The sequence below is a fragment of the Schistocerca serialis genome, chromosome 10 (genome assembly GCF_023864345.2).
Source record: "Schistocerca serialis cubense isolate TAMUIC-IGC-003099 chromosome 10, iqSchSeri2.2, whole genome shotgun sequence".
NCBI classification, from domain to species: Eukaryota; Metazoa; Arthropoda; class Insecta; order Orthoptera; family Acrididae; genus Schistocerca; species Schistocerca serialis.
This window is the reverse complement of record NC_064647.1, coordinates 227,266,730-227,843,445: the sequence shown is the minus strand read 5'-3', so window position 1 is coordinate 227,843,445 and position 576,716 is coordinate 227,266,730. Positions and strand designations below refer to the sequence as shown.

General features: G+C 44.6%; 1 protein-coding gene and 3 pseudogenes across 1 annotated transcript; 1 reads left to right on the top strand and 3 right to left on the bottom strand.

Annotated features, from left to right (window-relative positions):
- Positions 1-134,802: 134,802 nt before the first annotated feature.
- LOC126424710 (ras-related protein Rab-32-like) lies at positions 134,803-569,888 on the top strand. Its single transcript, XM_050087433.1, has 7 exons — positions 134,803-135,256; positions 479,709-479,741; positions 524,239-524,335; positions 543,485-543,541; positions 553,506-553,566; positions 561,178-561,364; positions 568,233-569,888. The coding sequence occupies exons 1-7, from the start codon at positions 134,803-134,805 to the stop codon at positions 568,358-568,360; spliced, it is 1,017 nt and encodes a 338-aa protein (XP_049943390.1). The 3' UTR covers positions 568,361-569,888.
- LOC126425381 (5S ribosomal RNA) lies at positions 165,468-165,585 on the bottom strand (annotated as a pseudogene).
- LOC126425369 (5S ribosomal RNA) lies at positions 399,310-399,427 on the bottom strand (annotated as a pseudogene).
- On the bottom strand, positions 446,836-446,953 carry LOC126425582 (5S ribosomal RNA; annotated as a pseudogene).
- Positions 569,889-576,716: the final 6,828 nt, after the last annotated feature.

Here is a 576,716-nt window from a genome sequence, read left to right as displayed (position 1 = left end):
CAAGATTTCACAACCCACAGTTGCTACATCAGGAAAGAGGGAAGGAGAGGGAAAGACGAAAGGATGTGGGTTTTAAGGGAGAGGGTAAGGAGTCATTCCAACCCCGGGAGTGGACAGACTTACCTTGGGGGGAAAAATGGACAGGTATACACTCGCACACACGCACACACACTTATATCCATCTGCACATAACAGACACAAGCAGACATATTTCATGGTTTGTGGTTATGGTCACCATTCTTAAGGTATCCCCATAGAAAAAAGTCACATACTGACAAGTTGGCAGACCTGGGAGGCCAAGGAATATTGCCAAAATTGAGATAATCTGGCCAAGAAACATGCATCTAAGAACTGTCATTGAAGTGTTTGCGGTGTGCGATGAAAAAAAAAAAAAAAAAAAAAAAAGTCCAATAATGCCAACAGAGCCAAGAGCACACCAGACTGTTACTTTTTCTGAGTGTAGAGGACGCTGGTGGATAAGGTGTGGATGCTCTGGAGCCCAGTAATGTAGGTTTTTTGCTTATTCATGGTCCCGTTTAAATGAAAATGAGCTTCATTGCTCATCAATAAAATTTCATTTTCATTTGCTCCCAAAACCACTTGCATTCTGTAAGCAAAGTCTTCTCATACAGCAAAATCAGTTTCCTTAAGTTGTTGGACAATGAACATTTTGTACGGATGGAATTTTAATTCTTTATGCAAAATTCGCCTAACTGATTCATGATTGATTCGTAACTCACTAGCATGACGTCTAGCTGACCATCCTGGGCTTCTGACTGCCGCTTGCCTTATCCTTTCATCATTTGCTGGTGTCGTTACTCTGCGTCTTGGGCCAGGATGCTTCTTATCCACTATGTTTCCAGTTGATCTGAAGTTTTCCACCCATCTGAGGATTATGTTATGGCTCGGAACAGCTCCATGTCGACCGACATTAAACCGCACACGAAGCAATCACTGCTTAGCAATAATAGACTCACCACTCTTCATGAAACTCTCACAGACAAGCACTCAATGCTGCAAGTCCCACTGCTCCATAGTGACTGAGTAAATGAAATGGCATCTTGTGTGGATCAGAACTATCCCCACCGTGACCACCTCCCACAACCGCGCCCACAGTACTACGCAGTTCAAAACCGTCCGTCTCCCATGTGTCACACTGTGTGTGTGTGAGTGTGTGTGTGTGTGTGTGTGTGTGTGTGTATGTGTGTGTTATCAAATTAATTTTCCTTTTGATACAATGTATCATGATACAGAAAAAAACTAAAAAAACTATCAAGGCTATATGCAAATTCAAGAAATGTGAACACATAGACTGCACCTCATCCAGCTGAGGGTACTGAACCTATATGTTGTTGTTGTTGTTGTCTTCAGTCCTGAGACTGGTTTGATGCAGCTCTCCATGCTACTCTATCCTGTGCAAGCTTCTTTATCTCCCAGTACTTGCTGCAACCTACATCCTTCTGAATCTGCTTAGTGTATACATCTCTTGGTCTCCCTCTACGATTTTTACCCTCCACGCTGCCCTCCAATACTAAATTGGTGATCCCTTGATGCCTCAGAACATCTCCTACCAACCGATCCCTACTTCTAGTCAAGTTGTGCCACAAACTTCTCTTCTCTCCAATCCTATTCAATAGTTCCTCATTAGTTATGTGATCTACCCATCTAATCTTCAGCATTCTTCTGTAGCACCACATTTCGAAACTTCTATTCTCTTCTTGTCCAAACTATTTATCATCCATGTTTCAGTTCCATACATGGCTACACTCCATACCAATACTTTCAGAAACGACTTCCTGACACTTAAACCTATACTCGATGTTAACAAATTTCTCTTCTTCAGAAACACTTTTCTTGCCATTGCCAGTCTACATTTTATATCCTCTCTACTTCGACCATCATCAGTTACTTTGCTCCCCAAATAGCAGAACTCCTTTACTACTTTAAGTGTCTCATTTCCTAATCTAATTCCCTCAGCATCACCCGACTTAATTCGACTACATTCCATTATCCTCATTTTGCTTTTGTTGATGTTCATCTTATATCCTCCTTTCAAGACACTATCCATTCCGTTCAACTGTTCTTCCAAGTCCTTTGCTGTATCTGACAGAATGACAATGTCATCAGCGAACCTTAAAGTTTTTATTTCTTCTCCATGGATTTTAATACCTACTCCAAACTTTTTTTTTGTTTCCTTTACTGCTTGCTTAATATACAGATTGACCAACATCGGGGAGAGGCTACAGCCCTGTCTCACTCCCTTCCCAACCACTGCTACCCTTTCATGCCCCTCGACTCTTATAACTGCCATCTAGTTTCTGTACAAATTGTAAATAGCTTTTCGTTCCCTGTATTTTACCCCTGCCACCTTTAGAATTTGAAAGAGAGTATTCCAGTCAACATTGTCAAAAGCTTTCTCTAAGCCTACAAATGCTAGGAACGTAGGTTTGCCTTTCCTTAATCTAGCTTCTAAGATAAGTCATAGGGTCAGTATTGCCTCACGTGTTCCAATATTTCTACAGAATCCAAACTGATCTTCCCCGAGGTCGGCTACTACCAGTTTTTCTATTTGTGTGTAAAGAATTCATGTTAGTATTTTGCAGCCATGACTTATTAAACTGATTTTCACATCTGTCAACACCTGCTTTCTTTGGGATTGGAATTATTATATTCTTCTTGAAGTCTGAGGGTATTTCACCTGTCTCATACATCTTGCTCACCAGATGGTAGAGTTTTGTCAGGACTGGCTCTCCCAAGGCTGTCAGTAGTTCTAATGGAATGTTGTCTATTCCCGAAGCTTTGTTGCGACTCAGGTCTTTCAGTGCTCTGTCAAACTCTTCACGCAGTATCATATCTCCCATTTCATCTTCATCTACATCCTCTTACATTTCCATAATATTGTCCTCAAGAACATTGCCCTTGTATGGACCCTCTATATACTCCTTCCACCTTTCTGCTTTCCCTTCTTTGCTTAGAATCGGGTTTCCGTCAGAGCTCTTGATATTCATACAAGTCGTTCTCTTTTCTCCAAAGGTCTCTTTAATTTTCCTGTAGGCAATATCTATCTTACCCCTAGTGATATAAGCCTCTACATCCTTACATTTGTCCTCTAGCCATCCCTGCTTAGCAATTTTGCACTTCCTGTCGATCTCATTTTTGAGATGTTTGTATTCCTTTTTGCCTGCTTCATTTACTGTATTTTTATATTTTCTCCTTTCATCAATAAAATTCAATATTTCTTCTGGTAGCCAAGGATTTCTACTAGCCCTCGTCTTTTTACCTACTTGATCCTCTGCTGCCTTCACCACTTCATCCCTCAAAGCTACCCATTTTTCTTCTACTGTATTTCTTTCCCCCATTCTTGTCAATTGTTCCCTTATGCTCTCCCTGAAACTCTGTACAACCTCTGGCATAGTCAGTTTATCTAGGTCCCATCTCCTTAAATTCCCACCTTTTTGCAGTTTCTTCAGTTTTAATCTACAGTTCATAACCAATAGATTGTGGTCAGAGCCTACATCTGCCCCTGGAAATGTCTTACAATTTAAAACCTGGTTCCTAAATCTCTGTCTTACCATTATATAATCTATCTGAAACCTGTCAGTATCTCCAGGGTTCTTCCATGTATACATTCTTCTTTTATGATTCTTGAACCAAGCGTTAGCTATGATTAGGTTGTGCTCTGTGCAAAATTCTACCAGGCGGCTTCCTCTTTCATTTCTTACCCCCAATCCATATTCACCTACTATGTTTCCTTCTCTCCCTTTTGCTACTGATGAATACCAGTCACCCATGAATATTAAATTTTCGTCTCCCTTCACAATCTGAATAATTTATTTTATTTCATCATACATTTCTTCAATTTCTTCCTCATCTTCAGAGCTAGTTGGCGTACAAACGTGTACTACTGTGGTAGGCATGGGCTTCGTATCTATCTTGGCCACAATAATGCGTTCACTATGCTGTTTGTAGTAGCTTACCCACATTCCTATTTTCCTATTCATTATTAAACCCACTCCTGCATTACCCCAATTTGATTTTGTGTTTATAACCCTGTAGTCACCTGACCAGAAGTCTTGTTCCTCCTACCACCGAACTTCACTAATTCCCACTATATCTAACTTTAACCTATCCATTTCCCTTTTTAAATTTTCTAACCTATCTGCCCGATTAAGAGATCTGATATTCCACGCTCCAATCCGTAGAACGCCAGTTTTCTTTCTCCTGATAACAACATCCTCTCGAGTAGTCCCCACCCGGAGATCCAAATGGGGGACTATTTTACCTCCAGAATATTTTACCCAAGAGGACGCCATCATCATTTAACCATTCAGTAAAGCTACATGCCCTTGGGAAAAATTACGGCTGTAGTTTCCCATTGCTTTCAACCGTCCGCAGTACCAGCACAGCAAGGCTGTTTTGGTTAGTGTTACAAGGCTAGATCAGTCAATCATCCAGACTGTTGCCCCTGCAACTACTGAAAAGCTGCTGCCCCTCTTCAGGAACCACACATTTATCTGGCCTCTCAACAGATACCCCTCCATTGTGGTTGCACCTACGGTACGGCTATCTGTATCGCTGAGGCACGCAAGCCTCCCCACCAACGACAAGGTCCATGGTTCACGGGGGGAGGAAGCTAAATTAGTAATTATGAATAAATAGTGTCATTTAAATTGCATTACTTGTTATTTATTGTTATGATTTGTAAACTGAAATTTGCCTTTGTTGTCTCTTTCTCCCTTTCTTAAATTTGACTTGAGCTATATCCAATATACAGGATGTTTGAAATTGATCTTTACAAATATGTTCACATATATTCCAAAATTGGAAATGGGTAAAATGGTGTGGTTTGTGGCATAATGATAACGTACACTGGAATTTTTTAAGGTTGATTCTTGACAAAAATGGCCACCCCAGCAGGTTGCACAGTGTGTGTAATGTTTACAGAGGCCAAACATAGCACTGAAGTCCAGAGGAACTTTTGGACACATTACAGAAGTACACCATTACACATCTAACCATCAGATAGTGGTACATGAGGATCGAGTAACATGGAAGTACTGTGGAGAGGATGAATTATGAGCATGCAAGCATCAGAAATCCAGATGTGGAATGGGTGCAAGAGGCATTTATCCAGAGCCCATCTAAATCAATCCGTCAGGTGTCTTGGCAGTTCTGGCTAGCACTAACTATGGTGAACAGGATACTACAGAAGAGCCTGAAGCTCCACTCCTGCTAGATGCAGCTACTGCATGTGCTTCAACCTGATGACAGGACAAAGCACAAAGCATTTGCAATTGAGATTCTGGGTCACATTGATGATGACCCAAACTATCTGAATAAGGTGATACTCATGAGCAAAGCTTTCTTTCAGTGTCCTGGAAGGTAAACGGACACAATGTGAGGATCTGCGGCTCTGAGAATCTCCACTTTAGCATGAAATTTGTGTGTGGCAGTCTGAAGGTGAACATGAGGTGTGCTCTGTTTCATGACTTTGTGGTGTGACTGTTTCCATTTTTTAAAAGGTGTCAATAACCTCAACTGTTTATCTGAACATGTTGAAACAGTTTGCATTTCCACAGATAACTGCAACCTGACATCGTGCAATAGCAGGATGGTGGCACTCCTCATTGAGGAGCCTTGATCATTAGAAAGGCTCTGGACAACATGCTCCCAAGTTGCTGGACTGAAAGGGGGACCCATTTCCAGCTCCTCAAGGTCTCCAGTTGTAACCACATTAGACTATTTTCTTTGGGGCTTTGTGAAGGATTCTGTCTATCAGAGTCTACTGAATGGTCTGCAGGAACTGTGAACCAACCTGAGAAAAGCAACTGCACATGTTAATACGAGCATACTAGACTGGACGTGGTTGGAACTGCAATATGGCTTAAATATACTGCATGCTACAGATGATGCACACATTTAACTCTGTTAAATTGTGTGTGTGCGCAGTGTGTGTTTGTGTGTGTGTGTGTGTGTGTGTGTGTGAGAGAGAGAGAGAGAGAGAGAAAGAGAGAGAGAGAGAGAGGGACTGTTTTTCTTTACCGAACTCATAAAGATCATTTTGGAACACTCTGTATTATTGAATAATCCAACGGACCAGAATGGAGCAGTAAATGATGTATTGATAATGATGATGATGATGGTGATGATGATGATCCATGAAGGCTCTCCTTTATGATGTTATTTATAGAAAAGTAACTTAGTTCCTGCTGCTTTGCTTACATAGACTGTATGGTCTGCAAAGATTTAATGTTTTTCTTTAAACAAATTTTTATGTTGTTCACAAATTGCAACATCTTCTAAACTTAATGCTAATTAAAGCCATAGAAGTAGGGTCTTTTACCAATGTACCTGCAACCAAAAAGTGAGTCTGGTTAGTGAGGTCAGTGATCTTTGTTAATCCTGCCGTTGAGTTCTTGTGGTGATATTCCAAAGAAACTTTCATCTCTTATCACATATAACATTAGGAAAAAAAAAGCATTTTTCATATAATTAGATTTTAAAAAGTTTTAATATAACAAAATATTTTCAAAAGGTTTCCATTCCCTACTTTACTCCATAAGGGTCCAATTCCCAAAAGCACTGAAACATGTGGCTTTTTTTTTTAATTTCTGAGAAGTCAAATACCAGTTTCATATACGTAGTTTTTAAACTGCTTTAGTAGTATTTTAATAACAATTTATCTTCAAAAAAGAAGTTTCACCCACTATTTTACCCCCATAGGGGTTTAATTTCCAAAAATGCTGAAGCATGTTTTTTTTTTTTTATTTCTGCCCGAGAAACCAAATACCAATTTTTGTAGAACTAGCGAGAAAAATTTTGTAATATTTTCAAAAAAGCTTCCACTCCCATTTTATCCCCTTAGGGGTTGAATTTCAAAAACCCCCTTCTTAAATGATGCCTACAGGATAAGATCGACACCCACTCCAAATTTCATGTTTCTGTACTTAATTTGTTTGGGCTCGGTGATGATGAGTCAGCCAGCCAACCAGAACATTTTCTTTTATATATAGAGATGGTGTATGAAAAAGTGAATGAATGAATCAAATCACCTTAACAAAATAAAAGCAACTGGCAGAAATATTGGCACGCATTAAACACACTCAGCTTTGCCTGGTTGCTGTGATGGTGCATAATGGCATGAAGACATCAAAGGCATTGGATAGCCATCCTGATCCATGGCCACACTGTCTTGCTGATGGTAATTTGCCTATGAGGTGCTCCAGCCGATGAAAGCACTAATAAAACACCAGGCATATGAAACCCTCAAAGATGTTTACAATTGGCTAGTATGAAATAAATTAAAAATAAACATAAATAAAACAAATACATACACTTCAACATAAAGACAGAAAACAAATCTATTACATAAAACTTAGATGATAAGCCTCTAGATTGTGTAATGAATGCCAAGTTTTTAAGGGTTAATAATGATTTTCAATTAACGTGGAATGAACACGCAAACATACTGCCAAAACTAATGTCATCAGCATGTTATGTTCTTAGGCCTCTTATCATCAATTTTTAGCAGCCAGTGTCTTGTAGTAACATATTATACCTCTGTACACTCAGTTCTTAGCTATGACAATTTTTCCTGCAGATCAAGGGCATAAAATATGAACACAATTTTTCATCCACATCAAAGGACCATAAAAGTAACTTCAAATAGTAGTTGGGCTCATTGTAAAAAAGTATTTGAAAGTGGATGTCCTTGCTGCTCCAAGTTATTACATCTACCAATCTGTTGTACGTGCCAGAAAAACATTAGCAATTGTAATAAGTTGCTGTGATAATTTGCTCTTGAAGATGACAAAGACAACTAAAACATGTGAATTTAAAAAAAAAGCAGCTAAAACATACTTTATAAGTAATGCATACTAGATATGTTGTTGGAAATTACTTTGAGAACTCAGAATAAGGGTTAAAGACAGCTGTACGTGGAAGTGACCAAAATTATGAAAAAAATTTTATTGGATCTTCATTTATTGCATGGTATTGAAATTTCAGTCCCTGAATGTTACATTCCAATTCCATTCCAGGTGTGATAAAAATAATAACTAGCAAAAGCTCACACAGGGCCATGCCCCTTTGTTGTTCTGTATTTCCTCATTTCCTCAGATTTATTATTCCTGTGGTATTCTCTTCCAGTTTGATACAGTCACAATGTGGGGAATAGTTTGGTGTTTGGCAGATCCAGAACTTTTACAAAAGTATGTGCATGGAAAAATTCAGAATCCTAATGAAAGATACAATTCTCTGATAGAAAAACAATGCCCCAAGATAACATTTCTTTTCACAACTGCTGATTAAGTAGCAATGTATCATGCTAGTTTTGCTCTGAAGTGTGCTAATCTTGGCAGATTACAAACTACAGAAGCTAGGATTTGATCCAGGAGCTTTCACAATGTCAATATTGAAGGAAACTAACAACAGCAAAATTGATGCAGCTGACACTGTCTGTACTCCGTTTGAAAATCAGGTTAACCTACAAGGACAAGCAAACAAAAGATTGCTTGAGGATGAAGAGGGGAATGCACTTGTTCAGCCAGATAAGGTAATTAAAACACTTTCAAATCTTTGATCCAAGTTTCCCGTAACTCACATTTTGGTAACTTTATGGACCTTTTCCTCGCAAGCCACTGCCATTACAGTACTTAAATTTCACATGCAATTAGTCAATACTATAGTTAATTATTCTATGTAAGGAATTTTCATAGGAAGGCATTTCTGTAAGAGAAGATTCCTAAAGTTTGGTATGTTTGGAGATCTGAAAAATTCTAGCAAAAGAAGGTATCACTATTCTGTTCCACAAATATTTGTAATAATGGTGTATCAAGCTTTGTAGAAAATACATTAGTTTTGTTCAAATAGATTTTTTCAAAACTGAACATTTGCACTCACCTTAATGAAAAAATTTCAGTTGTTTACAATTAAAAACATATAACTTCAATAAGCATGAAATGTATGTGTATATCCACATAACATTCCATAATTGCGAGCTCTTCTCAGAAATTATCAGTATCAGATATATAGTTTGCAGTATGCGCTGAGATCTTAAGGGCACCTATGGTTTGTGAATGGTGATGGCAGCTTCTGGCATATAAATATCGGTTCATAAGCATTTGTTTATCACATAAAGCATGTCCTAATGTGCCACTAACCTTTCAATAAATGAAAAAGTCCAAGAAATAGCAAATTCAGTACTACCGTGGAGAAACACCATGTTAATGTGATCTTCCAGTCTCCTACAAAGATTGCAGCCTTACTTGGCTCTGTGAAGGATGATTTATTGCTTTTTAAGGTTGATGTGTATCAGATTCTTTGCAGAAATTGTGATAAGTCATATACAGCCTAGACAACATACACCATTGATGAGAGGTGCGTGGAACCCCAAAGAACACATGCTTCTTACAGTCAGACAAGTCAGCTGTGGCAGAATATTGTATAGATATACGTCATTTGAAAATCACATTGACATGAAGATTTTAATGTCCACCCCTTCCTTTGGAAGTCTATTTTCAAGCAAGCCTGGTGAATCAATAAACAAATAAATGACACACATGATCCAACAGCAGATTCTTCTATTAAAAGAACTGTGCCTGATTAACAGGAGTCTCACTTCGCACTGTATAATCATCTATAACACAATTAACCAATGGTTTTAATTTGGTTAAGGCATTGAATCTGGCTCTTGGTGTAATTAAATTGCAGGGAAGTCATCAAAGTGTTACTGCTGCTGAATATACATCGATAAGCGAATTGGACGTGTGAACGCTTTCACCACAGGTGGCATGTGTGTAAGGGTACCTCTTTGCCATCTATTAGCATCTGTGACTCGCATCCACAGTATCTCCACAATGGAGCATATACGGCCTTGTTGGTAGCTTGTCATCAGTCTTGCAACTCAATTTGGGGATGGCCAGATGATACATGGCCGAAACTTAACAGATTATTCATTATGCCATGTGGAGTTAAAAATGCAGCACAGAAATATTTTTTATATAATAAGTTACCTTTGCAAAATGAATATAATCAAAATAACATTGTACAGTAGGAACCAACTGAATGAGTTGTTAAGATAGTGATTCATATATGAGAGGACAGAGTTTGCTCAGTATAGCCATCCTGGTTTACATTTCTGTGGTTTTCCTAAATAATTTCAAACAAATGCTGGGATGGCTCTTTAAGCAAGGTCACAACTGACTACCTGTCCTATCCTTGTAAAAGCAACTGTATTCTGTGTGTTTACACATTTAAGCTTTTTCTTTTCATTGTATTATAATTGCAACTCATCATTTTCAGATGATGCCTGGTGAATCAATAAACAAATAAATGACACACATGATCCAACAGCAGATTCTTCTATTAAAAGAACTGTGCCTGATTAACAGGAGTCTCACTTCGCACTGTATAATCATCTATAACACAATAATACCTTCTGCAATGATTTATGCACAAAGAAAAAGAACTTTGTTTGCAAATATGAATTGAAAATGGACATTATGGCATTTAAGATTGGTGTAGTGAACAATGGAAAATCCAGGATTGATAATTACAATATTATGAAAAGCATAAATTGCTACTCACCATATACAGCTATGCATTTGTGCTTTCAGCCAAAAGTCTTTCTTTCAAAACGGTAAACATACATCATTCAGTCAAGTGCGACTCACACACATGACTACCGTGTCTGGCAGAACTAAGGCATTCTGTGACCACTGTGATTTTCAATAAGTAATTGAAAATTCTAACAAGACAACATTCCCATGTGTTAATAAACAATCTTGATGTAAATTGGGGTGTGTAGAGGGGGCAAAACAATTTTTGTTTGAATTTCACTTTTAAGAGGTAAAATTCACACCAAAAGGTAACTTGATATTTTAGATTTACAGGGAATATCTTTGAAATTATGACATAATTTTTTTTCTTGAAAAATTTTATATTGGCTATAATTAATATGCTTGAAAACAGTATAATCGACTTTTGTAATAATTTGAAATTTCACAAAATATCCCACCATCATTAATTATTGCCAAAAACAGAAAACTTCTGTCATGGCATAAATTAAAGAATCTTTCAAGCCACATACACTGCTGTGTGATAAAACTGGTTTCTGAAATACCATTTTTGGAAAATAAGCTGTACACAACATGCTGTTGGAGTATTTTCAACATACCTAATTAAAATATCTAAACATTTATTATTATTCTGAGTATTTATCTTGCTTATATTTCTCTTATTTTTAAAATTGTTATTTTATGTTTTTATTCATGGTTTTATTGTTTTTAGTTTACCATTCCACATACATGTATTTTGCTAACTGAAAATTATAACTCAATATTACGACAGAAAATAATTACAACAATAACAATCTGTGAAGATATGCTTAAAACTATTTTTTACACCATGCACTTAAAGTGAATGACATATCTTCAAGTAACAATACAGAACAAATTCCGCAGGCTTTCAAACTGCCATGGGTGATCCTCTAAATATCCTGATTTGACCAGTCATATTTCAGTACTTTGGCACGGCTGGGCAAAGATAATGGGTTATGTACTCTTGGCTCCAGCTTGAGTATATTGTTTCCAAAGTGGAGACTGAAATCTTGCTCATTCAACAGAACTAGATCTGAGAGTCTTCTCACAAAGTTCTTCCAGTGTTGAAAGCTGCATATGTTCCACAGCTGTACCTGTGCCATCAACCCCTTTGGGTTCACAAGATGAACAGATTCCGTGTCCTCAGGCACTATGCTCTAAACAGTTCTTTCAAACTGACCACCACAAGAATCTATCAATAATAAAGATATTTCTCCCTCAAGGGACTAAAAAGATCTGTCAAATACCTTTTGACCTGGTTAGACATTTGTTTCTCAGATTTTGTTGCTGTCACAAAAAGAGATTCTCGAATCCTTTGTCCACAGAAATATGAAAAGGTGGGTGGTCAGTGTGAAAAAACATTTTGAGCATTGTGCACCAAGACAAGAAACATTTTGTGATTCCAAAGCTCTCATGGCACAGGTACAGTTGTGAAATGTATATGGCTTTAAATGTTTAAAGAACTTTGTGAGAATATTTTCAGATCTAATTCTGTTGAATGATTATCATGTCAATCTCCACTTCAGAAAGAAAACAGTGAAGCTGCAGCCAGTAACATATAATAAATTCTCTTCGCCAAGGCTTACCAGCGTACTGAAATATGCCTGATACAATTAATGATATTTAGAGGGTCTCCCATAACAATTTTAAATCCTGCTGGATTTTGTTTCAATTTACTTCTCCACAGTATATATTATTTTAAAGAAATTTTACTCATTTTATGTGCATGATGCAAAAGATACATTATGCTGTAAACATTTCCTTACAAATTATAATTATTGTAATTATTTTCTATCATAAAAATAAGTTACTTATTATTTTCAGTTACCAAAATATATGTATGAGGACAAAAACATATAAAACATAAAATAACAATTTCAAATATAAAACAAATTTAAGTAAAATAAATAATTAGAGTAGTAATGAACGTTTAGATATTTTAATTAGGTATACTAAAAATACTCCAACAGTACATTGTGTAGGCTATAGCTTATTTTCCAAAAATTGTATTTCAGAAACCAGTTTCATTACACAGGAATGTATGTGGCTTGAAAGCTTATTTTATTTATTCTGTAACAAAAGTTTTCAGTTTTCAAAATTAAATACTTGTGGTAGGGTATTTTGCAAAATTTCAGATTATTACAGAAGTTGAGTATCCATTTTCAAGAACATTAATTATTCGTCAATTTGTATACAAAAAATTGATATATCATCATTTTGAAGATATTCCCTCTAAACCTAAAATGCCAAACTACCTGCAGTCTGTGTTTTACCCACAGAAGTGAAACTCGACAGAAATAAAAAGAAGTACTTAATGTACTCTTTTGTCCCATCTACACCACCTGCCAAGGTTCATCAAGATCATTTATTGGCACTTGGGAATGCTCACTTGTAAGTAATAGCCATCTTCACAAAGTTCCTTTCGCTACCCTCTACTCTTGATTGCATGTTGAATATGAAATGTAACTGCTTATCTTATTTAATTAACTCTAGCTTAGCAGAATTGCAATGCAATGAAAAAGCAAAAGACTTACTAGCAGTGAGAGGTGGCACACAGATACAGTGAGAGATTTGCAGTTTATACATAACTTGTAACCTGTAATGTCATATCACTAAAATTTAACAAACTAAGCTCACCAGACCCCTAGAGAAATCATTACAAGTATCATTTAGTGTCATGTAATTCCACTCCTGGACTTGACAACCACCTGCATTCAATTAGGAAGTGAGCCCAGGAGGTTGTGCTGGTACACTGCATCCAGCTTAAGCCACTCACTGAGAATTTGATTGCTCATTTCCACCAAATTGAGGGAATTCTGATATAGGATTTCACTCGCTCTTCTGAGATGTCCTACAGATTTTCTATGTGTTTCAAGTCAGATGATGATGTAGGTCAATAAAGTAGTAATAGGATGGAGGTGTGTTCAGAGAAGCAGTCACATGATCCAGCCTGATGAACTTTGCACTTGTCGTCTTTGTGTGCCTGTGTGAGCAATGGCCTCTTGAGATGTGACTGACAGTAAATGTTCATTGCACTCATTTCCTGTCACAATGTTCTCTTGCTGAGAGGTTGAGAAGCACCTCGATTCATTGCCTGCACCAATTCCTGTCGAGTTTGGAAGCAATTTCGGTTCCGGACCTGTGAAACCTGTCTACAGTCCCTCTCAGTCAGAATACTTTTCTGATCACAAATATGACAATGCATTTCGTGGTCAAATATGTTATACCATTGCTTGTAGGCACACTGAACAGTCTATTGTGAAACACCATCTAATCCAACAACTTCATACATCTTATGGTCATGGCCAAACACAATTGCCACTGTATCATGTCCTTACTTTTACCCATGTTTATGTACAATGTCCACTTGAAACATAAATTTCTCACTGTTTGCCTTTGCCTTATGCTCATGCAGAGGCAGTGGACATGCTGCTGAGCACGTGACTCAATCACTGTGCCATTTGCAAAAGCATAACAATTCATTTGTGTGGGCATACTGAGGTGACTAATTTTTTGTATGGTGAGCTTATTATTTCTGAGCTATGTACAAATTTTATATTTCATTTTCATGAATCTGTTCAGTGCAAAATACTTAATCTGTCTGGAACAGTCTTGTTTGATATCACCACAAGGAACTTCATGAACATGGTAAGTCATGAAGTATGCTTTAACAAATGAATTCACTTAAGCAACATGTCCTGCCATAAATAATGACACATTACCATGTATGTAGCATGAGAAAGCCTTCTGAAGAGTTTTTCCTTTGCTGGATATTCTGTTATGATCATAAAATTCATTTTAATGTAACAATGGAAATTTGACATCTCTCTGATATGATTTATACATTTTAGACAGTTTTTTAATCTCTCCTGTAATATGTGTACAAATTAGCATTTTCAAGCATTTCTGAACAACTTGATAAATAGAAGATACAGTGAAATATAATCATATATGTGCATAGTGGTAGGAACTGCTTTGAAATTGTTTTCAGCCCCAGTTCTCAGATGGAGTAATATTGTTACCATTTCAAGCATTTGACTGCACACAAAGTCTATTAATTATTGTTGTAACACACATTGAACATGAAGTGCTGCTGTGTCCGCTATCCTTTCGGCCTGAGGAAATTTGCTTCAAAATAAAAACACTGAAAATACTCACATAATTTCATATATTTGATAAAAATAGGCATCACATTACATAGGCTTAGTAAAGATATGCTGTTATGTTGGTTCTTATAGTCTGATGGACTCTGCATAGAGTAGAGTGATCAAGTGCCATTACATGAGATGTTTCTGCAAGATCTGCAACAGAAAGCACCAGGGAACTGAACTAAGTCCTAGAGTGCTGCATAATCTGGAAGCCGTATCATCCATGACTGCAAAATTATTTGCAACTTTTGTTAAGAACACATTACCTTACTATTAAAAAGATAGTTATATTTAATTAATCATTGTAGACAAACAGTGTAAAAGTATGCAAATTACTGAAAACATCACAAATATGTCAAGGTCCCAGTGATGCAAAATGGCACTGACTGAACAGTGTAACAACACATCACTCTCTTATAAAAATGACAAAAATAACAGTTCACTATATAAACAGTGTGGAAAATATGATAGGAAAGCTGTCTTATGTGTAAAGTTCAACTGTTGGTTTCATGAAAAGCATGCAAAAATTAATATAAAATTCATAAGTGATGATTCCCCATGGTCTTGCTCTGACTTGTTAATTGTGTGAAACACTGAATTAGTAACCACAATAAAGATGAAAGAAAAGTAATGAAATTGCTTCAGAGTCACATTGGATCATTCAAAAAGGAGATAAAAGCTCTGAAAGAAGCAAATGCTAATCAGTATCATGTGTTATGTGAACATCCTTTGGCAAATCTAATACAAAACTGTGACAATTCTCATGAGCAAATTATGGGAAAAAGGATGAAAAGAACTTATCATATGGAAAGTCTGTAAATAAATATGTAGTTCTAAAAGTGTGACACACAATAAAAAGAACAAACTTGAAAGTGACTCGATAAAGCAGGTTGACAAAAATGAATTTCTCATTATTGGTGACACCATATTGAAAAATGTAGTACTGGTAGTTGTGAACTGTGATATCCTGGTATCTGACCTCAGCAAACATTTTCAAAATATCATGAACTTGATACAATCCATGCTCAAATATAGAGGTGACCCTAAGACAAATTTTGAAGATGTTATAGTTCATGTGGAGACAAATTCTATCCAAAGCAGCAGCCAGGAAGAAATGTAATATTCCCAGCCAAAAGTGTGTATACAGACTCTAGACTGGTAATCAGTGGAATTTTACAAAGAAGACTGGTGAGTAGTACTTATATAAACAAAATAAACAATGTCACTGGAGAACAGTGTGACAAGCTCGGTGCAATATTCATCGACCATAACAAATTTATGTGACAAGTGTCTGGGAAGGGATGACATGCACTTAAACAGACTAGGCACAATGACTTTTAGTAAAATGCTTGTGGACATATATAAAATAATGAAAAGCAAGTGAAACTGATGCCATCTGCAGAGTGAATGGATGATAATTCAAACATGTCACACCCCACTTGAATATAACTGAAATGATTATGCATAAAACTCATTCATAACAGCAAAAAAACAGAGAGATGAGAAAATGCTAAATGAATCAATAAAAAACTAACAGTTCTCTCTCTTCTTTCTGCAAGTTTTGTACACCATGTGGTGTCTCCTGCATTGAAGTTTCCATCTCCTCCTATCTTGCCAGTTGTCTTACTGCATGGCAGCTCTATCCTGCATCATCCACACACTCTAACATTCCAATGTAGGAGCATCTTCTTCCTTTTGTATGTCATGAAGGTCTCCAGTGCCATGTTTTAGAAAGCTGTCTTCCTTCTGATGTTCTTTTAAGATGTTCATACCATGTTAGCTATTTATTTTCAGTGGTGTCTGTAATATCCTTCATAACTCCCATCTGTTCTCATATCACTTTATTTCTTATTTTGTATCTTATTTTTACTCCACAACTCCATCTCCAAAACTCTATTTCCACTGCCTTTAATTTCTTCTCACTTACCCTGGAGACTTCCAACAGTTCAACACCATACAGAACAATGCTTTCAACTATAATTTCCAATATCCTCCTTTTCAATTTTTTTGACATAATTTTATTCCAAATAATGGAGTGTAACTGCTTAATTGCCACCTTTCTCTTTCCTATTCTGTGCTTTATTTCCTCATTGCTTCTACCTTTATCCAAAATGACTGTCCCTAAATACTAATTTTACTGATTCCACTTTACTAAATGTCCACTGTGTGTAACACAATCCCTTTCTGTACAACCAACAACCAATATTTCAGTCTTTGCAAGGTTAATTTTCATGGCTTGTTGCCCATATTCTTCTTTAACTATTGTTAAAGTAAAAGATGAATCCTCTTCTTCTTCAGTGAAGATGACCTGATTGCTGACAAAATTCCCATATTTTTCCGAGTTTTCAGTGCTTCACTCAAAAATATTTTAAAGGGGGTAGGCACTAAGCAGAACCCTTGCCTAAGTGCTTTACCATCCTTAAGTTTGTGCTATAGTAACATCCTAACTTTTAACATGACAAATATTATCTAAATACAGCTTTCTAATGGCTTGTATGTAACATTTATAAATGTTTGGTTATTTATTGCTTCTTGCATCCTAGAGAGTGGTATACTGTCTTAGTTCTTCTGCAAGTCCACACGAACCAAGTTATGTGCCATTCTCTTGTCAGTCACCTGTCAAATGCTGCAGATATTGTTGATACAAGACCTTCCTGCCTGGTAGTTACTCTGTTGTTCAACTTCTTAAACTTCCCTCTCAGTTCTAGTTTTAAGGATGTTGCCACATAATTTTGATATAGAAATGAGAACTGTGATGCCTCAAAAATTTGTTCAATTATACTTGCTTCCCTTTTCAAATATGTTTATGATGAACCCTTCATTAAACTCAACAGAGATTTCCTCTCCACTAGGACAGATATTAAAGAGTTTTGTGAGATGTTCAAATAACATGTTTGACTTGGCCTTCAACAACTCCATATATACAGCTCCAGGACCTGGTGATTGGCCACTTTTAAATTGCTGAACTGTGTCGAGTCCTTCCACTGTTGTTACCTCTTGGTTTTCATTGTCACATTTCTTTTCTGCAAAGGAGCACATATTCTCAAAATTCACATTGATCTTCTTTAAACAGTTCTTCATAGTGTGTCTTCCATCTATCTATGCTTATTAGCTGTAAGTTTATACTATTTCTGTCATTTGTTCTTAGCTGTTTTATCACCATCCATGCCTCTTTGGACTTTGAACTCCCTATTCAGTTATTAATTTCTTCACATTTAAAGTCCTGACAGTATTGTTTGCTCTAATTACTGCTTCCTTTCCTTCTCCCCCCAGTTTTACATACCTACTTCTATTATCAGTCTTATTGCTCATAAGCTATCTCTTATAGGCCTCCTTTCTCTCCTTCACTTCTGTGGTAATATCATCATACCACCTATCACTTAAATTTGCCAGATGTTTTCTCAACTGTTTTGCGACTTTAAAAGGCAGTTTCATGAATAGATCTCACAACTGTCTTATAGAATATGCTACTTTCACTATCATAGCATCAGTTACCCCACTCACTCTACACTTGTATGAGAAGGTAATTGAAGCACCCTGCAGTAAACTTAACTTATACTATGGTTGGTCCAGTTTCCATCCATTCTCAGTACAATTGTTTTGTTCACCAAATATTCAATGTCTAATAAATAAAGTATAATGGCCAGAGCTTTGGGTGGAGTTTATTGACAGCTCAGTTTGTATCACAGAGCATTTGGTGCACATAATCAGAAATTACTAATGTAGTCTTAAAGATTTACAATATACCATGTGCATACAGTAGAACATCTGTGGAGTCGGAGGTTAATGCACTTACATGAAGCAAAATTATCCATTTAATATATGAGAAGTGATCTACATGCAATAAGTGAAGAGCAATATTCTGAGTTCATAGCACTAAAATTCATGGACCAATACAAGTGTTATGTTTATACAGATCTCCCAGTTGAGGTATGCATATCTTTTTGTCTGAGCTAAATCAAATTCTTGATATGATATCCACTCGAAAGGACAACATCCCCATACATGTATACCTAAAAATAAATACACTGAATCCTGATACTATCTGACACTTATTCTTCAGCCCCTCTCGAAGCTTCAATTTAGGGTCAATTGTGAACTTTGCCAAGAAAATAAATAACCAATCAATGACAGCTACTGATCATAAGTTAACAGATTTAGGCAGGAAAAAAACTGTTGGATGCAGATGGAAGATCTAGGATTTCAGGCCACTTCAGTCAAATTGTAATTATAGAAATGACTACAGAAAGGCAAAGAAAATGCATGGCTACTAATGAATATTTTCTAAACCAAAAAGGACTGAGTTTGTCAAACAAATAGCAGATCAAAAAACAGTATACACAGAGGCAGGTGAAAATGAAAAATTTAAAAATTTCACAAGACTATTCAAATTAAAATTTGAAGAAACTTTTCCTGAATTAATGTATCAATTAACAAAAGTGGAACAAAACAAATAGGTGAACATAGGTGACAAAAGGTAACATAAAATCATTCTAAACACTGAAGCACTTCAGCTCCATTAAAAGCAGCCAATCTAATTCAACTTTCTCACACTTTTATAAATGATATAGGAAAACATACATGAAAATGTTGCTTTCAGCAAAGAGGTCTCATAATTCCAAACTGATACCTTCTGCTGGAAATGAAAACAAAGCAGTATGGAAAGTTATAAAGCAGGAAATAGAGAATAGAAAGATGCAACAATCAAAGATAAAAATCAAAGACAACTCCAATAAAAAAATCTGAAAGATTTGGTGAACTGCTTTAGCTATAAAGGAACAGAATTACAAGAAACCTTTCAAACAGTTCCTTGCGTCAAAAAGCTTAATAAATGTGTACTGCATTCAATGTTATTACTGACCATAACAGAGGAAAAAGTCCATACAGCACTTTGCAAACTGAAAAATAAAATTTCACATGTTTGGATGATTGTGTGATTGAGAGCAGTAGAGAGAGCCTACTATCACCACCAGTTAATATTAAAAATCAATCACCCAAACAGGGGTGCTTCCTGACTACTTAAAATATGTTAAATTACTGTCTTTCTTCAAAATGAAGGACACTGAAAATATAGAAAGTTATAGGCCACTCTCACTATTCTTATGCTTCGAAAAATAATGAAAACTATAATAAAACATTCCCCCCCCCATATATATTGTATATATATCAGTTGGTTTTACTGAGAAATTCATCGATGGAGTAGAAGGAGTTGGCCACCAATAAATCCTTTAGGCTTCGCTTACACTGAATTTCATTGGTTGTTAATCTTTTTATGGCTGCTGTCAAGTTATTGAAAATGTGTGTTCCTGAATAATACACACCTTTTTGTACAAGACTAAGTGACTTTAAATTCTTGTGAAGATTATTCTTATTTCTAGTATTGATTCCATGACTTGAGCTGTTGGTTTGGAAAAGTGATATATTTTTAATGACAAATGTCATTAAGGAATAAATATATTGGGAAGCAGTAGTTAGTATCGCTAGTTTCCTAAACAGGCTTCTGCAGGATGTTCTTGAGTTCACACCACATGTAACTCTTACTGCATGTTTTTGTGCCCGGAAAACTTATGCTTGGCTTGATGAATTACCCCAAAAAATCCCATATGACAATATGGAATGAAAGTAAGCATAGTATACCAGCTTTTTCATTTTTATAAACCCTATGTCTGACAAAATTCGCATTGCAGACAGAGATTTGTTAAGACGCTTCAGCAGTTCTGTGGTGTGCTCCTTCCAGTTGAATTTATTATCAAGCTGTAATCCCAAGAATTTAACTGTTGTGCACATAGTTCCACGTAGTCAGTGTGTACACAACTTTCCCACTAGAGCACGCCCTGCTAAGGACAACAACGCAGGTGTAGCGCTCGTCTGTCTCTGCACTACGAGATGGTGCTGCCATAGAGATGGACCAAATCCTGCTTCCACCGATCCGCCTATTAATATGTAACGCAGCCAATGAGATTGCTGCTAACATAGAACCTTTTCTCCTCGTGGATCACACTCGCTCAGTGACACATGGACGTCCGAGGTATTATAACGAGTGTACAGACCTCCAATTGACCAGTCTGCATTTGTCTGCATCAGTCTGTATGAGTTCTACATTGGTCTGTACCAGACTATAGTCAAGTTTCAGTCTGTGCCTAATAAGATTACCATATTCCTGTACATAGCCATGAACATAAATGTATAGACACTTTTTGTCAAGTATCAGAGATATATGTGAGAATAAGATTAACGTACCAATACCAAAGGAAATTCAGATTGTCAATTGTAAATAGCATCCAGAACCAAGTTAAGTAATTTTTATGCTTGTTATTATTTTAATAAATGTGTGTGAAAATTAATCAAGTTCTGTTTAAAGTTGGTCACCGTCAATCTGCTACTCTAAGCGTGCAAGTGGCATTTCTATCGTTTGACCTAACGGTAGAAGATAAACATGCCACGATAAGACCACGAAACATATTGCTGGCACTCGCTTACTTCATTAGAGCGACAAGTCAAATAATCTGATGGTGTGTGTACTGAAGGTCTTACAGTATGTGCACCACATTAACACTGTCCACTTCTTCTATCTGCTTGTCATCAGTTGTTGGGCATATACTTGTGGGACACCCCTTACAAGTTCTGAACTGCATGTAGTGAGTTTTTTCAAAGTTTAGTGACAACAAATTGGCTAGGAACCAGTGATTAATGTCCAAAAATATTTTATTAGCTGATCTTTCTAAGACTACACTTGATTTGCTATTTATTGCAATGTTTGTATCATCGGCAAACGAAACGAACTTGGCATCTGGTAATGTAACTGATGAAAGGTCATTGATATACACAAGAAAAAGTAAGGGCCCCAAAATGGAACCTTGTGGGACCCCACATGTAATTAGTTCCCAGTTGGATGATGCCTGATAGCTTGATACATGTCTCTTTCCTAATAACACCCTTTGTTTCCTGCCAGAGATATAAGATTTCAACCATTTGGCAGCATTTCCTGTTACACTATAATATTCTAATTTACTTAAAAGGATATTGTGATTTACACAGTCAAATGCCTTTGACAGATCACAAAATATACCAGTTGACTGCAGTTTTTTGTCTAACGAATTAAGCACATTTTCACTGTAAGTGTAGATAGCTTTCTCAATATCAGAACCTTTTAGAAATCCAAACTGTGACTTTGACAGTATGTTATTTGAGATAAGATGGTTATAAAACCGATTGTACACTACTTTTTCTAAAATTTTTGAGAATGCTGGCAACAGTGAAATTCGAAGGAAATTTGATGCTACTTCTTTATCTCCCTTCTTAAACAGTGGCTTATCCTCAGCATATTTCAACCATTCGAGAAATATTCCACTGATAAACGACTGGTTACACAGATAGCTTAGTATGTTACTTAGCTCAGAATCACATTCTTTAATTAACTTTGTTGATATTTCATCATACCCACTAGATGTTTTTGATTTTAAAGATTTTATGACAGACATTATTTCTGTTGGGGTAGTGAGGGTCAAATTCATATTATGGAAGTTACTTGAAATGTTTGGTCTGAGGTATTCCATAGCAGCATCTACCGAACCTCCTTTAAAGGCACCACAGCTCAAATCTTTTGCTCTACTAGCCTCTGGTTTATCTCATAACTCAAGTTCACCAGGCTTTCTTACCAGAGTCAGTTTGAAGTGGTCAGCTTGTTGTTGCTGCTCATCATTCTCTGTTCCTCTGCCACCAGCCTCTGCTCCAGATGCCACCTCCAGGTGTCAGCACTCGGTGGAGACCTACTGTCATCTCCTATCTTGGTCTGCCAAGACCAAGTCTCTTCTTCCTCATCGTGCTCCTCACCCTCACTGAACGGCCACTCCACTGGGCAGCCACTGCTCAGGCTGATGTCGCTCATGTGGCTAGTTGCGACACTTGGCGCTCGCCACCAACAAGGACATATCACCAGATTTCCCATGAGAGCACCTGAAACATCATTTCAGGCCGCTAAAAACATGGAAAACATTTCTCAAATAATGCTATCAGTGACTTTGACCCTTTCTGATACGGTAGTCCCACCACAATGCCCACCATCAATAGTAACCATCATTCGCAGACCACACTACAGTTGTACAAGTTGGGACGGATTCAGACTGCTGCTGGCTGATGTCTACGGATATCTGCAGCCACGCTGATTAATGTACTGCTCACAGATGTTCAAGGGGCTACGCAGGGGGGTTCCCTCATAAACACAATTATCAAAGTGGTCGCTCAATGTTGATTTAATTTATTCAAAAGCTTATACCCAAAAACAATTGTCACTACATGGACCCCTCTAGTGTGTTATGAAGAATTCATCATATTTTGTCAGTACATCAATAATCTCTGACGGACAACGTAACTGGACCTTATCCAGCCCTTTTATCCAAAAGCAGCCCTGATTTAGAAACTACCTGAAAGATTAGAACTGTGTGCTGCACGAGAACTCAAACCCCGAACTTTTCCTTTTTTGATCGAGTAGGGAACAATGGGAAATGGACATTTGAAATCGGTTACATTATAGAGGACCGTTGCTCACAACAGCACACAAGTTACAAGTCTTCAGTGGGGAAAATACACTCTAAACAAAAAAAAAAGAAAAGAAAAAGAAAAAGAAAAGATCCATGAAGAAATTATCTGAATCAGACGAAAGTCGGTGGAAATGACGTGTATGTGCAGACAAACAAATGATTACAATTCTACGACAATTGGATGATTCATTCAAGAGAAACAGCTTCACAAAGTCAGCAAGTCAATTACGCATTGAACCACTTCTGGCCCTTACACAAGCAGTTATTCGCCTTGGCATTGATTGATAGAGTTGTTGGAGGTCCTGCTGAGGGATATCATGCAAAGTTTTGTCCAACTGACGCGTTAGATCGTCAATACACCGACTTGACTGAAGGGCCCTGCCCATAATGCGCCAAATGTTCTCGATTTGGGAGGAATCCGACGACCTTTCTGGCCAAGGTAATGTTCGGAAAGTACAAAGACAAGCAGGAGAAACTCTCGTCGAGTGCGGAAGGGCATTATCTTCATGAAATGTAAGCACACGATGGCTTTTCATGAAGGGTAACAACGCAGGGCATGGAATATCGTCAACGTATTGCTGTGCTGAAAGGGTGGTACAGATGACAACGAAAGAAGTCCTGCTACTAAATGAAACGGCACCAAAGACCATCACTCTTGGTTGTCAGACTCTATGGTGGGCGACAATCAAGCTGGAATCCCTCCACTGACCAGGGCACCTCCAGACATGTCTTTGCTGGTCGTTGGGGCTCAGTTCGAAGCGGGGCTCATTACTTTGCCAATTCTATTCTACTCAATGAGATTCCAGGTCGAAGACGCGTATGGAGTCAACCCGGACAGCGGCAAGTTACCAAACTGACTCACTCCCCGCATAGCCAGACTACCAAGAGTGATGGTCTGGGGTGCCATTTCATTTCATTTCATTTCATAGGAGGACCTCTTAGGTTGTCATCTACAGTACTGTTACAGCGAACTGGTGTGTCAAACATGTTCTACACCTTGCTTTGTTGCCCTTTATGGCAAGCCGTTCTGGGTTTTCATTTCTGCAAAATAATGCCCATCCGTACACACTGAGACTTCCTACTGCTTGTCTTCTGCTTGCCTAATCTTGCCTTGGCCAGCGAAGTCTCCAGATCTCTCCCCATCTGAGAATGTTTGACGCATTATGGGCAGTGTCCTTCAACCAACTCGGGATTTTGACCATCTAATGCGCCAACTGGACAGAATTTGGCACAATATTCGTCAGGAGGACATCCAACAAGTCTGTCAATCAATGCCAAGCCAAAAAACTGCTTGCAAAGGCCTAGCGGTGGACCAACACATTACTGACATGCTCAGTTTGTGAAGATCTCTCTCTTGAATAAATCATCCAATTTTTTGAAATTGTAATTATTTGTCTGTATGCATGTGTACATCACTTCTCCAGACTTCTGTTCCATTGGGATAATCCCTTCATGGTACTTCTTTTTTTGTGTGTGTGTGTGTGTGTGTGTGTGTTGCAGTGCAGTACAGCAACTGGAGAATAGCTGACAGGAAGCATGTAGTGTGATCCGCCGATTCGCGATTTTATCTCTTTCCAAATGGTCAAAGGTGTCAAGTGTGCCGACAGTCCAACGAGGTGTTTGGCCTGCAGTTTGTGGAAAATGCAGTTCAGGCCAGAGGTTGTTCTGTGATATTTTGGGAGTGTTTTCTACCATCTGTTTGACCCACTCATTCAGGTTACTTTGAACTTCAACCACGGTGTTTAGTTGAACATTCTTTATGAACAAGTGTTTTCCTCTAGTCTATATCTTGAACATGAGAATGCAGTGGTCACTCCTGTCTTCCTATATGGCAACAGACGTGATCACAGGCTTGCATGCATGTATCCCTGGTTGGCTGAACCCTTAGGCACCCACAGTTAGCCCTTTAAATAAAGCGATCTTGATTGATTGATTGCTTTTTATTGCCCAAAAACAAAACATTTACAGGGATGTAAAGCTTGTATAAGTAATATCAGTAAATGTACAAACAACAATGACAATAAATACACAAATAATTAATCTATGTTAGAAAGTATGCTCACAGAAATCTTCCATTGTATAAAAATAATTTTGAATTAATAAAGTTCTTACAAATATCTTAAATTTTTTCAGCTCCAGACTCTTAACTGACTCTGGTAGTTTATTAAATAGCTTTACAGATGTGTGTTTGAAGCTGTTTAGAGTTTTGGTGTATGAGCAGTAGTCTTTTCTTACATCATTACAGTGTTGTGTGTTATAACTATGTACATCAGAATTCAGATCAAAACTAGACAAGTTCTTTTTAATGTACAAGAGACATTGAAATATGTATATGCATGGCAAGGTCATAATACTAAGTTTAATAAATAATTCTCTACAGTGAGTTCTAGGTGGTACTTTACATATCAGTCTGACAGCTTTTTTCTGGGCTGTAAATAAACATTTTGAGTAGCAATTATTTTCCCACAAGATTGTCCCATATGTCAAATGAGAGTGAATATAATTATAATAGACAGAAAGCAAAATTTTCTCATCTACTGTTGCTTGTAATTTTCTGAGCATAAATATTCCTTTAGAAATTTCTGGTGTTAAATAATTCACATGTGCCTGCCAGCCTAAATTATTTTGCAAAACAATGCCAAGAAACTTTACAGGAACTGTCTCTAAGGTGATTCTATTGTTACAAGAAATGTTTCATTCCTGTGTTTTATTTATGTTCATAGACAGGCTATTGGCATTGCACCAGTCAGAAAGTATATTTACCTTGATTGAGGTAGAGTTACTTATGTTATTGTTTGTAGGCACTGTAACGCTTAAACTGATATCATCTGCATACAAGTAACAGTTTGTAGTATCATCTATTACATTGCTAGGTAGGTCATTCATATATAATATGAATAAGAGAGGGTCCAAGATTGACCCTTGAGGAACACCATCGTTAAAGGGTAAGAAACTAGAATATTGGTTATTGAAGTAAACAGTTTGAGATCTATTAGATAAGTATGACTGAATAACTTTAACAGCAGAGACTGAGAAACCTAATTTTTAATATAAGCAGCAGAGTGTTGTGGCACACAGTGCCAAGTGCTTTTGATAAATCAAAAAACTTTGTACTTACAATAAATTTTTCTTCTTTTGCTTCAAGACAGTTACATATGTAGCTCATAACAGCGTCACATGTTGATAGATTTTTCCTAAACCCAAACTGGCTATTTGAAAGTAATTGATGAGAATCTAGAAAATTGATTATTTGAATACTCATTAGTTTCTCAATGACCTTGGATGAAAGTGGTACAAGAGAAACTGGTCTATAATTGCTAGGCAAAGTATTGTCACCTTGTTTGTGGACTGGGATTACTTTAGCTCTTAATCCCACAGCAAAGTCTGGGACTGTTTGGAAGAGCTGGTGGAACGCAATAGTCAACGTCGCCAAATTTGGCAGCTCTGTTTGCTGTGATTATCAACTGGTATGACATAAATGTAGAATATACATATGGAAATTCAAGCGACAAACGAAATTTACGAAAATTTGTACCAAGGCCAGAACTCGAATCTGGATCTCCCACTTGCTGGGCAGATGCACTAAGACTGCACCACCCTGGCACAATGGCTTTGCACAACTGCACACACCACCCTAGCATGCCTCCCCCTTAATAGAAATTCCCATTCATGCCTCAGCCCACTTTCTATACCCCTAAACTCGAACAACACTATAGACGCTCTCCAGCAGTATTGGAACATCACCTCATCATCGAACAAAATGGGGTATCCTGCCTGAAACCCAGGAATATGTGCTTTAATAAAATGGAACCATATTGTTCCAGACACCTTACCAAGTCTCAGACGTTTGTGATGTACATCTATTTGAGTTCACAAGGAATACTAAGTGGTCTGAGGCTTGAAGATGGAGGAACGCTTGGGTAGTCCGAGCAGTTGTGAAGAGCCACTGTGTCAAGGTGGTGTAGTGGTTAGCGCACCTGTCTGGTGAGCAGAAGACCTGTCTTCGAATTCCAGCCTTGGTACAGATTTTTATTCATCGCTTCAGTCTGCATATATGGATCATAGATGTTTGAGACTTGAAAAGGTCTCTGGAATCATGTAGTTTCTTTTGATTAAAGCACCTACACCTGGGTTTCAGGCAGCCTCCCCCATTTCATTCGATGCTGAGGTACTATTCCAGTACAGTTGGAGAGACTATGCAATGTTGTTCGAATTTAGGGTACATACCAAAGTGAGGGTTAGTGCATCTGCCTTCTGAGCAGAAGAACCAGGTTCAAATCCTTGCTTTGGTATAAATTTTTATTCGTTGCCTCAGCTGCTTATACAGGGTGTTACAAAAAGGTATGGCCAAACTTTCAGGAAACATTCCTCACACACAAATAAAGAAAAGATGTTATGTGAACATGTGTCCGGAAATTCTTAATGTCCATGTTAGAGCTCATTTTAGTTTCGTCAGTCACCTACGCTCAATGGAGCACGTTATCATGATTTCATAAACGGATACTCTACCTGTGCTGCTAGAACATGTGCCTTTACAAGTATGACACAACATGTGGTTCATGCACGATGGAGCTCCTGCACATTTCAGTCGAAGTGTTCGTATGCTTCTCAATAACAGATTCGGTGACCGCTGGATTGGTAGAGGCGGACCAATTCCATGGCCTCCACGCTCTCCTGACCTCAACCCTCTTGACTTTCATTTATGGGGGCATTTGAAAGCTCTTGTCTACACAACCCCGGTACCAAATGTAAAGACTCTTTGTGCTCGTATTGAGGACGGCTGCGATAGATACGCCATTCTCCAGGGCTGCATCAGCGCATCAGGGATTCCGTGTGACGGAGGGGGGATGCATGTATCCTCGCTAACGGAGGACATTTTGAACATTTCATGTAACAAAGTGTTTGAAGTCACGCTGGTACGTTCTGTTGCTGTGTGTTTCCATTCCATGATTAATGTGATTTGAAGAGAAGTAATAAAATGAGCTCTAACATGGAAAGTAAGCATTTCCGGACACATGTCCACATAACATATTTTCTTTCTTTGTGTGTGAGGAATGTTTCCTGAAAGTTTGGCCGTACCTTTTTGTAACACCCTGTATATATCATAGAAGTTGCGGACTTGGAAAGAACTGTGGAATCATATAGTTCCATTTGATAATTGAAGAAACTTGTGGACTCTCTTTGTCACTGATTTGAGACATTTATAAAGGTAGCATTACACGGTATTAGCATGTTGCCTTCTGAGGGTGCTTATCTGCACGTGTTTTTCTTAGTCTACTAATGTTGGACTGTGTTTTCCCACGTTAGGGACGGCACTCGTTATTACTGTTTAGCTCCTCCAATCCGTTTGACTCTTTGCCTCAACAAATGCAGCTTGGCAACAACGAACTGCTTCTGCAAGGCTAACGACGACTGACGAACAGAGGGTGTACACTCACTGACAAAAAAAAGGAAAACACCGATAAGGGCAGAAGGATACGCAAAGAAACTTCATGGGTTGACAGAGTATACGATGTTCTCTCAGTGATTACAAAATAGAGTCAAATTCACAAAGAACTTGCCAGTATGAGTCCATTTATCATTATGAGTCTCATCCTCTCTGCCTACATAGTGATATGGTTGAGTAGGCTGCTGCAAGTCCGCAGCTCGTTGTCTTGCGGTAGTGTTCTCGCATCCCGCGCACCAGGTTCTGGGTTCGATTCCAGGTGGGATCAGGAAGTTTTCCAGCCTTGAGATGACTGGTTGTTTTTGTGTCGTCTTCATCATTATCATTCATCCCCATTATGGTCGGAGGAAGGCAATGGCAAACCATCTCCGCTAGGACCTTGCCTAGTACGGTGGTGCGGGTCTCCCGCACTGTCCCCTATGCTCTTCGGAGTATGGGACCTCATCATCATGAGGCTGTCATAAAGCTGCTGTATCTCCTCTTGAGGAAAACTGGTCGACAATTAACTGGTCGTCGATATCCTGGATAATGGCAGAGGGGCAGAAGTTACATCCGAGCTGGTCTTACACACACATTCTATCGGGGACAAATCTGAGCATCTTGCTGGCCACTGGAGTACCCCAGTATCAAGCAGACAGTTAATAAATACCCGTGCCGTATGTACAAGGTCATTGTCCTGTTGGAAACCGGCACTGTGATGTAACACACGAGGATGCAGGATCATGATTGATATGCTGGTACTGCTGAGCTGTCAGTCACTACCAACTGTAACCCAAAATCAAACTCAATGGCTCCTCACGCTTTGATGACGGTAGTAACACGCCTGTACCTTTCTTAAACTTTCGAAGAATGGAATCCCTCCACAGGCCGCACCAAATGCACTGTTGATGGTTGTCCAGGGTAATGTAGAACCATGATTCATCACTGATCACAGCGAAATACCTTCCATCAGCAGTGCACGCTGCTCAGTCGTGGCACTGCTCCAAACGCAGCCGTTCGTCTTGTGGCGCCAATGACAGCCTATGGATGGGACAGCTGCTGGACGACACAGAATGTTGCAGGGAGCTCATTTCTTGTTCTCGGATGGCAGATGTGGATATGAAGGGGGCTATGATCTGCTTGGTGCACAGTTTTGGCGATCCTCCCTTGCGGCGGTCACATTTGGTCTATCAGAACCTTTATGATGAAGATACCTGCCCTCACGTTCCTACACAGTCCACAGTTGGACCACTATCACTTATGGAAGCCTCAAAAATCTGAATATTGCACCATACGACCAGCTGACCAAACAGGGACCCACAATGAGGCCACTTTCAAACTCTGTCATATTCTGATAACGCTGTCCCACATGAGTATGTGGCATCTCTGTGTTCTTCACAATTATCACTAAACATTGGACACTATTCGCACCCCCTATGTACCGTACCAGGCCTGGTAACAACAATAAACACGAACGACAGTAATGTACTCTGACTGATGGGTTACCGTTCTCAGAGGTCTGCAACTCTTAATCAGTTAGAAATCCAGCAATGTACAATGACCGGCCGCTCTGGCCGAGCGGTCCTAGGCGCTTCAGTCTGGTACCGCACTTCTGCTACGTTCGCTGGTTCGAGTCTTGTCTTGGGTATGGATGTGTGTGATGTCCTTAGGTTAGTTAGGTTTAACTAGTTCTAAGTCTAGGGCACTGATGACCTCAGATGTTGTCCCATAGTGCTTAGAGCCATTTGAACCATTTGAATGTATAATGTTACACTGTTATCCGACCGTATCTTCTAGGTGCTTCGCCTTTTTTTTTTTTCAGGCAGTGTAAAATGCAGCCTGAAATTAGGAAGAAAAGTGTTTGTGGAGAACATAAATTAACGAATATAAATTTAGGGACCATAAAGAACTGAAACACAATTGATAAACAGTTCCGGTCAGAAGAGATTAAAAGCTTATGAAATTTGGTACTACAGAGAAATGATGAAATTAGATGGGTAGATAGAACAGTTAATAAAGAGGTACTGCATCCAACTGGAGATAAAAGAAATTTGCGGCACTACTTGACTAAACGAAGGGATCGTTTGATAGAACATACCCTGAGCCATCAAGGAATCATCAATATGGTAATGCAGGAGAGTGTGCAGGGTAAAAGTCGTAGAGAAAGACCAAGGCTTCACTACAGGAATCAATGTGTAAGGAAGTGGGATACTATAGTATTGACCTGAAGCACTGATGTGGGTCTGAAGCTATCTGAGGCTGTAGATATTGCGATAATGAATACCACAGAAGGTAGTTCAGTGAATGGACTTCCCTAAAAATTAGTCGTACAAATTGGACTCCTTTAGTAACAGAAGAAAGGTTTCAATTAATTGACGACAGAAGTACTAAATGTTCAGGAACTGACAGAAATATAGCAATTTAATCAAAATATTTTCAGAAGACGGTGCACCACAGCTCTTACATATTTGAAAAATGTCGTATTACGGCCTTGACATGCTGGTAAAATACTTTGTTTATACAATCGATTTCAGTCGTCTCACCATCATCAAGTTCATAAACGTGTTCACAGCATCTTCTTAGGCGAAATAGAAAATCGTTACCCTCAGGTGATTAAATCATGAGTAATACACTGTTATCATACTGTGATACAAATTACGTCGTCAGTCTATAAAAACTGTGCTAGGGAATGTACTCATTCATGTCACAGCCGTAGGTGGAAGCAAAATTGGCCAAAGACACTACTAGCCAGGGCATAACCACCTATGGTATGCTAACATACACCCACATGAGAAACACATCGGCAACGTTGACTGGATATGCCAGCTGCTATTAAAGCCGACCAATAGGCCACAGCACGGAAACCGACAAGCTCGCACACTGACGTGCAAACAAACTGCCAACATTACTCTACTCTGTGAATCTGATACATAACCTATCGGACACAAAACGATGATGAACCCAATTGTTACAGGTATGCTGACGGTGACCGAGAAACCAACACTGGCGCCCTGTAACACCACGTCACAACGTCAAAGGTTCAAATGGCTCTGAGCACTATGGGACTTAACTTCTGAGGTCATCAGTCCCCTAGAAGTTAGAGCTACTTAAACCTAAAGGACATCACACACACCCATGCTCGAGGCAGGATTCGAACGTCAAGGGTATCGACCTGCATGATATCCACTACTAACAAAGCTTACCCTTCCACGACCAGTCGCAGGCAGCAAGAAAACCGCTATTGCTCTTACAACCCGATCCAACTACCTCACAAGGGAACCTCCCCATCGCACCCCCCTCAGATTTAGTTGTAAGTTGGCACAGTGGATAGGCCTTGAAAAACTGAACACAGATCAATTGAGAAAACAGGAAGAAGTTGTGTGGAACTATGAAAAAATAAGCAAAATATACAAACTGAGTAGTTCATGGCAAGATAGGCAACTTTAAGGACACTGGGACCGCAGCAGCGCCGTGGTCTCGTGGTAACGTGAGCAGCTGCTTGGTTCAAATCTTCCATCGACTGAAAACTTTAATTTTTTATTTTCAGTTTATGTGACAAACTCTTATGTTTTCATCACTTTTTTGGGAGTGATTATCACATCCACAAGAAAACCTAAATCGGGCAAGGTAGAAGAATCTATTTACCCATTCATCAAGTGTACAAGTTAGGTGGGTCGACAACATATTCCTGTCATATGACGCACATGCCGTCACCAGTGTCGTATAGAATATATCAGATGTGTTTTCCTGTGGAGGAATCGGTTGACCTATGACCCTGCGATCAAATGTTTTCGGTTCCGATTGGAGAGGCACGTCCTTTCGTCTACTAATCGCACGGTTTTGCGATGCGGTCGCAAAACACAGACACTAAACTTATTACAGTGAACAGAGACGTCAATGAACGAACGGACAGATAATAATCATGCAAAAATAAAGAAAGTAAAATTTTCACTCGTGGGAAGACTTGAACCAAGGACCTCTCCTTCTGCAGCTGCTCACTCTACCACGGGACCACGGTGCTACTGAGCTCATGTTCTCCTTTATGTTGCCTATGTGACCAAGACTGATGACCAGTTTGTATATTTTGCTTATTTTTTCACAGTTCCACACAACTTCTTCCTGTTTTCTCAATTGATCTGTGTTCAGTTTATCAAGGCCTATCCACTGTGCCAACTTATAACTAAATATGAGGAGGGTGCGATGGGGAGGTTCCCTTGTCAGAAGGTTTTTTTCGGTTGGCTCTTGCCTTACACTTTTTTCCCCCTCTGCCCTTCGAACCGCTACCCATTATTCAACCTTCGACCCAATGTATGTCTAGATGAGAACTTATTAATGGTTAACATTAAACAGACGTACGCAAACATCGCAGTACCCACGTCCTGTGAGACCTCGCTTTAGTGAATACTAACCCTTATGCAGAGATGGCAACAGACCTTCTGTGTTGGCCATCATGCCGGTGTAGTCGTGGAGGGTCTCCACCTCTTACAAAAAAAGGTACTCATTCATGTTAAAACTGAAATCACCGTTAACGCTGTGAACAATTCAAACCACACAAAGGAGAACGAGTACGTTCCCTAGCAAAGTTTTTATAGACTGAGGACGTAATTTGTATTACCATATAATAACACAGTGTTATTCAATGTTATATCGCCTGAGGGTAACGATTTTATACTTCGGCTGACATGATGCTGTGAATGCTTTTACGAGTCTGATGATGGTCATACAACTGAAACTGATTGTATAAATATTGTACCGGCAGCTCGAGGCGGTAATACTATTTTTTTCAATGTAAATCACTTTGTAATGAAATAAACAGGAAGTGCAGGAAAGCCAGGACGAAATTACTGCAAGTAAAAGAAATTGTCGTTCATATTCAGTACGTAGCAAAGCCAAAGTAAGCTTCTGTTACATTAAAACCGAAGATGTCTACATTTAGAATGCAAAACAAATTCCCCAGTTTAAAGCACAAGAGAGAAAGTATATAGGTAGAGGGGGAGGAACAGTCTGATGATGTGTCAGAGGAAGAAATGGTGGTCGATTTCGAAGACATTGGGGACCCAGTGGTAGAGTCAGAATTTGACAGACTTTTGGGAGATTTGCGATCAAACAGGCAAAAGTGATGGATAACGTTCGTTCGAAATTTCTAAATTAATTTGGGAAAGAGGCAACCAAACAAGTAGTCAAGGAGGTTTTTAAGATTTCTGATACCGGAGACATGGCATCGGATTTTCGGAAGAAAATCATACACATACTCCCGAAAATAGCAAGGCTAGATAAGTGTGAGGAGCATCATGCAGTCAGTTTGATACCTCATACAGCCAAGTTGCTGACAAGAATAATACGAAGAAGGATGAAAAAGAAAAGTGAGGATTTGGCATATGACTTATCAGCTTGGCTTTAGAAAGGGTAAAGGCATCAGAGAGGCAAGGAAAATCAAGACACGTTGACAGGAATTGTCGACCTCGAAAAAGTGTTTATATTTTAAAATAAAATTCAGTCTTGATCACAACACTTATGTCTCAATAACATAGGTGACCGGTTTTGGTTATATTTATATAACCATCTTCAGATCTGTGAATTAATTTTAGAAAATACTAGAAACCAATCTTAAAATAAAATGAAAAGTGTCTAATGACGACAAAACTTTAACAAGATAAAATAAAACTTATTATGCCCATGGCTTCGTTGGAGGATGGTAGGCGGAGCTCTCCTCAGCTGCTACGAAGTCAACTGATGGTTATGAGTGCTGAGCATGAGCTTAAATATGCAGAGGCTCCGCCTACTTCCTCTCACACTACTTCACAACTGCCAGTCAGCGTTCATAATATGACGCTATCGTCAACGTATAAAAATACGAAATACACTAATAACATAAACTTATTTCATTTAAAATGTCTGATTAACAGATAGTTCGTATGTGTAAAACTTATTTATATTTTAGATAAAAACGGTAAACTACGATGTGTAATAGCTATGCCCTCTATGGGCAACCTTAACACTATTACAGTGTCAGTTAAATCAAAGGTGTAAAAGTCCTTGGAGTTTATACCGAGTCGCCTACGTCACAATTGCATCTTTGATGGATGTTGCAGAATCGTCTTACTTTAACTGTAGTTTTCATAGTAACGTTCTTTACAGCAGTAGGGTAGCAGCCAAGTGTATGTTCCGCATTATGTATGTCTGAATAACTGATGAGACTGCAGATTAAATATCATTCTCCAAGGAAGCCATGGGCATAATAAGTTCTATTTTATCTTGTTAAAATTTTGTCGTCATTAGACACACATTCCATTTTATTTTAAAATTGGTTTCTAGTATTTTCTAAAATTAATTCACAGGTCTGAAAATGGTTATATAAATATAACCGGAACCGGTTATTGAGACAAAAGTGTTGTGATCAAGACTGAACTTTAACTAAAATATAATAATCTATTGATCACTGTATTCCAAAAATGTTTACCAAAATTGAAAAAGTATTTGGCTACGCAAACAGGTACAAGGAATTTAAAATTCTCAATAAGATAAGTATAAGCTATAGGAAAATAGCCTAATATACTGTCTGTACAAGAACCAAGAGGGAACAATAAGAATGGAAGATCAAGAGTTACCTAAGTGTTACGATAAAAAAGGGCATAAGGCATGGGGTTAGTCTTTCTCTTCTGTTGAACCTGTGTATGGAGAAAGCAATGAAAGATCACAGTAGAATTAATATACAGTGCGAAAAGGTATCAGTGATAGATTTCACTGATTATATTGCTTTCCTCTATGAAAAAAGGAACAAGTACAGGGCATGCTGAATGGAGTTAATAGCGTACTGGGAACAAAATGTGGAATAATGGTAAACGTAAAAAGATGACAATACTGAGGAACAGCATAAATGAGATTAGCGACAAACTTAAAATCAGAATAGGTGACGAGAAACAATGAAGGAATTCTAGTACCTCAAAAGCAAAACAAAACACGATGGACGAATGAAGGGTTGCGTAAAAAGCAGCTTAGCACAGGCAAAGAGAGCATTCATGGCCAAAATAAGTCTGCTAGTATCAAATATGGGTGAGACGTGTGACTTACAGAAAGCAGGAAAGGTGTGGACTGGGCCTAATCAGTTACCGTTGGTTGCACAGAAAACTCATACACTTAATTTTTTAAAAAATCATAACTCTCAACAATCATTTTTTAAAAATTTTACTACTCTAGTGACTGAAAGCCTTATCACAAGAATCGGTAGTTATTGTCGGCTGAAAGCCACAAGCAATGTTACACACAATCGACGGCTGAAGGCCTGATTAAGAAGGTTCAAAATTATTAGTTGGCTGGAGGCCAGAAGCAATTTCAAAAATACACAATGGCTGAAGAACTGAATTACCAATAAGGTGGACATTTACATGTTAAAAATACCAAAAACCCTTTTAACAGTCTTAATAACTGTAACAAGTTATAGTAACGGCTGAAGGCCTTATTAAGAAAAAATTGCAAATTATTGGTCGGCTGAAGGACACAATTTTCAGAATACTCAACGGCTGAAGGCCTGAATCACATGTTAAAATGCTAAAATCTTTTTAAAACAATCTTAACGAACTGTAACAGGCTATAGTGACTGCTGCAGGCATTACTAAGAGAACATTGAAAATAATTTGTCGGCTGAAGGCCACAAGCAGTTTTGCAAACAGTTAACGGCTGAAGGCTGGAATTACAAGTGGGGAAGGCAATAACATGTTAAAACATTAGAGTAAATTTTAAACAATTATGACAACTTGTCCAAGTAAGACGGAGTGATCCACAGACAGTGCTGCGTGGATCGACCTGAGGAAGGTGACTACAGCTGTGTAAGCGGTGAGACAGGCGGCCAAGAGTTGTACTCACGTAACAGGATGGCAACTCACACTAGGGGTAGCTTAAGCGCCGACCGACCGACTAACCAATCCGCCTAACGTCCGATCACCGGTATAAAGATGGAATATTTTTAGGCAAGGGCGAAGAGACGGACTGCACCACGTCTTCAGAAACAGACTCAAGGCCGAAGGAAACACTAGAACCAAGGTAGACCTCCCAAAAACATATGCACAGCACAATGCAAGAGGCTGTCGAACTACACGCCATGTTGGACAGCATCAACACGTCGACGAAAGGTACACTGCTGGAAAGGTACACTAGCCTGCAGGGCAGGAAATTGAGGCGTTGGCGGCCACAAGGCAGAAAAATACCGCTGGTTACACATCACTAAAAAGAATAATACTAAACCCAAACTAACATCAAGGAGTAGAAAGCAGCTAATAGCCCCCGCTAACCAGACAGACAGACAACTTGTTGCGGTTGGTCTCACCGACCACGGGAGCAGCAACACGCAAACAACAGCGAGATCTCAGACAGTGGAGGTTTCGGTACTGGACACGGTTCACCCAACTTCAAACGTCCCGGGTTCGGTTGCCGGCTACAGCCCCTCGGTCCGACAGTGCTTGCATGCCGCCAGCGGTCCCCACCTGCCATCGCTCTACAGGCCTCCTCGCTGCTCCATCCGAAGCCGAACTGCCCGACACACGCGACGACCGGGAATACTAGCCGTGGCACCAAAGATAGTACCACAGTACTGGCTATCGATATCAGCTGCTGCTGCCACTCAGGGACAAACAATACTAGCAACTCAGTGGCACCATCAACACAAGAAGGAATCGACACACCACTACCACTACTACACGACGGCTAGAACGCGAGCTGCACACGGTTCAGTGGACGTTAATATGAGGGAGAAATTTGTGAGAATGCGCATGCGGAGCACAGAAATCTATGAAAGTGAATTTTAGACTGTGGGAAAAGCGGAAAAGAAGCGAATCGAATATTTTGAGATGTGGTCTTACAGAAGGGTACTGATAAGATAAGAAACGAGTAGGAGAGGGAACTATGGAAAGTGCTAACCAGAAGAAGCGACACGACGACAGGACTTCTGCTAAGGTATCTGTGGTGTCACCGCCGGACGCCACACTTGCTAGGTGGTAGCTTAAATCGGCCGCGGTCCATTTAGTACATGTCGGACCCGCGTGTCGCCACTGTGTGATCGCAGACCTAGCGCCACCACAAGGCAGGTCTCGAGAGACGATATAGCACTCGCCCCAGTTGTACGAGGAGATTGCTAGCGACCATACGGACGAAGCCTTCCTCTCATTTGCCGAGAGCCAGTTAGAATAGCCTTCTGCTAAGTCCATGGCTACGACCTAGCAAGGCGCCATTAGCCTTACCTACTTTGAGAGTTATAGTATAAATGTCTCAAGAAGAATGCTGTAGTCATCAAATAATAAAGTTAAGTATAAAGCAGCTACGTACTTTTCTTGCTACCATTCAATAGTTATCCTGTTCCAGAATTGACGCCCGTCGGCGTGAGTGTGTACGCGTGCCTTTCTATCGGCTACCCGTCACTGTGGACTGGCTGCCTTGTCAGTCCACTTCATTGGCGACGAGTCTACAAAGGATCTTGTGTTTTGCTTTGCCCTAATTTATTTGTGTCATGGCTTCGCCAGATGTACTGTCCGAATTTTATCGCTTGCAGAATCAGCAGACGCAGGCGTTATTGGATGCCCTTGGACAGCTCGTCCAGGGTCAACGTGCGCTGCACACCGATGCGGCCACCGCCGCTTCACCGGTATCGCAGCCACAACCTGCCGTTGCACCGCCTTTTAGGCACTACGACCCGAACCAAGAGACCTGGCAAGAGTGGTCCCGCCAGTTTGCCTTCCACCTCGCTGCCTACAGAATTCAAGGTAATGAGCGGCAGCCGTTTTTGCTTTCTTGTGTCGGTGTGTCCACCTACCGTGTGATAGTGAAATTGTTTCCCCGACGAGACGTAGCAACTCTGTCCTACGAGGAAATTTTGTCTGCATTAGATGTCTATTTCAAAGAAACAGTTAATGTGGTTGCAAAACGGTATACGTTTTTTCGTACAAACCGTACGGCCGGTCAAACTAATAGGGAGTGGGTAGCAACATTGCAAGGACTTACTAGGGACTGTGCCTTTGAATGTGACTGTGGTCTTTCTTATTCAGATACAATGGTGCGTGATGCAATTGCACAGAACGTTTCTGATATTCGCATACGGGAGCAAATTTTGAAACTAGTTAATCCCTCCCTTCAACAAGTGATAGACATATTGGATAGACAGGACACACTTGACTGTGCTCAGGAATCTTTTGAAACTTCACCAGCTGTGTGTAACATTAACCGGCCCGCCGGGCGCTCTCGAGCTGCGCGGCCCGGTCAACTGCCCTCGCATACGTCCGCACAGCTGCCGCCGCGTGCTAAGCCAGGTGTGCCGCGCCAGCCCACAAATGCAGTGAAATCATGCCCGCGGTGTGCTACTAGACATTCGCGTGAGCATTGCCCGTCACGCCAAGCTATTTGCTTTTTCTGCAATAAGAAAGGGCATGTTCAAAGTGTTTGCCAGAAAAAGCTCCGTTCAGACAATCACAACCATTCCAGGCCCTTTGCTTCGCGCCGGAATCGAACCAAGGACACTCAGGCTCGTGGACCTTCGCCCATGGACATTCATGTCGTTAATTCCACTTCGTCCAGTGACACTTTCTCTAACAGTGCCTGTGTTCGTCCCACAAAAACTGTGCGTCGACGTCGCCGGAAATCACGTCGATTAGCAAGTGATTCTGTACCAGTGTCTGTTCAAATTGCACAAAACAGTCGCTCTTGTCGTCAGCAGAACAATAAACTTTTTGTGGACTTAGACTTTGAAGGCAAAGTGATACCATTCCAGCTCGATACCGGAGCTGCAGTTTCATTGCTCAATCACGACACGTACAAACAACTGGGCAAACCTCCGTTGCGTTCCGCAAATGTTAAGCTAACCACATATTCAGGACAGACAATACCTGTGTTAGGACAGTGCAGCCTTCTTGCCACATACAAGGGACAAACAAAACTGGTGTCATTTTACGTTCTTCGTTCTTCTACGGCAGTGAACTTGTTTGGCTTAGATTTATTTCAGTTGTTTAACATGTCTATTGTAAATCAGGTCCTCTCAGTGAATCAGACTGTGCCTTCAGACAGTGTTTCTCGCTTATGTGACGAATTTGCAGACATTTTTGCACCAGGCTTAGGTTGCGCTAAAAACTATGAAGCACATTTGGAACTGAAAGTAAACGCGCAACCGAAATTTTTCAGAGCGCGCAATGTTCCCCACGCCTTGCGTGATGAGGTCGCAAGAACATTAAACGATCTAGAATCACAGGGTGTAATTGAACGTGTGCCAGCTTCTCTCTGGGCCTCACCCTTAGTAATTTTGCCAAAACCTTCCGGCACATTGAGACTTTGCGTGGACTTCAAGGCCACAGTCAATCCACAACTAGTGACTGCTACTTTTCCTTTGCCCCGCCCGGAAGATCTTTTTGCTAAACTGTGCCCGGGAAAATATTTTTCAAAGTTGGACCTAGCCGATGCGTACTTGCAAATACCGGTGGACGACGAATCCCAGCGCGTATTGGTGGTTAACACGCATCTTGGATTGTACAGGTTCAAAAGACTGCCGTTCGGGTGTGCATCAGGCCCTGCCTTGTTTCAGCAATATTTACAAACTATTTGTGCGTCGGTCCCTACTGCCGCAAACTATCTGGACGATATAGTGATCTCTGGACAGACAGAAGAAGATCATCTTGCGAACCTCCGAACGTTATTTCAGGTCTTGCGACAAAATGGTCTTCGCTTGAGGAAGGACAAATGTGTGTTTTTTGCTCGTGACTTACCATACCTGGGCCACGTCATCAATGCCCAAGGCATACATCCGAGTCCAGAGCACCTCCGTGCCATACAAGATTTACCTTCCCCTCGCAATGTGAAACAGCTACAGAGTGTGTTGGGTAAAATTACCTATTATCACAAATATATGCGCAATGCCTCTTCCATTTCAGCTCCGCTTCATCGCTTACGCCGTAAAGGTGTTCCGTTCGTCTGGACGACGGAATGCGAACGCGCCTTTCGCCAGTTGAAATCGGCGTTGCTTTCTAATACGTGCCTTACGCCATTCGATCCCCAGAAACCCCTTTTGTTGATGGTAGATGCATCGGATTTCGGGATCGGTGCTGTGCTTGCGCACAAAGTTGGCTCCCATGATCGCCCTATTGCCTTTGCGTCCAAATTGCTCTCGTCTGCGCAAAGAAATTATTCACAGATAGAGAAAGAAGCTTTGGCTCTCGTGTTTGGTGTTACTAAGTTCCATGATTTCTTGTATGGTCGTCACTTCACCATCATCACAGACCACAAACCTTTGACATCGCTTTTTCATCCGACCAAGCCTGTACCTCCACGTACAGCGCAGAAATTCATTCGCTGGTCTATTTTCCTCTCGCAGTACCGCTACGATATCTTGTATCGGTCCACTGCTAAGCACGGAAACGCCGATGCGTTGTCCCGTTTGCCTGTTGCTGAGGATAAAGCATTCGATTCTTCCGAACTTGCTTGCATGTTCATTGATTCGGAAACCGATGAAGTGGTCGAATCGTTTCCGATTGATTTTCGTCGTGTAGCTACAGCCACAGCTGCTGACCCTGTCCTTGCTACTGTTTTACGTTTTGTTGCTACGCAATGGCCTTTGTCAAAGTCTCGGATCGAGGATCCGTTGGTTCGCCGATTTTTTGCTCACAAGGAGAGACTTTTTGTTGGACGTGGTGTTTTGTTGTTGCGTTCTGATAATGATCAGTCAAGAGTCGTGGTCCCACGTTCGTTACAGTCCTCTGTTTTACGGCTTCTTCACCACGGACATTGGGGTATAGTGCGAACGAAACAACTTGCTCGTCAGCACTGTACTTGGTTCGGAATCGATGCTGCGATTACGAATATGTGTTCTTCTTGCATGGCGTGTGCCGAACAACAATCCGCACCGCCGCGGAAAGTCTTTGCATGGCCAAAAGCCACTTCCCCTTGGCAACGCTTGCACATTGATTTTGCTGGTCCATTCTGGAATGCTCGATGGTTGGTTCTGGTCGATGCCTTCAGTAATTTTCCTTTTGTTGTCCGGATGTCTTCCACGACGTCCTCCGCCACCATCCAAGCGTTGTCTGCTATCTTTTGCATTGAAGGTCTTCCGCAGACTATTGTTTCCGACAATGGCCCACAATTCATGTCCGCAGAATTTCAGTCATTCTGCCAGGCCAATGGTATTCAACATCTGACATCCGCGCCGTTTTCGCCTCAGTCAAACGGTGCCGCTGAACGATTGGTCCGGACTTTCAAGTCACAGATGTTGAAATTGAAAGAGTCGCATTCTCGGGAGGACGCATTGTTGCTCTTTTTGTCTTCGTATCGCTCTCAGCCCCGAGATGGTCGCTCGCCGGCTGAGTTGCTCCACGGTCGTCCTCATCGCACCTTGATGTCTTTGCTGCATCCGCCGCATCAGGTTCCTGTGCAGCGGCAGACTCCTGCTTTTGCTCCAGGCGACGTTGTATTTTATCGCAACTATCGCGGTTCACGGCGTTGGCTCGCAGGGCGCATTCTTCGCTGCCTCGGCGGCGCGATGTATTTGGTTTTGGGGGCCTCTGGTGAGGTGCGTCGGCATCTCAATCAGCTGCGCCTCTGTCGCCGCACGGGTTCTGCCGGTCCCCGTCTGCTTTCAGCGACGGTGCCGTCCGGTCAGCGCCCTGGGGACCCATCTACTGGCTCGCCTCATCCCCAGGTGTTACCGACGATGCCTTCCCATTTGCCCCATGGCGACGCGCCGCCGCAGCCGCAGCCGCAGCCGCCGCCGCCGCCGCCGCCGCCGCCTGTTCTCCCGCCGGCGCCGCCCGCATTAGACGCTTCGCTGCAGCCGCCAAGCGCCTCCCTGGGTCACGCGCCGCCGATCGCTTCCCGTGACCAGCTGTCCTCCGCCATGGAACTCCCGACCGCTCCGGACCACATGACGTCATCGCGCGTCGGCTACCCCGACGCAATGGAGTTAGACACTTCGGCCCCTCATGTTTCTTTACGGGCGCATACACCGCATGTTGACGTGCACCCTGGACTAGCTTTTCAGGCGTTTCCTAGCTCCCCTCGGACCGAATGGCCGGGTGCGGGTGGCACAGCCTCGCCTGTTGTTAGGCTCCCTACCTCGTCGCATACGTCAACATGGGGTCCTCCCCACGGCGGGCGGAAGCCTTATCTCACGACCGTTCGCCGATTTGCGGGGGAGGAATGTGGTGTCACCGCCGGACGCCACACTTGCTAGGTGGTAGCTTAAATCGGCCGCGGTCCATTTAGTACATGTCGGACCCGCGTGTCGCCACTGTGTGATCGCAGACCTAGCGCCACCACAAGGCAGGTCTCGAGAGACGATATAGCACTCGCCCAGTTGTACGAGGAGATTGCTAGCGACCATACGGACGAAGCCTTCCTCTCATTTGCCGAGAGCCAGTTAGAATAGCCTTCTGCTAAGTCCATGGCTACGACCTAGCAAGGCGCCATTAGCCTTACCTACTTTGAGAGTTATAGTATAAATGTCTCAAGAAGAATGCTGTAGTCATCAAATAATAAAGTTAAGTATAAAGCAGCTACGTACTTTTCTTGCTACCATTCAATAGTTATCCTGTTCCAGAATTGACGCCCGTCGGCGTGAGTGTGTACGCGTGCCTTTCTATCGGCTACCCGTCACTGTGGACTGGCTGCCTTGTCAGTCCACTTCAGTATCTCGGAATAATCTCTACAGTTAAACAGAGAAGGCGCAGCACAGTCTAACATAACAGTCGCGACACTCCGTCTCGTTTTTGTTACCCCCAGCGATAGCAGCGCCCCAAGCGGTCAGAAAGTGAGTTTTCTCAATACGACATCGGATGGGTACGGAGAGTAACGTTTATACAGGGTGTATAAAAAGTCCAGGGACACTTTCAATTATTTATTGCGCAAGAACTAAACATTGTACAGATGTCATACATACTGCATTTTTTTAAAGAGAAACTCTGGAAGTTTTTTTACAAACATTCGAAATGCGAACCATGATTGAGCCGGCAGGCGCCAATAAGGTAATCGTATCCTTGCCATACCTGTCTCTCCCACGTGCTCCACATTCACTTCACTCACACTGGGAAATCCGCCTCTCTTTGACGGGCACAAGCATCCCGTCGTAGCGAATTTGTTGTGCCAGTGGTAAATGGCCTTCCTTGTTAGTGGCTTCTTACCGTTCTTGGTTCTAAACATCCGTTGAACAGCTGTCGCACGCTTGTTTTTGTCGAACTCCAACACGCAGAAAGCTCACTCGGCACCTGAACTCGCCATGTTTACGGCTAGCGCTCACTACTGGCAAGTTACTAAACTACGATGTGTCGGTATACATTTAAAAAAAAAACTTTCAGGGTTTCTCTTCAAAATGACGTATGTATGATGTAGTAGCAGTAGTAGTAGCAGTAGCTTTATTCATCTGTAGATCTCTTTTTACAAGGATATAGGACATGTCAAAGTATTTACAAATTTAGATCAATTAAGATCAATTAGATCAAATAAGCTAATTCGTATGCACATATATTTACAGACTTCGAGCTAGAGATAGAGGTCATTAGATAAACACCTGGTATACAACACTTTTTTTGCAAATAACTGATTAAATAACGTAATGCCACACTGTTCACTCATATTTCACTATCAGTCACTCCACACATTATACACACATTGTTTCATATCACTACACACACACACATACACACACACACACTGGTGATCTCTGGGCCATTTTCTGTACCACAACTTCCCATTTGCTATCCCGAAAAACTGAGCCAGCATCCCTCCATAATGAGTGAGATGTTGAGCTCAGAAAGAGGAAGAGGAGTTAGTATTGTGCCATGCATAGCTTGGATGTAAGTATTTTTAGAAAGGAAAAAAGAAGGAAAAAAACAAAAATTGAAGGTGTTATGTGGAATGTGGGATATTTTTCTGTTTTAGCTACGTAATCCTTTAATGTATAAAATTTATTGCATAACAGGTACTTTTTAGCTGCCTGATAGCTGTACTTGTGCAATAAATAATTGAAAGTGTTCCCGGACTTTATGTACACCCTGTAATTGATCTGTAATATAGTTTTTACATTAGGTCGTGTATGTAGTGCCATAACAATTGACAATAACTAAAAAATTACATTACTTTTGTGATTATTTACTTTCCTAAGGGGCATTGGAAGATACGAAACGATGCATTACAGGGAAGTTTACTTACGATTCTCTTATAACGTACAGACGTTTACCGAATAAAGTCGTTTTCCTTTAATAACAGAAAATCGCTAATAAACACCGGAAGACCTGACCTATTACGGAAAAGTGTCGTATATCTATCCAACAAAGCAAAGTTTTGTTCGCTACATTTGCAGCCAAATCAGTGAATGTGGAACGTAGGAAACATATATGGAATGTGATACGTATATTATTCAACGTATCAAATAAGCCACCACGACTGTAGCTTAAGAGAAAACCATACAGATGTGACAATACATCGTCAAACGCAATAAAACTGTTTCCCAACACAGGCAACACCAATTCCGCAAATGTTGCTAAATATGAGCCACAGACGGCAAGAACTTCAACACACTCACTTTTGAAGCAAAAGTAATTTACAAAAATAATCGTGTATCAGAAAGTCGAGTGAAGTGTAAGAATGGGCGAATCATTGGACTCCATACAAATTTTTAAGTATCAAGGAAAACGCCTGTGATAACAACAACAGAAATATTTGCTTCTCATGCATGAAATGTATTTATATGCTCTTGCTATCGTCGGAATGGGCAGGGGCACTATGAATATAGTGCGGGACAATAAGTTGAGAATGTGGGTCTCACGGGATGCGTGCCATAGATAAGTCCCTGCAGTCGCACTATCCTCTGTGTCCTCGGTGGCTCAGATGGATAGCCGGCACGGTAGCTCAGCGTGTTCGGTCAGACGGCTAGCTGTCCTCTGTAATAAAAAAACTGAGTTAATCGATCAACGACGAACTTAAACGGGTGTCTTAAGACGTCCGCCACGAGCAGATGCAACAAACGAAAGCAAGCAGGAACGGTAGCTCAGCGTGTTCGGTCAGAGCTGCTTGGTATCTACAATAAAAAACTGAGTAGAAGGATCAACATACGAACTTGACCGGATGTCATGTGACGTCCGCAACGACCAAACACAACGATCAAAAAGGAAGAAAATGCAAAAAAAAGATGGATAGAGCGTCTGCCATGTAAGCAGGAGATCCCGAGTTCGAGTCCTCGTCGGGGCACACATTTTCAACTGCCCCTGTTGACTTATATCAACGCCTGTATGCAGTTAAGGGTATTCACTTCATTGTACACTACTGGTAATTGCTACACCACGAAGATGACGTGCTACAGACGCGAACTTTAACCGACACGAAGAAGATACTGTGATATGCAAATGATTAGCTTTTCAGAGCATTCACACAAGGTCGGCGCCGGTGGTGACACCGACAACGTGCTGACATGAGGAAGATTTCCAACCGATTTCTTATACACAAACAGCAGTTGACCGCCCTTGCCTGGTGAAACGTTGTTGTCATGCCTCGTGGAGAAATGCGTACCATCACGTTTCCGACTTTGATAAAGGACGGATTGTAGCGTATCGCGATTGCGGTTTATCGTATCGCGACATTGCTGCTCGCGTTGGTCGACATACAATGACTGGTAGCGGAATATGGAATCGGTGGGTTCAGGAGGGTAATACGGAACGCCGTGCTGGATCCCAACGGCCTCGTATCAGTAGCAGTCGAGATGACAGGCATCTCATCCGCGTGGCTGTAACGGATCGTGCAGCCACGTCTCGACCCCTGAGTCAACAGATGGGGACGTTTGCAAGACGACAACCATCTGCACGAACAGTTCGACGACGTTTGCAGCAGCATCGACTATCAGGTCGGAGACCGTGGCTCCGGTTACCCTTGACGCTGCCTCACAGACAGGAGCGCCTGCGATGGTGTTCTCAACGACGAACCTGGGTGGACGAATGGCAAAACGTCATTTTTTCGGATGAATCCAGGTTCTGTTAAAAGCATCGTGATGGTCGCATCCGTGTTTGGCGACATCGCGGTGAACGCACATTGGAAGCGTGTATTCGTCATCGCCATACTGGCGTGTCACCCGGCGTGATGGTATGGGGTGCCATTGGTTACACGTCTCGGTCACCTCTTGTTCGCATTGACGGCACTTTGAACAGTGGACGTTATATTTCAGATGTGTTACGACCCGTGGCTCTACCCTTCATTCGATCCCTGCGAAACCCTACATTTCAGCAGGATAATGCACGACTGCATGTTGCAGGTCCTGTACGATTGGTTAAATCAGTGGCTGTCAAACTTTTTTCCTCAACAGCCAAAACCGAGATTGCAGGATTGCACAGCTGGATTGCATAAGTATCAGTCATTAATTGGGAAACTACATAAATTACTATATTATGATTCCCCAACAGACCAGATATAAAGGTAAGTTGTCGCCAACCCCTGAATACTGATCGTTATATCGGCCCTCATGTTGTTAAACTGTAGTTGTCTAGTTGATTGTTGCTGTTGTTGTAGTTGTCTGTGAGAGTGGATGATTTATTGATTAATAACAGAAATTGTACTTATATTTAAATGCATCACACATGAGACATGATCACAAATCTTTCAATGTCATTTTTCTTCTACTTCATGCATTGTATTACAACAGCCTTAATTTAATTTCATATTTCTCGGTACAAATAAGTACCACATTGAAAGATAGCTTTCTTCGTAATGCACATTCATGAATCCATATTACTTCTGTTTCAAAAATTGAGAAATTACAGGGCACTCTCACTTCTAATATGGTGTTATGCTGCGTAATGTTCTTAGGGAAGTTGATCTTTATTACTTGGTTGCTATACCTCGATACTATCTGACTTCCTACATCATGATGAAATGGTGGGCAGTAGTTAACGCTCTTGGTTGTGGGCTTTAGTGAAGGAATAGCGGTAAGCTTTACCTGTGTTCAAAGGAATAGGGTGCCCATTTAAACGACCATAGTAAGGGTGTGCAGTGGCTGAGGGCCGAGGGGAGCGTTTTTTCTGCGGAACCTGGGCGAAAACATTTCCGGACTGCCGAGTTCCGCTGTCTGATTGCGTAGACACGTTGGATGGCGCCGGTCGGTCGGCAGCCGCGTCCAGGTAGGCTGACTAGCGCCGACAAGTCGCCACTGCAATGGGCAGAGCATTGAAGACCGGTAATAAAGCAGAGGATGGGCCCTTGTTAGGCAGCCGATGACATGAGTGTGAACTCTCTGCGACAGGTCACTGGCGCCCAGACCTCCAAACTCTGTTACGAAACGTATTTGTGAAGGCACGAGGCTTTTAGCGTGTTTATGGCTGTTCAATACTGACCTTACGCCATATCCTAGAAGAAAGATTAAGGAAAGGCAAACCTACGTTTCTAGCAATTGTAGACTTAGAGAAAACTTTTGACAATGTTGACTGGAATACTCTCTTTCAAATTCTAAAGGTGGCAGGGGTAAAATACAGGGAGCGAAAGGCTATTTACAATTTGTACAGAAACCAGATGGCAGTTATAAGAGTCGAGGGGCATGAAAGGGATACAGTGGTTGGGAAGGGAGTGAGACAGGGCTGTAGCCTCTCCCCGATGTTATTCAATCTGTATATTGAGCAAGCAGTAAAGGAAACAAAAGAAAAATTCGGAGTAGGTATCAAAATCCATGGAGAAGAAATAAAAACTTTGAGAATCGCCGATGACATTGTAATTCTGCCAGAGGCAGCAAAGGACCTGGAAGAGCAGCTGAACGGAATGGACAGTGGCTTGAAAGGAGGATATGAACATCAACAACAGCAAAACAAGGATAATGGAATGTCGTCGAATTAAGTCGGGTGATGCTGAGGGAATTAGATTAGGAAATGAGACACTTAAGGTAGTAAATGAGTTTTGCTATTTGGGGAGTAAAATAACTGATGATGGTCGAAGTAGAGAGGATATAAAATGTAGGCTGGCAATGGCAAGGAAAGCGTTTCTGAAGAAGAGGAATTTGTTAAGATCGAGTATAGATTTAAATGTCAGGAAGTGGTTTCTGAAAGTATTTGTATGGAGTGTAGCCATTTATGGAAGTGAAACGTCTACGATAAATAGTTTGGACAAGAAGAGAATAGAAGCTTTCGGAATGTGTTGCTACAAAAGAATGCTGAAGATTAGATGGGTAGATCACATAACTAATGAGGAGGTATTGAATAGAATAGGGGAGAAGAGGAGTTGTGGCACAACTTGACAAGAAGAAGGGATCGGTTGGTAGGACATGTTCTGAGGCATCAAGGGATCACAAATTTAGCATTGGAGGGCAGCGTGGAGGGTAAAAATCGTATAGGGAGACCAAGAGATGAATACATTAAGCAGATTCAGAAGGATGTAGGTTGCAGTAGGTACTGGGAGATGGAGAAGCTTGCACAGGACAGAGTAGCCTGGAGAGCTGCATCAAACCAGTCTCAGGACTGAAGACCACAACAACAACAACAACAACAACAACAACATGGCTGTTCTTTGGGAAGTTCGAAATGGACGCAACAGGGGATATAACGATATTTTTATGGAGGGTTGTAATTAGATCCAGGTCATGTTGTTAGCAAAAGACTTGGCGTAAATACGTGGGAAAGAGGCTGCAAAGCTGAATCTTATTTTCGTTTTCTCCCAATTATCTTTAAAGTCTCTGATTGGCGAAATCTATGTATGCAGAGCAGGGGCAGTCTCCCATCTTCGAATGCGGCGCTCCAACTCGTGATTGGCTTGTGCTAAAGTGGGAGCAGTCTGAGATGTAAATGTGCTTTGCTACCGAGCTCGCGAGGAAAGCAGAGAGAAAGAGAAAAGGTCACTCTCTTGTACTGGCGCTTCGCTAGTAAAGAACTGCAGGTCTATCTAAACGGTGAGACTCGTGTCCTTTGTTAATGTGCTACTTAGTGCCTGCGCCAGTGAGCTAACTATCAGAGGTACTGCTTCTAGCATCACGCACATAATGAGTGATGCGTGGGTGTACTTATTTGTTTTTTAGTCGGCCGTCCAAACATTTGACATACTTTGTCACGCATAGTTGTGGGACGGAGTCAAATTGGTTTGGCAGACCAGCAAACGGGTGCATCTGCACAGTGGAATCCACCAGGGTTTCAGAGGCATAGGGAAGTAACTGCGTTCCAAGTTAGCCGAACGCGAGACCGTGTACTTGCATTTATCGGGCGCGAGCCATTAATAGTAGATTGCTGCCGTCCATGACTTCACTCGTCGAATGCATCGTGGTGTGCCACCCTGACCAGCAGGAGGGTAAAGTACCGGGTGAGCAAAAAGTCAGTATAAATTTGAAAACTTAATAAACCACGGAATAACGTAGATAGAGAGGTAAAAATTGACACACATGCTTGGAATGACATGGCGTTTTATTAGAACAAAAGAAAAAGTATTGCTAGACGCGTGAAAGATCTCTTGCGCGCGTCGTTTGGTGATGATCGTGTGCTCAGCCGCCACTTTCGTCATGCTTGGCCTCCCAGGTCCCCAGACCTCAGTCCGTGCGATTATTGGCTTTGGGGTTACCTGAAGTCGAAAGTGTATCGTGATCGACCGACATCTCTAGGGATGCTGAAAGACAACATCTGACGCCTATGCCTCACTGTAACTCCGGACATGCTTTACAGTGCTGTTCACATTATTCCTCGACCACAGCTATTGTTGAGGAATGATAGAGGACATATTGAGCATTTCCTGTAAAGAACATCATCTTTGCTTTGTCTTACTTTGTTATGCTAATTATTGCTATTCTGATCAGATGAAGAGCCATCTGTCAGATATTTTTTCAACTTTTGTATTTTTTTTTCTTCTAATAAAACCCCATGTCATTCCAAGCATGTGTGCCAATTTTTACCTCTCTATCTACATTATTCCGTGATTCATTCAGTTTTCAAGTTTATACTGACTTTTTGATCACCCGGTATTTGCTGCTACGCCGTAGGGCTCCAATGCATGTTTCCAAGCACCCTGTTCTTTGGAACCATATTTTTCTTCATGGAATAGCAGAGTATAGATGCTTGATTGTGGTGTAGTTTTTGTGCCATACCCCGGATTCACGTGTATGAAGTCAGATGAAGCTATTAGTGTTCTGGTTAGTATCGTGTGTCGATCAGCAGCTGATCGCCTTGTCCACCATAGACTCCATATTAGTGAAAGCGTTTGTCAAATAAAAATGTTTGTGTGACGTTTCTTTAGCCATTTTTTTGTCTTGTGATGTTAAGAATGAATACATCTATTGTTATTTAGATCACAACTCATCCGTGTGTTCTGATTAACATTACCTTTGTCATTTTTATTAAAGTCCTGATTACAAAAGAAAGTAGGAGGCTTGCAAATTTATACCACAGCCGCTGATCAGTAGGTGTCATGCAAGCCGTCGAGTTGCCAGAACTGGAAAACAAATGTCAACTGCATTTCTCAACAGACTGTACCTGCTCCTTTCGCCATCTCCACCTACTATATAGGAAATGAGACACTTAAAGTAGTAAAGGAGTTTTGCTATTTGGGGAGCAAAATAACTGATGATGGTCGAATTAGAGAGAATATAAAATGTAGACTGGCAATGGCAAAAAAAGCCTTTCTGAAGAAGAGAAATTTGTTAACATCGAGTATAGATTTAAGTGTCAGGAAGTCGTTTCTGAAAGTATTTGTATGGAGTGTAGCCATGTATGGAAGTGAAACATGGACGATAAACAGTTTAGACAAGAAGAGAATAGAAGCTTTCGAAATGTGGTGCTACAGAAGAATGCTGAAGATTAGATGGGTAGATGACATAACTAATGAGGAGGTATTGAATAGAATAGGGGAGAAGAGGAGTTTGTGGCACAACTTGACTAGAAGAAGGGACCGGTTGGTAGGACATGTTCTGAGGCATCAAGGGATCACCAATTTAGCATTGGTTGGCAGCGTGGAGGGTAAAAATCGTAGAGGGAGACCAAGAGATGAATACATTAAGCAGATTCAGAAGGATGTGGGCTGCAGTAAGTACTGGGAGATGAAGCAGCTTGCACAGGATAGAGTAGCATGGAGAGCTGCATCAAACCAGTCTCAGGACTGAAGACCACAACAACAACAACCTACTATAATTGGAGAGTGATCTGAAGACGGCCTGCAAATAAACTGAAACTGGTCGACCGTTTTTATGGGCTCAAGTCTGTTTTAATTTTTTACCTTAATATTTTGCACTGAGGTCGCTGTTTTTCCCATAATGTTTACAGAAAGAATTGTCAGTAAAAATTCCCTCCCTCATATTCGCTAATCCCCCAGTTGCAGAGCTGTTTACCACTCTGCTCCCATGGTAAGCGGACAGCTTTACTTAACTCATTGCTGACTTCACTAATGTCAGCTAAAGTTTTCTTTTGTTACTGAGCAGGTAAACTGCACTGCTAGGAAGTTCTTCTCGTTAGCTGACTTCTTTGATTCAGAAATTAATTGCTAGTCGCATACTATTATAAGATGCAGTTGAGAACTACGGGCCGCATGAATACTCGATTTGAGCTGCATGTGGCCTGTGGGCTACAGTTTGATCGCCACCGCATTAAATGTTGCACCTGACTGCTGGATTGGCTGCAAGATGCTGGGTGACAGAACTTCTTTTGCGTGGTCTCGACTTCACCCATTCTGGCAGCATGGAACTTTACCTTTGGTAGTTGATAAAGGACCATGCGTATGTGCTTCCACTACCAGCTAATCTACGCATCTTAAAAAAGAGGATTGAAAAAGTTGTTGCAATAATTACTCCAGACACACTTGTCAAGGTCTAGGATGAATTCGCCTATCGACTCAATGTGTGTCGTGTGATGAATGATGCTCAAATTGAACATTTGTAAGAAAAACTTTAACTTGAATGTAATAAACGCTACAAAGCACTCATTTTGAGACACCTGGTGTTTTTCCAGCCATCAGTCACACAGATGGCAAGTACATGAGAAATACGAGGGGCATTTTAAAAGTCCGTGCAAAAATAAAAACTACTTACATGTTTGGGGTAAAACTTTTTTATTTTTTAGACTTATACACTTCGTCCAACGCTTTTCTAATTTGTTGATCCCTTCAGAATAATAGGAATTGTCCAAGTCTGCAAAATAGCTATTAGTTGCTGCAGTCGCCTCCTCGTTTGAATAAAATCTTTGTCCCGCCAGCCATTTCTTCAAATTGGGGAGCAAATAGTAGTCCAAGGAAGCCAAGTCTGGAGAATAGGGGGGATGCGAAACGAGTTGAAATCCTATTTCCATTAATTTTGCGACCACAACTGCTGAGGTGTGTGCTGGTGCGTTGTCGTGCGTGATGGAAAGGACTTTCTTGCTGTTCAATCGCGGGCGTTTTTCTTGTAGCTCGGTTTTCAAACGGTCCAATGACGATGAATAATATGGGCCTGTAATAGTTTTACCATTTTCCAGATAGTCGATGAGGATTAGCCCTTGCGATTCGCAAAAGACAGTCGCCATAACCTTTCCAGCCGAAGGACTGGTCTTTGCCTTTTTTGGTGCAGATTCTCCCTTGGTAACCCACTGTTTAGATTGTTGTTTGGTCTCAGGAGTATAGTAATGTATGTATGTTTCATCTACAGTGACGAAACGACGCTTAAAGTCCTGCGGATTCTTCCTGAACAGCTGCAAACCATCCTTGCAACACTTCACACGATTCCGTTTTTGGTCAAGTGTGAGCAATCGCGGAACCCATCTTGCAGATAGCTTTCTCATGTCCAAATGTTTATGCAAAATATTATGTACTCGTTCATTCGAGATGCCCACAGCATTAGAAATCGCACGCACCTTAACTCTTCTGTCATCCATCACCTTATCATGGATTTTATCAATGATTTCTGGAGTCGTAACCCCCACAGGGCGTCCAGAATCTTTAGCATCACTTGTGCCCATATGGTCACTCCAAAAATTTCGAAGCCATTTATAAGCTGTTCTAATCGAAGGTGCAGAGTCACTGCAATGTTTATCAAGCTTCTCTTTAGTCTCCTGAGGGTTTTGCCCTTCATAAAGTAATGTTTAATCACCACACGAAATTCTCTTTCGTCCATTTTTTGCCAATCACTCGACTTCCTTGATTCACAGAATGCCAAACACAAAGAAATAGACCAATATGGCTGATACTTGGTGTGCGTTCTTTCCAAAGATGCTTCTAACTAAACATGACCTCTATATGCGTCTGTGCTGCCATCTTACGGACATTGCACGGACTTTTCAAACGCCCCTCGTATAATTTAGTGACCCACAGAAAACAAAAGCTAATACCGTGTCACCGCCTCTAGGCTTGGTAATGAAAGATAGTCCACAAGTTTCTTGAGGTATGCCCTGTCGAGCTGAAGCCTCTCTGGATGCCGTAGAGATAACAGATTTGTGGGATTTGTTTGCTTTGTTTCGACAGCTGTTCCATGTAATCCCTGCCATTTTCTACTGGCTGAAGGTTGAATGTTTCTGTAGGACAGTCAAGATACGATAGCAAGCCTGATTGTTTGTCAGGGAGGATCTGCATGCAACTTTGTTAAACGGCTGTTATCTTGGAAGATGGGACTGTATGGAAGTGTAGAAGTGTAGCAGAAAGGACAAAACATGGTCACCGGAGAATGTTGAAATAAACATCCTGGTTCATGTTCCAGATAATATGAAATAGGCGACATAAGCCTTGGTAGGGAAGATGCTTTGGTTAAGTGACTGTAGGAGGGTGCAAGGCAACTTAGACAGAACCTCTAGTTGGAGTGATGAATGACAGCTTGCTCGAAATGTAGAAAAATGTAAGGTAATGTAGATGAACAGGAAAAACGATCCTGTAACGTTCGAATTCAGCGTTAGTAATATGCTCCTTGACACAGTCACATCTAGACGTAATGTTGCAAAACGATTTGAAACGGTATGAGCACATCAGGTTGGTAGTAGAGAAGGCGAACCGTCGACTTCGTTTTATTGGCAGAATTTTGGAAAAGCGTAGCTCATTTACAACGAAGATGGTGTACACAACACTGGTGCAAACCATTCTTGACTACTGCTTGAGCGTTTGGTATCCCCGCCAGGTAGGACTAAAGGAAGACAAAGAAGCAATTCAAAGATGTGCTGCTAGATTTGTTACTGGTATGTTCGATCAGCATGCAAGTCTTACAGAGATGATTCGTCAGCACGAATGGGAATCTCTTGTGGTAGATAACATTCTTTCCGCAAAGCACTATTGAGGAAATTTAAGACAACGAAGATGTGAGAAATTAGAGCTCAAACGGAGGTTTATAGACAGTTGTTTTTCCCGCACTCTAAGTGGAAGAGGAAACAAAATGACTAGTACTACGTGGTACCATCTGCCATGCACCGTATGGTGCCTTGCGGAGCATCTACAGGGTGTGATTCAAAAGTTTCAGGACTTAACTCAGAACTAGATATTTATTGGACATTTAAGTACAGCGGACTAAAATTCTTCAAAATATGATCCTTCGGCATCAACACAGCACTGCCAGTGCGTCTTCCACTGTTCGTAGTCCTTCAGGAAGGCCTCAGGCGTCGTGCTGTTAAGGGCTCTCGTCGAAGCCTGCTGGAAGGCGTCGATGGAGTCGAATCGCTTCCCTTTTAGGCCTGTCTTGATTCGGGGGAAGAGGAAAAAATCACTTGGGGCTGTAGGGTGGCTGTGGCAGTGTTGCCACGTTGAACTTGACCAAAACTTCGGCGGCGGCGCACGACGTGTGAGCGGGCGCGTTGTCATGGTGGAAAATCCAATCGCCCTTGATCGCTGGGTGGACGCGGCAAACTCAGTCCCTCAAGCGGTGGAGCACTCACACTAAGACGACGGTCATTGTTTAAAAGTTCCCGCGCTCTCGCCACATTTTGATCTGTTTGGCTTGATGATGGCCTCCCAGAGTGGTCGTCGTCTTCAACATTCCCAAGGCTATCTTTGAAACGTTTGTTTCACATGAAAACCATTGTACAGGACATGGCTTCTTCCTTAAAGGCCTCTTGAATCACACAGAGAGTCTCCGTGGCGGTTTTGTTCAGTCACACGCAAAATGTAACAGCATAATGCTGCTCCAAGTACTGAATGACGCGCACTCACGCTGTAAGCAATGTGCACTCTCCAGGGTTCCAGAGGCAACTGCCGCCGCAGTTCGTTCCCTGAGACCCCCCACTACTTCCCCCACCCTGCGGAACCGATTGGCGCGCGCTCCCCTACTCAGAAATGAAGCAGTCTTGAATCTTCTGAATCACACCTTGTATGCACATTGGCAGAAAAAAGTCGCAATATCAAGATGGACATGTGCTATATAAACTGAAGTTGGTAGGTGTGTTTCTACATGTGAAAGGTGATGTCTATTCAAATTCCGCGCCACTCGCATGAGGGTGATGCAGTTAATGCCGCTATGAGAATTCAAAACGCGCTGTAATGCTCGTGAGCGTTAGTTGCCTCTGAGACTGAACGTGGTGAACTGATATTAGTCAACAATGTCTTTAACCCTTCGGTGAGCGCGCCTTTCATACTTCCATGAGTGGGCGCGTTGCGGCTTTTACACCGCAATTAGTAATACACTTTTAACCTAAGGAAAAATAATCTTTATATAATCGTCAGTTACACTTTATTGGAGAAGACATAACATGACATGGCTCTATAAAAATAAACTTTTAATTATTTGTTTGTTTCACAATCATCTATTATTGTCATTGCAATTTATAACAAGCCGATATTCTTCATTGCCTTCATGGTTCTTTTAATTATATCACTTAATTGTACTGATTCACATGAAAAGATAGTAACAAGGGAATACATTATGAAATGGAGCATTCATAAACTCCCACTCCTGTTTACGTTTGTGAATAAATTAGTCAACTTCCATCTGCACCTCATAGCCTTCAGGACGTACAATTAGACGGTGCCTGTCAAATCTTTCTCCATTTCCACGCTTTTATGAGACCTAATGAAACACACGTTTCTATAAAAGTAATATGTTGTAGCAAATCAATATCGAAGATTGTAAAAAGTAATGAAAATTGCATATGGTAACTTCCATTCCATTCGAATATTCATTATACACTAATATGAAAGAAAGATTGCCTTGAGGCTAAAGAAAAACATAAGTACAAAAAATACTTACATCACAAAGCGCGTAGCGGCAAACACACCGCAAACGCAACACTCACGTTTCAAAAAACAATAGCGACCAAACTGCAGAAAGCATGAATCGCGCTAATGTAGTAAGTGGTGACATCTGTTGAGAGTAACAAATATGTTTCTGGATGTGGACGCAACTGTAATGCAATCTGTGATACTAACAGAAAACTAAATCTTGCGGCTAACTGCCGCAGGCTCGCCGACCTAAGGGTTAAGGAGACAAAGACGCCATTATCAACATGTCACTGAAATTGAATGAAGTTGTGTAATAGGTCTACGAGAAGTTGGATGTTCCTTCTGTGATATAGTAGAAAGACTTGGCAGGAATGTAGTCACTAGATAGCTGCAGCGGTGGCCACAGGAAGGTATGGTCACAAAATGGCCAAGCTCTGAACAGCCACTTGACACTATCGGGTGGGAGGACCATTGCGTTTGGTATCAGAGTGGCGCAACGAACTGTTACACATCGATTACATCAAGGACAGCTCCGAGCAAGGCGCTCTGTAGCGTGCACCCCACTGACCCCAAACCACCGCCATTTGCGAATTCTGTGGTGTCAAATGAGAGCTCATTGGAGAGCAGGATGGCGGTCCGTTGCGTTTTCTGATGAAAGCCGGTTCTGCCTCAGTGCCAGTGATGGGTGTGTGTTGGTTAAGTGGACGCCAGTTGAGGACCTGGTGTGCGATTTCATATGGCAGCAGGAGCACTTGTCGTTATCCCAAGTATCCTGACTGCAAGCATATACGTCAGTCTGACGATCTGAACTGTTGTGCTGCCACTCATGAACAGTAATCCAGGGGCTGTTTTCCAACAGGATAACGCTCGCCTAAACACCGCTGTTGTAATTCAACACGCTCTACGGAGTAAATGATAATTAATTGAAACCCTCAGCTGCCGACAGGTGTTGTTGATGATATACCTCAATGGGGACAGCTGAAAATGTGTGCCCCGACCGGGACTCGAACCAGGGATCTCCTGCTTACATGGCAGATGCTCTATCCATCTGAGCCACCGAGGACACAGATGAATTGAGCGACTGCAGGGAATTATCCCTTGCACGCTTCCCGTGAGACCCACATTCCCAACTGTCCACAATCTACACTACTGGCCATAAAATTGCTACACCACGAAAATGATGTGCTACAGACGCGAAATTTAACCGACAGGAAGAAGATGCTGTGATATGCAAATGATTAGTTTTTCAGAGAATTCACACAAGGTTGGCGCCGGTGGCGACACCTACAACGTGCTAACATGAGGAAAGTTTCCAACCGACTTCTCATAACAAACAGCAGTTGACCGGCGTTGCCTGGTGAAACGTTGTTGTCATGCCTCGAGTAAGGAGGAGAAATGCGTACCATCACGTTTCCGACTTTGATAAAGGTCGGATTGTAGCCTATTGCGATTGCGATTTATCGTATCGCAACATTGCTGCTCGCGTTGGTCGACATACAATGACTGTCAGCAGAATATGGAATCGGTGGGTTCAGGAGGGTAATACGGAACGCCGTGCTGGATCCCAACGGCCTCGTATCACTAGCAGTCGAGATGACAGGCATCATATCCGCATGGCTGTAACGGATCGTGCAGCCACGTCTCGATCCCTGAGTCAACAGATGGGGACGTTTGCAAGACAACAACCGTCTGCACGAACAGTTCGACGACGTTTGCAGCAGCACGGACTATCAGCTCGGAGATCATGGCTGCGGCTACCCTTGATACTGCATCATAGACAGGAGCGTCTGCGATGGTGTACTCGACGGCGACCCTGGGTCCACGAATGGCAAAAGGTCATTTTTTTCGGATGAATCCATGTTCTGTTCACAGCATCATGATGGTCGCATCCGTGTTTGGCGACATCGCGGTGAACGCACATTGGAAGAGTGTATTCGTCATCGCCATATTGGTGTATCACCCGGCGTGATGGTATGGGGTGCCACTGGTTACACGTCTCGGTCACCTCTTGTTCACATTGACGGCACTTTGAACAGTGGACGTTACATTTCAGATGTGTTACGACCCGTGGCTGTACCCTTCATTCGTTCCCTGCGAAACCCTACATTTCAGCAGGATAATGCACGACCGCATATTGTAGGTCCTGTACGGGCCTTTATGGATACAGAAAACGTTCAACTGCTGCCCTGGCCAGCACATTCTCCTGATTTGTCACCTATTGAAAACGTCTGGTCAATGGTGGCCGAGCAACTGGCTCGTCACAATACGCCAGTCACTACTCTTGAAGAACTGTGGTATTGTGTTAAAGCTGCATGGGCAGCTGTACCTGTACACGCCATCCATGCTCAATGCCCAGGCGTATCGAGGCCATTATTACGGCCAGAGGTGGTTGTTCTAAGTACTGATTTCTCAGGATCTATGCACCCAAATTACGTGAAAATGTAATCACATGTCAGTTCTAGTATAATATATGTGTCCAATGAATTCCCGTTTATCATCTGCATTTCTTCTTGGTGTAGCAATTTTAATGACCAGTATTGTACATCCGTAATGTACCTAATATATATTTGCCCATCCATTTTCGAGAACAGTTACTATCTTCATACATATAGTTAAAAGCTACCCAGCCATTGACCTTCGTCTGTGCGAATGCGCACAGGTTGCCCAAACTCTTACGGGAATCGTCACCTTAGGGTGCGCGAGTAATGAGTGGATGGGCAAATACCTATTAGGTACATTACGTATGTAGATTGTGGACAGTTGGGAGTGTGGGTCTCACGGGAAGTGTGCAAGGGGTAAGTCCCTGCAGTCGCATTGTCCATCTGTGGCCTTGGTGGCTCAGGTGGATAGAGCGTCTGCCATGTAAGCTGGAGATCCCGGCTTCGAGTCCCGGTCGGGGCACACATTTTCAGCTGTCCCCATCGAGGTGTATCAACAACACTTCTCGGCAGCTGAGGGTTTCAATTAATTATCATTTATTCCAGAGAAGCTGCACGGTCATCAGTGGTATCAGTTCTTTCGAGAACAGTTACTATCTTCATATATATAGCTGTACGGAGTGTCGGCATGTTGCTTTGGCCAGCTCGATCACGTGATCTGTCTCAATCTAGTCCATACGGTTCATCATTGGACGACTGCTGCAGCATCATCCGCAAACACCACTAACCGTGCCTGTATTGTCCGACCAAGGGCAACAGGCATGGAACTCCAACTCACAAACTGACATCCGGCACCTGTACAACACAATGCATGCACGTTTTGCATGCTTGCATTCAACATTCTGGCAGTTACACCGGTTATTAATGTACCAGCATTTCACATTTGCAATGGCGTATCCCACGGTTACATTAACCTGCGATCTTGCAACGTTAAGGACTTAAATTTGTCACCTAGACATACACTCCTGGAAATTGAAATAAGAACAGGGGTCGGATACATCACATGATCACACTGACAGAACCACAGGCACATAGACACAGGCAACAGAGCATGCACAATGTCGGCACTAGTACAGTGTATATCCACCTTTCGCAGCAATGCAGGCTGCTATTCTCCCATGGAGACGATCGTAGAGATGCTGGATGTAGTCCTGTGGAACGGCTTGCCATGCCATTTCCACCTGGCGCCTCAGTTGGACCAGCGTTCGTGCTGGACGTGCAGACCGCGTGAGACGACGCTTCATCCAGTCCCAAACATACTCAATGGGGGACAGATCCGGAGATCTTGCTGGCCAGGGTAGTTGACTTACACCTTCTAGAGCACGTTGGGTGGCACGGGATACATGCGGACGTGCATTGTCCTGTTGGAGCAGCAAGTTCCCTTGCCGGTCTAGGAATGGTAGAACGATGGGTTCGATGACGGTTTGCATGTACCGTGCACTATTCAGTGTCCCCTCGACGATCACCAGTGGTGTACGGCCAGTGTAGGAGATCGCTCCCCACACCATGATGCAGGGTGTTGGCCCTGCGTGCCTCGGTCGTATGCAGTCCTGATTGTGGCGCTCACCTGCACGGCGCCAAACACGCATACGACCAACATTGGCACCAAGGCAGAAGCGACTCTCATCGCTGAAGACGACACGTCTCCATTCGTCCCTCCATTCACGCCTGTCGCGACACCACTGGAGGCGGGCTGCACGATGTTGGGGCGTGAGCGGAAGACGGCCTAACGGTGTGCGGGACCGTAGCCCAGCTTCATGGAGACGGTTGCGAATGGTCCTCGCCGATACCCCAGGAGCAACAGTGTCCCTAATTTGCTGGGAAGTGGCGGTGCGGTCCCCTACGGCACTGCGTAGGATCCTACGGTCTTGGCGTGCATCCGTGCGTCGCTGCGGTCCGGTCCCAGGTCGACGGGCACGTACACCTTCCGCCGACCACTGGCGACAACATCGATGTACTGTGGAGACCTCACGCCCCACGTGTTGAGCAATTCGGCGGTACGTCCACCCGGCCTCCCGCATGCCCACTATACGCCCTCGCTCAAAGTCCGTCAACTGCACATACGGTTCACGTCCACGCTGTCGCGGCATGCTACCAGTGTTAAAGACTGCGATGGAGCTCCGTATGCCACGGCAAACTGGCTGACACTGACGGCGGCGGTGCACAAATGCTGCGCAGCTAGCGCCATTCGACGGCCAACACCGCGGTTACTGGTGTGTCCGCTGTGCCGTGCGTGTGATCATTGCTTGTACAGCCCTCTCGCAGTGTCCGAAGCACGTATGGTGGGTGTGACACACCGGTGTCAATGTGTTCTTTTTTCCATTTCCAGGAGTGTATGTATTCCCGAAATTTAAGTACTCTACGTTAGCTATTTTTTAGTGTTGAGGTGTTTTGACGTCAGTATAGATATAGATGTAGGTGTATCAAGTACTCCGCTAAAAGATAATAGATCCACCCCTGGGCTGAATGAAACCCTTTGCACAAGGCAAGCTAAGCGAGTCGGGTAGCCGAAGCGCTTTATACGCCTCGCATCGTTTGAAAAGAAGCCAAATCAGGACTCGCTGTATCATGCTACGTGCTTCCTCTCACCTACAGTCCAATTATGGTTTCTTGTCTGCCGTTGCAGACGCGTAGTGTCATGTTCCGGTGTGAGTATTGTACTGCAGATGTCCACTGCGTGTGATTCCCTTCACAAGGTTTGCAGGAAACTAGTTGAGATGGACCAGGCTTCACCCTCGTCTCTGGTCCTTACCAAGTCATGATGTTTCTACGACCACTTTTCTGATGCCATGTTACGTGGCTGCGGCTGGTACACCACTCCTTGTACACAGGTTGTACAGGCCGCACTGATCCACTAACAAATCTGACAAGTTCATTCACTGTGTGATCACAGGCACTTCCAAACATGATAGCTGTTTTCTGCCTTTCGCTAACGTATCCACGCGGACCCAACTTACTTTGCTGATTCCATATAACCCCCTGCCCCATACACACGCACACACACACACACACACACACACACACACACACACACACACACATACACATCAGTTGATTGCTATGACTCACATCAGTGGTAGAGTCTCACATGACGGCCTGGCGTCATTTCTACTCCAAAATCAATTGCAGAATAATTTTGACGTGTTGACGTGTTACATACAGTACAGTCCTTATGAAGTGTAACGTTGTGTTGGTTGTTTTGATGTTAATCTGTCCTGCGTAGTATTAGGAGAAGAGTAATGAGAACGAATCACAGACTAAAAATACGAGGGCGGTTCAGAAAGTAACCTCCGATTGGTCACAGTGCGGGTTGTGGGGGGAGTAGCGACGCCATCTGTGCGTTCACGCACTCAACAGGTCAGTCGGCATCAAATCGTGGTCGAGTGAACGTCGTACCTGCGCTAGTTTAGTTTTTGTGGCAGTTTGAAATGTGTGCTGCAGTAGAAAACCCCGCCAAATGTGAAGTGTGTGCTGTCATAAGGTTTTTTACAGCCAAAGGATATTCTGCAGCAGCTATTCATCGTGAGCTTTGTGCCGTGTACGGACCAAGAGTTGTGAGTGAAGGAGTTGTCCGTGAATGGGTACGTTTATTTAAAAGTGGACGAGAAAACGTTCATGATGAAGAGAGGAGTGGTAGACCATCATTGGTGACTGACGAACTCGTTCAGACAGTTGATGCAAAAGTTCGTGAAAATCGACGTTTCTCAATGTCGGAGTTGTCTACTGGTTTTCCACAGATTTCTAAGACTCTCTTGTACGAGATAGTGCAGCAAGATTGGGTTACCGTAAGTTCTGTGCACGATGGGTGCCCAAAATTCTTACCGACCACCACAAAACTCAAAGAATGGCCTCTGCATTAGACTTTCTGTCACGTTATGGGGACGAAGGAGAACCATTGTTAAACAGAATCGTGACCGGTGACGAAACCTGGATTAAGTACGTGAACCCTGAGACAAAAGAACAATCAAAGATGTGGGCACATTAAAATTCGCCTACCAAACCAAGAAAAGCCTCGCAAGATTTTTCTGCCAGAAAACTGATGGCAACGGTGTTTTGGGATGCCAAAGGGGTGTTGTTGGTTGAATTCATGGAACGTGGTACGACCATTAATCAAGACGTGTACTGTGAAACAATAAAAAAGTTACGACGGGCTATACAGAACAAACGCCGTGGTATGCTGACTTCCGGTATCGGTTTTTTGCACGATAACGCCCGTCCTCACTCTACTCGCAGAACAACGGCCCTTCTTGAGTCCTTCAAGTGGGACGTTATCAACCATCCACCTTACTGCCCAGACCTGGCGCCAAGTGATTATCACCTCTTCATGCATTTGAAGAAATGGCTCGGGTCACAGCGGTTTGATGACGACGAAGAGCTCAAAGATGCGGTCACAGGCTGGCTCCAGTCACAAGCGGGTGATTTTTATGCAGAAGGAATTTCAAAGCTTGTGAAGAGATACGATAAGTGCCTCAATCGCTATGGAGACTATGTAGAAAAATAGTGCAAAGATATAGTTGTAAGATGTATATATTAAAATATTTTTATTTAACTTGGTATATTTTTTTAAATCAACCGGAGGTTACTTTCTGAACGGCCCTCGTACATTGCAAATTATTGTAAAGAAGAGATCAGTTACATGCAAATTCACACTGAGACAAAAAAAAAGCGACGCACCACGAAGGAATTATCCGGATCAGACGAAATAGACAAATGTGACGTACATGTAAAGACAGCCAAATTTTTGCAATTTCAAAAAAAATGGTGATTTATTAAAGAGAAATAGCTTACAATCTGAGCATGTCAGGGACGCGTTGATCCACATCTGACCCTTACGTAAGCAGTTGTTGAGCTTGGCATTCATTGATAGAGTTGTTATATATCCTCCTGAGGGATATAGTGGCAAATTCTGTGTAATGTGCGCGTTGGATCGCCGAAATCGCGAGCTGGTTCGAAGGCCCTATCTATAATGCTCCAAACGTTCTCAATTGGCGAGAGATCCAGTGGCCTTGCTGGTAGAGGTAGGGTTTGGCAAGCACGAAGACAGACAGTAGTCTTCGGCGTATATTCTCATTTACTGGAGTAGAACTGTCTTCAGTGGTGAGTCCCACTTGGAATTGGGCCCCAGTGACCCGTGAAGACGTGTCTCCAGACACCCTGCACACTAGTGAGTGGATCGACAACCGAGAGTGGATATTCTACACCTCATTTTGTCGCTCTTCGTGGCAAGCTATCCTGGGCTTACATTGGGCAAAATAATGCTCGCCCACACACGGTCTGAGTTTTTACTGCTTGTCTTTGTGCTTGCCGAACCCTACCTTGGCCAAAAAGGTCTCCAGATCTCTGCCTAACTGAGAAAATTTGGAGTGTTATGGGCAGGGCCCTCCAACCAGTTCGGGATTTTGACGATATAACTCTCAAATTGGACAGAATTTGGCACGATATCCCTCAGGAGGACATCTAACAACGCTATCAATCAATTCCAAGCCGCATAACTGCTTGCACAAAGAGCAAAGGTGGGCCAACGTGTTAGTACTTGCTCAGTTTGTGAATCTCTTATTCTTGAATAGATCATCCAGTTTTTCTGAAATTGTAATCACCTGTTTGTCTGTAGATGTACATCACATCTACACATTTCCATCGCATTCGGATAATTCCTTTGTGGTGTGCCGTTTCTTTTGTGTCTTAGAGTGTACAAACCAAAGAAAGTAGACTTCAGTCATGTTCATTATAACGGCCCATAGAAGGATGCAACAGTATTTGACAGCTATGGTCGAAGACAGACCCTGTGTTTCACTCATGCTTTTATGGGGCCCAGTCGGGCACCTCCAAAAATACCCAACCTTATCTCTGAAGTGGAGCTCGTCAAAATTGGGAAACATGATGATCTTTGAATCAGATAATGGAGACCTTTCGAAGTTTTAGGTAAATAAGTGATTAGTTACGTAATGGTTAAAAAGTTGGTCAGATATCTGAGTGTAGTGACCATGTCTGATTGCATTACATGTGAAAAAGTCATTCATAGATCAGTCTTGCCATAGAAATATGTTCAACTTTGAACGAATTACATCCATGGTGCGAAAAGTGGCAATTGACCCTAAATAATGAAAAGTGAGGTCATCCAGATAAATACTAAAAGAAATCTGTTAAATTTCGGTTAGACGATAAATGTCACTAATCTAGAGGCTAAATATCTACGAATAACAATTACCAACAAGCTAAATTGGAACGCTCACGTTTATAATGCGGTGGGGAATGTGGTGTCACCGCCAGACACCACACTTGCTAGGTGGTAGCCTTTAAATCGGCCGCGGTCCGTTAGTATACGCCGGACCCGCGTGTCGCCACTGTCAGTGATTGCAGACCGAGCGCCACCACACGGCAGGTCTAGAGAGACTTCCTAGCACTCGCCCCAGTTGTACAGCCGACTTTGCTAGCGACGCCACACTGACAAATACACTCTCATTTGCCGAGACGATAGTTAGCATAGCCTTCAGCTACATTTGCCACGACCTAGCAAGGCGCCGTATTCAATTGATATTGAGATTCTAAATGCATCATCAAGAGCGATGTTCTACAAATGTGGATTAAAGTTAAGTATTCCAGAAGCTACGTACTTTTCTTTATAGCATTCATTACGTATCCTGTTTCAGACCTCACGCCAGCCTGCGTGTGTTTAAGCGCGTGCCTTTCGGCTTCCTCTCATTGTGTCTAGGCTGTCTTGTCTAGACACAACAGGGAAGATGCACTAAAGACCACGATTTTTTGACAAGACAGTTAGAAAATACAACAGGTCTACTAAAGAGACTGAGTACACTAACCTTATCCGTTCTCTTCTGGAGAACTGCTGAGCGGTGTCGGATCCGCATCAAACAGGCCTGACCGAGGGCAACGAAAATGTTCAAAGAAGGGGAGCTCGTTTTCATCGCGAAATGTGGGAGACAGTGTCACGGATATGATACGAGAGTTGGTGCAGCAATCATTAAAACAAAGATATTTTTCGTTGCAGAGATCTTTTCACAAAATTTCAATCTCAACGTTATTCTCCAAATGGGGAAATGTAGGGACCCGCCTACGTAGCAAGAAACGACCATTGGTACAAAATAAGAGAAAGCAGAGCTCGCACGGAAAGATTTATTGCCGGCCAGAGTGGCCGAGCGGTTCTAGGCGCTACAGTTTGGAACCGCGCGACAGATTCGAATCCTGCCTCGGGCATGGATGTGTGTGATGTCCTTAGGTTAGTTAGGTTTAAGTAGTTGTAAGTTCTAGGGGACTGATGACCTCAGATGTTAGGTCCCATAGTGCTCAGAGCCATTTGAACCATTTGAAAGATTTGTCTTTCTTCACGAACGCTGTTAGCGAGGGGAACGGTAGGGAACGGAGTGAAAGTGATTCGACGAACCCTTTGCCAGGCACTTAAGTGTGAATTTCAGAGTATATCATTAACGACAGTGTCGCGATTTATGTAGAACTGCATTTATTACAATACAATGTCCTTCGGAAACACATTTGTCACAAGTAGTTGGCGCTAACACGTATTCACAGTATGTGAATCCATTTCGTAATTGCAGACTACTCACGTGGATGTACATGTTGATGTGGATGTGAATGTAGATGTAAGCTTACAGCGCTGCAAAGCGACCTCAGTCTTTTGAGAAGGGTGTAAGCAATATTTTGTCTCGTGGAGTATCATAGCCGGTTTCGACATCCTAGCAATTTATCGTCAGATGATTTGTTTCAAAAGAAAGAAAAGTGGTGAATAGTAGAATATTATAATTGTTGAATAAAGAAAGCAAATCAGTAAGAAAGCCGTTTACGATGCTCAGGGTATCCACGTAAAAGCTCCGTGTTCTTCAAATGCAGTTAAAAAAAAACTATGAGACGCAAATAGTTGCGGTTGGCGACATCATGTAAAGCAGTTCACAAAGTTCGTATAGATTTTTTCCAAATGATTCCTTTTATTTTGTTTCAGATGCTTAATAATTACTAGAAAATACTACACCTCAAGAGAGAGTATAATGCGTAGTGTGGTACATGGACACGAAATCACCCGTTGCTGTCCAAAGAAAGCTCCTTCGTGAATTTCAGAGGGAATCACCTGGCATTAATACGATTAATGCTTGGTGTGACAAGTTTCTAGACACATGGAACTGGTAGAGGAGATCAGAGAGACTTTCCAAAGAAGCCCATCAAAGTCATTTCGCCGAGCATCACGAAAGCTAAACATCCCTCGCTCAACAGTTCGCAAGGAGCTGCATAAACGACTTCAGTTGCACGCTTACGAGGTTCAAAGTGTGCAAGAATTGAAGCGGAACTAGTTACAGCTTCGTCACGAATTTTATATTGAGATAATGGGGCGAATCTGACAATAGCTCAACTATCAAGGGAAGGTCGTCTTGTCTGACTAAACAAGCACCCACACAGATGGGAGACTTAATTGGAGCAACATCCACACCTCTGATTCGGAAAACCCCACAGCTTTTCAGACACGGTCAGAGACATCAGAAAGGTAGATGTCTGATGAACAATGATGAAATACATAATAGCTGGACCATTCTTCTTCACCGATCAAACAGTAACAGGAACCGTTTATCTGGAAATGCATGAGCAATTTGATCCCACTCAGTTTCTTGCCCTGTAGCCAAGCGTGACCTTCCACCAGAATGGCCCACCACCGCATCAGTGTTTACGTGTTCGTGACTTCCTGAACTACACATTCCCATAGTGACTGATAGGACATGATGTACCAACCAGGTGACCATGCTGGTCTCCAGACCCCTCTGGCGTGTGCATGATCTTGGCGATCTCCTAAGAATAATTGTGGCTGCCACAGCCTGCACCATTCCAGACATGTCTGTGCACACATAGTTGAGAGAGTATGGTCTAGACATTTTATGGGTTATGAAACAATCCCATGTAGAAGTTACGAATTTCTGGTTCAAAACTTTATGACCTATTTTACCTGACCCTTTAGACAGCAAGTATCTGTGTCTCATAGAATTTTTTTTCTTTTTTTGTAATTGAGTTTGGAACAGGAGGTGCTATGTGGATATTCTATACTATCTAATCTACTATGATATCCATTTTCCTTGTATTTTGCGTTTTATCCATTGTTCCCTTGTTAGGTCAGGTTTAGATCAAGCGAATTTGGCAACCAAACCACCAACATCATTTCACTTCCATGCTCCTCAGACTACTGTAGCAGTTTTCTGGCCTTGTGGCACAGGTCGGTATTCTGTTGTAAGAAGCCATCACTTTTGGGGAAATGGATGGATGGTGCTGAAGGAGACCAAAGAGCAAAGGTCATGAGTCTCGTATTCAACCCCCAGGATGGGAGCAGTTTACTCATCCGGTTGGATATAAAGTTAATTCCGTGTGCAAGCACAAGAAAGTGTTTTAAATGTTTGCACAGCGAATATCTGAGGGGATCGTGGGAACCAACCTGGTACTCGCCTTTTAGGATGTGGAAAACCGCCTAAAAACCACATCCAGGCTGGCCAGAACACCAGCTCCTCATCGTTAATCTGCCAGGCACATTCAGTCTGAGGCTGACGTACTTCCATGTCCTGGAAGCAGTCACGTTAATATGCATGGCAAACCAGGTGGGTGTCAGGGATGACACCAAACAGAAAGGGATGTAGATGGTCTACAATAACGTTCACGTGGTTTATGGCTAATATGCTGCCTTCGATTGTTACCACAGGTACCCTGGAAGCTCAAGTGGATGTTCCCCATAGCATAATACAGATCCCATCATAGTGAGTCCATGGCATAGCTAATATTTTGGGCAATCGTTCACCTGGATGGTGTATCTGGACACAACATGATTCATCAGACATAATCCATGGTCCAGTCTCGATGATCCCAAGTCGTACAGGTCCCAGAAGAAATATAGGTCGTGCAACGAACTTGTACAGCAACGGCCTTGCAGCAGTGGCCACACCGGTTCCCGTGAGATTACCGAAGTTAAGCGCTGTCGGGCGTGGCCGGCACTTGGATGGGTGCCCATCCAAGCCGCCATGCGCTGTTGACATTTTTCGGGGTGCACTCAGCCTCGTGATGCCAATTGAGGAGTTTTTTTTTTGGTCATCAGTCTACTGACTGGTTTGATGCGGCCCGCCACGAATTCCTTTCCTGTGCTAACCTCTTCATCTCAGAGTAGCACTTGCAACCTACGTCCTCAATTATTTGCTTGACGTATTCCAATCTCTGTCTTCCTCTACAGTTTTTGCCCTCTACAGCTCCTTCTAGTACCATGGAAGTCATTCCCTCATGTCTTAGCAGACGTCCTATCATCCTGTCCCTTCTCCTTATCAGTGTTTTCCACATATTCCTTTCCTCTCCGATTCTGCGTAGAACCTCCTCATTCCTTACCTTATCAGTCCACCTAATTTTCAACATTCGTCTATAGCACCACATCTCAAATGCTTCGATTCTCTTCTGTTCCGGTTTTCCCACAGTCCATGTTTCACTACCATACAACGCTGTACTCCAGACGTACATCCTCAGAAATTTCTTCCTCAAATTAAGGCCGGTATTTGATATTAGTAGACTTCTCTTGGCCAGAAATGCCTTTTTTGCCATAGCGAGTCTGCTTTTGATGTCCTCCTTGCTCCGTCCGTCATTGGTTATTTTACTACCTAGGTAGCAGAATTCCTTAACTTCATTGACTTCGTTACCATCAATCCTGATGTTTTCTCGCTGTTCTCATTTCTACTACTTCTCATTACCTTCGTCTTTCTCCGATTTACTCTCAAACCATACAGTGTACTCATTAGACTGTTCATTCCGTTCAGCAGATCATTTAATTCTTCTTCACTTTCACTCAGGGTATCAATGTCATCAGCGAATCGTATCATTGATATCCTTTCACCTTGTATTTTAATTCCACTCCTGAACCTTTCTTTTACTTCCATCATTGCTTCCTCGACGTACAGATTGAAGAGTAGGGGGGAAAGGCTACAGCCTTGTCTTACACCCTTCTTAATACGAGCACTTCGTTCTTGATCGTCCACTCTTATTATTCCCTCTTGGTTGTTGTACATATTGTATATGACCCGTCTCTCCCTATAGCTTACCCCTACTTTTTGCAGAATCTCGAACAGCTTGCACCATTTTATATTGTCGAACGCTTTTTCCAGGTCGACAAATCCTATGAAAGTGTCTTGATTTTTCTTTAGCCTTGCTTCCATTATTAGCCGTAACATCAGAATTGCCTCTCTCGTCCCTTTACTTTTCCTAAAGCCAAACTGATCGTCACCTAGCGCATTCTCAATTTTATTTTCCATTCTTCTGTATATTATTCTTGTAAGCAGCTTCGATGCATGAGCTGTTAAGCTGATTGTGCGATAATTCTCGCACTTGTCAGCTCTTGCCGTCTTCGGAATTGTGTGGATGACGCTTTTCCGAAAGTCAGAAGGTATATCGCCAGACTCATATATTCTACACACCAACGTGAATAGTCGTTTTGTTGCCACTTCCCCAATGATTTTAGAAATTCTGATGGAATGTTATCTATCCCTTGTGCCTTATTTGACCGTAAGTCCTCCAAAGCTCTTTTAAATTCCGATTCTAATACTGGATCCCCTATCTCTTCTAAATCGACTCCTGTTTCTTCTTCTATCACATCAGACAAATCTTCACCCTCATAGAGGCTTTCAATGTATTCTTTCCACCTATCTGCTCTCTCCTCTGCATTTAACAGTGGAATTCCCGTTGCACTCTTAATGTTACCACCGTTGCTTTTAATGTCACCAAAGGTTGTTTTGACTTTCCTGTATGCTGAGTCTGTCCTTCCGACAATCATATCTTTTTCGATGTCTTCACATTTTTCCTGCAGCCATTTCGTCTTAGCTTCCCTGCACTTCCTATTTATTTCATTCCTCAGCGACTTGTATTTCTGTATCCCTGATTTTCCCGGAACATGTTTGTACTTCCTCCTTTCATCAATCAACTGAAGTATTTCTTATGTGTACTTCCTCCTTTCATCAATCAACTGAAGTATTTCTTATGTTACCCATGGTTTCTTCGCAGCTACCTTCTTTGTACCTATGTTTTCCTTCCCAACTTTTGTGATGGCCCTTTTTAGAGTTGTCCATTCCTCTTCAACTGTACTGCCTACTGCGCTATTCCTTATAGCTGTATCTATAGCGTTAGAGAACTTCAAACGTATCTCGTCATTCCTTAGTACTTCCGTATCCCACTTCTTTGCGTATTGATTCTTCCTGACTAATGTCTTGAACCTCAGCCTACTCTGCATCACTACGATATTGTGATCTGAGTCTATATCTGCTCCTGGGTACGCCTTACAATCCAGTATCTGATTTCGGAATCTCTGTCTGACCATGATGTAATCTAATTGAAATCTTCCCGTATCTCCCGGCCTTTTCCAAGTATACCTCCTCCTCTTGTGATTCTTGAACAGCGTATTCTATATTACTAGCTGAAACTTGTTACAGAACTCAATTAGTCTTTCTCCTCTTTCATTCCTTGTCCCAAGCCCATATTCTCCTGTAACCTTTTCTTCTACTCCTTCCCCTACAACTGCATTCCAGTCGCCCATGACTATTAGATTTTCGTCCCCCTTCACATACTGCATTACCCTTTCAATATCCTCATACACTTTCTCTATCTGTTCATCTTCAGCTTGCGACGTCGGCATGTATACCTGAACTATCGTTGTCAGTGTTGGTCTGCTGTCGATTCTGATTAGAACAACCTGGTCACTGAACTGTTCACAGTAACACACCCTCTGCCCTACCTTCCTATTCATAACGAATCCTACACCTGTTATCCCATTTTCTGCTGCTGTTGATATTACCCGATACTCATCTGACCAGAAATCCTTGTCTTCCTTCCACTTCACTTCACTGACCCCTAGTATATCTAGATTGAGCCTTTGCATTTCCCTTTTCAGATTTTCTAGTTTCCCTACCACGTTCAAGCTTCTGACATTCCACGCCCCGACTCGTAGAACGTTATCCTTTCGTTGATTATTCAACCTTTTTCTCATGGTAACCTCACCCTTGGCAGTCCCCTGCCGGAGATCCGAATGGGGGACTACTCCGGAATCTTTTGCCAATGGAGAGATCATCATGACACTTCTTCAATTACAGGCCATATGTCCTGTGGATACACGTTACGTGTCTTTAATGCAGTGGTTTCCATTGCCTTCTGCATCCTCATGTCGTTGATCATTGCTGATTCTTCCGCCTTTAGGGGCAATTTCCCACCCCTAGGACAAGAGAGTGCCCTGAACCTCTATCCGCTCCTCCGCCCGCTTTAACAAGGCCTTTGGCAGAATGAGGCTGACTTCTTATGCCGGAAGTCTTCGGCCGCCAATGCTGATTATTTATCAAAATTTAGGCAGTGGCGGGGATCGAACCCGGGACCGAAGACGTTTTGATTATGAATCAAAGACGCTACCCCTAGACCACTAGGAGTTACTCGACCGAATATTAGCGGCTTCGGGCAAGAATACCATCATAACGACCGGGAGAGCGGTGTGCTGACCCCACGTCCCTCCTATCCGCATCCTCCACTGACGTTGACCACGTAAAACCTGGACCATCCTCAACAGGATTAGGACGGGCCACGGTCGATGTGCGGACTCTCTCCACAAATGGGGAAGAGCACCATCCCCAAAGTGCGACTGCGGCGCTGAGAAGCAGACGATCCGGCACATCCCTGCAGAGTGCCCTCTGAGAGCCTACTCAGGTCAAACAACGGACTTCCTGGATGCGACTCGAAGTGCAGTTCAATATATTAAAAACCTAAATGTTAATTTGTAATTGTATATATGTTGTTCATGACATAACTGTATTTAATTCCTTATGTCTTGTTTTTAGTGCCAAAGTTATAAAGTTATTGTAGCAGCTTATTTCTCTATAAACGTAATTTGTACTTGCCATAAGTTAAAAAAAAAAACTGAGGTTGACACGGCGGTCGGATGGTCCCGGTAGGCCACCCGTGGCCTGAAGACGGAGTGAGAGAGTGCAACTAACTTGTGTCACACTAGTTGCCTTGCCCGACATACGTCATGAACATTTGACTGCATCCGCAGCCGGGCGGGAAATCAATATGTGAATGAAAAGATACTCACTAAAGTCCTTAACCTTAGCACATGTTATCGAGAGCCTGACTGTAATTAAACACACAGATACAAAGTATTAAATTGGTGTGAAATAGTAGCTTGCTCCCAACGGCAGACCGTCGCACCAACTGTAATTTCACATGCTGTGATGCACGTCAAAAGGCCAGTGTAATCCGTTGACCCCGACTCGTAATAGACGATATCGTTGTGTCAACATGGCAACGCATAAGAGTCGTCAGCTGCAGAGCTGAAGCCTCAACAATGTGCAATGAACGGTGTATTCCTGAATGGTTGTGCTGCGTCAGCTTTGTATGCTTGCCACAGATCGCAGCCTATGCTGTTTTATAGAGTGGGCAAGCCTATCACATTCGTGTTCTGTGATGACACGTAGACGTCCAACACCTTCACGCCTACTCGTCGCCTGACCATCCTGCAAGCACTTCCCATAGCCGTTCACGACAGTACCACGCGAACCTTAATTTCCGAGATGCTCGTTCCCAGGTAACAGACCATAACAGTCTGTCCTTCTTCAAAGTCGCTCAGTGGATTTCGTCATTTGTGGTCCATAAATTTGCTACAGTGAATCCTCATTGGTCTCATAACTAGTTGTTGTATGTATGTTGTATGTTAACCGGGGGAGGGGGGGGGGGGCTAGAAACGACAGAGAGGCTCCGTCCCCGACGCAGCCGCAGTGGTCCACAATCCCATGACGACTACCCCAATCCACTTCACCCCTCCGCCGCCTCACACCGAAAAAAAATGGTTCAAATGGCTCTGAGTACTATGGCACTTAACATTTGTGGTCATCAGTCCCCTAGACCTTAGAACTACTTAAACCTAACTAACCTAAGGACATCACACACATCCATGCCCGAGGCAGGATTAGAACCTGCGATCGTAGCAGTCCCGCGGTTCCAGACTGCGCGCCTAGAACCGCTAGACCACTGCCTCACACCGAACCCAAGGTTATTGTGCGGTTCGGCCCCCAGTGAACCCCCCCCCCCCCCTCCAGGGAACGTCTCACACCAGACGAGTGTATCCCCTACGTTTGTGTGGTAGAGTAATGGTGGTGTACGCGTAAGTGAAGAACTTGTTCGTGCAGCAATCGCCGACATAGTGTAGCTGAGCCTGGTCCATTGACTGGCAATGATCATATTCGCCTACTTGCAGACAATTTTCAGACATTCATATCCACAAACAATGATGTCATATCACAAGGTCACAACATGTTGGACAAAGCGAGCAAATGATTTGGCCATCCAGGTCATCCGTCACGAATCCCATGGAACATTTATGGGGCATAATGGAGAGGTCAATTCGTGTACAACATACTCTACTGACAACACTTTCGCAATTATGGGCGGCTATAGAGACAGTTTTATTTATTTATTTATTTATTGTTCCGTGGGACCAAATTAAGGATAAGTCTCCATGGTCATGGAACGAGTCAATGTATGAAATTATAACACGATAGTAGAAACGTCTCAAAAATGAGATCGACAGGAAGTGCAAAATGGCTAAGCAGGGATGGCTAGAGGACAAATGTAAAGATGTAGAGGCTTATCTCACTAGGGGTAAGATAGATACTGCCTACAGGAAAATTAAAGATACCTTTGGAGAGAAGAGAACCACTTGTATGAATATCAAGAGCTCAGATGGCAAACCAGTTCTAACCGAAGAAGGGAAGGCAGAAAGGTGGAAGGAGTATATAGAGGGTTTATACAAGGGCGATGTACTTGAGGACAATATTATGGAAATGGAAGAGGATGTAGATGAAGAAGAAATGGGAGATAAGATACTGCGTGAAGAGTTTGACAGAGCACTGAAAGACCTGAGTCGAAACAAGGCCCCGGGAGTAGACAACATTCCATTAGAACTACTGATGGCCTTGGGAGAGCCAGTCCTGACAAAACTCTACCATCTGGTGAGCAAGATGTATGAGACAGGTGAAATACCCACAGACTTCAAGAAGAATATAATAATTCCAATCCCAAAAAAGCAGGTGTTGACAGATGTGAAAATTACCGAACTATCAGTTTAATAAGTCACAGCTGCAAAGTACTAACGCGAATTCTTTACAGACGAATGGAAAGACTGGTAGAAGCGGACCTCGGGGAAGATCAGTTTGGATTCCGTAGAAATGTTGGAACACGTGAGGCAATACTAACCTTACGACTTATCTTAAAAGAAAGATTAAGAAAAGGAAAACCTACGTTTCTAGCATTTGTAGACTTAGAGAAAGCTTTTGACAACGTTAACTGGAATACTCTCTTTCAAATTCTGAAGGTGGCAGGGGTAAAATACAGGGAGCGAAAGGCTATTTACAATTTGTACAGAAACCAGATGGCAGTTATAAGAGTCGAGGGGCATGGAAGGGAAGCAGTGGTTGGGAAGGGAGTGAGACAGGGTTGTAGCCTCTCCCTGATGTTATTCAATCTGTATATTGAGCAAGCAGTAAAGGAAACAAAAGAAAAATTCGGAGTAGGTATTAAAATTCATGGAGAAGAAGTAAAAACTTTGAGGTTCGCCGATGATATTGTAATTCTGTCAGAGACAGCAAAGGACTTGGAAGAGCAGTTGAATGGAATGGACAGTGTCTTGAAAGGAGGATATAAGATGAACATCAACAAAAGCAAAACGAGGACAATGGAATGTAGTCAAATTAAATCGGGTGATGCTGAGGGGATTAGATTAGGAAATGAGACACTTAAAGTAGTAAAGGAGTTTTGCTATTTAGGGAGTAAAATAACTGATGATGGTCGAAGTAGAGAGGATATAAAATGTAGACTGGCAATGGCAAGGAAATCGTTTCTGAAGAAGAGAAATTTGTTAACATCTAGTATAGATTTAAGTGTCAGGAAGTCGTTTCTGAAAGTATTTGTATGGAGTGTAGCCATGTATGGAAGTGAAACATGGACGATAACCAGTTTGGACAAGAAGAGAATAGAAGCTTTCGAAATGTGGTGCTACAGAAGAATGCTGAAGATAAGGTTGGTAGATCACGTAACTAATGAGGAGGTATTGAATAGGATTGGGGAGAAGAGAAGTTTGTGGCACAACTTGACTAGAAGAAGGGATCGGTTGGTAGGACATGTTTTGAGGCATCAAGGGATCACAAATTTAGCATTGGAGGGCAGCGTGGAGGGTAAAAATCGTAGAGGGAGACCAAGAGATGAATACACTAAGCAGATTCAGAAGGATGTAGGTTGCAGTAGATACTGGGACATGAAGAAGCTTGCACAGGATAGAGTAGCATGGAGAGCTGCATCAAACCAGTCTCAGGACTGAAGACCACAACAACAACAACAGTAGAAACAGATAAAATGAAATATAAGAAACATATTCAAGCGACAATTCGTAAGTTTAAATAAAGAAAATCAACAATGTAACACTGGAATTTGCTTCATTTTTCAGCTCTTCCACGAGCTCCTCGACAGAATAGAAGGAGTGAGCCACGAGGAAACTCTTCAGTTTAGACTTAAAAGTGTTTGGGCTACTGCTAAGATTTTTGAGTTCTTGTGGTAGCTTATTGAAAATGGATACAGCAGAATACTGCATTCCTTTCTGCACAAGAGTCAAGGAAGTGCATTCCACATGCAGATTCGATTTCTGCCTAGTATTAACTGAGTGAAACCTGCTAACTCTTGGGAATAGGCTAATATTGCTAACAACAAACGACATTAAAGAAAATATATACTGTGAGGGCAATCTCAGAATTCCCAGAATTCCCAGAATAGGGGTCGACAGGAGGTTCTCGAACTTACACCACACATAGCTCGAAGAGCCCGTTTTTGAGCCAAAAATACCCTTTTTGAATCAGAAGAATTACCCCAAAAAATAATACCATACGACGTAAGCGTATGAAAATATGCGAAGTAGACTACTTTTCGTGTTGAACTGTCACTTATTTCAGATACTGTTCTAATGGTAAATAAAGCAGCATTTAGTTTCTAAACAAGATCCTGAACATGGGCTTTCCACAACAGCTTACTATCTATCCGAACGCCTAGGAACTTGAACTGTTCCGTCTCGCTTATAATATGCTCATACTGTCTGATCAAAATATCGGTTCTTGTTGAATTGTGAGTTAGAAATTGTAAAAACTGAGTCTTACTGTGATTTAGCATCAAATTGTTTTCCACAAGCCACAAACTTATTTCATGAACTACATTATTTGATACTGTTTCAATATTACACACAAGATCCTTAACTACCAAGCTGGTGTCATCAGCAAACAGAAATATTTTGGAATCACCTGTAATACTAGAAGGCATATCATTTATGTAAATAAGAAACAGCAGTGGCCCCAGCACCGACCCTTGGGGAATGCCCCACTTAACAGTGCCCCACAGGGGACTGAACATCACTACCACTCTCAATATTGCGGAGAATTACCTTCTGCTTTCTGTTCTTAAAGTAAGAGGCGAACCAATTGTAAGCTACTCCCCTTACTCCATAATGGTCCAACTTCTGCAGTAAAATTTTGTGGTCAACACAGTCAAAAGCCTTCGTTAAATAAAAGAAAACACCTAGAGTTCGCAACGTTTTATTTAATCCGTCAAAAACATCACAGAGAAAATAGAATATAGCATTTTCAGTTGTTAAACCATTTCTAAAACCAAATTGTACATTTGACAGCAAATTATGTGAATTTAAATGCTCCAGTAACCTTGTATATACAACCCTCTCGATAACTTCAGCAAACACCGATGGCATAGAAATAGGTCTATAATTGTCAATATTATCCCTGTCTCCATTTTTATAAAGTGGCTTGACTACCAAGTACTTTAATCGGTCAGGAAACTGACCACTCCTAAAGGAAAAGTTATAGATATGGCTATGTACTGAGCTAACATACCCAGTGTGGCTCAATATTTATGTAGGGGGCTTCCAACGACTTGTTGAACCGATACCACGTCGAGTTGCTGCACTAGGCAGGGCAAAAGGAGGTCCGACACGATATTAGGAGGTGTCCCATGGCTTTGATCATCTCATTTTAGGGTATCGGCTGGAGAGCTCATAAGGCACAATCACATCACAGGAACAATAGCACAAGGTGCAACTGGGGAAAGGAATGGCTGACGACGACGCAAGATGTCACATATGCATCAGATTGTGACTGTTGTAGGGAGAGGTTGAAAAGTGTCAAACCATTTCAGGTTGTCACTTTTCATTCTTTTTTACATTTAGATTCAGTTTAAAGTAATTAAACTCATGCATATCGCCCAAACACGTGTTGCGTGTTGGATAAAGCTATAACAGAGATTGTAAAGGGCGATTTCATTTTCTTTCTTTACTGTGCTACAGTTAACCTAGTACATGCTGTTATTCTTTTGAGAACTATTCGGAAAGTAAGGTCTGATCGATCACAAAATGGAAACCACTGTGAAAACAAAAAATGTTATATTTGCAACAGTTAGGTGCACCTTCCAGCTACTTCTCTACGTAGTCGCTGCTCTGATTTAGACATTTGTTGTAGCGTTGTGCCAACTTTCCAATACCCTCATCATCGATGGCAGCTGCCTGTGTTTCCTGCCAATTCTCTATGCTGCTCTACAGCTCGTTGTTCAAATGGCTCCGAGCACTATGGGACTTAACTTCTGAGGTCATCAGTCCCCTAGACTTAGAACTACTTAAACCTAACTAACCTAAAGACATCACACACATCCACACTGTAGCGCCTAGAACCGCTCGGCCACCCCGGCCGTCAGCTCGTCGTCTGTGCCATAACACTGTCTTCATAGCCAGCAGTTCATGTGAGCAGAGATGAAACTGAGCGAGAGTCAATTACGGGCTGTATTGTGGGTGATCAAACACCAGCAGTTCATGTGAGCAGAGATGAAACTGAGCGAGAGTCAATTACGGGCTGTATTGTGGGTGATCAAACACCAGCAGTTCATGTGAGCAGAGATGAAACTGAGCGAGAGTCAATTACGGGCTGTATTGTGGGTGATCAAACACCAGCAGTTCATGTGAGCAGAGATGAAACTGAGCAAGAGTCAATTACGGGCTGTATTGTGGGTTATCAAACACCAGCAGTTCATGTGAGCAGAGATGAAACTGAGCGAGAATCAATTACGGGCTGTATTGTGGGTGATCAAACACTTCCCATCGAAATCACTGCAAGAGTATCTTCACGGCCGAGAATTGTCATGCAGAAAGAAACGCATGACAGGTATGTTATGTGGGCTGCATGACAGCAGGCGAAATCTCACACCAGGGCTTCATACTTGGTGGGAGACACAACTGTTCTGCCTGCCCCAAAAGCTGAGTGGTCAGCATGACAGATTGCTGTCCTACAGGCCTGGGTTCGATTCCCGGCTGGTTCGGGAATTTTCTCCCTTCAGGGACTGGGTGTTGTCTTCATCATCATTTCATCCCCATTCCGCTCGCAGGTCGCCCAATGTAGCGTCGAATGTAATAAGACCTGCACCGAGGCGGCCGGACCTGCCCCATAAGGGGCCTCCCGGCCAATGACGCCAAACGCTCATTTACACTGCCATTGTTCTAAGCATATTTACGTGCTCACTGTGTGCTCAGAACTGAAAAGAGCGACGTGATGTGTTCGACAGGCATACTAGAGGCACTACCCAACGCATCTGTACAAAGCTTCATCGGATTTCCACTGTGGTTCCCATCTCGCATGCCATCGGACCTTACTTTCTGAACAGACCTCGTATTTCTTTGGGTGAACTTCCAGGCTGTGTCATGCTGCAGTTCGTGAGACAGGACATTCAGAGTGAGACACAAGCTAAACGGAACCCCTGAAGATAAGGAACGAGATGTTGTGAGAACTGGCAAGTTGCTGACACAGGTACAAGCCAATAGGGTCGTATGCATCGTCCACTTGAAAGCAGAGGACCAGACGCATTCTCAGCGGAACCCATGTCGGTGTGTCAGTGCCTATGGAACAATAATAGCCAAGGCGGCAGTCACGTTAAAAAGACTAGTTCCAGATGGGGAACGGTGCTTTGTACGGTTTGTGCCCTGCCAGAGAGAGAGAGAGAGAGAGAGAGAGAGAGAGAGGTGCCCTGAAAGCATTAAACAGAAATTCGGCCCAGCAGAGGAAGACAGTCAGGCCTATGTCAAAGAAAGATAGGCATCTCTTAGCTGTCCTAAAATACACGGAAACAGATCCTAAAAAACAGTAGCGTTGCAGGTGTCCGGCAGGCTGTCACCAGAGAAGAAAGATACCTTTTCTCTTAATTACACACATAAAAAAAAGTTTTGCGTCGCTCCGGTACCCAGAACTCCTGAAGATAGACGTTGACTGTGGATATTGCATCACATACACCGTTCCTTTGACTGTTCAGAGATGTCACTAAACCTGCCTGAAGATGTAAACAACCATGCATGAGCAACGCTTATGAAACGGAGGAGTCCGACAGCCAATCAGTTGCAGTCATTCCACCAGGAAGGAGGTACACGGCTCATGCCGTCTGTAGTTCAACCATGCCTTGACTGTCAATACCACGGTTCGATCGCGTCCGCATTGTTACTTTGTGCCAGGAAGGGCTCTCAAGAAGGGAAGTATCCAGGCGACTCGGAGTGAACGAAAGTGATGTTATTCGGACATGGAAATACAGAGAGACAGGAACTGTCGATGACGTGCCTCGCTCAGACCGCCCAAGGGCTACCAACGGATTATGGCTCGAAGGGACCGTGGCAGCAACGCCATCTTGTTGATAATGCTTTTCATGCAGCCACAGGACGTCGTGTTACGACTCAAGCTGTGCACAATAGGCTGAATGATGCGCAACTTCACTCCCGACGTCCATGGCGAGGTCCATCTTTGTAACCACGACATCATGCAGCGCGGTGCGGATGCGCCCAACAACATGCCGAATGGACCGCTCAGGATTGGGATCACGTTCTCTTCACCGATGAGTGTCGCATATGCCTTCAATCAGACAATCGTCGGAGATGTGTTTGGAGGCAACCCAGTCAGGTTGAACGCCTTACTGTGCAGCAAGGTGGAGGTTCCCTGAGGTTTTGGGATGGCATTATGTGGGGCCAACGTACGCCGCTGGTGGTCATGGAAGGTGCCGTGAATGACATCCTCCGAGCGACAGTGCAACCATATCGGCAGCATATTGGCGAGGCATTCGTCTTCATGGACGACAATTCACGCCCCCATCGTGCACATTTTGTTCAGGATAACGACATGGCTCGAGTAGAGTGGCCAGCATGTTCTCCAGACGTGAACCCTATCGAAGATGCCTGGGATGGATTGAAAAGGGCTGCTTATGGTCGACACGACCCATCAACCACTCTGAGGGATCTACGCCGAATCGCCGTTGAGGAGTGGGACAATCTGGACCAATAGTGCTTGATTATCTTGTGGATAGTATGGCATGACGAATACAGGCATGCATCAACGCAAGAGGACGTGCTACTGGGTATTAGAGATACCGGTGTGTACAGCAATCTGGACCACCACCTCTGAAGGTCTCGCTGTATGGTGGTACAACATACAATGTGTGGTTTTCATGAGCAATAAAAAGGGCGCAAATGATGTTTATGTTGATCTCTGTTCCAATGTTCTGTACAGGTTCGAGACCTCTCGGAACCGAGGTGATGCAAAACTTTTTTTCATGCGTGTATTTTGTAAAGGCTGGAGGAAACTCTTAGCAATAAACAGACCATTGGCTGAGGCTATATAAAAATTCCGAAGATGAAGGAACCACTTCGTGGCATTCGCTTCAGACCTGTTCCAGAGATTTTCAGGCAGTAGACCGCTCCATTCGCACCATCAACAGAACAGGCTCTGCTAACGGTATACTACGCCTTCCACATCGCTGGCAACGGGTTCTACACAACGCTGGTGACTACTTTGAAGGACAGTAACAGGTGCAAACATGTAACCCTTTTGTATCGGTTGTGAATACATAGTTGCCACTATTTAAGTTCCAACCCTCGTATATGACGGTAAAAGAACCTTGACAGATATGTCCAAACAGAGGATACCATTGTAATCATAAAGCAATTATCTTTCCAATAATTTTTTTTCTTTATTGAGTTTCGATTCCCCCCCGAAGGGGGCGGGCTGGCAGCAGCTTAGTTTGCCGCTCTTCAGCCGACAGACTTTGTTTTAAAAAAGGAGAAGATAATAAATAATAAAAACAGGCGATAAAATCGGAGACTTAAATGGTAACATGGCGGAAAATCGTGGAACTTAAAACATAGTACAAAGGGTTGATGATGCTAATAAAATACATATGAAGCAGACAGGTAAAATAATAGACAGGCAATTAAAAAACACGGCGACAGTCTGGTTTCTGTTCGCAAGAGATATAAAATTCACACCCAGCGACAGCATGAGTTCTGTTCGCAACACTCTGGAAAGACGAACAAAACTGAACATTCACTTGAACACTGTGCTAAAAAGTTGGCACAAATATGACATACCACAGCCGAGGGCAGACGGACAGATAATGGGAAAGAAAAGGGGGGAGGGAGGAGAGGAAAAACGAAGGGGGAGGGGGGAAAGGAGCCAATGGAGGACGAGGACCATAAGAGGGGGGGGGGGGGGTGCTGGGCAGACGCGACAGGAAAGGCAGAGGAGGGGAATACAAAAGGACTCAGGGGAGGGAGCAGGGAGGCAGGGAGAGGTTAGGTGGGGAGAAAAATCAGGATGGAAGGGGGGGAAGAGGGAGCCCAGGGAAAGGACAGAGGAAAGGAGGGGGGTGAGGATCAGTTGATAGGAGGGATAAATGGAGGGAGAGAGCGCATCATCTGTGAGGGGGAGTTGATGGAAGGCACCTTTGGAAAGGAGATGAAGGGTGTGGAGATCGAGGGTTGGGGGGACACAACAATGAAGGCGTGGCAGAGGGCGGGGATGGGAGAAGAGAGGAGCAACCAGGGGTGAGGGGGATCAAGGCGGCGGGAGGTGTAGAGTATGGAGATACGTTCGAGGAATAGGAGCAGATGGGGGAAAGGAGTGATGTCGTAGAGGATCCGCGTGGGAGACGGGAGATGTATACGGAAGGTGAGGCAGAGTGGATGGCGCTCGAGGATCTGGAGGGGCTTACAGAATTTGGGGGGAGGCCGGATATGCAGGTGGGACTGGTATAACAGAGGATGGGGCGGATTAAGGATTTGTAGGTGTGGAGGATGGTAGAGCGGTTCAACCCCCATGTCTGGCCAGAGAGGAGTTTGAGGAGTCAGAGGCGGTTGTGGGCTTTGGATTGGATGGAGTGGAGATGAGGGATCCAGGTGAGGTGACGGTCAATGGCGAGGCCAAGGTAGGTGAGGGTGGGGGAGAGGCGGATAGTAAGGGAGAAATCCAGGAGCCGGAAGGAGCAAGTGGTACGACCTACGATGATTGCCTGGGTCTTGGAAGGATTGATTTTCAGGAGCCACTGGTTACACCATGCAGCAAAAAGGTCAAGGTATTCTGAAGATGGCGTTGGGACCGTTGGAGGGAAGGAGCGAGGGCAAGGAATGCGGTGTCACCAGCATACTGCAAGAGGTGTACTGGAGGGGGTTCCAATAAAAAAAACTCTAACAAAATATCTAGAACTTTTAGAAGGATACAGCATTTTAAAAATTTTTCCAAAATTCGCATCTTCAAAATGGCGTTATCAGTGTCATCTTTGGAGGCCTGCATCTCGGGGTAGGATTTTTTTGAAGAAAACTTACTCCTGAATTTTGGCATAAGCTAAATTCATTAACATCCGAGACTATGAAGGTAACCCTCTGTCTGAAGTGATACAGATTATGCCTACCGCGTCACTTGCCAGCAACGCTATCAGGCGGCATCCAACGTCACGGAAGGCAGTGGTCATAATGTTTTGGCTCATCAGATCAAGCGCTGTTGCTGGTTTACTTGTTTACTTGCTCGCCGAAGGACCGGAGATTGTAGGGAAAGCCGTGGCGTGTCAGGTTAAATAAATTATTTTAACTACTATTGAAAAAGTTAGAAAAATAGGGGTTGTATTCGAAACAATATGGGACAGGGGATAAGATAAAAAAAATTAGCCAAAATAAGGGATTTCCCGGGATATACGGGATAACTGGCAACCCTAATCCAGGAGAGGAATTTAAGAAAGATTGTGTTGTGGAAACGAAGAAGTTCAGCGAAAGTGTAAAGCTGTGGTGAGTAATGTGTTCTAAAGGAGAGGGAAGAATTAAGATTTACATAGGTTCAGTTACAGGATTAAATACCGTGATATCGTTAAATGCTGAAAGGGATCATTTCACTGCTGAAAACCTTGTTGTTGTTGTTGTGGTCTTCAGTCCTGAGACTGGTTTTATGCAGCTCTCCATGCTACTCTATCCTGTGCAAGCTTTTTCATCTCCCATTACCTACTGCAACCTACATCCTTCTGAATCTGCTTAGTGTATTCATCTCTTGCTCTCCCTCTACGATTTTTACCCTCCACGCTGCCCTCCAATACTAAATTGGTGATCCCTTGATGCCTCAGAACATGTCCAATAACCGATCCCTCCTTCTAGACAAGTTGTGCCACAAACTTCTCTTCTCGACACTCCAATTCAATACCTCCTCATTAGTTATATGATCTACCCATCTAATCTTCAGCATACTTCTGTAGCACCACATTCCGAAAGCTTCTATCCGCTTCTTGTCCAAACTAGTTATCGTCCATGTTTCACTTCCATACATGGCTACGCACCATAGAAATACTTTCAGAAACGACTTCCTCACACTTCAATCCGTACTCGATGTTAAGAAATATCTCTTCTTCAGAAACGATTTCCTTGCCATTGCCAGTCTACATTTTATATCCTCTCTACTTCGACCATCATCAGTTATTTTGCTCCCCGAACAGCAAAACTCCTTTACTACTTTAAGTGTCTCATTTCCTAATCTAATTCCCTCAGCATCACCCGACTTAATTAGATTACATTCCATTATCCTTGTTTTGCTTTTGTTGATGTTCATCTTATATCCTCCTTTCAAGACACTGTCCATTCCATTCAACTGCTCTTCCAAGTCCTTTGCTGTCTCTGACAGAATTACAATGTCATCGGCGAACTTCAAAGTTTTTATTTCTTCTCCATGAATTTTAATACCTACTCCAAATTTTTCTTTTGTTTCCTTTACTGCTTGCTCAATATACAGATTGAACAACATCGGGGAGAGGCTACAACCCTGTCTTACTCACTTCCCAACCACTGCTTCCCTTTCATGTCCCTCGACTCTTATAACTGCCATCTGGTTTCTGTACAAATTGTAAATAGCCTTTCGCTCCCTGTATTTTACCCCTGCCACCTTTAGAATTTGAAAGAGAGTATTCCAGTCAACATTGTCAAAAGCTTTCTCTAAGTCTACAAATGCTAGGAACGTAGGTTTGCCTTTCCTTAATCTTTCTTCCAAGATTAGTCGTAAGGTGAGTATTGCCTCACGTGTTCCAGTGTTTCTACAGAATCCAAACTGATCTTCCCCGAGGTCAGCTTCTACTAGTTTTTCCATTCGTCTGTAAAGAATTCGTGTTAGTATTTTGCAGCTGTGACTTATTAAACTGATAGTTCGGTAATTTTCACATCTGTAAACATCTGCTTTCTTTGGGATTGGAATTGTTATATTCTTCTTCAAGTCTGAGGGTATTTCGCCTGTCTCACCAGATGGTAGAGTTTTGTCAGGACTGGCTCTCCCAAGATCGTCAGTAGTTCCAGTGGAATGTTGTCTACTCCGGGGGCCTTGTTTCGACTCAGGTCTTTCAGTGCTCTGTCAAACTCTTCACGCAGTATCATATCTCCCATTTCATCTTCATCTATATCCTCTTCCATTTCCATAATATTGTCCTCAAGTACATCGCCCTTGTATAAACCCTCTATATACTCCTTCCACCTTTCTGCCTTCCCTTCTTTGCTTAGAACTGGGTTTCCATCTGAGCTCTTGATATTCATACAAGTCGTTCTCTTATCTCCAAAGGTCTCTCTAATTTTCCTCTAGGCAGTATCTATCTTACCCCTAGTGAGATAGGCCTCTACATCCTTACATTTGTGCTCTAGCCATCCCTGCTTAGCCATTTTGCACTTCCTGTCGATCTCATTTTTGAGACGTTTGTATTCCTTTTTGCCTGCTTCATTTACTGCATTTTTATATTTTCTCCTTTCATCAATTAAATTCAATATTTCTTCTGTTACCCAAGGATTTCTACTAGCCCTCGTCTTTTTACCTACTTGATCCTCTGCTGCCTTCGCTACTTCATCCCTCAAAGCTACCCATTCTTCTTCTACTGTATTTCTTTCCCCCATTCCTGTCAGGTGTTCCCTTATGCTCTTCCTGAAACTCTGTACAACCTCTGGTTCTTTCAGTTTATCCAGGTCCCATCTCCTTAAATTCCCACCTTTGTGCAGTTTCTTCAGTTTTAATCTACAGGTCATAACCAATAGATTGTGGTCAGAGTCCACATCTGCCTCTGGAAATGTCTTACAATTTAAAACCTGGTTCCTAAATCTCTGTCTTACCATTATATAATCTATCTGATACCTTTTAGTATCTCCAGGGTTCTTCCATGTATACAACCTTCTTTCATGATTCTTAAACCAAGTGTGAGCTATGATTATGTTGTGCTCTGTGCAAAATTCTACCAGGCGGATTCCTCTTTCATTTCTTAGCCCCAATCCATATTCACCTACTATGTTTCCTTCTCTCCCTTTTCCTACACTCGAATTCCAGTCACCCATGACTATTAAATTTTCGTCTCCCTTCACAATCTGAATAATTTCTTTCATTTCATCATACATATCTTGAATTTCTTCGTCATCTGCAGAGCTAGTTGGCATATAAACTTGTACTACTGTAGTAGGTGTGGGCTTCGTATCTATCTTGGCCACAATAATGCGTTCACTATGTTGTTTGTAGTAGCTTACCCGCATTCCTGTTTTCGTATTCATTATTAAACCTACTCCTGCATTACCCCTATTTGATTTTGTGTTTATAACCCTGTAGTCACCTGACCAGAAGTCTTGTTCCTGCTGCCACCGAACTTCACTAATTCCCACTATATCTAACTTCAACCTATCCATTTCCCTTTTTAAATTTTCTAACCTACCTACCCGATTAAGGGATCTGACATTCCACGCTCCGATCCGTAGAACGCCAGTTTTCTTTCTCCTGATAACGACATCCTCTTGAGTAGTCCCCGCCCGGAGATCCGAATGGGGGACTATTTTACTTCCGGAATATTTTACCCAAGAGGACGACATCATCATTGAATCATACAGTAAAGCTGGATGCCCTCGGGAAAAATTACGGCTGTAGTTTCCCCTTGCTTTCAGCCGTTCGCAGTACCAGCACAGCAAAGCCGTTTTGGTTATTGTTACAAGGCCAGATCAGTCAATCATCCAGACTGTTGCCCTTGCAACTACTGAAAAGGCTGCTGCCCCTCTTCAGGAACCACACGTTTGTCTGGCCTCTCAACAGATACCCCTCCGTTGTGGTTGCACCTACGGTACGGCTATCTGTATCGCTGAGGCACGCAGGCCTCCCCACCAACGGCAAGGTCCATGGTTGATGCTGAAAACCTTGGGCCATTCAATTTCCAATAACACAATGCTAGCTGTCCGCTTGCCAAGGTTGCCCAGGAGTGTTGCGCAGATCTGGGTACTGAGCAGTTAGGGTGGCCCCCAAATTTTCAGAAGATGTTATCGTATTGAGAATTTGTGGGCGATTATGTCTAAAAAAACTAATACAATTGTTCACGTCTGGTACCTTGAAATTGAACCTGGTACATGTGAGAAACTTGTCCAGTCAATGACGGATACAGTTCAAATCCTTAAAAAGGCACGAGACGGACACACAAAATAGTAATTTAGATGCAATATGTTCTGTACAACTTAATTTCACTTACAACAAAAAAACAAATTCAATAAACCAAAGAATTATAACTACTTTGTTGCTGTTTTAACATTCATTAAGTAACCTTTGTTGGTGTGGATGTTATTACTCACGCAAACAATAACTAATGTAAAATACTTGACTATGACTATTGTAAAATACGTGACCATCCGGAGCGAGCTAAGGTGAAATAACCACATAAGTCACTTTCAGGAAGAGCAGGTCCCAGACTGAGATTCATTGGGAGAACCTTAAGAAAATGTAATTCATCCGCAAAAGTAGTGGCTTGCACAACTCTTGTTCGACCACTTCTTGAGTACTGTTCGTCAGTCAGGGACCCTTACTAACAAGGGAACCTCCCCATCGCACCCCCCTCAGATTTAGTTATAAATTGTCACAGTGGATAGGCCTTGAAAAATTGAATACAGATCAATCGAGAAAACAGGAAGAAGTTGTGTGGAACTATGAAAAAATAAGCAAAATATACAAACTGAGTAGTCCATGTGTAAGATAGGCAACAACAAGGATAACGATAGCTGATGAGCGCTGTGGTCTCGTGGTTAGAGTGAGCAGCTGCGGAACGGAAGGTCCTTGGTTCGAGTCCTCCCTCGAGTGAAAATTTTACTTTCATTATTTTCGCAAAGTTACGATCTGTCCGTCCATTCATTGACGTTTCTGTTCACTGTAATAAGTTTAGTGTCTGTGTTTGGCGACCGCACCGCAAAACCGTGCGATTAGTAGACGAAAGGACGTGCCTCTCCAATAGGAACCGAAAACATTTGATCGCAGGGTCATAGGTCAACCGATTCCTCCACAGGAAAACACGTCTGATATATTCTGTACGACAATGGTGACGGCATGTGCGTAACATGACAGGAATATGTTGTCGACCCACCTAACTTGTACACTTGGCGAATGGGTAAAAAGATTCTTCTACCTTGCCCGACTTAGGTTTTCTTGTGCATGTGATAATGACTCCAAAAAAGTGATGAAAACATAAGAGTTTGTCACATAAACTGCATCAAATGAATGCAACAGTTTCAGAATCGCACAGTTTTCCCTGTGCTCTGTCAAAATATATGTTTTTTACGTTTTCAAATGTTTCCGTGCGTAGACCGTCAAATTCTGTATATGTCCAAGCAAATCTGAACATGTCCTGGAATTTTGGAGAGCGAAGTTGATTATGTGTGAGTGGCTGAACTTTGATAATTATCTGAAAATAAAAAATTAAAGTTTTCACCTGAGAGAAGATTTGATCGAAGGACCTGTTGCTCCACAGCCGCTCACGCTAACCACGGGACCACGGCGCTCGTAAGCTAACACTCTCCTCGATGTTGCCTACCTTGCGCATAGACTACTCAGTTTGTATATTTTGCTTATTTTTTTCATAGTTCCACACAACTTCTTCCTGTTTTCTCGATTGATCTGTGTTCAGGTTTTCAAGGCCTATCCCTGTGCCAACTTATAACTAAATCTGAGGGGGGTGCGATGGGGAGGTTCCCTTGTAAGTAGGATTAAGAGAAGAGATGGAGAAGATGCAACGAGAAACGGCACGTTTCGTCATTGGATTAAACATAGTCGGCGCGACAGCGTTACAACGGATGCTCAACAAATTCTAGTGGCAGGCGCTGCAAGAGAAGCGTTGTGTATTACACACAGGGTTACTGTTTAAATTTCGGGAGTATGTTCGAACAACAGTCGGGCAGCATATTACTTCCGCCATTCACATTTCCGGGAACGACCACGCTGAGAAAACAAGACGATTGAGAGCTCGTACGGGAGTTGATAGACAATAGCTGTTCCCACTGACTATTCACGACTAGAACACGGAAGTGGCAAAACTTAGTTGTGCCACAGGTACCCTCCGCCATACAACGTAAGGTGGTTTGCAGAGTATATAGGATGCTCCAGGGGACATGGTCAGTCTTTAGGGATAAGAGAGAAACACTTACTTCAAGCGTAAATCTCCATATGGCCATATACCCAAATTCATTGGTTTCCGGGATAGAACGCATCTAATTTTTTTAGGCTTAAGGGCTGCAAGGTTATATCTTACTATACAACCTGTTTGACGTTTTATTCTTGTCAAATTCTGATAGAAGTCTCTATCACAATGTTTAAGATTTAAGAAATTAGCCTTACTATTATGAATGAAACACACACACCACTGGTGTAATATTCTACAATATTATTATTATTATTATTAATTAAAATTATAGAAGAAATATATAAAGATAACAAACACTGAAGAGCCAAAGAAACTGCTACTCCTGCCTAATATCGTATAGGGTCCCCGCGAGCATGCAGAAGTCCCGCAACGTGACGTGACATGGACTCGACTAATGTCTGAAGTAGTGCTGGAGGGAACTGACACCACGAGTCCTGCAGGGCTGTCCATAAATCCGTAAGATCTCTTCTGAATAGCACGTTGCAAGGCATCCCAGATATATTCAATAATGTTCATGTCTGGGGAGTTTGGTGGCCCACAGAAGTGTTTGAACTCAGAAAAGTGTTCGTGAAGCCACTCTGTTGCAATTCTGAACGTGTGGAGTTCGTATTGTCCTGTTGGAATTGCCCAAGCCATCGGAATACACAATGGACATGAATGGATGCAGGTGATCAAAATGGTTCAAATGGCTGTGAGCAGTATGGGACTTAACTGCTGTGGTCATCAGTCCCCTACAACTTAGAACTACTTAAACCTAACTAACCTAAGGACATCACACACATCCATGCCCGAAGCAGGATTCGAACCTGCGACCGTAGCGGTCGCGCGGTTCCAGACTGTAGCGCCTAGAACCGCTCGGCCACTCCGGCCCGCACGCACGTGATCAGACAGGATGCTTACTTACATGTTAGTAGTCCGTGACTCCACTACATACGTGACTATGCTCTCTAGAATCGATTTATATGATTCCTTTTACATTTCTGCTCCATAAGACTGAGCTGTGCATCCCAACGATCTTCCTTCCATTGCTAATTGTTTTACTAATTTCTACCTCTGATTTTCCCTCCGTCTCTAAAACGGTTCCAAAATATTAGAAAGTATTGACCTCATAATTCTCTTTCCCTCTATGTATAAGTCAGCTGGATCATTTGTGTCGTATTCTGTTTTCAGATAATTAATCTTCGCTCCCCAGTTTCTGTATTCCATTGCTAATTGGTTACATATATAACGTGCATACTCCCTGTCTTGTGCTATAACTACTTCATCATCAGAAAATGTTAAGTGATGTAAATAAACTCCGTCCCCTTGCGTTTACGGACCACGCCTTATGACTAATGTGTCTACAGATTTTAAATAATGTTGGTGATATGGGGCAGTCTTGTAATAGACCATGGCCTGTTCTAAATTTCTGTTAAAGTGTATTATCAATTTTCACTTGACATATATTGAAGCGCCAGAGAAACTGGTATAGAGATGCGTATTCAGATACAGAGAGATATAAGCAGGCAGAATACGACGCTGCGGTCGGCAGCGCCCATATAAGACAAGTGTCTGTCGCAGTTGTTAGATCGATTACTGCTGCTAAAATGGCAGGTTATCAATATTTAAGCGAGTTTGAACGTGGTGTTATAGTCCGTGCACGGGCGATGGAACAGAGCATCTCCGACGTAGCGATGATGTGGGGATTTTCTCGTACGACCACTTCACAAGTCTACCGTGAATATCAGGAATCCGGTAAAACATCAAATCTTCCACATCACTGCCGCCGGAAAAAGATCCTACAAGAACGGGACCAACGACGACTGAAGAGAATCGTTCAACGTGACAGAATTGCAACCCTTCCGCAAACTGCTGCAGATTTCAGTGCTAGGTCACGAACAAGTCCCAGCTTGCGAACCATTCAACAGCGTCGATATGGTCTTTCGGAGCCGTTGACGAGTGCACGACGCAAAGCTTTACACCTCGCCTGGGCCCGTTAATACCGACAAAGGACTGTTGATGCCTGGAAACATGTTGCCTGGTCGGACGAGTCTTGTTTCAAACTGTATCGAGCGGATGGACGTGTACGGGTATGGAGGAAACCTCACGAATTCACGGACGCTGCATGTCAGCAGGGGACTGTTCTAGCTGGTGGAGGCTCTGTAATGGTGTGGGGTGGGTGCAGTTGCAGTGGTATGGGACTCCCTGACACGTCTATATACGACAATGACAGATGACACGCACGTAAACATCCTGCATCCATTCATGTCCATTGTGCATTGCGATGGACTTGGGCAATTCCAGCAGGACAATGCGACACCCCACACGTCCAGAATTGCTACAAAGTGGCTTCAGGAACACTTTACTGAGTTTAAACACTTCCGCTGTCCGCCAAACTCCCCAGACATGAACATTATTGAGCATATCTGGGATGCCTTGCAACGTGCTGTTCGGAAGAGATCTCCACCCCCTCGCACTCTTACGGATTTATGGACAGCCCTGCAGTATTCATGGTGTCAGTTCCCTCCACCACTACTTCAGATAGGCCATGCCACATCGTGTCGTGCACTTCTGCGTGACTGCTGGGCCATACACGATATTAGGCAGGTGTACCAGTATCTTTGGCGCTTCAGTGTATTATTCTACAGTGAACGGAATGAACAACACACGTAGTAACTGATGGTCCTAGGAAAATCCACACGTTATAGTGGAAACCAATTTCAAGTTTCGTTTTTTGATCAATCGTGAGACGTGCTAATTCAGCTTCCGGTTTATTTTATCTTGTGTTTTTTCTTGTTGTTCCGTCCTGCATGTTCGGTAACATGTTGGTAGGTGCGGTCACTTTAAAAGAGCGAACGAAATTATTTGAATTTTTTTAGAACAATTCGTTGGTTGAGCACTTTGAGGACGTTCCTTTGGCTTGCTATGTACTTCCAGCATGACGGAGTTCTTTCACATTTTGTCAGACGTGTGAGGGACTATCTAAACAGCATTCATCCTAATCGCTAAATTGGTCGTGGTAATATACTTAATTAGCCACTGAGATCAACAGACCTTACGTCATTAGATTTTTGTTTATGGGTTTAGATGAAGTCTGAGGTGTACAAACGAAAGGTGAATAAACTAGATGAACTGCTTGGCCGCATCACGCACGATGCTGTCTTTATTAGGGAGGGCGCCGGCCGATGTGGTCGAGCGGTTCTAGGCGCTTCAGTCTGGAACCGCGTGACCGCTACGATCGCAGGTTCGAATCCTGCCTCGCGCATGGATGTCTGTGATGTCCTTAGGTTAATTAGGTTTAAGTAGTTCTAAGTTCTAGGGGACTGATGACCTAAGATGTTAAGTCCCATAGTGCTCAGAGCCATTTGAACCATTTTATTAGGGAGGGTGGAGAGGCACTCAGACATCCAACACAACATGGTCTCTCCCAAGAGGGCACAAATGCGTCAAAGTTAATGATGGGATATTCGGACATTTATTGCGAATTTTACAACACCATTAATGTGACGTAAACGAGAACGTTTAGAGGTCAAGGTGTTATTTTTCAGTTGATACTTTGTAAAACATATGTTTAAGGTTTGTTAACTGTTGTACACATATATATGTGTAAACCTGACAATGTACTGAATAATCCAGAAAATAAATAACAATGTACATTATGTGATCAAAAGTATCGGGACATCTCCAAAAAGATACATTTTTCGTATTAGGTGCATTGTGCTGCCACCTACTGCCAGGTTCTCCATATCAGCGACCTTAGTAATCATTAGACATCGTGAGAGAGCATTATGGAACCCTCCGCGGAACTCACGGACTTCTAACGTGGTCAGGTAGGTGACTGGGTGTCATACGTCTGTACACGAGATTTCCCCACTCCTAAACATCCCTAGGCCCCCTTTTTCCGATGTGATAGTGAACTGGAAACATGAAGGGACACATACAGCACAGAAGTGCACAGGCCGACCTCGTCTGTTGACTGACAGAGACCGCCGACAGTTGAAGAGCGCCGTAATAGGTAGACGTCTATCCAGACCATCACACAGGAATTCCAAACTGCATCAGGATCCCCTGCAAGCACTATGACAGGTGGGAGATGAGAAAACTGGATTTAATGGTCGAACGACTCATAAGCCACACATCACGCCGATAAATACCGAACGACGCCTCCCTTGGTGTAAGGTGCGTAAACATTGGACGATCGAACAGTGCAAAAACGTTGTCTGGAGTGACGTATCACTATACACAATGTGGCGATCCGATGGCAGGGTGTGTGTATGGCGAATGCCCGGTGAATACCAGCGTGCGTAGTGCCAACAGTAAAATTCGAAGGCGGTGGTGTTACGGTGTGGTCGTGTTTTTCATGGAGGAGGCTTGCACCACTTGTTGTTTTGCGTGCCACTATCACAGTTAAGGCCTACATTGATGTTTTAAGCACCTTCTTGCTTCCCACTGTTGAAGAGCAGTTCGAGGATGGCAATTGTATCTTTCAACACGATCGAGCACCTGTTCATAATGCACGGCCTGTGGCGGAGTGGTTACACGACAATAACATCCCTGTAACGGACTGGCCTGCACAGAGTCCTGACCTGAATCCTACAGAATACCTTTGGGATGTTTTGAAACGCCGACTTCGTGCCAGGCCTCACCGACCGACATTGATACCTCTCCTCAGTTCAGCACTCCCTGAAGAATGGGCTGCCATTCCGCAAGAAACCTTCCAGCACTTGGTTGAACGTATGTCTGCGAGAGTGGAAGCTGTCATCAAGGCTAAGCGTGGGCCGACACCATACTGAATTCCAGCATTACCGATGGAGGGCGCCACGAACTTGACAGTCATTTTCAGCCAGATGTCCGGATACTTTTGATCACATAGTGTATATTACATGTGTTCTGTTTCGAAAACTATTCGGAATAGGGAGATTTTTTTCCTCATCGTTCCCGACATAACCCTGAATACTGACCAGTCCTCCTGGGACACTCTATAGATGTAGATATAAGCTTACCTGTTGTGCATGAGAAGGTGCGTCGGTCTTGATATTCCACGTTACTGTTTGCCACAAGCCTGAGTGCCAAACAGTCTTCGAAAAACACGAGGATGCTATCTGAGACCTGCAGTCAAGATATTCCCTCAGAAAACAGGTTTGATAGTGTGAAGGTTCGATTCCCGCAACTGTAGCTATGTTGCCCTGAGGCTGACGCACGGGAGATGGTTGCTTCCAGCTCCGGTGCCGAGTAGCTACTGCGCCACATAATCTGTTGGCCAGACGGTCGCCTGCGAACACACAGATACCGACTGGCCTATCTGTTGTTCTAGACAGGGCAGGTCACGCTCGCACCTAGCACTGAATGGTCCGCTTCCGTGATGGCGTTACTCAAGAAACTGACTCTTCAATCATATGTGAGAGATGCATTTCCCTCTGCGAATCGACCACATAAAATTGTTGCTCTTCTATATTTACACCTACACTCTATGTACCATTGTCAAGTGCATGGCAGATGATATTTCCAGTTGTGCCACGTATCAGTGTTTCTCACTGTTCCATACTACTACTACTACTACTACTACTATTATTACTATTTTAGAACAATGAAACTTCTTTATTTAAATTAGTGTGTCTGTACTTAAATTGCTGAATGACTGAGAAGATGAAACGCATACGTTATTGGAATCTGAAACAGCTGAGTAAAACTGAACGTACTGATCCTACTTTCTCTTTCCTTTTCCTTATCATGTCAACACTGACCCACAATATTCTAGCGCAACGGAATCTGACTGCCTCCCCAAAAAAAAAAAATTACAACCTGACTTCAAATAATTAATCCTGAATAAGAAGCAGTCCTGGCAATAACCTATACATTTCATTAAGTACCTACCTCAGAAAAATCTTCATTTCGCGAACTACTGCAATACAGCGAGCGTCAATACTGCCAGCTAAATAAAAAGATTCTAACTACTAAAGCCACTAACTACTAATAGGCATGTGGATAGCAAAGGAAAGATTTTGTTGCAAACCAAATAATATATTTTTTACCTTAATAATGTGACATCCAGTTCAAACACGAATATAAATCGTCAGTGACATCCAGTACAAAGATATATAATCATGAATAATTTTCAGTCTCCAAGTCGGATACTTCCAGATCGTCAGCCTACGCTAACACTTCAGACCTCTACCTTCCATCAATGCTAACTTCTCACATTTAACATCTATCACTGCTGGCTGTTCACCTCTAACTGCCCGACAGTACTGCTGGCGACGAACTTCCAACTTCCCAACAGTACTGGCGATTAACTTCCAACAATGTGTCCAACCACCCACAGAGTCTCTTACAAAGAAAGCGCAGTCAGAGATCCAATGCAAAGCGCTACACAGCGCTACCAACACAACATGCCTATGAGGAGTCTATCACCTGTCACGGCGAACCTGCACTAATGTGTTCAAAAAGTTACGGGAATTTTTCTTCCTCTTAAGGAATCTTTATTTATTCTTCAGGGTAGCAATTTCACTCTCTTGAATTTTGTGCTCCAATGACAGTGTATGACATAGCTTGTCTGGAACCAGTTACACGTCGTGCTCCAGTATATCTGAGGCTGCATGTGCTCTCTTGATTTCAGATTACTTGTTATTCTTACTATTACGAGCTCCAGGACTGTGTATGTTGTTCCAGTCGATATGGTATCTCTACAAGCTTCTGGTAGATTTGCAACGTTTCGCTCTTGTTTTGCGCTCGTTCGTATTGTCGAGACACTCTGTATGTATGTCACGTTCCACCGTTTAGAAACCCTATGGAGACGGTATTTGACGCGTACATTCTCCGATCTACGCGAGAAACTGGTTATTTTTGCAACACATATTCTCTGATTTCAACGCTAGATTTTATTGTCGGCACAATACTCGTTTCAAAAGCACTTGGAGAGGGGACTTTACACAAATTTTGTTGTTGTCATGCGTAATTTGCCTGACGGTTAGTCGCATTTGATCCTTTGACGTATATGTCCAACAGTGTAGGGGGGAGGGGGGCGGGGGTAGAATTGGCATGGAAATTCTCCGATTTACTCGGAAAATTTATTGTTTTGTCGCCTTCAAAGTAATCCCCCTCAGATATACAGGGTGTCCGAAAAGTCTTTCCCTGATTACATAAATTGATAACTCAGGCTAGAAGTAAGATACAAATACGAAACTGGTGTCTAACTGTTTACAAACTGTCGAAGTTTTTTTCACACGTCAGTAAACTTCCACATGATCACCCTTGGTAGCACGTAGCACATCTAGGCGATATTCAATTTCCGTCCACACAATAGCCAACATCACTGGAGGGATCGATTCAACGACTGTGGTTATCCGTTGCCGCAGGGTTTCAAGATCTGGTTCACGTGTTCGGTAGACCTCGTCCTTGACATAACCCCATAAAAAGAAGTCTAATGGGGTTATGTCAGGAGAGCGTGGAGGCCGAACCGTTGGCGCATCACGACCAATCCATCGCCCAGGAAAGGTCATATCGTCATAGGCACGGACGTCCAAACCCCAATGAAGCGGTGCACCGTCCTGCTGAAACAAGACATCGGGGTAATACTGAAGCAACTGAGGAATAGCATACAGATGCAACGTGTCCAGATACACTGCAGATGTGATTTTAGCCTCAGCGAAGAAGAATGGCCCGATAATTCGATCGTGCAATAGCGCGCACCAAACATTCACCTTTGGCCTGCCTCTGGTGCACTCCGTGACCTCGCCAGGGGCTTGTCAACCCCAAATGCGCACATTATGGCGATTCACTACTCCACTGACGAAAAAGGTCGCTTCGTCGGAAAAGGCAATTCCTCTGAGATAACCATCATCGTCCTCAATACGTGATAGCATTTCGACCGCAAAGTCATATCGACGTGTACTGTCATTGGACAACAAGGCCTGAACGATTTGCACTTTGTATGCACGAAACAATAAATGTTTGTGTAAAATGTCATGCAGTGAGCTTTTTGGCATCTGTAATTCACGTGAGGCCCTGCGCACCGATTTCTTCGGACTTCGCAGAAAAGACTTCCTTACAGCTCCCACCCTGTCTGCTGAGGTTCTTGGTCGACCATACCTCGGAAGGTCAGCAACCGATCCTGTGTTCTTGAACTTCTCATAGCAGGCTTTAATGCTCTTGACATCAGGTGGATTCCTTCCAAATGTTGTCTGGAAGTGTTTCTGCACTGTGGTTGGTGATCGTGTCTCATGGTACCACAGGACACACTGTGCCTTCTCCTGACTGGTTAACATGCCTTCTTGGGCACTGCACCTCATCCACTACTTACGTACTGCGAATCTAAAACGGAAAAAACTTTGATAGTTGCAAACAATTCGACACAAGTTTCATATTTGTATCTTACTTCTAGCCTGAGTTATCAATTTATGTAATCAGGGAAAGTCTTTTCAGACACCCTGTAATACACTTGTTCCAGCGCTGTTTCCAATCTTTGGTACTCACTTTTTGTTATAGTGTTCAGCTCCTTCAGCGATTCTGTTTTTATCTCGTCAGTGCCAAAACGACGTCCTTTTACGTTTCTCTTCAGCCTCGGGAATAGAAAGAAGTCGCAAGGGGACATGTTCCAGCGAATACGTTTGCCGAGGGAACATAACGGTTTTGTTTTTTACTAAAAAAATCATGAAGAAGCATTGAGGTGCGAGCGAGAGCACCATCGTGATGCAATTTCCACTAATGGGTTTTCCACAATTCTGGTCGTTTTCTTCGGACTGCTTAAGCAAACGGCACGTAACTCCCTGGTAGTACGCCTTACTGACTGTAGGACAATAAGGCAGAACTCGTGATGCACTATTCCATTATAATCGAATAAACCAGTGAGAACCGTTGCCTGTGATCGAACTTGTCAATTTATTTTTATGTTTTGGCCCTTCAGACAGTTTCCATGGGAAGATGGGGCCTTGGTTTCGACGTCATTCACGTGAACCCGTGTTTCGTCTCTTGTCATAACTTTCTTTAGAAGCTCTGGATCGTTGTACGAGACGCCGCTTTTGGTAGAATTCAAGGATTTCGGACAAACTTTTCTGCTACGCGTTTCGCGTCCAAAACATCCGAAAAAATAGCTTAGCAAGCGCCAAAGGATAAACCGACATTTTCAACTACTGTCTGATGGTGAATGGGCGATTTTCCAGAACTACGTCTTTTTTTTGTTCCATATTGTCGTGAGTAATAGATAAACTAATGCGTGCAGGGCGGCCGTCTTCTTCAACGTTTCCTCGGCCCTCTTTGAAACGTTTATACCACTCATAGACTCTTGTCTTACTCGCAGTAGATTTGCCAACACTTGTAATCTTTTCTGTATTTACATGGATACTCTGCAAAACACACTTCAAGAGTCTGGCAGAGGTTCATCGAACCACTGTAACCTCCCAACAGAAAAAATTAAGTATATATATCATTCACATTCAGCATAACCTACCAACAGATAAATTCCTTAACCTACCAATAATACAATGTAACTAGTCTCTCAATAAAATTGTTGCTCACTTATAACCTTTCAATAATTGACTCTGAATTTAAACTGGTAAATTTTGGACGTCAGGAGTGCTGCGTCATGGCCCTGAAAATTCATTCCGAATAAATTGAAAAATCTTACTTCAATGAAGTCGCCGGATAACGCGTATACAGGGTGAGTCACCTAACATTACCGCAGGATATATTTCGTAAACCACATCAAATACTGACGAACCGATTCCACAGATCGAACGTGAGGAGAGGGGCTAGTGTAATTGGTTAATACAAACCATAAAAAATGCACGGAAGTATGTTATTAACACAAACCTACGTTTTTTTAAGTGGAACCCCGTTAGTTTTGTTAGCACATCTGAACATATAAACAAATACGTAATCAGTGCCATTTGTTGCATTGTAAAATGTTAATTACATCCGGAGATATTGTAACCTAAAGTTGTGTTCACAAGAAATGTGTTTTCTCAATCTGTGTTGTCTATGTGTCAATAGATCATACTCTTTGAGGTAATTCATAATGTTCGAACACAATATATGTTCCAGAATCCGGCTGGATATCGACGTTAATAAAATGGGCCTGTAATTTGTGGATTACTCCTATTGCCTTTCCTGAATATTGATATGACTTGTGCAACTTTCCAGCTTTTGGCGACGGATCTTTCGCCGAGTGAGCAGCTGTATATGATCGTTAAGTATGGGGTATTGCATCAGCATACTCTGAAAGAAATCTGATTGGTATATGGTCTGGACCGGAAGACTTGCTTTTATTGATTTAAGTTGCTTCTCTGCAGTGGCGGCTCGTGAGACTACATTTTGTGTGTTCACAAATTTTTAGTCTCAGATCAACCTAAATGTGTGAAATAGCATCTGCTGTGTAAATATTATGATTATGAACAAATTTATGCAACTGCCAGCCACCATGGAAGCTGGAATGCCAATTTGCAGGCGGTAGGGACCCACATTGACTACCGCTAGTCCACTGGTTCGGAATGGCAAGCCGGGATGATAAATTATGTAGGTTTCTCAAGATAAGGCATTAGAGCTTCCAAATAGATCCCAAGTAGAAAGTTACTGGAGAATACATAAGCTTACAACAATAAATAAATTGTATATTTTCCGTTGGTGCCATTATACAGGGTGTTACAAAAAGGTATGGCCAAACTTTCGGGAAACATTCCTCACATACAAATAAAGAAAAGATGTTATGTGGACATCTGTCCGGAAACGCTTAATTTCCATGTTAGAGCTCATTTTAGTTTCGTCAGTATGTACTGTACTTCCTCGGTTCACCGCCAGTTGGCCCAATTGAAGGAAGGTAATGTTGACTTCGGTGCTTGTGTTGACATGCGACTCATTTCTCTACAGTACTAGCATCAAGCACATCAGTACGTAGCATCAACAGGTTAGTGTTCATCACGAACCAGGTTTTGCAGTCAGTGCAATGTTTACAAATGCGGAGTTGGCAGATGCCCATTTGATGTATGGATTAGCACGGGGCAATAGCCGTGGCGCGGTACGTTTGTATCGAGACAGATTTACAGAACGAAGGTGTCCCGACACGAAGACGTTCGAAGCAATTGATCGGCGTCTTAGGGAGCGCGGAACATTCCAGCCTATGACTCGCGACTGGGGAAGACCTAGAACGACGAGGACACCTGCAATGGACGAGGCAATTCTTTGTGCAGTTGACGATAACCCTAACGTCAGCGTCAGAGAAGTTGCTGCTGTACAAGGTAACGTTGACCACGTCACTGTATGGAGAGTGCTACGGGAGAACCAGTTGTTTCCGTACCATGTACAGCGTGTGCAGGCACTATCAGCAGCTGATTGGCCTCCACGGGTATACTTCTGCGAATGGTTCATCCAACAATGTGTCAATTCTCATTTTAGTGCAAATGTTCTCTTTACGGATGAGGCTTCATTCCAATGTGATCAAATTGTAAATTTTCACAATCAACATGTGTGTGCTGACGAGAATCCGCACGCAATTGTGCAATCACGTCATCAACACAGATTTTCTGTGAACGTTTGGGCAGGCATTGTTGATGATGTCTCGATTGGGTCCCATGTTCTTCCACCTACGCTCAATGGAGCACGTCATCATAATTTCATACGGGATACCCTACCTGTGCTGCCAGAACATGTGCCTTTACAAGTACGACACAACATGTGGTTCATGCACGATGGAGCTCCTGCACATTTCAGTCGAAGTGTTCGTACGCTTCTCAACGACAGATTCTGTGACCGATGGATTGGTAGAGGCGGACCAATTCCGTGGCCTCCACGCTCTCCTGACCTCAACCCTCTCGACTTTCATTTATGGGGGCATTTGAAAGCACTTGTCTACGCAACCCCGGTACCAAATGTAGAGACTCTTCGTGCTCGTATTGTGGACGGCTGTGATACAATACGCCATTCTCCAGGGCTGCATCAGCGCATCAGGGATTCCATGCGACGGAGGCTGGATGCATGTATCCTCGCTAACAAAGGACATTTTGAACATTTCCTATAACAAAGTGAAGTCACGCTGGTACGTTCTGTTGCTGTGTGTTTCCATTCCATGATTAATGTGATTTGAAGAGAAGTAATAAAATGAGCTCTAACATGGAAATTAAGCGTTTCCGGACACATATCCACATAACATATTTTCTTTCTTTGTGTGTGAGTAATGTTTCCTGTATACCTGAAATCCCGACACTATGTTTTTTTATTACACGCCCTATAGCTATTGGCGTAAGATTTCCACATCTTGTTGTTGTGTTCGGCCTGAAGACTGCTTTGATATAACTCTCTTCCCTAGACTGTCATTCATGCGCAAGCCTCTTGACTTTCGAGTAGCTACAGCAACCTACATCCTTCTGACTTTGCTTACCAGATTCACTCCGCCCCCCCCCCCCCCCCCCCCATTTTCCTCGTACAGTCAGTCTACATTTTATATTCTCTCTACTTCGGCCCTCATCTGTTATCTTGCTTGCCAAACAGAAAAAACTCACTTATTACTTAAAATGTCTCGTTCACCAAATTAATTCCCTCAGCATTACCTGACTGAATTAGACTACGTTCCATTGTCCTTGTTTGCTGTTGCCGATGTTCGTCTTATATCCTCCTTTCAAGACACTGTGGGCCAATGGATTTGCCGCAGTGGTAGCACGGGTTGTCGTCAGATCACCGAAGTTAAGCGCTGTCGAGCGGGGCTAGCAGATGGATGGGTGACCATCCGGTCTGCCGAGCGCTGTTGGCAAGCGGGATGCATTCGACCCTTCTGAAACAAACTGAAGAGCTGCTCTATTGAGAAGTAGCGGCTCCGGTCTCTTGACGCTTGTGGTCTGAGGATGACACGGCGGCCGATCGGTACCCAGCCGGCCGTTGTGGCAGAGAGGTTCTAGGCGCTTCAGTGCAGAATCACGCTGCTGCTACGGTCGCAGGTTCGAATCCTGCCTCGGACATGGATGTGTGTGATGTCCTTTGGTTAGTTAAGTTTAAGTAATTCTAGTTCTAGGGGACTGATGACCTCAGATGTTAAGTCCCATAGTGCTCAGACCTATTTGAACCATTTGAACCGGTCGGTACAGTTGATCCTTTGTTGCCTGTTTGGGCGGAATTTAGTTTTTTCAAGACACCGTCCATTCCATTCAACTGTTCTTCCGAGTCCTTTGCTGTCTCTGACAGAATTGCAGTGTCATCGGCAAATCTCAAAGTTTTATTTATTTCTTCCCACTGGACTTTAATTCTTACTCTAAATTTTTCTTTGGTTTCCTTTATTGCTTTCCCTGTGTACAGACTGAATAACATCGGAGATAGACAGCAACCCTGTCTCACTCCCTTCTCAACCACTGCCTACCTTTCATGCCCGGTGTCTGTAAAAGTTGCAAATAGCCTTCCGCTCCCTGTATTTTATCCCTACTGCCTTCAGAATTAGCGCATTCCTGTCAATAGTGTTAAAAGCTTTCTTTAAGTCTACAAAAGTCACGAGGGTGAGTCAAAGGACAAACTTAAATATTTTTTTAAATATTATTTATTGTGCAGAAGTGGTACAAAGCTTTATCACTTTTCAACATAATCTCCCCCACCCACAATGCAAGTCCAACGCTTACAAAGTGCATAAATTCCTTTAGAATAAAATTCTTTTGGTAGTCCGCGCAACCACTTATGCACCGTGAGGCGTACCTCTTCATCAGAACGGAACTTCTTTCCTCCCATTGCGTCTGTGAGTGGTCCAATCATATGGAAATCACTTGGGGCAAGGTCTGGTGAGTATGGTGGATGAGGAAGACACTCAAAATGCAGGTCTGTGATTGTTGCAACTGTTGTACTGGCAGTGTGGGGCCTTGCATTGTCATGTTGCAAAAGGACACCTGCTGACAGCAATCCACGTCGCTTTGATTTGACTGCAGGCCACAGATGGTTTTTTAGACCTGTGTATGATGCACTGGTGACAGTGGTCCCTTTAGGCATGTAATGCTCCAAAATAACTTTATTCGTTCCGAAAGAGAGCCAGCATAACCTTCCCTGCTGATGGTTCTGTTCGAAACGTCTTTGGTTTTGGTGATGACGAATGGCGCCATTCCTTGCTCGCTCTGTTTGTTTCCGGTTGGTGGAAGTGAACCCAGGTTTCGTCCCTAGTAACGATTCTTGCAAGGAAGCCATCACCTTCTGATTTAAAGCGCCGAAGAAGTTCTTCACAAGGATGAACACGTCGTTCTCTGATTTCAGAAGTCAGCTGCCGTGGCACCCATCTTGCAGACACTTTGTTAAATTGGAGCACATCATGTGCACAGTGTGCTGCAATGTTCTGTGGAGTCACAACTTGTTGTGCCTGACCTGGACGACGAGCACCTTCCAATGAACTCACACCATTTGCAAACTTCCTACTCCATTCGTAGACTTGCATTCGTCGATGAATTTCAAAAGGGTTCACACCTTCACTACGTAAAAACAGAATAACAGAACGCTGTTCTTCCCTGGTGCAAGTCGCAAGTGGGGCGGCCATCTTTATACTGATACTGCGATGGTATACGTGTATCTGCACTTTGCTGCCACCTTCGAGCCATTCTGCAAGCTGTATGTAGTACGCTTACCAAATTACAGGATAACGGTGCGAAATTTCGATGTGTTATTACGAATTTAAGGTTTTCATTTGACTCACCCTCGTAGAAACGTAGGTTTGCATTTATTTTACCCATTTTGTAAGATAAGCTGTAGAGTCAGTGTGGCCTCATTGTTCCTAGATTTCTCCGGATCCTAAACTGATCTTCCAAGAGTTTGGCTTCTGCCAGTATTTCCATTCTTCTGCATAGAATTAGTATTTTGTAACCTTGACTTTTTAAACTGATAGTTCGGTAATATTCATACCTGTCAGGATCTGCTTCATTTAGGATTCAATTATTACATTTGTCTTGAAGTCAGAGTATCTGGCCTGTCCCAGATGGAAGAGTTATGCCATGGCTGGTTCTCTTGAGGCTCTCGCAAGAGAAAGTTCGCACCGCACCCTCCTCAGATTTAGTGGGCAGGCAGTCAAAAACCGAACACAGATCAAGCATGAAAACAGGAACAAGGTGTACTGAAATGGGGGGAAAAGCAAAATAGAAACAGTGGACAGCCCAAGCACATGAAGTGCCACAAAGAGCAGTCTGAAACAGCAGTGGTGTCGTGGGTTAAGTAGTCTTGGACTGCCAAGCGGACGAAGCGTATTGAACAGTCAACCGTACTTTTTTTTTTCACAACAACATGAACTCTCCGACTGGTCAATGAAATCTTTGTTCTCTTTCTATAGTCTTGGCAGTTGTCATTCTATATATTGCTTATAGAATATGAGTCATGTGGTAAGAATACGTTACTGTCGCAAGTAAATGTGACGATTAGTGAGAGTGTGGTGTCACCGCCAGACACCACACTTGCTAGGTGGTAGCCTTTAAATCGGCTGCGGTCCGTTACTATATGTCGGATCCGCGTGTCGCCACTATCAGTGATTGCAGACCGAGCGCCGCCACACGGCAGGTCTAGAGAGACTTCCTAGCACTCGCCCCAGTTGTACAGCCGACTTTACTAGCGATGGTTCACTGACAAACACGCTCTCATTTGCCGAGACGATAGTTAGCATAGCCTTCAGCTACGTCATTTGCTACGACCTAGCAAGGCGCCATTACCAGTTACTATTGATATTGTGAATAATGTACCGTCCAGACCGACGTTCACCATTAATGGATTAAAGTTAAGTATTCCACCAGCTACGTCCGTTTTTTCTAAATTCTAATTTCCTCGTCCTGTTCCAGACCTCACGCCAGCCTGCGTGAGCTAAAACGCGTGCCTTTCGGCTTCCTCTAGTAACACGGTGTTGGCTCTCCTGCCAACCACAGCAGAGAGCATGCGAGATACTACATAGGCGTCTCACAGAAACGGGTGTGAACAATGTTACAACAAAGGAATTCAAGAGTGGGGGCTTCCAAAACGGAAAACGCAACTTCAAAAACGTTAAAAACTTATGTTTCGTCAGAGCACAGAGGAACTGTGTGATTATGAAACTGTTACGTTCATTGTTGTAGCTTACTTTACAAACTATTATGTTTTAATAATTTTCTAGGGAGTGATCACATTCACATTCATACGAACACCTATGTCGGGCAAGGAAGCATATCTCACTCATTTACCAGTCGTACAAATTAAGTGCGTCGATAAGAGGTTCCTATCATATGACACACGTACAGCCACTAATGCCGTGTACGACGCACCAGAGGCCGCACGGGGTAGCCGACGGTTTAGGCGCCTTGTCACGCTCCGCGCGGATCCCCCCGTCGGAGGTTGGAGTCCTCCCTCGAGCATGGGTGTGTGTGTCATCCTCAGCGTAAGTTAGTTTAAGTTAGATTAAGTAGTGTGTACGCTCAGGGACCGATGACCTCAGCAGTTTCCTCCCATAAGACGTTACCACAAATTTCCGCACCAGACGTCTTTTCCAGCGGAGGTTTCGGTTGACTTCGGCCGGTGTGGCCGAGCGGTTCTAGGCGCTTCAGTCTGGAACCGCGCGACCGCTACGGTCGCAGATTGGAATCCTGCGTCGGGCATGGATGTGTGTGATGTCCTTTGGTTAGTTAGGTTTAAGTAGTTCTAAGTTCTAGGGGACTGATGACCTCAGATGTTAAGTCCCTTAGTGCTCAGAGCCGTTTGAACCGTTTTTGTTTCGGTTGACTTGTCGTCTTGTCATCAAACGTCGAAAGCCACTTCCTTTCGGCTGCTAATAGAGTAGTCGTGCAGAATCAGCTGTCATTATAGATGCCTACCTCACACCCCGCGGTTGCAGACGAACGTTATACCATGACGCAGATACAAATTTGAATAAAGTGAACAGCGAGAAAAAAGGAATTGGCAGAAAGGAGGTTTGAACATGGCTCGCAGTCCAACACCGTAACCACTTTTTTTAATGTCATTTTGTTCGTTATTGGTCGTTGTATTTGTTCTACATCTACATCTACATGGTTACTCTTCAGTTCACACTTAAGTGCCTGGCTCATCGAACCATTTTCATACTACTTCTCGACCATTCCACTCTCGAATGGCGCGTGGGAAAAAGGAACACCTAAATCTTTTCGTTCGAGCTCTGATTTCTCTTATTTTACTCTGATGATCATTTCTACCTACGTAGGTGGGTGTCAACAAAATATTTTCGCATTCGGAAGAGAAAGTTGGTGACTGAAATTTCGTAAATAGATCTCGCCGCAAAGAAGACCACCTTTGTTTCAGTGACTGCCACCCCAATTCGCGTATCGTATCAGTGACACTCTCACTCCTATTGCGCGATAACCCGAAACGAGCTGCCCTTCTTTGCACTTTTTCGATGTCCTCCGTCAATCCTACCTGGTAAGGATCCCACACCGCGCAGCAATATTCCAGCAGAGGATGGACAAATGTAATGTAGGCTGTCCCTTTTGTGGGTTTGTCGCATCTTCTATGTGTTCTGACAACAAAGCGCAGTCTCTGTTTCACCTTTCCTACAATATTATCTATGTGGTCTTCCCAGTTTAAGTTGCTCGTAATTGTAATTCCTAGGTATTTAGTCGAATTGACAGCCCAAGGATTTGTGCGATTTTTCGTATACACAAAATTTATCGGATTTCTTGTAGTACCCATGTGGGTGACCTCGCACATTTCTTTGTTCAGTGCTGATTGCCACTTTTCGCACCATACAGAAATTCTCTGTAGATCATTTTGTAGTTGGAATTGATCGTCTGATGATTTTACTAGACGGTAAATTACAGCGTCATCTGCAAACAGTATAAGGGGGTTACTCAGATTATCACCTAGATCATTTATGTAAATCAGGAACAGCAGAGGGCCTATGAAACTACCTTGCGGAACGCCAACTATCAATTCTGTTCTACTAGATGATTTACCATCTATGACTACGAACTGTGACCTCTCTGAGAGGAAATCACGAATCCAGTCACACAACTGAGACGATACTCCATATGCACGCAATTTGATTAATAGTCGCTTGTGAGGAACGGTACCAAAAGTCGTCTGGAAATCTAGGAATATGGAATAGATCTGACATCACTTGTCGACAGCACTCATTATTTCATGGGAATAAAGAGCTAGCTGTGTTGCACAAGAACGATATTTTCTGAATCGGTGTTGTTTATGAATCAATAAGACATTTTTTTCAAGGTGCATACGTCCCATGACGCTTGTTCAAGTTCACCGTTCATCCATTCACTCAGATTTCTTGTCACAGAGGGCAGCTACCCCTATGACGGAACACGCTGAGCTACCGTGCCGGCGTCTTCACCACGACGCCATAACTCTTCACGGCTGCTCTACATTGCATTTCTTTTTCTTGGACCGTTCACTGTTTCTATTTTGCTTTTTTTCTCACAGTCCAGTGCACCTTCATCTTGTTTTCATGCTTGATCTGGTTGTTCACTGGGCTCTCTTATCACTAAATCTGAGGGTGTTGCCATGGGGAGCTTCTTCTACATCTACATCTGCAAATCACATTTAAATGCCTGGCAGAGGGTTCATCGAACCACCTTCACAATTCTCTATTATTCCAATCTCGTATAGCGCGCGGAAAGAATGAACACCTATATCTTTCCCTACGAGCTCTGATTTCCCTTAATTTATCGCGGTGATCGTTCCTCCCTATGTAGGTCGGTGTCAACAAAATATTTTCGCATTCGGAGGAGAAAGTTGGTGATTGGAAATTCGTGAGAAGATTCCGTCGTAACGAAAAACGCCTTTCTTTTAATGATTTCCAGCCCAAATCCTGTATCATTTCTGTGACACTCTCTCCCATATTTCGCAATGATACAAAACGTGCTGCCTTTCTTTGACCTTTTTCGATGTACTCCGTCAGTCCTATCTGGTAAGGACCCCACACCGAGCAGCAGTATTCTAAAAGAGGACGGACAAGCGTAGTGTAGGCAGTCTTCTTAATAGACCTGTTACATTTTCTAAGTGTCCTGCCAATAAAACGCAGTCTTTCGTTCGCCTTCCCCACAACATTTTCTATCTGTTCCTTCCAATTTAAGTTGTTCCTAATTGTAATACCTAGGTATTTAATTTAATTTACGGCTTTTAGATTAGACTGATTTATCGTGTAACCGAAGTTTAACGAGTTCCTTTTAGCACTCATGTGGATGACCTCACACCTATCGTATATTCAGCGTCAACTGCCACTTTTCGCACCATCGAGATATTTTTTCTCAATCTTTTTGCAGTTTGTTTTGATCTTCTGATTACTTTATTAGTCGATAAACGACAGCGTCATCTGCAAACAACCGAAGACGGCTGCTCAGATTGTCTCCCAAATCGCTGATATAGATAAGGAACAGCAAAGGGCGTATAACGATACCTTGGGGAACGCCAGAAACCACTTCTGTTTTACTCGATGACATTCCATCAATTACTACGAACTGTGACCTCTCTGACAGGAAATCACAAATCCATTCACATAACTGAGACGATATTCCATAAGCACGCAATTTGAATACGAGCCGCTTGTGTGGTACAGTGTCAAAAGCCTTCAGGAAATCCAGAAATATGGAATCGATCTGAAATCCCTTGTCAATAGCACTCAACACTTCATGTGAATAAAGAGCTAGTTGTGTTTCACAGGAACGATGTTTTCTAAACCCTTGTTGACTGTGTGTCAACAGACAATTGTCTTCGAGGTAATTCATAATGTTCGAACACAATATATGTTCTAAAATCCTGCTACAATCGACGTTAACGGTACCTTTCGTGAATATTGGTGTGACCTGTGCAACTTTCCAGTCTTTGGGTAAGGATCTTTCGTCGAGCGAACGGTTGTATATGATTGTTAAGTATGGTGCTAATGCATCAGCATACTCCGAAAGGAACCTAATTGATATACAGTCTGGACCAGAAGACTTGCATTCATTAAGTGATTTAAGTAGTTTCACTATTCCGAGGATATTTACTCCTACGTTACTCATGTTGGCACCTGTTCTTGATTCGAATTCTGGAATATATACTTCGTCTTCTTTTGTGAAGGCATTTCCGGAGGCTGTGTTTAGTAACTCTGCTTTGGCAGCACTGTCTTCGATAGTATCTCCACTGTTATCGCGCAGAGCAACGACTGTTTCTTGCCGCTAACATACTCCACATACGACCAGAATTTCTTTGGGTTTTCTGCCAGGTTTCTAGACAACGTTTCGTTGTGGAAAATGTTATTGGCATCTCGCATTGAAGTCCGCGCAAAATTTCGAGCTACTGTGAAAGATCGACAATCCTGGGGATTTTGCTTCTCTTTAAATTTGGCATGTTTGTTTCGTTGCTTCTGCAACAGTGTTTTAACCCGTTTTGTGTACCAAGGAGGATCAGCTCCGTCGTTTGTTAATTTATTTGGTATAAATCTCTCAATTGCTGCCGATACTATTTCTTTGAATTCAAGCCACATCTGGTCTACGCTTACATTATTAATTTGGAATGAGTGGAGATTGTCTCTCAGGAAGGCGTCAAGTGAATTTTTATCTGCTTTTTTGAATAGGTATGTTTTTCGCTTATTTTTCGGGGATTTGTGGATTGCAATATTCAATCTCGCCACGACAACCCTGTGTTCACTAATCCCTCTACCGGTTTTGATGCTTGTTATTAACTCAGGATTATTTGTTGCTAAGAAAAAAAATGGTTCAAGTGGCTCTGAGCACTATGGGACTTAACTTCTGAGGTCATCAGTCCCCTAGAACTTAGAACTATTTGAACCTAACTAACCTAAGGACATCACACACATCCATGCCCGAGGCAGGATTCGAACCTGCGACCGTAGCCACTTCGGCCGGCTGTTGCTAAGAGATCAAGTGTGTTTTTTTTTAACCGTTTATTATTCGCGTGGGTTCATGAACTAACTGCTCGAAATAATTTTCAGAGAATGCGTTTAGCACAATTTCTTGTTAGGAGTTCCGAGGGGAATGACGTGTGCTCTGTTTCCAAGCAAATCATTGCCCTGGGAGGTGGAGGGAGGGGCGTCGCAGCCCGCAGCGACCGTTGACCGCCTGCTGTGTACAGACCAGAGGCCGTGTTGGCTCGGAGAGCAGCCGCTAGAATAGCGGCAGGTCAGTCCGTCTCAGGGACAGCGCACAAGATGGACCAGCAGCACACACGGCGACCACGAGCTCTGGCTCCGCCTGATCCACCTCCCCTCAGGTAGGTGCAGCACTCAGAAAGGCGTCACGTGTCCCGACTTGGGATAGGCAACTTTGGCAAAACATCGTTGCTGATTTCGATTTCACCATAAAATATCGCTGGTCTGTAATAATTACCCCAAAACAACGAAGTAAAAAGAAACAAAAATATCAACATTTACACGTGAACAGCAAAAGTTGAAGTACCGATTTCTAATATTAATGGTTGGTTGTGTCAGTCAGCAGCAACCTTCGACCGTAGATACTAGTAGACTGGCCTTGCTGTGCAGAAGCTATAGGGCTGGTGTGGCTCTAACATAAACCACGTGACTGTTGGCAAGACGTGGCGGGATTTCAAATCAGCGGTCTGCCATACTACGTTTGTATCGTGTTTTACCCACATTTCTCAATTGACTGCCAAACGCTTCCAACAAAAATTACTTTTTTATTTTCGAAAAATTATGTCAGAACTACATTTGACCTGGATCTGTTCACAGTACCATTTATAAAATCTAACAAATACATCGAACGCCTCTCTGGTGGGCAGTGGGACGAAATTACTATAAACTATCAATTAAAGTAAAATTCCGTTAAAATTCTTTTAAACAGTAAGAGTGGGCTCGTGTCAAAACTTTAAATATTGGATTCGCCGCGTTTTGAGCTCTAGTCACTTATAAAAGAAAATGGGATATGGGAATTATGTCAACTATAGGTGCTAAAATTGTCGACTTTAGGAGCAGGTCCATTTAGAGTATCAATTTTAGGTGCACTTCAAAGGTTCAGTTCCTACTATTTCTACAAAAGTTTAAACTATCAGTTTAAAAAAATGATATTTTAGATAACAGGTGAGACTTTGAAGTTTCAGAAAATAATTTTGGAGCCTACATTTATTTAATAGTATTAGAAGGTAAAAAAAAATTCTCTTCATTGTCGACTATAGGTGCTCTTACCTTATTATAATCTCACTTGTATATACAAAAAGGCGCGTATGTGCAGATGGCTTAAAGTTTTTCCGTTTCAGGACCTGTATCCAAAGCTGCCTTCGGTTTTCATCCTTAGGGAACCTATGAGTAGGAACGAGAAACCGAATTATCACAGATACTTTCCAAAATGTAATATGAGTCTGACTTTACAAGCATCACTTTCAACACTTTAATTTACGTGATACTCTATTTCAAGTGTAAAAAACATATAAAAGTCACTTCAGCAGATTTCAATAAACGCATCTGCACTATCATAGAAACACTTACACGTGAAATGTAATGCCATTTCCCCCGACAAAATGCTGAGTACAGCCATAAGCGCATCACGAAACAACCATGTTTTGCCAACATTCACGTGACTTCAGTCCAGAGATGTTGGAGCCACGAAAATTACGTCAGGGCCAGTCTATTATATTAATCGTCGAAGGCAGCAACAGATGCATAGGTTAAGGCCAGTATTAATCAAATTTCTTTGACAAAGAAATATTCGTCAAATTTCTTTGACAAAGATCTTTCATGTGGCGCTAAGAAACAGTATTATACTATCGTCATATTTTTCGTCAAATTTCAAGATGGCGGAAAACAGCTTGTTATTATGCGCTGCAGTTGTTAGTACCACAATTGCTCCGTGTGTGTTCAAATGGTTCAAATGGTTCTGAGCACTATGGGACTCAACTGCTGTGGTCATCAGTCCCCTAGAACTTAGAACTAATTAAACCTAACTAACCTAAGGACATCACATACATCCATGTCCGAGGCAGGATTCGAACCTGCGACCGTAGCAGCAGCGCGGCTCCAGAGCGCCTAGAACCGCACGACCACCGCGGCCGGCGCTCCGTGTGTGTATCTGGGAGAAAAGCGCCGAAAAAAGGAAACATACTTGGATGAAGCCATAGGAATTACGTTGAGATAGTAAAAGTATTCAGCAAAATTTGTTACGAGAGCTCCAAGTGGAGGAAGTAAAGTTTTAATATGTAAATTATTTACAAAGGTATGAAAATGTGTTTCAGTATAGTGGCTTCTGACATTACAAAACAGAATATTCTATTGAGAAATGCTATTTTTGCAGAAGACAGACAAACTGTCACACAGCGATTTCTTGATACAGGAGAGAGCTACTCTACTTTACAGCACAGCACTCGCATATCACATTGCATATTAACCAAAATACACTCCTGGAAATGGAAAAAAGAACACATTGACACCGGTGTGTCAGACCCACCATACTTGCTCCGGACACTGCGAGAGGGCTGTACAAGCAATGATCACACGCACGGCACAGCGGACACACCAGGAACCGTGGTGTTGGCCGTCGAATGGCGCTAGCTGCGCAGCATTTGTGCACCGCCGCCGTCAGTGTCAGCCAGTTTGCCGTGGCATACGGAGCTCCATCGCAGTCTTTAACACTGGTAGCATGCCGCGACAGCGTGGACGTGAACCGTATGTGCAGTTGACGGACTTTGAGCGAGGGCGTATAGTGGGCATGCGGGAGGCCGGGTGGACGTACCGCCGAATTGCTCAACACGTGGGGCGTGAGGTCTCCACAGTACATCGATGTTGTCGCCAGTGGTCGGCGGAAGGTGCACGTGCCCGTCGACCTGGGACCGGACCGCAGCGACGCATGGATGCACGCCAAGACCGTAGGATCCTACGCAGTGCCGTAGGGGACCGCACCGCCACTTCCCAGCAAATTAGGGACACTGTTGCTCCTGGGGTATCGGCGAGGACCATTCGCAACAGTCTCCATGAAGCTGGGCTACGGTCCCGCACACCGTTAGGCCGTCTTCCGCTCACGCCCCAACATCGTGCAGCCCGCCTCCAGTGGTGTCGCGACAGGCGTAAATGGAGGGACGAATGGAGACGTGTCGTGTTCAGCGATGAGAGTCGCTTCTGCCTTGGTGCCAATGATGGTCGTATGCGTGTTTGGCGCCGTGCAGGTGAGCGCCACAATCAGGACTGCATACGACCGAGGCACACAGGGCCAACACCCGGCATCATGGTGTGGGGAGCGATCTCCTACACTGGCCGTACACCACTGGTGATCGTCGAGGGGACACTGAATAGTGCACGGTACATCCAAACCGTCATCGAACCCATCGTTCTACCATTCCTAGACCGGCAAGGGAACTTGCTGTTCCAACAGGACAATCCACGTCCGCATGTATCCCGTGCCACCCAACGTGCTGTAGAAGGTGTAAGTCAACTACCCTGGCCAGCAAGATCTCCGGATCTGTCCCCCATTGAGCATGTTTGGGACTGGATGAAGCGTCGTCTCACGCGGTCTGCACGTCCAGCACGAACGCTGGTCCAACTGAGGCGCCAGGTGGAAATGGCATGGCAAGCCGTTCCACAGGGCTACATCCAGCATCTCTACGATCGTCTCCATGGGAGAATAGCAGCCTGCATTGCTGCGAAAGGTGGATATACACTGTACTAGTGCCGACATTGTGCATGCTCTGTTGCCTGTGTCTATGTGCCTGTGGTTCTGTCAGTGTGATCATGTGATGTATCTGACCCCAGGAATGTGTCAATAAAGTTTCCCCTTCCTGGGACAATGAATTCACGGTGTTCTTATTTCAATTTCCAGGAGTGTAATTCCAAAAACGTGTGAAGCGATTTATAAAGCACAAAAGGGGGAAAATGTGAAGGTAAATAAATGTTTAAGTACACTATAACGTCAATATGAACTATTTTTATTTTTTAATGATTTAATTAATGGAATTAGTGTTCCAACAACTACAAAAATAATAAATACTACGAAACTGATGAAACGCATTTTAACATGTGACATCCAGAGTTCAAAAATGGACAAAGTAGAATGGAAAGCTAAAAAAGAATTTTTTATTTTAGAGTGTGACCACATCCTCTACTACCGCTTGCTGAAAAGCTGCCTGGACGTTTCCAGATGTGGAGGTGGATGCCTATAGCTGTGATGGTGGACACGAAGTCGCCTGCAGCATAACCCACCTGCCCATCAACACAAAATTAATAGCATGCACTGTTCCCCTTACTCAACCTCCGCTCTAGTCGAAGCAAATTTAGTAAAAACAAAAGAGTCGAAGGAACACAACAGCTTTACAAACACAATACACAGACGTCAAATAGCTGTAGCGACGCCAGCGCTCCAAGCGGTTACATTTCACACTGCAGTGAACAGAAGACGAACGACTTTTATGATTCAAATCTACGGCGAGGCCATAGATTTGATCATATATTAGCTTTTCAGAGCATTCACACAAGGTTGGCGCCGGTGACGAGACCTACAACGTGCTCACATGAGGAAGGTTTCCAACCGATTTCTCATACACAAACAGCAATTGACCGGCGTTGCCTGCTGAAACGTTGTTGTGATGCCTCGTGTAAGGAGGAGAAATTCGTACCATCACGTTTCCGACTTTGATGAAGGTCGGATTTAGCCTATCACGATTGCAGTTTATCGTATCACGACATTGCTGCTCGCGTTAGTCGAGATCCAATGGCTGTTAGCAGAATATGGAATCGGTGGGTTCAGGATGGTAATACGGAACGCCGTGCTGGATCCCAGCGGCCTCGTATCACTAGCAGTCGAGATGACAGGCATCTTATCCGCATGGCTGTAACGGATCGTGCAGCCACGTCTCGATCCCTGAGTCAACAGATGGGGACGTTTGCTAGACAACAACCATCTGCACGAACAGTTCGACGACGTTTGCAGCAGCACGGACTATCAGCTCGAAGATCGTGGCTGCGGTTACCCTTGACGCCGCATCACAGACAGGAGCGCCTGCGATGGTGTAGTCGACGACGAACCTGGGTGCACGAATGGCAAAACGTCATTTTTTCGGATGAATCCAGGTTCTGCTTACAGCATCATGATGGTCGCATCCGTGTTTGGCGACATCGCGGTGAACGCACATTGGAAGCGTGTATTCGTCATCTCCATACTGGCGTATCACCCGGCGTGATGGTATGGGGTGCCATTGGTTACACGTCTCGGTCACCTCTTGTTCGCATTGACGGCACTTTGAACAGTGGACGTTACATTTCAGATGTGTTACGACCCGTGGCTCTACCCTTCATTCGATCCCTGCGAAACCCTACATTTCAGCAGAATAATGCACGACCGTATGTTGCAGGTCCTGTACAGGCCAGCACATTCTCCAGATCTCTCACCAACTGAAAACGTCTGGTCAATGGTGGCCGAGCAACTGGCTCGTCACAATATGCCAGTCACTACTCTTGATGAAGGGCGCCACGGACTTGTGAGTCATTTACAGCCGTGTGTCCGGGTTCTTTTGATCACATAGTCTATGTCTCTACGGGAGATGTTCTGGCACTGCCCGAGTTAAGCAGTGGAAGGAGAAGAACCCCATGAAGGTAGCGATACAAACCTGACAACAGGTTATTTTAAGCCCTTCAAATAAGATTTAAATTCCAACGTCCTAGACCAAAGATGTAAACATGATCGGCTGCCCTTTGGACCATTTTACGGGTTAGCAAATCGTTCCAACATTCTTCCAATGGTGCACGATTTACAGAATGTAGGTACAGGTGGAAGATCCAACTGGGTTAATTTTGTGAACTATTTGATAAGTATTTCCAAGCTCATGCAGTAATCGTGTTGGAAATAGCATAGAAGATATATTATTAATCGGTACTGTATAATACAAATCAGTACAATTTCTCCCAAACTCCAGAATTCAGTAACAATTCACATAATTAGCACTTTTACAAATAGGACCAACATAAATTAGTAATCTTCAAGGGTGTGGTATCATTCGAAACATATGGGTACGTGTAATGGAACTTTGCATCTCTTCCACACCCACGTCGTTTCAGTAATTTCTTTTTGTTTTCATTTTTCCTGGAAACTTTACAATGGTTTGATGGCCTTAATTCTGATCAATACGCTTAGGCAAATAGGTCCAGTGTTTCACGCGGAGTCTTTCTGGTAAATCTCTGTACGACATTCGCCCCTGTCCTATACAATCTGGTTGTGTTATTCTTGAAGAATCAAGTTAGCTAAAATCGCTAGCAACTCATTTTATTACTATGACAGGTTTCGACATATCTATGCTTTCATCATCTGATCTTATACCATTATTAGTTATAAATGCTTGTTACGATACTGAAAGTCACGTACTGATGTTGCGTCAAATGAAACGTGGCAGGCAATCTCATTAACACACAATTGAGACATACACATGCCTGATACCGAAGTTTTACTGCATGAATACCTAAATGTAGTAAGCGATTAACATAACACGGCGGCATGTAAGAAATGAAAAGTTTCGAAATGGTTTGAAATTATGTGTACATTCTGTCGGAAGTTGCCAACGGCTCTCGATCTCGAATAATGTATGAATATACTCTGGATAATTTGCGCGCCTATAGACATATACACAGTTTTTAACTTTCAATGTATGACATCTTCAACCTTTGTAGTCCTGTCTTCCTCAGTTGCGTGTAATATTACGGTATATCGATAATTTTTACTTATGGACCATCTGACAGCAACTGAATAAAACACAATTTTAGTGCCATACGCGTTTCGCCTTTATTTTCTGCAGGGCATCATCAGTGGCAGGTTGCGTGGACAATTTCCTACATATTACGCTCCTGTTGCATTTTTGGTGTTGTTCTTCTTCTTATGAACGCCAATTTGCGGTTTTTTCCACATTCCACGCCTGTTTTAATGCAATGTTTTGGTTTCTGTTGAAACCAAAACATTGCATTAAAACGCGTTCAGTGCATAGCGCATAGTGCATAGTGCAGTGGAATAAACCGCAAATTGGCGTTCATAAGAAGAAGAACAACACCAAAAATGCAACAGGAGCGTAATATGTAGGAAATTGTCCACGCAACCTGCCACTGATGATGCCCTGCAGAAAATAAAGGCGAAACGCGTATGGCACTAAAATTGTGTTTTATTCAGTTGCTGTCAGAAGGTCCATAAGTAAAAATTATCGATATACCGTAATTTCAATGTATGACTCTCTGTGTTGAGCCTTCAACGTAACATTATACATACCCCTTAATGGTAAATTATTAAAGCATGTTAAATCTTTAAATAATTAGACTACGCAAAATACTGAAAGTCAAATTTTTGTTGCCCCTCAAAACCGTTACACAGGCAGCCTGGAACTGTATTTGGCGACCATTCTACCCGTTAAGTAATATCGATGAAGTTATATGTACTAGTATTCCATGTGGTCGAAACTCGACGAATTGTGTTTATGAAGTAACGAAAGCCAATTTTTTACACCATTAATTGGAATTAATTCGCATGCAGATTCTGAGTTCTTATCTGAACACTAGGCAGATGTTTAGTTGTTAGCTGAACGGTATGAGGAAAGACTACAAAAGGATGACGAGGAAGCATACGTAGAAGTCAATGGACCTGATCTATCATAAAATGTCGAGCATCTTATAGTGATACACTCCACGTAAAAGTGTGTCTGAAATTTTAGCCTCACAACTGACCATAGCAAATGCTGCATTGTAGCTACGAGTGTTATCATGGACACCATTCTTTCTCTTCAATTGTTCGTTCATTTGAAATGATCCCCTGATATAGCACGCTTCATTTTTTCTAAGAGTAAACGGAACTACACTATTGGTCATTAAAATTGCTACACCAAGAAGAAATGCAGATGATAAACGGGTATTCATTGGACAAATACATTACACTAGAACTGACATGTGATTACATTTTCACGCAATTTGGGTGCATAGATCCTGAGAGATCAGTACCCAGAACAACCACCTCTGGCCGTAATAACGGCCTTGATACGACTGGGCATTGAGTCAAACGTAGCTTGGATGGCGTGTACAGGTACATAGGCTCATGCAGCTTCAACACGATCAAAAGAACCCGGACACCTGGCTGAAAATGGCTTACAAGTTCGTGGCGCCCTCCATCGGTAATGCTGGAATTCAGTATGGTGGTGAACCAGTCTTGATGACAGCTTCCACTCTAGTAGACATAAGTTCAATCAGGTGCTAGAAGGTTTCTTGGGGAGTGGCAGCCCATTCTTCACGGGGTGCTGGACTGAGGAGAGGTATCGATGTCGGTCGGTGGAGCCTGGCACGAAATCGGCATTCCAAAAATCCCAAAGGTGTTCTACAGGATTCAGGTCAGGCCAGTCCATTACACGGATGTTACTGTAGTGTAACCACTCCGCCACAGGCCGTGCATTATGTTCAAGTGTGTCTGAAATCTTATGGGACTTAACTGCTAAGGTCATCAGTCCCTAAGCTTAGACACTACTTAACCTAAATTAACCGGAGTGGGAAGGAGCGCCTGGTCCCCGGCACGAATCCGCCCGGCGGACTTGCGTCGAGGTCCGGTGAACCGGCCAGTCAGTTGACGGTTTTTTTTTTCCATCTGCCTCGGCGAATGCGGGCTGGTTCCCCTTATTCCGCCTCAGCTACACTATGTCGGCGATTGCTGCGCAAACAAGTTCTCCACGTACGCGTACACTACCATTACTCTACCACGCAAACATAGGGGTTAACTCGTCTGGTGTGAGACGTTCCCTGGGGGGGTACACCGCTTGCCGAACCACACAATAACCCTGGGTTCGGTGTGGGGCGGCGGAGGGGTGGACTGCGGTAGTCGTCGTGGGTTTGTGGAGCACTGAGGCTGCGGCGGGGACGGAGCCTCTCCGTCGTTTCTACGTCCCCCGGTTAACATTTTAGTTAGATTTTAGTTAGATTTTAACCTCTTAGGGTAGGTTGGATACCACGATGGTTCTGTATTTAGGTACGAGTGCTGCATAGCGGCTTCTGCAGTCAAAGAGAAGCCGAGTGCAAGTGATTTAGCTTTCCTGTCTCGTAAAGAACGTGCCAAGTACTATATATACACTCTGTTCTCAATTATCGGAATAACAAGACAAGTTTTATGAATATATGAAATGACGGGAGAAACGTTCTGTTACTTATTCGAGATAATTCGTGGTGACTTTAAAAAACAAAATATAAACACACTGTTTGGCAGTAATTATTTGAAGCTGTGCTGACGTAGGCGGCCGGCGTGGCCGAGCGGTTCTAGGCGCTACAGTCTGGAACCGCGCGACCGCTACGGTCGCAGGTTCGAATCCTGCCTTGCGCATGGATGTATGTGATGTCCTTATGTTAGTTAGGTTTAAGTAGTTCTAAGTTCTAGGGGACTGATGACCTCAGCAGTTAAGTCCCATAGTTCTCAGAGCCATTTGAACCATTTTGTGCTGACGTAGGTCAATTAACCTTCAGTGACTGTGATTTAGCACAGGAGTGAAAGCGAGCATAAAGTGTTGCTTAAGATACCCTGAAAACCTAAACCACTTTCAAGTGGAAATACGTATCGTATACCACATTTGCAAAGCATTTCATATTAACAGTATCGCTACCCTACCGGCATAAAACGCCAGTAAGCAGTAATAATAATTTGTAGACAAGTAATGACAATCTACCACAGAAAAGATCCAGTACGGTAGGTACAAGCCACCCTTTTCACTTGAACCAATTAATTTTCGAGGTTATAATCTATGCCTAAAGTTTCAGATGAAGATTTTGCGATTTGAGGTGTCGAATAAACCTGCGATTTGAGTCCATAGATTCCGAACTATATCCCGATTATGATATTTTCATCCTCAGGATGCCACAAACTCTTCCTTGGACTAAACTTATTAATTTCTCACGCTCCATATTTCATGTGCGAGATCGTCGGTCGATTTTCCCGCAGAAAACAAACTGATTTGAATTTCAGTCATGGTCGTCCGAAGTCTGTACGTTCGGGAGATAGCATCCGCTGTAGTCTGACCGCGCCCGTAGTAAATGTAAATGTCGTGTGACTAGGGCCTCCCGTCGGGTAGACCGTTCGCCTGGTGCAAGTCTTTCGATTTGACGCCACTTCGGCGACTTGCGCGTAGATGGGGATGAAATGATGATGATTAGGACAACCCGGGCCCTTAGGATTGGCATTCAGTCGCACTGACCATTCAGCTACCGGGGGCGGACGCGCCCGTACTGGCGTACTGATTTGAAAAGATCGGCCAATGTCGGTCTTCGGCGAAATCCACCAATATCGGTTCGACTGTGAACGCAGCCTTAAAAGGAATGGTGGATGTAGAAGTTATTTAAGGGAATGAATTAATGTTATAGAAAAAGTGTTTACGTGTCAAATTGTATCTATACCCCTTTCATCATAAGAATAAACCTGATGTAATCATTACAGCATGTATTCTTCCGCATTTGCTTGAATCTAATTGGATTTCATTTCACGTGGAGCGGAAGCCAAACTGTATTTAGTACAGTCAGGTACGATCATAAGGATACGTTTTATGCTTTGTTACACGCTGTGGTGTCACCGCCAGACACCACACTTGCTAGGTGGTAGCTTAAATCGGCCGCGGTCCATTTAGTACATGTCGGACCCGCGTGTCGCCACTGTGTGATCGCAGACCGAGCGCCACCACAAGGCAGGTCTCGAGATACGGACTAGCACTCGCCCCACTTGTACGGACGACATTGCTAGCGACAATACGGACGAAGCCTTCATCTCATTTGCCAAGAGACAGTTAGAATAGCCTTCGGCTAAGTCCATGGCTACGATCTAGCAAGGCGCCATTAAGCCTTACCTACTTTGAGAGTTATCGTATAAATGTCTCAAGAAGAACGTGTAAACCAACAAAGATTAAAAGTTAAGTATAAAGCAGCTACATACTTTTTTTGCTACCATTCAATAGTTATCCTGTTCCAGACTTGACGCCAGTCGGCGTGTGTGTACGCGTGCCTTTCTTTCGGCTCCCTTCCCAGTGTGGCGTAGCAAGCTTGTTACGCCACAACACACGCACATAAGCTAAGCGATAATGCAGGACAACTTTACCGGCATATTTAATTTGGACAACATTGGCCAGCCAGTTGGTCCAACTAACAGGCAATGATGTGACCACATACAGAGAAACAGTATAGCTTCCAACGTCATTTAATTTTTAAAGAGAATGAAATAATATTCGGCAAAACCCTTTTTAGCTGAGCTGGCGGAAAGCGAAAAATGCTCTCGTTTTCAACTAACGTAGTATTCTAATTACAAACAAGAGCGATGAAAATTCCTAACTTAGAAACAACGTAATTTTTCTGAGCGAGGTGAGTGCGATTCAAAAGCATACTGTAGAGATTTCACCGTATTGTTGAATACCGAAGCCACTGAAGGTATTAATTACAGTCAGTCGTCTGGTAATCTCTTAGCTCCTTCCTTATCGGAATCCGAGAAATACGTTTCAGTTCTGGAACTGTCATCTGCTACGTTGATAACGAGTCGATGAACAACAGAATCTCCGAAGCCACCCAGGTGCCGCGTTTTCTCCTCTTCTTTTATGACGGACCGCTCTATATCCCCCTAGCGTTAGACAATGACATATGAAAAGCTGCGTGCGTCGGTTACAGTACTTCCGGCTGCATAACTCTTGTTATTTCTCGCGACAAATCCCTTAACTGGGCTCCAGATCAATTCTGTTAGGTTCATATTGTAATGGTACAATGGCAAATGTAAAAATCCAGCATTTGTATGGTGTGCTCGATGCTGTGAAAAGGATTGTTTTCATGTTTATACGACACTTACAAAAAAAAAATGGTTCAAATGGCTCTGAGCACTATGGGACTTAACTTCTGAGGTCATCAGTCCCCTAGAACTTAGAACTACTTAAACCTAACTAACCTAAGGACATCACACACATCCATGCCCGAGGCAGGATTCGAACCTGCGACCGTAGCGTTTCCAGACTGTAGCGCCTAGAGCCGCTCGACCACTCCGGCCGGCTGACACTTACCCCTCTTGTTCGTGTGGGACTACATCTGTGGCGTCAAACAATGGATATAGTCCGAACAAGTAGTATTTGGTCTCGTCCTAAAAATTAAATTCTTATGTTTTCCTAATTTAAGCAATCTTTATTAACACTCTTTCATAAAATATAGATAATTAAGAATTTACATTTGATATGAAAACAGGAATTTTGCGTACACTATGTAAATAGAAACAAGAAGACGTGCACTATTCATAAATATGATAATGAATGTTACAATTACGAGATGTAGGTATTAAAATTGAGCGAAGAAAAGGGATATCGAAGGCGAGATACGAACCATCGCTCATGGAATACAGCCGCTAATCAATCTAATACGCTACCGAATAGGCTACATGTCAAACGCACTTGCGTATTCTGCTGTATGAAATACGGTACCTCGGAAAACTTCGAAGCCGATTTCTTTTCTGTAAATTTATGAAAACATTAAGAACAACCTATTTCTCGGCACTTTTTTAACCGTGTTCCACTCGCGTGTTTCCACTACGGAGCAGGAAGCAGCCTCAGCCATTTTCGTAGTGCGTATAAACAGCGCGACAGTCTGACCACAACAGCGCAGAGACTGACTGTACACGATTTTTGAAATAAGAACTACGTATTTCAAGCGTGACGAGGAAAAACGTTGATGGCTGTCAATAAATTGAAACATCTTAAAGTGTCATTTAACATAACTTAGTAATAAGATATCTAATACATAAGTAGGACCTACTTCCAAGACTGCAACAACACCAGCGTACGTGTGCTACGGCTTCTGACCAATCATTGCCTTTCTGTTTGTTTACATCAGGTTTATTCTTACGATGGACAGAGTATAGTAGTATAACTGAATCTATACAACAATTTCTGTCTGAACGAAAATTTAGAAGTGTGTGCCCTTTAAAAAAGAACTACCTTCATATGTTTATAAAGCCTTTAATTTGGGCTGTTTTATGCTACGAGCCAGATTGGAACTAATATGATGTTGTTGTTGTGGTCTTCAGTCCAGAGACTCGTTTGATGCAGCTCTCCATGCTACTCTATCCTGTGCAAGCTTCTTCATCTCCCACTACCTACTGCAACCTACATCCTTCTGAATCTGTTTAGTGCATTCATCTCTTGGTCTCCCTCTACGATTTTTACCCTCCACGCTGCCCTCCAATACTAAATTGGTGATCCCTTGATGCCTCAGAACATATCCTACCAACCGATCCCTTCTTCTAGTCAAGTTGTGCCACAAATTTCTCTTCTCCCCAATCCTATTCAGTACCTCCTCATTAGTTATATGATCTACCCATCTAATCTTCAGCATTCTTCTGTAGCACCACAATTCGAAAGCTTCTATTCTCTTCTTGTCCAAACTAGTTATCGTCCATGTTTCACTACCATACACGGCTACGCACCATACAAATACTTTCAGAAAAGACTTCCGGACACTTAAATCTATACTCGATGTTAGCAAATTTCTCTTCTTCAGAAACGCTTCCCTTGCCATTGCCAGTCTATATTTTATATCCTCTACCATGTTATTTTCCTCCCCAAATAGCAAAACTCATCTACTGCTTAAAGTGTCTCATTTCCTAATCTAATTCCTTCAGCATCACATGATTTAATTTGACTACATTCCATTATTCTCGTTTTGCCTTTGTTGATGTTCATTTTACATCCTCCTTTCAAGACAATGTCCATTTCGTTCAACTGCTCTTCCAGGTCATTTGCTGTCTCTATCAGAATTACAATGTCGTCAACAAACCTCAGAGATTTTATTTCTTCTCCATGGATTTTAATTCCTACTCCGAATTTTGCTGTTTTTCCTTTTCTGCTTGCTCAGTATACAAATTGAATAACATAGGGGATAGGCCACAACCCTGTCTCACTCCCTTCTCAACGATTGCTTCTTTTATGTGCTCCTTGACTCTTACAACTGCCATCTGGATTCCGTAAAAATTGTAAGCAGCCTTTCGCTCCCTGTATTTTACCCCTGCCACCTTCAGAATTTGAAAGAGAATATTCCAGTCGACGATGTCGAAATCTTTCTCTAAGTCTACAAATGCTAGAAACGTAGGTTTGCCTTTCCTTAACCTATCTTCTAAGATAAGCCGTAGGGTCAGTATTGCCTCGCTTGTTCCAACAATTCTACGGAATCCAAACTGATCTTCCCCGAGGTCGGCTTCTACGAGTTTTTCCATTCGTCTGTAAAGAATTCGTGTAAGTATTTTGCAGCCATGAGTTATTAAGTTGATAGCTCTGTAATTTTCACACCTATCAACACCTACTTTCTTTGGGATAGGGAATTATTATATTCTTCTTGAAGTCTGATGATATTTCGCCTGTCTCATACATCCTGCTCACCAGATGGTAGACTTTTGTCAGGGCTGGCTCTCCCAAGGCTATCAGTAGTGCTAATAGAATGTTGTCTACTCCTGGAACCTTGTTTCGATTCAGGTCTTTCAGTGCTCTGTCAAACTCATCACGCAGTATCATATCTCCCATTTCATCTTGACCTACATCCTCTACCAATCCCATAATACATCGCCCTTGTATGGACCCTCTATATACTCCTTCCATCTTTCTGCTTTCCTTTTTTTGCTCGTAGTGAAATTGCGTGCGTATGAAATATCGAATCAGTTACGTGACTGGAGTTGTGATTTCCTATCAGGGAGGTCACAGTTCGTAGTAATTGACGGAGAGTCATCAAGTAAAACGGAAGTGATTTCTGGCGTTCCCCAAGGTAGTGTTATAGGCCCTTTCCTGTTCCTTATCTGTATAAACGATTTGAGAGACAATCGTAACAGCCATATTCGGTTGTTTGCAGATGACGCTGTCGTTTATTGACTAATAAAGTCATCAGAAGAGCAAAACAAACTGCAAAACGATTTAGAAGAAATATCTGAATGGTGCGAAAAGTGTCAGTTGACCCTAAATAACGAAAAGTGTGAGGTCATCCACATGAGTGTTAAAGGGAACTCTTTAAACTTCGGTTACACGATAAATGAGTCTACTCTGAAAGCCGCAAATTCCACTAAATACCTAGGTATTACAATTACATACAACTTAAGGGGAGCCGGAACAATCCATCTCCTCCATGTTAATTTTAGCAAATAGAAGGAACATTTTTTCTAAAACCATTAAACACATTGCTCTGAAATTTCGACTCAGTGAATATTCCTCTACAAACTTATAATGCCATGTTAAGAAATATGTATTGGTTTTTGTATTACAATTTTTTTGAACAGATGCTTAATTTTTTCTCTAAAATTTTGCACTTTTTCTTCTATAACTCTTGAATTATACAATATTTTTTTACAATTTGTTATAAAAGTGATAGAAAAGAAGTAAACAATGTTGTGTATAAATTTTATTGATATACTGTTATCAGTTTTTGAGAAAATGTTCCTCGAAGATGAAAATTTTAAAGTTATGGGAAATGGCTTCCAAAGTTTTTTAATACATTCCTGGCCCATATGACGGATTATCAGCATCCTCTTCTTTTTCAAGTGTTAGTTTCCTTTTCACTGGACTTTTCTTCCCTTTTGCTGCATGTTGTAGGCTTTTGTCTCTTCTTCCTGCACCTCTTAGTCTTTCTTCATCAATTAGACGTAATGTGGAAATGGTGTTGTGTCCTGGTTGGACACTTAAACGTTTCAGCACATCACATTTGATAACGTTTCCTTCATTGTATGTTGCCACTGCATCATACACTCCAAATTGCAATGTATTTATCTGTACAAACACTCTTTTGGGAATCCTAATCTAAATTAAACTATTTACACTTTCACTTGGATTTTGTGTTTTCCCATGTAAACACTTTTCCAATAAACTTAGGTGTGATAAATCTCTGAATATTGGCTTAATGACATCAGTTACAGCACTTGGCATGCTGTTTTTATGGGCATACTCCTTTCCTGATTGGTACTTACACCATGAGTCATCACCTGTGGGGCACATTCCATGTTGTGGGTGCTCATTTGTTGATGCAGTATAAAAAAATAATGCCCCATACTGCTCTTCTCATATGCTCAATGCTTCTTGTATTTGCGTAATTGCACACCCATAATACCTCTACAATCTGTCAATTGCTTCATCCGTCAATCTTCCTCTTCCTCCAAGGGTCTTACCATCACTAAGCTTCTGGGATCCTAATGTCTGCTTTAGTTTGCACAAGCGAGCCCCCGTGCACTTCTGCACATGTCCAATGCACTCCTGTTTTTTAATGTGGATTTCATTGCCATAAGGTATGAGTTCCTCAACAGATTTATATCCCTTAGAATCACTATCTCCTAGATAGTTAGTGTATGGTACATTATACCACTCCTGTGATCTGGAAAAAATTGCTTTCACCCCCTCTACTTCCATCGCTCCACTCGTGCTGTGAAAATTTGCTTCACAACTTTCACTATGTTCGTCCTTGGTATTGCTCTTACATCTACAATGTTTTGAGAGAATAGCAACGTCAATTACTTTGCAACTGTCTCCACTGGTAGCTGTCACAACTTCATTTAGAGATTTATGACCTCTACATTGCCATGATCTATCTAAGGCAAGCCGGCCGAAGTGGCCGTGCGGTTAAAGGCGCTGCAGTCTGGAACCGCAAGACCGCTACAGTCGCAGGTTCGAATCCTGCCTCGGGCATGGATGTTTGTGATGTCCTTAGGTTAGTTAGGTTTAACTAGTTCTAAGTTCTAGGGGACTAATGACCTCAGCAGTTGAGTCCCATAGTGCTCAGAGCCATTTGAACCATTTTATCTAAGGCAACAGTTAAATCTCGACAATTGCCATTGTTTGTCACAGCTTCTTCAACTGCTTTCTTCATTGTTGCTTGAGCAATATCTTCAGCAGAAGATCCACCAATTCATTATAAAACCCAAACTTGGTTGGTGGTTTTGGCAAGTTCATAATTCCACATAACATTGTCTCTGCAGCACTGCCCATGCCTATGCAACGTAAGCCATACACTAGCCTAACATTTATCATACACCTTCTTTCCACTATTATCACTACGAGGAATACTGTTAGAATAAGAAAACGAAACTTCTGCAGCACATTTGTTACACTTCAATAACATTTTACATGCCAAACCAATGAGTGAAGTTATTTTCAATTCCAGTCCTTTTTCTTTGCAAACTTGGCATAATACGTTATGTTTCAAAATATTAGAGAGCAAAGAAATGTTAATTATTTCATTCACATCATTACTGTCACTTTCATAGTTTTCAAATTTTTCTTTGTTGTCACAAAGTTTCTTGCTGGAAGAAGTTCTATCACATTCATTTGGAGTAGTCGGTGAAGCAGTCTGAGCAGCATCTCCCTTCGAAACAACCAAAGATTTCTTCTTCCACCCATTGTGCCTTTTCTGAGACACTCGATTGCTGAAACGGGACATATTGATATCCGCAAAGAAAATACATAAAACAGGTACAAGCAAAATTCGTCAAATATGCAAAACTGAACAGCTAAACAAGACAAAGCAAACTCCACAAGTCAACACACACGGTATAGCGTTTATATTCACCGATATGAACAGTCACTTGTCACAGAGAGAAAGCCATACAACGTTGGAATACAAAACACTGTCTAATTCCGCAAAGATACCCTGCTTGCAGCCAGCGAGCGGCGCCGTCAGAGGTGACACACCAAGTTACTACAACCGTTTACGTGGGGCGTCAACTTTGCAGCGATAAAAAACAAACTTAGAATTCACTTACTCGGAAAACACCAAATAATTTTATAATTAAAAAAAACCAAAGAAGGTTAATTTTGTCATTTTCATCGTACTGGCTCTCCCTAAATTGGAAGGAACACATGGAAAATGTTGTGGGGAAGGCTAACCAAAGACTGCGGTTTATTGGCAGGACACTTAGAAAATGTAACAGACCTACTAAGAAGACTGCCTACACTACGCTTGTCCGTCCTCTTTAGAAAACTGCTGCGCGGTGTGGGATCCTTACCAAATAGGACTGACGAAGTACATCGAAAAAGTTCAAAGAAAGGCAACACGTTTTGTATTTTCGCGGAATATGGGAGAGAGTGTCATAGAAATGATACAGGATTTGGGCTGGAAATCATTAAAAGAAAGGTGTTTTTCGTTGCGACGGAATCTTCTCACGAAATTCCAATCACCAACTTTCTCCTCCGAATGCGAAAATATTTTTCTGACACCGACCTACATAGGGAGGAACGATCACCACGATAAAATAAGGGAAATCGGAGCTCCTTCGGAAAGACATAGGTGTTCATTCTTTCCGCTCGCTATACGTATTGTAATAATAGAGAATTGTGAAGATGGTTTGAGGAACCCTCTGCCAGGCACTTAAATGTGATTTGCAGAGTATCCATCTAGATGTAGATGCAGATGAACAGGTTTTCCATCTGAGCTCTTGATATTCATACAACTGGTTCTCTTTTCTCCAAAGGTCTCTTTAATTTTCCTGTGGGCAGTATCTATCTTACCCCTAGATATATATGCCTCTACATCCTTACATCCCTGCTTAGCCATTTTGCACTTCCTGTCATTCCCATTTTTGAGACGTTTGTATTCCTTTTTGCATGTTTCATTTATTGCGTTTTTATATTTTCTCCTTTCATCAATTACATTCAGTATGTCTTCTGTTACCCAAGGATTTCTACTAGCCCTCGTCTTTTCACCTGCTTGATCCTCTGCTGCCTTCACTATTTCATCTCTCAAAGCTAACCATTCTTCTTCTAGTGTACTTCTTTCCCCCGTTCTCGTCAAACGTTTCCTAATGGTTTCTCTTAAACTCTTCTTTCAGTTTATCCAGGTCCCACTCCTTAAATTCCCTCCTTTTTGCAGTTTCTTCAGTTTCAATCTACAGTTCATAACCAATAAATTGTGGTCACGACCACCCGAACGGGACAACGGCAGCCATATTGGATCGATACCGGCCTCAGTCACAATGCGCTCCAGTTTCAGTAGTGGGCATCCCCTACAAGATGTCATACGTCAGGGAAATTTATCTCTCACGCAGATGCGTCTTGGAGGCGGCTACAGATCGGAATACGTCGGCTGGACGGATCTATGAAGCTCTCCTCGGCTATCCACCAGCGCACAAATTGGAAATACGGATGCCAACGGTCGTCTGGAAGCAGGTATGGGCTAATACTAACAACCCATTCCTGCCGTCGGACGTCAGTTCGTTGTGGTACCGAGTCGTCAATTACACCTTTTCAACTGAGCAGCGTCTAGCAGACATTCACCTCAGCCAGACGAACGAGTGCAGCCAGTGTGGAGCTGCCGACACCAGAGACCACCCTATAGCGTGCCGCTACGTGAGGGGAGTATGGGAGTTGTGCCAATTGATGGTGGGACTTATCAAGCAGACTGCACCTTCCAGTGTGACACCAATGTGAGTTATCCTTCCTGACCATATTCTGCACCCAAAAAAGAAGTGCAGTGCCGTGGTCTGGCTACTGGGACACACTGCCTACGCCATTTTTGAGTTACAACTCAGTGACGCCGTGCAGTACATGGCCTACCTGTGGGAATGTCATCAACGACTGCAACGTCCACCACAGTACCGCAAACAGTTTGCCAACACTTTATCAGTTGCGTTATTGTACGGATATCAGAGGGCACTTCACTTACAGTGAATAATTTTGCTAGAAGTATCCCCTTTGTTTCTCTTTTCTAATTTGAGTTTTCCATTTTCTGTTAGTTTCTTACCTGATACACTTATTTCAATCTTTGTTTACATTTCACAACTCATACTGATTTTTTTTAGAATTGTTACTAAAGCCTCTCTGTGAACAACGTGTCACACATTTCAGTTGTATTTATTTCGATTATGTGTAATATTGACCAGTGTGACGTCGGTACCATTTGTTACGTTATATATATAAAAATTACATATATGTATATATATATATATATATATATATATATATATATATATATATATATATTATATATTTTTATTTTTAATGTATCAGCATGAATTTTTCCTTTGTTAGAACATGATTCTTTCTCTCTGGGATATTATCTTTTCGTATCACTTTTACTTACGTGCATAAGTAAATATGAGATGTGTTCTTGAAGGGCCGCTGTTATTCATGTACCAACTTTATATTTTGAACGTGATGACTAAAATATAGTTGCCGTTAACTGAATTGAATGTAATTTTGTTAACTTCTAATTACTGATTACAAAGCAAGGCTCTAGAGAATTTCGATTGTTGCCGTGGAGCGGCCAAGATAAAACTTACTGAACTCATGGAATCTGTATAATTTAAAAAATGAACTTTAACGTAAATTAATTATCTGTTGCAATTTGAAAAGGTTCTTACAACGAAATCTCTTAGCCCGGTCACAATTAATGGACCACCCTGTATATTACAGGGTTCCCGCCTCTCGGCATGGGTGGGTGGGGGGGGGGTGTTGGGGGGGGGGGGGGTAGATCCGGAATCACTGTGTAGACTTAATGTGCTGTCACCTGAGAAGAGGACGTGATCCCCATCTATCGTTCTTGCAGCACCTCTGCCCTTTGCATCATTGCTTTAGATTTTGAACGTGATGACTAAAATATAGTTGCCGTTAACTGAATTGAATGTAATTTTGTTAATTTCTAATTACTGATTACAAAGCAAGGCTCTAGAGAATTTCGATTGTTGCCGTGGAGCGGCCAAGATAAAACTTACTGAACTCATGGAATCTGTATAATTTAAAAAATGAACTTTAACGTAAATTAATTATCTGTTGCAATTTGAAAAGGTTCTTACAACGAAATCTCTCGCATTTACAGTTACTGGTAACACTGAAAAATAAATTAATACTTCGGCGCGTAATGGCCGACCAGAGGCTGCAGTGCAAATTACTGAAAAAATGCTTATTAAAAATAATTAGGCACTGCAAGCATTTGAGGTGACAACTATTACAAGGAAATTCAATTTGTGATAACAATAACAAGTTTATTGTATCAAAAATACTAATAACTTACATAAAATATGTGTAGCCACTCAATGGCTGCCTTCCGTATAACGAAACAGAACAGTGAGTGTACCATAAAGTAAATCCTTCCTCCTCGGCCGTACAATCGCACCTCTTTCGATCCTTTTTATTTTCATAGAAATGAAATAAAGATACTACTCTTAAATTATCGCTGCATATCAGTTGTTTCAAGAACATTAACTATATCTTTTACACTAATTATATTCATAAAATACTTTAACTGCGGTTTACAACCGATAAAAATATCAATATTTATGTGACATACCGTCACACCAGGTAAGTGGGAAAGAAGTGATTCTGTAATCTTCCTGTACAGAAAAAAGCAACTTATTACTTGAATGTGCTGGTTAATTTTCTTGTCCTGTAACTCGTCATCCACTACAATGTACCAATCTGGAGGTATGTTTTTCTAACCCCCCCCTCCCCCCCACACACACACACTTTCAAAACTAGGATGTAGGAATCCGAAATAAATATTGCAGTATTGGATTGCGCACAATTTCGCAGTCTGCCAATTTGCCATACTAGTTGGATGGGGTTATGAAGAACAATATGATATGTTATATATGTTGGCTGTATTAAAAATTCCTTTTTTCTAAACATACATTATCTGTAAGACAGTGTATTGTGTTAAAAATGACATACCCAAAGAGTACCTTGTTCATCAGACTGATCAATATGCATTGTCCAAAGTAGAAAAAAAAATGGTTCAAATGGCTCTGAGCATTATGGGACTTAACATCTGAGGTCATCAGTCCCCTAGAACTTAGAACTGCTTAAACCTAACTAACCTAAGGACATCACACACATCCATGCCTGAGGCAGGATTCGAACCTGCGACCATACCTGTCGCACTGTTCCGAACGGTCACAATGGCCGTCTGTCCAAAGTAGACTTTTTTTCCTTTATTGAATTTCGATAGCCCCCGAAGGGGGCGGGCTGGCAGCTGCTTAGTACGCCGCTCTTCAGCCTACAGCCTTTGTTTTAAAAAAGGAGAAGATAATATATAATAAGAAACAGGCGACAAAATCGGAGACAAAGGGTAACATGGCGAAAAAATCGTGGAACTTAAAACAGATAACAAAGGGATGATGATGCTAATAAAATACATTTGAAGCAGACAGGTAAAATAATAGACAGACAATTAAAAAAAAACATGGCGACAGTCTGGTTTCTGTTCGCAAAAAGACATAAAATTCACACCCAGTGACAGGATGGTTTCTGTTCGCAACATGGGAAAAGACAAGATTAGATTAGATTAGATTAATACTAGTTCCATGGATCATGAATATGATATTTTGTAATGATGTGGAACGAGTCAAATTTTCCAATACATGACATAATTAAGTTAATTTAACAACATAATTAAGTTAATATAACAATTTTTTTATTTTTTTATAATTTTTTTTTGTTTTTTCTTGATTTATATCTAAAAATTCCTCTATGGAGTAGAAGGAGTTGTCATTCAGAAATTCTTTTAATTTCTTCTTAAATACTTCTTGGTTATCTGTCAGACTTTTGATACTATTTGGTAAGTGACCAAAAACTTTAGTGGCAGTATAATTCACCCCTTTCTGTGCCAAAGTTAGATTTAATCTTGAATAGTGAAGATCATCCTTTCTCCTAGTATTGTAGTTATGCACACTGCTATTACTTTTGAATTGGGTTTGGTTGTTCATAACAAAGTTCATAAGCGAGTATATATACTGAGAAGATACTGTGAATATCCCTAGATCCTTAAATAAATGTCTGCAGGATGATCTTGGGTGGACTCCTGCTATTATTCTGATTACACGCTTTTGTGCAATAAATACTTTTTTCCTCAGTGATGAATTACCCAAAAATATGATGCCATATGCAAGCAATAGGCGTAGTAAGCTAATTTACTAAGATGTCTATCACCAAAATTTGCAATGACCCTTATTGCGTAAGTAGTTGAACTCAAACGTTTCAGCGGATCATCAATGTGTTTCTTTCAATTTAATCTCTCATCAATGGACACACCTAAAAATTTTGAATATTCTACCTTAGCTCTATGCTTCTGATTAAGGTCTATATTTATTAATGGCGTCATACCATTTACTGTACAGAACTGTATGTACTGTGTCTTATCAAAATTCAGTGAGAGTCCGTTTACAAGGAACCACTTAGTAATTTTCTGAAAGACATTATTGACAATTTCATCAGTTAATTCTTGTTTGTCAGGTGTGATTACTATACTTGTATCATCAGCAAAGAGAACTAACTTTGCCTCTTCATGAATATAGAATGGCAAGTCTTTAATATATATCAAGAACAACAAAGGACCCAAGACCGACCCTTGTGGAACCCCATTCTTGATAGTTCCCCAGTTTGAGGACTGTGCTGATTTTTGCATATTGTGAGAACTGCTTATTTCAACTTTCTGCACTTTTCCAGTTAGATACGAATTAAACCATTTGTGCTCTGTCGCACTCATGCCACAATACTTTTGCTTGTCTAGCAGAATTTCATGATTTACACACTCGAAACAACACTGAACAGTCACTGGAAACACTGCACTAAAATATGACATACCACAGCCGAGAGCAGGCGGGGGGAGTAGACATTTTCCCCTCCATATTATTAGTTATACGCGTGTAGTTGTTACATTTGAGGTTGATGTTTTCGTAGAAATGATAATAAAAAAGGGTAACCCATCCTGAGGGAAGAGAGAGAAGAAAAAAAAAAGGAGTCCGCATCTGCCTCTTGAAATGTCTTAATATGATATACGAACTGAAAAGAAAGGAATAGGCATTCGATTGTAATTCCTGTGTACGCCACAGGGGGGCGTCGCCGGTCGGTGAACACGCGGTCGGCGACTCGCAGACACCGGCAGAAGCAGCGACGGTCGAGTCTGCTAACCCGCCGCCAGGTGTCATGGGCAACCTCTGTTCGGCCGCAGTGCATCACGCTTCTGGTACTTCGTCCGACTCGTCGCCAGGTGGCAGCACCGGCGCGACCGCCGCCGCTGCAGCGGCCAAGAGCGTCCAGTTCGCTGACGAGTGCGGTCGCGAACGGTCGGCTGGCGGCGATTGTGGGAGGGGCGAAGCGGAGGAGGAGGAGGCCGGGGAGCTGCTGCTCAGCTACGAGACGCGGCGAGAGCGAAGACGCGCCCGGCGCAGCGAGCTACTGTGGAAGCGCCGCTACGAGGCAAGGCGGGCCGTCGAATTGCAGCGAGGTGGGCGAACCGAGCGCGACCGTCCCGTCACCAGGGAAGTCCTCTTGCCCCGCGGCGGAATGAAGTCCTCCTCCAGCAGTTCGTCCGACGGCTCCGCGCCCGTCACCCGAGAGCTGCTCTTCAAACTGCTCGTCATCGGAGACTACGGAGTCGGTGAGTCTGCCCGACAATGTGTGTGTCTTGCGCGTGATGCTCGCAAAGTGTAGCCTGTACACATATTTTTGCCAGAACAAATTTGCGACAGCTACACACGCACCAACTTCAGTTAACCGACCGATCTCTTCACCTACATCTACATGGATACTCTGCAAATCACATTTGAAGTGCCTGGCGGAGGGTTCATTGAACCACCTTCACTATTCTCTATTATTCCAATCTCGTATAGCGCGCAGAAAGAATGAACACCTATATCTTTTCGTATGAACTCTGATTTACCTTATTTTATCCTGCTTATCGTTCCTCCCTATGTAGGTCGGTGTCAACAAAATATTTTCTCATTCGGAGGAGAAGGTTGGTGACTGGAATTCCGTGAGAAGATTCCGTCGCAACGAAAAACGCCTTTCTTTTAACGATTTTCAACCCAAATCCGACATCATTTCTGTGACACTCTCTCTCATATTTCACGATAATACAAAACGTGCTGCCTTTCTTTGAACTTTTTCGATGTACTCCGTCAGTCCTATCTGGTAAGGATCCCACACCGCGCAGCAGTATTCTAAAAGAGGACTGACAAGCGTAGTATAGGCAGTCTCCTCAGTAGGTCTGTTACATTTTCTAAGTGTCCTGCCAATAAAACGCAGCGTTTCGTTAGCCTTCCCCACAACATTTTCCGTGTGTTCTTTCCAATTTAAGTTGTTCGTAATTCTCGTACCTAGGTATTTAGTTGAATACGGGGCTTTTAGATTAGACTGTGACCGAAGTTTTACGAGTTCCTTTTAGCACTCATGTGGATGACCTCACACTTTACGTTATTTAGGGTCAACTGCCACTTTTCGCACCATTCAGATATTTTTTCTAAACCGTTTTGAAGATGTTTTGCTCTTCTGATGACTTTATTAATCGATAAACAATAGCGTCATCTGCAAACAATCTAAGACGGCTGCTCAGATTGTCTCCCAAATCGTTTACATAGATAAGGTACAGCAAAGAGCCTATAACACTGCCTTGGGGAACGCCTGAAATCACATCTGTTTTACTCGATGACTTTACGTCAGTTACTACTAACTGTGACCTCTCTGACAGGAAATGGCAAATCCAGTCACATAACTGAGACGATATTCCGTAAGCACGCAATTTCACTACGAGCCGCTTGTGTGGTACAGTGTCAAAAGCCTTCCGGAAATCCAGGAATACGCAATAGTTCTGAAACCCATTGTCAATAGCACTCAACACTTCATAGGAATAAAGAGCTAGTTGTGTTTCACACGAACGATGTTTTCTAAACTCATGTTGACTGTGTGTCAATAGACCGTTTTCTTCGAGGTAATTCATAATATTTGATCACAATAGATGTTCTAAAATCCTGCTGCATATGGACGTTAACGATATGGGCCTGTAATTTAGTGGATTACTCCTACTACCTTTCTTGAATATTGGTGTGACCTGTGCAACTTTCCAGTCTTTGGGTACGGATCTTTCGTCGAGCGAACGGTTTTATATGATTGTTAAGTATGGAGCTAATGCATCAGCGTACTCGGAAAGGAACCTAATTGGTATACAGCCTGGACGAAACGACTTGTTTTTATTAACTGATTTGAGTTGCTTCACTACTCCGAATATATTTACTTCTACGTTACTCATGTTGGCACCTGTTCTCGATTCGATTTCTGAAATATTTCCTTCGTCTTATATAGCGACAGAAAAATAAAGATAGAAAAATTTAAAATCGGATTTACTTCTACGAATATTAAGCAATGAATGTTACGTGAATGTTAACCCATATCTTCCCAGGTCACTCTTTTCTCACCTGTCCCAGGTGCGGTCTAATAGGCAGCTATGTTTAAATAACTTTCAAACTGCATTCACCTGTTTCAGTGTAACAGTTCAGTTTTTTATGTAAAAGGTTACATTAATACCATACACGAAATACATTCAAATAAATTTTAAAGTTTGTTTTTACGAAAAAACTCATTTAAACAAAAAAACTCAACAAAAAGAACACATCACATGATAATGCTATGAAAACTCTCATACCTTGGACCCCATAATTTACATTTTGCTGTATTTTCATTGTACACGTCATAATAAAACACAAAACTCGCATTAAACATTGAAAAAATGAAAGTTACACTAGTAATTTTAAACTGTTTAGTTTTCTTCTCAGAGGTTTTCTTTGCGCTCGCTCGAAATTTTTGAAGAGTAATCAAGCTACATTGACTTCTTTAAACAATGACAAATATGACGTCTCTCTCTTCTGTTTTGGTTGGCTTGGGTTATTTGGGGGAGGAGACCAGACAGCGAGGTCATCGGGTTAGGGAAGGAAATCGGCCGTGCCCTTTCCAAGGAACCATCCCGGCATTTGCCTGGAGCGATGTAGGGAAATCACGGTAAACCTAATAAGGATGGCCGGACACGGGATTGAACCGTCGTCCTCCCGAATGCGAGTCCAGCGTGCTAACCACTGCGCCACCTTGCTTGGTTTCTGTTTTGGGGTCACAGGTCCAATCGTTCTACGACGACTTCTAGTCTTGCTTCTGCTACATTCAAAACACAGCGAATAGATACACGAAGTTTACGGACTATGTGATAGTAGTTGACTCGCGTTTATCTGTGGTATCACCGAGTTTCAAGCTTCTTCAAAAAATTAAAGCGACTCACCTGAGTATCGTTTTTGTAGAAATTGGGAAGGACAAACGCATTTACCTCAAGAGGCAGTCCTAGGTTTTAGCTGTCTTTCCTTCCGTCAATTGGACTTAACGTGCAGTCGCTTTTAACTCTTTTTTCCGTCTTAGTTCTACGGTTCTGCCACGGGCGCGTATGACCTTAATTGTTTTGGCGTCCTAAAACAAAACATTCACCCCACTTATGCCCAACATGCGGAAAAATGCCACTGTCCATCGTTAGAAGAGGCTTAGTTGGCGAGCGGTATTTGTTTCAACTAAATATGTTTCTAGCAGAATCTGTAGCTAAAGATTGCCTCCACAATTCTGTCTTCAGCACTTTGATCAGTTATTTCATTCGAGGCTTTCAAAGGTGGCAAAACAAATTCGTCTTCACTTTCGCACTGTTGCTGTTCTGAATTATCTTTACTTTCAATTTCGTCGTCCCTATCTAATCCCACATGCTTCGTAAACTGTTCTCAAACCATTTTAAAACAGTACACGTTCACATCACATTCAAGTGGCTACTCACAAAGGATACCACAGCAGCTTCGGAAAAGAACTAGTCAACGCTGTAATCGCCTACCCCATCCCTATGCATTAGCAACAGTGTCTCCGAGACCGTACCTAGGACGTTAAGGGTTAAGATAAATGTTAATGAGTCTGGAACCTCGGGACCGCTACGGTCGCAGGTTCGAATGCTGCCTCGGGCATGGATGTGTGTGATGTCCTTAGGTTAGTTAGGTTTAAGTGGTTCTAAGTTCTAGGGGACTGATGACCACAGATGTTAAGTCCCATAGTGCTCAGAGCCATTTGAACCATAAATGTTAATGTGCATAACAAAGAAGCTTTTTCCCCTTAATTAGGAGTACCGTTAAATGGTTCTAAGGTTTCAGGGCTGTCCAGGTATGTCTGTGTTCAATAAGCTTACTTGTGTGATGTTAAGTTCCTACAGTCGCCGTAATGGTAGCGATGCGTTCCAGTAGCCTCCGTACTCCGCACCGCTGCTATTGCACGCCGCTTTCCTCAAAGCTTATTTAACATTATTTTTCGCGTTAGTCATGCGTGGCCAACTACATTCGTAGCATACCTTGGGACTTCTGAATGCAGTCGTCTTTTTTTGGGGAGAAAGTATTAGTAGATAACAGTTCCACTGCAAAGATGGTCTATTGCGACGGAACCTGAGGACGTGCAGGCTCGAACTAACATTCGTGAAGCCACAGAGACGAATGCGTACATGTAAACTTCAAAAACAAATTTCTAAAATTGTTGAAATGATGAGCTTGCTCACTTTCGAAGAAGTATTTATATGATAGTATCTTTAACAAAACAACCACTTTCGTAAGTTTAAATAAACTTATTTCTCTAATTCCGTAATGGCTGCCGTGCAACTATACAATTACATTCGCTCCGACAGCACTTTTTTCTATTCTAGAGCGATACTATCCAGTGTCAAGGATGCTACATCAGCAAAGAGAATCGTAGCCTACGCAGAGTTTATTGTCGCAGTCACGTTTCCTTCGCTGCCGCAAATACGTTAATTTTAAATTTGTTGAACTTCATGCCGTAAAACAGACAACACAGCTGATATACACAACCCATATCAAAAGTAGCACATTTCTGTTGAGTATATTTGTATCATTAAGACCGACCAGTTTCGTGCCAGCCTACACCGTCGCAATCGACTGCACGTAACGTTTACAGCACCGCCCTGATCTGATTTGTTTATCTCAAGTTCATTGTGTTTACGTTCTATGAGATCGCGCTTGGTTTTACACAGAAGCAGAAACGGGCGTTTTCCTTGGCTACTTTACAGATAAGACAAAAAAAAAAGCTGACAGGAAACTTGAGGAAAGAAGTGATTTACCCACGTTCTGTTACTTAAGCAGCTGGGAGCCGATAATTTTTCGTAATTATATAAGAATGGTTGAAACGTGCTTATCGGTGCTCCTGAATATGAAATCACTCTTAACTGAAAATGATAACAAACTTATTCTCAACATTTGATCCATCAACTAATATCTTCAACTTTTCATTAAATTGAACTAGAACATTCTTAGGATTATTATTAATCCCATCAATGTTCTGACTTACACCATCACTCATTCTTAACGTTTAAGAAAGAAGCCGTAAGCTGCAAGAAGAGCTACATAACGATTTATAGTTAGTGACAGAAATTAAGAGGACCTCAGTTTCGGTGCTGTTGTATGCCCACAATTTTATACTAAAATGATTCCTGAAATCTGCAACATGATTAATAGTTGACTGACGAAATACATCATGCTGAATCAAAATAAACAAAACAAAACAAAAGATGTTCGCGTAAACGTTATTAGTTTATCTACGCAGCATAAAAGATGACCTGTAAGTCCCACACTTTGCTCTTCGTAGCAGAAGGGTCAGATATAGACTGGACTTAGTTTTAACACTTGAACTAATGTAGTAAGTCAGGTTACGTTCCATTCAGAAAGTGGTTGCTCTGAGACTTTACGCAACTCATAAACTATAGAGTGCAGCAATCAGTCGTCCTCTTCAGATTTTATCGTGCAAAGCCAGATTTCGGCTAGTATCTAGCCATTCTCAGTGCTCTATTCAAAGAACTGTGACTGACGCCCGAACAACAGGGACTTACATGCATTGAGAATAAAGAATGGCGCATTGAAAATGGCTAGCTACTAGCCGAAATCTGGATTTGCATAATACAATCTAAAAAGGACGACTGATTGCTGCACTCTGTAACTTACAATGTAGTAAGTGCCTTTATTGATTTACGTCTATTAAATGTGTTTGTATTTCACTTCCGATAAGAATCTGAAATAAAACAGAAATACAGGAGGTCGACGGACTTCGCACGAAACCATTACGTATTTATTGAAAAGTGAAAAAAGTGCTTCATTTTTTTGCATCTGAATTGCTATGCTCCTCGCACAACGTTTCCCACAAGCATATGCAGGCTTTAATTTTGTCCAGAAACTCTGCCCCTGAAGTTTCGCCCGCTCGCGCCCCTGGAACAGCATTTTGATCCCACGCGTGTTGACAAAAGACAATCTTGTGTCAGGCGCCTGGGAACGACGTGGCTACGCAGGGCAGAATTTGTTGGGGGGCGGGGGGATCTACACACGTCCAGATCGGTCGGTTGGCGCGTGTGGTGTGTAGGGCGCTCATCCCATCGTCCACACCTGGGTGCCAACATTGGCGAGTAGTACGGACAGCGCCCACACACTGAAGCCAACGTTCACTTGAATTCGTATTGAACCAACACAATCATGTCTGACGGAAAGACCGCGATTGATGCACTTGCAGTTTTGACCGTGAATGATTGTATTTTGGCACTGCAAAACAAAAAAAAAAAAAAACACGTATAGACGGTGGGCAATCACTGCAACACGTGTACACCGCCTATAACTTAAGTACTTCTAAGACTTGGAGGCCGGAGTGAGTACATAGTGTTTTGAACATGATCCCCAGGTAAGCATTTTAGAGCCCATGTTTACTACACATTTTTTCATTGTTTTGGACTATGCTGCCACCTCTGGAAGCTGCCTACGCTGTAATATTAGCAATCACTACCGGTACCATCGGATATCGGAATGGTTTTCGCTTATAACGTTCAACTCGTTCGTTTCCAGTGCAGAAACCCTTCCCTGAATTTGATACATTTATCCTTCTTCATCGTCCTAGAAAGTCTAACATCATTACGGAATCTCATACATTTAAGGTCCTGGTGCCTGTAACTTTGACGTTCTGCAGCGTCGTTGGGTGACGTTTCCAGACATGGGTTCCTGTTCAAAATACACTACTGGCCATTAAAATTGCTACACCAAGAAGAAATGCAGATGATAAACGGGATTCATTGGACAAATATATTATACTAGAACTGACATGTGATTACATTTTCACGCAATTTGGGTGCATAGATCCTAAGAAATCAGTACCCAGAACAACCACCTCTGGCCGTAATAACGGCCTTGATACGCCTGGGTATTGAGTCAAACAGAGCTTGGATGGCGTGTACAGGTACAGCTGCTCATGCAGCTTCAACACGATACCACAGTTCATCAAGAGTACTGACTGGTGTATTGTGACGAGCCAGTTGCTCGGCCACCATTGACCAGACGTTTTCAGTTGGTGAGAGATCTGGAGAATGTGCCGGCCAGGGCAGCAGTCTAACATTTTCTGTATCCAGAAAGACCCATACAGTACCTGCAACATGCGGTCGTGCATTATCCTGCTGAAATGTAGGGTTTCGCAGGAATCGAATGAAGGGTAGAGCCACGGGTCGTAGCACACCTGAAATGTAACGTCTGCTGTTCAAAGCGCCGTCAATGCGAACAAGAGGTGACAGAGACGTGTAACCAATGGCACCCCATACCATCACGCCGAGTGATACGTCAGTATGGCGATGATGAATACACGCTTCCAATGTGCGTTCACCGCGATGTCGGCAAACACGGATGCGACCATCATGATGCTGTAAACAGAACCTACATTCATCCGAAAAAATGAATTTTTGGCATTCGTGCACCCAGGTTCGTCGTTGAGTACAGCATCGCAGGCGCTCCTCTCAGTGATGCAGCGTCAAGTGTATCCGAGGCCAAGGTCTCCGAGCTGATAGTCCATGCTGCTGCAAACGTCGTCGAACTGTTCGTGCAGATGGTTGTTGTCTTGCAAACGTCCCCATCTGTTGACTCAGGGATCGAGACGTGGCTGCACCATCCGTTACAGCCATGCGGATAAGATGCCTGTCATCTCGACTGCTAGTGATACGAGGCCGTTTGGATCCAGCACGGTGTTCCGTATTACCCTCCGGAACCCGCCGATTCCTTATTCTGCTAAAAGTCATTGGATCTCGACCAACTCGAGCAGCAATGTCGCGATACGATGAACCGCAATCGCGATAGGCTACAATCCGACCTTTATCAAAGTCGGAAACGTGATGGTACGCCTTTCTTCTCCTTACACTAGTCATCACAACAACGTTTCACCATGCAACGCCGGTCAACTGCTGTTTGTGTATGAGAAATCGGTTGGAAACTTTCCTCATGTTAGCAGGTTTTAGGTGTCGCCACCGGCGCCAACCTCGTATGAATGCCCTGAAAAGCTATTCATTTGCAAATCACAGCATCTTCTTTCTGTCGGTTAAATTTCGCGTCTGTAGCACGTCATCTTCGTCGTGTAGCAATTTTAATTGCCAGTAGTGCATTATATACTCATTCCCCTCAAGAAGTCCTAAAAGTTATAAGTGACATTTTCGAACATCCTGTATACAAATATTCCTGTCTCAGACGATATATTGGGTGACATTCAGAATAAAAAGACATAAACTAAGAAAATGAACTCCTACCGCACAGGCCATGAAGGCCCAAATGTACCGACTGGCCGTCGTGTCATCCTCAGACCACTGGCATCACTGTATGCGGATATGGAGAGTCACGTGGTCAGCACACCGCTCTCCCCGCCGCATGTCAGTTACCGAGACCGGAGCCTCTACTTCACAGACAAGTAGCTCCTCAGTTTGCCTCACAAGGACTGACTGCACCCCGCTTCCCAACAGCGCTCGGCAGACCGGATGGTCACCCATCCAAGTGCTAACCCAGCCCGACAGCACGGTGATCTGACAGGCCGTTGGCAGAATAGAAAGACATGGTCTTAAAAATTCAGTGTAGGATCAGTCTTAGTGTCCTTTGATACGCCCTTTACTCTACCTAAGATATATTCAGTGCAGAAAAATTCCAAAGTTAGTTGGAGATGTGTGTAACCCACATTTTCGAAACAAATAATTCAGAGAGGGACGGTTTAAAATTTCTTTATGTAAATATTATGTATCATATGATTAAATCTGTACTGGAGTTAGTGTGTCCTCGTGGATGAAACACGGAATCGTTGCCTCATGGAGCAGGTACATCATGATCAAACCCATCCAGCAAGTCTAATGTACAACGTAGTTGTCGGGTGATTGTGATTTTATGAAATTAATAATTAAGACATTTGTTGTTGTTGTTGTGGTCTTCAGTCCTGAGACTGGTTTGATGCAGCTCTCCATGCTACTCTATCCTGTGCAAGCTTCTTCATCTCCCAGTACCTACTGCAACCTACATCCTTCTGAATCTGTTTAGTGTATTCACCTCTCGGTCTCCCTCTACGATTTTTACCCTCCACGCTGCCCTCCAATACTAAATTGGTGATCCCTTGATGCCTCAGAACATGTCCTACCAACCGATCCCTTCTTCTAGTCAAGTTGTGCCACAAACTCCTCTTCTCCCCAATCCTATTCAATACCTCCTCATTAGTTAAGTGATCTACCCACCTTATCTTCAGCTTTCTTCTGTAGCACCACATTTAGAAAGCTTCTATTCTCTTCTTGTCCAAACTAGTTATCGTCCATGTTTCACTTCCATACATGGCTACACTCCATACAAATACTTTCAGAAACGACTTCCTGACACTTAAATCTATACTCGATCTTAACAAATTTCTCTTCTTCAGAAACGATTTCCTTGCCATTGCCAGTCTACATTTTATATCCTCTCTACTTCGACCTTCATCAGTTATTTTACTCCCTAAATAGCAAAACTCCTTTACTACTTTAAGTGTCTCATTTCCTAATCTAATTCCCGCAGCATCACCTGATTTATTTCGACTACATTCCATTATCCTCGTTTTGCTTTTGTTGATGTTCATCTTATATCCTCCTTTCAAGCCACTGTCCATTCCGTTCAACTGCTCTTCCAAGTCCTTTGCTGTCTCTGACAGAATTACAATGTCGTCGGCGAACCTCAAAGTTTTTACTTCTTCTCCATGAATTTTAATACCTACTCCGAATTTCTCTTTTGTTTCCTTTACTGCTTGCTCAATATAAAGATTGAATAACATCGGGGAGAGGCGACAACCCTGTCTCACTCCTTTCCCAACCACTGCTTCCCTTTCATGCCCCTCGACTCTTATAACTGCCAACTGATTTCTGTACAAATTGTAAATAGCCTTTCGCTCCCTGTATTTTATACCTGCCACCTTCAGAATTTGAAAGAGAGTATTCCACTCAACATTGTCAAAAGCTTTCTCTAAGTCTACAAATGCTAGAAACGTAGGTTTGCCTTTTCATAATCTTTCTTCTAAGATAAGTCGTAAGGTTAGTATTGCCTCACGTGTTCCAACATTTCTACGGAATCCAAACTGATCTTCCCCGAGGTCCGCTTCTACCAGTTTTTCCATTCGTCTGTAAAGAATTCGCGTTAGTATTTTGCAGCTGTGACTTATTAAACTGATAGTTCGGTAATTTTTACATCTGTCAACAGCTGCTTTCTTTGGGATTGGAATTATTATATTCTTCTTGAAGTCTGAGGGTATTTCGCCTGTCTCATACATCTTGTTCACCAGATGGTAGAGTTCTGTCATGACTGGCTCTCCCAAGGCCATCAGTAGTTCTAATGGAATGTTGTCTACTCCCAGGGCCTTGTTTCGACTCAGGTCTTTCAGTGCTCTGTCAAACTCTTCACGCACTATCATATCTCCCATTTCGTCTTCATCTACATCCTCTTCCATTTCCATAATATTGTCCTCAAGTACATCGCCCTTGTATAAACCCTCTATATACGCCTTCCACCTTTCTGCCTTCCCTTCATTGCTTAGAACTGGGTTTCCATCTGAGCTCTTGATATTCATACAAGTGGTTCTCTTCTCTCCAAAGGTCTCTTTAATTTTCCTGTAGGCAGTATCTATCTTACCCCTAGTGAGACAAGCCTCTACATCCTTACATTTGTCCTCTAGCCATCCTTGCTTAGCCATTTTGCACTTCCTGTCAATCTCATTTTTGAGACGTTTGTATTCCTTTTTGCCTGTTTCACTTACTGCATTTTTATATTTTCTCCTTTCATCAATTAAATTCAATATTTCTTCTGTTACCCAAGGATTTCTATTAGCCCTCGCCTTTTTACCTACTTGATCGTCTGCTGCCTTCACTACTTCATCTCTCACAGCTACCCATTCTTCTTCTACTGTATTTCTTTCCCCCATTCCTGTCAGTTGTTCCCTTATGCTATCCCTGAAACTCTCTACAATCTCTGGTTCTTTCATTTTATCCAGGTCCCATCTCCTTAGATTCCCACCTTTTTGCAGTTTCTTCAGTTTCAATCTGCAGTTCATAACCAATAGATTGTGGTCAGAATCCACATCTGCCCCTGGAAATGTCTTACAATTTAAAACCTGGTTCCTAAATCTCTGTCTTACCATTATATGATCTACATGATACCTTCTAGTATCTCCAGGCTTCTTCCATGCATACAACCTCCTTTCATGATTCTTGAACCAAGTGTTACCTACAATTAAGTTATGCTCTCTGCAAAATTCTGCCAGGCAGTTTCCTCTTTAATTTCTTACCCCATTCTATATTCACCTTCTAAGTTTCCTTCTCTTCCTTTTCCTACTATCGAATTCCAGTCACCCATGACTATTAAATTTTCGTCTCCCTTCACTACCTGAATAATTTCTTTTATCTCGTCATACATTTCATCTATTTCTTCATCATCTGCAGAGCTAGTTGGCATATAAACTTGTACTACTGTAGTAGTACATCTAATTTCAACCTATCCCTTTTTAAATTTTCTAACCTACCTGCCCGATTAAGGGATCTGACATTCCACGCTCCGATCCGTAGAACGCCACTTTTGTTTCTCCTGATAACGACGTCCTCTTGAGTAGTCCCCGCCCGGAGATCCGAATGGGGGACTATTTTACCTCCGGAATAGTTTACCCAAGAGGACGCCATCATCATTTAATCATACAGTAAAGCTGCGTGTCCTCGGGAAAAATTACGGCTGTAGGTTCCCCTTGCTTTCAGCCGTTCGCAGTACCAGCACAGCAAGGCCGTTTTGGTTAGTGTTACAAGGCCAGATCAGTCAATCATCCAGACTGTTGCCCCTGCAACTACTGAAAAGGCTGCTGCCCCTCTTCAGGAGCCACATGTTTGTCTGGCCTCTCAACAGATACCCCTCCGTTGTGGTTGCACCTACGGTACGGCCATCTGTATCGCTGAGGCACGCAAGCCTCCCCACCAACGGCAAGGTCCATGATTCATGGAGGGGATTAAGACATTATCTTCCTAAATTAAATTTTTCCTGACTTTATATATCATCTGTCCATCATACTGATCCAAATTCTGTATAATGATTACCAACGTACAAAGGGATACCTATCCAGATAATGTTTCGCGGAATAATTTGCACTTTTTCACTTCGCATACGAACTGTCAGCTCATAGGAAGTTACAAGCCTTTTTTCGTAATCCATATTTTCTAATGTGGAAATGTACTTCATTCCAATTTCCCGAAACCAACGAAAATAATTACTGGAGTAATACCTATAGCAACTTTTGAAACACCTAGTCAGTTTGATTACTTTATAATGTTCAAGGGAAAAAACGACGTAACTCACCATACAATCATCCAGCAACTATTTTTCTCTGTCACAACTTGAACTATCCTCCCGCTCCTGACGTTTCGGAAATGTTAAAGTATAATTCAAGCCTTTGTCAGCAAGATTCTTGGAATATCAAACGGCGTAAGGTATACGGCCAGAATTTGTGTGGAATCAAACAAATACATCAATGTAAGAAACACAGCATAGTTACAGAACTTGAACAGAAACATATACGCCAATAATCAATCTTTTTTCGGATACGAGCGTGTGTTTATATCTTAACAGGTACGACTGCGAAAAGAGATTACGTAATTGTGCAGCTCTCTCGTTGCAATAAAAGGATTACTGAACGATGGATCGGTCGCACCAGACCAAATAAATCAGCCTTACATTACTGGCCTCGCCCAACATCACCAGACCTAACTTGACATGTGTGATCATTTCTTGTGGGATTCATAAAAGGCTGTTTATGTGCCTTCATTACCAACAATGAATGAAATGAGACATCGCATAACAGCTGCTGTGGAAGCTGTAACTAAGGACATGTTCGCTGTAGTGTGGTAACAATTTGAATACCACGTTGGCATATGCCATGCATCTCAAGGGGGGAATACTGAACTCCTATGAAAGGTATGAAAAAAACTTTCTGAGTTTCCCGTTCGTAAAAAACAAATTTCATTGTACATGTTTATTAGTTCCAGAAATATAGACGTGCAAAACCGGATTATTCTATTTGATACGCCCCGTATTGTGAAAGTATGTGAAACAAGCAGATGGTGTTACACGGAAAGAACTTAAATGTTTCAAATGATATGACTGAATTTTACAGAGACATAATTATATTCCTGTGTGTGGAACTGGAGCGTGTTCTCAGAGAATGGAAGTGGAGAGGAGCATCTTACGGTAGAGTGAGCTGGACTCGGCACATCTAAAGTGTGAAAGTAAAGACAAGAGTGTTGATGTTCAGGAATTGAAGATGGTATCCCTCTGCTCAGGAATAGAAGTCAGCACATCTATTGGGTCTTTACGGGTTGTTGTTGTGGTCTTCAGTCCAGAGACTCTCCACGCTACTCTATCCCATGCAAGCTTTCTCTCCCAGTACCTTCTGCAACCTGCATGCTTCTGAATCTGTTTAGTGCATTCTTCTCTTGGTCTCCCTCTACGCTGCCCTCCAATACTAAATTGGTGATCCCTCGATGCCTCAGAATATGCCCTACCAACTGATCCCTTCTTCTAGGCAAGTTGGGCCACAAATTTCTCTTCTCTCCAATTCTATTCAATACCTCCTCATTAGTTATGTGATCTACCCATCTAATCTTCAGCATTCTTCTTTAGCACCACATTTCGAAAGCCTCTATTCTCTTCTTGTCCAAACTATTTATCGTCCACGTTTCACTTCTATACGTGGATACACTCCATAAAGATACTTTCAGAAACGACTTCCTGACACTTAAATCTATACTCGATGTTAACAAATTTCTCTTCTTCAGAAACGCTTTCCTTGCCATTGCCAGTCTACGTTTTATTTCCTCTCTACTTCTACCATCATCAGTTATTTTGCTCCCCAAATAGCAAAATTCATTTACTACTTTACGCGTCTCACTTCCTAATCCAATTCCCCCAGCATTACCCGATTTAATTCCACTACATTCCATTATCCTCGTTTTGCTTTTGTTGTTCATCTTATATCCTCCTTTCAAGACCCTGTCCATTCCGTTCAGCTGCTCTTCCAGGTCCTTTGCTGTCTCAGACAGAATTACAATGTCATCGGCAACCTCAAAGTTTTTATTTCTTCTCCATGGATTTTAATTCCTACTCCGAATTTTTCTTTTTGTTTCCATTACTGCTTGCTCAATATACAGATTGAATAACATCGGGGAGAGGCTACAACCCTGTCTCACTCCCTTCCCAACCACTGCTTCCCTTTCATGCCCCTCGACTCTGATAACTGCCATCTGGTTTCTGTACAAATTGTAAATAGCCTTTCGCTCCCTGTATTTTAGCCCTGCCACCTTCAGAATTTGAAAGAGAGTATTCCAGTCAACGTTGTCAAAGGCTTTCTCTAAGTCTACAAATGCCAGAAACGTAAGTTTGCCTTTCCGTAGAAGAATTTCTATTACTGCAGTGTGCAGTTACGGGTAGGTGGCAAAATAGAACGTCAAATCCCGAGAGGTGCCCTCGGTTCGCCTGTGTCACGATTCGGCGTAACCAGGAGCAGCTCCGCCGATGCCAGCGGGGCTGTGGGCGAAACGCCAGGAACGTTTGAAGTTTCGCAAACCACTACCAAACAACCTGAAAGATTCACACCCGACAGTGAAAGCATTCATTCTTATAGGGATGTTTCGCAGAGATGGAGAGGGGAAGGAATTAAGGGATTGTGGAAGGGGAGCACTATGTTCTCCCCCTTTGAAGAGTTTAAGTACGCATTGCTTTGATGGAAAATGTAGGCTTGTGGAGGGAATGATCTTTCCTGGAGAAATTGTTTCAGGGATGGCGTTTTCTGGAATATATCGTTGGAAGGTGGCGTGTATTGGAGCACATGGTTGAGAATGTTTTTTTTTTTAAATAAATTAAGAGATTGGCGTTTTCTAGTGATTTTTGGTTGACGGACTGGTGTTTTCCGGAGTACGTGAGCGCATAGCTGATGTCTGCTGGCTAATTTTTGTGAGTAGATATTTCCAGCAGGGAAAAATGTGAAGGTTGTGTGGTTTTTAAAAGAACTTTACTACAGAAGAAGCTGCATTTCATAACTAGAGAAACTGGGGAAGAATGTTTTTGATTAATAATATATTTGAAAACATCAATGTTCCTGCCCCGGAAAAGAGATAAGACAGTATCTCTAAACATTCTTGGCTTGATATCCTGCTATCTCTGTGCAGCTGCGAATATTAATAACACGATTATAAACATGAAACCAGTCTGACATCGTTCAGCTTGTATTTCGCTGGCAGAGTCTGCTGTTCGATTTTTGCCGTAATAAATTATATAACAAGGGACTGTTTTGCCATAGCAATGTCTTGAATGTATTGCACTTTGTACTGTAATGTTGGCATATAGATTTAAGCGATTACGAATAAGGCGTGTTTTGTATGCGTTTCGGAGGCATATGTAGCAATGTTGACTTTTGAAAACGATAGTGCAGCGGTAGCATAATAATTAAGTCCATCTAGTGCTTAATCGCGGGACCTTTTAGAGAATTTTTATCGCTTTCTTATCTCTTGCTTCTACGTTACCACATCAGTGTTTCATCTTCGATGGCCAAAGATAAACACGATCATATTTATCTCACGAACGTCACAAAATCTAAGTCAATTTACTACCTTCCCGTCTATGAGCCGAACGTTTCAGGTTTGGTTGACAACACCTCAAAAACTGGCGCCATGAATTTTACGGCTTTAGTTTGCGCCTAGCTTATTTTGCCCAGACTCCTCAGGTAATTACTTTCATGTCACATGGCTCATTTTGCACGATAGATTGTAATGCTATGGAACGAGTCATTTTGCATTCACATCGCATATTTGTAGACATGATTACATTCTAAACACTTTTTCTTTTTTTTTTCGAAACAGAAGTAAAGATAAACAGATGTCGTGAGTGAAGTCTTCCCCAAGACCTTCTACACACTGCAGTAATAGAAATACTTCTACGGAATAGGGGAGTTGTCAAGGAGAAACTTTTATTTTGTTTTCAAATTTTACTTTGCTGTCTGACATTTTATATCAACGATAAAAAAATTTAGTTGCAGCTTGTGCGCTCCTTTTTGTGCTGAAGACAACGTTAATGTGGAGTAATGTTATTTTTCATGCTGGAATTGTAATTATGTACATAATTGTTCCTTTTGAACTGTTGTGGATATTGACAACAAACTTCATGATGAAATAAATGTACTGTGAAAAAGTAGTCTAAATGCCCAAGTCCCTTAAAGATGTCTGCAGCATGATGGTCGGTAAACGCCACATACTATTCCTACAGCACGTTAGCCCCAGAATATTATTCCATATGACATTGTTCAACGAAAATATGCAAAATATATCAACTTACAGATTTCTTTCTCCCCAAGACTTACAATGATTCTAAATGTAAATGTGACTGAACTAAGTTGTTTTAAGAGATTCAAAATGTGCTTTGTCCAATTTAAAATCTCATCAGTATGTACACCTAAGAATTTTGAGGTTTCCGACCTATTTATTGATTCCTCGCTAGTATTACACTTAACATTAGCGTAGTACCCTTAGAATTTGCAGAACTGTATATGTTGTCTTTTTGAAATGGAGAGTGACACCATTCGCAGAAAACCAGTCAATGATACTTTTAAGAACTTTGTTTAGCAATTCTTCTGTTTTTGTATGTATGTTTGGACTGATTAAGATACTGGTCAACAAGCAGGAGTATTTCTGTGTAAAGACGACTTGCATAATTCCGTAGGCTTCTGTGGCCAGAGTCAACAGACAAACGTTTCCTGGTAGTGGTGCCGCGTCGCATTGTAAAAATACTATTACCGCTGATATCAGAGTTTCGGCCACTGTAACCGTGGCCGAAACGTTGGATTTCACGAGTAATACTTCCCCATAAAGTGACGTGGCACTAATCCAGAAAGCATGTGTGTCAAAGGTCTTTGTAAATTGTTTTCCTATTATTATTTTAATAACAATGTTTTCGGAACGAAGAGCGTCCGTCCACATAAGGTGGACGCGGGAATGGGACTTTGTAATTATATGGAAACGGAAACGTTGTTTCTACACTGAGGTGTCAAAGAAACTGGTACAGGCATGAGCATTCAAAAACAGAGATACGTAAACAGGCAGAAAACGGCGCTGCGTTCGGCAACGCCTGTATAAGACAACAGGTGTCTGGCGCAGTTGTTAGATAGGTTACTGCTGCTACAATGGCAGGTTATAAAGATTTAAGTGGGTTTGAAGTGGTGGTGTTATTGGCTCACGAACGATGGGACACAGCATCTCCGAGGCACCAGTAGCTATGAATTGGGGATTTTCCCTTACGACTATTTCACGAGTGTACCGTGAATATCAGGAATCTGGTAAAACATCAGATCTCCGACATCGATGCGGCCGGAAAAAAATCGTGCAAGAACGGGACCAACGACGACTGAAAGGAATCGTTCAACTTGATAGAAGTCCAATCATTCACCAAATTGCTGCAGATTTCAGTGCTGGGCCATCAGCAAGTGTCAGGGTGCAAACCATTCAACGAAACATCATCGATATGCGCTTTGGAAGCCGAAGGCCCTCGTGTACCCTTGATGACTGCACGACACAAAGCTTTACGCCTCGCCTGGGACCGTCAACATCGACATTGGACTGTTGATGACTGGAAACATGTTGCCTGGTCGGACCCCCTGTATGTTCATCGCTGGCAGTTCTGCTTCCGCAGAGCGCTCAGAACACTACTGAACGGACATTGTCTGTCGGAGAATGCGTGACGTAGTTGCGCGGAACCAGCCAAAAGTCGGCCGCCATCGTTCGTGACTCCAGCTGCTATAGTTACGCGACTGTTGCTGAAGGCCGACGTGTGTGTGTGTGTGTGTGTGTGTGTGTGTGTGTGTGTGTGTGTGTGTGTCAAGTGCAAAGTGCACCGGCAGCTCTAGAGTTGTGCGTGCAACGACACCAAACAGGAAGTGGTAGCAGCTGAGGATATTCCAAACACTGTTGCGGCGAAGTCTGCGCGGCACGAACAGGCGTCCACCAAGGACGGCGGCGGAGGCAGCAGCTCCACGTGCCGTCTCCGACCTCGTCATCAGGGACCGACCACGCCAACCGTCATTCACGAACTGCGGACTTCGGGGCTGATGTAGGGCAAAATTGCGAAAAAATTCGAATTTTTTAATTGCGTAGTTATTTATTAGATTGATTTTTCACGAATAACATCGCAAAGTTTCATAATCGAATTCTGGCTAGAAATATGTTTCAAAAAAGTTTGTTTGAGCATCTGCGCCTGCCACCCACCACCACCACCACGACCGCCCCCTCTTTCTATGCCGTCACCCACACCTTCTCTACGCTATAAAATTTTGTGCGTCAAGCGTCAATTTTTCGTTTACACAAGCGAAACGAACTGCGGATGAGTCTAGAAGGCTGTGAGAAAGATTATCTTTGGTTTTTCCTTTGTTTACAATGTGGTTTTTCAAAAATGGTTCAAATGGCTCTAAGCACTATGGGACTTGACTTCTAAGGTCACCAGTCCCCTAGAAGTTAGAACTACTTAAACCTAACCTAAGGACATCACACACATCCATGCCCGAGGCAGGATTCGAACCTGCGACCGTAGCAGTCGCGCGGTTCCAGACTGTAGCTCCTAGAACCGCTGGGCCACCCCGCCCGGCAACGTGATGTTTCCTTTTTTTAAATAGTATGTGCCACAAACCTATTTCAGTTTTTAGTTTTGCATATATCAATCTGTTTAGCTCGAAATGTGTCATAATAGTGGAAGTATTCAAAAAAATGAGGAAATGTCGAATACCACGTGCAAAACGTACTGGGGATTTAAATAATTTCGGAAAACAGTATTTCGTTCCTCAATTCTTGCGAAGATAGCTGCATGTGATGCCTGTCTAGTATTCAGCAATAGGAAATGTAGGTAGGATTAAGTGGCTGCAGAGAGTAGGCATTCACACTGAAGATACTCAGAAGCGGCGATGAAGTGCGACTGGACAATGGTCAGGCAGCACCAGAAAAAATGCAAAACGTGGCTAGGCAAAGGAGGCAGGAAGACGAGCAAGGAATAAAGATTATTGATATGGATAGCATTTGTCACTAGAGGTATAACAATGTCAAAAATTTAAATAAAAACTTTAAATGTGAACTACTGTAAACTTGCTTCTTTGAGCTATAGTGTACCTTTTCTCAGGAACTATAAAAGGTAACATCCTGAAATTTGGCACAGTTCTTAAGAATTACTTACTCAATAACCCTGTGCAGCACTTTTCTGTTAGCTTTTCTCTGAGAAAAGTTCTCCTTTGAAATTTGTGAAAAACAGAGCAGTCCTGGATAGCACAAATCTTAAAAATAAATTTCAAAGCAACATGGCATTAAACAAAAACCTATTCTACACGTTTTATTACCTTCCTATGCGGATGTAAATTGTGAAATTCCAGTTTCATTGCTTGACTAGCTTACGAGAAAAGGTACATTATAGAAACTATGGTAATAAAAAACCTAAATTCTTATAAAATGTCGATGCGCTCTTTCAAACAAACATTATGCATTATGTGGTACGTAAGTAACAAGTTTCACTATTTTAGCTGTAATGGTTTTGGAGATACGTATGTTTAAGCACAAGAATGCGTTTTGCTCTTCGTCTCTTCTGAAGAACACACTGACGCTCTCAAAAAGCACATTTCCCATTGGAGCCGTACAAGAGAAGAGCAGGGTTGGCTTCTCTGTCATAGATCCTCGGTTGCTGCGCACCTGTTTTCTGGCGCTCTGAGAGAGTGAATGTCGAGCCGAAGCCACAGCCCCCACAGTCCGATCGATTAAATCAGATCGACCCAGTCAGCGTAAGTTTAACAGTTGGGAAACGTTACTAGGTTCCCAAGCACACCGAAACCAGCTTGGAAATAACTGTGCGCCTACTGTCGAAAACGGCAGTCTCCCCTGCTACTCGTTTTCAGTTAACAATACGTAGAAATTATGACGATTTTAGTCCAGATCACTAAGGATCTGAGTCTATAGAAATGCTGATTAATCGAATAAAATTGAAGACGATGCAGCCGCCAGATGCTGCCAGGTGTGAAAATTAACGAACTATCAGTTCTCCAAGTCATGGTCTCAGACTACTAATTCTTTACAGAAAATGGAAAAACTGGTAGAAGCCGACCTCGGGAAAGATCAGTTTGGGTTCCGTAGAAATGTTGGAACACGTGAGGCAATACTGTGACCCTACGACTTATCTTAAGACAGATTAAGGAAAGGTAAATCTACGTCTATATCATTTGTAAACTTAGAGGAAGCCATAGACAATGTTGACTGGAATTCTGTTTGAAATTCTGAAGGTAGCAAGGCTACACAAAACTTGTACAGAAACCAGATAACAGTTAGGAGTCGAGGAGCATGAAAGGGAAGCAGTGGTTGAGAAAGGAGGGAGACAGGGTTTGTAGCCTATCCCTGATGTTATTCAATCTGTACATTGAACGAGCAGTATAGGAAACCAAAGGAAAATCTGGAGTAGGAATTAAAGTTCAGGGAGAAGAAATAAAAACTCAGGTTTGCCGATGACATTTTAATTCTGTCACCGACAGCAAAGAACTTGGAAGGGCATCTGAACACAATTGACAGTGTCTTGAAAGGAGGATGTAAGATGAACATCAACAAAAGCAAAACGAGGACAATGGAGCGCAGTCGAACAAAATTATATGATGCCAAGGGAATGAGATTAGAAAACGAGGCATTTAAAGTAGTAGATGAGTTTTGCTAATTGGACAGCAAAAAAAAAAAGATGGCCGAAGTGCAGAGGACATAAAATGCAGACTTGCAAAGGCAAGTAAAGCATTTCTGAAGAAGTGAATCTTCTTAACATCAAATATTGACTTCAGTGTTGCGGAATCTTTTCTAAAGGTATTTGTTTGGAATGTAGCCATGTATGAAAGTGAAAAATGGATGGTAAACAGCTTAGATAAAAAAAAGAGAATAGAGGCTTTTGATATATGGTGCTACAGAAGAATACTGAAGATTAGATGGTTAGATCACATAACTAATGAGGTGGTACTGAATGGAATTGGGCAAGAGAGGAATATGTTGCACAACCTGAGTAGAAGAAGAGATCGGTTGGTACAAGACATTCTGAGACGTCAAGGGATCACCAATTTAGTGTTGGTGGTAAGCGCGGGGGGAGAGGGGGGTGTGGGTTAAATCTTAGAGGGAGACAGAGAGATGAATACAGTAAGCAGATTCAGAAGGGGTTGCAGTAGTTACTCGGAGGAGAAGAGGCTTGCACAGAATAGAGTAGCATGGAGAGCTGCATCAAACCAGTCTCAGGACTGAAGACAACACAATCTTCGCCAGTTCACTATAGACAATTCCACTTCGTACATACTTAGTTGTCCTAACACTGCATCTCGTAATTGAGTAACGCACTTTTGGTAATACGTAAGTGCGCTGCGAACACAAAGCGAAAATTTCCCTGTTAGATTCAAAATTCAGTTACTCTGATTTACAGAGGCGCTCTTTATAACGAATTTTGGAGATAAGCTAATATTACAATTTGTACTGCAAATGCTGTGACTCAGATAAATAAACGACAATGCAAAAAGCGTCGCGACATGACAAAATTTACGGGTACGGGTTTCGAGACTCATATGACGAAAACTGTTAAAATAACTTTTCTGAATAACATTTCAAACAATTTTGCACTAAATTCAGTAGGGGAATACAGCAAGCATACCAAGCCACGAAGATGTCAGTTAAGTAAAAATCAGGTATAGTAAATCAGTTATAAAATATTAAAAAATAGCGTCAGAAATACAGTTACTTCAATGGCACCGCTTACTTTCGAAATTTAAGACTGACTGTCGTAACTTCAGTTATCGAGCAAGAAAGTTACTTCCAAACTAGAATTCAGCTACTAACCCTCGCACCTCTGATTCCTTACAGAATCCAATACCTACCTATAAAACAGTTTTGTTGTTGTTGTGGTCTTCAGTCCAGAGCCTGGTTTGATGCAGCTCTCCATGCTACTCTATCCTGTGCAAGCTTCATCATCTCCCAGTACTTACTGCAACCTACATCTTTCTGAATCTGCTTAGTGTATTCATCCCTTGGCCTCCCCCTACAATTTTTACCCTCCACGCTGCCCTCCAATGCTAAATTGGTCATCCCTTGATGCCTCAGAATATGCCCTACCAACCGATCCCTTCTTCTTGTCAAGTTGTGCCATTAACTCCTCTTCTCCCCAATTCTATTCAATGCCTCCTCATTAGTTATGTGATCTACCCATCTAATCTTAAGCATTCTTCTATAGCACCACATTTAGAAAGTTTCTATTCTCTTCTTGTCTAAACTATTTATGGTCCATATTTCACTTCCATACATGGCTACACCCCATACAAATACTTTCAGAAACGACTTCCTGACACTTAAATATATATTCGATGTTAACAAATTTCTCTTCTTCAGAAACGCTTTCCTTGCCATTGCCAGTCTATATTTTATATCCTCTCTACTTCGACCATCATCAGTTATTTTGCTCCCCAAATAGCAAAACTCCTTTACTACTTTAAGTGTCTCATTTCATAATCTATTTCCCTCAGCATCACCCGACTTAATTCGATTACATTCCATTATCCTCGTTTTGCTTTTGTTGATGTTCATCTTATATCCTCCTTTCAAGACACTGTCCATTCCGTACAACTGCTCTTCCAAGTCCTTTGCTGTCTCTGACAGAATTACAATGTCATCGTTAAACTTCAAAGCTTTTATTTCTTCTCCATGGATTTTAATACTTACTTCGAATTTTTCTTTTTTTTTCCTTTACTGCTTGCTCAATATACAGATTGAATAACATTGGGGAGAAGCTACAACCCTGTCTCACTCCCTTCCCAACCACTGCTTCCCTTTCATGTCCCTCGACTCTTATAACTGCCATCTGCTTTCTGTACAAATTGTAAATAGTCTTTCGCTCCCTGTATTTTACCCCTGCCACCTTCACAATTTGAAAGAGGGTATTCCAATCAACATTGTCAAAAGCTTTCTCTAAGTCTACAAATGCTAGAAGCGTAGGTTTGCCTTTCCTTAATATTTCTTCTAAGATACGTCGTAGCGATAGTATTACCTCACGTGTTCCAATATTTCTACGGAATCCAAACTGATATTCCCCAAGGTGGGCTTCTACCAGTTTTTCAATTCGTCTGTAAAGAATTCGCGTTAGTATTTTGCAGCTGTGACTTAGTAAACTGATAGTTCTGTAATTTTCGCACCTGTCAACACCTGCTTTCTTTGGTATTGGAATTACTATATTCTTCTTGAAGTCTGAGGGTATTTCGCCTGTCTCGTACATCTTGCTCACCAGATGGTGGAGTTTGTCAGGGCTGGCTCTCCTAAGGTCATCAGTAGTTACAATGGAATGTTGTCCACTCCCGAGGCCTTGTTTCGACTCAGGTCTTTCAGTGCTTTAAAAGTCTGATTACTACGTAAATGAGTGAATTTGTCAATATTGGACGTTAAGCATGTAAAACCTTTATGGGTGAAGACGAAAAACTGTAATTATATTAGTATTGTTAGTTTCAGGTTATTCATCCACAGATTGTCAAAATTCTGAAAAGGTTTGAAATTAAGTTTGAACCGAATAAAATTTTTGACCGCATCTATGATCCCCCAACAGAGAGGACACAATAAGTTATCTTAGATCCAGAATCATCGACAGAAGTAGTTCAGGCGAACGCTATGGAAGTGCTTTGATCGCCTTTCCGTTCGTTCAGTATACACACTACTACAAAAAGATACGTACCGAAGGAATTATCCGAATGGGAGAGCAATCTGTAGATGCGATGTACATGTACAGACAAATGATTACAGTTTCAGAGAAATTGGATGATTTATTCGAGAGAAAGGCATTCAAATTGTGCAAGTCAATAATGCGTTGGTTCACCTCTCGTTATTATTTAATCATTTATTCGGCTTGGAATTGATTTTGAGTTGTTGCATGTCCTCCTGAGAGATATGCCAAATTCTGTCCAACTGGCGCGTTAGTCAAAATCTTGAGCTGGTTTGAGGAGGGCCCTCAAACCAGCTCACGATTTTGACTAACGCGCCAGCTGGACAGAATTTGGCATATCTCTCAGGAGGACATGCAACAACTCAAAATCATAATGGTCCAAACGTTATCAGTTGGGCTGAGGGCCAGAGACGTTGCTGGCGAAGGTGTGGTTCAGAAAGGACGGAGACAAGCGTGTGCGGCCAGGCATTATCTTGCTGAAATGTAAGACTGAAATGGCTTGCCATGAAGGGCAACAAAATGGGGTGTAGAATATCGTTGACCTACCGTTGTGCTGTAAGAGTGCCGAAATTGGCAACCAAATGGATGCTGCTGTGAAATGAAAGGTGAAGTGTTGGCAGAAGAGCCAACACTGTGTTGCTAGAGGAGGCCGAAATACACGCTTTTAAAGCTCACGCTGACTGGCGCGAGGTCTGGAACAGTTAAGGGAATTAATAGTAGCAAATAAAGTACGTAGTTGATATAATACTTAACTTTAATCCACAATTGGTGAAGATTGGTCTGACGGTACAGGCATCACAATATATATAGCAAAGGATTATGGCGCCTTGCTAGGTCGTAGCAAATGACGTAGCTGAAGGCTATGCTAACTATCGTCTCGGCAAATGAGAGCGTAATTGTCAGTAATCCATCTCTGGCAAAGTCGGCTGTACAACTGGGGCGAGTGCTAGGAAGTCTCTCTAGCCCTGCCGTGTGGTGGCGCTCGGTCTGCAATCACTGACAGTGGCGACACGCGGGTCCGGCGTATACTAATGGACCGCGGCCGATTTAAAGGCTACCACCTAGCAAGTGTGGTGTCTGGCGGTGACACCACAAAATGTCACCCCAGACCATCTCTTTTGGCTGTCAGACTATATGGTGGGCCACAGTCAGGACCAGTGTCCTGGGGAGGGGGGGTCGGTCGCCAGACGCGTCTTCGCCCTGGAATCTCATTAGCTGGAGTAGAACAGTCTTCAGTGATGAGTCTCGCTTCTAACTGAGCCTCAGTGACCAGCAAAGATCTGTCTGGCGATGCCCTGGACAACGGGAGTACACCAGTCTGGCTCTTGCCCGACATACGGCCCGTCAGCCAAGAGTGATGGTCTGCGGTACCATTTATTTTCATAGCAGGACCTCTTTGGTTATCATCCGCGCCGTCGTTACATCACAGCTGTAAGTGGACGTTATTTTAAGCCCCGTTTTGTTGCCCTTCATAGCAAGCCATTCTGCACTTACATTTCAGCAAGATTATGTCCGCCCACACACGGCGAGGATTTCTGTTTCTTGTCTCCATGCTTGCCAGACCCTACCTTGGACAGCGAGGTCGCCGAATCTCTTCCCAATTGTGAACTTAAATACTGGGCGATCAAAAAGTCAGTATAAATTTGAAAACTTTATAAACCACGGAATAATGTCGATAGAAAGTTAAAAATTGACACACATGCTTGGAATGGCATGGGGTTTTATTAGAACCAAAAAAAAAGTTCAGAAAATGTCCGACAGATGCGCGTCGTTTGGTGATGATCGTGTGCTCAGCCGCCACTTTCGTCATGCTTGGCCTCCAAGGTCCCCAGACCTTAGTCCTTGCGATTATTGGCTTTGGGGTTACCTGAAGTCGCAAATGTATCGTGGTCGACCGACATCTCTAGGGATGCTGAAAGACAACATCCGACGCCAATGCCTCACCATAATTCGGGACATGCTTTACAGTGCTGTTCACAACATTATTCCTTGACTACAGCTATTGTTGAGGAATGATGGTGGACATATTGAACATTTCCTGTAAAGAACATAATCTTTGCTCTGTCTTACTATGTTACGCTAATTATTGCTATTCTGATCAGATGGAGCACCATCTGTGCGACATTTTTTGAACTTTTGTATTTTTTTGGTTCTTATAAAACCCCATGTCATTCCAAGCATGTGTGTTAATTTGTACCCCTCTATCTACATTATTCCGTGATTTATTCAGTTTTCAAATTTATACTGACTTTTTTAATCACCCGGTATTTTCAACATTTCGCGGCCCTGTCAGCAATTGTATAAATACTAATTTTAATTTTAAAAACCAACAGCCTCAGTTGCATAGTTTACGTAGGTTTACCTACATTTCAGTCGCGATAACCCAACTTTCTTCAGAATAAATGTAACTAACGTTTGTCTACAGTTGACGTCGTCAAGCTAAAACTACAAACCCATAAATTATCGTCAGACTGTAAAAACTCATCTGAGACTGCCTCGGTTCCACTTCGCGACCGCGATGCGGCAGCCACGAGTGCTGTACTGATCGCGAAGTGGGACCGAGGCAGTTTCAGATAAGTTTTTACAGTCTGACGATAATTTATGGGTTTGTAGTTTCAGCTTGACGATGTCCACTGTGCACAAACGGTAGTTACATTTATTCTGAAGAAAGTTGGGTTATCGCAACTGGAACGTAGGTAAATCTAGGTAAACTATGCAAATGAGGCTGTTGGTTTTTAAAATTAAAACTAATTGTGAACGTTTGAAGCATTATAGACAGGGGCCTTAAGCTAGATCGGGATTTTGAAAAATCTAACGCACCAATTTAGACATAACTGTCACGATACTCAGGAGGACATCCGACAAGTCTATCAGTCAATGCCGAGCACAGTAACTACCTGCATAAGGGCAAGGGGTGAAGCAACGTGTTATGGACTTGGTCAATTTGAAGTTCTATCTCTCGAATAAATCCTCCAATCTTTCTGAAACTGTAATCATTTGTACAAGTACATCACATCCACTGATTTCCGTCCCATTCGGATAAATTCTTCACGGAGTGCCTTTTTTACAGTGTTTTAATGACGTTGCAACAATATTAATAGGAGCCTCAAACTTTTCACTTGATGGTGCAGTTCCCCATATCCTAAGTACGTGCGGCGGAAAAATTCAGAAGTTGCTTTAAATGTTCAGAAATGCAGAATTGGGCTCCTCACATAAGTCGTAGTAATCTAATAACTGCAAGTATCAGAGTGAGAACTGGAATGGGTGAAATCGTACAAATAACTGAGTATAATAATTTGGAGGGATATGAAATGGATAGATCACATGTGTTGTTGTTGTGGTTGTTGTGGTCTTCAGTCCTGAGACTGGTTTGATGCAGCTCTCCATGCTACTCTATCCTGTGCAAGCTTCTTCATTCCCAGTACCTACTGCAGCCTACATCCTTCTGAATCTGCTTAGTGTATTCATCTCTTGGTCTCCCTCTAAGATTTTTACCCTCCACGCTGCCCTCCAGTACTAAATTAGTGATCCCTCGATGTCTCAGAACATGTCCTACCAACCGATCCCTTCTTCTAGTCAAGTTGTGCCACAAGTTCCTCTTCTCCCCAATTCAATACTTCCTCATTAGTTATGTGATCTACCCATCTAATCTTCAGCATTCTTCTGTAGTACCACATTTCGAAAGCTTCTATTCTCTTCTTGTCTAAAGTATCTATCGTCCACGTTTCACTTCCATACATGGCTACACTCCATACAAATACTTTCAGAAACGACTTCCTGACACTTAAATCAATACTCGATGTTAACAAATTTCTCTTCTACAGAAACGGTTTCCTTGCCATTGCCAGTCTACATTTTATATCCTCTCTACTTCGACCATCATCAGTTATTTTGCTCCCCAAAGAGCAAAACTCCTTTACTATTTTGTCTCATTTCCTAATCTAATTCCGTCAGCATCACCCCACTTAATTCGACTACATTCTATTATCCTCGTTTCGCTTTTCTTGATGTACATCCTATATCCTCCTTTCAAAACACTGTCCATTCCGTTCAGCTCCTCTTCCAGGTCCTTTACTGTCTCTGACAGAATTACGATGTCATCGGTAAAACTCGAAGCTTTTATTTCTTCTCCATGGATTTTAATACTTACTTCAAATTTTTCTTTTTTTTTTCCTTTACTGCTTGCTCAATATACAGATTGAATAACATTGGGGAGAAGCTACAACCCTGTCTCACTCCCTTCCCAACCACTGCTTCCCTTTCATGTCCCTCGACTCTTATAACTGCCATCTGCTTTCTGTACAAATTGTAAATAGTCTTTCGCTCCCTGTATTTTACCCCTGCCACCTTCACAATTTGGAAGAGGGTATTCCAATCAACATTGTCAAAAGCTTTCTCTAAGTCTACAAATGCTAGAAACGTAGGTTTGCCTTTCCTTAATCTTTCTTGTAAGATACGTCGTAGCGATAGTATTACCTCACGTGTTCCAACATTTCTACGGAATCGAAACTGATATTCACCAAGGTGGGCTTCTACCAGTTTTTCCATTCGTCTGTAAAGAATTCGCGTTAGTATTTTGCAGTCGTGACTTATTCGGTAATTTTCACATCTGTCAATAGCTGCTTTCTTTGGGATTGGAATTATTATATTCTTCTTGAAGTCTGAGGGTATTTCACCTGTCTTCTATATCCTGCTCACCACATGGTAGAGTTTTGTCAGGACTGGCTCTCCCAAGGCTGTCAGTAGTTCTAATAGAATGTTGTCTACTCCCGGGGCCTTGTTTCGAATCAGGTCTTTCACTGCTCTGTCAAACTCTTCACGCAGTATCATATCTCCCCTTTCATCTTCATCTACATCCTCTTCCATTTCCATAATATTGTCCTCAAGTATATCGCCCTCGTATACACCCTCTATATACTCCTTCCACCTTTCCACGTATAAAATGCATTTTTCTGTGTAGCAGTTACAGAAGACTTGCGTAATGCTTCTGACAATGTGGTATAGTTTGTGGAACCCGTACTGCAACATCTATGTGGTCCTCCTACAGAAATAATGTTCACTCACCTTGCGGTGAAACATTTTTTCGCAGTCTTGTCATCACGCCTTCCACGTTAAAAACGAATCATGTGTCTGTACTGGGAAAACTAGTAGAACCATTAGTGTTATGCGAATCCAGTGGCTGCAACAAATGTTCTTCAGTATGAGGTTTACTGAGCGATTGATTGAAAGTTAGTTTGTGGCTGAAAACTTGGGCGTATTGTCACTTGTTTAACATAAAATACCGGCAAGTCCGTCCTGATCTGACGTTATAATTTGGGCATACTTACACGCAGTCACTCATCATAGACAGCTTATGATAATTAACCAAACCTGTTAGCAAGAGGATTAATGAATTGAGACATATTGCTCGCTCAAATATTACACAATCTGACCACAACGAATGTTCAGTTTGCGGTCACGCGTTGTATAACATGTTATGCGGGTTCCAGTTATTCAAAAGTTGCAGTTTACAAATTAAAATCGAAATTTCACGTCTTCGTTTTTCTCGCGCATTCGCTTCCACTTTGCAGCACTACACGGTCAAATTGTAACCATTGTTTTGCAAAATTGTCGCATCTATTCAGAGCTCCTTATATCTGCATACCAACATGATGGCTGAGCTCCGAACAGCACTCTCAGATTTCACAAAGCGCTTCTTTAGCGCACAAAATACGTGCGAACGTACTGCCCTCTAATTGGCTGATAAACCTCACAGCCAATCCAGTATTAGTATTAAACCGCGTCTTTTACAATGACAACTCGACAGCTTTTATAAAGAGATTACTAAATGAACGAATTAAGAAACTCCACAAATATCAAAATAACTCCCACTTCAAATAACAGAATTATCGTAAAATGTTTGTTTTCCCAGTCTCATGAACTGGCTAGGTGTACATTGCAAAATTCCCCTGAGCATGTAATTCACTTTCTCTGTACAATCACATTTCTCAAGCTAGCGTATACTCAGTTTATAGACACAAAAAAATTCACTTAATATCTTACCTCCCATTCACACCATCATTGATATTAATAAACTAATGAAAGTTGTAATAATCACATAAATGTCTTATCTACTTTATTGCCAGCCGCAGTGGCCGAGCGGTTCTAGACGCTTCAGTCCGGAACCAAGCCGCTGCTGCTACGGTCGCAGGTTCGGATCCTGCCTCGGGCATGGATGTGTGTGATGCCCTTAGGTTAGTTAGGTTTAAGTAGTTTTAAGTTCTAGGGGACTGATGACCTCAGATGTTAAGTCCCATAGTGCTTAGAGCCATTTCAACCTTTTTAGAACTTTGTTATTACAAACTGTGTTTTGGCCAAAATGAACCCCTGACTATCAATCCACTCTGTGAAAACCGCAAGTCAGTAGCACTTTGCATTCCCACAATATTTACCATGAAAGTTTTAGGCGATTCGCCAAATTTATATCTGTGATAAAAAAAAAAGCACTTCATCTTCAGGCCACGAGTGACCTACCGGGACCATTCGACCGCCGGGTCATCCTCAGTGGAGGATGCGGATAGGAGGAGCGTGCTGGGGTCAGCACACCGCTCTCCCGGTCGTTATGATGGTATTCTTGACCGCAGCCGCTACTAATAGGTCGAGTAGCTCCTCAGTTGGCATCACGAGGCTGAGTGCACCCCGAAAAAATGGCAACAGCGCATGGCGGCCTGGATGGTCACCCATCCAAGTGCCGACCACGCCCGACAGCGCTTAACTTCGGTGATCTCACGGGAACCGGTGTATCCATTGCGGCAAGGCCGTTGCCATATATCTCTGATACTTAAAGATATTTACAACTTCCATGAAGAATGAAGTATGGATATGTGCACTTTGTGTTGTGCAACAGTGAATGAATATCTCTCAGTTTAGAGTACAAATCTGATAGCCTTCTAGCCCACATCCATGTATTTTAGCACTCGGGTGGAGTTAGTTCACAGGAAGTATTGTCACACAATTGAGAATCAAACCCAGTGGTTCTCAAACTGGGAGTAATTAGCCCCTGAGGGGTAAAATGAATTTTGAGGGGTAAAAACAAAACAATTTGATTCTGTTTGTCACAAAACTAAATATTTTCAAAAGATCATTACTATTATCACAATTTTGTACGAGTCTAATACTGACTGTATAAGTTATCAACTACTACTTTTTCTCAATTAATAGCATTAATGTGATGGAGGTTATAGGTTCCTCACATAGTCCACCCACTACACCCATGTTGTACTTTGCCCCCTACATCACTGATGATAAAAGTGAGACACATACGTAACAAATGCTAAATATTTCAAGAAAATGTCTTCTCCAAGAAGTAAATAGTACCTGAAAAGTTTAGAAATTGCTTCATTACTCACTTAGAGACAGGTAAATGAATTGACGACACAGCAGTAACTACACGAGGGCTACTATAGAACTGTACACAGTTTTATTATTATTTTTAGAGTGGTCAGACACATAGCATTAACAGGTTGAAATCCTCCAATTTTTGCAAGTCCAGAAGTAAGGAGTGCAGCAATGAAGTGATTCCCCCGTTTTTTTCTTTAGTGCTCAGCCTGACTGGTGGATGGTTTAAATATGCTCTGTGTGTTTATGAAACAAGGGACCGATGACCTTTGCAGTTTGGTCCCTTTCATCTTTTACCCAACCAACCAACCAATGACGTGATTTACGAACAGTGAGTATAGCGCACACTTTTGAACTTGTCCGATTTTAAGTGGGGTTGGAGTGTGCAGGTCAAGCATGTGCTTCAATGGAGGGGAGTAATGCAAGGGAGGCATGTTTTGTAACAAGTGTGGTCCCTCAGTGTGGATGGTTAGTTTCCTTTTATGAGTTGTGGGCAGCACTTGCAATGCACCCGAATTCCTTAGTCACACACACACACACACACACACACACACACACACACACACACACACACACACACTAAATATCATTCATCTTTCATCATTTTAGAAATAAGTGTTCCAAAAAAAGTATTGGATTCCACAGTTAAATGAGGTGCTCATGTTGGTGGTGATGCGGGTGGAAGACGGGGCGGGGGGGGGGGGGGGGGGAGAGGAGGGTCTAGGGAGGGCGGTGGCACTTGTTAATGTGTGATTCCACTCAGGGGTAATGGTCTAAGAAAGGTACGGAACCACTGGTCTACGATTTATTGATGGGCCATCATTCTCTTTGAGTTACGAGTGAGTCAAATGAAAACCATACATTTGGAATAACAAATCGAAATTTCGCGCCGTTATCCTGTAAGTTGGTAAGCGTGCTACAAACAGCGTGCAGAATGGCCTGTAGGTAGCAGCATAGTGCAGATGCACGCATACCTGCGCAGATTCAGTATAAAGATGGCTGCCCCACTTGCGACTTGCGCCAGGGAAGAACAGCGTTCTGTTATTCGGTTTTTGCGTAGTGAAGGTATAAAACGTGCTGAAATTCATCGACGAATGAAGGTTCAGTACCGTGATGCACGTTTGTCACAGCAGCAAGTCTACGAATGGAGTAGGAAGTTCGCAAATGGTGTGACTTCAGTGGAAGACGCCCGTCGTCCAGGTCAGGCACAGCGAGTTGTGACTCCACAGAACACTGCAGCAGTAGAAGCCATAGTCAAAGAAAACCGCCGAGTGACACTGAATGACATTGCAGCATGTTTACAGATTAGTCATGAGTCAGCACACCACATTGTGCATGATGAGCTCCAGTTTCACCAAGTGTCTGCAAGATGGGTGCCACGGCAGCTGACTCCAGAAATGAGAGAACGATGTGTTGATGCTTGTGAAGAACTTCTTCGGCGCTTTAAATCAGAAGGTGATGGCTTCCTTGCAAGAATCGTTACTGGAGACGAAACCTGGGTTCACTTCCACCAACCGGAAACGAAGAGAGCGAGCAAGGAATGGCGCCATTCCTCATCACCAAAACCAAAGGAATTTCGAACCATCAGCAGGGAAGGTTATGCTGACTCTCTTTTAGGACGAAAAAGGCTTCATTTTGGAGCATTACCTGCCTAGAGGGACCACAGCCACCAGTGCATCATACACAGACCTCCTAAAAAATCATCTGCGGCCTGCAACCAAATCAAAGCGACGTCGATTGCTGTCAGCAGGTGTCCTTTTGCAACATGAGAATGCAAGGCCCCACACTGCCAGTACAACAGTTGCAACAATCACAGACCTGCATTTTGAGTGTCTTCCTCATCCACCATACTCACCAGACCTTGCCCAAAGTGATTTCCATATGTTTGGACCACTCAGAGACCCAATGGGAGGAAAGAAGTTCCGTTCTGACGAAGAGGTTCGCCACGCGGTGCATGAGTGGTTGCGCGGACTACCAAAACAATTTTTTTCTAAAGCAATTTATGCACTTTGTAAGCGCTGGAGGACTTGCATTGAGCGTGGGGGAGATCATGTTGGAAAAGTGATGCAGCTTTGTACCACTTCTGCACAATAAATATCTAAAAAAATATTAAAGGTTTTCATTTGACTCGCCCTCGTATTTGCTTCCAGTTTGTGTCCCTTGCTGTTGTTAAATTCCCCCAGTCTAAAAGTGGCTGATAAATAGTTTGGTATTCTCCATTACCATCAGAGGGTATGAAAGTGTTTTTTGTTCTTTTGGTGTCACCGCTAGACCCCACACTTGCTAGGCGGTAGCCTTTAAATATTCGCGGTCCGTTAGTATACGTCGGACCCGCGTGTCGCCACCATCAGTGATTGCAGACCGAGCGCCGCCACACGGCAGGTCTAGTCTAGAGAGACTCCCTAGCACTCGCCCCAGTTGTACAGCCGACTTTGCTAGCGATGGTTCACTGCCTACATACGCTCTCATTTGCAGAGACGACAGTTTCAGCTACGTCAGTTTCAGCTACGTCATTTGCTATGACCTAGGAAGGCGCCATATTCAGTTACTATGTATTCTGAACAGATAATATTGTGAATTATGTACCGTCAGAGCGACGTTCCTCATTATTGGATTAAAGTTAAGTATCAAACTAATTACGTTCGCTTTCTGAATTCTAATTCCTTGTCATGTTCCAGACCTCACGTCAGTATAGTTCTTCCCTCGCCAGCCTGCGTGATCTAAAACGCGTGCATTTCGGTCTCCTCTAGTAACACGGTGTTGGCTCTTCAGGCAACGCAACAGTTCTCGTACGTCTTCCTTCCATCAGGAAGCGCCGCTTCACAACTGCTTCTCTTCTTATGTATTTCACAAACTCATCTTGTACTGCATTGTTTTCATTGTGTCTGAAGCGTTTTCGGTCCGCGTCCTCCCCCCCCCTCTCTCTCTCTCTCCCTCTCTCTCACCCCCTCTTCCCCCCCCTCTCCCCCCTCCCTCTCCCTGTGTGTGTGTGTGTGTGTGTGTGTGTGTGTGTCGTAACGTATCAGTTTCTGCGGTCGCCCGACCTCAAAACACAGCACCATCCTACCCGAGGCCTGCGTGACGTCACACGATGCTGCTGTTCATTCCAAGGTTCCAGCAGGTTACTAGTAGACGTAAATAGAAGACCGTGGGAGGTCTTTGGAAAAGGTCGACATAAATTTCAGCTATGTGCACGTTCCATGAGTAATACTTGGCTCCAAGTCGGACATTTAAAATGATTTGCATTTTACTTTAACCTTAAGCTATAATAAAATTTAATAAATGTTACCAAAACAATCTGGATGATTGACTGATCTGTCCTTGTACCATCAACGAAAACGGCCTTGCTGTGCTGATACTGCGAACGGCTGAAAGCAAGGGGAAACTACAGCCGTAATTTTTCTCGAGGGTATGCAGCTTTAGTGTATAGTTAAATGACGGCATCCTCTTGGTTAAAGTATTCCGGAGGTAAAACAGTCCCCCATTCGGATCTCTGGGCGGGGAGTACTCAGGAGGACGTCGTTATCAGGAAAAACAAAACTGACGTTCTACGGATCGGAGCGTGGAATGTCGGATCCCTTAATCGGACAGGTAGGTTAGAAAATTTAAAAAGTAAAATGGATAGATAAAAATTAGGTATAGTGGGAATTAGTGAATCTCGGTGGCAGGAGAAACAGGACTTCTGGTGAGGTAAATACATGGATATAAATTCAAAATTAAATAAGGGTAATGCAGGAGTAGGTTTAATAATGAATGAAAAAATAGGAACGCGGATAAGCTACTACGAGCACACGCCTACCACAATAGTAAAAGTTTATATGCCAACTAGCTCCGCAGATGACGAAGAGATGGAAGAAATAATTCAACTAGTTAAGGGAGACGAATATTTGTCTGGGCGGCCTGGAATTCGATAGTAGGAAAAGGGAAGGAAAAGTAGTAGGTAAATATGGAATGAGGGTAAGGAATGAAATAGGAATCGGCCTGGTAGAATTTCGCACAGAGCATAGGTTAATCATAGCTAACACTTGGTTTAAGAATCGTGAAACAAGGCTGTATACGTGGAAGAGGCTTGGAGACACTGGAAGGTTTCAGATAGATTATATGAAAGGCTTATGTCAATAGTGGTACAAGTCCATTTTTGTTCATTCTGAGATACAGACTCCTAAAGTTAAAAGAGCGCTGAGAAATCTGCAATTGAGATACCAGAAGTATTTAAGTAGGCTATATATACGTGAATATTTCTGGTATCTCAATTGCAGATTTTTCAGCGCTCTTTTAACTTTAGGAGTCTGTATCTCAGAATGAACAAAAGTGGACTTTTACCACTATTGAAATAAGCACTTCGTATGATGGTAAGACACAGATTTCGGAACCAGGTTTTAAATTGCAAGACATTTCGAAGGGCTGATAAACAGTAGATTAAAACTGAAGAAACTGCAAAAAGGTAGGGATTTAAGGAGATGGGACGTACATAAACTGAAACAACCAGAGGTTGTAGAGTTTCTCAGGGTGATCAATAGGGAACGATTAACAAGAAAAGGGGAAAGAAATATAGTAGAAGGAGAATGGGTAGCTTTGAGAGATGAAATACTGAAGGCAGCAGAAGATCAACTAGGTAAAAAGACGAGGGCTAGTACAAATCCTTGGATAACAAATATTGAATTTAATTGATGAAAGAATAAAATATAAAAATGCAGTAAATGAAGCAGGCGAAAAGGAATACAAACGTCTCAAAAATGAGATCGACAATAAGTGCAAAATGGCTAAGCAGGAATGGCTAGAGGACAAATGTAATAACGTAGAAACATATAACACTAGGGGTAAGATAGATACCTCCTACAGGAAAATTACACACACCATGTGTATGAATATCAAGAGCTCAGGTGGAAAACCAGTCCAAAGCAAAGTAGGGAAAGCGGAAAGGTGGAAGGAGTATATACAGGGTGTATACGACGGCGATGTACTTCACGGAAATGTTACGGAAATGAAAGAGAACGTAAATGAAGATGAAATGGGAGATACGATACTGCATGAGGAATTTGACAGAGCACTGAAAGACAAGTCGAAACAAGGCTCCGGGAGTAGACAACATTCCATTAGAACTACTGATAGCCTTGGGAGAGCCAGCCACAACAAAACTCTACCATCTGGTGAGCAAGATGTATTCTTTACAGGCGAATGGACAAACTAGTAGAAGCCGACCTCGGGGAAGATCAGTTTGAATTCCGTAGAAATGCTGGAACACGTGAGGAAATACTGACCCTACGACTTATGTTGGAAGATAGATTAAGGAAACGCAAACCTACGTATCTAGCATTTGTAGACTTAGAGCAAGCTTTTGACAATGTTGACTGGAATACTCTTCCAAATTCGGAAGGCGGCAGGGGTAAAATACAGGGACCGAAACGCTATTTGCAATTTGTATAGAAAACGGATGGCAGTTATGAGTCGAGGGGCACAAAAGGAAAGCAGTGGTTGGGAAGGGATTGATACAGGGCTGTAGCCTAACCCAGATGTTATTCAATCTGTATATTGAGCAAGCAGTAAAGGAAACAAAAGAAAAATTTGGAGTAGGTATTAAAATCCATGGCGAAGAAATAAAAACTTTGAGATTTGTCGACGACATTGTAATTCTGTCAGACAGCAAAGAGCTTGTAAGAGCAGTTGAACGGAATGGACAGTGTATTGAAAGGAGGGTATAAGATGAACATCAACAAAAGCAAAACGAGGATAATGGAATGTAGTAGAATTAAATCAGGTGATGCTGAGGGAATTAGATTAAGATATGAGACACTTAAAGTAGTAAATGATTTTTGCTATTTGGAGAGCAAAATAACTGATGCCGGTCGAAATAGAGAAGATATAAAATGTAGACTGGCTATGGTAATGAAAGCGCTTCTTAAGAAGACAAATTTCTTAACATCAAATATAGAATTGTCAGGAAGTCGTTTCTGAAAGTATTTTTATGGAGTGTAGCTATGTATGGCAGTGAAACATGGGCGATAAACAGTTTAGACGAGAAGGTAATAGCTTTCGAAATGTGGTGCTACAGAAGAGTGCTGAATAGATTGGCAGATCACGTAACTAATGAGGAGGTACTGAGTAGAATTGGTGAAATGAGGAACTTGTGGCACAACTTGACTCGAAGAAGGGATCGGTTGGTAGGATACGTTCTGAGGCATCAAGGGATCACCAATTTAGTATTGGAGGGAAGCGTGGAGGATAAAAATCGTTGTTAGAGCAAGAGATGAATATACTAAGCAGATTCAGAAGGATGTAGGTTGCAGTAGGTACTGGGAGATGAAGAAACTTGCACAGGATAGAGTAGCATGGAGAGTTGCATCTAACCAGTCTCTGGACTGAAGACTACAACAACAACCAAACCACAAGAAAGTATTATCGATTTAGAAATTCATCGGTGGATGACTAGGTTCTGTCCAGTAACAGAGTCCGTATCGATTTTAAAATGCTGTCCATTTTCTGTCAGTACGTTTAACAAATGATGCAGTATTTTTATGGCTTATTTCCTTGCTCCTATCTGTCCAAGGCTGAGTTGTAGATAATGGTCGCCAAGTTTGTTCTTAGTGTTGTATTTATGAATGCTGTTACGATTTCCAAACTGTCCTGTTCACCACAACTAACTTCATTATATGCTGTTTGTATCGTAACGTTGGTAGACGTAATGTTTAACAGCTGCCTACCTGAGGGCACAGTATGGACTCAAAGTATCTTTACGGGACGTTTCTGTGCAATTAATACTGGGTGTGTGTAGAATTGTCTCAGCATCTTCCTGCATGTGACATCAATGAATGGACTTATGCAAAGTAAACTGCTACGTTTTCACTGCCAAAATCAGGAATTAAACTTAACACCAACTTTCTTGAACTCAAGGATTTCATATCTGTGATATCCGATTTCGCAATTGGAGCGTCACTCACCGTCCACAGATCCTGCCCCCCCCCGCACCCCCCCCCCCCCCCTCCCACCCGCTCCGGAAATTATGTTATCCGAGGTGGTGGCTTGGGATTCGTTTACGTTTTGCAAATGATCCTCATTTTCAATATTAACAAAATTTTGTTCGTCTGGTACGGATGCTTTAGCTTGTCCTATCCTACCCATAATAAATTCACTTTAAGCCACTGACAAATCTTTAACATCGATACATACACGAGTAATTATCCCCTCCAAAAATGAACACACAAATACAATTTAAATTGCACTTTACTTACTATTTTTTTCACCGAAAGTATCTCATGTGCGCATGGGTTCGATATTCCGCACAGAGCTACACAGGATGCTTGCACAAGAGACCTTACCTTTGTTATTTTCTTTTTTTTTTTTGGAAATCATTTTTCTTTTCTACACTTTTTCTTCTCCAGATCTCCTCAGGGTGTGGTTTTGTTGTTGTACATGTAAAAGAATTCATATAGGCATTAATATTTTACTACAATTAGACACATACATAATTCAATTCATTACAATAGAATCATATTGATCGGGCCCCACGTTGGGCGCGAATCTCGCGTCCGTCGGCCGTCGTAATTTAATACATTATTATTATTTTGAGTGTTGCCGACTTACGTGGTGGGCCTTAATAAAAATGATATTTCATTCAATTTTGATTTACGATTAAATGCTTTTGTGAAGTTCTGCTTTTTAACAATATTAATCTTAAATTATTTGTTACGTTAATGAATGTTCGACGCGCTGAACCTTAAGACATGAGCATATAAGTTGAACATTGGAATAAACTTTTCATACTAATTTCCTCGGCTAGTCAGTTCACTTTAAAGCAAAAAATCTTTAGTTATTAATTACAATTGCGGCCCACACACGCGCGAGAGTATTTTTCTTACCTCCGTTAACCACTGCATTGTAGTCGGAGTCCTGGCTCTCGGCTGTTGTACTGAAAATAGGAATCTTAAAGCTACGTATTTTCTGCAACGTCGAGCGGCTGTGGAGAAAAATGCATATTATGTTAATAGCGCGCGAGTTTTTCGCTTCCGCTAAATTTTATAAGTTAATATCGCCACGTAATGGCGTCGTTGGCTGCATCGGCCGCTGCGATTGTTGAAATGTAAATTACTCGAATGCAGGTTAATTGGAGGAAGGCGGACATGAAATCGGGATCACCTCTTACAAATTAAAAGTGAACAATGATATTAAATCAATATATTATCTGCTTAATTAATACAAATATGCTTACATTTGCCAGCACTCACAAGATGTCCGTCTACACGCAACCAAGACAAAGAAGCAGAGAAGATGACTAAAAAATTAACAAAAGAGCGTATCTTGTCGTCTCTTTAGATCATATTGTTATATTTCTTTGCACTGGAAACGTCTACATGATAAAAATATATATTATTCAATTTTTAAATGTCTCTTCTTTATAAATACTGTTTTTAAGTCTTTTCGTATTATTTCACTGGGGACGCTATACATTGCAAGTCCTGATCGATATGCACATACAGAAATTACGAACAACCAGTTTTACATCTTCCGTTTCCTCGTGCGCTGACATCTCAATCCTTTCTTATCGAGAACAACTCACTCCTTTCATGTTTAACTTATTATTCCTTGTATTGTATTGTGCGTCCCCTACAACGGTGTAGAATTAAGAGTAAGGTCATTTAGTGTGTCTCACCACCCCCTCCCGCTCTGTCTTCCCCCCTCTCCAAATACTGAAACCGTTGAACACTTATCGTAATTTCACCCCATTAAGTCACGGATTGGGACTCGATCCAGGTACGACTCACACCCCACCCTGACAGCTCTACTCCCGGTAGCAGGCCTACCCCTCTGCTACTATCCAAACTCTTCCCCCTCTCCCTCTCCCTCTCCCTCTACCTGCCCCTCTCCCTCTCCCTGCCCCTCCCCCTGATGGCCGCGATCTTACTTAAGACTGTAATGCTGTTGCATAGTGAAAAGTCGCAACACTACAGAATAGCAGCGAAATCAGGAAAACCTGCACATTAAAGACACTTGACAGAGGAATTGGCATTTGAGACACAACATAAACAAACTTTATCTATTGCTTATAAATAACAGGAAAAACTCGTTACTTTTGATTGCGACGATTAGCCGAACCATTACCGGAAACACTAACGTCCGATAAACATATAGCAGTGATACAAAGTCTTAACAAGGCGAGGGTCCGACATTTGGGTAACAGATTTTGAACAAGTTTCGGGAGGACGTGTCATATTGTTATGGCTTTTGCTAGACGCTCGCCAGTTTTTGAAAAAAAAAGTCAAAGTTGAAAAAAAATGCTATACATAGCTACATCGTTTAAAACATTTTTTATTAATAAGGTATGGGGTCCAAAGGTAATGACGTTATTGACGCTTGCGTTTTGAGAGTGTAGCTTGGGTCCCCGTTATTGAAAGGTGTGTAGCTCAGCCATATATATAGATGAACACTTACCAGTACAATGATATCATTTATTTTTCAGATTCATCACTGTCTGTGGTTTTTACAGTATTAATTTTCGAAATTGTTCACACAAAACAGTCTTTATGCGTTTCATAGTCACACGATCTTTTTATAGTTTTTGTAAGTCTCACTTCACTTGCAAAAATTTTATTTCGTATTGGTATTGGGATGCTAAATTATGATTGGAGGGTGAACTTTTGACGACGACAGCTACTGGTGCTGACGGAACGTCAGGAAAATCGTTAAACGTCGGTAGAAGAACTCGAGACAGAAGCCCAAAGGCAGAACATCTACAAGTGGCCACGAAAACCTCAACAATTTTGTCCTGGTTATTAACACTTTCGAGGTCCGCCCTCGGTAGCTGAGTGGTCAGCGTGACTGAATGTCAATGCTAAGGGCCCGGGTTCGATTCCCAGCTGGGTCAGAGATTTTCTCCGCTCAGGGACTGGGTGTTGTGCTGTCCTAGTCATTATTTCATCCCCTTCGACGCCCAAGTTGTCGAAGTGGCGTAAATCGAAAGGCTTGCACCTGGCGAACGGTCTGCCCGACGGGAGGCCCTAGTCACACGACATTTAAACACTTTCGAGACCGCCAGTACTCTAAATACCTCCACAGCGAAGAGCAGCTACGGTAAGCCATCCGGTACCATCACTAAATTTATCATCCTTTAGAAGGGAAAAACTCAAAATACTGCCTGCAAAAACACGAGGGCCATCAAGGACAACACGCGAAGGAATGCCTTTCACCTTTGCTTTATTTTTCTCTTGGGCCACAGTACTGATTTCGGTACTATCAACGGACTTGCGAGCAGTAGCGCATGAACGCCGGACAGAGATGAGTCGTTCTAGGCGGGTTCAGGGCTTCTGTCAACAAGGCCACTGATAACACTGAAATCAGTACTGGGGCCAAGGACGATAATAAAGTGAAGGTGAAACGCATTGCTTCCCATGTTGTCCTTGACGGCCCTCGTGTTTTTGCAAATAGTATTCTGAATTTCCCGTATAAAGGATGTCCTGACCCTCCCACCCCATTGCAGTCTTCACACCCTCCTATCCTGGCACCCAACAATGCAATCCTTAGTCTCAAGCACACTCACTCCCCACCTCCGCTACCAAACTGACGATTCCCAAATGCCTCAGGATGCGCTCTATCAACTTACCGTTCTTTCAGCGGAGTTTATTTAAACCATAATTTTGTTCTTTCCCCGGCCCATTCAGTACCTCCTCATTCGTTACCTAATCTACTCATCTGAAATGCATTAGTCTCCCGTACTACCTTATGTGGTCAGCTTCTCTTTGTAACATTATGGCTGGGAATGTGAGGAAATATACTGACCAGCTAGAAAATTAAGACCACGTACCCAACATCAGGTATGTCCAACGCTGGCACGGATAACAGTGGAGACGAGTATTGGCATGGAAGCAGTGAGGCCGTGGTAGGTCGCTGGAGAGATTTGGCACCCAAGCCACCCAACTCCCGTAAATTCCTGGGAGGGAGGCGATGACCTCTGACGCCACGTTCAATCACATCCCAGATGTTTTCGATCGAGCTCAGATCTGGCGAGTTGGGGGGCCAGCACATCAACTGGAACTCGCTACTGTGTTCCTCGAACAACTCCACCACACTCCTGAACTTGTGACATGGCGCATTATCTTGCTGAAAATGCTACTGCCGTCCAAAGCACAATCCTCTGAAGGGGTGTACGTGGTGTGCAACCAGTGTTCGCTACCCGTTGGGCGTCATGGAGCCTTGCACCAGCTCCACTGGATTCCCACGTGACTCTTCCCCAGAGCATAACGGAGCCGCCGCCAGCTTCTCTTCGTCCTCCAACACAGGTGGCAAGGAGCTGTTCCCCTGGAAGGCGATGGATTCGCGCCCTTCCATAGGAGTAGTGAAGACGGTATCTGGATTCATCAGACCATGCACTGCTCTGCCACTGCACTAGAGGTGGGCAGACTCGTTCATCCTTGGGAACTAGTTCACTGGTGATCGTTCTTTTTGGGAACCGTTCATTTTTACTGGTTCACCGTTCATTTGTGCTTGGTATATGTTTCTTATGAAAAACTGAAAACTAGTAGTGTAGGTGACTGAAGGATGGAGGGCACCAAGAGGGGGCACTTGCCTCCCCCCTGGAGTATAGAGTTTTTATTCATTACAGAATTCTCACACACTTTTAGAAGTAATTTCTGCGATTCTGCAGAACCTCTCGTTTAGCCAACTGTAGCCTTGTGTGGTTGATCACAGGGAAATAATATATGGTGGCGCACGGAAAACTGGCCCCGAGTACAGACTGCTCGCCAATTACGCACGATTTGTTGCCCGTTACGAGCAGATACAACAAACAGATAAACGTGTAATAATTAGGCAGTGACGAAATAACAAATAAGCAACAACTGTGAAACAATCGACGACGATTGTTGGGGAACAATGGGCAGACTAGTGGTAGGGGCCGATTTTTTGTGTGCCACACTGTACCACTGAAATAATATTGCAGAAGTTATCATATTTTCTTTGCAAAATTTCACAGCAGACACTCGATTATGGAGCGCAGGCTTCATTCGGTTGTAATTCGGTCTACCTTCCATAGCAATGAACATGCCGTTTTACCATCTATCAAAGAAAGATGGAAAATAGCCGCTCGTCTACAAGCAGACAAAGATGTTACTCGGCGGCCACGTGGTCAGGTAAAGACTGACAGATAGGCCGGCAGTCTCAGCGCGAACGGAAGTAAGGATTTACGGAACTAAAACGTGTTTACGACCCAGCACGGCCACCCCAGAACACAGTCGTCTTTCCTTTTCGAGGGAAGATCGTAGCAAGTGCAACGTCTTTGTTTTCTGTTCGTTTACGTAAAATAATTCACATTCGCAAGGGAATTACTCGCATTACATAACGGGCCAGCAATGAGTCGTCTACCAAACCAACATTAATCGTTTTCATTTGAAATTTGCTGGTGTATATATCATATTTTCTGCGCATCAAACTGCCATACTGTGCGGGAACTGAAGTGAGTTGATATGCCCTTTTGTCACCTGAAAAGAGGTACCTATTACATACAACGTAATTTTTATGTAATTTACGTTGCTATAAAATACTTTTTGATTACCGGTCGTGCACGCTGAATAGCCAGAACCAAGTGCAAGAACAGTTTGGAACACATGTAAAATGTGCGAGCGCAGTGAACGAAACGAACAACTGGATACTGATCTAACTAGGAGCAGTCGGCAGTGGAACTGAGACAGGTGGTCATGCGAAGAACGACGAGTGCGGCCGAGGGAGACCGAGACGAGCACGCGACCGAGGCTGGAACGAGAACTGCCCAAGTGACCACCGCGACCGAAGTGAACTAGTGAACTATGAACCGATCGTTCCTCGTTCCCGGGAACTATAAGTAGACCGCCGCGACCGAAGTGAACTATGAACCGATCGTTCTTCGTTCCCAGGAACTATAAGTAGACCGTCGCGTCCGAAGTGAACTATGAAAGACAGTTCCTTGGAATTCGTTCCTCGGTCCTTTCGTTCATCTTGGTGAACCGTTCCTTTGGACCCGTTCGTTCGCGAACTACCCATCTTTGCACTGCACCAACGTCCAGTTCCGATGGTCATGTGGCCATTGCAGTTGTAGTTGCCGATGTCGCGGTGTTAACATTGGCACACGCATTGGTCGAACGCTGTGGGAGCGATCTGCGCACTGTGTGTTCACACACACACACACACACACACACACACACACACACACACTTGTACTCTGCCCAGCACCGAGTGATGTGGCGCAGTGGCTAGCACACTGGACTCGCATTCGGGAGGACGGCGGTTCAATTCCGCGTCCGGCCATCCTGATTTAGGTTTCCCGTGATTTCCCTAAATCGCTCCAGGCAAATGCTGGAATGGTTCCTTTGAAAGGGCTTGGCCTACTTCCTTCCCTAATCCGATGAGACCGATGACCTCGCAGTTTGGTCTCTTCCTCCAAACAAAATGGCTCTGAGCACTATGGGACTTAACATCTGTGGTCATCAGTCCCCTAGAACTTAGAACTACTTAAACCTAACTAACCTAAGGACATCACACACATCCATGCCCGAGGCAGGATTCGAACTTGCGACCGTAGCGGACGCTTCCTCCAAACAACCCAACCCCAACTCTGCCCAGCACTAAAGTTTGATGTTAGTTCCGCCACAACTCGCTACCTGTTCTGTTTCACCAGTCTCCATAGCCTGCGACGTCAGACATCCGTAACGAGGGGTGAACATCCAAACCCAAGACGTCTGGACGTAGTTCCACCACGTGTTGACACCACGGCATTCCCCGAACACACGACAAGTCGTACACCTTCCGAAATGCTCGTCTCGAGCTTCTGGGCCATCACAATCTGTCAGTCAAACTCAGATCGCGTGCCCTCCCCATTCTACGACTGACACCACGATCACTGCCACCGCATGCACCGTGCGTGTGTCTGACCAGGAGTCATTCCTCGCCAGGTGACTCTTCTACCACCTGGACAGGCTTATATCGATAGTTGGTCGGTGGTCATAATTTTCTGGGAGATAAGTGTAAAATTCCAGAAAGAGATTTTCACTCTGCAGTGGAGAGTGCAGAACTAGCACTCCTGCAAGGTTCGCAGGAGAGCTTCTGTAAAGTTTGGAAGGTAGGAGACGAGGTACTGGCAGAAGTAAAGCTGTGAGTGCCGGGCGTGAGTCGTGCTTCGGTAGCTCAGTTGGTAGAGCACTTGCCCGCGAAAGGCAAAGGTCCCGAGTTCGAGTCTCGGTCGGGCACACAGTATTAATCTGCCAGGAAGTTTCATATCAGCGCACACTCCGCTGCAGAGTGAAAATCTCATTCTGGAAACATCCCCCAGGCTGTGGCTAAGCCATGTCTCGGCAATATCCTTTCTTTCAGGAGTGCTAGTTCTGCAAGGTTCGCAGGAGAGCTTCTGTAAAGTTTGGAAGGTAGGAGACGAGGTACTGGCAGAAGTAAAGCTGTGAGTGCCGGGCGTGAGTCGTGCTTCGGTAGCTCAGTTGGTAGAGCACTTGCCCGCGAAAGGCAAAGGTCCCGAGTTCGAGTCTCGGTCGGGCACACAGTATTAATCTGCCAGGAAGTTTCATATCAGCGCACACTCCGCTGCAGAGTGAAAATCTCATTCTGGAAACATCCCCCAGGCTGTGGCTAAGCCATGTCTCGGCAATATCCTTTCTTTCAGGAGTGCTAGTTCTGCAAGGTTCGCAGGAGAGCTTCTGTAAAGTTTGGAAGGTAGGAGACGAGGTACTGGCAGAAGTAAAGCTGTGAGTGCCGGGCGTGAGTCGTGCTTCGGTAGCTCAGTTGGTAGAGCACTTGCCCGCGAAAGGCAAAGGTCCCGAGTTCGAGTCTCGGTCGGGCACACAGTATTAATCTGCCAGGAAGTTTCATATCAGCGCACACTCCGCTGCAGAGTGAAAATCTCATTCTGGAAACATCCCCCAGGCTGTGGCTAAGCCATGTCTCGGCAATATCCTTTCTTTCAGGAGTGCTAGTTCTGCAAGGTTCGCAGGAGAGCTTCTGTAAAGTTTGGAAGGTAGGAGACGAGGTACTGGCAGAAGTAAAGCTGTGAGTGCCGGGCGTGAGTCGTGCTTCGGTAGCTCAGTTGGTAGAGCACTTGCCCGCGAAAGGCAAAGGTCCCGAGTTCGAGTCTCGGTCGGGCACACAGTTTTAATCTGCCAGGAAGTTTCAAGTGTAAAATTGTTTAAAACTGCTGAATAGTAACATTCACTTTCATATCTCCCTGCGCAGTCTCATCAGAAATGAATAATAAGTGTCTCCTCCACCAGGTGCAGAACACGATGTGCTTGTACCGAAAATTTGGACTGTACCTAAGAAAATGAAAATGTCGATAAAATTCTTGAGGGATGTAATCTCGGTGGTAGAAATCAATACTTAACTTTTATATCTTCGTATCTGCTTTGCTGCTGAGGTTCTGTTATCCGTAATATGTTGCTGTAGGAAACTGTAGCGATCTTGCCACATCGTGGAAAGGTCAGGAGTTGCAATGAATTCTTTTATTACTGCGTAGGTGATGTGGAGCATCGAACAACTGGTGTTACAAACTGACTACATATCGACACTGAAAACTGGCTACAGTCCGCGTAATGACAGTGCTGTTGCATGTCAATTTATGCTTTCCGTTCAAGATGCAAATTTACAAAATTACAATAGGAAATTGATACAGAAATACCCTGTCCACAGTTCAGTTACATTATTTCCTGATGACTATGTATAGGTAGTTTGTGAAATAAACAACTTTGAAGTGTGAAAGCAGATAATATACGTAAATTAACGATGCGAATTACATTCGATTAATTTATCAGCAAAATGTGTTTCGTAGTTTTTTAACATATATTGGAGATAAAATTAAATATGCATTCCTTTAATAGTAGCCACAGAGTTCAAAATTGATTGCTAGGGCCGAAAATCAGTATATGTTTACATTTACAATAAAGGACTGCATAATTTCTCTTTAATTACAAATCATGTTGCAAATATTTTACATTGCTGACCTATTATACCGCAAACTTTGGTGAAATAATGCATAAAAAGCGTACAGCATATGATGCAAATATAAATTATAGGGATATTGATAGTCATTAAAGGATTTGGCTAATTTGTGGCTTCAGTGTTAAAATAAATTATTCGTACCAGATAGTTTGGATATTAAGTACGCTTGAAATTGATATAATCATGAGCTTTCTCTTTGATTCCTAACCAGAACTTCCTCATTATCTGCTGTGTAATTCACATAGTAGTTATTATCGAACTGCAGTACTAGATTGACAATATTTCATATGCGTATCTGAGGCTTAAACAGCTCCTCGAAGGGTGCTCTGTCACATCTTCTCTATTCGTGCGAACTGTTATCGTTCCACTTCCTAGCATGGCTACACCTCACATACTGTCAGAAACGACTTCGCAGCATTTAATTTTATAACAGTATATCGAGCCTGGCAACGGTTCACAATAGCTAAGTAGTTTTATATCTGGGAATTCGATGTATGTCTTAATCTCGGTCTTCTGCCTTCTCTCCCCCTTCATCCTCCCTCCTCCCTCCCTCCCCCCTCCCTCCCTCCCCCCACCTTCCCTCACTCCTCCCTCCCTGCCTCCCTCCCCTCCCTCCCTGCCTCCCTCCCCTCCCTCCCTGCCTCCCTCCCTCCCTCCCTCCTTCACCCTCCCCCGCTCTTCTTCCCCTCCCCCCGTCCTTCCCCTCCCCCCCGTCATGAGATGAGGCGAGATGAGGCACTTGCACAGCTCTTACGTGGCCAACTGCGCTAGAATTTTCTGGTGAGACCCCATGGCGCGAACAGCCCGATCGAGGTGGTCCAAAGATTGTGTTCAACTCTGGAGAGTTTCGTGGCAAGAGTAGTATGGTAAACCCATCCTGGTGGTAATCGGACCACTCACGTACACTGCGACCTCTGTGGATGACTTCACGCTCTTCATTATTTAGTCAGTTTCCACTTTCTGCACACCGTACAGATATGCATCGTCATGAGAATTACACCGATATTGCAATATCGTATGTATCTACCGGGAATGGATGTGTGCGGTGTTCTTAGCATAAATTATTTTAATTAAAGAGAGCAAAAAAAGGTCATGTCGGGAGTTCCTGGACTCCGTCAACCGTTCCACTTGTTCCACGAAAGTATGGGAAGCCATCCGGAGGATTTCCGGCAAACGCAGCCGCTTACCAATAGCTGCAGTTCTGAACCAGGGATGCCTCCAAACGACACCCGGAGACATTGCTCTGACGCTGGCAGAGCATTTTGCACAAGGTACTGCCACTGCAAACTAGGATCCATCATTTCGTCGCGACCGTGCGACTGTCGACTTTCGGTCGAACAGTTCTGAGGCCTACAACTCCCCTTTCTCCATGTGGGAACTTGAATCGGCTCTTACTGAGACTTCTGATACTGCACCAGGCTACGACCGCATCCGGTACTCCATGCTTCGACATCTGCCTGCGGCGTCAAAGGAAATCCTCCTCGAATGTTTTAATCTCGTATAGCAGACAGGAGTGTTCCCCACCTCGTGGAGGGAGGCAATTCTCATCGCTCTCCTCAAACGAGGAAAGGACCGCACATGTCCCAGTAGTTATCGAAGTATCGCCTTGACGAGCTGTGTCGGAAAGACCCTGGAACGGATGGTTAACTGGTCTGGTTGTTAGAGACCAGACAGCTCCTTAGCCGCTCTCAGTGTGGATTCCGAAAATTTTCGGTCCACGGTCGACAATGTGACCCTCCTAGAGGCGGCTATTCAACAGGCTTTCCTGCTTCAGCTTCACTGTATCGGTATCTTCTTTGATATCAGTAAGGCATATGATACTAGTTGGAGACACTGTATTCTTGCTCCACTGCACCAATGGGGCTTTCGTGGCCGCCTCCCCATTTTCATTCGGTCTTTCCTGTCTCGGCGTTTTTTCCGGACCCGAGTTGGTAACACACTGTCTGATCGCTTTGAGCAAGAGAACGGTGTCCCCCAGGGCAGTGTTTTAAGCGTTACCCTCTTTGCCATAGCCATCAACAGTATAACGTCTACAGTGAGGAGTTCAGTACAGTGCTCCTTATTTGTGGACGACTTTGCTGTTTTCTGTTCCTCCTCCAGTGTTGCAACCGTGAGCCGTCAGTTGCAGCTAACAGTGCGGCGGTTAGAGGAGTGGGCTGCGAAGACGGGTTTTCGGTTTTCTGCCGATAAGTGTGTTTGTGTTCATTTTAATCGTTCTCGTAATCTTTTTACTTTGCCTGCCTTGCATATGGGGGATACTGTCCTACATTTTAGAGACACAGTGCGGTTTCTGGGCCTAATTTTTGATTCCAGGTTGTCATGGCTGCCACACCTACGTGACTTGAAAGCCAGAACGCTGAAGGCACTGAACATCCTCAAGTGGCTCAGCCACAGGTCTTGAGGAGCAGACAAGCCGGGTCTCCTCCACTTTTATCGGGCTTTTGTGCGTTCACAGTGTATGGGTCAGCGAGACCGTCTTATTTGCAGATCCTTGACGCTGTCCACCATGCAGGGATTCGACTGGCCGCGGGTGCTTATCGGACCAGTCCCATACCCAGCCTCTGTGCTGAGGCTCCTGCTGGTGCGCCAGGCTTGTAAGTTTCTTGCAGGTCCAACCTCGCCTGCTCACCATCTTGTTGCCCATCCACCTCTGGACCGCCCTTTTTCCCGCCGTCCCCGGGCTACGTTGCCGTTTGGGATACGTGGGCAACGTGTGCTCGAGTCCCTGGGTTTTAACTGCCTGCCACCCTGATTACTGGAGAGGCCCAGAGTGATTTTAGATTTGGTGCAGTACAAGAGAGATTGCACTCCTGCCACCGTTTTTAATGCAGCATTTTCTGCCATTTTATCTGAGCACCACGACTATGTAGCTGTTTTTAAGGATGGGTCGAAACAAAGGGATTCCGTTGGTTGCTCTCTTGTTTTTATGGATCGTGTCCTCAAGGTTTCGACTACCTCAGACTTTTACTGCCTTTGATGCAGAATTGTGTGCGATCTTGCGGGCACTGGAGTAGATGAGACATTCTTTCTGTCCAAAATTTCTTGTCTGTTCCGATTCACTAAGTGTTCTTCACTCATTGCAACTTTTGTATCCAGCAGATAAAATATTCCAGACCATCCAGGATGCCCTCCTCCAACTACAGCGACTGGTGATGGTTGTAGCTTTCTGCTGGGTCCGGGGCATGTTGGCATTGCTGGGAATGAAAGGGCAGATCTCGCAGCCAAGGAGGCGTGTCTCGCCCCACAAGTATCTCAGTGTGCTATCCCCTTGCACGCACTCACCTCGCTGTTGACTCACGAGTCATGCGTCGGTGGGAGGATGAGTGGCTGGAAGTGACTGACAATAAGCTCCGTCTAGTCAAGCCCACAACGCGTGTGTGGTGTACTTCCTTTCAGCCCCGTCGACGGGACGAGGTTCTCCTCACTCGGCTTCGAATAGGCCACAGCCCTATGAGGCATGGCTTCCTGCTCCGGCGGGAGGACCCTCCAATGTGTGGTGCTTGCGGCGTCCAGGTCACTGTGCGCCACGTTTTATAGGATTTCGTTTTATTTCCTGACCAGCGGGCCGCGGCTGACTTTCCAGCGGACCAGCCATCTCTTTTTGGAAACACTCGGACGAATGTGGTTAAAGTTTTAAAGTTCCGTGCCATGTCAAATGTTTTTACAAACATTTTAGGGAGAGGGTCTTAATTTGCTCACTGTGTGACTAGCTCGCCCACATTTTATGTAAGTGGCCAGCCAATGACAATTTCCTGTGGCATTCTTGCTGCTACATTTCCCTTTCCTTACGTTCTATTTTCTTATGTAGCATTTTCCTTCTTTCTTTGCGTGTGTTCTTCAGTTTCATTAGGTCTGTCCACACACACACACACACACACACACACACACACACACACACACACACACACACACACACACACACACACACACACACAGAGAGAGAGAGAGAGAGAGAGAGAGAGAGAGAGAGAGAGAGAGAGAGAGATCAGCAGTTTGGTCCCTTAATTCACACACATTTGATCATTTCAATTTTACATACGACCAGAGTCTCATTGGTTTTTATGCCAGATTTCGAGACAGTTTCGATGTGGAAAGTGTTACAAGCATCTCGAAATTAAGTCCGCGCCACATTTCGAGCTTCAGTAAAATTTCGCCAACCTCGAGGGTTTTGCAGTGTTTCAAATTCGGCATGCTTTTTTCGTTGCTTTTGCAACAATGTTCTGACCTGTTCTGTGTACCAAGGGGGATCAGCACCATATCTTGCTAATTTATTTGGTAAAATAAATAGTTTTAGTTTGTAACATTTAAATGTAAATGCTTTACGCCGATGCAGAAAAACACATCATGATAAAATGATGAAACTGGAACCGCTGTAACGCCCAGGAAAATTCAGTGTTGTTTTTGATGTTGTAACTCTGAAACCTTTTTGACAAAAATGAGAGAATAAAATATTGTGACTCAATTCATTCCATTGTCCAGAGCCTTATCTTCGTGCATCCATGACGTAACTATGTACGGAAGACAACACATAGTTACTGGATGAACGCCAGTGTGTTGCAGAAATGTACGAAGACGAAGGAAGTCGGCAATTGTCTTGCGGAAATTGCTCAACTTTCCATAACTGGTTTTCAGAGTGTAATGAGAAAATATCTTGCATCGCTCTCGCTTAAGTACTGCAGCGATAAGATTAAATAACTCTTACAAAGTCATGTTTAATCATGCACTGTTTCCGCGCCGCTTCTGTGAATTGACTGTAAAGGTTACTTAGTATATGGTGCCCCGTAAAAGTGCCACGTGACTTGCGTGTATAGATTAGCTGAGGAGGAGACGGAGAAGAAAACGCTTAGTCTGACAAGGTAATCGTGTGGAAGCGAAATTTTACTGTCCCAAGGTCGTCAGTCGTTGAAGTCGACCATTTTGAATTCTTAGGATAGAAGAAGATCGGCAAATTAATCCCATGGGTATTCTGTCTTCGATTAACGAAGAATTATTGGCAACATTTACATAATAGACCTTTGCATGTGTGACATTGGGGTCACGGGGAAAGATGCTAATAATAACACAAGTGAGTTAATTGTAAGCACGAAGTGCCAAGTGATTGTCGTGATTATTGTTCTTATTATTATTCACGTATAGGCCCAACAGTACGATCAATCAATGTAGCTTTTGATGGTTGGCCTTCCTTTGTGTCCAAACTTGTTTCATCCTTTCAGAATCAAGTATATTTCTTTCTTCAGACCACGCTGTTCCAGTCCGTTTCCTAAATTCGCTCTGACCAACTTTCCAATCAAATATCTTTTGTGTGAATGTTTTCCTATCTGTACAGTCCGCCTGAGTTACACCGGCTGCTTTAAGATCCTCCTTAATCGCAACCATACATTTAATTGGCTCAGTTCTGGCCTTACTTCTGTTTTCGTAGAATTCTACTGCTTTTGTCAACTTAGTGGGTGCCATTCATTTAATGTCATTTCGTCATACAACAATCAGCTTGCATCTTCACGCCGTCAGCCGTTATAAATCGTAAAAATCCAGTGAAAACTACGCTCATGACAAATGAAATGAGGAAGCTAATTAAGTCGGAAATAATTACACACGACTAATTATAACAAACAGGGCAGTTACTGCCAGCAAACAGGAATTCATTACTCTTACATCCGATCTCTGAGCTGACACAGGAGAAAAGTACAAGATCATTTGCAAGACAAATGAACTAGCATACTCACTTATTATTTGTAATTCTACAAAATTCCAGAAGCTTGGCGTCTGTGACAAATATTTACTTCCATTACGAAGAGAAAAATTAACTCTTTGGTTATATCATTCAGTTTTGTGTGTGTGTGTGTGTGTGTGTGTGTGTGTGTGTGTGTGTGTCTCACAGAAATTTTACGCAAAGTGCAGTGGAAGACGTTACAAGAAAAGTCTTACGCACTGAAGGAAAATCGGTCTAAAAAAAGAATAAAAAATGCTAGTTGAGGTAGCATAGTCCTATTCGCCACAGCGACAAAATGAGAAAATTTGTTCAATGTAGAGAGGTACTGACAACCGTACGTCCCGCATAAGATCCTCGAATGCAACTCTTGGCCACAGTGGTTTGACAGGTTCAGATGCAGATGAAGTACATCTAGATCTCTTTCTACGGAAAGCTGCTGTGTTTTTCCTGGTCCCAATAACTCCATAACGCCCAGGCAGCGTTATTAAGTGGAACGCCACATAGGAGATAGCGGCTATCAGATTAGATGCGTGGAGCTCAGACTTATCACAGCCACGCCGATAGCTGCGGCATTCGCACGTAGGGAGATTATCGTACCGGCAGCGTATCAAGGCCACAGAATCGAATGGCAATTTGCGTCTTCCGTACTTCCCTGCCCACTGTGCAAGAAAAATATCCATCTGACACCTGTCGCTGAGTAAAGGTCGCCTTTAACCTCTTCCACTGCAAGGCGACATGGGTTTAAATGAGTTGCAATCTTAGCAGGCGTCGCAAAAATTAAGGTGTCCGAAAATATTGCATGAGGAAACTTAGGGCTACTAAATAAGAAGTAAATCACAATTACTTTCATTTATTTCAATGAAATTGTTAGCAACATTAATACATTACACCTTGGCATTTGTGGTACTGCGGTCAGGGAGAAAGACGCTAATAATGACACAAGTGAGTCCACTGTAATCACGCAGTGCCCGGCGATTGTCGTGATCACTGAAAACAGATATACTACAGAAGGAATACGTCACGCATGCGGCTGGAGCTGAGAGCACACATCACAGATTCGAAATTACACTTATGTCCAGAAAAACAGAACACCTTGAACGACCTGACACAGAACGTTCATATTCACAAGACATGTACATTAGTATGTTCTGCAGAAGCAATCAGCATTCGAACCATGTCGGTCCGCGGGTTCAAAGCCAACATCGATACAGCGGCGCAATATCACCTACCGGTGAAATGTGTCTGCGGCTATCGTTGACACTACAAACCGAACGTAACGGATCAGTGGGACTGGAGCAGACCTGCAGGTTGCCTCGCAGACCTATGCGCGAATTTCACCGTCAAATCAGTGATTTTGAAATAGGGTGCATTATTGGCTTGAGAGAATGTGATGCATCCATCCGGAAAACTGCTGCTCGTGTGGGACGAAGTGATCCGGCCGTGCAATGGAACAAGTTATCAGAGCCAGTGGTGGACCATGTGCCTACTAGGAAACAGAAAACATGCTGAACCGAGGTGACTGAAATGGTAATCATTTCTGCACAAAATATTACTGTACACGTCCTGTGAATACAAACGTTCTGTCTCGAGTCGTTTAGGCGTTCTGTTTTTTTCTGAACATGTGTGTGGTATTCAAAGTGAAGCTTGAAGTGATCAAAGTACACACCTGGAAATTGAAATAAGAACACCGTGTATTCATTGTCCCAGGAAGGGGAAACTTTATTGACACATTCCTGGGGTCAGATACATCACATGATCACACTGACAGAACCACAGGCACATAGACACAGGCAACAGAGCATGCACAATGTCGGCACTAGTACAGTGTATATCCACCTTTCGCAGCAATGCAGGCTGCTATTCCCCCATGGAGACGATCGTAGAGATGCTGGATGTAGTCCTGTGGAACGGCTTGCCATGCCATTTCCACCTGGCGCCTCAGTTGGACCAGCGTTCGTGTTGGACGTGCAGACCGCGTGAGACGACGCTTCATCCAGTCCCAAACATGCTCAATGGGGGACAGATCCGGAGATCTTGCTGGCCAGGGTAGTTGACTTACACCTTCTAGAGCACGTTGGGTGGCACGGGATACATGCGGACGTGCATTGTCCTGTTGGAACAGCAAGTTCCCTTGCCGGTCTAGGAATGGTAGAACGATGGGTTCGATGACGGTTTGGATGTACCGTGCACTATTCAGTGTCCCCTCGACGATCACCAGTGGTGTACGGCCAGTGTAGGAGATCGCTCCCCACACCATGATGCCGGGTGTTGGCCCTGTGTGCCTCGGTCGTATGCAGTCCTGATTGTGGCGCTCATCTGCACGGCGCCAAACACGCATACGACCATCATTGGCACCAAGGCAGAAGCGACTCTCATCGCTGAAGACGACACGTCTCCATTCGTCCCTCCATTCACGCCTGTCGCTTCACCACTGGAGGCGGGCTGCACCATGTTGGGGCGTGAGCGGAAGACGGCCTAACGGTGTGTGGGACCGTAGCCCAGCTTCATGGAGACGGTTGCGAATGGTCCTCGCCGATACCCCAGGAGCAACAGTGTCCCTAATTTGCTGGGAAGTCGCGGTGTGGTCCCCTACGGCACTGCGTAGGATCCTACGGTCTTGGCGTGCATCCGTGCGTCGCTGCGGTCCGGTCCCAGGTCGACGGGCACGTGCACCTTCCGCCGACCACTGGCGACAACATCGATGTACTGTGGAGACCTCACGCCCCACGTGTTGAGCAATTCGGCGGTACGTCCACCCGGCCTCCCGCATGCCCACTATACGCCCTTGCTCAAAGTCCGTCAACTGCACATACGGTTCACGTCCACGCTGTCGCGGCATGCTACCAGTGTTAAAGACTGCGATGGAGCTCCGTATGCCACGGCAAACTGGCTGACACTGACGGCGGCGGTGCACAAATGCTGCGCAGCTAGCGCCATTCGACGGCCAACACCGCGGTTCCTGGTGTGTCCGCTGTACCGTGCGTGTGATCATTGCTTGTACAGCCCTCTCGCAGTGTCCGGAGCAAGTATGGTGGGTCTGACACACCGGTGTCAATGTGTTCTTTTTTCCATTTCCAGGAGTGTATTATAAAAGTACTTCAGTTTTTCTACAACTCACAGTTGCAGCTCCATGTCACCATAGTGCTGTAAGTGCAGGTTGAGGTGTCTGCAGAATCGGTCATTGGCGGAAGCAACGGCGTTGCAAATCAGCCTGAAAATTTTCCAAGTCCCTCAATACGCCGCCTCTGTCGGTGGTACTTGGTGGTGAGTGAGTTAAAGATGGAGGCTGACATGGCGTTGTCAATGAAGTAGAACGTAAAGTTAAAGATGAAGCCCAAGATGAAGTAGAGTTTCGAGATAGAGTTGATTATGAAGTGATTTCTGATAGATTTGCGGCCTTTAGATTCTCTTACACACTTCAGACTGGCTAGGCTCTGTACCTTCTGAGTGCCGACAATAAATGTTCCTCAAAACACACTACTCACTTTCCTGTGTACTCTCCTCAAACCAGTAACATTCGTCACTCGATTTTACACACACGAGACGCCTCCCTCTGACGCCCCACCCTACCCTCTGACCCCCCACCCTACCCTCTGACCCCCCACCCTACCCTCTGACGCCCCACCCTACCCTCTGACGCCCCACCCTACCCTCTGACCCCCCACCCTACCCTCTGACCCCCCACCCTACCCTCTGACCCCCCACCCTACCCCCTGACCCCCCACCCTACCCCCTGACCCCCCACCCTACCCCCTGACCCCCCACCCTACCCTCACACACGGTCCAATGTGACCTGTAATAATTGTAAAGCAGTGAAACTCGGTAGATATTATAATGCATTAATGCTGCAGAACCGCTTTACGCTGGAAAAAAATTAGTTCTGTTTTGGCCTCCAGGTGCAAATTTGGCGCTGTGAATGCAATAAAGAGGCATAGAAATAGTTGTATTCCTAATGGGATAGGAACAGGATGTCGACAAAATAGGTAAAACAAATGAGAAAGGAATAATGTTGATCTTATAATTAACAGCGGCTCACACAATTTATCAAATATGAGCACCTGAGACATCGACGAAATGCTGTACTGCGCCATATTTGCTCCAGGTGGCCAACATTGGATCTAATTTCTTGTGTCATAAATCTGTTCCACATTAACGCATCAGAATATCTATCAAGTTTCGCTGCCGTACGATTATTACAGGCCACAATGGGCCTCTGTGAGTAGCTGCAGTTTAGTAATAACCACACAGGTACACCTTATAAGCACACGGCACACATGTTAATAGCACTTTCCACGAGACAGAAACTGTTCCTGAGTGACATCACAGCGTCAGCCAATAAGAGCTCAGAACGCTTGGTACCCAACCTGATTTTTCAACGGCCTTTGTCTTCGGATATGACACACACAGCTGAGAGCACAGATACGATTATATCGCATACAGCTTCCAAACTGCGGGGATGTTCATCGTCATGCATTACTCACTGTTCCGAATAGTCCCAGATATTTTCCCTGGGATCACACTGAGATGGCATAAGTCATGGGCTAGCGATATGCACATATGCGGATGGCGGTAGTATCGTGTACACAAGGTATAAAAGGGCAGTCCATTGGCGGAGCACTGATTTGAACTCAGGTGATTCATGTGTTAAGGTATCGCACGTGATTAAGACCGCACAACGAGAATCAACAGACATTGAACGTGGAAAGATAGTTGGAGCTAGATGCGTGGGAAGTAACACATTGGGAATCGTTAGGAAATTCAGTTTCGCGAGACCCACAGTATCAAGTGTGTGCTGAGTGTACCGAATTTCAGGCATTACTTTTCATCATGGACAACGCAGCAGTCGAAGGGGCTCCACTTAATGACAGAGAGCAGTGGCGTTCGCTTAGAATTGTCACCCCCCCCCCCCTCTCTCTCTCTCTCTCTCTCTCTCTCTCTCTCTCTCTCTCTCTAACACACACACGCACACATGTGTCAAGTGATAGATGCTGAGTTTTTGGGCTGCATTGCTACCTACTTTGGGGGCCGCCGGTTGGACAGTTCTGCATTAGACAGTCTGCTTTAAGACACTAACATACATACATACAAGAGTGCGGTCATGGACATACAGAAACACGATTGTTCTCTCCTGCTATTCTGTCTTGTCAATTAACTGAAAAGGGCCTGAGACAGGGTTGCAGGCTGTACCCCATCCCAACTCGTTTATTCATAGTGTGAGATTTCCCAATAACTTTTTCAGTATGTTAACGGTGGGAAACGACTTGGAAGATGAGTTGAACGAAATGCTCATTGCCTTGAGAGGAGGTGATAAGCTATACTTCGACAAAAGTTTATGTATGTACAGGGCTATTACAAATGATTGAAGCGATTTCATAAAGTCACTGTAGCTCCATTCATTGACATATGGTCACGACACACTACAGATACGTAGAAAAACTCATAAAGTTTTGTTCGGCTGAAGCCGCACTTCAGGTTTCTGCCGCCAGAGCGCTCGAGAGCGCAGTGAGACAAATGGCGACAGGAGCCATGTCGTATGTCGTGCTTGAAATGCACTCAAATCAGTCAATCATAACAGTGCAACGACACTTCAGGACGAAGTTCAACAAAGATCCACCAACTGCTAACTCCATTCGGCGACGGTATGCGCAGTTTAAAGCTTCTGGATACCTCTGTAAGGGGAAATCAACGGGTCGGCCTGCAGTGAGCGAAGAAACGGTTGAACGCGTGCGGGCAAGTTTCACGCGTAGCCCGCGGAAGTCGACGAATAAAGCAAGCAGGGAGCTAAACGTACCACAGCCGACGGTTTGGAAAATCTTACGGAAAAGGCTAAAGCAGAAGCCTTACCGTTTACAATTGCTACAATCCCTGACACCCGATGACAAAGTCAAACGCTTTGAATTTTCGGCGCGGTTGCAACAGCTCATGGAAGAGGATGCGTTCAGTGCGAAACTTGTTTTCAGTGATGAAGCAACATTTTTTCTTAATGGTGAAGTGAACAGACACAATGTGCGAATCTGGGCGGTAGAGAATCCTCACGCATTCGTGCAGCAAATTCGCAATTCACCAAAAGTTAACGTGTTTTGTGCAATCTCACGATTTAAAGTTTACGGCCCCTTTTTCTTCTGCGAAAAAAACGTTACAGGACACGTGTATCTGGACATGCTGGAAAATTGGCTCGTGCCACAACTGGAGACCGACAGCGCCGACTTCATCTTTCAACAGGATGGTGCTCCACCGCATTTCCATCGTGATGTTCGACATTTCTTAAACAGGAGATTGGAAAACCGATGGATCGGTCGTGGTGGAGATCATGATCAGCAATTCATGTCATGGCCTCCACGCTCTCCCGACTTAACCCCATGCGATTTCTTTCTGTGGGGTTATGTGAAAGATTCAGTGTTTAAACCTCCTCTACCAAGAAACGTGCCGGAACTGCGAGCTCGCATCAACGATGCTTTCGAACTCATTGATGGGGACATGCTGCGCCGAGTGTGGGAGGAAGTTGATTATCGGCTCGATGTCTGCCGAATCACTAAAGGGGCACATATCGAACATTTGTGAATGCCTAAAAAAACTTTTTGACTTTTTGTATGTGTGTGCAAAGCATTTTGAAAATATCTCAAATAATAAAGTTATTGTAGAGCTGTGAAATCGCTTCAATCATTTGTAATAACCCTGTATGTATGTATGTATGTATGTATGTATCAAACCGGGGTCCTAGAAACGATGGAGAGGCTTCGTCCTGCTGTAGCCCTCAGTGGGCCACAACCCCACAACAGCCCACAGCAATCCACCCATCCCACCGCAGTCCCACACCGAACCCACGGTTATTGTGCAGTTTGGCCCCAATGGACCCCCTACCCGGGAACGTCTCATACCATATAAGTGTAACCCCAAAAGTCTCGAATGTTTGCGTGATAGAGTAATTATGGTGTATGCTTATGTAGAAACGGTGTTTGCGCAGTAATCGCCTACAGTGTGAGGCACAATAAGGGTAACCAGTCCGCATTCGCTCAGGTAGATGGAGAACCTTCTTAAAAACCATCCACAGGCTGGCAAGCACATCGGACCTCGACACTAATCGGCTGTGTGGATTCGTGCTGGGGACCGGCACGCCTTCCCGCGAAGCAGGGCGTGAGACCGCACAGCTAGCCGGGCGGGCAAAGTAGAAGCGTACTGCGATGTAGTAGAATACTACTGAGCGAAATTTGATAAGAAAATGAGGCACTAAAAGTCGTAGACGAGGTTAATTGTTGGGCACAAAATAACTGACGGCTCAAGTAAAGAGAATATAAAGCGCATACTGGCAATAGCAAAAGAAAAGCGTTTCTGAACAGGCAAATTTGTTAACATGGAATATAAACTTAAAGAGCTGAAGCCTTCTTCTGAAGGTGTTCGTGTGGAGTGCAGCCTTTCGCGGAAGGGAAACGTTGACGATAAGGAGTTCAGACAAGAGCAGGAGAGGTTGTTTCCAAAATTGGTGCTGTAGAAGAGTGCTGAAGATTAGGTGGACAGATTGAATGACTAATGTAGTACTGAATCAATCTGACACGAAAAATTTATGGCTCAACTTCACTCAAAGAAAGGATCAGTTGTCACAACACATTCTGGGGTGAGAACGAATCGTACAATAGCAATGGAGGAAGTTTGTGGGATAAAAATTGTTCAGGGAGACCGGTGCGGTAGTCAGGCAGAGATGAAGACGACTTGATAAGGGTGGAATGGTGTGGAGAGCTGCGTCAAAGCACTCACTAGAAAGGAGACCTCAGTCCCACCAGAATGCAAAATGATCATATCGTACAACAAAAAACCGAATATTTGCTGGGCAAAAGTTAAGGACGTGAAAGAAGGAATTACCTTTTCGACTTACCTTGCAGCTTCAAAGACGTTTAAATCAAAACATCTTGTCATTTGCGCTTATATAATTGTCAGTTTTTGAACCCGTGTCACATAATACAATCCATTGTAGCAAGTAAATTAACATGATATATATCATTTCGTGTAACATGATACATGACATTATGACATGTTATCCAATATGATGATCCTCATGTCGTGCAATATGGCAAAACATATCATTTAAAGTATAGGATGCATGCTTCCCACTCTGCGATACTTGCTATTATAAATTCAACCCCACTCTCGAATACTTCCTATTGCAAACGCATCCTGCTCTCTAGCAGCACATAACCACTCCGTCTTCAGGCCACAAGTGGCCCATCGGGACCATCCGACCGCCGTGTCATCCTCAGGATGCGGATAGGAGGGTCGTGGGGTCAGCACACCGCTCTCCCGGTCATAATGATGGTATTCTTGACCGAAGCCACTACTACTCAGTCGAGTAGCTCCTCAATTGGCATCACGAGGCTGAGTGCACCCCGAAAAATGGCAACAGCGCAAGGCGACCCGGATGGTCACCCATCCAAGTGCCGGCCAAGCCCGACAGCGCTTAACGTCGGTGATCAGACGGGAAGCGGTGTATCCACTGCGGCAAGGCCGTTTTCAGCAACACATAAATTTGTATGTGCATGTAACAGGAGGTACGCCTAAGAGCTCACTACGCTGGAGAAAAGAGGTCAACTCGCAAAAAAGCGCAAATATTCCGAGATGTTTTGATTTAAAAGCTGTTTCCCTTCTTTTACCTCCATAACTCAGCCCAGGAAATATTCGCCGTTCTTTCTGCTACGATAGGAGCATTTTTATTCTGGTTCCCAACATTTATTCTCCCATAATTTTGACATTAAGTTGCCATAGCTAGGTATCTGATGTAGATTTTTTATTCAGACAACTGATCTGGTATAGCTCTTTTTATTGTTTTTTCTACACCTTTAAAAGTTTATTTTTTTTCCTGAGGAATCAAATCTATAATAGTACAAACAACTGACAACCTACAACATGGTGCCAAATAATTATTTTAATAATACCTGTGTACTAGTAATACTATAGCATATTATCTTCTGTGAAACAAGAAAATGGATTATATTTAGATGTAGAACATCTGTATGAACGAGTATCTTTGGCATGTTTACGTTCTACTGCTACAATGTGCGAAAAAGTGTGTGACTATGTATATATCCCAGTATGTACTACAAAATTAAAGATGTGTATTGTATACACCAACTGCACTACAGAAGCAGACATCATAGAATGTTAAACTGTAAGTTAGTTTCATAGTATTAACGCTGTTAAACTTATCTGTACAATGTGCCATGTTGTAACACAAAAATGTAATTATCAACAGGCAAACAACTAAAAAACCTGATGTAAATCACTAAAAAGCACCTGAAGATGAGCCTCCAGGGCTCGAAATGCATAGTGCAGTAAATAACCGCAACTTGTGACTGAAGGCGGTTTGTTCTTCAATTTTACGGAAGTAAAACAGTCGCGGACGAAACACTGAAAACAATGGATAAAATTAAAAAAAAAACGTATATACACCTTAAGAAACGAAAAGTATTACTTATGTGTTTGTTTTACATTTAACAATTGATCACACATGTTGTACGACCTTCAGTTTAGAACATGGTTACTTTAAATGTTCAACAATGTTCACCATTGGCGGCTACACACAACAGAACGATGAGCGGTCGCCGTAACTACGTCAGTCAATGTTACAGTGGAGATCGCTGCACATGTCGCTATAATGTCCTGGCGAAGTCCCTCCACCGTGAGCGGCTTATGTCGATACGGTACACGTTATCTTTCACAGTTCCCCACGAGTAAAAGTCCATACGTGTTAGATCTGGCGACCGTGGAGGGTGAGAGGCACCCACATGCCTTGCTCATACTGTGGCATCAAGCAGTCAGGCCTGCAAGATGAGTGGTCTGCCAAGCGAGTGGATTCATTCTTATTTATCGAGTAACATGAACTCTCGTACTCACAATTAAGTTACAAATTATCCTCCTGTATTAATAATACGCAACGGAAACGCACATCTATCAGTAATTTACAGAACTCTGACTGTTCACTACGCACTGGCAATACCACATTTTCTTTTTGTCTTTTATTTAACGGCTTTGATCAACACATGGCCATCGCACTGAATATGAATGGCGTACACATTATAAATTCTGGATATCAAGACAACATACAATTCGAAGGAAAAGGCCACCAATCTTTTTCTTTTCACTATCTTATTTATTCCGATAAATTCTATAACCTAAACACACAAATTCTATAACCTACAACAATAACACATGAGAAATTCCGCCCAGTGGGCATGGCTTTACATTGGTGATTCTCTGTCTTATGGTCTCGTAATTATTTAATGCTACAGTGCACTTCTGGATAGGATGGTGGATCTTTTGCTATATCTCACACTTCGACTCTCACAACCATCATCACGAAACTTTCCTCCTGACCGAGTGGTACAAAAGGAACATGCATACCCCACTACCTCTGAAACTACCTTGCTACTCTCCCATGCAAACCACACATACTTAAATTACATGACATACACACATGGAATACAACACAAGGAATCGTCACAACGTTATAATCACATCACTTTCAGCTTTCCCACTTCAATTAAAATTCATCCCAGTTTCACACGACACTGCCCCATTTCGTAACTTATCTTTCCTACTACGAACTCTGGAGGATATATGCACGTCTTCCTAAGCAATGTAAGCCAAGTGGCGTTGCTGGATAGACGGCCGACTCACCTCGCTTCTCTCTCAGAGTTTGAATCTAGCGTCACACGGAATCATATCACGCAAAGTAATATTAAGAACATATTCATCACACACGCGAGTCCTCAACTGATACCATGGACGAGTACTTCTCTTTATCCTTTGTCTCATACACAGATTGAGACTCACACAGTACTCACCACGTGGAAGTACTCGTCTCTAATTTCAAGTCCTGCACACACGCCATTTCTTAAATATTTCCAACTTATAGTACACACGCTAGTAATTCAGCTTAACTTAAGCACTCGGAAGTATTTCAACTTATTGCTACACATGGTTTCATTGTGACCGTTGGTCACTTCCGAAGATTACTACAATCCCTTTAATATTTCCTGTCTGACATTTAATTCTCCCAACAAAAGTTCCTGAAATAGAGAAATTATTATTCTGAACTACTCTTAAGTATTTCACATGCATACCATGTCTCCACTCTTTCGTCCTTACGGAGCACACCTAAGACAGGTCTTACCAACACTAGATCCAATGGCAGAGTGCTGAAAACATGGCCGTTCTTCAGGTCCTCTAGCACCTCTGCCGAAGTGGGGGAGCACCTTCCTACCGTATTGGTCAGCCACATTTCAGGCGCTCAAAGCTCAGGTAAATTTCATCTCTTTGGTCCCACCAAAGGTGACCCAAGTACCGTCTCAAAGATGATCATATATTCACATTCACTATCTGCAGTTAGCAGATGACCATACATTCATTCATTTCTTAGATCTCACCAAACTGGATGTAGGGATTTATTTTGTGGGAGTGCACATGTGATCAATTAAATAAATAAATAGTCATTCTTTCCCACACTGGTATCCGGCTTCACTGTATTAATTGAAATTGAGTTATTATTAGAAAAAATATGTTGTTCTGACAAGAATAACGAAGAATGTTGTACCTATTTTCAATGTCGGGCGATACTGTACCCTTTCAAGGAAACTCTCCGTCCAATCAAATGCCCTGGAAAATTGTCACCGATGTAAGCTCATATGGCTAGGTGGTGGTGTGGTGACGCCCTGTCTTGTTGGTAGAAGACCTCATCAGCTCCATAAAGCGCACGTATACCTGGCGTAATTGATGGGTGTAACATTTTTAGGTACACTTCTCCAGTGACAGTAGAATCAAAGAAAAGGGGTCCTACTAAGCCCTTAGATGAAACTTCCTGGCAGATTAAAACTGTGTGCCCGACCGAGACTCGAACTCGGGACCTGCAGAAGTAAAGCTGTGGGTACCGGGCGTGAGTCGTGCTTCGGTAGCTCAGTTGGTAGAGCACTTGCCCGCGAAAGGCAAAGGTCCAGAGTTCGAGTCTCGGTCGGGCACACAGTTTTAATCTGCCAGGAAGTTTCATATCAGCGCACACTCCGCTGCAGAGTGAAAATCTCATTCTGGAAGCCCTTAGATGATAGTCCACACCACACATGAACCCCTGGTAGATTGACCACATGTGGATTTTCCGGTGCCCAGCACACACTGTTATGCCGATTCACGGTTCCATTAACTTTAAATTGTGCCTCGTCACTCCACACTACCTTCGTCACAAATTGTTCATCAGTTTCCATTTGCTGATACCATTCGCAAAATTGCTTTCGGCGATCAGGATCGTTGTCAATAATAGCGTGCATAATCTTGGAATGTAACCTTTCTACTTCAGAATTCCTCGTACATATGTACCAGTAACCCCTCCCCCCTTCCCTTTTCACGTGCACGTTGTGTAGCAGAATTCTGTGGAGAATTAACAGACGCTTCCAACACGATAGCTGACGAAGCAGGACTTGTAGCTGTACGCTGTCTTCCTGATCTTTCTTTGTGAAGATCACAAATCGTTCCATGCAATTCAAACTTGTCAATGATGGGTTTAATTGTTAGGCGGGTTGGCGGTTCTGTTCAATCTCCCGCGCCGGCCGGAGTGGCCGAGCGGTTCTAGGCGCTACAGTCTGGAACCGCGCAACCGCTACGGTCGCAGGTTCGAATCCAGCCTCGGGCATGGATGTGTGTGATGTCCTTAGGTTAGTTAGGTTTAAGTAGTTCTAAGTTCTAGGGGACTGATGACCTCAGCAGTTAAGTCCCATAGTGCTCAGAGCCATTTGAACCATTTTTTTCAATCTCCCGCCTCCACTGACTTACTTCAACGGCATTATCAGACTTGAAAAACCACTTCACAATACGTTTTCGTTGCTCGAATGTCAAGCGTGCTCCAGCCACCTTGTTTTCTCAATACCGAGATGAAAGTACTAACATCTGTTCAACCGAAGACCATACAACAACACACTCTTAACTCAAATGGAACGATAATATCGATATCTCGACAGAGCCTGACAAAGAGTGGATACATTTTTCTGGCGAACTCTGTAGTTCGTTAGAAATGCGCTAGTAAACACCATCTTGACTCTATAAAGAATCAAACTCCCATGTATAAGAGGGCTTCAGATATCTAATTACTTAACTGAGTTAACATATCATACATTTGACGTTAAGCATGTAATGAAACTTCCTGCAAATTAAAACTGTGTGCCGGACCGAGGCGCGAACTAGGGACCTTTGCCTGATTGGGTAGCTCAGTTGGTAGAGCACTTGCCCGCGAAAGGCAAAGGTCCCGAGTTTGAGCCTCGATCCAGCACACAGTTTTAATCTGCTGGGAAGTTTCATATCAGCGCACACTCGGCTGCAGAGTGAAAACCTCACTCTGTTAATCAAGTAAGCTAGAAAAAGTTTGGCGAAGATCTTAAATTTTGTGCATAGTTTGTTGGAAGTCGCTAAGTTCTGTAATTCCGGATCAATATACTCTGCGTAGTATGCGCTCCGTTTTAAGCAAAAGCTAGTTATTCACGCATCTCAGTGTTATGACGTCAAATCTCCAGAACTGTGTGTCGTTCAAAGATATAATTTTGCAGTCGCCTTGAATGCTATACCAGGTCTGTTCAAAAAATTGCGGTACTTTGTCCATAATTTTTTTTACGCTTACGTTTTACTTATTGTGCGTGGTCTGCTTCGAAATACTCTAATCTACAATTGATACGACTCTCCCAACGAAGTTTCCACTTCTGGAAGCAGTCTTGGTACGCCTCTTGCTGGATCGCGCAAAGCGTCGTGTGTGAATTTTCTCTTATCTCGTCTATGGTTGCAAATCTTCGTCCTTTCAATGGGGTTTTAAACTTCGGAAATACACTACTGGCCATTACATTTGCTACACCAAGAACAAATGCAGAAGATAAACGGATATTCATTGGACAAATATATTATACTACGACTGACAAGTGATTACATTTTCACGCAGTTTGGGTCATAGATCCTCAGAAATCAGTACCCAGAACAACCACATCTGGCCGTAATAACGGCCTTGATACGCCTGGGCATTGGATGGCGTGTACAGGTACAGCTGCCCATGCAGCTTCAACACGATACCACAGTTCATCACGAATAGTGAATGGCGTATTGTGACGAGCCAGTTGCTCATCCACCATTGACCAGACGTTTTCAGTTGGTCAGAGATCTGGAGAATGTGCTGGCCAGGACAGCAGTCGAACATTTTCTGTATCCAGAAAGGCCCGTACAGGACCTGCAACATACGGTCGTGCATTATCCTGCTGAAATGTAGGGTTTCGTAGGGATCGAATGAAGGATAGAGGCACGGGTCGTAAGACATCTGAAATGTAACGTACACTGTTCAAAGTGCCGTCAATGCGACAAGAGGTGACCCACACGCGTAACCAATAGCACCCCATACCATCACGCCCGGTGATACGCCAATATGGCGATAACGAATACACGCTTCCAATGTGCGTTCACCGCGATGTCACCAAACACGGATGCGACCATCACGATGCTGTAAAAAGAACCTGGATTCATCCGAAAAAATGACGTTTTGCCATTCGTGCACGCAGGTTCGTCGTTGAGGTACATCATCGCAGGCGCTCCTGTCTGTGACGCAGCGTCAATGGTAACCGCAGCCACGCTCTCCGAGCTGATTGCTTCTGTAAACGTCGTCGAACTGTTCGTGCAGATGGTTGTTGTCTTGCAAACGTCCCCATCTGTTGACTCAGGGATCGAGACGTGACTCCACGATCCGTTACAGCCATGCGGATAAGATGCCTGTCATCTCGACTGCTAGTGATACGAGGCCGTTGGAATCCGTATTACCCTCCTGAACCCACCGATTCCATATTCTGCTAACAGTCATTGGATCTCGACCAACGCGAGCAGCAATGTCTCGATACGATAAATCGCAATCGCGATAGGCTACCATCTGACCTTTATATCGAAGTCGGAAACGTGATGGTACGCATTTCTCCTCCTTACACGAGGCATCACAAGCACGTTTCACCAGGCAACGCCGGTCAACTGCTGTTTGTGTATGAGAAATCAGTTGGAAACTTTTCTCATCTCGGCACGTAGTGGGTGTCGCCACCGGCGCCAACCTTGCGTGAATGCTCTGAAAAGCTAATCATTTGCATATCACAGCTTCTTCCTCCTGTCGGTTAAGTTTCGCGTCTGTAGCACGTTATCTTCGTGGTGTAGCAATTTTAATGGCCAGTAGTGTAAGATCTAGCGATTTCCGCCCTTTTCGGATAATTTCTCCGAGGTGCGTCCTTTTATTATCTGAGGGCAGATGCAATATTAAAAATCAAATTATGTTACCCCTGGAAGACAAATAGGCAACGGGTACTGCGCATCGGGTTAGCTGATTTCTGTACTCAGGGAAATACTCCCTACTCGCCCTGTAGTTTTAGGTCTGTAACGTAGAAAGGTTTCAGTGCGGTTGGCTCCACATACGATTACCTCGGCTCCAGACCTAACTGTTGTACCAAAAGCAGAGGTCGGCTTCTGCAGAGTCAAGTCGTCAGCTCCGCGGCCGTAATTACAGGTGTGTGACAGGCGCATTAGGCTTATCTCTTGCGGGCACAGTTCCTCGTGTGCGGCGCCACGGTGGTGACTCCAGGACGACCTCTGCAGCTGGCGATCTTCCCAAGGACAGCGCGTCAGCATGTGCCGGCTGCGGGTTATCCTTTTTGCCACCTCGCCACACTTACTGAGGCACCTCGTGGCAACCAGCCGACCGCTGATGTACCAATTAACGCATCCAATTCAAGGTTTCGAAGTGCCTTGCTGCGGTTTATTACTTGGATGGGTTACCGTCCGGGGAAGACCAGGCGCCGTTGGTATTCAGAACACCCAAGTCGCCGAAGTGCGTCCAAAAGACCTGCAACAGGCCGTTGTGCTGGACGACATTTTATCACATTTCAGAATGCAATTTGCAAGTCTACAGGAGAATCGTTAGAGCACTTTCGTGTACAGAATCGAGATTTTGGGGCGGAGGGAGGGGGTAGGGGTTGGTGCCCGGTTCCTATTTGAGCTAGGAACATGGGGTGAAAAATTTTTAGTTTAGCCCGAACCAGCGGCCATTTGTATAGCTATTCGAACATGTGTCATGGTAACTGCGAACCAGAGCTGGTGCAAATCGATTATTTCCTTCTGCAAAAGGATTTTAATTTATGTCTAAGAATTGTGAATGAACAACGAGAACATAACTTGTACATTTACCGAAAACCAACCTACACTGACATCACAATACATGAATCTTCATACCACCCGAACACACATAAGTATGCTGCACTTACATCAATGTTGAACAGGGCACATACATTACCTTTGAAACCCAAAGCACTAACACAAGAAATAGATACCATCAAAACAATTGCAGTAAATAATGGTTACTCTGTAAAATCAATTAATAAACTATCTAGAAAAATTCAGACCAACATCACTCACAAAATCACTGAAAAGAAAACTACTGACACAAAATAAATCTTCACAAGCATTCCATACTTACGCACAGTATCACAAAAAATAGCTAACTTATTCAAAAAACCAATATTTAAATATCTTTGACCACAAACAGCAAACTTTGATACCACTTACCTCACACAGTGAACACAAACAAGCCAATAACAAAACACAGTGGAATATATAAATTGCAATGTAACAGTTGCCCTGCATTTTACATAGGAAAACTGGAAGAATCACACACGGTATAAAGAACACACCGACGCCTTTCGACTAAACCATTTTGAAAAATCTACAATAGCTAACCACATGTATATTAATAAACACAGACTTGACGACATCCACAACAGCCTAACTGTACTTCATACAGAACCCAACAGTAAAAAAATTAATCTACTAGAACAGTTAGAAATAATTCTACACAAAAATATTACGAAGACTTGTTGAATGAACAAACAGAGTTTAACAGCCACAATTTTTTCTACCCCTTTAAAAATTTATTTTTTTTCCTGAGGAATCAAATCTATAATAGTACAAACAACTGACAACCTACAACATGGTGCCAAATAATTATTTTAATAATACCTGTGTACTAGTAATACTATATCATATTATCTTCTGTCAAACAAGAAAATCGATTATATTTAGAAGTAGAACACCTGTATGAAGGAGAATATTTGGCATGTTTACGATCTACAACAACATTGTGCGAAAAAGTGTGCGACTATGTATGTATCCCAGTATGTACTACAAAATTAAAGATGTGTATTGTATATACCAACTGCACAACAAAAGCAGACATCATAGAATGTTAAACTGTAAGTTAGTTTCATAGTATTAACGCTGTTAAACTTATATGTACAATATGCCCTGTTGCAACACAAAAATGTAATTATCAACAGGCAAACAAGTAAAAAAAAAAAACCTGATGTAAATCACTAAAAAGCACCTGAAGATGAGCCTCCAGGGCTCGAAATGCATAGTGCTGTAAATAAACGCAACTTATGACCGAAGTCGGTTTGTTCTTCATATATACGTTTTCCCCCCATGAACCATGGACCTCGCCGTTGGTGGGGAGGCTTGCGTGCCTCAGCGATACAGATGGCCGTACCGTAGGTGCAACCACAACGGAGGGGTATCTGTTGAGAGGCCAGACAAACGTGTGGTTCCTGAAGAGGGGCAGCAGCCTTTTCAGTAGTTGCAGGGGCAACAGTCTGGATGATTGACTGATCTGGCCTTGTAACATTAATCAAAACGGCCTTGCTGTGCTGGTACTGCGAACGGCTGAAAGCAAGGGGAAACTACAGCCGTAATTTTTCCCGAGGGCATGCAGCTTTACTGTATGGTTAAATGATGATGTGCGTCCTCTTGGGCAAAATATTCCGGAGGTAAAATAGTCCCCCATTCGGATCTCCGGGTAGGGACTACTCAAGAGGACGTCGTTATCAGGAGAAAGAAAACTGGCATTCTACGGATCGGAGCGTGGAATGTCAGATCCCTTAATCGGGCAGGTAGGTTAGAAAATTTAAAAAGGGAAATGGATAGGTTACAGTTAGATATAGTGGCAATTAGTGAAGTTCGGTGGCAGGAGGAACAAGACTTTTGGTCAGGTGATTACAGGGTTATAAATACAAAATCAAATAAGGGTAATGCAGGAGTCGGTTTAATAATGAATAAAAAAATAGGAGTGCGGGTTAGCTACTACAAACAGCATAGTGAACGCATTATTGTGGCCAAGATAGACACAAAGCTCATGCCTACTACAGTAGTACAAGTTTATATGCCAACTAGCTCTGCAGATGATGAAGAAATAGATGAAATGTATGAAGAGATAAAAGAAATTATTCAGGTAGTGAAGGGAGACGAAAATTTAATAGTCATGGGTGACTGGAATTCGTCAGTAGGAAAAGGGAGAGAAGGAAACATAGTAGGTGAATATGGATTGGGGGGAAGAAATGAAAGAGGAAGCCGCCTTGTAGAATTTTGCACAGAGCATAACTTAATCATAGCTAACACTTGGTTCAAGAATCATGAAAGAAGGTTGTATACCTGGAAGAATCCTGGAGATACTAAAAGGTATCAGATAGATTACACAATGGTAAGACAGAGATTTAAGAACCAGGTTTTAAATTGTAAGACATTTCCAGGGGCAGATGTGGATTCTGACCACAATCTATTGGTTATGAACTGCAGATTGAAACTGAAGAAACTGCAAAAAGGCGGGAATTTAAGGGGATGGAACTTGGATAAACTGAAAGAACCAGAGGTTGTAGAGAGTTTCAGGGAGAGCATAAGGGAACAATTGACAGGAATGGGGGAGAGAAATACAGTAGAAGAAGAATGGGTAGCTCTGAGGGATGAAGTAGTGAAGGCAGCAGAGGATCAAGTAGGTAAAAAGACGAGGGTTAATAGAAACCCTTGGGTAACAGAAGAAATATTGAATTTAATTGATGAAAGGAGAAAATATAAAAATGCAGTAACTGAATCAGGCAAAAAGGAATACAAACGTCTCAAAAATGAGATTGACAGGAAGTGCAAAATGGCTAAGCAGGGATGGCTAGAGGACAAATGTAAGGATGTAGAGGCTTGTCTCACTAGGGGTAAGATAGATACTGCCTACAGGAAAATTAAAGAGGCCTTTGGAGAGAAGAGAACCACTTGTATGAATATCAAGAGCTCAGATGGCAACCCAGTTCTAATAAAAGAAAGGAAGGCAGAAAGGTGGAAGGAGTATATAGAGGGTTTATACAAGGGCGATGTACTTGAGGACAATATTATGGAAATGGAAGAGGATGTAGATGAAGATGAAATGGGAGATAAGATACTGCGTGAAGAGTTTGACAGAGCACTGAAAGATCTGAATCGAAACAAGGCCCCGGGAGTAGACAACATTCCATTAGAACTACTGATGGCCTTGGGAGAGCCAGTCATGACAAAACTCTACCATCTGGTGAGCAAGATGTATGAGACAGGCGAAATACCCACAGACTTCAAGAAGAATATAATAATTCCAATCCCAAAGAAAGCAGGTGTTGACAGATGTGAAAATTACAGAACTATCAGTTTAATAAGTCACAGCTGCAAAATACTAACGCGAATTCTTTACAGACGAATGGAAATACTGGTAGAAGCGGACCTCGGGGAGGATCAGTTTGGATTCCGTAGAAATGTCGGAACACGTGAGGCAATACTAACCTTACGACTTATCTTAAAAGAAAGATTAAGAAAAGGCAAACCTACGTTTCTAGCATTTGTAGACTTAGAGAAAGCTTTTGACAACGTTAACTGGAATACTTTCTTTCAAATTCTGAATGTGGCAGGGGTAAAATACAGGGAGCGAAAGGCTATTTACAATTTGTACAGAAACCAGATAGCAGTTATAAGAGTCGAGGGGCATGAAAGGGAAGCAGTGGTTGGGAAAGGAGTGAGACAGGGTTGCAGCCTATCCCCGATGTTATTCAATCTGTATACTGAGCAAGCAGTAAAGGAAACAAAAGAAAAATTCGGAGTAGGTATTAAAATTCATGGAGAAGAAGTAAAAACTTTGAGGTTTGCCGATGACATTGTAATTCTGTCAGAGACAGAAAAGGACTTGGAAGAGCAGTTGAACGGAATGGACAGTGTCTTGAAAAGAGGATATAAGATGAACATCAACAAAAGCAAATCGAGGATAATGGAATGTAGTCAAATTAAATCGGGTGATGTTGAGGGGATTAGATTACGAAATGAGACACTTAAAGTAGTAAAGGATTTTGCTATTTAGGGAGTAAAATAACTGATGATGGTCGAAGTAGAGAGGATATAAAATGTAGACTGGCAATGGCAAGGAAATCGTTTCTGAAGAGAAATTTGTTAACATCGAGTATAGATTTAAGTGTCAGGAAGTCGTTTTTGAAAGTATTTGTATGGAGTGTAGCTATGTATGGAAGTGAAACATGGACGATAACCGGTTTGGACAAGAAGAGAATAGAAGCTTTCGAAATGTGGTGCTACAGAAGAATGTTGAAGATAAGGTGGGTAGATCACGTAACTAATGAGGTATTGAATAGGATTGGGGAGAAGAGAAGTTTGTGGCAGAACTTGACTAGAAGAAGGGATCGGTTGGTAGGACATGTTCTGAGGCATCAAGGGATCACAAATTTAGCACTGGAGGGCAGCGTGGAGGGTAAAAATCGTAGAGGGAGACCAAGAGATGGATACACTAAGCAGATTCAGAAGGATGTAGGTTGCAGTAGGTACTGGGAGATGAAGCAGCTTGCACAGGATAGAGTAGCATGGAGAGCTGCATCAAACCAGTCTCAGGACTGAAGACCACAACAACATATACGTTTTTCTGACAGACTCTGTGTGCTACATCTACATCTACGTGATTACTCTGCAATTCACATTTAAGTGCTTGGCAGAGGGTTCATCGAACCACAATCATACTATCTCCCTACCATTCCACTCCCGAACAGCGCGCGGGAAAAACAAACACCTAAACCTTTCTGTGCGAGCTCTGATTTCTCTTATTTTATTTTGATGATCATTCCTATCTATGTAGGTTAGGCTCAACAAAATATTTTCGCATTCGGAAGAGAAAGTTGGTGTCTGAAATTTCGTAAATAGATCTCTCCGCGACGAAAAGCACCTTTGCTTTAATGACTTCCATCCCAACTCGCATATCATGTCTGCCACACTTTCTCCCCTATTACGTGATAATACAAAACGAGCTGCCCTTTTTTGCACCCTTTCGATGTCCTCCGTCAATCCCACCTGGTAAGGATCCCACACCGCGCAGCAATATTCTAACAGAGGACGAACGAGTGTAGTGTAAGCTGTCTCTTTAGTGGACTTGTTGCATCTTCTAAGTGTCCTGCCAATGAAACGCAATCTTTGGCTCGCCTTCCCCACAATATTATCTATGTGGTCTTTCCAACTGAAGTTGTTCGTAATTTTTACACCCAGGTACTTAGTTGAATTGACAGCCTTGAGAATTGTACTATTTATCGAGTAATCGAATCCCAACGGATTTCTTTTGAAACATGCAGCTATACGATTTGTTGCAAATTGTAGCTTAACTAATGGGGCTTGTTATGGATGCATTTCCACCTGTCTGACACTGAGTTTAGCACACTGGTCTCACATTTGGCAGGACGATGGTGCAAGCCCGCGTCCGGCCATCCTGATTTAGGTTTTCCGTGATTTCCCTAAATCGCTTCAGGCAAATGTCGTGATGGTTCTCTGAAAGGCCATCGCTGTCCTTCCAAAATCCGATGGGACCGATGACCTCGCTGTTTGGTTCCCTCCCCTACACCCCCCCCCCCCCCCCCCCCCAATCAACCAACCAACCATCCAACTACCTGTCTGAGACCCATTGCCGGTATAACGGTTAAGCGACACACCGTTCTCTCCATGCCTTCGCCAACACCTCTTGCGTCTCCGCTTCTGCAGTATCTCGTATTCGTGCGACGCAGGAACATCCTTATTAAAAAAAAAAAATCAGAAATCAAGAAGTATTATAGAGACAAATTTAATTCTTTTTTCTTTACAAAGAGTAACATCTCAAGTTTTGTTCCACTATGTTCTGAAAATGTTGTCTTGAAGGTGGCCTCCGTTCTGCTCAGTGCATTTGGAGAGTCGAAATCGGAAGTTTCGGTCCACTTTTTCAAACATGTCTCTGTCAATGTTGGCGATAGCTACACGAATTGTTCCGTAGCTCAGGCAGGGTTTGCGGACGATTGGTATACACCAACTATTTGAGAGAGTCCCATAACAAAGTCGCATGGCGCTAAATCTGGTGAGCATGCTGGCCGCTGGAGATCGCCCCTCAAAGTGACGAGACTATTGGGGAAGTGTTCGCGCAAAACTGTCATCGATGTTCGTGCCGTGTGAGCTGTGGCGCCATTTTGTTGGAACCAGACATCACCCACATCCATTTCTTCAAGTTCTGGAGGAAAAAACTATCCAATCATCTGAACATAACGCTCAAAAGTGACCGTCACTGCCTTATCGTTCTCTTCGAAAAACAATAGGCCAATAGTGCCAACTTCAGTTAGTGCACATCAAGCAGTCACACGTTCTTTATGCAGGGGCTGCTCATGAAATTCTCGGGACTTTGTGCCACTCCAGTATCGCATATTTTACAAAATTGCTAATACTTTCGTGGCCTCTTGTTGACAAACTGCCTATTGGCTTCTGTCTCGGGTTCTTCGGCCGACGTTCATCTAATGATTTTTCTGACGTTTCGCCAGCACGAGTGGCTGGCATTGTCAAAGCTTCACCCTCCATTGCCGGTGGTGAACTAGAGCCGAGCTCGCGGCCGCAGACTATATGTACCTGGCGCTCCAACGTCCGAGGGCTTCTCCGCGGTCATTTCCGGTGCGGTTCTCCTCTTGCTACCTGCGACGGTCGTTCGCTGCAGTACGGGAAGCCAGGATCCGTTGACCTTAAGGCTTTCCTCTTTCTTGTTCAAACTGTTCGCGTGTTTTTGTATTTCTACAGCTTCTCTGAATAAGCGCGTGTGATAGTTCAAATGGTTCAAATGGCTCTGAGCACTATGGGACTCAACTGCTGAGGTCATAAGTCCCCTAGAACTTAGAACTACTTAAACCTAACTAACCTAAGGACATCACACACATCCATGCCCGAGGCAGGATTCGAACCTGCGACCGTAGCGGTCGCTCGGTTCCAGACTGTAGCGCCTAGAACCGCTCGACCACTCTGGCCGGCGCGCGTGTGATAGTGCTTCTCTACAGCCAGAACTTCCGTGTCGGCGAATTTTATTACGTGGTCCGTCTCATTGAGTGCGTGCTCTGCCACGGCCGATTTCTCAACCTGCCCCAACCTACAATGTCGCTTACGCTCGTTGATCTTGGTGTTGATGGATCGTCCAGTCATTCCGACATAAACTTTTCCTCATGTGCATGGTATACGGTATATTCCCGACATTGCAAGTGGGTTTCTTTTCTCCTTCGCCGATCTAAGACACTCTTTGATCTTCCTTGTCGGTTTGAAAATCGTCTTTACGCCATGTTTGCGCAATGTACGGCCGATTCTGTCCGTCACTCTGGGAATGTATGGCAGAAAGGCCGTACCCGACATTTCTTTTTCTGGTTCCTTACTTCGCCGAGTGTTTGGCTCTGTTACACTTCTAATATAATTTTTGGAGTACCCATTGCTCCTCAGGACAGTTTCCAGGTGTTGCATTTCTCGTTTGAGGTGTTGCGGCTCACATATTCGTCCTGCTCTCGTTACGAGCGTACTAATCATGCCTCTTTTCTGGCTCGGGTGGTGGTTTGACAGTTTGTGCAGGTATCGGTCCGTGTGTGTCGGTTTTCGACACACGCTGTGTCCCAGGTTTTCGCCGTCCCTTGTGACCAGCACATCTAGAAATGGCAGTTTCTTGTCCTTTTCTACTTCCATGGTAAATGTTATGTTGGCATGGAGGCTGTTCAAGTGTCTTAGGAAGTCACCGAGCTGTTCTTCACCATGGCTCCACACCACGAAAGTATCATCGACGTACCTGTACCACACCTTAGGTTTGCAAGGCACTGGACTCGGCGGAAGTAGAAAAGGACAAGAAACTGCCATTTCTAGATGTGCTGGTCACAAGGGACGGCGAAAACCTGGGACACAGCGTGTATCGAAAACCGACACACACGGACCGATACCTGCACAAACTGTCAAACCACCACCCGAGCCAGAAAAGAGGCATGATTAGTACACTCGTAACGAGAGCAGGACGAATATGTGAGCCGCAACACCTCAAACGAGAAATGCAACACCTGGAAACTGTCCTGAGGAGTAATGGGTACTCCAAAAATTATATTAGAAGTGTAACAGAGCCAAACACTCGGCGAAGTAAGGAACCAGAAAAAGAAATGTCGGGTACGGCCTTTCTGCCATACATTCCCAGAGTGACGGACAGAATCGGCCGTACATTGCGCAAACATGGCGTAAAGACGATTTTCAAACCGACAAGGAAGATCAAAGAGTGTCCTAGATCGGCGAAGGAGAAAAGAAACCCACTTGCAATGCCGGGAATATACCGTATACCATGCACATGCGGAAAAGTTTATGTCGGAATGACTGGACGATCCATCAACACCAGGCTCAACGAGCATAAGCGACATTGTAGGTTGGGGCAGGTTGAGAAATCGGCCGTGGCAGAGCACGCACTGAATGAGACCGACCACGTAATAAAATTCGCCGACACGGAAGTTCTGGCTGTAGAGAAGCACTATCACACGCTCTTATTCAGAGAAGCTGTAGAAATACAAAAACACGCGAACAGTTTGAACAAGAAAGAGGAAAGCCTTAAGGTCAACGGATCCTGGCTTCCCGTACTGCAGCGAACGACCGTCGCAGGTAGCAAGAGGAGAACCGCACCGGAAATGACCGCGGAGAAGCCCTCGGACGTTGGCGCGCCAGGTACATATAGTCTGCGGCCGCGAGCTCGGCTCCAGTTCACCACCGGCAATGGAGGGTGAAGCTTTGACAATGCCAGCCACTCGTGCAGGCGAAACGTCAGAAAAATCATTTGATGAACGTCGGCCGAAGAACCCGAGACAGAAGCCAATAGGCAGTTTGATCGCATATTTTGTTTATTCACGTAGCCAGAAAAATGAAAATATGCCTCGTCTCTGAAGAACACTAAGGCGTCATGAGGCAGCTCATCGATCAAGGCTTCATACGCACTTTTTCGTGAAACAAAATTACCTGGATGAAGTGTGTGCACCACTGACAGTTTATACAGATGAAATTTCAACTCTTCGTGAAGAATTCGTCTCACTGTTGCATCTTTGGGTGCAGATCGCTTGGGGAAATTCAAAATCGACATCCTTACCCTCTCGATGTTTTCAGGCGTTCTGGTAGTTCTTGAAGATCCTGGTTTCTTTTTCTGCAAACTTCCAGCATCCATAAAGGTGTCTGCCCACATAACGATTTCCCTTCAGGAACACGACCTGCGGGCGCGATGTTGAACTGTTTCCTGAATGCACGCTGAGTTCTGATGACCAAACGTCCATTCGAAAAGTAGGTCCCAACGGCGAACGCGCCCTCCTCTCTTACCCACTGCTTGATCGCTACTAAACTAACCTTAAAAAAGTTTAGGCTCGCATTGTTGATTGCACTGAAACCTACGCAACAATGAGTAACATCCGCTGTGTGCCGCGAGTTTCAAGTAATGAAGTTCCCGCACCGCACCCTGTACCCCAGGAGCTGGTGGACTGAACCCTTTATACTCAACGTATCTCCACCAAAAACGTGCAGAGGGATTAAGTCTGGAGAACGTGGTGGCCATGGTCTCCCCACCCATCCGTCTGTCCGTCAAGGCTTCATCCAAGAACTGGGGAATAGATAACCCCCAGTGGCGGTATATCACGTGTTGAAACACTTCCATGGTTGAAGTCCCTCTAACATAGGTGCAAAGTAAAGTTCCTACGGATCCACGTAAACTGTTGTAGTAATGGTAGGTATAGTGAAAAAGAACAGTCCAATACTTGCGACATTGGCATGGGAAGGTTCGTAACTGCCGAAAAAATTCTAATTTTGAGGTTTTCTATCGAGAAGGTAGTATGTGACCATGCCGCTGGCGCAGAGAAGGTTGCATGACTAGATATGATCAAACTCAGCTGAAAGCGTAGTCGCTAGATAGCGCAAGTTGTATGCGCAAAACTGTTGGCGCGGACATAGCAGTATCTCCTTGAAGCAGTCTCGCCAACCGAGCTTGTCTTGGACGTGTTAACAACTAGTACTGCTTGTTGTGATACGGATCAGTGTTTATGAATCAGTACGCCGCCGAAACCTCTTCCATTTAGAAAGGTAAGTTGAAATTTGCAGTTTCAGGACATAAGCACGTGCCTTGTGATAGGGAGTTCGGCAGCACTGAGGAAAACGGGATGTGAGAATGATTCCAAAAAAGACAGCAGAAATGTTTTGAACTGATAAATATGTAAAGCCTGATATTGGTGGACGAGAACTACTTCCACTTTTCTGCTGAAAGTTCTAAGTTTTTGAACACAATTATTTTAAAAATCAGCTCCTTCAGCTGGTTTAGACTGTCAAGGCCTGTAATAAGAACAGTGATTAAATGACACTGAAATGTGGACGGAGCACAGATTTTTTAAGAAAGGACAGTCATTCCTGTCAGCCACTAGTTCGTAGTGCTTGCAATGCTTTCAAAAACGACCAGCAATTCCTGATGCAAAAAAAAAAGAAAAACTTATCTGTCGAACTTCTTTGCTGAGAAGTATCAAGAGGTTCATCGCAAAATCTGTGCACAAAATACGAACAACAGTAATTCTGATTTTGGATAAGGACTAAATATTGTGTTTTATATACAGAAAGTGGGATTTCAAAGACAAAAACACGCCAATTTTTTCAAACGCCGTATGTAACACAAAGCTTGAGGGTATGCCTTTCATTCTAAGCAGTTGCAGTAGTAATGTTAGTGAAAATGAATTCATGAATTTTTTTCGTTTCCCCTGAAATTTTTCTTTTTGGCAGTTACTACCTTTCCAACGCCAATACCTTAATTGTATTGTGCACTGAGCTACACCCTACATTCACTTTGGAACTTTCCTTATCCGTTGTACCACGACATGTGGATTCTTCGACCCTTAGATTCGGGCATTATGCCTGATTACTTTCCTGGAGATGTAAAAAACAATAGTTGATCGTATTTTATGATACAACGAAATATATTATACTTTCTCTTGCATAGACGCCAGTGCGACGGGAGGAAAGGAGGGGTGTGTGTGTGTGTGTGTGTGTGTGTGTGTGTGTGTGTGTGTGTGTGTGTGTTCGTTCGGATAGTGTCAGAGCACATGTCGAAGCGTGTCCAAAAAAAACTTAGAGTTCAGCTACCATTTTCAAACAATCGATTAGCTGTTACCTAGCATAGTTCCTCAGAAATAAATATTTTTTATCGGGGAGACGCTTCATGCTCACATTGTATTTCTTCTTCTCCTTCCAATCTGTCTCTGCTCCTATAATTTGTGCCATCGACAGCTCCATCTAGTACCATGGGTACTAGTTCTGTTAACACACTTGTTATAACAGAAAATTGGAGCGCTTTTCGATTGAAATTGCGATACAACAGTCCCCCCCCCGCATACACTGTAGAAAACCTGGCAGTACTCTCCCTGATAAACTCATCATATGAGACATTCAAAACGTCACACACGATCGAATAGTCATACACAATAGAGAAAATAGGAAGCTACAATTACACACGTGTTAGTGAAAACAGAATTTTAAAAAATCATTTCTTGTAACTTCTTCGATAAAGGTAACAAATACATGGACACTTGATCACGCGAATTATCTATGAAGACTGATGACCTACAAAAAGATAAATTAAATAAAATCTTACTTTCTCAAGGACTATCAGTACTTAGCATTGAAACAGAATGAAAAGGCTTTTTCAAAATCCACGAATGCCAGACAAAATGCCAACTCACATTCATTGCTATGTCTGTATTTCCGTTCGTGACTTGCAAATGGTTCATTAGGATGTAGTCACCTCTAAAGTCGACCAATAAAAAGAAATAAACAAACTCATATTGAGAAAGCAGTTCTTGTTTCTTGTCAGGTTCTTATCTTCTAACATGGTTGCACGTAAACGCACTTGCATTTTTCAGTTTACCTGAAATGAAATGCCGCTCTATCTCATTCGCTCCGCACACCTGTCTGCAAAAAGAAATACTGGGACTCGTAAAATCCTGCCGCCCAGTGAGAATCGCAGGCTTTATGTATACCCCAAGTCGGAAACAGGTTCCTCGTGTACCTGAGTTACGGCGAGCAAAGTATCGCAACCGAACTGAATGGCGCGGATAAAACTTCGGTCGGAAGTCCTTGTACAAGGTAGCAGAGTCGGATACCGCAACATCTGCCCGTGGCCTTCATAGCTTATCGCCAAACACAACGTGTGACAAGAGTTTTTCCCTCCTTTGTTCTTCCCAGATTGTGTTACATTATGTGTAGACAGTTGTGTAGTCCCGGACGTCGAGACAATCAAACGGGCTAAAGTGAAAAGTTGCAGCCGCGTCAGTGTCAGAAAAACATACTCTGTTCATCATGAGAAAGGACCTAATGTAAACAAACACAAACTCGATGATAGGTCAGTAGCCATAGGACACGTACACTGCTGTTGTTACGCTCTTGGAAGTAGGTCCTACTTATGTAGTAGGTATTGTATTACCAAATTACGTTAACTGAAACTTTAAAGATACTCTAAGGTATTAACGGCCATCAACGTTTTTCTTAATAACGCTTTAGCTATGTAGTTTTTAATTTTTTTAAAAAAATCATGTGCAATCACAGTATCTATGCTGTTGTGCTCTGATTGTCGCGCTGTTAATACGCAGTATGAAAATGGCTTAGGCTGCTTCCTGTTCCATAGTAAAAAACACGGGTGGAACACGGTTAAAAAGTGCCGAGAAGTAGGTTGTTCTTAATGTTTCTCATACATTTACAGAGAACAATTGGCCTTGAAATTTTCCGAAGGACTGTATTTAATATAGTTGATATAAATGCATCCTGCAGTTACAGGAGAATCAGTAGCGTAGTAGAATGTACAACAGTGCATGGGTCGTTGGTTCAACCCTCGCTTTAGTCGTTACTTTTTCGTTCAATTTGAAGTACCTACATCCTGTAACTGTAAAATTCATCTTCGTTTTTGTATGAAATATGCACGTCTCCTTGTTTCTATTCACATATTGCACGGGAAATTCCTGTTTTCTTCCAAAAATAAAGTCTTCAGTATCGATATACACTCCTGGAAATTGAAATAAGAACACTGTGAATTCGTTGTCCCAGGAAGGGGAAACTTTATTGACACATTCCTGGGGTCAGATACATCACATGATCACACTGACAGAACCACAGGCACATAGACACAGGCAACAGAGCATGCACAATGTCGGCACTAGTACAGTGTATATCCACCTTTCGCAGCAATGCAGGCTGCTATTCTCCCATGGAGACGATCGTAGAGATGCTGGATGTAGTCCTGTGGAACGGCTTGCCATGCCATTTCCACCTGGCGCCTCAGTTGGACCAGCGTTCGTGCTGGACGTGCAGACCGCGTGAGACGACGCTTCATCCAGTCCCAAACATGCTCAATGGGGGACAGATCCGGAGATATTGCTGGCCAGGGTAGTTCACGTACACCTTCTAGAGCACGTTGGGTGGCACGGGATACATGCAGACGTGCATTGTCCTGTTGGAACAGCAAGTTCCCTTGCCGGTCTAGGAATGGTAGAACGATGGGTTCGATGACGGTTTGGATGTACCGTGCACTATTCAGTGTCCCCTCGACGATCACCAGTGGTGTACGGCCAGTGTAGGAGATCGCTCCCCACACCATGATGCCGGGTGTTGGCCATGTGTGCCTCGGTCGTATGCAGTCCTGATTGTGGCGCTCACCTGCACGGCGCCAAACACGCATACGACCATCATTGGCACCAAGGTAGAAGCGACCCTCATCGCTGAAGACGACACGTCTCCATTCGTCCCTCCATTCACGCCTGTCGCGACACCACTGAAGGCGGGCTGCACGATGTTGGGGTGTGAGCGGAAGACGGCCTAACTGTGTGCGGGACCGTAGCGCAGCTTCATGGAGACGGTTGCGAATGGTCCTCGCCGATACCCCAGGAGCAACAGTGTCCCTAATTTGCTGGGAAGTGGCGGTGCGGTCCCCTACGGCACTGCGTAGGATCCTACGGTCTTGGCGTGCATCCGTGCGTCGCTGCGGTCCGGTCCCAGGTCGACGGGCACGTGCACCTTCCGCCGACCACTGGCGACAACATCGATGTACTGTGGAGACCTCACGCCCCACGTGTTGAGCAATTCGGCGGTACGTCCACCCGGCCTCCCGCATGCCCACTGTACGCCCTCGCTTAAAGTCCGTCAACTGCACATACGGTTCACGTCCACGCTGTCGCGGCATGCTACCAGTGTTAAAGACTGCGATGGAGCTCCGTATGCCACGGCAAACTGGCTGACACTGACGGCGGCGGTGCACAAATGCTGCGCAGCTAGCGCCATTCGACGGCCAACACCGCGGTTCCTGGTGTGTCCGTTGTGCCGTGCGTGTGATCATTGCTTGTACAGCCCTCTCGCAGTGTCCTGAGCAAGTATGGTGGGTCTGACACACCGGTGTCAATGTGTTCTTTTTTCCATTTCCAGGAGTGTATTATGAAAGATTGGTAATAAAGTTTGCTTAAATAAAGAAAACATAATTTAATTTTTAGGGCAAAAATGAAAAACCAAGTACTTTTTGTCTAGATTACGTCCATTGTTTTATGCCACAGCTGTCGTCGCACACTAACCGGAGTGATAAGTTTCGTGGAAACAAGGAAAACAATCGTTTTCACAGCAACGAGCACACCATATAAATGCGGCATTTTACATTTGCCACTGTACCATTACAATATGAAACCAACAGAACTGCCCTGGAGCCAGGTTAAGGAATTCGGTCCGATAAATAGCAAGACTGTTAAGCTGCTAGAGGTACTGCAACTAACGCACGCAGCTTTTCCACATGTCGCTGCCGAACGCTGGCGGGATCTACAAAGGCACATCATAAATGCAACGGCTGGGTGGCTTCGTATATTTTGTTGCTGTTCAACTCGTTATCAACGTAGCAGATGACAGTTCCATAACTGAGATATATTTCTCGGATTCGGATAAGGAGTGAGCTAAGAGATTACAAGACAACTGACTGCAGTTAATACCTTCAATTGCTTTAGTATTCAACAATACTGTGAAAACCCTGCAGTATGCTTCTGCACCACACACAGCTCGCTCAGAAAACTTATCCTGTGTTTTAGTTAAGTTAGGAATTTTCATTACTCTTGTTTGTACACTACTGGCCATTAAAATTACTACACCAAGAAGAAATGCAGATGATAACCGGGAATTCATTGGACAGATATATTATACTAGAACTGACATGTGATAACATTTTCACGCAGATTGGGTGCATAGATCCTCAGAAATCAGTACCCAGAACAACCACATCTGGCCGTAATAACGGCCTTGATACGCCTGGGCATTGAGTCAAACAGAGCTTGGATGGCGCGTACAAGTACAGCTGCCCATGCAGCTTCAACACGATCATCAAGAGTAGTGACTGGCGTACTGTGACGAGCCAGTTTCTCGGCCACCATTGACCAGACGTTTTCCATTGGTGAGAGACCTGGAGAATGTGCTGGCCAGGGCAGCTGTCGAACATTTCCTGTGTCCACAAAGGCCCGTACAGGACCTGCAACATACGGTCGTGCATTATCCTGCTGAAATGTAGGGTTTTGCAGGGATCAAGTGAAGGGTAGAGCCACGGGTCGTAACACATCTGAAATATAACGTTCACTGTTCAAAGTGCCGTCAGTGCGAACAAGAGGTGACCGAGACGTGTAACCAATGGCACCCCATACCATCACGCCGGGTGATACGCCAGTATGGCGATGACGAGTACAGGCTTCCAATGTGCGTTCAACGTGATGTCGCCAAACACGGATGCAACCATCATGATGCTGTAAACAGAATTTGGATTCATCCGAAAAAATGACGTTTTGCCATTCGTGCACCCAGGTTCGTCGTCGAGTACAGCATCACAGGCGCTCCTGTCTGTGATGCAGCGTCAAGGGTAAGCGCACCCATGGTCTCCGAGCTGATAGTCCATGCTGCTGCAAACGTCGTCGAACTGTTCGCGCAGGTGGTTGTTGTCTTGCAAATGTCCACTTCTGTTGAGTCATGGATCGAGACGTTGCTGCACGATCCGTTAAAGCCATGCGGATATAAGATGCCAGTCATCTCGACTGCCAGTGATTCGAGGCCGTTGGGATCCAGCACGGCGTTCCGTATTACCCTCCTGAACCCACCGATTCCGTATTCTGCTAACAGTCATTGGATCTCGACCAACGCGAGCACCAATGTCGCGATACGTTAAACAGCAATCGCGATAGGCTACAATATGGCCTTTATCAAAGTCGGAAACGTAATGGTACGCATTTCTCCTCGTTATACGAGGCATCACAACAACGTTTCACCAGACAACGCCGGTCAATTGCCGTTTGTATATGAGAAATCGGTTGGAAACTTTCATGTCAGCACGCTGTAGGTGTCGCCACCGGCGCCAACCTAGTGTGAATGCTCTGAAAAGCTAATCATTTGCATATCACAGCGTCTTCTTCCTGTCGGTTAAGTTTCGCGTCTGTAGCACGTCGTCTTGGTGGTGTAGCAATTTTAATGGCGAGTAGTGTAATTAGAACAGTTTGTTAGGTGAGAACGGGAGCATTTTATGCTTTCCGTTCGGTCACTTGAAATGTGTGCTGTAGTGTTGGAGTTTCGACGAAATTTATGTCATTGTTTTTAAAAATTAAATGATATTCGAAGCTATACAGTATTGTTTCTTTGCTCGTCTCTTTATGTTCCAACTGCAACTGCTTACATGATTGTGGGATAAATGGACCAGCTGGCTGGCCAGTGCTATCAAAGTTAAATGCGCCGGTAAAGCTGTTGTCCCGCATTATCGCTCAGTCTATGTGCGTGTAACAGAACATGAAACGTATCTTTATGATCGTACTTGGCTATACTGAACACAGCATGCCTTCCGCTCGACGTGAAACGGAACCCAATGAGATTCAAGCAAGCGCGCAAGAATAAAGGGCGTAATGTTCAAGTCAGGTTTATTCTTACGGTGAACAGAGTATAGCAGTTACCTCGCAGTTTCGCGTGGAAGGCGATAACAGAACGTTTTCGCGGATAAGTGCTACAGTCTGCCGTTAACTAGCGGCCAACGAAGGAGCCGACACAGTATGTATGTCTCCGAGACAGAAACTTTTCAAGGCGACCGATAAAAGTAACTTGTGCATGCAAGAAATGAAAGGGCCCCAATGTTCTGTGGGAGACACCTACATCTCAAACTACATGATTACTCTGCAGTTCACCCGCAAGTGTTTGGTAGTGGGTGTACACAGAACCACTTTCAGAATATTCCCTGACCATTTCGCTTCGGAAGAGCACTTCGGGAAAAACGAACACGTATTTTCTTCCGTGCGAGCTCTGATCTACGAGGTTAATCCCATAAGTAAGGTCTCCAATTTTTTTATAAGTAGATAGACCTGTGATCTTAAAAATTCTTAGGCTACATTATCATAGCGCCCGTAATAGCTATTCCCATCATCCTAACATCTGGCTACATTCTGAGAGAGTCACACACATTGGTCATACACACATGCACATTGCCATTGGACTGCGCGCGCGCGCGCGCGCGCGCACACACACACACACACACACACACACACACACACACACACACACACACACCAACGCCTGTAAATGTCCCTGTAGTAAGAAATCTAACGGATACAGGGCCAGTGAAAGGGGAGGCTACCAGACTTCGACCAATCGCCGCCCCATGAAACGTCGCAGCGAAGTGCAGTCGCACGATACGTAGAAATAGGGTAGTGCCCTCGACGCCCCATGAAACGTCGCGGCGAAGTGCAGCCGCACGATACGTAGAAATAGGGTAGTGCCCTCGACGCCCAATGAAACGTCGCGGAGAAGTGCAGCCGCACGATACGTAGAAATAGGGTAGTGCCCTCGACGCCCCATGAAACGTCGCGGCGAAGTGCAGCCGCACGATACGTAGAAATAGGGTAGTGCCCTCAACGCCCCATGAAACGTCGCGGAGAAGTGCAGCCGCACGATACGTAGAAATAGGGTAGTGCCCTCGACGCCCCATGAAACGTCGCGGCGAAGTGCAGCCGCACGATACGTAGAAATAGGGTAGTGCCCTCGACGCCCAATGAAACGTCGCGGAGAAGTGCAGCCGCACGATACGTAGAAATAGGGTAGTGCCCTCGACGCCCCATGAAACGTCGCGGCGAAGTGCAGCCGCACGATACGTAGAAATAGGGTAGTGCCCTCAACGCCCCATGAAACGTCGCGGCGAAGTGCAGCCGCAAGATACGTAGAAATAGGGTAGTGCCCTCGACGCCCCATGAAACGTCGCGGCGAAGTGCAGCCGCAAGATACGTAGAAATAGGGTAGTGCCCTCGACGCCCCATGAAACGTCGTGGCGAAGTGCAGCCGCACGATACGTAGAAATAGGGTAGTGCCCTCGACGCCCCATGAAACGTCACGGCGAAGTGTTGTCGCAAGACACGTAGAAATAGGGTAGTGCCCTCGACGCCCTATGAAACGTCGCGGCGAAGTGCAGCCGCAAGATACGTAGAAATAGGAAGTGCCCTCGACGCCCCATGAAACGTCGCGGCGAAGTGCAGTCGCACGATACGTAGAAATAGGGTAGTGCCCTCGACGCCCCATGAAACGTCGCGGCGAAGTGCAGTCGCAAGATACGTAGAAATAGGGTAATGCCCTCGACGCCCCATGAAACGTCGCAGCGAAGTGCAGCCGCAAGATACGTAGAAATAGGGTAGTGCCCTCGACGCCCCATGAAACGTCGCGGCGAAGTGCAGCCGCACGATACGTAGAAATAGGGTAGTGCCCTCGACGCCCCATGAAACGACACGGAGAAGTGCAGCCGCACGATACGTAGAAATAGGGTAGTGCCCTCGACGCCCCATGAAACGTCGCGGCGAAGTGCAGCCGCACGATACGTAGAAATAGGGTAGTGCCCTCGACGCCCCATGAAACGTCGCGGCGAAGTGCAGCCGCACGATACGTAGAAATAGGGTAGTGCCCTCGACGCCCCATGAACCGTCGCGACGAAGTGCAGCCGCACGATACGTAGAAATAGGGTAGTGCCCTCGACGCCCCATGAAACGTCGCGGCGAAGTGCAGCCGCAAGATACGTAGAAATAGGGTAGTGCCCTCGACGCCCCATGAAACGTCGCGGCGAAGTGCAGCCGCAAGATACGTAGAAATAGGGTAGTGCCCTCGACGCCCCATGAAACGTCGTGGCGAGGTGCAGCCGCACGATACGTAGAAATAGGGTAGTGCCCTCGACGCCCCATGAAACGTCACGGCGAAGTGTTGTCGCAAGACATGTAGAAATAGGGTAGTGCCCTCGATGCCCTATGAAATGTCGCGGCGAAGTGCAGCCGCAAGATACGTAGAAATAGGGTAGTGCCCTCGACGCCCCATGAAACGTCGCGGCGAAGTGCAGTCGCAAGATACGTACAAATAGGGTAATGCCCTCGACGCCCCATGAAACGTCGCGGCGAAGTGCAAACGCAAGATACGTAGAAATAGGGTAGTGCCCTCGACGCCCCATGAAACGTCGCGGCGAAGTGCAGCTGCACGATACGTAGAAATAGGGTAGTGCCCTCGACGCCCCATGAAACGTCGCGGCGAAGTGCAGCCGCACGATACGTAGAAATAGGGTAGTGCCCTCGATGCCCCATGAAACGTCGCAGCGAAGTGCAGCCGCAAGATACGTAGAAATAGGGTAGTGCCCTCGACGCCCCATGAAACGTCGCGGCGAAGTGCAGCCGCACGATACGTAGAAATAGGGTAGTGCCCTCGATACCCCATGAAACGTCACGGCGAAGTGTTGTCGCAAGATACGTAGAAATAGGATAGTGCCCTCGACGCCCCATGAAACGTCGCGGCGAAGTGCAGCCGCAAGATACGTAGAAATAGGGTAGTGCCCTCGACGCCCCATGAAACGTCGCGGCGAAGTGCAGCCGCAAGATACGTAGATATAGGATAGTGCCCTCGACGCCCCATGAAACGTCACGGCGAAGTGCAGCCGCACGATACGTAGAAATAGGGTAGTGCCCTCGACGCCCCATGAAACGACACGGAGAAATGCAGCCGCACGATACGTAGAAATAGGGTAGTGCCCTCGACGCCCCATGAAACGTCACGGCGAAGTGCAGCCGCACGATACGTAGAAATAGGGTAGTGCCCTCGACGCCCCATGAAACGTCGCGGCGAAGTGCAGCCGCACGATACGTAGAAATAGGGTAGTGCCCTCGACGCCCCATGAAACGTCGCGGCGAAGTGCAGCCGCAAGATACGTAGAAATAGGGTAGTGCCCTCGACGCCCCATGAAACGTCGCGGCGAAGTGCAGCCGCACGATACGTAGAAATAGGGTAGTGCCCTCGACGCCCCATGAAATGTCGCGGCAAAGTGCAGCCGCAAGATACGTAGAAATAGGGTAGTGCCCTCAACACCCCATGAAACGTCGCGGCGAAGTGCAGCCGCAAGATACGTAGAAATAGGGTAGTGCCCTGGACGCCCCATGAAACGTCCTGGCGAAGTGCAGCCGCACGATGTGTAGAAATAGGGTAGTGCCCTCGACGCCCCATGAAACGTCACGGCGAAGTGTTGTCGCAAGACACGTAGAAATAGGGTAGTGCCCTCGACGCCCTATGAAACGTCGCGGCGAAGTACAGCCGCAAGATACGTAGAAATAGGGTAGTGCCCTCGACGCCCCATGAAACGTAGCGGTGAAGTGCAGCTGCACGATCCGTAGAAATAGGGTAGTGCCCTCGACGCCCCATGAAACGTCGCGGCGAAGTGCAGCTGCACGATACATAGAAATAGGGTAGTGCCCTCGATGGCCCATGAAACGTCGCGGCGAAGTGCAGCCGCAAGATACGTAGGAATAGGGTAGTGCCCTCGACGCCCCATGAAACGTCGCGGCGAAGTGCAGCCGCACGATACGTAGAAATAGGGTAGTGCCCTCGACACCCCATGAAACGTCACGGCGAAGTTTTGTCGCAAGATACGTAGAAATAGGGTAGTGCCCTCGACGCCCCATGAAACGTCGCGGCGAAGTGCAGCCGCACGATACGTAGAAATAGGGTAGTGCCCTCGACGCCCCATGAAACGTCGCGGCGAAATGCAGTCGCAAGATACGTAGAAATAGGGTAGTGCCCTCGACGCCCCATGAAACGTCGCGGCGAAGTGCAGCCGCAAGATACGTAGAAATAGGGTAGTGCCCTCGACGCCCCATGAAACGTCGCGGCGAAGTGCATCCGCACGATATGTAGAAATAGGGTAGTGCCCTCGACGCCCCATGAAACGTCGCAGCGAAGTGCAGTCGCACGATATGTAGAAATAGGGTAGTGCCCTCGACGCCCCATGAAACGTCGCGGCGAAGTGTTATCGCAAGATACGTAGAAATAGGGTAGTGCCCTCGACGCCCCATGAAACATAGCGGCGAAGTGCAGCCGCACGATACGTAGAAATAGGGTAGTGCCCTCGACGCCCCATGAAACGTCGCGGCGAAGTGCAGCCGCAAGATACGTAGATATAGGATAGTGCCCTCGACGCCCCATGAAACGTCACGGCGAAGTGCAGCCGCACGATACGTAGAAATAGGGTAGTGCCCTCGACGCCCCATGAAACGACACGGAGAAGTGCAGCCGCACGATACGTAGAAATAGGGTAGTGCCCTCGACGCCCCATGAAACGTCGCGGCGAAGTGCAGCCGCACGATACGTAGAAATAGGGTAGTGCCCTCGACGCCCCATGAAACGTCGCGGCGAAGTGCAGCCGCACGATACGTAGAAATAGGGTAGTGCCCTCAACGCCCCATGAAACGTCGCGGCGAAGTGCAGCCGCAAGATACGTAGAAATAGGGTAGTGCCCTCGACGCCCCATGAAACGTCGCGGCGAAGTGCAGCCGCAAGATACGTAGAAATAGGGTAGTGCCCTCGACGCCCCATGAAACGTCGTGGCGAAGTGCAGCTGCACGATACGTAGAAATAGGGTAGTGCCCTCGACGCCCCATGAAACGTCACGGCGAAGTGTTGTCGCAAGACACGTAGAAATAGGGTAGTGCCCTCGACGCCCTATGAAACGTCGCGGCGAAGTGCAGCCGCAAGATACGTAGAAATAGGAAGTGCCCTCGACGCCCCATGAAACGTCGCGGCGAAGTGCAGTCGCACGATACGTAGAAATAGGGTAGTGCCCTCGACGCCCCATGAAACGTCGCGGCGAAGTGCAGTCGCAAGATACGTAGAAATAGGGTAGTGCCCTCGACGCCCCATGAAACGTCGCGGCGAAGTGCAGCCGCAAGATACGTAGAAATAGGGTAGTGCCCTCGACGCCCCATGAAACGTCGCGGCGAAGTGCAGCCGCAAGATACGTAGAAATAGGGTAGTGCCCTCGACGCCCCATGAAACGTCGTGGCGAGGTGCAGCCGCACGATACGTAGAAATAGGGTAGTGCCCTCGACGCCCCATGAAACGTCACGGCGAAGTGTTGTCGCAAGACATGTAGAAATAGGGTAGTGCCCTCGATGCCCTATGAAATGTCGCGGCGAAGTGCAGCCGCAAGATACGTAGAAATAGGGTAGTGCCCTCGACGCCCCATGAAACGTCGCGGCGAAGTGCAGTCGCAAGATACGTACAAATAGGGTAATGCCCTCGACGCCCCATGAAACGTCGCGGCGAAGTGCAAACGCAAGATACGTAGAAATAGGGTAGTGCCCTCGACGCCCCATGAAACGTCGCGGCGAAGTGCAGCTGCACGATACGTAGAAATAGGGTAGTGCCCTCGACGCCCCATGAAACGTCGCGGCGAAGTGCAGCCGCACGATACGTAGAAATAGGGTAGTGCCCTCGATGCCCCATGAAACGTCGCAGCGAAGTGCAGCCGCAAGATACGTAGAAATAGGGTAGTGCCCTCGACGCCCCATGAAACGTCGCGGCGAAGTGCAGCCGCACGATACGTAGAAATAGGGTAGTGCCCTCGATACCCCATGAAACGTCACGGCGAAGTGTTGTCGCAAGATACGTAGAAATAGGATAGTGCCCTCGACGCCCCATGAAACGTCGCGGCGAAGTGCAGCCGCAAGATACGTAGAAATAGGGTAGTGCCCTCGACGCCCCATGAAACGTCGCGGCGAAGTGCAGCCGCAAGATACGTAGATATAGGATAGTGCCCTCGACGCCCCATGAAACGTCACGGCGAAGTGCAGCCGCACGATACGTAGAAATAGGGTAGTGCCCTCGACGCCCCATGAAACGACACGGAGAAATGCAGCCGCACGATACGTAGAAATAGGGTAGTGCCCTCGACGCCCCATGAAACGTCACGGCGAAGTGCAGCCGCACGATACGTAGAAATAGGGTAGTGCCCTCGACGCCCCATGAAACGTCGCGGCGAAGTGCAGCCGCACGATACGTAGAAATAGGGTAGTGCCCTCGACGCCCCATGAAACGTCGCGGCGAAGTGCAGCCGCAAGATACGTAGAAATAGGGTAGTGCCCTCGACGCCCCATGAAACGTCGCGGCGAAGTGCAGCCGCACGATACGTAGAAATAGGGTAGTGCCCTCGACGCCCCATGAAATGTCGCGGCAAAGTGCAGCCGCAAGATACGTAGAAATAGGGTAGTGCCCTCAACACCCCATGAAACGTCGCGGCGAAGTGCAGCCGCAAGATACGTAGAAATAGGGTAGTGCCCTGGACGCCCCATGAAACGTCCTGGCGAAGTGCAGCCGCACGATGTGTAGAAATAGGGTAGTGCCCTCGACGCCCCATGAAACGTCACGGCGAAGTGTTGTCGCAAGACACGTAGAAATAGGGTAGTGCCCTCGACGCCCTATGAAACGTCGCGGCGAAGTACAGCCGCAAGATACGTAGAAATAGGGTAGTGCCCTCGACGCCCCATGAAACGTAGCGGTGAAGTGCAGCTGCACGATCCGTAGAAATAGGGTAGTGCCCTCGACGCCCCATGAAACGTCGCGGCGAAGTGCAGCTGCACGATACATAGAAATAGGGTAGTGCCCTCGATGGCCCATGAAACGTCGCGGCGAAGTGCAGCCGCAAGATACGTAGGAATAGGGTAGTGCCCTCGACGCCCCATGAAACGTCGCGGCGAAGTGCAGCCGCACGATACGTAGAAATAGGGTAGTGCCCTCGACACCCCATGAAACGTCACGGCGAAGTTTTGTCGCAAGATACGTAGAAATAGGGTAGTGCCCTCGACGCCCCATGAAACGTCGCGGCGAAGTGCAGCCGCACGATACGTAGAAATAGGGTAGTGCCCTCGACGCCCCATGAAACGTCGCGGCGAAATGCAGTCGCAAGATACGTAGAAATAGGGTAGTGCCCTCGACGCCCCATGAAACGTCGCGGCGAAGTGCAGCCGCAAGATACGTAGAAATAGGGTAGTGCCCTCGACGCCCCATGAAACGTCGCGGCGAAGTGCATCCGCACGATATGTAGAAATAGGGTAGTGCCCTCGACGCCCCATGAAACGTCGCAGCGAAGTGCAGTCGCACGATATGTAGAAATAGGGTAGTGCCCTCGACGCCCCATGAAACGTCGCGGCGAAGTGTTATCGCAAGATACGTAGAAATAGGGTAGTGCCCTCGACGCCCCATGAAACATAGCGGCGAAGTGCAGCCGCACGATACGTAGAAATAGGGTAGTGCCCTCGACGCCCCATGAAACGTCGCGGCGAAGTGCAGCCGCAAGATACGTAGATATAGGATAGTGCCCTCGACGCCCCATGAAACGTCACGGCGAAGTGCAGCCGCACGATACGTAGAAATAGGGTAGTGCCCTCGACGCCCCATGAAACGACACGGAGAAGTGCAGCCGCACGATACGTAGAAATAGGGTAGTGCCCTCGACGCCCCATGAAACGTCGCGGCGAAGTGCAGCCGCACGATACGTAGAAATAGGGTAGTGCCCTCGACGCCCCATGAAACGTCGCGGCGAAGTGCAGCCGCACGATACGTAGAAATAGGGTAGTGCCCTCGACGCCCCATGAAACGTCGCGGCGAAGTGCAGCCGCAAGATACGTAGAAATAGGGTAGTGCCCTCGACGCCCCATGAAACGTCGCGGCGAAGTGCAGCCGCACGATACGTAGAAATAGGGTAGTGCCCTCGACGCCCCATGAAATGTCGCGGCAAAGTGCAGCCGCAAGATACGTAGAAATAGGGTAGTGCCCTCAACACCCCATGAAACGTCGCGGCGAAGTGCAGCCGCAAGATACGTAGAAATAGGGTAGTGCCCTGGACGCCCCATGAAACGTCCTGGCGAAGTGCAGCCGCACGATGTGTAGAAATAGGGTAGTGCCCTCGACGCCCCATGAAACGTCACGGCGAAGTGTTGTCGCAAGACACGTAGAAATAGGGTAGTGCCCTCGACGCCCTATGAAACGTCGCGGCGAAGTACAGCCGCAAGATACGTAGAAATAGGGTAGTGCCCTCGACGCCCCATGAAATGTCGCGGCAAAGTGCAGCCGCAAGATACGTAGAAATAGGGTAGTGCCCTCAACACCCCATGAAACGTCGCGGCGAAGTGCAGCCGCAAGATACGTAGAAATAGGGTAGTGCCCTGGACGCCCCATGAAACGTCCTGGCGAAGTGCAGCCGCACGATGTGTAGAAATAGGGTAGTGCCCTCGACGCCCCATGAAACGTCACGGCGAAGTGTTGTCGCAAGACACGTAGAAATAGGGTAGTGCCCTCGACGCCCTATGAAACGTCGCGGCGAAGTACAGCCGCAAGATACGTAGAAATAGGGTAGTGCCCTCGACGCCCCATGAAACGTAGCGGTGAAGTGCAGCTGCACGATCCGTAGAAATAGGGTAGTGCCCTCGACGCCCCATGAAACGTCGCGGCGAAGTGCAGCTGCACGATACATAGAAATAGGGTAGTGCCCTCGATGGCCCATGAAACGTCGCGGCGAAGTGCAGCCGCAAGATACGTAGGAATAGGGTAGTGCCCTCGACGCCCCATGAAACGTCGCGGCGAAGTGCAGCCGCACGATACGTAGAAATAGGGTAGTGCCCTCGACACCCCATGAAACGTCACGGCGAAGTTTTGTCGCAAGATACGTAGAAATAGGGTAGTGCCCTCGACGCCCCATGAAACGTCGCGGCGAAGTGCAGCCGCACGATACGTAGAAATAGGGTAGTGCCCTCGACGCCCCATGAAACGTCGCGGCGAAATGCAGTCGCAAGATACGTAGAAATAGGGTAGTGCCCTCGACGCCCCATGAAACGTCGCGGCGAAGTGCAGCCGCAAGATACGTAGAAATAGGGTAGTGCCCTCGACGCCCCATGAAACGTCGCGGCGAAGTGCATCCGCACGATATGTAGAAATAGGGTAGTGCCCTCGACGCCCCATGAAACGTCGCAGCGAAGTGCAGTCGCACGATATGTAGAAATAGGGTAGTGCCCTCGACGCCCCATGAAACGTCGCGGCGAAGTGTTATCGCAAGATACGTAGAAATAGGGTAGTGCCCTCGACGCCCCATGAAACATAGCGGCGAAGTGCAGCCGCACGATACGTAGAAATAGGGTAGTGCCCTCGACGCCCCATGAAACGTCGCGGCGAAGTGCAGCCGCAAGATACGTAGATATAGGATAGTGCCCTCGACGCCCCATGAAACGTCACGGCGAAGTGCAGCCGCACGATACGTAGAAATAGGGTAGTGCCCTCGACGCCCCATGAAACGACACGGAGAAGTGCAGCCGCACGATACGTAGAAATAGGGTAGTGCCCTCGACGCCCCATGAAACGTCGCGGCGAAGTGCAGCCGCACGATACGTAGAAATAGGGTAGTGCCCTCGACGCCCCATGAAACGTCGCGGCGAAGTGCAGCCGCACGATACGTAGAAATAGGGTAGTGCCCTCGACGCCCCATGAAACGTCGCGGCGAAGTGCAGCCGCAAGATACGTAGAAATAGGGTAGTGCCCTCGACGCCCCATGAAACGTCGCGGCGAAGTGCAGCCGCACGATACGTAGAAATAGGGTAGTGCCCTCGACGCCCCATGAAATGTCGCGGCAAAGTGCAGCCGCAAGATACGTAGAAATAGGGTAGTGCCCTCAACACCCCATGAAACGTCGCGGCGAAGTGCAGCCGCAAGATACGTAGAAATAGGGTAGTGCCCTGGACGCCCCATGAAACGTCCTGGCGAAGTGCAGCCGCACGATGTGTAGAAATAGGGTAGTGCCCTCGACGCCCCATGAAACGTCACGGCGAAGTGTTGTCGCAAGACACGTAGAAATAGGGTAGTGCCCTCGACGCCCTATGAAACGTCGCGGCGAAGTACAGCCGCAAGATACGTAGAAATAGGGTAGTGCCCTCGACGCCCCATGAAACGTAGCGGTGAAGTGCAGCTGCACGATACGTAGAAATAGGGTAGTGCCCTCGACGCCCCATGAAACGTCGCGGCGAAGTGCAGCCGCACGATACATAGAAATAGGGTAGTGCCCTCGATGCCCCATGAAACGTCGCGGCGAAGTGCAGCCGCAAGATACGTAGGAATAGGGTAGTGCCCTCGACGCCCCATGAAACGTCGCGGCGAAGTGCAGCCGCACGATACGTAGAAATAGGGTAGTGCCCTCGACACCCCATGAAACGTCACGGCGAAGTGTTGTCGCAAGATACGTAGAAATAGGGTAGTGCCCTCGACGCCCCATGAAACGTCGTGGCGAAGTGCAGCCGCAAGATACGTAGAAATAGGGTAGTGCCCTCGACGCCACATGAAACGTCGCGGCGAAGTGCAGCCGCACGATACGTAGAAATAGGGTAGTGCCCTCAACGCCCCATGAAACGTCGCGGCGAAATGCAGTCGCAAGATACGTAGAAATAGGGTAGTGCCCTCGACGCCCCATGAAACGTCGCGGCGTAGTGCAGCCGCAAGATACGTAGAAATAGGGTAGTGCCCTCGACGCCCCATGAAACGTCGCGGCGAAGTGCATCCGCACGATATGTAGAAATAGGGTAGTGCCCTCGACGCCCCATGAAACGTCGCGGCGAAGTGCAGTCGCACGATATGTAGAAATAGGGTAGTGCCCTCGACGCCCCATGAAACGTCGCGGCGAAGTGTTATCGCAAGATACGTAGAAATAGGGTAGTGCCCTCGACGCCCCGTGAAACATAGCGGCGAAGTGCAGCCGCACGATACGTAGAAATAGGGTAGTGCCCTCGACGCCCCATGAAACGTCGCGGCGAAGTGTTGTCGCAAGATACGTAGAAATAGGGTAGTGCCCTCGACGCCCCATGAAACGTCGCGGCGAAGTGCAGCCGCACGATACGTAGAAATAGGGTAGTGCCCTCGACGCCCCATGAAACGTCGCGGCGAAGTGCAGCTGCACGATACGTAGAAATAGGGTAGTGCCCTCGAAGCCCCATGAAACGTCGCGGCGAAGTGCAGTCGCACGATACATAGAAATAGGGTAGTGCCCTCGACACCCCATGAAACGTCGCGGCGAAGTGCAGCCGCAAGATACGTAGAAATAGGGTAGTGCCCTCGACGCCCCATGAAACGTCGCGGCGAAGTGCAGCCGCAAGATACGTAGAAATAGGGTAGTGCCCTCGACGCCCCATGAAACGTCGTGGCAAGTTGCAGCCGCACGATACGTAGAAATAGGGTAGTGCCCTCGACGCCCCATGAAACGTCACGGCGAAGTGTTGTCGCAAGACACGTAGAAATAGGGTAGTGCCCTCGACGCCCTATGAAACGTCGCGGCGAAGTGCAGCCGCAAGATACGTAGAAATAGGGTAGTGCCCTCGACGCCCCATGAAACGTCGCGGCGAAGTGCAGTCGCACGATACGTAGAAATAGGGTAGTGCCCTCGACGCCCCATGAAACGTCGCGGCGAAGTGCAGTCGCAAGATACGTAGAAATAGGGTAATGCCCTCGACGCCCCATGAAACGTCGCGGCGAAGTGCAAACGCAAGATACGTAGAAATAGGGTAGTGCCCTCGACGCCCCATGAAACGTCGCGGCGAAGTGCAGCTGCACGATACGTAGAAATAGGGTAGTGCCCTCGACGCCCCATGAAACGTCGCGGCGAAGTGCAGCCGCACGATACGTAGAAATAGGGTAGTGCCCTCGATGCCCCATGAAACGTCGCGGCGAAGTGCAGCCGCAAGATACGTAGAAATAGGGTAGTGCCCTCGACGCCCCATGAAACGTCGCGGCGAAGTGCAGCCGCACGATACGTAGAAATAGGGTAGTGCCCTCGATACCCCATGAAACGTCACTGCGAAGTGTTGTCGCAAGATACGTAGAAATAGGATAGTGCCCTCGACGCCCCATGAAACGTCGCGGCGAAGTGCAGCCGCAAGATACGTAGAAATAGGGTAGTGCCCTCGACGCCCCATGAAACGTCGCGGCGAAGTGCAGCCGCAAGATACGTAGATATAGGGTAGTGCCCTCGACGCCCCATGAAACGTCACGGTGAAGTGCAGCCGCACGATACGTAGAAATACGGTAGTGCGCTCGACGCCCCATGAAACGTCGCGGCGAAGTGCAGTCGCAAGATACGTAGAAATAGGGTAGTGCCCTCGACGCCCCATGAAACGACACGGAGAAGTGCAGCCGCACGATACGTAGAAATAGGGTAGGGCCCTCGACGCCCCATGAAACGTCGCGGCGAAGTGCAGCCGCACGATACGTAGAAATAGGGTAGTGCCCTCGACGCCCCGTGAAACGTCACGGCGAAGTGCAGCCGCACGATACGTAGAAATAGGGTAGTGCCCTCGACGCCCCATGAAACGTCGCGGCGAAGTGCAGCCGCAAGATACGTAGAAATCGGGTAGTGCCCTCGACGCCCCATGAAACGTCGCGGCGAAGTGCAGCCGCACGATACGTAGAAATAGGGTAGTGCCCTCGACGCCCCATGAAATGTCGCGGCAAAGTGCAGCCGCAAGATACGTAGAAATAGGGTAGTGCCCTCGACACCCCATGAAACGTCGCAGCGAAGTGCAGCCGCAAGGTACGTAGAAATAGGGTAGTGCCCTGGACGCCCCATGAAATGTCGTGGCGAAGTGCAGCCGCACGATGTGTAGAAATAGGGTAGTGCCCTCGACGCCCCATGAAACGTCACGGCGAAGTGTTGTCGCAAGACACGTAGAAATAGGGTAGTGCCCTCGACGCCCTATGAAACGTCGCGGCGAAGTGCAGCTGCAAGATACGTAGAAATAGGGTAGTGCCCTCGACGCCCCATGAAACGTAGCGGTGAAGTGCAGTCGCACGATACGTAGAAATAGGGTAGTGCCTTCGACGCCCCATGAAACGTCGCGGCGAAGTGCAAACGCAAGATACGTAGAAATAGGGTAGTGCCCTCGACGCCCCATGAAACCTCGCGGCGAAGTGCAGCTGCACGATACGTAGAAATAGGGTAGTGCCCTCGACGCCCCATGAAACGTCGCGGCGAAGTGCAGCCGCACGATACATAGAAATAGGGTAGTGCCCTCGATGCCCCATGAAACGTCGCGGCGAAGTGCAGCCGCAAGATACGTAGAAATAGGGTAGTGCCCTCGACGCCCCATGAAACATCGCGGCGAAGTGCAGCCGCACGATACGTAGAAATAGGGTAGTGCCCTCGACACCCCATGAAACGTCACGGCGAAGGGTTGTCGCAAGATACGTAGAAATAGGGTAGTGCCCTCGACGCCCCATGAAACGTCGCGGCGAAGTGCAGCCGCAAGATACGTAGAAATAGGGTAGTGCCCTCGACGCCACATGAAACGTCGCGGCGAAGTGCAGCCGCACGATACGTAGAAATAGGGTAGTGCCCTCGACGCCCCATGAAACGTCGCGGCGAAATGCAGTCGCAAGATACGTAGAAATAGGGTAGTGCCCTCGACGCCCCATGAAACGTCGCGGCGAAGTGCAGCCGCAAGATACGTACAAATAGGGTAGTGCCCTCGACGCCCCATGAAACGTCGCGGCGAAGTGCAGCCGCACGATATGTAGAAATAGGGTAGTGCCCTCGACGCCCCATGAAACGTCGCGGCGAAGTGCAGTCGCACGATATGTAGAAATAGGGTAGTGCCCTCGACGCCCCATGAAACGTCGCGGCGAAGTGCAGCCGCACGATACGTAGAAATAGGGTAGTGCCCTCGACGCCCCATGAAACGTCGCGTCGAAGTGCAGCCGCACGATACGTAGAAATAGGGTAGTGCCCTCGAAGCCCCATGAAACGTCGCGGCGAAGTGCAGTCGCACGATACATAGAAATAGGGTAGTGCCCTCGACACCCCATGAAACGTCGCGGCGAAGTGTTGTCGCAAGATACGTAGAAATAGGGTAGTGCCCTCGACGCCCCATGAAACGTCGCGGCGAAGTGCAGTCGCACGATACGTAGAAATAGGGTAGTGCCCTCGACGCCCCATGAAACGTCGCGGCGAAGTGTTGTCGCACGATACGTAGAAATAGGGTAGTGCTCTCGACGCCCCATGAAACGTCGCGACGAAGTGCAGCCGCACGATACGTAGAAATAGGGTAGTGCCCTCGACGCCCCATGAAACGTCGCGGCGAAGTGCAGCCGCACGATACGTATAAATAGGGTAGTGCCCTCGACGCCCCATGAAACGTCGCTGCGAAGTGCAGCCGCACGATACGTAGAAATAGGGTAGTGCCCTCGACGCCCCATGAAACGTCGCCGCGAAGTGCAGCCGCACGATACGTAGAAATAGGGTAGTTCCCTCGACACCCCATGAAACATCGCGGCGAAGTGCAGTCACAAGATACGTAGAAATAGGGTAGTGCCCTCGACGCCCCATGAAACGTCGCGGCGTAGTGCAGCCGCACGATACATAGAAATAGGGTAGTGCCCTCAATGCCCCATGAAACGTCGCGGCGAAGTGCAGCCCCACGATACGTAGAAATAGGGTAGTGCCCTCGACGCCCCATGAAACGACGCGGCGAAGTGCAGCCGCACGATACGTAGAAATAGGGTAGTGCCCTCGACGCCCCATCAAACGACGCGGCGAAGTGCAGTCGCACGATACGTAGAAATACGGTAGTGCCCTCGACGCCCCATAAAACGTCGCGGCGAAGTGCAGTCGCACGATACGTAGAAATAGGGTAGTGCCCTCGACGCCCCATGAAACGTCGCGGCGAAGTGCAGTCGCACGATACGTAGAAATACGGTAGTGCCCTCGACGCCCCATAAAACGTCGCGGCGAAGTGCAGTCGCACGATACGTAGAAATAGGGTAGTGCCCTCGACGCCCCATGAAACGTCGCGGCGAAGTGCAGTCGCACGATACGTAGAATTAGGGTAGTGCCCTCGACTCCCCATGAAACGTCGCGGCGAAGTGCAGTCGCACGATACGTAGAAATAGGGTATTGCCCTCGAAGCCCCATGAAACGTCGCGGGGAAGTGCAGTCGCACGATACGTAGAAATAGGGTAGTGCCCTCTACGCCCCATGAAACGTCGCGGCGAAGTGTTGTCGCACGATACGTAGAAATAGGGTAGTGCACTCGACGCCACATGAAACGTCCCGGCGAAGTGCAGTCGCACGATACGTAAAAATAGGGTAGTGCCCTCGACACCCCATGAAACGTCGCGGCCAAGTGCAGTCGCATGATACGTAGAAATAGGGTAGTGCCCTCGACGCCCCATGAAACGACACGGAGAAGTGCAGCCGCACGATACGTAGAAATGGGGTAGTGCCCTCGACGCCCCATGAAACGTCGCGGAGAAGTGCAGCCGCACGATACGTAGAAATAGGGTAGTGCCCTCGACGCAGCATGAAACGTCGCGGCGAAGTGCAGCCGCAAGATACGTAGAAATATGGTAGTGCCCTCGACGCCCCATGAAACGTCGCGGCGAAGTGCAGCCGCAAGATACGTAGAAATAGGGTAGTGCCCTCGACGCCCCATGAAACGTCGTGGCGAAGTGCAGCCGCACGAAACGTAGACATAGGGTAGTGCCCTCGACATCCCATGAAACGTCACGGCGAAGTGTTGTCGCAAGACACGTAGAAATAGGGTATTGCCCTCGACGCCCTATGAAACGTCGCGGCGAAGTGCAGCCGCAAGATACGTAGAAATAGGGTAGTGCCCTCGACGCCCCATGAAACGTCGCAGCGAAGTGCAGTCGCACGATACGTAGAAATAAGGTAGTGCCCTCGACGCCCCATGAAACGTCGCGGTGAAGTGCAGTCGCAAGATACGTAGAAATAGGGTAGTGCCCTCGACGCCCCATGAAACGTCGCGGCGAAGTGCAATCGCAAGATACGTAGAAATAGGGTAGTGCCCTCGACGCCCCATGAAACGCCGCGGCGAAGTGCAGCTGCACGATACGTAGAAATAGGGTAGTGCCCTCGACGCCCCATGAAACGTCGCGGCGAAGTGCAGCCGCAAGATACGTAGAAATAGGGTAGTGCCCTCGACGCCCCATGAAACGTCGCGGCGAAGTGCAGCCGCACGATACGTAGAAATAGGGTAGTGCCCTCGATACCCCATGAAACGTCACGGCGAAGTGTTGTCGCAAGATATGTAGAAATAGGATAGTGCCCTCGACGCCCCATGAAACGTCGCGGCGAAGTGCAGCCGCAAGATACGTAGAAATAGGGTAGTGCCCTCGACGCCCCATGAAACGTCGCAGCGAAGTGCAGCTGCAAGATACGTAGAAATAGGGTAGTGGCCTCGACGCCCCATGAAACGTCACGGCGAAGTGCAGCCGCACGATACATAGAAATAGGGTAGTGCCCTCGACGCCCCATGAAACGTCGCGGCGAAGTGCAGTCGCAAGATACGTAGAAATAGGGTAGTGCCCTCGACGTCCCATGAAACGACACGGAGAAGTGCAGCCGCACGATACGTAGAAATAGGGTAGTGCCCTCAACGCCCCATGAAACGTCGCGGCGAAGTGCAGCCGCACGATACGTAGAAATAGGGTAGTGCCCTCGATGCCCCATGAAACGTCGCGGCGAAGTGCAGCTGCACGATACGTAGAAATAGGGTAGTGCCCTCGACGCCCCATGAAACGTCGCGGCGAAGTGCAGCCGCACGATACGTAGAGATAGGGTAGTGCCCTCGACGCCCCATGAAATGTCGCGGCGAAGTGCAGCCGCAAGATACGTAGAAATAGGGTAGTGCCCTCGACACCCCATGAAACGTCGCGGCGAAGTGCAGCCGCAAGATACGTAGAAATAGGGTAGTGCCCTGGACGCCCCATGAAACGTCGTGGCGAAGTGCAGCCGCACGATGCGTAGAAATAGGGTAGTGCCCTCGACGCCCCATGAAACGTCACGTCGAAGTGTTGTCGCAAGATACGTGGAAATAGGGTAGTGCCCTCGACGCCCCATGAAACGTCGCGGCGAAGTGCAGCCACAAGATACGTAGAAATAGGATATTGCCCTCGAAGCCCAATGAAACGTCGCGGGGAAGTGCAGCCGCAAGATACGTAGATATAGGGTAGTGCCCTCGACGCCCCATGAAACGTCACGGCGAAGTGCAGCCGCACGATACGTAGAAATAGGGTAGTGCCCTCGACGCCCCATGAAACGTCGCGGCGAAGTGCAGTCGCAAGATACGTAGAAATAGGGTAGTGCCCTCGACGCCCCATGAAACGACACGGAGAAGTGCAGCCGCACGATACGTAGAAATAGGGTAGTGCCCTCGACGCCCCATGAAACGTCGCGGCGAAGTGCAGCCGCACGATACGTAGAAATAGGGTAGTGCCCTCGACGCCCCATGAAACGTCGCGGCGAAGTGCAGCCGCACGATACGTAGAAATAGGGTAGTGCCCTCGACGCCCCATGAAACGTCGCGGCGAAGTGCAGCCGCAAGATACGTAGAAATAGGGTAGTGCCCTCGACGCCCCATGAAACGTCGCGGCGAAGTGCAGCCGCAAGATACGTAGAAATAGGGTAGTGCCCTCGACTCCCCATGAAACGTCGCGGCGATGTGCAGCCGCACGATACGTAGAAATAGGGTAGTGCCCTCGACGCCCCATGAAATGTTGCGGCAAAGTGCAGCCGCAAGATACGTAGAAATAGGGTAGTGCCCTCGACGCCCCCTGAAACGTCGCGGCGAAGTGCAGCCGCAAGATACGTAGAAATAGGGTAGTGCCCTGGACGCCTAGTGAAACGTCGCGGCGAAGTGCAGCCGCACGATGCGTAGAAATAGGGTAGTGCCCTTGACGCCCCATGAAACGTCACGGCGAAGTGTTGTCGCAAGACACGTAGAAATAGGGTAGTGCCCTCGACGCCCTATGAAACGTCGCGGCGAAGTGCAGCCGCAAGATACGTAGAAATAGGGTAGTGCCCTCGACGCCCCATGAAACGTAGCGGTGAAGTGCAGTCGCAAGATACGTATAAATAGGGTAGTGCCCTCGACGCCCCATGAAACGTCGCGGCGAAGTGCAGCTGCAAGATACGTAGAAATAGGGTAGTGGCCTCGACGCCCCATGAAACGTCACGGCGAAGTGCAGCCGCACGATACGTAGAAATAGGGTAGTGCCCTCGACGCCCCATGAAACGTCGCGGCGAAGTGCAGTCGCAAGATACGTAGAAATAGGGTAGTGCCCTCGACGTCCCATGAAACGACACGGAGAAGTGCAGCCGCACGATACGTAGAAATAGGGTAGTGCCCTCGACGCCCCATGAAACGTCGCGGCGAAGTGCAGCCGCACGATACGTAGAAATAGGGTAGTGCCCTCGATGCCCCATGAAACGTCGCGGCGAAGTGCAGCTGCACGATACGTAGAAATAGGGTAGTGCCCTCGACGCCCTATGAAACGTCGCGGCGAAGTGCAGCCGCAAGATACGTAGAAATAGGGTAGTGCCCTCGACACCCCATGAAACGTCGCGGCGAAGTGCAGTCGCACGATACGTAGAAATAAGGTAGTGCCCTCGACGCCCCATGAAACGTCGCGGCGAAGTGCAGTCGCAAGATACGTAGAAATAGGGTAGTGCCCTCGACGCCCCATGAAACGTCGCGGCGAAGTGCAGTCGCAAGATACGTAGAAATAGGGTAGTGCCCTCGACGCCTCATGAAACGCCGCGGCGAAGTGCAGCTGCACGATACGTAAAAATAGGGTAGTGCCCTCGACGCCCCATGAAACGTCGCGGCAAAGTGCAGCCGCACAATACGTAGAAATAGCTTAGTGCCCTCGACGCCCCATGAAACGTCGCGGCGAAGTGCAGCCGCAAGATACGTAGAAGTAGGGTAGTGCCCTCGACGCCCCATGAAACGTCGCGGCGAAGTGCAGCCGCACGATACGTAGAAATAGGGTAGTGCCCTCGATACCCCATGAAACGTCACGGCGAAGTGTTGTCGCAAGATATGTAGAAATAGGATAGTGCCCTCGACGCCCCATGAAACGTCGCGGCGAAGTGCAGCCGCAAGATACGTAGAAATAGGGTAGTGCCCTCGACGCCCCATGAAACGTCGCGGCGAAGTGCAGCTGCAAGATACGTAGAAATAGGGTAGTGGCCTCGACGCCCCATGAAACGTCACGGCGAAGTGCAGCCGCACGATACATAGAAATAGGGTAGTGCCCTCGACGCCCCATGAAACGTCGCGGCGAAGTGCAGTCGCAAGATACGTAGAAATAGGGTAGTGCCCTCGACGTCCCATGAAACGACACGGAGAAGTGCAGCCGCACGATACGTAGAAATAGGGTAGTGCCCTCAACGCCCCATGAAACGTCGCGGCGAAGTGCAGCCGCACGATACGTAGAAATAGGATAGTGCCCTCGATGCCCCATGAAACGTCGCGGCGAAGTGCAGCTGCACGATACGTAGAAATAGGGTGGTGCCCCCGACGCCCCATGAAACGTCGCGGCGAAGTGCAGCCGCAACATACGTAGAAATAGGGTAGTGCCCTCGACGCCCCATGAAACGTCGCGGCGAAGTGCAGCCGCACGATACGTAGAGATAGGGTAGTGCCCTCGACGCCCCATGAAATGTCGCGGCGAAGTGCAGCCGCAAGATACGTAGAAATAGGGTAGTGCCCTCGACACCCCATGAAACGTCGCGGCGAAGTGCAGCCGCAAGATACGTAGAAATAGGGTAGTGCCCTGGACGCCCCATGAAACGTCGTGGCGAAGTGCAGCCGCACGATGCGTAGAAATAGGGTAGTGCCCTCGACGCCCCATGAAACGTCACGTCGAAGTGTTGTCGCAAGATACGTGGAAATAGGGTAGTTCCCTCGACGCCCCATGAAACGTCGCGGCGAAGTGCAGCCGCAAGATACGTGGAAATAGGGTAGTGCCCTCGACGCCCCATGAAACGTCGCGGCGAAGTGCAGTCGCACGATACGTAGAAATAGGATATTGCCCTCGAAGCCCAATGAAACGTCGCGGGGAAGTGCAGCCGCAAGATACGTAGATATAGGGTAGTGCCCTCGACGCCCCATGAAACGTCACGGCGAAGTGCAGCCGCACGATACGTAGAAATAGGGTAGTGCCCTCGACGCCCCATGAAACGTCGCGGCGAAGTGCAGTCGCAAGATACGTAGAAATAGGGTAGTGCCCTCGACGCCCCATGAAACGACACGGAGAAGTGCAGCCGCACGATACGTAGAAATAGGGTAGTGCCCTCGACACCCCATGAAACGTCGCGGCGAAGTGCAGCCGCACGATACGTAGAAATAGGGTAGTGCCCTCGACGCCCCATGAAACGTAGCGGCGAAGTGCAGCCGCACGATACGTAGAAATAGGGTAGTGCCCTCGACGCCCCATGAAACGTCGCGGCGAAGTGCAGCCGCAAGATACGTAGAAATAGGGTAGTGCCCTCGACGCCCCATGAAACGTCGCGGCGAAGTGCAGCCGCACGATACGTAGAAATAGGGTAGTGCCCTCGACTCCCCATGAAACGTCGCGGCGATGTGCAGCCGCACGATACGTAGAAATAGGGTAGTGCCCTCGACGCCCCATGAAATGTCGCGGCAAAGTGCAGCCGCAAGATACGTAGAAATAGGGTAGTGCCCTCGACACCCCCTGAAACGTCGCGGCGAAGTGCAGCCGCAAGATACGTAGAAATAGGGTAGTGCCCTGGACGCCCCGTGAAACGTCGCGGCGAAGTGCAGCCGCACGATGCGTAGAAATAGGGTAGTGCCCTTGACGCCCCATGAAACGTCACGGCGAAGTGTTGTCGCAAGACACGTAGAAATAGGGTAGTGCCCTCGACGCCCTATGAAACGTCGCGGCGAAGTGCAGCCGCAAGATACGTAGAAATAGGGTAGTGCCCTCGACGCCCCATGAAACGTAGCGGTGAAGTGCAGTCGCAAGATACGTAGAAATAGGGTAGTGCCCTCGACGCCGCATAAAACGTCGCGGCGAAGTGCAGCTGCAAGATACGTAGAAATAGGGTAGTGGCCTCGACGCCCCATGAAACGTCACGGCGAAGTGCAGCCGCACGAAACGTAGAAATAGGGTAGTGCCCTCGACGCCCCATGAAACGTCGGGGCGAAGTGCAGTCGCAAGATACGTAGAAATAGGGTAGTGCCCTCGACGTCCCATGAAACGACACGGAGAAGTGCAGCCGCACGATACGTAGAAATAGGGTAGTGCCCTCGACGCCCCATGAAACGTCGTGGCGAAGTGCAGCCGCACGATACGTAGAAATAGGGTAGTGCCCTCGATGCCCCATTCAACGTCGCGGCGAAGTGCAGCTGCACGATACGTAGAAATAGGGTAGTGCCCTCGACGCCCCATGAAACGTCGCGGCGAAGTGCAGCCGCAAGATACGTAGAAATAGGGTAGTGCCCTCGACGCCCCATGAAACGTCGCGGCGAAGTGCAGCCGCACGATACGTAGAGATAGGGTAGTGCCCTCGACGCCCCATGAAATGTCGCGGCGAAGTGCAGCCGCAAGATACGTAGAAATACGGTAGTGCCCTCGACACCCCATGAAACGTCGCGGCGAAGTGCAGCCGCAAGATTAGTAGAAATAGGGTAGTGCCCTGGACGCCCCATGAAACGTCGTGGCGAAGTGCAGCCGCACGATGCGTCGAAATAGGGTAGTGCCCTCGACGCCCCATGAAACGTCACGGCGAAGTGTTGTCGCAAGACACGTAGAAATAGGGTAGTGCCCTCGACGCCCTATGAAACGTCGCGGCGAAGTGCAGCCGCAAGACACGTAGAAATAGGGTAGTGCCCTCGCCGCCCCATGAAACGTCGCGGCGAAGTGCAGCTGCACGATACGTAGAAATAGGGTAGTGCCCTCGACGCCCCATGAAACGTCGCGGCGAAGTGCAGCCGCACGATACGTAGAAATAGGGTAGTGCCCTCGATGCCCCATGAAACGTCGCAGCGAAGTGCAGCCGCAAGATACGTAGAAATAAGGTAGTGCCCTCGACGCCCCATGAAACGTCGCGGCGAAGTGCAGCCGCACGATACGTAGAAATAGGGTAGTGCCCTCGATACCCCATGAAACGTCACGTCGAAGTGTTGTCGCAAGATACGTGGAAATAGGGTAGTGCCCTCGACGCCCCATGAAACGTCGCGGCGAAGTGCAGCCGCAAGATACGTAGAAATAGGGTAGTGCCCTCGACGCCCCATGAAACGTCGCGGCGAAGTGCAGTCGCACGATACGTAGAAATAGGATATTGCCCTCGAAGCCCAATGAAACGTCGCGGGGAAGTGCAGCCGCAAGATACGTAGATATAGGGTAGTGCCCTCGACGCCCCATGAAACGTCACGGCGAAGTGCAGCCGCACGATACGTAGAAATAGGGTAGTGGCCTCGACGCCCCATGAAACGTCGCGGCGAAGTGCAGTCGCAAGATACGTAGAAATAGGGTAGTGCCCTCGACGCCCCATCAAACGACACGGAGAAGTGCAGCCGCACGATACGTAGAAATAGGGTAGTGCCCTCGACGCCCCATGAAACGTCGCGGCGAAGTGCAGCCGCACGATACGTAGAATAGGGTAGTGCCCTCGACGCCCCATGAAACGTCGCGGCGAAGTGCAGCCGCACGATACGTAGAAATAGGGTAGTGCCCTCGACGCCCCATGAAACGTCGCGGCGAAGTGCAGCCGCAAGATACGTAGAAATAGGGTAGTGCCCTCGACGCCCCATGAAACTTCGCGGCGAAGTGCAGCCGCAATATACGTAGAAATAGGGTAGTGCCCTCGACTCCCCATGAAACGTCGCGGCGATATGCAGCCGCACGATACGTAGAAATAGGGTAGTGCCCTCGACGCCCCATGAAATGTCGCGGCAAAGTGCAGCCGCAAGATACGTAGAAATAGGGTAGTGCCCTCGACACCCCATGAAACGCCGCGGCGAAGTGCAGCCGCAAGATACGTAGAAATAGGGTAGTGCCCTCGACACCCCATGAAACGTCGCGGCGAAGTGCAGCCGCACGATACGTAGAAATAGGGTAGTGCCCTGGACGCCCCATGAAACGTCGCGGCGAAGTGCAGCCGCACGATGCGTAGAAATAGGGTAGTGCCCTCGACGCCCCATGAAACGTCAGGGCGAAGTGTTGTCGCAAGACACGTAGAATTAGGGTAGTGCCCTCGACGCCCTATGAAACGTCGCGGCGAAGTGCAGCCGCAAGATACGTAGAAATAGGGTAGTACCCTCGACGCCCCATGAAACGTAGCGGTGAAGTGCAGTCGCAAGATACGTAGAAATAGGGTAGTGCCCTCGACGCCCCATGAAACTTCGCGGCGAAGTGTTGTCGCAAGATACGTAGAAATAGGGTAGTGCCCTCGACGCCCCATGAAACGTCGCGGCGAAGTGCAGCCGCAAGATACGTAGAAATAGGGTAGTGCCCTCGACGCCACATGAAACGTCGCGGCGAAGTGCAGCCGCACGATACGTAGAAATAGGGTAGTGACCTCGACGCCCCATGAAACGTCGCGGCGAAATGCAGTCGCAAGATACGTAGAAATAGGGTAGTGCCCTCGACGCCCCATGAAACGTCGCGGCGAAGTGCAGCCGCAAGATACGTAGAAATAGGGTAGTGCCCTCGACGCCCCATGAAACGTCGCGGCGAAGTGCAGCCGCACGATATGTAGAAATAGGGTAGTGCCCTCGAAGCCCCATGAAACGTCGCGGCGAAGTGCAGTCGCACGATATGTAGAAATAGGGTAGTGCCCTCGACGCCCCATGAAACGTCGCGGCGAAGTGTTGTCGCTAGATACGTAGAAATAGGGTAGTGCCCTCGACGCCCCATGAAACATAGCGGCGAAGTGCAGCCGCACGATACGTAGAAATAGGGTAGTGCCCTCGACGCCCCATGAAATGTCGCGGCGAAGTGTTGTCGCAAGATACGTAGAAATAGGGTTGTGCCCTCGACGCCCCATGAAAGGTCGCAGCTAAGTGCAGCCGCACGATACGTAGAAATAGGGTAGTGCCCTCGACGCCCCATGAAACGTCGCTGCGAAGTGCAGTCGCACGATACGTAGAAATAGGGTAGTGCCCTCGACTCCCCATGAAACGACGCGGCGAAGTGCAGTCGCACGATACGTAGAAATACGGTAGTGCCCTCGACGCCCCATAAAACGTCGCGGCGAAGTGCAGTCGCACGATACGTAGAAATAGGGTAGTGCCCTCGACGCCCCATGAAACGTCGCGGCGAAGTGCAGTCGCACGATACGTAGAATTAGGGTAGTGCCCTCGACGCCCCATGAAACGTCGCGGCGAAGTGCAGTCGCACGATACGTAGAAATAGGATATTGCCCTCGAAGCCCCATGAAACGTCGCGGGGAAGTGCAGTAGCACGATACGTAGAAATAGGGTAGTGCCTTCTACGCCCCATGAAACGTCGCGGCGAAGTGTTGTCGCACGATACGTAGAAATAGGGTAGTGCACTCGACGCCACATGAAACGTCCCGGCGAAGTGCAGTCGCACGATACGTAGAAATAGGGTAGTGCCCTCGACGCCCCATGAAACGTCGCGGCCAAGTGCAGTCGCACGATACGTAGAAATAGGGTAGTGCCCTCGACGCCCCATGAAACGACACGGAGAAGTGCAGCCGCACGATACGTAGAAATAGGGTAGTGCCCTCGACGCCCCATGAAACGTCGCGGCGAAGTGCAGCCGCACGATACGTAGAAATAGGGTAGTGCCCCGACGCCCCATGAAACGTCGCGGAGAAGTGCAGCCGCACGATACGTAGAAATAGGGTAGTGCCCTCGACGCCCCATGAAACGTCGCGGCGAAGTGCAGCCGCACGATACGTAGAAATAGGGTAGTGCCCTCGATGCCCCATGAAACGTCGCGGCGAAGTGCAGCCGCACGATACGTAGAAATAGGGTAGTGCCCTCGACGCCCCAGAAACGTCGCGGCGAAGTGTTGTCGCAAGACACGTAGAAATAGGGTAGTGCCCTCGACGCCCTATGAAACGTCGCGGCGAAGTGCAGCCGCAAGATACGTAGAAATAGGGTAGTGCCCTCGACGCCCCATGAAACGTCGCGGCGAAGTGCAGTCGCACGATAAGTAGAAATAGGGTAGTGCCCTCGACGCCCCATGAAACGTCGCGGCGAAGTGCAGCCGCACGATACGTAGAAATAGGGTAGTGCCCTCGATGCCCCATGAAACGTCGCAGCGAAGTGCAGCCGCAAGGTACGTAGAAATAGGGTAGTGCCCTTGACGCCCCATGAAACGTCGCGGCGAAGTGCAGCCGCACGATACGTAGAAATAGGGTAGTGCCCTCGATACCCCATGAAACGTCACGTCGAAGTGTTGTCGCAAGATATGTAGAAATAGGGTAGTGCCCTCGACGCCCCATGAAACGTCGCGGCGAAGTGCAGCCGCAAGATACGTAGAAATAGGGTAGTGCCCTCGACGCCCTATGAAACGTCGCGGGGAAGTGCAGCCGCAAGATACGTAGAAATATGGTAGTGCCCTCGACGCCCCATGAAACGTCGCGGCGAAGTGCAGCCGCAAGATACGTAGAAATAGGGTAGTGCCCTCGACGCCCCATGAAACGTCGCGGGGAAGTGCAGCCGCAAGATACGTAGAAATAGGGTAGTGCCCTCGACGCCACATGAAACGTCGCGGCGAAGTGCAGCCGCACGATACGTAGAAATAGGGTAGTGCCCTCGACGCCCCATGATACGTCGCGGCGAAATGCAGTCGCAAGATACGTAGAAATAGGGTAGTGCCCTCGACGCCCCATGAAACGTCGCGGCGAAGTGGAGCCGCAAGATACGTAGAAATAGGGTAGTGCCCTCGACGCCCCATGAAACGTCGCGGCGAAGTGCAGCCGCACGATACGTAGAAATAGGGTAGAGCCCTCGACGCCCCATGAAACGTCGCGGCGATTTGCAGCCGCACGATACGTAGAAATAGGGTAGTGCCCTCGAAGCCCCATGAAACGTCGCGGCGAAATGCAGTCGCACGATACATAGAAATAGGGTAGTGCCCTCGACACCCCATGAAACGTCGCGGCGAAGTGTTGTCGCAAGATACGTAGAAATAGGGTAGTGCCTTCGACGCCCAATGAAACGTCGCGGCGAAGTGCAGTCGCACGATACGTAGAAATAGGGTAGTGCCCTCGACGCCCCATGAAACGTCGCGGCGTAGTGCAGCCGCACGATACGTAGAAATAGGGTAGTGCCCTCAATGCCCCATGAAACGTCGCGGCGAAGTGGAGCCGCACGAGACGTAGAAATAGGGTAGTGCCCTCGACGCCACATGAAACGACGCGGCGAAGTGCAGTCGCACGATACGTAGAAATACGGTTGTGCCCTTGACGCCCCATAAAACGTCGCGGCGAAGTGCAGTCGCACGATACGTAGAAATAGGGTAGTGCCCTCGACGCCCCATGAAACGTCGCGGCGAAGTGCAGTCGCACGATACGTAGAATTAGGGTAGTGCCCTCGACGCCCCATGAAACGTCGCGGCGTAGTGCAGTCGCACGATACGTAGAAATAGGAGATTGCCCTCGAAGCCCCATGAAACGTCGCGGGGAAGTGCAGTCGCACGATACGTAGAAATAGGGTAGTGCCCTCGACGCCCCATGAAACGTCGCGGCGAAGTGTTGTCGCACGATACGTAGAAATAGGGTAGTGAACTCGACGCCACATGAAATGTCCCGGCGAAGTGCAGTCGCACGATACGTAGAAATAGGGTAGTGCCCTCGACGCCCCACGAAACGTCGCGGCGAAGTGCAGTCGCACGATACGTAGAAATAGGGTAGTGCCCTCGACGCCCCACGAAACGTCGCGGCGAAGTGCAGTCGCACGATACGTAGAAATAGGATAGTGCCCTCGACGCCCCATGAAACGTCGCGGCGAGGTGCAGTCGCACGATACGTAGAAATAGGGTAGTGCCCTCGACGCACCATGAAACGTTGCGGCGAAGTGTTGTCGTACGATACGTAGAAATAGGGTAGTGCCCTCGACGCCCCATGAAATGTCGCGGCGAAGTGCAGTAGCACGATACGTAGAAATACGGTAGTACCCTCGACGCCCCATGAAACGTCACAGCGAAGTGCAGCCGCACGATACGTAGAAATAGGGTAGTGCCCTCGACGCCCCATGAAACGTCGCGGCGAAGTGCAGTCGCACGATACGTAGAAATAGGGTAGATCCCTCGACGCCCCATGAAACGTCACGGCGAAGTGTTGTCGCAAGATACGTAGAAATAGGGTAGTGCCCTCGACGCCCCATGAAACGTCGCGGCGAAGTGCAGTCGCACGATGCGTAGAAATAGTGTAGTGCCCTCGACGCCCCATGAAACGTCGCGGCGTAGTGCAGCCGCACGATACATAGAAATAGGGTAGTGCCCTCAATGCCCCATGAAACGTCGCGGCGAAGTGGAGCCGCACGAGACGTAGAAATAGGGTAGTGCCCTCGACGCCACATGAAACGACGCGGCGAAGTGCAGTCGCACGATACGTAGAAATACGGTTGTGCCCTTGACGCCCCATAAAACGTCGCGGCGAAGTCCAGCCGCACGATACGTAGAAATAGGGTAGTGCCCTCGACGCCCCATGAAACGTCGCGGCCAAGTGCAAACGGAAGATACGTAGAAATAGGGTAGTGCTCTCGACGCCCCATGAAACGTCGCGGCGAAGTGCAGCTGCACGATACGTAGAAACAGGGTAGTGCCCTCGACGCCCCATGAAACGTCGCGGCGAAGTGCAGCCGCACGATACGTAGAAATAGGGTATTGCCCTCGACGCCCCATGAAACGTCGCAGCGAAGTGCAGCCGCAAGATACGTAGAAATAGGGTAGTGCCCTCGACGCCCCATGAAACGTCGCGGCGAAGTGCAGCCGCACGATACGTAGAAATAGGGTAGTGCCCTCGATACCCCATGAAACGTCACGGCGAAGTGTTGTCGCAAGATACCTAGAAATAGGGTAGTGCCCTCGACGCCCCATGAAACGTCGCGGCGAAGTGCAGCCGCAAGATACGTAGAAATAGGGTAGTGCCCTCGACGCCCCATGAAACGTCGCGGCGAAGTGCAGTCGCAAAATACGTAGAAATAGGGTAGTGCCCTCGACGCCCCATGAAACGTCGCGGCGAAGTGCAGCCGCACGATACGTAGAAATAGGGTAGTGCCCTCGAAGCCCCATGAAACGTCGCGGCGAAATGCAGTCGCACGATACGTAGAAATAGGGTAGTGCCCTCGACACCCCATGAAACGTCGCGGCGAAGTGTTGTCGCAAGATACGTAGAAATAGGGTAGTGCCTTCGACGCCCAATGAAACGTCGCAGCGAAGTGCAGTCGCACGATACGTAGAAATAGGGTAGTGCCCTCGACGCCCCATGAAACGTCGCGGCGTAGTGCAGCCGCACGATACATAGAAATAGGGTAGTGCCCTCAATGCCCCATGAAACGTCGCGGCGAAGTGCAGCCGCACGATACGTAGAAATAGGGTAGTGCCCTCGACGCCACATGAAACGACGCGGCGAAGTGCAGTCGCACGATACGTAGAAATACGGTAGTGCCCTTGACGCCCCATAAAACGTCGCGGCGAAGTGCAGTCGCACGATACGTAGAAATAGGGTAGTGCCCTCGACGCCCCATGAAACGTCGCGGCGAAGTGCAGTCGCACGATACGTAGAATTAGGGTAGTGCCCTCGACGCCCCATGAAACGTCGCGGCGTAGTGCAGTCGCACGATACGTAGAAATAGGATATTGCCCTCGAAGCCCCATGAAACGTCGCGGGGAAGTGCAGTCGCACGATACGTAGAAATAGGGTAGTGCCCTCGACGCCCCACGAAACGTCGCGGCGAAGTGCAGTCGCACGATACGTAGAAATAGGGTAGTGCCCTCGACGCCCCACGAAACGTCGCGGCGAAGTGCAGTCGCACGATACGTAGAAATAGGGTAGTGCCCTCGACGCCCCATGAAACGTCGCGGCGAGGTGCAGTCGCACGATACGTAGAAATAGGGTAGTGCCGTCGACGCACCATGAAACGTTGCGGCGAAGTGTTGTCGCACGATACGTAGAAATAGGGTAGTGCCCTCGACGCCCCATGAAATGTCGCGGCGAAGTGCAGTAGCACGATACGTAGAAATACGGTAGTACCCTCGACGCCCCATGAAACGTCACAGCGAAGTGCAGCCGCACGATACGTAGAAATAGGGTAGTGCCCTCGACGCCCCATGAAACGTCGCGGCGAAGTGCAGTCGCACGATACGTAGAAATAGGGTAGATCCCTCGACGCCCCATGAAACGTCACGGCGAAGTGTTGTCGCAAGATACGTAGAAATAGGGTAGTGCCCTCGACGCCCCATGAAACGTCGCGGCGAAGTGCAGTCGCACGATGCGTAGAAATAGTGTAGTGCCCTCGACGCCCCATGAAACGTCGCGGCGAAGTCCAGCCGCACGATACGTAGAAATAGGGTAGTGCCCTCGACGCCCCATGAAACGTCGCGGCGAAGTGCAAACGGAAGATACGTAGAAATAGGGTAGTGCCCTCGACGCCCCATGAAACGTCGCGGCGAAGTGCAGCTGCACGATACGTAGAAACAGGGTAGTGCCCTCGACGCCCCATGATACGTCGCGGCGATGTGCAGCCGCACGATACGTAGAAATAGGGTAGTGCCCTCGACGCCCCATGAAACGTCGCAGCGAAGTGCAGCCGCAAGATACGTAGAAATAGGGTAGTGCCCTCGACGCCCCATGAATCGTCGCGGCGAAGTGCAGCCGCACGATACGTAGAAATAGGGTTGTGCCCTCGATATCCCTTGAAACGTCACGGCGAAGTGTTGTCGCAAGATACCTAGAAATAGGGTAGTGCCCTCGACGCCCCATGAAACGTCGCGGCGAAGTGCAGCCGCAAGATACGTAGAAATAGGGTAGTGCCCTCGACGCCCCATGAAACGTCGCGGCGAAGTGCAGCCGCACGATACGTAGAAATAGGGTAGTGCCCTCGACGCCCCATGAAACGTCGCGGCGAAGTGCAGTCGCAAAATACGTTGAAATAGGGTAGTGCCCTCGACGCCCCATGAAACGACACGGAGAAGTGCAGCCGCACGATACGTAGAAATAGGGTAGTGCCCTCGACGCCCCATGAAACGTCGCGGCGAAGTGCAGCCGCACGATACGTAGAAATAGGGTAGTGCCCTCGAAGCCCCATGAAATGTCGCAGCGAAGTGCAGCCGCAAGATACGTAGAAATAGGGTAGTGCCCCCGACACCCCATGAAACGTCGCGGCGAAGTGCAGCCGCAAGATACGTAGAAATAGGGTAGTGCCCTCGACGCCTCATGAAACGTCGCGGCGAAGTGTTGTCGCACGATACGTAGAAATAGGGTAGTGCCCTCGACGCCCCATGAAATGTCGCGGCGAAGTGCAGCCGCAAGATACGTAGAAATAGGGTAGTGCCGTCGACGCCCCATGAAACGTCGCGGCGAAGTGCAGTCACAAGATACGTAGAAATAGGGTAGTGCCCTCGACGCCCCATGAAACGTCGCGGCGTAGTGCAGCCGCACGATACATAGAAATAGGGTAGTGCCCTCAATGCCCCATGAAACGTCGCGGCGAAGTGTAGCCGCACGATACGTAGAAATAGGGTAGTGCCCTCGACGCCCCATGAAACGTCACGGCGAAGTGTTGTCGCAAGATACGTAGAAATAGGGTAGTGCCCTCGACGCCCCATGAAACGTCGCGGCGAAGTGCAGTCGCACGATACGTAGAAATAGTGTAGTGCCCTCGACGCCCCATGAAACGTCGCGGCGAAGTCCAGCCGCACGATACGTAGAAATAGGGTAGTGCCCTCGACGCCCCATGAAACGTCGCGGCGAAGTGTTGTCGCAAGATACGTAGAAATAGGGTAGTGCCCTCGACGCCCCATGAAACGTCGCGACGAAGTGCAGCCGCACGGTATGTAGAAATAGGGTAGTGCCCTCGACGCCCCATGAAACGTCGCGGCGAAGTGCAGTAGCACGATACGTAGAAATAGGGTAGTGCCCTCAACGCCCCATGAAACGTCGCGGCGAAGTGCAGTAGCACGATACGTAGAAATAGGGTAGTGCCCTCGACGCCCCATGAAACGTCACGGCGAAGTGTTGTCGCAAGATACGTAGAAATAGGGTAGTGCCCTCGACGTCCCATGAAACGTCGCGGCGAAGTGCAGTCGCACGATACGTAGAAATAGGTTAGTGCCCTCGACGCCCCATCAAACGTCGCGGCGAAGTGCAGTTGCACGATACGTAGAAGTAGGGTAGTGCCCTCGACGCCCCATGAAACGTCGCGGCGAAGTGCAGTCGCAAGATACGTTGAAATAGGGTAGTGCCCTCGACGCCCCATGTAACGTCGCGGCCAAGTGCAGCCGCAAGATACGTAGAAATAGGGTAGTGCCCTCGACGCCCCATGAAACGTCGCGGCGAAGTGCAGCCGCACGATATGTAGAAATAGGGTAGTGCCCTCGACGCCCCATGAAACGTCGCGGCGAAGTTCAGCCGCATGATACGTAGAAATAGGGTAGTGCCCTCGACGCCCCATGAAACGTTGCGGCGAAGTGTAGTCGCACGATACGTAGAAATAGGGTAGTGCCCTCCACGCCCCATGAAACGTCGCGGCGAAGTGCAGTCGCAAGATACGTAGAAATAGGGTAGTGCCCTCGACGCCCCATGAAACGTCGCGGCGAAGTGCAGCCGCACGATACGTAAAAATAGGGTAGTGCCCTCGACGCTCCATGAAACGTCGCGGCGAAGTGTTGTCGCAAGATACTTAGAAATAGGGTAGTGCCCTCGACGCCCCATGAAACGTCGCGGCGAAGTGCGGTCGCACGATACCTAGAAATAGGGTAGTGCCCTCGACGCCCCATGAAACGTCGCGGCGAAGTGCAGCTGCACGATACGTGGAAATAGGTCAGTGCCCTCTACGCCCCATGAAACGTCGCGGCGAAGTGCAGTCGCACGATACGTAGAAATAGGGTAGTGCCCTCGACGCCCCATGAAACGTCACGGCGAAGTGTTGTCGCAAGATAGGTAGAAATAGGGTAGTGCCCTCGACGCCCCATGAAACGTCGCGGCGAAGTGCAGTCGCACAATACGTAGAAATAGGGTAGTGCCCTCGACGCCCCATGAAACGTCGCGGCAAAGTGCAGTCGCAAGATCGTAGAAATAGGGTAGTGCCCTCGACGCCCCATGAAACGTCGCGGCGAAGTGCAGTCGCACGATACGTAGAAATAGGGTAGTGCCCGTTTATGAATAACCAGTTGTTGTGTTAACTGCTTTTGCTACAAACATGCATGGTGCATTGAACTAAACTCCCTGCTACACGGATGCAGTGTATTCGCTGCGAATTTGTGGCCATCGCTCGAGCCCTCAGTCACATTCGTTCTTGCACTGGCGAGGAGTTTTTAATCCGCCGTGACTCCCTGAGTAGTCTTACGGCTATCGAGCAATCCTACCCTCAACACTCATTGGTTCTGACTCCCCTCTCTAACATCCATGAAGCTGGACGATCGGTTTTTGTCTGGACACCCACGTGACTTTCGGATCCCAGAGAATGAAGGTGCTGACCAGTTGGCCAACTTAGCTGCGAGGGTGCCAGCTTCGGAGATGGAGATACAGGAATCGGACCTTTGGGCGACTCTACAACGTCAGTAGTTGAAAGCTTGAAACATAGTCTGTTTTATCCTGGTTTCTCCAAACAAACTGAAAGCAGCAAATGGAACCAAGACCATGTGGCTGTCTTCCCTTCGTGCTTCTCGCAGGGAATCTACTGTTTTGTCAGCTTCACATAGATATTGTGGGTAAGGCGAGCCAAACGTTGCGTTTTATTCGCAGGACACTTAGAAGATGCAACAAGTCCACTAAAGAGACAGCTTACACTACACTCGTTCGTCCTCTGTTAGAATATTGCTGCGCGGTGTGGGATCCTTACCAGGTGGGATTGACGGAGGACATCGAAAGGGTGCAAAAAAGGGCAGCTCGTTTTATATTATCACGTAATAGGGGAGAGAATGTGGCAGATATGATACGCGAGTTGGGATGGAAGTCATTAAAGCAAAGACGTTTTTCGTCGCGGCGAGATCTATTTACGAAATTTCAGTCACCAACTTTCTCTTCTGAATGCGAAAATATTTTGCTGGGCCCAACCTACATAGGTAGGAATGATCATCAAAATAAAATAAGAGAAATCAGAGCTCGAACAGAAAGGTTTAGGTGTTCGTTTTTCCCGCGCGCTGTTCGGGAGTGGAATGGTAGAGAGATAGTATGATTGTGGTTCGATGAACCCTCTGCCAAGCACTTAAATGTGAATTGCAGAGTAATCATGAGGATGTAGATGTCACACTTGCTTGAACCGTTGGCCATAACTTTCATGTGAGGATCCATCCTACAGTCAGTGTGGTGCCCATCTCATGGAGATGGAGACCCATGTACTACTGGAGGGCCCCAATTTGGCCGCCTTGCGACGTTTGCGACGAAATCTTAAACTTGCTGACACACTGTCCCTAGTGCTGGTGGACGACACTGAAGTGTCTGGTCTGGTTTCACGTTTCACCCATGTAAGTGGTTTCTACTCATCTCTGTGAAGTACCGCACATTGGTCTCAGTCGGATGCTTGAGGGATTCCAGGGGTGTCCCGTTACCTGCTTCGACCCAGGAGTTCATGGGTGCCCTTGTTCAGTGGTCCAGCCTGGTTCCTACATTCTCCACTATTTGAACTCCTCGTATCGTTCCTCTGGTGCCATCTTTGTTGTCTTTCCTCAGGTTTCATCAACTTGTCAGCACTGCCACTTTACTTGTAGTAATGGAGGTTGAGGAAATATTGGTCGGATACTGTGTGTGCATCTCCCACTGCATAACATGTGCTGGGGCCTCCACTTCTTTCTGGGTGGAGCAACTGACCCACCTTGAAAACACTCTTACTCCTCTCTCACTTGTACTTGCTTCTGTCTCTCGGTTTTATTGATTGTCGGCTACAACCGGGTTCGTCATGGGTTTCTACTGTGTTTTCCTTCCCTGAGGACGCTGCTCAGCTTGACGTACATAAGATGGAGAGACTGATGGCCGCTTAGTTTGGTCCCTTCAACCGCATCAATCGAATCCAGTCGTTGGCTACCAGCGAGGCTATCATTCTGCAGTAGTGCTGGTAATTCATGTGGAATGAACCTACATAATTAAAAACTCATTAAAATGGCCCGTATTTCAACAGGTACTACTTCCAGGGAGGTCTAGACGTAGCGTCTTAGATTAGTAATCAGTGTCCTCGGGCCCAGGTTCGAACTTGGCCACAGCTTATTTTTCGAATAAAAATCGCCAGCATTGGCGGCCGAAGGAGTCATCCTCATTCTGCCACGAGCCTCTTCAAAGCGGGCTGAGATGCGGACAGAGGTTCAGGGCACTCTTCCCCTTGCAGTGGGAAACTGCCCCTAAAGGCGGAAGAATCAGCAAGGATCAACGACACGAGGATGCAGGAAACAGTGAAAACAGCAGCATTAAAGACACATAACGTGTATGCACAGGACATGTCATGATGATCTGTCCATTGGCAAAAGATTGTGAAGCAGTCCCCTTAGTCGGCTCCCAGGGATGGGACTTCCAAGAAGGAGGTGACCACAGGAAAAAGATTGAATAACCAACGAAAGAATAACGTTCTAAGAGTCGGGGCGTGAAATGTCAGAAATTTGAAAGTAGTAGGGAAGCTAGAAGCGTAAGATGATCTAAATTCTGAGGAAAATAGGGGGAAGCTATAAGGAGAGATGGGTAATACACAACATGTAGAATAACCCGGAAGGAAGTGCTGGAATTCAAAGGGATGTAAGACAGGGATGTATTCTTTCTCCCGTACTGTTAATTTTCTACGTCGAAGAAGGAATGATGGAAATAAAATAAAGATTCAAGAGTGGAATTTAAAATTCAAGGCGAAAGGATAGCAATGATAAGATTCGCTTCATGTTGCTATCCTCAGGAAAAGTGAGGAAGAATTACAGGATCTGCTGAATGGAATGAATAGTCTAATGGGTACGTCTGAATTGAGAGTAAATCGAAGAAAGACGAAACTAATGAGAAGTAACAGAAATGAGAACTGCGAGAAACTTAACATCGGGACTGACGGTCACGAAGTAGATGAAGTGAAGGAATTCTGCTACCTAGGAGGTAAAATAACCGATGACGGACGGAGCATGGAGAATCAGAAGCAGACCAGTACTGGCAAAAGGGGCGTTCGAGGCCAAGAGAAGTCTACTAGTATCAAACTTAGGTCTTAATTTGAGGAAGAAATGTCGGAGAATGTACTTTTGGAGCACAGCATGGTGGGAAAATTGTAACAGAAGAGAATAGAAGCACTTGAGATGTGGAGCTACAGAAAAATGTTGAAAATTAGATGGGTTGATAAGGTAAGGAATGAGATGATTCTGCGCAGAATCAGAGAGGAAATCATTGTGACTGACATAGTTGGTTGGTTGGTTTGGGGAAGGAGACCAGACAGCGTGGTCATCGGTCTCATCAGATTAGGGAAGGATGGGGAAGGAAGTCAGTCGTGCCCTTGCAGAGGAACCATTCCGGCATTTGCCTGGAGTGATTTAGGGAAATCACGGAAAACCTAAATCAGGATGGCCGGACGCGGGATTGAACCGTCGTCCTCCCGAATGCGAGTCCAGTGCCTAACCACTGCGCCACCTCGCTCGGTGACTGACATGAAGAACGGACAGGTTGATATGACATCTGTTAAGACATCAAGGAGTAAATTGCACCGTACTAGAGGTAGCTGTAGAGGGCAAAAAATGTAGAGGGAAAACTGAGATTGGAATACATCCAGCAAACGATTGGACGTAGGTTGTACGAGAGTTGTCCAGAAAGTAATATACCGCATTTTTTCTTCAATTCTTGATTGAACACTAAGACAGTTGCATACACGGAAGGATGGCGTTTTGTCTACACACTCGATCTTTCCACGTAATCTCCACCCTGTTCTATGGCGTTTCTCCAGCACGAAACAAGGGCGTGTAGGCACTATCGGTACAAATCCTTTTTCTGGTGGCAGAGCCAGTGCTTGACTGTATGGATCATCATCTCATCGTCGTCAAAATGTCTTCCACGAATGCGTCTCTCCTCACGAATGACATGAGCTCGCTACAACATGTGAGGTGTGACAGCCGTGGATGTCTCCCCGACCATTGCAAATCGTGGAGCTCCGCCGAACCGCCCTCTGATGATCTCACCCTCCTTGCCAGCGACTAACTGTACTTCTATTGATAGCGGATGCTCCATAAACTTTGCGCAAGCATTTGTGAATACACTCCTGGAAATTGAAATAAGAACACCGTGAATTCATTGTCCCAGGAAGGGGAAACTTTATTGACACATTCCTGGGGTCAGATACATCACATGATCACACTGACAGAACCACAGGCACATAGACACAAGCAACAGAGCATGCACAATGTCGGCACTAGTACAGTGTATATCCACCTTTCGCAGCAATGCAGGCTGCTATTCTCCCATGGAGACGATCGTAGAGATGCTGGATGTAGTCCTGTGGAACGGCTTGCCATGCCATTTCCACCTGGCGCCTCAGTTGGACCAGCGTTCGTGCTGGACGTGCAGACCGCGTGAGACGACGCTTCATCCAGTCCCAAACATGCTCAATGGGGGACAGATCCGGAGATCTTGCTGGCCAGGGTAGTTGACTTACACCTTCTAGAGCACGTTGGGTGGCACGGGATACATGCGGACGTGCATTGTCCTGTTGGAACAGCAAGTTCCCTTGCCGGTGTAGGAATGGTAGAACGATGGGTTCGATGACGGTTTGGATGTACCGTGCACTATTCAGTGTCCCCTCGACGATCACCAGTGGTGTACGGCCAGTGTAGGAGATCGCTCCCCACACCATGATGCCGGGTGTTGGCCCTGTGTGCCTCGGTCGTATGCAGTCCTGATTGTGGCGCTCACCTGCACGGCGCCAAACACGCATACGACCATCATTGGCACCAAGGCAGAAGCGACTCTCATCGCTGAAGACGACACGTCTCCATTCGTCCCTCCATTCACGCCTGTCGCGACACCACTGGAGGCGGGCTGCACGATGTTGGGCCGTGAGCGGAAGACGGCCTAACGGTGTGCGGGACCGTAGCCCAGCTTCATGGAGACGGTTGCGAATGGTCCTCGCCGATACCCCAGGAGCAACAGTGTCCCTAATTTGCTGGGAAGTGGCGGTGCGGTCCCCTACGGCACTGCGTAGGATCCTACGGTCTTGGCGTGCATGCGTGCGTCGCTGCGGTCCGGTCCCAGGTCGACGGGCATTGCACCTTCCGCCAACCACTGGCGACAACATCGATGTACTGTGGAGATCTCACGCCCCACGTGTTGAGCAATTCGGCGGTACGTCCACCCGGCCTCCCGCATGCCCACTATACGCCCTCGCACAAAGTCCGTCAACTGCACATACGGTTCACGTCCACGCTGTCGCGGCATGCTACCAGTGTTAAAGACTGCGATGGAGCTCCGTATGCCACAGCAAACTGGCTGACACTGACGGCGGCGGTGCACAAATACTGTGCAGCTAGCGCCATTTGACGGCCAACACCGTGGTTCCTGGTGTGTCCACTGTGCCGTGCGTGTGATCATTGCTTGTACAGCCCTCTCGCAGTGTCCGGAGCAAGTATGGTGGGTCTGACACACCGGCGTCAATGTGTTCTTTTTTCCATTTCCAGGAGTGTATTTCAGAAAGTTTCTTTCTCTGCAGTGATAAATTCAGTGACGGGATGTTGCTTGTAACGTTCACCACCTACAGACGCCATTTTTGAAATGTCGTGCAGCTACGCTATGTATAGGAAGTGGCAGAAACTTGGCGAGCTCACTCATGAGACTTGAAATACAGGGTTATTACAAATGATTGAAGCAATTTCACAACTCTACAATAACTTTATTATTTGAGATATTTTCACAATGCTTTGCACACACATACAAAAACTCAAAAAGTTTTTTTAGGCATTCACAAATGTTCGATATGTGCCCCTTTAGTGATTCGGCAGACATCAAGCCGATAATCAAGTTCCTCCCACACTCGGCGCAGCATGTCCCCATCAATGAGTTCGAAAGCATCGTTGATGCGAGCTGGCAGTTCTGGCACGTTTCTTGGTAGAGGTTTAAACACTGAATCTTTCACATAACCCCACAGAAAGAAATCGCATGGGGTTAAGTCGGGAGAGCGTGGAGGCCATGACATGAATTGCTGATCATGATCTCCTCCACGACCGATCCATCGGTTTTCCAATCTCCTGTTTAAGAAATGCCGAACATCATGATGGAAGTGCTGTGGAGCACCATCCTGTTGAAAGATGAAGTCGGCGCTGTCGGTCTGCAGTTGTGGCATGAGCCAATTTTCCAGCATGTCCAGATACACGTGTCCTGTAACGTTTTTTCGCAGAAGAAAAAGGGGCCGTAAACTTTAAACCGTGAGATTGCACAAAACACGTAACTTTTGGTGAATTGTGAATTTGCTGCACGAATGCGTGAGGATTCTATACCGCCCAGATTCGCACATTGTGACTGTTCACTTCACCATTAAGAAAAAATGTTGCTTCATCACTGAAAACAAGTTTCGCACTGAACGCATCCTCTTCCATGAGCTGTTGCAACCGCGTCGAAAATTCAAAGCGTTTGACTTTGTAATCGGGTGTCAGGGCTTGTAGCAATTGTAAACGGTAAGGCTTCTGCTTTAGCCTTTTCCATAAGATTTTCCAAACCGTCGGCTGTGGTACGTTTAGCTCCCTGCTTGCTTTATTCGTCGACTTCCGCGGGCTACGCGTGAAACTTGCCCGCAAGCGTTCAACCGTTTCTTCGCTCACTGCAGGCCGACCCGTTGATTTCCCCTTACAGAGGCATCCAGAAGCTTTAAACTGCGCATACCATCGCCGAATGGGGTTATCAGTTGGTGGATCTTTGTTGAACTTCGTCCTGAAGTGTCGTTGCAGTGTTATGACTAACTGATGTGAGTGCATTTCAAGCACGTCATACGCTTTCTCGGCTCCTGTCGCCATTTTGTCTCACTGCGCTCTCGAGCGCTCTGGCGGCAGAAACCTGAACAAAACTTTATGAGTTTTTCTACGTATCCGTAGTGTGTCGTGACCATATGTCAATGAATGGAGCTACAGTGAATTTATGAAATCGCTTCAATCATTTGTAATAGCCCTGTAATACATGCGTGAAGTTTCACATTCGTAGCATTGTTTTCGTCTGAGAATAAAAATGTGGTGCATGATCTTCTGGGCAACCCTCGTAAGCGCTGCTCTGATATGAAGAGGTTGGCCCAGGAGAGGAATTCGTGGCGAGCTGCGTCAAACCAGTCAGAAGACGGACGACTAAAAACAAACTAGTTCCCAGATATGTCATTTTCGAAAGTTTTCTGCTAGTTATGACCAATAATGCCTCCTGCAGGAATATGGGACACTAAGCACACTGTTTACATGGATATTTTTGTTAAACTACTATTGCCTTTCCGAGACTGATGTCTGCAATATTCCTCTGTGCTACCGACAACGGGGAGATTGAGTCAATAATTAGATCACTGAAGACTTAGGACTCTCATGGATATGATGGAGTGCCTAGCAGAATATTAAATTATTGTGCTGCACATGTTAGCCCTGTACTGAGCCATATTCCTAATTTTTCCATTAGGGAATGTCAGTTTCCTGAACGATTAAAGTACCCAGTAGTAAAGTCGCTTTATAAAAATGCAGAATGGGATAATGTAGACAGTTTTAAATCTATTTCTGTGCCATCAGTGTTTGCTAAAGTTATTGAAAAGGCTGTGTAGGTAGGGATAATTGATCATTTTATATCACATAATGTGCTATCAAATGTACAGTTCGGCTTCAGAACTCACTTAACTGAAAATGCTATATTCTCTTTTCTGTGACGTACTGGAGGGCTAGGCATATTTTTTGATTTAACTAAGGTGTTTGATTGTGTTGATCGCAAAATATTGCTCCACAAGTTGGACCATTACGGAATACGGGGAGCAGCTCACAACTGGTTCACCTCCTACGTTAGCAACAGGCAGCAAAAGGTCGTTATTCACAGTGTTGAGAATGGCTGTAATGTGGGGGTCAAATGGCGGGGGGGGGGGGGGGGATTTGCTCGAGGGATCAGTATTGGGGCCACTCCTGTTCCTTATTTATATAAATGATATGCCCTCTCTAGTATTAAGGGCAACTCTAAAATATTTCTGTTTGCTGATGGCACTAGCTTGGTAGTGAAGGATGTTGTGTGCAACATTGGCTTGGCATCAAACTGTGCAGTTCATGACCGAAGTTCATGGCTTGTAGAAAATAAACTAAAACTAAGCACAGTAAGACCAAGTTTTCAAAAAAACCCGACGTTTTAATTTCACAGAATTGGCATATGATTAGTGAAACTGAGCAGTTCACATTTCTAGGTGTTGAGAGAGATAGTAAGCTGACGTGGAAAGCCCACGTTCAGAATCTTGTTCAAAGACTGAATGCTTCCATTTTTTCTGTTCGAGTGGTATCTGAAGTAAGTGATCGTTCCACACGAAAATTAGTCTACTTTGCTTATTTTCATTCGCTTATGTCGTATGGTATTATATTTTGGGGTAACTCTTCCCATTCTAAAAGGATATTTCTGACTCAGAAACGGGCGGTTCGGGCAATAAGTAGTTTAAGTTTGCGAACCTCTTGTCGGCCCTGATGAGTAGTCTGCGAATTCTGACATTGGCCTCTCAATACACATTCTTTACTGGCGTTTCTTGTTAACAATACCAGGATAAGCAACTTTCACTCAGTTTATACTTGGCCAAAAAACAACCTGCATTTGGATCGGACTTCCTTAACTCTTGTGCAGTGTACTGTTGCATCCATTTTCAATAATCTACCACAAGAATTCAAAAATCTTAGCGGTAATACATCTGCTTTCAAATCGGAATTGAAGTGTTTCTTCATGGGTCACTCCTTGTATTCTCTTCAGGAGTTCCTTGAAAAATTAAGCTGATTCTTATGTTATACTGTTGACTGCATTTACTGAAACTAATGAATGGACTCTTTTTGACTTCATAAACATTTAAGATTTATCTGTTATTAAAAAATGGTTCAAATGGCTCTGAGCACTATGGGACTTGACATCTGAGGTCATCAGTCCCCTAGAACTTAGAACTACTTAAACCTAACTAACCTAAGGACATCGCACACATCCATGCCCGAGGCAGGATTCGAACCTGCGACCGCAGCAGTCGCGCGGTTCCGGACTTCGCGCTTAGAACCGCTCGGCCACCACGACCGGCTATCTGTTACTACTTTCGTGTTGTAATTTCATGTACTGACACGTTCTATGACCTTGGAGATTTGCTCCTCAATTTGGTCCTACGGAATTTGACGTGTAAATAAAGCAATATGAAGACGTGCGCAACTGCGGACAACAGATAAACAGACGGAGAAAGCTGGTACCTGTGCAGCTGGAAATAGTGCCAACTTTGGCTGTTAGCAGGTGGCAGTGACACTGAGACAGGGCAGTGTTTTCGGTTGCTTAACAGAGCAGACGTAGTTGGTGGTCAGAAAGCTCGCAGTAGCACGGACTTCGCGCACCGTGAGGGTGGGAGGGGGGGGGGCTGCGGGAAGCCAGAGGAGTGACCAACAAGTAGGTAGGGTCAGCCGCAGCAGTGGATGTTGTACGGCTACAGTCCCTCAGCGCCTTCTGCCCCTCCGATACCCTAATCAACACTCCCGCTGTATTCTCCTTGAGGCAGCGGCGACCTTTTGGCACGGATAACTTACAAGCTCCCAAACACAAAAATCATTTTAAGACAATTATTCTGTTAGCAGAGGTTGAAAATACCGCTTGAGTCGTAAATTTCTTTATTTTCGCACTACCAGTTTCGGATGGGCTTATAACAGTCCGAAACCGGTCGTGTGAAAATAATTTACGACTGAAGCGGTATTTTCAACCTCTGCTATAATGCTCAGTTGCGGATGTTCAGCCTGCACGATTGTTTGTAATTATTCTGTTCATAAATATGAGGAGGTAGATGAAGATGAAATGGAAGATACGATACTACGTGAAGAGTTTGACAGAGCACTGAAAGACCTAAGTCGAAACAAGGCCCCGGGAGTAGACAACATTCCATTAGAACTACTGACAGCCTTGGGAGAGCTAGTCATGACAAAACTCTACCATCTGGTGAGCAAGATGTATGAGGCAGGCAAAATTCCCTCAGACTTCAAGAAGAATATAATAATTCCAATCCCAAAGAAAATCAGGTGCTGACAAATGTGAAAATTACTGAACTGTCACTTTAATAAGTCACAGCTGCAAAATACTAACGCGAATTCTTTACAGACGAATGGAAAAACTGGTAGAAGCCGACCTTGGGGAAGATCAGTTTAAATTCCGTAGTAATATTGGAACACGTGAGGCAATACTGACCCCCACGACTATCTCAGAAACTAGATTAAGGAAAGGCAAACCTACATTTCTAGCATTTGTAGACTTAGAGAAAGTTTTGACAATGTTGACTGGAATACTCTCTCTCAAATTCTGAAGATGGCAGGGGAGCGAAAGGCTATTTACAATTTGTACAGAAACCAGATGGCAGTTATAAGAGGCGAGGGACATGAAAGGGAAGCAGTGGTTGGGAAGGGAGTGAGACAGGGTTGTAGCTTCTCGCCGATGTTATTCAATCTGTTCATTGAGCAAGCAGTAAAGGAAACAAAAGAAAAATTCGGAGTAGGTATTAAAATCCATGGAGAAGAAACTTTGAGGTTCACTGATGACATTGTAATGCTGTCGGAGACAGCAAAGGACTTGGAAGAGCAGTTGAACGGAATGGACAGTGTCATGAAAGGAGGGTATAAGATGAACATCAACAAAAGCAAAACGAGAATAATGGAATGTAGTCGAGTTAACTCGGGTGATGCTGAGGGAATTAGATTAGGAAATGAAACACTTAAAGTAGTAAAGGAGTTTTGCTATTTGGGGAGCAAAATAACTGATGATGGTCGAAGCAGAGAGGATATAAAATGTAGACTGACAATGACAAGGAAAAATTTGTTAACATCGAGTATAGATTTAAATGTCAGGAAGTCGTTTCTGAAAGTATTTGTATGGAGCGTGGCCATGTATGGAAGTGAAACGTGGACGACACATAGTTTGGACAAGAAGAGAATAGAAGCTTTCGAAATGTGGTGCTACAGAAGAATGCTGAAGATTAGATGGGTAGATCACATAACTAATGAGGAGGTACTGAATAGAATTGAAGAGAAGAGGAGTTTGAGGCACAACGTGACTAGAAGAAGGGATCGGTTGGTAGGACACGTTCTGAGATATCGAGGGATCACCAGTTTAGGATTGGAGGGCAGCGTGGAGGGTAAAAATCGTAGAGGGAGACCAAGAGATGAAAACACTAAGCAAATATTGAAGGATGTAGGCTGCAGTAGGTACTGGGAGATGAAGTTTGCACAGGATAGAGTAGCATCGAGAGCTGCGTCAAACCAGTCTCAGGACTGAAGACGACGGCAACAACAACATCAAATATGCTTTACACACTAAGTACGTGAAACTATTAAAAGTTTTAAACTTGTAAAATCTGGAATCGCAGCGCAGTCAGCATGCAAAACCATAACTTGACGAGGGACGTGAAGTTCGCAATTAGTACATACATACTGGTACGTATTATGTGACTTAAATGTTTCGATATGCCTGGAAATAAATTTATTTTTGTTAATTATAACGCTGTCCTTATGTTGATAAGAACTTTTTCTTGTACCTCCATTAAAGTCTGCTACCAACTGATGTAAACTGAAATACGTACATAGATATTACAACACTTACACGTATGTAGTAATCACGCTTTCTGCTGTCTGGAGCTCGTGGTCTACTGGCTGCCAACACGCTGGATCAACGTGTTCGGTCAGAGGTTTAGCTGCCATCTGTAATTTAAAAAAAAAACTGAGTTAATAGATCAACGATGAACTTGAACAAGTGTCGTAGTAGTAGCAGTAGTAGCAATAGTAGTAGTAGAGGATTGTGGGTTGTTTGGGCTCACGTCAGCACGGTCTTCAGCGCCCGCTGAGTAACAGATTGAGACAGGTGTCAAGAAAATACTCAGAACAGTAAGATAAAACAGAACGTAAAACACAGGTAACAAGCTTGGAAAAGTATGTGCCTACCCACACCGAAGCGTGCGACGAAGCATGTCGTCAGCAGTAAAACATGGACAACACAGGAACAAAGGGGTAGAGGGAGCTAAAACAATGTAGCACATGGTAGTGGGTGGCTGACCGCAAGGAAAAAAGGGAGAAGCCAGCCACTCTGCAATTCACTAAAACCTCCAGCCTAAAAGTTTAGGCCAGAGTCAAGACACATAACAAACGAGCAAATACAAATATCAATTGCGAACAAAAATGAGATAAAAAAGGGCTAGCGTTGCTGCCTCTGGATCACGGGGTCCCGTGTTCGATTCCCGCCCGTGTTGGGGATTTTTCTCTGCCCAGGGATTGGGTACTTCTGTTGTCCTCAACATTTTATCATCACTGGAGAACGTGGCGATACAGGACAGTGTAAGGATTGGCAATTTGTACGGGCGCTGATAACCGTGCAGTTGAGCGCCCCACAAACCAAACATGATCGTCATACTTTCTGCTCTACAGTGTCGGATATACTGGTGGTGTGAAACTGTAATAATTTTCTGAATTTCACCACTGGTTACATATTTATATCTTTTTCGAAAAGATCGCAGTTTTAGTGCGTGCTTCCACGACTCAGATTGTAAAGAAACTGGTCCTCTACTTCTAAAAAGAAACCCTTGTAAATAATAAAACATGACCTATACAAGGAATCTGACTACCCCTGTTAGTAATGGACAAAAAAAAATTGTCGTAGTCTTTGTCAGAACGTGCAGAATCTTATGTGCGGCCAATAAGACGTCAATTTTAATCTCAATATGGTATGCCAATGTTTACATAATAAAAAATAAATTAGGTAATTCAGTAAAGTTATTATATAGATGCGATAAATCACTTTAACGAGGGCAAATGAATAATTAAAGTCAATATAATTCCAGTAAACCTGCAAAAGTAAAAAAAAAATATATATACATAGACATCGCGCATCTGCTAGATACCCACGAAATACATAATTTTGTTTTGAAGCTGACAGCCAATAAGCAAATACGTGCAAAATACTATTGGTCAGTTTTCAAGCAGTAATGGCGGACAGCATCAGCTGGTAATATACGCAATTTTATGGTAGCTAATTTTACTGCACTAAAAATAAAATATGTACTCCCTCCAAAAGAAGTTACACACAAACATTAAAATAAAATTATGATGGGCAGCAAAATGTCTGAGAAGAATTTTGAAAGAAAATTATTAATTGAACTTTAATTTGGCGGGTTTTCAACACTGTCAACAAGACGAAATAATGGAAAGAATATTTATTGGAACTAAACAAAATTAAACCTTGATATTGTGACAGTATTTTTAAAATAGATAATTTAATTGCAATTATCTTTAATTTCGAAATTAGAGAGAGCGTAATTATTTTCTATTAATGTCTTAACTGCTGCTGCAGGTAGTACGATGACGTCAGCGGTGTTCCGCGCGGACGATGTGTGAAGTGAATCCTGGTTCGTGGCGTGAGGATAATGATGGATCCTCCTGTTTCATTAATGTTCCCGTTACGGCGGTGGTCCACGTCTCCGTTGTAGTCGAATCAGCTGGCAGCACTGGCGCGATAATAATAGTTCCAGTGTGTGCGTTGTCGTTACGCGCGCGACGTTTTATTATTAAAAGTTCGTTAATCACGCAGTGCGGGTAGGTCGAAATTGTGCAATGTCTTTAGTATTTACGATATATATCTGGTTAACGCCAATACTTCGCACAGTTCTTTCACCGTGTTGCCACAGGAAAACGGTCGCATGTGTTTATCACTATAACAGTCCGTTAAACGTTAGTTTAGTTTACGTCGTCGTCTTTAGGACAGTTTGGATGATATAATAAATGTTTCTTGATCAAATCACAGCACTTTTACTTAACATTTTGATTTGTTCCACTTGACGCAATTCTAACAGTTAGTCTCTCCACACGGCAAAGGTGTCTGGTTCACGGCTAATTGTCACAAGTTCACACAGTATGTAAAATCGTCACCGCAAACACTAGATATACTTTTCAGGTTTTACTGTTCACTTAATAATGCACGATCTCCTATTAACACAGCGAACGCACTGTAATTGATTGTTCGTCCGCATATCACCGTCTTTCACGCCGAACTTTGCAACATTTCTCCACCCGCGAACTGGCTACGATACCATAACTCGCACGCTCTCTATCGATAGTCGTTCGCTCTCTCTCTGACACAGTACTTCTCCTAGCCTAACCAAAGATTTACAAAGCATACAAAACCAGAACATTCATATTCGTACAATATAAAATATAAAACAGTAGCAAAATGAATGAAGAAACAATGTGACGTATTAACAAATAAAGAATAGTTGAAATAAATGACACATACGTACTATGACAAGGCAATGCACAAAATAAAAAAAATGTTATCGACTTTCAGGGAAAGCAATGTCGGGAAAGCAATGTCTTTACAAGAACTTTCGTTCAGAATTATAGGTCCAGGTTTTAAAATTCGCGTTTAATTTCTACACTCCTGGAAATTGAAATAAGAACACCGTGAATTCATTGTCCCAGGAAGGGGAAACTTTATTGACACATTCCTGGGGTCAGATACATCACATGATCACACTGACAGAACCACAGGCACATAGACACGGGCAACAGAGCATGCACAATGTCGGCACTAATACAGTGTATATCCAACTTTCGCAGCAATGCAGGCTGCTATTCTCCCATGGAGACGATCGTAGAGATGCTGGATGTAGTCCTGTGGAACGGCTTGCCATGCCATTTCCACCTGGCGCCTCAGTTGGACCAGCGTTCGTGCTGGACGTGCAGACCGCGTGAGACGACGCTTCATCCAGTCCCAAACATGCTCAATGGGGGACAGATCCGGAGATCTTGCTGGCTAGGGTAGTTGACTTACACCTTCTAGAGCACGTTGGGTGGCACGGGATACATGCGGACGTGCATTGTCCTGTTGGAACAGCAAGTTCCCTTGCCGGTCTAGGAATGGTAGAACGATGGGTTCGATGACGGTTTGGATGTACCGTGCACTATTCAGTGTCCCCTCGACGATCACCAGTGGTGTACGGCCAGTGTAGGAGATCGCTCCCCACACCATGATGCCGGGTGTTGGCCCTGTGTGCCTCGGTCGTATGCAGTTCTGATTGTGGCGCTCACCTGCACGGCGCCAAACACGCATACGACCATCATTGGCACCAAGGCAGAAGCGACTCTCATCGCTGAAGACGACACGTCTCCATTCGTCCCTCCATTCACGCCTGTCGCGACACCACTGGAGGCGGGCTGCACGATGTTGGGGCGTGAGCGGAAGACGGCCTAACGGTGTGCGGGACCGTAGCCCAGCTTCATGGAGATGGTTGCGAATGGTCCTCGCCGATACCCCAGGAGCAACAGTGTCCCTAATTTGCTGGGAAGTGGCGGTGCGGTCCCCTACGGCACTGCGTAGGATCCTACGGTCTTGGCGTGCATCCGTGCGTCGCTGCGGTCCGGTCCCAGGTCGACGGGCACGTGCACCTTCCGCCGACCACTGGCGACAACATCGATGTACTGTGGAGACCTCACGCCCCACGTGTTGAGCAATTCGGCGGTACGTCCACCCGGCCTCCCGCATGCCCATTATACGCCCTCGCTCAAAGTCCGTCAACTGCACATACGGTTCACGTCCACGCTGTCGCGGCATGCTACCAGTGTTAAAGACTGCGATGGAGCTCCGTATGCCACGGCAAACTGGCTGACACTGACGGCGGCGGTGCACAAATGCTGCGCAGCTAGCGCCATTCGACGGCCAACACCGCGGTTCCTGGTGTGTCCGCTGTGCCGTGCGTGTGATCATTGCTTGTACAGCCCTCTCGCAGTGTCCGGAGCAAGTATGGTGGGTCTGACACACCGGTGTCAATGTGTTCTTTTTTCCATTTCCAGGAGTGTATTTAGTTAGGCTCCTGGGTCAGCGGGCCCCCTTCGGGAGGACAGTCCGGGCCAGGGATACTTCCGCCATCCCACGCCCCTTAACGCGGTACCTTATTCGTTACAATGTGACTCTAGCGTCGCACCACGCTACGTCGGCCGTAAGCACACATGTAGTCCCGGCGTTGCGTGACGTGGAATAAGACTTGCCCCCCCCCCCCCTCCCCCCGCTTCGATTCTCCCATCTCCCATCATCTCGGCTGTCAGTGTGCTGGGAATCGTTGGCAGAACTTACTTCCTCCGCTTCCTGCACCCTCCTGAGTATTCGTTCAGGACATTCGTCAACAAACTATATGAAACGTCCCCTTAGAAAAACTATAAATGTCTGTGCTGATAAACCTGTCACGTTATTTGATTTTCAAACAGATGAGCAAAACTGAACGTACTCAGACATTTCTCTATTTACTTATTCTGATCATCACTAAACTGACACACAATATTTTTAGGGCAACGCAATCTGGCTTTCAATAATCCCTACAAAAGAATGGGCCTGACTAACAATAACCTATACCTTTCACGAATCACTTACCTCACAAAAATCTTCATTACTCGAACTACTGCAATACAGCGAGCGCCAATACTGCCAGCTAAATAAAAGATTCCAACTACTGAAGGCACTAACTACTGATAGGCATAGTTAGCAAATGAAATATTTTGATAGAGAACAAACAATGTATTTACCTTAATAGTATTCAAAAGTCATAATATCACTTCTTGACATCCAGTCTTTGAAATTTATTCTTTCTGATGGACACACGTCCAGATCATCCGCTCTCAAAACTTCGCCATCTCTCTCCCCACATCCACCACTGCTGGCGGCTCACCCCCAACTGCGCAACGCTACGCGCTGTTCACAGCTAGCTGCCCAATACTACAATAGCGAATATTCCAACAATGCAAACCAGCGACAGACTGCACAGAGATTTTCATACAGAGCGCTAAGTGGCGTTACCAACATAAAAACCTAAACAGCCTACTTACATAGCCCCCATGATCCCCACAAAAAATTTTACAAATTGTTCTGGGCAGTGGCCGAAGGACCACTCGTGTACCCTTGAAGACTGCACGACACAAAGCTTTCCACGTCGCCTGGGCGCGTCAACACCGACATTGGACTGTTGATGACTGGAAACATGTTGCCTGGTCGGACGAGTCTCGATTCAAATTTTAACGAGCGGATAGACGTGTACAGGTATCGAGACAGCCTTATGAATCCATGGACGCTGCATGTCAGCACACGACTGTTTCAGCTGGTGGACACTCTGTAATGGTGTGGGGCGTGTGAAGTTGGAGTGATGTCGGACACATGAGACGTCTAGATACGACTGTGGAAGGTAACACGTACGTAAGCATCCTGTCTGATCACCTGCATCCATTTATGTCCACTGTGCACTCCGATGGACTTCTGCAATTCCAGAAGAAAAATGCGACACCCTACATGTTCAGAATTGCTACAGAGTGACTCCAGGAACACTGTTCTGAGTTTAAATACTTCGCTGGCAACCATACTCCCCAGATATGAACACTGTTGAGCGTATCTGGAATGCCTTGCAATGTGCTGTTCAGAAGAGATTTCCAACTCCTCGTACGCTTACGGGTTAATGGTGTCAGTTCCCTCCAGCACTACTTAAGACATTCGTCGAGTCCATGCCACGCCGTGTTGCGGCACTTCTACGTGCTCGCGGGGGCCCCACACGACATTAGGCAGGTGTACCAGTTTCTTTGGGTCGTCAGTATATATTACAGAAATGTTCTACAAGTGAGTAATCGCACAGGCTACTATGTCAAACGGACAAACTGGTGAATGAATGAATGTGATGGACAAACCGAATAAAAGGGGGGGAAGAGGGATGTGTGTAGAATGTGGATATGGAACAGTTATAACAAGCTTATTAGCTAATGATTGGAGGAATAAAAACTGGCTGCTGCTTTATTAAGTATGAGTAGTGGGGCTGTGTTTGGTCATTAAGGACCAGTCATTATCAGACTTAACACTTGAAATTCCAACATTCTCGAAAGTCTTGGAATCTCTGGGATCGATATCTTGCCATTAAGTCTATAATGTGCAAAAATCAATATCTTAGGTTCCCAGAATCGATAAACAATCTACACTCCTGGAAATTGAAATAAGAACACCGTGAATTCATTGTCCCAGGAAGGGAAAACTTTATTGACACATTCCTGGGGTCAGATACATCACATGATCACACTGACAGAACCACAGGCACATAGACACAGGCAACAGAGCATGCACAATGTCGGCACTAGTACAGTGTATATCCACCTTTCGCAGCAATGCAGGCTGCTATTCTCCCATGGAGACGATCGTAGAGATGCTGGATGTAGTCCTGTGGAACGGCTTGCCATGCCATTTCCACCTGGCGCCTCAGTTGGACCAGCGTTCGTGCTGGACGTGCAGACCGCGTGAGACGACGCTTCATCCAGTCCCAAACATGCTCAATGGGGGACAGATCCGGAGATCTTGCTGGCCAGGGTAGTTGACTTACACCTTCTAGAGCACGTTGGGTGGCACGGGATACATGCGGACGTGCATTGTCCTGTTGGAACAGCAAGTTCCCTTGCCGGTCTAGGAATGGTAGAACGATGGGTTCGATGACGGTTTGGATGTACCGTGCACTATTCAGTGTCCCCTCGACGATCACCAGTGGTGTACGGCCAGTGTAGGAGATCGCTCCCCACACCATGATTCCGGGTGTTGGCCCTGTGTGCCTCGGTCGTATGCAGTCCTGATTGTGGCGCTCACCTGCACGGCGCCAAACACGCATACGACCATCATTGGCACCAAGGCAGAAGCGACTCTCATCGCTGAAGACGACACGTCTCTATTCGTCCCTCCATTCACGCCTGTCGCGACACCACTGGAGGCGGGCTGCACGATGTTGGGGCGTGAGCGGAAGACGGCCTAACGGTGTGCGGGACCGTAGCCCAGCTTCATGGAGACGGTTGCGAATGGTCCTCGCCGATACCCCAGGAGCAACAGTGTCCCTAATTTGCTGGGAAGTGGCGGTGCGGTCCCCTACGGCACTGCGTAGGATCCTACGGTCTTGGCGTGCATCCGTGCGTCGCTGTGGTCCGGTCCCAGGTCGACGGGCACGTGCACCTTCCGCCGACCACTGGCGACAACATCGATGTACTGTGGAGACCTCACGCCCCACGTGTTGAGCAATTCGGCGGTACGTCCACCCGGCCTCCCGCATGCCCACTATACGCCCTCGCTCAAAGTCCGTCAACTGCACATACGGTTCACGTCCACGCTGTCGCGGCATGCTACCAGTGTTAAAGACTGCGCTGGAGCTCCGTATGCCACGGCAAACTCGCTGACACTGACGGCGGCGGTGCACAAATGCTGCGCAGCTAGCGCCATTCGACGGCCAACACCGCTGTTCCTGGTGTGTCCGCTGTGCCGTGCGTGTGATCATTGCTTGTACAGCCCTCTCGCAGTGTCCGGAGCAAGTATGGTGGGTCTGACACACCGGTGTCAATGTGTTCTTTTTTCCATTTCCAGGAGTGTATGTACGTAATGAAGTTTGTACGGAACCATCATTGCGCGGTACCTACTCGCACCTGGTCAATATTTTGTACATTACTTTGATCACGAAATGGTGTGTGTCATTAGTGTTCGGTAAACAGATACTTGGTTGTTGCTATACAAACGAGCTTCCGGGGAGGGCAACCGCAGCTTAGACACATTATCACTAACACTCAATAACCATTCAAACATCATAAAAGTTGTAAGAAATCCTAAGCCAAGAATGATGAGTTGTTTCCAAAAGCTGCATAACTGTAAATGGTTCAAATGGCTCTGAGCACTATGGGACTTAACTTCTGAGGTCATCAGTCCCCTAGAACTTAGAACTACTTAAACGTAACTAACCTAAGGACATCACATACATCCGTGACCGAGGCAGGATTCGAACCTGTTCCAGACTGTAGCGCCTAGAGCCGCTCGGCCACCCCGGCCGGCGCCGCATAACTGTATGAAGGTGCTTTATTCGCAACTACCGATTTCACGCATCTTCATGTTTATAATGGTTGTGTTTCCATAATGTAGTTCGACAGTTATGGAGTCCCATCTTTTGGGAAGTTACACACAGTCACACCATGTGGATAACATCCCGAAAGCTGGGACTCCGTAACTGTCCATCAAGTTATGGAAACATAACCATTATGAACATCAAGATGCATGAAGCTGGTAGTTGCGAATAAAGCACCTTCATACAGTTATGGAGCTTTTGGAAACAACCCATCATTTTTGACTTGGTAATTATCATTTTTATTATATCTGAATGGTTATTGACTGTTCAGCGTCGTTGTCGTTGTTGTCGTCGTCGTCGTCGTCGTCGTCGTCGTTGTCGTCGTTGTTGTCGTCTTTGTTGTTGTCGTCGTCGTCGTCTTTGTTGTCGTCGTCGTTGTCATCGTCGTTGTTAAATGGAATATGACACTAGATAGAACAATCTGAAATTACATCCTCCTTACGATTAAATGAGTAATATTCAACGAGTTACAAGAAAAATACATCAGTCAGGATTTCACAAAAAACTAAAAATGTGAAAACAAAACAATCACCACCACAAATAACCTTGTTGGATAGTAGCAGAAATGAAAGTTACGGAAAGGGATGAAATTCGAAAGATCGCACTGTTTGCCTTCGCACTCGGCAGTCCTCAATTTCCGATTCAACAGAATCGCTGACAATCGTTCGTACAAATGAGCGAATATTTTGTAATGAGTATAAAACCTATACCGTCAAATTCTCCCTCCCTCACATTCGGTCATGACAGCCCCAGACGTCCCGCGGTAATCGGGACATACTGAAACACTACTCACGGGAGCTCAGGATCTGACATCGAATCGCCGCGTAGCGCGAAAATTCAGTGCGCCCTGACGGGAGACCGCGCTGTGTGTGTGTTTCGGCAGTGTCCTGCCCTCTGTAGCGAGTGCTCCATTCGCCAGTGGGGTGCGTGGCCGACGCTTAGCGGGCCAGGCGGCAGGCAGGGTCACGCTAGAACGGTGGCAGGCGCGTGTCGCGGAACCCACCCCTCGCAGCTGTCGGCCGGCTGTCCCCCTCCCCCCCCCCCCCCCCACGCCAGTGCCCAGCAGGGCCATTGACTGCCGCCAGACATCGATCCCCTGCCCTTGGTGGGCGTGACTGCAACTGCCCTACAGCCGACGCGAGGGCACGCTGCCAGCTGCCAGCCGCCGGTGGACAAACTTGCTAAACAAAACTGACGTGCTCGCTCTCTCTCTCTCTCTCTCTCTCTCTCTCTCTCTCTATATATATATATATATATATATATATATATATATATAGACATGGAGAGTTGCAGTCAGATGAATATGTATTCTACTACTCAGGAGGAGAAGTAAAAGGAATTAATGGAGTAGGAATGATTATGACAAAGGAATTGGCTAAATGTGTGGAATATGTAGACTATGCAAATGACCGGGTTATTGGTGTAAGGCTGAAAGGAGCACAAAAAGATTTACTGATTGTCCAGGTGTATATGCCAATTTCAGAACATGATGACCAAATTGTAGAGGAAACGTACAATGTAATAGAGAGAATAATGGACGAAAATAAAAAATGCTGCAAAATAGTAATGGGAGACTGGAACGCCATTGTGGGAGAAGGGAAAGAGGGAAACATAGTAGGCAGTCATGGTCTTGGAAAGAGAAATGACAGAGGTGAATGGTTAATTGACTTCTGCAGGGAAAGGCAGCTGATAGTGGCAAACACATGGTTCAAGAACCATAAGAGGAGGCTCTACACTTGGAAATCACCAGGGGATAAATATAGAAACCAAATCGATTTTATACTGGTAGAAGAAAGATACAGGAATGGAATCAAGAAGGTGCACACATTACCAGGTGCAGATATTAATAGTGACCACAACTTACTTATGGCAGAAATAGAAATAAGAATGAAAAAACTGAAAAAGGCGACAATGGTGAAGAAATGGGATCTAGAGAAGATAAGGTCCAACAAAGAACAAATTACAGAAATGCTGTCTCGGGACTTTCTAAACACATTACGAGACAAAGAAGCACCTGATAATGCCAACGAGTACTGGAATATGCTGAAAGAAGGAATCATTAAAGCAGGACAGCAAAATATAGGATATGTAAAAGGGAAAAGGTCAAAAAAACCATGGGTCACACAAGAAATGATTTCCAAGATGGAGGAGAGAAGAAAATTGAAAAACAAGAACACTGAAGATGCAAGAAAGATATACCGAAGGTTAAATAACGAACTGCGAAGAGAAACAGAGCAGGCTAGGAAAAAATGGCTAAAAGAGGAATGTGATGAAATTGAAGAATTGGACAGGAAAGGAAGATACGACTTACTATACAACAGAGTAAAGACTATGACATGGGAACAAAACAGAGCAGGAAGTGCTACTATGGAAATTTTGAGTAAAGACGAAGAGGTAGTGTATAAAGATCGTGACGATGTCCTCCAGAGATGGGAAGAATATATAAAAGAGCTATATGACACAAATAGCAAACCAGAAACTCTGGAACTTGAATCGCACAACAGTGTAAGTGATGAAGAGAAAGGACCGACCATCATAATGGAAGAAGTAAAGTCTGCTATTGCTGCAATGAAAAATGGCAAAGCAGTAGGTACAGATACAATACCAGGAGAAATACTAAAATGCTTGAACCACAATGGAATAAGAGAAATATTGAGGTTATGTAATAAAATATATGACAGTGGTGAATGGCCTGAGGACTTTTTGACAACAGTAATGATTCCATTGCCGAAAAAACAAGGAACCAAGAAATGCAGCGAGCACAGGACAATCAGCCTCATTTCACATGCAGCCAAAGTGATGTTAAGAATAATTAATAAAAGACTTGAAAAAGTAATAGAGGAGAATCTCGGCGAGGAGCAGTTTGGCTTTAGACGGAATACTGGCACCAGAGATGCAATAGGGCTCCTACGAATCTTAGGAGAAAGGTTTATTGAAAAAGGAAGAGACCTATATATGTGCTTCATCGATTTAGAAAAGGCATTTGACAATGTGGTTTGGGACAAGCTGGCGACTATTATGAGGGAAAAGAGAGTGGACTGGAAAACCAGAAGACTTATAAACTCATTGTACCTTAATCAAAAAGTTTCAGTTAAAGTGAGAGGAGAAAGTACAAACTGGATCAGACTAGGGATAGGAGTAAGACAAGGATGCTGTTTATCACCTACTCTTTTCAACCTGTACTTGGAAAATATGATTGACCAATGCTCATTAGATGACAAAGGAGTAGAAATTGGAGGAAGAAGAGTAGGGTGCTTGAGATTTGCTGATGACATGCTCCTTCTAGCCACAGGGGAAAAAGAATTACAGGATTTGGTGGACACCATTGCAACTAACGGAAAAAAATATGGAATGAAAATTAACACAAATAAAACAAAAGTATTGGCAATAGGAGGAAATAAGGAACTAAAAATTGTGCTGAATGGAGAAAAACTAGAACAGGTGCAAAATTTTAAGTATCTTGGAAGAAGGATAGACACCAACTGGAAGTGCACCACAGAAATTAAAACAAGGATAGCAATGGCAAAAGAGGCGTTTTATAAGAAAAGGAGAATCTTCTGCAGCGGTATGGACAGAGAACTCAGAAAGAGACTCATAAAATGTCTTGTATGGAGTGTTCTTCTATATGGCGCTGAAACATGGACTATGAGGAAAAAAGACAGAGAAAGGCTGGAGGCTTTTGAGATCTGGACATGGCGGAAGATGGAAGGAATAAGTTGGATGGACAGAGTAAAAAATGAAGAGGTACTGAGAAGAGTGGGAGAGAAAAGGCAGTTACTAGATGTAATAAAGAGAAGAAAAAGAAATTGGATTGGGCATATATTATGAAAGAATGACGGACTGATAAAAACAGTTTTAGAAGGTTATGTAGAAGGGAAAAGGAAGCGAGGAAGGAAGAGATTCCAGATACTGGATGACATGATGGACGGTACAACATACAGCAGCCTTAAGAAGGAAGCAATGGATCGCAGAAAATGGAGAGGCAAAGGACCTGCTAATATAGCAGATAACTGATGATATATCGTTTCTCGGTCTGTATTCCTCCTCCCTTCCTTCCCCCACTGCCTCGTCACACACCATAATCATCCCTCATACCACACAAGCGGCGTGTAGTAAAAGTGCGTGCTTATGGAATATCGTCTCAGTTTTGTTACTGGATTCGTGATTTCTTGCCAGAGGGGTCACAGTTCGTAGTAATTGACGGAAAGTCGTCGACTAAAACAGAAGTGATTTCTGGCGTTCCCCAAGCTAGTGTTATAGGCCCTTTGCTGTTCCTTGTCTATATAAACGATTTAGGACACAATCTGAGCAGCCGTCTTAGATTGTTTGCTAATAATAATAATAATAATAATAATAATAATAATAATAATAATAATAATAATAATACTTCATTGTCGTTAAGCTTACAGAAGCAATAGACAAAGTCAAATTACAAAGTACAAACAAAATTATATCCAGGAGTTATAAATACAATATTACAATAGTTTTATAAATAGTCAATAGACAGGAGATACAATATATAAAGTGAGGTAGTACAACCAAATCAATCAGAATGTACAAGTGCAAAATACAGGAAAAGGTCAGAATACAGAATACTGAGACAGGAAAACATATTACATATAAAGAAATATTACATCAGATTATAATAACTGCCCTTTGCAACTGTGCAGAGAAAAACAGATTAATGCTTATTACTAGCTGCTAACAAATAGGTAACTAGAACTGCTAATGAAATAATTAATATTATTACTAGCTACTAACAAATAGGTAACTAGAACTTCTAATGAAATAATTAATATAGTATATCGGGAACAGCCAAAATCTATAATATTATTTGTTTTTGACTGCAATCAAGGGAATAAAAAGGATGCTCGACCAACCACTCATACAGTTTTGGCTTGATCTTTTCAATAGGACAATCGAATTTACAAAGAGAAAATTTATTGCAACATTTGGAACCTATTACAGACTTAGTTAAACGTTGAAAAGGTACATCAATGTGTTTCCTGTTTCTCGTATTATACGGATGTATATTTTCACTCAATTGCTGGTTTTGTAAATTGTTCATGGTATGTAGAACAACAGTGTATGTATATGGCCAGAAGTGGCTTGAATTCAAAGAAATAGTAAAGACAGCGATTGAAAGATGTATACCTTGGTAGTCAAAACGGGTCATAAAACTGTTGCAGAGGCAACGAAAAATAAGCAATATGATTAACAACAGTCATAACTTTAAGTTTCACAAACAATGGCTTGCAGGAATCTAGTCTACCAGAATCAGTGATAATTCTTACAACTTTTTTTGCAGTAGAAGAATGTCATGTACATGGCTACAGTTTCCCCATAATAATAAACCATAAGAAATAATGCTCTGAAAGAAGGCAAAATATGCTGATCTAATATACTGATCTGATACACAACCTTTTAACCTTCTCAACAAATGGATTACTCCAGACAGCCTAGCAGATATATAGTTAATATGATACTTCCAATTAAGTTTAGTATCTAAATATATACCAAGAAATTTAACATTATTTGAAACATTCAGAAATAAGGTATCTCTTAAGCTGAAAAACATGAACTGTGTTTTATTTTCATTTAATAAAAAACCGTTTGCTATGAACCATTTTGATGGTTCACTGATGGTATTTTCTGTTATATTTTTTAACAATTCGATGTCAGGGTCATTGTTGATAAAGGTTGTATCGTCAGCAATAACGAGCATCAAAACGGATACAGGGATTAGCGAACACAGGGTTGACGTAGTGAGATTGAATATTGTAACCCCAAATCTCCAAAAATAAACGAAAAACTTAACCATTCGAAAAAGTAGATAAAATTTCACTTGACTCCTTGAGAGACCATCTCCATTCGTTTCAAATTAACAATGTAAATCTAGACCAGAAGTAGCTTGAATTCAAAGAAATAGTATCGACAGCGATTGAAAGACGTATACCAAAAAAAAAATTGACATACGACGGATCTGTTCCTCCTTAGTAGACAAAACGGGTCATAACACTGTCGCAGAAGCAACGAAAAAAGCATGCCAAATTTAAACGAACGCAAAATCTCAAAGATTGGCGATATTTTACACAACCTCGAAATTTAGCGCGGACTTAGATGCAAGATGCTTAATAGTTTCCACAACGAAACTTTGTCTCGAAACCTAGCTGAGAATCCAGAGAGATTCTGGACGTATGTAAAGTATACTAATGAAAAAAAAAAACTATTAAGTCCGCCAGAAAAGGCCATTAAGGCCCAACGGTACAGAGCATCAAGAAACAATCGGTTTCTTCTCTGCGCGATAGCAATGGGAATACTATGGACATCAGTGATGCCAAAGTAGAGTTATCAAACAGTCTTACCGGTCATTTTACCAAAGACGACGAAGTAAATATTCCAGAATTCCAAGCAACAACAGCTGCCAACATGAGTAACTGAGAAGTGGATGTCCTCGGAGTAGTGAAGCCACTTCAGTCATTTGATAAAAACAAGTCTTCCGGTTGAGACTGTACACCAATTAGATTTCTTTCAGAGTATCTTACTGCAGTAGCTCGACGATAGATCCGTCCCGAAAGACTGGAAAGTTGCACAGTTCACATCAATATTCAAGAAAGGTACTAGGAGTAAGTAATCCACTGAATACAGACCCATATCATTAACGTCGATATGCAGCGGGATTTCTGAACATATATTTTGTTCGAACGTTGAGTTACCTCGAAGAGAATAGTCCGCAGCTAGTGGTCTCGCGGTAGCGTTCTCGCTTCCCGAGCACGGGGTCCCGGGTTCGATTCCCGGCGGGATCAGGGATTTTCACCTGCCTCGAGATGACTGGGTGTTTGTGTTGTCCTCGTCATTTCATCATCATTCATGAAAGTGGCGAGTTTGGACTGAGCAAAGGTTGGGAATTTGTACGGGCGCTGATAACCGCGCAGTTGAGCGCCCCACAAACCCATCATCATCATCATCATCATCATCATCGAAGAGAGCAACAGTCTATTGACACACAGTCAGCACGGTTTTAGAAAACATCGTTCTTGTGAAAGACAATTAGTTCTTTACACACACGAATTGTTGAGCGCTATTGACGAGGGATTTCAGATTGATCCCGTATTACTAGATCTCCAGAAGGCTTTTGACACTCCGCTACACAAGCAGCTTGTAGTGAAATTGCGTGCTTATGGAATATCGTGACTGAATTCGTGATTTGCTGTCAGAGCTCACAGTCCGTAGTAATGGTCGGAAAGTCATGGAGTACAATAGAAGTGATTTCAGGCGTTTCCCAAGGTTGTGTTAAAGGCCCTCTGTTGTTCGTTATCGATATAAACGATTTAGGAGACAATGTGAGTAGCCGTCTTAGATTGTTTGCAGATGACGGTCGGTTATCGTCTAGTGAAGTCATCAGAAGAACAAAAGAAATTGCAAACTGATTTAGAAAAAAATGTCTATGGTGCGAAAATTAGCAACTGATCCTAAATAATGAAAAGTGTGAGGTCATCCACAAGGGTGCTAAAAGGAATTTCGGTTACACGATAATCACTGAACTCTACAGGCCGAAATTCAACTAAATACCTAGGAATTACGATTAAGACCCACGTAAATTGGAAAGAACAAACAGAAAAAATCGTGGGGAAGGCAATCCAAAGCCTGCATTTTACCGGCAGAACACTTAGAAGATGCAACGGATCTACTAGAGAGATTGACTACACTACGCTTGTCCGTCCTCTTCTGAAATGTTGCTGCGCGGTCTGTGATCCTTACCAGATAGGACTAAGGGAGTACGTAGAGAAAGTTCAAAGAAGAGCAACACGTTTTGTATTATCGCGAAATAGGGGTAAGAATGTACTGAGATGATACAGGATTTGGAGTGGACATCATTAAGGGGGACCACGCCCTGCCTGTCTAACCAATGTTAGTTTAGGCAAGTATTTGACCCATTTCTGAAAAAACTATTTGATGCAGGACCTTAATATTTTTACTGTATGTTACATGACGCTAATAGTCAACTGTATTAAAATCTACTTTATCCATTTTATAATTTTTAAGAAATACTTTTTTAAATTTAACATTTTTTCTGCTGGAAATATTTTTTTGTGGACTTCCTAATGGGGAATATTAATGAATGTAGTACCAGAGGTGGCTTTCTGTGTTACGCAGAGTCTCTGAAAATTTCATTCATTTATCTATGATAGTTTCTGATATAATGGGGCATATGTACTGAAAATTTTAGTTTGCGGGAAATTGACTTTAAAGAAGAAACTTTTGAAATTTGTTACTTACAGTTAATTAAAACTGTCCTGCTGTATATGATGGCCCTTCTTTGGCCTCTAGCAGGTCTTCCAGCTTCTTTTTCACCTTCCTGGACGTTGTCTTGCTTTCTTGGCCATATTAGATGCAGACCTGTCCGCTTCGTCTGTCCTCATTTTATCGCAATGTTGCAGCCCAGTGATCATATTTTCACCACGATTAATTCCCAACTTTTTGAGTACCCAACAGTTTCCAATATTACCACAACTGACTGTAATAACAGCATCATGAACTCCTAGTTTCATTGTATGCATGCCTACAAATACAGTTTTAAGAAGGCGGTTCCAAATTATGCTCCTGAAACATTCATTTGGGTTCTGTATTTGCCCATGCAGACACTTCCTTTGAAAGTCAGGATGAGCCAAGTCTCTGAAAATAGGTTTAATTGCTGTAATAGCAGCAGCAGGAAGAGAATGCTGGTGAGAATAAGATTCTCCAGTTGCCTGAGCCCTATTGTATTTGCACCACGAATTTTCTCCTGACGGACACAGTCCATGACATGGTTTATCATCAGTAGAGGACTTACGGAAGAATATGGCCCCAAAAATCTGTCTTTATTGCCTCCAGATTTTCTTTATTTCTCCTAATTGCCTGCCCATAGTATACCTGCAACTTTTCTATTTCAGTTTTAGTTTATCGACCCTGTCCGGTCAACAATTTTCCATCTTCTGATTTTTTTTTCCTCTCATATCAGCAGTTACTTTTCTCAGCCTTGTTCCCAAACATTTTGAACATGGCCTACACATTCTATTTTGCTAATAATGGCATCTCCATTATGGCTTGGAGACAGAAAAATGGGCGTGGTACATGAACACACGTGGTAGGAAAATGCTCTTTAAGTACTCGAAAAAAAATTTTTCTGCATAATCCTTTTCAGAGTACTTAAATAAAACCTTAATCTACGCAATATGATGAAAACCGAAAATCGATGTTTTTCGACCTGAACCACAGAGTGGTCCCCTTAAAGGAAAGGCATTTTTCGTTGCGGGGTAATCTTCTCACGAAATTGTAATCACCAGCTTTCTCCTCCGAATGCGAAAGTATTTTGTCAACTCCGACCTACATACGGAGAAACGATCATGATCATAAAGTAAGAGAAATCAGAGCTCGCACGGAAAGATATCGTTTTTTCTGAGATTGGAATAACAGAGAATTGTGATAGTGGTTCGGTGAACCCTGTACCAGGCACTTAGGTGTGGCTTGCGGAGTATCCGTGTAGATGCTGATACAGGTTTACCGGGGAATGGCGCTATAGGCGAAGTAATCCTGCAGTAAAGAAGAAACATTAATTTTTATACTAGAGCATCTTCCTGGAATTGCATTATTATTATTATTATTATTATTATTATTATTATCATCATCATCATCATCATCATCATCTTCATCATCGTATGCATCAATTACAGCAATACACATTTAGCAAAACAAAGAAATAAATATAAAAATGAACATACGAAATTATATGCGGTACGTTTTAAAACAGCTCAGACTACACTCGGATGTTGATGGACTCGATCCAGTGGACCGCCTCTTGGGATGCTTGATGGAGCTTCTCAGTGCCACCAGGGAAGCGTCTGACTGGACAGTCATTCACAATGTGGCTCACTGTTTGGGTGTCACCACAGCCACACACACCACTTGAAAAGCCCCACTTGTGCATGTTGTATTTGCACCTACCCTCTTCGGTCCGATATCTGTTTAACTGCACCCACACCTCCCTTGGTTGGTGGAAGCGTGGAACTGGAACTGTTGGATTGTCTACAAGTTGGTGGTTTCGGGTTCTTGTAGCTTGCCACTCACGTTTCCACTCGGCGTCCTGGTCGAATCCTGTGTATAGCATTTGGACTCTCATTTCATATGCTGGTCTTCTAGATTTGAGGTGTCTCATGGGCAGTGATAGCAAATCGTCATGAAAAGGGATCAAGTTGTCTTCAGAAACTTGCTGACCGAGGTTGTAAGGAGCAGCCTTTTGACGTAGGTCTGGTGGACAGATGTTTGAAAGCACTGGCAGCCAGCAAGTAGGTGTAGGCCGGACTGTACCACTAATTACTCTCATAACTGAGTTCAGCTGGAAGTCTACTTTCACTACGTGGACGCTTCGGAGCCAGGCTGGTGCACAGTATTCTGCTGCAGAGTATACCAGTGCAAGGGATGCTCCTCGGAGGACTGGTGTGGTTGCTCTCCATGTACTGCCTGCCAGCTTTCTCACAAAGTTCACTCGTGTTTGTATCTTCTTGGCAAAGTTGGAAAGGTGATTTTTGTATGTTAAAGTTCTGTCCAGAGTGACTCCCAGGTATTTTGGGCTTTCGTTGTATCTGACTGTGCCAAGAGGGTCGAACTGTGGACTGATCTTTGCTGATGAAAGGCGATTAGAGAGGTGTAACAGGCTTACCTCGGTTTTAGAAACATTTGGTCTCAGTCGCCATGTCTCAAAATACTCATAAAGTTTAGTAAGGCTGTTCGTTAGGTGTTCTTCACACTCAGAAAGGTCTTCACTCTGATAGGAAATTGCCAGGTCGTCTGCATATTGAAATTTTCGGCAGGTCAACTCTCGCAGAAGGCGATTTAGAGATAATTCCAACGGCGATTACGAAATTGAAGGCATGAAGTCTAAGGACGTCGGGACTGCTTTTGCTGTAACTGAGAAAAGCGGGCGAGGTCACAATGAAGTTTGCGACTATAGAGTTTGAGCAGAGGTTTAGAGGGGGGGGAGGGACAATGGTAGACAAGGTACCCTCAGCAACATACCTTAAAGTGTCATGTGGCGTAGACATGCAGAGAGGAACACGGCCACCTTTGAAGACACTCGCGGACGGGGGCGTGGTGCGGCTGTACTGCAGCGGCCAACAGCTGCAGGAGGCGTGCGCGCTCCGGGGCCAGGGAAAGCGCAGCGTACGCCGCCGACTGACTCACCGCAGCTCCCCGCCGCCCTGACCTCGGCTCCTCCGTGGCCCGTCTGGTCTACTCTGCGCCTACAATGCCAGCCGCTGGTCCATGCCGAGCCCGCTTTCCCCCGAGGCGGGCCGCCTACGCAAACACGACACGTGCGAAGTGCGTGTCGCAGCAGGCGTACGCGCAGACGCGCCAGGGTCTGCCCGCACTTTCACTGCGGGTTGGAAACAAACGACTGCTGTCTGTTGCTCAGAATAAGGTTTGAGAGGTGGCATGAGCCCCCTCTCATATTTCTATCTTACGATTCTCCTCTCTAATTGCATGCGGTGGAAAGTTGCTATTCCTTCACACGCGGACTTCCCACGCAGCGTCTCTCGTCACCCGGGTGGTCCGGTGACAGGCGGGCTCTGCTGTTCTGGAGAGGGTTAAGCCGACGGCTGTGAGGAAGTTGAGTGAATGCTTTGCAGACGCCGACATTGTCAAAAGACACGCCCGGAGGGGTCTGAAGTAGCGGCTGGGCTAGAGGTTCCGTTACTTCGCAGAATCTTAGCGAAAACACTTTCTGGCGGGCTACCAGCGAGCCGTGGGAATGGCTTGTGTACCCAGGCAGTTGTGGCGGGAAAATTCCCGCGCTTTCTGCAAAATAGTAACTGTGATTGGCTTGCTCAGGGCATAGCTCCGTGACGTAGCAAAATCAGCGCAGAAATTGGCGCCAAGAATCTCCATTGGTGGAATGGTAGTGCTCCGGCAATGGAGTGGAATTTTCCGCCGGTTTTCGAGTTGCTGATTGGAACGTTTACCACGACCTCTGTCGTGGGGCCGGAAATGTTCGGTGTTCGGCATTGTACGGGTGCTCTGGGTAGTCGGCTCTCGCCTTTCGGTCGAGGACGTCGAAGCAACCAGCCATCGCCTGCGGTACGCCAGATCGTGTTCTTGCAGTTAAGAAGACAGTTTGGTAATGTATGTCCGCAGCACCGGCAGATAGGGATTTTCCTAGGTGATAATCAGAGCTCAGCAGAGCGCGCCTGTTCGTCTTTTTCTAACTTTGTTCTGTCTTGAGTAGCAGCAATTAATATTGGGTTGGCTGTGTGTTTTCTCTTAAGATTTGGGTTGCAAGGAATTGGCTCCACATACCACTTCGTCATAATCCTCACAATCTAGTTTAGGGACAACTTCACATTCACAGCGTTTGTTTGAGTATCCAACTGGAGGCAATTTGATGTATTGTAAAGGTTTCAAGTGTTTTTGTTTATTATTTTGTGTTTAGTCTTAATAAATCATATTGTTATTTTGGACAAAACTTTCATTCTGTTAATCAGTAGAGCAACCCTATCATTCCTCACTATGTTAATGAAACCTTCGTTTATTTAACTTATTTATCAAATTAAATTATTGCAGTTGCCAAACTCTCTTCTACTCCACTGGCAGGGTTGATTAGAGTCAGTTCGCGTATATTTTTTATCCTTGTGCAACAGCAAAAGTCGGAGTTAGAACAGGGGGGGGGGGGGCTTAGAGCATCATTTACATATGTGGATTCTAGAAGAATTTAGTGTTAAATACACTTCTAGCCCCGGCACCTCGCAGGTTGTCAGGTGTCCGGGTTATTGCGGTCGTATCCGTCAAAGCATACAAAAGTCCGTCCTGTATGGCTTGTGAAGGCGCGTTTACACTGAGTACGCAACATTGTTCGCAAAACAACGTTGTCCGCAAATCAACATTCTCCGCCAAACAACATTGTTCGTAAAAAACAACATTGTCCGCAAGAACAACATTGTCCGCTAAACAACACTGTTCGTCGCAAAACAACATCGTCTGCCACATTGTTTTGGTCGCCACATTGTTTTGGTCGCCACATTATTGTTTTGGTCGCCACATTGTTGGTGGCTAGTAAAGGCGCGTTTACACTGCATTGAGCTCAGAACGTTTCTGTTCGGAACATTGTGTGCAACTTGTTCCCTCAACGTGTTGGCAACATTATTCGTTGTTCGCATTCCCGTTTACACCATCGACCAACATTTCTACGTATTCGCATAGTCTGCTGCGGTGAACTGATAGGTTACTTTGTGTATTCACATCAAGAGATACGCCATGTCAAGTGAAGAGGAAAAGTTAATGACATTTGGGGCTGCATTAATAATAAGTAACGAAATAAACAGACGAAGAAAACGATGATCGTCGGTGGACCAAAACATACTATAGAAGACGTCGCGGGAATGACGTGCTTTGTGAGCTGAATTTGGAAGACTGTTCTGGCTTCCTCAACTACAGTAGGATGTCGCCGTCAGATTTTGAAATATTATAGGACCAGTTGTTGCAAAGAAAGTCAAATATTTCAGAAAATCAATCCCTGTGAACCAAAGACTTACTGTTATTCTTAGTTTTCTGGCATCAGGAGACTCCTATCAAAGCCAATCATATCTCAAATACACTCCTGGAAATGGAAAAAAGAACACATTGACACCGGTGTGTCAGACCCACCATACTTGCTCCGGACAATGCGAGAGGGCTGTACAAGCAATGATCACACGCACGGCACAGCGGACACACCAGGAACCGCGGTGTTGGCCGTCGAATGGCGCTAGCTGCGCAGCATTTGTGCACCGCCGCCGTCAGTGTCAGCCAGTTTGCCGTGGCATACGGTGCTCCATCGCAGTCTTTAACACTGGTACCATGCCGCGACAGCGTGGACGTGAACCGTATGTGCAGTTAACGGACTTTGAGCGAGGGCGTATAGTGGGCATGCGGGAGGCCGGGTGGACGTACCGCCGAATTGCTCAACACGTGGGCCGTGAGGTCTCCACAGTACATCGATGTTGTCGCCAGTGGTCGGCGGAAGGTGCACGTGCTCGTCGACCTGGGACCGGACCGCAGCGACGCACGGATGCACGCCAAGACCGTAGGATCCTATGCAGTGCCGTAGGGGACCGCACCGCCACTTCCCAGCAAATTAGGGACACTGTTGCTCCTGGGGTATCGGCGAGGACCATTCGCAACCGTCTCCATGAAGCTGGGCTACGGTCCCGCACACCGTTAGGCCGTCTTCCGCTCACGCCCCAACATCGTGCAGCCCGCCTCCAGTGGTGTCGCGACAGGCGTGAATGGAGGGACGAATGGAGACGTGTCGTCTTCAGCGATGAGAGTCGCTTCTGCCTTGGTGCCAATGATGGTCGTATGCGTGTTTGGCGCCGTGCAGGTGAGCGCCACAATCAGGACTGCATACGACCGAGGCACACAGGGCCAACACCCGGCATCATGGTGTGGGGAGCGATCTCCTACACTGGCCGTACACCACTGGTGATCGTCGAGGGGACACTGAATAGTGCACGGTACATCCAAACCGTCATCGAACCCATCGTTCTACCATTGCTAGACCGGCAAGGGAACTTGCTTTTCCAACAGGACAATGCACGTCCGCATGTATCCCGTGCCACCCAACGTGCTCTAGAAGGTGTAAGTCAACTACCCTGGCCAGCAAGATCTCCAGATCTGTCCCCCATTGAGCATGTTTGGGACTGGATGAAGAGTCGTCTCACGCGGTCTGCACGTCCAGCACGAACGCTGGTCCAACTGAGGCGCCAGGTGGAAATGGCATGGCAAGCCGTTCCACAGGACTACATCCAGCATCTCTACGATCGTCTCCATGGGAGAATAGCAGTCTGCATTGCTGCGAAAGGTGGATATACACTGTACTAGTGCCGACATTGTGCATGCTCTGTTGCCTGTGTCTATGTGCCTGTGGTTCTGTCAGTGTGATCATGTGATGTATCTGACCCCAGGAATGTGTCAATAAAGTTTCCCCTTCCTGGGACAATGAATTCACGGTGTTCTTATTTCAATTTCCAGGAGTGTAGTTGCATATCATCCAGGAAACGTAGATATTTAAATCCAAACCGCTTAGTTTCTTAAAGTGTGTCAGTACCACATCCAGATTTTTTACTTTCCTCAATTTTTCTTTCCTCTCGTCGGTACTGAGACAAGAGAGATTTAACTTTTTTTGTCCACGTCACTGCTGCTGGTGCCAAGCGCCGCAGCAACTTCTTGTAATGAATCATGTTTGATTTCAGTATTTTTGTAACCTGCGCAACGTACATTCCACGGGCACTCCTCTGCCTCATAGAGCGACATCAGCTGAAAATTTTGTCTCGTGACCACTCCATTTCAAATAAAACTGAAGGGACATAAAGTAAACGCACCACTACACTCCAGCAAAACAAACACCAAAACACTCACTCAGAGCAAACGAACTCTAACGCTGCGTAGCGGAATTTAATGGTAACAGGCCAGGAACAATGTCTCTTCGATCTCTACCGACACAGCTGTGGAACACTGATTTTGTGTTGCGAACATCTTGCAAACATCGGTAGTCCATTACTAGCCACGAACAATGTTGTGAAATCAGTGTAAACGCGACTTAATGGATTACCGATGTTCGCAACATACCGATTCCATATTCTGCTAGCAGTCATTGGATCTCGACCTAGGCGAGCAGCAATGTCGCGATACCATAAACCGCAATAGTGGTAGGCTACAATCCGACCTTTATCAAAGTCCTTACACGAGGCATCACAACAACGTTTCACCAGGCAACGCCGGTCAACTGCTGTTTGTGTATGAGAAATCGGTTGGAAACTTTCCTCATGTCAGCACGTTGTATGTGTGGCCACCGCCGCCAACCTTGCGTGAATGCTCTGAAATGCTAATCATTTGCATATCAGAGCATCTTCTTCCTGTCGGTTAAATATCGCGTCTGTAGCACGTCATCTTCGTGGTGTAGCAGTTTTAATGGCCAGTAGTGTAATTGCCGTCAGCAACCTTTTCATATCAATCACCCGAGTACAAATGTTAACTCCGCCAATGCACTGCCCTTTTATAACTTTTGTGCCCGATACTACCGCCACCTGAAATATGCGTATCGCTGTCCCATGATTTCTGTCACCTGAATATACCTGTTTAACATTTATTAATAAAGCTGATTGGTATCAATGTGTTTTAACACGGATACTGTAGTGGATGTGCTTACAAGCAGCACATTTTTTTCGGGAAGTGAACTGAGACACATTAACTGAGCAATTTTCTTTCTCCAGTAAGTCTCGAAAGGCGATCTGTTGCTGTATTCCCTGCCTTTCGTTAGGAACGTGTGGAGACACTGATCCTAGACATTTACAAGCCACTATATGCAGAGCGGGATACACTGCCTTATTGTCTGTCCCGAATTGAACAGAGGATGATTCCAGATCGCTGTAAATAGTCGAACTTCCTAGACAGAATCCTAGTTCTTTGCTGCTGCTGTGGTAGAGCTCTACTCTTGTTGTATTGAAACGAAAGGTACCACGAAGTGCTCTTCTAATCATTTTCTGCAGTAGCCGCAAACTGCATCTGCGATTCTTAGACTTACGTTTGTTGCTACTTTCGGTAGCAGTTACTGCCGAAGCGTCTCGAAAATAGAGCCGCTTTAAACGAGAATCTAAAACTGCGCGCAGTGCCAATTGTTTAATCTTTTAAATATACTCAGAGCGCCGTGGTAGTGTTTCTTGTAAATTCTCTTACAGACACCTTCGTTGTAAAAATACATGCGTCCATTAACTCTCCTGACAACGAACAAACAGACGGTATTACATTCCTGCCAACTACTCGTACATAGTTTTCACCACGAATTTCTTCGGTTGCTGGGCATGACGGCTGCAAAAGTTAATGACTTTTTTTATAACTGAAATTTCATAACTACAGAGTTTAATTGGAACTGTAGACTGCTTCAGCATTAAGACAGTAACTGAACACTCAACAGAATTCAAAACGAAAAATTTAAATAAACGGAAGGATAATCTACACTGGAGCGCCGAAGAAACTGGTACACCTGCCTAATATCGTGTAGGATCCCTGACAGCACGCAGAAGTGCGCCAGCACGACTTGGCATGTACTCGACTAATGTCTGAAGTAGTGCTGGAGGGAACTGACACCATGAAACCTGGAGTGCTGTCCATAAACCTGTAAGACTATGAGGCGGTGGAGATCTCTTCTGAGCAGCACGTTGCAAGGCACCCCAGATATGTTCAGTAATGTCCATGTCTGGAGAGTTTGGTGGCCAGCGGAAGTGTTTACTCAGAAGAGTGTTCCTGGAGCCACTCTGTAGCAATTCTGTAACTGTTGGCGTCGCATTGTCCTGTCCGTCGGAATGCACAATGGACATGAATGGATGCAGATTTCACCTGCCAGGCTAAGGATGGAAGCGAAACTTATTCGCCCCAGCACCTCGTATGTACGTGTGTTGATGGGGAATCTTTCCCGTCAATGAAGCCTCAGTTTTTTGTGCAGCATTTAGAGGACGAGTTTGGGGAGGTGGAGGGCTTGTCCAAAATGCGGTCAGGGTCAGTCTTGATACAAACAGAACCCTCTGCCCAGTCACAGGCATTACTCCCATAAGAGCTTCAGTATGATCCAGGTTATTATATTCCACAGGGACCTTCTTTTACAGTCTGATGACGAGCTGCACGCCAATGTAGAGCGACGATGTGTCCAGCGCGTCCATCGGGGTTCGAGGTATAATCACGTTTCCACCGGTGCCTTCATCTTGGCCTTCAAGGGTGGCACATTACCTGAGGTGGTCAAGGTGATGTTATACTGTTGTGGTGTCAAGCCTTATATCACTCCCCCGATGCAATGCTTCAAGTTCGGTCATATGTCTTCCCACTGTACTTCCAGCATAACATGTCGAGATTGTGGATGTCCATCACAGTCCAATACTCCATGTGCCCCGCCTCCCATCTGTGTCAACTGCGGAGGGCACCATTCCCCTTGCTCGCCGGACTGTAGGATTCCACACAAGAAAAGGAAAATAATGCGATATAAGACCCTGGACCGACTGACCTACACTGAGGCTAAGAGAATATACAAGAGGCATCATCCTGTGTATATGACATCAAGTTATGCCGCAGCTACGTCAACGGTTCTAGCACCTCCCATTCTGCTGTGTAGAGTTGCTCTCAGAGCCGTCAGACTCCGCCTGCCCCATTGATGGTGGGGCACTTCTATTCCTATTGCTCCTGCACCACCTACTCTTCAAACCATCACAGGCGCCGGTCCCCCCTTCTCAGCTGGAGAAACGTGTTCTTCAGCTACTCTCGCTAGGAAGGGGTCCCTTGGGTCACTCCCTTCCCAGGTTTCTACCAGTGGCAAAGCTGACACCCGCCAGTGGCTGAAGCACCCACAGGTAGCTGGCTGTAGGGCTTCATGGTCCTCCTCAGTCCCTGAGACTGAATCAGTGAAGTCCTTCCACCTGAACAGCAAGAGAAACGAAAAAAGAGACCCCCAAGAACCAAGGAACTGCGGTGGCACCCACACCACCACCACTACCTACAAAATCTGCTTCTGAGGATGAAGTGGAGATTCTGGCATCCACTGTGGACCTGGATCTCGCTGGGCCCTCAGTCAGAATGGATGTTGATCGGACAGTTACTCGTCCAGTGGCAGCAGGTGGCCCTGAGGCGTAGTCTGAGTGTTTCATGCGTTCCCAGCCTCACGATCACGTCATCCTCCAGTGGAATTGCGGCGGATTTTTCCACCACCTGGCTGAGCTATGGCAACTCTTCAGCTTTACGCCTAAATTCTGCAGACAAACTGATTGGCTCACTTCAATGCTAAAAAAAGCTCGGAAACAGCATAACGTATGTATTTTTTCTGAACAATTACACTCAAGCAGCAAAGAAACTGGTATAGGCATGGGTATTCAAATACAGGTATATGTCATCATCATCATCGTCAGTTATCTGCTATATTAGCAGGTCCTTTGCCTCTCCATTTTCTGCGATCCATTGCTTCCTTCTTAAGGCTGCTGTATGTTGTACCGTCCATCATGTCATCCAGTATCTGGAATCTCTTCCTTCCTCGCTTCCTTTTCCCTTCTACATAACCTTCTAAAACTGTTTTTATCAGTCCGTCATTCTTTCTTAATATATGCCCAATCCAATTTCTTTTTCTTCTCTTTATTACATCTAGTAACTGCTTTTTCTCTCCCACTCTTCTCAGTACCTCTTCATTTTTTACTCTGTCCATCCAACTTATTCCTTCCATCTTCCGCCATGTCCAGATCTCAAAAGCCTCCAGCCTTTCTCTGTCTTTTTTCCTCATAGTCCATGTTTCAGAAGAACACTCCATACAAGACATTTTATGAGTCTCTTTCTGAGTTCTCTGTCCATACCGCTGCAGAAGATTCTCCTTTTCGTATAAAACGCCTCTTTTGCCATTGCTATCCTTGTTTTAATTTCTGTGGTGCACTTCCAGTCGGTGTCTATCCTGCTTCCAAGATACTTACAATTTTGCACCTGTTCTAGTGTTTCTCCATTCAGCACATTTTTTATTTCCTTATTTCCTCCTATTGCCAATACTTTTGTTTTATTTGTGTTAATTTTCATTCCATATTTTTTTTCCGTTAGTTGCAATGGTGTCCACCAAATCCTGTAGTTCTTTTTCCCCTGTGGCTAGAAGGACCATGTCATCAGCAAACCTCAAGCACCCTACTCTTCTTCCTCCAATTTCTACTCCTTTGTCATCTAATGAGCGTTGGTCAATCATATTTTCCAAGTACAGGTTGAAAAGAGTAGGTGATAAACAGCATCCTTGTCTTACTCCTTTCCCTAGTCTGATCCAGTTTGTACTTTCTCCTCTCACTTTAACTGAAACTTTTTGATTAAGGTACAATGAGTTTATAAGTCTTCTGGTTTTCCAGTCCACTCTCTTTTCCCTCATAATAGTCGCCAGCTTGTCCCAAACCACATTGTCAAATGCCTTTTCTAAATCGATGAAGCACATATATAGGTCTCTTCCTTTTTCAATAAACCTTTCTCCCAAGATTCGTAGGAGCCCTATTGCATCTCTAGTGCCCGTATTCCGTCTAAAGCCAAACTGCTCCTCGCCGAGATTCTCCTCTATTACTTTTTCAAGTCTTTTATTAATTATTTTTCACTTTGGCTGCATGTGAAATGAGGCTGATTGTCCTGTGCTCGCTGCATTTCTTGGTTCCTTGTTTTTTCGGCAATGGAATCATTACTGTTGTCAAAAAGTCTTCAGGCCATTCACCACTGTCATATATTTTATTACATAACCTCAATATTTCTCTTATTCCATTGTGGTTCAAGCATTTTAGTATTTCTCCCGGTATTGTATCTGTACCTACTGCTTTGCCAGGTATATGTAAACAGGTAGAATAAGGCGCTGCGGTCGGCGATACATATATAACACAAGCGTCTGACGCAGTTGTTAGATCGGTTACTGCTGCGACAATTGCAGGTTATCAAGATTTAAGTGAGTTTGAACATGGTGCTATAGTCGACTCACTAGCGATGGGACACAGCATCTCCGAGATAGCGACGAAGTGGGAATTTTCCTTTATAACCATTTCACGAGTGTCCGTGAATAGCAGAAATGCGGTGAAACCTCAAATCTCTGACATCGATGAGGCCGGTAAAAGATCCTGCAAGAACGGGACCAACGACTACTGAAGAGAATCGTTCAACGTGACAGAAGTGCAACCCTTGCGTAAATTGCTGCAGGTTTCAATGCTGCGCCATCAACAAGTGTCAGCGTGCGAACCATTCAACGGAACATCGATATGGGCTTTGGAGCCGAAGGCCCACTCGTGTGGTCTTGACGACTGCACGACACAACTCTTTTCGCCTCGCCTGGGCCCGTCGATACCGACATTGGAGTGCTGGTGACTGGAAACATGTTGCCTGATCGGACGAGTCTCGCTTCAAGTTGTATCGAGCGGATGGACGTGTACACGTGTGGAGACAACCTCATGAATCCATGGACCCTTCATCTCAGCAAGGGACTGTTCAAGCTGATGGAGGCTCTGTAATGGTGTGGGGCGTGTGTAGTTGGAGTAATACGCGACGCCTCCTACGTCTAGATACGAGTGTGACAGGCGACACGACCGTAAGCATCCTGTCTGATCACCTGCATCCATTCATGTCCATTGTGTATTCCGACGAACTTGGGCAATTCCAGCAGGACAATGCGACACCCCACACGTCCAGAGTGGCTCCTGGAACACTCTTCCTAGTTTAAACACTTCCGCTGCCCATCAAACTCCCCAGACATGAACGTTATTGCGCGTATCTGGGATGCCTCACAACGTGCTGTTCAGAAGAGATCTCTAGCTCGTCGTACTTTTACGGATTAATTGTTCAGTTTCCTCCAGCACTACTTCAGACATTAGTCAAGTCCATGGTTCACGTCTTGCTGCGGCACTTGTGCGTGCTCACGGGAGCCCTGCACGATATTAGGCAGGTGTGCCAGTTTCTTTGGCTCTTCAGTGTATTTATCTGTAGACTCTTCCAGGCGACATCGTTACGAGCTTTTTAGACTTTGCGGCCACCCTGTACAAGCGCAACAGCACCTAAGGAATCAGCCTCACGCCTTGCACACCAGCTAGAGTGCGTGCTCTCCGGACACGAGTGTGATTCCTCGCTGTGCGACGGACGAGAGGTACGGTTCAGTTTACCCGATCATAAAGTAACAGCTATACGCTTTGATAAAATCGTTCCTTATCTTGTTGCTTAAAAGTTCCATTAAAAGCTTTTACTAGTCCGTAAGTGCACTTTCAGCTAAGATGGTGCTTAAGGTTCTTAAGAGCGTCTATTGCCTCCTTAGCAAGCAGCAATTTTGTCACGTCCAGTTATCTGGCCAGAATTAATTTATCTGTCAGCGAACATGTTTTTACATAGGAGTTGTACTTGTTTGCAATCATTTTCTAGACGAAGAGACTTGTGTGGGACAAAACGGGGAGGGGGGCTCTGAGCACTATGCGACTTAACTTCTGAGGTCATCAGTCGCTCTGGAACTTAGAACTAATTAAACCTAACTAACCTAAGGACTTCACACACATCCATGCCCGAGGCAGGATTCGAACCTGCTACCGTACCGCGCGGTTCCAGACTGTAGCGCCTAGAACCGCACGGCCACTCCGTTTTCTTTCCCACAAGACCGATGTTTTCTTGATGCATGTTGACTGTGTCAATGGACCGTTCTCTTCCACGTAATTCATAATGTTCTAACGCAATATATGCTCCAAAATCATGATTCATATCGACTTTAATGATATGGGCGTGTAATTTTGTGGATTATTTCTACTGCCTTTCTTGATTGTTAGTGTGATCCGTCCAACTTTGCTCTCTTTGGGTACGGATCTTCCGTCGAGCGAACGGTTGTATGTGATTGTCAAGTATGGTAAAATTTGCATCAGCACACTCTGAAACGAACCTAATTGGTGTACAGTCTGGACCGGAAGACTTGCTTTTGTTAAGTGATCAAAGTTGCTTCACTACTCCGAGTATGTCTACTTTTACTTTCCTCATGTGGACCGCTGTTCTTGATTCGAATTCTGGAACATTAACTACTGCTTCTTTGGCGAAGGAATTTCGTAAGGCTGTGTTTAGTAACTCAGCTTTAGCAGCGCCGTCATCGGTAGTATTTTCATTGCTGTCGCGGTAGATGGATGGATGGATGGATGGATGGATGGATGGATGGATGGATGGATGGATGGATGGATGGATGGATGGATGGATGGATGGAGAGGGTTGTATGGGCGCACGATGGCAAGGTCTTCAGCGCCCGCTCAGTAACACATTGAGACGAGTGTCAAGAAAAGACTCAGAACAGTAAGAAAAAACAGAACGTAAAACACGGGTAACAAGCTTGGAAAAATATGTGCCTACCCACACCGAAGCGTGGGACGGGTAGAGAAGGCCTAGACTGGTCTTGCCGGTGGCATACTTTACATTCGGCCAGAATATCTCTGAATTTTCTGCTATGTTTCGTGAAAACTCTACTTCCGGGATAGTAAAGTACGTCCACCTCTTCGAGATACTCTTCCTGGTTTAACCTTTAGCTACGCACAACATCTGCGTCAGATACCTCAGACAGGGCATCGAGCCTTTCAGTGAAACTGGTTGGACGCTGCAGTAGACGTACAGGGTGGGCGAGACGTCTCCCAACTTCTGTGACCGATACTTTGTGTCAAACGTTGTTATGCAAGTTGGTAGCTATGTTACTTGCTATCTGCTGTTGAATCAGTTGTTGGAATCCATGTTTACACGCTTTCGCAGTATCAGTCTAGCTCTAATATGTGATAGGTCATAAGTACATTACCAAAGAGCGCTTAATGGTAAATGTGTGGGTGCACCAACGACAACATACAGGGCAGACACTGAGAGAAATTATGCGCGCATTGTAGGAAAGATTTAATAAGGTTCCGCCGTGAAAGGCAACACGTGTGGATTGCGAAAGAGTGCTTTTTCTTTTGACAGTGTTAAAAGACCTGCCGTGGAGTAGAAGCAAGAAGACACGAAAAGAAACATCCATTCGTGTCTCTGCTTCGACTAAATTATCTCCTATGATGTCAACGTAAGCGTGCTTCGGAAATCGGTATAAGGAGAGCAACAATTTTCTACGTCCTGTTAAATTTTTTTACGCTCTAACGGAAACATCCTACATATATCGTCACTCAGATTCCAGTCGGATCACTGCTTTCGGTTTCTTGGGGACTCCAGTAAGACACTGATTGCCTACGCAAACAAAATGATCGAAATGAGGTAACGCCCGACAGGTATGCAACACACCTAATGTACCGGTCATGCAGCTCAGATCTTAACTGACCAAGGGTACAAGGAAAACTACGGCCCCTCACGATAGTTAAGGTTGTTTTTTAACTCTAGTTTGCGTATAATGAACTGGTGGTCTGAACACTTTATCCTTAAGCTGACATCACAGAAAAAATTGAAGAGCAGTTGTCTGCTGCACGTGGCGGCCAAGATGTTGGATCGCCTCTATCCTGAAAGGTGCCATTGCCATCCAACAACTGGCGAACAAATAAACACCAGCGTGGCGGTGCACAATCTTGTTGATAAATGGTTTGAGGCTTTCTCTCGTTGATACCTCCCTTCCAAACACGAAAGGAAGGAAGTTCATCGCTTACAACATTTTCACTGTTCATGCAATAAAACTTTAACATCTGGCATGCCATTTTATTAATTCTTCGCTACCGACACCCAACAAATTTTGCAGATAATATCGTCATAAACCACTGGATGTACCCCTGAAAAATGTCATTGTAAGACACACATTTCAGGAAACATGACGTCATGAACTTTGGGATGCGTGAAAAACTACCTTTTCTTGAAATGTAACGCAGATTGCCACATACTATTCCAGTGTTTCAAGCAACAAATTTTAATCATAACTTTAAATTTTTTCTCTACCCTAGGGATGAAAATCGACAACTAATGAAAGCGACATAATTATTTCGAGGTTGAAAGAGCCAAAGTAGAAAGTTTCAGTTTTCATTTGATAACTAGTTCCGCATTATTTGAACCCATTCTGAAATCATCGAGGCAGACAAAGCAGTATTTTCCGAAACAACATATGTGTCATGTCAAGGTTACACGTCAACTTGAAACAGTCAGATTTTACCATGAACAGCACGCTTGAAATAAACAACATAGTTGGTTCAAAATGGTTCAAATGGCTCTGAGCACTATGGGACTCAACTGCTGTCGTCATCAGTCCCCTAGAACTTAGAACTACTTAAACCTAACTAACCTAAGGACATCACACACATCCATGCCCGAGGCAGGATTCGAACCTGCGACCGTAGCAGTCGCACGGTTCCGGACTGCGCGCCTAGAACCGCAAGACCACCGCGGCCGGCAACATAGTTGGGTTTTTAGCTCTTCATCCATAAAGCTTTTACGTATCTAATGTCAAATATTTAACTCATTGACTCATTAGTAAAGAAATCAGGAATATAATGTTTTACATGAGAGAGTTGGATTCTTTCAATAATTTGGCATGAAGTGAAGTTACTGGTAGGACAAGAATGCATAATGACGGGGTGGCGGAGGTAAAAACTTAACCAGAAACAGAGAAAGAAATACGTGGTGAGAACGCTGTGGTCATGAAACGATCTAGCGCTAGTGAATAACGAAAGCGTGGTGCTGGCACAGACAGAACTAGCGGTGAATGACGAGGCGATTCCATCAACAAGGCCACCCCGATCGCAGCGAAGTCAGACCTCGACATCGTACGGCTTCGCCACTGGCGCGATGTATGGGTTGCTGCGTCATCGCTGCCAACAGTGCAAAAAGCGCGTCTTGCGAATGTTACCTGTCCGAGGTCAGTCAGTTCGACAGACGTTCTGAAAACAGTTTCCCACCATCTGCAACGCGAACATCGTCGTGTACACAGGAGTTTTCCCGTTAATGGTAAGCTCACCGGACGAAAATCTTAGTTACACCAACAAAAGAGAGCACTGATCGCTTTTGTGCCATGCAGATGGTAGGGGAATGGTAGCACCCGATCATGTCACTTGTCCGCTCTAGAGGCACGAGTCCGATTATATCAATCTTGAAAGAAAAATTGTCAGATAGCTTGGTCCTGAATCGATTTAGTACATACAAAATTCGAACTGAGCACGAAATGCTGCTGCTGTTGTTGTTGTGGTCTTCAATCCTGAGACTGGTTTGATGCAGCTAAGGATCACAAATACGAAGGCAATGCGTCTCAAATCCTGTATTTTGTTAGTTTGAAAGACCAGTGGACTCAACAGAAAGAATTCATAGCATTGATTAAGATCTTAAGTACCGAAACATCTCGAAGAGTGCGGTACCTTACAATGCTCCATAGTCGGTCTGACGCAAGGTCATTAGGAGAAACTACAGTTAGTGTTGTTTGCATTTTCGTTGTATAAGTACCTGATGGATTGTGGTTATGTACCCATTCTCCAGCCGAAGCACCGTATTTGTATCTCTGCTGACCCTCAAAACTTCGTAAATATCAAGTTTTCGGTCGTGAAATTTGTCGTGTGGCTTCATAGAAACTGAACGTCGATTGTAGTTCCTATTGCATTAGCATTTTTGACCCTAATTTTTTAATCAGTAATGAAATCAGTCACTTAACTGAGAGGCAAAAGCAGCAAACGGAAATATTAAAAAGGCTTGTGTAGAATCATCACGCTAACAGAAATCAAGTACAGTAGCTATGAACCGTTTGTTTCTAATACGACAGTTTTTTACCAGACTTCCAGGGGCAAGAAAATTAATTTGTGAACAACGTTCCACATCTGCTTCACAAACTGAAAGTTGTAAATGTTTAGGCGTCAACCTCATGGAGGACTACAATAAATTTACAGAAATAGAGGAACAGAAGCAATATGTCGCGCTTCAAATTGTACACTACTGGCCATTAAAATTGCTACACCACGAAGATGACGTGCTACAGAGGCGAAATTTAATAGACAGGAAGAAGATGCTGTGATATGCAAATGATTAGCTTTTCAGAGCATTCACACAAGGTGGGCGCCGGTGGCGTCACCTACAACGTGCTGACATGAAGAAAATTTCCAACAGATTTCTCATACACAAACAGCAGTTGCCTGGTGAAACGTTGTTGTGATGCCTAGTGTAAGGAGGAGAAATGCGTACCATCACGTTTCCGACTTCGATAAAGGTCGGATTGTGGCCTATCGCGATTTCGGTTTATCGTATCGCGACATTGCTGCTCGCGTTGGTCGATATCCAATGACTGTTAGCAGAATATGGAATCGGTGGGTTCAGGAGGGTAATACGGAACGCCGTGCTGGATCGCAACGGCCTCGTATCACTAGCAGTCGAGATGACAGGCATCTTATCCGCATGGCTGTAACGGATCGTGCAGTCACGTCTCGATCCCTGAGTCAGCAGATGGGGACATTCGCGAAACAACAACCATCTGCATGAACAGTTCGACGACGTATGCAGCAGCACGGACTATCAGCTCGGAGACCATGGCTGCGGTTACCCTTGACGCTGCATCACAGACAGGAGCGCCTGCGATTGTGTACTCAACGACGAACCTAGGTGCAAGAATGGCAAAATGTCATTTTCTCGGATGAATCCAGGTTCTGTTTACAGCATCATGATGGTCGCATCCGTGTTTGGTGACATCGCGGTGAACGCACCTTGGAAGTGTGTATTTGTGATCGCCATACTGGCCTATCACCCGGCGTGATGGTATGGGGCGCCATTGGTTACACGTCTCGGTCGCCTCTTGTTCGCATCGACGGCACTTTGAACAGTGGACGTTACATTTCAGATGTGTTACGACCCGTGGCTCTACCCTTCATTCGATCCCTGCGTAACCCAACATTCAGCAGGATAATGCACGACCGCGTGTTGCAGGTCCTGTACGGGCCTTTCTGGACACAGAAAATGTTCGACTGCTGCCCTGGCCAGCACATTCTCCAGATCTCTCACCAATTGAAAACGTCTGGTCAATGGTGGCCGAGCAACTGGCTCGTCACAATACGCCAGTCACTACTCTTGATGAACAGTGGTATCGTGTTGAAGCTGCATAGGCAGCTGTACCTGTACACGCCATCCAAGCTCTGTTTGACTCAATGCCCAGGCATATCGAGGCCGTTATTACGGCCAGAGGTGGTTGTTCTGGGTACTGATTTCTCAGGAGCTACGAACCCAAATTGCGTGAAAACGTAATCACATGTCAGTTCTAGTATAATATATTTGTCCAATGAATACCCGTTTATGATCTGCATTTCTTCTTGGTGTAGCAATTTTAATGGCCGGTAGTGTATCTGATTATTGCCATAAGAGTCGCAGCATTCAGTAAGATTAATTGGTGTGCCGTAACGATGTCTAACTTTCTGGTAACAGTATCGTCAGCGAACAGCCTGTTGCAACTACAGAGGATGTCCATTCGATCTTTTACAGTGAGTTGACGGAAGTCTTGAGATGTCTCCTCACATCGTGTTGTGTCTAGACAAGACAGCCTAGACACAATGAGAGGAAGCCGAAAGGCATGCGCTAAGTTAAAGCAGGAAGGCGTGAGGTCTGAAACAGGATACGTAATGAATGCTGTAAAGAAAAGTACGTAGCTTTTGGAATACTTAACTTTAATCCATCCTTTTGGTACATCTGGAGATTGTGGCGATACAAGTGAGACTCTTTAGATACATGCAATGTTACTAATGGCGCCTTGCTAGGTCGTAGCCATTGACTTAGCTGAGGGCTATTCTAACTATCTGCTCGGCTAAGGAGCAAGGCTTCGTCAGTGTAGTCGCTAGCTATGTCGTCCGTACAACTGGGGCGAGTGCTAGTCCGTATCTCGAGACCTGCCTTGTGGTGGCGCTCAGTCTGCGATCACACAGTGGCGACACGCGGGTCCGACATGTACTAATGGACCGCGGCCGATTTAAAGCTACCACCTAGCAAGTGTGGTGTCTGACGGTGACACCACACATCGTGTCGCACCTGCATGTGCCCGACGTACTGCAATAACTTGACGCAGCACGGGCTCAAGTCTTTGGAAGTACCCTAGACGTGATGCTTCTGTAGCGCCAATAATTAAGAAAGTGTTGCCGGTGCTGGATTTTCGTGCACGAATTGACCTCCCTGCAATGTCTCATGCATATTCTATGGGTTTCATGTTGGACGGTATGGGTGGCCAAATCATTCGCTTGAACTGTCCAGAATGTTCTTGAAACCAATCGCGAAAAGTTGTGACCAGGCGCAGTAGCACACCGTCATCCATAAAAAAATTCCGTCTTTGTTCGCCGACATAAAGTCCATGAATGTAAACACAGCCACACCATTACGGAGCCACCAGCAGCATCAACAATGCTTTGTTGGCCACTTGGATTCATGGCTGCGTGGGTTTTCCAATCTCGCATGCAACTGATGTGGCCACGAGCCCAGCACGGGCTCTGCGGGCGGTGTCGTGCTGTCAGCAGAGGCACTCGCGTCCGTCGTGTGCTGCCATAACCGATTAGCGCCGGATTCCGCTGCACTGTCCTAACGGATACGTCCCACATTGGTTTCTCCGGTTATTTCACGCGTTGTTGCATGTCTGTCAGCACTGGCAACTGTACGCAAACGCCGCTGCTCTCGATCGTTAAGTGGAGCCCGTCGGCCACTGCATTGTCCGTGGTGAGAGGCAAAGCCTGAAATCTGATATTCTCGGCACACTCTCGAGACTGTGAATCTCTGAATATTGAATTCCCTAACGATTTCCGAAATCCGTCGTGCGACCATAATCACGTCGGAAAACTTTGCACGTGAATCACCTGAGCACAAACGACAGCTTTGCCGATACGTTTATACCTTGTGTATGCATACGAGCGCCATCCCACGACTACTCTTACGTCAGTGTGTGTAAGGGGTGTGTCAAAAAGGAGTTTCTACAGTACTGAAAGGTCATTGATTTACGAGGGCAGTTCGATAAGTAATGCAACACATTTTTTTTCTCGGCCAATTTTGGTTGAAAAAACCGGAAATTTCTTGTGGAATATTTTCAAACATTCCCGCTTCGTCTCGTATAGTTTCATTGACTTCCGACAGGTGGCAGCGCTGTACGGAGCTGTTAAAATGGCGTCTGTAACGGATGTGCATTGCAAACAACGGGCAGTGATCGAGTTTCTTTTGGCGGAAAACCAGGGCATCTCAGATATTCATAGGCGCTTGCAGAATGTCTACGGTGATCTGGCAGTGGACAAAAGCACGGTGAGTCGTTGGGCAAAGCGTGTGTCATCATCGCCGCAAGGTCAAGCAAGACTGTCTGATCTCCCGCGTGCGGGCCGGCCGTGCACAGCTGTGACTCCTGCAATGGCGGAGCGTGCGAACACACTCGTTCGAGATGATCGACGGATCACCATCAAACAACTCAGTGCTCAACTTGACGTCTCTGTTGGTAGTGCTGTCACAATTGTTCACCAGTTGGGATATTCAAAGGTTTGTTCCCGCTGGGTCCCTCGTTGTCTAACCGAACACCGTAAAGAGCAAAGGAGAACCATCTGTGCGGAATTGCTTGCTCGTCATGTGGCTGAGGGTGACAATTTCTTGTCAAAGATTGTTACAGACGATGAAACATGGGTTCATCACTTCGAACCTGAAACAAAACGGCAATCAATGGAGTGGCGTCACACCCACTCCCCTACCAAGAAAAAGTTTAAAGCCATACCCTCAGCCGGTAGAGTCATGGTTACAGTCTTCTGGGACGCTGAAGGGGTTATTCTGTTCGATGTCCTTCCCCATGGTCAAACGATCAACTCTGAAGTGTATTGCGCTACTCTTCAGAAATTGAAGAAACGACTTCAGCGTGTCCGTAGGCACAAAAATCTGAACGAACTTCTCCTTCTTCATGACAACGCAAGACCTCACACAAGTCTTCGCACCCGAGAGGAGCTCACAAAACTTCAGTGCACTGTTCTTCCTCATGCACCCTACAGCCCCGATCTCGCACCGTCGGATTTCCATATGTTTGGCCCAATGAAGGACGCAATCCGTGGGAGGCACTACGCGGATGATGAAGAAGTTATTGATGCAGTACGACGTTGGCTCCGACATCGACCAGTGGAATGGTACCGTGCAGGCATACAGGCCCTCATTTCAAGGTGGCGTAAGACCGTAGCATTGAATGGAGATTACGTTGAAAAATAGTGTTGTGTAGCTAAAAGATTGGGGACTAACCTGGTGTATTTCAATGCTGAATAAAACAACCCCTGTTTCAGAAAAAAAATGTGTTGCATTACTTATTGAACTGCCCTCGTATTCATTTAACATACAGGCACGGTTTCGGTGTCAGTTCATGACAAAATAATCACGTTTTTACGTTACGCCTAAACAGGTTCAATGTGACTTTCACCGATTATGCGGCACACAACTTATCTGGATTCCACACCCGCTGTGGCGTGTCAGGCGTAACTTGTTCAGTTGCGAGGTAGGTTTCAACTCTGAGCTGCGGTAGGGTAGCCAGTTCGGGTGGCATCCTTGATGAACCCCCAAAAGAAAAAGTCAGGAGGTGTCACCTCCAGTGCTCCAGTGGTCGAGAGGGCCACGCAACTGGTGCACCTGGGCCCACCCTCTCACCTGGAAAGCGGATATTCAGGAAATCTCAGATATCGGTGAGGTAGTGTGCCGATGCGCCATCTAGCATAACTTGTATGCAGCGTTGTCGGTCATCAGCGTCAATCTGGGGCGATTCAGTTGATTTTCAGCATATCTAAGTACACTACGCCGTTGGTACAGTAGCTTTGTCTTCGAAAAAGAAAGGACCGTAAATTTCACTCTCGCTCAGTGAACAAAACAAATTCAACATTTGGGGTATCATGTTCGTGTTTCAGAGATTCTCGTGTATTTCCATTGCGCCATATCCTACAGTTGCTTGGTAGCTTCACCGCTTGCACGAGAAGTCGACTCATCACTAAGTACAGTCTTCCTGGTGGAGCTTCATCCAACCAGTGTATCATTTCCACCACAGAACACCAACACTACGATTGTCATATAGTTGTGGTACCGTTATACACTTGTAAGGTCTGAGATGCAAGCGTTTTCTTAACGCACACAGAACTGTCATATGTGGGTCGCCCAGCTCTCGAGATTTGTAGAACTGTTTCCAAAGCTTCGTCTCCCTTGCTGTGCGACGTCGTTAGATGCATGAGCAAAACATGGAGGTTTGTTATTTCTTAACCACTAATCAGTTTCAATAAATCACTTACGCCGCTCCCGAACACAAAGCCTACTGGGAGGATCTTTACCACACTATGCACGAAATCTCTCTAGTAGTTCCTCAGACTAGCCCAGACATACAAAAAGAAACTAGCAGGAGACTTCAGTTTACATACGTAGCAAAAGGAGATTAAAAAAATGTTTTATTTACTTACTAAAACATAACATACGTTGCGCAGTTGTTGCAGGTTTCGATTCTTCAAAGCACACCCATAGTGAGCACGCTCAGGACTGGTGAAGGCTGCAACCACTGCTACCATTTGCGTACTACGTGAGTCAAGGCTTGATCTAGTTTCCTTAAAGATGACACAAAGATATAGTCTGTAAGTCGCATGAATAACTTTGTACAAATTTTCAAAGCTGTAAATTCTTTTCCCATAAGGCTCCCCGGGAGTAGTTAACAATCCGTTAGCCTTGGTAGAGCCACTCGTAACAAAACTCTACCATCTGGTGAGCAACATGTATGAGACAGGCGAAATATCCTCAGACTTCAAGAAAAATACAATAATCCCAGTTCTAACCAAAGCAGGTGCTGTCAGGCGTGAAAATTACCGAACCATCAGTTTAACAAGTCACGGCTGCAAGATACTAACACGAATCATTCACAGAAGAATGGAAAAACTAGTAGAAGCCAACCTCGGGGAAGATCAGTTTTTGATTCCGTAGAAATGGTGGAACACGTGAGGCAATACTGACCCTACGACTTACCTTAGAAGATAGGTTAAGGAAAGGCAAATCTACGTTCTAGCCTTTGTAGACTTAGAGAAAGCTTTTGACAGTGTTGAGTGGAATAGAAGCAAAATGCTACTTATAATTTGTACAGAAAGCAGAAGGCAGCTAGGAGTCAAGGGACACGGAAGGGAAGCAGTGGTTGAGAAGAGAGTGAGACACAGCTGTAGCCCAACCCCGATGTTATTCAATGTGTTTATTGACCGAGCAGTAAAGGAAGCAAAAGAAAAATTTGGAGTAGGAATTAAAGTCTAGGGAGGAGAAATAAAAACTTCGAGATTTGTCGATAACATCGCAATTTTGGCACGCAGCAAAAAGACTTGCAAGAGCATTTGAACGGAATGGAGAGTATCGTGAAAGAAGAATATAAGATGAAAATCAACAAAAGCAAAACGAGGATAATGGAATGTAGTCGAATTAAATCGGGTGATGCTGAGGGAATTAGATTAGGAAATGAGACACTTAAAGTAGGAAAGGAGTTTTGCTGTTTGGAAGGCAATATAATTGATGATGGTCGAAGTAGGCAGGTTATAAAATACAGACTGGCAATTGCAAGAAAAGCGTATCTGAAGAAGAGAAATTTAACATCGAGTATAGATTTAAGAGTCAAGAAGTCGTTTCTGAAAGTATTTGTATGGAGTCTAGCCTTGTATGGAAGTGAAACATGGACGGTAAATAGTTTAGACAAGTAGAGAATACACGCTTTCGATATGTGGTCCTGCAGAACAGTGCTGAAGATTAGATGGGTATGTCACGTAACTAATGAGGAGGAACTGAATAGAATTAAAGAGAAGAGAAATTTGTGATACAATCAGACCAAAAGATGGGATCGGTTAGTAGGACATATTCTGAGACGTCAAGAGATCACACATTTAGTACTGGAGGGAAGCGTGTGGGGTATAAATCATAGAGGAACACCATGAGATGAATACGGTAAGCAGATTCAGAGCGTTGTAGGTTGCAGTAGTTACTCGGAGATGAGGCTTGCACAGGATATAGTGGCATGGAGCCCTGCATCAAACCAGTCTTCGGACTGAAGACAACAACAGTGGTTTAGATAGTATGAAAAGTAATGGTCCTATAACGCTTTCTTGGGAGTAGACTCGAAGATACACACATCACTAAAGATTTATTTCCGTTAAGAATTATATGCTGTGTTGGTGTCCTAGGGACTCTTAAATTCAGCCAGGCAGTTGATCAGATATACACTCCTGGAAATGGAAAAAAGAACACATTGACACCGGTGTGTCAGACCCACCATACTTGCTCCGGACACTGCGAGAGGGCTGTACAAGCAATGATCACACGCACGGCACAGCGGACACACCAGGAACCGCGGTGTTGGCCGTCGAATGGCGCTAGCTGCGCAGCATTTGTGCCTCGCCGCCGTCAGTGTCAGCCAGTTTGCCGTGGCATACGGAGCTCCATCGCAGTCTTTAACACTGGTAGCATGCCGCGACAGCGTGGACGTGAACCGTATGTGCAGTTGACGGACTTTGAGCGAGGGCGTATAGTGGGCATGCGGGAGGCCGGGTGGACGTACCGCCGAATTGCTCAACACGTGGGGCGTGAGGTCTCCACAGTACATCGATGTTGTCGCCAGTGGTCGGCGGAAGGTGCACGTGCCCGTCGACCTAGGACCGGACCGCAGCGACGCACGGATGCACGCCAAGACCGTAGGATCCTACGCAGTGCCGTAGGGGACCGCACCGCCACTTCCCAGCAAATTAGGGACACTGTTGCTCCTGGGGTATCGGCGAGGACCATTCGCAACCGTCTCCATGAAGCTGGGCTACGGTCCCGCACACCGTTAGGCCGTCTTCCGCTCACGCCCCAACATCGTGCAGCCCGCCTCCAGTGGCGTCGCGACAGGCGTGAATGGAGGGACGAATGGAGACGTGTCGTCTTCAGCGATGAGAGTCGCTTCTGCCTTGGTGCCAATGATGGTCGTAAGCGTGTTTGGCGCCGTGCAGGTGAGCGCCACAATCAGGACTGCATACGACCGAGGCACACAGGGCCAACACCCGGCATCATGGTGTGGGGAGAGATCTCCTACACTGGCCGTACACCACTGGTGATCGTCGAGGGGACACTGAATAGTGCACGGTACATCCAAACCGTCATCGAACCCATCGTTCTACCATTCCTAGACCGGCAAGGGAACTTGCTGTTCCAACAGGACAATGCACGTCCGCATGTATCCCGTGCCACCCAACGTGCTCTAGAAGGTGTACGTCAACTACCCTGGCCAGCAAGATCTCCGGATCTGTCCCCCATTGAGCATGTTTGGGACTGGATGAAGCGTCGTCTCACGCGGTCTGCACGTCCAGCACGAACGCTGGTCCAACTGAGGGGCCAGGTGGAAATGGCATGGCAAGCCGTTCCACAGGACTACATCCAGCATCTCTACGATCGTCTCCATGGGAGAATAGCAGCCTGCATTGCTGCGAAAGGTGGATATACACTGTACTAGTGCCGACATTGTGCATGCTCTGTTGCCTGTGTCTATGTGCCTGTGGTTCTGTCAGTGTGATCATGTGATGTATCTGACCCCAGGAATGTGTGAATAAAGTTTCCCCTCCCTGGGACAATGAATTCACGGTGTTCTTATTTCAATTTCCAGGAGTGTATTTATTACATATCTTTCAGGGTTCTGTGGCTCAATCTGTAAAAACTGTTAAGAATACTTCTTCTAAGGAACGGGTAACCTATAAAATTTAAATTTGTCACATAGTAAGGCCTATAGCACTTCGGGGACGTAAAAATTTTAAGCTTCTATGTCATATAAGGCCACATTCGGCCATTTATGTCAAAGATTTTGATATTCGAAAACTCACTTGCCAAAACCTATAGGGTGCTTCCCGTTGATCTTGAATCATAAAATTCGGCAAGAAACAAGGTTCCACGGAAGAAAGTAAAGTAAAAAATTCGAAACTTGTTAAACTGTAACTATATTCCGTAAAAATTTGTTTCGTCCTTTGAACATGCATTGCCGTCATCATCCGTCAAAAGCGTAATAGATGAACGTTATTGCATGCAAACAAAAAAAATGTAAGTTGTTGTGGTGTTTTAGTAAGTAAATAACGATTTTGATAAATTTTCTCGCACTACATATGTAAACTGGAGTCCCTTGCTGGCTTCTTGAGGAACTACTGTACAGATTTTGATACGGTCTGAAATTCCCAGGACTAATATGTTGCCCGTATCAGTACCGATAAAAGACAAAAATCGTGGAGATTGTCGAGTCGCAGGATGGATGAATATAAAATTAAGTTTCTTCGGAACCCTCGGTACAACAGATGTCCGGCAACGACAGCGGGGAAACTACCGTATAGATCAGATGGGGCACGTTTGCGAACCGACTGCACGTAAAAAGAGTTCCTCAAAGCCACGACACGCGGTAATAGGAACATTCTCGTCTCATCACCGCCGTATCAACTCTCGAGCCGTACATCTGATGCTTGTGTTCCTCGGCGCTGTTATTAAAACAGCACTGATAGCTTTGCCCATTTTCTATAACACAATATTTCAAAACAATATAAATATTATGAACAAAAATTACTCTTTTTCAAAAAAAAAGTTTATTTACAAACGAAAAATTTTAGCATTGGTACTATGGCTAATTGGTATTTCGGTTTCTTTTGTCATAGTAAAAATAAATTTCAGAACTGAGAAAAAATAAATACCGAAAAATACCGGTTATTCAGAACTAGCAGTAATTCATCGTAGATCGCTTGAGCAATGAAAGGTACCTAACGACTGGAAAAAAGCGCAGGTCATTCCCGTTTTTAAGAAAGGCCGTAAGACAGATCCATAAAATACTAGACCTATATCGCGGACGTCAATCTATTGTAAAATTATGGAACATGTTTTATGCTCAAGAATTAACACTGTTTTTAGAAAGTGAACATCTCCTGTATAAAAATCAACATGGATTTCGCAAGCAAAGATCTTGCGAAACACGGCTCGTTCTGTTCCGCCATGAGATCCACAGTGCAGTGGACAACGAGGCTCAGCTTGATGCCGTTTTCGTTGACTTCAGTGGGGCATTTGACACAGTCCCGCATTGCCGTTTAATGAAAAAAATACGAGCTTACGTAGTATCGGAGCAGACCTGAGATTGGATTCAAGACTTTCTCGCAGATTGAACTCAACACGTCGCTCTTAACGGAACAAAATCGACAGGTGTAAATGTAATACCCGGAGTACCAGACGGAAGTGTGATAGGACCGTTTCTGTTGACAATATATACACTACTTGCCATTAAAATTGCTACACCAAGAAGAGATGCAGATGATAAACGGGTATTCATTGAACAAATATATTATACTAGAACTTGACATGTGATTACATTTTCACGCAATTTGGGTGCATAGATCCTGAGACATCAGTACCCAGAACAATCACCTCTGGCCGCAATAACGGCCTTGATACGCCTGGGCATTGAGTCAAACAGAGCTTGGATGGCGTGTACAGGTACAGCTGCCCGTGCAGTTTCAACAAGATACCACAGTTCATCAAGAGTAGTGACTGGCGTATTGTGACGAGCCAGTTGCTCGGCCACCATTGACTAGACGTTTTCAATTGCTGAGAGATCTGGCGAATGTGCTGGCCAAGGCAGCAGTCGAACATTTTCTGTATCCAGAAAGGCCCGTACAGGACCTGCAACATCCCGTCGTGCATTATCCTGCTGAAATGTAGGGTTTCGCAGGGATCGAATGAAGGGTAGAGCCACGGGTCGTAACACATCTGAAATGTAACGTCCACTGTTCAAAGTGCCGTCAATGCGAACAAAACGTGACCGAGACGTGTAACAAATGTCACCCCATACCATCACGCCGGGTGATACGCCAGTATGGCGTTGACGAATACACGCTTCCAATGTGCGTTCACCGCGATGTCGCCAAACTCGGATGCGACCATCATGATGCTGTAAACAGAACCTGGATTCATCCGAAAAAATTACGTTTTGCCATTCGAGCACCCAGGTTCGTCGTCGAGTACACCATCGCAGGCGCTCCTGTCTGTGATGCAACGTCGAGGGTAACCGCAGCCACGGTATCCGATCTGATAGTCCACGCTGCTGCAAACGTCGTCGAACTGTTCGTGCAGATGGTTGTTGTCTGCAAACGTCCCCATCTGTTGACTCAGGGATCGAGGCGTGGCTGCACGATCCGTTACAGCCATGCGGATAAGATGCCTGTCATCTCGACTGCTAGTGATACGAGGCCGCTGGGATCCAGCACGGCGTTCGGTATTACCCTCCTGAACCCACCGATTCCGTATCCTGCTAACAGTCATTGGATCTCGACCAACGCGAGCAGCAATGTTGCGATACGATGAACCGCAATCGCGATAGGGTACAATCCAGTCGGAAACGTGATGGTACGAATTTCTCCTCCTTACACGAGGCATCACAACGGCGTTTCACCGGGCAAAGCCGGTCGACCGCTGTTTGTGTATGAGAAATCGGGTGGAAACGTTCCTCATGTCAGCACGTTGTAGGTGTCGCCACCGGCGCCAACCTTGTGTGAATGCTCTGAAAAGCTAATCATTTGCAAATCACAGCATCTTCTTCTTGTCGGTTAAATTTCGCGTCTGTAGCACGTCATCTTCGTGGTGTAGCAATTTTAATGGCCAGTAATGTATAAATGGTCTAATAGAGAGCTTAGGATTCTCTTTAAGGCTATTCGCAGATGATGTAGATGTCGATACCAAAGTAGCAACGCCAGAAGATAGTAAGAATTTGCAAAACGACCTGCAGAGAATTGAAGATTGGTGGAGGCTGTGGTGGTTGACCCTGAACGTAAATAAATGTAACATATGCGCATACATAGGAAAAGAAATCCACTACTGAACAACTACATTATTGACGACAAACAGATGGAGACAACGTCTGCCGCAAAATATTTAGGCGTAACTATCCAGAGCGACTTTGGGGAGTGACCACATAAAACAGGTAGTGGGAAAAGCAGACACCAGACTCTGATTCATCGGAAGAACCTTAAGGAAATGTAACTCATCCACGAAAGGAGTGGCTTATAAGGCACTTGTTCGCTCGATTCTCGAGTATTGTTCATCTGTCTGGGATCTCTGTCAAGTAGTACTGAAAGAGGAGATAGAGAAGATCCAACGAAGAGCGGAGCGTTTCGTCACGGGATCGTTTAGCTGGCTAGAGAGCGTTACGGAGATGCTAAACAAACTCCACTGGCAGATGTTACAAGAGAGTCGTCGTGCATCACGGAGAGATTTGCTACAGAAATTTCGGGACAGGACTTTTCGGGAGGTGTCAGACAACATATTACTTCGCCACACAAACATCTCGCATTTAACCACGAGGAGAAAATTCGAGAAATCAGAGCCAATACAGAGGCTTACCGACGATCATCCATCCCACGCACTGTTCGCGAATGGAACAGGGTTGGAGTGACCAGATAGTGGTGCCACAAGTACCCTCCGCCACACACCATTAAGTGGTTTGCAGAGTATGATGCTGACGAATCGGTCTTGACCGGTCGGTCTTTCCCATCCCTACCATATTATAGCGGCTAGAGACGTTGCTGCCGGCCGGCTGGGAGCCGTTGCCCCCAGCTACACACACTGGAAGCTTTGTGGGTGCTGGAGCCCGCTATCGGCGGCTGGAGTTCTTTTCCGGCGGCCTATCTGTCGCCCAGTGGCCCCGGCGACCTGGCTGTGGGTGCCGCTTACGTCACCAGATAGCTGCCGCCTCCGGCTCGAACCTTTCACCCACCACGGAGCACTCGTCACCGCTGGGAACATTCTGTAGCCTCCTCCTCGTGCACTGGGTCAAACACACGCTTGGCAACAAAAGTAATACCTTGTGTAATCGCTCGTTGACAGCTACAAGCTCTTAGATGGGTCACATTGTGGTAAGTTGAGCAGCTGCACTTGTATATATGAGGTTGGTGCTTAAATTCGTAGCGTTTCCCCATATGTTTAACAAACACAACAGATACGTACAACAGAGACTTCTGGCATCAATAACATATTCTCCTTCACTATTTACAACAGTCTGCCAACAATAACTTTTAGATTCTGCGACTGTAGAAATCACGTGGTTTGAAGCGAAGAACTCGTCGAGTCATTTCGGAGCGCATTTTCATTCCGAAAGGAAGTCGATTGACTGTTGTAAGATACAGAGACGAAAAGGTGAAAATCTGAGCACGCAAAATCAGTTAAGTAACGTGGGAGCGGAATGAATTCGCAACCCATCTCTTGTATAGTAATCTTTTGCCAGTCTAGCAGAATTCGGGCGGATTTATCGTGGATTAGAACCACTTCACGCAGTCTCCCTGGTCGTTGTTCTGGGCTTGCGTCTGCAAGACACCTCATTTGTTGATAAAAGTCAGCAGTGATGGTTACACCTCGGGGAAGTAATTCGTAGTATATCACACCGTCCTCAATCCACAAGATGCAGAACATTATATTATTACATTTCGTGGGTATTCGTGTTTAATTGTAAAGGGTGTTGCTGCTTTGTTTGGCCTCAACCATTCCATTCCTTTATTTTCTTTTGCTCTACTTTTCTTTTGCTCTACTTTTCTTTTGCTCTACTTTTCTTTTGCTCCACTTTTTTCCTCTACTTTTCTTTTGCTCTACTTTTCTTTTCCTCTACTTTTCTTTTCCTCTACTTTTCTTTTCCTCTACTTTTCTTTTCCTCTACTTTTCTTTTCCTCTACTTTTCTTTTCCTCTACTTTTCTTTTCCTCTACTTTTCTTTTCCTCTACTTTTCTTTTCCTCTACTTTTCTTTTCCTCTACTTTTCTTTTCCTCTACTTTTCTTTTCCTCTACTTTTCTTTTCCTCTACTTTTCTTTTCCTCTACTTTTCTTTTCCTCTACTTTTCTTTTCCTCTACTTTTCTTTTCCTCTACTTTTCTTTTCCTCTACTTTTCTTTTCCTCTACTTTTCTTTTCCTCTACTTTTCTTTTCCTCTACTTTTCTTTTCCTCTACTTTTCATTTCCTCTACTTTTCATTTCCTCTACTTTTCATTTCCTCTACTTTTCTTTTCCTCTACTTTTCTTTTCCTCTACTTTTCTTTTGCTCTGCTTTTCTTTTGCTCTACTTTCCTTTTGCTGTACCTTTCTTTTCTTTTGCTCTACCTTTCTTTTCTTCTGCTCTACTATTCTTTTCTTTTCTTTTGCTCTGCTATTCTTTTCTTTTCTTTTGCTCTACTATTCTTTTCTTTTCTTTTGCTCTGCTATTCTTTTCTTTTCTTTTGCTCTGCTATTCTTTTCTTTTCTTTTGCTCTACTATTCTTTTTTTTTCTTTTGCTCTACTATTCTTCTCTTTTCTTTTGCTCTACTATTCTTTTCTTTTCTTTTTTTTCTATTGCTGTACTATTCTTTTCTTTTCTTTTTTTCTATTGCTCTACTATTCTTTTCTTTTCTTTTTTTCTATTGCTCTACTATTCTTTTCTTTTCTTTTTTTTCTTTTGCTCTACTATTCCTTTCTTTTCTTTTTTTCTTTTGCTCCACTATTCCTTTCTTTTTTTTCTTTTGCTCTACTATTCCTTTCCTTTGCTGTTTTACTTTTGCACCTTTTTTGCCCCCCTTTTTTTTGCCCCCCTTTTTTTTGCCCCCCTTTTTTTTGCCCCCCTTTTTTTTGCCCCCCTTTTTTTTGCCCCCCTTTTTCTTGCCCCCCCTTTTTTTGCCCCCTTTTTTTTGCCCCCCTTTTTTTTGCCCCCCTTTTTTTTGCCCCCCTTTTTTTTGCCCCCCCTTTTTTTTGCCCCCCTTTTTTTTGCCCCCCTTTTTTTTGCCCCCCCTTTTTTTGCCCCCCCTTTTTTTGCCCCCCCTTTTTTTGCCCCCCCCTTTTTTTGCCCCCCCTTTTTTTGCCCCCCCTTTTTTTGCCCCCCCTTTTTTTGCCCCCCCTTTTTTTGCCCCCCCTTTTTTTGCCCCCCTTTTTTTGCCCCCCTTTTTTTTGCCCCCCTTTTTTTTGCCCCCCTTTTTTTTGCCCCCCTTTTTTTTGCCCCCCTTTTTTTTGCCCCCCTTTTTTTTGCCCCCCTTTTTTTTGCCCCCCTTTTTTTTGCCCCCCTTTTTTTTGCCCCCCTTTTTTTTGCCCCCCTTTTTTTTGCCCCCCTTTTTTTTGCCCCCCTTTTTTTTGCCCCCCTTTTTTTTGCCCCCCTTTTTTTTGCCCCCCTTTTTTTTGCCCCCCTTTTTTTTGCCCCCCTTTTTTTTGCCCCCCTTTTTTTTGCCCCCCTTTTTTTTGCCCCCCTTTTTTTTGCCCCCCTTTTTTTTGCCCCCCTTTTTTTGCCCCCCTTTTTTTGCCCCCCTTTTTTTTGCCCCCCTTTTTTTTGCCCCCCTTTTTTTTTGCCCCCCTTTTTTTTTGCCCCCCTTTTTTTTTCTCCCCCCTTTTTTTTTTGCCCCCCCCTTTTTTTTGCCCCCCCCCTTTTTTTTGCCCCCCTTTTTTTGCCCCCCTTTTTTTTTGCCCCCCTTTTTTTTGCCCCCCTTTTTTTTTTGCCCCCCCTTTTTTTTGCCCCCCTTTTTTTTTGCCCCCCCTTTTTTTTGCCCCCCTTTTTTTTTGCCCCCCTTTTTTTTGCCCCCCTTTTTTTTGCCCCCCTTTTTTTTGCCCCCCTTTTTTTTGCCCCCCTTTTTTTTTGCCCCCCTTTTTTTTGCCCCCCTTTTTTTTTGCCCCCCTTTTTTTTTGCCCCCCTTTTTTTTGCCCCCCTTTTTTTTGCCCCCCTTTTTTTTGCCCCCCTTTTTTTTGCCCCCCTTTTTTTTGCCCCCCTTTTTTTTGCCCCCCTTTTTTTTGCCCCCCTTTTTTTTTGCCCCCCTTTTTTTTTGCCCCCCTTTTTTTTGCCCCCCTTTTTTTTTGCCCCCCTTTTTTTTTGCCCCCCTTTTTTTTTGCCCCCCTTTTTTTTTTGCCCCCCTTTTTTTTTGCCCCCTTTTTTTTTTGCCCCCCTTTTTTTTTGCCCCCTTTTTTTTTTGCCCCCCTTTTTTTTTGCCCCCCTTTTTTTTTTTGCCCCCCTTTTTTTTTGCCCCCCTTTTTTTTTGCCCCCCTTTTTTTTTGCCCCCCTTTTTTTTTGCCCCCCTTTTTTTTTGCCCCCCTTTTTTTTTGCCCCCCTTTTTTTTGCCCCCCTTTTTTTTTGCCCCCCTTTTTTTTTGCCCCCCCTTTTTTTTGCCCCCCTTTTTTTTTGCCCCCCTTTTTTTTGCCCCCCTTTTTTTTGCCCCCCTTTTTTTTGCCCCCCTTTTTTTTGCCCCCCTTTTTTTTGCCCCCCCTTTTTTTTGCCCCCCCTTTTTTTTGCCCCCCTTTTTTTTGCCCCCCTTTTTTTTGCCCCCCTTTTTTTTGCCCCCCTTTTTTTTGCCCCCCTTTTTTTTGCCCCCCTTTTTTTTGCCCCCCTTTTTTTTTGCCCCCCTTTTTTTTTGCCCCCCTATTTTTTTGCCCCCCTTTTTTTTTGCCCCCCTATTTTTTTGCCCCCCTTTTTTTTTGCCCCCCCCTTTTTTTTTGCCCCCCCCTTTTTTTGCCCCCCCTTTTTTTTGCCCCCCCTTTTTTTTTGCCCCCCCTTTTTTTTTGCCCCCCCTTTTTTTTTGCCCCCCCTTTTTTTTTGCCCCCCCTTTTTTTTGCCCCCCCTTTTTTTTGCCCCCCCTTTTTTTTGCCCCCCCTTTTTTTTGCCCCCCCTTTTTTTTGCCCCCCCTTTTTTTTGCCCCCCCTTTTTTTTGCCCCCCCTTTTTTTTGCCCCCCCTTTTTTTTGCCCCCCCCTTTTTTTGCCCCCCCTTTTTTTTGCCCCCCTTTTTTTTGCCTTTGCTGCATGATTATCAACGGATGGGTTGCTAAAGCAGCCACACAACAAACACGCCAGAAGTGTACGAGGTTGCTTTGATATGTCTGCTATATTTCGACGACAGAGTGGAGCATTGTTGCTTTGACATCATCGTTGGTAAGCTTGATTATTCTGAGGTTCGTACAGATGATGTCAACGTACAGTTCTATTCCGGCTTAACCACGAGCACCAGCATGAAGTCGAAGAACACAAGAGTAGAGAAGGCTGTGACACGACGTCAGCCAATAGCTGGCTGACTAGGTCTGTACCGGGACAGGAGAGCGGACTCTACAAGAAGAGAATACAAGCGCCATTCCTGATAGCCCTGCGGCACAGTACTAGACCGACACTAGCAGACCAGAACAGTAGAAGACAGACATGAGAAGAGCTGTCATCCTAACTATTATATTGAGACAAGTGCCTTACATAAATTGCTTAATGGACATTATATATAGCGACAGACACTGACTCTTTGCATGTCGCCTATCGCTTGCGACTCGTTCTTCTAATACAAAGTTTAGTATTGTAAATCTACTTTATTGTAATAAAAGCTATTAATGCGATTGGCTTGAATCCTTTAGGCACCCTATAAAAGACGAGTGGGCAGGACCCCACTAATTCAATGTTGATAGCCATCAGTGTGTTGACTGCGATTGAAAATGGAAGAAGAGCGTTTCGTGCTGTTACTGGACATTCTCTTTTGAAGGGTTGGACTGCCGCACAAATCAAAACAGATCTGGATGAAGTACACGAAGACTCTGCACCATCACTGAAGACCATTTACTTTGGAATTAACGATTTTAAACGTGATCGGACAAGCGCTGAAGACGAAGCGCGCTTTGGCCGTCCAGTTGAGGTCACCATAAAGGAAATCATTGACATCATCCATGACATGGTAAAGCAAGATAGCCGAATAAAAATTCGTGAGATTATTAACACTGTAGGCGTTTCAACTGATCGAGTGCATAATATGCTGCATGGAGAAATTGCCTATGAAGGAGGTGTCTGGGAGATGGGTGCCGCGATTGCTCGACCAAAAGCGCATCCTTCACATTTCAACACAACGTCTGGTGATGTTTAATCCCAATCTGCAAGAGTGCCAATCTGTGACTCAATGCAGCCTGGATCCATCATTAGTCGAAAAGTGCTGTTTCACAAGAATAACGCACCATCCCAGCCGGCTGCTGTGACCGCGAGGTTCTAGGCGCTTCAGTCCGGAACCGCGCACCTACTATGGTCGCAGGTTCGAATCCTGCCTCGGGCATGGATGTGTGTGATGTCCTTAGCTTAGTTAGGCTGAAGTAGTTCTAAGTTCTAGGGGGCTGATGACCTCAGATGTTGAGTCCCATAGTGCTTAGAGCCATTTGAACACCATCCCATACGTGATAGCTAACAGTGAAGTAGAAAGTTTCGTTATCCGTATGTAACAACTGACCTAACATCAATCCTTCAAGATCTGCATCATTCTCCCCTCCTGAAGACTGAACATTTTTCCCCATTCAGGAAATTTGCAAGGAGGGTCAGTAATTAATCCCTACTGCGTCAACCCATGTAATCTGACGGCCATTATAAAACAGCTTCAGATTATGTTTAAAGCTTGTTTGAAGTTGGTATATGTTCTCATAATCAAACATTGGATGAAATTAAATAAAAGCTAGTATTTTTCCGCATTTCAGCGTTTTATGACGTCATATCTTCTGTAGTGTGTGTGTTACAGTAATATAGTTTTGCAGGTACATTCAGTGGCATATGTATACATGTGTTGTGAATTGAGTTAGTACTAAAGAAGTTTTAAATTGAAACGTCACGCCAGATGCTGCGTGAATTGGGCTTTGGTTCCTGTTGCAACCTTTGCACCAGACTTACCTCCATGTCACTTCTCGCTGTTCCCTAACTTTAAACGTTGGCTTGGTGCGGAAAAAATTTTCAAGTGAGGAAGTGATAGTTGTAGTCAACGAGTGTCTTGCAGAGTTTGACATAATCTGTGTTTCCGATGGGATGACAAAGCTGGAGGATTCCCGGACCAAGTGTGTACCCCTCAAAGGGGACTGTGGAGAAGATTAGATTAGTACTTCTTCCATAGATCATGAATACGACACTACGTCATGATGTGGAACGTGTCAAGTTAATAAAAGGTGTCTATACAAGATATTACATTACACAAAATATGACATGACACTTAACATTTTTGATTTTTTCTTTTGGGTGGGGGGTGGGGAAATTACCCATTTACTACATCCAAAAATTCATCTAATGATTAGGAGGAGTTGCCATTTAGAAATTCTTTTAATTTCCTTTTAAATGCAATATGGCTATCTGTCAGACCGAAGGTGAGTTGAAACTTCCTGGCAGATTAAAACTGTGTGCCGGACCGAGACTCGAACTCGGGACTTTTGCCTTTCGCGGACAAGTGCTCTACCAACTGAGCTACCCAAGCACGACTCGTTCCCACCGCTTCAATTCCGCCAGTAGCTCATCTCCTACCTTCCAAACTTCACAGAAGCTCTCCTGCGAACCTTGCAGAACAAGCACTTCTGGAAGAAGGCTGTGGCTAAGCCATGTCTCCGCAATATCGTGGAATTGAAGCGGTCCTGGCGGAATTGAAGTGGTGAGGACGGGGCGTGAGTCGTGCTTGGGTAGCTCAGATGGTAGAGCACTTGTCCGCGAAAGGCAAAGGTCCCGAGTTCGAGTCTCGGTCCGGCACACAGTTTTAATCTGCCAGGAAGTTTCATATCAGCGCACAGTCCGCTGTAGAGTGAAAATTTCATTGAAGGTGAGTTGTTTACGAGACATTTTTTCTTGCTTTTTTACCAGACTTCTTCCTCGTAAATTGGGTTCGTTGGACGGTGTGGTACCAGGACAAATTTGAAGCCGCTAGCGTTGCGTGAGTCTGGACAAGCAGCGCACCCCTCTGCCAGGTGGTCAGTGGCTGGCGACACGCAAACAACGTTGTCCTGCGGGCTCAGCCAGTTGTGACGTCAGAACCACGGCGGCGCGGCTTGCCGCCTGAGTCATTATCGGGGCCCGGAAATCTGCAGCGCTAGTGAGTACACAGCGGCCAGGTGAAAACACTGCATGAGGGCAGCTGACTCACTGCGAAACGTGCGTAGCTCCCAGCTTCACGCTTCTGGCTCCTCGTAACAGCAGTTAACACAGGCCGTTAAACACTTCACCCGTGGTGCACGAACGCAAAACGACCACCGTCATACTGTGACTCACATAAATATTCAGGCACTCCTTAATAACTAGCTTTTGCGACACACCGGCCCTGTGCTTCAAAGAAAATAGGGTACACTGAAATGAGTTGCTCATGTCCCTGTTCGTCAGCGTCAACACCACGGGAATTGGTCTAGTGGCTAGATTTGCAGACTCTGGATCACGGGGTCCTGGCTTCGATATTACATCATACTGGGCGTCCCATATGATTTCTCGTGGGTCTTATACACTTTCGTTAACAAGTTGCTGATCGCTACAAAAAACCTTATCATCTGGTGGTCAAAACTGAAATCCATAGAATTTGACACAAAGACAATTACATATCTCTTGTTCTCATCGAAAAATTGGTGAAATCATAAGAATAAACTATTCTAACTATATTTTTGTTAATTACACTGTAACTGAATTATTCCAAGTATACCTACCATGTTTGTGTTCCAAATACGGGGACATTATTTTTTAGTGTGAACAGAATTTATAAAACAGCAGCCCAAATAAACACATTTTTACATTGATAATCTAGTTTTATGAATTACGGTAATTAGGAGGTAATTACATGTTATGTTAGCCAATAGCGTGGTAAGCTGACGGTATGAGCAACAGGGTCGTTAAAATTTCAAGCATTATAATTACGTTATATTTGGTAGCTCTTTCGTAATTCGATTCTTCGTAAATGAAAATCCGTAGCTCCAATTAAATGACTTGACAATATATGTGCCTACCAATGGAACGGAACTAACGTCGTGCAGTATGTTGACATTAAATGTTGAAAATTACGTTGCAGACCTCAAAAGCCAAAATTAATTATGTGGGTCCTACCTAATGCCATTTAATTATGCAATCCAAATTAGCTTCGAAATCTTACGAAAGTGAGCTTCTACGTCTCAGTCTCCAGCATCTGGCGTGACGTTTCAATTTAAAAGTTTTGTTGTACTAACTCCATTCACAACACATTTTGCAAATGATATACACGTATGCCACTGAATGTACCTGCAAAACTATATCATTGTAAGATACAGAGTGCAGGAGATATTACGTCATAAAACACTGAAATGCATAAAGAACTAGCTTTTGTTTAAAACGGGGCGCAAATTACCCAGACTATATTCATCCAATATTTGATTATGAGAGCATATACCGACTTCAAACAAGCTTTAAACAGAATTTGAAGCTGTTTTGTAATGGCCGTCAGATTAAATGGGTTGACGGAGGAGGGATGAATTACTGACCGTCCTTGGAAATTTCCTGAATGGAGAAAAAAATGTTCAATCTTCAGGAGGCGAGAATGATGCAGATCTTGAAGGATTGATGTTAGATCAGTTGTTACATACGGATAAAAATGGTTTAAATGGTTCTGAGCACTATGGGACTTAACATCTGAGGTCATCAGTCCCCTAGAACTAAGAACTACTTAAACCTAACTAACCTAAGGACATCACACACATCCATGCCCGAGGCAGGATTCGAACCTGTGACCGTAGCAGTCCCGCGGCTCCGGACTGCAGCGCCTAGAACCGCACGGCCACCGCGGCGGGCTACATACGGATAACGAAACTCTGTTTCATTATCTCATTTGTTACACCAGCACCAATAATCGAAAATGCGAAATGTCTAGAAGAATGTGTACCACGATATTAATAAAATTATTTCACTCTGAAACTTTCGTTCAACCGAGAGATGTAACACGAGTGATTAAACTAATTTCAAACATCCTATCTGAAACACTAATTAATATAACGTATCAGCACTGTCGATACGCCCATACGTTATAAATGCTACCGACTAGCAGTAACTGACTCAAATCTTACGCACAGCGCCAACAGCAATAATCAACTCAACAATAATTTTAAAAATGCAAAATAGTGACTCGTGATCATACACGATTCTCACAACTTGGATCGGTCTGGGCTGTACTAACATGATCCAAGCCGTCTCATTTGAAATGACGCTACCGTTCTTGCGTTCGTTGGGCATTGTTAGCGCAGGCTTTCACCAAATGTGCTTGGCGCCAAACAAATAGGATTTCTAAGGAGGAATGGTCACTATAATAAAACGAGTATTCGGAGAAAAAAAAGTGTAGTGAACATGGGCTTTAAAATGCATACCTTGTGAGCTGTGAACATTTGTTCTTCATCACTGATGTAAAACATCTCTCGTAGTGTACAGATGCTCGAAGCTCTTAAGTTACGCCTATTAGAGCCCCTGTTTAATAGACTATTTGGCTTACATGATAGTTCTTATCATATCACTAAATACTGACCATTCTTACTGGGGCTCACTGCACAAACGTGGCTGGGAGATGTGACGTCCCCTCTCCCCTTTTGTTGTCGCTGTTGACGCTGAGCCGCTGCTGCTACAGCTCGGTCGGTGGAATGTGGACGCGACGCGCAGTGAGGGTTGTCCCCGTTGGATAACGTGGAGCACCACCTGAAACTCTCTAAAGAAAATTGTTCCTCGCGTAATGTATGAAAGTCCGTCTGCGAGTCCGCACAGGCTTCTCAGCGTTGCGAACTGCTGATTTTAAATGTCTGTTATGGTTTTATGATGATTTGCTATGCCCGGTTAGTTATTTATTGCAGTATTGAGTGAATCATTCATCACCGGCGTCGTTTCACGCCACTGAAGTGAGGAAAAATTCATTTGCGGTTCAGTATCAGTAGTTGATGTTACGTTGCTAGGCAGAATTGTTTACTACTGCACGACGCAAATCCAGAGATAACCTATAATACTATATTGCTTTCGTGCGTGGTGATATTATTTTGGCAAAACATTCCTTTCAATGCTCATTGTTCATCAAGTCATTCTTTCAATTAAAATGTTCACAGTTAATTAATTTTGATTATCAACTATCACACAGTTCAATTAGTGATGAAACCAACACGTGAGATTCCCATAACTGACGAACAACTTTATTGTTCCTTCTTAGCAATTAGCTTATAATCATCACAACACACGCACACCGATGGATCATATCAATTACGATTCTTTTCAATTCTGTGATCGTGACAATTACGACAACTTTTACAATCGGCGTATTTGTATTATCTTCGTGTGGTCGTATTAATGTTTACTACTCCAGGCTAATCAGATAGTCTTCGATACTATGTCCATTCTTCGTTGTAACTGTGGACTTTGATGAAGGTTGAATCCAACAATAATATCTCCAATTATTAAAGTTCTTTAACGCGTCGTACACTATCAGAATATCACTTCAGTTCAAGTTCTCAAGTCAGAATAACTGAGAACAAAGTCCGCGCATCTCTATCACACAATATTCTTTTTTTTTTTAAAAAAAAGAAACAATCTCGTAGTGTTCCGTTTGTAGTACTGTAACAAACGGTGCTCTCTCTCTCGACTTGATAGCAAGCAAGCTAGCAAGCGATAACATTTCCATAATCGAGCATTGTAGACGCACTGAATTTCCTTTTCGCCGCGTTTACAACTCTCTTTACAATAAATGTTATCTGTGACCGACATATTACTTTGGACTTAACTTTCGTCGTACTGGTTTGCGGTTATTAGTAAGATGTTTGATAGTTAATTAAAAATAACCTTACTTTCTTACCAGCTTTATATCATCACAGACTCAGTAATTATTGAAATTGGTGTACATCAAAACTTTTGGTTGTTATATTATTGTCAAAGTTGTGCGTATCGTGCTAATTGTTCCCTACTTCAAATTATCATGACACTCTTATTTGGGTTTCTTGGGGTGTTACAGTGAGAACATCCCCCCCTCTCCCCATTTCCCAACGAAGTAGTTATGGTTACGAGAAGGCTTGCTAGCACTGACGGAAAAAAATCTGTACATTTTCGTCCGTAAAGGGACAAAGACGCCATTAACACCACAGAGTTCAAACGAGGTTGTGTAATAGGGCTACGAGGAGAAGGATGTTCCTTCTGCGATATTACAGAAAGACTTGGCAGGGACACAGCCAGTGTAGATGGCTACCGGCAGAGGTGGTCACCGGAATGTGTGGTCGCAAGAAGAATGGGCTCGGGACAGCCACACGGCACTACCAGGAGGGAAGACCGTCGTCTGCATCTACGTGGTTACTCAGCAGTTCACATTCAAGTGCCTGGCAGAGGGATCATCGAACCATTTTCATACTACTACTCTACCATTCCACTCTCGAATGGCGCGCGGGAAAAACGAACACCTAAACCTTTCTGTTCGAGCTCTGATTTCTCTTATTTTATTTTGATGATCATTTCTACCTATGTAGGTTGGGCTCAACAAAATATTTTCGCATTCGGAAGAGAAAGTTGGTGACTGACTTTTAGTGCTAATTGCCACTTTTCACACCACACAGAAATTCTCTCTAGATTATTTTGTAGTTGGAATTGATCGTTTGACGATTTTACTAGACGGTAGATTACAGCGTCATCTGCAAACAATCTAAGGGGGCTGCTCAGATCATCACCTGGATCATTTATACAGGGTGAAAAGTATTTAAACCGACAAACTCTGGGAGGTAGTAGGGGACATGAAAACAAATATTTTTCCCTAATGTCATTTTTTCCTACGTTCTTCAGTTGTTAGAGGCCGTATTACGCTCTTCAGCTGTTGGCAACTGCTGTCCACCAGTGTAGCAGTGCATTGTCTCTGTTTACTGATGGAGCGATACACCTGGAGTGAGTACACCGATGTGGTTGGTGCGTACTACGTAGCGCACCACAACGGACGAGCTGCACAGCGGGTTTATCAACAACAATATCCTAATCGCCGTATCCCGCATCATACGATCTTTGCTGCTGTGTACCAACGTCTGCGTGAGACCGGGTCATTTAGCAGATTACCTGGACAGGGACGCCGTCGGAAGATAAGAACGCTGCAATTTGAGGAAGCTGTCATGCAGCATTTGGAGCGGGATCCTTCAGTCAGCACTCGTGCAATTGCACGTAACATGGGGAAGCACTGTTACGTCCATTTCACTTACAGCGTGTCCACAACCTGGAATCAGATGATTATCCACCCAGAGCACAGTTTTCGCAGTGTTACCTGGAACAGTGTGAAATGCATTCTACATGTCCATCCTCTGTGTTTACCGATGAAGCAACATTCGGGCGTGATGAAGTCTTCAACATGCACAATTCGCATTTTTGGAGTGAGGATAACCCACATGCCAGAGTTACTAGCGCTCATCAAGTGCGGTTCTTCGTTAATGTGTAGGTCGGTGTTGTTGGGGACTGTTTCATTGGGCCGTATCTGCTACCTAGGCCATTAAGTGGCAGGCTCTATTACAATTTTCTCGCCAGAGCATTGACAGAATTGCTGGAAGACGTCCCGCTCCCTACAAGACAACGCATGTGGTTCCAACATGACGGGGCGCCGGCACATTTCAGTCGTCGTGTGCGTCGATTCCTGGAACTACAGTTCCCAGAAACGTGGATTGGCAGAGATGGTCCTGTACCGTGGTCTGCTCGATCCCCAGATATGTCCCCTGTGGACTTTTTTGTGTGGGGAGAGATGTGCAACCTTGTTTACGCAACTCCTGTTGCATCAGAAGAGGATCTGGTTGCCCGGATAGTAGCAGCAGCAGCAGGAACAATTCGGGATACTCCTGGGGTTTCTGCCCGTGTCAGACAGAACGCGAACCGACGGTGTAACCTTTGTTTACGTGTCAATGGAGGCATTTTTGAAAATCTACTGTAATTGAAATGGGTTGTGTTAATGTATTGTCTCTTGGTCATAAAAAATGGAAAAAGTGTTTGTTGCTTTAATTAATTTGCCGCCAGAGAAAACTTCCTTTAGCGGTTTAAATACTACTCATAGGAAAAAAAGACATCAGGGAAAAATATTTGTTTTGATGTCACCTACAACCTCCCAGATTTTGTCGGTTTAAATACTTTTCACCCTGTATATTCCTATCGCGTTCAGCGTATGGCTCTGGTGCATCGTACTCCATCTGCAGCGGCAGTTGGCAACCCAGTGGCACAGAGAACTGCTGCAGATCGGTTACTTCAGGGGCAGCTCCAAGCTAGACGCTCTCTGGCCAGCATTCCACTGACCACAAATCGCCGCCACTTGCGACATCTGTGGTGTGAAGCTGGACGGCAGGGTGGAGGTCTGTTGTGTTTTCTGAAGAAAGCTGGTTCTGCCTCGGTGCCAGTGGTGGCTGTGGGTTGGTTAGAAGGAGTCCAGTTCAGGACCTGCAGCCAACCTGTCTGCGTACTGGACAAACTGGACCTACACCTGGAGTTGCGGTTTGGGGTGCGATTTCATACGACAGAACGTGTACTCTCGTTGGTATCCGATGGATCCTGACTCCAAATTTATAATTCAGTCTGGTACTGAAGAAATCTGAGAGTCCTAGACTTCAAAATGGTTCAAATGGCTCTGAGCACTATGGGACTTAACATCTGTGGTCATCAGTCCCCTAGACTTAGAACTACTTAAACCTAACCGAAGGACATCACACACGCCCATGCCCGAGGCAGGATTCGAACCTGCGACCGTAGCAGTCGCGCGGTTCCGGACTGAAGCGCCTAGAACCGTCGTAGACTTCCACTGCTAAGCTGTTAAACACCGCACGAACTGGTAAACACATTTTTCCTTTCCTTATAGCACACCGGAACGGCTAAAATATATCTGCGAAACGTAAAGAACCTGTGCCGATAAGAAAACTCTTACTCATTCCCTTGTTGTAAATACACGTATCTTCCTGCTCGTTAACAAAGTCAATAAAAAGTGAAACTAGTGCAATTTTCCCAGAATTGTAAACAGAAAAAAAACTCCGTTGCTACATTTTCATGCAACACAACTGCCAGAAACCGAAACCCGAAAGTGAGAAACCGATTTCCTCCGACGTTTCCAAGGCCTGAGTCGATTTCGCTACTTTGGTCAGATACCAGTTCTCCGATCATCAGTTTTGCACGAATGGTCTCTGGAAATCAGCTGATCAGATTTCCTTTAATCGGCTCGATGGCTGAGCGAGGTATCTTCTTAATTAGTCCAATATTTCTACTTATCCTACGTTGTGCAAATTGTCACTACATCCAGATTAGCCAACACTTTCCGAAGCAAGTGGAGACCTGGCCAGCAAAGCACGTTTTAGAAACAACAGAGCATTTACCTGGGAGCGGGTGTCGACTGTGGAGGAAGATACACGTCAAATAAAGCTGTACTTGTAGTATCTACTGTATATACAGGGTGTTTCAAAAATGACCGGTATATTTGAAACGGCAATAAAAATTAAACGAGCAGCGATAGAAATACACCGTTTGTTGCAATATGCTTGGGACAACAGTACATTTTCAGGCAGACAAACTTTCGAAATTACAGTAGTTACAATTTTCAACAACAGATGGCGCTGCGGTCTGGGAAACGCTATAGTACGATATTTTCCACATATCCACCATGCGTAGCAATAATATGGCGTAGTCTCTGAATGAAATTACCCGAAACCTTTGACAACGTGTCTGGCGGAATGGCTTCACATGCAGATGAGATGTACTGCTTCAGCTGTTCAATTGTTTCTGGATTCTGGCGGTACACCTGGTCTTTCAAGTGTCCCCACAGAAAGAAGTCACAGGGGTTCATGTCTGGCGAATAGGGAGGCCAATCCACGCCGCCTCCTGTATGTTTCGGATAGCCCAAAGCAACCACACGATCATCGAAATATTCATTCAGGAAATTAAAGACGTCGGCCGTGCGATGTTGCCGGGCACCATCTTGCATAAACCACGAGGTGTTCGCAGTGTCGTCTAAGGCAGTTTGTACCGCCACAAATTCACGAAGAATGTCCAGATAGCGCGATGCAGTAATCGTTTCGGATCTGAAAAATGGGCCAATGATTCCTTTGGAAGAAATGGCGGCCCAGACCAGTACTTTTTGAGGATGCAGGGACGATGGGACTGCAACATCGGGCTTTTCGGTTCCTCATATGCGCTAGTTCTGTTTATTGACGAAGCCGTCCAGGTAAAAATAAGCTTCGTCAGTAAACCAAATGCTGCCCACATGCATATCGCCGTCATCAATCCTGTGCACTATATCGTTAGCGAATGTCTCTCGTGCAGCAATGGTAGCGGCGCTGAGGGGTTGCCGCGTTTGAATTTTGTATGGATAGAGGTGTAAACTCTGGCGCATGAGACGCTACGTGGACGTTGGCGTCATTTGGACCGCAGCTGCAACACGGCGAACGGAAACCCGAGGCCGCTGTTGGATCACCTGCTGCACTAGCTGCGCGTTGCCCTCTGTGGTTGCCATACGCGGTCGCCCTACCTTTCCAGCACGTTCATCCGTCACGTTCCCAGTCCGTTGAAATTTTTCAAACAGATCCTTTATTGTATCGCTTTTCGGTCCGTTGGTTGCATTAAACCTCCGTTGAAAACTTCGTCTTGTTGCAACAACACTGTGTTCTAGGCGGTGGAATTCCAACACCAGAAAAATCCTCTGTTCTAAGGAATAAACCATGTTGTCTACAGCACACTTGCACGTTGTGAACAGCACACGCTTACAGCAGAAAGACGACATACAGAATGGCGCACCCACAGACTGCGTTGTCTTCTATATCTTTCACATCACTTGCAGCGCCATCTGTTGTTGAAAATTGTAACTACTGTAATTTCGAAAGTTTGTCCGCCTGAAAACGTACTGTTGTCCCAAGCATATTGCAACAAACGGTGTATTTCTATCGCTGCTCGTTTAGTTTTTAATGCCATTTCAAATATACCGGTCATTTTTGAAACACTCTGTATGAATCGCAATATTTTAAGCAGGCATTCATATACAGCTTTAAAATATTTTTGGAAAGTCATTATTCAACAGTTAACTGTAAACCACTTCTCTATTAAAAATAAGTTTGGTATTAAGAAAAGGAAAGTTTGTCGCTTATTACAGCGATTCTCTACCTGTGGGGGACGCCTCCCCCCTCCCCGTTAGAGGGGTGTGTGAGACAACACTAAACTACTTGAAGATGGTATCTGTTCTTCCAGACATGTCCGAAAGAACAGATACCATCTTCATACAGACAAGGCTAACCAACCATTGACCTCCTTCTTCTGTGCTGGATGCACACACATTGCCCGAACTCTTACGGGACTCAGTAAGGTTGTCTGCCGCGAGTAATGAGTGTAATGGGCAGGGGCACTACGAATGTGGTTCAAATGGCTCTGAGCACTATGGGATTTAACTTCTTTGGTCATCAGTCCCCTAGAACTTAGAACTACCTAAACCTAACTAACCTAAGGACAGCACACACATCCATGCCCGAGGCAGGATTCGAACCTGCGCGGTTCCAGACTGTAGGGCTTAGAACTGCTCGGCCACTCCGGCCGGCACGAATGTGGTGTGTGGACATTAAGTTGGGTATGTGGGTCTCACGGGGACCGTGCAAGGGATAAATCCCTGCAGTCGCTCTATCCTATGTGCCCTCGGTCGCTCGGATGGATAGCCGGCACGGTAGCTTAGAGTGTTCGGTCAGAGGGTTATCTGCCCTCTGTAATAAAAAAAAACTGAGTTAATTGATCAATAACGAACTTAAACGGATGTCTTACGACGTCCGCTCCGAGCAGATTCAGCGAACAAAATCGAACAAAATCGAACAAAATGAGATTATAAAAAAAAAATAAAAATAAAAAATAAATGGACAGAGCGTCTGTCATGTAAGCAGGAGATCCCGGGTTAGAGTCCCGATCGGGGCACACATTTTTCAACTGTCCCCGTTGATGTATATCAACGCCTGTCGACAGCTTATTGTCTTGATTTAATTATCATTTCATTTAACACTAAACTAGGTTGAACACTGGAAAAATAACGCGGTACTTCAGTCGCAAGGCATTACGTCCCGCTGTTTCCAAATGGACTTATTACTCAAGTGACAGCCAATGACCGGTCCACGTCCGAAATATCGGACGTCACAGGACCGACCCATTCTGCTCAAAAAATGTTCAAATGTGTGTGAATTCCTAAGGGACCAAACTTCTGAGGTCATCGGTCCCTAGACTTACACACTACTTAGACTAACTTGTGCTAACAAGGGAACCTCCCCATCGCACCCCCCTCGGATTTAGTTATAAATTGACACAGTGGATAGGCCTTGAAAAACTGAACACAGATCAATCGAGAAAACAGGAAGAAGTTGTGTGGAACTATGAAAAAAAAAGCAAAATATACAAACTGAGTAGTCCATGCGCAAGGTAGGCAACATCAAGGAGATTGGGAGTTGAGGAGGGCCGTGGTCTTGTGGTTAACGTGAGCAGCTGCGGAACGAGAGGTCCTTGGTTCACGTCTTCCCTCGAGTGAATATTTTACTTTCTTTATTTTCGCAAAGTTACGATCTGTCCGTTCATTTATTGACGTCTCTGTTAACTGTAATAAGTTTAGTGTCCGTGTTTTGCGACCGCACCGCAAAACCGTGCGATTAGTAGACGAAAGGACGTGCCTCTCCAATAGGAACCGAAAACATTTGATCCCAAGGTCATAGGTCAACCGATTCAAATGGTTCAAATGGCTCTGAGCACTATGGGACTCAACTGCTGAGGTCATTAGTCCCCTAGAACTTAGAACTAGTGAAACCTAACTAACCTAAGGACATCACAAACATCCATGCCCGAGGCAGGATTCGAACCTGCGACCGTAGCGGTCTTGCGGTTCCAGACTGCAGCGCCTTTAACCGCACGGCCACTTCGGCCGGCTGGTCAACCGATTCCTCCACAGGAAAACACGTCTGATATATTCTATACGACACTGGTGACGCCATGTGCGTCACATGACAGGAATATGTTGTCGACCCACCTAACTTGTACACTTGGCGAATGGGTAAAAAGATTCTTCTACCTTACCCGATTTAGGTTTTCTTGTGGATGTGATGATCACTCCCACAAAAGTGATGAAAACATAAGAGTTTGTCACATAAACTGCAACAAATGAATGCAACAGTTTCACAGTCGCACAGTTTTCCCTGTGTTCTGTCAAAACATATGTTTTTAACGTTTTCAAATTTTTCCGTGTGTAGACCGTCAAATCCTGCATATGTCCAAGCAAATCTCAACATGTTCTGGAATTTTGGAGAGCGAAGTTCATTATGTGTGAGTGCCTGAACTTTGATAATTGTCTGAAAATAAAAAATTAAACTTTTCACTCGGGAGAAGACTTGAACCAAGGACCTCTCATTCTGCAGCTGCTCACGCTAACCACGGGACCACGGCGCTCGTAAGCTCACATTCTCCTTGATGTTGCCTACCTTGCGCATGGACTACTCAGTTTGTATATTTTGCTTATTTTTTGTTCATAGTTCCACACAACTTCTTCCTGTTTTCTCGATTGATCTGTGTTCAGTTTTTCAAGGCCTATCCCTGTGCCAACTTATAACTAAATCTGAGGGGGGTGCGATGGGGAGGTTCCCTTGTAAGAAACACACACACACACACACACACACACACACACACACACACACACACACACCAAGCGGGCAGATGTGCAATAAATAGGGGCGTCCGAATATTTCTGAGCAGATTCTGTGTTAGGATCACAGTCCGATCGAATGCTTGTCGGATCTCGATCGTTTCGTTAGCTGCGTCAGTATTCAATCATGTTGCGGGAGGGAGACAACTTCTTTTTACATCTGTGGAAACCTAACAGTGTCGTACAAGAAGCCGGTGATGATAATGCAGTAAGGTAGTACATAGGATGATGGCTATTACCATCATCCTATCTCCCAGATACTTCACTCAGTGGAAGAGGAATGAAAATAAGCGGACACGTGTCTCGGCTTATCCGTAGATACCGGATTGCTTCAGAAAAACCGACGGTCAAAGTTTTAGATGTATTTCTCGAGTGCGTTATGTGCCTTTTAGCGTGCGATATCCTCAGAGGAAACGGCGACACTGTTTAGCGTTGCGGCTTCTTAATTTTGCGCCCCGTGCTCGAAAATTATTTGTTTTTACTGTTTTCATTTCTCTACCCATGTCGGTAGAAGCTTACTACACGAATGTTTCTTATCAAATTCGGGGATACGAGAGCGTTATACTAATTGTAAAATAACAGCTGGATATCACAATAAGTGTCATTCATTTATTATACACTAAAGCCCCAAACGTACTGATACAGGCATGCGTATTCAAATACACAGAGATACAGGGTGTTCCAAAAATGACCGGTATATTTGAAACGGCAATAAAAACTAAACGAGCAGCGATAGAAATACACAGTTTGTTGCAATATGCTTGGGACAACAGTACATTTTCAGGCAGACAAACTTACGAAATTACAGTAGTTACAATTTTCAACAACAGATGGCGCTGCGGTCTGGGAAACTCTATAGTACGATATTTTCCACATATCCACCATGCGTAGCAATAATATGGCGTAGTCTCTGAATGAAATTACCCGAAACCTTTGACAACGTGTCTGGCGGAATGGCTTCACATGCAGATGAGATGTACTGCTTCAGCTGTTCAATTGTTTCTGGATTCTGGCGGTACACCTGGTCTTTCAAGTGTCCCCACAGAAAGAAGTCACAGGGGTTCATGTCTGGCGAATAGGGAGGCCAATCCACGCCGCCTCCTGTATGTTTCGGATAGCCCAAAGCAATCACACGATCATCGAAATATTCATTCAGGAAATTAAAGACGTCGGCCGTGCGATGTTGCCGGGCACCATCTTGCATAAACCACGAGGTGCTCGCAGTGTCGTCTAAGGCAGTTTGTACCGCCACAAATTCACGAAGAATGTCCAGATAGCGTGATGCAGTAATCGTTTCGGATCTGAAAAATGGGCCAATGATTCCTTTGGAAGAAATGGCGGCCCAGACCAGTACTTTTTGAGGATGCAGGGACGATGGGACTGCAACATGGGGCTTTTCGGTTCCCCATATGCGCCAGTTCTGTTTATTGACGAAGCCGTCCAGGTAAAAATAAGCTTCGTCAGTAAACCAAATGCTGCCCACATGCATATCGCCGTCATCAATCCTGTGCACTATATCGTTAGCGAATGTCTCTCGTGCAGCAATGGTAGCGGCGCTGAGGGGTTGCCGCGTTTGAATTTTGTATGGATAGAGGTGTAAACTCTGGCGCATGAGACGCTACGTGGACGTTGGCGTCATTTGGACCGCAGCTGCAACACGGCGAACGGAAACCCGAGGCCGCTGTTGGATCACCTGCTGGACTAGCTGCGCGTTGCCCTCTGTGGTTGCCGTACGCGGTCGCCCTACCTTTCCAGCACGTTCATCCGTCACGTTCCCAGTCCGTTGAAATTTTTCAAACAGATCCTTTATTGTATCGCTTTTCGGTCCTTTGGTTACATTAAACCTCCGTTGAAAACTTCGTCTTGTTGCAACAACACTGTGTTCTAGGCGGTGGAATTCCAACACCAGAAAAATCCTCTGTTCTAAGGAATAAACCATGTTGTCTACAGCACACTTGCACGTTGTGAACAGCACACGCTAACAGCAGAAAGACGATGTACAGAATGGCGCACACACAGACTGCGTTGTCTTCTATATCTTTCACATCACTTGCAGCGCCATCTGTTGTTGAAAATTGTAACTACTGTAATTTCGAAAGTTTGTCCGCCTGAAAATGTACTGTTGTCCCAAGCATATTGCAACAAACGGTGTATTTCTATCGCTGCTCGTTTAGTTTTTATTGCCGTTTCAAATATACCGGTCATTTTTGAAACACCCTGTATGTAAACAGGCAGAACACCGCGCTGCGGTCGGCAACGCCTATATAAGACAACAAGCGTCTGGCGTAGTAGTTAGATCTGTTACTTCTGCTACAACGGCAGGTTATCAAGATTTAAGCGAATTTGAACGTGGTGTTACAGTCGGCGACCGGGCGATGGGACACAGCATCTCCGAGGTAGCGATGAAGTGTGGATTTTCTCGTACGACCATTTCACGAGCGTACCGTGAATATCAGGAATACGGTAAAACATCAAATATCCGGCATCGCTGCAGCCGGAAAAAAATCCTGCAACAGCGGGACCATCGACGACTGACGAAAATCGTTCAGCGTGGCAGAAGTGGAACCCTTTCGCAAATTCCTGTAGATTTCAATGCTGGACCACCAACAAGTGTCAGTGTGCGAACCGTTCAGCGAAACATCATCGATATGGACTTTCAGAGCCGAAGGACCACTCGTGTATCCGCGACGACTGCATGACACAAAGCTTTACGCCTCGCCTGGACCCGTCAACACCGACGTTGGACTACTGATGATTGGAAACGTGTTACCTGGTCGAAAGTGTCTTCTTCCAAATTGTATCGAGCGGATGGACGTGTACGGGTATGGAGACCTCCTCATGAATCCTGCATGTCAGCAGGGACTGTTGAAGCTGCTGGAGGCTCTGTAATGATGTGGGGCGTGTGGAGTTAGTGATATGGGACTCCTGACACATCTACGTACAACTCTGACAGGTGACACGTACGTAAGCATCCTGTATGATCACCAGTATCCATTCATATCCATTGGCCGGCCGATGTGGCCGAGCGGTTCTAGGCGCTTCAGTGTGGAACCGCGCGACCTCTACGGTCGCAGGTTCGAATCCTGCCTCGGGCACGGATGTGTGTGATGTCCTTAGGTTAGTTAGGTTTAAGTAGTGCTAAGTTCTAGGGGACTGATGACCTAAGATGTTAAGTTCCATAGTGCTCAGAGCTATTTGAACCATTATGTCCATTGGGCATTCCGACGGACTTGTGCAATTCCAGCAGGACAATGCGACGCCCCACACGTCCAGAATTGTTACAGAGTGGCTCCAGGAACACTCTTCTCTGTTTAAACACCTCAGCTAGCTACCAAACTCCCCAGACACGAACATTATTGAGCATATCTGGGATGCGTTGTAACGTGCTGTTGAGATCTCCACCCTCTGGTATTCTTACGGATTTATGGACAACCCTGCAATATTTACGCTGTCAGTTCCCTCCAGTAGTACTTCAGGCATTAGTCAAGCCCTTGCCACGTCGTGTTGCTGCACTTCTGCGTGCTCGCGGGGGCCCTAGACGATATTAGGCAGGTGTACCAGTTTGTTTGGCCCTGCAGAGTATAATGCATGTGTGTATGATACGTTGAGCGTCTACAATCTCTGTAATGTCTCGCCGGCCGGAGTGGCCGAGCGGTTAAAGGCGCTGCAGTCTGGAACCGCACGACCGCTACGGTCGCAGGTTCGAATCCTGCCTCGGGCATGGATGTGTGTGATGTCCTTAGGTTAGTTAGGTTTAAGTAGTTCTAAGTTCTAGGGGACTGATGACCACAGCAGTTAAGTCCCATAGTGCTCAGAGCCATTTGATTTTTTTTGTAATTTCTCATAACCTGATATTTCAGTCTCATATCAGTTCTTATAAATTTATGTTTTATTCGTATGTTTAGTCTTCAAGATGATTTGATGCATTCCCATGGCTGACACTGATCGTAGAAACATTCGAAACACAGATATTCAGAACACGGGTTTGCCACAGTGACATCTTCCGTATTAATCTCAGAAAGTCAACACTGCTGAAGAATTCGCGCGTTGCCAATAATTTCGAGTCACACGATGCATAGCGGATGACTTTTACAAAAACTGGCGCTTGCAATCGATTATGAATAAGGACGCACTTCAGGAGTTTAACCGAATACAGTTTCAGATTTTCACATTCTTTTTTTTTTAATTAGTTTATCTGATATACCATTAGTAGACGAACAATGACAACGTTTTATCAATATGAAACATTTATGTAGTAATGTACTACAGAGACGGGTATATAAATGAATATAAAATGCCACCATCGTGTCTGAAGATATCGCTCGCTAAAAGGTGTATGAAGTACCTGAAAACTACCTCGAAAACTTGCCGCCGTTGTTTTTTCAGAAGCAGTCGACTATCTACGGATAAGACGAGACATGTGTTCCATTATTTTGGCCCCTCTTCCAGTGAGCGACGTTTCTGGGAAACCGAGTTATGGCAGTTGCCATTTTCTCCTTGTTAGAGCTTACACAGCGATCTGAGAGTGGCCATTGGGGCGGATGTCCGAGGGTTTCACAGTGATGTGCCCGAAGCGTGTTTGTCGCCAGTGTGGAGTGGGCGGCTGTACTGTAGATAAGGATAACGGCATTAAGACGGGGCGTATGCGGGCTCTCACGTCCGTCTCGTAGAACAGCTGTATCGCCCTTTCACTACATGCGGGCTGGTCCAACACCTGAAAGCACTCAGAACGCCTTTTTCATGTAGTACTGGTGCAATCTCCGTTTCTTCCTTTTCTTCAGCAACCTCCTCCTCCTCCTCTTCTTCTTCTTCCTCTTATAGCTTACAGCAAGTTGTAAAAGAGAGAAGAGTTAGAGAGAAGCTAGGGTAATATATACATGTATATAATACATCCTTCTCCTCAAGAATAGTTTTCTTCTTCATAACGCCTCTGTACCACAGATGACGTGTCACTGATCTCATTTGTATTAAGACAGCAGTACACACGAGGTGCCTATTTGCTTCCACTGCCCTGAGTGGCATGCATCAATTCTAATTAATGTTCACCAACCTGCAGCCTTCTACATTTTCCCCCTTAGCAGAAAACAGCATTTACGTCGTGAATCCGTATTCTTGAGGCTGTAAGAAACTCTCACCGAGGAACTGTTATTTTAGAAGTAATTAAATTTCAGATCAGTTTCTTTATACAGGATGCCACTCGCTTTTTATTGGCAGAAAACGAGAAACTGTACAATTACATTCCACTTCAGAATCACAAATTCTTTCCATTCTTCAACAAAATAATTAACAGCGTACAATGTGTTATCAAAAGTATCCGGATACCTGGCAGAAAATGACTTCCAAGTTCGTGGCGCCCTCCATCGGTAATGCTGGAATTCAATATGGTGTTGGCCAGCCCTTAGCCTTGATGACAGCTTCCACTCTCGCAGGCATACGTTCAATCAGGTGCTGGAAGGTTTCTTGGGGAATGGCAGCTCATTCTTCACGGAGTGCTGCACTGAGGAGAGGTATCGATGTCGGCTGGTAAGGCCTGGCACGAAGTCGGCGTTCCAAAACATCCCAAAGGTGTTCCATAGGATTCAGGTCAGGACTCTGTGCAGGCCAGTCCATTACAGGGATGTTATTGTCGTGTAACCACTCCGCCACAGGCCGTGCATTATGAACAGGTGCTCGATCGCGTTGAAAGATGCAATCGCCTCCTCCGAATTGCTCTTCAACAATGGCAAGCAAGAAGGTGCTTAAAATATCAATGTAGGCCTGTGCTGTGATAGTGCCACGCAAAACAGGGGATGCAAGCCCCCTCTGTGAAATACGCGGCCACGCCATAACACCACTGCTTCCGAATTTTACTCTTAGCACTACACACGCTCACGGATGACGTTCAGCGGGCATTCGCCATTCCCGCACCCTGCCATCGGATCGCCACATAGTGTACCGTGATTCGTCACTCCACACAACGTTTTTCAACTGTTCAATCGTCCAATGCTTACGCTCCTTACACCAAGCGAGACGCTGTCCGGCATTTACCTGCGTGATGTGTGGCTTACGAGCACCCGCTCGACCATGAAACGCAAGTTTTCTCACCTTCCTTGCAGTGGATTCTGATGCAGTTTGGAATTCCTGTGTGAAGGTCTGGATAGATGCTGGTCTGGATAGATGTCTGCCAATTACACATTACGGCCTCCAACTGTCAGCGGTCTCTGTCAGTCAACAGACGAGGTCGGGCTGTACGCTTTTGTGTTGTACGTGTCCCTTCACGTTTCCACTTCACTATCACATCAGAAACAGTGGACCTAGGGATGTTTAGGTGTGTCGAAACCTCGCGTACAGACGTCTGACACAAGTGACACCCAGTCACCTGACCACGTTGGAAGTCCGTGAGTTCTGCGGAGCGCCCCATTCTGCTCTCTCACGACGTCTAATGAGTAATGGGGTCGCTGATACGGAATACCTGGCAGTAGGTGGCAGCACAATGCACCTAATATGAAAAAAATATGTTTTTGGGGTGTCCGGATACTTTTGATCACATAGTGTATCTCTGTAATTTGCAATAACAGAGTTCCTAACTAGACATTGCAAGTTAAGACATAACGGACACCGCGGCGGACAACATGTCCGAGACTGCCGAATTAGCTCTGATGTTACAGCCGAACCACTTCGCCCGCCATCCAAGTTAGGCGCGATCCGGAGATCTCTGAAGTGCTTCGTCTGCCTTTTCGTTTTGCAGGTGCTTATTATTCTGCTGTTTATTAATTCTTTTGAAACAATGGAATGATAGCACGCTATTGAGATGGTTTAAAATATGAAACGGCAGTAAATACGTTGTTAAAGTGGCTCTGAGCACTATGGGACTTAACATCGGAGGTCATCAGTCCCCAAGAACTTAGAACTACTTAAACCTAACTAACCTAAGGATGTCACACATCCATGCCCGAGGTAAGATTCGAACCTACGACCGTAGCGGTCGCGCGGTTCCAAACTGAAGCGCCTAGAACCGCTCCGCCACTGTGGGCGGCTGTTCATCTTACACACTATATGTTACATAGGTGATAAAATGAATGATAAAATATATCTGAACGTGTCTCTGTTACATTTTTTGGCTGTTTTAAGTGAAAAACCTTTTGAGGCAAAAGTTTCGCAAGACTTCACACCGTGTGGTTTTTCTCTTAAAATGTATGTCACGATTTAACGATTTTTGTTTTGTTCTGTGGAGTTCAGGATTTCTATTCTACACTTTTTCCTACGCAGTTACCTAACTGTTCAATCTGTATTTTTCCTAAGCCCTTTTCATCTCCCCTCCCATCTCCTTAGTCTGTTTTGCTTTGGAAAAATATGTGGATCTGCTTTGTTAGTATGTCTTCTTTCATTGTTTTTTACATGCCTGTAGAGTCTTTGTTTTTGATTAGAAGCAATATTTTTCGTAGGATTCTTTTGTCTGTCTTTCCCAAATCTCCTAATGCCATTTAGTATCCAGATAGAAGTACTGTTTCCTACTCATAGAGGACTGTTTTCAAATTGGTATACTGCCTTAATCTAACGTCTTGAGAGAAACATTTTTACTATGCAAATTTCTGTCTTCCATGTCTCCTCTCTCCATTTCTCACTTCTAATTTTGCTTCTTTTTCTTTTTGTAATATGAAACTACAATCAAGGGAAGATGTGTGTGTGTTTAGTTTTCTGAAGGTGTGTTCGTCTGTTTAGTATTTCTAACATTACCTACTGCTGCGGCGTCTTCTTTCGTCGTCAGTTGTTTCTGTTGCGGTGGTTGTATGCAGTTCTCCATGTTTGCTTGTTGTTTTGTGTCTGTGTTTCGTGGAGGAGGGAAGAAGGAGAATGATTCACTATTCTTAAAAACAATAGTGCACCACCGGCTCACAGTATTTTTCGTTGTAAAGACGCATGTTATTCGAAGGTTTGAAATATACAGTGTATCACAATTCCGAACAGTCATTTTCATTTTTTATTGCTTATGACTAGTGTTGCAGTTTTAGGGAAAACACATTTAATAATAGTTTCTTTCTCTTTGTTTCAGGTAAGCTCTCTTCCTGCCTATTGCTGCTAATGGTAGAAGTATTACAGCGTAAGTATGGATGTAGTTCTGTTAAGAGTAATCTATACACACCGTACCTCCAGATTACAGTGATGGAGGGTCGTTATACGCCTTGCACATTTATTAGTAATACTCCGGTGTAACGTATTAATGCAATTTACTACTGTCGGCAGTTTCTTGACGTAGCCTATATTTTATTGCTTGACGCCAAACTAAGAATGAGACTGTAGAGGCTTGTGCAAATAACTGTATACAGAATGATGTGGCTCAGTAGTAAAACACCAGACTACATATTCAAAGATCGGCTTCAAACCTCTGTCACATGATTTTTTTTGGGGGGGGGGGTATTTTCGTGATGACGACTGGATGATAATGGCGGCGATCAGGTGATTTGGATGATGATGATGATGATGGTGATGATTGATTGATTGATTGATTGATTGATTGATTGATTGATTGATTGATTGATTGATTGATTGATTGATTGATTGATTGATTGATTGATTGATTGATTGATTGATTGATTGATGATCATGTTAATGATGGAGACTGGTAGAGAACAATGGTTTTTCATCGCCACCTCTTCGTTGTTCTTTAATCACTATTTCTTCTTTTTGTTTGGAATGTTTATGGTTTCAGGAGAAACAAGCAACATCTAAACTTTTCTTTATTAATGATAAAACATAAAATTTTTAACTGTTATCGTTTTGTCACTTTTTGTCCTCTACCTGATAACAGGTGATAGTGACTAATTTTAGTACGCTGAATTCAGATTTGATTTTAATTTTTCCCCATTGCGTAAGGTTTCTTCTGGACAAATTTCTTATGTCTGTTACGGAAATGCGCTTTAATTGAAAGAAGTTCCAGTTCAGATGCAACTGGGAGACTTTCTTCTCCGTGTGTAATTTGATCCCTGTTTTTGCCCTTCTAGTGTTAGCTATCATAAACAGAAATCATAATTCTGGCCTACGCTGCCACTTGGTGAGTTTTCAAACAAATTTAAAGAGAGAGACTGGCGCTACACTATAATGTGTGTGCGTTAGTGTGATGCGTATTTGAAGTTAGTAATACACGATAATATTCTGCCTCAAATTTCCGAACAAAAGTCTAGACAGTGTGTAAATAACCTCAATACTTTGCTACATATGCGGTGAATATACAGTGAAAAGCCAATGGCTTAATCTCAGTCCCGTAATTAAGCAGCCTGAGAGTTGTATTATCGCTGCAGAGTTGGGGACACAGATAAGCCCCTTTGCTCCTCATCTGTGTTGTGGCACATGTACAAGTAACTTGTATACCTGGCTGCAGCGTTCTCTAGCATCATTGCCGTTTATGGCGCCAACGGTGTGGCGCGAACAGAAGGATCAAACCACTGACAGCTATTTTTGCTTGACCAGAGTGAAAGGATGTTTCACAAAATGCAAACATGCTATTCAGTATCCAGATCTGCCTTCATCCATGCTGTCAGTTCTTCACGATGCTTCTCCACCTCCTGTCAGCAAGTGATTGCTGATGACGGTCAGACAGCGGCGGGGACGAAACGGCAGAGCAACCAGCACAGACGTGTTGGTCTGGATCCGGGGTGTCTGCCATCACAATCAACACCACGTCATCCCACCTCTTTAAGGACTTAAATCTGTCACAGCCGCAGCCCGAGTTACTGCCTTCGCGATTGCAACGATGGAATTTGCACGCTCAGGGTGTTAAAGTGACTTCATGCAGGAGGTGCCAGAGTGGGTTTGAAACATTTCTCTCTTCCTCAAACTAGTCTGTGTACTGTAGTGACATCAATGGTCTGTCTTTTTTTTTTATAATAATTGTACAAACGTAACCCACTTCCTTAAAATGATTAGTGGGTCCTAATTTTATCCAAACATTGATTGCAGCTAAATACAAATTTGATTAATCAGTGAGCTACTGCTAACTAGATAACAATGGGCAACTAATTTATCAATTATTGTTAATACTAAATTTATATTAGCTTCGCCTAACTAAGCTCTACTGCCTGCAGCGTCACAGTTGTATCAGTAGTTTGTGAACCTAGTTTCTAGAGCCTTGCTCATCTAGCTAATCCAACACCGACTCAAAGGAAGGCCTGGGCGCTTGTTCGTGACGTCACGTCAGCTAGGCACGGCGAACGCCAGGTCTGTTGCAGGCAGAAACGCCTGGGCGTGCTTATCACTATAAATGTCTTATTTTTGGACAAAATGCTTGGTATTGTTTTGGATTCTGCAGTTTTATTTAGATGATTTTCTTACTATCGTAAAGCTACAAATGAAGATCATAGTTCTATCTTACTGAATCCTGTCGAAACAAACGTACATCAATATGAGAAGACGCTTTGTTCCATTGCAAGCTTCGGAAATTTTACATATCAAGTAACTATATTTACTTGATTCATTTTGCTATCGAAACTTACCCCAACCCTCTTGCAATGAACTCGTTTCATTTATTTATTTATTTTCGTTTGACATCGTCACTGGAAATGTGAACTAATTTACATGTGTAAATGTCCAACTGTTGCTAGGTCATTAGATTACAGTCGTTTTCAACGAAACGAATTCTAAACAGGAAGCAAAATAGCTTCATACGTCGAAAATACTGCTGAGCTTAAACTTTTTTAAACATGCACATTAGAAAAGATAAATATTGCCCTCTTGCAACTGAAAGAAGAAACTTTATAAGATAAAAGAATTTTATTTGATAAAACAAGTTTCTTGTAAAAGCAACCCAGTACAAACGTAACTTCCTCAGATTTACAATTAAGTTAAAGAAGCACGAATTCTGTTGCTGCTGGACCATGAAGTTGTTTTTGTATGTCAATCCTTAAAACAGGTGGAAATTTAAGTTCAGGAGTACACTATTTGTTAAGAAGTGTAATGAATTGAACAATTAATTGATTACAGAAATCTCTCAGAACAATGTGTGTTGGTCAACTACCACCGAGGGCCGGAGTGGCCGAGCGGTTCTAGGCGCTACAGTCTGGAACGACGCAACCGCTGCGGTCGCAGGTTCGAATCCTGCCTCGGGCATGGGTGTTGTGTGATGTTCTTAGGTTAGTTAGGTTTAAGTAGTTCTAGGGGACTGATGACTACAGCAGTTTAGTCCCATAGTGCTCAGAGCCATTTGAACCAACTACTGCCAATAGTTTCACATTTTCCTGTGTCAGAGAGGGAGACACCACCATTATGAGTATGCCTGCGACAGACCTGGCGTTGGCCGTGCCTAGCTGACGTGACGTCACCAACAAGCGCCGAGTCGGTGTCGGCTAATCCCGATAAGCGTGTCCCTGACACTGGGCAGGCCAGGATGTTATTCGCTGCAGGTTCCCAAGTAGCTAATTTCATAATCTAAGTCCTACTAACTAGTTCTAACCTAAGTCAAGTCCGATGCTTTGTACTGTATCGGTGATGTTGTACCCCACTCCCCCTAATCCTGTACGCGGCGGATTCCAGAGTATGAAGAAAGTCGGCCTGTCCACGCACAGGCGGTATGGGAATGGGGAGCTAAGTTCATTATTTGGTGTGTCTCAAATTGTTAAGTTAGTTTATGTCCCTCAGGCATTCTTTAACACTTTTCGTGATACCTCATCTGCCCATTGGTTAAGAGTTTGAAAAGTGTCTTCTTGTCTCAGTAAGTGGTATGTGTCATGGTTAGGTAACTGGTCACGTAATGTGGATGCTACATCATTGAAAAGGGGGCACTCATAGTCCACATAATCGGGAGTACCCTCTGATTCACCACATTCACACACAGGTGTGGCCTTTTCCCCGAACCGACATAAATATGTCGGGTATGGCCCATGACCAGTGAGAAAATGGATCAGTCCTCGAGCAGGTTTAAAGTATCTCATGTCCAGTCGTTCCCTGACGCTAGGAAGAAATTGAAAAGTTCTACGACCTGTTTCTTCGGCTTTCCATAATTCTTGCCACAATTGCTCACCTCTTCGCCTTATCTGACCCTTATCAACACCCCAATGCCTAATATCGCTTCTATTTCCGCGGTATTCCCTTTCTGTTGATGTCCAAGGGGTAGAGCCCCATTATGACTAATAGGGCTCCCCCTGGGGATGTTCTTTGGGCCCCCACAGATCTTACTATCATGTCCCTCTAGGCTCTTCTCACTGTCATGGCGGGCCCAGACTCCCGAGCCGTAACCCACTATTGATGTTACAATACTGTTGTGATATAGTTTTATGAGATGAGGTGGAATATGAAATTTTTCATTTCCGATGGAGATGAGATTCTTTAGTTTTCAAATAACTTCCGGGAATTCAGCCAGGTAACACTTTCAGCGACCGCCGATATTTCGGCGGGAGAACACACCGCCATTTTCAAGGCAAACTGCAACGGACAGGCGGCGTATATGCAAATTTAAAACCTCGGACTGAAGCAGGAAAGATAACACACACACACTGAACACTAGTGCCACCAAAGATGACCAAAGTCATAGATATCGATAGTGAGACTATGAATCCGCAGGTGAGGTAGCACTGTCTCTGTCCCTCTGTGTTTTGACAAGGGAGAGAGCCGGATTCCAAACAGAGTTTGAACAGAAACCTCCATCCCTGTTAACGAGGTAGCTCGCTAATTCAATCTCAACTGCCTCCCTGATAACACTGTCCCAAAAGCTGGACGTGCATGCCAATATCTCGGTGTTATTATATAACATGCGGTCACCGGTATCCAAGCAATGTTCGGCAATAGCAAATCTATTTGGCTGCTGTAATCGTGTGTACCGTTTATGCTCAGTACATCGGTGCTCCACGGTCCTGATAGTTTGACCAACATATGCCATGCCGCAGCTACAAGGAATACGATATACACCCGCCTTACGCAGCCCAAGATCATCCTTAACGGAACTCAAAAGTGCTCTAATTTTAGATGGAGGTCGGAAAACACATTTCACATCGTATTTCCGTAAAATACGACCGATCTTGTTGGACGTGTTTCCTACGTGAGGCAAAAAGGCGGTAGACTTAGGTGTTGACTCAGAATTATCATCAATCACCCGATGTACAGTTGGTCGATAGCGCAATGCACGTTCAATCTGTCTATCACTATAACCATTTTGACGTAATGTAACTTCAAGATGGGACAGCTCAGCTGGCAAAGTCTCAGCGTCAGAAACGACATGTGCCCTGTGTACCAACGTACGAAGTACCCCTTCACGCTGAGCCGGATGGTGACAACTATTAGCCTGCAAGTACAAGTCGGTGTGAGTTCGTTCCCTGTAGACTGCATATCCCAATGGTCCATCATCCTTCCTCCTAACCAACAAGTCAAGAAAGGGAAGGCAATCATCCTCTTCCACCTCCATCGTAAAACGAATGTTCCGGTGGATCGAGTTCAGATGATGTTGAAAGACATTCAAATTCTCCCTACCATGAGGCCAAACAGCGAAAGTATCGTCAACGTATCTAAAGAAACAGGTGGGACTCAAAGGCACCGACTCCAATGCACGTTCCTCGAACTCTTCGGCTAATAGTTGTCACCATCCGGCTCAGCGTGAAGGGGTACTTCGTACCTTGGTACACACGGTACATGTCGTTTCTGACGCTGAGACTTTGCCACCTGAGCTGTCCCATCTTGAAGTTACCTTCCGTCAAAATGGGTATAGTGATAGATTGAACGTGCGTTGCGCTATCGACCAACTGTACATCGGGTGATTGATGATAATTCTGAGTCAACACCTAAGTCTACCGCCTTTTTGCCTCACGTAGGAAACACGTCCAACAAGATCGGTCGTATTTTACGGAAATACGATGTGAAATGTGTTTTCCGACCTCCATCTAAAATTAGAGCACTTTTGAGTTCCGTTAAGGATGATCTTGGGCTGCGTAAGGCGGGTGTATATCGTATTCCTTGTAGCTGCGGCATGGCATATGTTGGTCAAACTATCAGGACCGTGGAGCACCGATGTACTGAGCATAAACGGCACACACGATTACAGCAGCCAAATAGATTTGCTATTGCCGAACATTGCTTGGATACCGGTCACCGCATGTTATATAATAACACCGAGATATTGGCATGCACGTCCAGCTTTTGGGACAATGTTATCAGGGAGGCAGTTGAGATTGAATTAGCGAGCTACCTCGTTAACAGGGATGAAGGTTTCTGTTCAAACTCTGTTTGGAATCCGGGTCTCTCCCTTGTCAAAACACAGAGGGACAGAGACAATGCTACCTCACCTGCGGATTCATAGTCTCACTATCGATATCTATGACTTTGGTCGTCTTTGGTGGTACTAGTGTTCAGTGTGTGTGTTATCTTTCATACTTCAGTTCGAAAACCGAGATTTTAAATTTGCATGTACGCCGCCTGTCCGTTGCAGTTTGCCTTGAAAGTGGCGGGCTGTTCTCCCGCCAAAATATCGGCGGTCGCTGAAAGTGTTACCTGGCTGAATTCCCGGAAGTTGTTTGAAAGTTGTATACGCCAGGAGAAACTCGGGTCTCACATTGTTTAATGTTTGAAGGGCTTTCTGGGTTACGGTGTCAATGTGTTTCCTGAAGTTCCACCTTTCGTCAATAATGATTCCCAAGTACCGTGTCTCACGTCGCCAAAGAACCGGTGAGCCCTCAATTCTCACAGTTGGGTTTCTAATTAACTGTCTTTTTAATAATAGGTAAGTTGGCTTATTTGGTGATATTTTCATTTTGGTGCTTTGCTACCATAGTTCCAATTTATTCGTAGCCCTTTCTATTTTGGGGTCCACGTCCTCGCGGCTACGGCCGCAACGAACCGGAGGTGGTCATCTGCGTAGGCCATCACCTCTAACACTTCTTCACTTTGTTGCAAAGTGCCCAATAGCGGCTCCATGTGGATGTCCCATCATGTTCTGGCTGATGGGTGTACATTTGTGTAACACACAGACACTGATGCGAAAAAAGATCGCAGCAAAAAGCAGCTGTTTTGTGACATAAACGAAAGTTGGTAGGCGTGTTTCTAAATCTGAAAAATGCTTTCCGTTCGGATTTCGCACCGGTCGCATAAGAGTGGCGTTAGTAGCGCGATTGAGGATGCAAATAAGGTTTGCTTTAAATATACACGCTAACGGTCGTGAGAGTTAGTTACCTATGAGACTGGACATGGACAGATATCGAAATAGATGACATAGGGATAGAAAAACAATTAAAATCGCTCAAAAGAGGAAAGGTCGCTGGACCTCGTGGGATACCAGTTCGATTTTACACAGAGTACGCGAAGGAACTTGGCCTCCCCCCCCCCCCCCCCCCTTCTTGCAGCGGTGTACCATAGATCTCTAGAAGAGCGTAGCGTACCAAAAGATTGAAAAAGGGCACAGGTCATCCCCGTTTTCAAGAAGGGACGTCGAACAGATGTGCAGAACTATAGACCTATATCTCTAACGTCGATCAGTGGTAGAATTTTGGAACACGCATTATGTTCGAGTATAAAGACTTTTCTAGAGACTAGAAATCTACTCTGTAGGAATCAGCATGGGTTTAGAAAAAAACGATTGTGTGAAACCCAGCTCGCGCTATTCGTCCACGATACTCAGAGGGCCGTAGACATGGCTTCCCAGGTAGATGCCGTGTTTCTTGATTTCCGCAAGGCGTTCGATACAGTTCCCCACAGTCGTTTAATGAACAAAGTAAGAGCATATGGACTATCAGACCAATTGTGTGATTGGTTTGAAGATTTACTAGATAATAGAACGCAGCATGTCATTCTCAATGGAGAGAAGTCTTCCGAAGTATGAGTGATTTCAGGTGTGCCTCAGGGGAGTGTGGTAGGGCCGTTGCTATTCACAATATACATAAATGACCTTGTGGATAACATCGGAAGTTCACTGAGGCTTTTTGCGGATGATGCTGTGGTATATCGAGAGGTTGTAACAATGGAAAATTGTACTGAAATGCAGGAGGATCTGCAGTGAACTGACGCATGTCAAAAGAATGTACGATCTCAAGAAGACCGGGCCCGGACGGCCACGTGGTACTACCAAATGGATCTAAGACCAATGGCCGTGTCGGGTGTTCTTTCACTGTCGAGGCACACGGTTTCAAATACCGGCTCCATGGCCATTGTTCGGTCTTCACAGCTGAGCTATTTGCCCTCTATCAGGCTGTTCTTTACATCCACCGCCGCCGACGTTCTGCTTATGTCATCTGCTCCGATTGCCTGAGCGCCGCCGGCCAGAGTGGCCGAGCAGTTCTAGGCGCTACAGTCTGGAACCGCGCGACCGCTACGGTCGCAGGTTCGAATCCTGCCTCGGGCATGGATGTGTGTGATGTCTTTAGGTTTAAGTAGTTCTAAGTTCTAGAGGACTGACGACCAAAGTAGTTAAGTCCCATAGTGCTCAGAGCCATTTGAACCATATTTGAATCCCTGAGGGCCATCCAGAGCCTCAATGATCCGTATCCGGTTCGCCCTTTCGTGCACCGGATCCAACACTCTTCTTCAGCAGCTGGCGGACGACGGTTCTCCGGTTACCTTTACGTGGGTTCGTGGCCATGTCGGTATCCCTGGGAACGAAACTGCAGATGGCGCGGCCAAGGCTGCGGTCCTCCAGCCTCGGACAGCTTCTTGTTGTGTGCCTTCATCTGATTTTAGCAGGGTCATTTGTCAGCGCATTTTATCGCTGTGGCTTGCCGATTGGTCTACACTTGCTGAAAACAACCTTCGGGCCTCGAAACCTCTCCCCACGGCTCGGACGACCTCTTCACGCCCTTCTCGGCGGGAGGAGGTCGTTTTGGCCCGGTTACGGAGCGGACACTGCCGGTTCAGCCATCGCCATCTGCTGACGGCTGCGCCGGCGTCGTTCTGCCCATGTGGGCAAGTGCTGACGGTCCGCCACATTTTAATGTCCTGTACGAATTTTAATACACTGCGCGTTGATCTTGGCCTGCCATGTACTCTGGATGACATTTTAGCGGATGACCCAGGAGCAGCTGCTCGCGTTCTTCGTTTTATCCACTTGACGAACCTGTCTAAGGACATTTGATTGTGCTGTTTTCTTTTAATCCCTTGCCTGTTAATGTGCCTTTTATAGTGTTGTCCCTTTTAGTTGCTGTTTTAACCTTGTGCCTCGCAGTGCATTCATAACTTAGTCCGGGCGCTAATGACCACTGTAGTTGTGCGCCCTAAAACCACCAAAAAAGGAAGGGAGACCACCGTGTTCGCCGTATGGCGCATCGTACTACGTCTGCAGCAGTAATTTGAGCAGCAGTTGGCGCCTCAGTGGCACAACGAACTGTTCTCAGTCGGTTACTTCGAGGGCAGTCCCGAGCCAGACGTCCTGTAGAATGCGGCCGTGCATTCCACTGATCCCAAACCACCGCCGTTGGCGACTTAAGTCGTGTCAGCCGATTGAAGGGCAGGGTGGAGATGTGTTGTCTGATGAAAGCCGATCCTGCTTCGGTGCCAGTGATGGCCGTGTGTTGCTCAGGAGGAGGCAAGTTAAGGGCCTGCAACCCACCTGTCTGTGTGCTGTGTACACTCAACCTACACCTGGAATTATCGATTGAGGTGCGATTTAGTATGACAGCAGGAGCACTCGACATCTACATCTACATGGTTACTCTGCAATTCACACTTAATTGCCTGGCAGAGGGTTCATCGAACCATTTTCATACTACTACTACTACTACTACTACTACTACTACTACTACTCCACCATTCCGCTCTCGAATGGCGCGTGGGAAAAAGGAACACCTAAATCTTTCCGTTCGAGCTCTGATTTCTCTTATTTTATTATGATGATCATTTCTCCCTAGGTAGGTGGGTGTCAAAAAAATATTTACGCATTCGGAAGTTGGTGATTGAAATTTCGTAAATAGATCTCGGCGCAAAGAAAACCGCCTTTGTTTCAATGACTGCCACCCCCAACTCGCGTATCATATCAGTGACACTCTCACCCCTATTGCGCGATAACGCGAAACGAGTTGCCTTTCTTCGCACTTTTTCGATGTCCTCCGTCAATCCTACCTGTTAAGGATCCCATATCGCGCAGCAATATTCCAGCAGAGGACGGACAACTGTAATGTCGGCTGTCTCTTTAGTGGGTTTGTCGCATCTGCTAAGTGTTCTGCCAACAAAGCGCAGTATTTGTTTCGCCTTCCCCACAATATTTATCTATGTGGTCTTGCCAATTTAAGTTGCTCGTAATTGTAATTCCTAGGTATTTAGTCGAATTGACAGCCCTTAGATTTGTGCAATTTATCGTATACCCAAAATTTATCGGATTTCTTTTAGTACCCATGTAGATTACCTCGCACTTTCCTTTGTTTTGTGCCAATTGCCACTTTTCGTACCATACAGAAATTCTCTAGATCATTTTGTAATTGGAATTGATCGTCTGATGATTTTACTAGACGGTAAATTACAGCGTCATCTGCAAATAATCTAAGGGGGCTGCTCAGATTATCACCTAGATCATTCATGTAAATCAGGAACAGCAGAGGGCCCATGACACTACCTTGAGGAACGGCAGATATAACTTCTGTTCTACTCGATGATTTACCGTCCAGCACTACGAACTGTGACCTATCTGAAAGGAAATCACGAATCCAGTCACACAGCTGGACGATGCTCCATATGCACGCAATTTGATTAATAGTCGCTTGTGAGGAACGGTATCAAAAGCCTTCTGGAAATGTAGGAATATGGAATCGATCTGAGATCCCTTGTCGACAGCACTCATTACTTCATGGGAATAAAGAACTAGCTGCGCAAGATCGATATTTTTTCTGAATCCATGTTGGTTATGTATCAATAAGTCATTTTCTTCAAGGTGAAGGTGCGAGGCAGTCCATAAATCTATAAGAGTACGAAGGGGTGGAGATCTCTTCACGCAGCACGTTGCAAACCATTCCACATATGCTCAATAATGTTCATGTCTGGGGAGTTTGGTGGGCAGCGGAAGTGTATTAATTCAGAAGAGACTTCCTGGAGCCACTCTGGAGCAATTCTGAACGTATGGGGTCTCGCATTGTCCTGCTGGAATTGCTCAAGTCCGTTGGAATGCACAGTGGACGTGAGTGGATGCAGGTGATCAGACAGGATGTTTACGTGCGTGTCACCTGTCAGAGTAATATCTAGATGTATCAGGGGTCCCATATCACTCCAACTGCACACGCCCCACGCCATTACACAGCCTCCACCAGTTTGAACAATCCCCTGCTGACATGCAGGGTCCATGGATTCATGAGGTTGTCTCCATACCCGTACACGTCCATCCGCTCGATACAATTTGAAAGGAGACTCCTCCGTCAAGGCAACATCTTTCCAGTCATCAGCAATCCAACGCCGGTGCTGAGGGGCCCAGGCGCGGCTAAAGCTTCGTGTCGTGCAGTCATCAAGGGTACACGAGTGGGTCTTCTGTTCCGAAAGCCCATATCGATGTTTCGCTGAATTGTTCGCACTTGTCGGTGGCCCAATACTGAAATCTGCAGCAATTTGCTGAAGGGTTGCACTTCTGTCACATTGAACGATTCTCTTCAGTCGTCGTCGTTGGTCCCAAGATCTTTTTCCAGCCGCAGCGATGTCGGATATTTGATGATGTAGCAGATTCCTGATATTCACGGTACACTAGTGAAATTGTCTTACGGGAAATTCCTCATTTCATCGCTACCTCGGAGATGCTGTGTCCAATCGCTCGTGCGCCGACTATAACATCACGTTCAAACGCACTTCAATCGTGGTAACCTGCCGTCGAAGCAGCAGTAACCGATCTAACAACTGCGCCAGACACTTGTTGTCTTATATAGGCGTTGCCGACCGCAGGTCTTATTTCCGTATTCTGCCAGTTTACATATCTGTGTTTGAACATAGATGCCTGTAACACTTTGTTTGGCGCTTCAGTGTAGTAGGTGAGTTTTGCTTTTTGGGCAGCAAAATAACTGATAAAGCCGAAAATAGAGATGATATAAAATTCAGATTAGCAATAGCAAAAAAAGCGTCACTGAAAAACGTATTAACGCTTACAGATATTGCTACCTGAAAGCCCCTTGCTGTGTTTTTGTGTATCTAGGTGAAGACACTCAGAAAACACTGTAGGGATTTTGATAGTCTTCAGTGAAAGATAGCGACTGACAAGGAAGATTTGTGTTCATCTTTATTTATTAACGCTACGCCTGACAAGTCGTTCGGCTTTAGATATTAGTGCTAACCATGCCAAGTCGGGGCGGATCGACAGTAGAAAAGAAAAGGGGGGGTGTTAATGCTTACAGTACTCTTGTGTCTCCTCTTCTTAAGTAACAGAGCCCAGTACGTTGTCCTCAATGGTGAGTGTTCATCGGAGGTGAGGGTATATCATCTGGAGTGCCCCAGGAAAGTATGGTATGTGGTAGGTGTTTTCTATCAACATAAATGATCTTTTGGATAGGATGGATAATAATGTGCGGCTGTTTGCTGATGATGCTGTGGTGTACGGGAAGGTGTCGTCGTTGAGTGACTGTAGGAGGATACAAGATGACTTGGACAGGATTTGTGATTGGTGTAAAGAATGGCAGCTAAGTGTAAATATAGATAAATGTAAATTAACACAGATGAATAGGAAAAAGAATCCTGTAATGTTGGAATACTCCATTAGTAGTGTGGCGCTTGACACAGTCACGTCGATTAAATATTTGGGCGTAACACTGCAGAGCGATATGAAGTGGGACAAGCATGTAATGGCAGTTGTGGGGAAGGCGGATAGTCGCCTTCGGTTCATTGGTAGAATTTTGGGAAGATGTGCTTCATCTGTAAAGGAGACCGCTTATAAAACACTAACACGAGCTATTCTTGAGTACTGCTCGAGCGTTTGGGATCCCTATCAGGTCGGATTGATGGAGGACATAGAAGCAATTCAGAGGCGGGCTGCTAGATTTGTTACTGGTAGGTTCGATCATCACGCGAGTGTTACGGAAATGCTTCAGGAACTCGGGTGGGAGTCTCTAGAGGAAAGGAGGCGTTCTTTTCGTGAATCGCTACTGAGGAAATTTAGAGAACCAGCATTTGAGGCTGACTGCAGTACGATTTTACTGTCGCCAACTTACATTTCGCAGAAAGACCACAAAGATAAGATAAGAGAGATTAGGGCTCGTACAGAGGCATACAGGCAGTCGTTTTTCCCTCGTTCTGTTTGGGAGTGGAACAGGGAGAGAAGATGCTAGTTGTGGTACGAGGTACCCTCCGTCACGCACCGTATGGTGGATTGCGGATCATGTATGTAGATGTAGATGTAGATGTAGATGTAGAGTGTTGCTATCCTGTTTGGGATTCTTACCTCATGGGATTGAAGGAGAACAATGGAATAGTTCGAAGAAGAGTAGCTCGTTTTGTATTACCGCGAAACAGGGGACAGAGTATCACGGATATGATACAGGAGTTGAAATGGCATTCAGTGAAACAAAAGCGATTTTCACTGCCGCGAGGTCTTTCCACGAAACTTCAATTTGCACCTTTCTGGTCCTTGTACGAAAATATTGTGTTGACGGCTACCTAAACAGTGAAAACAATCTTCATAATAAAATAACATAAATCAGCGCTCGAACGGAGAGAATTATTTTGTCGTTTTCCCCGCGTGCTATTCGAGATTGGAACGGTAGAGAAATAGTCTATAGGTGGTTCGATGCGTCCTCTGCCACGCACTTGATTATACACTGAAACGCCAAAGAAACTGGCATTGGCATGCGTATACAAATAAAAAGGTATGTAAACTGGCAGAAGACACCGCTGCGGTCGACAACGCCTACGTGAGACAGCAAGTGTCTGGCGCAGTCGTTAGATCGGTTACTGCTGCTACAATGGCAGGTTATCAAGATTTAAGTGAGTTTCAACGTGGTGTTATAGTCGGCGCACGAGCGATGGGACACGGAGTATCAGAGGTAGCGATGAAGTGAGGAATTTCCCCACACGGCCATTTTACAAGCGTACCGTGAGTATCAACAATTCGGTAAAACTTCATCACTGCGGCCGGAAAAAAGATGCTGCAAGAACGGGACCAACGATGAATGACGACAAACGTTCAACGTGACAGAAGTGCAACCCTTCCGCAGATTGCTGCAAATTTTAATACTGGGCCATCAAGAAGTGTCGGAGCGTGCGAACCATTTAGCGAACCATTATCGATATGGGCTTTAAGAATCGAAGCCCCACTCGTGTACCCTTGATGACTGCACGACACAAAGCTTTACTGCCCGCCTCAGCCCGTCAACACCGACAATGGACTGTTGGTGACTGGAAACGTGTTGCCTGTTCGGACGAGTCTCGTTTCAAATTGTATCGAGCGGATAGACGTGTACGGGTATGGAGACAACCTCATTAATCCATGGACCCTGCATGTCAGCAAGGTACTGGTCAAGCTGGTGGTGGCTCTGTGATGCTGTGGGCCGTGTGCAGTTGGAGTGATATCGGAGCCCTGATCCGTCTAAATAGGAGTCTGACAGGTGACACGTACGTAAGAATCTTTTCTGATCACCTGCGTCCATCCACGTCCATTGTGCATTCCGACGTACTTTCGCAATTCCTGCAGGACAATGCGACACCCCACATGTCCGGAGATGCTACAGAGTCGCTCCAGGAACACTCTTCTGAGTCTGAACACTTCCGCTGGCCACCAAACTCCCCAGAAGCGAACATTATTGAGCGTACCTGGGATGTCTTGCAGCGTGCTGTTCAGAAGAGATCTCCAACCCTTCGTACTCTTAGGGATTTATGGATAGTCCTGCAGTATTGATGGTGTGAATTCACTCCAGCACTACTTCAGACAGTCTGAGTCCATGCAGTACAAGTTGATATGATCCCCATGTGTAACCTGTACCGCATCAGAACAGCCTGAAGATGACGCAATGAAGCATTGAAACTGGTAGCGACAAAATAAAACAAAATCATAAGGACGGCTGTATGTGTTTCTATTATTCGTCACGATAGTACACGGCCGTAGTCCCAGAGACCTCCTGCTAAAAGGATGGACGTACAAAAGCTTGCACTTAATAGCTTAGCGTGGAGGGCTGTGATAAACCAACCTTTGGATTGAAACAACAACAACAGCAACAACAACAACAACAACAACAACAACATTAAAGTACTCTCACAAGGGAAACTTCCCACCGCGCCCCCCTCAGATTTAGCGTTAAAATGGTGCAGTGAATAGTCCGTCCAAAACCGAACACTGATCAAGCATGAAAACAAGAAGGTGTAATTAACTATGGAAAAAGAAAGAAAATGGAAACAGTAAACGGTCCAAGTTAACGCTGTATAACGTCGACTGAACTGCAAGAACTGTCACATTGTTTGTGTGTGTGTGTGTGTGTGTGTGTGTGTGTGTGTGTGTGTGTGTGTGTGTGGTCACGGTGTCGGATTGGCAAGCGGAAGATCTGTGTTCAAATCTCAGTCGTCGTCCTATTTTTTTAACAAATTTGAGATCTCTCCGTCCGGTCATCGACTTTTGCTCTCCTCCTGTAGTCTTGGCAACTGTCATACTATACATTGATTATAGAACGTGACTCTTGTAGTAAGAATATATTGTAAGGTAACGGGGGATAATACGGAGCTCGTAATTTAAATTTAAAGCACAGCAGCGGGAATAAAATGTTGCGCTGGTGTACTTCAATCAAAACGTTTCATAGTAGAATTAAGTGATAAAGACGTTTAGAACAACTGCAAAGTAAGTCATTTTATTATGAAGACTCAGTTTCGATCTTTGTAGTGCCAGACAAGTATTTGTATGTCCCATATTTCGTGCAGAGATGTCATTAAATGAAGGAAGAGAGGTCAAGCTGTGCCAAAACATGGAGTTATTCCTAATTATGTAAGCTGATAGCATGTCATAAATTAGTTCTGATTTTAATTTTCTGTGCTTTAGAATAAAATTATGTATTAAATGCAGAGTGAAAATAGTGTAATGCAAAATGGACGTGAAAATACTTATGTTGTGTTTTGATAAGCGTCGTAATTCCGTTGCATAGAGTTTTTTTCTAATTGCAACAAATTATAAAATGATACGGTGATAAATGTGTGTAAAACTATATAATTTATTTAGGTCGAAGTATTTAAATCTTATAAAAATTGTAAACGAATTGTGGCCATGTTTAGGAACTATTTTGATTAATGTAGTGTCACGTGACCCGACTCAGGACTGGGGATAGGAGCGCGAAAAGGTGGTCTTTGGTCGTTGTCCGTTGTGGTGGTAAGCTCGGAGCGGCCAAGTGCCGCGAGTGTAAGCATGGACGCCAGTGTATGTGAAGGAACAACGTGAAAGTGTGTAGGTGCGAGACAATAAACCATGTGTAGGAATTGCACCGATTTTTATTCATCCAGATCGGATTTGTGAACTAAAAAATGCATGGCCACAAAATTAAACTGTTTCTTTTTGAATAAATAAGTTTCAATCTCAACTTGTGTAGTATACCTCATTTTCGCAAGGTTGTGGTATAGACAATTCAGTATTCAGTTCACTGCTGTTCAAAAGCTAGCCAATATATGACTGAAAAGTAGGGGCGCAAATGCAACCGTTCGCTATAAATCCCCTTTGCAGATGAGCCACGTGAAAAATAGGTAGTAAACGAGCCCAAGTACATTTGCAATATTACCGTCACAAATAAATATGACGTACAGTAAGAGCAGGCGAGGTGCCGCACAGATCTCTCACAGGTTCGAAATACAAAAAATATGTTACAACAAACGAATTTAAGAGTAAAAACTTACAAAACGGAACGCAAGAGTCATAACACGGAGTACTTTTATACTATACAGGAGATATGGACGTCTCTAAGTCACTTCGTTATCCCTCGCTGTTGCAAACCGACGTTACACCACCACACAGACATAAATTTGAGCACAGTGAACTGGTACGTCAATGATCGGACGGACAGTTCATAATTTTGTGGAGAAAAAGATATTGGGCTCAACATGGATCTCCCCCTTTGCAGTCCAGGACCGTGACCGCATAACTACGGCGCTGCCTCTATTTAAGCTGGGTCGATGTTGCACTGATATTGGACCGTTCACTGTTTATGATGATGATGATGATGATGATGATGATGATGGGTTTTGTGGCGCTCAACTGCTCAGTCATCAGCGTCCGTACAAAGTCTCAATTTTTTGTACACAGTCGAATTTTTTTCCACCGTCACGAATTATGATAATGATAAAATAATGATAAAATAATAATGATAATGATAAAATAATGATAAAATAATAATGATAAAATAATAATGATAATGATAAAATAATAATGATAATGACGAAATAATGATAAAATAATAATGATAATGACGAAATAATGATAAAATAATAATGATAATGGTGATAAAACCATGGTGGCTGTGACGAAACCATGGTGGCTGTGACGAAACGATGGTGGCTGTGACGAAACGATGGTGGCTGTGACGAAACGATGGTGGCTGTGACGAAACGATGGTGGCTGTGACGAAACGATGGTGGCTGTGACGAAACGATGGTGGCTGTGACGAAACGATGGTGGCTGTGACGAAACGATGGTGGCTGTCACGAAACGATGGTGGCTGTCACGAAATGATGGTGACTGTGATGAAATGATAAGGACAACACAAACACCCAGTCCCCAGGCAGAGAAAATTCCCAACTCGGTCGGGAATCGAACCTGGGACCGGAATCTAACCCGGGACCCCGTAATCCAGAGGCAGCAACGGCAGCCACTAGACCACGAGCTGCAGACTTCACTGTTTCTATTTTGCTTCTCTTTTCATAATTCAGTACACTTTCTTCCTGTTTCCATGCTTGATCTGTGTACAGTTTTAACGGGCTATCCACTGGGCCACGTTACCACTAAATCTGACGGGGCTGCGATGGTGGGTTTCCCTCCTCTGTAGTGAGCTCCATAGCAGTGAAGTAGGCTTGTTGTTGTCGTGGTCTGCGCGAAGTCTTGTACGGGCAGACTGCCTTTGCTTTGCCCTGCGTCCCTGACTCCTTTTATAGGCTTGCAGTAGCCTCGACACACGGCCAGATAAGCTAATCTCGAGCCGCTGCCGCCACAGGCGCTGTGCTTGCTGCTGGCGTGTTGATAATCTCCACTTCTGTGAGCCAGGAGGCGGGAGAGCGGCCGAAGGGGAGCGCGTGGCGAACAACTGTAGTGAGTGGTGCGGCTGGTGGTAAAGTGACGGGTCAAGCTGTAAACATCAAGAGGGATCTATAAATTACACTGTACACCACATTTTAACTTGTCTCCTCTAGTTAAAATTATGATTTCCCACTTGTCATTGTTATGGGTAGTAAGGATTTTAAAATGGGTAGTAAGGATTTGGAAATAAAAATTTCCCATCACATATCGTTTCCAGAAACTAGCAGTTTTATTATTTATGAAAAGTTCCCAATTATAAAACCTGTTCTAAACTAGAAGGTACTTTTCATCTCTGTAAAGACTTATACAAAAGCAAAAGCCTGTCTTTAAACCTAAAGCTTTGTCATTTTAACACCGTAATAAGACCGTCAACTTTGTATGCATCAGAATGTTTTAACATGACGAAGAAAGGACCACTACGAAAAGTTGAAATAAAAGACCGGAAAATTTCGAGGAAAATCCTTGGCCCTATCAAAGAAAATGGAGATTTCCGCCGAAGACAATTGTGAATTATACGAACATACAGAAGACATTGTTATCAGCATGAGGAAACGGAGACTGATGTATTTTGGTCATCTGGAAAGAATGAACCCGCAGAGACTTACTCATCGCATACATTCATCAATTTCAAAAACAAAATCGTATTCAAAATGGGCAAGCCAAGTTAAAAAGGATTTACAGGAAACTGAAATTTCATTTGATGACATTCAGGATCGAGGCGTTTTCAGAGAAAAAGTCAAAATTACTAAAACCCTTATTTCGCTTACTACGCCAGTTCCACGTCGTGCCTGAAAATGGTCAATACAGAGAAAAGAAGCACAGTCAGCCAAAATGAAAAATTACCGGCAAAAGAGGAAAAAACAATCAGGGAAGAGATAAAAATCTTTGTGGTCCATTGCAGACCGAAAACATAGGGAAAAACACAATTATAAATCCTTGGAAAGAGAACGGTTTCACGAAAGGTTAAGGTTAGGAGGGCATTTTTGGTCCTTTTCTTTTGTATTTATGTGGTGCAGTGTCTAAGGACAAACAATATTCTGCCAGCATGCTTCACTTCCACCGACCAAGAAACTGCCTTTCCATTAGTACAATGTCCTGGCGAGAACGTTTCCTGCGTTGTTCAACAGTATCTCACAAGTTCAGAGCGAGAAAGTCAAGATGGAACTCAAGAAAATGTAACTTTGGTGACATGTGACACTTCATACGTTGGAAACGTGTTATTCACCATCCATACTACTGTACAAAGAAACGTCGTAGCTTATCGTTGTTAAGTTCTTCAGTGATGTACCTTACATTCCTACACGATATTCTAGGTAGCCAATGTCAGAACGTTTATATTTTTTAGTACACAGAAGGAAAAAAATCGCAACTCCAGAAACTAGTTAATGCAGAGTAACGAAATTTCGTGAACTCATTTGTCTAGGCGATTCTCATTGCAGCATCACAGGTTAACGCAAGCGCGCTATAAGCCACTGAAAATGTGATATTCTGTTAGATTAATAACCAGTGTAACATAATGTTCAATGCAAGCATGCAGACGTTCATGCATTGTGTTGTACAGGTTGTGTAATAAGTGGGCTGTTTAGGTTTTCATGTTGGTAACGCCACGTAGCGCTCTGTATGAAAATCACTGTGCTGTGTGCAGTCTATGGCTGGTTGGCGTTGTTGGAATATTCGCTATTGTTGTGTTGGGCAGTTGGATGTGAACAGCGCGTAGCGTTGTTCAGCTGGAGGTGAGACGCCAGCAGTGGTGGATGTGGGGAGAGAGATGGCAGAATTTTGAACACTATTAAGATAAATACATTGATTGTTCTCTACCAAAATCTTTCATTTACTATGTCTATCAGTAGTTTGTGCCTTCAGTAGTTAGAATCTTTTATTTAGCTGGCAGTATTGGCGCTCGCTGTATTGCAGTAGTTCGAGTAACGAAGATTTTTGCGAGGTAAGTAATTCATGAAAGGTCTAGGTTATTGTTAGTCAGGGCCATTCTTTTGTAGGGAGTATTGAAAGTCAGATTGCGTTGCGCTAAAAAAAAAATATTGTGTGTCAGTTTAGTGATGATCAGAATAAGTAAAGAGAAAAATGTCTGAGTACGCTGGTTTGCTCAGCTGTTTGAAAATCCAATAGCGTAAGAGGTTTACCAGCACAGTCATTCTTAATATTTCTAAGGGGATGTTTTAAGGTGTCGGATGTCAGTTTGTGGGATGGAGTTTCATGCCTGTTGCACTTGGTCGGTCAATACAGCAAAGGTGAATGCTGTTTGTGGATGATGCTGGAGTCCTCGTCCTATGATGTCCCATGTGAGCTCGACTGGAGACAGATCTGGTGGTCGAGCAGGCCAAGGCGACATGTCGACACACTGTAGACCATGTTGGGTTACAACAGCGGTGTGTGGGCGACCTTTATCCTGTTGGAAAACACCCCCCTGGAATGCTGTCCATGAATGGCAGCGCAACAGGCAGAATCGCCAGATTGACGTATAAATTTCCTGTCAGTGTGCGTGGGATAACCACGAGAGTGGTTCGAAACCAGAACAGCTGTTGGCAAGAGTGACAAAAGTAGATATCTTAGGTGTTGCGAAACAACTCAAGTCACTTAAGGAAGGCAAGTCTTCCGGTCCAGATGGTATATCAATCAGGTTTCTTTCAGAGTATGCAGACACAATAGCGCCTTTCTTAGCAATGGTATACAACCGCTCACTTGACGAGAGGTCTGTTCCTAAGGACTAGAAAGTAGCACAGGTCCACCAATATCGAAGAAAGGAAACAGGAGTAACCCATTGAATTATAGACCCGTATTACTGACCTCAATTTGCTGTAGGATTTTGGAGCATATACTTCGTACTCTTATAGATTTATGGACTGCCTCGCAGGACTCACGGCGTCAGTTTCCTCCAGCACTGCTTCACACATTACTGGAGTCCATGCTGTGTCGTATTGTGGTACTTTGCGTGCTCGCGGGTGCCCTACACGATATTAGGTAGGTGTAACAGTTTCTTTGGCTCTTCAGTGTACTTTGTCTCATTTCCTAATCTAATTCTCTCATTACATAGATAGGAATGATGATCAAACTAAAATAAGAGAAAGAGCTCGAACAGAAAGGTTTAGGTGTTCGTTTTTCCCGCGCGCTGTTCGGGAGTGGAATGGTAGAGAGATAGTATGATTGTGGTTCGATGAACCCTCTGCCAAGCACTTAAATGTGAATTGCAGAGCAATCATGTAGATGTAGATGTAGATTATCACATTACTTTTATCAACTCTCTATCATATCCTTATTGTACTTTTTGTTCATATTCATCTTAAATTTTCTTTTTCGATTCACTATCCATTCCGCTTAACTGCTATTGCAAGTTTCTGATAGAATGACAATGCCATCTGTAAATTGTAAATTTTCTATGTTTTCTCTCTGAACTTTAATTTCATCTCAGATTTTGCCATGTTTGCCTTTACTGCCGTCTCACTGTACAGATGGAAGCTCATCTGGGATAGGCTACAAACACTGTCCCACTACCTTCTCATCTGAGTGCTACCCTTTCATGTCCTCCGACTCCGTCTCGTTTCTGTAAAAATCCTAAATAACGGAAAATCGTGTTGGAGCGGTGACATAGTGGAGGAGAGAGAGAGAGAGAGAGCATGTCTTCCTGTAGCAACGTGCCGCACCCCAAGTCATCAAGCAGAGCACTGGAGAAAGCCACACGACGTAAAAATAGAATTTCATTTTCAGAGAGCTTCCAGGTGGCGCTATATACCAACGGCAATGGAGCGGGCATGTAGCTTCCCAGCAAAATGAAATGGATTTCGGTGTTGAGAAACATACCAGATTTCAAATCCCACCTCATCAGATTATTTCCGGGCTCTCCGCAGACATCTGCATGAAGAAAGTCACTATGCGGTGACAGTTGCCTTTAGTATAAAATGTCGTAGTAATAATGTTTAACAAACTCAGACATCGCCTCTAAGGGATACACCGAATATTAGGAGTTAATGTACAAGTAAAATTGCTACGGACTGAGTAAAAGTCTTCTAAGGAATGAGCCAAAACGTTAGGACTATCTACATGACAACTCTGCAGTTCACTATCAAGTGCCTGGCAGAGGTTTTGTGGACTATCTTCCGACTAATTCTCTACCATGCCACTCACTACATGCGTCTCACTGAATTTTATTTCATGATTGCCCTCTTGGTGCCCTCCTACGTCCCAGACGGCAATACCTGATACGCAGATAAGTCGGCGTTAGTAGAAAATGTGTTTCAAGAAGGTAATCATGAAATAAAATTCAGCGAGACGCGCTACATATCGAAAACAGCGCATTACCACATTCGCATGTATAGAGGGGCTGCTGATATTTATAAACACAGTAAAAATTTTTAACAGGAAATAGGGAGGTGCCAAATTAGATAAAATATGGCTGTAGATTTTGCACCAACAGAATAACGATCGATTACTTTCAGTGGAAAATTTTAGCACCATCGGAGGTAGTTTCGTAGCTGGCCTCACGTGATGCATTACGGCGCCGTCTATACTGCCTGTATCTTCGTCGCTCCCTCGAGTTGTGATTACAGTTCGCCACTTCACCTCCGAGGATGTATCGCGCAACTGGAGCCGAAACGTTCGGTGAAAGGCCTATGTATCGACCACAGTCTGTCAGCCCAGAAGTTTTAAGTAAAGCTGGTACCGGCTGTAAAAGGCTACACCGCGTGATCAATCTGCTATTTGTCAAAGTCGTTTGTCAGTGGATTTCCCAATTTTCAGCCAGTATTATCGCAGAAATCTGCATCTACGTACACACTCCGCAAGCCACCGTATGGTGCATGGCGGAGTGTACCTCGTCACACTGCTAGTCACTCTCTTCTGTGTTTCACTCGCGCCTCCATATGAGCCCTGACTTTTATGCTCGTGGTCCTTGAGCAAAATGTACGTTCATGAATTAGTCGTTCTGCAGTCAGCTTCAAATGCTGGATCTCCAAACTTTCCCAGTAGTATCGTCCTTCGCTCCATGGAATTCCATTTGAGTTCTCCAAACGTCTCCACAATATTCGCTTGTTGTTCGAACCTACCAGTAACAAATCTAGCTGCCCGGCCTTGAACTGACGCGATGTCTGTCTTTAATCCAACATAATGAGATCCCAAAGATTTCAGCAGTACAGGAGAACGGGGCATAAAAATTATCTATACACAGTCTTCTTCGTAGTTGAGCCACACTTTCATATCGTCTGCAGCTCGTGGACTAGTGGCTGCCGTTGCTGCCTCTGGATCACGGGGTCCTGGGTTCGATTCCCGTCTTGTTTGGGGATTTTCTCTGTCCAGGGACTGGGTGTTTGTGTTGTCATCATCATTTCATCATCATCATTCGTGACAATGGCTAGATGGACTGTGAGAAGAAAAATTGGACTGTGAGAAGAAAAATTGGACTGTGAGAAGAAAAATTGGACTGTGAGAAGAAAAATTGGACTGTGAGAAGAAAAATTGGACTGTGAGAAGAAAAATTGGACTAGTACAGGCGCTGATGACAGCACAGTTGAGCGCCCCACACACCAAACATCACCATCACCATCATCATCACACTTTCCTATAAGTCTACCAATAAACCTAAGGCGACTGTTCGCCTTCACTACCAACATCCTCATGCGTTTGTTTCATCTAATATCGCTTTTCAATGTTAAGCCTAAATATTTAATCGATGTGACTGTCAAGTGGCACATTGTTATGCTTTATTCGAACATTGCAGGGTTGTTTTTCCTACTCATCTGCATTAACTTAGATTTTTAGACATTTAGACCAGTTGCCATTCACCATGTCAACTAGAAATTCTGATTCATCCTATATTGTTCCACAATCACTCAACGACGATATTTTCGCGTGTATTTCAGTGTCATCAGCAAACAGTCGCAGAAAGCAGTTTTCCCTAACCTTCAGACCTTTTATGCGCATAGAAAATCTTGTCACATTTCCCTGGGGCACTCGTGACGATGCCCTTGGCTCTGAACACTCGCCTCCGAGGACAACATACTGGCTTCTGTAACTTAAGGAATCTTCGAGCCACTGTCATATCTCGGAACGTGTTCCATATGCTCTGCAGTAGGGCACCGTGTCAAACGCTTCACGCAAATCTAGGAATAGAGAACCTGTTGTCCTTCGTCTACAGTTCATGTGAAAAAAGGACAATCTTAGTTTCGCGAGAGCGGCACTCTCTAAATCGGTCCTGATTTGTGGGCAATAACTTTCCTGTCTCACGGAAGTTTATTATAATCGGACTCAGAATATGCTCAAAAATTGTGCCTCAGACAGATGTTGGGGCTATTGGTCTGTAATGTTGTCGGTCCGTTTTTGTACCCTTCTTATATACAGCGATCACCCGCTTTTTTTTTTCAGTTACTGGGCGAGAGATTCTCGACAAATGCAAGCAAAGTAATGGGCTACTACTGCAGTCCTTAAAACAGCATCGGGATTCCATCCGGGTCTTGCAACTTGTTTTCAACGCTTTCAGCTGTTTCTCTACGCCAGGGATGACTATTATTACGTCGCCCATACAGTAATCTGTGTTATGGTGAAACGACGGTACGTTTGTACGATCCTCCAGTCTTAAAGGCGAAATTTAAAAATTCAGCTTTTCTTTCCTGGTTTCTGTTGCCAACACATACTGCTCGAGATTGACTGGCTAGAAGCTTTAGACCCGCTCAGCTATTCTCGGCAAGATATTTCGCTAACGCATGACGGTGGTAGCTGTTGAATGCTTTCCTCACAATTTTAGGAATTTCGTTGTTAACCAGAGTGGTCTTCTCCTTAGGTAATTAATCCACTTACCGGCAACATACTGCTCCAGAGCAGGATATACAGTCCGTTTAACCTGTGCCCAAATTTCTCTACGATCATACATACTGCAACAAAATGTCAGTTCATTGTCTGAGACGCTAACAACTGATCATCTTCTTAGCAGAAACACTCTCCTAGCCTTCTTGACGGATTTATCACCTTCAGTAGCCATCCATAGTCGCTATGAAACCACGGTTACTAATCCCTGTCTTTGTACTAATGACGTCGATAAGGTCGGGCCTCTTTGTAGCTACAGGGTCTAAGACATTTCCACTGTGTGTGAGTTGCCGAATTAGCTGCTCAAGACAGTTTTCGAGAAACGTGTACTTACCGAGCTGTCCATCTGCACCCTCTGCAGTGAATCCGTTGTAGATAGCTGTTTAGGTTTTTAAGTTGGTAACGCCACGTAGCGCTCTGTATGAAAATCACTGACTGTGCTGTGTGCAGTCTGTGGCTGGGTAGCACTGTTGGAATATTCACTATTGTAGTGTTGGGCAGTTGGATGTGGACAGCGTGCAGTGTTGGACAGTTGGAAGTGAGCCGCCAGCAGTGATGGATGCGGAGTGAGGTACTAGAGTTTTGAGAAGTTACTATAAGCGAACGATCTGGACGTGTGTCTGCCAGAAAAAGGAAATTTGTAAAGATGGATGTCATGAATTGATAGATATATATGATGACTTTCGAATATTATTATTGTTTGTTCTCTATCAAAACCTTTCATTTGCTATGCCTATCAGTAGTTAGTGCCTTCAGTAGTTAGTATCTTTTATTTACCTGGCAGTATTGGCGTTCGCTGCGTTGCAGTAGTTGGAGTAACGAAGATTTTTGTGGGGTAAGTGATTCATGAAAGGTATATGTTATTGTTAGTCACGGCCATTCTTTTGTAGGGATTATTGAAAGTCAGATTGCGTTGGGCTAAAAAAAATATTGTGTGTCAGTTTAGTGATGATAATAATAAGTACAGAGAAAAATGTCTGAGTGCGCTAGTTTTGCTCAGCTGTTTGAAAATCAAATAACGTAAGAGGTTCACCAGCGCAGTGAGTTACTGGTAGACTCTGCCGAAAAAAAAAAGTTCAAATGGCTCTGAGCAATATGGGACTTAACATCTGAGGTCATCAGTCCCCTAGAGCACTACTTAAACCTAACTAACCTAAGGACATCAGTCCCCTAGAGCACTACTTAAACCTAACTAACCTAAGGACATCACACACGTCTATCCCCGAGGCAGGATTCGAACCTGCGACCGTAGCGGTCACGCGGTTCCAGACTGAAGCGCCTAGAACCTTCCGGCCACAGCGGCCGCCGGACTCTGCTGAACACGGAACCACTGTGAATGCTGCAGCCTCTTTAAAATTTTGGTTAAGTTGCGTCGTGCCCTTCCTGACAAACGCCACAACATTAATGATGACTGTGTCAGACCCCCCCCCCCCCCCCCCCCCACATTACTGTTCCTGAGCGTGAGAATATCACCAGATTTGAAGATTTGACTAGGAGGTACTCCATCATCCACCATACTTTCCGGACCTTGCACCGTTGGACTCTGTTCTGTTTGGATCCACGAAGAAATTCCTGGCCAGCCAACGCTTTTTTTTTTTGCGACAGAAGCGGAATTGAAATCATTAGTCCGCAGATGGCTATACTCCAGCCAAGCGGATTTCTACAAACAGGGCATATTCCAACTATTACTACGGTGCAAGAAATGTGTCGAACGTTGGTGACAATGTAGAAACGTTGGTAAAAGAAGTAAGACAATTTGTGATTTTTTTTTTGTTTGTTTGTCACCTGTTACATTTTTTGGCAGTAAAATTACTGAGAGTTAATCTCATATCTCCCCTCGTACGATTCCCCATTCACTTCTTCCCCACTTACGTAATTTCCTTCGTGTCACGTGCCCGCATGACCAGCACAGGGCATACCATATCCAGTGTTCACAATGCTTTCTCTCAGCAGTGTATTGCTAATTTCGCCCATAAGATGAGCGCATCGTCACATAAGTTATTCATTGCCCTGATAACACGTTAATGGTTTGAAGACTGGCCTGCACTATTGTCAACCCGTAATATAATGTTTGCGTAACGTAAGAACCCTGTCGTTATAGATGCTACGACAAAGCGACTCTGTCGTGCTGTAACAGGTGAACGTGGTGAGAGCTCTAATTAGCGATAACTGCCCTCGCAAACAGCGTTGGACATGCATGGCCTTTAGGAGACAGCGTAATACAAGGTCTGCATGCGAGTTGGCGTTTCAGAGAGTGATGGTGTTAGCCCGCTTGTGTTCATCACAACAGTTTTGCCGGCCGCTATGGCCGATCCGTTCTAGGCGCTTCAGACCGGAACTACGCGGCTGCTACGGTCGCAGGTTCGAATCCTACCTCGGGCATGGATGCGTGTGATGTCCTTAGGTTAGTTAGGTTTAAGTACACTACTGGCCATTAAAATTGCTACACCAAGAAGAAATGCAGACGATAAACGGATATTCATTGGACAAATATAAGATACTAGAACTGACATGTGATTACATCTTCACGCAATTTGGGTGCACAGATCCTGAGAAATCAGTACCCAGAACAACCACCTCTGGCCGCAATAAGGGCTTTAATACGCCTGGCCATTGAGTCGAACAGACCTTGGATGACGTGTACAGGTACAGCTGCCCATGCAGCTTCAACACGATACCACAATTCATCAAGAGTAGTGACTGGCGTATTGTAACAAGCCAGTTGCTCGGTCAAATTTGACCAGACGTTTTCAATTAGTGAGAGATCTGGAGAATGTCCTGGCCAGGGCAGCAGTCGAACATTTTCTGTATCCAGAAAGGCCCGTACAGGACCTGCAATATGCGGTCGTGCAATATCCTGCAGAAATGTAGGGTTTCGCAGGGATCGAATGAAGGGTAGTGCCACGGGTCGTTACACATCTGAAATGTAACGTCCACTGTTCAAAGTGCCGTCAATGCGAACAAGAGGTGACCGAGACGTGTAACCATTGGCACCCCATACCACCACGCCTGGTGATACGCCAGTATGGCGATGACGAATACACACTTCCAATGTGCGTTCACCGCGATATCGCCAAACACGGATGCGACCACCATGATGCTGTAAACAGAATCTGGATTCATCCGAAAAAATAACGTTTTGCCATTCGTGCAACCTGGTTCGTCGTCCAGTACACCATCGCAGGCGCTCCTGTCTGTGATGCAGCGTCAAGGGTAACCGCAGCCACGGTCTCCGAGCTGATAGTCCGTACTGCTGCAAACGTCGTCGAATTGTTCGTGCAGATGGTTGTTGTCTTGCAAACGTCCCCATCTGTTGACTCAGGGATCGAGACGTGGCTGCACGATCCGTTACAACCATGCGGATAAGATGCCTGTCATCTCGACTGCTAGTGATACGAGGCCGTTGGGATCCAGCACGGCGTTCCGTATTAGCCTCCTGAACCCACCGATTCCATATTCTGCTAACAGTCATTGGATCTCGACCAACGCGAGCAGCAATGTCGCGATACGATAAACCGCATTCGCGATAGGCTACAATCTGACCTTTATCAAAGTCGGAAACGTGATGGTACGCATTTCTCCTTACACGAGGCATCACAACAACGTTTCGCCAGGCAACGCCGGTCAACTACTGTTTGTGTATGAGAAATCGGTTGGAAACTTTCCTCGTGTCAGCACGTTGTAGGTGTCGCCACCGGCGCCAACCTTGTGTGAATGCTTTGAAAAGCTGATCATTTGCATATCATAGCATCTTCTTCGTGTCGGGTAAATTTCGCGTCTGTAGCACGTCATCTTCGTGGTGAACCAATTTTAATGGCCAGTAGTGTAGTTCTAAGCTCTAGGGGACTGATGACCTCAGATGTTAAGTCCCATAGTGCTCAGAGCCATTTGAACCATTTTGAACACCAATTTTGAATTCTCCTTTCTGTGAAGTGACAAGCATATAAGATGTTTGCGACTTTTAATGAACAATCTCACATAAATTCTTTGTAGTTTTTGCCAGCTATCGTTCCTTTGACTTCCACAGAAAACCCACAGGCTTTCGTACAGGGGGTGGGGGATGTCGTGGAGGTTAGTTAGCTAGTCAGTCAATCAATCCTCTGACTAGTTTGACGTGGCCCAGCACGAATTCCTCTTCACCTCAGAGTAGCACTTAGATCTACGTCCCCAGTTATTATCTAAAACTCAATTGTTTGTTCTGTGTACTCCAATCTCTGTCTTCCTCTGCAGTTTCGAACCTCTGTGGGTCCATCTAGTACTGCGATTAGCAACTGGTGGCATGCGCCCCTCCAGAGGGTCGGGGGATGGGGATGGGGGTTGGGGTTGGGGGGGGGGGGGAGTGAGAGTGGACGTGCAAACCCTAGATGGCATGTAGGCGCTTTTCGAAAAGAAAAAACATTGAATTCAAAACTGATAAATTTACTGAAAAAAGAAGAAAAGTATAATACATTATGACATAATAAAAAAATTAAAATTTGTATTGACACTCATGTGATACTCTTATAAATACAGTTTGGTATTAGAAATATACTTTGAGGACTTTTATTTAGCTGTTCTTTGTACTTTGTAATCAATGCAGAAAATCCGGTTTCGCGAAAGGTAGGATGATGTAAATGGCAACAGTCTAGAAAATTTTCTTGTTTCAGTGCAGAAATCTCATCAGTCCACCGCTGCCCAGAATTCAAAGAGAAATCTATCACTAATTTGTCTCTTGATTTCGCCACTTGGCGAGAAGTCTATGAAGGCAGCCCCTTTGGCAGCTGAGAGACCTTCGGGAGTATTTTCGCGTGCCAGCTAAAAGACAGAGAAATAGAGGACCATCGATTCTGGTTTCGTCAACGTAGCAGATGGGTGCTGCGAAATAAATTTACTTATTCCTGATAATTTGCAAGGTTTGTAACTTTGGGGCCTTACCGTCAAAATACGAGGGGCGTTTGAAAAGTCAGTGCAAAGTCCGACAGATGGCACCACCGGCGCGTATCGAGGTCATGTTCAGTTTGTAGCATCTTTGGAAAGAACGCACACCAAGTTTCAACCATATTGGTCTATTTCTTTGTGTTTGGCATTCGTGTGAATCAAGGAAGTCAAGTGATTGTCAAAAAATGGACGAAAAAGAATTTCGTGTGGTGATTAAACATTACTTTATGAAAGCCAAAACGCCTCAGGTGACTAAAGAGAAGTTTGATAAACATTTAGGTGACTGCACCTTCGATTAGAGCAGTTTGAGTGGTTTCAAAATTTTCGGAGTGACCATATGGGCACAAGTCACGCTAAACGTTCTGGACGTCCTGTGGAGGTTATGACTCCCGAAATCATTGATAAAATCCATGATATGGTGATGGATGACAGAAGAGTTAAGGTGGGTGAGATTGGTAGTGGTGTGGGCATCTCGAATGAACGGTTACATAATACATTGCATAAACATTTGGACATGAGAAAGCTATCCGCAAGATCGGTTCCGCGATTGCTCAAGCTTGACCAAAAACGGAATCGTGTGAAGTGTTGAAAGGATGGTTTGCAGCTGTTCAGGAACAATCCGCAGGACTGAAATCGTCGTTTAGTCACTGTGGATGAAACATGGGTACATTACTATACTCCTGAGATCAAACAACAATCTAAACAATGGGTTACCAAGGGAGAATCTGCACAAAAACAGGCGAAGACCATTCCTTCGGCCGGAAAGGTTATGGGGACTGTCTTTTGGGATCCGCAAGGGATAATCCTCATCGACTGTCTGGAAAAGGGTAAAACTATTACAGGTGCATATTATTCATCGTTATTGGACCGTTCGAAAACCGAGCTGCAAGAAAAACGCTGGCGATTAGACTGTAAAAAAGTCCTTTTCCATCACGACAATTCACCAGCACACACCTCAGCAGCTATGGACGCAAAATTAATGGAAATAGGATTCCAACTCGGTTCATATCCCCCCTATTCTCCAGACTTGGCTCCCTCTGACTACTTTCTTTTCCCCAATTTGAAGAAATGGCTGGCGGGACAAAGATTTTATTCAAATGAGGAGGTGATTTCAGAAACTAATATCTATTTTGCAGACTTAGACAATTCCTATTACTCTGAAGGGATCAATAAACTAGAACAGCGTTGGACGAAGTGTACAAGTCTAAAAGGAGACTATGTCGAAAAATAAAAAAGGTTTACCACAAACACGTAAGTAGTTTTAATTTTTGTACGGACTTTTCAAACTCCCGTGGTATTCAACATTCATGCTGTACATTTATTTCTGTTTGCTGTATGATGAAAGGGGCGGAGCGCTGGAAATTCTGATTGAAAACTGGGTCGTGAATATTGAAAGGTTGAGAAACGCTGCTCTGGTACTGTGCAAGTTATTCTCTGCTGTCTTAACACATGCCAAATCCACCTGCCCTCCTTCTTCTGTGTTTTCCATGCATTCGTTCCTTCATGCTCTCTGCGAAGTACATGCTCATTCTTGTATTATCAGTCACTCCAATTTTCACCATCCATCTGTAGCACCACATCACAAAACTATAGAATCTCTTCCCTTCGGGTGCTCTTCCAGCGAGTATTTCACGACCATACAATCCTGTGCGCCAAATCGACATTCTCAAAAATATCTTCAAATAAAGGCCTATGTTTGACAGCAGTAGAATGCTGCTACTTAAGATGCCCTCTGTCTGTGTCATCTGCTGCTTCTTTCGTCCTTGTTTCGTTTGACGCGTGTTATTTTACTCCCAGGGCAGCAGAATTCCTTAATTACACTACTGGCCGTTAAAATTACTAGACCAAGAAGAAATGCAGATGATAAACGGGTATTCATTAGACATATATATTATACTAGAACTGATATGTAATGACATTTTCACGCAATTTGGGTGCACAGATCCTGAGAAATCAGTACCCAGAACAACCACCTCTGGCCGTAATAACGGCCTTGATACGCCTGGGCATTGAGTCAAACAGAGCTTGGATGGCGTGTACAGGTACAGCTGCCCATGCAGCTTCAACACGATACCACAGTTCATCAAGAGTAGTGACTGGCGTATTGTGACGAGCCATTTGCTCGGCCACCATTGACCAGACTTTTCAATTGCTGAGAGATCTGGAGAATGTGCAAGCAGGGGCAGCAATCGAACATTTTCTGTTTCCAGAAAGGCCCGTACAGGACCTGCAACATGCGATCGTGCATTATCCTGCTGAAATGTAGGGTTTCGCAGGGATCAAATGGCTGGTTCAAATGGCTCTGAGCACTATGGGACAACTGCTGTGGTCATCAGTCCCCTAGAACTTAGAACTACTTAAACCTAACTAACCTAAGGACATCACACACATCCATGCCCGAGGCAGGATTCGAACCTGCGACCGTAGCAGTCACGCGGTTCCGGACTGTAGCGCCTAGAACCGATTGGCCACTCCGGCCGGCCGCAGGGATCAAATGAAGGGTAGAGCCACGGGTCATAACACATCTGAAATGTAACGTCCACTGTTCAAAGTGCCGTTAGCGCGAATAAGAGGTGACCGAGACGTGTAACCGATGGCACCCCATACCATCACGCTTGCTGATACGCCAGTATGGTGATGACGATTATACGCTTGGAATGTGCGTTCACCGCGATGTCGCCAAACACGGATGCGACTATCATGATGCTGTAAACAGAGCCTGGATTCATTCGAAAAAATTACGTTTTGCAATTTGTGCACCCAGGTTCGTCGTTGAGTACACCGTCGCAGGCGCTCCTGTCTGTGATACAGCGTCAAGGGTAACCCCATCCACGGTCTCCGAGCTGATAGTCCATGCTGCTGCAAACTTCGTCGAACTGTTCGTGCAGACGGTTGTTGTCATGCGAACGTCCCCATCTGTTGACCCAGGGATCGAGACGTGGCTGCACGATCCGTTACAGCCGCGCGGATAAATGCCTGTCATCTCGACTGCTAGTGATACGAGGCCGTTGGCATCCAGCACGGCGTTCCGTATTACCCTCCTGAATCCACCGATTCCATATTCTGTTAAGTCATTGGATCTCGACCAACGCCAGCAGCAATGTCGCGATACGATAAACCGCAATCGTGATAGGCTACAATCCGACCTTTATCAAAGTCGGAAACGCGATGGTACGCATTTCTCCTCCTTACACGAGGCATCACAACAACGTTTCGCCCGGCATCGCCGGTCAACTGCTGTTTGTGTATGAGAAATCGGTTGGAAACTTTCCTCATGTCAGCAGATGTTGGTGTCGCCACCGGTGCCAACCTTGTGTGAATGCTCTGAAAAGCTAATCATTTGCATATCACAGCATCTTCTTTCTGTCGATTAAATTTCGCGTCTGTAGCACGTCATCTTCGTGGTGTAGCGATTTTAATGGCCAGTGGTGTATACGATTCTGTGATGTCTGTTCTTTCGGTCAAGTCCGAAAAAACACACCACTCATTCGTGTGATTGATTTGCCTCGAAGGGTAACGAATTCGACTTCTTCAGTGCGGATGCACAAATATATCCGACCTCCTGCGGGAATCTCTGAGAAGCGAAAATGTAGTCAATGGACAGGGACCGCGGATAGGTGGGGCTCGGTGAGAGTGTGGGTGGTCCGGGTGGCGTGCTGAGGTAATCCGCGCAGTGTCCGGATGGCGCAGTGGTTACCGCACCTGCCTAATAAGCTGAAGATCATGGGTTCGAATCCCGGTTCGATGCACATTTTCGGTCGTCGCTGCTGATTCTGCGTTAGGTCCCCACGCCGTTCACATCGATAGTCCCTCCCTTCCCCCCCCCCCCCCCCTCCACACACACACACACACACACACACACACACACACACACACACACACACACACACACACACACACAAGTTCATTATCTTAGTCTACTTCGTGATCCCGAATTCTGCTGAGTTTATAGCCCATTTTATTTTCGCTACGCCTCATAACTTTAGTCATTCTTTGGTTTTGCCTCAATACATATTTTGTACTCATTACAGTTCATACCATTCAACATGTCCTGTAACTCTTCATTTCCACTCAGGATAGCAGTGTCATTAGCGAATCGCATCATTGATATCCATTTAGCTTCAATTTTAATTCCACTCTTCCTTCAATTTCCGTCATTGCTTCTTCGATATATAGGTTGAACAGTAGGGGCGAAAGACTACACCCCTGCCTTAAACCCTTTTCAATCTGAGCACTTCGTTCTTGGTCCCCAAGTATTATTGTTCGTTCTTGGCTCTTGTACATATTGTATATTACCAGTCTTTCCCTATGGCTTATCCCTGTTTTTCTCAGAATTTCGGACATCTTGCACTATTCGACAATGTCAAACTCTTTCCAGGTTTACAAATCCTATGACTGTCTCGATTTTTCTTCAGTCTGCTTTCATTATCAACCGAAACGTCAATACTGCCTCTCTGGTGCCTTTACCTTTCCTAAAGCCAAACTAATTCGCATCTAACAGATCCTCAATTTTGTTTCCCGTTCTTTTACGAGGGTCAGTCAAATGAAAAATTTAAATATTTATTGTACAGAAGTGGTACAAAGCTGTATCACTTTTCAACATAATCTCCCCCACGCTCAATACAAGTTCTCCAGCGCTTACAAAGTGCATACATTCCTTTAGAAAAGAAATTTTTTGGTACTCCGCGCAACCACTCATGCACCGCGTGGCGTACCTCTTCATCAGAACGGAACTTCTTTCCTCCCATTGCGTCTTTGAGTGGTCCAAACATATGGAAATCACTTGAGGCAACTTCTGGTGAGTATGGTGGATGAGGAAGACACTCAAAATGCAGATCTGTGATTGTTGCAACTGTTGTACGGGCAGTGTGGGGCCTTGCATTGTCATGTTGCAAAAGGACACCAGCTGACAGCAATCCACGTCGCTTTGATTTGATTCCACGTCGCGGATGATTTTTTTAGGAGATCTGTGTATGATACACTGGTGACAGTGGTCCCTCTAGCCATGTAATGCTCCAAAATGACGCCTTTTTCGCTCCAGAGAGAATCGGCATAACCTTCCCTGCTGATGGTTCTGTTGGAAACTTCTTTGGTTTTGGTGATGACGAATGGCGCCATTCCTTGCTCGCTCGTTTCTGGTTGGTGGAAGTGAACGCAGGTTTCGTCTCCAGTAACGATTCTTGCAAGGAAGCCATCACCTTCTGGTTCAAAGCACCGAATAAGTTCTTCACAAGCATCAACACGTCGTTTTCTCATTTCAGGAGTCAGCTGCCGCGGCACCCATCTTGCAGACACTTCGTGAAACTGGAGCGCATCATGCACAATGTGGTGTGCTTGACCCATGACTAATCTGTAAACATGCTGCAATGTCATTCAGTGTCACTCGGCGGTTTTCCTTCACTATGGCTTCAACTGCTGCAATGTTCTGTGGAGTCACACCTCTTTGTGCCTGACCTGGACGAGGAGCATCTTCCACTGAAGTCACACCATTTGCGAACTTTCTACTCTATTCGTAAACATGCTGCTATGACAAACATGCATCACCGTACTGAACCTTCATTCGTCGATGAATTTCAGTAGGTTTCACACCTTCACTACGCGAAACCCGAATAACAGAACGCTGTTCTTCCCTGGTGCAAGTCGCAAGTGGGGCGGCCATCTTTATACTGATACTGCGACGGTATGTGTGCATCTGCACTATGCTGCCACCTATAGGCCATTCTGCAAGCTGTATGTACCACGCTTACCATTTTATAGGATAACGGCGCGAAATTTCGATTTGTTATTACAAATTTAAGGTTTTCATTTGACTCACCCTCGTATATATTATTCTTATCAGCAATTTGGATGCACGAGCTGTCAAGCTGATTATGTGATAATTCGCGCATTTGTCGGCTTTTGCAGTGTTCGGAATTGTGTTATGTTTTTCCAAAAGGCACATGGTGTATCACCAGACTCATACATTCTACACACCAACATGAATAGTCGTCTTGTTGCAATTTCCCCCAATAATTTCAGAAATACTGATGGAGTTTTATCCAGCCTTTCTGAAATTTTTGATCTTATGTCTTCCAAAGTTCTTTTAAATTCTAACACTGGATCCTTTAACTCTTCCCTATCGACTGCTGTTTCGTCTTCTTGTCACGTCATCAGACAAATCGTCCCCCTGGCAGAGGCCTTCAGTACACCTTTTCCACCTATCCTCTCTCTCTTCTGCAGTTCGTAGTGTTAAGTTCCATTGCACTCTTAATCTTACCGCTCTTCCTTTTAATTTCAGGGAAGGTTATTTTGACCTTTCTGTATGCTATGTCAGTCCTTCCGAAAATCATTTTTTTTCGCTTTCTTCTCAATTTTCATGTAGGCATTTCGCCTTAGCTTCCCTGCACTTCCAGTTTATTTCATTCCTAAGCGATTTGTATTTCTGTAGTCTTGAATTATTCTTAACATTATTGTACTTTCTTCTTTCAACTGCAGTATTTCTTCTGTTATCAATGCCTTCTTCGGAGTTACCTTCCGCGTACATGTGTGTTCCTCTCCAGCTTCTGTGAATACCCTTTTTTTAGCGATGTCCATTCCTCCTCAACTGACCTGCCTAATGAGCTACTCGTTGTCGCGGTATCTACAGCCTCAGAGAACTCGAAGCGTGACTCTTCATTCCCTAGAATTTCAATGCGCCACTTCTCCGCACACTCGCCCTTCTGGACGATTCTCTTCATCTTCACTCTAGTCGTCATCATTGTGACCTGAATCTGTATCTGCTGTTTGGTACAACTTACAGTCCAGTATCTGATTTCGGAACCTGCCTGACGATGATGCAATTAGGTTAGTACCTTTACATGTCTCTGGGCCCTTCAAAGTACACCACCCCCTCATGTGATTCTTCAACAGAATATTTGCAGTTACTAACTGAAATCTCTTCCATCCTGCTTTCTCATTCCTACAACAGAGTCCATATTATCTCTTAAGTCAGTCTGCTATTGCCTCCCCCTACCACAGCGTTCCCATCACCCTTGATTATTGTATGATCATGTTCCTTTATATGATGATTCACACGTTCAGTATTCTCCTCTACCATATATGTCTTTCGATTCTCTTACTATGATGTCGGCATATAAATATGAATTACTGCTGGCATTGGTTTGTCGGTTCTGATGAGAATAGCCCTGTCGCTGAACTGCTCATAGGTCAAAACGAACTGTAGAATCACATTTCCTGTGTTGAGGTTGTGGGTATGGGCATATATTAAAAGCCAATCAAGAAACGAAAAAAAAAACACCATCCCTTTTCTTAACGAATCCTATTCCTGTTACACCATTTTGTTTTATCCTACGTTCCTCTGACCAGAAATTGTTCCTCATATTTCACTTAACTGAGTCCTACTACAAGTGAGAATGAGGCTTTCCATTTCCCTTTGCAGAACTTTCTAGGTAACCTATTACGTCCAATATTCTGCCGGTCTGACTTTTAAAACGTTGCCCTTTCGTTGGTTATTCCACCTTCACTCATGGTTATCCCTCCCCCTTCGTAGTTCCCTCCAGGAGATAAGAATGGGGGGGGGGGGGATGGGGGGAGAGGGAGTGATTCGGGAATCTTTTGCTAGTGGGGAGATCAATTACAGATCGCCTGTGCTGTGAGTATATAGTGTATTTCCAGTGTCGTCTCCTTCATCACGCCGTTCAACATTCTGATTTTTCCCGCTTTCCACCCCAAGAGCATGAAAGAGATTGGCCTGAAACTGTGTGTCATTTTCAGCCAGGTGTCCGGATACATGTGACTACTGTCTGCGAGATTTGTTGTGACTAGAGTTGGTGGTAAAGAAGTAATAAACTAAAACGTCGTGCATGATGTGGCCGTTTTTCACGCCTTTCAGTGTTTACAGCGTCATAGATCCTGAACTAAGTTTCGTACAATGCTACAATTTTTCTGGTACATTCATAGGTGTATGTGAATACTATCTACAAAATATGTCGTGACTACAGTTAAATCAAAACGTCATACTTCATGTTGCAGTTTTCTTGCACGAAAGGCGAAAATGTAGCAATCGATAAACTGATTTCCTTTCATCATTTGCAGGGGTTGTCGACGAAAGAAAGTTTCGTAAGGATTGAAATTGTGCATAAAATTCGTTTCAAATCAGCAAGTGCTCTCATTCTCAAATACTGGATCAGGAAAGCATAGGTATTTGTGCATTGTGGCCTTCATCCCCACCCCTTTGATAGGTGGGTGGTTATTACCCTCACAGCTATTCTTTTAGGACAGTAAGCGATATTGTACAAAGTTACTTGAAATCGATCCAGTGATTTAGAAGCAGACGTGATACATACATACGTACGTACGTACATGTTTATACACTGAAGAGTCAAAGAACCTGCTTAAGATCGTGTAGGGCCCCCGCGAGTTCGGGAGTTTGGTGGCAAGCGGAATTGTTCAAACACAGAAGCGTGTTCCTGGAGCGACTCTGTAGCAATTATTGACGTGTGAGATGTCGCAATGTTCTGGTGGAATTTTCATATGGACATGAATGGATGCAGGTGATCAGACAGGATGCTTACGTACGTGTCACCTGTCAGACTCGTATCTAGACGTATCAGGGGTCCCATATCACTTCAACTCCACACGCCCCACACCATTATAGAGCCTCCACCAGCTTGAACAGTGCCCTGCTGACACGCAGGGTCCATGGATTCATGAGGTTGTCTCCATACGCTACACGCCCATCCGCTCGATACAATTTGAAACGAGACTGGTTCAACCAGGCAACATGTTTCCAGCCATCAACAGTCCAATGTAGGTGTTGACGGGCCCAGGCGAGGCGTAAAGCTTTGTGTCGTGCAATCATCAAGGGTACACGGGTGGGCCTTCGGCTCCGAAAGCCCGTCTCAATGATGTTTCGTTGAATGGTTGGCATGCTGTCACTTGTTTATGGCCCGGAACTGAAATCTGCAGCAATTTGCGGAAGCGTTGCATTTCTGTCACGTTGAACGATTCTCTTCGGTCGTTGTTGGTCCCGTTCTTGCAGGATCTTTTTCCGGCCGCAGCGATGTCAGAGATTTGATGTTCTATCGGATTCCTGATACTTACGGTTGTTGTTGTTGTGGCCTTCAGTCCTGAGACTGGTTTGATGCAGCTCTTCATGCTACTCTATCCTGTGCAAGCTTTTTCATCTCCCAGTACCTACTGCAACCTACATCCTTTTGAATCTGCTTAGTGTATTCATCTCTTGGTCTCCCTCTACGATTTTTATACCCTCCACGCTGCCCTCCAATACTAAATTGGTGATCCCTTGATGCCTCAGAACATGTCCTACCAACCGATCCCCTCTTCTGGTCAAGTTGTGCCACAAACTTCTCTTCTCCCCAATCCTATTCAATACTTCCTCATTAGTTATGTGATCTACCCATCTAATCTTCAGCATTCTTCTGTAGCACCACATTTCGAAAGCTTCTATTCTCTTCTTGTCCAAACTATTTATCGTAAATGTTTCACTTCCATACATGGCTACACTCCATACGAATACTTTCAGAAATGACTTCCTGACACTTAAATCAATACTGGATGTTAACAAATTTCTCTTCTTCACAAACGCTTTCCTTGCCATTGCCAGCCTACATTTTATATCCTCTCTACTTCGACCATCGTCAGTTATTTTGCTCCCCAAATAGCAAAACTCCTTTACTACTTTAAGTGCCTCATTTCCTAATCTAATTCCCTCAGCATCACCCGACTTAATTAGACTACATTCCATTATCCTTGTTTTGCTTTTGTTGATGTTCATCTTATATCCTCCTTTCAAGACACTGTCCATTCCATTCAACTGCTCTTGCAAGTCCTTTGCTGTCTCTGACAGAATTACAATGTCATCGGCGAACCTCAAAGTTTTTATTTCTTCTCCATGAATTTTAATACCTACTCCGAATTTTTCTTTTGTTTCCTTTACTGCTTTCTCAATATACAGATTGAACAACATCAGGGAGAGGCTACAACCCTGTCTTACTCCCTTCCCAACCACTGCTTCCCTTTCATGTCCCTCGACTCTTATAACTGCCATCTGGTTTCTGTACAAATTGTAAATAGCCTTTCGCTCCCTGTATTTTACCCCTGCCACCTTTAGAATTTGAAAGAGAGTATTCCAGTCAACATTGTCAAAAGCTTTCTCTAAGTCTACAAATGCTAGAAACGTAGGTTTGCCTTTCCTTAATCTTTCTTCTAAGATACGTCGTAAGGTCAGTATTCTCACGTGTTCCAGTGTGTCTACGGAATCCAAACTGATCTTCCCCGAGGTTGGCTTCTACTAGTTTTTCCATTCGTCTGTAAAGAATTCGTGTTAGTATTTTGCAGCTGTGACTTATTAAACTGATAGTTCGGTAATTTTCACATCTGTCAACACCTGCCTTCTTTGGGATTTACACTCGTTTTTATTTACGGTACACTCGTGAAATTGTCGTGGGGGAGAATCCCCAGTTCGTCGCTACCTCGCACATGCTGTGCCCCACCGCTCGCGCACCGACTATAACACCACGTTCGAACTCACTTAAATCTTGATTACCTGCCATTGTAGCGGCAGTAAACGATCTATCAACTGCGCCAGACACTTGTTGTCTTAAATAGGTGTTCCTAGCCGCAGCGCTATATTCTGCCTTTTTACATCTCTCTATATTTGGATACGCTTGTCTATACCACTTTCTTTGGCGCTTCAGCGTAATATGTATGTAATTAAGCAGTGTGGCTTCGAACTCGGACCTAGGGCACTTTGATTAGTAGTGACAAACACCACCCCTAGACTGTGGGTGCTGGGTGATATTGGTAATGAGAACTGAGTGAAGGTGGGCGAAAAATGCACCCAAGCGAAAGAATGGTAGGTGGAGGGAGGAAGTTCTCTGCTGAATTGCACGAGACACGATAGTCAGAAGACAAACGTTTTCTTTTTAACTTTCACAGAATTCCTTGTGTATCCCCCATGGAGATAATGTAACATATCATTTCCCTGCCGTCCATGCTCGCTACTGTAATCGCGCCGGTCTGCAGGTGGAACGTGGTTTCTGTTCGGGCTGAAGATGATGGGCTTGAGTTTCCGTAATCCTCCTAAGTGGATTGTGCACGTAATGCGCCTCTTCAGTACTTCATATTCAATGACGCGTCTTCAAACCGGACGTTGATCATGTTTTGAAGTAAGCTCCATCGATTCGCGCATCCACTTCTAAAATTCCAAGTTGTTGCTTAGCTGGTTATCCCTTTGGTGGTCCCCTTATCTTCTGTAGGGGTGTGATATTGCTCACGGATGCTGTTCTAGTACGAAGAAAATTAGCTGATGAAAGAATTGTTTTAAAAAAACTATGACTGAATGAAGCAGAATTTTTAATGTTTTATTTCCGACAGTATTTCTGTCTGGACAATTAACGCAAAGCACTACTGCCTTCAGCAAATCTAAAAAAGAGCACCACCGTTTACAAGAACTTCCTGCAAAGACTGTCCATTTACAACTACTCTCCAAATGGCTCAAATGGCTCTAAGCACTATGGGACTCAACATCTGAGGTCATCAATCCCCTCGACTTACAACTTCGTAAACCTGAGGACAGCACACACATCCATGCCCAAGGCAGGATTCGAACCTGCGACCGTAGCAGCCAACTACTCTCCCGCCAAGGTAGTGCAGAACGAAGAAAACAGGTGCGACATAAAAACCAAGGAGTTTACGACGTCGACAGTAACAATCTTTGGTAAATGGTTCAAATGGCTCTGAGCACTATAGGACTTAACTTCTGAGGTCATCAGTCCCCTAGAACTTAGAACTACTTAAACCTAACCAACCTAAGGACATCACACACCACACTTCCATGCCCGAGGAAGGATTCAAATCTGCGACCGCAGCGGTCGCGCGGTTCCAGACTGTAGCGCCTAGAACCGCTCGGCCACTTCGGCCGGCTAATCTTTGGTAAATCTTTTAAAAAACCTAATAAAATGAAGTTACAGAATCTTAAGTAAAATGCTTAAATATTAATTTAGATACGTAGAATATGAAGTTTAACTATGAAATAACTACTTTTATGAACATATACTTACAGAGTGACAATTATTGAACTACTGTTGCCTTCAGTCCAGAGACTGGTTTGATGCAGCTCTCCACGCTACTCTATCCTGTGCAAGCTTCTTCATCTCCAAGTACTTACTGAAACCTACATACTTCTGAATCTGTTTAGCGTATTTATCTCTTGGTCTCCCTCTACGATTTTTACCCTCCACGCTGCCGTTCAACACTAAATAGGCGATCCCTTGATGCCGCAGAACAAGTCCTACCAGCCTTTCTAGTCAACTTGTGCCACAAATTCCTTCTCTCCCTAATTCTATGCAGTACCTTCTCATTAGTTACGTGATCTACCCATCTTCAGCAATATTCTGTAGCACCGCATTTCGAAGGCTTCTATTCTCTCCTTGTCTAAACTATTTATCGTCCATGTTTCATTTTCATACATGGCTACACTCCATACAAGTAATTTCACAAAAGACTTCCTGAACTTAAATCTATACTCGATGTCAAGAAATTATTTTTCTTCAGAAACGCCTTTCTCACCATAGCAAGTCTGCATTTTATATCCTCTCTACTTCCACTATCGCCAGTTATTTTGTTCCCCAAATAGCAAAACTCATCTACTGCTTCATGTATCTCATTTCCTAATCTAATTTCCTCAGCATCACCTGATTTAATTCGACTGCATTACCTTATCCTCGTTTTGCTTTTATTGATGTTCATCTTATATCTTCTTTTGAAGACACTACCCACACCGTTCAACTGCTCTTCCAGGTCCTTTGATGTTTCCGACAAAATTACAATGCCATCGACACACATCAAAGTTTTTATTTCTTCTCAACGGATTTTAATTCCTACTCCAAATTTTTCTTTTGTTTCCTTCACTTCTTGCTCAATATACAGATTAAATAACATCTGGGATAGGCTACAACCCTGTCTCACTTCCTTCTCAATTACTGCTTTCCTTTCGTGCCCCTCGACCCTTATAACTACCATAATCGTTTCTGTACAAATTGTAAATAGCCTTTCACTCCCTGTGTTTGACCCCTGCCACCTTCAGAATTTGAAAGAGAGTATTCAAGTCAACATTGTCAAAAGCTTTCTCTAAGTCTACAAATGCTAGAAACGTAGGTTTGCCTTTCCTTAATCTAAGATAATTTCTAGGGTCAGTATTGCCTCACGTGTTCCAAAATTTCTACGGAAATCAAACTGATCTTACCCGAGGTCAGCCTCTACCAGTTTTTCCATTCGTCTGCAAATAATTCGCGTTAGTATTTTGCAGCCGTGACTTATTAAACAGATAGTTCGGTAATTTTCACACCTATCAATATCTGCTTTCTTTGGGATTGGAATTATTATATTCTTCTTGAAGTCTGAGGGTATTTCACCTGTGCCGACCGTTCCGACCGAGTGGTTCTAGGTGCTTCAGTCTGGAACCGCGCGACCGCTACGGTCGCAGGTTCGAATCCTTCCTCGGGCATGGATGTGTGTGATGTTCTTAAGTTAGTTGGGTTTAAGTAGTTCTAAGTCTAGGGGAATGATGACCTCAGATCTTAAGTCCTATAGTGCTCAGAGCCATTTGAATTTTTATTTCACCTGTCTCGTCATCTTGCTCGCCAGATGGTAGAGTTTTGTCAGGGCTGGGTCACCCAAGCCTATCTGTAGTTGTAACGAAATGTTGCATACTCCCGGAGCCTTGTTTCGACTTAGGTCTTTCAATGCTCTGTCAAATTCTTCACGCAGATCAGATCTCCTATTTCATCTTCATGTAGTCCCCTTCCATTTCCATGATATTGCTGTCAAGTCCGTCCCCCATTATTGAACTATATGAAGTAAAATCGTTTCAACTTCTGAACTGTTTTTGTTAGGATGTTCAAGCTGCACAGCTGGCTGTGGAGCATGATGGGAATCAGTGCATGCTTGGTTTAGCATCCGAAGCCCACTCTCATTTGGATGGGTTCATCAGTAAGCAAAATTGGCCCATTTGGGAGACTCGAATCAGCATTTCGCTATCGATAAGTGTCTTCACCTTCAACGGGTGACTGCGTGCTGTGCAATGACCAGTCACGGAATAATCGATGCGATATTCCTTGATGGCACGATGACTGCCGATCGGTATGTGAAGGTTTTGGAAGATGATTTCATCCCCACTATTCAGAGAGACCCTGATTTCGACAAGATGTGGTTCATGCAAGTCGGAGCTCGACCCCATCGAAGCAGGAGCGTGTCTGACGTCCTGGAGGAGAACTTCGGTGACCGCATTCTGACTCTGGGGTAACCAGAGGCCACTGGCATGGACCTCGATTGGCCACCATATTCTCCGGATCTGAACACTTGCGACTCCTTTTTGTGGGGCTATATTAAAGACAAGGTGCCCAGCAGTAACCCCAAACCACTGCTGAGCGGAAAACAGCTAATCAGGAGGTCATCGACAGCATCGATGTTCCGACACATTAGCCGGTCATGCAGACGTTTACGTATTAAATAAAGTGTGTGCACGTGGTAGAGTGTAACTAATTTGTATTTTTTTTCATAGAGTTCAATAATTGTCACCCTGCATGTGAAGTGAATTTTGTATAACAAGATTTTGACACCCTCTGGTATAGTAGGATTCTTATTGTATGAGGGCCACTCGAAAAGTGATGTCTTTCTTTGTTATTTATCAGGAATTTGAAACGCAACTACATATGTTGAAAACCACAATTTACAGATTAATGTATGACTTTTCAATATAATATCCATTTCCCCTGTTCGTCCATCTTTTAACAAGGTTATGCATTCCTGTGTGGTAAAACGCACGGTCGTAATTCCAAAGCCATTGACGCACAGATGTTTTCACGGTCTCATCCTCTTGAAAGTGTAGCCAACCACGAGCTTCTTCGAGCGACCTTCACACAGGGAAGTTTGATGGTCCCATGTCAGGTCTGTATGGGGGATGCGGCAAGACTTCCCACCCAACTCTCCCAATGTCCTCAGTGGTGTGATGGGCGGTTTCAGATTGTCATGCAAAAGGACAACATCCGCCACAGTTTTTGTTGGGCGAACTCGTTGAAGACTTGCTCTAAGCTGTTAGAGTAGTCTGGCGTACTTTCTCATTATTTACACAAAAACAATTTAAATGGTGCCTCGTTATATTAATTTGGCGCTTCAAGCGTCTGTAAAACAGGATACTACGATTAAACACCAGGAAGGAACCCTAAATAGGTGTATGATTAGGATGAAATAACAGGGTGAACCAGTTTCTTTACAGTTAAAGAATGATCATTAAAACACAGTTTAAATTAATGATTCGCGCTGTACAAAAGTAAAATACAAAAAAATCTTATCTGGTGGCTGTAGGCTTGGGTGTGACGAACAATTATGACGGCTACACTACCCACAGCACAGCCTGAAAGTATCTTGATGATGGGCTCAATTTCTCTTCTCGGCGTCGTTCAGTTTTACATACAGCAGCCCAACAACTCGCAGCTATGCCGTAAGCCGTTTGCGATCTTCCTCCGAGGCAGTTTTGTGTAACTTTGCTGGAACAGCTTCTCCTGTTCCACATGGATGTTGCTTCGATCACCGCTGCCTACAGACTGTGTGACTTACTTCCCTCGCTTGCTCTAGGTAGCGCGACAATTGGCCCGTGCCGCCTTTTCCACTCCCCAGAGCCACTTCAGTTTCAAACAAAAACACACTGGCTTTTACGTAACACCTATTTCTTACATTGTTCCTAAGCGTGACCATTTCTTACAATTGTCAAAATTTACGTCAGTATGAACAGTTTATACACACAAATATTTTTAAATACAAAATGTCATCAGAAAATTATTTAACGTAATAAACAATTTACAATGTATTTTACATAAATTACTCACATACAATGCAAAGAACTTCAATCTCCAGTATAGCACACATTACTTTACATTTACAAAAAATTTAGTACAAATATGCGAGAATTTTAAAGCAAAAAAAATTATAAAAATTTACATGGACCATAAACAAATAGTGTTATAATTAGACGCGACACATGTGCATTTCTGTTATTTTCTTCGTCGTTTCGTTGACAACTGATTCTGAAGACATTTATCAGGAGCTCGCCATTCCATGCACTCGCTTCTTCAAATGAGAATACCTGCTGTGTAATGCCGCTATGGAATTCTGTGAACTAGCTTTGTCTGAATCGTTACAAACAAGTTCATCAGTAAATGTACATTTATCGGCACTCTTCTTCCGCGGTCTCTCTGTTGCTTCTATGGATTGTCAATGAAACGTTCCTTCCTTCCTTCCCTCCTTTCTTCTGCTGCATTTATCAGTCTCCAACGCAAGTATCTAACATAACCTGCTTCTCTGAAATGACGAGAGCATCTTGAAGTATTTTCAACATTCACAGCGTCTTTCCCACATCGTTTGCAGACTTCCGTCGCCGTTGCGACTGTGAGAATTACAGCCAATTGCTTGCAAACACTCAGAACAATTTCACATACAAATCACTTACTACATGTAAGTAACTAAGCAAAAACATCACCACTCACGAAATCACACAGCCTACAACATAAAAGTATCGGCGCGAAGTGTTCCCTCTCTGACGTCATGCGCTGCGCTCAGCTCAGCGGCAGAAACGCGTTTGCCTCACCCCCCCCCCCCGCCCCCCCCCTTCTCGTCATGCCATCACTATACTTCGCCCTCTGAGTCGGCCGGTAGCACTTGTGGTGTAGACGTATCGTGTTCTCGGGGGAGGGAGGGGGAGGGGGGGCGGAATTTCTGTTTTAATGTGGTTCACATTTCGGAATTCTGCAGATCGATTATGGTGCTTTTACGATACGGAAAGGATACTAGCTGAGGTATCATTGCCACAGATACTACTACAACGCCGCGCCAGCACAAGGTTGGCAGTCCGACGTCTGCCGAGCACAGCGCACTCTGGCGGGCTGTGCAGCTCGACGGAACTGGAGTGTGCCTCGTCCACTTCTTACAAGGGAACCTCCCCATCGCACCCTCTTCAGATTTAGTTATAAGTTGGCACAATGGATAGGCCTTGAAAAACTGAACACAGATCAATCGAGAAAACAGGAAGAAGTTGTGTGAAACTATGAAAAAAATAAGCAAAATATACAAACTGAGTAGTCCATGTGCAAGATATGCAACATCAAGGAGAGTGTAAACTTACGAGCGCCGTGGTCCTGTTCTTTGCGTGAGCAGCTGTGGTACGAGAGGTGCTTGGTTCAAGTCTCTCCTCGAGTGAAAATTTTAATTTTTTATTTTCAGACAATTATCAAATCGGGCAAGGTAGAAGAATCTTTTTACCCATTCGCCAAGTGTACAAGTTAGGTGGGTCGACAACATATTCCTGTCATGTGACGCACATGCCGTCAGCAGTGTCGTATAGAATATATCAGACGTGTTTTCCTATGGAGAAATCGGTTGACCTATGACCTTGTGATCAAATGTTTTCGGTTCCCATTGGTAAGGCACGTCCTTTCGTCTACTAATCGCGCGGTTTTGCGGTGCGGTCGCAAAACACAGACACTAAACTTATTACAGTGAACAGAGACGTCAATGAACGAACGGACAGAGCGTAACTGCGAAAATAAAGAAATTAAACTTTTCAATCGAGGGAGGACTTGAACCAAGGACCTCTCGTTCCACAGCTGCTCACGCTAACCACGGGACCACGGCACTCCTGATCTCACACACTCCTTGATGTTGCCTATCTTGGGCATGAACTACTCAGTTTGTATATTTTGCTTTAGTTTTCATAGTTCCACACAACTTCTTCCTTTTTTCTTGATTGATCTGTGTTCTGTTTTTAAAGACCTATCCACTGTGTCAACTTATAACTAAATTTGAGGGGGGTGCGATGGGGAGGTTCCCTTGTTAGCTAGACTTCAACCCAGGCAGACGCACTTCCATAATCGGCCTTCAGCCAGTTCTCTAATGTTTGCATTGATTCTCTGAGGAGGGCCCATCAGGCTTAGTCCCTGGGAATATGTTGTATTAGTTCACGGTATTCCATGTTACGAGATTGTCAGGTCGTAGCCGCAGCTGCAGTGCTACAAACTACTGAAGATAAGTAATTTCATTGTACTACGTGTTTCTTAAATAATAATCCTTCTCTCTAAAAGTGTGCCGAACCGCATATTATTGCAGCCTGGACTCCGTCAGCTCCTATGAACGCGGCCTCCTACTTACCTGCATTTAGTAACGAGCTGAAAACACCCACGCGTTTTGTGCCTCTAAACAGTGAGACACAATACTAGCCCCCCCCCAGGGGGTCCACAACTCTTTTGTGGACACGGGCGTAGCGAGCACGGGACCCCGAGCTAATGTGGCCCTCCTTCCTTTCCGGGCTGCATACCCCCTTCCCTTTCCGCATCCCTCCCCGTCCCCCATCTTCGCCCCCCCCCCTCACCTCTGGCTCTTTCCTTCCCTTTCTCCCCCTCTGGGAGCATGGTTTGTGCCTACGTCCAGAGACGGACGCTCGAAACTGTTCCAAATTCCTTGCTTTTACACTTGCAAGTCCTCGTCCTTCCTCTGTCCTTCTCTTTTCCTTCCCTCTTCTCCTTGCCCTTTTCTCCGCTGCGGCGTTTGAGACCCCCTTTTCTTTCCTTTCCCTTTCTCTTTTTTCCTCCCTGTGCGTGTCTGAAGGCCGACCCACGCACTTCCATGCGTAGCCGGTGACGGGGTAACGCGTAATTCCCCGCCCCGGGTAGACAGGTAGGACACGTACGTACCCCCTGGTAACGGCCAGGCCCAGGGAGGGGTGATTACCCGAGCTGATACCTTCCGAAAGTGCCGATTGGTCCCTCCGTCCGTTTGTCGGGAGGTGTGACCTGAGGTGTGAACAATCACCTAAGGCGGGTGTGCCCTCGGTGAGGGCCCCCACAAGGGAGGAGCGCGCCATCGGAGACGCCGGTAATCATGGGGGATTCTTCCGCAATGGTTTCCTCACCTTCCACTATGTCTGCTCACAAACGTAAGTTCACTGAGTCTCAGCCACAGACGGTTCTTCCATCGTTGCTACAGTTCCTTGTTGTTTCTCGGTCTGACGAAGGTCACGACTTTTCCACGGTCAACCCTTTCATTATTCAGAAAGGTGTCGACGCAATTGCGGGTCCTGTAAAGTCTTGTTCCAGATTACGGAATGGCACCCTGTTGTTAGAAACACACAGTGCCCTCCAGGCTCAAAAATTGCTGCGTACTTCTCTGCTCCACACCTTCCCTGTCCGGGTGGAACCGCACCGTACCTTAAATTCCTCGCGTGGAGTCGTTTATACACGCTCCCTCGATGGATTGTCTGACGAAGAAATTCAGCACTATCTGTCTGACCAGGGCGTCACGGCTGTTCATCGGGTTATGAAAAGGGTTGACTCGAACATCATTCCAACCCGCACTGTCTTCTTGACATTTGACAAAGTTCAACTCCCATCAAAAATCAAAGCAGGCTATGAGATAATTTCCGTTCTCCCTTATGTCCCAAACCCTACGCGTTGCTATCGATGTCAGCGGTTCAATCACACCAGCCAGTCCTGTTCCAATCCGGCCAAATGTGTTACGTGTGGCAAGGATGCCCATGAAGGTGCTTGTCCACCTCCATCCCCTCGCTGCATCAGCTGTATGGGTGACCACGCTGCTTCTTCTCGAGATTGCCCCGTTTTTAAGGACGAAAAGCTGATCCAGGAAATAAGAGTGAAGGAAAAGGTGTCGACCTTTGCTGCTCGAAAGTTACTCGCCAGTCAACAGCCCACCGTGCCTCAGAAAGGAAAATACAGCACTGTCCTTGCTTCTCCTCGGCCAACAAAGGAGGCGGCCACGCAGACTTGCGACCTCACATTTAGTACCACGGTCGTCAGATCGGCCAGCGCAAAGATCGCCCGTTCAACCTCACCTCTTTCGCCTGCCCACTCTATGGCTCACCCTTCGTCGGGTTCTGCTAAATCTCGAGCCCAAAAGTCAGACGCCAAGTCTTCGAAAAAAGAGCATTCTCGTGAAGAGTTTTTACGTACTGCAACTTCACAACCATCGGTTCCTCCTTCATCTAAACATACCTCCAAGAAGGCTACGAAGAAACACAGTTCCTCTCCTTCTCCGCCAAGGCGTGTCCCATCTACAGCACCACCTGGCGGAAATCGCCCTCGGCCATCTTCTGTGTCGCCGAGGCGCACTGCTGGTGGCCGGTCAACTGGCCGATCGTTGGTGGCAGGAGCTGCTCCTGACCAACCTATGGATCAGGATCTTCTGCCTTCGACTGAATGCCATTCCATGCTGTCGGTCGCAAGCTCTGAGCAGTCGTTGAGTTGACAGCACCCTTGGTCACGTTCCTCCATTTTCTGTTCACCCTATGTCCATTATCCACTGGAATATCCGCGGCATTCGCGCCAATCGGGAGGAATTGTCGATCCTCTTACGATCCTACTCGCCGGTCATCTTCTGTCTTCAGGAAACAAAGCTGAGTCCCCATGACCGCTTTGTTCTCCCTCATTTTCAGTCCGTCCGATATGACCTCCCCTCTGTTGAAGGCACTCCAGCCCATGGAGGACTCATGATTCTGCTCCATGATACTCTCCATTATCACCCAATCCCCTTAAACACTTCCTTCCAAGCTGTCGCCGTCCGTCTTTCCCTTTCTGGATACACGTTCTCTCTTTGTATGGTATACATTCCATCGTCTACACCAATGGCACGAGCTGATCTCCATCTTCTTGATCAGCTTCCACCCCCCTATTTGCTGGTTGGGGACTTCAATGCCCACCACCCGCTTTGGGGATCTCCACATCCTTGTCCACGTGGCTCACTATTGCTAGACGTCTTCCACCAAGCGGATCTAGTCTGCCTCAACACTGGGGTCCCCACATTTTTGTCTGCCTCCACGGCAAATTTATCCCATTTGGACCTTGCGGTCAGTACTGTTCCGCTAGCTCGGCGCTTCGAATGGTTCGCCCTTGATGATACACACTCGAGTGACCACTTTCCATGTGTTCTTAGACTGCAGCCTCAACTGCCATATATGCGCTCGCGACGCTGGAAGTTTGCCCAAGCCGATTGGACACTTTTTTCGTCTCTAGCGACATTCGATGACCGTCGCTTTCCCAGCGTCGACGATGAGGTCACACATTTTACCGACGTTATTCTCACAGCTGCGGAACGTTCATTACCACGCACCTCCGAATTGCCCCGGCGCCCTCCAGTTCCTTGGTGGAACGAGGCATGCCGTGACGCAATACGTGAGTGGCGACGTGCTCTTCGCACTTTCCGTCACCATCCAACTTTGGCCAACTGTATCCGATATAAGCAGCTCCGTGCGCGATGCCGTCGCGTCATCCGCGATAGCAAGAAGGCAAGCTGGAAATACTTTATTAGCTCATTTAACACCTTCACTCCCTCCTCGGAAGTTTGGAGTCGGCTTCGACGGTTCTCAGGCGCGCCTAGTTTCTCCCCGGTCTCTGGGCTCACTGTCGCGCATGATACCTTAGTGGACCCCGTCGCAATTTCTAACTCATTGGGTCAGCACTTTGCTGAGATTTCGAGCTCTTCAAATTACCCGCCAGCGTTTCTCCCGAAGAAACGTGCAGCGGAAGTGCGACATCTTGCTTTCTCCTCTCAAAATCGCGAAAGCTACAATACTGTTTTCTCCATGCGCGAACTCCAACATGCACTCTCTTCTTCTCGCTCCTCCGCCCCAGGACCGGATGGTATCCATGTCCAAATGTTGCTGCATTTATCAACCCATAGCCTGCGTTACCTCCTTCGCCTTTATAATCGAATTTGGACCGACAGTACCTTTCCCAGGCGATGGCGGTAAGCTATTGTCGTTCCCGTTCCGAAACCTGGAAAGGACAAACATCTCCCCTCTAGCTATCGCCCCATTTCTCTCACGAGTAGTGTCTGTAAGGTTTTGGAGCGTATGGTGAATTACCGTTTAGCTTGGTGGCTGAAGTCCCGCAGTCTTTTAACACCAGCCCAATGCGGATTCCGAAAGCATCGTTCTGCCGTTGACCATCTTGTTGCTCTCTCCACTTATATCATGAACAATTTTCTCCGGAAACGCCAAACGGTAGCAATATTTTTTGATCTGGAGAGAGCATACGATACCTGTTGGAGGACAGGCATCCTCCGCACACTGTTCTCTTGGGGCTTTAGAGGCCGGCTGCCCCTTTTTCTTCGCGAATTTATGGCAGAGCGCACATTTAGGGTGCGGGTGAACACTACTCTCTCCCGTACTTTCTCCCAAGAAAACGGGGTACCCCAGGGCTCCGTGCTGAGTGTTGTACTGTTTGCCATCGCCATTAATCTAATTATGGATTGTCTCCTTCCTGATGTCTCGGGCTCCCTCTTTGTGGACGATTTTGCGATCTACTACAGCTCTCAACGGACCAGCCTTCTTGAAAGACGTCTTCAAGGATGTCTCGATCGCCTCCACTCGTGGAGCATCGAAACCGGCTTCCGTTTCTCACCCAGTAAGACCGTTTGTGTTAATTTTTGGCGACGTAAGGAGTTTCTACCGCCCTCCTTACATCTAGGTCCTGTCAACCTTCCGTTTTCCGACGTCGCTAAATTCTTGGGTCTTATGTTTGACAGAAAACTGTGCTGGTCCTCCCACGTTTCCTATCTTTCGGCTCGCTGTCTGCGTTCCCTTAACACCCTCCGTGTCCTGAATGGTACCTCTTGGGGAGCGGACCGAGTGGTCCTTCTCCGCCTCTATCGCGCCTTAGTACGCTCGAAATTGGATTATGGAAGCATAGTCTACTCCTCTGCTCGGCCGTCTATTCTTCGGCGTCTCGACTCTATCCACCACCGTGGATTACGTTTAGTGTCTGGAGCTTTTTACACCAGCCCTGTGGAAAGCCTTTACGCTGAGACTGCTGAACCTCCGCTGTCCAATCGGCGGGCAGTCCTGAGTCGTTATGCTAGCCATCTGTCTTCCATGCCTGCTAATCCAGCCCATAACCTTTTTTTCGACTCCTCCTTTGATGTCGGGTATGCAGGCCGCTCCTCCTCCCTACTACCCCCGGGAGTCCGCTTCCGTCAACTGCTCCATTCTCTTTCCTTCCGCTTTCCTAAAACCTTCTTGACAACTTGGGGTACAGCACCGCCTTGGCTCCGTCCCCGGATCGACTTGCTCAGAGACCTATGTCAATTTCCCAAGGATGGTACCCCTACACTTGTTTACCGTCGGGCATTTGCTGCTATATGTGCACAAATGACGGAAGCCACATTTATTTACACCGATGGCTCGAAAACATCGTTAGGTGTAGGGAGTGCCTATATTGTTGGCGACACCCCAAATCACTTTCGGCTTCCCGACCAGTGTTCGGTTTATACTGCGGAGCTTTACGCTGTTCTCCAGGCTGTCCACTACATCCGCCGCCATCAGCGGATACAGTACGTAATCTGCTCAGATTCTCTCAGCTCTCTCCTAAGTCTCCAAGCTCTTTACCCTGTGCACCCTCTGGTCCACCGGATTCAGGACTGTCTGCGCTTGCTCCACCTGGGGGGCGTCTCAGTGGCGTTCCTCTGGTTCCCGGGACACGCTGGTATCTGTGGAAATGAGGCGGCCGATATAGCGGCCAAGGCTGCAGTCTCTCTTCCTCGGCCAGCTATTCAGTCTCTTCCGTTTACCGATCTACGGAGCGGCTTATGTCGCCAAGTTGCTCATTTATGGCATGCGCATTGGTCAACACTTCCCCACAATAAATTGCGGGAAGTGAAAGCCCTTCCTTGCGCTTGGACCTCTTCCTCCCGAACGCGTCGTCGGGAGGAGGTAATTTTAGCTCGACTCCGGATAGGGCACTGTCTTTTTAGTCATCGACATCTTTTAAGCGGTGATCCTCCCCCACTCTGTCCCCATTGCTCTCAGCTGTGGACGGTCAGACACCTTTTAATTGAATGCCCCTATTTTAATCCGTTACGCTCCCGTCTACAGCTATCGCCTGATCTATCGTCGATTTTAGCAGATGACACGCGCTCAGCTGACCGCGTTCTACAGTTTATTAGTGACAGTGAAATGACGTCAGTCATTTGAAGCTTTTTTTTTGGGGACAACCAACCCCTTTCTATAGTGGATTTTTACGCATTCCTTCTGCCTTTAGTTTCTCAAATTTTATGACTTTGTTCCCATTGCTGCTGATTTTAAATTTCGTTTTTTTCCTGTTTTCTACGTCACGGGCTGGGCGCTAATGACCATAGAAGTTTTGCGCCCTAAAACCACAAAAAAAAAAACAATACTAGCCATATAAAAGTGCATTCTAGTGCATGAGCGTCGAATTCTCATGAAGGATTTTCCTGCCCTCTCGGCGAGTTCTGCGTGCTGGTGAGCGTAGCGTTGACCAGTAAAAACAGTCCTCAGATCAGAGATTGAAGGTATTGGCTAGGTAGAGATGATGCTGGTGGAGGGGTAAGAGTGACGGACTTGACTATGGTTGACTGATTCCAAAAACATTTCATTTGTTTCCGTGAAAATTTCATTTTGGCATTTTTGCGTGACTTGGTCCCTGTTTACTTCGAGCTGTATTCCTGTTTTTGTTGTTGTTGTTATCGGCGGGAGTTGCTAGTAACCTGATTAGTGTTCTACATATTCCCTGCCGGGTGTTACAATCTTAATAGTAGGTTGATTGCTACAGGACTTCTGATTAATGACATTAGAGTTGTGAGAAGTGTAACCCTGCCTCGCGGGTCCTAACGAAAATGGCGACCCTTCTTTAAACTGCAGAGCAGATGAAACTTCATGGCAGATTAAAACTGTGTGCCGGACCGAGACTCGAACTCGGGACCTTTGCCTTTCGCGGGCAAGTGCTGTAGCAACTGAGCTACTCAAGCACGACTCACGCCCCGTCCTCACAGCTTTACTTCTGCCAGTACCTCGTCTCCTACCTTCCAAACTTTACAGAAGCCCTCCTGCGATTCGAAGGAGAGCTTCTGTAAAGTTTGGAAGGTAGGAGACGAGGTACTGGGAGAAGTAAAGCTGTGAGGACGGGGCGTGAGTCGTGCTTGAGCAGCTCAGTTGGTAGAGCACTTGCCCGCGAAAGGCAAGGGTCCCGAGTTCGAGTCCCGGTCCGGCACGCAGTTTTAATCTGCCAGGGAGTTTTATACCAGCGCACACTCCGCTGCAGAGTGAAATTCTCATTCTGCAGGGCAGATAATTATCTCATGTCCGCCAATAACCGTTTCCGATTAAGTATATGGAAAGACATCGCGTAGTTTATCTCGCACGCCGTGCGTCGGCCTCGAGTTTGACTTCATGCGATGCCATGGCAATTGGGATTGACGAATGAAAGGAACGTTTCAGTATTACTCCAGGATGGAAACGACTGCTGTAGGATGTTCATATCCAGCCCCTAGATATTCCTGAGGCGGACAATACTGCCGCATGTCGTTCCTGTGGCACCAGAGATTCAGCCGCCGTTGAGACGACAGCTGGGACGTGCGTCGGATCGCCCACACTCCATGTTATCTGCCAGATACTCCAGATAAGTGGCGCCCTATCTGCTCTGGTATCGACTGAGCGGGACGCCAGAGTCGATATAACCCAGAAGTCACAACGAAGGAGGGCGCTCCACTGGCGCAATCTCTCATCAAATCTGGGGCACGGAAGCGACTTCATTGCGGAAGTCGACCACGTGGAGGCGGTTTTTCAGTACGTGCGACTTGTTGCATAACCATCCCTTAATATCCAGCTACTTTCTTGAGACATTCAGCGAGCATTGCTGTCCATCTTCCAGTTAACGTTCACTTTTATTGCTACACTCACAGAAACTTTTTGGGCGCGCCACACACAGTCGCGCAGCATACGGTGGCCAAAGCACAGTGATTAATTTACGTCTGAAGTGCTTGGCGATTTCATTCGTTTGTTGGGAAGAGGAAGCCGCCAGAAGTTGCCGGCATTCGGCCGGTTGGTGATAACAGAATCTAGGCTCACACCCTGCACACGATTTTACAGAAACTGTTCACTCAAAAAAAAATTCATTTTTGCGTTACTTACAGCTTTACATGTCAGCTTAATGATGACGTGCCCATCGTTTTGTTAATGCTCATTGTCAATGTGATATTTGCATTTAAGACACTGCCCGAAATTCGCAAACGTTTGCAATGACAGAGGGGTCGAAGTGATTTTTCGTTTGGTGCACATTTACATAATATGTTGCTGCTTATGAGATTCAGCTAACATTCTGAATTTTTCTTTAGACTAGGGTGGAGGTCTCTTATATGTCAACAATCTCGAGAAAATGGATCTGATGTCGCAAACTCATTTGCAATCACGTGTTTAAGCGGTAAAGTCAGAATGAAATACCCAAAACATTCCTCATATTTCATAAACGGTTTCGCATACTGAGATTTTGGCCAATGGTATCGAACAGAGAGGAGAGAATTTTGCCATATGATTATTATGCAAAACTTCATTATCCACTGTGTTATTCCAGTAGCTACAGACGTTTTCTGTGAAACGACGTAAGTTTCTAAGAGGAAACGATAGCTGGTCTAAGAACAATATAATACATTACATATTTATTTTTGTACTGACACTGTGCTTTTTTTAGTAAGCTACTTGCTATAGCCGGCGAACTTCGTTCCGCCTCTGAAAATCTGACCGGGCAAACGTTGTTTTGCCACATAAAATATCTCTAGTCTATGAGAATAATGTATACATGTAACAGAATAGCCGTTGTTGGTGGGAACTCGTGACACAATAATAATGGCCGAAAACTGTGTAGGGAGTGAGAAAATGCTTAGGGGGATGGCCGGCAGTATCGGCCAATAGTAGTTCCAGCTTTTCTACGGTAGATGGCGCGGATTTAACAATTGCAGCCGATACACGGCTCGTCCATGAGCATACAGACATGGCGGCAATTTAGTGTCGAAACGTATTCACCAGCATTATGAATAAGGCCAAGCGCACACGCATAGATTTTTATTTGGTGTCACCGCCAGACACCACACTTGCTAGGTGGTAGCCTTTAAATCGGCCGCTGTCCGTTAGTATACGTCGGACCCGCGTGTCGCCACTATCAGTGATTGCAGACCGAGCGCCGCCACACGGCAGGTCTAGAGAGACTTCCTAGCACTCGCCCCAGTGGTACAACCGACTTTGCTAGCGATGGTTCACTGACAAAATACGCTCTCATTTGCCGAGACGATAGTTAGCATAGCCTTCAGCTACGTCATTTGCTACGACCTAGCAAGGCGCCAGTACCAGTTACTATTGATATTGTGAATAATGCACAGTCAAGAGCGACGTTCACCAATTATGGATTAAAGTTAAGTATTCCAGCAGCTACGTATGTTTTTTGCTAAAGTCTAATTTCCTTGACCTGTTCCAGACCTCACGCCAGCCTGCGTGAGCTAAAACGCGTGCCTTTCGGCTTCCTCTCAAAACCGGTGTTGGCTCTCCTGCCAACCCACAACATTTTATCGTACGCAAAAATATTGTACGGTTAAATTCTTTCAGAGGAACAAAGGAGAGCATAGGAACTTCTTTCTTCCACTAAAAGAATTTGTTCGTGCGATATATTTCCGTACGATAAAAATAGATGCATGTGCGCTAGGCCTAAATGTCGGGTTGGCGAATAACGCGTGCTACCTAGTTAAACTTCTCGGTCTAGTTACATCGATTCAAAGAGGGATATTCGAGTCTTTGCCTTTGGTAAGTTTTCTTCAATTACCTATCTGCTGAATAATAAGACTATGACTGGTAAACACCTGGCGGGGATAACAGATCAAGTGCTAATTAGTCAGTTATCGACTGGGGTTGAAATTTATTGAATTACTAAAATCGCTATTAAAAAATAGGGGTTGGCGGTAGAAGGGTGAAAATTTAGGGTTGTGTGTATTTTTTAATGCCACTTCATAAAAAATAAAAAGTTCTGTCCAAAAAGTAAGAAATGTTTTGGTGTGGAACGCACTTATCACTTAGGGGTATGAAAAATAGATTACGACCGATTCTCAGACCTACCGAATACACATCTAAAATTTAATTAGAATCGATCGAGCTATTTCGGAGGAGTATGGCAACTAAGAAAGTGACACGAGAATTTTATATACAAGGATTGGTCATACTTTCCGTCAGTTCGTCTCTTAATAAACCACTGTTTGATAGTTATCTCGCAATTGTCTTTGTACAACATGTTAATGAGATGACACTGTGTTGACTCCGCTGTGTTTTGGCAGAAGCAGTAAATTTTGACATGGCAGCAAGACAAATGTAGGTTTTACTCAAAATACACCATTCATTATGCTTCCCTGAAAGTTACAAATGGCTAACAAGTCAGGCGAAAATAAATAGCTTTTGTTGCCATTTCAGCGATGTTCTTTTTACACAGTGACCAAAGCAGAGGAGACAGATCTTTTTGAATGGTCACCATGCAAGTGTGGACCTACATCTACATCTACATTTATTCTCCGCAAGCCACCCAACAGTGTGTGGCGGAGGGCTGCACCTAATATTTACGAAAAATATGAGCAGAGGCTTCTGTTTAGAAGCGCACTTCCCCTCCAGCAGTCAGCGTTTCCCCTACAGCGCCAGCCCACAACCCCCACCACTGCCGCTCTCCCCACGCAAGCCTGTCCGCTTTAAATGGGTGTTTTTGTATACACCCTGAAAGCCGTCTACAATCCACAGAAAATAAAAAGTCGCTCTCCGAAAACTGCTCAATTGACACGTCGATATAACAAATGAGCTCACACCTTGCTCCAATATTTGATTAAAGAAAGTCGGTACAAAACAGACATATTTCTGAGATGCAGCTCCAGACACACATAACTTGCTAGCCATTACCACAGTTCATCACACCCTGTAAATTTTCGCCTGTAGTTATCGTGACTGTTCATTGTTTCCCAAGTTTTTTTTTTTTCCTGCCATGCAGTCCTCCAATACTTGAGGACTGTTCTGTTCTCTCTTGTCATACTCAGTACTAAGCCTTGTAATTTATTTCTTGGGATTTTCGTGGTTCTTTTCGTAGCAGTAATGTCTCTGGATGAAGTGATCTTGATGCGTCATTTTGATAGAAAAGATCTTGCTATTGTTTTACTTTGTGATGCAAATGTTATTTTGTAAAAATTTAGACATTGACAAAATACACAACCTGGCCCCAAGCAACACAGTTTATGCATTACTAATGCACTGTTGATTCACACTATATAACGGACTGCGCCGATTATTTAAGATGTCCTACGTTAAGATGCCGTTAAATTTTATGATGTTAAACTTTCTAGTCTTTCCCAGCACGCAAGGCCCAGAAATATGATTTAATTAACTATCAGAATAAGTTCTGGCTAGCTCATATAAAGTTTGGCCAGAGATTTTATTATCTACATCATATTGAATTTTAAAGTTAACATACGACTGTCACTGTTAATATCTTTCTTCATAGTAAACTTTCCACACTACACAAATTCTGATTAAAATCGTTTTTTAAACTCGCACAGCCTATTTAGGAAAAAATAACTTCTTAAAGAATTCACAGTTCATAAACAGTTAATTAATATTTCTCACTCTCTCCATAGTTTCAACTTTGAGAAGTACTAATTTCGTAGGATGAGATTAGCGCCGACTTGCGCAACGATATCTTTGCTTAAAAATTGTACACTGTTTAAAATAAACTTTTGTTGTATTTTCGATACCTTCTTTACACAGCACACAGAAATAAAACTTTTACTCCAATCTCGATAACCCAGAAACCAAACGAATAACCGTATATTAGCAACAAGATGGAGTAATAAGAGCAGTAAGCAAGAAAAGGAAGTGAGCTAACAATGTCGTATAGTAGGTTATATACACAGGAAATATCTGACATCTCTCTCTTTAATTCATATTCAGAGACTGATTTGTATTTCAATAATACTGAACTTAAATATTTCATTTTATTACTAAAAAATAACTAAAGCGGATTAAAGTAAGTCTCCTACACCTGACAGCAATGCAAAATACATACTCCACAGACACATTAAAAGCCTCTGCGTCCACAAAGACCTCGGAAGCTTACTAGTACCGACCGACCGCCGTGTCGCCCTCACAATATGCCTCACTGGCTGCGGATATGGAGGGCCATGAAGTCAACAAACTGCGCTCCCAGCTGTTGGCAGTTTCTGTGACCGGAGCTGTTAGTTGTCAATCAGGTAGCTCCTCGATTAGGCTGAGTGCACCGCGCTTGCCTACAGCACTCGGCAGACCCAGTCGGTCACCCAACCATGTGCTAGTCCAGCGCAACAGTGCTTCACTTTGGTGATCTGACGGGAACCAGTGTTAGCACTGTGCAAGGCCGTTGGCACACTTTACAACTAAAACAATAATAATCGAGATCGATGGCTGTCCACCCAAGAAATTACGACACTATTAACACATTTAAACATTTTGTGTATAGTAACATTAAGGTTAAGGTAATTTCTACAGAAATTTACGTTGATACATGCGAAGTAAAATTGCTTTGGAGTAATTTATAAATAAAAACTGAATTTAATTATTTCACATCATATCGACCACTCTTCTTATAAGTACACATACTGTCAGCTCAAACTGCTGTACGATTTTTGAGGCATTTCCAGTTGTAGCCCATAGCAGAGCTGTACCGGAATGATGCTGTCTGCTGTTAGAACTGCCATAACTGTCTCATTCACCCTTCCTGCCACCCTCTGGCAAAAGAAACTTTCTAAAAAAATTTATTGAAAAATTTAATAAATTTTTACAATTTCGTTACTAGATTTAACAATAATAAAGCATTATTCAAACATATTAGTTAAACTAAAAACATAACTTAAATGAAGCATTATTGAGAATTATTATGAAAGAGGAAAACCATAACACACGACAAATTAAAGGTATCCATATAGTAAATGAATAAAAAATTGTATAGACCCCATAGTAAACTGAGTGCACAACAAGTCTTCAAAAAGTAATTTACACATTATCACAGCAGGCCAAATAACTTTCGTTGAAGCTGCATTACACTTAATGTGACACGGATACATTTGTAAACGTGTCACCAAGTCTTTGTAAACAACGGTGGAACCTTCTACGAACCATTACATTCCTAGACGATAGAAATGTACTACTTAATAACGAAGCCGTTCCGGAACCGCGTGTGAACGTCCTAATCGTTGGAAAAATGTCTCTCACCCCCTCCGAAGTTGTTTCAGCCGAAAAGATGGAAATCGGTCAAACCAGGATCTGGACTTCCTGATCAGCAACATTCTCTTCGATCAAACTGTTGGCACAGTTTCACTACCGCCAGAAGTAAACACTGAGCCAGTGTGCAATTTAGACGTTTTGCCCACCAGAATGGTACCGTCCCGAGTACTTCTGTTTTGGAGTGTGTTTAGAGTTGCCGCGCCATTTCACCCCACTCTGATGCAACATCCGTAGCGGAGCAGAACTGCCAGAAGGAAACGTGGATCATGTACTTCGTTCTGACGACTTGTCACTCTTGTTGCGCAGTGGTGGTAGCGTAGGACTTTACTTAGTATTTCCTCGATTTCAGCAAGTTAGAAACTGTGTCCTGTTCTATCAACAAAGTAGGTAAATTCGACTTTTTGCTTCCACCCATACTCAACATTTCATACACTACTGGCCATTAAAATTGCTACACCAAGAAGAAATGCAGATGATAAACGGGTATTCATTGTACAAATATATTATACTAGAACTGACATGTGATTACATTTTCACGCAATTTGGGTGCATAGATGCTGAGAAATAATTACCCACAAATACCACCTCTGGCCATAATAACGGCCTTGATACGCCTGGGCATTGAGTCAAACAGAGCTTGGATGGCGAGTACAGGTACAGCTGCCCATGCCGATTCAACACCATACCACAGTTCATCAAGAGTAGTGACTGGCGTATTGTGACGAGTCAGTTGCTCGGTCAAATTTGACCAGACGTTTCCAATTGGTGACAGATCTGGAGAATGTGCTAGCCAGGGCAGCAATCGACCATTTTCTGTATCCAGAAAGGCCCGTACAGGACCTGCAACATGCGGTCGTCCATTATCCTGCAGAAATGTAGGGTTTCGCAGGGATCGAATGAAGGGTAGAGGCACGGTTCGTAATACATCTGAAATGTAACGTCCACTGTTCAAAGTGCCGTCAATGCGAACAAGAGGTGACCGAGACGTGTAACCAATGGCACCCCATACCATCACTCTTGCTGATACGCCAGTATGGCGATGACAAATACACGCTTCCAGTGTGCGTTCACCGCGATGTCGCCAAACACGGATGCGACCGTCATGATGCTGTAAACAGAACCTGGATTCATCCGAAAAAATGACGTTTTGCCATTCGAGCACCCAGGTTCGTCGTTGAGTACACCATCGCAGGCGCTCCTGTCTGTGATGCAGCGTCAAGGGTAATCGCAGCCATGGTCTCCGAGCTGATAGTCCGTGCTGCTGCAAACGTCGTCGAACTTTTCGTGCACATGGTTGTTGTCTTGCTAACGTCCCCATCTGTTGACTTAGGTATCGAGACGTTGCTGCACGATCCGTTACAGCCATGCGGACAAGATGCCTGTCATCTCGACTGCTAGTGATACGAGGCTGTTGGGATCCAGCACTGCGTTCCGTATTACCCTCCTGAACGCACCGTTTCTATATCGTGCTAACAGTCATTGGATCTGGACCAACGCGGGCAGCAATGTCGCGATACGATAAACCGCTATCGCGATAGGCTACAATCCGACCTTTATCAAAGTCGGAAACGTGATGGTACGCATTTCTCCTCCTTACACCAGACATCACAACAACGTTTCACCGGGCAACGCCGGTCGACCGCTGTTTGTGTATGAGAAATCGGTTGGAAACGTTCCTCATGTCAGCACGTTGTAGGTGTCGCCACCGGCGCCAACCTTGTGTGAATGCTCTGAAAAGCTAATCATTTGCATATCACAGCATCTTCTTCCTGTCGGTTAAATTTCGCGTCTGTAGCATGTCATTTTCGTGGTGTAGTAATTTTAATGGCCGGTAGTGTAGTTCATAGCATTTAATTTGCTGAAACAGCGAGATGCTGTAGCCACTGGCATCGTCGTAAGTATCCTGATCGTCATTTCGGTGTTAATTCGTAAAAGTTTTTTTCGTCAAAGTTTTGCGCTCTCTCTGTGCCTTCGGCCTCGGCGGGGGCTTACCTCATCAGCCTCTCAGTACATCCTTGACCCATTAATGTCACGAGCGTGTACTTTACTGCTCTCGATGCCACTGCGTATCATACCCGTCATAAGTGGACACGAGGCGATCTACACGGCTCTAGTATCACAACAGAAAGTCATTTTCGTCACATTGTGCTGTGGAATTTCCGCTTGCTGCAGTTCCTGGGGTAATGTAAAGCCTTGACCAGATGTGTGGCGTCAAGAAACCCGTTCGTGTTACTTACACTTCGATGAGCTCATTCGTACAACTATCTTAGTCGTATTAATGCTTTGAAGCACCGGAGAGGTTTGGATTCCTTCAGTTACACGCTTAACGAGTCAAAACTACACTACTGGCCATTAAAATTGCTACACCACGAAGATGACGTGCTACAGACGCGAAATTTAACCGACATGAAGAAGACGCTGTGATGTGCAAATGATTAGCTTTTCAGAGCATTCACACAAGGTTGGCGCCGGTGGCGACACATCCAACGTGCTGACATTAGGAAAGTTTCCAACCGATTTCTCATACACAAACATCAGTTGATCGGCGTTGCCTGGTGAAACGTTGTTGTGATGCCTCATGTAAGGAGGGGAAATGCGTACCATCACGTTTCCGACTTTGATAAAGGTCGGATTGTAGCCTATCGCGATAGCGGTTTATCGTATCGCGACATTGCTGCTCGCGTTGGTCGAGATCCAATGACTGTTACCAGAATATAGAATCGGTGGGTTCAGAAGGGTAATACGGAACGCAGTGCTGGATCCCAACGACCTCGTACTACTAGCAGTCGCATGGCTGTAACGGGTCGTGCAGATGGGGACGTTTGCAAGACAACAACCGTCTGCACGAACAGTTCGACGACATTTGCAGCAGCATGGACTATCAGCTCGGAGACGGTGGCTGTGATTACCCTTGACGCTGCATCTCAGACAGGAGCGCCTGCGATGGTGTACTCAATGACGAACCTGGGTGCACGAATGACAAAACGTCATTTTTTCGGATGAATCCAGGTTCTGTTTACAGCGCCATGATGGTCGCATCCGTGTTTGGCGACATCGCGGTGAACGCACATTGGAAGCATGTATTCGTCATCGCCATACTGGCGTATCACCCGGCTTGATGGTATGGGGTGCCATTGGTTACACGTCTCGGTCACCTCTTGTTCGCATTGACGGCAATTTGAACAGTGGATGTTACATTTCAGATGTGTGACTCTACGCTTCACTCGATCCCTGCGAAACCCTACATTTCAGCATGATAATGGACGACCGCATGTTGCAGGTCCTGTACGGGCCTTTCTGGATACAGAAAATTTTAGACTGCTGCCCTGGCCAGCATATTCTCCAGATCTCTCACCAATTGAAAACGTCTGGTCAGTGGTGGCCGAGCAACTGGCTCGTCACAATACGCCGGTCACTACTATTGATAAGTGATACCGTGTTGAAGCTGCATGGGCAGCTGTACCTGTACACGTCATCCAAGCTCTGTTTGACTCAATGCCCAGGCGTATCAAGGCCGTTATTACGGCCAGATGTGGTTGTTCTGGGTACTGATTTCTCAGGATCTATGCACCCAAGTTGTGTGAAGAAACATGTCAGTTGTAGTATAATATATTTGTCCAATGAATACCCGTTTATCATCTGCATTTCTTCTTGGTGTAGCAATTTTAACGGCCATTAGTGTAGTTACTTCCAGGTGCGACCAGGTGCGCAACAATGGAGAGCTCACTGGTTCAGGCCACTAAGGACACACTTCGATTTACTGGCAGGCGACTGGCGGCATGCAGTCTCTTCACATAACACACCTGGCTGACAAGTCGTGGGATACCAGTAATCACATACACTAATGGTGGTAGTATAGCGTACACGAGGTATAACGCGGCAGAACACTGGCGGAGCTGTGATTTGTACTCGTGTCATTCATGTGAAAATGTTTCTGACGTTATTATGGCAACACGATGCGGATTAATAGACTTTGAAGCGGGATTCTAATTAGTCAGACAATTGGGACAGTCCATTTCGGAAACGGTTAGGGAATTCAATATTCAGACACCCAAACTTTCAAGAGAGTGCCAAAAATGTCAAATTTCAGGCATTAACTCTCACCATGGACAACGCATTGGCCGACGGCCTTCACTTAACTGCTGAGATCAGCGGCTCTTGCGTAGAGTTGTCAGTGCTAACACACGAGCAATACTATGTGAAATAATCGCAGATATCAATGTGGGACGTACGACGAACGTATGCGTTCGGACAGTGAGACGAAATTTGGCGTTAATGGGCTGTGGCGGTTGACGACGCCTGCAGCACCCGTCCTGGACTCGTGACCGTATCGATTGTAGCCTAGCCGACTGGAAAACCATGGCCTGGTCAGACGAGTCCTGATTTCAGTTGGTAGGAGTTGATGGTAGGAGTTGATGGTAGGAGTTGATGGTGGGAGCTGATGGTGGGAGCTGATGGTGGGAGCTGATGGTGGGAGCTGATGGTGGGAGCTGATGGTGGGAGCTGATGGTGGGAGCTGATGGTGGGAGCTGATGGTGGGAGCTGATGGTGGGAGCTGATGGTGGGAGCTGATGGTGGGAGCTGATGGTGGGAGCTGATGGTGGGAGCTGATGGTGGGAGCTGATGGTGGGAGCTGATGGTGGGAGCTGATGGTGGGAGCTGATGGTGGGAGCTGATGGTGGGAGCTGATGGTGGGAGCTGATGGTGGGAGCTGATGGTGGGAGCTGATGGTGGGAGCTGATGGTGGGAGCTGATGGTGGGAGCTGATGGTGGGAGCTGATGGTGGGAGCTGATGGTGGGAGCTGATGGTGGGAGCTGAGTGTGGCACACACCTGACAAAGCCATTGACCCGTTTTGTGAGTGATGCGGTATACATTCTGGTGGTGGCTCCATTATGATTTGGGCTGTGTTTACACTGAATGGACTGGGTCCTCTTGTCCATCTGAACCAATCATTGACAGGAATTAGTTATGTTCAGCTACTTGGAGACCAGTTGTAGTCATTAATGGACTTTATATTCCCAGACAAAACGGAATTTTTATGGATGACAATGCACCATGTCACCGGGGACACAACTGTTCGGGACTGGTTTGAACAACATTCTGGGCAATCCGAGCAAATGATTTGGGACATAATCGTAAGATCCGTTAGTGCTCAAAATCTTGCACTAGGAACATTCTCGCAATCATGGACGGTTATAAACGCAGCATGACGTCATAGTTCTGCGTGCGACTGCCAACGACCCGGCCAGATGCCTGGTAGAGTTTCTGCCCTAATACCACGAGAACGAGGTCCTACACGATATTATGAGGTATCCTAATGACTTTGGTAACCTCGGTGTACGTGGAGGAATATAGATAAAGTTTGTAGGATTGGTATTAAAGGGCAAAGAACAATGGAATTTTGAATCAGTGTGCACTACCAAGTAGAGAATCTTACGTGTGCCATGTCGGCTCTCTCTTCCAGGAAACTGACTCGCTCAGCTGCACCTGTCTGGCCTTCAGAAAGTCTGGCAAAATAATCCGTAAATGCTGGGCACCGAACCTGCGATTTTTCTCCCTAGCACGAGTAGCGATATTTTGAACTCTGTTTCATTCCAAAGCGCGTTATTCACGAGCCTTTCCGTGTGATACAATTTTAATGGCTAGCAGTGCTTGTGTCGCACGGAAAAAGAAGCAAATAATGCGAAAACTGGCGATCGCACTCTATTGACAGGTTGGAGGGCTGCCAGCGGGCTGCAGAACCAGGTGCGTCCCCACATTAGCGCTGTGGGCGTGTCACTGTGTGTTCTGTTCTGGAAGCTTCCAGCGCGGAACCAGATCCACGGCAAATTTATGCCTCTAACCGGTTGTGCGCATTTCGCCTTCCATTCACTGCCCGCACCGCCACATGCACTTATAGTAAAATCTCACGTTACGAATTTTTGCATCTCCTAACATGACAGGCTATTCGTATTTCGCAGAACTGTTTAATATCAGCAGCAGCAAAATATATAAATGCTTTGAGATGCCGCGGCCTTTTTTAATGTACTCAAAACCTGATATTAGCCTTGACCACCGTATTTAAAAGAAATTTCTCAATTTCACTTCTGTGCTCACAGAAATGTGTTCTAATATCATGGAGCCATGGCGGCATGGTCAGATAATCACTTCGGTCATTGCTGACTGAAGCTAGTAATCTGAGAACCTACAAGTTTGTGAAATAAAGAAATTTATTCTGTACGTCCTGGATCACTGTTCCATTCCCGACCATGCCGCACCTTGTGTGTCTATGAATTTTTACCGTCTTACGCCATTCTACGTCTACATACGTAATCCGCAAGCCGCCACCACACTGCGTGGCGGAGAGTACGTTGTACCAATGCTAATCGTTTTGTTTTCTGTTTCACCTGCAGACAGAGTGAGGGAAAAACGACAGTCTATATGCTTCTGTATGAGCCCTAATTTCCCGTATCTTCGTGGTCCCTACGCTCAACATATGTTGGCGGAAGTAGGATCGTTCTGCAGTCACCTTCAAATGCTGATTCTCTAAATTATCTCAGTAGCGTTTCTCGAAAAGAACGCCGCCTTCCCTCCAGGGATTCCCATTTGAGTTCCCGAAGCATCTCCGTAACACGTGTTGTTGGAAGCTACCGGTAACAAACATAGCAGCCCGCCTCTGAATTGCTTTGATGTCTACCTTCAATCCGAGCTGGTGCGGATCCCAAACACTCGAGCAGTACTCAAGAATAGGTCGCAGCAGTATCCTATACGCGGTCTCCTTTACATGAGAACCTGACGTTCCTAAAATACTTCCAGTACATGGAAGTGGACCATTCACCTTCCCTACCTCAATGCGCCCATGCTCGTTCCATTTCATATCGCTTCGCAACGTTAGGCCCAGTTATTTAAATGATGTGACTGTGTGAAGCAGGACTCTACTAGTGCTGTATCCGAACACTAAGGCTTCGTTCTCCGTACTCACCCGCATTAATTCACATTTTTTACATTTAGAGTCAGCTGTCATTGAACACACCAACTAGAAACTTTTCGTAGGTCATCTTGTATCATCGTACGGTCACTGATCTTAGACACCTTCTTGTACACCACGGAATCATCAGCGAACAACCGCAGATTGCTGCCCAGCCTTTCCACCTAGATCATTTATGTATATAGAAAATAGCAACGGTCCTATCACACTTCCCTGGGGCACCCCTAATGTTGCCCTTGTCGCCAATGAACAATCACTGTCGAGGATAACATTCTGGTTTCTGTTACTTAAGTCTATCACTATTACTTCAGTCTCCGAGCCAGTCACATATCTGGCAGCCTATTTTGTAAGCTCGTACCTTCGTTAAGTTGGCGTGGGCGTGGGAAATCTAGAAATATGGAATCAGCCTGTTGTCCTTCATGCACAGTTCGCAGTATGTCATGCGAGGAAAGAGAAAGCTTAGCACGAGCGATACTTTCGAAAGCCTTGCTGACTCCTGGACATGATCTTTTCGGTCTCTAGGAAATTTATTATATTCTAACTCAGAATATGCTCTAGAATTCTGCAGCAGACCGATGTTAAGGATACTGTTCTGTAATTTTCCGGGTCCGTTCTTTTGCCCTTCTTATATGCAGGAGTCACTTGAGCTTTTTTTCAGGTCGCTTGGCAAGAGAAATACGTGAAAACGTGTCAACGACAAAAAAAAAAAGGAACTGGTACGACTAATAAAATGTACACCGTAAAAACGAAGAAAGTAAACACTCACAGGAAAGCATTGATAAAATTACATAATATACATATCGAAGAAACTCACCATCATGTAAAATAATCATGTGTGAAACCTAACTGGATTTTTCAAACATGGATACACAGTTTCTGGTCTGCCTTACGTGATGACGTTTGAGTGCGGACCAACTCCATGTGCCGAGAAATTAGGTACAGACGACCGCTAAAAGGAAGTATTATGTCGCCGTTATGAAAGACATGCTCCAAAATTCAAAAATATTGATAGAAATCATTAATACACTCCTGGAAATGGAAAAAAGAACACATTGACACCGGTGTGTCAGACCGACCATACTTGCTCCGGACACTGCGAGAGGGCTGTACAAACAATGATCACACGCACGGCACAGCGGACACACCAGGAACCGCGGTGTTGGCCGTCGAATGGCGCTAACTGCGCAGCATTTGTGCACCGCCGCCGTCAGTGTCAGCCAGTTTGCCGTGGCATACGGAGCTCCATCGCAGTCTTTAACACTGGTAGCATGCCGCGACAGCGTGGACGTGAACCGTATGTGCAGTTGACGGACTTTGAGCGAGGGCGTATAGTGGGCATGCGGGAGGCCGGGTGGACGTACCGCCGAATTGCTCAACACGTGGGGCGTGAGGTCTCCACAGTACATCGATGTTGTCGCCAGTGGTCGGCGGAAGGTGCACGTGCCCGTCGACCTGGGACCGGACCGCAGCGACGCACGGATGCACGCCAAGACCGTAGGATCCTACGCAGTGCCGTAGGGGACCGCACCGCCACTTCCCAGCAAATTAGGGACACTGTTGCTCCTGGGGTATCGGCGAGGACCATTCGCAAACGTCTCCATGAAGCTGGGCTACGGTCCCGCACACCGTTAGGCCGTCTTCCGCTCACGCCCCAACATCGTGCAGCCCGCCTCCAGCGGTGTCGCGACAGGCGTGAATGGAGGGACGAATGGAGACGTGTCGTCTTCAGCGATGAGAGTCGCTTCTGCCTTGGTGCCAATGATGGTCGTATGCGTGTTTGGCGCCGTGCAGGTGAGCGCCACAATCAGGACTGCATACGACCGAGGCACACAGGGCCAACACCCGGCATCATGGTGTGGGGAGCGATCTCCTACACTGGCCGTACACCACTGGTGATCGTCGAGGGGACACTGAATAGTGCACGGTACATCCAAACCGTCATCGAACCCATCGTTCTACCATTCCTAGACCGGCAAGGGAACTTGCTGTTCCAACAGGACAATGCACGTCCGCATGTATCCCGTGCCACCCAACGTGCTCTAGAAGGTGTAAGTCAACTACCCTGGCCAGCAAGATCTCCGGATCTGTCCCCCATTGAGCATGTTTGGGACTGGATGAAGCGTCGTCTCACGCGGTCTGCACGTCCAGCACGAACGCTGGTCCAACTGAGGCGCCAGGTGGAAATGGCATGGCAAGCCGTTCCACAGGACTACATCCAGCATCTCTACGATCGTCTCCATGGGAGAATAGCAGCCTGCATTGCTGCGAAAGGTGGATATACACTGTACTAGTGCCGACATTATGCATGCTCTGTTGCCTGTGTCTATGTGCCTGTGGTTCTGTCAGTGTGATCATGTGATGTATCTGACCCCAGGAATGTGTGAATAAAGTTTCCCCTTCCTGGGACAATGAATTCACGGTGTTCTTATTTCAATTTCCAGGAGTGTACAATACGGTATTGAATGACAAATAATTATCTTTTATATCACCCAGTTTATTATTTAACAAATATCCATAAAATTGCGAGGGGTTTGCCGAAAATTATCAAGATGGCGTCAATGTATAATGCTTCATATACAGTCATTGAACATACAGCTGTTCAATAAAACGAATAATAAAATATGCGTCATTTATTATGCAGAAATGCATAGGTCAAAAAGTGTTATTAGTGTATTGGAAATCCAGACCATAACAAAACAAAATTACAAAGTTACACACAAAATGTCGCGATTAGTTATGTAACCATCCTGCAGAGAGAAGCGTCAGTGTATAATAAAATATAAATTTAAAACTATATGTTATAACAGAAATACAACAAATGATGGTGTGCTTCATCTACAAATCAGGATAAATAGTGAAACATTAACATCTGCGTCAAATCTTCAGAACACACAAAAATGTTCTTTTGTTTTTCTTCTTGGGTAAAGCCCTCTTGGCATCTAAGATGACGACCTTTGAACGGCAATAACTTCCTGTCCTAGAGAAAGGAGTAAAAGATCAACATACATTATTTAATGCCTAAAGGTTAGTATAAATGTGAAAATACTACGTGACAGAAGTGCAACCCTTCCGCAAATTGCTGCAGATTTCAGTGCTGGGCGATCGATAAGTGTCAGCCTGCGAACCATTCAACGAAACATCATCGATATGGGTTTTCGCAACCGAAGGCCCACTCCTGCACCCTTGATGACTGCACGACACGAAGCTTTACGCCTCGACTGGGCCCGTCAACACACATTTCACTATTGATGACTGGAAACATGTTGCCTGATCCGACGAGTCTCGTTTCAAACTGCTTCGAGCAGATTGACAACTACGGGTATGGAGACACTCTCATGACTCCATGGAACCTGCACGTCAGCAGGGGACTGTTCAAGCTGGTGGAGGCTCTGTGATGGTGTGGGGCATGTGCAGTTGGAGTGATATGGGATTCGCGATACGAATCTAGATATGACTCTGACATGCGACAGGTAGGTAAGCATGCTGTCTGATCACCTGCATCTATTCATGTCCACTGTGCATTCCGACGAACTTGGGCAATTCCAACGGAACAATGCGACACTCCACACATCCAGAATGGCTCCAGGAAAACTCTTCAGAGCATAGACACTTTCGCCGGTCACCAAATTCCTCAGACATGATCAATGAGCATATGTGGAATGCCTTGCAACTAGATGTTCAGAAGAGATCTCCTCCCGTGGTACTATTACGGATTTATGGACAGCTCTGTAGGATTCATGGGGGTCAGTTCCATCCAGCACTACTTCAGACATTAGACGAGTCCATGCCACGTCGTGTTGCGGCACTTCTGCGTGTTCACTGGGACCCTACACGGTTTTCAACAGGTGTACCAGTTTCTTTGGCTCTTCAGTGTATAGGTATGTGTAATGTCTATGTAGAACTTGTCCATACTGTGGTTTGGCCCAGCGGCTGTAAATACCCAGCCACAATGTGGTACAGAAATAATTCAGTGGTGAAAGGCGAATATTTGTACCGCATCGTGACTCGAACGGAGACCTCCTGCTTAATGCGCCTTAACTGCCTCAGGCATCCGGGCACGCTACCCCTCCGACCAGAACTCTTTAACTCCTCACACGCATCTACATGGTCTCGGCGATTCGTTCACAAATGCAACAGATGTATGAGTATGTCTGATGTTTATTCTGTCAGACTTCACGTAATACATAAGAGTGTAAAGTATGTTCGTCTCCTTCCATATTTAGGGTCCTCTTAGGCGCAACAAGGAGCTCACGCCCTAATTGCGAAAAACTCCCCCACACAGTCCATTCTTCACTGTTAGCAATATGCATATTGGCAGATAACGGTTTTCCAGGGATTTGCCAAACTCAGTCAGATAGACAAATGGGGTAGTGTCATTCATCACTTCAGGCCACTCATTTGCCATGCTCTGCCCAGAGAGAGGTCTCTTTACACCACCTCAAACGTCACTTAGCTTTACCCAGAGAAATGGTTGGCTTCTGAGGAGCTGTTCAGTCATTGTACCCCAGTCTCATCATCTCCGTACATATAGTGAATCTGCTAGCTGGACTTCTGCTAACAATTTCTAACCCTTTACTTTCGCTGATTTTATGTAATTATTTTTTTACAAGCGCCCTTCGCTACGCCCGATGGTCCCAATCTGTCGATACATAAGGTTGGGCTGGTCTCGGCTTAACTGTGGTTCTTCCTTCCAGTTTTTACTTCACAACCACTTCACCAACAGTCACTTGAACAGCTCTAGGAGGATTGAAATGTCCCTGACTGATTTGTTTCTCAGGTGCCATCCGATGAGTAGTCCACGTACATAGGCATTGAGCTCTCCAGACTGACCCATGATGCTGTTTGTGCTTCTCTACTGACAATACAATACAGTGCTCCTCGTGCAGCCACGTCTCGATCCCTGAGTCAACACATGGGGACGTTTCCGAGACAACAACCATCTGCACGAACAGTTCGACGACGTTTGCAGCAGCACGGACTATCAGCTCGGACACTTTGGCTGCGGTTACCCTTGACGCTGCATCACAGACAGGAACGGCTGCGATGGTTTACTCAACGACGAACCTGGGTGCACGAATGACAGAACGTCATTTTTTCGGATGAATCCAGGTTCTGTTTACAGCATCATGATGGTCGCATCCGTGTTTGGCGACATCGCGGTGAACGTACACTGGAAGCGTGTATTCGTCATCGGCATACTGGCGTATCACCTGGCGTGATGGTATGGGGTGCCATTGGTTACACGTCTCGGTCACCTCTTGTTCGCATTGACGGCACTTTGAACAGTGGACGTTACGTTTCAGATGTGTTACGACCCGTGGCTCTACCCTTCATTCGATCCCTGGGAAACCCTACATTTCAGCAAGATAATGCACGACCGCATGTTGCAGGTCCTGTATGGGCCTCTCTGGATACAGAAAATGTTCGACTGCTGCCCTGGCCAGCACATTCTCCAGATCTCTCTCCAACTGAAAACGTCTGGTCAATGGTGCCGAGCAACTGGCTCATCACAATACGCTAGTCACTACTCTTGATGAACTGTGGTATCGTGTTGAAGCTGCATGGGCAGCTGTACCGGTCTGTTTGACTCAATGCCCAGGCGTATTAAGCCCGTTATTACGGCCAGAGGTGGTTGTTCGGGGTACGGATTTCTCAGGATCTATGCACCCAAGTTGTGTGAAAAAAACATGTCAGTTTTAGTATGATATATTTGTCCAGTGAATACCCGTTTATCATCTGCATTTCTTCTTGGTGTAGCAATTATAATGGCCAGTAGTGTAGGACGAGTTTCTGATGATTTGACAGTTCACACCCAACACCACAGACAGCACCTGCGTTGAGTGTGCACCATCCGGTCCCCTCCCCCCACCCTATCCCACCCTTCCTCAATGTGGCGTCCTTAAAAAATAAATCTGTTCAGGTTGTGAGCCCCTCGCAGTACGACAGCCCGGCGACATGTTAGGTTCTGTCTGCCGCCTGTGCGTCGGTTCCTCGCCCCTGCGCCGTGGACTGGTTTGGGAGCAAAGCTGCAGCCTCCGTTTCCCACGCCGCCGCAGGTCGTATCGCGTTTCGACAGGTGCTCAACGTCCGGGCCGGTTGTGGGACCTCCTGTCCAAATTAGTTTCCCTTTAAGATTACACTGAAACGCACCGACCACAGAGACCAAAGCATGAGGCACCAATGGAAGCTTACTGCGCAAACTTGGCACGAATGGTACTGCAGTATTAACACATGGACACATCGACTCTGCACCGCGGCTGATACCGTGGTGGTAAGCCGCTCACACACAGGAGGCTGCTCCTGTGCCTGCTGGGGGCTTTCGGCAGCGCATCAAAGGAGGATTTGTGCCTGGTGCTCGGAATGCACCCACCAGACCCAACTATTCAGTATCGCGCGGCAACATATTGGCTAAAAACAGGCAGACCCAACACCATGAGAGACCATTTAGGGCTGAGGTCCAAATACTTCAAACGGCTCTGAGCACTATGGTACTTACCTTCTGAGGTCATCAGTCCCCTAGAGCTTAGAATACTTAAACCTAACTACCCTAAGGACATCACACATACCCATGCCCGAGGAAGGATTCGAACCTGCGATCGTAGCGGTCGCGCTGTTCCAGACTGTAGTGCCTAGAACCGCTCGGCCACCACGGCCGGCTAAGGGATAGGAATGGGACGGAAATCGGTAGCTGTGACGTACCTGTACAAACAAATGATTACTATTTCAGGAAAATACAGGAGAAAGAGCTTCACAAATTGAGCAAGACAAAAACGCGTTGGTCCACCTCTTTCTCTTATGAAAGCAGTTATTCGGCTACGCATTGATTGATAGAATTCTTGGAGGCCCTCCTGAGGGATATCGTGCCAAATTCTGACAATTCACGCGTTAGATGATCAAAATCCCAAGATAGTTGAACGGCTGTACCTACACTACAGCCCATCAAAATTGCTACACCAAGAAGAAATGCAGATAATAAACGGGTATTCATTGGACAAATATATTATACTGTAACTGACATGTGACTACATTTTCACGCAATTTGGGTGCATACATCAGTACCCAGAACAACCACCTCTGGCCGTAATAACGGCCTTGATACGTCTGGGCATTGAGTCAAACAGAGCTTGGATGACGTGTACAGGTACAGCTGCCCACGCAGCTCCAACACGATACACGATACCACAGTTCATCAAGAGCGTATTGTGAAGAGCCTGTTTCTCGGCCACCATTGACCAGACGTTTTCAGTTGGTGACAGATCTGGAGAATGTGCTGGCCAGAGCAGCAGTCGAACATTTTCTGTATCCAGAAAGGCCTGTACAGGACCTGCAACATGCGGTCGTGCATTATCCTGCTGAAATGTAGGGTTTCGCAGCGATCGAATGAAGGGTAGAGCCACGGGTCGTAACACATCTGAAATCTAACGTCCACTGTTCAAAGTGCCGTCAATGCGAACAAGAGGTGACCGAGACGTGTAACCAATGGCACCCCATACCATCACGCCGGGTGATACGCCAGTATGGCGATGACGAATACACGCTACCAATGTGCGTTCACCACGATGTCGCCAAACACGGATGCGACCATCATGATGCTGTAAACAGAACCTGGATTCATCCGAAAAAATGACGTTTTGCCATTCGTGCACCCAGGTTCGTCGTCGAGTACACCATCGCAGGCGCTCCTGTCAGTGATGCAGCGCCAAGGGTAACCGCAGCCATGGTCTCCGAGCTGATAGTCCGTGCTGCTGCAAATGTCGTCGAACTTTTCGTGCACATGGTTGTTGTCTTGCTAACGTCCCCATCTGTTGACTCAGGGATCGAGATGTGGCTGCACGATCCGTTCCAGCCATGCGGATAAGATGCCTGTCATCTCGACTGCTAGTGATACGAGGCTGTTGGGATCCAGCACTGCGTTCCGTATTACCCTCCTGAACCCACCGTTTCTATATCCTGCTAACAGTCATTGGATCTCGACCAACGCGAGCAGCAATGTTGCGATAACACCGCTATCGCGATAGGCTACAATACGACTTTTATCAAAGTCGGAAACGTGATGGTACGCATTTCTCCTTCTTACACGAGACATCACAACAACGTTTCACTAGGCAAAGCCGGTCAACTGCTGTATGTGTATGAGAAATCGGCTGGAAAATTTCCTCAAGTCAGCACGTTGGATGTGTCGCCACCGGCGGCAACCTTGTGTGAATGCTCTGTAAAGCTAATCATTTGCATATCACAGCATCTTCTTCGTGTCGCGTCTGTAGCACGTCATCTGCGTGGTGCAGCAATTTTAATGGCCAGTGGTGTACTTATCGGTGATGCTGGATAGCAAACTCCTTTTCAAACGTCATATCGACAACAAGAGGATTCAACTATTATACCTCCTACACCAATTATGCCCATTGCTGAACAGTGGGCAGATGAACATTCGAAGAAGCTTCGGCTATATCGAGGGACAGTTTCCCCTGCACTTCTCCGTGGCTGCTGCATGTGGGGAACTACCAGCCCGTCCAATCTTCAGCCACAACAACTCATTCAGAACATAGGCCTCCTCTTCATCTTAGGAGCTCCAAGATGGGCCCGGATTACCGACCTTCACGCCGAACTGAAAAACCCCCGCATGTGTCATCACATCACATCACATCTGCAAAGCAGAAACAACAGTGGCACCGAGTGTGGGTCCCTTAACCAATCATCAAGCCCGCCCCCCCCCCCCTTGAAACTGGAGTAAACAAAAGCCAACACCTTTAGCTGGGCCACGGGCTACGAGCCCTCCCACCTGCTTACGTCGGAATATAGCTTGATAACTGCCTATCCGCAGACATCCCAGATGGTGAATATGGCCATCAAAAGCTCAAGAATTTTATTCAAATTGACGCATTTTTAAAAACAGAGGGGATTTTTATTTATGCTCATGTTACCTGCGAAAGCCCCATGGAAATCCGTCTAGTAGATCTGGAGAAGCGTGTTCAAACGAAAAACCCACGACACTTTTACAGATCGATTACTATTATTAACATAGTGATGTGCGCTCTCGACGTACAGGGTGTTTCAAAAATGACCGGTATATTTGAAACGGCAATAAAAACTAAACGAGGAGCGATAGAAATACACCGTTTGTTGCAATATGCTTGGGACAACAGTACATTTTCAGGCAGACAAACTTTCGAAATTACAGTAGTTACAATTTTCAACAACAGATGGCGCTGCGGTCTGGGAAACTCTATAGTACGATATTTTCCACATATCCGCCATGCGTAGCAATAATATGGCGTAGTCTCTGAATGAAATTACCCGAAACCTTTGACAACGTGTCTGGCGGAATGGCTTCACATGCAGATGAGATGTACTGCTTCAGCTGTTCAATTGTTTCTGGATTCTGGCGGTACACCTAGTCCTTCAAGTGTCCCCACAGAAAGAAGTCACAGGGGGTCATGTCTGGCGAATAGAGAGGCCAATCCACGCCGCCTCCTGTACGTTTAGGATAGCCCAAAGCAATCACACGATCATCGAAATATTCATTCAGGAAATTAAAGACGTCGGCCGTGCGATGTGGCCGGGCACCATCTTGCATAAACCACGAGGTGTTCGCAGTGTCGTCCAAGGCAGTTTGTACCGCCACAAATTCACGAAGAATGTCCAGATAGCGTGATGCAGTTATCGTTTCGGATCCGAAAAATGGGCCAATGATTCCTTTGGAAGAAATGGCGGCCCAGACCAGTACTTTTTGAGGATGCAGGGACGATGGGACTGCAACATGGGGCTTTTCGGTTCCCCATATGCGCCAGTTCTGTTTATTGACGAAGCCGTCCAGGTAAAAATAAGCTTCGTCAGTAAACCAAATGCTGCCCACATGCATATCGCCGTCATCAATCCTGTGCACTATATCGTTAGCGAATGTCTCTCGTGCAGCAATGGTAGCGGCGCTGAGGGGTTGCCGCGTTTGAATTTTGTATGGATAGAGGTGTAAACTCTGGCGCATGAGACGATACGTGGACGTTGGCGTCATTTGGACCGCAGCTGCAACACGGCGAACGGAAACCCGAGGCCGCTGTTGGATCACCTGCTGCACTAGTTGCGCGTTGCCCTCTGTGGTTGCCGTACGCGGTCGCCCTACCTTTCCAACAAGTTCATCCGTCACGTTCCCAGTCGGTTGAAATTTTTCAAACAGATCCTTTATTGTATCGCTTTTCGGTCCTTTGGTTACATTAAACCTCCGTTGAAAACTTCGTCTTGTTGCAACAACACTGTGTTCTAGGCGGTGGAATTCCAACACCAGAAAAATCCTCTGTTCCAAGGAATAAACCATGTTGTCTACAGCACACTTGCACGTTGTGAACAGCACACGCTTACAGCAGAAAGACGACGTACAGAATGGCGCACCTACAGACTGCGTTGTCTTCTATATCTTTCACATCACTTGCAGCGTCATCTGTTGTTGAAAATTGTAAGTACTGTAATTTCGAAAGTTTGTCCGCCTGAAAATGTACTGTTGTCCCAAGCATATTGCAACAAACGGTGTATTTCTATCGCTGCTCGTTTAGTTTTTATTGCCGTTTCAAATATACCGGTCATTTTTGAAACACCCTGTAAGTTCTGCCATAGCCGCTAGTGACGGCGCTGTGCTAACACTGCGGTTTCCGCATTGAATGCCGGCTTAAGCGCACTCTGAGAGGAGTGCAACCGAGGTGTCTCTCTGGATACGTGATACGGGACAGGCGTGCAGGAGATTACGTGTGGAGCAACTGGGGGCAGGTTTCCTCACCGGCAGCAGATACGGTTTCCCCAGTCGATTTTTCCTTGCCTCAGCGTCCCGCCGGGTCACTGCAAGAGGTCCAGAACAGCCTACAAGCTCCTTCGGCATCTGGACGCCTGCAAAGATTCCACTCCGGATCGGCGCCTTCGCTCCAAATACTATTATAGGATCTGCCTTCACTATTGTAGAGTGCATTCTGCCACGTGTAAAGCCAGCTTTACGCTGAAGCGAAAGCAATCGAAGATGATTCAGCGAACGAGAATTCCCTCTGGCGTAAACGCTAGGCGGGCGTGAGCAAATGGCGTTCGCCGGTATTCGGTTCGCGTTCGCCGGTTGTTGGTCTTTAGGCAAACTGTCAAAGCAGGTTCGCGCTGTCTCCGCTTCGGCGCTAGCAATATAGAAAGCTTTACTCAGCTATCTGCCTGCTGTCACAGCAGATACTGAATTGAATGAGGGTTGGAGTGGTCGGAAAAAAATGTAATGTTGCTGATACAAGGTACAGACATTAGAAGTGCTTCTGGGATCCGATAGATGCACAGCTCATTTTCTGAATGGAAAAAAGGTATGACGGCTAGAAAATTTACCAAGCATTCACGGATACCAGTGGGGACGAGAGTTTTTGTTTGTTGCAACTCATTAAATGCTCTCATTATCAAGTACTGGATGAATGAAAATGGTTCAAATGGCTCTGAGCACTGTGGGACTTAACGTCTGAGGTCATCAGTCCCGTAGAACTTAGAACTACTTAAACCTAACTAACCTAAGGACATCACACACATCCATGTCCGAGGCAGGATTCGAACCTGAAACCGTAGCGGTCGCGCGGTTCACTGGATGAAGTACGGATATTAGCGCGTCATTATATATATATATATATATATATATATATATATATATATATATATATATATATATATAAAAGAGAGCGCTTGTGGAACGCAGTAAATAAACAACTGTTGCATATATACTGTTTATACATGTTTTTATTTAATGTTGAATAAGTGTATAATACTTGCTGAAGATAATTTTGTGTTAGTGTCTTCATTTCCTTACCTATTTTTCTAATTTTGGACAGAGTATAATCTGGTGCAAAGAAAACACCATACGTGTACTTCTATTTAGGAGCGCGTAGTTGAAACTTAAACCATTATACCCGAACTTCATTATATATAATCAAAAACTGTTTTGCATCGCCTCAGTTAGGAGAGTTCCGGAACCTGTACAGAAAATTGGAATAGAGATCAACATAAACATCATTTCTGCCCTTTTTATTGCTCATGAAAACCACGCATTGCATGTTGGACCACCATACAGCGAGACCTTCAGAGATGGTGATCCAGATTGCTGCACACACCGGTACCTCTAATACCCAGTAGTACGTCCTCTTGCATTGATGCTTGCCTGTGTTCGTCGTGTCATACTATCCACAAGTTCATCAAATCACAGTTGGTCCGGACTGTCCCACTACTCAACGGCAATTTGGCGTAGATCCCTCACGGAGTTTGGTGGGTCACGTCGTCCATAAACAGCCCTTTTCAATCTACTCCAGGCATGTTCGATACGGTTAATATCTGGAGAACATGCTGGCCACCCCAGTCGAGCGATGTCGTTATCCTGAAAGATATTCACAAGATGTGCACGATGGGAGCGCGAATTGTCCATGAAGACGAATGCCTCGCCAATATGCTGACGATATGGTTGCACTATCGGTCGTAGGATGGCATTCACTTACCGTACAGCCGTTAGGGCCCTTCAATGACCACCAGCGGCGTTCGTCGGCCCCAGATGAAGCCACCCCAAAACAGGAGGCAACCTCCACCTTGCTGCACTCGCTGGACAGTGTGTCTAAGCCGTTCAGCCTGACCGGGTTGCCTCCAAACACGTCTCCGACGATTGTCTGGTTGAAGGCATACGAGTCACTCATCGGTGAAGAGAACGTGATGACAATCCTGAACGGTCCATTCGGCATGTTGTTGAGCTCATCTGCGCTGCATGGTGTCGTGCTTGCGATGGTGAACCTCGCCACGGACGTCGGGAGTGAAGTTGCGCATCATGCAGCCCATAGCGCACAGTTTGAGTCGTGGCTGCACGAAAAGCGTTATTCGACATGGTGGCGTTGCTGTCAGGGTTCCTCCGAGGCATAATTCGTTGGTAGCGGTCATCCATTGCAGTAGTAGCCCTAGGGCGGCCTGAGTGAGGCATGTCATAGACAGTTGCTGTCTCTCTGTATCTCCTCCATGTCTGCTTTGGTTCACTCCGAGACGCCTAGACACTTCCCTTGTTGAGAGCCCTTCCTGGCACAAAGTAACAATGTGGACGCGATGGAACCTCGGTATGGCATGGCTGAACTACAGACAACACGATCCGTGTACCTCCTTCCTGTGGAATTACTGAAACTGATCGGCCGTCGGACCCCCTCTTTCTAATAAGCGCTGTTCATACATGGTTGTTTACATCTTTAGGCGGGTTTAGTGACATCTGTGAACAGTCAAGGGCACTGAGTTTGTGATAAAATATCCACAGTTAACGTCTGTCTTCAGGAGTTCTGGGAACCGGGGTGATGCAAAACTTTTTTTGATGTGTGTTTATAAATGGGGACCTGCTCAGTAGGACAGACGTTAAACATTAACGAAGATGAACAAGTTCTCATAGCTCTTAAGCCGAAGTGTACTATGCTTTTATTGAATGATCTTTTCTGACATACTCCTGAATATTAACCAGGCCACTGCGTATCCCCACCACGAGATGGACAATGATCGCTGTTACCTGCATGTTCTTTACGTGCTGATTTTTCACGTACATTACATGTAACTGCTGTCATTCGACTTTTTTGCTCCACAACATAAGCACCTTCGTCGTATTTTTGTTCGTTGCTCGTCCCGTTGGTTGTGCTTTATATTTCCCCAGGAAGAGATTGAGTGTCTGGAGGAAAGTTGTACATGTCAGCTCTTTCATGAAGGTGTGGTTATAAGGAGGGAAACTCCGTCGTCGGTAAAATTACCTGCAATCATTTTATTGGAAAACAAGCTACGCGCCTGCTGTTTCACTCGGGTAGACTGCATGGCCTGCCGAAATTTTTGTTTTTATTTAATCGAATTTTCATGTTGTTCACAAATTTCAACACTTTCCAAGCTTTTCACGCTAGTTAAGACCGTATAAGCATGGTCTTTTCCGAATATACTTCTGACCAAAATGCGATTCTGGTAGCTGGAGTTGAAAGTTTTCTTTAATCATGCCTTTTGCGATCTTGTGGAGATACTTCTATAGCAACGTTTGTCCCCTTCCCCATAATGAATACTTCTTTGTATGTAACAGAGAGTGAACTAACAATTTTCATAAATTAACTTTTAAATAATTTTGGTGTAACGAAATATTTTTTTTAAAAAACTTACCTTCCCTAATTGCGCTTCTTCAGGGGCTGAATTTTCAGAAACACTGAAACACGCATATTTATTTTATTTCTAAACGAAAAGTCAAATACCTGTTGTTAGAGGTGTAGCGTTAAAAATACTTCAGTAGTTCTTTATTAATTATTTATTTAAAAAAAAAATTTCAAACAAAAAAGAATTTTCCTCCCTTAGTGGCGGAATTCCCAAAAATGCTGAAACAAGTATCTCTTTGGGTTAGATAGAGCAGCAATCAGTCGTAGATTTAAGTTGCTTTAATATGACATTTATAGTCACAACGCAGATCAGATTTCGACCTGTGTCAGGTCATTATCAATGCAGTGTGGAATTGTAGCAGTGTTCGTGCTCACGTGAATGCTTACACAGTTCAACCATTACTGGTCTTCAATTGTTTTATATATTGTCTGTCTTGCACCAGCGGACGGGAGCACCTAGTACGGCTAATGCTCCCGTCCGGAGTAACGCGCGGCTGGCACTGTGAAATATTCTAAGTCCGAATCAAGGTCACGCGCTGTCGCGCGTCTTTAAAAGCGAGCGCAGACCTCGTAGCGGATCATTCGCGCTGCTGCTGCTGCTGCTGCTGCTGCTGCACAGGCAACTGCATTGAACGCTGCCAAGATGCCTTACAGAAGATACCGTCGTCGTGCAAGACAGACAATATATAAAACAATTGAAGACGTCGAAATGACAACATTTGCTGCTGCCAAGAACAAGAATACTATAAAATCTGTCGCTGCACACGCACTACTAGATGGACCCGCTGTCTTCTGTGGTTGTAGACTGAATTTTAGTATTGATCTGAATGATACATTTTCGCATGGGAATGGCTGGTTAACTGTCGCAGTTGTACGAGGTGGTACAGGTGTACCCAATGTATCAGGATTGGAAAGTTTTGTAGACAGAGACATTATAGCCTACCGCACATATCATGTTAGTGAAAATGCAAATAAAGACTTCGGCAAATCATCATATATGTCACCCTCACCCTTCACCTTGTATACACGTAGTAGACGTAAGATATCTGTTAATGAAACTGTATTTATTTGGATTAAAGGTAAATGCAGTGCGGAATTGTAGCAGTGTTCGTGCTCACGTGAATGCTTACACAGTTCAGCCATTAATGGTTGACCAGTAATGGTTGAACCGTGTAAGCATTCACGTGAGCACGAACACTGCTACAATTCCGCACTGCATTGATAATGACCTGACACAGGTCGAAATCTGATCTGCGTTGTGACTATAAATGTCATATTAAAGCAACTTAAATCTACGACTGATTGGTTCTCTATCTAACCCAATATATCCACAGTCGTTGCGTGCACCCACCCTATGGAGGGCAACCTGAAGTATCTCTTTATTTTGCGACTGGGAAACCAGAACCAATTTTCGAAAATTCCCTTAATGGCGGAATTTTTCAATAAAGAAAAGACCCTTCATCGCCTATTCCCCTCCTCCCCCCCCCCCCTCTCTTTAGGGTTAGAAGTCCGAAAAAATCCCTTCTGAAACGACACCTACAGAATAAGATCCAGATTTCAGTGGCAGTCAGGACATTGCCTTTTGTATATAAATGACGGCTTAAAATTCGTTGGAATGTCGGGGTCGGGGTTACTGGTTTCAGCTGAATCCAGCAACACGTAACCCAAGGTCTCCTGCTCTGTCGGTTGCACAAGCTCTCGTTACAAAGTTACTTGCTCGTACATTGTGTTCCGCGATGTAGACATGCAGCTAGCATTTACAGAAATACTTCACCACCAATTTTTCCACTGGTTGGAAACTATCCACCTGGTTCTGTTATAAGTTAATTTCTTCATAATTACAAACTCCTGCATTTTGTATAGGTTTAAAAAAAAATGACAGGTGGTCTTCCACAGGCTAGCTTTCCTTGTTATATTACGTCTAGAAGAGTTACATGGAACTGGTTGTGTTGTATAATGTGACCAATCTACTCTTGTCTTTATCAAAAATGGTTCAAATGGCTCTGAGCACTATGGGACTCAACTTCTGATGTCATTAGTCCCCTAGAACTTAGAACTAGTTAAACCTAACTAACCTAAGGACATCACAAACATCCATGCCCGAGGCAGGATTCGAACCTGCGACCGTAGCGGTCTTGCGGTTCCAGACTGCAGCGCCTTTAACCGCACGGCCACTTCGACCGGCTCTTGTCTTTATCGCTGTGTTGTCTTCCTAAATGGCATTGCTCCTAAATTTCCTTGAAGGACTTTGCTTGTTAGTGGTTTTATCTGTCTACCTTCTCCTACGTGCTTTACGGTCTGTGTAGTGCCACGTATATCACCGTCATTGATTGCATTTTCCTGTTCCCCGGCCGCTCGGTGTAGCCGCTCGGTCTGGGGCGCGCCTTGCCACGGTTCGCGCGGCTACCCCCGTGGGAGGTTGTCCTTCGGGCATGGGTGTGTGTCTGTTGTTCTTAGCCTAAGTTGGTTTAAGTTAGATTAAGTAGTATGTAAGGTTAGGGACCGATGACCTCAGCAGTTCTGTCCCATGGGATCTTACCAGAACCTCTTCCCCGAATCCCTCCATCTTTTCTTCTCTCCTGTTTCTGCTCCGAGACCTTCACGTCCTGTGTTGGCTGCTTCACTTGTGACACTCTGACCTTTCCCAAAGTTATGCCACTTCCTCGGACGAGAAATAAAAATCAAAAATTAGCTCCCAATACCCCAAAGATTTCCCCCCCAAGTCCCAAATTCCTAGTAAAGTGAATAAGTGAACGAAGTTCCATTTATCACTATTATTAGGATAATAACAAGTAATTAAATCACGAATCTAAGACTTGACAATTTAGCAATCTACGAAAGAAATATTAAATTTCAGTAAAATTAAAATCAAAATCATAATAAATCGCAAAATTAGCATAAATTAACATTCGCAAAGTAGAACCAACGATCCCAAAGAATACTCTGTGTGAGTACTCTTTGGGAATCGTGAGTAATGACTAAGTATAATTCAATGCATTGTCACTACGTTACGAGAGTGAGCCGAAGCAGGTCGTATATTTGAATGCTCGTACATGTAGGCGCTCTTAGATTGTTTTTGAGATTGAATAATTGCGATCTATTATGAGGCAGTAATACGATCTTCTGACTTCAAATATCACGGCATTAGAATTCGAACGGAGGACTTCTACCTACTAGAATAAAGTGAACTTTTAACTGCCGGCCGAAGTGGCCGTGCGGTTAAAGGCGCTGCAGTCTGGAACCGCAAGACCGCTACGGTCGCGGGTTCGAATCCTGCCTCGGGCATGGATGTTTGTGATGTCCTTAGGTTAGTTAGGTTTAACTAGTTCTAAGTTCTAGGGGACTAATGACCTCAGCAGTTGAGTCCCATAGTGCTCAGAGCCATTTTTTTGAACTTTTAACTAGATAATTGAACTAAACATTACTTAGACAGTGATTTAGGCAACGAACACTGATAGACAATTTTCATTCATAATAGCCAGTGGTTAATGGAACTTCAGTGATAGGTCCGAATCATATAATTTAAATCCACCCAACACCTCGGAAAGTTTTCTTCTCAAGGCTCGATTAGGAAGTGACTGATATTGTGCAATAAAACACCCTCTCGTGTCAAGTCGTGTATTAGTGATTTAAAATTCTATCAAATTATTGACATGAAACTCCCGAGTAATAATTACGCGCAGCGATAATATCTGACCGTAGCGCTCGGCGCTTGTGTAGAATCTTTGACTCAAATAACAAGCCCACTGTTACGATTTCTTAGATACTTGAAATTACGACCAGCTTGTAGGGCATTAGATGTGGATGTGACTGTATTGGTTTTATCATTAATATTTCATTATTAATCAGTTAAACATCGATTACGAACGATTAATTACGATTCTTGGTGAAGTAAATATCTGACGCACGTCGACATTTCGGTTCAGCACTGTTATTTTGTGTAGCGTCGTCTTCGTAACTTGATAACGATCTCAACACTCTACCGACTGTCGCCGAGTTTTAGCCGAGGCGAAGTACAAATCGAACAAAATCATCAAGAAGAAGAGCCGTTATACCACGTCCTTCTCTGTCGTCGACCTCCAGCCTTTTCATCGGTATGTACCTGCTGCTCCAATTTCACATTCTTCCACCTTGATCACCCATTCTGATCAATCCTCCCGCAGTTCAGACCATTTAGCACTTGTCTTTTGTCCTGCTTCTTTCATACTCCCTCTTCGTCATTCTATCCAGACACATCCTCATTACATATCCGGCAATTCTTACCTTTTTAGCCTGACTGCTCCTGATACTGTCCTCAAGCTCCCGTACTGCAGTTGCCTGAGTCTTCGTTTCCACGTGTCACCTACCCCATTAGGGCCTAGCATTTTCCTCATTATCCTTCTCTCTTCTTTCTCCAGTTGTTCTGCACGATTTCTTCCTAGTGTTACCGTCTCACCGTTGCCTTGTACTGTCTGCTCTTTGCATCTGTAGATACACTCCTGGAAATGGAAAAAGGAACACATTGACACCGGTGTGTCAGACCCACCATACACTGCGAGAGGGCTGTACAAGCAATGATCACACGCACGGCACAGCGGACACACCAGGAACCGCGGTGTAGGCCGTCGAATGGCGCTAGCTGCGCAGCATTTGTGCACCGCCGCCGTCAGTGTCAGCCAGTTTGCCGTGGCATACGGAGCTCCATCGCAGTCTTTAACACTGGTAGCATGCCGCGACAGTGTGGACGTGAACCGTATGTGCAGTTGACGGACTTTGAGCGAGGGCGTATAGTGGGCATGCGGGAGGCCGGGTGGACGTACCGCCGAATTGCTCAACACGTGGGGCGTGAGGTCTCCACAGTACATCGATGTTGTCGCCAGTGGTCGGCGGAAGGTGCACGTGCCCGTCGACCTGGGACTGGACCGCAGCGACGCACGGATGCACGCCAAGACCGTAGGATCCTACGCAGCGCCGTAGGTGACCGCACCACCACTTCCCAGCAAATTAGTGACACTGTTGCTCCTGGGGTATCGGCGAGGACCATTCGCAACCGTCTCCATGAAGCTGGGCTACGGTCCCGCACACCGTTAGGCCGTCTTCCGCTCACGCCCCAACATCGTGCAGCCCGCCTCCAGTGGTGTCGCGACAGGCGTGAATGGAGGGACGAATGGAGACGTGTCGTCTTCAGCGATGAGAGTCGCTTCTGCCTTGGTGCCAATGATGGTCGTATGCGTGTTTGGCGCCGTGCAGGTGAGCGCCACAATCAGGACTGCATACGACCGAGGCACACGGGGCCAACACCCGGCATCATGGTGTGGGGAGCGATCTCCTACACTGGCCGTACACCACTGGTGATCGTCGAGGGGACACTGAATAGTGCACGGTACATCCAAACCGTCATCGAACCCATCGTTCTACCATTCCTAGACCGGCAAGGGAACTTGCTGTTCCAACAGGACAATGCACGTCCGCATGTATCCCGTGCCACCCAACGTGCTCTAGAAGGTGTAAGTCAACTACCCTGGCCAGCAAGATCTCCGGATCTGTCCCCCATTGAGCATGTTTGGGACTGGATGAAGCGTCGTCTCACGCGGTCTGCACGTCCAGCACGAACGCTGGTCCAACTGAGGCGCCAGGTGGAAATGGCATGGCAAGCCGTTCCACAGGACTACATCCAGCATCTCTACGATCGTCTCCATGGGAGAATAGCAGCCTGCATTGCTGCGAAAGGTGGATATACACTGTACTAGTGTCGACATTGTGCATGCTCTGTTGCCTCTGTCTATGTGCCTGTGGTTCTGTCAGTGTGATCATGTGATGTATCTGACCCCAGGAATGTGTCAATAAAGTTTCCCGTTCCTGGGACAATGAATTCACGGTGTTCTTATTTCAATTTCCAGGAGTGTATATTCATGTTGCATGTACCTCTGGTCAGACCACATCTTCTGGTTTGCTCTTTATTATTTCCTCATTACGCTTGTTCCTATTACACATTCTACCAGGTATTTGAATTCTCTCACTTTTTTCAGGCTGCCTTCTAATGTTTTCTGGGCCCCAGTGTTATTCTGTCCACTTCATCTTTAAAAGGTGTTTTCAGCCCTACACCTTTAACGCTTAAAGAGATTTCACTTTATTTCTGTCTACTTCCTACACATACAGTGCAGCACTGAAAATGCAGCTGCTCTTTTTGTTGCTGTGTCTTCAATCCGAAACCTAGTTTGATGCAGCTCTCCATGCTGTTCTATCCTGTGCAAGCCTCTTAGTCACTGAGTAACTACTGCAACCTACATCCTTACGAATCTGCTTACTGTCTTCCTCTACAGTTTTGACCTGCCCCGCCCCCTTATTCTCTCTCTCTCTCTCTCTCTCTCTCTCTCTCTCTCTCTCTCTCTCTCTCTCTCTCCCACCCCCCCCCCCCCACCTCCAATACAACATTATTAAACTTACGATCCCTTGGCGTTTCAGTACGTGTCCTATAAACCGAACCCTCATTTAGTAAAGTTTCTCCCCAGTTTTATCCAGTACCTCCTCAATAGTTAAATTACCTACCCCTCCAATCTTCAGCGTTCTGTAGCACCGCGTTTCAAAAGCTTCTATTCTCTTCTTGTCTGAACTATTTATTGTCCATGTTTCACTTCCATACATGGTTACATTCCGTACAAACACTTCCAGAAAAGACTTCCTAACACTACATCGATACTCAACGTCAAAAAATTTCTCTTCTTCCGAAACGCTGTTTCGCCATTGCCAGTCTAGTTTATATCCTCTCTACTTCGGCCATCATTAGTTATTTTGCTATACAAATAGCAAAACTCATCTACTACTTTAAGTGTCTTGTTTCCTTATCTGATTCCCTCATCACCATCTGATTTAATTCGACTAAATTCAGTTATTCTCTCCTTGCTTTTGTTGACGTTCTTCCAGCCTTCCAAGACTCTATCTGCTCCGTTCAGATGTCCTTCAAAATCCTTTGCTGTCGTCGACAGAATTATGTCATTGGAAAACAGCAACGTTCTTATTTCTTCGCCCTTGGCCTTCGTTCATTCACCAAATATTTCTTTCGTTTTCTTTACTGCTTGGTCAATACGCAGATCGAATAAGATCACTTCTCAACAACTGGTTCCCTTTCATGCTCTTGGGCTACTATGCTTGCCTGTTTTCTGTACAAGTTGTAAATGGCCTCTCTCTTTCGCTCCCCGTATTTTACACCTGCTACCTAACAGAATTTCAAGGTGAGTATTCCAGTCAACATTGAGAAAGCTTTTGACAAAACTATACATTCCTTAGCCTTTCTTCTGAGAGAAGTAGGGTCTGCATTGGCGCGCGTGTCCATACATTTCTCCTGACACCCCCCCCCCCCCCCCCGAGGTCTGCTTTTACTAGTTTTTCCCCTTATTCTTATCTTCCATGTCTATCTTTCTTGAAAAAGGCTTGTCTTACATTCATTAATACTGATTTTGAGTCCATAACTCTTCGTTTTACGTCTCCTGTACTCCTTCTGTTTACAGTTATCTTACATCCTAAGTACTTTTATGATCTTACTTGTATTGTTAGTTTCCATTTGATATACATTCCTTAGTAAAGTATCCACAGTTTGGGAGATTCTTTGATGATTTCTTTCATTTGCACCTATGACAGCATCTGAAAACTTAAGCATCTGTGTAATAAATGTGAAAAAGAAGCATTAACTTTAAATTTATAACCAGTTTATTTTACACGCTCCGGTTTCGGCGATATAATACGCCTTTATGAGGCCTTCTATTTTAGATAGTGCCTGAATTTTCCGATGACAAAATATATGTACGTCATACATGAAAAATATGAACACAGCTTTTGTGTTCTGGCTGTTGACGCGAGCTAAAGTCGTGTTTGCGTTAACTGGTCCGACGATTGGTTATTTTTCATGTATGACGTGCATACATTTTGTTGCTCGAAAGTGCAGCCATTATCTAGCAGAGGGCCTGGCGATAGCGTACTACAGCGCCGGAACCGGTATCCTACATAATAAATTTTGAGATGTACTTCAGGTTGGAGGCTTTTTTTCATATTTATTACCCTGAGGTGATAACTCATGAGATACCGCTTCATATAGTGTCGGGCCTTACGCCCGGCGTAAAGAAGCACCTTCACGTGGCATTTCGGAAGTGTTCCCAGTACAGGATTTTGTGCACGAACTGACCTCTCGATTATGTCCCATAAATGTTCGACGAGATTCATGTGGGGCGATCTGGGTGGCCAGAATGTTCTTCCAGCCAATCGCGAACTGTTGTGGCTCGGTGACATGACAGCTGTTGTTTGGGAACATGAAGTCCATGAACGGCTACATACGGTATTCATGTCAATGGTCGGTTCAGTTGGACCAATGGACCCAGCTCCATTCCATGTAAACACGGCCCACATCATAATGGACCACCACCAGTTCGCACAATGCCCTGTTAACCACTTGGACCCGTGGCTTCGTGGGGTCAGCGCCACACTCCGACCCTACCTTCAGTTCACCTCTGATGACGCCACGGTTTTCCTGTCGGCTAGGGTCCAACCGATGTGGTCACGAGCCCAGGAGAGGCGCTGCAGGCGATGTCGTACTGTTAGCAAACCAACTCCCGTCGGTAGCCTGCTGCCATAGCCCGTCAACGCCAGATTTCGCCGCACCGTCCTAATGGAGCCGGGCTCTGTGGCCGAGCGGTTCTAGGCGCTTCAGTCTGGAACCGCGCGACCACTACGGTCGCAGGTTCCAATCCTGCCTCGGGCATGGATGTGTGTGATGTCCTTAGCTTAGTTAGGTTTAAGTGATTCTAAGTCTAGGGGACTGATGACCTCAGATGTTAAGTCCCATAGTGCTTAGAGACATTTGAACCACTCGACGTGACGTCCATGAACGTCCGCTTCAGAAATATTGAGCCATACTGCCTCTATAGCCGCCCTAATTGAGAAGGGCTTGCCGGTGCAGGATTGTGTGCACGAACTTACTTTCGACTGTGTCCCATAAATGTTCGATAGGATTCATGTCCGGCGATCTTGGTGGCGAAATCATTCGCTCGAACTATCCACAATGTTCTTAAAACCAATCGTGAACAACTGTGGCTCAGTGGCATTTTGCTTGAGAACATTAAGTCTATGAATGGCTCAGAGTACCCCTCCATTCCATGTAGACACAGCCTATAGCATTGTGAAGAAACCACCATCTTGCACAGTGTCTTGTTGATAAATCGGGTCCATGGCTTTGTGCCGTCTGCGCCACACTCGAATTCTATGATCAACTCTGGCCGACTAAAATCGGGGTTCAACTGACCAGGTCATCGTTTTCTAGTCGTCTAGTGTCCAACCGATATGGTCACGGGCCCAGGAGAGGGCTGCAGATGATGTGCTATTAGCAAAGGCACTCGCGTCGGTCGTCTGCTGCCATACGCCATTAACGGCAGGTTTTGTCACTCAGTCCTCATGGATAAGTTCGTCCCAGGTTGGTTTCTGCAGTTATTTCAAGCACTGATGCTTGTCTGTTAGCACTGACAACACTGTAAACGCCGCTGCTCTTGGTTGTTAAGCGAAAGCCGCCGCCCACTGTGGTGTTCGTGGTGACGCCTGAAATCTGGTATTCTCAGCATACACTTGACACTGTGGATAGCGGAATTTTGGATTCCTTAACGATTTCCGAAATGGAATGCCCCATCTGTCTAGCTCCAACTATCATTGGCGTTCGAAGTCTGTTAATTCTCATCGTACGGCCATACTCACGTCGAAAACCTTTTCACATGAATTATCTGAGCGCAAATGACACTTCTGCCAATTATTTGTGGATAATAACGTTCTTGAATTTTACAGGGGCCGGCCACTGTGGCCGAACGGTTCTAGGCGCTTCAGTCCAGAACCGCACTGCTGCTACAGTCGCAGGTTCGACTCTTGCCTCGGGCATGGACGTGTGTGAAGTCCTTAGGTTAGTTAGGTTTAAGTAGTTCTAAGTTCTAGGGGACTGATAACCTCAGCAGTTAAGTCCCATGGTGATCAGAGCCATTTGAGCCATCCTAATGGATACATTGATCATTCGACATTGATTTCTATGGTTATTTGACGCAGTGTTGCTTGTCTGTTAACACTGACAACTATACGAAGAAGCCGTAGCATCAGGGGTTTGGTGAAGGCCGTCGGCCACTGCTTTGTCGTTGGTGAGAGGTGATGCCTGAAATGTGGTTTCTCGGCGCACTGTTGATTGCATGGATCTCGGAATATTGAATTCCCTATCGATTTCCGAAATGGAATGTCCAGTGAATCTAGCTCCGACTACCATTCCGCATTCAAAGTCTATTAATTCCTGTCGTGTGGCCACAATCACGTCGCAAACATTTTCACACGAGTCACCAGACTACAAATGACAGCCCAGCCAATGAGCTGCCCTTTTACGAGGTGCGACAATACAGTAATGAGACTGATTTTCTTTGCAAGATGTGGCAACCCTGCAGGCTTGCGTAGGCACAATATCTTTGACCTTGGTCTATAAGCTGGTTCTAGTCCAAGTGGCACATTGATGTAACTGCTCAGTCCTGAGTTGTGCTGTAATAAGATAACACGTGTTTGTGTCTCTCGTCACGGAAATGGAACCGCATAATATTGCGCAACGGTATGCCATTTCTTTTCGTGTTAAATTGGGTGAAAACGCGACGACAACTTATGGTAAGCTTCAGAAGGCTTTTGGAGAAGTTATGTCAAGAGCTCAACTTTTTCATTGGCATAAAATGTTTAGTGAAGGCAGAATGGATGTTGAAGACCGCAGTGGATGACCATCAACCTCACGGACGGATGTCAACTTGACCAGGGTGCGTGAACTCGTACGATCTGATCGCAGATTTATCCGTGAAAATTACTGCAGAAGAACTAAACATCAATCGAGAAACGGTTCGTCTTAATAATAACTGAAGATCTTGGTATGAGAAAGATCTGTGCAAAAATGGTCACCAAAAATACTGTCAGTACAGCAATTTTTAACCTCAAAACAAATTTCAGTACTACCACAGCCACCTTATTCACCAAATATCGCTCCAGGCGACTTTTTTCTATTTCCAAGAGTCAAAACGGCGGTGAAGGGACAGCATTTTCAAACAAAAGCTGTGACGAGGGTCTTGGAGGATATTACAGAAGATGAGTTGCAGAAATGTTACCATCAATGGCAGAAGCGCTGGAAAAAGTGAGTGCAATCAGAAGGGAACTACTCTGAAGAAGACAACTAAAACGGTGAGCAGCATTTTTTTTTTCCACATAAGTCTGATTACTTTATTGTCGCCCCTTGTATACCTTGCATACTCTATACTACCGCCACCTGCATATGTGGATCTCTCTGTCCCATGATGTATGTCATATCAACGTTCGGCTGTTCTCCCACCATCCAATATAGCAAAAATGGATGATCCTAAGTTAACAATGCATTTCCTTCTTGAATTTATTACTGACTTTTATTGCTTTCTCCACGTACTGTGGATGCTGAATAGCGAAGGCGACAGACTGTATAGTTCGTACTGGCAGCGAAGCAAGTCGGGTGGACGCGGAAAATAGTGCAGCGTTGTCGTATTCAGGAAACGGAGCATTTTTATCTGGCCTCCGGAAGGGTATGATCATTGGCTTTTGGGCGCAGTGTGGAAGCATTTTCGATACGGTTAACTTTGTAAACAGACTGCGTGCCACTGTGGTTAAAGTATACCGTGCATGGCAAGATGGCGGTATCCAAAGCCAGCACCGGGGCAACTATAGCGCACTACGAGCCATAGATGAAAGTGGTGAAGGAAGGCTGTGGAGGTGAGCACAAGCGAGTAGACGTGAAACAATATGAAGGTTCCCGAAAGAACAGATACCACTTATGACCTGCAACTTCTTTAGAATGAAATGATAATTAAATTGAAACCCTTAGCTGCCGACAGGTGGTGTTGATATACATCAGCCGGTCCTCGCACACATTTTCAGCTATCCCCATTGATGTACTGGGTGATCAAAAAGTCAGTATAAATTTTAAAACGTAATAAACCACGGAATAATGTAGATAGAGAGGTAAAAATTGACACACATGCTTGGAATGACATGGGGTTTTATTAGAACCAAAAAAAAAACACCCCATATTGCTAGACACGTGAAAGATCTCTTGCGCGCGTCGTTTGGTGATGATCGTGTGCTCAGCCGCCACTTTCGTCATGCTTGGCCTCCCAGGTCCCCAGACCTCAGTCACTGCGATTATTGGCTTTGGGGTTACCTGAAGTCGCAAGTGTATCGTGATCGATCGACATCTCTAGGGATGCTGAAGGACAACATCCGACACGAATGCCTCACCATAACTCCGGAAATGCTTTACAGTGCTGTTGACAACATTATTCCTCGACTACAGCTATTGTTGAGGAATGGTGGTGGACATATTGAGCATTTCCTGTAAAGAACATCATCTTTGCTTTGTCTTACTTTTTTATGCTAATTATTGCTATTCTGATCAGATGAAGCGCCATCTGCGGACATTTTTTGAACTGTTGTATTTTTTCGATTCTAATAAAACCGCATGTCATTCCACGCATGTGTGTCAATTTGTACCTCTCTATCTACATTATTCCGTGATTTATTCAGTTTTCAAATTTATACTGACTTTTTGATCACCCGGTATATCAACACCACCTCTCGGCAGCTAAGGGTTTCGATTTAATTATCATTTCATTCTATAGAAACTGCACAGTAATCAATGGTATCTGTCAGATAACATCTTCATGTAATTAAAGGCTACCCGGCCCTTGACCTCCTTCTGTGCTAATGCGAACGCTTTGCCCGAACTCTTACGTGACTCGTGAGCTTAGTCTGACGCGAGTAATGAGTGAATGGGCAAATATCTATTAGTAACACTACGAATGTAGGTTATCGACAGTTGGGAATGTGCAAGCAAGGGATAAATGACCTCGGTGGCTCAGATGGATTGAGCGTCTGCCATGTAAGCAGGAGATCCTGGGTTCGAGTCCCGGTCGGGGCACACATTTTCAGCTGTCCCCATTGATGTATATCAACAACACTTGTCGGCAGCTAAGGGTTTCGATTTAATTATTATTTCAGACGTGAAACTGTTCAGGAACGACTGCCCAGATGACTCGGTGAGCTATGTACAGTGTTTCCTCAACAACCGTTCAGCGATCGTGTATGGGAGCCTGCAGTATGCGATTGGTTGGTGCACCTATGCTGACTGCTGTTCGTCGGCGACTAAGGCTGGAGTTTGCACGCTATTGCCGTAACTGGCCGTCCACTCAGTTGCGACAGTTGGCCTTTTCAGGTGAACGGTGTTTTATGCTCCATCGGATTGAAAGCAAGCACCTCCAATAATCATCTGCGGAATGGTCCAGGCCAGAGGAGTTAGGGTCGTGATGTGGGGAATGTTTTCGTGGCAATCCCTTGGTGATGTAATTCTGGAAGGTATTGTGGAAAGACCGTGTCTATTCCTGCATGAAGTTTGCTATGCAATATATCTTACAGCTCGCAGTGTACGTGAATGGTTCAAAGAGCACCAGGATGAGGTTACCTTACTTCCTTGGCCATTAGACTCCCCGGATTTAAACCCAATCTAGAATCTGTGGGACCCACTCTATCGGGCTGTTACTGCCATGAATCCTAGCGCAGCCGGGCACAGCACTGGAGTCGGCATGCCTGCACATCCGTGTAGGTACCTCGCAGAACCTCATTGACTCGCTTCCTGCACGTCTTACTGCGGTCCGCGCCGCAAGAGGTTCTTATTCAGGCGCTTTACTGGTGGTCACATTAACGTGACAAGATAGTGTATATCGCAACTGCTCATTACTTTGTGAGGGGTCCATGAAAAATGACATGAAATGGTTGTCACATGTAGAACAGATTGTATCTTTGACACCACTGAACCAAAGATGTTGCTTGAGGTGCAGAATCGATTGTAAGTAGGGGCGTGCGGAGCGCAGTAGGCAGTTGCCGCTGCACTCTGTTAAAGGTAGGCTCTAAGACTTAAAGCGAGTGGCTGGCTGTGAGAATTTAGCTGTTGGCCTATGGACGCAGCATAACACTGTTTTGCAAGCTAATGAAATTTTGTATATTTAGTTTCAAGTCTGCAACAACGCTATGTGGATTTTGCTAATTTTACAGTACTGACCCTTGAATGTAGGAACAAAGTATTTGGCATCAGCTTTAGTGTATAGGTTGATTTTTGTATGCCCGATTTGTAATATTTTGTGTGTTTTGTAATCCTGATACGAACAACTTAAATTTTGGGACCTATTTATTTAACGATGTTAGACTTTTTGTCATTTAACAATCCAAGTGTTTTTAATTACGTCAGTAAATGAGAACTGTAGAACAATTAACACTTTCACTGATTTTGAAGTTAATGTAAAATGTTTCATATCACATTTTGTGAAGGAGAAACTTTATTTTGAATAAAAGTTTTAAACTGAACCAGTCGGTCTTAGCATACCACCTTATCAGAACCTCACCGTCTTCCACATCGTATTTATTTAAATTCGATGAATATTATTTAAAAGAAATGATTTTTTCAATCAGAGTAAGAAAAAATTTAATGTGCCATAATCAGAACAGTATTAATGTTTGTAGCAGATGATGATGATGATGATGATGATGATGATGATGATGATTGGTTTGTGGGGCGCTCAACTACGCGGTCATCAGTGCCCGTACACAGTCCAACTTTTTTCACACAGTCCAACTTTTTTCACACAGTCCAATCCAGCCACTGTCACGATGATGATGATGATGATGATGATGATGATGATGATGATGATGATGATGATGATGAAATGTTTCGGACAACACAGTCCCTGGGCAGAGAAAATCCCCAACCCAGCCGGGAATTGAACCCAGGACCCCACGATCCAGAGGTAGCAACGCTAGCCACTAAATCACAGGCTGCGGACATGTTTGTAACAGCTTTAATGCAGGCAGCACTGCACAGCACTGAGCCAATATCCAAAATCGCTGAAGATTTGCAAGGTTATTCATTTATCAATTAATCTACTGACATTATTTGTATGAAGCTATTTTACAGCCGGCATTGCACTTCACTGAGCCAAGATTAAATACTTTGTATGCCTACTGTGGAGAGAACAGAATACCAAGGTTACATCAGTTGCGACTCAAGAGATAAGAAAAATGTATTTCATTGGCTTTTTTTTCATAGGGAATGTTATCAGGCCCATAGAACTCTGTGCTCACGAGAGTGAGTAAATTTCAGAGGGATTGATTTCATTATAGGTATTACATACTGGTTTTCCAGATTAAGTTGTTTAATTTTTCTTTGAATTACAGTAAAAATGATTAAGCACACCATTTACTCAACAACACATTACACATTAACTTTCTGTAATACAAACATTACGTATTTACATCCATTAACAGAAACTAATAATAATAATAATAATAATAATAATAATAATACGAGGGTCGTTCAGAAAGTAACCTCCGGTTGATTTAAAAAAATACACCAAGTTAAATAAAAATATTTTAATATATACATCTTACAACTACATCTTTGCACTATTTTTCTACATAGTCTACATAGCGATTGAGGCACTTATCGTATCTCTTCACAAGCTTTGAAATTCCTTCTGCATAAAAATCACCCGCTTGTGCCTGGAGCCAGCCTGTGACCGCATCTTTGAGCTCTCCGTCGTCATCAAACCGCTGTGACCCGAGCCATTTCTTCAAATGCATGAAGACGTGATAATCACTTGGCGCCAGGTCTGGGCTGTAAGGTGGATGGTTGATAACGTCCCACTTGAAGGACTCAAGAAGGGCCGTTGTTCTGCGAGCAGAGTGAGGACGGGCGTTATCGTGTAAAAAAACTATACCGGAAGTCAGCATACCACGGCGTTTGTTCTGTATAGCCCGTCGTAACTTTTTTATTGTTTCATAGTACACGTCTTGATTAATGGTCGTACCACGTTCCATGAATTCAACCAACAACACCCCTTTGGCATCCCAAAACACCGTTGCCATCAGTTTTCAGGCAGAAAAATCTTGGGAGGCTTTTCTTGGTTTGGGAGGCTAATTTGAATGTGCCCACATCTTTGATTGTTCTTTTGTCTCAGGGTTCACGTACTTAATCGAGGTTTCGTCACCGGTCACGATTCTGTTTAACAATGGTTCTCCTTCGTCCTTATAACGTGACAGAAAGTCTAATGCAGAGGCCATTCTTTGAGTTTTGTGGTGGTCGGTAAGAATTTTGGGCACCCATCGTGCACAGAACTTACGGTAACCCAATCTTGCTGTCACTATCTCGTACAAGAGTGTCTTAGAAATCTGTGGAAAACCAGTAGACAACTCCGACATTGAGAAACGTCGATTTTCAAGAATTTTTGCATCAACTGTCTGAACGAGTTCGTCAGTCACCAATGATGGTCTACCACTCCTCTCTTCATCATGAACGTTTTCTCGTCCACTTTTAAATAAACGTACCCATTCACGGACAACTCCTTCACTCATAACTCTTGGTCCATACACGGCACAATGCTCACGATGAATAGCTGCTGCAGAATATCCTTTGGCTGTAAAAAACCTTATGACAGCACGCACTTCACATTTGGCGGGGTTTTCTATTGCAGCACACATTTCAAACTGCCACAAAAACTAAACTAGCGCACGTACGACGTTCACTCGACCACGGCTTGATGCCGACTGACCTGTTGAGTGCGTGAACGCACAGATGGCGTCGCTACTCCCCCCACAACCCGCACTGTGACCAATCGGAGGTTAATTTCTGAACCGCCCTCGTATATAATAAAGAACATTACTTCACTCTTTCTTTGGTTACTCTCAATGCGTATTCTGTATTCAATAGGCGGTGCATTCCATTTAGCACGTCCTAAAGACTATAGTTCTTCCTCGCTTTCGCTGAGGAGTGCAACGTCACCAGCACGTCGTATCAGTGGCATCCTTTCACCCTGAGCTATAATCCCGCTGTTCAAGTTATCTTTTACTTCTGCAAGTGCGATTTTTTGCTGTACGAAATGGACAGTAGGAAGGTTAGACATGATAGTAAAATTGGAGAAATTCAGTCTTATGAAGATGAGTAATAATCATCCTTCCTAGGTTACCATTCACAAGTGCGAAGGAAAATGGTGCGGTGTGATTGAGTACGCAATGACATACACCCTCCTCCACAGTGACAAGACGGTGCCTTATGAACTACCAGTCCGGATTCCGGTGTCCCCGTGTACCTGCTGTGGGGCGTGGACCGCCTGCAGAGGCTGAGCAGTGCTGTAAAGTAGACCTACAACCTTCGCGCGCTCAAATATCGCCTCACTCTGGGGGTAACCGATACACCGCCTATCACATTGCGGCCTTGGCCTTGAGTGTATCTCTCTCTCTCTCTCTCTCTCTCTCTCTCTCTCTCTCTCTCTCTCTCTCTCTCTCTCCCTCCTGCCACCAGGGCACCTATTCCTAACAGATTGCTCCAAGGCATGTGCAGTGTTGGCGAATCATCGATACTGATTTCGATTTCATCATCGATGTCTAAACATTAGTGGCAGTAATCGACCTTAATACAGCGATATGGCTAGTATCGATGTCAAATGAAAATTTGCAGGATCTCTCTAACGTCCCGCAACAATCTCAAAAAAAATCATAAGTTGGAGGCTGGTGGATGGGAGGAGAGAGAGAGAGAGAGAGAGAGAGAGAGAGAGAGAGAGAGAGATTGTTGTGGACATGAACGGGTGCGTGATTCTTTTTCTTTTTTTATTACTATTTGTTTTCTCTTTTATTTTCTTTAAATATTAGTATTCTTTTCTCTTATGTTGGTTAATTTTTAAATTTCTTATTATTTGCTCCTAAAAGTTTTGTTCTTGCTTGTTTATTCACTTTTTTCTTTGTATTATGAGTAGGTTTTGTTAAACTAAATGGTCTTCTTGCAGTAATTTGATTTAATTATCAAGTGATCTTGGATTTAGCAATTGATTTAGTACCGTGATAATTCGTGCCAGCAGCCGTGGTTATAAGATTGATACAAATGGTTCAAGTGGCTTTGAGCACTATGGGAGTTGACATATTGAGGTCATCAGTCACTTACAATACTTAAACCTAACTAGCCTAAGGACATCACACACATCTATACCCGCGGCAGGATTCGAACCTGCGACCGTAGCAGTCGCGCGGTTCCGGACTGAAGCGCATGTAACTGCTCGGCCACCGCGGTCGGCACGATTGATACAACTGAATATTATTGGTTAAAACAGTTGTTTATTTTATTAGGGTTAAAATATAAACTTGTCATCCATTCTTACTGTAAATATATGATGTGCTCATACAATAAATCCTATTAGTCCAATTGATAGTATGGCGTAGATTATACCTAGTGTTCCAATTGATTCAATTTTACCCCTTTCTTGGCATACAATGTGTGAAATAATACCAAATCCTGGTAAAATTAAAATGTAAACTTCTGGGTCTCCAAAGAATCAAAATACAGAGCTATTACAAATGATTGAAGCGATTTCATAAATTCACTGTAGCTCCATTCATTGACATATGGTCACGACACACTACAGATACGTAGAAAAACTCATAAAGTTTTGTTCGGCTGAAGCCGCACTTCAGGTTTCTGCCGCCAGAGCGCTCGAGAGCGCAGTGAGACAAAATGGCGACAGGAGCCGAGAAAGCGTATGTCGTGCTTGAAATGCACTCACATCAGTCAGTCATAACAGTGCAACGACACTTCAGGACGATGTTCAACAAAGATCCACCAACTGCTAACTCCATTCCGCGATGGTATGCGCAGTTTAAAGCTTCTGGATGCCTCTGTGAGGGGAAATCAACAGGTCGGCCTGCAGTGAGCGAAGAAACGGTTGAACGCGTGCGGGCAACTTTCACGCGTAGCCTGCGGAAGTCGACGAATAAAGCAAGCAGGGAGCTAAACGTACCACAGCCGACGGTTTGGAAAATCTTACGGAAAAGGCTAAAGCAGAAGCCTTACCGTTTACAATTGCTACAAGCCCTGACACCCGATGACAAAGTCAAACGCTTTGAATTTTCGGCGCGGTTGCAACAGCTCATGGAAGAGGATGCGTTCAGTGCGAAACTTGTTTTCAGTGATGAAGCAACATTTTTTCTTAATGGTGAAGTGAACAGACACAATGTGCGAATCTGGGCGGTAGAGAATCCTCACACATTCGTGCAGCAAATTCGCAATTCACCAAAAGTTAACGTGTTTTGTGCAATCTCACGGTTTAAAGTTTACGGCCCCTTTTTCTTCTGCGAAAAAAACGTTACAGGACACGTGTATCTGAACATGCTGGAAAATTGGCCCATGCCACAACTGGAGACCGACAGCGCCGACTTCATCTTTCAACAGGATGGTGCTCCACCGCACTTCCATCATGATGTTCGGCATTTCTTAAACAGGAGATTGGAAAACCGATGGATCGGTCGTGGTAGAGACCATGATCAGCAATTCATGTCATGGCCTCCACGCTCTCCCGACTTAACCCCATGCGATTTCTTTCTGTGGGGTTATGTGAAAGATTTAGTGTTTAAACCTCCTCTACCAAGAAACGTGCCGGAACTGCGAGCTCGCATCAACGATGCTTTCGAACTCATTGATGGGGACATGCTGCGCCGAGTGTGGGAGGAACTTGATTATCGGCTTGATGTCTGCCGAATCACTAAAGGGGCACATATCGAACATTTGTGAATGCCTAAAAAAACTTTTTGAGTTTTTGTATGTGTGTGCAAAGCATTGTGAAAATATCTCAAATAATAAAGTTATTGTAGAGCTGTGAAATCGCTTAAATCATTTGTAATAACCCTGTAGATGTTGATACAGAATTGAGTCACCCCGAGAGAAAGGGGGGGGGGGGGGGGGGGATGGCTCTCTCTCTAGCGTGTAAGGACACATTTTGTGGGAATAGTTACCTCAAATATTAGATCATTACTTCGCATTCACAACAGATAACGGCCAAAGGCATTATCTCTCTCAGAAAGAAAAACGAAGGGAGAAAAGGACTATCACCTAACATACTTCAGGCAGGATATAAAACAGTGACTAACACACTGACGGGAAAGAAATCGCAACACCAAAATATAATGTAGAATACATTTGTCTACGAGGCCTATTCCGAAAGTAAGGTCCGATCGGTCGCAAAATGGAAACCACAGTAAAAACCCGATGAAGCTTTGCATAGATGTGATGGACACTGCCTCTAATATTCCCGGTGATTGCGTCAGGTTTGTCTTTTCAGTCCTGAGCGCACAGTGAGCACGTAAAGATTCCTAGAAAACAGTGCCTCCCGCCAAAAATGAGTGCCCTTGAGAGATTTCGCCTGGTTGGATGCGGTCGACACAACATAAGTGTCGTGCATTTCCTTCCTCATGACAGTTCTCGGCCGCACACTGTCGGGGCAATGAGGACGGCCCTGCAGCGCTTTCGAGGCGAAGTGTTTGATCACCTGCCGTACAGCCTGGACTTTGCTACCTCTGATTTTCACCTCTGCTGACGTGAACCGCTGGCTATGAAGTCAACGTTTTGGCACAGACAACGAACTACAGATCAGCGTAGAGAATCGGCGGAAAGTGCAGGCGGTTGCCTTCTATGACGAGGTTACTGGAAAAGTTAGTACAGTGCTACGACAAATGTCTCTTGACGGAGCGGTGACTGTCTACAGACGTTGCTGGAAGGAGAGGCTAACTATTACAAATAACACACTTTTCATTTTCGCTACTACGGTTTTTATTTCGCGACCGATCGGATCTTACTTTCGGAGCCTAAATTGGAATGATCACATAGATAATGTTGCGGGTGGAGCAAACCAAAGACTGCGATTCATTGGCAGAACACTTAGAAGGTGCAACAGGTCTGCTAAAGAGACTGCTTACACCACGCTTGTCCGCCCTATTCTGGAGTACTGCTGTGCGATGTGGGATCCGCATCAGGTGGGACTGACGGATGACATCCGAAGAGTTCAAAGAACGCCAGCTCCTTCTGTATTATCGCGAAATGAGGGAGTTGGTGCCACAGACATGATTCGTGAATTGGAGTGGCAATAATTAAAACAATGGAGTTTTTCGTCGTTGCGACGGGATCTTCTCATGAAATTTCAATTACCAGTTTTCTCCTCCTATTGCGAAAACATGCTATTGGCAACCACCTACACACGATAAAATAAGAGAAATCGGGGCTGGCACAGATTTAAGTGCTCATTTTTCCCGCCCTCCGTTCGAGAGTGGAACGGTAGAGAGAGACAGCTTAAAGGTGGTTCATTGACCCCTCCGCCACGAACTTTATTCTGAATTTCAGAGTAATCACGTAGATGTTTGCAACGTGGTCGACAATGGAAAACGCAGCAGCGGTCGGTGGTAACTACTTTCTCACGAAACGAAAGCCCTGCTGCGACTAAGTGGCGGTTTATGCAGAAGTCACTATGTTCACATGAGACACATTTTCCGAAAATTTCGGAAACCGTTTCTCAGTATCATGTTTACATCTCAAGGTCTAAAGCGGATATGCTAACATTGAAACAGGGCGTCGGCAGGGTAGCCGATCTGTCGGGGCACGTTGCCACGGTTCGCGCAGCTGGCCCCGTCGGAGGTTCGAGTCCTCCCTCGGGCATGGGTGTGTGCGTTGTCCTTACCGGAAGTCAGTTTAACTTAGATTAAGTAGTGTGCAAGCCTAGGGACCGATGACCTCAGTAGTTTGGTCCCATAGGACTGTACCACAAATTTACAGTTCTCCATGGCGTCGGGAAAACAGGTGGTCTACTTCATGGTTTATCGATTGCACAATAAGTTACTCTGTCCATGTTAGTCGGATATTTTGAAAACAAGATATAACTCAACAGCCGAACCACGTTTGAGAAAGTTGCGTGTTTACATGGGAGCGAAAATAAATATTGAAGTGGAAAGCCAGTAGCTAGAAACCGTTTACAGTAATCGGTTTTGCAGTGTTCATGTGACCAACTAGAAGCGGTATTGGTTAATTTGTTGACGAAATCAGTTTTGGGAGCGCATGAAAACGTAGTAAGTTTAAGACACGGTGGGCCGCTTGCAGGAGAACCATTCACAGGCTGTATGATGCATCGTACGGGAAGGATCAAAGCTGGAAGCGAATCGACCTCGGACGAAGCCTGCTTGCTCACCGGAGAATACTGAAGCAGTAAGAGTCGCCGTACAGAGAAGCCCCAGCAAATGTTGCAGAATGTCAGCGGTGCAGCTGGGCATAACCGGACGCTCTGCTCATCGGATTCTTAAAGGTGACCTCTGGACGTAGCCGTATAGGATTACCTCTGCTCGTTTTCAAGCCGCGTTTACTCGAGTAAAATTCTCGAGCTTTCTATGGCAATCTCCGCCATCGTCGTCTTTCGAACTGTATTTTGTGTCCGTTCTCCAGGCAGTCCTCAGCTGGGGCCGAATTGTCAAGCTGTCTTTGGTTAATATGTCGGGTGTCCCCGCTACCGCGCTCTCCAATCGTGCGAATTGTCTGGCCTATTGGTGCCGCATACTCACCGAGCACTTGAAGAGTTACGACGTGATGAAACGTCTCTGTGAAGTCCTTTCATAAGACGCTTGTCGAATTCGGTACAGCTTATTCACTTTACTACGTGATTTTAGCTCAATTCATGAACTCTTCCAGAAAGACTGAGCACTCAAGTAAGGTCTATTGTATGATATATGTGTGTTTAAATGTGGGATTTCGGTTTTGTTTTGTGGGAAACGCTGAGTTGGTCATCGTCTGTTCGAAGCAGACGATGTTACTTCTCGTGCGAAGGAGAGCACAGGATGACCAACTTAGGTTTCCAATACCTGAACAGAGATGTTTACCCATCTTAGTCGAAGGCTGTTTTTGTGTGTGAGTTTGGTGACGGAGGCCTACCCCTCTGGTAGCTTCCGCTGCACGGGGAGCTAGGTAATCTCGAAAGAGAAAGGGGCACACTTCGGTGAACGCTTGGTGAGTACGGATCGTAGCTCTTAAGGGGCGTTTCAGGTGATAGGAAGCAGGTTGAGTTACGACTTCGTTGTGTTTAACTGTTGAAACACTTAAGAACTTCAGCTTAACTGAAGCGTGTGAAGCGAGTTTTTTTTTCCGAATGTGCCATAATTATATTGCTTTAAACACGCGATTTTTGGGTGGTTGAGTTAAAAGTGTGGAAGTTACTTTGTTCATTTTGAACAACGATGAAGTAGTTTTTCAAACGGTAAATCTGATTAGGAAAAGCTGGTTAGGATCACTTCAACCGTACGTGAGTGCAATACTGTGTCGAAGCGAGTACGATTTTTAATGCTTTTTAATCTTATATCTTGTGGAAGTTGCTTTTGTCTTTGTGTTTAGATTTTGTGCCACGTGTTTTGTAATAAATGACCCTTCTTGTCCACCACGGCACTGCAATAGGCTTTATTTTAAGTTTGCTTGTTTAATGAGCTATAATTTCTGCAAGAATATCTGTTCTTTCGTGCGCTTTCTACAAAGCAGTACAACAGTTTGATTCGAAATGCACCACGAGCTCTAGTTCGGCCGTTTGCAAGCAGCAGACGCAGTTAGTATGTTTAATAATTATCGCACAACCTCGTTCATTGGTTAAGCATCTGTCCAGAATAGTGCATGCGTAGAATCGTAAAGCGAATCTCACTGAGATATTTTTATGGTATGAATGCAAGGGAGATGATAGTATCACTGTCTCCCACCCCCGTTTTCAGTGTTTCTTCTTGCTGTAATTAAATTCTGCTCTGTTACATTCTCACGTAATTCTTACTTAAACATTTCTAGTCAGGCACCAGTTATGTGTTGTTAGGATGTGCAACCAAATACTTAGATACAATTAATAATCTACGTGAAAGATAAATTCTGTGGTGTTGATCTTACCCACTTACTCCGATTTCCAATCCTGAATTAATCAAGTTGCTTCACGCACGACCTGGGGTCCTATTTATCTGGCTACTTAAAGAAATTTGCATATTTGTAATTAAATTATTAATGTAATTGAAACTAATAATTTTCCAGCTCCGTTTTTTTTTTCTAAATGGTTAGGAAGGGCGTGGGCTGGTGGCGACCCTGAATTTCTGAATTTTTATCATTATTTGTGTGAGAGAAGCAGCTAGAAATGCGAGATAACGTATATGGCTCGATGAGAAACGACGTAAAGATAGTAATACGTTACAGTCTTTAACAGGGCGCAACATATCTCGTACCTTGGGGGCGGGCCAGAACACTGGTCTCAGTTCATGTCTCTACAGCACACGTCCAAAGTTGCTCTTCGTTGTCCCACAGTCGCAGAGGACAGATACTACTGTTCGCCCGTTCGACGGAAGATGGGGAACACTCTCTCAACATTTGGTTTCCAGACATTTCCATTTGGACGGTGCGTTTAACAAACATGATGTACCCTTTTGGGCTACCAGCCATTCGCAAGTGCTTCATGAACGACATTATCATGCTCCGAGGATTACAGCATGGGTCATAATTTCCGTCACGGACTTACTGGAAAAACTAAACAGTAAGCAGCAATAACTTTCTTCAGAGATTATTGCTACTTCGTGGTCCTTCAACACACAGTAGCTCATGCAAGCTGTTGCAAGGCCACATACCGCAGACACTGTTGGATTTCTTACACGAGCGTTTCGATACACGGGTCATTTCACTCAGATTTCCACGTCGTTTCGATAACGGTCAATTTTGGCTCTACTATAGTCCATACTTCAACCCATGGGACTTCTTTTCTTGGGGATACCGAAAGGAAAAAAATTTCTCGAAATTTCCACAAGATTTAATGGAGCCCAGACGCGGTATTCTTCAGGCCTGCAGTGACTTTACAGAACACTTGTGCCAAAGTGTGGCCGGCCGGCGTGGCCGAGCGGTTCTAGGCGCTACAGACTGGAACCGCGCGACAGCTACTGTCGCAGGTTCGAATCCTGCCTTGGGCGTGGATGTGTGTGGTGTCCTTAGGTTAGTTAGCTTTAAGTAGTTCTAAGTTCTAGGGGACTGATGACCTCAGCAGTTAAGTCCCATAGTGCTCAGAGCCATTTGAACCATTTTTTTGTGCCAAAGTGTTAACACTTCCATGATGTGAAGGAAGATAGTAATGAAAATGGACATATTGAGCATATCCTGAGTTAGACCAATTATCTAACGTGTTTTTTCAATGGTAGTGTAAGTTCGTTTGGGTTTGTCTTGACAGTAAAGTGTTTATTCAAAAACAAATTAGCGACACATTCTGTGCGCCATCCTGTATCTGATTTTTTAAAAATTGATTTCTTGATTAAGGCCACAATTTCAAAGATGGTTTTAGCATTCCGCACTCCGTCTTCAGGCCACAAGTGGTCCATCGGGACCATCCGACCCCCGTATCATCCTCAGCTGAGGATGCGGATAGGAGGGGCGTGTGGTCAGCACACCGCTCTCCCGGTCGTTATGATGGTTTTCTGTGACCGGAGCCGCTACTATTCGGTCGAGTAGCCCGTCAGTTGGCATCACGAGGCTGAGTGTACCCCGAAAAATGGCAACAGCGCATGGCGGCCCGGACGGTCACCCATCCTAGTGCTGGCCACGCCCAACAGCGCTTAACTTCAGTGATCTGACGGGAACCGGTGTATCCAATGCGGCAAGGCCGTTGCCCCAAAGATGGTTTTGCACTGGTTAAATTAGAATCAACTGTTGTACAACACTGCACACTGAGGTGACAGAAGTCATGGGATAGCTCCTAATACCGTGCCGATCCTCTTTTTGCCCATTTCTCCTGCCTCCAGTTCACTGGGTGTTTGTGTTGAACTCATCATTTCATCATCATTTATGAAAGTGGCGAGATTGGATTGAGCAAAGGTTGGGAATTTGTATGGGCGCTGATAACAGCGCAGTTGAGCGTCCCATAAACCAAACCATCATCATTTTTTCCCCAGCTCAGTACAACAACTCAACATGGTGTGGACTCAGCAAGTCGCAGGAAGTCTCCTACAGAAATACTGAGCCATGTTCCCTGTATAGCCGTCCATACCTGTGAAACTGTTGCTGGTGCAGGATTTTGTGCATGAACCGATCCCTCGATCCCATAAATGTTCGATGGGATTCATATCGGGCCATCTGACTGGTTAAAACATTCACTCAGATTCTCCAGAATGTTCTTCAAACCAATCAGGAAAAATTGTGGCCAAGTGACATGTTTGGGAACATGAGGCCCATGAATGGCTGCCAATGGTCTGTTGTGGTTCAGTTGACCCAGTTGACCTACTCCATTCCATGTAAACACAACCCACACCACTATGGAGAAACCACCAGCTGCACAGTGCCTTGTTGACAACTTGGGGCCATGGCTTGGTGGGGGTCTACGCCATACTCGAACTTTACTATCAGCTCTTACCAACTGAAATCGGGAATCATGTGACCAGGCCACAGTTTTCGAGTCGTCCAGGGTCCAGCCGATATGGTCACTAGCCCAGGTGAAGTGCTGCAGGCGATGTCGAGCTCTTGGCAAAGGCACTCGCGTCGGACGTGTGCTGCCATAGCCCATTAACAGCAGATTTCGCCGCACTGTCATAATGTATACGTTCGTCGTACATCCCACATCAGTTATTTCACGCAGTTGCTATGGTTCAATTTTTTTATCTTGGCGATTCGCGCATGCCCGCCCAGACGCGGGAGATTGCTGCGTTGCCAGTTGTACGCCCCAAGAGAAGCAGCGCCATAGTATACACTCCTGGAAATGGAAAAAAGAACACATTGACACCGGTGTGTCAGACCCACCATACTTGCTCCGGACACTGCGAGAGGGCTGTACAAGCAATGATCACACGCACGGCACAGCGGACACACCAGGAACCGCGGTGTTGGCCGTCGAATGGCGCTAGCTGCGCAGCATTTGTGCACCGCCGGCGTCAGTGTCAGCCAGTTTGACGTGGCATACGGAGCTCCATCGCAGTCTTTAACACTGGTAGCACGCCGCGACAGCGTGGACGTGAACCGTATGTGCAGTTGACGGACTTTGAGCGAGGGCGTATAGTGGGCATGCGGGAGGCCGGGTGGACGTACCGCCGAATTGCTCAACACGTGGGGCGTGAGGTCTCCTCAGTACATCGATGTTGTCGCCAGTGGTCGGCGGAAGGTGCACGTGCCCGTCGACCTGGGACCGGACCGCAGCGACGCACGGATGCACGCCAAGACCGTAGGATCCTACGCTGTGCCGTAGGGGACCGCACCGCCACTTCCCAGCAAATTAGGGACACTGTTGCTCCTGGGGTATCGGCGAGGACCATTCGCAACCGTCTCCATGAAGCTGGGCTACGGTCCCGCACACCGTTAGGCCTTCTTCCGCTCACGCCCCAACATCGTGCAGCCCGCCTCCAGTGGTGTTGCGACAGGCGTGAATGGAGGGACGAATGGAGACGTGTCGTCTTCAGCGATGAGAGTCGCTTCTGCCTTGGTGCCAATGATGGTCGTATGCGTGTTTGGCGCCGTGCAGGTGAGCGCCACAATCAGGACTGCATACGACCGAGGCACACAGGGCCAACACCCGGCATCATGGTGTGGGGAGCGATCTCCTACACCGGCTGTACACCACTGGTGATCGTCGAGGGGACACTGAATAGTGCACGGTACATCCAAACCGTCATCGAACCCATCGTTCTACCATTCTTAGACCGGCAAGGGAACTTGCTGTTCCAACAGGACAATGCACGTCCGCATGTATCCCGTGCCACCCAACGTGCTCTAGAAGGTGTAAGTCAACTACCCTGGCCAGCAAGATCTCCGGATCTGTCCCCCATTGAGCATGTTTGGGACTGGATGAAGCGTCGTCTCACGCGGTCTGCACGTCCAGCACGAACGCTGATCCAGCTGAGGCGCCAGGTGGAAATGGCATGGCAAGCCGTTCCACAGGACTACATTCAGCATCTCTACGATCGTCTCCATGGGAGAATAGCAGCCTGCATTGCTGCGAAAGGTGGATATACACTGTACTAGTGCCGACATTGTGCATGCTCTGTTGCCTGTGTCTATGTGCCTGTGGTTCTGTCAGTGTGATCATGTGATGTATCTGACCCCAGGAATGTGTCAATAAAGTTTCCCCTTCCTGGGACAATGAATTCACGGTGTTCTTATTTCAATTTCCAGGAGTGTAGTTCGCAAATTTACGTTTAGGGGGGAGCGCGCAGTTTATGAAGTAAAGCCACCATGGCCACATTAACCCTTTCGCATCTACAGAGACGTGCTCCCCGCATTCCGCGATGTGCGCGATTTTGTCATCACTGCACTGCTCGCCTGTGCTGACACATGGTGTTTCGACTGCTTTGACACACTTATCATTCGATTTCACAAAAATTATTTGGCCCAAAAATTTGATTTTTACACATCATCTTGACTGATACCTTCCCCCCATAAATGACTTAATTTTGTTTCGATGTTCAACGCAGTTATTGTGCAGCATTAAATGTAGTAAACCATTGCACGAAATTTTGAAGAGTTTGCAGAGGTAATAGTCCACAGTGTATACTTTCCGTGTGGTCGATTTTAGTTGCCACTAGAAATTTAAAAAAATTACAGTCAAACGAATAAAATTCGTGAAGTAAGACACTTCGATGTTTTTAAATAAAGAAAATGTTAAGCATCGAACAAGATCTGAACCCAGAATCGTTTGCATAGTAGCCAAACACCTTAACCATTACGCTATTACAGCTTGTCATTTAATAGAGTTCCTGGAGTACTTTAAAGAAGCAAGCAAACTAACGACAAACACTGTTGGTATGTCTATGAATTACTCACGTTTCGTCTAAGTACAATAGGAAATAAACAATTACCACTGTTCTTTATTGCGAAAAAGCGGTTAGTGAGAATGAATTTCCTTGCTATCGCCTGAATTAGGAGGCTTATTGCTTGTTTGGTTTAATTAATTAATAGAATATTAAACAGTTGGTATAAAGAACGCTTTTTCCAAACTTTCTTTTATACAAGTCTGCTATCAAGACACTGCTTTTGTCCAGTTACTTTACGTTTCTAAAACTGAACACGCTTGTCCGTGCTCTGCACTGTAGTGGAGCTCTGGCAACGTCGTTCTCTGTTCATTGGCTGACTGCGTTTTGTGATGTCAGATGCGCAGAACGAACCTAAACTCGGCCGCCGTCGTAAATGACGCGCACTTTCGTCGGTTATGACTGACCAGTCTACACAAACGCTGCTGTCGGTCGTTAAGTGAAGGCCGTCGGCCCCTGCGTTGTCCGTGGTCAGAGGTAATGCCTGTAATCTGGTATTCTCGGCATACTCTTGACACTGCATCTCGTGGAATATTTAATTTGCTAACGATTTCCGAAATGGAATATTCCACACGTCTAGCTCCACTACCATTCCGCACTCAAAATCTGTTAATTCCCACCGTGCACCCATATTCACATAGCATTGTTACCAATTAAAAATAAGGATTTCAAACAGCACGAGCACATGCTACTTGATACATGAAAGCAACCATATAAACAATGAAAGCCGTTGTTGCTTCATCGTTCTGATTAACATAAGACACTTTCGCCCACCACAGAAAACTACCTGAAATTATCCGACTCTTTCCATGCATGAGGTCTGCTCAAAAAATTCCGGAACATTCGTAATTCCTCTCCAATGGGGTGTTGGAGCGAAATGCACTTGGCATCCGTGCACTCGCCTGAGTTTAATGTGTAACTGCCGGAAGGTTCATTGTTGTATGTCTGTTAGTCATTGTTCAGTGCAGTATTGAGTAGAATGTCGTGTCGCACAGTTTGCGAATTTCGAGATGGCAGAGTTAGAGGAGCAACGCGTCTACATTAAATTCAGCGGTAAAAGTGGGGAAATCTTTGCAGGCACACACCGTATGATGGGTGGGAGAGTGGGTGGATGGTCGGTTGGGGTCGAACAGTGAGGTCATCAGTCTCACGGGATTAGGGAACAGTGGAAAGGGCAGTGTCCTTTCAAAGGAACCATCACGGCATTTGCCTGAAGTGATTTAAAGAAATCACGAAAAACCTAAATCAGGATGGCCGGACACGCGATTGAACCATCGTCCTCCAGAATTAGAGTCCAGTGTGCTAACCACTGCCCCACCCACGGAGGCTCATCTCCCGTATCGGCAGCCCAGGTCTGGGCTTCCAATTGCCCTTCGTGTCCGATCCCTGAACTGGAAATTGGTGTACACCTGGGCCACGGCTTCGCCTGGACCTTTCAGATGGCCCTAAGGACTCAGTTCACCCCACGGCTCTCCGCTGTCACTTCCTCTCGATTCTTGACTAGTACAGAGGCCACAAAGTGGTTTACACCAATGGCTGATGCTCACATCGGCTTCGCGTATGTCCATGGACGACATATTGAACAGCATTCCTTGGCAGATGGCTTCAGTGTTTTCACTGCCCAGCTGGTGGCTATATCTCGTGCTCTTGAGCACATCCGTTCACGCCCTGGAGAGACGGTTCTTTTGTGCACCGACTCCTCGAGCAGCCTACAAGCTCTCGACCAGTGCTACCCTCGTCATCCTTCGATAGCGACCATCCAGGAGTCCCTCTGTGCCCTGGAACGGTCCGGTCGTTCAGTGTTGTTTCTCTGGACCCCAGGTTACGTAGGAATCCCAGGCAACGAACTTGCCGACAGGCTACGCGGAAACCGCTTATGGAGGGTGGCTTCTCTGCAACTAACCTGTTTTCACTACTACGCCGGAAGGTTTTGCGGCTTTGGGAGACGAAATGGCGTAACCTCAGCACGCATAACAAACTGCGTGCCGTTAAGGAGACTACGAATGTGTGGCAGTCCTCCGTGCCGGTCTGTCGCAGGGACTCTGTGGTTCTCTGACGGATCCGCATTGGCCACGCTTGGGTGATACACGGCTACCTCCTGCGCCGTCATGACCCACCTCAGTGTAGGTGCGGGCCCCGGCTGACAGTGGCCCATATATTGGTGAGCTGTCATTATCTGGCTGCTCTGCGACGGACTCTTCAGTTACCGGACTCGTTGCCATTAATTTTAGCTGACAACGCCTCATCGGCTAATTTAGTTTTCAGTTTTATATGCGATGGTGGGTTTTATCATTCTACGAGGGCCGTTCAGAAAGTAACCTCTGGTTGATTTAAAACAATACACCAAGTTAAATAAAAATATTTTATTATATACATCTTACAACTACATCTTTGCACTATTTTTCTACATAGTCTCCATAGCGATTGAGGCACTTATCGTATCTCTTCGCAAGCTTTGAAATTCCTTCTGCATAAAAATCACCCGCTTGTGCCTGGTGCCAGCCTGTGACCGCATCTTTGAGCTCTTCGTCGTCATCAAACCGCTGTGACCCGAGCCATTTCTTCAAATGCATGAAGAGATGATAATCACTTGGCGCCAGGTCTGGGCTGTAAGGTGGATGGTTGATAACGTCCCACTTGAAGGACTCAAGAAGGGCCGTTGTTCTGCGAGCAGAGTGAGGACGGGCGTTATCGTGCAAAAAAACGATACCGGAAGTCAGCATACCACGGCGTTCGTTCTGTATAGCCCGTCGTAACTTTTTTATTGTTTCACAGTACACGTCTTGATTAATGGTCGTACCACGTTCCATGAATTCAACCAACAACACCCCTTTGGCATCCCAAAACACCGTTGCCATCAGTTTTCTGGCAGAAAAATCTTGCGAGGCTTTTCTTGGTTTGGTAGGCGAATTTGAATGTGCCCACATCTTTGATTGTTCTTTTGTCTCAGGGTTCACGTACTTAATCCAGGTTCCGTCACCGGTCACGATTCTGTTTAACAATGGTTCTCCTTCGTCCTCATAACGTGACAGAAAGTCTAATGCAGAGGCCATTCTTTGAGTTTTGTGGTGGTCGGTAAGAATTTTGGGCACCCATCGTGCACAGAACTTACGGTAACCCAATCTTGCTGTCACTATCTCGTACAAGAGAGTCTTAGAAATCTGTGGAAAACCAGTATACAACTCCGACATTGAGAAACGTCGATTTTCACGAACTTTTGCATCAACTGTGTGAACGAGTTCGTCAGTCACCAATGATGGTCTACCACTCCTCTCTTCATCATGAACGTTTTCTCGTCCACTTTTAAGTAAACGTACCCATTCACGGACAACTCCTTCACTCATAACTCTTGGTCCGTACACGGCACAAAGCTCACGATGAATAGCTGCTGCAGAATATCCTTTGGCTGTAAAAAACCTTATGACAGCACGCACTTCACATTTGGCGGGATTTTCTATTGCAGCACACATTTCAAACTGCCACAAAAACTAAACTAGCGCAGGTACGACGTTCACTCGACCACGGCTTGATGCCGACTGACCTGTTGAGTGCGTGAACGCTACTCCCCCCACAACCCGCTCTGTGACCAATCGGAGGTTACTTTCTGAACCGCCCTCGTATATAACTTTTTGCGCATGTTGTTTGTTCCTTTGTGTTCTCCACTCTAATGCTTTTAGGGTGGATGTTTTAATGCGTCTCGTGGTCGGCCAACTACGGTCATCTGCAGTCTTGTTTTTTCGGCCTCGGGCATGGATGTGTGTGATGTCCTCAGGTTAGTTAGGCTTAAGTAGTTCTATGTCTAGGGGTCTGATGACCTCAGATGTTAAGTCCCATAGCGCTTAGAGCCATTTGAACCATTTCTCTGTGGTTTTCTTTTCCTGTTCTTGTTCAAATGGTTCAAATGGCTCTGAGCACTATGGGACTTAACTGCTGAGGTCATCAGTCCCCTAGAACTTAGAACTACTTAAACCTAACTAACCTAAGGACGTCACACACATCCATGCCCGAGGCAGGAAAAACAAGAGTGCAGATGACCGTGGTTGGCCGACCATGAGACACAGGCTGTAGCGCCTAGAACCGCTCGGCCAACCAGGCCGGCCCTGTTTTTGTCCATAGTAGTGTTGGTTGTCCTTCTGTCGTTCTTCTGGTTCTTCCTTTCTCTTGTTAATGTGCTGCGTCCTCTTTTCTTCTTTCCGATGTGTAATTATTTTCCCAGGAACAAGGGACCGATGACCTCGAAGTTTGCTCCCTCTCCCCCCCCCCCCCCCCCCTCTTTTAAACAAACCAAACAAACAAACAACCTACCCCTCTGACCTAGTTGCGCCTCAGCCACCTGTCTGAGTATATCAGCCCATCGTGGTTGAGTACACGTTTGCAGAATACACCGACATGATCCTTCTGAATGGCGAAGCTCACAGTAACAGTATTGCTGCTCGTCGCCTTTATCGAGTTCGTTCTCCACAACGTCCGAATCCATCGCGTACCCTTTCCTCAATAATTACGCGACGGCTTCGAGAGAGGAGTACCTTCACATCGGCAGGCGTGATTGTGGTGTTACAAGGAGACGCCACACATCCGAGCTGGAAGAGGGCGTGCTGCATAACACTTAAGAGAACTCTTCAAATAGCGCATTAGGAATTTCGTTGGCTATTAATGAGTGGGACTGTAAAACAAGTGACGTACTGGATCACGTCTAACCAATTACTTGTAAAAGCGGTCGCGTTACCACCATTGATGAATTTCTGAGTAGAACCAACTGATATGTATGTATATATTAGTAAAATCTAACTTCTGGACCATTTTCAGAGCAGTAATGTGTTCACTGTAAATGAGTATTGTAATAGTTCTATTACATGTTCATTACCTTACATAAAAAAACATTTTTTTTAAATTTTGAATTCAACGCATTAATGCGATCTCAGTACATGAGTGTTTGTAAAATGATTCTTTCATATAGGGTTCATTTAAAAAAATGACGAATATTTCACTTGGGTACTGTGGCAGGTACATTAGCTTATTTGTTTCAGTTGTAAATATTTGTCATATATTATTATTTCTTTTTGACAATTTCTACATCCTGGAGGACCTCCTCGCTACGAATCAATTGGAATGAATGTTAATCTAATCCCATGTCTCACAAATGTTACAGCACAGAATCGGTACGTTTCCAGACATTGTTTTCAACGCAAAATATACACTCACTCCCCTCAACACATTCTAGAAGTTTGTAATGGGAGTTTCGGAATAGCTTGTATAGTTAGAGGGATCATACTGACATTCGTGAATATTTCTTTTACATCTGTGAGAATGACTTCGTGGATGTGGCATAGTCCGCTAGCAGATGTTCTGCTGGGAAGAGGTTACGGAAGAGCACGCAGAAGATTCAGAGTTTGGAAGAGCCTCTAATGCAGATGACGTAGCTACTATTGCTTACTGTTTCAAACATTACTACAGTAACTGAAGATGGTCTCGGTGAAACGGTATCAGGTGAACCAATGGGCGAAACTTCTACTACAGATGCAGCAGGTGGGGGCAGACTATTCGGCTGTATTTGAAGAAACATTTCCTCAAAGTGATGGAGCTGGTTCTGATGCTAATTGGCTGAAAATATGGATTTATATGCATGGTGTGAAGTTGGTTGTGGTCCCCAATCTCTTGGGGAAATGTCACCCTCCTGAACTCCTGTTGACATAGCCAGTCATGCTGCTGATTTGTTTAAACTTTCTCAGCACAGATTTCGTGCTCGTAATTCATTGGTACAAATATTTACCATCTGTCAAAACGGTTCAAATGGCTCTGAGCATTGTGGGACTTAACTTCTGAGGTCATCAATCCCCTATAACTTAGAACTACTTAAGCCTAACTAACCTAAGGACATCACACACATTCATGTCCGAGGCAGGATTCGAACCTGCGACCGTAGCAGCAGCGCGGTTCCGGACTGTAGCGCCTAGAACCGCTCGACCACCCCGGCCGGCTACCATCTGTCACGTTGAATTTAGACACACATAATAAACTGTGAAAGTTTTTGATTACTATTCCCGAAAGAGCATTTACTGATATGCGTTTCATTATTAAGTTAAATAAAACATTGTACCTTAAAGAGTTAAGCAAAACATTTTACTTGTACAGTAAGGCAGACGTTCTAGAGTTTATTATTATTTGTATAGGTCCGATAGACCTCCACTACTTTGGGTTACTAATGCAAAATATGTTTACCATATTAAATTTGAGCTATGTTCGATAGAGCGCAGTCGTTGTATTTGCTAACTGATGTCCACTGAGGTGGCAAAAGTTGAGAGATATAGAGATCACGGTAGTATCGCGTACATAAGGCGTAAAAGGGCAGTGCATTGGCGAAGCTGTCATTTGTCCTCAAATGATTCGTGTGAAAAGGTTTCCGATGTGATCACGGCCGGACGACGGGAGTTGACAGACTTTGAACGCAGAACAGTAGTTGAAGCTAGATGCATGGTGCATTCCATTTGGGAAATCGTCAGGGAATTCAGTATTACGCGGTCCACAGTGTCAAGAGTGTGCCGAGAATACAGAATTTCAGGGATTACCTCTCACCAAGAACACTGCAGTGGCCGACGGCCTTCACTTAACAACCGAGAGCAGCGGCGTTTGTGTAGAGTTGTCAGTGCTAACAGACAGGCAACACTGCGTGAAATAGCCGCAGAAACCAATGTGGGACGTATGGCGCACTTGCCCATGTGTGACAAAATCTGGCGTAAATGGGCTATGGCAGCGACCGATCGACGCGAGTGCCTTTGCTAAAAGCACGATATCGTGTGCAATCCCTCTCTTGGGCTCGTCAACATATCAGTTGGACCGTACGATTGGAAAATCGTGGCCTGGTCAGATGTATCCCGATTGCAGTTGGTAAGAGCTGATGGTAGCATTAGAGTGTGGCGCAGACGACAGAAAGCCATGGACCCGATTTGTCAACAAGACACTGTGTAAGCTGGTGGTGGCTTCATAATGGTGTAGGCTATGTTTACTTAGAATGGGGGGGTTTCTGGCCAACTGAACAAATCACTGACTGGAAAACGTTACGTTTGGATACTTAGAGACCATTTGCAGCCACTCATAGACTGCAGTACTGACCCTACGACTTATCTTAGAAGATAAAGGAAAGGCAAGCATTTGTAGACTTTGAGAAAGCTTGTGACAATGTTGACTGGAATACTCTCTTCGAAATTATGAAGGCGGCAGGGGTGAAATACAGGGAGCGAAAGACTATTTACAATTTATACAGAAAGCAGATGGCAGTTACAAGAGTGGATGGGCATGAATGGGAAGCACTGCTTGGGAAGGGAGTGGGACGGGGTTGTAGCCTATCCCCGATGTCATTGAATCTGTATATTGAGCAAGCAGTAAAGGAAACAAAAGAAAAATTCGGAGTAGGTATTACAATCCATGGAGAAGAAATAAAAACTTTGAGGTTCGCCGATGATATTGTAATTCTGTCAGAGACAGCAAAGGACTTCGAAGAGCAGTTGAATGGAATGGACAGTGTCTTGAAAGGAGGATATAAGATGAACATCAACAATAGCAAAACAAGGATAATGGAATGTAGTCTAATTAAGTCGGGTGATGCTGAGGGAATTAGATTAGGAAATGAAACACTTAAAGTAGTAAAGGAGTTTTGCTATTTGGGGAGCAAAATAACTGATGATGGTCGATGTAGAGAAGATATAGAATGTTGACTGTCAATGGCAAGGAAAGCTTTTCTGAAGAAGAGAAATTTGATAACATCGAGTATAGATTTAAGCGTCAGGAAGTCGTTTCTGAAAGTATTTGTATGGAGTGTAGCCATGTATGGAAGTGAAACATGGACGATAAATAGTTTGGACGAGAAGAGAATAGAAGCTTTCGAAATGTGGTGCTACAGAAGAATGCTGAAGATTAGATGGGTAGAGCACATAACTATTGAGGAAGTATTGAAGAGAATTGGGGAGAAGAGGAGTTTGTGGCACAACTTGACTAGAAGAAGGGACCGGTTGGTAGGACATGTTCTGGGGCATCAAGGGATCACCAATTTAGTATTGGAGGACAGTGTGGAGGGTAAAAATCATAGAGGGAGACCAAGAGATAAATACATTAGATTCAGAAGGATGTAGGTTGCAGTAGGTACTAAGAGATGAAGAAGCTTGCACAGGATAGAGCAGCATGGAGAGGTGTATCAAACCAGTCTCAGGACTGAAGACCACGACAACAACATGGACTTCATGTTCTCAAACAACAGTGCCATGTCACTGAGCCACAATTTTTCACTACTAGATTATTAAATATGTCATATATGCACTGAGGTGACATCGGGGCTGTCATTTGTACTCAGGTGATTCATGTGAAGAGGTTTCCGACGTGATTGTGGCCACACAATAGGAATTAATACACTTTGAACGGGGGATGGTAGTTGGAGCTAGGTGCATTGGTCATTCCATTTCGGAGATCGTTAGGGAATCCAATATTGCGAGATCCACACTGACAAGAGTGTGCCGACAACACCACATTTCAGGCATTACCTCTCACCAAGGACAACGCAGTCACTTGACGACCTGTTGCAGCGGTTTCTTCTTAGACTTGTCAGTGCTAACAGATAAGCAACACTGCGTGAAATAACCTTGGAAGTCATACTGGGATGTGCGATGAACGTAAGAACCTTCAACATCGCAGCGCGTCAGATAGGCTGGTGTGAGGTGCAGGTTACACCATTAAGTAGTGGTTTAGACTTTGTACATATGTACTGTTTGTTTTTTCCCCTTTTTTCCCCTTTTTCCCCCCTTTTTTTAGTTTATAAATGTATAGCTATGGTGTTCTTTTAATCATTCACAAAGGTCTTCTTAGGCACTTGTGGGTTTTATTGTTCTGAAGAAGGTGTAGTTATCTACGCCGAAACCTAGGTTAACGCTAGGTGCTTTTTTCGCAACCGAGGCGGGTTTCTAGTTTTGTAATGTACGATGAACGTATCGGTTAGGATAGCGCGGCGAAATCTGGTGATGATGGGCTATGGCTGCATGCGAACGAGGCGAGTGCCTTTGCTAACAGTGCGACATCGCCTGCAGCCCCTCCATTGGGCCCGTGACCATATCGGTTGGACCCTATGCGGCAGGAAAACTGTGGCTTCATCACATGCGTCCCCATTTCAGTTGGTAGCAGCTCTTCTGAAGAGCACGTTGCAGTGCATCCCAGATATGGTCACTAATGTTCATGTCTGGGGAGTTTGGTGGCCAGCGGAAGTGTTTAAACTCAGAAGATTCTTCCTGGAGCCACTCTGTATCAATTCTGGATGTGTGGGATGTCGCACTGTCCTGCTGGAATTGCCCAAGTCTGTCGGAACGCATAATGGACACGAATGGATGCGTGTGATCAGACAGGATGCTTACGTACGTCTTACCTGTCAGAGTCGTATGTAAACTTATCAGGGGTCCCATATCACTGCACCTGCACGCGCCCCACCATTACAGAGCCTCCACCAGCTTGAACAGTCGTCTGATGACATGCAGGGTCCATGGATTCGTGAGGTTGTCTCCATACCCGTACACGTCCATCTGCTCGATACAATTTGAAACGAGAATCGTCCGTCTACGCAACACCTTTTCAGTCAATCAACAGTGTTGACGGACCCAGGCGAGGCGTAAACCTTTGTGTCGTGCAGTCATGAAGGATAGACGAGTGGGCCTTCGGCTCCGAAAGCCCATACCGATGATGTTTCGTTGAATTATTCGCACGCCGACTCTTGTTCGTGGCCCAGCATTGAAAGCTGCAGCAATTGGCGGAAGGGTGCAGATCCCACAAAGTGAAGAATCCAAGTTGTAAACAAGGCACTGTGCAAGCTGACGGTGGCTCCACAATAGTGTGGGGCCGTGTTTACATGGAATGGGCTGGGTCCTTTGGTCCAACTGAACCAAGCATTGACCGGGAATGGTTATGTCCGGTTACTTGGAGACCATTTGAAGCCATTCACGGACTTCGTTCCCAAACAACAATGGAATATTTATGGATGGCAATGCGCCATGTCACCTGAGCACAATTGTTCACTATTGAATTGAAGAACATTCTGGACAATTCTAGCGAATGATTTGGCCACCCAAATCGAGCGACATGAATCTCACGAACATATACGGGGCACAATCGAGAGGTCAGTTCGTGAACAAAATCCTGCATCGGCAACACATTCACAATTACGGACGGCTATAGAGGCGGCATGGCTCACTATTTCTGCATGGGATCTCCTACGACCTGAGTCCATGACACGTAGAGTTGCTGCAAAGGAGGTCCGACACGATATCAAAAGGTATCAGACGACTTCTGTCACTTAGTGTGGGGCGCTGGGTGACTACGAGAGGTGGCGTAGACGGCAGGCCGTGGGAAGCTTTCAAGCGTTGCGTTGAGGCCTTGGCAGACATGAACTGTTTCGCGCCGTCACACGTTCCGCCGATAACCACAGACCGAGAGAAACGACCACCAGCCGCAACCATTGACAACCACAGGCCTCCAGATGCTCTCCCTCCCCTCTTCATCCGTCCACGTTGTCTCTGAATAGCTGTAAACCAAACGGAAACATCATTGTTCATTTCGTTCACGCGTCTAAGAGATAATGCATCTTGCCCAACCATGAAACATGACGCGCAGTGGTACGTATATATGCCTTAAACTATACCTGGCACCATTGTGACTCTAAATTAGTACAATGAAGCGCAAATAAACTGGTACAGACATGCGTATTCAAATACAGACATGTAAACAGACAGAATACGGCACTGCGATCGACAAAGTCTGAATAAGACAAGAAGTTGGTTCAAATGGCTCTGAGCACTATGGGACATCTGAGGTCATCAGTCCCCTAGAACTTAGAACTGCTTAAACCTAACTAACCTATGGACATCACACACATCCACGCCCGAGGCAGGGTTCGAACCTGCGACCGTAGCGGTAGGGCGGTTCCAGACTGAAGCGCCTAGAACCGCTCGGACACACCGGCAGGCAAGACAACAAGTGTCTGGCGCAGTTGCTAGAACGATTACTCCTGCTACAGCGGCAAGTTGTCACGATTTGGGCGAGTCTGAACGTGGTGTTATAGTCGGCGCACGAGCGATGGAACGCAGTGTCTCCGAGGTGGCGATGAAGTGGGGATTCCCCCGTATGACCATTCCACAAGCCTACTGTGCATATCAGGAATGCGGTAAAACATCAGATCTTCGACATTGCTGCGGCCGGAGAAAGAGCCTGCAAGAACGGGACCAACGACGATTGAAGAGAATCGTTCAACGTAACAGAAGTGCACCCTTCCGCAAATTGCTGCCGATTTCAACGCTGGGCCGTCAACAATTCAACGAAACATCATCGATATGGGCTTTCGGAGCCGAAGGCCCACTCGTGTATCCTTGATGACTGCACGACACAAAGCTTTACGCCTCGCCTGGGCCCGTCAACACCGTCATTGGACTGTTGATCACTGGATACATGTTGCCTGGTCGAACGAGTATCTTTTCGAATTGTATCGAGCGGATGGACATGTGCGGGTATGGAGACAAACTCACGAATCCATGGACCCATCATGTCAGCAGACGACTGTTCAAGCTGGTGGAGGCTCTGTAATGGTGTGGGGCGCGTGCAGATGGGGTGATACGGGACCCACGATAAGTTCAGATATGACTGTGACAGATGACACGTACATAAGCATCCTGTCTCATCACCTGCATACATTCATGTCCATTATGCGTTCCGACAGACTTGGGCAATTCCAGCAGGACAGTGCGACATCCCACACATCCATAATTGCTACATAGTGGCTCCAGGAAGAATCTTCTTAGTTTAAACACTTCCGCTGGCCACCAAACTCCCCAGACATGAACATTATTGAGTATATCTGGGATGCCTTGCAGCGTGCTGTTCAGAAGAGATCTCCAGCCCTTCGAACTCTTATGGATTTACGGACAGCCCTGCAGAATTCATGGTGTCAGTTCCCTCCAGCAGTACTTCAGACATTAGTCGAGTCCATGCCACGTCGTGTTCCGGCACGTCTGCTTCCTCGCGGGGGTCCTACACGATATTAGGCAGGTGTACCAGTTTCTTTGGCTCTTCAGTGTAGAATGTTCCTTCTTGATCGCTTTTTACTATACTCAAAATTTTGTATAATACTTTGTTGTTAATACTGTACATAATAGGAAACAAAACTAATTTGGTTCTGTTGGGTAAAGTCATACAAAAATAAGTAAGATAAACCCATTTCCGCTTGATAGAAGCGAACGAAAGAAAACTAAAAAAAAAGCTTACAAAAGAGTCCACTGCAAAGCCTAAAGTTGTTTCTCACTGTCATTGTGCATAATGCATTGATCATGAACCAGTTTGCCTTTCTTGTAGTTGGACACACTTACCAACGCAGTTAGCAAACTGTCCAGATAACCCTACGGTATATTGCTGCATTCCTCCACAGGGGCCGCGTAAGGTCTCTCGTGGAAGAGGACGATTGCAAACAGCTCCCTTTAGTGTGGTCTATGCATTCGCAATGCAGTTGAGATCTGGAGAACACAGACCGTTCCATCTGACTGATTCTGTCCTCCACTGGAAAGGTGTTCACAGGGTTGTGGCGATAGGGACGTGCATTATCGTCCATTAGCGTGAATCCCCCCCACCCCTCCAATATGTTCACCAAATGGAGCCACATCGCGTGCGAGGATGTCGTCCCGATACTTCGCACCAGTCATCCTCTAGTGCGTTGGCAGAAGATGTATCTTGCGGCTATACTCGATTCCACCCCAGAATGTGACTCAACTGCGGAAAGCTGGTGGTCTACGATACATTTACTGTGCAAACGTTGTACTCGTTGCCTCCACACTCGAATATCGGTATTGTCTGGGTGGAGACTGATACGGATCTCATCAGAAATGAAAGTCGCCTCCCACTGCTGTCCAGTCCACAACAACGAATGGTTTCATGTCCAGCGACACGAGGCCATCACCGAACCCGATTTAGAGGGGTAGAGATCTTCTAGCAGTTAATTCCTGCTCATGAAGCCCATTTGGTATCGTTTGACACCTGCAAGCGTGTAACTGTTTGGTAGTCGCTGTAGCCCTGTAGCATTTTGTTGAGGGTTTCTGCGTGCTGTTATACGCAGATATCGGTCCTGGACACCTTCTCTTGTCCGCCCCCGGTAGCTGAATGGTCAGCGTGACGGATTGTCAATCCTCTGGGCCCGTGTTCGATTCCCGGCTGGGTCGCGGAATTTTCTCCGCCCAGGGAGTGGGTGTCGTGCTGTCATCATCATCCTAACATCCTCATCGACTGCAGGTCGCCGAAGTGGCGTCAGATTGACAGTCCGGCACCCGTCGAACGGTCTGCCCGACGGGGGCCCTAGCCATACGATAAAACCAAAAAAAACTTATTCTTTTTCATGGTCACTTCTGTGACGATCCTCAACTGATCCTGTCTCCACAAACTTGTTCCTTTCTAGAGGCATCAATCTGACTGGCAGCGACGTTCGCTGCAACGTCCGCCTGACTCATTCGCTGCCCCGTTGGGTGACCATATGGCGCCTCTGATGGTACATCATTGTTGTCGGAACCATCCTGAAGTTAACACAACTGCTGTAAAGACAGAGGCCAAGTACTGCAATGCTCACAGAAGTCAAAGTTGCCATACACTGCTCTACTGGCCCCTCACGGTAGAAACATGGACTCTTTCCGCTGGAATTACGTTACAAACAAACCAACGAACTGATATAATAATGTATTTCTAGATCATATCGTTCACTATTGCAGTTTCGGCAATATGCAACAGTTATTTTGAACACTGTATTTTCGTAGACGTACAAGTTAACATGAGTATCTGTCAGATGAGAAACAGCTAAGTTCGCCTCTCTCTCTCTCTCTCTCTCTCTCTCTCTATCTCTCTCTCTATCTCTCTATCTCTCTATCTCTCTCTCTATCTCTCTCTCTATCTCTCTATCTCTCTCTTTCCCCCCCCACCCCTCCCCGCATTTCCACCTCAGTGGGTACGTCTTCGCGAGTGACTGTGGAAAATGAGAAGATGAGATACATCCACAACGCACGACTGTGTGGTGTATGTTCCGGGCAGGATAAGTGATGGACCCGTACTTTTTTGAAAACGAGGGAGCTGCCGTCACTGTGAACGCCGACCGTTACCGAAACATGCTTTCTGATTGGATTTTTCCTCCTCTTATTGATGGAAATCACGATTTTTTGGTTTCAACAACATGCTGCGCCATGTCACACATCCCGTGAAACGATTGCTCTGATGAATGAAAAGTTTCCTCAAAAAATCTCTTTACAAGGCAACCAGGAATGGCCTGCCAGATCATGGGATCCTACGCCTTGTGATTTTCTTGTGGGGGTTTGTGAAATCAAAAGTGTACATGAGCAAACTGGAGTGTTGGCAGAAGAGCCAACACCGTGTTGCTAGAGGAGGCCGAAATGCACGCTTTTAAGCTCACGCAGATTGGCGTGGGGTCTGGAACATTACAAGGAAATGAGAACTTAGAAAAACAGACGTAACTGGTAGAATACTTAACTTTAATCCACAATTGGCGTACATCGCTCTTGACTGTACATGCTTCACAATATAAGTATCAAATGCTATGGCGCCTTGCTAGGTCGTAGCAAATGACGTAGCTGAAGGCTATGCCAACTATCGTCTCGGCAAATGAGAGCGTATTTGTCAGTGTAGCATCGCTAGCAAAGTCTGCTGTACAACTGGGGCGAGTGCTAGGAAGTCTCTCTAGACCTGCCGTGTGGTGGCGATCTGTCTGCAATCACTGACAGTGGCGACACGCGGGTCCGACGTATACTAACGGACCGCGGCCGATTTAAAGGCTACCACCTAGCAAGTGTGGTGTCTGGCGGTGACATCACACAAACCACGAACATTATACCAATTGAAGGATGAAATGAAAAGGATTATTAACGGCATCCCTCCAGATGTTTGTGAAAGCGTCATCGAGAACTTCAAAGAACGCATTGCTCGCTGCCATGTTGCCACAGGTGGTCATATTTAGCATTTAATTTTCATACATAAAGGGGAGAAGTCACTTAACGTGTTTGTATAAATAAATCAACAAATTTTGTCTGTTCTGTAACACTTTAATATTTGTCCCTACTTCCCGGACACCCTCTGGATCCCATTTCATTTCGACTGATCCTCTTAACATTGACTTCATTGTACACTACTGCCCAGCATTGACTTGATTGTACACTACTGGCCATAAAACTGCTTCACCAAGAAGAAACGCAGATGATAAACGGGTATTCATTGGACAAATATATTATACTAGAACTGACATGTAATTACATTTTCACGCAATTTGGGTGCATAGATCCTGAGAAATCAGTACCCAGAATAACCATCTCTGGCCGTAATAACGGCATTGATACGCCTGGGCATTGAGTCGAACAGAGCTTGGACGGCGTGTACAGGTACAGCTGCCCATGCAGCTTCAACACGATACCACAGTTCAACAAGAGTAGTGACTGGCGTATTGTGACGATCCAGTTGCTCGGCCACCATTGAACAGACGTTTTCAGTTGGTGAGAAATCTGGAGAATGTGCTGGCCAGGCCAGCAGTCGAACATTGTCTGTATCCAGAAAGGCCCGTACAGGACCTGCAACATGCGGTCGTTCATTATCCTGCTGAAATGTAGGGTTTCGCAGGGATCGAATGAAGGGTAGAGCCACGAGTCCTAACACATCTGAAATGTAACGTCCACTGTTCAAAGTGCCGTCAATTCGAACAAGAGGTGACGGAGACGTGTAACAAATGGCACCCCATACCATCATGCAGGGTGGTACGCCAGTATGGCGATGACGAATACACGCTTCCAATGTGCGTTTCACCGCGATGTCGACAAACACGGATGCGACCATCGTGATGCTGTACACAGAACATGGATTCTTTCGAAAAAATGATGTTTTGCCATTCGTGCACCCAATTTCGCCGTTGAGTACACCATCGCAGGCGCTCCTGTCTGTGATGCAGCGTCAAGGGTAACCTCAGCCACGGTCTCCGAGCTGATAGTCCATGCTGCTGCAAACGTCGTCGAACTGTTCGGGCAGATGGTTGTTGTCTTGCAAACGTCCCCATCTGTTGACGCAGGGGTCGAGACGTGGCTGCACGATTCGTTACAGCCATGCTGATACGATGCCTGTCATCTTGATTGCTACTGGTACGAGGCCCTTGGGATCCAGCACGGCGTTCCGTATTACCCTCCTGAAGCCTCCGATTCCATATTCTGCTAATAATCATTGGAACTCGACCAACGCGAGCAGCAATGTCGCGATACGATAAACCGCAATCCCGATAGGCTACAATCCGACCTTTATCAGAGTCGGAAGCGTGATGGTACGCATTTCTCCTCCGTACACGAGACATCACAACATTTCACCAGACAACGCCGGTCAACTGCTGTTTGTCTATGAGAAATCGGTTGGAAACCTTCCTCATGTCAGCACGTTGTATGTGTCGCCACCGGCGCCAACCTTGTGTGAATGCTCTGAAAAGCTAATCATTTGCATTTCACAGCATCTTCTTCCTGTCGGTTAAATTTCGCGCCTTTAGCACGTCATCTTCGTGGTGTAGCAATTTTAATGGCTAGTAGTGTATTTCCATGCCTCGCTGTGCAGGTCTAAGTTTCCGTCTTGTGTGTTCATGCCTCTCAACCCTGACCGAAAACGAAGAGGATACGCTGATCATAAACTATTTTTTTCATTTCTACTGTCATGTTTGATCTAAAGGATCCAAACGCTTGCCAGCCTAGTTTGATGCGTCGAAAGATTTCGGATGTTATGTTCTATGCTGCCCATGAAAATACAATGCCAAAATTGAACAGGGAAGAGAAAGGAATTACAATAAATCAAAAGTCATTTAACAGTCTGTCATTTGCAGATGACATTGTACTATTCACAAATCATTTTGAAGAACGAGGGAAGTCGGTATCGGATGTCGCTTCGGAATGTCAGGCAGTGGCACAGATCAACTTTCCAAGACAAAAGTTTGATCTGATGGATTAAGCACGGTAGGAAACGTAAAACTCAAAAATCCTTTACCGGGCACTGTCAGAGAATACATCTGTCTTGGCCAGCTTGTAAATACAGGGTGACACAATAAGGGGAATGTTTGAAATGAGTAGTGGCAGCCATGGGCAGGTGGCAGCACTGCGGGATCGTGACAGCGAGTAAACAGTCCGCCATTTCAGTAATCATGGATCAGTGGAACGGACGACTGCGTGCGTTAGCCATAAAAAGTTTTATAAAAACAATGATAGTTTGCTAGCGGCGCTGATGGAGCTTGACGTTTTTATGATTTAGGACATCATGATGCCGTTCCGTCGAAACACGCGATAAAATGTTGGATTAATAACTTTGAAGAGACTGGATCTGCCCTCAGTAATAAACCAACAGTGCGGCCAGGAAGTGTGCATTCTCCAGCGAACATTGATGTTGTACGCGAGTCTGTCTTACGGAGCCCACTGCGTTAAATTCGTAAGCGAGCAGCAGTGGTTGGAATGTCCCGGGAGAGTGTTCGCAGAAAATTTAAAATTTCATCCGTACAAACTACAGATGGTGCAACAATTGGAGGAGAGCGATTACCGGTTACGATTAGGATTCTGTCAACAAATGATAACAAAAATAAACTATGACGATGAATTTCTAAACAAGTTGTGGATGTCAGATGAGGCATATTTTCATCTACATCTACATCTACATCTATACTCCGCGAGCCACCTTACGGTGTGTGGCGGAGGGTACTTATTGTACCACTATCTGATCCCCCCTTCCCTGTTCCATTCACGAATTGTGCGTGGGAAGAACGACTGCTTGTAAGTCTCCGTATTTGCTCTAATTTCTCGGATCTTTTCGTTGTGATCATTACGCGAGATATATGTGGGCGGTAGTAATATGTTGCCCATCTCTTCCCGGAATGTGCTCTCTCGTAATTTCGATAATAAACCTCTCCGTATTGCGTAACGCCTTTCTTGAAGTGTCCGCCACTGGAGCTTGTTCAGCATCTCCGTAACGCTCTCGCGCTGACTAAATGTCCCCATGACGAATCGCGCTGCTTTTCGCTGGATCATGTCTATCTCTTCTATTAATCCAACCTGGTAAGGGTCCCATACTGATGAGCAATACTCAAGAATCGGACGAACAAGCGTTTTGTAAGCTACTTCTTTCGTCGATGAGTCACATTTTCTTAGAATTCTTCCTATGAATCTCAACCTGGCGCCTGCTTTTCCCACTATTTGTTTTATGTGATCATTCCACTTCAGATCGCTCCGGATAGTAACTCCTAAGTATTTTACGGTCGTTACCGCTTCCAATGATTTACCACCTATGGCATAATCGTACTGGAATGGATTTCTGCCCCTATGTATGCGCATTATATTACATTTATCTACGTTTAGGGAAAGCTTCCAGCTGTCGCACCATGCATTAATCCTCTGCAGGTCCTCCTGGAGTACGTACGAGTCTTCTGATGTTGCTACTTTCTTGTAGACAACCGTGTCATCTGCAAATAGCCTCACGGAGCTACCGATGTTGTCAACTAAGTCATTTATGTATATTGTAAACAATAAAGGTCCTATCACGCTTCCCTGCGGTACTCCCGAAATTACCTCTACATCTGCAGATTTTGAACCGTTAAGAATGACACGTTGTGTTCTTTCTTCTAGGAAATCCTGAATCCAATCACAAACCTGGTCCGATATTCCGTAAGCTCGTATTTTTTTCACTAAACGTAAGTGCGGAACCGTATCAAATGCCTTCCTGAAGTCCAGGAATACGGCATCAATCTGCTCGCCAGTATCTACGGCACTGTGAATTTCTTGGGCAAATAGGGCGAGCTGAGTTTCACATGATCTCTGTTTGCGGAATCCATGTTGGTTATGATGAAGGAGATTTGTTTTATCTAAGAACGTCATAATACGAGAACACAAAACATGTTCCATTATTCTACAACAGATTGACGTAAGCGAAATAGGCCTATAATTATTCGCATCTGATTTATGACCCTTCTTGAAAATGGGAACGACCTGCGCTTTCTTCCAGTCGCTAGGTACTTTACGTTCTTCCAGCGATCTACGATAAATTGCTGATAGAAAGGGGGCAAGTTCTTTAGCATAATCACTGTAGAATCTTAAGGGTATCTCGTCTGGTCCGGATGCTTTTCCGCTACTAAGTGATAGCAGTTGTTTTTCAATTCCGATATCGTTTATTTCAATATTTTCCATTTTGGCGTCCGTGCGACGGCTGAAGTCAGGGACCGTGTTACGATTTTCCGCAGTGAAACAGTTTCGGAACACTGAATTCAGTATTTCTGCCTTTCTTCGGTCGTCCTCTGTTTCGGTGCCATCGTGGTCAACGAGTGACTGAATAGGGGATTTAGATCCGCTTACCGATTTTACATATGACCAAAACTTTTTAGGGTTCTTGTTTAGATTGTTTGCCAATGTTTTATGTTCGAATTCGTTGAATGCTTCTCTCATTGCTCTCTTTACGCTCTTTTTCGCTTCGTTCAGCTTTTCCTTATCAGCTATGATTCGACTACTCTTAAACCTATGATGAAGCTTTCTTTGTTTCCGTAGTACCTTTCGTACATGATTGTTATACCACGGTGGATCTTTCCCCTCGCTTTGGACCTTAGTCGGTACGAACTTATCTAAGGCGTACTGGACGATGTTTCTGAATTTTTTCCATTTTTGTTCCACATCCTCTTCCTCAGAAATGAACGTTTGATGGTGGTCACTCAGATATTCTGCGATTTGTGCCCTATCACTCTTGTTAAGCAAATATATTTTCCTTCCTTTCTTGGCATTTCTTATTACACTTGTAGTCATTGATGCAACCACTGACTTATGATCACTGATACCCTCTTCTACATTCACGGAGTCTTAAAGTTCCGGTCTATTTGTTGCTATGAGGTCTAAAACGTTAGCTTCACGAGTTGGTTCTCTAACTATCTGCTCGAAATAATTCTCGGACAAGGCAGTCAGGATAATGTCACAAGAGTCTCTGTCCCTGGCTCCAGTTCTGATTGTGTGACTATCCCATTCTATACCTGGTAGATTGAGGTCTCCCCCTATTACAATAGTATGATCACGAAACTTCTTCACGACGTTCTGCAGGTTATGTGAATAAACAACTACCGTTACTGGGCAAACGCAAATCCTAATGACGTTCATGAGCTCCCTTTACACGCTAGTAAAGTGACATTATGGTATGGTGTTTCATCACATGGGATTATCGGACCGTATTTTTTCGCAAATGAACAGCGAAACACAATAACTGCCAGTGCCGATCGTTACGTAGAGATGTTACGAACTTTCACTATCCCTGCGTTGAACAACTTTCCAAACGTTCAAGGAGCCTGGTTTCAACAGGACGGAGCGACATCACACACACTGCACGGCAGTCAATGGCATATGTGCAAGAATTGTTTGGCAACCGTGTGATCTCACGATTCGGTAACATTCCCTGGCTCCCTAGATCATCACATTTATCCGTTTGTGATTTTTTTTCTTGTGGGGCTACCTCAAGAGAAAGTCTACAAGACTCGACCAAGGACCCTGGATGAGTTAAAACAGAGAATTCGGAATGCAATTCACAGTATCCCAGCCGAGATGTTGCAGTGGTCAATGAGGAATCTCAACAGCGGATTTCACGAATGTATTCGTACAGGAGGACGTCATCTAAAGGACTTAATTTTGGAAAAATGGTAAATGCCACCAGTGTTTCGTAAATGGCAAAGTTGTAAGGTTTCAATTACTATGAATGCAATTTCTTTCCTTCATCACTTCTAGTTTTATTGGATTTAGGAAATGTTCCCTTTTTCTGTGTCATCCTGTATTTGTGAATTCGCAGCTGTTTCCTTCATTTATTGTCAGGCAGTAGTCACATTAAACAGTAGTAAAGGGAAAGGCTGAGGTAAGCTGTTTACTTTGAAGTCAAGGTTTGCCTCGTTAAAGCATCCCACTTACGTAAGATGTGGAAGTGAACAGGCGTGAGTGCCATAATTTGAACGCCGCTGGTTTACGAGCGTAAGAAGAGTGAAATATCGCTTTGCCTATCTGACCTAAGGGACTAAACGGTGTTCTGCGCTGTTGGTTTAAATGGTACAGTCAAAGTCGAACACGCACATTTCATGAGGGCTGTGAACTGTGTTGCAACTAAACTCTTTTTATGCTAACGGTACAACTGATTTATTTCGGGTAAAGTGCTACACAGGCACACGATTGACAACAAAGTTCGTGAACGTCTCGTGTGGAATCTATTGTAAAAGAGAGGTACTGAGATCTGTTCCAGAATTTAAAACAAGGTGATAACGATACAAAATTAGTATCATTGAATAAATCCCTCAAAACTAAACGTGTTTTTGTCTAGAGCGTTTATTTGGTATGCCATAGGAATTCAATGATGCAAAGAAAAATCTTTCTTCTATATTTTATTGGTGTCTACGTATCTACTCGTACAACCACCTACATAATATCTGAAATTATGTAGTGAACGTGTTGATTGGATTAAATATGTAAGATAGGTTCTTTTACTTAACAGCTTGGGAAGATGAGTTAGAATGAAAGTTCACAGTTATACATCATTTGATAACGCGTCAGATCAGGTAAGAACTTCAGGGCAAAATAGAGATGGGGAGGTAACTGTAATCTGGCTGAAACGATACACCGTTAGGTAATTAATAAATTTATGTGACAGAATCTGTAACAATATAAATGCTGCATATATCCTCCACGAGTTACATTCACTGCATTAAGTCGTGTAAATTAATAGGCGGATCCAAATTTACTACTCTGCCTAATTTTAAGTTACTCATCCGTAAGTTCTCTCCGATTACATGTATATCTATACTAATATATAAAGACACGTTGTAGTTTGACATTTAAATGTTCTTGAGCGATTTACTTCAGATTTTTACACGATACGATGATGTTAGCTGCATATTTTTAAAGTAGATATGGTACATAAATGTATATATATATATATAAAATTTTTTAAAAAACGACATGTGCAGGTTTTCTGTGAAGACCGACTATGAGAAAAGAAATGCTGTACTGTGAAAATGTGCGGTTTAGTTTTCTGTCTTGCTGTCTGTTTCAGCTACGATAGCACGACATGTAAACCACTGAACGAATTGTTTCTCATCTATGATCAAAATAGTACTACAGAATCTGAATCATCGAAAACTTCGTATATTAAAAATATGCGAAATATTGTCTTCGGAGCTACTATTCTCACAGATCCAGCAGGTGGAGAGGGTAATTCTCGTACCTCCTGTACCAATGATCACAACCGATTTAGCCATTCATTTTAAGCGATTTCAATTGCCAATGAAGATTTCGTTTGCAGTGACAATGAGAAGGCTGAATGAGAATTTTCACTCTGCAGCGGAGTGTGCGCTGATATGAAACTTCCTGGCGGATTAAAACTGTGTGCCGGACCGAGACTCGAACTTGGGACCTTTGCCTTTCGCGGGCAAGTGCTCTACCAACTGGAATGGGTTGTTCTTAGCATAAGTTTAAGTTAGTTTAAGGGGCTCCGGAAAGGCTCAAAATCATGAAAAGTTCAATTTTTACTTTTTTGCGTTTTCTGAATCTGCAGACTATTACCTTTTAATAGATATATAATTTATTCAATTCCGAAGACTACAACTATTTTTAAATTTTTTTTGAAATGTTTTCTACATGGGCGTGACCCACTGTGGCGCTGTTAAACTGCTGTCAAATGGTGTTATTATTAACGTCCGTGTTCATCAGGTACATTTTAGTGATGTGAGATAAAGTATGTGTTGTGGCTAACCTGTGATGGTTCAATATATATCGCTGGTGTGATTGTCGATTGTTTCATGTTTATTTACTCTGTCGTTATCTCGAAAATATTCGTAATTAATTCTGCTTCTTGAGTCTCTGTTTTGTTGAAGTATAATAATGAGTAAAAGTAAAGTTATTAGAAATCCTCTGAAGGCTTTTAAGAAAAGGAGAAATGTTGGAAAGCCAAAGGTATGTGTTATTACTGTAAACAATAAAGACGATAACCAAGTGAGTGAATCTAACCTCTCAAGTACACCTGCCCATAGCAGTCAAAGTGGGAAAGAAAATACTTCACAGAAGAAGCTTGGTTCAATGAGTGAAAACTATGAATGTTTTATGGGCGAATCGGATGTGAATGAAATATTTGATATGTCGGTTCTCACAGGAATTTTTTCAAACTGTGTAAGATGTATTCATTGTAGTGAAGTTGGTCTGGAACTCTCCATAATAAAGCACGTAGGACTTGCTAGTGAAATACAACTGAAATGTGATAAGTGTTCATACATGACCACCTTTTGGAACAGCGTTGCAGTAACTGCAACTGAAGAAAATGGTAGCAAAATCTACGAACACAACAGCGAGAGATGCTTGCTTTAGACAAGGAACGCCTTCGGGCTGCAGACAGGGCTGTAAAGAGTCTAGAAATACAAGCAAGAGTAAACAGGAGGAGGAACAAGAGGAAGCTGGAGGAGGAGTTTGCAGAGGATGAAGATAATCCATCCTATGGACCTGGAATGCACTAAAAAGTTAATCCAATCTTTGTCGCTCGATTCCCAAAACTTTTATTTTCTCATACTAATTACATGTTTTCTAAGGATCTTCCAAACATATTTGTTTCAAACTTTCAGTAAATGTTACACAGTACCTTCTGCATAATTTAACACAGCCTTTTTCCAAAAAACTGTATATTTTTGAATATATAAATAAAAAATTGTAAAAAATGTTGTGAATTTTCATTACAATTGAAAAAATCATCTTTAATAACTGAACTAAAATTTTGTAAAATCCCTGTGTTCAGTTGTAGCCCATATTCCAATAAATAATCTGTAAAAAGTTCAACTTCCTACCTCAAATACTTTGTGAGGAAAGATGTAATTTATAAGCGTTATTTTAACATTGCAAATATAGGGCGTTCCGGAGCCCCTTAAGTTAGTTTGAGTAGTGTGTAGGTCTAAGGACCGATGACCTCAGCAGTCTGGTCCGTTAGAAAGTTATACATATTTGAACATTTTTTTCTCCTTTCGTATCGCGATTAGTATGTAAACAAGTTCACCTCAGATTATGGATTCCTAGGGAAGGCGGCGCCGTCAGCATATTGCAGAAGGTACGTTGCGAGTCAACTTGCAGCAGGGCGAAAGATGCGGGAGCAGGCACGCTAGATTGTGACGTACACAGTGTGATCAAAAGTATCCGGTCACCTGGCTGAAAATGACTTAAAACTTCGTGGCGCCCTCCATTGGTAACGCAGGAATTCAATATGGTGTTGCCCCACTCTTGGCCTTGATGACAGCTTCCACCCTCGCAGGCATACGTTTAATCAGGTGCCGGAAAGTTTCTTGGGGCCTGACAGCCCATTCATCACGTAATGCTGCACTGAGGAGAGGTACCGATGCCAGTCAGAGAGGCCTGGCACAAAGTCGCCGTTCCAAAACATCCCAAAGGTGTTCTGTAGGCTTCAGGTCAGGGCTCTGTGCAGGCCAGTCCATTATAGGGACGTTATTGTCGTGTAACCACTCCGCCACAGGCCGTAAATTACGAACAGGTACTCCATCGTGTTGAAAGATGCAGTCGCCATCCCCGAATTGCTCTCCAACAGTGGGAAGCAATAAGGTGCTTAGAACATCAGTGTAGGTCTGTGCTGTGATGTTGTTGTTGTGGTCTTCAGTCCTGAGACTGGTTTGATGCAGCTCTCCATGCTACTCTATCCTGTGCAAGCTTTTTCATCTCCCAGTACCTACTGCAACCTACATCCTTCTGAATCTGCTTAGTGTATTCATCTCTTGGTCTCCCTCTACGATTTTTACCCTCCACGCTGCCCTCCAATACTAAATTGGTGATCCCTTGATGCCTCAGAACGTGTCCTACCAACCGATCCCTTCTTCTGGTCAAGTTGTGCCACAAACTTCTCTTCTCCCCAATCCTATTCAATACTTCCTCATTAGTTATGTGATCTACCCATCTAATCTTCAGCATTCTTCTGTAGCACCACATTTCGAAAGCTTCTATTCTCTTCTTGTCCAAACTATTTATCGTCCATGTTTCACTTCCATACATGGCTACACTCCATACGAATACTTTCAGAAATGACTTCCAGACACTTAAATCAATACTGGATGTTAACAAATTTCTCTTCTTCAGAAACGCTCTCCTTGCCATTGCCAGCCTACATTTTATATCCTCTCTACTTCGACCATCATCAGTTATTTTGCTCCCCAAATAGCAAAACTCCTTTACTACTTTAAGTGCCTCATTTCCTAATCTAATTCCCTCAGCATCACCCGACTTAATTAGACTACATTCCATTATCCTTGTTTTGCTTTTGTTGATGTTCATCTTATATCCTCCTTTCAAGACACTGTACATTCCATTCAACTGCTCTTCCAAGTCCTTTGCTGTCTCTGACAGAATTACAATGTCATCGGCGAACCTCAAAGTTTTTATTTCTTCTCCATGAATTTTAATACCTACTCCGAATTTTTCTTTTGTTTCCTTTACTGCTTGCTCAATATACAGATTGAACAACATCGGGGAGAGGCTACAACCCTGTCTTACTCCCTTCCCAACCACTGCTTCCCTTTCATGTCCCTCGACTCTTATAACTGCCATCTGGTTTCTGTACAAATTGTAAATAGCCTTTCGCTCCCTGTATTTTACCCCTGCCACCTTTAGAATTTGAAAGAGAGTATTCCAGTCAACATTGTCAAAAGCTTTCTCTAAGTCTACAAATGCTAGAAACGTAGGTTTGCCTTTCCTTAATCTTTCTTCTAAGATAAGTCGTAAGGTCAGTATTGCCTCACGTGTTCCAGTGTTTCTACGGAATCCAAACTGATCTTCCCCGAGGTTGGCTTCTACTAGTTTTTCCATTCGTCTGTAAAGAATTCGTGTTAGTATTTTGCAGCTGTGACTTATTAAGCTGATAGTTCGGTAATTTTCACATCTGTCAACACCTGCTTTCTTTGGGATTGGAATTATTATATTCTTCTTGAAGTCTGAGGGTATTTCGCCTGTTTCATACATCTTGCTCACCAGATGGTAGAGTTTTGTCAGGACTGGCTCTCCCACGGCCGTCAGTAGTTCCAATGGAATGTTGTCTACTCCGGGGGCCTTGTTTCGACTCAGGTCTTTCAGTGCTCTGTCAAACTCTTCACGCAGTATCATATCTCCCATTTCATCTTCATCTACATCCTCTTCCATTTCCATAATATTGTCCTCAAGTACATCGCCCTTGTATAAACCCTCTATATACTCCTTCCACCTTTCTGCTTTCCCTTCTTTGCTTAGAACTGGGTTTCCATCTGAGCTCTTGGTATTCATACAAGTCGTTCTCTTATCTCCAAAGGTCTCTTTAATTTTCCTATAGGCGGTATCTATCTTACCCCTAGTGAGATAGGCCTCTACATCCTTACACTTGTCCTCTAGCCATCCCTGCTTAGCCATTTTGCACTTCCTGTCGATCTCATTTTTGAGACGTTTATATTCCTTTTTACCTGTCTCACTTACTGCATTTTTATATTTTCTCCTTTCATCAAGTAAATTCAATATTTCTTCTGTTACCCAAGGATTTCTACTAGCCCTCGTCTTTTTACCTACTTGATCCTCTGCTGCCTTCACTACTTCATCCCTCAAAGCTACCCATTCTTCTTCTACTGTATTTATTTCCCCCATCCCTGTCAATTGCTCCCTTATGCTCTCCCTGAATCTGTGTACAACCTCTGGTTCTTTTAGTTTATCCAGGTCCCATCTCCTTAAATTCCCACCTTTTTGCAGTTTCTTCAGTTTTAATCTACAGATTAAAATCAATAGATTGTGGTCAGAGTCCACATCTGCCCCTGGAAATGTCTTACAATTTAAAACCTGGTTCCTAAATCTCTGTCTTACCATTATATAATCTATCTGATACCTTTTAGTATCTCCAGGGTTCTTCCATGTATACAACCTTCTTTCATGATTCTTAAACCAAGTGTTAGTTATGATTATGTTGTGCTCTGTGCAAAATTCGACCAGGCGGCTTCCTCTTTCATTTCTGTCCCCCAACCCATATTCACCTACTATGTTTCCTTCTCTCCCATTTCCTACACTCGAATTCCAGTCACCCATGACTATTAAATTTTCGTCTCCCTTCACAATCTGAATAATTTCTTTTATTTCATCATACATTTCTTCAATTTCTTCGTCATCTGCAGAGCTAGTTGGCATATAAACTTGTACTACTGTAGTAGGCGTGGGCTTCGTATCTATCTTGGCCACAATAATGCGTTCACTATGCTGTTTGTAGTTGCTTACCCGCATTCCTATTTTCCTATTCATTATTAAACCTACTCCTGCATTACCCCTATTTGATTTTGTGTTTATAACCCTGTAGTCACCTGACCAGAAGTCTTGTTCCTCCTGCCACCGAACTTCACTAATTCCCACTATATCTAACTTCAACCTATCCATTTCCCTTTTTAAATTTTCTAACCTACCTGCCCGATTAAGGGATCTGACATTCCACGCTCCGATCCGTAGAACGCCAGTTTTCTTTTTCCTGATAACGACATCCTCTTGAGTAGTCCCCGCCCGGAGATCCGAATGGGGGACTATTTTACCTCCGGAATATTTTACCCAAGAGGACGCCATCATCATGTAATCATACAGTAAAGCTGCATGCCCTCGGGAAATTTTACGGCTGTAGTTTCCCCTTGCTTTCAGCCGTGCGCAGTACCAGCACAGCAAGGCCGTTTTGGTTATTGTTACAAGGCCAGATCAGTGAATCATCCAGACTGTTGCCCTTGCAACTACTGAAAAGGCTGCTGCCCCTCTTCAGGAACCACACGTTTGTCTGGCCTCTCAACAGATACCCCTCCGTTGTGGTTGCACCTACGGTACGGCTATCTGTATCGCTGAGGCACGCAAGCCTCCCCACCAACGGCAAGGTCCATGGTTCATGGGGGGGGGGGGGGGGGGGGGTGTGATAGTGCCATGCAAAACAACAGTTGGTGCAAGCCCTCTCCATGAAAAACACGACCACACCGTAACACCACCGCCTCCGAACTTTACTGTTGGCACTTCACACACTGGCAGATGACGTTCACTGGGCATTCGCCATACCCACACCCTGCCATCGGATCCCCACATTGTGTACCGCGACCGTGATCTGTCAGTCCGCAAAACGTTTTTACACTGTTCAATCGCCTAATATTTATGCTCCTTACACCAAGCGAGGCGTCGTTTGACATTTACCGGCGTGATATGTGGCTTATAAGCAGCCGCTCGACCACGAAATCAAAGCTTTCTCACCTCCCGCCTAACTGTCATAATACTTGCAGTTTGTAATTGCTGTGCGATAGTCTGCATAGATGTCTGCCTATTACACATTACGACCCTCTTCAACTGTCGGCAGTTTCTGTCAGTCAACAGACAAGGTCGGCCTGAATGCTTTTGTGTTGTACGTGTCCCTTCACGTTTCCACTTCACTATCACATTGGAAATAGTGGACACGTGGATGTTTAGGAGTGTGGAAATCTCGCGTACAGACGTACGACACAAGTGACACCCAATCACCTGACCACGTTCGAAGTCTGAGAGATCCGCAGAGCGCCCCATACAGCTCTCTCACGATGTCTAATGACTACAGAGATCGCTGATATGGACTACCTGGCAGTAGGTGGCAGCACAGTGCACCTCATGAAAAACCTATGTTTTTGGGGATGTCCGGATACTTTTGATCGCATTGAGTATGTACGGACAACACAATACTCCCCCCTTCCTCCCCCCCCCCCCCCCCCTCATTTTATACTAGTGGGTCCACTCTCGTGACATCTAGTGGCCAGTTCAGCATACTTTAGCATAGGGACACTTTCGATCAGATACTGTATATTCATGACTTCTTAATGAAAGAATCAGCCAAAATGTAGCGACGGCCAAAATTATCAAGAAATTGATATCACAAAAAAAGGGGGTTGCAGTCACCTGTCCCAACCTTTAAGTAGTGATGTTAATGGCAAAAACTTTCTATCGCTTCTTATTTTCCCTAAATTTCTTTTCTCCATTTGAACAACAGACAAGTTTATTAAATGGTTCCCCACACATTACAGCAACAGTGCTCGCAAAGAGCGCACACGCGTTCATCGGAGTGTGACCATTACACGCCGAGGACTCAGCACTCCATAAAAACATTCTTACACAGTTGGTTTAAACGTATCTATTGTAGAACTGCAGAAAACCTTTTCAGTTTCTATATTCTGACCGCCTTGGATCTACTCTTCTGCCGCGCGGGATTAGCCGAGCGGTCTCAGGCGCTGCAGCCATGGACTGTGCGGCTGGTCCCGGCGGAGGTTCGAGTCCTCCCTCGGGTGTGTGTGTGTGTGTGTGTGTGTGTGTGTGTGTGTGTGTGTGTGTTTGTCCTTAGGATAATTTAGGTTAAGTAGTGTGTAAGCTTAGGGACGGATGACCTTAGCAGTTAAATCCCATAAGATTTCACACACATCTGAACATTTTTTTCTTGTAGAAGTTAATAAACACAGGGGGAGGGAGGGGGGAGGGAAATGCCCCAATACCTCACAGCACCGTCTAATATCCGCATCTCTTTTGTTGCAGGGAAAACGGCGATTGTTCGCAGGTACACGGAAGGTAAGTAAGGCGAGTGTCTGATTTTTTTTTTTTTTTTACGCACTTATTTTGTTGGAAAGAAGTTCTACCGTTTATTTTTGCTTTTCTCACACACTTTTTCAGCACTTCCTGGCCTTTCTTCAGTGGCTTTTAGTATTCTCTTCTGATTGTCATCACATCAAAACATCTGGTGCGCGTTATACGAATTTCGGCTTAAAGCTATTTACATGTACACACAGGAGCCAAACATCCAAATTGTCAACAACACTTTTAGATCGCGCTCAACTCTTAACCTGATTTTACCAGGTGCTCAATTTTTTACCGAACTGTTCAGTATTTCAGCCTCGTGTTCGGTACCAATGTATGAGTGATTCGGTTATTTTTAGAACTCCATTTATATTACTGACTTGTTTGATATGCAATATCAAGGCAACAAATATCTGGTGCAATTACAGTCAAGCTTCTACGTCCACGAACTCGTTTTCGTGGAAAACGTTTCTGAACTGAGCCAAAACATACAAGGTTATCAAAAGAATAATGGCGGTTCCATGCAGTAATGCCCGCGTGTAGGCAGACATCAGTCACATGAACATTTATGGTCTGACACTAGACACAAATTGAGTGTCGATACGATAAAAGCAGAATTGTGTATTCGTTGTTATTTGTAGTTCGCGCCATTCAACAACTACTCGTACCCAACAACTGAAGGTTACAAAAATTTGTTAAAAGCTGTAACTAGCAATACAAAAGCAATTTTTAATGTTCACGAAGTGTTTCATTGTGTTCACCCTCAACTCAGCAAAGCCTTTCGCCCGGCAGTATTTGGTAATTTTGTCAATTTAATCTGGCAACCCCAAGCTGCCTAATTATCGTCCCTTGGTACATGTAAATAGCTTTAAGTCGAAAGAGCTACAATAACACTTCAGCTGACGAGATAAACCATGTGATGATGTGAGAAAATAAAAACAATACGTGTTTAACCGTTGAAAATAGAAAAACAAAGGAAATGAGTGTTGCAACACGTCTGAAGCAACAGGAAGCAAAACTTCAGCATCACAAACTGTAGCATGCCTAAGAAAGGCAATTTTCGGTCTTAAATCGACTACAAACAGAAAATATCACGTTGTTTGCAATTGATAAGCTGCAGAATGTATCGCAGTTGTAAAAACACCAGCACAAAAGAACTCAAGAGCGTCATGTGACGCTATTTATCTTTCTTTTCGCTAGTGCTTATACCGTTTAGAAGGGGGTCCGCTGTTTTAAGGATATGGGAAATTTTATTTTATTTCTTGATTATGTAACTTCGTTAACTTTTGGAACTTAGATGTAGACATCCTCGGTAGAGCGAGGCGTCTTAAGTCACCCAGTAAAGGCTAGTCTTTCCAATAGCTCCGTTTTTGGGTCTCACTTACACTTGCTCGCTCGATGAAAGATCCACACTTAGATTGGAAAGTTCCACAGGTCACACCAATACACAAAACGGGAAGTAGAAGTAATCCTCCAAACTACAGACACACATCAAGTCGATTTGCATTAGAATTTGGGAACATATAGTTTGTTCAAAAAATATGAAATTCCTCGAAGTAACCTATCTACTGAGTCGTAGCCAGCACAGGTTCAGAAACTGTCGTCTGTGTGAAACAGATCTCTCTCTCTATCCACAAGACGTAGTAAGGGGTATCGACAGAGGATCTGGATTTCCAGAAAGATTTTGGTGCCATTCCTCACAAGCGGCTCCTAAACAGAATGAAAGCGTATGGAATATTTTTTCACTGTTAGCTGTGCGGCTGAATTTGTGATTTCTTGTCAGAAAAGTCACTGTTTGTAGTAACTGACGAAAAGTCATTTAGTGAAACAGAAGTGCCGTCTGGCGCTTCCAAGGAAAAGTTTTAGATCATGTGCTGTTCGTATCCACATAAAAGATTTAGAAGAGAATTTGAGCAGCCTAATCTTAGATTGTTCGCAAATGTTATCGTTTATTGTCTAGTAAAGTGTTCATATATCAACACGTTATTAAACGACGAATTACACAACATACATGCTTCATGCGAAAAGTCGTAATTGACCCTGGACAATGAAAAGTGTCCGTCCACATGAGAACTAAAATTCCGTTAAATATCGGTTACACGATAAATGCCACAAATTTAAAGCTTGGAGATTGAAGTAAGTCGTGAAAAACTTAATTTGGAACTATCGCGTAGAAAACAATGTGGGAGGGCGAACCTAAGAATGCGTTTTTCGCTGAACACTTAGAAGATGCAACAACCTAATAAAGAAGTGGTTCCCAACGAGGCGGGCAAAATGAAATTTTCTGAGTGGTACAAACAAAACGGTTCGATTGTGCTTCGGTTACGAAGCTAAATTATTTTTAAATCATTGTTTCGTAAGACTGTAATACTGATTACATAAGGTACCAGAAATTAAATTTTTAGTACTACCATTAACACGTGATGCAGTGTGGTGAAGGTTACAGCTTATGAAAGGAATGAATTATCATCATCTTCACATACTTCGCCCCCTAACCACCTTCTTCGCATCTTGCATCTATGACAGTAAAGTTGGGACTGGTGCATCAGATTTCTTATATACACTATGTGATCAAAAGTACCCAGACGCCCCCAAAACACGTGTTTTTCATATTAGGTGCACTGTGCTGCCACCTACTGCCAGCTACGCCATATCAGCGACCTCAGTAGTCATTAAACATCGTGAGAAAATAAAATGTGGCGCTCCGCGGAACTCACGGACTTCAAACGTGGTCAGGTGATTGAGTGTCACTCATGTCACACGTCTGCATGCGAGATTTCGACACTCCTAAACATCCCTAGGTCCACTGTTTCCGATGCGATAGTGAAGTGGAAACGTGAAGGGACACGTACAACACAAAAGCGTACAGGCCGACCTCATCTGTTGACTGACAGAGACCACCGGCAGTTGAAGAGGGTCGTAATGTGTAATAGGCAGACGTCTATCCAGGCTATCACACAGGAATTCCAAACTGCATCAGGATCTATTGCAAGTATTATGATAGTTAAGCGGGAGGTGAGAAAACTTGGATTTCATGGTCGAGCGGCTGCTCATAAGCCACACACCACGCCGGTATATGCCAAACGACGCCTCGCATGCTGTAAGGAGCGTAAACATTAGACGATTGAAAAGTGTAAAAACGTTGTGTGGAGTGACGAATCACTGTACACAATGTGGCAATCCGATGGCAGATGTGGATATGGTGAATGCGTGGTGAAAGTCACCTGCCAGCGTGCGCAGTGCCAACAGTAAAATTCGGAGGCGGTGGTGTAGTGGTGCGGTCGTGTTTTTCATGCAGGGGGGCCTTGCACTCCTTTTTGTTTTGCGTGGCACTATCAGAGCACAGGCCTACACTGATGTTTTAAGCACCATCTTGCTTCCCACTGTTGAACAAATTGGGGAGGGCGAGCATCTGTGAAGGTTGGAAGGTAGGAGACGAGGTACTGGTGGAAGTAAAACTGTGAGGACAGGGCATGTCCATACACATCTACAGCCTGGAATCTCATTGACTGGAGTAGAACTGTCTTGAGTGATGTCCCATTTTCGAATTGAGCCCCGATGACAACCGATGCCGCGTTATTGACTTGCCCAGTTTGAGAAGCTTTTTCTCGTGAAATAAAATATAGAATTCTTCTGAAATGGTAATCATTTGTTTGTCTGTACATGCACATGACAGCTAGAGGTTTCCGTGCCATTCAGGTAATTCCTTCATGGTATTTTTTCTTCTTTTTTCTTATAGTGTATTATATAAATGTGTACGGCCAGGAACAGCCGTACAGTTAGTGTGTATGCGGTGTAGCAGTGTGGGCTGAGGCGGGGCCTCGGAGCCACAGTGGTAAGCGGATAGGACGAGGCTATGTAGGTGGGATTTGGTGGTGTTAGGCTAGCGTGGAGCGGGTGTCGGCTTTCCGTTCCGCCACGCGCCTGCGTCCAGTGTATGCCGTGCCGTGTGCTGGAGTCCCTCCCTCCCTCCCTCCCACCCTCTACTGCTCTATGCCCTCACCACACGGCCTGTTAGGACACGAGTAGCAAGACGGAAGTCTTGCCATGTTAACAGCCGTCAATACCAGATGTGATTAGTAGAGGACTCAGAAAGCAAATAAAAGTGTCATCAATGAAAATCTTCATAGCCAGGTCAAAGCATTCACCGCGGGACACAGAGATATTGACCATCTTTGGACGGAATTTAAAGGTATTGTCCACCACGTGCTAGAGAAGTATGTGCCTAGCAAACACAAAGGGGAGGGAAAGGCTCCACCTTGGTACAACAAACATATTAAGAAGTTGCTGAGAAAGCAGAGAATTTTGCACAGTCGTTTTAAACGTAGTCACTGCCCCGCTGACAAACAGAAATTATGCGAAATGAAAGCAGCTGTCAAAATGTCAATGAGAGATTCTTTTAACGAATTTGAAAGCAATATTTTATCTGCAGATTATGAAAATAAACCCAAAAACTTTTGGTCGTAAGTAAAATCTACGAACGTTACAAACAAATCAATACCTTCTCTTGCTGACAGTACGGGTAATGTAACGGATGATGATGAACATAAGGCCGAAATTCTAAACCTAGCTTTCAAAAACTCGTTTACGCTAGAGAACTGCAGCCCCATTCCCCCTTTCAATTATCGAACAAACGAAAGGATGGCTGACATAGTGTTTAGTATATCTGGGATTGGAAAACAGTTAAGATCCTTAGACGCCAGAAAGGCATCTGGCCCAGACGGTATCCCCGTAAGATTTTATGTTGACTATGCTACAAATATAGCACCCTTCTTATCCGTCATCTATTAGAGATCATTGGAACAGCAGAAAGTTCCACGGGACTGGAAGAAGGCCCAGGTCATAGCAATCTATAAAAAGGGTAGAAAGTCAGATGCACAAAATTACCGTGCAATTTCACTGACATCGATTTGTTGTACAATCGTGGAACATATTTTGTGTTCAGAGATAATGACCTTCCTAGATTCTGAGAAGCTCATCTGCAGAAACCAGCACGGTTTTAGGAAACAGCAGTCATGCAAGACACAGCTGGCCCTCTTTGTGTGTGATATATAACAGGCTCTAGATACCGGCTCCCAGGTTGATGCCATATTTCTCGACTTTCGAAAGGCGTTCGACTCTGTTCCGCACTGTCGCTTGCTCCAAAAAGTGCGCACCTACGGCCTACCCGATGACATATGCGGCTGGATAGAAAGTTTTCTAACAAGACAGGGAGCAGTATGTCGTCCTGAACGGGGTGACTTCAACAGAAACAAGCGTACCTTCAGGTGTGACCCAGGACAGCGTAATAAGTCCGGTGCTTTTGACGATTTACATAAACTATCTGGTTGATGGTATTGACAGCGGCATTAGACTGTTTGCCGATGATGCTGTAGTCTACAGGAAAGTAGTATCACTCGAAAGTTGTGAACAAATCAGTGAGGATTTGCAGAAAATAAATTCGTGGTGTAATGACTGGCACTTATCTCTCAATATTAGTAAGTGTAACCTACTGCGTATAACAAGGCGAAAATCCCCATTAATGTACGAGTACAAAATAAATGCCCAGTCTTTTGAAGCGGTAACATCAGTCAAGTATCTGGGTGTGACTATTAGAAATGATCTCAAATGGAATGATCAGATTACACAACTAACGGGCAAGGTGAACTCTAGATTGCGGTTTATTGGTAGAATCCTGAAGCGATGCAGTCCTTCAACAAAGGAAATAGCTTACAATACATTAATTCGTCCAGTCTTAGAGTATTGTTCATTTGTATGGGACGCTTACCAGTTGGGTCTGATTAAGAGATTGAGAAGGTCCAAAGAAGAGCGGCAAGATTCGTGACTGATACATGTAGCCATCGCGAGAGCGTTACAAATCTCATAGAAAGCTTGAAGTGGGACACACTAGCAGATAGACGGCGCGCTAAACGGAAGGGGCTGCTCACTAAATTCCGAAATCCGATCTTCGCCGAGGATGTTGTTGTGGTCTTCAGTCCTGAGACTGGTTTGATGCAGCTCTCCATGCTACTCTATCCTGTGCAAGCTTCTTCATCTCCCAGTACCTACTGCAACCTACATCCTTCTGAACTGCTTAGTGTATTCCTCTCTTGGTCTGCCTCTACGATTTTTACCTTCCACGCTGCCCATCAATGCTAAATTAGTGATCCCTTGATGCCTCAGAACATGTCCTACCAACCGGTCCCTTCTTCGTGTCAAGTTGTGCCCCAAACTCCTCTTCTCCCCAATTCTATTCAATACCATCTCATTATTATGTGATCTACCCATCTAATCTTCAGCATTCTTCTGTAGCACCACATTTCGAAAGCTTCTATTCTCTTCTTGTCTAAACTATTTATCGTCCACGTTTCACTTCCATACATGTCTACACTCCATACAAATACTTTCAGAAACGGCTTCCTGACACTTAAATGTATACTCGACGTTAACAAATTTCTCTTCTTTAGAAACGCTTTCCTTGCCATTGCCAGTCTACATTTTATATCCTCCCTACTTCGGCCATCATCAGTTATTTTGCTCCCCAAATAGCAAAACTCATTTACTACTTTGTCTCATTTCCTAATCTAATTTCCGCAACATCGCCAGATTTAATTCGACTGCAGTCCATTATCCTTGTTTTGCTTTTGTTGATGTTCATCTTATGTCCTCCTTTCAAGACACTGTCCATTCCGTTCAACTGCTCGAGGATATAGAGCATATATTATTACCACCAACTTTCAAATCGTGCAATGATCAACATTCAAAAATAAGGGAAATTAGAGCTCTTACTGAGGCGTTCAGACTGTTGTTTTTCGCCGGCCTCGGTGGTCTTGCGGTTCTAGGCGCTCAGTCCGGAACCGCGGGACCGCTACGGTCGCGGGTTTGAATCCTGCCTCGGGCATGGATGTGTGTGATGTCCTTAGGTTAGTTAGGTTTAAGTAGTTCTAAGTTGTAGGGGACTGATGACCTTAGAAGTTAAGTCCCATAGTGCTCAGAGCCATTTGAACCATTTTTTTGGATCAAATGACCCCGTCCATTCCATGTAAAGACAGCCCACATCATTATACAGCCACCACCAGCTTGCACAGTGGTTCGTTGACAATTAGGGTCCGGGGCTTCGTGGGGTCTGTGCCATACTCTAACCTTACCATCAGCTCTTAGAAAGAAAATCGGGACTCATCTTAGGCTGCGGGTTTCGAGTCGTCTAGGGTTCAGCCGGTATGGTCATGAGCCCAGGAGAGGTGCTGAGGGCGATGTGCTGTTAGGCCGGTATTACACTATCAAATTTCTTTATCAAGGATTTGATCAAAGATGTGATCAAATATTCAAGTATATTTGACAAAGATCGTTGACGTTGGTCTAAAAATGGGTATTACACCGTCGTCATACTTTTCATCAATGTTCAAGATGCCGGCCGCGGTGGTCTAGCGGTTCTAGGCGCTCAGTCCGGAACCGCGCGACTGCTACGGTCGCGGGTTCGAATCCTGCCTCTGGCATGGATGTGTGTGATGTCCTTAGGTTAGCTAGGTTTAAGTAGTTCTAAGTTCTAGGGGACTGATGACCACAGATGTTAAGTCCCATAGTGCTCAGAACCATTTGAACCATTTTTTGTGTTCAAGATGGCTGACTAAAACAATGACAACAACAACAACAACAACAACAACAACAACAACTTGTTACTAACCGCAGCAGTTGCATGTACCACGATTGCACTGTGTGCACTTGCGGAAGAGAAGCGGGAGAAAAAAGGAAACGTACCTGGGTGAAGCCGTGGGTTTTACGACGACACGATAAAAGCATTCAACAGAACTTGTTATGTGAGCTTATGGTGGAGGACGTCAAGTCGTACATTAATTACTTGAGAATGGATGAGTATACATTTCAGTATGTACTCAGTGAAGTGTATCCTCACATCACAAAACACAATACTCACTTAGGAACTGCTATATCTGCAGAAGACAGGCCCACTGTAACACTCCGATTCCTTGCTACAGGAGAGATTTAGGTTAGGATAGGTCTCCAATCTTCTTAATCTATTTTTGGGTTCGGGGTGCCTCACGTTGTAAAGCGCCTCATCAGCTTCATACATCTCTATTAATTTTGTAGTTGTCAGCACACACCAATTGTATTTACTGGCAAAGTTTATAAAACCACTACAGACGACAGAACGCTGCAGCGATGCTAGCGCCCCACGTGGTAACATGTCACATTGCAGTGAACAGAAGACAAGCGACTTCTTTGATCAAATCTACAGCGAGGCCCTAGATTTGATCAAATTTATTCGACGACAGACGAGATTTGACAAAATTCCCTGTTACACCATCAAATTTCTTTGACAAATATATTTGCGGTTTAAGGCGCATCAGTCATGGACTGTGCGGCTAGTCCCGGCAGAGGTTCGAGTCCTCACTCGTGTGTGTGTGTGTGTGTGTGTGTGTGTGTGTGTGTGTGTGTGTTTGTCCTTAGGATAATTTAGGTTAAGTAGTGTGTAAGCTTAGGGACTGATGACCTTAGCAGTTAAGTCCCATACGATTTCACACACATTTCAACATTTTGAACATAGATATTTGACAAAGAAATTTGATAGTGTAATACCAGCGTTAACAATGGCACTCGCGTCGATCGTCTTCGCCATAGCCCATTGACGACAAATTTCACCACACTGTCCGAACGGATACGTTCGTCGTACGTCCTATGTTGATTTCTGCGATCATTTCACGCAGTGTTGTTTGTAGCTTTAGGCAACCGCCACTGTTCTCGGTACTTAAGTGAAGGCCGTCGGCCACTGCTTTGTCCGTGGTGAGAGGTAATGCCTGAAATTTGGTGTTCACACACTCTTGACACTGTGGATCCCAGAATACTGAATTCCCTAATGCTCGCCGAAATCGAATTCCCATGCGCCTAGCTCCAACTACCATTCCACGTTCAAAGTCTGTCAATTCTCGCCATGCAGCCATAATGACGTAGGAAACCTTTTCGCATGAATAACCTGAGTACAAATGAGAGCTCCGTCATTACACTGCCCTTTTATGCCTCGTGTACGTCATACTGGCGCCATCTACATACGTGCATATCGCTATCCCGTGACTTTTTTCACCTCAGTGTAAAGTTTCCTTTCTTAACGACTCTGCCAGTCGAAAAAAGTTTCAAACTCTATTGATAAAAAGAGGGAAAAGTTAAGCTCGTAGTTCTAACACTTCAGGTAATACACTACTGGGCATTAAAATTGCTACACCACGAAGATGACGTGCTACAGACGCGAAATTTAACCGACGGGAGGAAGATGCTGTGATATGCTTTTCAGAGTATTGACACAAGGTTGGCGCCGGAGGCGACACCTACAACCTGCTGACATGAGGAAAGTTTCCAACCGATTTCTCATACACAAACAGCAGTTGACCGGCGTTGCCTGGTGAAACGTTGTTGTGATGCCTCATGTAAGGAGGAGGAATGCGTACCATCACGTTTCCGACTGACAAAAGTCGGATTGTAGCCTATCGCGATTGCGGTTTATCGTATCGCGACATTGCTGCTCGCATTGGTCGACATCCAATGACTGTTAGCAGAATATGGAATCGATGGGTTCAGGAGGGTAATACGGAAAGCCGTGCTGGATCCCAACGGCCTCGTATCACTAGCGGTCGAGATGACAGGCATCTTACCCGTATGGCGGTAACGGATCGTGCAGCTACGTCTCGATCCCAGAGTCAACAGATGGGGACGTTAGCAAGACAACAACCATCTGCATGAACAGCTCGACGACGCTTGCAGCAGCATGGACTATCAGCTCGGAGACCATGGCTGCGGTTACCCTTGACGCTGCATCACAGAAAGGACCACCCGCGATGGTGTGCTCAACGACGGACCTGGATGCACGAATAGCAAAATGTCATTTTTTTCGGAACAATCCAGGTTCTGTTTACAGCATCACGATGGACGCATCCGTGTTTGGCGGTGAACGCACATTGGAAGCGTGTATTCGTCATCGCCATACTGGCGTATCACCCGGCGTGATGGTATGGGGTGCCACTGGTTACACGTCTCGGTCACCTCTTGTTCGCATTGACGGCACTTCGCACAGTGGACGTTACATTTCAGATGTGTCACGACCCGCGGCCTACTCTTCATTCGATCCCTGCGAAACCCTACATTTCAACAGGATAATGCACGACCGCATGTTGCAGGTCCTGTACGGGCCTTTCTGGATACAGATAATGTTCGAGTGCTGCCCTGGCCAGCACATTCTCGAGATCTCTCCCACGAACAAAGTTTACTAAACTCAACCTCACTTTTGAAGTAGCTCTCCCACTGTCCTTATCGTGTCGCGAAGTATTTTGACACTAGTGGGAATGGCTACCGTTGCAGACAAAGCGTCTCTTGCACTGACTTAAGCTCTGAGTGTGAAGAAGGAAAAGAAAACAAGACGCTGGTCCAGGTGATGGTTGAAACAGAAATAAATATGCCCATAAAAATCTACTAAAGAAAATAAAACTCTCACAACATGATGATTATACTGCACCAACTTCACCTAATTGGACATTCACACTTTTAATAACTCAAGAAACAAAAGGATTCAAAACATTAACTGCCCATGGGCATTGATTTATACCAATGGGGAGAGTTGAAAATTTGTGTCAGGCCAGGATTCGAACCTGGGTCTCCTGCTTGCTGGGCAGATGTGCTGACCACTACGCCATCTGGACACAGTACTCACTACAGCTGTACAGATTACACTAGAGCGTCTCCCATGAGACTCAAATTCTCAACTTATTCCATACACTACTGATATAGTGGCCCTGCGATATATTGTCTGTTCTTCCGGACATGTCTAGGGAAAAAAAGTTTTAGCTTGAGAAGGAGTTCAAATTAACCAGACTATACTCATCCAGTATTTGATAATGAGATTACTTAGTGACTTCCAACAAACTTGAAACATAATTTCAAAGATTAACCAAACTTTTCTCGTTTATGTACTTTACGTCAAATATTTAACACACTAATTCATTTGTAAAGAAATGAGACGTTTGAAGTTGTTTCATACACAGGAGTCCCTTTCTTCAAAGAATTGGCGTGGGGTTACTGTTTCCCCATATGTGAGGATGGCCGGAGGCGAATGTGGTGATGTCCTTGTCCTGTGATTGCAAGCTGCCAAAATCCTAGAAATATATTCTAAATAATACAATCTTTTAAACGTGGGTGCTTCTCGGCAACCATATCTAAGTTTCGACATAGGATGGACATCGATGCGAGTGCGTTGCCTACCTCTGCTTTTCTTCATATGGGCGCTACCTCGGACATTGAACGTCCACATTCTGATACAGAACATCACCTCCAAAAGCAGCGGTCGGCCCGAAAACGGAAGAACAGAAGTCAAACGCCATCCGACGACACAATCCTTCATGTGGCATCACAGGCGGTGGAGCGGACACAAGACAGTGATCTCCCTTCGAGCACCCTGACGACAGGAGTGGCTGCTCCTGATGTCCCATCTGAGGAACGATCCCACCCAACAACGATGGATCCCGTGGAGGGAGAGTCCCTGGACCCCACTACAGCAGCGTCACCACAACTCGTCCCCGATGAATGCTACAGTCGCTTGCCATCTGTTCCAGTCTCCTGGGCTGACGATGTCAGCTATGGAGCAGATCGAGATGGTGGGCCTCCCATCAGGCAGTGCCTCTTGGAGGTGCCTGATCCACCTTCCACCCAGTGATTGCGGCCACAGTGACTGTGCCAGATGTTACATGCCAGCCGGACATCTCTTCCGGACCATCTGTGCCAATGATGGAAGCAGCCAACAACACTACCGCATCGCGACAATGAATCTGGCCACCATTCGGGCTTCCCACAAACTGGCAATGTTCCGAGATACCATTTATGCCGCTGATGGTGACATTGTCCTCTTCCAAGAAGTGATCGTTGCTGATTTCTATGCCCCCACTGACTACACAGCACACGTCTCCCATGCTTCTGACAATGGTAGTGAAGTCGCCATCCTCTTTCATTCTAGACCCCCTGCTGAAGATGTAGTGTACCTTGCTAATGCTAGAGGTTATGGCACTCACGCTGTTTGGCATCCTCAATGTATATGCGCCGTCCGGCTCCAGTCGACGTCGTGATCGACACACCTTCTTTGCTGACGAGGTAACGCCACTTTTTGAGGGTCCTCTGGATGAAATGGTTCTCAGTGGCGTTTTCAACTCCACACAAAGGCCCAATGACCAACTTCCATGTCAGTCCCTGTGTGTGGCCCTCTCTGTCACCGTCAACAGACTTCAGCTTGTTGACTCATGGACAAAGGTAAATGGCACCCATGCAGATTTCACATACTATATTGAACATTCATCCAGTCGCCTCGATCTTATATACCTCACACGTTCACTCGACATGCCGAAGTATGGCCTCTTGCTTTCTCCGATCACGACACCTACATCTGCGATGTCGTCTTCGCCCGCCAACAAGTGTGGCACAGCTGTGGCCTGTGGAAGTTAAACATTTCCTACCTGACTGGCCCCGACTGCTGACGGATCGTTTAGGATGCATGGGCCCTCTGGCGTCGACATCGCTCTGTATACACTTCCACCTTATCCAGATCTACACAGAGCACTAATGGAATATGGCAATGACTTCAAAGCTTGGCAAGCGAGCACCATGGACTTTTATTACATGGTGCTTTGTGACTGCACTTCGATGGCATTCTCTCCTGTCCATCAGATGATAGTGCATCTTGCTAAAGTGCAGATCACATCACTCATGCGATGACGCTTGGAAGGGGCCATTGTCAGATCTTGTACCCGTGACCATATGCCTCCTGAAACGCCATTGATGTACCACCTCTTCACAGAACGCAGACGTCATCGTGGAGCTCTCATCCACGATCTCATCGATGCGGAAGGACGACGATATACTGCGCAATGCGCCATTTGTCATGTTTTCTATTCTCATTTCCACTGGCTGTACGCTGCCGTCAGACATCCCCTGACCCTAATTGAGGAGGTAGCAGCCAGCACTGACTGCCAACACCATGCCAGAGGACTTCAGGAACAAGTCACCTCCAATGAAGTCCTAGATGCTATCAGGGTGGAAGCTGCCAACAAGCCCCTGGACCTGACGGCCTCTCCCTCGAATTTTACAAGTGTTTTGGCTATCTTTTGATTCCTACTTCGACGTCCATCTGTCACGAACTAATATCTCCCACAACGATCCCACCCACCCACCTTCCTTGATGGAGTCATCATCCTGGTCCCTAATCCACGTGGGCGATCACGGATCTGTGATTACCAGCCCATCACTTTGCTCAACAGTGAAATGAAAATTTTTACCTATTTGTTTGCCTCAGGGTTCAAGAAGTCAGCAAGATACATCACCTCCCTTGATCAGATTCCTCTGGGCGGTGACAACAACATTCATATGGCCTTTTGCCGTTACAGGGACATGATGGCGGTAGCAACATTTACCTGGTGCATTAGCATCGCTTGACTTCAGTCAGGCATTCGACCGTGTCGACCATACCTTTCTGAAATCAGTCCTCCAACATGTGTGTTTTCTGGCTCGTATAGTGACAGTGGTAATGCGGCTCTTGAGCGGCGCGACTTCAAGAATGTAATGGTCGCCTCATCGCGCCTCTAGCAATTGAGCGCTCTGTCCGACAGGGTTGCCCACTTTCCATGATACTGTATGCTTTGGCATTACAGCCCCTCTACTCCAGGGGCTTCTCCAACGCCTGGTGGGCCTGACCTTGCATGGGCACCGCTTCTGTAGTACAGCCTGTGCTGACGATCTAGTCCTCTACCTGTGCAATGAAGACGATGTCCTCGTGCCTCTGACTTGGGTGGCGACATACGGGGAAGCATCGGGAAGTTCTCTTAACATTTCCAAATCGAAGGTTCTGCTCATTGGTGAGGGTCTGCCTGACTGATATGTCGCACCTCTAAGTTTGGCCACCAGCACCCGCTGTTTGGGCACTGATTTTATGAATGACCTCCATCGTTCAGCAGCAACCAACAGTAGACGTCTCCTCCAAACGATCAGGGCTGGCCTTGTGAACCACTGGCTTAGATCCCTCGACATTGTACAGCGTGCGCAATACGTGGCTCACGCATCCCCCCATGTGGCCCAAGTGTACCCAAACCCAATTACCCTACCACATCGTATGTTGATGGCGATGGGATCTTTTGTCTGTACTGGGATGTTATTTAAAGTTGAATATTTCTCCCTTTCCCTCCCACGGGAGCGTGGTGGAGTGGGCTTATTCCATGTGCCAGACAGAGTTACGGCACTTTTTGTTAGCTCCCAACTGAAAGTCTGGCGTCACTGCCCAACGAGACTGACTGGACTGCTTTTGCATGAATGGAGACTGGCTCCATGTCAGCCCCAGTCATGTTATTTGACATTTCACCCCCCTTTTATCACTTTCGGCACTTCTTGAATTGACATCCTGCACTCCTTACCCCTTTCATGTATACTCCGGACAAAGACTGTACACGACACATTACAAACGTGTCGAACCCCCAACCCCATCGAACACAAGTTTTCCCAGATCATATGGATTCGTGTGTGGAAAGTGGTGCATGCTCGTTATCTCGACACCAGCGTCCAGTCCATCTGGTATATGTCCGCCCCCGGTAGCTGAGTGGTCAGCGCGACATACTGTCAGTCCTAAGGGCCCGGGTTCAATTCCCGGCTGGGTCGGAGATTTTCTCCGCTCAGGGACTGGGTGTTGTGTTGTCCTAATCATCATCATTTCATCACCATCGACGCGCAAGTCGCCGGAGTGGCGTCAAATCGAAAGACTTGCACCAGGCGAGCGGTCCACCCGACTGGAGGCCCTCGTCACGCCACATTAATTAAAACCTAGTATATCACCGTCAATAGCAAACAGATCAACCAGTTTAGTTTGCACCGCATCCGCCTCGCTGACACGCCCCTCTGTGTTCACTGTGGTGTGGACGACACAGACGCTCATCGATTCTCGTGTGGTCCATCGTCTGACGTCTGGAGGCTTGGCTTTCCTTACCCGACAGACACCTGCTCAGATCGCTTTCCTGACGCTTTTATTCCCGGATGTGGTTCATTACCCCGCAACAAAAAGTAACGCTGTGAATTGGATACGCGCTCATACGGTCCGCTACCTTTTTGGTCCCGGCGAGAAATTTGAACTAGGTTATTGGACACACCTTAACTATCGACACTGTGCACTTGTTCGCAACCACAGATATAAGCAGTTCATTTCCAGTTTTCTACGGAGCGCCTTTCGTGACCCGCCTTCCAGCTGGAACGTCCAAGCCATGAGATGCTGATACTTTTTTGCCGACATAATGTTCTGAACGCACTACAAACGGGATCTCCATTAAATTTTCGAGAAGACACGTTTGGATGTTCAGCCAATCCTGGAATTCTACTAAAGAGACTAATATAATTCTTTAAAAAATTAAAAAATAAAAATAAATCAATAAATAAAAAAAATAAGAAAATAAAAAGATACATTAAATCGCAAAAAACAAAAATTTAATAAAATAAACTAAATAACAAAAGCCCATGCACAAGTACTTTCATTTTCATCGCTGCTCCCTATGTTCTTCCTTCCTCCCTTCTTTCTTCCTTTCCTACACCCTTTTAGTAATAGATTTGTTGTTTTGGGATAGGTCTAGATAGGCGCCAACACCTGAAGAGGTGCATTTTATCTTTTTTGTTAGGACACAAGTGGCAGTTGCAAGTAGATTGTTTTTCTTTTTTTTTTTTTTTTTTTTTTTGTAGTTTTCCCTTTCCTGTCCAGGGACGGAAAAAAGTGACAGAAACAAGAAAAAGATGTAGAGCACTTGCCCGCGAAAGGCAAAGGTCCCGAGTTCGGCACACAGTTTTAATCTGCCAGGAAGTTTCATATCACACTCCGCTGCAGAGTGAAAACTTCATTCTGAATAATGATGTTGTTGTTGTCTTCGGTCCGATGACTGATTTGATCTATCCTGTGCAAGCCCCTTAATTTCTGAATAACTGTTACAGCCGGCATCCTTCTGAATCTGCTTATTGTGTTCATCTCTTTATCTCCCTATACAATTTATTTTTTCCACACTTCCCTCCAGTATTACATTGGTTATCTCTTTGATGTCTCAGAATGTGTCCTGTTAACCAATCCCTTGTTGTGGTCAAGTTGTGCCACAAATTTCTTCTCTCCCCACTTTTATTCAGCGCCTCCTCATTAATTACGTGCTCTATGCATCTAGTCTTCAGCATTCTTCTGTATCACCACATTCCAAAAGCTTTTACTCTTTCCTTGGCTAAATTGTTTGTCGCCCATGTTCCACTTCCATACATGGCTACACTCCAGATAAATACCTTCAGAAAAGACTTCCTAGCACTTAAATAAATGTGGTGCTACAGAAGAATTCTGAACATTAGATGGGTAGATCACATAACTAATGAGGAGATATTGAATAGAATTGCCGGCCGGAGTGGCCGAGCGGTTCTAGGCCCTACAATCTGATATTACTCTGAACACAACTACGTCAGTGCCGAGCTGATCAGTTTGTCAACTGGTCAACGGTCGCAGGTTCGAGTCCTGCCTCGGGCAGGGGTGCGTGTGATGTCCTTAGGTTAGTTAGGTTTAAGTAGTTATAATAGTGGAGTGATGACCTCAGAAGACAAGACCCATAGTGCTCAGAGCCATTTGAACCATTTGAATAGAAATGGGGAGAAGAGAAGTTTGTGACACATCTTGACTAGAAGAAGGGATCGGTTCGTAGGACATGTTCTGAGGTATCAAGGGATCACCAATTTAGTGTTGGAGGGCAGCGTGGAGGGTAAAAATCATAGAGAGAGACCAAGAGATGAATACACTAAGCAGATTCAGAAGGATGTAGGTTGCAGTAGGTACTGGGAGATGAAGCAGCTTGCACAGGATAGAGTAGTATGGAGAGCTGCATCAAACCAGTCTCTGGACTGAAGACCACAACAACAACAACAGCCCTTAAATCTGTATCCGATGTTAACAAACTTCTCATTTTTCCTTGCCATTGCCAGTCAGCATTTTATATCCTGTACGCCAAGATATCAAAACGTATCTGGTTTAAGTGTTTGGTTTCCTAATCTAACTCCCCCCAGCATCACCTGATTTAATTAGGCTACATTCCATTAACTTTGTTTTACTTTGGAGTAGTTCATCCTATATCCTCCTTTCAACACAGTGTCCATTCCTTTCAGCTGCTCTTCAAAGTTCTTTGCTATCTTTGACAGAATTACAACTTCATCACCAAACCTCCAAGTTTCTATTTATTTTCCCTGAACTTTAATTCCTTCTCCAAATTTTTCTTCGGTTTTCTTTACTGCTTGCTCAGTGTGCAGATTGAATGTCATTGAGGGTAAGCTACAATCCCCTCCCACTCCCTTATCAACCGCTGCTTCCCTTTCAAGCCCTTCGACCTCTATGACCGCCGTCTGTTTTCTGTACAAATTGTAAATATCCTTGAGCTCCCTGTACTTTACCCCTACTACCTTCAAAAATTCCAAGTGTGTTCTCATCGTCATTGCCAAAACCTTTCATTAACTCTACAATTGCTGTAAACTTTCCTTACTCTGTCTTCTGAGAGAAGACGAAGGATCAATATTGCCCCGCGTGTTCCTACATTACAATAATAGGGACAAATGTAAACGATTTTAGTTAAAATGATGTTTTGAGTTGGGGGACGTGGGAGAGCAATGGCCCTCCCCCTCTCTTCTGCCTTGGATCCGCGCCAGCAAGTCAGAGGCGGCTCCATAGAGCCGAAAACGAAACTCTGCGCGCCTCGTGTGAAAGCGAGCCTAAGGTCGAATGTAAAGGGCGTCGCTTCAGCTGCGTGGCTCCCGTGTGACACGGCCTGAAGAGCGCTGGGTTGTAGCAGTCGCACGGGACACAGCCAGGTCTGGAGAGGTCGTGACCTCCAGGCCAGCTCTGTTGTGTTTGCGTTCCTCATCGATCGCAACGTGCGCGGGTTCCGCATTCCTTCCAATAGAGCAGCGGCGAAGCGCGAAAGATTGTGGTGCATTCTGCCGTCACACGCAACCTTTTCTCTGTGCACCACTGTCGCGTCGTTGCCATACAGCTCTCACACGGTCACTTTTGTAACAAGGCTAAAAAATTGTTGCACTTGATTAGACACCATCATCCGTAACGTTCTACATCTACATATATACTCCGCTAGCCACCAAGCGGTGTGTGGCGGAGGGCACAACTCGCGCCAGTCATATTCCCCCCTCCCTCTATTCCACTCGCGGATCGTGCGAGGGAAAAACGACCGTCTGAACGCCTCAGTACGAGCTCTTATTTCCCTTATCTTTTAATGATGATCATTACGCGATTTGAAAGTTGGTGGTAATAATACATGCTGTACATCCTCGGTGAAGATCGGATTTCGGAATTTAGTGAGCAGCCCCTTCTGTTTAACGCGTCGTCTATCTGCAAGTGTGTCCCACTTCAAACTTTCTATGAGATTTGTAACGCTCCTCGCGATGGCTAAATGTATCAGTCACGAATCTTGCCGCTCTTCTTTGGACCTTCTCAGTCTCTTGAATCAGACCCAACTGGTATGGCTCCCATACAGACGAACAATACTCTAAGACTGGACGAACTAACGTATTGTAAGTTATTTCCTTTGTTGAAGGACTGCATCGCTTCAGGATTCTACCAATAAACCGCAATCTAGAGTTCGCCTTACCCGTTACTTGTGTAATCTGATCATTCCATTTGAGATCATTTCGAATAGTCACACCCAGATACTTGACTAATGTTACCGCTTCAAAAGACTGGGCATTTATTTTGTACTCGTACATTAATGGGAATTTTCGCCTTGTTATACGCAGTAGGTTACACTTACTAATATTGAGAGATAACTGCCAGTCATTACACCACGAATTTATTTTCTGCAAATCCTCACTGATTTGTTCACAACTTTCGAGTGATACTACTTTCCTGTAGACTACAGCATCATTGGGAAACAGTCTCAGGCCGCTGTCAATACGATCAACCAGATCGTTTATGTAAATCGTAAAAAGCAGCTGACGTATTACACTGCCCTGGGGCGCAATTGAACTTACGCTTGTTTCTGTTGAAGTTACCCCGTTCAGGACGACATACTGCTCCCTGTATTGTTAGAAAACTTTCTATCCAAACGCATATGTCATTGGATAGACAGTAAGCGCGCACTTTTTGGAGCAAGCGACAGTGCGGAACAGAGTCGAAAGCCTTTAGAAAGTCGAGAAATATGGCACCAATCTGGGAGCCGGTATCTGTATATCATGCACAAAGAGGGCCAGCAGTCTCGCATGACCGCTGTTTCCTAGAACCCTGCTGGTTTCTGCAGATGAGCTTCTCAGAGTCTAGAAAGGTCATTATGTCTGAACAGAGAATTGGTCGGTAATTATGTGCATCTGATTTTCTACCCTTTTTATAGATTGCTATGACCTGGGCCTTCTTCCAGTCCCGTGGAACTTTCTGCTGTTCCAATGATCTCTAATGGATGACGGATAAGAATGGTGCTATATTTGTAGCATAGTCAACATAAAATCTTGGGGGGGATACCGTCTGGACCAGATGCCTTTCTGGCGTCTAAAGATCTTAACTGTTTTACAATCCCAGATACACTAAACACTATGTCAGCCATCCTTTCGTTTGTTCAATAATTCAAAGGGGGGAATGGTGCTGCAGTCCTCTATCGTAAACGAGTTTTTGAAAGCTAGGTTTAGAATTTCGGCCTTCTGTTTATCATCATCAGTTACATTACCCGTACTGTCAGCAAGAGAAGGTATTGAATTATTTGTGGCGTTCATAGATTTTACGTATGACCAAACGTTGGTCTCTTCTAGGGTCTCTGAATATCGGTAAGCCCGCACACCGATTCTTTAAGGAATATCTAAAACGCATCTCAATATTTGACGTCCTATTTCCTACACTGAGTCGCACAATGATACAGTTCTGCAGGTGCGTTTCAGTCGTATATGGGGATAAAATATCCAAAATGTGTTGCGAATAACGTTAGTGATTGTTGTTTGTTGTTGTGGTCTTTAGTCCTGAGACTGGTTTGATGCAGCTCTCCATGCTTCTCTATCCTGTGCAAGCTTCTTCATCTCCCAGTACCTACTGTAACCCCCCTTCGGGTCTGGCGTAAGAATAGGCCCGAGGTATTCCTGCCTGTCGTAAGAGGCGACTAAAAGGAGTTTCAACCATTTCGGCCTTCCATGTGACGTTCCCCCTTGGGGTTTGACCTCCATTTTTCAAAATTCTACAGAAGAAAGAACCTTTTGGGGAAGGACGCCTTACGTGGTGTACCACTGGTCCTCAGTGCACTAAGACCTTGGCACTCAGCATTGTACCAGCGTTGTTGCATACCCACTATTCCTCAAATTGGGCTTAAACGCCTGATGGGTGGTACAAGTTACGCCCATAGTGCGTCCCCATCTGCACCTACGATCATGATGGACTTTCCATGGCACCAGAAATCCAGCACGGTAGCCAGCCCATTGTGGTGGGGTCGTCATGTACCCTCTAGGTTGTAGCCCCCTGACAACACAGGGATCGTACTGCCGATACCTGAGCTGCACCCTCCCCATGTCGGCCAAGGAGTAGATGCCTGTCTCCTTGGGGCATAAGGACTCCCGGCAATGGTCATCCTGCCAGGTGGCCCTGGCTGCAGCTGGGTGGCGCCCATGGGGAGAGCCCCTGGTCGGAGTGGGTGGTATCGGGGCGGACGTTTCGAAGATGAAACGTCAACATGTATCAGGTCGCTCTGCAGCCGAGTCTTTCAAAAGGAAAGGTACTGTTTCTAGTTCTGGTTCTCCTGCCCTTTCCCCCTTGGCCACTCCCTGGGAGGAGGGACAGGCCCGCCGGCTTGGGGCGAAGTACTTCCCCTGCAATTTGGTCTGTTCTCGAACCGATGGGAGGACGTTCGCCACCTCCAAGCCCATGTTCTTTGTTCAGCACATTGAGGACATCTTCAGGGAAATCGAGGCTCTCAGTAAGATGCGTTCGGGGTCCGTTCTTATAAAGTCCACCTCCGCCACACAGTCGGCGGCGCTCCAGGCGTGCGACTGCCTAGGGGACATCCCAGTGTCCATTGTCCCGCATCTGCCACTAAATAGGACGCAGGGGGTTATTTTTCATTGTGACCTCCTGCTGCAATCTGATGAGGAGGTCAGGGCCAACCTGGAGCGCCGAGGCGTGCATTTCATCCGGCGAGTCCAGCGCAGCCCCAAAGACCGTCGCATCGACACCGGGGCCTTTATCCTCGCCTTCGAGGGGGACGTTCTCCCAGAGAAGGTAAAGGTGATGTGCGACGTGCCACGTGCGACATTACGTCCCGCCTCCTATGTGCTGTTTTCGGTGTTTGAGCTTTGGGCACATGTCGTCACGGTGTGAGGCTGAGCCCCTTTGTGGCGATTGTGGATGTCCTCTTCATGAGGAACATACATGCACCCCACCACCTCGGTGCGTTAATTGTCCTGGCATCCACTCGCCTAGATCCTCAGACTGCCCCGCATATCAGAAGGAGAAGAAGATACAAGAACTCAAAACTTTGGATCAGCTCTCTTATTCTGAGGCCAGGAAGAAGTATGACCGCCTCCATCCCATGCCGTTGACCACTTCGTTTGTCTCAGTTGTGTCCACTCCTTCCGCGGTATCCTCACCCCTATCCTGTCCCCCCTCCGCCTCCTCCCCCCATCCGGGGTCTCTGCCTCAGCCTCCCAAATCCCTCCCTTCCAAATCCTCCTCCCCCATGGCCCCCGCCCCCTCTGCCCCAGGGGCCACCCTTCCTCCTCTTCCTCCTCCCCCCCCCCCCGCCACCTGAGAAGCGATCCTCTTCTCAGGCGTCCATCGGGGAAACGTTCCGGACCCCAGCTTCCCAGGTCCGGCGTTCCAAAACAGACCCCGCGCGTGAGGACCTTCTTCGGGTCCAGCCCACCATCCCTGTGCCTCCTCGGACTTCCAAGAAGGCCTCCAAGAAGAAGTCTCTATCCCCCTCTCCACTCCGGCGCGTTTCGTCTGACACTCCATCCGAAAGTCGCTGCTCTCGGCCGTCCTCAGTTTCGCCGGGACGCTCTGCTGCCAGGTGCTCAGCTGGCCTCTCATCGGCAAATGATGCTGCCCCTCCTACACAACCAGGGACAGCGGCCGCAGCTGGCGACGACTCGATGGAACAGGATCCGCCTCCCGCCGGTTGTATCATTGTTCCCTCGAAACCTGGCCCTCCGCAGCCGTCGAGGTGACCATCTCTTCCCCCGTCTCGTTCCCCCTCTTTTTTGACTAGCGATGGCCTTGTTACATTGGAACATAAGAGGTATTCGATCTAATCGGGAGGAATTACAACTGCTCCTCCGCCTGCACTGTCTGCTCGTCCTTGGTCTCCAGGAAACCAAGTTGCGCCCGACTGACCGTATTGCCTTTACCAACTATACCTCGGAGCGGTATGACCTCACCCCTGTGGACGGTATCCCAGCTCATGGTGGGGTCATGTTGCTCGTTCGGGACGATGTCTGTTACCATCCCATCCCATTGACCACCCCACTCCAAGCAATAGCTGTCCGTATTACTCTTTCTGCTTTTACTTTTTCAGTTTGTACCATCTACTCTCCATCGTCATCTGCTGTTAGTCGGGCTTACATGATCCACCTGATCGTTCAGCTTCCCCCGCCGTTTTTATTGTTTGGCGACTTCAATGCCCATTATCCCCTTTGGGGCTCTCCTGCATCCTGTCAAAGAGGCTCACTCTTGGCGGATGTCTTCAACCATCTCAGTCTTGTCTGCCTCAATACTGGCGCCCCGACTTTCCTCTCAGACTCTACTCATACCTACTCCCACTTGGACCTCTCGATCTGTTCTACCACTCTTGCCCGTCGGTTCGAGTGGTATGCCCTTTCTGACACCTATTCGAGCGACCACTTCCCCTGTGTCGTTCGTCTCCTGCACGACACCCCATCCCCACGTCCTTCGAGCTGGAACATACCGAAAGCTGACTGGGGACTTTACTCCTCCCTGGCGACCTTTCCGGACCACGATTTTCTCAGTTGTGGCAGTCAGGTCGAATACCTCACGGCTGTTATCATCAATGCTGCCGAACATTCCATTCCTCGTACTACCTCTTCTTCACGTCGCGTTTCCGTCCCCTGGTGGAACGAGGCTTGTAGAGACGCTATCCGTGCTCGACGACGTGCTTTACGCACCTTTCGCCGCCATCCTACGTTGGCGAATTGTATTGGATACAAACTACTCCGAGCGCAATGCCGTAGAGTCATCAAAGACAGCAAAAAAGCTTGTTGGGCCTCTTTCATCAGCTCCTTTAACAGTTTTACTCCCTCTTCTGTCGTATGGGGTGGGCTGCGCTGGCTGTCGGGCATTAAGGCCCACTCCTCGGTACCTGGCCTGACCTCAGGTAATGAGGTCCTCGTTGATCCTGTGGCTGTCTCCAACGCCTTCGGCCGGTTTTTCGCGGAGGTTTCAAGCTCCGCCCATTACCACCCTGCCTTCCTTCCCAGGAAAGAGGCAGAAGAGGCTCGCCGACCTTCCTTCCACTCGCTGAATCTGGAAACTAATAATGCCCCCTTTACTATGCGGGAACTCGAACGTGCGCTTGCACTGTCCCGGTCCTCTGCTCCGGGGCCAGATGCCATTCACATTCAGATGCTGGCACATCTTTCCCTGGCCGGCAAAAGCTTCCTTCTTCGTACCTACAATCGCGTCTGGACCGAAGGTCAGGTCCCCATGCGTTGGCGTGACGCCGTCGGTGTTCCTATACCCAAACCCGGGAAGGATAGACACCTTCCTTCTAGTTACCGCCCCATTTCTCTTACAAGCTGTGTCTGTAAGGTGATGGAGCACATGGTTCATGCTCGGTTAGTTTGGATTCTTGAATCTCGATGGCTGCTTACCAATGTCCAATGCGGCTTTCGTTGCCGCCGCTCCGCTGTTGACCACCTTGTGACCTTGTCGACATTCATCATGAACAACTTTTTGCGAAGGCGCCAAACGGTAGCCGTGTTCTTCGATTTGGAGAAGGCTTATGATACCTGTTGGAGAGGAGGTATCCTCCGCACTATGCACAGGTGGGGCCTACGCGGTCGCCTGCCCCTTTTTATTGATTCCTTTTTAATGGATCGAAAGTTTATGGTACGTGTGGGTTCCGTATTGTCCGACGTCTTCCTCCAGGAGAACGGAGTGCCTCAGGGCTCCGTCTTGAGCGTAGCCCTTTTTGCCATCGCGATCAATCCAATTATGGATTGCATTCCACCTAATGTCTCAGGCTCTCTCTTTGTCGATGACTTCGCGATCTACTGCAGTGCCCAGAGAACATGCCTCCTGGAGCGCTGCCTTCAGCGTTGTCTAGACAGCCTATACTCATGGAGCGTGGCAAATGGCTTCCGGTTCTCTGAAGAGAAGACGGTTTGTATCAACTTTTGGCGATATAAAGCGTTCCTTCCGCCATCCTTACATCTCGGTTCCGTTGTTCTCCCATTCGTGGAAACAACTAAGTTTCTAGGGCTCATGTTGGACAGGAAACTGTGTTGGTCTCTGCACGTCTCTTATTTGGCGGCCCGTTGTACACGTTCCCTTAATGTCCTCAGAGTTCTTAGTGGTTCATCTTGGGGTGCGGATCGCACTGTCCTGCTTCGCTTGTATCGGTCCATCGGTCCGATCGAAGCTGGATTATGGGAGCTTCGTCTACTCGTCTGCTCGGCCATCCCTCTTACGCCGTCTCAACTCCATCCACCATCGGGGTTATGTCTTGTGACTGGAGCCTTCTACACTAGTCCTGTCGAGAGTCTTTAAGCTGAAGCTGCTGAATTACCATTGGCCTACCAGCGTGATGTACTGCTGTGTCGGTATGCCTGCCGGCTGTTGTCTATGCCCGACCACCCCTCTTACCAGTCCTTCTTCGCCGATTCTCTCGACCATCAGTATGGGTTGTATGTGTCTGCCCTGCTACCCCCCGCAGTCCGCTTCCATCACCTGCTTCGACAATTGGATTTTGCCTTCCCTACCACCTTCAGAGAGGGTGAGAGCCCGACACCACCTTGGCTCCAGGCTCCGGTTCATATTTATCTCGACCTCAGCTCACTCCCGAAGGAGGGTACTCTGGCTGCAGTGTATTGCTCAAGGTTTGTCGAACTTCGTGCTCGACTTGCCGGTCACACCTTTATTTACACCGATGGCTCCAAAACTGAGGTTGGTGTTGGCTGTGCCTTTGTCGTCGGGGCCGCCACCTTTAAATACCGGCTCCTCGACCAATGTTCGAGCTTTACGGCCGAGCTTTTTGCTCTCCATCAGGCCGTTCAGTATGCCCGCCGCCACCGCCATTCATCATATGTACTCTGCTCTGACTCACTCAGTGCTCTTCGGGAGCTCCCTATCCGGTCCATCCCTTGATTCAACGGATACAGCAGTCCCTCCATTCTTTCGCTGATAGTCGTTCTCCTGTCACCTTTCTGTGGGTTCCCGGAGATGTAGGAGTGCCTGGGAAAGAGGCTGCGGATGCTGCAGCCAAGGCTGCAGTCCTCCTGCCTCGGCCAGCCTCCCATTGTGTCCCGTCATCTGACGTTCGTGGGGATGTTTGTAAGAGGCTTGTGTCGTTGTGGTGGGATGCTTGGTCATCCCTCCAAGGAAACAAGCTCCGGGCAGTAAAACCGCTCCCAACTGATTTGACAACCTCCTCCCGACCATCTCGGCGAGAGTAGGTCCTTCTGACCAGGTTGCGGATTGGGCATTGCCGGTTTAGCCACCGCTACCTGCTCTCCGGTGACCCAGCCCCGCAGTGCCCTTGTGGTCAGGCATTAACAGTCCGCCATGTTTTATTGTCGTGTCCCCGCTTTAGTCAATCTCGTGTTGTCCTGTCCCTGCCATCTACTTTACCTTATATTTTAGCTGATGACGCTCGAGCAGCTGCTCGTGTTCTGCGTTTTATAACTTTGACTGGCTTGTCCAAAGACATCTAACCTTTTTACTTATTTTATCTGCATCTTTGTCAGGTCTTTCTGGTGTCCCCCCTCCCCTTGAGTTTTACTAGATTCCATGTGCTCTAACAACGGTGACTGGGCGCTAATGACCTCAGTAGTTGAGCGCCCTTAAACCCCACAAAAAAAAGCTACTGTAACCTACATCCTTCTTAATCTGCTTAGTGTATTCATCTCTTGGTCTCCTTCTACGATTTTTACCCTCAACGCTGCCCTCCAATACTAAATTGGTGATCCCTTGATGCCTCAGAACATGTCCTACCAACCGATCCCTTCTTCTTGTCAAGTTGTGCCACAAACTCCTCTTCTCCCCAATTACATTCAATACCCCCTCATTAGTTATGTGGTCTACCCATTCAATCTTGAGCATTCTTCTGTAGCACCACATTTCGAAAGCTTCTATTCTCTTCTTGTCCAAACTGTTTATTGTCCACGTTTCCCTTCCATACATCGCTACACAACATACAAATACTTTCAGAAATTACTTCCTCACACTTAAATCTATACTCGACGTTAACAAATTTCTCTTCTTCAGAAAGCCTTTCCTTGAATTTGCCAGTTACATTTTATATCCTCTCTACTTCGATCATCATCAGTTATTTTACTCCCTAAATAGCAAAACTCCTTTACTACTTCAAGTGTCTCATTTCCTAATTTAATTCCTGCAGCATCACCCGATTTAATTCGACTACATTCCATTATTCTCGTTTTGCTTTTGTCAGTGTTCATCTTATATCCTCCTTTCAAGACACTGTCCATTCCGTTCAGCTGCTCTTCCAGGTCCTTTGCTGTCTCTGCAAGAATTATAATATCATCGGCGAACCTCAAAGTTTTTATTTCTTTCTACCTGGATTTTAATACCTACTCCGAATTTTTCTTTTGTTTCCTTTACTGCTTGCTCAATATACAGATCGAATAACATCGGGGATGGGCTACAACCGTCTCACTCCCTTCCCATCCACTGCTTCCCTCTCATGTCCGTCGACTCTGATAACTGCCATCTGGTTTCTGTACAAATTGTAAATAGCCTTTCGCTCCCTGTATTTTACCCCTGCCACCTTCAGAATTTGAAAGAGAGTATTCCAGTCAACATTATCAAAAGCTTTCTCTATGTCTACAAATGCTAGAAACGTAGGTTTGCCTTTCCTTAATCTATTTTCTTAGATGAGTCTTAGGGCCACGTGTTCCAACATTTCTCCGGAATCCAAACTGATCTTCCCCGAGGTCGGCTTATACCATTTTTTCCATTCGTCTGTAAAGAATTCGTGTTAGTATTTTGCAGCCATTGGTTATTAAACATTAGTGACAAAAAAGTAATAAACAAAACGCCATGCCTAACGCTAAAGTAATACTGCACAAACACGAGAAAATGTAGTAAATGATAATTTTTTCCTTTATTTTATGGCGAGGAAATATTCCGAGAAGGATTCGAATTATGTTTAAAGTTTTTTGGAAGTAGCTAACTGCTCTTATTTTCAAATATACGATAGATACAGTCCGGATGATATGCGTGTCGAGAGTTGCGCTGCCTCGACACATACTGGCTGATTCCGTAATGCTGTTACAAACTTCCAGGTATGATGGAGAAGTGTAACTGTCTCAGTTTCAGGTTAAGAGACCCGGGTGCGGAAACTACCGAATGGATAGTTATAAGCGAAAATTGTTCCAGTACCTCTGCGTATGTATTTGCACGGTTGCTGCTAATATAGCGTGTGGCAGGCAACTTTCAGAGGTGGTAATATGGACCAAAAAAGACGATGTCCGACAAACATGGGCTCTAAAATGCGTACCTTAAGGATTAGGGGCACTTGCCTCTCTTCTACTGGACAAGTGCCATAGCTCTTAAGGCAAGCATTTTAGAGCCGGTATTTACTGGGCATTTTTTCTTGTTTTTGGTCCATACTGCCACCTCTGAAAGTTATCTACCGAACAATCTCAGCTACAACTGACAGTACCAGTTCATGTGTTCCACCGCCGGAGGTATCAGAACGAATTTCGTTAGTAACCTACGACTTGGTCGTTTTGGACCAGGGTCCCTTTTCTCAAATTTATCCATTTACCCTGCTCCATCATTCCTGAAAATCTCTGTCATCATACACAGTTTTTAACTTAAATATTCGAATTATTTGGTTAATCCTTAAACACAAGACGGACAGAATTTAATTTAAGTCAATAATTGCAATAAAATAACGGTTAGCGTCGCTACATTCGGTGCGGAATAATCGGGGTTCGAGACCCAGTACCTGTTTAAATTTTTCGAGTTAGTGCCGTGCAACACCCCTTTTTACGTAACTAATTTAACCTAAATCATCAGTAAAGCGGTTGACCTTCAAACCAGGTGCGTCCAGTAATTCAGTTTGACCATTTCAGATTTATTTTCCAGAGCGGCAAGCTACAATGACTTTTAATTACTTCAACGAAATAGTTAGATTAACTTTCTGCAAGCTAAGAAGAAGAAGAAGGGGGGGGGGGGGTGGGAGAGAGAGAGAGAGAGAGAGAGAGAGAGAGAGAGAGAGAGAGAGAGAGAGAGACAGAGAGAGAGAGAGAGAGAGAGAGAGAGTATGTTTCAATCATATAACCAGTTCCAGAAAAGTTCCGTGCCTTCACGAAAAATAAACAGTTAGGGGATATACAGGGTGGTCCATTGATCGTGACTGGGCTAAATATCTCACGAAATAAGCGTCAAATGAAACTCGTCTAGCTTGAAGGGGCAAACCAATGGTGCTATGGTTGACCCGCTAGATGGCGCTGCCATAAGTCAAACGGATATCAACTGCGGTTTTTTTAAAAATAGGGACCCCAATTTTTCATTACATATTCGTATAGTACGTAAAGAAATATGAATGTTTTGGTTGGACCACTTTTTTCCCTTTGTGATAGATTATGTCCCATAAACGTTCGATGGTATTCATGTTGGGCGAACTGGGTGGCCAAATCATTCACTTGAACTGTCCGGAATGTTCTTCAAACCATAATGAACAATTGTGGCCCAGTGACATGGCGCATTGTCATCCATAAACGTTCCAACGTGCTTGGCTGCAAATGGTCTCCGAATAGCCGTCGTAACCATTTCCAGTCAATGATCGGTTCAGTTGGAGCAGAGGACTCATTCCATTGAATGTAAACACAGCCTACACCATTTTGGAGCCACCGCCAGCTTGCACAGTGTCTTGCACACAACTTGGATCCATTGGCTTAGTGGGGTCTGCGCAACACATGAACCCTACCACCAGCCTTTAACAGCGAAAATCGGGACTCGTCCGACCAGACCACAGTTTTCAAGTCTATGATCCAACTGATTTGGTCATGAGCCCAGGAGAGGCGCTGCGGGTTATGATCTACATCTACATCCATACTACGCAATCCACCTGACGATGTGTGGCGGAGGCTACCTTGAGTACCTCTATCGGTTCTCCCTTCTATTCCAGTCTCGTATTGTTCGTGGAAAGAAGGATTGTCGGTATGCCTCTGTGTGGGCTCTAATCTCTCTGATTTTATCCTCATGGTCTCTCCGCGAGGTATACGTAGGAGGGAACAATATACTGCTTGCCTCAACAAAAGTCCGTACCGATCTACTGAGCGTCTCTCCTGCAGAGTCTTCCACTGGAGTTTATCTATCATCTCCGTAACGCTTTCGCGATTACTAAATGATCCTGTAACGAAGCGCGCTGCTCTCCGTTGGATCTTCTCTCTCTCTTCTATCAACCCTGTCTGGTACGGATCCCACACTGCTGAGTAGTATTCGAGCAGTGGGCGAACAAGTTTACTGTAACCTACTTCCATTGTTTTCGGACTGCATTTCCTTAGGATTCTTTCCAATGAATCTCAGTCTGGCATCTGCTTTACTGACGATCAACTTTATATGATCATTCCATTTTAAATCACTCCTAATGCGTACTCCCAGATAATTTATGGAATTAACTGCTTCCAGTTGCTGACCTGCTATAGTGTAGCTAAATGGTAAGGGATCTATCTTTCTATGTATTCCAGCACATTGCACTTGTCTAGATTGAGATTCAGTTGCCATTCCCTGCAGCATGCGTCAATTCGCTGCAGATCCTCCTGCATTTCAGTACAATTTTCCATTGCTACAACCTATCGATATACCACAGCATCATCCGCAAAAAGCCTCAGTGAACTTCCGATGTCATCCACAAGGTCATTTATGTATATTGTGAATAGCAACGGTCCTACGACACTCCCCTGCGGCACACCTGAAATCACTCTTACTTCGGAAGACTTCTCTCTATTGAGAATGACATGCTGCGTTTTGTTATCTAGGAACTCTTCAATCCAATCACACAATTGGTCTCATAGTCCATATGCTTTTACTTTGTTCATTAAACGACTGTGGGGAAGTGTATCGAACGCCTTGCGGAAGTCAAGAAACATGGCATCTACCTGGGAACCCGTGTGTATGGCCCTCTGAGTCTCGTGGACGAATAGCGCGAGCTGGGTTTCACACGATCGTCTTTTTTGAAACCCATGCTGATTCCTAAAGAGTAGATTTCTAACCTCCAGAGAAGTCATGCGTGTACCAATAATGTGTACATAATGCGTGTACCAAAATTCTACAACTGATAGACGTTAGAGATATAGGTCTATAGTTCTGCACATCTGTTCGACGTCCCTTCTTGAAAACTGGGATGACCTGTGCTCGTTAGCGAAGGTATTCACATTCTTCGTGTGCTGCCATAGCCCATTAACACCAAATTTCACCGCACATTGATTTCTGTGATTAGTTAGTTACGTGTTCCATTGATCAGTAGCACAGAAAAACCGTTATGATGTGGAACGTGTGAAATGCACAAGAAATGTGCACAGGAAACAAGGTTTTTTTTACGTTATAGTGTTATACCTAAATATTTCTATTATATATCCCATTGCCTTAAATAGCACAAAATGCATATATTATATCTACAGATTTATTTACTCATATTCAAGAATTCATCTGTGGTATAGAAGGAGTTGTCAAGGAGGTATGATTTAAATTTGTTTTTGAAACTATTACTGCTATCTGTCAGACATTTTATTTCATCTGGTACTTTATCAAAAAGTCTTATAGGAGCATATTTTACCCCTTTCTGTGCCAAAGATAGGTTAAGTAAAGGATAGTGAAAGTCTTTTTTTTCTGGTATTGTAATCATGAGTGTCGCTGTTGATTTTAAACTGGTCCATGTTGTTGAGAAAAAATTTGATTACTGAGTAAATGTACTGTGAAGCAGTTGTAAGAATTCCTAGCCTTTTAAACAGATGCTTACAAGATGTGCGACTATGAACCCCACACATTATTCTAACTACCTTCTTTTGAACAGTGAATACCTTTTACCTAAGTGTTGAGTTGCCCCAGAATGACATCAGAGTGGAAGTATGCAAAGTATGTTAGCTTACTAATTTCTACATCCTCAAAATAGGCAATTATTCTGATTGCAAAAGTTGCTGAACCTAGTCCTTTAGGAGATCTAAAATATGAATTTTCCAATTAAGATTCTCCTCTATATGTACACCCAAAAACTTAGTATGCTCTACCCTGTCTACTGACTTTTGTTGATGTGTTATATTTATGGAAAAACTACTTTTTGCAGCAGAAAATTGGATGTACTGTGTTTTTTCAAAGTTCAGAACAAGCCCATTCGCAGAAAACCAATTAATAACTTTTCCAAAGACTTTATTTGTATCATTTTCTATCGGGCTGTTTCACCCAGCACTGCTTGTCAGCCGACCGATGGTGGCCGAGCGGTTCTAGGCGCATCAGTCTGGAACCGCGCGACCGCTACAGTCGCAGGTTCGAATCCTGCCTCGGGCATGGATGTGTGCGATGTCCTTAGGTTAGTTAGGTTTAAGTAGTTCTAAGTTCTAGGGGACTGATAACCTCAGATGTTAAGTCCCATATTGCTCAGAGCCATTTGAACTGCTTGTCAGCACTGACAACTCTGCGCAAACCCCACTGCTCTTGGTCGTTAAATGAAGGCTATCGGCCACTGCGTTATCAATGGTGAGGGCCTGAAAGGTGTTGTCCTTGGCTAACTCTTGACAGGTGGATCTCGGAATAGAGAATTCGCTAACGATTTCCAAAATGTCTCATGCGTCTAGCTCCAACTACCATTCCGCATTCAGTGTCTGTTAAGTCGTGTTGTGCGGCCATAATCACATCAGACACCTTTTCACATGAATTACCTGAGTACAAATGACGGCTTTGCCAATCTGTTGCCCTTTTATATCTTGTGTACGCGAGACTGCCGCCATTTTCATATCCGCATATCGCTATCCCATGGATTTTGCGCTTCAGTGTAATGAGTACAGAATATGGATTCAGAGTAAACGGATAAAGGCTGAAGTAATGAAGAGTTGCAGAAGTGAGGCTAGCGATAAAGTTAACAAAGAGGTTGGGGGACAGCAAGTAGATGAGGGTAAATAATTCTGCTACATTGGAAGCAAAATAATACATGACGGACGAAGCGAGCAGGATATAAAAAGCAGACCATCACAGGCAAAGACCAAAAGAAGTTCGTTAGTATCACACATATGCCTTAGTCTGAGGAAGAAAATTCTGAGAATCTGTGTTATGTACAGTTTCACATGGCACACGAGGAACCGGGGGATATAAATATAGACTGTATTGGACAACAAATAAAGCAAATCGACTCAGCCAAGTTCCTGAGTGTGTACATAGACTGCAAGCTACATTGGTCCATCCATATCCTAGGTCTAGAAAAAAGGCTCCATTCTGCAACATATGCCTTACGCATAATCGCATCAACCACACATAAGGAGGCCATAAGAGCTGCTTATTTCGGATATTTCCATGCACTTTTGGCTTACGGAACAATCTTTTGGCGCAACCAGCCCTTGGCAAAAAAAGTTTTCAATTCTCAGAAGAGAGCTACACTTATCATGAGTGGTGTGCAACCAAGGTGCTCATGCAGGAATCTGTTTAGGAAACTACGAGTATTTACAATGATATCTCAGTACATATACTCCCTTGTATTTTTCATTAATAAAAACCCCTCTCTCTTCAAAACCAATAGTGAATATCATGGTCACAACACGAGGTCAAAAGAGGACTTTCATAGTAACCAGTCAAACTATACCCTTGTACAGAAAGGAGTAAATTATACAAACATCAAAATTTACAATGCTCTGCCCAGTGTCATCAAAAGTCTTGCTCCTGAAACACCAAAGTTCAAGAGCAAACTGAAGGAATACCTAATACAAAAGTCATTCTATCCAATTAGTGAATTTTTTAGCACATAGCAGCAAGTTTTTATTATACGAACGAGTTAGCCATGCAGTGTAAGCCTAAATGAAACTATTTGTTTCTGTAATGTTAGATTGTTGCTCAAATACTTTGATATTGTTAATCTGAATGTGTACGTGTAAGTGTTAATTCTGATGTATGTAATATTTTTATTTCTTCTAGTGTCCCATGTTGTTACAATGAGTTTTGTCATGTATTAACCATATTGTGTGCTGCTGTATTGTTACCATTATAAAAATACTGACTCGATCCATATCCTTGCAACTCCATTGCTATCAGGATCAACGGAATTCGCAATAAAATAAAATAATAAAATAAGTCTTGTATGATGGTAAAGAATACAGCCGAAGAGTTTGAGATGTAGAGCTGTGGAAGGACGTCGAAAATTAGGTCAATTGATAAGTTCAAATGATTCAAATGGCTCTGAGCACTATGCGACTTAACTTCTGGGGTCATCAGGCCCCTAGAACTTAAAACTACTTAAACCTAACTAACCTAACTAACCTAAGGACATCACACACATCTATACCCGAGGGAGGATTCGAACCTACGACCGTGGTAGCCGCGCGGTTCCAGACTGTAGCGCCTAGAACCGCTCGGTCACCCCATCCGGCCAATTGTTAAGTAATCGTGAAGTTTCCCGCAGAACTGGCGAAGAAAGGGACAAGGACAGGATGATAAGGCCTCAGTTAATACATCAGGGAATAACTTCCATGTTATTACAGGGGGCTTTGGAAGGTAAAAACGGTGGGGGAGGAGAGATAGAAATACATCCAATAAATCGAGTGCAAATGCTACTCTGAGATGAAGAGGTTGGCAAAAGAGAGAGGGATTCGGAATGGACATGCGAAATCAGTAGTAGAGGAAGCGACTGGAAGATTTGTTCTGGGTAGGTGTGTTCCAGCGGTAATGGAGACTGCACATGAAACAGTAGTTCAACCATTACTAAGAGTGTTGCCCAACGTTGTAGTGCTTATCAAGTAGACAAGGCGGCAGAGCAAGAATGCACAAAAGCGCTGCTAGTACACGAGGGAAAAGTCAATAAGGATCTGCAATTTTGCTGTGATTATCTCCAGGTTCGCTATACGGTTTTTGTGCACAGGAGTCGCTAGATGGCACTATTTTCTTCGTCTGTGATAGGTTGTATCATTATCTCATCAGTCCGCTTTGCGCTGTTGAGACATAATGATGGCCGCGACAATCTGTGTTTGTACCATAGAAGAACGTTCCCTCACGCGTCATTTGTGGTCTCAAGGTGTACCAGGAGCGGCAATTCACAGAAGACTTCCAGCTCAAGACGAAGTGGTATTGGTGAAGTGTTTGCCAACGAGATGAACAGTTCAGAAGTGGTCAAACGGCATGGAGTACGAGGAAAGAGCGTAGCGTCCAGCTATGATCATATATGAAGCCAATAGTGAACAAGTCCGTGCCTTGGTTCTGAAAAATGGACGAGTGACTGTTGATTTGGCTAACCATAGGCCTACGTAGATTATTAATGGTTCTTCATACAAAATCGTGCGTAATAGGCTCAACTTTCACAAAAACGATGGGGGATGGATTACAAAACAACTCGACGAAGAGCATGAAATTAAAATCTTTCCAAGGGCTCACCGCTCTTTGGCAGGTTCGTGCTTGGCTACCACAGGGACCCAGCCTTCGCAGCATCTTTTCCCTGCCATGCTACAAGTCTATACTCTTGCTATTCTTTTCCTCCTCCCTTGGGGAACATATCTAGGCTATATTTGGGAATGTGTTCTGCATTTTCAGTAGCCTGACATCAGAACAATCTCTCTACTGTTTCTTCATCCTTTTTATTCTTCGTTCCCCTTCTCTGATCCTTCCTCTGCTCCAGCGTTTGTGGTTCCTCTTTTTCTTCTTCCTCCCTGTGCACTCCTGAAGGCCGGCCCTCGCGTTCGATGTGCAATAGGTGACTGGGTAACGAATAATTCCGAGCCCCAAGTCGACAAGTATGGTTCGCATGTACCCCCTGGTACAGGCCAGGTCAGGGAGGGGTAACTACCTGCGCTGTTACCTTCCAAAATTGCCTTTTTGTCCCACTGTGAGGTGTTCGGGAGGTGTGACCTCAGGTGTGAAAAAGCTCCTAAGATGGGTGCACCGCCTCTGAAGGGATGGGCCCCAGCTGGTTGGAGCGTGTCATCGGAGATGCTGGCAATCATGGTAGTTTTCTCGCAGTGAGCCAGTCGTCATCTTCATAGTCTATGTCTACTAAATGTAAACGGAACGAAGCTAACGATTGAAAGACCCTCCAGCTGCACCACAGTTCCTCATGGTTTCACGTACTCAAGACAGTCAGTTCTTTGCTATGGTAAATCCGTTTATTATTCAGGAAGGCGTTGATGTAATTGCCGGCCCTGTGAAATTCTGCTCTCATTTACGCAGTGGCACTTCGCTTTTGGTGACTACTTCTGATTCTCGAGCATAACTGCTTGCAGCTTAACTCCTCCATGGCTACCCTGTTTGTATCGTGGCCCATTGAACAGAATTCTTCACGTGGTGTTATTTACACTAGGCTGTTTGATGGTCTGACCAAGGCAGAAATCCAAACGTACCTCTCTGATCAGAGCATCATTGCAGTTCATAGGGTGATGTGAAACGGTATCTCCGTCCTTAGCGCCTACACACACTCTTTTTCTTACGTTTAGCAGAGCAGTGCTTCCATCAAAGATCAAAGCAGGCTATGAAGTTATCACAGTCTGACCATACATTCCAATTCCGATGTGCTGCTACTAGTGTCGTCGTTACAACCACAATCGTCTGTCCTTTGACCCCCGGCCAAGTGTGTAACCTGTAGAAGGGATGCTCACGAGGGCGATTGTTTGCCTCCTCCTCCCTGGTGTATCAATTACAATGGCGACCGTGCAGCCTCTTCCCGAGATTGTCCATCTTGATGAGGGAGTCGTCCAGGAGATCTGGGTGAAGGAAAAGTGCCTTACCCGGTCGCTCGCAAGTAGTTGACTAGTTGGAAACACTGCATTTTACCATCCGGGACGTACAATACTGTTCTTGCCACATCCCGCCGCATGGAGGACGTGGCCACACGGACATGCGACCTCAGATTCAGCAATGTAGTAGTAAAATCGCCCAATGTCACGGTATCACCTCTGTCTCCCATTCCTCCAGCTGCGCAACAAGCCACCAAAATTTTGCTTCTCGGTGCGAAGTTACTTGCTACATAAAAGACAAGCCAGAAAGGACAGAAGGAATACTCCCGCAGACTTTTTATGTCCTTTCAGCCAACAAACATCTGAATCGTCATCTGTCACCCACAAAGGCTACAAGAAATCAAACAGAGGCAAACGGTCTTCTCCCTCACTGACTCGAAGATTCTCTTCAGCAGTGTTGCCACGTGATACCCTCACCCGGCCGACCTCTATGTCACCGGTGCGCACCACCAACCACTTTTCTGCTCCGGACTCTGCAGATCAACAGAGGGAGAATGCCGCGCCTCTGTAGATCTCATGGGGCAGGATCCTCCAGCCTCTGTGCCCTGTACCAAAGAGTTTTCGAAGACTGGTACTCGGCAGCCGGCAAGGTGACACCACTTCATTTTTTCCCTCCTCCCCTGTCCTTGTCATGACTCTCCTCCAAAGGGGCGATTGCGGCCTTAGTTCCAACAAGGAGGAATTAAGGCTGCTCTTGGAATCGCAGCGTTCACTTGTTCTCTACCTCCAGGAAACAAAATTGCGTCCTTACGACTGCTCTGACCGCTTGCATTTCTTTCCGGTCTGCTTTGACCTCCCCCCCGGGACGGCATAGCATCTCGTGAGGCAGTTATGCTGCTTATCCAGGATGACATTCATAGTCCAACCATCTCCCTGACCACCCCGCTGCAAGCTGTTGCAGTCTGCATTTTCTTTCCTCACTTCACCTCTTCCCCTCCCACCAGAGGTTCGAGTCTTCCCTTGGGCATGTGTGTATTGTCCTTAGCGTAAGTTAAAGATTGTTCAAATAGCGCACAAGTCTAGGGACCGATGACCTCAGCAGTTTGGTCCATTAGGAATTCACACACATTTGAACATTCACCTTTTCCGTGTGTACCATTTATGTCCCTCCATCATTTGATGTCACCAGGACAGACATCCTCCAGCTTATTGGGCAAATCCCTCAGCCCTTTTCTGCTGCTCAGTGACTCTAAAGCACACCACCCACTTTGGGACTCTTTGAGAACCAGTCAGATGCCCTCTTGGCTGACCTTAATCAATTTAACCAAAAATTTTCAAATGTGTGTGAAACCTTATGAGACTTAACTGCTAAGGTCATCAGTCCCTAAGCTTACACACTACTTAACGTAAATTATTCTAAGGACAAACACACACACCCATGCCCGAGGGAGGACTCGAACCTCTGCCGGGACCAGCCGCACAGTCCATGACTGCAGCGCCCTAGATCAATTTAACCTCCTTTGTCTTAATAGGGGAGCACCCACGTTCCTATTCCCATTTGGACCTCTCCTCTTGCACTGCCCATCATCTCGAGTGGTCCGTTCTGTCTGATACATACTCGAGTGACCCTTTCCTATGTGCTGTCCGTTTGCTGACTCCTACCCCACCCATGTGCACACCCAAATGGCAGCTTTCTGAAGCTGACTGGAGGCTTTGCTCCTCCTTCGTGACCTTCGATGAACATCATTTCCCCAGTTCTGATTACAAACATTATCCTTACGACCGCAGAATGTTCTATTCCTCACACTTTATCTTTGCTGCGCCATGTCCTGGTCTCTTGGTTGACTGAGGTGTGGCGCAATGAGATTCGCGTGCAGTGATGTGCTCTCCGCGTTTTTAACCGTCATTCTACAATGGCAAACTGCATTCATTATAAACAGTTACGTGCACAGTGTCATCGCATTCTTTGGGATAGCAAAAAAGCTAGCTGCACTTTATTTACTAGTTCTTTTAATAGTTCCACTTGCCATTCCGTCATGTGGGCCAACCTCCGATGCTCTCTGGGACCAAGGTCCATTCCCCAATTTCCAGCCTGACAGTATCCAGTGATGTCATAGTGGACCCTACTGCTATCTCCAACATCTTGGACCGCTATGTTGCTCTTCCGTTCACTGAAACAAAAAATTCCTGGGGCTCATGTGCGACAGGAAACTTTCTTGGTCCTCACATATCTTACGTGGCCACCTGCTGTACCCAGTTCCTCAATGTCCTACGTGTCCTCAGTGGTACTTCCTGGGGAGTGGATCAGATCACCCTCCTCCATTGGTGCTGATCTCTTGTCCGTTCGAAACTAGACTATGAGTGTTTCGTTTATGCATCCGTCCATCTTACGCAGTATCAATGCAGTCCACCATCATGGCACCCGTTTGGCCACTGGTACCTTTTACATTAGCCCAGTTGAGATTCTGTATGCAGAAGCTGCCAAACAACGGCTGTCATACTGCTGTGATGTTCTCCTTAGCAGATATGATTGCTGTTTGTCTGCTATGCCTGGCCACACATTCTGTGCCACCTTCTTCGATGACTCCTTTGACCACCAGTACGGGACACATCCCTCTTCTCTGTTACCTCCTGGACTTCAATTTCAGCTATTTCTCCAGCAGCTTAACTTCATGCTACCTGTCACTTTCCCAATGGATGTGAGCCGTTCACTGCCTTGGCTTCATACGGTGGCCTGTGTTCACTTTGAACTTCATTCGCTTCCTAAGAACACTACTTCAGACTTGCTCTATCACCATTAAGTTTCTTGACCTTCGCGATAGTACCTTTGTGTACACTAATGGCTGTGGAACTGACCATGGTTGGGTGTGCCTTCATCATTGGCACTGACAATTTATGGTATTGGCTTCCGGAACAGTGCTCAGTATTTACAGCGGAGCTCTTCGCTTTGTATCAGGTGACAGTCTTTTCAATTGTGTCATTTGCTCCAACTCTCAGTGCACTTCAGAGCCTCTGTGTGCTGTACACCGACCATCCCTTAGTGCAGTGGGTCCAGGAATGCTTTCTCTTGCTCCTGATGGAGGCACTCTGATGTTTGTGGGTCGCCGGTCACCTCGGTCTGAAGGGAAACGAGGCCACTGAAGCTACTACCGAGGCTGCGGTCCTTGTACCTTGGCCTGCTAGTTTTTCCATTCCCTCCAGTGATGTCTGTGTTGTCGTCAGCAGGTGGTGTCACTTTGGCACCACCACTGGCTCCCTTCAACAAGGAATTAAACCTTTCCCAGCGGCTTGGCTGACTTCCTCTTGGCCATCTCACCACAAGGAGATCATTTTAGTTAGGTCGGGTATTGGGCACTGCCTTTTTAGCCATCATCATCATTCATTTAGTACTGATCCCCACTCCACTTTGTGCCCATTGTCATCAATCATTGACAGTTCGCCATTTCCTGATGGAATGCCCATTTTTCAAACAGCTTACTTTCTAATTTCTATTTGTGGTCTGCTTTATCGTCATTTTAGCGAACGACACGTGAGCTGTCAACCGCGTTTTATTTTTTGTCTGTCGTAGCAATATGGTGAAGGACATTTAATCTTTATTTCAAGACCTCTGTTGTCTCTATGGCATATTTATGGACCTTTCTCCAAGTCTTGTTTTAGCTGCCTTTCCCTTCGTTGACAGGGCTTAATGTGTAGTCGCTTTTAACTCCTTCATCTTAGTTTGCTACGGTTTTGACAGGGGCGCATATGACCTTAGTTGTTTTTGCGCCCTGAAAACAAAACAAACAAACAAACAAAATGAACATCTGTCAGCGACTACTGGGCTGTCATGCTAATGAAGGTGAAACGTTTTCTAAATGTATCATCATAGGAGACATTTTAAGAGGCCATCGATTCAGTTCCGATCAACAGCTGAAGGAAGCAGTGCGTACATGGCTTACTGTGAAACCCAAAACCATTTTTTGGAGGTACTGGAAAGCTTGTGCAATGTTGGACCAAAGTGCACTGAAAAGCAGGGCGACTATGTTGAAAACTATCAATAAAAATTTGTGCTCTTCTTGTAGTAAGTTATAAAAAAAAAGTGGCGGATGTTTATTGACTTACCCATGTAAAAACAGTTCATAAGAACAAACTTTAAAATAAATTCCAAGGGAAGAGAAATGAGTGTTTTCAAAAAAAAAAAAAAAAAAAAAAAAAAAAAAAAAAAAAAAAAAAAAAAAAAAAAAAAAAATTTGATGTTGATTTCGCCCATTCTTTGTAAGGCAAATTTAGAGAATCTGTATCCAATGAGGACAGCATCAATTCTTGAGGATCTATTGAGCACCTTGCATAGAGAATATGAGAATAAAATGAGAACAGGGGACGTGCAGAGTCAATATGTCAATGTAATAGAGCTTAAAACCACAAATATTATTGAATCAAAGTACCATCTGTTGTAAGCTGCACATCTGATTACACAATATATGCTGAGCAGCCAAAACGTGGCTGCCTCCTTAATGGCGTGTTGGTCCACCTTAGAAATGGATGGCATGGCATGCATTAGACAAGTCCTTTGTGGGTTTCAGCAGGTATGCGGCACAGCATTACAGATGTTTTCTGTCAGCTTCAGATCAGGCGAATTCCATTGCCAAGACATCTATGTGAATTCACTGTCATGCTCCTTCAACCTCCATGACAAGGATCTGGCCTTGTGGCATGGACCGTAATCCTGCTGCAAGATTTATCACTTTGGGCAAGACATAAGGCATGAAGGAATGCAGGTGGTCTGCAGTAATATTCACATGGTCCACAGCTGTCATGGTGCATTCGTTTACTACTACTGCTAATAATAATAATAATAATAATAATAATAGTAATAATAGTAATAGTAATAGTAATAGTAATAGTAACAGACAAATGTAAGAAAAATAGCATAGTCAAGGGAAAACACACTAAACAAGAAGATAACTTATTGGATAACCACATCAACTGCATAGAAGCGATGGAAAAAAACAGATGCCTATAAATATCTAGGATACAGGCAAAAAATAGGAATAGATAATACAAATATTAAAGAAGAACTAAAAGAAAAATATAGACAGACTAACAAAAATACTGAAAACAGAATTGACAGCAAGAAACAAGACAAAAGCTATAAATACTTATGCTATACCAATATTGACCTATTCATTTGGAGTAGTGAAATGGAGTAACACAGACCTAGAAGCACTCAATACACTTACACGGTCACAGTGCCACAAATATAGAATACATCACATACATTCAGCAACGGAAAGATTCACATTAAACAGGAAGAAAGGAGGAAGGGAATTTATCGACATAAAAAACCTACATTATGGACAGGTAGACAATTTAAGAAAATTCTTTCTAGAACGAGCAGAAACTGGCAAAATACACAAAGCACTCACTCGTATAAATACATCAGTTACAGCATTGCAATTTCATAACCACTTCTACAACCCTTTAGATCACATAACATAAACAGATATGAAGAAAGTAAATTGGAAAAATAAAACACTACATGGCAAGCACCCGTATCACCTAACACAGCCACACATCGATCAAGACGCATCCAACACATGGCTAAGAAAAGGCAATATATACAGTGAGACAGAAGGATTCATGATTGCAATACAGGATCAAACAATAAACACCAGATATTACAGCAAGCATATTATTAAAGATCCCAATACCACAACAGATAAATGCAGACTTTGCAAACAACAAATAGAAACAGTAGATCACATCACAAGCGGATGTACAATACTAGCAAATTCAGAATACCCCAGAAGACATGACAATGTAGCAAAAATAATACATCAACAACTTAACATACAACATAAACTAATAAAACAACATGTTCCGACATACAAGTATGCACCACAAAATGTACTGGAGAATAATGAATACAAATTATACTGGAACAGAACCATTACAACAGATAAAACACCACCACATAACAAACCTGACATCATACTCACAAATAAAAAGAAGAAATTAACACAACTAATCGAAATATCCAACTCGATACAACAAATATACAGAAGAAAACAGGAGAAAAAATTGAGGAAGTCAACGACATGTGGCATCAGGATAAAGTTGACATTATACCAATTATACTATCAACTACAGGAGTCATACCACACAATATCCACCAGTACATCAACACAATACAGCTACACCCAAACGTATATATACAACTACAGAAATCTGTAATTATTGATACATGTTCAATTACCCGAAAGTTCCTAAATGCAACGTAACATATACCGTACAGTTAAAAGGAAGTCACGCTTGATCGAGGTCCGCATCACTTTCCATTTTTAACCAGACATAACGTCTGAGAAAGGAAAGAAATAATAATAATAATAATAATAATAATAATAATAATAATAATAATAATAATAATAATAATAATAATAATAAAGAACAGGAGAATGTCCCCAATAGCATAAAGCTGCTACAAATGGCCTGTGTCTGTGGTGCAATGTATGTTCCAAGTAGCCGCTTACCTGGATGACGGCATATCTGGATGCAAAGCGTTGACTTGGTGGAGAGGGGGGAGGGGGGGGGGGGGGGGGGGGGGGAACAGGGTTCATCCAACTGGGTGACATGTTTCTGTTGAACCACAGCCCAATTTGAATAAACCCTACTCACAGCAATCGTTAACTGATAATGTCATCATTAACGTGGAAACACGTAGAGGTCATCTGCTGTGTAGCTCCATTTTTAACAGTATTTGCTAAACTGTGCACTCTGAAACACTCAAGCCTGCATTAGCATTGTACTCTGTTGTCAGATCTTTGCTTATTCTGCTCTACAGAATTGGCAAGCGTCTGACCTTCACATTCTACAACAGGCTGTGAACATCTATACTCATGGTTCCACCATCCTTCAGCCACTTTCCCTAGGCACACATGACAGAAACACACAAACAGCCAACAAGGTTGCTGTTTCCAAGGTGCTCACACCCCGCCACTGGGTCATAATGACTTTGTCAAAGACTCTTAGCTACAAATGAAGAGAAGCCTTAAAGATTTTCTACTAAGTTGACAAATTACTTAGTAGAATTAAATGGTAATATTTGTTTGACCTAGTCCGTATCCATGAAGGCCATTTTGGATATGATCTGTGGAAGGAACATGAACAGATCTCCTTTTTGTAAATATATGCTGCGTATTCTTCAGTATCAGTTAGGATAGATCAGTAAAGTTGTCCTTCAGGTACAGAAAAGCTTACATGCATTCATACACACGGCATCTGTCATCTCCTCAGCACTTGTGGACAGCACTGTGACGACCATTGTCTGCCAGTAACTGCCACCTGCAAAGTGCAGAATAAATGGTCTTTGGGGACTCGTTGTGCTTTGGATTGTTCTCATGGACTTTGGTTGTGATGTCCATGTTGTGATTTTCTGTATTGTTTTCCTTGTGTTTTGTGTAATTATACAAACCTTAATAGAAGTGCCTGATCGTAATAAGTTGGAGTTTTCTGTGCGTGGTCAGTCACTATATTCAGAAAAGCCACAGTACTATTGATCAGTGGAACAAAAAGTATAGCTAATATAATCCTACACTGTTTAATTCTTTGTCCCTTCATGTTTGAAGCATATCTTGTTTTACTCCCTTTATTCTTTTTGTCTTTGCTAGTCTTCCTTTGTAGCACTGATATTCACTAACTGTGCCTCATTAATTCATTTTCCAACACTGTTAATTTTTGTAAATTTCTTTCCATCATTGTCAGAAATTTTCCCCATAGAGTAATGTGTTCAAATGTGTGTGAATTCCTAAGGGGCCAAACTGCTGAGGTCATCGGTCCCTAGACTAACTTATGCTAGTAAGAACACACACACCCTTGCCTGATGGAGTACTCAAACCTCCGGCGGGAGGGGCCATGCAATCCGTGACAAATGCACCTCAAACCGCATGGCCCATAGAGTAATATAATTTGAACAATAGTCCTTTAAAAGCATTTCTCTTAACACTTCCACAATTTTTTAATCTACAATTGGGAATTTATTGTATTTATAGGTACTCAACACACGGTCTACTCCTTGCAAAGAGCACCTATTGAAGCACCAAACTTAAAACACCCACCTGCTGGACTGACTTCTTCTGTAGTTTCACTCCATGGAACACTGTACAGCAGTTTGGGATACAGTTTAGGGATGGTGAATAGAAACTGTATGGTACCACCTCTCCTCTTTCTGACCAGATGCTAGAGTTGAAACTTTAATCACACCAGAGTTCAAACAAATTCTCATGAGTGCACCACTTTGATAAGGTGTTAAAACTACTGTCTGCTTTAGTACTTCTAACAGTTGCCAAAAACATAGTATGAGAGTAAAATTTGTAATTAGAGTGATATTTCTGTTTCTTCACAGGCAAATTCTCATCCAACTACAAGATTACCATCGGAGCAGACTTCGCCCTGAAGACACTGCAGTATGACCAGAATACCAAAGTCAACCTCCAGTTGTGGTCAGTATCTCTCTCTTTTCTCAGAAGCTTCTTTATTTGTTCTACTTGCCCATAGCACTGCTTACTGTATAATATGCAGAGTGGGGAATGGGTGGGTTGGGAAATGTGGTTGTCAGAGGTGGTTGAGTGTCACAAATACAATGAAAATATCTGCATTTATTGCTGTGATTCAGTTTACAATGGGACCCTTCAGCAAAGATAGTCATATTGTGCTAATCCCATAGGCTAGTGGGATGGGTGCCCAAAATTAAGATATTTGAAAGGAAAATATTTTAGTTAAAATTCAGAGCAATAGAGACATGGGTAAATTCAATTTTATTTCTTTATTTTTCTCATCTGTCTTTGGAAGGGCATGATATGACCCATTGCAACTTCCTCTCATCTGCCAACCTCTGTCTCACAGTAGTACTTGTACACAATGTTCCAGTCTCTGGTTCTCCCTACTGATTTTACACCCTACTGCTCCCTTTAATACAATGGAAAGTTAATCCCTAATGTCTCAACACATATCCTGTTATCCATTTTTTCAATGTTTCTACATACTTCTGTCTTCACCAATTCTGTGGAGAACCACCTCATTCCTTACATTATCTGCCCGTCCAATTTTTCAACATTCTTCTGCACCACAAACATCTCATATGGTTTGTTTATCTTATTTTTCAGTTTTCCCACAGGCCACGATTCACAACGATATAGTATTGTGCTCCAAAAGTACATTCTCAGAAATTTCTTCTGCAGACTATAGCCAAGGCTTGATACTAGTAGACTTCCCTTGGCGAAGAATGCTCTCTTTGCCTGTGCTACTGTACTTTTGTTGTCCTCCTTGCAGTGTCTGCCATACGTTAGTTTGCTTCCATGGTATCAAATTTCCTTTCCTCATCTACTTTATCTTCAATTCTGATGTTAATTTTATCAGTACTCTCATTTCTGCTACTTCTCTTTACCCTTTCTTTCATTTACTCTACGTTATGTGCTCGGGCACTGTTAATTCCATTCAGTATCTCCAGTAATTCATCGTCACTTCCAGTGAGGGATAGCAATGTCTTCAGTGGATTGAACTAATGTGTTGAAGTCTGTTTACCATGGTGGCAACTGAATGTAGCAGTGGAATGGTAGGTCCTGGACTGCAGTAGAGTAAGATTTTAATATAATGGTAATTTTTAGTTTCCAGAGGTCTCCACAAAGAAAATTGTGGGCTATCTTCTAAAAAACATATTGCAGTTAATTTCATACAGTTAAACCAAAGCACTCTGAATGACCCATCAATTGAAACTAAATAAAAAAAAATTATATTAAAGATCTTGACCATTAATGTTACAGCTTGAACCAATAATAGAATAATGTAACACACTTCAGCCACAGCTTTAAATACTTGATTATTAGCAAGGTTGACAGACAGACAGGTTTCAAAACAAATAAGAATTCCTAATATGATCCTCTGTACCAAGGCACCCAGTCAACACACCAAGTAAGCTCAGGCCTGTACATTTCATGTGTGTGCACTGTACAAGTTAAAAGTACCACTAGTGTCAATGGGCCACTTAACTAAAATACACAGAAAGGAAAGTTGCACACATCCTATACACTTGTATATACAAGGAATATAATGACTCCATGGACATAAAAACATGAAATGATTGCCAAGCATAATTACTAATGAAGCTGTGTTTGGCAGTACACTCAACTTCACAATCCGAAGGCGCAAATATCTTCAGTTTATGTAACATCAGTGCCTAGTTAGCTCATACTTTCCATTAATAGACTTCTACAAACTAATTGGAATGCAAACTTATTTTTGACAAGAACAGCCACTTAAAACCATGTTCAACTGAAATACTTCTAATAGTGCCAAAGCATGAACAGGGACAGTACAATCAAAATGGGCCTCCCACAGAACAAAACGCACTGGCTCAGATTAACATATAAAGATTCACCAGATCCAACTGAGTCTTGCTGCACAGATGATGTGGCTGTATATCACCAGCGCATATGTCTCAGTAACCAATAGGCAAGTTTAAACCTTGGCTAGCACAAAACTTCAGTGCAACAATGTGACACGCTGCCAGACAAAACTGTTTGATAACAACTTTCCTCTTGGTGCACCACACCCCAATAAACAGAGGGTAAAACCCATCCACTGCAATGCATGGCACACCTACACTCTTCCACACATTGTATACTAAAAAAGGTCTAGTGCAGGATCAGTGAAGACACCCCCTCCCCCCCTCGTACCCACTGTGCGGTGTTAAAATCCCCACTTTTGTCTTCACATGTGTCCTATCAGGCTGCAGTGAAGGCCATCATGTCAGTGTGCAGCAACATAGTAATTTGCCGCTCTCCTCGGGTATTGATAAGAACCATTGCATGGTTCACTTAACATACACACTGACAGAAAAATGAAACTGTGACACCAAAAATAATTAATGTAGAGGAATGAAATTTTGGGACTATATTTGTCTAGCTAACATACTTCAGTGATTAACATTACAAAATCACAGGTTAATGTAAGTGCGAGAGAAGCCATCCCAAATATGAAATTCTGGTACATTAATAACTGGTGTAACTGCCAGATGTTGAAGCCAGCATGCAAACGAGCACGCACTGTGCTGTACAGATGTCTTTTGTCAGCGGTATGTGGCAAGTATTACCCTCTTGGAAAACACTCCCTGGAATGCTGTTCATGAATGGTAGTACAGCTGGTCAAATCACCTGACTGGCATACAAATCTGCGGTCAGGGCGCATGGGATAACCACAACAGTGCACATTGAAATCACCCCCCCCCCCCCCCACACACACCCACACACACACACACACACACCCACACACACACACACACACACACACACACACACACACACACGGCTGCAGGCCCACAACTGGCCTCCTGTTAACCAACACACAGCCACCATTGGTATTGAGGCAGAACTAGCTTTCATCAGAGAACTCAACAGGCCTCTACCCTGCCTCTCAATGAGCTCTTGCTGGACACCACTGAAGTCACAAATGGTGGTTGTTTGGGGTTAGTGTATACACGCTACAGGGTGTCTGTGAAGTAACCGATCGGTAACAGTTCATTTTCTCACTGTGGTACCAACTGCTGCTGCAGATGCAGTATGATTAGCCAGAGCTATACACTGAACACGGCGATCTTCCCTCTCAGTAGTGCCCCACGGCTATCCGGAGCCGTGTCTTCTTGCGACCGTACTCTCTCGTGACCATTGCTGCCAGCAATAGTGTGCACTAGCTACATTCCTGCCATGTCTTTCTGCAATATTCTGGAAGGAACATCCAGCTACTCATAGCCCTATTAGATGACCCTTTTCAAATTCAGTGAGCTGATGATAATGAGGTCTCTGTCGCCTTAAAGGAATTATTGACTAACAGCAACTCGCGATACGCCCAATCTCAAAGGTGAGTATTGCTCATGACTGTTACAGCTTGTATTTAAAGCAAACCTGATTTGCATCTTTATAGTGGTGCCACTCTTACACAACTCAAATGAAATTTGATCAGATATTATCTTTCAGACGTGGAAACATGCCTATCAACTTTCGTTCATGTCGCACAACTCCCTCTAGGTGTTGTGATCTCCCCCCCCCCCCCCAATCAGTGTAGATAAGAAAGTATAAAAACAGCAGGTAGTGGGTTGTGGCATGCTACTTGTGAAGCAGGAGGTACAACGATCGAGGAAGGCATTGATGAATTGCAATGCTACTTTCTTAACAACGTACACAATGGATAGCCATCGATTCCACTGGGCTGGGAATGCTAGCCCCTCGGCTGCTGAACAGTAGCTTATGGCGGCAAAGGCGGCAGCAGCTGCTGCATCATCTGCATGGGGTGGAGCGTCGTGGACTGACTGCACATTGTGGTCCACGACAACTGATGAATGACAGTGGGATCGGGCTTAAATGTGATGCTACCTGCCAACTGCATGACGGTGGTGCATTAGTATATTGTGGCAAAGCCCCTCACGTTGGGCATATTTGGTAAGGTATTGGCATCTTTCTGGACGTGGCCAGGTGCTGAACTGGCTTAAGTCACCAGAGTGGTTACTTGCTGTAACTGTTCCGGTCTGTCTGTGCACTTAGTCTGATGCAACATCTCAATCGTCCAGGTGAAGGCTGGCATGATGTCTCCCCATTTCCGTGTCCAGCAGCTTCCTCTGCTCCAGGTCTTGGGTTTCTAGAATATTCTTGATCCGAAATTTTAATCCCACTCCTAAACATATCTGTTCTGTCGCACAGCTTAAGTACGAGAGAGGCAGGGACAGACAGCCTAAGTCAGCTGCCCTGGCACAGAACTAAAATGCAAGAGAGTGAGGTCACAAGCGAGTCTCTGCAGGTATGATGTCTCTCTGCCACAGCTTTGGATGGGTTATCGAAAGAGTGTTAGGCTATGCTGCATCCTTAGGATTCTGTACTGGCCTCACACACTGGTCCATCAATTTGAAGGCTGTTGATTGGCATGCGTGCCCCTCTAGAACGACTGGATATGGGAAGAAAAATCTTAATGAGGAAGGGAAGGTTCATAAAAATTATTAATTTCTAAGGCACAAAATTGTGACTGACAAATGGGGATGGTCCTATTACAGACTTACTTAGTAAGGGGTAACAGAATTAAGTTTATATTCCAATTTGCTTTACATTAATTGAAAATATAAATTACAAATATAAAAAAATTGTTGCCTGTTCTTTACAAGAGCCAGGCTGTTGGTACTGTTATTCCTGATCTGATGGCTGTTGATAGCTGACTTTCACACATCTGCGTGTTGAATATCTTAACATAACTAACATGAGAAGGGGACTTGGGGAAAATACTACAAATAATTTCTGCAATTATATATTGTATGAGTAGAAGGCAAAACTACATTTTGTACATAAATGCTGAAAGAGAAACTGGAAAGAACAATTGTTCCAAAACCTCAAGGAATAAAAATTACTGCATTGACTGAATTTTGACCAGTTCTTGGTCGTTTTATATATTATGGATGAAAACACTGAAGACAATGGTGTAATATTCCACAGTACTTGTTTTTTTTCTTTTCTTTTTTCCTTTTTTTTTTTCTCTTTTACAAACCAGTTTTCGGGTGTTATGCCATCATCAGGTACAAAGAGGAATATGTGTAGCTGTGAAATTTTTGTAGGATCAAAGATTTTAAACTAGAGCATATACAGAGTGTCTCAGTTCATTTCCAAAGATGACAACTATGACTTAAGATGAGCGGAATTATTTCAGTGAAAATGCTACGAAAAACTATAGAACTTTGATAAAATGTGTGACACATTAAATAATGAACTTGAACTTGACAATTAATTACTTGAAATTTTCTGAGGAAAAAATAAACTGAACAATAATCTTTGGTGACATGTTCCAAGTGAGTGGCTGAAAAAATAATCTTGCATTCAATAGGTCCAGTATTCCACACAGATAAGATATATAAGTGAGATTAGGCAGGTAAATGAAGCATTTTGCTATAAAAAAGAAAAAAGTTTTAACAGGGCAAGTGAAACTAGTAGCTGAAATGAAGGAAAACAGAAGTATGTCAGTAGGAGGGGTTATTTATCATCCAACTCTTATGCTCCAGTTTCCCTTTATTTAATCTACTATGGTTTCACTTGCCCTGCTAAAAATTATTATTTTGTATAAACACAACTACTTCACTTACCTTTCCCTTGTTTGTAGATCAATAACGGCAATTCCTGGATTGGAAGATGCATAAAATAAGTGAAACGCAACCACTTGACTATAAAGGACTGGCGCATCGCACATAGAAATATGAAACAGAAACCAGTTAACACTAGCCTTCAAGCTCTTACTCTTTTTTTCTAGTAAGACCACACACACACACACACACACACACACACACACACACACACACACACACACACACACACACACACGAGCGCGTGTGGAGTAGCAGCGAGACTGATTGTTGAATATTTATTATTGAAAGCAGTTGCCTGGGTAGATAGAAGTGGGGAGCGGGTAGGGGAGGATGCACAAAAAGGTGGTGGTGGAAAGGGAGAGAGGTTAGCAGAGGTTTAGACATGGGGGAGAGGGGAAGGAATTGGGAGAGTGCTGCATACAGTGCCGAGACAGTTCACAAATGCATAGTTCAGAGTTTATGCTGTAAGGTAGTATCCAAATGGCTCATATAGTGAAACAGCTGTTGACTTCTTTAGTGTTGTGTTGTGCAGCAAATTTGGCAGCTGGATGGTCAAGTTATCAGTTGGCCACATTTTGACAATGGCCATCCATGTGAGTGGACTCTTGGTTAACCGACCTGTGTGGCCGTGCGGTTCTAAGCGCGTCAGTTTGGAACCGCGTTCGCAGGTTCGAATCCTGCCTCGGGCATGGATGTGTGTGATGTCCTTAGGTTAGTTAGGTTTAAGTAGTTCTAAGTTCTAGGGGACTGATGACCTCAGTAGTTAAGTCCCATAGTGCTCAGAGCCATTTGCACCATTTGACTTTTGGTTACTTGTTGTGGCCACATAGTACACTGCACAGTAAGTGCAGCATAGCTGATATATGACATGGTTGCTTTTGCACTTGGCTGTTTTTATTTTTTTTATTTTTTTAGTAAGTGCATGTGACAGGACTGTAGTAGGAGATGGTAGGGGTTGTATGGCGCAGAATTTGCATATGGGTCAACCACAAGGGAATGGCCCATGGGTGCAGGATTGGAGTAGGGACGGAGAAGGATATTATGTGGGTAGCAGACCATTACTGTGCATGATGTGGGTAGAATATCCCTCATCTCAGGGCACAGTGAGAGGTAGTCAGAGCCCTGGTGAAGGATGTAGTTGGACTCCTCAAGTCAGGGTGCAACTGGATGATTAGATGAGTTCTGGTCAATGGCTGGTTAATGGGCGATTGTATGGGAAATCTGTTTATGTATGAACTGGATAGGATATTGTCAGTCAATAAAGGCTCTGGAAGATTATCGGTATATTTTGACAACTTTTGCTTTCCACTACAGATGTGGCATCCACAGGTGGCGGGACTGTACGTAAAAGACTTTCTGACGTGGAATGGGTACCTTGGTATTTGGTTCACTTGATATGAACAGAGTTGTTTATGGAGCCTTCTGAGAGGTGGAGGTTGGCATCTAGGAATCTGGCTCATTGAGTTGAGAGGGACCAGATGAAGCTGATTTGGAAGTGGGTTGTGGAGGAATAAGCAAATCTTGTCCCTGGAAAGAGCCCAGGGTTTTAGGTGTTGGCTGGGTAAGAAGGATCCCTCCAGATAGACAATTAATTAATTGGCATAGGATAGTGCCACACAAGAACTCATGGCAGTATCATGGATTTCTTTATATGTTAGGCCTTTGAAAGTGAAATAATTGTGGGTCAGGATGTGGTTGGCAAGGAGGATTGGGAAAGAGGTGGTAATTTTGGCATCATGACAGTTTTGGGAAAGGTAGTGATCCATGGGCATGAAGGATGTTGGTGTAAAAGGATGTCACAGCCAACGTGACTGAAAAGCACTCTAGTTTTAATGGGGCAGGAACTGTGAAAAGCAGTGAAGGAAGTTAGGAGTATCTTGGCTGTAGGATGGGAAGTTCTGGATAATAGTTGGGAAGTATTGGACAATAAAGTCAGAGGTTTATTCAGTAGGAGCATTTTACCCAGCAACATTGGGACGGCCAGTGGGGAGACCTATGGGGTTGAGTTCGTGGAGTTCATGATGTAGGTAACAGGTAGAAGTGCAAGGGGCTGCTGGTGTGAGGAGGGAGACGAATTTAGGCATCGGGTTTTGGGATAGATCTAAGGCCTTGAGGAGCTGCTGGAGGTCCTTTTAGACTTGCATGATGGGGTGGGATTGGGATGGGATGGGATGACGGTATCATGGTCGTAAGATTTGTATGCATAAGTGTCAGAAAGTTGGCGAAGCCCTCAGTCACATATTCACTATGATTTATGACTACTGTGGTGGAAGGATGAGAAGGTCTGGATTATTTTTCAGGTAGGGAAAGCTGTGTGTTCCATAGGAATGGTTTTGGACTCACTAGGGAGGGATTTAAGAAAGGAGAATGAGACTACAGGTAGACACATGCAAGCACAAGACAGGAGTAGTTGGGACGGCCTCCACAGATGGTGCTGGGAATGCTGTTCCAACACTTGAAGGACAAGAAATTGTATTGCAATAATAGAATTAGTGAAGTTATGGCCACAGAGGTAAGAGGATTGTGTGAAAGGATTAGAAGCTGTTGAATATGGTTTGAGCTTTGATTTTATGATTATAAAGGACCAGATTGGTGAGGGAGAGGAAGTGATGGAATTAGAAAAGGTGAAGGTTCTTGCAGTAGGATGGGTGACAGCCTGAGATGCCAATTTTAATGGTAAGCCCATTAGGTGGATACCACATCCTGGACAATCTGTTTGTAATATCAGACCTGTTGAAGCACTATTTTGGTCAGCACTCACTTGGAACATGTCACCAAAGTTTACTGCTCAATATATTTTCTTCTCAGAACAATGGCAGTTAATTATTATGTAGTTCATTACTTAATGAATCATATATTGCATCTATGTTCAATAGTTTTCATCACACTTCCACTGAAATAATTTCTCTTATCACAGTCCTGAATCAAACTTTAACAACTGTCACCTATGCAAATGAACCAAAATATTCTTTAAATGCAATAGTTTCAAGTCATTGAGCCTCAAAAAATTTCAGAGCCACACACATTTCTCCATGTACCTTATGATGGCGTAACAGCCAGAAACTGGTTTGTACAGGAAAATAATAACCATTGTAGAATATTACACTACTTTTATGTATGTTTTCATTCATAATATAAAAGAACAAAAGAAGAGGCTGTAAATAAACACACAGGAAGTAGAGAGGAAACGAAACAAACATATAGGTGAGCCTAATAACATTACATGTCAAACTCATGCTACAACTAAATTTAAATTTGAAACTGAGGTATTATCTCCAATTGGAAGATGCAAGTAATAGGATTCCTTAATGAAATAAATGAGTAACAAATTACTGCAGGAGTGATATACACAGTAAAACAGTTTGTATTTTATTTTTATAATGCATTAAGTCACTTAATAGTCTCTGAGAAGCAAATTTGAAGAACTCAGTGGAACAGATAGTGTAGAGAAGTTGTTCAGCAGCAGTCAGGTGATATTTAGCAGTGACAAGCTAATTATAAGTCCTGATGCTGTCAATCCTGGTGTGAGAGAAATGGACAGCCTTTGCAACAAGGCATGTACTGTGCTGAGTGGGGACTAAGTGTGATAGCCAGAGTTTATCAGCGGCTGTCGTGTTCATTTACACATTCTCTGTTAATAAACAAACATCTTGCAAAATCTTCTTCTGAGACCTTGTTATTCTTGCTCATTTGCCACATATTTGCTTTCTATAGCTATTTCTGGTTACTGGAACTGGAAATAAAAATTATTTCAACATAGATGTTGGGTTCCTGCCTGTGATTCAAAAGTGAATCTTACATTCCACTGCAAACTCTTTAACAGGTTACCAGCACACACCAGGGATGAAATTTCCTGCTATTAAAAAATGGGGTAACAGTGTAGCTATTAGCCACTCATTGGAATTTTTATCAGACTATTTAACCTTGGGGATGTATTTCAGTCAAAACCTGACCAATACAAACTTGAGCAGTAATTTATCCAGTACGTAGATGGCAGCGACAGCATGCTCTGAAACTGGTAGTTTCCTAGGTGCTTGATATCCTCATGGTAGACAAAAATGACAGCCGAGTAGTGTGAAAGTAAGAAAAAGGCCTCTTTCTATTATTATTCTGCTTTTCTACTAATATACTGTCATCCTTACATACAGTATTTTTAAAAAAAAGCAAGTGCCAGTGTATTAACTCTACTCATACTTGACTGTTGGTGCACTTTCATACTACTGCTATGCAATTACTGCTTCTGAATGTTCATGTATAGCTTCACTGAATACTTTCCTTCATGGTCAGATTTACAGAGTGCACAATTCGTGAATGAGTATGGTAGTAGATTTATTCTTGCAGGCAGTTTGTTGCACTGACATGATATTTTTTTCAATGTGACCCCCTAAGAGTACAAAAAACACCATCATTAGATAAATGAAATTCTTCCACACTATGCTGACATTTTAGCAGGGCATTAAAATCTTAGATCAGCTGTAGTTGTGTTTGTAATCAGTGACTCAGTACATATGTCCCAACAGACTTAAATAAGTAGCTGTTACATCCATCTCTAAAAATTAAGATGGAATTGATTTTTTTATATCAATTTTATTCCTCAAATATTTTCAATAATTTTATCAAGCATAAAACTGAGACATCAACAGCCACTTTTTAATATCTTTTTAATATCTCCAGCTAATGGTAGTTTTGCGGTCTTTCTAACATTTCATCAGCAATTGAGGGGAAGGTTTTTGAAAACAGTAGCCATTTTTTAAAACGGTAGCCATTCATCATGGTAAAATGCCAGGAAAAAAGATCTAAATGACAGACAGCCAAAGATACCAAAACGAGTGTCACCCTCCCCAATGTTTGGTGCCAAGTGTGACAGTTTCAGAGTTTTGAGATAGATAAAACAGCCTTGAATGTTGACACAAACAGTGGCCTTATGATACATTCAACTTGTTATCTTACATTTGACATGAGGGCAGACAACCACAAGTTTTGATAAATGTGACTGACGAGATCGTGAGCGGCCATGTGGCTGCTACCACAGTCCCACAGAGACTTTGCTAATGTTCAGACCTAAGAGCAAATTGTAGGTGCACTTATGCGTCCACTGCCAAATTTGAGAAAGAATTTTATATAAAATAAAACACTTTGTAATGTAAAAAAACTGACTTGATTCATAATTAGTGCAAAGAAAAACATTCAATTTTTCATTGTGTGCTTCACTTAATTGTTTAGATGTGGTTGGGAGTGAAAAAGTTTCTTATATAGTTATGACCCTTACCAGTTTTGGGTAAGATTCATGTGATCTGTATACCCTTTTGATCATATTAAATTTAAGGGGTAAAGAGAACTTGTCTACCAACTACAAGGTGATACTGTGATGATGATATAAATTTTCAGGGATGATGGTGAAGGATGAGTACACGAATTTGAGGTAAGGGACCTCTGGTCTGGAAAATAGAGCTGAATGTTATAAATGAAAATCTTTCTGATAACCGTGACAGTAGACCTCTCTACAGCAAGCTCTATGCTTTCTACATTTTGAAGTGTGGTAGTATAGAACAAAACAGGAAAAAAAGTCCAGGAAACATACTGTCTAAAGTGCATGCCTCGGAGAGCTAGGAGCACTTTTTGATCTTCACTACCGTGAAACACATCTCTTCTACTGAACAAGTGCTCGTACCTCTTACGATACGCATTTTAGAGCCTGTGCTTACTAGACACTTTTCCTTGTTTTGTCCATGCTAAGGCTGTTGGTAAATATCAAAGTGCCAATACTGAGTGCCATTTTTTGTACATATTTATTTGAAGTTGTTCTTTTGTGATTGTAGAAGAACATAATATTACTTTCTCTGTGTGAAGGAGTCTTACTACTTTTTGAGTCTTCAACACATCCGATCTTTCTCTTTGACTGTATGAAGCAAATATATGTGCCACAAAAGTAGTAGTCCGACTGCACTAGGGGATGATGGTGTGAATGGAATAACAAGATTTCCTATGTGAAGAAACAGCGCACCGGTTATGTTAAAAAACAGTTGCTGAAAATGATGAACAAGAATCTAAATGACAAGATTTGTCTCTGTGGTGGGTGGAGATGTGTTAGGGGACACTACCAACAGAAATTGCAACGTTTAGCTTCACCTGCAATTTTGACAATACAACCACTAGGTCGCTGGCATTGCAGAAATGGAAAAAAGGGAAGTCGACATGAAGTGTTTCGGACAAATTCAATATGTGATAAAATAGAGTGACGGGCTCATCGGACACATTTTACTGTGCCGCTTACATGCAATTACCAAAGTGGTTATTGCCAAGTGTGAAAGTGCATTATTTTCCCTCAGTTCTTGCTCTAACGGGGATAGGCAGGCTGCTTGTTCATTGATGTACAGCATAGCTAATAATTAATCAGTACTTAAATACACACTCTAAAACCAGCAATATATTTACAATGTGAAGGCGACATTTTTATGGGCCGGAATGTCGATATTTTCTTTTCACCATGTATATGCAACTTCAGTACTGTTCTTGTATGGGCAATTAAAATTATTAACTATCTTCAGCATTTTTCTATAAATTCTTTACAGTCTTTTCATTTCAATCTGCAGCTGTTGATTTCTTATCCAGACACAGGACCCAGTGCTCAACTTCTTGCATTCAGAAACTTTGCCTGGCTGCTTTTTTTATTCTTCAGCAGAAGAACTGAGCAGGCCTTTTCCCTGAATTTGTATATCTGTCAACCCTGCTCCCATTTTCTGGGCACTATTTTCTATTATACACAATATTTGCACATACTTTTGAGTTTCTTTTCCCCTTTCCTGGTGGGCTTTAATCGGGATATTATGTCCATATTCATACAGTGTCTATTTCCTCATCAAAATTTTAATATAACAATCCTCTAAGACTATAGCACAAATTTTACCATTATTTCTACAGCAGCAGCATTAATTGGGCACCAAAATAGCATTGCTCATGCAAGAGGCATTTGCTGTTTACTAATATTGATGTAAGGGGCCACATGAAAATGAGACATGTGGAAGAAAAGTAAATAAACTGTTTATTAATGCAAAAGCAATTGTCATACATGTTAATACAGTTATCCCATTGAGTGACAAGCTATTCAGTGAGTGTGATGAAGCATTTGCAGATGCCTATAAATGGCAATGAAATGTCTTTCTCAAAGGCTCCAAAAACATGGAAATCACATAGGATGTCAGGGCTTCCCAGCTAAACTTCAACAGCATACTCGAGACAACCATGGCAACATATGGCGGGCATTATCCTGCAACAGAATAATGCCATCTGTCAATGTATCTGGGCATTTGGACTTGACAATGCACTTCAATCCTGCAGATTGTGGATGTTCTTCACAGTGCTGCTCTCTGGCTGCTGACATAATTTTTTTTCTTTATTCCTGATACTGTACTGATTGCAAATAGGAATATATGTTTGACTGTTGTCTTTCTAATGAACAATATAGTTTTTACAATGTATATGTTAATCATAGTGAGCACACTTGTTTTTCGAAATAGGCCATGGTGTGGTTCCTATTATATCGGTCCACATACCAGATTTTTGATTTCATAGTTCAGATGTGAGGAAAACAAAACATTGTATGCAGAACAAAAGTATCTTTGCAAACCTTGCTAACACACTGCTTAGAGTCAATAGGTGTGTCCCATTTCAGCTTGCCTTGAACAGATAAACCAAGGACACTTAATTGTAAACTTTATTTTGGTCGTCTTGGAACTTCATTCATGATCATGTTTCTGGTAAGCACCATGATGTCTCCATACAGGAAATCTGGTCTATGTATTGCTGTAATGTGTAATGTATCTTGGGACTCTCTGGCCAGCAACTTGCAGCCTGCATTGGCTGGCCACTTAAAGTCCAATTTCTTTCAGTGAAGTTAAGGACTTGATATAACATCCTTCAGTGCTACAATTGAGTTTAACTTATATGCAAGAGCTACGGAGTATTCTGTGATTCAAAAGAGTAAATCTGACACGTTTTGCTGTGTTTGTGGATTGGTTGAAACTAAGCAATATGGAATTGCTCAATTTGATATAAAGCCACTTTTAACATAAACATGTTTTTTTTTCCTCTTGTGATCTATATTCCATTTGCAATACATATACCAAGCATATGTGATATCTACTAATTATTATTGAAGTTCAATTGTTCAAAATTTTATTGACCAGAGCATAGTTCACAGTCTGCTAACAACAGTGTAAATCATTCATGTATAAACATTTTTATTTGCAAAAATATTCGAAATGTACAATTCGAGAAAGCTACATCCTCTAACAAAATTTGACCCTGCAAATAATTCTTTGTTTAGAGTGACATATCTTATTTGAAAACCCTCATTCCAGACTTTCTAAAGAATATTTTGTCTGTTCGGGTGGTCAACTTCGTTCTTAAAAACATAAAAAACTGTGCAGTGTTCAGAGCAGAGTTGGTATATGACATTGCTGCTTTTAGAGGTGGCCTGGCCTCCTACCACAGGCTTACCCTACCCCATCAGAGGCTGCGCCACCAATGAAAGCAGCCATGTCATACACCAACTGTGCTGCAAACACAGCACAGCTATTTATGTTGTTGTGACTCAAACCAGCTGTCCATCAAGATAAATGGCCACTGCCAAACTGTTGTCAAGAACAAAGTTGACAACCTGGTGGCACACCATACTCACTTTCAATGGCTCTGCTTCACTACCCGAGCCATCTGGATCCTCACCTCCACTACCAGCTTATCTGAACTATGCTGATGGGAGTTATCCTTCCAACACAACCTCTCTGCTCTTGCAACTGTTCTGATCTCAATCTCATGTAACCCACTGTCCCTGCACCCTCCACCCAACAGTTTCCCCATTCTACTGTCTTGTCATCCCCTCCCAATACATGTCCCCACACCGCCTTCAGCATGTGGCCCTTCTCAACGGCTGTTGCAATTGTACCAACCCTTATACCCACCACCTGTCCTTCCCACATTCCTAGCTGACAAACTGGAGACGTCCCTCAGAGTGGCTAGCCACCAAGCCCCCCCCCCCCCCCAAGTCCCTCTCCCTGTCTTCCACCTCCCCCTCTCTCTACCCACCCCACACAACTCTAGCACCACCACGACCAGTATGGGCATAGGTAGAGGTGTGTGTGTGTGTGTGCGTGCGCGTGTGCGTGTGCGTGCGCGTGCGCGTGCGCGTGCGCGGGCGCGGGCGCGGGCGTGGGCGTGTGTGTGTGTTTTCACTCTACAAATACTTTGCTATGGCACTTATACTCAAACAATGTAGTGTGTAATTATTTTAAAAATTACTTGAAGATCCTTCTGATCGATAAATGCACTGTAAAGGAGGAAGAGGAGGTTATCGAGGAACATCATTGGCCGTTCAGTGAACTTAGAAGGTAACTTTCAAATCACAAGAGACAACACCTTCAATGATTGAAAAGTTCAGTTTTCCTTATCTCCTGTATAGCATAAAGAAAAACAGAAGTTAAGATTTATGAGCCCATCATACAAATTTTGTGCCTCAGGTCTTTATTACTTATTGATTCTCAGTAGATCATCCATGGGATTTACTGTTCACACAATGAGTACAACTATCAAATCATATAAATAATTACTGTGTATCTTAACTCCTTTAATGCATGGTACTGCAAAGAAGTCTCCTTAGACCATTAGACTATCCTAACATACGACAGCCCATGTAAGTAACACCTTGCAGAGCCAGGCCACATATATAAATGCCACTTAGGTCGTAAACACTAAATGATGAGGGTAGTGGCGAATGTAACAGTGCTCTAGCCCCCCTTACATTCACAGCACTATCTGATGGCATAACAAACTGTCTTCAAATGAATCTTAAAAAATTAAAATTAGCTGTATGTTACATATAATAAATGTTAGCCAGCAAAATAAAAGCAAACAAGTAGACTATAAGTGAACATATCATGTGGTTTTCTTCGTAATATTTGCTTTATTACTTTTTGAATTATTTTTTTCTTTTATTATTTGATCTTAGAATGAATATAAATACAAACATTTAACATCATACTTGTCCTATTCTCCATAGTGTAATGAATTTGCATGGGATAAAGTAGTACATTTCAGCATAGTCATAACTTCGCAATTCACTACTTCCACAATGTCGGCACTGTTTTACAAAATTTTCAAATGTAGATGATCGTTCAAGTACTGCTAACAACTCAGTTGAAGAGGCAACATTTGCTGTGACATGCTGAAGTGAGCACATATACTTACTTGTAACATGTTTTATTTACTTCATTTTGCTACACATTACTTTTTTATTTATATAATAGAGGGAAACATTCCATGTGGGAAAAATATATCTAAAAACAAAGATGATGTGACTTACCAAACAAAAGCACTGGCAGGTCGAAAGACACACAAACAAACACAAACATACACACAAAATTCAGGCTTTCGCAACAAACTGTTGCCTCATCAGGAAAGAGGGAAGGAGAGGGAAAGACGAAAGGATGTGGGTTTTAAGGGAGAGGGTAAGGAGTCATTCCAATTTCGGGAGCGGAAAGACTTACCTTAGGGGAAAAAAAGGACGGGTATACACTCGCGCACACACACACATATCCATCCACACATATACAGACACAAGCAGACATATTTAAAGACAAAGAGTTTGGGCAGAGATGTCAGTCGAGGCGGAAGTGCAGAGGCAAAGATGTTGTTGAATGACAGGTGAGGTATGAGTGGCGACAACTTGAAATTAGCGGAGATTGAGGCCTGGTGGGTAACGGGAAGAGAGGATATATTGAAGAGCAAGTTCCCATCTCTGGAGTTCGGATAGGTTGGCGTTGGTGGGATTTCCTTTCATGCCGATCACCTGCCACTCTACCTAAAACCTCTTTCCTCATTACCTTAGCCAGCTTCATCCTGACCCACAACTTCTTCACTTTTGAAGGCCAGACATACCAACAATTAAAGGGAACAGCCATGGGTACTAGGATGGCCCCCTCGTACGCCAACCTATTCGTGGGTTGCCTAGAGGAAGCCTTCTTGGTTACCCAGGCCTGCCAACCCAAAGTTTGGTACAGATTTATTGATGACATCTTCATGATCTGGACTCACAGTGAAGAAGAACTCCAGAATTTCCTCTCCAACCTCAACTCCTTTGGTTCCATCAGATTCACCTGGTCCTACTCCAAATCCCACGCCACTTTCCTTGACGTTGACCTCCATCTGTCCAATGGCCAGCTTCACACGTCCGTCCACATCGAACCCACCAACAAGCAACAGTACCTCCATTACGACAGCTGCCACCCATTCCACATCAAACGGTCCCTTCCCTACAGCCTAGGTCTTCGTGGCAAACGAATCTGCTCCAGTCCGGAATCCCTGAACCATTACACCAACCACCTGACAACAGCTTTCGCATCCCGTAACTACCCTCCCGACCTGGTACAGAAGCAAATAACCAGAGCCACTTCCTCATCCCCTCAAACCCAGAACCTCCCACAGAAGAACCACAAAAGTGCCCCACTTGTGACAGGATACTTTCCGGGACTGGACCAGACTCTGAATGTGGCTTTCCAGCAGGGATACGACTTCCTCAAATCCTGCCCTGAAATGAGATCCATCCTTCATGAAATCCTCCCCACTCCACCAAGAGTGTCTTTCCGCCGTCCACCTAACCTTCGTAACCTCCTGGTTCATCCCTATGAAATCCCCAAACCACCTTCCCTACCCTCTGGCTCCTACCCTTGTAACCGCCCCCGGTGTAAAACCTGTCCCATGCACCCTTCCACCACCACCTACTCCAGTCCTGTAACCTGGAAGGTGTACACGATCAAAGGCAGAGCCACATGTGAAAGCACCCACGTGATTTACCAACTGACCTGCCTACACTGTGATGCATTCTATGTGGGAATGACCAGCAACATACTGTCCATTCGCATGAATGGACACAGGCAGACAGCGTTTGTTGGTAATGAGGATCACCCTGTGGCTAAACATGCCTTGGTGCACGGCCAGCACATCTTGGCACAGTGTTACACCGTCCGGGTTATCTGGATACTTCCCACCAGCACCAACCTATCCGAACTCCGGAGATGGGAACTTGCTCTTCAATATATCCTCTCTTCCCGTTACCCACCAGGCCTCAATCTCCGCCAATTTCAAGTTGCCGCCACTCATACCTCACCTGTCATTCAACAACATCTTTGCCTCTGCACTTCCGCCTCGACTGACATCTCTGCCCAAACTCTTTGTCTTTAAATATGTCTGCTTGTGTCTGTATATGTGTGGATGGATATGTGTGTGTGTGCGCGAGTGTATACCCGTCCTTTTTTTCCCCTAAGGTAAGTCTTTCCGCTCCCGAAATTGGAATGACTCCTTACCCTCTCCCTTAAAACCCACATCCTTTCGTCTTTCCCTCTCCTTCCCTCTTTCCTGATGAGGCAACAGTTTGTTGCGAAAGCTTGAATTTTGTGTGTATGTTTGTGTTTGTTTGTGTCTCTATCGATCTGCCAGCGCTTTCGTTTGGTAAGTCACATCATATTTGTTTTTACTTTTTTATTTGTAACATATAGCTAATTTTATTTTTTAATGTTCATTTATAGATATGAAGATGACCTATACTGGCTGTACCCAGTTATTGAAAACAAAATAAAGACTCTGACCTAGACAGTGTTACTCAATCAAATAGAGTGGTCAACATTTCCCGTATGATGAGCAGCTACATTAAACAAGTGTCATTTGAGTGATCTGGAAGGGCATAGATGAAGAAAAGATGAACCAGAACTGGTGGTTGGTTGACCTGAGCACACAGTTAATTTGGTTATGCTCTGTGAACACCCTTCTCCTGTGTTCAGTTTCTGCAAATGGAAAATCTTTATTTTGCAGTAATGTAGAGGGCTTCTGGCAGCTCCCAAAATGAACATTCTACATAATAATTGGATAATGTCAACAGATTCATCAAAGTAGTCTTAAACTGCCCTTTTGCACAATGTCAACTTCGTTCAACCAGTTCTCTCCAAGGGAGAGATAATCATAAAAACTTAGATCTATACTAACATTAAACAGATAGCTTTTGTAGCCACTGTCCTTAAAAATATATACATTGCCTGCCTTCAGTAAAGATACAAAGGCAAGGTTCAATTTGTCTGCTAGTGAATCCAGTAATGTGTGTGCTCTCCAAAAGAATACGTCCATCTTGTGAAAGAAATGCTCTTGTGGCAAACTGCTATTCTTCACCCCGCACGATGAAAGCGTTGTCTATCAACACTGTATCGAAGCAGCCATGTGTTAGTAACTTATCTGCCCAGCACTTCCAAGGCCGAGGGGTGCACGCCACGATTGTCGGGGAGTGTTTGGCCTGCTGACCTGACCTGCTGACTTCGTCTGTTTCAGGGATATTGGAAGCGAAGAACGGGTTCGGTACATGAACAGAGTGTTCTACAGAGATTCGTGAGTATACAGTTCTTTATTTTCTTTCACAAATATGAATTTTCATGTGTTTCAGGGATATTGCAGGTCATGAACGTTTTGGGTACATGACAAAGGTGTACTACAAATATGCGTGAGTACCAGTTTTTTAATTAATATTTCTCACAAAAGCACAAGTGTCTTGCACATAAATCAGAATGTGTTGGTAAGATGCATGGTGGTCTACTGCAAAGCATGGATAGCAGGCATAAAACGGAGATAATATTTTGCTTCTATGTCAAATCTCCCCCCCCTAAAATGCACTGTTGTTGTTGCTGTTGCTGTTGTTATCGTCACTGCTTCTTCATCTGAAGACCGGTTTGCTGCAGCTTTCCATGTTAGTCTATACTGTGCAAGCCTCTTCATCTCAACATAACTACTGCAACCTATAGGGGCCAGACAAAAAACATGGGAAAACAGGGAGAAGTACATGCTTGAACATAGATGCAGATGCTAGTCGACCCTGTATTTGATCGTGAACGGCACCTGTGCAGTTGAAAATAAGTAAATCTGCAAGTGGGAAAATAGCTGGTGCTTGTATGGTGGATGCTCTCATAACCAAGGCAGCCAAAGTGTTTACATCACACACAGAGAGAGCCTAAAATCATCATCCAGCAAGTCACAATAGTGATGAAACTGTGTGTCAAGTGATCATAACATATTGAAGACAATTATGACAAAAAATATGAGGACATCATCTGCTAAAATCATTTCAGAACTGAATGTCCCACTCGATAAACCCAATAGCTTCAAAAAATAACTTGAAGGATACTCCATAAGCAGGGAACTGTAAGGCAAGGAGGAATTCCAAAACTACTTATCAATTATGCAAATGCCCATAACAGGAAAACTTGGTCTATGGAGCAAAGGAAGAAAGTCATTTTGTCAGATGAGTCTTGCTGGACACTGTTTGCAACTTCTGTCAGAGTTTACATCCCACGAGTGAAATACGGTGGGGGTCTGGTAGTGATTTTTGCATCCATACCTTGGTACTCCATGGTCCCCACGGTTACACTGTAAGGTTGCGTTACTGCCAAGGATTATGTGACCATTTTCATTGATCAAGTGCATCATTGATCAGGTGCATCCCCTGGTACAGCATTTGTTTCCCAATGACGATGCTACGTTCCAAGAGGGCAGGGGTTCCTGTTCACACTGCTCACCTTGTCTGAGACTGGATCTATCAGCACAAGGATGACTTACGGTATCTCCCCTGGTACCACATTCACCAGATCTTTCACAGTCACAAGATCTCAATACTACAGAGGCTTTGTGGTCTACAGCGGGGAGAATGGTGCGTGATAGCCACCCATCTCCGTCATTACTACCTGAACTTCCCACTATTTTATAAGAAGAACAGTACAATATATCCTTGGAAACCATATGGGACCTGTATTTATCCATTCATAGGTGACTGGGAGCTGTTTTTTCCCTTTTTTGTGTTTCCATAATTTTATCTATCACCTATAAATCCCCGGGTTCGGTTTCCAGCGGGGTTAGGGATTCTTCCTGCCTCGAGATGACTGGATGTTGTTGTGTCATCTTCATCATCATCATTCATCCCCATTACAGTCGGAGGAAGGCAATGGCAAACCACCTCCGCTAGGACCTTGCCTAGTACGGCGGTGCGGGTCTCCCGCATCGTCCCCTACGCTCCTCGGAGTATGGGACATCAACATCAACATCATCATCATCATCATCATCATCATCATCACCTATAAATCCATTTGAACCTGCTTACTGTATTTGAGCTTTCGTCTCTCATTTCCCTCGGTAACCAAATAGACGATTCTTGAGGCATCAGGCTGTGTCCTATCAACTAGTCTCTTTATTTTAAACAAATTTCTTTTTTTCTCTAGTTTTATTCACAAACCATCTAATCTTCAGCACCACACTTCAAAAATCTTGTATTCTCATATTAATCATCATCCCCATTTTACTTCCACAAAGATCAAACTTGAGGCAAATAGTGAAAAATACTTTCTAATACTTAAACTTCATCATTGACAAATATCTCTGTTTCAGAAAACTTCCCTTGCTATTTGAAGTCTGTATTTTAGATTCACACTGCTTCATCCGTCATCAGTTATTTCGCTGCCCAAATAGCAAAACTAGTCTACTATTCTTAGTGCAACATTTTTTAATCTAATTACCTCAGCAGTGCCTGATTTATTTCGACAACATCCATAGTCTTGTTTTACTTTCCTCGAAGCTCATCTCGTAACCTGTTTTCACATTATCTGTTCTGTTCAACTGATACTCTAAACACATAGCAGTCTCGTGAAATAATTTTAATGTACCAGAAAACACGAAAAATATCTTCTCTCTTCTCCTAGATTTCCTTTAATGCTTAGCCAGTGTACAAAATTAATATCATGAGTACTACACTACGGCCTTGTCAAACTCTCATTTCTGGAGTTTTCAACTACTGACTCCCTTCCACATTCAGCTCTTGCAACTGTAGTTCAGTCAGTATGATGTGAAGATAGCATCTACTACAATCAGTATAATTTAACATTATGGCAAGGAATTACGGACCGTGGACTTGTTATCTAGTGAACTGTCCTCCACACTCTTTGAATTACTCAACAAAGCAACAGCAATCGTAAAAAAATTTCTGAAAAACCATTTTCTACATTTGCAATGATGGCCAACAAGGCAGGCAAATGTGGAAGACTGGGAAATACTACCCATTGTTCATCGAAGGTGGCTTGCATATTTGGTCAGGCCAAAACACGTCATGAGCAGTTGCCACCTTGACTTGTTTATACTTAATACAGGTGTACTGTATCCTATGACATTTGAAACTGACACACTTTGTGTTTCTCTATAACACACAAAAAGTGGCATGTAATGTACAGGCATCCTTACTACAAGGCAAATGAAAAGGAGGGCTTGCAAAGAAGCGTTTATCTACTCTGCAGAAAAAGTTTTATGTCCGTGTGCCTACTGCTGCAGATTTTGGTCAGTGGAGGGCAGCGAATGGTATTAGTATCGTGGATGCCTTTTAAGTTTTTACAAAAAAAAAAAAAAAAAAAAAAAAAAAAAAAAAAAAAAAAAAAAAAAAAAAAGACTGACACATTTGCATCCTTTCGGACCAATTCCGGAAACATTTTCTTCACTTTCTATATCTACAGATATATTTCGCAAACCACCATACAGTGCATGTTGGAGGATACCTTTCACCATGCCTCCCCACCAGTTCTAATTTCTCTTATCTTGTCCCCCGTGTTCCTTATGCGAAATGTATATTGGTGGCAGTAAAATCTTTCTGCAGTTAGCCGCAAATGCCAGTTCTCTAATTCTTCTCAATGATGTTACTTGAAAAGATCATCTTCTTTCCTTCAGGGATTCCTGTCAGAGTTCACGAAGCATCTCCATGAAATAAACCTACTGGTAACAAACCTAGCAGTATTCCTCTAAACTGTTTTGATGCCTTACTTTAATCCAACTGCATGAGGATCTCAAACATTTGAGCAGTATGAAAGTATGAATGGCACTAGTGTTCTATAAGTGGTCTCCTGTATATATGAGCCCCACTTTCCACGTATTTTCCCCGTGAATCAGAGTCGACCATTTGTATTCTCTGCTACCAACCTATGCGGCTATTTTATCCCATTTCGCTTTTCAATGCTACACCTAGATATTTCATCAATGTGATTTTCAAGCAGCAAACCATTTGCCAACCCCTCCCCCCGACACACACACACACACACACACACACAAAAACAGCACTATTTTCAGCAACCTAAATTGCCATCTTCAGATCTGAAAAAATATTACATAACTTTTTTACAGTCTAATAGTCATTATTCACTATAAAGAAGCAATTCTAATACACATGTTACATATCATCTACACACATGGACCATTGTGCCCTTCTATGTGGCCATTTAGTCATGGACATATGTGGGAATAACTGTAATGTAAGTAAAAATTGTTATGGAAAATCAAAATATAAATCAGTTAGCAGTAGTGCACAGCACTGCACATCAGCAAAGTTTGCACTAATAAACTACGAGGGCCGTTCAGAAAGTAACCTCCGGTTGATTTAAAAAAATACACCAAGTTAAATAAAAATATTTTAATATATACATCTTACAACTACATCTTTGCACTATTTTTCTACATAGTCTCCATAGCGATTGAGGCACTTATCGTATCTCTTCACAAGCTTTGAAATTCCTTCTGCATGAAAATCACCCGCTTGTGCCTGGAGCCAGCCTGTGACCGCATCTTTGAGCTCTTCGTCGTCATCAAACCGCTGTGACCCGAGCCATTTCTTCAAATGCATGAAGAGGTGATAATCACTTGGCGCCAGGTCTGGGCTGTAAGGTGGATGGTTGATAACGTCCCACTTGAAGGACTCAAGAAGGGCCGTTGTTCTGCGAGCAGAGTGAGGACGGGCGTTATCGTGTAAAAAAACGATACCGGAAGTCAGCATACCACGGCGTTTGTTCTGTATAGCCCGTCGTAACTTTTTTATTGTTTCACAGTACACGTCTTGGTTAATGGTCGTACCACGTTCCATGAATTCAACCAACAACACCCCTTTGGCATCCCAAAACACCGTTGCCATCAGTTTTCTGGCAGAAAAATCTTGCGAGGCTTTTCTTGGTTTGGTAGGCGAATTTGAATGTGCCCACATCTTTGATTGTTCTTTTGTCTCAGGGTTCACGTACTTAATCCAGGTTTCGTCACCGGTCACGATTCTGTTTAACAATGGTTCTCCTTCGTCCTCATAACGTGACAGAAAGTCTAATGCAGAGGCCATTCTTTGAGTTTTGTGGTGGTCGGTAAGAATTTTGGGCACCCATCGTGCACAGAACTTACGGTAACCCAATCTTGCTGTCACTATCTCGTACAAGAGAGTCTTAGAAATCTGTGGAAAACCAGTAGACAACTCCGACATTGAGAAACGTCGATTTTCACAAACTTTTGCATCAACTGTCTGAACGAGTCAGTCACCAATGATGGTCTACCACTCCTCTCTTCATCATGAACGTTTTCTCGTCCACTTTTAAATAAACGTACCCATTCACGGAAAACTCCTTCACTCATAACTCTTGGTCCGTACACGGCACAAAGCTCACGATGAATAGCTGCTGCAGAATATCCTTTGGCTGTAAAAAACCTTATGACAGCACGCACTTCACATTTGGCGGGGTTTTCTATTGCAGCACACATTTCAAACTGCCACAAAAACTAAACTAGCGCAGGTACGACGTTCACTCGACCACGGCTTGTTGCCGACTGACCTGTTGAGTGCGTGAACGCACAGATGGCGTCGCTACTCCCCCCACAACCCACACTGTGACCAATCGGAGGTTACTTTCTGAACCGCCCTCGTATATTGCAGTGACAGACATAACAAAATCTTTATTGTGTTAACAATGTGCCCACTCTTCCATACAAAACAGACCTTGCTTGTAACATAGCGAGGCAGATTACAGCGAGAAATATTGAGACTGTTCTGAAGAAAAATTTCAACACTCGTATGTTCTGCCCTGGTGATATGACACGATACATTCTGCAGCATTTAAAATGCATGTCCTGCCTGAAAATTCACTGCATTCCTATAAATAGTTTTGTTCCCTCTGTAACACTTTTGTTGCTGTAGCATTTTGTGTTAGGTGTAATTTTGCTGCTTGCTTTTCCTTTCATGCTTGCTTTCTAAACACCTTAACCTTATCTGCAACTCTCTTTCCAGCAAAATTTGCTATATAAACTAAAACCTATGTACAAATTCAAAATTGGTGACTAACCAGACAAGTATGTGGGAGGATCTAGAAGACTACTGTTGGTATAGGAGCACTGGAGTGGGACTTTTCATTCTCAGTGTCTTATTTTCTGCAGTCGCTTTGATCTCTTCTTAATGATTTCCTATCACTTGCATTTTCCTTACTTTATTCTGAAATATGTGGTATCTCCAGTGATTTAACTCAATATGTAGGAGCTCTCATAACATGCTATTATTACTGCTTTACGTGTATTAATCAGGCCATGACTCTGTTGTGTTGTTAACTTATAAGACTAATCGGTACTAGATAAAATAATTATACTTTATGAACAATAATGATATAGATATATATCAAGCAACACAATCAAAATAAAAGTGCCACAAAGCTGCTTTACTTGGGAATGCCCTAGACGATGTGGTACGCACCTGTTTCACCTTGAGGAAAAGTTCCGCATCGTTTCTCTTCATATGCTTCAGTGTTTTGCTTGCTCCGGGTTAGAATATGGGTGAGCAGCCAGTGTTACATTGCAACTGAAGGTAATAGTGACAACTGGTCAAATCACAAAGGCTGCAGGATTTCATTTATGTTGATGTGGATTACTTACCATGTAGACATATCTGCAATAACTATGCTTCAATGCTTTAAGATCTCAACTGATGTCTTTAAACACTTTTATACTGCCTTAAGTAGTGCTATTGACATTTTCTTACCTGCCTTTTGATCATATGGACCCATAACACTAGAGTTCATACAAAATAACAAGACACCACTGCAGAAAGGCATTTTTGTCCCAGGTGCAGGGGATTTCATTCTGTTGTTCCGAAGGGACACTTGCGATGGTTGTCAACTACCAAACTGCATATTTTCACCACTCTACTACATAGTACGGCACCACATTCTTCATCCACAGTAGGTGCAGCAAAAGTTCATCATAATCAAGCACATGTGACTAAATATGGTCCAGTCACATTAATTTGACCACCTACCATAATTTCCAGTGCAGACATGCAAGAGGAGTGTCAATGAGTGTCTAGCAGGTACCCAACAGGGATGCTGACTCCAGTGCTGTGGACAGTGCCATAGCACAAACAGCTCGATCGAGGTGTTCCCACAGATTCTCGATCGGATTTTAATCTGAAGAGTTTGCTGACCAGGGAAGTACCGTAAACTCAACCTGGTACTCTTTGAACCACACGTACATTTCGAGCTGTGTCACACATTGCATTGTCCTGCCTATAGATGCCATTGTGCCAAAGAAAAACAAAACAGCATGTAGGGGTTGTACCTTCCAGAGTAACGACATCATCTATCGAATGTCACAAAAACATTCCCCAGACCACAATGCTCCTTCCTCCAGCCTGAACCCTTCTGACAATTTTTGCAAGGTCATAGATGTCGATGGCCATCTATCTGATGGAAAATAAAATGTGATTAATCTGAAAACGCTACCTATCATCACTCAGTAGATGACTACATGGTATTGGCATGCAAATACAAGCCTTTGCTGCCGATGAACAAGTCAACGTGAGTGCATGAACCGGGTACCTGCTGAGGAGGCCCATACACAGCAACATTTGCTGAACAGTCATTGAGGAGACACTGTTTGTAGCCCCTTGGTTCATTTGGGTGGTCAGGTGCTCAAAAGTTACCCATCTACTCACCTGTACACGCCTCTGCAGCTGTCATCACCACAGTTGTCTCATCAATGGTTTTGGACAGTGCCATTTTGTGTGCATGGTACACTTCAACCATGGAAGCACACAAACAGTTTACAAACTTAGCAATTTAAAAAATGCTTCCACCCTCGGCGCAAAAGCCAATGATCGTACCCTTTTGGATGTCGAAAAATTGCTCCATTTCTGCATTACCAAGGACTTTACTGTTTTCTGCATCCTGAACACCATTCATATACCTTCACTGCTATTGCTGTCACTTGCCACCTGTGTGTGTTTCTTGCATGTTGACATCAAACATAGGCAGTGGTCACATTAATGTGACTGGACCTTTATACAATGCCAATAAATTTTTGCCAGGACAGGCAAATTTAGATGCAAAAATCTCATTGAGAAGTGTGCTTGAGAGGGTTGCACATTGAAGAGAATAAAGGAGTAGGTGAAAGACTTAGCTTCAATGCATCCCTTCTTTGAAAAAACATACAAGGAGGAAATGAAAATTTTATTTTTTATAGCCAAACGGGTTGTCAGGGAACTGACACACACTTTCCATGTGATTGTATTCCTTCCGTGACACTGTCAGTATCGCAGTAAGTGAGACATAGTACACTTCATCTTTTACCCTTTTTTTTCAAGATATTTTCTTCTGGCAGCACATGGTTGGATCTGTTTTGCTTTGGTTGGTCCTTTATTTATGCAACTGTTTCTTTTTTTGTACTGCTGTAACCTGTTAACATGATCATTTGAACCTTCACTGACTATAGCTTACAAGTTAAGTGTAGGCTTCAGCTGTTGAACTGCACCTTCCTCACCGCATGATGGCCATTGGCAATGCAACCCCCAACCGCTACCATTGTCCTCTCTCCTACTGCCCTGTTTGCGAAAATGTCGATAGATTTATTTTGTGTGCACCTTACCACTGCCATTGCCAGTAATAGTAATAATGGACTGCAGCATACCGAAAGACATACTGACAGTGTTCAGAATAGCTGAAACATGACAAGACAATTTATACAACAATCACAATTGTATGTTAAATTCTTAAGAGATCTGTCTCAACCATCTGAAATCAAAACAAGAGTAAGACAAGGAGAGGGCCTCTCACCAACTCTGTTTAATTGTATCCTGGAGAAGGTAATCCAAGAATGCATGCATCAAATGAGTTGACTAACATAATATTCCAAAAGGAATCACTGGCTACGAAAAGTCTAGGCTTCAACTCAAATGCTTAACTCGTGCAGATGATCCAGTAATTTGTGTGCAAAATCTAGACACTGTAGCCAGCAGATCAAACATGAATGGTAAAGATGATGTTTCGTGACAGAGAAACACAGATGTTAAAGCAGGGAGAACCCAAACCAAATGGCAAGGAGAAGATAGCAGTTGAAGAAAGAGCAGGGAGATAGCATCCACACTACACCAGAACATTTGCAAATCCAGATCCTATCTTATCATGCCAAATTCAGACTACTCTGGCTTAGTTATGCCTGAATGTTTAAACACCACAGAATACCAGCGAGAGAGAGAGAGAGAGAGAGAGAGAGAGAGAGAGAGAGAGAGAGAGAGAGAGAGAGAGAGAGGGGGGGGGGGGGGGGGGGGGGCAGGAGCTCCTGTGGCAATACAAAGTATTAGCAGAAGAGTTTAAATTTCATTTCAGATTTGAAAAATATCAACCACAATAAAGAAAAGAAGGCTGTATTTTTATGCACATATCAAAAAATAAAATAAAATAAAAAAAATTAAAAAAAAGGGAAAAGGGCTGCAAATAAAACATAAACTTACCACAGGATCAGAAACATAATTTATATGTGTAAGAGAAATATATCTGGATCCAGGTAAGTGTGGGATCAATAAAAAAGGTACAGGAAACGGAGAGAGGGTCAAAGCAAAAATGAGTGGGATGAAACAAGAAAGAAAGAGTGTGAAGAGTATTCTCAGAAGAGGGAGTTAGAGAACAAAGGGATACAAGCGAAGATGAAAAGAAGTCGAAGTGAAGGCAGTTGTGTAATCACAGCCCATAAAAGACTGAAAGGATCTAATAATAATAATAATAATAATATAGTCACATTGCCTTTAAGAGTTCTAACAGACTGAGCAATTGGATCTTCTGTTACTTTTTCAACAAGATAACCAAGTATGTGTGGAAGAGAGAGAGAGAGAGAGAGAGAGAGAGAGAGAGAGAGAGACCAGCAAGAAGTGGGGATAACACTGGATGATAACCATAAAGCACAAGACCGTCTTGTTTCCCAAAAGAAGCTGAAATCAAAAAAAGGGCAAGAAGGGTACTGAAGGGTATCAGCAGCACAGGGAACAAATGTGTTAATACTGGGCTAAAATTTAAGGTGCAGGAAAAAGTGCAATTGAAATAAAGAGGTACAGAGGCAGCCAATACAAGAAGAAGAAGAAGAAGAAGAAGAATTATTGGGCAGTTAGTAATACCATTTACTCTATTTTTAAATTTAAACTTTTCATCCAAAAATTACATATTTCCTTTCAGAATAATTCATATAGCATTACAATATTGGTAGTCACTTAAACTGGAAACTATAATTTTAATTATTACAGCCATCCCTGGAAATTATTTTGCTGTTGAGTATGCCCTTCTGACCAAATAGAATGTATTAATTGTGAACGACTGTTACAGGTCAGGTGCTGCAATTGTATTTGATGTGTCGAGGATAGCAACATTTCATTCAGCGCAAAAGGTAAGACTTTATTTTCATATGTTACACCGCCAACAAATCTCTTGAAATGGGAAATTTGAAAAAAATTGTACTCTTACTTTTGCAGAATTTATTCTTTGGTAGCTAAGTAAGATATAAAAACAAACACTCAAGTATACAGTAAGTGGGAGGAGGATGAGGTAAGTCATAAGGGGAATATGAGCACACAATTTGAATTCCTAACAAATTAGAAGCACTACCTTCACAAAGAGTGGAACTGTTTCAAAATAAATGGATTCTAGAGAAAAATTTGGCAGTGAAGTTGCAAAATGCTCAATGATATAATAATGTAAATTCCAGAATTGAAACATACAAAAAATAATGAAGGAAAGCATTCACCTGCTGAGAAATGTTACTGCTGCAGTGCATATAGAGTCTGACACAAGTGATAATTTATAACTACTCTAACTTTAACAGCTTTCTCTCTCTCTCTCTCCCCCTCTCTCTCTCCCCCCCCCCCCCCCCCCCCCCCCCCTCATATGATCAATTGCCTCATTATTGGCTTAACAAATGACACAACAGAGTAGAAATTACACATGATGATGCTTCCCTATTAAACATGAAATGGGTTTCGACGTGTCAAAAGTTGGCAAATGTTATTTTGTAGACAAAGTGAAAATTCATTTTCTTGAAGACACCATCAACATAAGATTGCTTTTACATTACATAAATATTCTCTCACTGCTTTTTTATTTCTTTCATAGAAATACATCTCATTTTTATAATATTAATTCACAGTAAGAGTAAATACAGGTTTAATGATAAGTTGCCATACAAATGGTAAAAGTAACAACTAATGTTTTTTTTTGTACATAATAAATGGTATCTTGTATAATATGTTACAGAATAAATACCACATCTCTCCGTTCCACATAGACATACAATGAGTCGCGCTAACTCATTTTGGAAAATGTGATTATTCTTTCTCCTGTTGCCTGTCAGCAAACTAAGATGAGTACTCTTTCCAGTTGGCCCACATTACTGATTTTATGCTGGTACACAATTGATTTTAAAAGCCTCACAGGTAAATGTCCATTTGAGGGAGGCCTGGCAACCTGAATAGCCACTCTGCTGGGCAATGTCAACTGGTCCATTTTCTCGGAAACTGCTGACCAATCATTGATGCACTTCGGTGCTGTAATTGAGTGGTGTCCATCTTTCTGGAAGAATGTATGGAAGTCTCCTTGTTCGTCGAGGATTGACACAAAGACATAATATTTCAACATGCCGAGGTAGACCATCACATTGACTTTTCCTCAATGGAAAAAAAAGGATCAACAAATTCTGTACCACATCAAGATTTTCATCCACATTAACTTTCACAGTCTGACATTTAACTTGAAATTCTATCACTTTACCACTGCCATAAAGTGTTTCCTCATCTGAAAAAAGGACGGAATTAACAAAATCAAACATTCTCATGCATATTCAGTACCCATTCACCAGTGCTTCCCAACACCTGTGTCAACCTGTCAAATACTGCCACTCATTAAGACCACAAAATCCTCATGATGCTGCTTTGGCTAATTCCCACTTATGCAAGCAGAGTCACATCGAGTCCCATTTTTCAGACTTTTGGCTATCTCTGGTAGCACCTGTCTAGATATACCTTCATCTGTTACCATCTTTGGTTTCAAGATCTGCTTAAATCTGCCCTTTCCAACTGCTTAACCATACTGAAAACAAGAAGGGAATTAATTTTTGCATCCACCATTCGTATTGAGACTAAAGACTCAGCCCACTACTTAATGTTCAGAAGTAAAAACAAAATGTAACAGATCATATGTAGTATGTAGTGAAACATTATTTACTTGCATGAAATGAGAGCACTCTTCAAGGGTGTAAAAAAACAGTTACTGGTAAATCCCTAGTCAATCCTAGCATTTTTGTCAGTAACATGTCATTTCTTTCACCAATGGCAATGTTTATTGAAGCAAAAAATGCTATGTTATTCTGTGGTTCAGAATCTATGTTAGACTGTATGTCCCTCTGTGACTGGCTGGGTCAGTTCAAAGGTAGGACGAAAGCAACAGCACACAACCTCCAACAAGACAGTGATCAGAAAAGCACTATAGTGCTCAAAGCAATCTTTGGACTGATGACATCTTTACTTTAGTTTATTTGAGGTACAGTCTCATCTTCAGTGTAAGAATTTTTGAAACAGCACTGAGTAATGCATTTGTTAATCTGATTCCTACATTCAATTATTTCTTCTCATACTATACTATCCTGTAACTATTAACATGGCATTTGTCTTTGGTTTCTGTGTTATGTTGGTGCAGCTTAGAGTTCATGGTTGGCTGCAATGATGTGACCAACATCGTAACATATAATTACAGTTAAAATATTAGTTCTGAGAACAAACTTTAGTGACACAAAAGTCTTCAGGTCCTGAACTACAGATGATTCTCATAGATCTTTCCTGCAGACCAGCAGCCTCCCATTTAAGTTATCAAAGTATTGAGTCAAGTTTTCATATTCCTTACCTGCACACATGGTTACTCAATTGTATTTGCCATTAGTATTCATTACTGTTTATAACTCAACTACTTGAAAATTACATAAGTCAATATCGCAATTGTGGAAACTATAATAAATAGTGCAGTTCATGGCGATATATATAATAGAGGGAAACATTCCACGTGGGAAAAATATATCTAAAAACAAAGATACCAGAACTTACCAAATGAAAGCGTTGGTATGTTGATAGAGACAATAAAACACACACACACACATACACACACACACACACACACACACACACACACACACACACACACACACACACACACACAAATTTCAAGCTTTTGCAACCCAAAGTTGCTTCATCAGGAAAGAGGGAAGGAGAGGGAAAGACGAAAGGATATGGGTTTTAAGGGAGAGGGTAAGGAGTCATTCCAATCCCGGCAGCGGAAAGACTTACCTTAGGGGGGAAAAAGGACAGGTAGGTATACACTCGTGTGAGCGCGCGCGCACCCATCCACACACACACACACACACACACACACACACACACACACACACACACACACACAATCGATCCGCGCATATACAGACACAGGCAGACATATGTAAAGGCAAAGAGGTTGGGCAGAGATGTCAGTCGAGGCAGAACTACAGAGGCAAAGATGTTGTTGAATGACAGGTGAGGTATGAGTAGCGGCAACTTGAAATTAGCAGACGTTGAGGCCTGGTGGGTAACGGGAAGAGAGAATATATTGAAGGGCAAGTTCCCATCTCCGGAGTTCTGATAGGTTGGTGTCAGTGGAAAGTATCCAGATAACATGGACGGTGTAACACTGGGCCCAGATGTGCTGGCCGTGCACCAAGGCATGTTTAAGTCACAGGGTGAACCTCATTACCAACAAACACTGTCTGCCTGTGTCCGTTCATGCGAATGGACAGTTTGTTGCTGGTCATTCCCACATAGAAGGCATCACAGTGTAGGCATGTCAGGTGGTAAATCACATGGGTGCTTTCACACGTGGCTCTGCCTTTGATCGTGTACACCTTCCGGGTTACAGGACTGGAGTAGGTGGTGGTGGGAGGGAGCATGGGACAGGTTTTACACCAGGGGCGGTTACAAGGGTAGGAGCCAGAGGGTAGGGAAGGTGGTTTGGGAATTTCATAGGGATGAACCAAGAGGTTACGAAGATTAGGTGGACGGCGGAAAGACACTCTTGGTGGAGTGGGGAGGATTTCATGAAGGGTGGATCTCATTTCAGGGCAGCATTTGAGGAAGTTGTAGCCCTGCTGGAGAGCCACGTTCAGAGTCTGATCCAGTCCCGGAAAGTATCCTGTCACAAGTGGGGCACTTTTGGGGTTCTTCTGTGGGAGGTTCTGGGTTTGAGGGGATGAGAAAGTGGCTCTGGTTATTTGCTTCTGTACCAGGTCGGGAGGGTAGTTGCGGGATGCGAAAGCTGTTTTCAGGTTATTGGTGTAATGGCTCAGGGATTCAGGACTCGAGCAGATTCGTTTGCCACGAAGACCTAAGCCGTAGGTAAGGGATTGTATGATATGGAATGGGTGGCAGCTGTCATAATGGAGGTACTGTTGCTTGCTCGTGGGTTTGATGTGGACGGATGTGTGCAGCTGGCCATTGGACAGATGGAGGTCAATGTCGATGAAAGTGGCATGGGATTTGGAGTAGGACCAGATGAATCTGATGGAACCAAAGGAGTTGAGGTTGGAGAGGAAATTCTGGAGTTCTTCTTCACTGTGAGTCCAGATCATGAAGATGTCATCAATAAATCTGTACCAAACTTTGGGTTGGCAGGTCTGGGTAACCAAGAAGGCTTCCTCTAAGCGATCCATAAATAGGTTGGCGTACGAGAGGGCCATCCTGGTACCCATGGCTGTTCCCTTCAATTGTTGGTATGTCTGGCCTTCAAAAGTGAAGAAGTTGTGGGTCAGGATGAAGCTGGCTAAGGAACTGCTTGTGTCTGTATATGTGCAGATGGATGGGTGTGTGTGTGTGTGTGTGTGTGTGTGTGTGTGTGTGTGTGTGTGTGTGTGTGTGTGTGTGGGCGCGCGCAAGTTTATACCTGTCCTTTTTTCCCCCCTAAGGTAAGTCTTTCCACTCCCGGGATTGGAATGACTCCTTACCCTCTCTCTTAAAACCCATATCCTTTTGTCTTTCCCTCTCCTTCCCTCTTTCCTGATGAAGCAGCCATGGGTTGCGAAAGCTTGAATTTTGTGTGTGTGTGTTTGTATTTATTTGTGTGTCTATCAATATACCAACGCTTTTGTTTGGTAAGTTACATCACCTTTTTTTTTAGATATATATATTGTGTGGGTGTGTTTGATAACATCTGTTCACACATCATCTTCTCCACTTGAAAACTTGCCCAACTCACTTCAACAACCTGTTCAGTCTTGGTTTCAGACTGCATCAGCCTCTCTTAAATAAGCAATGCAGCAGACCCTCGATTATCTGACCTACAATTAACCGACTCCTCAAATTATCCAACCATGGTTACAACCATTCATCTGCGCTCTTCGCACGTCAATGTGCCAACGTTATCGACCGATTTTACTCTTGCCACAACAAGTGATCAGCCAAGTGACACTATTCACACTGGCTCAGTTTAAAGGGGTATTGCATTACCAGATTGCTTTACTGTACTCCTCAATCTGCCACTTCACCAGTGAGCTTTTTAAGATTATTGTGCTTCTCATTTTAATTTCAAAATTGTAGTGTAATTTTATACAGTTTTTTTAAAGTTGTGATCAAGAAGGTAAGGGTTTCTGGAAGAATAAAAATGGCTACAAATTAGAAATGTAAACATGTTGTATGCACATAGAAACAGAAACTGTGTTCTACAAAGAAATGGAAAAGGTGAGTCAGTTACTAAATAAGCCTCTGAAATGGGTGGTGGGGTGACAACCATTAAAGACTGCAAAAAGAATCAAAAAGATTTTGAAGCTTTTTCATCAACTGTAGAGGGCGAAAATGATCCAGGAACTAGAAAAGCATTGAAAAACCAAAACTTTAGTGTGCTTTGGTTTTGTCAGGAAAGACATAAGGAGATCCTACTTTCAATGTCCTATCATAGAACAAAAAGCTATTCAGTTGCACCAAAAACCGGGATGAAGAAGATGAATTCCATACAAATGATGTTTCTGCTATGACCACAGGCCTGCCGTGATGCAGCCACAAAGACAAGTTTTACAAAACTGAAACAAAAAAGCTTTTACAGTTTTTTTAAATTCAGTGTCTAAAATTTCCTGTTTTCCCTGCTGTTTACTATAAATGTATTTTTATCACTTAATTTTGATTTATTCATCATTTTGAGCTCTGTAATTGACTTGTTTCACCCTCCTCCAAATAGCTGACCTTTTTAGTGCTCCAACCATCACCTGGTCCCAAAAGTGAAGATTAATTGAGGTTCTACTGTAGTTCACTTGATCCAATGGCAACCTGCTCATAATTGAGTTGATTATGAACAACAGTTTAATCTTTTCATTAAAACACTGTTTTGATATCAGACTTACAATCATAATAAATAACACAATTGCAGTATGGGACTTAAAGATGCATTTACAGTCAGATAAATTTTTGTTAATTCCTTCAAACAAATATTTTGCAAGCACTGCTCTCTCATTACAAGTTTTTACGGTTCAAAAACTATTAACAAAACCATGAAGGACAGCTTTCTAGAACCCTTTACAGTTTAAAAAAGTTAAGTTCAATAAACTTAAGGACTGACATATCTGACATGATGAGAACTCCATAAAGTATTTATTCGTAAATTACTCAGCACTAAGGCACCTCACACAAAGAAGCTTGCACCATAAATAGTAAAGAAATTGGGGAAATGATGACAGTATTCCTAATACAATTAATTATTTATAGCAAACAAAATCTGGTCTAAAACTCGAAATTACAGCTCACATTCTGAAGGCAAAATTTTACATATGCACTGAGTAGTTTTTACGGGTTATTGGTCATATCTCCGAGGTAGGCTCAAAATACAATACCTTCTTACAGAGGGTGTCCATGAAGGCCTCTATTAACGTATTTACTATGAATATTAAAATAATTAGGATGCTAGTATCTCCTCTACATTAACATTTTGAGTAAAAACATAATACATCACTATAATAAAAAAATTTATGCCATAACACATATTTATAAATAGTGGTGCCACTATGCCCAGAAATATGTATTAGTTCACAAAGTTCTTTCTTTACATTATAAGGTGGAATTTTCGATTAGACAAGTAACTGATTTCCAGGAAAACTAAGTGCAGCATTAGGGTAAGCACATCAAAAATATTACCTTGAATAATGAATCTAAATGGGAAACATTTTAATTGATGTTTTGATATATTTATACATCTCCCATGTGTATACTATATACAAAATTTGGGAATAAACAAAGGGAACAAAAATTGTTACCACAGGAATTGAAGTAATAACAGAAGGTGTAATTCCAACAGAAGGTGTAATTCCAACTTTTGCCATGATACAAAAAATAAAGTATTTAAATATGCTTACAATAATAAATACACATCATGTGCTATTATTCTATAGTGAATAGTGGATGTCATGTTTTCTTGACAATGACTCTCACTATTCCTTATGAAATCATGCGCACCACACACCTCTTTGCTAGCCAGTGACAGTTTCCGCAAAAGGAAAAATCCCAATGTTGTCTTTGTCTTTGCTTCTCATCGCATCTGGTAAATCTGCCCTGACCTGAGGTTCTGGGTGACTTTTGCATACTCTCCCCATTTCCTAAGCCTCGCCCATCCTTTTTATACTTCCTCCTTCATTCCCCTCCCAACGATTCTGCTAGGAGGTGGTGCCACAGGCTCCGAAAGCTTACGCATTTCTTCAATGTTTACAAGCCTTTTCTCCTGCCACTACTTATCTATCCATAAATATTAAGATATAAATAGGAGATAACAGCTATTTAATGTAGCTGAGAAACTGGCAGCCTTTGAAAAGTATTGTTAATGAGGTGTTTAGAATAAGTTTCGTGAGTTGCTTGCCCTTTGTTGATGTATGTTGTGACTTGGTGCACACCCTTGTTGATGAAATTTACAGTTTTTATAGATGATTCTGAACTCCACATATGTATGTTCACAGTGGCTCAATGACATCAGGGAAAAAGTAACACAACAGGATGGTACTCCCATCCCCACAGTGTTGCTGGCAAACAAGTGTGACATCCAAGGGTCTTCCGGGCCTTCTACGGAGACCATAGCTCGATTCTGTCGTGATAATGGTATCACGAATTGGTTCTCTACATCAGCAAAGGAGAATATCAATATAGGTGAGGAAATAGAATTCTATGTTGTGCCTACCACTATGAATGAATGCACACTCAAGCAATTACATATTAGCAAATCATATTACAGAAAGCATCATACTGTACATGTTCTGTAACTTTGTTTCTCACATGGGAAGAGAGGGTGGGGTGGGGGGGGGGGGGGGGGGGGGACTCCTAGGACTGAAGGAATGTGTATAAGTTGACCAATATAGACCTTTTTTAGCTCATTGCCAATATCAGCAAACAGTACAGAATCACGCGGCAGTGTTTTGTAATTTGCAGCAATAAGATTTCAGTTTAGATTGCACAAAATAATTCCAGTGATGTTTACCTCATGCCGTGTTCAATATCATGAATCACATAATCTGTTCCCAACACCTTTTGTGCGAATTGCTTGCTTATTTTGTGTGCACAGTACAACTTTAATAAGTGCTATTAAGCATGCAAGATTAGTTGTGGAGAGCAACTGGACACCATTTTCCTGACACTGGGTTCTTTAACTACATTATCAGTCAGTTAAGCACTAATCATGTGAAAACCGATCCTTTGAAGACGTAAAGGTGTTAGTCACGAAATCACAAGTTGTTTAATGAGACAGACATACAGTGAGCTTATAGAATGAACCAATCCACAGAGAAATAACTGCAAAAACATAATATGCTTTATTCTGTGTCTTCCAAGATAAAGCTGTTTGCAGCTGCTAGGGTTTAATGTGCAGTCACAGATGAGGTGACAAAACACAGAGCACAAGCTCAGATTGAAAGAAGGATGTGAAAAGAAATCAGTTGTATTCTTTTTAAAGGCATCATTGTGGAGTTTGCCTTATGCAATTTAAGGAAACCTCAGAAAACCTAAATCCGGATGAGCAGATGAAGATGTAAACTGCTACCCGTCTGACTCCAGGTCCAAATCAGCCTCTTTACTTTATCAGTGGGCTGCAATGTTTTGTTTTGGTAGCTCTGACAGAATGATAGGATAATGTGATGCAGGTATTTAAGTGTGTACCAACGGTGTGGATGTGTACCTGCATACATTAAATGAATTTGTTTTAGACCAAGTCATTACAAAACATCAAAACAACTAAATTGCCAATTATTCGACCGACTTTGCAGTGATCCTCTTCAGGCTGACTAACTGTTGGTTTCTGGTGATGGGTTTCTACTATCACTGCCTTGTTTTGGTTGTCAGGTGGCTACTGACATCACATTCTGGTATGCCACCGGACAATAAAAAGTAAAAATTGCTATGGAGGGGTGGCTCCACAGATCTGGTAGGTGACTGCTAAGCAATAATGAAACTGTAGCTTATACAAGGATAGCATTTCTCCTGCAGCGAGACATTCATGCCACACAGCAGTTCTCTTGTGACCACTTTTTTATGCTGTTGGACCCATATAAAATGAAGCTGTTGACTGGTGAACACATGGGGCCTGCTGACAGACAGGTCATTGGTAACTTGTGGCCATCTTCCCTGCATGTCCTATCAGGGCTATATATAGCCTTTCATTTTTTGCAGCTGTATTCACAGCTGATGATCAAGCACATTGTGTTCTTGAAAATTAATAGCTGGGCCACAGTCATAAGGGGTTCAGCAACAGCTGATTAACTGTGTTGCCCCAGTCGTAAGTAGCATTCCTGTTTAGACATGCAATTGCTACTCCGGGTTTCACTACCGTAGACTTTGCCACATAGGCTTCCAAGTTCGTAGATGCCTACAATGTGGAGAGCATCTACAAAGGTTCACAACATTTAAGGCATTTTGTATGCATAGTTGTTTGACCATGGTATTTTGGGCAGCTTAATTTTAATGTGCCCATGCCAGCCCTGGTAACAAAGCATGTTTGGGACAGCCTAAAACTGCCACCACTGATGATAACATTGCACAGGTTCACCAAATGGTGCTAGAGAAATCTCAAATAAAGATGAGAGACAACAAAATTTATTGTACGGCATCCGCAGCTGAAGGTATGAATTCTTGAAAAATAAACCACAAACAGCTGTTGTATAAACGGGACTAGGAAAGTTTCGCAACACATCTTTAGTAATTTTATTTTTTCGAAGTAAGTTCTCCCACACTGAATACAACTTTCCATCCTTCAAAACCAATCCCTAAACCAGTTCTCCCATGTTTCTGTACGGAGTAAGGCACACTCATTGTCCCAAACCCTAAGGACGTCCTCATCACTTGAAAACTGCACTCCTTTCAGCTTCATTTTCATATGTGGGAACAGTGCAAAGTCGCAAGAAGCAAGATCTGGACTGTAAGGACAGTGCTCAAGAAGTTGCAGCCCTGTACCCCGCAAATATTTGGTGCATGCTTTGGCGCAGTGAGTTGGAGTGTTTTCGTGATGGGAGGAACCAAATGTCCATTCTTCACTTCAGTTGCAGGTTCTTCAAAGATTCAATGACTTTAGGACAGGCACTGCTCAGCATACCACTTAGCTGTGCCCGTCCTCTGGGTGTCCAAAACAACACGCTCCACAATTCCACTTGATTTGTAAACAAACAGCTATCCTTTTCTTCTTTACTGATAAGGATTTTCTGACGGATACGGGCTTGTCGTTATCTTCAAAGACCCAAATTTTGTTTTGATTCTTAGTCAGCACATCATAATAGTACAGCAAAGTCTCGTCACCTGTCATGATATTATTCACGCACTGAGAATGTACCTTACGAAACATCTTTAATATCTACTGGCACCAAGTCACTCATGTCATCTGCTCTTCCATCAGTCTATGCAGCACCCGGAGACAACGAAGTTCATTTACTTGCAAATGATCATGCAGAATCTTAGCTCTAAGGTATACTCTGTCTGCTTATAGGTAAATCGTCTGTCTTCTTCTAGCATTTTTCTCGCAGCATCAATTTTTCCCTCCCCAACTGATGATTGTGGCCTTCCCGTCCACTCAGCATCCTCCAGAGGGAAATTACCAGTTTGGTTCTGTACCACCTGAATATGGTTGAACGATGTGGACACCTCACCAAGTGCAAGAGCCATTTCTTCAAAGTGCTAGTCTATGACGAAACCATGGGTGAAGTTGTGGGGCAAAACTGCCCGAAAACTAAACCTTCTAATGAACAACTGCACCCACAGACTTGGTACAGCGGCTACAATGCAAGTATGAAGTATTGTCAGAACACAGCTACAATCAGCCTCCTGCAACCTATTGTTGTGTCGTACTGCAAAACTTTCCTAATACCCTTTGTATGATCCTTTAATATTGCTACCACTTTAACAATAATGCATCTTCATAATAATTTATAAAAAGTTTTATAATTCTCCCATGTGCTATTCTTGTTTATTTATATGCACCTGAAGATTCAACCCTGTAACACTGCAAAACTGGCAGTACTCTTAAAGAATTGTACAACAGTTGTTCCTGGTTCATTTTTCAAGAATGCATTTGATGAGAAAGATAACAGAAGCTATGAGCATATCTGAAGAACATGTTTGTCACAGATTCATTGAACATTTATGGATGAGAAGGCTGACCACATGCTGGCTGCCACAATTGCTCACTCTGTGCCAGCTCATACCTCAGCAGTAACCATGGCAAAAATCCACAAATTGCATTTTAAACTGCTTGCTCATCCTCCTTACTCAACAGATCCAGCCCCCAAGTAAATTTTTTTGTTCCTTCAGCTGAAATTTGAGCTTTGAGGACAGAAATTTTCTTTGAATGAAGAGGTCAGCACCTTCATAACCAACTATTTTGAAGGAGAAAGACACTAACTATTATTTCAATGGGTTAAAGAGATGGGTATTGCTGGAAGAAGTGTACAGATTAACAAAGAGATTACGCTGAAAAGTAAAAATACATTTGAAGACAAAACATCTTATTTCTTTGCTAGGTCAGAAACTTTAGAAACTACAACCATATACAAACATTCATGCTTCTCAACAGATTTCAGATCCTGTGGCTGCAACGGCATACAGTTTAATCCCTCCACGACACAGCACTTTGCCTACACAGTCGCTGACACCTCTCACATTAGACAAGTGAGCAACAAGAAGAGGATCTTCTGTTATTTTGTCTGTTGTTCTATCTTCACTGTACCTCAAAAGTTCATTGTATATTCTTGTTACGCTATCCATTTGCAGGCGATGTTGTCTGGAGCTCTTTCACTTTGCGTTGAAGGTGTTCCATGTCATTAACAGGTGGTCTTGGGCTTTCAGCATACATAGCATAGCATTCTTTCATGCACATGGATGTTGGTATTCATATATTTCCTGTAGGTTTTGTCAAAATTTGCCACCAGATGTTCTGTGCGGTTCTACATACAGGAAGGGAATTGTCTGTTGTTTTCTATTTCTTATGTAAACCATGTATTTTTAGGTAAGGTGTTGAGGTGCCGACGAAATCTGGGATGCTGACAACTTTCAGCAGAAACTGGACAAGCTCTGGACAGCATTCTGTGTGGATGGATATAGTGACAACATGAGAGTTATGAGGTACAGTGAAGGTAAAACAAACAAAAGAACAGGAGAACTACTTCCTGTTGCTCGCTAATGAGGAATTAATATCATATTCCAGAGCAGTTTGAGGATCAGAGATCTCTCAAGACCCTTGAAGGGTTCCACATACTCTGCACAGTGTAGTTGTGTATAAACTTCGATGTGAATGTGGCAGAGTCTACATTGATGAAACTGGGAGACCTATTACCACTTGCATATTGGAGCACAAATGCTGCGTACGACTGGAGTAACGCAATAAATCAGCTATAGCTGACAAAACTGCCAGGGCTGTGGCTAAACTCTTACTTATGAAGAACCTCATGTTCCTGCTCAGCAGCCATGGACACAACAGCAAAAAATTAGAAAGGCTCTCCAAATAATTAAGCACCCTAACAACATGAACTGGATCAGCAGGCCACTTGTATTCACCATCCCACAGCCCCGCATGACCAGAGCCCTGTCAAACAAACCCGTACATTTACAAAATTTGTCAGTTTAACCTCACACTGAAATAGATGCAGTTGGTGTGCGTTTCGACAGTAAAGACGTAGTTACATCAACTTTCTTCCAACGGACAATGAAACTTTTAAGAACTTGTTGAGGCCCTCGTAAAAGAGCAAACTTGTCTGTCAAATTCGCTACGGATGTGTCAAACAAGCTGTACATATACCACGGAAGCCTGTAATGTTAACCTTACTTCTGGAGCAGATGCTTTTCATGTATAAAGTATTTTGGCACTAGTGGGAATGGTTACAAATGTAGATGAGATTTAGCATTTCTAACATTTAAAGAAGAAAACAAGGCACCTCACCAGAGAATTGTTTAAAATGAAGGAGAAATATACACACCAAAACATGTTTTCCTGTGCCGCGCAGGATTAGCAGAGCGGTCTAAAGGCGCTGCAGTCGTGGACTGTGCGGCCGGTTCCGGCGAAGGTTCGAGTCCTCCCTCGGGCGTGGGTGTGTGTGTTTGTCCTTAGGATAATTTAGATTAAGTAGTGTGTAAGCTTAGGTACTGATGACCTTAGCAGTTAAGGCCATAAGATTTCACAAACATTTTGAACATTGCACGTGGATAGTAAAATGTTCATTATTTGTATGCAAAAATTTACTCTCTTCTTCTTGGTCCTCTAATGAAAGTTCATTAAAATACCACAATATGGGAACATACATCCCACATTGCCTGTAGAAGAACTGGAGAACTTAGATTTCTTTCATTTCAATGCACTTCTGCTTGTGGGTCAGGCATAACAGACAGATTTTGTTCATACCTTCTCCCTGCGAAACATATGGCTGGAAAAGACATGACGCCTCTACCGTTATGGTAATTGTCAGTGCTATTTTGTTTTCATCCTTGATCACAGTTTCCCTAATTCTAGAAAAATCGCCATACAGTGAGATAAAATTGTAATAAAAGAATTTTTCACTGTACATGTGTGGTGAAAAATTAACTGAAACATCATCTGCCATCTTGTCAAACTTTCCAGCAATCGAAATTTCTCGCAAACACATCATACAAGACCTATCTATGTGTGACAAACATGCCAAAGAGTGCTGTACACAGCCAAATATCTGGCAAGCATACTTAACTTTAAGAAAATGTTGGATCATTTACAGGGGCCTTTTAAAAACCTGCCACGTGGGATTGATGTCTCACTGCAGAACACTACCACTGGGCACAAGCTTGCTAGTTGGTAGGCAAAAGTGAATCACCTGCCAGAGTAGCATAGTCACTAGCTTTCTGTATTGCCATCACTCCATAAAAATCTTGCCGCCCGGAGTGGCTGAGCGGTTCTAGGCGCTACAGTCTGGAACCGTGTGACCACTACGGTCGCAGGTTTGAATCCTGCCTCGGGCATGGATGTGTGTGATGTCCTTAGGTTAGTTAGGTTTAAGTAGTTCTAAGTTCTAGGGGACTGATGACCACAGCAGTTAAATCCCACAGTGCTCAGAGCCATTTGAACCATAAAAATCTTTTCTTCACACTATCCAGTGGCATACCAGAATGTGTCATCAGCAGCCACATGAGAACCAAAATAAGGTAGTATACAGAAGAAACCATTACCAGAATCAAGCAGTTACAACAACCTTAAGAGGACTGCTGCAAAATGAGTTGAAACATCAGTTATATTACCCCCCCCCCCCCCCCCCCGCCTTCCCCCCATGTGATATTAAAACTTTGACTGACCCTTTTAGTCCCATAATTCATTCTGTGTGTCTATTTTTTATTTTTGTAATTGCTGTCATTTCTATAATGTTTTAATTATTTATTGTATGGCACCACATGTGTAAAAATACTTATATGTTAATAAAGCAATTCACATAATAATAAAATAGTAATATAATAATAATAATAATAATAATAATAATAATAATAATAATAAAACCATTAGAGTAGCATTTATTTTATCTTACAGATGAAGCTATGGCATTCCTGGTGAACAAGGTCATGTATGTGAAAACTCAAGAGGCTGCGGCTGATACTATCATTCTTTCGGCCAGCACGGGACAGACAAAGGAGAAACAAAGAAACTGTTGCGGATGATAGGCATGTTATGGAAACAGTCTTTTGCCAATATTGTGGTTGTGCAATTTACCCTAAGGTGTCTGTACAATGTACAGTTCCAGTCATAGCAATGCCTAAATCTAGCAAACAGGCGAGATTACCGCGAAATACTTCGCAACTGATGCAACTTAAGGTTTCAATTTCCAAAGGGGGTAACAGACTGGATACATGAACTGGCCAATGGAGTAAAATGTAATGTATACCACTTAAGCACATGATGAAGGTCCAATAACAACTGTGGAAGCAAAGAAACGTGTTGCGTGCTGATTACACCCTAGAAGATAGTGTTGTGCAATAAAACACTGAAGAATTAACCAGTTCTATATAACTTTTATTTTATACTAAATTTATTTTCTACAGTGGTAATCACAAATTTTGTTCAAAAACTGTGCATCACATTTATAATTTTGTTGTCAATCAATAAATTAAAATTACATTGTACTGAAGCCATATAACAATAACTATATACAATGGTGATGTACAATTAAATTGTGGTTTCTATTGTTTATATTTTTATATTGTTAAAAATATGTCTTATTCAAAATTTTCATTTTATGATTCATCAAGTGCATTGTCACCAATTACATCCAGTTGCATGTTAACTTCAGTAATCCACAAAAGAGTTGGTGAGACAAGCAGGATACATTTAGTATCAACAATTTCCAGGCTTAAATGTGCAGAAGGTTTCTTTTTATTAGAGGATATCTTATAACAGTTCCAAAGAAAATTAAAAATACGAATGTAAATAGAGTATCTGCCATTTCCTGGTCTGTGCTATAACTGCAGGAAACTAGTGCGGAGCAGTGACATGCAGGTGGTAGTACTTGATGTAAATATATCTCATAATCAAAGAAAGCATGTAGAAGGGGACAAACATACTGACATCTATTTCTACACGGTTCTGTATAGTAAGTAAAATACCAGTAATTGCACTTGACATCATACAGAAACTGTGGAATGCAATGTAAATTTGTTTTTAGTCACTACTTGAAACTGATTGTCAGCTCCAAAATCCACTTATCAGAAGCTTCTCTACTTTCTGTAGAGCGTGAAGTACCTGTCATCCATTTGCACATTATATACATGTGGACACATATTTTTGTACAGAAAAAATTCAGACTATGAAACATCTACACGCAACTCTGAATTCTGTGTGGCAGGGATATCACTTACGTATATAACCTGTAAATATTGAGAATGTATTTTTAAGTGAATTTTATTTATTGTTATCTCATTTTGTCACTTTTACTGATCACAGTGACAGGACTGGTATAAAAGTGAGATTTGTGAATTGTTCACATTCCAAATACTGGCCCACCAATAAACACCAATCACAATTACGATTGAAAAATTGTCAATGTTTAATGCAAAAGGCCTTGTGTTCTGTGGTATCAAAATATAATTGACTTTTTTTTTTTTAAAAAAAAAAAAAGTTATGTATTCAAAACTGTAATTTTATAAAATTAATGTGAATCTGGGTTGTACAATGTAATGATGTATTTAGTTTCATGATTAAAGTAAAGATTGTTGTAAACTCCCAAACATGTTTTCAGACCCGTACCACTGCAGCAGAGATATTAAACACTGTTACAAAAATTATTGAAAAATAATTAAGACATTACAGCTGACATCCTGCCAGATAAGTTCTCATGGAAAATGCAAAGGGAAATGTTAAACAGTTCCGTACTAATCTTACACATCCTAAATGCAGTAAGGTAGTACCACACCAGTTAGCAGCCGAAAACAAATCTGTATTCGTAAGATTGTGTTATACAGGATAAACCGTGCCAAATGAGATAACAAAGAAAAAATATTATAAAGAAATATACCTAGGGTCAAAATTCTTTACAGATATTGTAAAAGGGGTGACTAACTTTTATTTTATTCATACAAGGGATATCGTACAACGCTGCAGTTACACTACTTCAACATCAACAAACAATGTCAGTTACTCTTTAGTCAAAGAAGTGAAGCTCTCTCTCGTTATGGGCACAATAAGGTGAGTCTCCATTCAAAATAATCCATGTTATAGATTTTTTCCACTGGGAAACAATTTTAAGAGGATTCACACGAAAGTCCACTCGAATGAGGTTGGTGACCTGGGTGGCTACTCCATCAGGCCAAGTTGACTGATCTAATGTCCAGAAGACTGTGGTCCAGTGACTGGCATGGTTCGATGCCGTAACGTACTAGTGCCTCGTCTTCTTTGAACAATGCAGGGGAGTCACCACTTTCATCCAGGACTGGTGTGAAGAAATCTTTCAACATGGTGAGCTTTTCCTCAATGGAAAAAAATCAACAATCCTCTCTGCCAAGCTTCCTCGGGAGGTGTGTGTGTGTGTGTGTGTGTGTGTGTGTGTGTGTTGGGGGGATTGAACCTACAAACTAAACCTGTTTGTTCTCATCAATCTTCAGTGTCCACTTGTTGCAGAATTCTATCCTCTGGTCAGGTGCAATAGATGCAGCACGTGTGTCGAATCCAATTTGTCCGATCCCTGGCCATCACTGAAAGCAACTGTGTTGACATAGCTTCCTCCATTACCATATTTAGTCTTATAGATCTGCTTGCATTGGCAGCGGAACCAGTCCTGCAGAATATTTACTGATAAGTATTGCCACAGTGTCATGGGTTACCTGAATTCTTTGCACTGCATTGGAAACACATGCTATATGCCAATCTGTTGTTCATTTTTTTAAGGGGTACTTCCTTTTAATTGGTTCATATTCCTTAAATAAAAAAAGTAATTAGTCACTGCTTTCACCAATTGTATGGAGATCAACCAGTGCTGTTTGCCGTAGTCACAATAAAATGCAGGTCCTCCTGTAACTTGCTGGGAAAGTCTATTCAAGGGTCACAGAAAGCCAAAGCCATACCACCTCAGGCCCGTGTCTGTTAAAGGATTGTGCTGTTCAAAACAATCTTTGAATTGATGACTGCTTTACTTCTAGAAATCATGAAAAGATCACACCGCGTGGAAGATCTATTATGGGTATAGAAAAGGCCAAAGCATCATCACAGTTGCAGCTAAGACGAACAGCTTCTCAGTCATAAATAAATAACAAACTATCAACAATCATAATTGGCATGTGTTATTTGTCAGATTTACTTCTTTTCTTCACTCTCCACTTAAATTAGCATCTACACAAATGAAACACATACTACTACTACTACTACTACTACTACTACGACTACAAATACTTTTTTAATAATTTATGGGTGGGATATTAAACTTAAAATCTTTGCCCCCCTCTTTTATATTCTATCAAGTTGTCTCGTGTTCTGGTAAATGCATGTGACATCGAAAGTGATACTGCCATAACCGATCATGAAAATAACTACTGTGGAGGAAAGCTGTGCTTGAAACGAAATGCAAACAAATTACATCAGGTTAGTATACAAATGACTATGTTTACGGACTTGTACATAAGTGACTCTGATAGGCATGAAGCCCCCACTTGTTGCAATCAATCTCTACATAAACACAGGGGCAAAAAGAACCCTCCACATGACTAAATGCTAAGTGATGGCATAGAAGGCACTTTAACCAATAAGGAAAGTACATAAATGGAGTAGAGACGAATGGGGAATCATTCTAGAGATTGTTCAGAGAGATATCAAAACAAGACATTGCACTTATAAACCTGCAGCAATAATGGCAAACTTTGAGGCACAAGAAAATTTTTGCAAAATACATTAGCTGCTCCTAACTAAGCCATAAGAGGTTTTCCACTGTGGCTGATGAAAATACCAAAAACAATAATTTGTACAAATTAATGGCAAAATAATTGAAAATTTGGTCCAAACCAGTGGCGAAGTTAATGGATTAATTGTGGGTAAGCTTAACTTGTATCTTTTTGTGTACAGGTGAACCATGCATTGCATGCATTGATTCTTCTTGGTAGCAATGCCTTTAAATTTCTGATCACTTGTAAGTTGTTTACCATGTTTTTTCTTATGGTAATTGTGCGGAAATATCTTAACCTACCATTAGTCACTAAGCTGTGAACGCAATTTTTTGGTTCTTTTAAGGGTGCTCACCCTTCTTTCGGAAGAAACTGTAGTGACAGAGAATGTAAAAATCAATGTGATGAGATCTACTACTTCATTACAAATATTTTGACAATTACTGTCTATTATGAATCTAAGAAGGTATTCAGGTGGCAAATATAATTTTCAGACTGATTTTTATCAAGACATTCTGTAAATTGAATATTCTGAAGATTTCCAAAACGCATTTCCATTTGCACTATGACATTATGTAAGATCTCTTAAGGGACTGGAAGTCACACTCACTAATATGAATTTCAGTGTAAAATTTCTTGTTACAGTTTTCAATACATGAGGTCACAGTTTTTGCTGATCTCCTCTCTGAGGACACAAAAAAATTAACGGAACGACACAAGATTGTAAATGAAAAACCTACCTACCTGCTTTGATATTTGTAGACCAACGTAACAGCACTATATTAAGTTTATGAGCATACCAGTGTAAAAATATGGCTTGTGGACATTTTTGCATGTTTACCTGCCATTAATGAGGCTCCATCTTACGTTTGGCTCACTATTTTGTCAGTAACTCCCAAATATCAAGTGCATTGAGTACGGTTTCTGATAAACCCTGAACAGTTTTGTCTCTAGAAACACTGTGGAAACCAACACATCTTCTACGGGTCTATCTTGTATACAAAACCCCACAATAATATAAATTTGTGACTTACAAGAATCATCTAGGGTTTCATCTGTTTGCACTCGAACAAACTCATGAGACTGCAACTCATTTTTAATGCAATCATTAATGACATTGGTGACCAATTCAACCAATTTGTTTTGAATTGTGCTTGATATTTCTTTGAATGCAGAATTGCTCTGTAAGTGATCTCAAATAAACTGTTCCTGTCAAGGAAAAAGTTCCAATAACTCAGAACAGCCCATGAATTGTTTGTTGTCAGAACTTTTATCTTCAAAGTGTTCTGTATATCCAACCTCCTGCTTACCCAAGAAACAAACATCAGTAACTCTTACAATTAAGAATTTATTTTGTTTCACAACTGCATTACATTTTATGGCTACAGTTGGCTCCTTCAGAAATTGGATGTTTAATTTCTCCACGACTCAACAGCCGAAGTGTAATCTTAAATCCTCGCATTCCTCAGCTTTCCTGTCAAAATTTTTCACACACACTCCAAAAGAAGCTGACAATAATTCTTTTTCAATCCCAGACCCATGAAACAAAATATTTGTGTAACAATACAATTTAAATGATTAATGGAAAATCTCATATAAAGATGTGAAACAAATACTAACAAAGAGATAGAGGGGCTGGCCAGTACTTACCTCAGCTCAGTACAGCCGATAGATACACAAAAAACGGAACCGAAAATTTACGTTCCTAGCTTTCGGAACAAATGTTCCTTCATCATGGAGGAGAGAGGGGAAAGAAAGGGAAGAAGGGAAGGTGGATTCAGTTACTCACAACCCAGGTTATGAAGCAACAGGGAAAGGAAAACAGGGAGGTTAGCAAGGATGGAGGCATGGTTGTCAGAGGGAAGCCAAAGATATTCTACTGTAAGTACTGTGCCAGCTTCAAACCAAAGAGGATGCATACAGAAGTAAAGAGGTATATAGTATAAAGATAAACACAACTATGTAGGATGAAAAGATGCGAGAATGGCTAAAGAGGAAAGGGAAAGAGGAGAAGACTGAAGAGTAAATGGGAGTGAGGTTGTTTAACGTAGGTTCAGTCCAGGGGGATGGCGGGACAAAAGGATGTGTTGGAGTGCAAGTTCCCATCTCCGCAGTTCAGAGGGACTGGTATTGGGTGGGAGAAGCCAAATGGCACATACGGTGTAGCAGGTTCCTATGTCCCTAGAATTATGCTGGAGGGCATGCTCCGCTACTGGGTATTGGACATCTCCTAGACGGACAGTTCGTCTGTGTCCGTTCATGCGCTCAGCCAGTTTAGTTGTTGTCATACCGATGTAAAAGGCTGTCCAGTGCAGGCATGTCAGCTGATAAACAACATGTGTAGTTTCACACGTGGCCCTGCCTTGAATTGTGTATGTTTTACCAGTAGCGGGGCTGGAGTAGGTGGTTGCGGGGGGATGCATGGGGCAGGTTTTGCAGCAGGGTCGGTTACAGGGGTAGGAACCGCTGGGTAGAGAAGGTAGTCTGGGAATATTGTAGGGTTTAACAAGGATGTTATGGAGGTTAGGGGGGCGACGAAAGGCAACTCTGGGTGGTGTGGGTAGAATTTTGTCAAAGGGTGATCTCATTTAAGGGGCTGACTTGAGAAAGTCATATCCCTGGCGGAGTAATTTGTTGATGTATTCGAGGCCAGGATAATGTTGGGTGACAAGGGGGATGCTTCTGTGTGGCCTGGGGGTAGGAACATTGTTGTTGGATGGGAGATGTTTGTGGACAAGGTCTGCAGGATAGTTGCGGGAGAGGAAAGCACTGGTCAGGTTATTGGTGTAATTGTTGAGGGATTCGTCACTGGAGCAGATACGTTTGCCACGAATACCTAGGCTGTAGGGAAGGGAGCGTTTGATGTGGAATGGATGGCAGCTATCAAAGTGAAGGTACTGTTGTTTGCTTGTGGGTTTGATATGGACAGAGGTGTGAATGTGAGCTTCAACAAGATGAAGGTCAACATCCAGGAAGGTGGCTTGGGTTTTGGAGAAGGACCACGTGAAATTCAGATTCGAAAAGGAGTTAAGGTTATGGAGGAAATTAAGGAGTGTTTCTTCACCATGAGTCCAGACCACAAAGATGTCGTCTATAAACTTATACCAGGCCAGGGGAAGCAGCTGTTGGGTCTTCAGGAAAGCCTCCTCCATGCGGCCCATGAAGAGGTTGGCATAGGACGGAGCCATCCTGGTTCCCATGGCCGTTCCCCTGATTTGTTTGTAGGTCTGGCCTTCAAAAGTGAAGTAATTATGGGTGAGGATGAAGTTGGTAAGTGTGATAAGGAACTAGGTTTTTGGAAGATGTCCGGGTGGGCGCTGGGAGAGGTAGTGCTAGGAGATGTCCAATACCCAGTAGCGGAGCATGCCCTCCAGCATAATTCTAGGGAACTAGGAACCCGCTACACTGTATGTGCCATTTGGCTTCTCCCACCCAACACCAGTCTCTCTGAACTGCGGAGATGGGAACTTGCACTCCAACACATCCTTTCGTCCCGCCATCCCCCTGGACTGAACCTATGTTAAACAACCTCACTCCCATTTACTCTTCAGTCTTCTCCTCTTTCCCTTTCCTCTTTAGCCATTCACACATCTTTTCATCCTACATAGTTGTGTTTATCTTTATACTATATACCTCTTTACTTCTGTATGCATCCTCTTTGGTTTGAAGCTGGCACAGTACTTACAGTAGAATATCTTTGGCTTCCCTCTGACAACCATGCCTCCATCCTTGCTACCCTCCCTGTTTTCCCTTCCCTGTTGCTTCATAACCTGGGTTGTGAGTAACTGAATCCACCTTCCCTTCTTCCCTTTCTTTCCCCTCTCTCCTCCCTGATGAAGGAACATTTGATCCAAAAGCTAGGAACGTAAATTTTCGGTTCTGTTTTTTGTGTATCTATCGGCTGTACTGAGCTGAGGTAAGTACTGGCCAGCCCCTCTATCTCTTTGTTAGTAACAATACAATTTATTTGTCACAGAGCAACCTGTAAACCAAGGACACTTTTTATAACAGGGAAACTGAAATTATGTTTCCCATCAGTTATTTTAATGCCCAAGTGTGGTGTGAATCACTTGTAAAGATAAGTGCACTTTGTTTTGTAAGCCCAGCTTGAAAAATGGTTTGTCATCTAATTTGCAAAATAAAGACATCAGTGTTCGTCTCCACAAGCCATAATACAGTTAGTTAATCACGTCCACTCACAAATGATTCTACTAAAACAAGTTTTGTTTAAACTAGTAGTGAACAGCAAATGAAATAACACTTCACAACTGAGCCAAGCCTTACTGCCACACTCGTATGATATACAGCTGCCAGCTACTGCATAGAAATGAGGCTAGAACCCTCCAGTGCCGTTAAACTGGATAGCTAATACATTCTTATATTTTAACTCTAACTGTAAATGTTCCTGAAATTTTTGGGTAGTTTAAGCCTCAAAATCCTCTAAAGAGCTTTGCCGCTGGGCCATACCTAGATTCTAACTCCGATGTACAGGTTCAATATTTCTGAACAGTTTGCACTTATGTCATTTCATCCCCATTAATCCATTTAGTGCACTTAAATAAAGTTTTACACATTGGAATAATTTTCTCTAAGTATGTTGATGGCAGATTTTGGTGACTGAATCATTAGCTGGAAACCAAAAAGGGGAAAC

Bases quoted from the DNA above. Each gene is read 5' to 3' on its own strand.
- LOC126424710 (XM_050087433.1), top strand. From the start codon at position 134,803: ATGGGCAACCTCTGTTCGGCCGCAGTGCATCACGCTTCTGGTACTTCG. The intron at 135,257-479,708 runs GTGAGTCTGCCC...CTTTTGTTGCAG, and splicing joins CATCGGAGACTACGGAGTCG to GGAAAACGGCGATTGTTCGC. The intron at 479,742-524,238 runs GTAAGTAAGGCG...GTTTCTTCACAG, and splicing joins TGTTCGCAGGTACACGGAAG to GCAAATTCTCATCCAACTAC.